The sequence below is a fragment of the Pan troglodytes genome, chromosome 10, assembly GCF_028858775.2.
Source record: "Pan troglodytes isolate AG18354 chromosome 10, NHGRI_mPanTro3-v2.0_pri, whole genome shotgun sequence".
Taxonomy (NCBI): Eukaryota; Metazoa; Chordata; class Mammalia; order Primates; family Hominidae; genus Pan; species Pan troglodytes.
The window spans coordinates 55,709,112-56,247,761 of NC_072408.2; the positions used below are offsets into that span (position 1 = coordinate 55,709,112).

Consider the following 538,650-nt stretch of genomic DNA (forward strand, 5'->3'; position numbering starts at 1 on the left):
TCAGCATTTTGGGAGGCCAAAGTGTGAGGATTGTCTGGGTCCAATAGTTTGAGATGAGTCTGGGCAACATGGCGAGAGTCCTTCGCTATAAAAATAAAATACAGTGAAATCAAATAAAATAAAGTATTGTTAACAAAAGTAAAAAATTACAGTTACATATGGGGAAAAAAGCCTGGAGATAAAAATTCTTCCTGGGTTCCACTAGTTTAAAGTATCAGAGAACCAGTGGGTTAAGGGAAGAAAACTATGCCATAAGACAAATAGAAACATTTGGTGAACATCAGCAAAAACCTAGAAATGAGGCTGATCTGAGCATACCAGTCTGCATTTCTGTTAGAAATTTGAAAAGTTTACCAGGAGTAGGACCTCAGCCATTTATTCTCTAGTCTGTTAATAAACACTGAGACTTAGGACTGAATCTTTTGTATGGGAATTTGTAACACACGCAGAAAATGTTGGACCTCTAGGAGGAATATTTGCTAATGAGAGAGTAGTAACTATTAGGTTGGTGCAAAAGTAATTGTGGTTTTTGCCATTAAAAGTAATGAAATGATTAGAAGGAATATATTTCTAATAATACAAGATCCTAAAGAAAGTTTTAATAAGTTAGTATTATCATCAAAAGTGTCATGACTTCTATGAAGAGAAAGTCACAGAAAAATAATAGAGAAACCAAAAGGTAGTGCTATGCAATGAAAAAGTTATAAAATAGAAGAAAAGAGGAGGGTAAATACAATATAATGGAAAGGAAAATGCTAAGATTAGAAATTTTCTGCAAGGAAACTCAAAATGTAATGATTAACTTAAATTCTGCACTAACAGCCAGAAACAGCAAAATTTATATCGTAGAAAATTTTATCAGTCTTGTAGAACAGTGTTTCCTCACAGGTTAGTGTGCATGGAAATCATCCAAGGTTCTTATTAAAATACAGATTCCAATGCACTAGTTCTCTCTGGGCCCAAGATTGTGCATTTCTAACAAGCTCTCACAACTACTGGTCTAAGCACCATGTATTGTGTAACAAAGCTGTGAAGAATAAACTTGCAGAGTAAACTGGAAATGGACAAACATAAAATAATTAAAGAGAAGATGATAGCTATGAATGACAATGAGCATGCGGATGTTTGTGTTTCCAAAGAAGAGATCAGAAAAGATGGAACAGTAGCAATAACTAAATGTACAGCTAAAGAAAAACTTCCTGATATTGACAGAGAACTGAGAATGCAGAAAAAAGGTATCACCATTTTCTGTGCAAAATTCAGTGAAGGGGTTAAAAATCTATAAACCCAGAACAAGACAGAATGATCTTTGCTTGTGCAATCTTTAATAAATAAGACATTTATATTAGTTTAATAAAAATAGCTATGCCTCGAATTTAGTAAGATGACCATAACTTCTAATCTTGTGGCTTTAGGCAGTCTACTCCACTGGCAGTAAGGTTTGTTATTGCCTTTGTTTCAAAGCTAAACTATAAACTAAGTTCCTCCCAAAGTTAGTTTGGCCCACACCCAGGAATGAACATGGACAGTCCGGAGGTTAAAAGCAAGATTAAGTCAGTTAGGTCAAATCTTTTTTACTCTATCAGTTATAATTTTGCAATATCAGTTCCATAACTTAAATGATGACTATCAGAGTTTTCATAAATAATCTAGGTAAGCAAATAAAATAAAATAATTAGGTAAATGTAACGGGATAAATACTTGTAGACAAATTCACCATAACTTAGAATCTAAAATTATATTAAATTAAATAATAGATATTTCATTATTTGGGTATTTTCCAAAAAAATAGATTTGTAGGGGAAAACATTCTTTCTAAAAAAAAAAAGTGTGTCCTTTCTAAAAAGGTGAATAATTTTTGTCTAATTCAAAGCTTATTTAAAGGGCATGTATAAAACAAGGTAAAAGGAACCAGGAAACAGAAGAGATGTAAAGAAAGTTATAAAAATAAAAAGGGTTTTTCAGGTGTTTTTGGGGGGAAGAAAGCTTAAAGAGAAACAGTTTTGCATAAGAAAGAATCTTGTATGGTACATTTAGCCCTAGAGTAACATGACTGGTTATTTAAGAAGGAGGGATGTTCAGGAGAAACCAGAAACTCCAAGCATGTCATGAACGGTCTGTGTAAGTCAAAATAAGAGGATTTTTTTTTAAAAATAAACTTTTATATAATCAAATAGTCACATTATTATTAAGTTTTGGATTGCTTAGAAAAAAACCCTGAGATTTAAATATTATTTAAAATTAAGATTATTACATTCAAGCATCTCTCTGTATGCACTTTTAAAGTACTTGTGGCATTGAATTACAGGGCTTTGGCTCCTGAGTCTGAAAAGGGATTACAGGCACGAGCCACCGTGCCCAGCTAATTTTTGTGTATTTAGATAGAGATGGGGTTTTGCTATGTTGGCCAGGCTGGTCTCGAACTGCTGATCTCAGGTGATCTGCCGCCTTGGTCTCCCAAAGTGCTAGGATTACAGGCATGAGCCACCGCACCCGGCCGTTTTAAGTCTTCACTCAATGTTTTAGAGAGGCCTCTAAATTAGTCACCTCTGATATTTCCTCGCATAGCAACCTCTTCTTTTCCTGCATTGGACTTTTTTTTTTTTTTGAGACAGAGTCTTGCTCTGTCTCCCAGGCTGGAGTGCAGTGGCATGATCTTGGCACATTGCAACCAAGTCCTGCTAAATTTTAAACACTAACAGCAATTGAAACCCCATCATCAGGCCCACTAGAAGATGTCAATCAAAATAAACTGCATTCCTGAAACACAGGGCCAGAAATTAAAGCTATTCAAGTCCTCAAGGCCCAGGGACCATTGAGGAAGAGGGGGGCATGTGAGATTGTAAGGGCCAATTTTGAGAGCTAACATAAGTTCACTTTCTCTATAAATTAATCATTAATATCTAAGGCACACTGATGCAAGGCCAGCATATGGGCCTGTTTCAGATTAACAAGGTTTTCCTGAAGCATTAGTCAACTCCTACATAAAGGTTATAAAGGTTAAGAAAGGTATATGGAAGTTATATCTCATGGTCAAGATTAAAATTTTATAGATGATTGTTTATAAAATTTTGAAAAACAAATGTAATCAGCTTGATACTGTTTTTATTAGGACTTATTGTTTGGAAAATTGAGTCTCCTCTCCAAAAGAATGAAGGTTTTTGCTGGTTTTTTTTTTTTTTGAAATGCTTGAGGTATCACTTTTGTCAAACAAATGACTTATTTTACAATGACCTGTGATATCAAGTGTTTTACACCTTTGATATTTGACAAGCTTTCCAAAATCAAATGATAAATTATGCCTTTTTCTGATCTAACTAATCCTTTAAAATATTGGATTCCTTAACATCCCAAAATGACATAATTTGGCTTACTTGGTATAAAAATTATACAGGAAACATTGTCAAATATGAAATGGTGTTTATTTTTCTTTAGGCTGTATTTGTATGAATACATCATTGCTATGTCTTCCAAAATCATGGGAAACTCCTATAATTCTGATATGACTTAGTGTATATTATCAGTAATAATTATAACTGTTATGTTAAATTGTTGTGTGCCACAGAAGTAACAAATTTGCTTGTAAATTGTGTCTTTGACTATGGCTGCCCTAAAACATTTTGTCATCCATGGACAATTGTTGTCTTGTTTTGGTCCTCCTCAGAAGGTGGTTTTATAATCATTTATAGAACTCTAACAGGTGTCCTTAAAAGCAGATTTCTGATAACTTTGGAGATTGTGACATTACAATAGAGGAAGAAACTTTCAAGACTCTCATGGAGAGCTGAAATGTTCATGAATATCAAGGAGAATAGGAATAAAATGCATGAACTGAACTAGTAGAAGACAAAGTAATCTTTTTAACTTTTTGGATAAAACATTGCTGATTCTTTGTTTTTTTTTTCTCAGAGTCAAGAAAACTTTTAAGCTATTTACAGCTTTTAACAATTAAGTATGTTCCTACAAACAAAATTTGGAGCATATTTGTTTCTCTCTACTGATTTCTCCAGAATTTGTAAACTATTTGTGAGTATTCTTATGACAATACAGTTATCTGCATAAGTGCGATAAAAATCTGTTGGTTGGGTGTGGAGGCTTACACTTGTAATCCTGGCCCTTTGGAAGGCTGAGGTGGGAGGGTCATTTGAGCTCAGGAGTTTGAGACCAGCCTGAGCAACATAATGAGATCTCGTCTCTTAAAAAAAACAAAAAATCTGTTTTTATTTGTAACAGGACACAATTGGAGAAACTGGTTGTTTTACCAAGGCTTTGACTGGAATGATGTGCTTTCCTTTAAGGAATCAAGCTTGACTTATGGAGACAATAAAAGTCCCTTGGAAAAACTGGCCTCATACCTTGGTCTACATAGCTCCTGATCTGCGGTAGGTAAAGAATGTCACTTTCTGACAGGTTCAGGAGCCCTAGGTTTATCTTGGAAAGTCAAGAGGAGAAGATCACCCAACTTGTAGGTATTTAATGACACAAATCCATGGCTGGGCTTGGCTTTAAAAAAAAGTCTTATCTGAGATTCCTTCTATGGAATACAGTTCCATCAAAGCCAATTTAAAAACCTATGCAAAAAAAATAGTTATTCTTGCTGCACTGTATACAAATAATCAGGCCAAGTGTAATAAAACAAATCAGTTCTGCCAGGATTTGTCTTTAGTAAATATGGGAAACTGGAGAGAGAAAAACTATGTTTCAAAAACTATAGTATACCTGTTGTTAGATTGTAGTCTTGCCTAACATTTTTCAATTTTTATTTTTTTCTAGTTTAAACCTAATTCTAATTTTTCTTAACTACAAGTCTTCAAAATAATGTTTTCAATTTTTTTCTGCTCTTTTTCCCCATTTTTCCTAATTTGGAGTCACTGAAAACTAAACTGCTTTTGTAAAGCCCTGTGAACTGAAGCTAGACAACTTAAACTTCAGAAGAAAATAACAGCAACCTATTTACATGCATAAGCTACTTTCATACCTGCCTACTGAAGGCTTCAGAGTAATGTGGCCTATATCAATTTTCTAGGATTGTCCTTTTGTTTGCTGCTGTTTTTCTCCCTTCCTCTCCCTATTTTCTCTTCACAGGACATGAGACTTCACAACCTTCCAAAAATGAGCTTTCCTAATAACTTGGTATGTACCTGTCTAAGAGTAAACCATCACAGCCATGAGAGAGCAGATGAAACCTGGGACCAGAGATTCATTTTCTTCTAAAATGCTTTCTCCAAATGATTTTAATAAAGAAAAGGGGAGAAATGTGAGAGGAAAATATCTTGGGCCCCCCAAATCACTAAGCTAAAGGGAAAATTCAAGCTGGGAACTGCTTAGGGCAAACCTGCTTCCCATTCTATTCAAAGTCATCCTTCTGCTTACTGAGATAAATGCATATCTGATTGCCTCCTTTGGAAAGGCTAATCAGAAACTCAAAAGAATATAACTGTTTTTCTCTGACCTACTGGTGACCTGGAAGCCCCCTCCCCTCTTTGAGTTGGCCCACATTTGCTTCAAGTTGTCTCACCTGTCTAGACCAAACCAATGTTCATTTTACATATGTTGATTGCCATCTCATGTCTTTCTAAGATGTATAAAACCAAGCTATGCATTCTGACCACGTTGGGCACATGTTGTCCAGACCTCCTGGGACTCTGTCATGGGTGTGTCCTCAACCTTGGCAAAGTAAACTTTCTAAATTAACAGACCTGTCTCAAATTTTGGGGGTTCACAATACATAGAAACAATTGGAAGGATATGTTCCTGCTCCCTGATGTGGAATTCTTGGAGATTATTTATTTATTTAGAAGACACAGGTGTCATACTATGTCTCCCAGGCTGGTCTTGTACTCCTGGCCTCCAGAGATCCTCCTGCCTTGGCCTCCCAAAGTGCTGGGATTACATGCATGGGCCACTGCAACCAGCCCAGGAGATTGTTCATTTTCTTCTTTCTTCCTGTTTTTTTTTTTTTCTAAATTTTCTACAGTAAAGGTAAAATGGATCTATTTTTAAAAGTCTAAAAAATAGAAGTCACTAGTAGTGCCTATCACTTGGTACATAAAGATGTCCACTGTCTTATTTCATATTTTACAACAAAAATCTAAAGAGTTTTCAAAATTAAATAGACTCTAATGATGCTCAGGATACATTAATAACTACAGGGCAACCTGGGACACCATTGCTATAACTTGATCTCTCCTGTTAGAGTAAATTATTTTCTTGTCCCACTCCTGATTTTTTTTAACATTACAAAACTTCCAAAACCTATTAAAAGGAATAAATAAATTAGATTGGGTTTGGTTTTATGCTCTGATCTTTAAATTATTTTTTCAAATCAAAATCCACTTCAATAAAATTAAGGGTAGAAAATATTCTGATTCTATTATTTATATAAATGCCATGACTAGTATATCTATTTTATTGAGCAACAGATTTTTAAAGCAAAAAAAAAAGAATAAAAGTAGATGCTGGAACTGATGTATTTTTTTAGGTACAAGTAATGATAGAAACCTTTTTTTGTAGTGACAAGAAAAGGGACATATATCTTTTTTACTAAAGAGGAAAATAGTGTTTTAGAAAATTTTTAAGTATTTTTCCCTAAATGTACTTTAATTTTGTTTTCTGTGGACATTTCCTAAATATAACTGGATATTTGGAACCACAAATTACATGTATTTTCCCACATATATCCAATCTGCAATTTCAACATTCTGTCAAAAAGTTTAGTAAACTTAATGGAACATAATTAATATTCATTCTCATATCAAATTCTCAGCTGACATTTTAGAAAACAACAATAACAAAAACAAAGGAAAAGAAAGTAAAAGAAGGGAAAAAAATAGCCATCTCTTCTGATATTTTAGACATTAGAAATAAACATATTGTATTAGAGTTATGTTTTAAGTCCAAAAAAGTCTTTTAGGCATTTTCCAAAATGGAAACAAAACATTTTATCTCATCTATATTACATTTCAGATCACCAGTGAACAATTGCTTTTTGGAAACTATAAACTCTAGTTATTTAGGTGGTAACTGCCTTCCTAAAGTAATTCTCACTTTTTCTCAGTATGTGGTAGATTTTTCAAAATGGCAGGAACACGGTCCCCTCAATATCTTTAGATACTTGTTATCTTCCTATATTTATCTTTCACTCCGTAGCCTTTTCCATGTGAATTTGAAGTGTTCTTTTATTCTGATGCTGGGGTCTGCCAGCATTCTGGCAATGGGAGACTAGGTGATGGGATACAGCAGATGTTGAAAAGCACTCATGCGAGTGTGCATGCCTGTGCTTGCCCTCTTCCTCTGCCATGAGAACATGCACCAGCTAGCCTGCTAGAAAACAAGAGACATGGAAAGCACAGCTGAGCCTCCCTAGTTGCCACAATGCTATTAACTAAATCAGATGACAGCCAGTTGACTCCTAGACATGACAGCAAGCCCAAAAGAGATCAGCAAAGCCACAAAGCTGACCACCCGTCTTACACAAGGAAAAAGCATATATTGTTGTGTGCCACTAAGGTTTTGTGGTTGCTGGCTACATGTCATTATTGTGGCAATATAGAGCTGATTCAGCAGATACATCAGCACTGTGTTGGCACTGTTTTATAATAAAGTGAATTAAAGAGCTTTGGAACATCCTGTACAGAAAGCAATGAAGAGAGAGAGTCTGAAGTGATTATGAAAAGAATATTGAGCAAGAAGAGGAACTTCTTGAGTAAGAAGTGAAACTGAGAGGTGCTCATCATGACATTTAAATATTTCCTGAGAATTCTCAGAAATATTAGGGGTGAGGAGAAAGCTAAATTTCCTATAGCCAAATGTAGCTTGGTGACACAAAATACTGTATTTGGTTATTTAAAAGAAGAGGGGGAGGTAAAACGTAAGAAGGCCAGAGCACCTGGGACCTTGTTTTACTAAAGCTTATTATGGTGAGTTTCTTGAATCCTTAATGCAACAAGGGAGGGAACAAAGAATAGAAAGTAAAGAATGTGCTTCTTTTCCCATGATTAATAAGCCACCAAGGAGCAGAGATAATATGTTATTTATTTATTTTATCTCCCACAGTATCTAATACTGTGATTTATGCATAAATTAGCACTAGTATGTGGTTTGTTGAATTCAGCTGGACAATTATGAAATAATTACATTGTAATTCCTTTGAGTTCTACATTAGAGTTCTCATCCAAGATTTTTCTGAAAGCCACATTCAAGTGTTTGAAATTGACACAGAACCCCATGTTTATTTGCATATAGTTCAATTTTAAGATCTAACCAACCTAATCTAATTTCATGTAATTACAAATTTAGTTTCAGTGGCCCTGGTTCCCCATGACAAAAGTACAAAGAGTACCCGCAAGAAGTAAGTTGAAGATAAGGAGTGAGGAGAAGGAAGGTTAGTGGTAAGGCCACCAGTGATTCTAACAGCAAAGGGACAAGAAAAAAGACTGGAACTTTATTTAGAGGATAAAGCTGATGCTTGGCTTGCCCTCTTGCCCAGATGGGACCTCAGGTAAGTCATTTAATGTCCCTAAGCTTCCTTTCCTTTAATTACTTCAATTATCTGCAAAAATGAAGTGAATAAATATGCCCTATTTACTTCATTGATCATAATGAGAATGAACAGATACGGGATATGTGAAAGCCATACAGACATTACACAATGTGATAAACCATCATCCTAACACACAAATCTAATCTTTATTGTGACTCAAGATTAGGGAACACTATGTTTTACATAACATCATGCTGATCTAACTCTAGCTTTATGATGTTAACTAATCTTTTCTAAATCCAGAGAGCATAATACCACCCCTTCGAAAAGAAGTGTCCACTTGCCCTTTGGCCAAGCTGTAAACAGACGCACCAAGAAACTTCCTCAGTGAGGCTGTCATCTTGGCATTAGATCCATGAGTCAGAGATTTTGGCTGGCTAAATTGTAAAGACCACTTTGAATAACTTGCAATTGTCTTGTTTCTTAGACTATGCACACTTTCTCTCTTTCAGTTAACGTTAAAATGATATATGCAATAAATTGCATATTTGAGTAAATGACATACGCAATAAATTACAACATATGCAATAAAATCAATTAGGTAGCCTTTTCTGAAATTCAGTAAACCCACCAGGAAGGGTCAGAGATAAACCCTTGATATCTAGCAAAAACAAATAAAAATAAGATTTTCAACAGAATCAGTGGATTTCATAAAAGATAGAACGTATAATATGAAAGAAACACTGAGGGTACATGATCATCTGTGAAGCATAATGTAATGAGAACAATACTGGACTTGAACTAAAAGTTTTGTGTTCACAGCCCAGATTTACTCCCAACTATATGATGTTGAGCAAATTACTGAATGTCGCTTAAGCCTACGTTTTTGCATTTATATAAGGATAATAGTACCACCTAGCTTACAATATTACTGAAAAAGATTCAACTGGGCAAGGCTAATTAAATAATAATAAAGTATACCATATTCTTAGTTTCCTTTTTAAAAAAATCTTTCCTGAATTTTGGTTAGAGTAAGTCCTGATTCAAAGGACAGATGTGTGTGTCTTCCTTCCTTGAAACTAATACTGTTTCTGGTGAGCTTTTGCTCATCCAACTCTGTAATAGAAATCCCATATTCTTGCTATAAATAAAGGCCTTTATAATTTGTGACATTTACTTCTTACCTAAATATTCTGCAACTCCAGATCTCAGACTCTGGCTCTGTCACATGAAAAAAGTCTTCTGTGTTCTCACTGCGTCAGCATACTCTACCACCCTTTCTGTATCACCTCATATGGTAGGAGCTTACATAATTGTAAACTGGTTGCATAGCAACCAAATTATCAAACATCTCCATCCCACTTTTTCTGTCTTAAACCCTCAAACAACTAGTGGAGCATTTTCAGTTAACAACAGTCTTTAATCAGAGGAGAGAAAATTCCAGGTTGCTGATTCAGTTATTTCTTTTTATTTACCTCTATTTTTATATTCACCCGGCTTGTGTGAAAAACAAAAACTGAAGTACTCACAGATGAGGCAGTGTTTAGCATCTAAACACACCATATGCCAAGGGATAGATGTTGTTGTTGCAGCTGTCCAAAGTTAGCCAGGTTATCACTGACAAATAGCTTCCCCCAGAACATGAGAAAGCCACGGCCGCCTGCTCCTTGTTGGCTGGTGGAGTGAAACAGACTTTACAGTACACTGGATCAGCTAAACTGTGAATTACAGGTGAACCAAAGCCATTCTGTCAGTCATTCAAGGAAAAATGACTTCACTCAGCTAGAGGACACTCCCTTGACAAAAAAAAAAAAAAAAAGGAAAAAGGACTTAAGAAATCATTGAATCAAGACCTTCCTTGCTCAGTTCAATTGATTTGCCTAAAGTCATAAAAATAGTAACTTAGTCACAAAGATGTAATAAGGAAAAATCTTCCTACTTAAATTAAGGATTCCTCCAAGGAGGCAGCATGATACTGTTTTAAGAGCACAGGGCATTAAGTATAACCACCTTGGTTTACATTCTAGTTCTCAATTACAAGCTACCACCAAGTTAACTTTGAGGGGTTTCAGTTTCCACAATGCTACCTTACAGGATCATTTGGAGAGCTGCATAAGACAATCCACATGATATTCATGTTACTGTACCTTGTGCAAGTTAAGTACATGTTAGCAATTATTATTATTATTATTATTCGGTGGTCTAGGAAATCCAAATTTGTCTGGTCCAGAAACAAACAAATTGTCCTATGTCTTCAAAAGAATGGAGCATCCTACATTCAATGGAACTGTAAAGTCAAATAAGCTTTAAAAATTTAAAACTATATCTAAATCACTGACTATTTGGTTTAAAATTCTGTCCCCCCTGGTTCTTGGATGACTATTCTAAGTGTTCAACAAATTTCACCAGCTCAAAACAGTAACCACATATAATGTGGAATTAAGAAACAAGAGTTTGTATTTCTACCTAAAACTCTCATTTGACCCTTTAAACCAGATTCCAGTTTTTTTTTTGCTTTGTTTGTTTGTTCGTTTGTTTGTTTTTTGGTGGGAGGAAAGAGGAAGAAAATGAACAAAACAAAAATATATGCAGTATAAGAAACCCAGTCTAGTTTGAGCCTTGAGCCATGACGTAAACATTCTTTTAAAGAGAAGCTTCCATGATTAATTACTACAGTTTATTTTTTCCCCCTCTAGGAAATCAACAATCAACTAGATGTAACACTTGGGAGAGTTTATTTTTGGCTAGCCTAGTAATTATAGCCAGAACAGAGCAGGGCAGGTAGATAGGAAATATTTTAGAAACTATTTTATCAAAGCATCAGGATTTTCAAAAAGAACAAGGCAAGGGTTTCCTCTCACACTTAAAATAACAATGAAAAACATGGCTGCGGTTAGATTCTTTAAGAAAAAGAATAAGTTTGAGTCTTGCTCTTGGGCCTGGCCACGCTTATCGGTGTTATGCTTTGCATGTCAGATGCTCTCTTCTATAACAGTCTTCTCTTTGCCTAGTGAGGAGGAAGACTCATTCTTTCTGCAACCTCAAAGAATTAATCAATATGAACATAAATATTCAACAGATATCAATTGTCCTTTTGCCTACCTCTGTGATACCAGGAATATTTTCTCAAATGACTTCCAAGTGTTGTTTTGCCATGTCTGTAAAAACAGACTGTCAGAAGTGTCTGGATCAAGCAATGGGAGCAGTTAAATAGAGCTTTCACCCCTTTCGTCTTTCTTCTGGAATAATTTCTCTGACTCTCATGCATACAGTGCACACTAGCAGATGCTAGCGTTTTGGCGTTATCTGTGACCTATAAAAGTTGCTACTAAGATGGGCGCGGCAGCTCATACCTGTAGCCCCAACTACTCTAAATGGCTATAGTATTCTCAGGCTAAACTCATTACAGTGTAATAATCTGCTATTCCAAAAATATTTCTTTTATTTTCTTGATAGCACAGTGGACCCTGAAAGGCATTGTAGGTCTTTTTGTTTGATTAATTGCCTGTTCACTTTGTTTTCAAACATCATCAATATAGAAGAGGTAAATGATATTAACAAAGACCATATAGTGCTTAAAGTATGTGAAGCTGGTTAAAATATTCCCAGTTGATATTTCTTTCTCTGGCCATATGAAGAAATTTACAGGCCAGTCATGGTGGCTCACATCTGTAATCCCAGCATTTTGGGAGGCCAAGGCAGGAGGATACCTGGAGCCCCGGAGTTTGAAACTAGCCTGGGCAAAATAGAGAGACCCCCATCTCTACAAAAATAAAAATAAAAAGGAAATTTACAATTTTTGGCTAAGAGGATATAGTATCATGTGAGAGAACTTTAAAACAAACTTAATCCAGGCAGTGCCACCACCCTCTGCCCCCACCCATCTTCATTAGTACTGGATCAGGAAGTACTTTATACTCAGTTATCTTTGCTTTTCCGTGCTGTGACCTTGTATAAAAGTTGCTACCAAGCTGGGCGTGGTGGCTCATGCCTGTAGTCTCAACTACTCAGGAGGCTCAGATGAAAGGATCATCGCTTGAGCCTGTGAGGTCAAGGCTGCAGTGAACTGAGATGGTGCCACTGCTCTCCAGCCTGAGCAACAAAGGGAGACCATGTCTTAAATAAATAAATAGAGTTGCTACTATGTTCAACTGCAAATGTTAGATGAACAGTCATTTAAATGAGAATTGAAGCCCATGGTAAGAAAGACAGGAATTTTTGTGATGAATTAAGTAAAAAAGGTGGTTGGTGGAATTTGACTCACTAAACAATGGTGAGTCAGTTAGGAAGTTGAGGAATGTGGACAAATGAGGAAGAAAAGACCAATAAAGAGCAGGTACATATATAGAAGTGCCAATAATATCAGCTTCATTTAGCCTAGTTTTTCCTAAAACTTTGGGTACTTAGTAAAATTGTAGAAAAGTTCATTTGAGAATCATCTGGAACAACAGGGATGAACTTTGAAAAATTATGTCTATTGAAACTTTATAATTCCAATTATATAAAGTACCTAGAGTCAAATTCATAGACACAGAAAGTGGAATGGTTGTTGCTGGGGGTTGGGGGAGGAGAGAATGGGGAGTTATTTTTTAATGGGTATAGAGTTTCAGTTTGGGAAAATGAAAAAGTTCTGGAGCTGGATGGTGATGACGGTTACAAAAGAATGTCAATGTACTTAATGCCACTGAACTGTACACTTTAAAACAGTAAATTTTACGTTATGTATATTTTATCATAATAAAAAAGAATCACCTGAAGAAAGATAGCAAAGGAGGAAACTGACTAGGATACAACTGAAAGAACCATGAGAAACAAATATATATAGACCAAATTCCTATTATCATAGTCTGTTTTTACCTTGAAATGTATAGAAAAGTTCAGCAAAAGAGTGCCCCCTTGTGGACCTCTGCGAGGTGGCAACATGCATAATTAATCCTGAATGTCCCTGTACAATTACAAGGCTCTTTTCAATTATACATGCTTGCATCCCTCGATGACAGGGGCCTCAAAAGCCTCCCAAAAGTTAACTCAAGATCAGAGACTGAAGAAAAGGATGCTGATATATTTTGAAGAGATTTCTCTTAATTTCTAAGTTGGCAGAGTCAAGACTATTCATTTCTTGAAGGTTTTTAAAAGTTGAAGTTTAACGGTTGTTATGGAATTGCAACTTAGGATGTTTAAGTTCATGTTGGGTTTCTGGAGGAAGTCTCTCTACAAGAAAAAATATTTGGAGTGTTTTCTGTAGGGGATAACTTTGAAGATTAACCTTCATTCATCACTTCAATTTGTTCTGTTTCTCAGCAAGAATGACTTTTTTGTTACTTCTATTCAACTTTGCTGTTAATAAATAGAAAACTAGAGAAAAAATAAATATCTGTATGACTTCCACAAAGTGGTATAATGTCCTTCCACAATATGTATGTTAACACTTTTATTTCAAGTAGCTTTTTGATGATTATATAATTGTTCTTTTTTTTTTTTAATCTACAGAATTTAATCAACCTCATATAGTGGCCAAGGAACATATTAAATAAGTTTTTCAAGGTCGTTGAAAGAATGAGTGGGAAAGCAAGATTAAAATTCTGATTTCCCACAGTGATGTTAGCTGGTTGCCAACACTGTTGCTCTAAAAATGTAGTTCTTAAGTAGAAACAATTTTTTAGTTGGAATTTCTCAAGGTAATTCTATGATTTTGTGAGGAAAAATGACATAGAATTGACCAAAATTTCTTTTGCAGGCATAGGTTCCTAACTGTGAATATCCTGATTTTGAAGAAAACAATAGATTAATTGCAACTGCTGGCAGCTTTCACTTGACCTTGCAAAGGTTACAATTATCCAGAAATCTCATACGTAAGTACCGTTTAGTGAAAACTTCAAATTAAATATCTCTTTACATGTGGACTTCTGTTTCCTTAGGATCTGGAGCCTGAACCAGACTAGTATTGATATAATAAGTGTACCTAGCTTAAACAGTTTGTATTGATCCACTCTGAGATGCTTTGGAGACCATTAGTCATAAGTTCACACTGTTATTGTAAAGCTTTATGAACCGGCTATTATCCCTTCCAGTTTTAACTATGTGGAAGTTTTTAAAAAAAAACTTTTAATTTTGGAACAATTTGAGATTTAGAGAAAAGTTGCAAAGATAGTGTAAAGAATTTTTATATACTTTCAATCAGTGTCTCCTCATGTTAACATCTTACATTATTCTGCTACATTTGGCAAAACTAACAGACTTATACTGGTACATCCCTATTAACTAAACTCCAAATTTTATGTAGATTTCACTAGTTTCTCCACTGATGTTCTTTTATCCCAGATTCCCATGCAGAATATCGTATTGCATTTAGCCGTCATGTCTCCTTAGTCTTCTCTTCTCTGTGAAAGTTTCTCAGTATTTTCCTATTTCTCATGACCTTCACAGTTTTAAGGAATATCTATTTTGTAGAATGTTAGCAAATTCAATTTTAACCAAGAAGATAAAAGTTATACACTAAGAATGTTTTTCTCATGATTAGACTGGAGTTATGGGTTTTCATATCAGGCAGGGGTATATAGCATCAACATAACTTATCACTGGTGATGAGAACCTTGACCACTAGGTTAAGGTTGTGCTTTTCCACTAGAAAGTTGCTATTTTTCCTTTCACTATTCTTTGGGAGAGCATCACTGAGTTCAGCCCACACTCAAGGTGGAAGGGAGAGGAGAGAATATCTGCATATGTTATTTGAAATTTTCTGGAAGGAAAATTTGCCAATTGTCTCCCATTTATTTATTTGTTCAATGATTTCTTTGTACCAGCACAGACTCGTGTGGTGTTTTAAACTTTGGATTATAATTCAATACCACATTATTTATTTCACTGCCCAAATTATTCCAGCTTTGGCCATAGTGGTTTCTTTCAGGTTTGTTACTGTGACCTTTTGACATGCCTTCATTTTTTAGGGGGTGGGGGGTGTTTGTTGTTTGTTTGTTTTCTTGCTTGCTTGCTTTTGAGCACTTCTGGCACTAAAAGATGGTCCAGATTCATCTAGTATTTACCCGATCCCAGCCCTAGAATCAATAATTCCTTCAAGGAGCTCTGATTGATTGTTTCTATTGGTGACTGATATTTAGAAAGCAAGATCTGGGCACTTAGTGTGCTCATTGCTATAGGGTGTCATTGCTTCTAGGCTCTCCCAGCAAACTGAAGTAGGAAACACATGTATGTATGCTAATAATACATATATATGTATATAAACACATCTATAATTATTTCTCTGTCTCTCAATATATATATAGATGATAAGTGGTTAGATAGATGATTAGTAGATATTAATAGATAATAGGGATTCCTACTGAAGTCTCTAACACTAATATATAGTACTACAGAGTTTATTTGAGTCTTCTGTTGAGACTTACTAAAAATCTTGAACTTTACTTCCTTTTATTAACTGAATATTTTTGGTATTATGTTTTATATTAGTAAAGGATGTTTCCCTATTAAGCTGATGCTGGTGTACTTTGGTAGCATAATGATGTTGCAGTATCATTCTCTATAAATCAAGCAAAAATGTCTTGATCCATGTGGCAGACACTGCTGATTATCTGCCTAATATTTCATCTCTTCTTCATTCCACAAATTTTAAGGACAGCACTGTGTCCAGTTAAAAATTCTCCTCCATAGACTCTTTTTAAGGTAGAATTGCCCCCATGTAATCTAGACTTACAAGATGCAGGAGGAAACTTCCTGTAGGAAGCTTGTGGGAATGTCATTGTTTTCGCAATAAAATTCACCTTTGCCCTTCATCCTGCTCTCCTCCTCCCATATGAGACATGCAAATGACATCTGGAGGTGGGGCAGCCATCCTACAACCAAGAGGATAAAAGACACTAGAATGGCAGAGAAGGAAGGGAGAAGGAGCCTGGTCTGATGAGTTCTGTTAGCACCATCTCTAATGCATTATCTTTGGTCTGCCTACCCCTAGACTTCTTGTACGTGGGGAAAATGAGCTCATATTTGGCTAAGCCACTTCTGTCTGTTGTGTAACATTCAGCACAGTAATCTAACCCCTTGGGAGGAACAGAAGGACATATTTTTTTCTTTATAAATTGGATGGTCCATTATTGTAATTATATGTGGCATAAAATGCCAGCCAGTGCTTGTTCATTACATTATGCTTAGGTGTGGAAGAGCATATTTCAGGTTCAAGGGTTAGTATGCAAAAAGATTAATGGAATTCAGACTATTTATTCTAAACAGCATGTTTCAGGATTAGCCAAAAGCTCATCCATACATATTATTTAAAGAAACAAACTTTGGAAAAACAAGGTAATTGTGTATGGGTCCTAAGGTCATAGATTAGTATCATAAGAGATTGATGTTCAGAACGTGATTCAATATCTTAAGTATATAGTCTAATAATTCTTGAGGTGGCAAGAGGGGATATGGGGTAGAAAGGGAGACTAGGGGAGTGTCAGAGTTCATGGGAGAATATGCAGTGTGAAAAAATTAAAATTATAATGATTTTTGATCAATGTACTTAATTTTCTTTGAAAGTGAATAATGATAATAGTAATAGACATATATGATATTCTGAGCAATATACTAGGCATGCAAAAGAATTATAACATTAACTTGTCACAATAATACTTTGCAGTAGCTATTCTTAGTATCTGCATTTAAAAGATGGGGAAACTCAAATACAGAAGTGTAAGATCACATATCTGGTAAGTGCCCATAATTCAAACCCAAATACGTCTGATTCCAGGATCTAGGTTCCTCCCAATTTCACTGAAGTGTTTTTTTGCTAAATAACTAAAGGAAGGTATAGCACTCCTATTTTATCAAAAGTCACTTTACAAAAGGGATTTTTTAAAAGTTGAGTAATACTGTCATATTCCTAATGAAAAATGAAAAGGTATGTTCCTACCCACCAATAGGAGTAAACCACATTGCTAAATGACATAATTTTGTAAACACATGTAACAGTTTAGACTGACATTTAATTTGCTTGAGTCTGTGACCTCAGACCATTCAATATCACTAAGGCATGTTTTCTCAATCAAACCATAAAAAATGAAATATATTTGTTTCACATAAACTATTTGCAAAAGGAATATGTATAGTTATGCTATATTGCTCATAATTCATTTTTATGTGAAGTATTTTGATACCAGGCTACAAAGGGCAGGGAGTTTCACTGTCATTTTGATTTAGGAAATGCCAGATACCTGTGAGCTCAACTGACATGCATAAATTATGAATTATGAAATGCTTTAGAATGATTTTGTCATTTTTTTCTCCTTCTATTCCATGTATATGGTTTTATTCCTGAAAATTATTGGTTACTTAATAAATTAAAAAGTAGAAATTTCTATCAAACAATAAATAATTTTTCCAATATTTATGGTATACTCTTTTTAGTAGACAAAGGTTTTTTTTACTGTATTTAAAATAAAATGCCACAGTACCTATAGGAGCGGACACATCTGCAGGGACACCCCTATCTATTGCCTTGTGAACATAAAAATTGGCATGAACAGTTTTTGGCATGCCTTATACAACTGTGCACAGGACTGAATAAATTGTCTCAAATAGCAATGTCCTAATACAGTCTTAGCAGCAAAATCTCATATCTGGAAGTAGCATCCATAATAATTCAATTATAATATCAATATATTATTGCATAAATCCTTATTGATTAAAGAAAATAAATGTACTTTAAAAAGACTTCAGCACGTAAATGAATATATGTGCATAAATAAAGACAGCTAAAAATCAATAAAATTGCAGAAGTACCCTCTAGTAAGGAAAGCTGCCCGTATGTCATATGGGACCTCCAGATCCGTTAATGCATAACAAATTTTCTCCCATCATCCCATTCCATGCCTATGTCGGTGTAACATTCTTCTCAAGTTTTCTAGGTCTTATATTGTCTTGGTTCTTCTGGCTTTTGTTTGCCCTTTGAACTAGTTAAGCTAATGGATCATCTTTCCACCTGGAAATATCCTTTCTATTTCATGCCGTGTTAACTCACATGTGAAGTTCAGTCATTTATTGTTCTCCCTCAAAATAGAAAATCGAATAAAGCCTATATGTATGTAATATAATTTACCAAATTTAGGGGGAGGAAAGGGATAGGAGGGACTTTACCATGAAGCAACATGATTATCTTAAATTGAATAATAGACATCCTAGTTATTAAAACCCTTCAGTCATCCCATGCACTGCCAGGGATTTCTCACTGCTACCTCACTGCAGATTGACCCCGGCCTCCTACTGTCTCTTTGGTTCCTTATTTATTTTCCCACTTCTATCTCACCACTTCCCTGTCCTTCCCTCCATGAGTTGACTTCTAAGAACTCCAAATTCAGCAGAGAAATTCACTTTGTCTTCCTCCAAGTACCCTAAAAGACAGAGCCTAACCAAAAGGTCTGCAGTGCTGTTTTATCAGGAAGTGAAATCCCAGGGAAGCAAGAATGAGGTAAAGAGCAAAGTGAAACAGGGAAGGAAGAAAAGAAAATAGGAGATGGTGCATTACTGAACTGGCCATAGTTTCACAAGAAAAGATAGCTCAGTATCACAGGACAGGTGGAAGTTTTTGCATCTCCAAGCAGCTGGGGGAGAAAGGCAGAAAAATATATCTGCAGGACCCTTTCGATCTCCGGTCTCTCATCGGTCAGTTTCCTTCAACAGGACATTAACTCCTCTTTACTTGTGGTTTTAAACACTTGTATTTCTCATCAAATAAATATGTAATAACTTTACTTGATTCCTGGATACACTCAAATGATACATTCTCCTTCAGAATTTTTTTTTAGAGACGGGGTCTCACTCTTTCGCCCAGGCTGGAGTGCAGTCATGGCTCACTGCAATCTTAAGGGAGCCTCCAGAGTAGCTGGAGCTACAGGCATGCGCCACCACGCATGGCTCTCCAGGATTTTAATCAGCAAACTCACTGGCAGCTATGTGTCATTTCGAAAAACCTCTTGCCAGTGTCCTACATGTCCTACATTTTTCTGCTATGTTGTCCTCTTGTTTGAACCTGCTGGGGGGAAAAATATATATATGCATTTATATATATATTTATATATATATTGATATATATTTATATACATATTGATATATATTTTTATATATTGATATATATTGATATATATTTACATATATTTATATATATTTATTATATATTTATATATTTATATATATTTATATATATATTTATATATTTATATATTTATATATATTTACATATATTTATATATTTATATATATTTATATATTTATTTATATATATATATATATTTATATATTTATTTATATATATTTATATATATTTATATATTTATTTATATATATTTATATATTTATATATATTTATGTATATTTATATATATTTATATATATATTTATATATATTTATATATATTTATATATATATTTATATATATTTATATATATTTATATATATATTTATATATATTTATATATATATATTTATATATATTTATATATATATTTATATATATATATTTATATATATTTATATATATTTATATATATTTATATATATTTATATATATTTATATATATTTATATATATATTTATATATATTTATATATATTTATATATATTTATATATATATTTATATATATTTATATATATTTATATATATTTATATATATATTTATATATATTTATATATATTTATATATATTTTTTTATATATTTATATATATATTTATATATATTTATATATATTTATATATATTTATATATATTCATATATATATTTATATATATTTATATATATTCATATATATATTTATATATTTATATATATTTATATATATTTATATATATTTATATATATTTATATATATTTATATATATTTATATATATTTATATATTTATATATATTTATATATTTATATATATTTATATATATTTATATATATTTATATATTTATATATATTTATATATATTTATATATATTTATATATTTATATATATTTATATATATTTGTATATTTATATATATTGATATATATTTATATATATTTATATATTTATATATATTTATATATTTATATATATTTACATATTTATATATTTATATATTTATATATATTTTTATATATTTATATATATTTATATATTTTTATATATTTATATATTTATATATATTTATATTTTTTTATATATTTATATGTTTATATATTTATATGTTTATATATTTATATACATATTTATATGTTTATATATTTATATGTTTATATATTTATATACATATTTATATATATATTTATATATTTATAGATTTATAGATTTATAGATATATATTTATATATATTTATATATATCTATATATATTTATATATATTTATATATATCTATATATATTTATATATATTTATATATCCATATATATTTATATATATTTATATATCTATATATTTATATATATTTATATATCTATATATATTTATATATTTATATATCTATATATATTTATATATATTTATATATGTATTTATATATATTTATATATATATATGCTAGCACTGAGCTAGCTGGAGAAAGTGGTACAACTGGGAATTCTGTCCATAAATTCACTAACCTTAGCTAGGCTTTGAACACTGCCCAACCTTGCTGCTTTATTTCCTTCCCTAGCTTGCTCTCCTGCTCTGTATACAATTTTTAATCTTCTCTCTCCTTAAACCTAAAGCCCCAAGGTTTCCCCTCACCCCCAGGAGATGACTTTACCACCTACTTCACAAGGAACATGAGAGCCATTAAATAGACATTCCATCAAATTCCTATCACCCAATTTTCTTTTTTCTTTTTTTCTTTTTTTTTCTTTTTCTTTTTCTTTCCTTCTTTTTTTTTTGAGACGGAATCTCACTTTGTCTCCCAGGCTGGAGTACAGTGGCGCCATCTCTGCTCACTGCAAGCTCTGCCTCCCGGGTTCACACCATTCTCCTGCCTCAGCCTCCGGAGTAGCTGGGACTACAGGCGCTAGCCACCACGCCCAGCTAATTTTTTGTATTTTTAGTAGAGATGGGGTTTCACCTTGTTAGCCAGGATGGCCTCGATCTGCTCACCTTGTGATCTGCCTGCCTTGGCCTCCCAAAGTGCTGGGATTACAGGCGTGAGCCACCGCGCCCGGTCCCCAATTTTCAAATCTACTTGCATCCTTAGTAGCAACGACAGAGCCTGGCATGGAAGGGATAATAGTAAATATTTACTGAATAAATGCATATCCATCCTTACCTCCTCCATCATGTGTAATGAAGAAATCCTTTCCTTTGTCTCCATATTCTTTTTCATTTGCCTTTCAGGATTCTCACACTACTCATTTTTTTACTCTCTCCTAGAGTCTTTATCCTCCCCCCTCTTTATGGATTACTTCTCATGTGCATTTAAGTATGTTATAATGTCTCTAAATTAAAAAAAAATTCCTGCAGACTTACTCCCACCCTTCCACAGCTGTATGATATTCCATTGTATCCTACAATTTGTCCATTCTTTTGTTGGTTGTTTGAGTTATTTTTAGTTTTTTGTTAATACAGTGTTTCTACAAACATATGTAGTATTTTCTCCAGAAGAGGAATTGCTGGATAATTGGATATGCACAAACTCAACTATGGCACATAACGCCAAATTGTGATTCAAAACGGTTGGACCATTTACACTCATGCTGGCCATGTGGAAGGTTTTCCATTGTTCCACATCATCATAGTCTCAGAATGTTTTTTAATTAATTAATTTAATTTTTTTTTCTCTTTTTCTTTTTGTTTTGTTTTGTTTCACATTTCTTAGGTTTTGCAAATCAAATGGGTGTGTAATGGTATCACAGTTTGGCTTTACTTTGCATTTCCCTGGTTACTAATGAAACTGTCCGTCTTTTAATATAGACCATTCCTCTTTCTTCTTTTAGGAACTTAAAGCTTTTGCTCATTTTTCTTTTGTATCATTTATCTTTTTAGTGTTGGTTTGAATTTCTTTCTATAGTCTGGATATTAATAATTTTAAATCATATTTGCTGTAAATATGGTATTTGTGATTTGATTCCTACTTTATGCTGTTTTGTTGTTAAATAGATGAACTTATTCTTAATATAGTTGAATCAAATAGTCTTTTTCTTTGTAATTTGAGTATTTTGCTTCTTTGAGAAGTCTTTGCTCTGAAATCATAAAGATTTTCTCATAGATTGTCTTATAAAGTGTTATAGAATTCTCTCATCTACCTATAATTAATTATGTGATAACCAGCTTCCAAGATGGCACCAATAATCCCTGCCCCTGATATTCATACCCTTGTCTGTGGTATCCCCACTTACTGAATAAGGCTGACCTGTATAATAAATAAGATATGCAAAAATGATGGTGTTAGATCTCTGAGCCTAGATAATAAAAGGCATTGTAATTTCCACCTGTCCTCTCTTTTTTATTTCTAGCTATGAGGGAAGCCAACTTCTGTGTCATGAGGACATTCAAGCAGCACTATGGAGCCGTCCACGTGGCTAGGAGCTGAAACTGAGCCAAGAAGCAGTGAGGAACTGGCTGGTAACAGCCATGTGGGTAAGCCATCTGAGAAGTGCATGCTCTAGTCTCAGTCAAGCCTTCAGAAGACTGTGGCACCTGACATCTACACTGCAACCTCATTAGAAACTCAAGACAGAACTGCCAGAGAAGCTCTTCCTGAATTTCTGACCTACAGAAATGGTGTCAAATAGATATTTATTATTGTTTTGAGCCCTAAGTTTTTGGAGTGACTTGTTGCTCCAAATATATTAGATAATATATTATATATGTAAGGTAACATTTCAGTTTTGACATTTTCACATGCATGATCAGTTATTTCAGCACTATTTAAAAATTTATTTCTATCTTCTGTTATCAGCAAGATCAGCTGTGTCATAAATTAAGTTTCCAATTATATGTAGATTTGATTCTGGACTCTTTATTCTGTTTCACAGGTCACATTGCTTATCCTTCAGTGAATACTTCATTATTTAATTATTATATATATATTTGATAAGGCATACAGTTTGCTATAGTCTTACCTATTTTTAAACCTTTGGTCTTTTATATCCTTAGAATCACCTTGACATTCTTTACAAGAAAATCCATTGGGTTTTGAGTGGAATTACACTGAGTATAAGTACCAGTTGGGGAAAAATTGACATCTTTAGTATGTCGAATCTTTTAATCCATTTGTAATCCATGCTGTGTTACTGTTTTTATTTGGAGTTGTCTTTCAAAATGTTTTACAGTTTTCTTTGCAAAGGTCACATACATCTTTTGTTAGTTCCATTACTAGGTATTTCATTTTTATACACAAGAATGAAATATTAATAGATCCTTAAAGAAAATAACATTTAAAATAGCATAAGATATATCAAATTGCTCAAGTCAGAAACTGGCACATAATAAATACATCATAAATGTCCTAAACCAGATGTATGAATGAATAAATAAATGGATGAGTGGATGAATATGAGACCCAGTATGCCTATCTATAACCTATTATTTCAGATACCATTCTGCTTAGGTATTCAGTATTCTCAAGGGATTTTTCTCCACAATAAGAAAACTTGATGCTTCCAGTTCTTACCTGAGTATGCCACTGATAAAGTAAAACAGATCTAAAAGAATAGTTTCAAAGAGATGTAAAATGACATCTTATGTCAACTTGTCTTTTCCTTTTTCATGACTCCTTTTTCTTCTTTCTAACTTTTGGCATCTGTAATTGAGATTTCCTTCCAAGCATATTTAGCTCAACTTAAATATACTTCATTGAGGCTTTGGCAAACCTTTTCAAGTATAAGGATAATACAGAATTATCTATTTTTCTATAGTTTGTTTTACTGCTGCTGTTATTGTTGTTTTATTTTGTTTGCTATAAAGATTAGACTCTTGTTCAATGGAAAATATGATCAAAAACAGTGTTCAAAAATTATTTAAGGGCCCCATCATTACAGCAATCATTAGTCCTACTGTGTATGAAATTTCTAAGTATTTCTAAATGCTCAACCCTAGACATTCCCTTCACTGATATTTTTAAAGTGCTTTCAGTACCTTGGCCATTTAATAACTTATGTTCTTTTTCAAAATCTTAGGAAGAAATTGTGTTTTGGAATTGGGCCAACAGTATGTGTTTCTCCGGTGGATAAGCAAAATTTCATAAGAACAAAGATGATTCAAGCAGATGTTTATCATGAAACTGCCATAAAAAGCACCCGAAGTCACAAAGATAAACATCAAATCCAGTCTTTGGAAATTCCCCCACCCTACCTGAGCATCTTTTGAAGTAGATATTCAATTATTTTGAGGATTTTTAAAGAATTTTCTGGATTTCATCTAAAAGACACTTTTGAAATCTTCGTTAAAATTCATGGAAATATATCCTAGATGAATTTGGAGGAATGTAAGCAAGTAGGTGCAAACCTTTATTTTATCCCTCAGTGACTCACTCAGTTGTGAATAGGAAGGGCTCTCTGTGATCTGGCCACAGCTTATTTCTTGCCACATTCCTATTTTCAGTCTTCTTCCAATCATGTGGAACTTCCAGCATCTCCTTACACATGCCATTTTATTTCACACTTTTGTGACTTTGCTCATATTTTTCTCTCTCCCTGGAAAGCTCCCCGACAACCTCCACTGCCATTACCCACTAGGCAAGTACATCCTGTTTTCAGAATCAGCCCAATATCATCTTTCCTAGGGAATCTTGTCAGACTGCCCTTCATTACCAACAGACAAAATAACTACCTTATCTTTGGTTCTGTCTTCACTCTAGACCTATGTAGCATGCTACTTATAACACTGCATTGGTTTGTTGGCATTTGTATTTTCCACTGAGCAACCATAACTTATGTGTAGACAAAAATTGTATTGCTCACCTTTGGATTACTAGGACCTAGCAGTGTTGTGATTCAGAGTATGTACTCAATAAATTCATCTTGAAAAGTGAATGAATGAATAAATGAACACCTGTATCTCCATCATTGATTTACTATTTAATCAGTGAAGTTTTTAAATTATATTCTCCCATATCTTGAGATTTGATCTTGTGTTAAATCAGTTGCACATATTAGACATTACTTTGTCCTTTTCACTTCTCCTTAGCACATATGGGCTATATAATCTTTATAAAGGTTAAAGAAATATATTGTAATATGTTATAACACAATCAAGATACATCTGAAACAACATAGTGCAGGCACTATTTCCGATGTTCAACATCATGCTGGAGTAAAACTTAGAGAATCTTGGAAAAAAGAAATACTTAAATAATGTCACCAGTGTAATGTGCTACATTGTAATGGTGTTATGCTTATTACATGTGTTATCTAGTAACGCACAAAAAGCCTAACGGATTTGCTCATATTTTCCTCATGTGCAAATGAAAACACTGAGTCTCAGAGAGATTAAATAAATTGCCAAATGTCATGTCAAGCGATTTTGATCCTGGTATTTCTAATATAAAAGCCCATGTTTTAATTTATTAACTGTTTGACATATAACAATAATAGATCATTACATGTTAATATAAATAACCTATGTATGAAGACTAATTATATTTTTACTTCTGCATTCAATCAACTGCAACATGTCATTTTGGTTGATGTATACAGAAAATACTCAACATCTCGCAGATATTGGGTTGGAAAACAGAGGACATTTTTATATCTGTTTCAGATAAATGTATATATTTTTCTTTGATAGTACACCAAAATTTGACAAGTGACTATTTCTTAAAGGGTAGTTGCAGCATGAAATCCAAAATAACATCAATAAACTTTTCATTCTCTGTTACACTAAAATTCATTGGTTTTATCTTACACAAAGTGTGGATGATTTTGTAACATCATGTGTTGGTCATTTAGAAAACATTATTCCACTGGGTTATGCAGATTTTCTAAATGCTGACACATTTCATTTTATAATTTCAAAAATGAACATTTATTAATGTCACCAATATCATCAAAATGTTTGAACTACTGGGATGCATCAAGTTCGTTCTGGTAGACACACATTTTTCAACATGTAACTCTTCCTTGAAAACTCAAATTTTATCATTGACAACAAATGCGGTCAGTTGTTTTCCTTGAATTATCAAACTCACTTTGCTCATTTTTGAGAAAATATTTGCCAATTATCCAAGTCTGAATAGACATGGTTTCTTTGTCAATGTTCGTTCTTTTAATGGTGTTTTCTGAAGAAAAGTGTAGTTCATTTGCAACTCACTGGCACAAATGCTTTTCTTCCAGACAACCATCATACTTGAGTAAGCAGCAGAAGTGCCTAATGCATACTTTCCATTTTATCACGCAGAATATTAACAGAACATTTTCTCAAGGGTTGAGATTTAATAACATAAATAATTGTAACTACTTCATCAATGATATACTTAAGTGAAACAGGCATGCAATAAAATGTTTTTGAATAAATGAATAAACTGCCTTGTATTAGGCCCACCAAGGTGAATTTGAAGGTATATATTTGCCTCATGGAAACAGAACTAACACAGTGTTTCATAAATGAAAGTTCACAGATAGATCACATTAACTTAACTCAGAATACTTTATTGAAATGTAGAACTGAGGCCCCATTCCCAAATAATCGGATTTGGTCCATCTAGGGTGAAAAGAGAGACAATGCATATTAAAATACGCTCCAGATAATTTTGAAGAACTGTCAGTTTTGGGGACTGCCTGCTAATGGGACTGTAGTTACAGAGTTTCTTTGGGCAATGATGAAAATTCTCTCAAACTTTATCAAAGGCTAAAAAATGACTGGCTAATATTACTAATTAGAATTCTACTATAATCCCATAGTACAAGTTTATAGTTTTTAAATCTCAAGTGTGTCAAATGTATATTCTTGCCAACCGTGCTACCCTCCACGATAACAAGGAGAGACTGCTTCCAAGGACAGGGATCAAGTGAGTCTCTGAGTTAAATCCTGTCCTTCCTTTCATATTCTCCTTGATTAACTTACAAAATAATTACATTCTTTTAAAGTGTGTCCTCATTAATTACAGGTTTTTTCACATAATTTAAAAGAATTATTTTCTTAAGGTATGCCAACAGAGGGTAATAGAGGTGGGCTGGGACATTTATTCTTCTCTGATCTTTCTCTGATGCACCCAAAGGCTATTTAATGCACAACTGCCCTCTCATTGCAACATCAAAGCATGTAATTCACTATTTATGTTTTACTTTCACAGTAAAGAAATTGTCCAGACTAAGCATATTAAATCGTGTTGCAAATGACTTTTTTTTGTGAGGTAAAATATAAATAACACAAATTTACCATTTAAAAAAATTTTAAGTATAGAGTCCAATGGCATTAAGTACATTTATATCATTGTGTAACTATCATAACAAATGACTTTTATATAAGTAATTCAATGGAAAATTCAAGTATATCATATCTACAAAGTATCTTCAATTATTAAAGTAAAACCATAGTTTTAATAAAAAACATTATCAAAAGACTTCATATAAACTAATAATCCTATTGCTAAATTCCTGACATTGTTATTTATAGGACTGTCTTTTAAAATATATTTACATTTGAATTTTTTAATAACCCAAAGATTTTCATCCAGATTTCATATTAAAAATAAATTCATTGATCCATCATGATACAGATTGCATATAAGTATATTAAATGACAGACTTTTTATCCTAGTTTCATTTTAAAAACAAACTTTCCTATCAATCATGGGCAGATGTTGATAAGGTAATAGCAGCTGTGGCAGAGAATACATTTTTATTAAGGAAAAATGACAATGTATGTCTTTAATGGGTAAGATTATTAATAGCTCTTTGCAAGTATCAGACAGAAGTTTTTATGAGTATTTTAAGCAAAAGCTTTAATAACCGATAACCCATTCACTGTGTTTCTTATTGGGGTACCAGCTGCTACTGTTCCTTCTCTCTTCACAAGAATTCAAATTCCAAGGCTATGTGTACCTGACAATACCAGACAGGTCAAAACATAGCCACCAACTTGACTAAGAGAATTAACCATTTAAGGCAAAATATCACCAGGTTTTCCCCTCTTTCCACATCCTTCCTTCTTTATGCCCTCTTCTTAAGCATTGCTGTTTCCCATGTATCCAACTTCCTACTAAACCCATATAATTGGACAATACATCTCAACACAGTTACAAAACCCAACTCATTATTTCCTCCCAACCTTCCCCACAATGGGTGGGTGTTTTTGATCTCAGTGAAGGTCACCACCCCTGACCAGTCTCTCTCCCCATGCAGTGCCTCAGCTCCAGAACTAGTTTACCGCAATGGACTCTAATGAGTTTTCCTGTCACTCAATTCTCTTCTCTACACTACTAGAGTTATCTTTCTAGTATTTGAATCTAATTATGTTTCTCCTTTACTTAAAAATCCATCAGTAAGAAAATAAGGAGCAGAAACTTTAAACATTCCTAAATACCCTCATACTACTTGCTTCCCACTTTCCACTACACCCTCCATTCCCATTGTTCCCAATAATCATCCTTCTCTCCATTCAAACAGAATTGACTGAATTCTCCCATGGATAAAGCAGTTTTCTTTTCCTTATAACACGCTTCACATTGTCTCTTCTTCCATTAAAAGTAAGCTGAAACATCACTTCCCCCATAAAGTGTTCTTTGATCTTACCCCACCTCACCTCTCCAGCCATAGCCCTAGGCCAATTTAGGCATCCCCTGTTTGTTCACCTAAAGCTGTCTCTACATACCTCTTCCCATCAGAGTACCTCACAATCCTAGATTTACTTTTATTTCCTCTACTAGATTGTTGACTTTTGAGAGAAAGGGATATCTTACTTTCCTCTGAGGTACTAGAACTAAACACAGTATTGGCTGCAGTAGCAAGCAATAAAAGTTTGTTGAATGGATGAATAGCTGAATGAATTTAATCAACTAAAATGTTTAGATTTAAATATATAGCCAACCATACTATAACATGAGAATCCAGAATTATTGTCCCACTATTCAAAATGCTCCTCTATAAATCCAGTCTACTAAATGTTTATGTTTCATTTTGGTTAATTCTTAGACAAGAGGGTTTAGTGCACTACAGAAACCATCTCATTAGATTTTCATATAGTTTTATTTTTCCTCATTTATGTAATGTATTACATATATATGTATACTCTAGTGAAAATTTTTTTGATCTTGACTTACACATTCAGTTGGTAGACATTTGTGTGGGCATGAATATAAACATGTCTAGTCACGAGAATATCCTGATTCAAATAGGGAAGCAAAAGACGACACACTCTCAGACAGGAAGTGACTGTCAGCATCCTTTAAAAAGAAACAACAGGCTGTGGCTCGTTTATTTCCTTGCTTATTTGTGACTTGCCCTCAGTGCCTGATGATGCTTGGTACAAAGAACTGAGTAAAACTATCTTTTATATTTTCTATTTATATAGCAATTTACATTTAAAACACTTTCAAGTTAATTCTCTCCTTTGAAACATTTGTTGATATGTCAATTTTAGTTAATATTCCTGAATATTTGATGATTTTTAAAAGAAACCAAGTTATAGATTCATTTTACTGTATCTAAAAATTAAAATTCTATTTTGGCTCAATTTTGTAAAAATATCTCAATTATGTTTCAACTTTGTTTTGAATTTTTAAAATGGTCTATCAGTCCAGTAATCCCACTGCTGGGTATATACCCAAAAGAAAGAAAATCAGTATACTGAAGAGATATCTGCACACCTATGTTTGTTGCAATACTGTTTACAATAGCTAAGTGTCCATCAACAGATCAATGGGTAAAGAAAATATGGTACATATACACAATGGAGCACTACTCAGCCAAAAAAAAGAATGAGGTCCAGTCATTTGCAACATGAATGGAACTGGAGATCATTATGTGAAGCAAAATAAGCCAGGCACAGAAAGACAAACATTGCATGTTCTCACTTATTTGTGGGATCTAAAAATCAAAGCAAATGAACTCATGGGCATAAGGGTGGTTACCAGAATATGGGAAGGGTAGTGGGGGTGGGGCAGTGGGGGGGAAAGGTAGGGAAAGTTAATGAGTACAAAAAATATATAAATAATGAATAAGACCTACTATTTGGTAGCACAATAAGGTGACTATAGTCAATAGTAACGTAATTTTACACTTTTAAAAAACTTAAAGACTGTAATTGGATTGTTTTTAACTAAAAGGATAAATGCTTGAGGGGATGGATACTCCATTCTTCATGATGTGCTTATTTCACATTGCACGCCTGTATCAAAACATCTCATGTATCCCATAAATACATAAACCTTCTCTGTACCCACAAAAAATAAAAATAATAAAAAAGGTCTGTCGTGTGCTTTATAATACTTTTAAGTGAACTTTAAGTTATTTGTTTTCTTCATCTTTTTTCTTTTTTCTCTTTCTTCCTTTCTTTTTTTTCCCCCCAGAGACAGAGTCTTATTATATTGCCCAGGCTGGTCTCAGTCATTTGTTTTGTTTTCTATAAAGTAGACAGGAATCACTCAATGAAATAATTAGTTTTGTGGGGTGGGGCGGCAGGTGTTTGTTTGTTTGTTTGTTTGAGACAGGGTATCACTCTGTCACCCAGGCTGGAGTGCAGTGGCACAATCTCGGCTCACTGCAACCTCCATCTTCCAGGCTCAAGTGATCCTCCCAACTCAGCCTACCAAGTAGCTGGGACTACAGGCCCACACTACTAGGCCCGAATAATTTTTTGTATTTTTTTTGTAGAGGTGGGACTTTGCTATGTTGCCAGGCCCAGGTCTCAAACTCCTAAACTCAAGGGATCCACCTGCCTTGGCCTCCCAAAGTGCTGGTATTATAGGCATGAGCCAACACACCTGGCCTAGAAAATATGTAGTTCTAATCCAAAGTATTCTAATCACTTCTATGGATTGATGTTCAGCTCCAAATTACTTCTATGAATATAATCTGAAGAATTCAGTGTTCTTTGTTTATCATATTTTTCCCAGTTACTAAGGTGAAATATCATGTCACCACTTCATTTTGAAGTTGCTCCTCATTCTTGTGCTATTGCAGTGCTCTTATAAATATTATTTTTTATTTCGTTGAAGGAAAGTAATAATTGTTATTTCTAGATGAAAAGATTGTGTTTCACTTTTTCTCCTGTCTTCCTCTTCAACCTAAACCTTTGAAACCTGCTGAACTTATTCCTATATGCTATCTACAATCAATGTCTTAATATTTAATTCCCAGAGGGACTTACACAAAGAATACATACATAATAGAATTTATGTTTTAAATTGTCTGTACAGTTCATGTAGCTTCAGTCATAATTATTAGGAATCAATCTGGTCACAAATGGAGAGGTGTGATTGCAGTTAAATAGTAGTTAACAACTAGTGATTTACTCCTCCTATGGGCCAGGCACTGTTACAAGCCATGGGATGTGGTAATGAACTGACCATGCTTCCACTGAAATGTTACAGTCACCCAGAATGACCAAGAGTGTTTTATATGAAGCCTCTTGGAGTCTATCATTCTGTTTGGAGTGACAGCTGAAGTTTTATATTTATTTTTCCTACCTTAGTGTTCTTTTTGCCCAGTACCTTAATGCATTATTTAAAATGTTTTTGTGTGCACATTTTTATAACACCTCAAATTGTTATTGGAATGAGGTATGATATCAGATAGATAAATCTCAATGCAGAAGTCCATTTTTAGCATACATCCAATAAATGTCACTCTTTTCTCCAACAAGTGAACAGGAAATGGGCTTTCCTTTGCCTCAGCACATTCAAGAATGCAAAGCCCTCCTGTTGGAAATCAGAAAGTCAATATTAAGGAAGCAAAGACAGAAACCATTCTGAGTAATTAGCAACACATATTTTGCAGGGCAAACTTTTGAGAGAATGGTGCTTATATATATTTTTAAAAGGTTAATAATTGAAGTGAACCTTAAGGAAACAATCAGCCAAACTCAGAATGTGGAAAATTCAACAGGACAAATAACCCAATTTCATCAATAAATAAATGGCAAAAGAAAGAAAGACGATTTTGTTAATATCATAGCTCATTCTGTAATGAGTTGAGATATACAAATGTGCATACAAACCATGAATTTTAAAATAATATATTTAAAAAGTAAAGGTGAAAAGAACACTAAGGTATGAAAAATAAATATGAGAGAGAAAGAAAGAACTGCTATAGATTGGGAGAACTATAACAGACAAATGTACCAAATACAATGTACAACCTTGTTACATTCCTGATCCCAACAAACTAGCTATAAAAAGACAATCAGGGAAAAAAACTAAATACATATTAGGCCTTAGATAATAAGAAAATATTGTTAATTTTGGGGACATGATAATGGAATTGTAGTTATATTTTTAAAGTCCTTATATATTAAAGATATATTGATATATTTATAGATAAAATGGTAATGTCAGATATTTGCTTTTAAATATTTCAAATACATTTATTTTATTTGCGTAGTTTAAAAGCAAGTAAAAGATAAATAAATACAGCAAATCTTGAATCACAGTGTTTCCAATAAGGTTTATTTTTATTTGTTTATTATTAATTTTTTTTTGAGATGGAGTCTCACTCTGTCACCCATGCTAGAGTGCAGTGGTGTGATCTCGGCTCACTGCAACCTCCACCTCCCAGGTTCAAGTGATTCTCCTGCCTCACTCTCCTCAGCAGCTGGGATTACAGGCACCTGCCACCACTCTCAGGTAATTTTTGTACTTTTAGTAGAGACAGGGTTTCACCATGTTGGCCAGTCTGGTCTTGAACTCCTGACCTCAAGTGATCCGTGTCCCTCAGCCTCCCAAAGTGCTGGGATTACATGGGTGAGCCACCACTCCTGGCCTCTAATCGGGTTTAAATGAATGCAAATAATATTCTCATTTTACACAAGCACCAACTGAGGGAAATTTTTATTTGAGAGTGATTTATTTGGGACTGTGGTTCTAGGAATCAGAAGGAGAATGGGAAGAAGAGAAAAGTAACAGAGGAATGCATATCGATTTGGCTACCACTTTTGTATGACAGGGAGATCAATCTTGAAAGAACATCTGAAAGCCTAGTGAAATGCTTCTCAGAATCATCCACTGGGGAAAGAAAAGGGAAAGCATTTGTCAATCAAGTCCCTTCCCCATTAGTCAAGAGCTATGTCACGGGGCATTACCATCTCTACACAAGCACAAATGCTAAGAGTTCCTGTGAATATCTAATGAGCAGGCATACCCCTACCAGAAAGTAAGAGGTACCCAATGTCTGCCTAAGGCAATGTGCTGCCAGGTTGCACCTCAGTGAATCTGGTTGAATCCTATGTGGGAATTAGTCTCCACAACTAAGGCCAGAATAAGAGGATTAGAAGTGGCACACAGGAATTGTTGCAATACAATCCATTCTTTGTGCCTACCAGTCATGTCTCTTTTTGCTTTGCGTTAAATCCAGTCAGTTACAGAATCCCCTTCAATATGGTGGCCAGCTGGAATCTCTGTAAAGACTGAATGCAGGAAAGTTAGTGAAACAAGCTGCAGTCCCCAGTGCAACACCAGATTCCAAAGCCTTAATTGACATAATTTATCTCCTTCCTGCACTAACAATTTTAGAATTCTCTGACCCTAGGCCTGCTCCTTGGTTGGTCTATGTTGTTTGCTTTCTGGAATGACCCAGACTTTCTTCCCCAAGGGGTTTATACCCCTGATTTCTTTGTGTTTGGCAAACTGTGGTTGCTACAATTTTCCATTCACAATTATCACTGGGCCTGTGGCACCAAGAGACAACCAGTGAACAGCTCCTAGACATCCTATAGGTCCTAGATATACATCTCCCTGTCATTATTTTGTACCGATAACCCTAGGTCCTAAAGATAAAAATCAAGAATAATTACCTTTACCAGTACAACTGTTCTTTGCCTACTGTTTGATTTCAGGATTGTAAGTGTTCAAACGTGACAATGTACAGATAACCAATAAGATGCTCAGAATGTAGGCCGGGCGCCGTGGCTCACGTCTGTAATCCCAGCACTTTGGGAGCCCGAGGAGGGCGGATCACGAGGTCAGGCGATCGAGACCATCCTGGCTAACACAGTGAAACCGCATCTCTACTAAAAACACAAAAAATTAGCCAGGCGTGGTGGCGGGCACCTGTAGTCCCAGCTACTTGGGAGGCTGAGGCAGGAGAATGGCATGAACCTGGGAGGCGGAGCTTGCAGTGAGCCGAGATTGTGCCACTGCACTCCAGCCTGGGTGACAGAGTGAGACTCTGTCTCAAAAAAAAAAAAAAAAAAAAAGATACTCAGAATGTAGTACTGAATTAAGTAGAACAATTATAATGTGGTAATAGAACAGGTCACACAAGGTCTTATTAGCAGCAGCAGGTGACAATTTATACTTTTATAAACTTGACCTCAAATTATCAATCACCTATAATTACATAGAAAACAAACAAACAAACAAAAAACCAGGTGGGTGAACAGGTCTCAAAGCACAAGTGTTAGATGAGATCTTCTTCTCGTAAATCATTTTCAAAAACTCTAATATCTGTGTTAGTTTTTTTCTATTTAAAATAATTTATACTTTTTTTCTCACTCAATAAGGATTTGAAGGAAATGTGTTAAACTAATAATTTTTAGCAAATGTGAACAGGACAAAGCTTTTTCAACAGAAGATTGGGCTCTTATCTACTTCACCAGTTATACTTAATCCAGATGCATTTGTTTACTCAATAAGGCCTCCATTTATTTGTGCATATCTGTGATAGGCTCTTATATGAATTGGTCTTAATCCCTAAAATAATCTTGTGAGGTAAATAACTGTGGAGGTGTGGGAAGTAGTTTCCCCAGGGTTAAACAGTTACTAAACACCTATGTCAGAATTTCAACTCAAACCTGTTGCCTTCAGAACCACCATCTGGAATAGTAAAAAGGTATTGTTCAATTTATAATTATAAATATTTGTAGGAAGTCTCTTTAGGTTTGGATTCTTTGGATTGTCATGTTGTGATTCCAAACCAAGAACAAAGGTGTAATTAAGAATAGACAAGAAATTTACAGGCTGGTGCTTTCAAATTGCCGGCTTATATACAATTCCATCATTGCCTATTCTATCATAGGCAGAAACAGAATACATACCTAATTTTTGTAGGTTGTAAATCAAGGTACCTTCATCTACCCTAGCCAAAGAGTTGTTATGTGAGTTAAATCAAAATGATCACATGCTCTCCTGGGATTTTGATATGTGAGTAAAGTGACACAAGGATGGAAAAACAGGTAGAGCATAATTATTCCAGGGCCAGCATTCTTACAATACAATCAAGCAGTTCAGGCAGCCACGATCTCCTTCCAATGAACTTTTTTTTTCGTACATTAGACCATCAGTTTCTGTTGCTAGCAATCAAAGAATCTCAAACAATACATAATTACAACCCACAAAGATCACTTCTTTCTCCAAACCTCTGTTATATTGACAACCCACACCATACAGTCCAGCGTCAATGTTCTCTAATTCTACCCAGGAATGTTGCCATCCGAGTCTCAGTGGAAACTACTCGGGCATTTCTATTATTATTCTTTGGGGTTCTCTGACATGACCTAGCACAGGGCTAAGTGTTAAATTGATGGATAGACTTTAGAAACATATTAAGATAGAAAAGATGGCAAGGGGTATAATATGGGTAAGGAGGGGAAAGGAAATGAACATAAAGATCAGGGAGTACCAAAGCAGAAATCCAAAGTCTTCTCCTTATTCCCTGCTTCAATATACTCATACTGTTGCGAAGACATTGCTTTCCACTGGACAGCTCTTCAGACTAATAGTAAGTACACAAAAACCATTCATGTTGGTCACGTCAGTTTATGTAAACATAATACATCATGATCACATTTTTTTTGCACAAATATAAAAAAGTTACATAGAATAGTATTCTCTTCTGTCACCGCCACTAATGGTTATAAAAATTATTAAGAAACTTGCCATGAAGAAAATAATAATCTCTTATTAGATGCCATGAATGTAATAGTTTTGAAGAGTTTTAAACATTTTAGTTGAGTGGCCTATTTTCCTCAGCTTGCAGAGTATAAACAATTTATTTCACAAAATGTTCAATGCAAAAGGGTGATTATTTATATCAAATTGTTGAAGGAGAGTCTGTATGCTGAAGTCATTCTGAGACAGGAATTAGGAGAATTTGTTCGTGATTTATAAGGCATGGTTTTTCTCAACTTGAATACTGAGAAAGCAGAAAGAAAGGGTAGCCCTTTGAAAAAAAATGCTTAGATTTTTAGAAAATAGTAACTCTTCTGGTTAAATTATGTAATGTCTACCATTTTCTTTTTGCTTTTATCCACATTAAGGCATGGCTTCTAACAAACACAAGGGTTGACTCCATTCAGAATGGTCTCATTTACCTTGGAAAAATTAAACATCACCTCACAATGCTAACCATGCTTTCTTTAATTCTCATAATTTTACTTGAAACTTTTCCTAAAGACCTGTTATTATGGTAAAATACATAGGGATAACTAAGTTAAACATACCTTTGAAAGTTTTGCATAAAGAACATTTTCTGAAACTAGCAATTGTCTATGAAGTCATTCCATTTGAAGGACATTCATGAACTTAACCTCCTACAAAACTAAATAAAAATTATTTGAGGAGTTAATTCAGGAAATGTATAAAGAAATTAAACAAGAAAAACAGAGGATACAAGAAACAAGGCCTGCTATGTCTGATCCAAAAGAAGTGGGGAAGAAAGTCTAAAACAAAATTAAGAGTATCATAAATTCAAGATGCTTGGACAATTCTCTTTAGAGTAGCAAAATTCAGAGACACAAGGTTGCATTTACATTTTTATTCATCCAACCACATTACTTGATTCAATGGAAAATATTTATATATAGTATGTATATATAAATTATGTATGTTTACACATATACAATAGCATATGTGCTTATTGTATATGTGTAAAACACATATACAAAACACTATTGTATATGTGTAAACATACTTGGCTTTGTGAACCCAAAGGTATCTGAGACAAGTTTCAATCAATTTAGAAAGTTCATTTTGCCAAGGTTAAGGACATGCTCACGACACAGCCCCAGGAGGTCCTGATGACATGTGCCCGAGATGGTCAGGGTACAGCTGGGTTTTATACATTTTATGGAGACATGAGACATCAATCAATGTGCATAAGATGTACATTGGTTCAGACCAGAAAGACCAGAAAACTCAAAGCGGAGGTGGGGCTTCCATGTCATAGGTAGATAAGAGACAAAAGGTTGCATTCTTTTGGGTCTTCTATAAGCCTTTCACTGAGTACCAAATTTACATGTGAGAGTGAGGGTAGAATAGTCACTTATGCCTTAGTCTGGTTCAGTGAATCTATAATTTTATGTAAACAATAGGGCAGAGGAAGCAATCAGGTCTGCATTTGTCTCAGGTGAGCAGAGGGATGACTTTAAGTTCTGTCCTTTGTTCCGCACCTGTAAAGATAAGCTATCAATTTACATTGCCAGGGTGAAATTGAACAGAACTGTTTTAAGGTAAAAATCTTGAGGCCCACAGGAATTTCCTTTTTGGAACATTATAAGGTAGATATGTAGCCTTTTTTTTTTTTTTTTTTTTTTTTTTTTTATCTTTGTAGCTGTCTTATTTAGAAAAAAAATGGGAGGCAGGTTTGCCCGATGCAGTTCCCGGCTTGACTTTTTCCTTTGACTTAGCAATTTAGGGGTACTGAGACTTATTTTCCTTTCAAAGTTTTTAGAATGAATCTACAATGTATACAAATATAATTTTAGTGACTGTAAGCCTTAACTATAAATATAATAACTCAATACACCTAACAAAAAGTAGAAGGCAGATGGGAAAGGAGAATTGAGAGGTAGGAAGGGCTTGCTAAATGTCTCTTGGCTTCTGAGTAGACAATCAACAGATGCTGTTTAATGCTGTTGGTAAATCTAAAAATGACAATCACTGACTGTGAAACTAACAAAATGTGTTTCAGGAATCTTGACTTACAGGGGCCCTTTGCAAAGCATTGGGAGGAGCCCTAACAATGTGTAGTTGTAATTCTGTGTTCTTTTTCTTAAAGGGGTGTGCTCCCAGATGAGTAAATTGGGTAACCACAAAATTTGGATGCACTACTGAGCTTCTCCCTTCTTTTGGAAGGGAACTATGCATTTGGAGGGCCAGGAAGCTAAAGTATCCTTAGCTGTAGGGTAAATCTATCTATCTTTTCTGGCAACCACCAATATAACTAAAGACAGAAATCATTGACATTGGTTGCTTCAGGGGATGATCTTGGTAGAGTTGGGGTGGGGTGCAGAAAGAGGCAGGTGTGTACTTTTCATTTTATAGGCACTGCTGTGATTTTATGTGTTTAATTTTACCCTATTATCTTAAATATATATGTATTTTTTAATAGTGACAAGTAATTTACAATTCACTAGTCAACATGCTCTTTTCTCTTCCATGCATACAAAAGCCATAGGTTGAAGGCAAAAGATAGGACTGCAATGTATGTATATATATGTTTTATCAATTTTTCCACAGCTGTTGTGACGTTCCTTATGTTCTTATACACACATTTATTCTGGCTTTGGCCCTACCTTTCAGGTTAATAGAAATCCCACATGGGAAAGCAGCAGTGAGTAAGATAACAGGAAATAAAAACATCCGGCCTCATATTCTAGTCCTTAGGATGAGCAACCACAGAAAAGATCAGCGATGATATTTCTTTATCAAATAAATACTGTTATTCATAGGACTCTTAAAGATACAGGAGTATTTTCTTTTTACAAAGAGTTTTCTCTTAAATGGAGTTTCTTCTTTCCCAAGATGCTTTTAAAAAAAAAGACATTCACTATTTTTATTATAGAATCGCTGTAGCATTTTAACAACAAGATTTTGCTTTTGTAAATAGCTAGTAATATTGTCTTGGGCAGATGTATTTAAAAGCCTGTTGGAGAGTAAGAAAACAATTGACTTATGGACATATTTCAAAGTATAATAAATTATCTTGCCAAAATGAGGTGTTGCTTTTTTCTGGTAATTGGACTGTTCTTTACCTGCCATTGAAGGAATGCAATTGTAAGCAGACACTAACTCCGTGGCAACATGCATAGATCAGCACTTTCCTTTCCAATACCTGAAAAATGTCATTTCTATGAAATTCTGCTTAGGCTTTTTTTCCTGTTAGCAACAGATTAGATGACTAGAGGCAAAATAAATGTTTAAACATGTTTAAACTAGAAAGCAATGTTGGGTCATTCAAGGACTTAACCAAGAAAGAACAGCCTTGGCAAATGAAGGGAAAGAAGAGAGGAAGACACATAGATATCTGAAATCTGAAATCAGATTTGCCAGGGGCTCCCAGCTAATAACTGGGGAAGTCTTGCTACTTTCCTTTTACTTATCTCTTAGGAAGCTTATCGAAGGATGGCAGAATATAAAAAGAGGATATAATCTAATCAATCCATGTAAGTACTCATCTTTTGTTTTATTCACCACTTTGCTTACTTCCAGCTGAAGTCAATATTATTAGCAACATTTTTATTACTTTATGAACTTGAATATATATTTGGTATAAAAGACCTGCAAATAACAAAGTTGTTTACCCAGGAGTTTATAGATAATTAACCCTTAGTTTGTAGGGTTTTTAAAAAACTAATATTTTATTTTCAACTTTGGCTAAGAAAGACTGCATGAACATTTATAACATCAAACTGACCACTACAAGGTATTGTGAAAAGTTAGGCCATTTTAAATGAAAAGATACTAAGAAATGGAAGCATTATATATTAGACTTTTAAACATTGCATAAGGGATCATAAATTAAAAGAGTTTGTTGGTAAAATAAAGGTGGAAGGTCAAAGAATCTCCAAAGTCCCCTCAAAGGTATGTTTCTTTGAGTAACAGGAAAAGACTACATGAGGAAATTCAGAAGCAGAAATAAATAGTGGAATTTTTAAAAATTATAAAGTACTCTTGAAAAATACATAACTATAATGGCATGGTGGGCTACAGTTGGCATGAGAGGTAAGTGGTGAAAACAATGGTCTGTTTGTAGGAATGAGAAAAAACTTGCCTTAGGGAACTTGTGGAACAAAGGAACAAATGTAAGAATATGTATGCAAAATTACCTATGGGTGGAATGTTCATTAGATAAATTATTTTAGAAGCAGGCCTTGAAAGCCCCCAGAGAAGCTGGTGATAGCAAAATTAACAGTAAAAATCGAAATTACATGAGTTGTTTTTGAAATTAAAAAACGAATAATAATTATTATTACACTGTAGCAATTAAAAGTGCTAGCAAGAGCAGAGATGCAATATATTGAAGACTAAATTAATGATTTAGTATCATATTCTAGAGTTCAAAAGATTAAGAGAAGAGAGGAAAACATCAAACAGGTTCAACAAAAAACTTATTAAAAGTTCATAAGACTCTAGAGATCTCACCCCTGCTATTTTTCCAAAAGCATCTCACCCCCCATCACCTTCCTTCCCCTAGCAGGGTGCCTCGTGTTCTGGTCACAGCTAATTTTCACATTTTTGTTGTCGTTGTTGAGACAGGGTCTCCCTATGTTCCCCAGGCTGGTCTCAAATCCCTGTGCTCAAGTGATCCTCCCGTCTGGGCCTCCCAAAGTGCTGGTATTATAGGCATGAGCCACTGCACCCAGCCTATTTTATTTCTTAAGACTAGAAATTAATTCCAAACCAAAAGAAAAGCTCTATGCGGGAAGGGACTGTGTCTCTCCTCTCACTGCTGTGATCACAAGACCTACTATCGTACTTGGCATGCAGTAGGTACAAAATAAAGAATGGTTAAGTTGGGCATGATGGCTCATACATGTAATCCCAGCACTTTGGGAGACCCAGACAGGAGGATGGCTTGAGGCTAGGAGTTTGAGACACCCTGGTCGACATAGCAAGACCTCTGTCTCATAAAATTAAAAAATTAAAAAAAAATAGCTGGATGTGGTGGCATGTGCCTGGAGTCTCAAGTACTAGGGATACTGAGGCAAGAGGATTACTTGAGCCCAGGAGTTAGAGGATGCAGTGAGCTACGATTGTGCCACTGCACACTAGCCTGGGCAACAGAACAAGACCTTGTATCTATTTAAATAAATACATAAAAAAGAATGGTTAAATGAATGAGTTAATAGATTAATAAGCAAATAGTTAATAAGCAAGTTATTAATAAGCAAAACCATGAAAATTACATGATGTAAACTATAACGGAGTAGGTAGACAAACATTTCTTCTAAGGCTGCCTTTTGCAAACATAGTATGTTTCCCCAGTGTCTTTGTGAAATTCTGGTGCCACTATGACCAAAAGTCCCTGGCATATCTGCTAGGAATCAAGGACAACAGTCAGTGGTGGACCCAGAGGCTAAATAGCCAAAAGTCTCTGAGAATTGTGTACAAGAACCAATGGTCCTCATGCTGGGATTAATTGTGTACAAGGACTGGAGAACATTTCTATTTAAGAAAAGCAAGCAAATTTGTTCAACTGCTACTTCCTAGCGAGTAACTATGGAGAACATACTTTATTCCAAGCACTAAACCAAGTCCATAGAAGGTAATGAAGAATATAATGATATAATGTAATGTCTGCTTTCATGAAACTCAGAGTCTAATAAAAGAAACACACGTATACATATACAGTTTTCTTCAACCTTGAGAATTATGTTCTTGAAAATTCAATGACAGGATAATTTGTAGGTTAAAAACAAAGGAATTTAAGAGACAATAGAAATGTGGCACAAAGTTCATAATGAAAACAGGAAGGTCTTATTATATGTGAGATATTTATACCTTTAAGAGCAGTTTTTCATGACAAAAGAATCATTTCCTATGATATTAAAACTTGAAATTCAGTTTATTAAGGCTCTTCTTTAAAGTTTTATGTTCAACAGACAAATATATTCTACTTTGCATTTTAGCAGTTTATTTAATTTTAATTAAAATTTTTTTTTTTTTTTTGAGACGGAGTCTCACTCTGTTGCCAGGCTGGAGTGCAGTGGCATGATCTTGGCTCATTGCAGCCTCAGTCTTCCAGGTTCAAGCAATTCTCCTGCCTCAGCCTACCGAGTAGCTGGGACTACAGGTGCACACCGCCACACCCGGCTAATTTTTTTTTTTTTTTTTTTTTTTTGTATTTTAGTAGAGACGGGTTTTCACCATGTTGCGCAGGCTGGTCTCAAGCTCCTGAGCTCAGACAATCCACCAGCCTCGGCCTCCCAAAGTGCTAGGATTACAGGCTTGAGCCACCGCGCCCAGCCAATTTTAATTTTTGAGACAGGGTCTTGTTCTGTTTCCCAGACTGGAGTGCAGTGATGCAATTATGGCTCACTGCAGCCTTGAACTCATGGGCTCAAGGGATCCTCCTGCCTCAGTCTCCTGACTAGCTGGAACTAGAGGCATGCGCATGACAACCAGATAATTTATTTTATTTTTTTGTAGAAATGGGGTCTCATTATGTTGACCAGGGTGATCTCAAACTCCAGGCCTCTAGTGATCCTCCTGTCTGGGCTTCCCAAAGTGCTGGGATTATAGGCGTGAGCCACTGTGCAGAGCCAAAATTTTAGCAGTTTCTGAATAATGTTTGATAGGTTCCATTCAATATGTTACAACATTTTTAAACTATACTTACAAAATATTCAATTTCCTTCTTTAATACTTCACTTGTATACCTTAAAATCCTCTCAAATATAAAATTAGTTCTTAAAAGATGATAAGCTTTTAAATAATTTGATTCTTAAGTTCTCTTAAATATTTTAATAGATACCCTTAATAAAGGCTTGACTTAAAGTCTAAATCAATAACAAAATAAATCGTTTTAAATTAGAATTAAACGTTTTATATGTTTCTCTAAAAAGCCGATTTTCTTTTTTATTTCAAGGACATTCCAAATATGCTCAGATTCCATAACATAGAAATATTAATATAATAATTCTGATTTTCTTTAACAGTTCTGTACTTAATTCTAAATATTCTGATAGTTAGAGGATGCTTACTTAGTAAGGAAATAATTACACCATCTTAAGACAATTTCAGCATCTCTTTCCCAATACTTGAGCTTTCACAACCAGAGCTTTTGGCTCTTTTGGATTCTTATTAGGGGCTCATGGAACAGGTTTAGCATTACTTGTTTTCTATCATATATCAATGTGACTTATAGCCCAAATAAATCACATCATTGGGTTGAACTTAAAAGTATCTGATTCTTCTACCAACTCCATAGACATCTCACACTCCTGGCCTAGCTGCTTATATTGCATGGTTGGTTTTGTCGTTTGTAAGCACTTAAGATGTATACATGCATTTTCTGGCTATCTTTGATCGGGAAGGAGTCTTATATTTAAAACATAGACTTCCTATTTCCTAGGACAGACAACTCTTATCAATACTATAATGATAATTCAATTTTAAATATTTCAATGGCTTAGTTCAACAGTTCAGTTACAACTTCTGAATCAGTCAGAATTTGAGTTACACTGCATGTAACAAAAAGTCCAAAGATCAATTGTTTAAAAAAGAAAGTGCTTTTAATTTTCTCATGTATGAGGAATATAGAAATGGGCAGAAAATTGCTGATATGGCAACTTTATTATGTTATCAGACACACAAATCTTCATATTTTTCACCCAGCCTTCCCATTCTCATGGACAAAAGATATTGCATGCTTAACAAACAAACAAACAAAACAAATTGAAAGTCAGCATATAAAATAGGAAAAAAAGTCCTTTTTAAAAAAATGCTTATGTAAGCATTTAAGCTTTTAAAAACAGCTTTATTGGGCCAGGTGTGGTGGCTCACGCCTGTAATTTCAGCACTTTGGGAGACTGAGGCAGGTCATCTGAGATCAGGAGTTGAAGACCAGCCTGGCCAACATGGCAAAACCCCGTCTCTACTAAAAAATACAAAAAAATAGCCTGGCGTGGTGGTGGGCACCTGTAATCCCAGCGACTCAGGAGGCTGAGGCAGGAGAATCGCTTGAACTCAGGAGGCAGAGTCTGCAGTGAGCCGAGATTGTGCCACTGTACTCCAGCCTGGGCAACAGAGAGAGACTCCATCTCGAAAACAAAAACAAAACAAACATTAGCAACAACAACAACAACAAAAAAAACAGCTTTATTATATTATAATTGACATACAAGAAATTGCACATATTTAAAGTGCACAATTTGGTCACTTTTGACATATGTACATACCTGCGAAACCATCATTACAATCAAGATAACGAAATTAACTATCTAGGTCAAATATTTCCTCAAAACCTCTTTGAAATCTCTTCCTATTGTTCTTCCCCCTCCCACCAATACCATTCCCTGACAACCAATATCTGCTTTAACTATAGAATAGTTTACATTTAATATAACTTTATGTGAATGGAATAACAGACACAGCACAGTGGCTCATGCCTGTAATCCCAGTACTTTGGAAGGCTCAGGTGGGAGGATCACTTGAGTCTAGGAGTTCGAGACCAGCCTGGGCAACATAGTGGTACCTCATCTCTACTATAATTAATTAAATAGCTGGGAGTGGTGATGTACACCAGTAGTCCCAGATACTTGGGAGGCTGGAGTGGAAGGATTGCTGGAGCCGAGGAGGTTGAGGCTTCAGTGAACCATGATTGCACCACTGCACTCCAGCCTGGGTGACAGAGGAGAACTTGCCTCAAAATAATTAAATAAATGGAATAACAATATGTACTGGTTTGTCTGGCTTATTTAGTTCAGCATAATTATTTTGAGATTCGTCTATGTGGTAATATAAACCACATATAGGTCTACGTGATAACATAGACCTATATAAATAGGTCATTACTTTGTACTGCTGATTAGTTTTTTGTGTATAGATACATACTATAACTGCTTATTTGTCTTTTTATCTGTTGATGCACATTCTGGTAGGTTTTGATTTTTGTCTACGACAAGTAAACTTCTGTGAACATTAACAAGACTTTGGATGGACTTACGCTTTCATCTCTCTAGCAAATACTTAAGGTTAAATGATTGGATCATATAATATGTATATTTTTAACTTTTTAAAGAAAATGCCAAAGTATTTTTTTACTGGTCATGACATTTTACAATCCTACCAGCAGATGAATGTTCCAGTCCCACCACATCCTCAAAACACTTGATATGGTCAATAGGTTTGACTTTTAGGCATTTAATTAGGTGCATAGTAATACCTCATTATAGTTTTAATTTACATTTTCCTACTAGCTAGTAGATTTCAGCCATCATTTCATGTATGTATTTGCTATCCTTAAATTGTTTTTGGCAGGGTATTTTTTCAAATATATTTTCCATCTTTTAATTGAGTTGCTTGCTATTTTATTATTGAGTGTCAAGAGCTTTTTATGTATTTTGGAAATGAGTCCTCTATCCCATATATGATTTGCAAATATTTCACCAGTCTGTGACTTGTCTTTTCATTCCTTAAGAAGTACCTTTTGACAAAAGAAGATCTAGAACTAATAAGGTCTCCTTACAAAAGATTAACATGCAAAAATTCATTATATTTCCCTCTACTTTCCATGAAAATGTGGATGCTAAAATTAAAAACACATGCCACTTATGATCACTAAAAAAGTGAACTACTTAGATGTTAATCTAAGGTAACATGTATCGGACTTGTATACCCCAAACTCCAAAATACTGATGAGATAAATCAAAGAATATCTAAATAAATGTACAGACAAACCCTGTTCATGGATTTGAAGACTAAACATACTCAATATAGTAAAGATATCAATTCTCCCCAAATTGAAATACAGGTTTAATACATTTCTATCATTAACCCCAGTAAGAATTTTTGCAGATACATATAAGATTGTTCTAAAATATATATGGAAATGCAAAGGAACTAGAATAGTGGAAACAATTTCAAAACAGAAGAATGAATGGGGGAAGAATCAGTTTACTCAGTTTCAAGACTTACTAGGTGGTTACATTAATGAAGATGGTGTGGTATTGGGAGAAAATTAGACATATAAATCAATGGAGCAAAATAGAGAACTCCAAAATAAACCCATAAGCAGGCCTAGCTAATTTTTGACGAAAATGCAAATGTAGTCCAATAGGAGAGAACATAGCCTTTTCCACAAAGCTGGTGCTGAAGCCAGTGGAGATACATAGGCAAAAAAAAAAAAAAAAAAAAAAAAAGAATATTGACCTAAGTCACATGCCTTATACAAAAATTAATTCAAAATGGGTCAAGAGATTAAATGTAATACATAAAACTATAGCACTTTTAGAAAAAAAAATAGGAGAAAATCTCTGGAACCTCGGGTTAGGCAGAGTTCTTAGATTTAAAACCAAATATATAATCTATACAAGAAACAAAGTGATACTATAGGCTTTGTCAAAATTAAGAGCTATTAACTCTCTGTTAAGAGATGAAAAGAAAGCTATAGATGATTGGGAGAAAATATTTGCTCGCCACATATCCAACTAAAGATTAGTATCTAAAATATATAAAGAATTCTCGAATATCGGGAGTGAAAAAATAAACAATCCAATAAGAAAATGGGCAAAGGGCATGAAGAGATACTTCACTGAAGAAGATACACAGATGGCAAATAGGGACATTAAAACAGGGTGACCATGATTAGCCTTTAAAAAATGCAAATTGATACCATAATGAGATAACACTGCATACCTATATAAACGGCTAAAAGAAACAGACAACACCAAATGTTGATGAGGATCTGGAGGATCTGGATCTAGAGAATGAAGGAATGTAAAATGGTACAACCACTCTGGAAGGCATTTTGGTACTTTTTGAAAAAAGTAAACATGCTACTTACCAACCAAATAATCCAGCAATTACATCCTTGGGTATTTATGTCAAATAAATGAAAAACTTATATTCACACAAAAACTTGTACACAAATATTTACAGCTGTTTTATAAATAACAGCCAAATGCAGGAAATAACCCAGGTCTTCAAATGGGTGAATGGTTAAACCAACTGTTGTATACCCACACCATGAAATACTACACAGCTACATATACACCAATACATGCAACAACCTAGATTAATCTCCAAAGAATTATGATGAGTGAAAAAAGTCACTTCCAAGAATTTGTATATATACTGTATGATTCCATTTAAATAACATTCTTGAAGTGACAAAATTATAGAAATGGAGAACAGATTATTAATATCCGAAGTTAAGGAGAAGGTGAGGGCAGGAGGAAAGTCAGTGTAGATATAAAAGGACAGCATGAGAGATCCTTGTGGTGATAGAAATGCTCTGTATCAGTGTGAATATCTTGGTCGTGATATTGTATATTGTACTGTAGTTTTGCAAGCTGTTGCTATTGGGGGATACTGGGTAAAGGATACATGGGATTGTTCTGTGTTATTTCTGACAACTGCATGTGAACAAGTACAATTAAAACATAAAGCACCTTTTGAAGTAGAGGAATTTCCAATTTTGGTGAAATCTAAGTTATCAGTGTTTTTCTTTTAGGGATTGTGTTTTTGGTATTTTATTTTATTAATTAATTAATTTTGAGACAGAGTCTCACTCTGTCACTCAGGCTGGAGTGCAGTGGCGCAACAGGACTCACTGCAAACTCCACCTCCCAGGTTCAAGCAATTTTCATGCTTCAGCTTCCCTAGTAGCTGGCATTACAGATGTGCGCCACCCTGCCCGGCTAATTTTTTTTTTTTTTTTTAGTAGAGACTGAGTTTTGCCCTGTTGGCCAAGCTGGTCTTGAACTCTCTGCCTCAAGAGATCCACCTGCCTTGGCCTCCCAAAGTGATAGGATTACAGGCGTGAGCCACCATGCCTTATATATTTAAGACATCGTTGCCTAATGCAAGGTAGCAAAGATTTTCTCCTAGGTTTTGTTCTAGAAGATTTTCAGCTTTAGTTTCCTACCTTCCATTCTATCATCCATTTTGAATTAATTTTTCTACAGGACTTAAGCTATGGATTGAATTTCACTTTTCTGCTTGTGGATATCCAAATGTTCCAGCATCATTTATTGAAAAAATTGTCCTTTTTCCACGTAATGGTCTTTCACTGTGTTGAATGACCTCAGCTCCAACCTTAGGAAACAAGAAAAGGAACAGCAAATGATGTATTATCCTTCTTTTAATATATTGAATATATTGTTGGATTTCATTTGCTAACATTTTGTTTAGAATCTTTGTATATGTGTGCATAAGGAAAATGTTTTGTAGCTCTCTAGTAATTGTCTGGTTTTGGAATCAGGGTAATGCTGATCTCTGAATGTGTTGGGAAGTATTCCATACTCTTCAATTTTCTGAAAGAATGGGTATAGAATTACATTATTTCTTCCTTAAATGTTTGGTAGACTTTGCCAGTGAAGTTGACTGGGCTTGGAATTTGCCTCATGGGAAAGTTTTAAACTACAAATAGTTTCTTAATAGATATAAAGCTATTTGAATAATCTATTTCTTTTTGAGTGAGCATTGGTAATTTGTCTATTTCAAGGAGTATGTCTATTTCATAAATTTTTCCAGTATGAAATATTTATGATATTACCTTATGATCCTTTTAATACTTGTGGAATCTACAACAATGTAACATCTCTCATTCCTGATACTGATAATTTGTGGCTTCTATTGTTTTTTTCCTTATGAGTCTTGTGAGAGGATTATCAATTTTACTCATCTTTTTCAACAACCAGCTTTTAGTTTCGATGACTGAAACTAAAACTATTGTCTTTGTCTTCCATTTCACTGATTCCCTCTTTGACTTCTCATCTTAAAATTTCATTTTCTCTTCCTTTTTTTGTTTTTTAAGAGTGAAGTTGAGGTCACTGACTTGAGGTGCTTTTTTGCTTCTGTTACAGATATTTAGCTTGTAGCTTCCCCTTAGCTCTGCTTTAGTAGATCGTACAAATATTGATCTATTATGTTTTCCTTTTCATTCAGTTCAGAAATACTTTCTAATCACTCCTTTAGTTCTTTCCTTAGCTCATGGTTAATTTAGAAGTGTGCTATTTAGTTTCTAAATATTTGGGAGCTGTTGGTTTGAATTGAATTCTACTATAGTCAGAGAATATACTTTGAATGTCTTAAATCGTAAATTTATTAAGATTAGTTGTAAAGTCCAAGATACGCTCTAACTTGGGTAAATGTTCTGTGTGTACTTGAAAGAAATGTGTATCTGCCGCTGTTGGATGGAGTGTCAATTAGGTTAAGTTGGTTGATAGTGTTATTCAAATATTTTATATCCTTATTACATACTATTTTTTGTGTACTAGTTCTATCAATTATTGAGAAAGTATTAAAATCTCTGACTCTGTGATTTTGTTCTATTTTTATTTCATCACTATCATGCATTTGGAAGCTCTGTTTATTTATATTTAGATTATTTTACTTTATTATTTTTGAGTCAGGATCTCACTCTGCTGCCCAGGTTAGAGTGCAGTGGCATGATCATGGCTCACTGCAGCCTTGACCTCCCCAGGCTCAAGTGATCCCCCCACCTCAGCCTCTCAAGTAGCTGGGACTTCAGGTGCATGCCACCACACTTAGCTAATTTTTTGTATTTTTTTGTAGAGACGAGGTCTTGCCATGTTGCCCAGGCTGAAGCTCTGTTTTTAGATGTTTAACTTTTAGATTTATGTCCTCTTGTTGGAATGACCCCCTTTATCATTAAGAAATGGCCCTGGTAATATTGTTTGCTCAGAAATTGTATTTATCTGAATTAATATAACCATTCTAGCTTTCTTTCTTTTCCTTTTTTCTTTTTTATTTTTTTGAGACACGATCTGATGTAGTTTGGATATATGTTCCCATCCTAATCTCATAATGAATTGGAGGTGGGGCCTGTGGAAGGTGACTGGATCATGAGAGTGAATTTCTCATGAATGGTTTAGCACCATCCCTTTGATGTTGTCCTTGCAATACTGAGTGACTTCTCATGAGATCTGGCTGTTTAAAAGTGTGTGACAACTCACTTTTTCTTGCTGCTGCTTTCACCATGTGATGTGCCTGCTTCCCCTTTGCCTTCTGCCATGACTGTAAGCTTCCTGAGGCCTCACTAAGAGCAGATGCTGCTATGTTTTCTGTACAGCCTGCAGAACAATAAGCCAATTAAACCTCTTTCCTTTAAAAATTACCTGGCAATGCAAGAATGGCCTGATACGAGGTCTCACTCTGTTGCCAGGCTGAAGTGCTGTGGCATGGTCATAGCTCACTGTGACCTTAAACTACTGGGCTCAAGGGAAACCACTGCCTCAGCCTCCTGTGTAGCTTGGACTACAGGTGTGTGCCACCACGCCCAGAAGATTAAAAAAAATTTTTTTTTGTAGCCACAAGGTCTTGCTATGTTGCCCAGGCTGGCCTCAAACTCCTGGCCTCAACCAATTCTTATGCCTGGGACTCCCAAGGTGGGTTTATAGGCATGAGCCACCATGCCTGGGTTACCTTTTCTTTTCTTTTTTTTTTTTTAAATAGTGTTAGCATGGTGTATCTTTCTATATACTTTTATATTCAATCTCTGATAAATAAATATATATAATATTTAATATATTAATTATATTTAAGGTTTGTTTCTTATAGGCAGGATATAGTTGAGTTTTGCAACTTAACTATTCAATTTTATCATCTTTGTCTTTTAATTGGTGTGCTTAGACTACTTATCTTCAATGTGATTATTGATATGGTTGGGCTGTTCTTCATTCCCCTTTTCCTCTTTATTTTCTTTTTCTGCCTTTAAAAGTTTGCTTTTTCTTTCATTTACTTCTTGTTGGCTTCTTTTACATTATTTTGATGCTTTTTTAAGGTATTAAAATATACATCTTTCATTTACTGATATCATACCACACTTCACATGTAGTATGAGAAAACTGCAAGTGTATATTTTCATTTCTGCCCTCCTGGCACTTGTACTATGGCTGTCATACACTTCGTAATGAACACACACACACACACAATACATTATATTTATAGAATATAAATTATATAAAATGTATACTATATAATTTACATATGAAATCTTAGAACTTTTGCAAGGGCCAGAGATTCGGACTTGGAGGCTGTTTTCAAGTACATCTTAACTCTCCCATTGCTGCTGCAGTAGAGACCCTTCTGCTGCTGCTACCACTGGGAAAACGTACCACAGCTAAAATGTGGACATGGGTACATCCCCACTACAACTGCTGCTGCTACGTCTTCAGGCTGTATGTCCCTCTGTCAGTCCCTACCACCCTCCCTATGATGTACCTTATGGATAGCCTTCCTCTTCATGTTACTCTCTTCAATTAAAGCCTTGTGCAGATTTGTTGCTTGGCCGAGCCTGGGTCACATGCCTGCCCCTAACTCCAGAGAATGCTGGGAAAGTGAGCTTCTGGCTTCCTATTTTGGCAAGGCAATGTTCGTAATTCAGGCACTTCCCTAAACACAGAAAAAGGGTCCAAATGTAGGAAGTGATCAAAAAGTATAATAAAAGTCTACTATCTATTGGGAGATAAAAAATATGTATAGATTTTATCCAAGCAGAAAACATAGTTTTAAAAATAAAGACACAAAGCAATTTTGCTACACACCTAAACTATAACAGAAACCTAAAGCTTTATTTTTTAATATCAGCAAAGGCTTTAAAATTATGGGAGTATATTAGTTGACTGCTTTCCCCTCCTCATTCACACTGTGAGTCTCTCATCCATCAGGATGATAATTGAAAGCTCAGTATATACTTAGCCTGTAGGTCTGTGAGAAATAGCTGTGATTACTATGGGGCTCCTGCATGGAAATTTCATGGCAATTTTACAAAGCAAAGATCATACAGAAGAAATTGACTTTGCTTTTCTTGTCAGTGCACTATTACATTCTTATTTTCTTACCAAATCACTCCCTGATGAATATCTGCCATCATTAGCCAGTGGCAATAACATATTTACTGAATTTTTCTATACTCTTCCAAACATCTCTCATAACAAATAAATAACTCAGAGAAAATAATGAAATTATCTTAACTCTTCAGCTCAGAAACACATTTCTTTTTTGTATTGCATTCTGAGGAATGTTTTTTTCCCACTAGGAAGCTTTATTTTTCTTTTTAGTATTAGGGAGAGCTACTAAAATGGTTCATCTCTTTCTAGTTCTCTACAGAGTTCAGAGTAATTTTCCGAGATGAGAGATCATTGATTGATAAGTATATAGACTTAGCTTTCAGCTTCAAAATTTTCAAGACTTTTTTCAAAGATTTTCAAAGCATTGATTCTTAGTCTATGTTTTGAGATTTATGGATTTATATAATATTTCTATTCTTTGAAAATTTTTCTTAAGAAGAATGTGCAAAACCACAGAGTGATAGGCAGAGTGATCACATGTCTGGTTAGTAGCTAAGTAAGATGTTCATTAATATGGAGACAATACACACAGAAGTTGTGCATTGCTACTTGTAATCTAGAACTCCCCAAATTGATGATAAAACAGACAATGATCACTAGTAGGCCAGATAAAGGTAGAAACTAAGTAGATTTAAAAACTGAAGTAAAGTAAATTATTAACTCTTTAATTTGATCAGCTGACATTTCATAAATAATTTTGGTACCAATTAGGAATAACTATTTTTGTTACAGTTTTGTTTTTCATATTATTGTCTTGAAATGGAGAAAAAAAGTCACTGTATTTAAATAATTTTTAAATTTCAGTCCATCCATCTTTTGTCTCCCGTGAACTTGACTAGAAATTTGTCTTTATCAGTTCTTTGGTATATAATAATTTATATGATCATCTGGTTTTACACATGGGCATGCAGTGTTTTCCTACTTGAGAATGAGAACAATTAAGGACTGTGCCAAATAAACTACTTTTCATAGAGTAAATGCTCAAAAAACAGTATATTTCTATTAAAATCTATAATGTATGCAATGTGTTTCTTTTTTTTTTTCTTTTCTTTTTTTTTTTTTAATTATACTTTAAGTTTTAGGGTACATGTGCACATTGTGCAGGTTAGTTACATATGTATACATGTGCCATGCTGGTGCGCTGCACCCACTAACTCGTCATCTAGCATTAGGTATATCTCCCAATGCTATCCCTCCCACCTCCCCCCTCCCCACCACAGTCCCCAGAGTATGATATTCCCCTTCCTGTGTCCATGTGATCTCATTGTTCAATTCCCACCTATGAGTGAGAATATGCGGTGTTTGGTTTTTTGTTCTTGCGATAGTTTACTGAGAATGATGGTTTCCAATTTCATCCATGTCCCTACAAAGGATATGAACTCATCCTTTTTTATGGCTGCATAGTATTCCATGGTGTATATGTGCCACATTTTCTTAATCCAGTCTATCATTGTTGGACATTTGGGTTGGTTCCAAGTCTTTGCTATTGTGAATAATGCCGCAATAAACATATGTGTGCATGTGTCTTTATAGCAGCATGATTTATAGTCATTTGGGTATATACCCAGTAATGGGATGGCTGGGTCAAATGGTATTTCTAGTTCTAGATCCCTGAGGAATCGCCACACTGACTTCCACAATGGTTGAACTAGTTTACAGTCCCACCAACAGTGTAAAAGTGTTCCTATTTCTCCACATCCTCTCCAGCACCTGTTGTTTCCTGACTTTTGAATGATTGCCATTCTAACTGGTGTGAGATGATATCTCACTGTGGTTTTGATTTGCATTTCTCTGATGGCCAGTGATGATGAGCATTTTTTCATGTGTTTTTTGGCTGCATAAATGTCTTCTTTTGAGAAGTGCCTGTTCATGTCCTTCGCCCACTTTTTGATGGGGTTGTTTGTTTTTTTCTTGTAAATTTGTTTGAGTTCACTGTAGATTCTGGATATTAGCCCTTTGTCAGATGAGTAGGTTGCAAAAATTTTCTCCCATGTTGTAGGTTGCCTATTCACTCTGATGGTAGTTTCTTTTGCTGTGCAGAAGCTCTTTAGTTTAATTAGATCCCATTTGTCAATTTTGGCTTTTGTTGCCATTGCTTTTGGTGTTTTGGACATGAAGTCCTTGCCCATGCCTATGTCCTGAATGGTAATGCCTAGGTTTTCTTCTAGGGTTTTTATGGTTTTAGGTCTAATGTTTAAATCTTTAATCCATCTTGAATTGATTTTTGTATAAGGTGTAAGGAAGGGATCCAGTTTCAGCTTTCTACATATGGCTAGCCAGTTTTCCCAGCACCATTTATTAAATAGGGAATCCTTTCCCCATTGCTTGTTTTTCTCAGGTTTGTCAAAGATCAGATAGTTGTAGGTAAGCGGCGTTATTTCTGAGGGCTCTGTTCTGTTCCATTGATCTATATTTCTGTTTTGGTACCAGTACCATGCTGTTTTGGTTACTGTAGCCTTGTAGTATAGTTTGAAGTCAGGTAGTGTGATGCCTCCAGCTTTGTTCTTTTGGCTTAGGATTGACTTGGCGATGCGGGCTCTCTTTTGGTTCCATATGAACTTTAAAGTAGTTTTTTCCAATTCTGTGAAGAAAGTCATTGGTAGCTTGATGGGGATGGCATTGAATCTGTAAATTACCTTGGGCAGTATGGCCATTTTCACGATATTGATTCTTCCTACCCATGAGCAAGGAATGTTCTTCCATTTGTTTGTATCCTCTTTTATTTCCTTGAGCAGTGGTTTGTAGTTCTCCTTGAAGAGGTGCTTCACATCCCTTGTAAGTTGGATTCCTAGGTATTTTATTCTCTTTGAAGCAATTGTGAATGGGAGTTCACTCATGATTTGGCTCTCTGTTTGTCTGTTGTTGGTGTATAAGAATGCTTGTGATTTTTGTACATTGATTTTGTATCCTGAGACTTTGCTGAAGTTGCTTATCAGCTTAAGGAGATTTTGGGCTGAGACGATGGGGTTTTCTAGATAAACAATCATGTCGTCTGCAAACAGGGACAATTTGACTTCCTCTTTTCCTAATTGAATACCCTTTATTTCCTTCTCCTGCCTGATTGCCCTGGCCAGAACTTCCAACACTATGTTGAATAGGAGCGGTGAGAGAGGGCATCCCTGTCTTGTGCCAGTTTTCAAAGGGAATGCTTCCAGTTTTTGCCCATTCAGTATGATATTGGCTGTGGGTTTGTCATAGATAGCTCTTATTATTTTGAAATATGTCCCATCAATACCTAATTTATTGAGAGTTTTTAGCATGAAGGGTTGTTGAATTTTGTCAAAGGCTTTTTCTGCATCTATTGAGATAATCATGTGGTTTTTGTCTTTGGCTCTGTTTATATGCTGGATTACATTTATTGATTTGCGTATGTTGAACCAGCCTTGCATCCCAGGGATGAAGCCAACTTGATCATGGTGGATAAGCTTTTTGATGTGCTGCTGGATTCGGTTTGCCAGTATTTTATTGAGGATTTTTGCATCAATGTTCATCAAGGATATTGGTCTAAAATTCTCTTTTTTGGTTGTGTCTCTGCCAGGCTTTGGTATCAGAATGATGCTGGCCTCATAAAATGAGTTAGGGAGGATTCCCTCTTTTTCTATTGATTGGAATAGTTTCAGAAGGAATGGTACCAGTTCCTCCTTGTACCTCCGGTAGAATTCGGCTGTGAATCCATCTGGTCCTGGACTCTTTTTGGTTGGTAAACTATTGATTATTGCCACAATTTCAGCTCCTGTTATTGGTCTATTCAGAGATTCAACTTCTTCCTGGTTTAGTCTTGGGAGAGTGTATGTGTCGAGGAATGTATCCATTTCTTCTAGATTTTCTAGTTTATTTGCGTAGAGGTGTTTGTAGTATTCTCTGATGGTAGTTTGTATTTCTGTGGGATCGGTGGTGATATCCCCTTTATCATTTTTTATTGCGTCTATTTGATTCTTCTCTCTTTTTTTCTTTATTAGTCTTGCTAGTGGTCTATCAATTTTGTTGATCCTTTCAAAAAACCAGCTCCTGGATTCATTAATTTTTTGAAGGGTTTTTTGTGTCTCTATTTCCTTCAGTTCTGCTCTGATTTTAGTTATTTCTTGCCTTCTGCTAGCTTTTGAATGTGTTTGCTCTTGCTTTTCTAGTTCTTTTAATTGTGATGTTAGGGTGTCAATTTTGGATCTTTCCTGCTTTCTCTTGTGGGCATTTAGTGCTATAAATTTCCCTCTGCACACTGCTTTGAATGCGTCCCAGAGATTCTGGTATGTTGTGTCTTTGTTCTCGTTGGTTTCAAAGAACATCTTTATTTCTGCCTTCATTTCGTTATGTATCCAGTAGTCATTCAGGAGCAGGTTGTTCAGTTTCCATGTAGTTGAGCGGCTTTGAGTGAGATTCTTAATCCTGAGTTCTAGTTTGATTGCACTGTGGTCTGAGAGATAGTTTGTTATAATTTCTGTTCTTTTACATTTGCTGAGGAGAGCTTTACTTCCAACTATGTGGTCAATTTTGGAATAGGTGTGGTGTGGTGCTGAAAAAAATGTATATTCTGTTGATTTGGGGTGGAGAGTTCTGTAGATGTCTATTAGGTCTGCTTGGTGCAGAGCTGAGTTCAATTCCTGGGTATCCTTGTTGACTTTCTGCCTCGTTGATCTGTCTAATGTTGACAGTGGGGTGTTAAAGTCTCCCATTATTAATGTGTGGGAGTCTAAGTCTCTTTGTAGGTCACTCAGGACTTGCTTTATGAATCTGGGTGCTCCTGTATTGGGTGCATAAGTATTTAGGATAGTTAGCTCCTCTTGTTGAATTGATCCCTTTACCATTATGTAATGGCCTTCTTTGTCTCTTTTGATCTTTGTTGGTTTAAAGTCTGTTTTATCAGAGACTAGGATTGCAACCCCTGCCTTTTTTTGTTTTCCATTTGCTTGGTAGATCTTCCTCCATCCTTTTATTTTGAGCCTATGTGTGTCTCTGCACGTGAGATGGGTTTCCTGAATACAGCACACTGATGGGTCTTGACTCTTTATCCAACTTGCCAGTCTGTGTCTTTTAATTGGAGAATTTAGTCCATTTACATTTAAAGTTAATATTGTTATGTGTGAATTTGATCCTGTCATTATGATGTTAGCTGGTGATTTTGCTCGTTAGTTGATGCAGTTTCTTCCTAGTCTTGATGGTCTTTACATTTTGGCATGATTTTGCAGCAGCTGGTACCGGTTGTTCCTTTCCATGTTTAGCGCTTCCTTCAGGAGCTCTTTTAGGGCAGGCCTGGTGGTGACAAAATCGGTCAGCATTTGCTTGTCTGTAAAGTATTTTATTTCTCCTTCACTTATGAAGCTTAGTTTGGCTGGATATGAAATTCTGGGTTGAAAATTCTTTTCTTTAAGAATGTTGAATATTGGCCCCCACTCTCTTCTGGCTTGTAGGGTTTCTGCCGAGAGATCCGCTGTTAGTCTGATGGGCTTCCCTTTGAGGGTAACCCGACCTTTCTGTCTGGCTGCCCTTAACATTTTTTCCTTCATTTCAACTTTGGTGAATCTGACAATTATGTGTCTTGGAGTTGCTCTTCTCGAGGAGTATCTTTGTGGCGTTCTCTGTATTTCCTGAATCTGAACATTGGCCTGCCTTGCTAGATTGGGGAAGTTCTCCTGGATAATATCCTGCAGAGTGTTTTCCAACTTGGTTTCATTCTCCGCATCACTTTCAGGTACACCAATCAGACGTAGATTTGGTCTTTTCACATAGTCTCATATTTCTTGGAGGCTTTGCTCATTTCTTTTTATTCTTTTTTCTCTAGACTTCCCTTCTCGCTTCGTTTCATTCATTTCATCTTCCATTGCTGATACCCTTTCTTCCAGTTGATCGCATCGGCTCCTGAGGCTTCTGCATTCTTCACGTAGTTCTCGAGCCTTGGTTTTCAGCTCCATCAGCTCCTTTAAGCACTTCTCTGTGTTGGTTATTCTAGTTATACATTCTTCTAAATTTTTTTGAAAGTTTTCAACTTCTTTGCCTTTGGTTTGAATGTCCTCCCGTAGCTCAGAGTAATTTGATCGTCTGAAGCCTTCTTCTCTCAGCTCGTCAAAATCATTCTCCATCCAGCTTTGTTCCATTGCTGGTGAGGAACTGCGTTCCTTTGGAGGAGGAGAGGCGCTCTGCATTTTAGAGTTTCCTGTTTTTCTGTTCTGTTTTTTCCCCATCTTTGTGGTTTTATCTACTTTTGGTCTTTGATGATGGTGATGTACAGATGGGTTTTCGGTGTGGATGTCCTTTCTGTTTGTTAGTTTTCCTTCTAACAGACAGGACCCTCAGCTGCAGGTCTGTTGGAATACCCTGCCGTGTGAGGTGTCAGTGTGCCCCTGCTTGGGGGTGCCTCCCAGTTAGGCTGCTCGGGGGTCAGGGGTCAGGGACCCACTTGAGGAGGCAGTCTGCCCATTCTCAGATCTCCAGCTGCGTGCTGGGAGAACCACTGCTCTCTTCAAAGCTGTCAGACAGGGACATTTAAGTCTGCAGAGGTTACTGCTGTCTTTTTGTTTGTCTGTGCCCTGCCCCCAGAGGTGGAGCCTACAGAAGCAGGCAGGCCTCCTTGAGCTGTGGTGGGCTCCACCCACTTTGAGCTTCCCGGCTGCTTTGTTTACCTAAGCAAGCCTGGGCAATGGCGGGCGCCCCTCCCCCAGCCTCGCTGCCGCCTTGCAGTTTGATCTCAGACTGCTGTGCTAGCAATCAGCGAGATTCCGAGGGCGTAGGACCCTCCGAGCCAGGTGTGGGATATAGTCTCGTGGTGCGCCGTTTTTTAAGCCGGTCTGAAAAGCGCAATATTCGGGTGGGAGTGACCCGAGTTTTCCAGGTGCGTCCGTCACCCCTTTCTTTGACTCGGAAAGGGAACTCCCTGACCCCTTGCACTTCCCAGGTGAGGCAATGCCTCGCCCTGCTTCGGCTCGCGCACGGTGCGTGCACCCACTGGCCTGCGCCCACTGTCTGGCACTCCCTAGTGAGATGAACCCGGTACCTCAGATGGAAATGCAGAAATCACCGTCTTCTGCGTCGCTCACGCTGGGAGCTGTAGACCGGAGCTGTTCCTATTCGGCCATCTTGGCTCCTCCAATGTGTTTCTTAAGATAAAGCATTTTATGTCTCATTGGTTGCTCAGTTAAAATCTGACCACTGGTTGGACTAGAGTTGGGGTTTAGATGTGATGCTCTACAGGCACTTTGTGTTACCTCAAGTTGTTATTATTTCATTGTATTATCCTTAAATGTGGAAAGTCATGACTTACATACCCATGTCAATCAGAGTCCATACAGACTGATACCATTCATTGATTCATTAATATGTTCTTGGAATAAATATTTGAGCCCCTACATGCGGCAGCACTGTACTAGCTGGCCTCAAGGGCTTTAGTGTTAAACAAAGCAAACACAGGCCTTGCTCTCATTTACTAAGGACACTCTTTAATTGCAGGCCAAGTTGTAGATCAAACCTCTCTAATTGCACCTATGAAGATAAGTTTTCTAAAAGAATTCCCAGTTTAAGAAAATCACAGGAAGAGAGTAGTGAATGCTCCAAAGGATCTCTGTCTCACATTTATTGACTCTTAGCATGAAAATCAAATGTGAAAGCAACTTCAGCATTACCCAAAGGTGGTTCAGTGTATTCTAGGTATAAAAATGTTCCATGGTATACATTTGTATTAGTCCGTTTTCACATTGCTATAAAGATACTACCAGAGGCTGTGTAATTTATAAACAAAGGAGGTTTAATTGACTCACCATTCTGCATGGCTTGGGAGGCCTCAGGAAACTTACCATCATGGCAGAAAGGGAAGCAAGCACCTCTTCACAAGGTGGCAGGAAAAAGAAGCATGAAGGAGGAATTTCTAAACACTTATAAAGCCATCAGATCTCATCAGAACTCACTTTCATGAGAACAGTATGGGAGGAACTGCCCCTATGATCCAATCACCTCCCTCCTTTGACACGTGGGGATTACAGGTCCCTCCCTCAACATGAGGGGATTACATTATGAGATGAGATGTGGGTGGGAACACAGAGCCAACCCATATCAACATTATAAAAATTGTGAGAGAGAATCTGGAGGGAAATTACAATAGCATGCTTTTGGATATATTGAGGTTGGCCACTCTTGCTGAAATGTTTTTTGCACAAGTTAATTTAAATGATCATTTTATTTTGCATGTGTAAATACTACTGATGGGGAAGACAAAAGTATCTTTCCAAACAGTGTTTGTTCATGCCATGCAACATTATATAGACAATGAGTTACACAATTTGTTTTATCAAATTAAAAGTTTTTGGTTTTTCTGAGTTGAGAGTATAAGGAAAGAGGAATTTATTAATTTATATAACACTCATTAGCCAATTATAAAATATATGTTGATTGTTTCAGCTGCATACTTTGCTTAGTTTTAACTTGATAAATTCATTCAATTTGGCTAAGTAGGGTCACAGTGGTACCATGCCTACTGTACTTACAATTTCCGACAGAGTGAGTGTTACAACTGAGTTTACAATTTGGATTCAAAATGCAAAACAAAATATATAAAATTGTTTAAAACAGAGTGATCAGTAAGGAGCTCATCATGTTACAAGTTCAATTTAAAGGGTATTTTCCACCTGGGCCTGGTGGCTCATGCCTGTAATCCCAGCACTTTGGGATGCTAAAGCAGGAGGGAGGTTGAGGTGGAAGGATCGCTTGAACCTAGTAGGTCAAGGATGCAGTAAGCTGTGATGGCACTGCTGTACTCAAGCCTGGACTACAAAGCAAGACCCTGGCTCAAAATTTAATAAATAAATAAATAAAAATAAAATTATTTCCCACTAACTAGCTCAAACATTGAAACTGCCTGAAGAACCAGTCTCAAACCAAACTAATCACATCTTAGTGAAATAAAGTGAGTTGTTAGTTTCATTCGTGAGTCTACTTTGAAACAAATACTTCCCATTGTTCTCATTTCAGATCACTCAATCCTGCTTAATGAGAGCATTCCTTGAATTGACAAGTCAAATTGGGTTTTCTTTTTTGTTTCTTTTTAACTTTGATCATTTGTAGGTATTCATCTGGGTCAATAAAGAATATTTTGACACTCCACAACCAAAATTCAACTACTCTGGTTTTTTTTTCCCTGTAGCAATCATTTAGTACATTGTGCTATGTATTATTAGTTACTTTTATATTTGGTCATGTGGATATTTTACTAGCTGAAAGACATTACATTTGAGGATAGGAACTAGGTACTATCCTTATGTGTATACATTGGAAACTTATGATATCTGAAAATGCTGAAGTCCTCTTGCCACTTTGGGGGAAGCCAGTGGAGGGCAAACCCAATATGCTAAGAATAGCAGAGTAGAGAAAGTGATAGAACCTGGCTCCTTCATAACATTTTTGGAAAAAGCTGATCATACCATTCCCGATGTTGCCCAACAGCTGGCCATTCAGATTCATGCCATGTATTTCTGTAGTGTTTAGGACAGTTTGAACGTGGATTATCTGTTAGAATTGAAATCATCCAAATATGAATACCGTATTATTATTCCCAGTTACAGAAGAGAAAACTGAAGCTTATAGAGAATAAGTTGCCCAAGGTTACACAAGGAAGTAGCATAGTGAAGACATGAAGTGGAGTCTTTGTGACTACATCTAGGCTCACTCCATCCCTCACCCCCAAATACACAAGATTACCCATTTAACAGAACTCTTTCCCTATTCTTGTTATTAATATCATCTTCTTTCTTATGATGATGTTCTTTTTTGTTTCCTTGCCTTTTTTTCTCAGAGGAAGAAGTGTCTCTCCTCCTCCCTATGGCTAGGCTAGCCTTGCCTCACCCCATATGTTCTTGCTCATATCCTTTCTGCCTTCTTTGGGACTTTGTCCTATCAATCATTCCAGCTCTTGAATTGACTATTTCTTTTTACTTCAGCATCTAAATAAATTCATGTCATACCTAATCCCCATCCACACCCTTTCCCTTGATCCTGATAACTCTTTAAGCTACTCTTTCATTACATTTAGCAAGAGACTTATAGAAAATGCAGCCTATGTTTGATATTTCCACTAATTTCATCTTAATTAAAATTGCTTTCTTAAAAGTCTCTGAGGGGAAAGAGGCATTGCAACTCTCCCTACCCAAAGGAGGAGGAGATGATATAATGATGTGTCACAGGCTCTATTGCTGATCAGGTCATAGTTACTAGTGGGCAGGGTCAGTGTATGTTAAAAGGTCATCCATCCCTCATGCTTTCTTGTGCTTCCTGCTCCTTGTCTCTCTGTAGTGGCAGATCTAGACAGGGCACTGGCCATTGGGGTATGCTGACCATCTTTTCTTATTTCCCTCCATTCTTGTCTCCTTCCTTTCAGCTTTTTCCTCCTCCTCCTTACAGCAAGTCAAAGAAAGGTTCTTGTGGGAAGTACTAAATACCCAAGTATCTTATACTTCATAACTAAGCCATAGGACCCATACTTTACCTTTGTACTTATTAATAATACAGTATCTTTCTTCTGATGCTGCTATTGCTTATTATACATACAGACATGAGGAATAATCAAAATGATGGGATTCTGGCATTACTAGGCTTCATGAAGGTAATACCATCAAAATAACATTTTGATTTTTCACAGTCACCGTTCATTGACTTTCTATTTTTTTTTTTTTTTTTTTGAGACAGAGTCTCTCTGTTGCCCAGGCTGTAGTGCAGTGGTGCAATCTCGACTCACTGCAACCTCTGCCTCCTGGGTTCAAATGATTCTCCTACCTCAGTCTCCCAAGTAGCTGGGATTACAGGGATGCGCCACCACACGCAGCTAATTTTTATATTTTTAGTAGAGATGGGGTTTCACAATGTTGGCCAGGCTGGTCTTGAACTCCTCACCTCAGATGATCCACTTACCTCGGTCTCCCAAAGTGCTGGTATTACAAGCATGAGCCACTGCATCTGGTCTTTCATTGACTTTCTATAATAAAATTCAAAGATTTTCCATGAGTTTTCATTCTCTTTGATCTCTGTGTAATATAATTGATTCTCTTAGCCAGTTCTTCCTTCTTGAAATGGTTTACTTGGCTTTTATGCCATGTTAACTTACTAATTACTTATGGCAACTCAAATATATTGGTTTTATTGCCAGCATTTATTCGCCTGACTTCTGGCAAAATAGCACATCACATTTCTTATGGGAAAACCTCCTATAGTCTAAGCTCATGTAATTTACCTTCACTCACAGCTCATGATGTGGGTGTTGATTGGCCCCAGCCTGATCACCAAACTGTAATCTCCCAGCTGCAGTAACTGGGGCAGGAATGGTACCACAACTGACAAATCCAATTAGATACAATATAAGTTTGCTAGGGCTTTGGAGAAAGAGGCTCTTTTTCTGTCCTTTCAGACATGAGTGGAAAAGGATATTATATTAGGCTGTTCTTGCTATAAAGAAATATCTGAGACTGGATATTTTATAAGAAAAGAGGTTTAATTGGCTCACAGTTCTGCAGGCTGTACAGAAAGCACAGCACTGGCATCTGCTTCTGGAAAGATCTCAGGAAGCTTACAATCATGGCGGAAGGCAAAGGGGGAGCAGGCACATCACACGGTGAAAGCAAAGGACCAGATCTCCTGTGAACTCAAAAGGAGCTCATTTATCGCCAAGGAGATGACCCAAGCCATTCATTTGGGATCCACCCCCAGGATCTAAACAAGTCTCGTCAGGCCTCAACTTCAACACGGGGGATTACATCTCAACATGCGATTTTGATGGGGACAAATATCCAAACTATCTCAGGTATAGGGCTTGGAGTTTGCTACAGCCCTTTGAGCACCACATAAAATTTAAGAATGGAGCCTAAGGAGTAGGAAGCAGAGTGGAGAAATGGACGTCTGTGTGACATCCTGGTGTTTTTAGTCCTTTATGCAACTGCACTTGACGCCAACTTATTAGAGAGTTTTCAGAGACAATAGACAATAAATACTCCCTCTTTCCCATTATTTTGGCTTAAACCAGTTTGATCTCGATTTTCTATCTCTTGCATCCAAAACAATTCAAAAACAAACAAATAAAACAACAATACATATATATGTATTTTACCATGTACATACATATGCATATAAATTCATAGAGAAAGTTCTGGAAAGATACATTTCAAAGTGGTAGAGGTGGTTATCTCTGGCCAAAGGGGTCTGTTATGGTGGGAAAGACGATTGAGAAGGGGCTTTTCGCCTTTCTTTATTGTTAGACTGCTTTGGAACATGTTACTGGAGGTTGTAAAGCAAATATCCTCAAAGCTGGAACTATAGAACTCACTGCAAACCAATAATGACTCTTGTAATTAAATTTGCCCTGCAATAGCAATTAATTATATTTCAAAAATACCCTTTAACACTTACTCTCGTCAATGAGTAGTTGCTGCACCATTATCTGCTCTTCAAATGAGAAAAAAAAAAGCAAAGCACAAGCTAATCTTGTGGTTTGTGGAAAGTTTTACGGTAAAACAATGGTGGTGTTGACATTCATCTCTTTTGATTCTCAGCCCATGGGTTTTCCAGTTCATCATAAACCGCAGCTGGGGCCGACTTTGGGGAACTCCATATTAGACTCACGCGCTGATGCTAAGTTGAACTGGACTCCCTCTCAAGGCTGAGACGAATTCTGTTTAACTCTCCGAAGCTTTTTTTTTTTTTTTTTTTTTGAGACGGAATCTCGCTCTGTCGCCCAGGCTGGATTGCAGTGGCACGATCTCGGCTCACTGCAACCTCTGCCTCCTGGGTTCAAGCAATACTCTGCCTCAGCCTCCCGAGTTGCTGGGATTACAGACGCGTGCCGCCATGCCCGGCTAACTTTTGTATTTTTAGTAGAGACAGGGTTTCACCACGTTGGCCAGGCTGGTCTTGAACTCCTGACCCCGTAATCCACCCGCCTCAGCCTCCCAAAGTGCTGTGATTACAGGCGTGAGCCACCGCGCCCGGCCTCCGATGCCTTTTTTTTCACATCACATTTCTTTTAAAATGTAACCTGACCGCAGATACATAACTGTCCTAATACGGAACAGAATTTTTAAAGTAGTTTCTTGTTCTATGACCCAAAGCTGAATTTCAAGCAAGGAATGCTCAGGAACCAAGACGTTCACTGCACCAGCTGAGACAAAAAGTAGTTTATTTTCATCTCAGCAAGAGGGAACTGTCAAAGAACCAGATGCTTCTCATCTGCGGAGCCCTTCTCTTCAGAAGCCGTGGGAATTGGCTCACCACCAGGGGGCGCAGTTTTACTATACCGTAGCATGCCGCGGAAAAGGCGCGCTCTCACCTGCAATATTGTCCGAGGTCTGAATATTTAAGAGTTCATTGCTGCAGATCTAAAGGCTCTCTCTGTTTAACTGATGCCTGGGAATGACGGTAGAGCCTTGCTTTAAAGCCAGACGATAACATTTAAATAGTTAAGCCCTCTGGCTTCATTAGTTTATTTTTCCTTGTTGCTGGCAAGGAAAGTACTATATTGTAGAGATAATCGTGACTGATAATCAAAACGAAAGCAGTTTTGACAAATTCTAATATAAGTTTTTACTGAAACAGGAATGACAAAATCCTTTTGTCTGAAAGGAAAAAAGTTATAGCTGCATGAAAAATAGGCCCCAGGCTAAGAAAGCTTTTGCTCAAATAAGGGAAATAAAAGAGCAGTGGAATTGTAGGAATACAATCATATGATGCTTGACTTTTTGCCCTCAGCCTGAAGAATGAAAGCAAATTAGAGGCACAAAACATCTTTAGCAGTTCCAGCTGCTAGGAAGGCTGAGGCAGGAGAATCGCTTGAACCTGGGAGGCGGAGGCTGCAGTGTGCCGAGATAGCGCCACTGCACTCCAGCCTGGGCGACAGAGCGAGAATCTGTCTCAAAAACAAAACAAAACAAACTATCTTTAGCCCCTGATGCGCAACTGTATATTTTAAAAACATTTAAATTAAAGGGGGAAACAAACCCCAAATGAACCAACAACTGTTAATTCACTCAACAGTTTAAAAAATTGGTTGCAAATAACGTTATCTTTGCTTTGTTTCAAGTAAATGAGGCTGTTAAAACAGTGCCTCATGGAGGGCAACAGTGGGGATTCTCAGGAGAGAAGCTATCCTACCTTTTGGTTAGCATGTTGGGGCGGGGAAATGGAGACTGCCTGCCGAATCATAAATCAGGGTCTTGAGTTTTCTTTCTATTTCTGGGAATTACCCGTTACATGAGTGGAATGCATATATGTGAATTTTCTTTTACAGGTCGGGGATCTACGGAAGGAGGGTTTGGGATTCACCACAGAGATATGTTATCTCTGTCCTCAAAGAATCAAATGTACCATTCCTTTAAAATAAGCATAAATTGAGGAGGGACTGGCGATGAGAGTGGAAACTAGCTATAGAAATGGGAGCATGCAGCCCTGAATTGCTCCAGAACAAACACATTTAATGCCAGGGAAGTAGACCACGCTGGGTAATGTCACAATACTATAAAAGGAAGGGTACTTGCTAGGTCCTATTCTAGGATATTTTTTCCAGCCCTCTCTCTAGGCTGCTGGAAGGACAGTGAGGCTGGTTTAGGTGCTCTCTCCCTCCTCTCCAAACACGGCAAACATTCTGGGTGGCTTCCCGTCGGGAAGCCTGTTGCCTGATGGCATCGCCACATTGGCTTGCTCCACCGCTGCAGCTCGGAAGGCAGGGTTAATTCCATACAGTTGCCAGAGCCCTAAATGAGGGAGCCTAGGTCAGAGGTCGCACCCACCGGGAGGGCGGGGTTTAGGGGTCCGGGGCGGGCTGAGCCTGGCCCCGCCCAAGGAGGGGGCGGGACGTTTCCCGGGCCCCGCCCCGCCGGCCCGGGGTTGCACGTGACCCGCGGTCCCGCCTCCCGCCCGCTCCGCAGCGCCAGCTCGGCAGGCGCGGGGCGTGAGTGTGGAGTGAGACCCGCCGGGCTCCAACTCCGCAGCGTCGGAGCGCGGCGGGCAGCAACTTTCTCCCCGGAGCGGCCGTGGCGGCGGCTGCTGCCGTGGCAGCCGGAGCGGAAGCCGGGAGGAAGAAAGCGGCGGCAGCGGCGGTTGCTCCCGCCGGCTCGGGCTGTCTAGCTCGCCGAGACTGCCGGCCCGCGGAGCCGCGTACCCCCGGGCAGCCCCGGGCCCCTGCCCTATGTCCCGCAAGGCAAGCGAGAATGTGGAGTACACGCTGCGGAGCCTGAGCAGCCTGATGGGCGAGCGGCGCAGGAAGCAGCAGGAGCCGGACGCGGCGAGCGCGGCCGGGGAGTGCAGCCTCCTGGCTGCCGCCGAATCGAGCACCAGCCTGCAGAGCGCGGGCGCGGGCGGCGGCGGCGTCGGGGACCTGGAGCGCGCGGCGCGGCGGCAGTTCCAGCAGGACGAGACCCCCGCCTTCGTGTACGTGGTGGCCGTCTTCTCCGCGCTGGGCGGCTTCCTGTTTGGCTATGACACCGGGGTGGTGTCAGGGGCCATGCTGCTGCTCAAGCGGCAGCTCAGTCTGGACGCGCTGTGGCAGGAGCTGCTGGTGTCCAGCACGGTGGGGGCGGCTGCCGTCTCGGCGCTGGCCGGAGGCGCCCTCAACGGCGTCTTCGGCCGCCGGGCTGCCATCCTCCTGGCCAGTGCCCTCTTCACCGCCGGCTCCGCGGTGCTGGCTGCGGCCAACAACAAGGAGACACTGCTCGCCGGCCGCCTGGTCGTGGGACTCGGCATCGGTGAGTTCGGGCTCCGTGAAGGGCGCCCGGGATCCCATTGTCACCGCCCTTGACCCTGGGTGTTGCGTGCCTCTTGCCCATCGGGGTCCCCGTCTGGTCTCCCAGGGTCAGAGAATCCTCCACTTCTCTGGCCTCCAGAGCCCATCTGTTTGTTGGTCCAGCCTCCAAGGCTCTCCCGGGAGGTGGGAGGGTCGGGGGGGAGGGGGTGTCACTCTAGTCTCCCTCGAGCCCACGTGGAATCTTTGATAGGCCACGGACCAGTCAGTCCAAGTGGTTGTTGCCTCTCAGCACTTCCAGAAACCTAGCTGAGCACCAGCTCTTTCCTTGATCCAGCCTAACCTGATGCTGCTTCTTGAGCTTACGAGGGTCTCTGCTTTCCTGCACTGTCCCACCTTGCCTCTCCACTGCTAGCCCCTTTCGTTTTCTGGGGCTCCCAGCCTGGAACCTAGACCATCGTCAAGTTACAGTGAGATAATATTTAGAGTTAAGTAATTCTGGACTCTGAAAGGTTTATTAGCTACCCCTGCCCTCTTTCCTTATCTAGCATTTGTCTTTAGATGGCATCTCCTTTTGCTTTTATGCTTTTTCTATTGCCTTTCAGCTTTCATTGTTTTCCCAAGTAAATTCCATTCTCCTCTGTTTTTCCAACTTTTTCATTAGAATCCTTTTTTATCCATTCTCCTCTTTGTTTTTCCTCTCCTGCTTTCCAGTTGGGAACCAAATTGTCTATTAAAGGTCATATTCACTTCCTTAATTCATTTAGGAGCTACTCCCCCTGTGGATAAATGCCCAGCAAGATAAATGTTTGGAATTTACTTAAAAAATGAAGGCATTAAGGTTCTCCTGGCGTTGAATTTTTTTCACCCTGGTTGCTGAGCAGGGGAGGTACAATTGGCAAGTTTTTGGCAGAGGGAAGCTATTTGGAATGTGCTCTGTATTATTAGAAAGCACTTTTGAGGGAAAGTGGGGGGCTGTGACTTAAATCTCACTAGTAATTTTTCTAAGACACACCGCTGATGCTTTTTTAATGTTTCGTTTCATAATTCAGTTTTTTGTTTCCCTTAGGGTGCTGTTGAAGTATTTCTTCCCTATGGCTGGGGCTTGATGAAAGCGCTTTAAACCTGGGGCTGCTGCTGATCTGTGTATTCACCACTTGTTTGATGTTTGTGCTTTTCACCCTTTCTCTGTGGGTTCTGAAGGGAAGCAAAGGCCATATATTCAACTCCACATGCGGGAACCATGAGCCTAAAACCCAGCTCACTGCACTTTATATTCAAAGTTTGTCAGTAGTGACCTTCCTTTTGCTGTTTATTGTACTGTTAATTAGCAAAGGTAGGGCAAAGCTCTCCGTAACATATTAAGTTGGCACAAAAATATCCAAAGTGACCAAAAAATCCAGCTGAAATGAAACCTATTTGTGTGGAAACTACTTGTGCCTTCAGGACCCTTCAACAAATAACCTGCTGTTTAAGTGACCACGATTCTTTTCTCAGCATTGTCTGCTTGGGACATCTGGACCTTTTTTGTTGCTTCTGACATAGAAATAACATCATTTTAGGTAGCAAGAATTGTTCTGTCAACCTGAATCTTTTCTGTAATTTTGAAATTGGAATCATGCTTTGCAGAGCTGTCTAAATGAAGCTTCCTAGTGTTTTGCTATGGCAGGTATTGGTTAAAATCTTGGGTATTATGTTTACTCTTTTTATCTGACCTGCAAATTGAGCCCTGTTCTGTGTAAGGTCCCCTTCCAGATGTTGTGAGCTGAATAGTGAGGAGAATGTATTATACTTTAGTAAATGTAGCAAGGTGGGGCAAAAGCAACGTAGAACTTGCTAAGCTTTATAAGATAGGTTATCAGAGATGGCTGATGAATTCAGAGGGGGTACAGTTATCTCCAACAGAGGGAAGCCAGAAGCTCTTACCAATGGAAATGGTACGTTGACATGTCAGTATTTTAACAGAAACGAGGAAAGGACGTTCTAAGCAAGGGGCAAAATGGGTAAAGGAAGGAAAGCATAGGGCATACTTGGGGAATAGGTGGAAGCAGCAATAGAGGACAAAGCAGGAGATCAGATTGGAAGTGTTGGTGTGCAAGAGCTGTGGAGGCCTCTCTGTCTTGCAGCCTCATTCTGTGGTCTCTGGGCTGGTTGGTTCAATAGAGAAGCCCAGTTTAGATATGTTCTCCATTCAGTTCTGGTGTGGCCCATCTCACTTCCAGAAACATACCTCTCAGAATAGAAGCCCTGAGGCAGTTTCGTAAAAGCCCTCTTCATTTACAAAATGAAGAATGTTTTAAAATCATAAACAGGCTTTGAAATAGGCCGCATTCAAAACAAAACAGTAATGAAATAAATCCACTTCAAATTAGGATTAAAATTAGGATCTATGCAAAGCATGTAATTATACACATAAAATCATTAAAACTTACAAAGAAAATCACTTTTTTTAAAGCTACAAGGAAATGGGTTCCTAACATGAGCATTTTTTGAGGGATATTAAATCAGTTTGCTTGTTTGGTACACAATCTGGGTTAATTTTATGCCATTGTTTTTTAAGTAGTTAAATTTTATGTGTAGTCAGAGATTTGTTGTTTTGTCCTTATGATATTTAGGAAATGTTGATGAATAACAAAATGTGGCTTTTGATACCTTTTTCAGACAAGTTTGCTGTAAGAACTTCTTTCCTCCACACGTTTACCTGTGGTAAAATATACGGCCCATGTGGGTCAGGGATTTCTGCTCATTTTGTTCACTGATATATTCCTGCCACATAGGAGATACTTGTTGAATAAATGAATGGTGAGCAAAAACGAAAAAAAAAATCCAAATTCCATTGCTGGTCGGGTAGCACTTTAAGGTAGGATTGTTCTTTTCAAACCACAAAAATAGTGCATTATCAAAATATTTGAAAGGGCATCTAAAGGTTTTGGTTGTAATAGTTTAATGAAATCATTATCTATTCAACACTTGCTAATTAAGCTTCCATTATGGATCCTGTCAGATATGGGGCAGGCAGTAATTAGATAAAAATCCCACCCTGGAGGTGTTCATTTTATAATGGACTAGAAAGATACATAAACACGCAATTAAAAGAGACATTTCTCTGTAGTGCCAGATGACACACAGAAGAGTAAGTGGTCAGTTGATTCTTTCAGGGGAAAAAATAGAACACAGGATTGAGGAAAGTTCTACAGTGGGATATTCAAAGTAGGGTTTGAAGAGTGAGTAGGTGTTCAGCAGATGATGTAGATGTAGCCAGAAAAGTGCTTATTTAGTGCTTTAGTATGTTCGAGACCTGGTGGTAGTACTTTACACATATTACCTCATTTAATCTTCCTGAGTCTGAGGAATGGGTCTCCTTTTGTTGGGTGTGGAAACAGTTAAATGGCAAGGTCACTGATTACAGAGACAGGATTAAAAAAAAAAAACAACCTTGAGTCTTTTGCTCTGTTACCCTACTGGGCATTTAAGGTGGAGTTAATAGCTGGTGTAAGGGCACAGAAAAATCAAATTAGTATTTGAAGCATAGATGAGTGAGGGTGGTGATGAGGTGGTCATGAGACTGGAATGTTTTGGGGGGATTAGGCTGAATATGGTTTATTTGGAGAGCTTTTAGAGGTTTTCAACAGTAAGTAATGTAATCAGATTTAACATCTCTTGAATCTGAGATGTGAGGGTTTTTGTTTTCCCATTATGCTTTTAAGCTCTTTTACCTTCTTTCTTAAGTCTTCTCATGTCTTTGAAATTTTGGGTATTAGCAATCATTTGCTGAGATGGCTACTACAGGATGGGTAAAGCATAGCATGTGACTGTGAATTACTGATATGGAAGGAGTCAGTGGACCCTTCAGTAGAAACCTTTGACAAAGGCGAAGATAGCAAGGAGTAGAGTGTAGTTATTAATGGGTATTAAATGAATTGTATAGTAAAAGACCTTAAGTATCAGAAGTCAGGGATATGTGTATTTGTTTTGATTTAAGGGTTCTGTTTTCTTGACTGGTTGTAAAAAAAATACTGCGTGCCTGTTTTAAATACGGCATTATTTTGGGTTTTCTTTTCTTTTCTTTTTATTGGTTCACCAGAGTCATCTTTGGTTCCTCTAGTTTATTTTTCTCTTCCACTTGAGTCCTGACACTAGACTTTCTCCATTGTCGCTGCCTGCTACCATGACCATCTGAACTTTTTAAACGTGAAAAGTCGAATTTCAAATAGGACATACGTTTTCCATCCCAGAAATGATTGTATTCTAACAGGGTTAATCTTTTTTTTTTTTTTTTTTTTTTTTGTCTGAGCTGGAGCTTCACTCTTGTCGCCCAGGCTGGAGCACGGTGGCGAGATCTCGGCTCACTGCAACCCCCACCTCCCAGGTTCAAGCGATTCTCCTGCCTCAGCCTCCTGAGTAGCTGGGATTACAGGCGCCTGCCCACCACACCCAGCTAATTTTTGTATTTTTGGTAGAGACAGGGTTTCACCATGTTGGCCAAGCTGGTCTCGAACTCCTGATCTCAGGTGATCTGCCTGCTTCGGCCTTCCAAAGTGCTGGGATTACAGGTGTGAGCCACCACGCCCGACCCAGGGTTAATCTTATTTTGTATGTTCTTTACACACAATCCCATTTTCAGGTGTTTGTTTAGCAGTATTGTACCTATAATCAAGGTTTTTAAGTGTGGTTAGTTACAACAGGATTGAAGAATATGAGTTTGCTCATTTGCTTTATTTATTTTCTATCATTGTGTATCTCCCATGCATAACACACAAGAAATTGTCTAGAAAACACAAAGTACAAGAGCATAGTACTGTTAACACTATTAGCATGTACACAGTCAGTGAAAAAGCATACCCATTAGCCCTTTCTCCCTGGTGTTGGCATTTATTCTACTGCTTATTATAAGTGGTGATTTAGGGCCTGTGTAGGGAATATCAAGAAGTCTCTAAATTTGATAGTCACCAGTATTCAAAACCTTTCCTGAGAATTGACATACTAATTTATACAGCACGGGATTCGTTGAATTAATCTTAGATTTACATCAGTTTCTCCTGTGTCAGCCTCTTTCTGGACTCCCTCTACTTGAACACAATTTGTAGCTGTAAATTGCAGCTTGTAATTAGTATATTATGGCCTGTTGAGTAATACTTTTAAAAATACCACATTTTTTTTCAAACAGCACTTTGAATTCTTCCTCAGTGCAAACGAAATGTAAAATCTTGTTTGATCAAAAAAATGCAATGTTGAGATCAATGTCAACAAAGAATGTCATTTAAGGTAAGCATAGTTGGGCGGAAGCTCCTAATTTTCAAATAGTTAATCAGCTAAAATACAGTTTTGGGGGGAGGTACTCAAATTTTTTTTTTCCACTACTCCCCACTTTCTGTCTTTTTGGTTGTTTTTGAAGGCAGGAATTCTGTATTGGATTTATGCTCCCTACTGGTGTGAAACTGACACATAAAGCCTCCTTTGACTTCTTGTATTTCCTTGTTTTATACACATTAACAGCTTTGTTCCCTCCCCTTTTCTGTCTGGCAGCCTAGGGACTGACACTGCAGTTACAGTGAGGATTATGATCTAGTTGTGTTTGCCTAGTAGTATAGCAACACCCTCTTCAAGTGAGTTGTCAGTAAGATAACGTAAGTCTGTTAACGTGAGTTATGTGAAATTGTTCACGTGACTTCCTTGGAAAACATTATGCTTTTTCATTCATCCATTTTGCCCTCTTATGGATTATAAACTTAAAGTAAGAACACACTCAAAGTTAACTGACTTCACACTAACATCTTTTTGAACACCTTTAATGATGTAGAAACTGCTAAGAGAACTGAAATAGCAAGCAGTCGTTGCTATCTTTACCCAAAATCACCTGAGTCTAATTTTTCTTTTTCTCATATTGTGCTTGGCTCCTTTGTACATCTTTCTTGTCTACACCTTTTTCCATTTCTTTACCTTTCTTTTTCCTGTGACCCATCAGAGTAATAAATAGTAGCAACACTTCTTATAGCACCTATTTCTAATAGTATCAAAACTTCCATTGTCAGGAGGAAAATTCATACTCACCAGAAAAACCTCACACTTTTCCCACATGTAAAATTTAATTTCTCTGGTTGTAGAAAGAGAGAAAAAAGTTTTACGGGTACTTCTAAACTCAAGTTGAGAGTACTACATACTTTCTAGTGCCTTTTATTAAAGGCCACCATTTGAAATGGTGCGGTCTGCAGCATGTGTCCAAGGCCACGTGGCAGGAGCATCGTTTCACAGCAGGGCCAAGCACCGTGACAGCTGGTCACCAGCGAGCAATGGCACCAGTGTTCTTCTGATTTTAGCGCCACCCTGCTGCTGCACTGGGAGGAGTCTAGGCAGTCCATCCTCTTGGCAGGGTGTGGATTGGCCATCAGCTTAGCGGCCAACACTCTGGATGTAGTACTTAAGACTTGTTGAATGCTTAACTTCTAAACATTTTGCACATGCTAATTCACATAGTCTTCATAATAACCCAGGGGGATAATACGGTTACCTTTATTTTAAGATAAGGATATTTAGGCAGAAAGAGTTGAAGTAACTTTCTCATGATCACAAAGCTACTGGGTGGGGCCAGAGTTCAAACCCAAGAGGTCTGGCTTCCCAGCCTGTGCTCAACCAGTCTGTGACACTCACTCACTCACTCCTCCCTGAAACTAGCATAATTGTTCTTTACTATGATATGTCATGTGGACATTACTTTTGTTTGTTTTAGTATAGATTTATTTTTTTATTGTGGTAAAGAACACATAACATTTATACTCTTAACCCATTTTAAGGTGTACAGTTCAGTATTGTTAGGTATATTCACATTGTTGCACAACACATCTCTAGAACATTTTCATCTTGCAAAACTGAAACACTGTGTCTATTAAACACAAATTCCCCAGCCTCTCTTCCCTATCCCTTGGCAATCCACCTTTCTGCCTTCTGTTTCTATGATTTTTACTGCTTTGAATACGTCACGTAAGTGGAATCATGCAGTATTTGTCCTTTGTTGGCTTACTTCACTTGAGGTTCATCATGATGTAGCATATGATAGAATTTCCCTCTTTTTAAAGGCTGCATAATATTCCATTGTGTATGTGTGTATATATATACACACACATAAATATATATACACACACATATAAAAATAAATACACATATATGCATATATAAATATATACACACATATACATATATACACATATATACATATATACATATATATACACATATATACATATATATACACATATATAGGGCATTTAATCTCTCCATTCGTCTGTTGATGGACCTTTGAGTTGTCTCTCCCTCTTGGCTGTTGTGGATAATGCTGCAATGAAGATGGGAGTGCATACATCTCTTTGAGGTCCTTCTTTGAATTATTTTGGATATATACCCAGAATTGAGATTGCTGGACCATGTAGTAGTTCTATTTCTAATTTTTTGAGGAACTTCTATCCCATTTTCCATAGTGGCTGCATTTTACATTGCTACCAGCAGTATACAGGGTTCCAATTTCTCAATATTCTCACCAACATTTGTTGTTTTCTTTTCTTTTGACAGTGGCCATCCTAATGGATATGAAGTGATATGGTGGTTTGGATTTACATTTCTCTTATGATTAGTGATGTGGAACATTTTTTCATAGGCTTGTTGGCCATTTATACATTTGTATATCTTCTTTGGAAAATTGTTTATTGTATTTTCATGTCCCTTACCTATTTTTAATTGGTTTATTGCAGTTGCTGTTGAGTTGTAGAAGTTCCTTATGTATTCTGAATATTAACCCCCTATCAGATATATGATTTGCAAATGTTTTCTTTCATTCCATTGGTTGCTTTTTCACTGTTTATTGTGTCTTTTGATGTACAGTTTTTAAGTTTGATGTAGTCCTATTTGTTTTTGCTAAACACACACAAAACTAAAACTGTTGGAGTCATTTGTCATGCCCCTTGAGAGTAAGCTTTTTGGAAGTTCTAATAAAATACTAGATTTTACTTCTAGGAGTATGTCATTTTGTTCCCTAGAATACATTCTTTGTGAAAATATATTATCTTCATTTCCTTTGATATAATGCTTTTTAGCAGCTTAACAGAGGCATTATAAAAAGTAGGCTCTAAAACAAAGCTCATTCTTTATGCCTATAGGTGTATATGTTTGCATTCACCTCAGTAAGTAGGAACATTGGTATTTTCCTTAGTTTAAGTATGAATTAAAGGAAGTGTAGAGAAATTAGGGAAATTAGCACTGTTAGTAACAGTGCTGAGATTTAAATCTGATCAAGAACCAGTGTGCGCCCCACCTTTCTATTATATGATAAATCCAGTTTTTGATTGTGAAAGCGAAATATAGTCACTATAATGTTTCGTAAATTAGTATTAGTATTTAATGTGCTAGCAATGAAAATCCCAAGATGATACTTTCTAGAATTTCACAAAATGATTGTAATCAGATTGAGGGAACAGTAGTAAGACAGTAGTTATAGACAGAAGAAATTAATGCAAAGAAATAATATATATATAATGTATAGGGTATACTGTATATATTATTAAAACCAGTATAGGATGAATGGAACAGAATCAGAATTCCAGTGATAGATCCAACTGTTTGGAAGAGTTTAGTATTGAGCAAATAAGAGGGAAAATAACGAAGTAACTGAGAAGAGGAAATAGGAATATGAATTTAAAATAATGTAAATGAAATTTAGGTCTCATATTCTCTAGTATATTGGTTTAAGAGTCTCTAATTTTTTTTTGTTTTTTTCTTATCTATATTGATGACATCTTTTATTATAATTTTTAAAACCTCAAAGCAGAGATTTTAAAAGCAAGGCAACAGATTGGAAAAATATTATGGTAAATTTATTTACTTAAAAGAAAATATATTTATCCTCAAATTATACTGAATAGACTGTATACAACAAGAAAAATACAGTTAGTAAATAGACTCTTGGGAAAGTGTTAAACCTTGTTACTAATTACAGGTGAAAATTAAGAGAACACGATACTTACTAAATTAGCAAATTAAAAACTCAGGGCTGGCCGGGCGCGGTGGCTCATGCCTGTAATCCCAGCACTTTGGGAGGCTGAGGCGGGTGGATTATGAGGTCAGGAGATCGAGCCATCCTGGCTAACATGATGAAACCCCATCTCTACTAAAAAGTACAAAAAAAAAAAAAAAATTAGCCAGGCGTGGTGGCGGGCTACTCAGGAGGCTGAGGCAGGAGAATGGCATGAACCTGGGAGGTGGAGCTTGCAGTGAGCTGAGATCGTGCCACTGCACTCCAGCCTGGGCGATAGAGCGAGACTCCATCTCAAGAAAAAAACAAACAGAAAAACCCCAAAAAACTAAGCAAAACTCAGGCTAAGTTGTTGCCTAGGAAAATATGATTTTCTGCTTGTAAAATAAATTGCAATAATTTTCTATAGAGAATATTCTAGATAAAAAGCTGACATGTTTAACATGCTTCATTCATTTTTCTTCATTCAACAAGTTTATTTTGAATTACTAATATGTATTATATACTGTGCTCTTGCAGTTCATTTGTAAAGTTGCTAATAATTCTTTGATCTGGAAATTTCACTTGAGGGATTGTAATATAAGGAAATAAAGAAAAACTCATTTTGTTTAAAGGTATTTATAGATATGCAATATGTAATTTTAAAAAGCTAGGAACCTCCAAGTGCCTAGTAATTGGGAAATGATTAGTTAGACCACATCACATTGACATTAAACACAAAAATGTGTAGACCTTAGATACACATATCCTGCAAATATTAAGCCCAAAGAATAGAACCTACTTGTATGGACATATTGATTGCAACTACCTAAAAAATTACAGCTGGACATAGAGTTTGGAAGAAGGAATAAAGGTGTATGTTTAGTTTACATATAGCACAGGGCCTTTTTTACATTTTATTTTTTTACTCTTCCCTTTAGATCATTATTTTACTTCACACAGATTTTTGTTTTAAAAGGCACAGACACACACATAACAAAACACTGTAGCAAGATACTTTTTTCCAAATTAGATTTTACTTCTTATTCTATGGAAGGACATTTTTAGGAAATAATGACAAAAATGTTGCAATCTAATCATATAATAGTGGTGTGGGTGTATTTTTCCCCCCAGATTTTTAACTCATTGCATGAATTAGCAAGGTGTCATGATATATGAAGTACATTTCTGGGATCTTACTATTGTATGTATCTCAGGAAAGTGTCTTGCTTACTTTATGGCTGAGAATGAGAGCTTCTATGGGCTCCCATCCCACACTCCCTTCTCTCTTTTGGGTTTCCTCAGCTGTTCCTGCCTGGGCCTTGCACAGATGCATCTTCTTCCTGTTTCTGTAGATGAACTGGCTAAGGCCTCTCCCTGTCTCCTATTCAAAGCTGTCATTCCAGCTCTTTCTCTTTTGTCTCATAAAATTTCTTCTTCTACTGGGTTATTCCCATAAGCATGGACACATGCTGTTATTTTTGCAGTCTTAAAAATTTCTGTTTCTGCCCCACTTTATCTTTCAGTTACTATCCTGTTTGTCTCCTTTATTTTACATAAAACAGTTGCCTATATTCCTTCTCTGTAGTTCCTCTCTTCCCTTTTTTTCTGAACCCTATCCAGACAGGCTCTCATCCTTACCACTCCACTGGCATTGCTCTTGTCAACTTTACTGTGCCCTCTGTGTTGCTCAGTGCAAGGACTGTCTTCAGTCCTACTTGTCCTACCAAAGGCATTTGACACAAGTAAATCATGTCTTTATGGGCCATTTTCTTTGGCTTTTGGACACCATATTCTCCCAGCTTTTTCTGTAGGCTGCTCTTTCCCCCATCTCCTTTGCAGATTCCTCTTCATCTCCCAGACCTCTTAATTTGGGCCAGCCTCAGAGCTCTCCTCTTCTCTACATTTACTTCTTTGGGGATCTCATCTTGTCTCATGGCTTGGAATACCTTCTGTGTTGCTGAGAACTCCCAAATCTAGATTTCAGCCCAGACCTGTCTCCTGATCTCCAGATGCTTGCACCCGACTTCCCTGTTTTGTCCACCATCTCCCGCTTAGCAGGTCAGAGCATTCCTCCTGGGGCTTGCACCAAAAGCCTTGGAGTTGTCCTTGACTACCTCATGTGCCCCTTATCCAGTCGGCTAGGAAATCCTTTGAATCTAGGCCCTAATTATAACTGAAATCTGTTTCTTATCACTTCCACTGCAATCACCCTGATCCCAAATGCCACCCATCTCTCACTTGGAGTATTTCAAGAGTCTGCTACGTGTTCACCCTGCCTTTTTCTTGACCCCTCTGCTTTCTTTTTATACACATGAGAGCCAGAATGATTCATTTAAAATATAAATCAGACTATGCCACTTCTCTGCCCAAAGCCCCTGATTAGCTCCCCACCTCAGAGTAAAAGCTAGTGGTCTACAGCACCCCATGGGATCTTTCCCCATCCCCACTTCTTCTTTGACTTGATTTCCTACTGCTTTTCCTTCCCTCCTTTTCCAGCTGCCCCCGCCTCTAGGAACACAATAGACATCCTTCCAGGCCTTTTTGTGGGCAGTTTCCTCTGCTGGGAAGCCTCTGTCCAGATTCCTGGAGCACTCTTTCCCTTTCTCTCTTGTGTTTCCTCAAGCATCTCTTCTTAGCGGGGTCTTCCTTGATCATTCGGCTTAAAGTTGCAGCCCCCACCACCAGTTTTCCCTGCTTTATTTTTCTCCATAGCAGTTTCCACTAGCCAAAACACTTAATGGTTGTGTTACTTACTGATTGTTTTCTCTCCACTAGAGTGTAATCTCCATGAAGGCAGATTTTAATTTTTCTGTTTTGTTTATTGCTGTTCCACCATTGAATAGTGTAGTGCCTGGTACACACCAGGCATCTAGTAAATATTTAATCTATAGATAACAACTAAAACAGTATAATCCTAAGGAATAATTTTGAGCTGAGATTGGATCAAGGATGTTGTAGGAAATTTGTGTAGTGGATGGAAGTAATTAAATGTTCTCTAGGGTTGCTTCTGACACTACTCTATGGTTTCAAACTTTTTAAAGTGGTTGGGAGAAAATAGGTATTATTTTTAACTTCAATTAATACTTTGAAGTCTAACATTGTTTTCAGTCCCTGCAATGAAATGAGTCTCTCCGTGTATCTAGGGAGCCTAAACAAACGAAAGTTGATTTGTGTCTGAAAAATGATCTGACAGACTCTCAAGGATGAACTTGGAGTAATTACACTTAGATGTGACAGTGGAATCAACAGAAATGCAAACTTATTACGTGGGATATATCTATTCCACATGTTAATAATGCTCTAATGTCTCCTCTCTTTCCTGGCAGACAGATTTGTGGGAAGAGGGATTACTGATTCACAGAGTTGCATCTTCGTTTTTGAACCTGGAATTAAAGCAGGAGTGGAAAGGCATTGGAGTCGTAGTTCACCCAGACTGTAAAGAGGCTTGATCAGTTTTCTCTGACCTTCACATCTTCTGTCTGATGACTCAAGTTTTCAAACTTTAGTGAGTCTTTCTCCTGGAGAATGGAGATACGGAAGTTGAAATCTCCTCTTATTCTCTTCTTAGCAGCCAATCCACGTTTCAGATTCTATAATACATTTCACTAGGTAGCTATTGAGCATCTGTATTGGGCCAGGCACATTGTGGCTTGGGATTCAAAAAATAAGACACATTTTATTTTTCATTATGGTCTGATTATAAATTTAGGGGACAAAAAACATGTGTAAGTGTATAATGATGTGATAAGTTTCTAAAGATGGTATTACATATGTGGAATTTAAAAAATAAGTACCATAATCTTGAGGTTGATCTGATCCTTTTAAATCATCCAGATTTAATTCTGGATGGGGTTACGTTTCAAGTGAAGCCAATCTGCAACTCTTCATAGCAAATGGAGTGGCACTCTCACCAGTCCAAATTGTGATAATTAAAACACTGGTCTTAATATTGCATTTTAAGCTTATATTTGAATATGAGTGCTTCAAATAAATGTGGAAAGTTACATTGTCCAACAAAATAATTAAATTATGCTGTGAAGACTTGGCTTGAGCCACATTTCCTGGTTTACTGTTCTAGTTTTTAATCTTACCCCATAAACCCTCTATACTTGTGAAACCATTCTTGCCACCCCAGACAGACCTTATTATACCTCTCTCTATGACACCTCTATTACTGCCCATAGTGATACTCATATGTCATTAATACAGACAGTAATAGAAAAATATGTAAGACACAGTCGTGCAGAGGAAGGTTGATGAGGTCTGCCTGGAGCTGGCAAGTCAGGTTTCACAAAAACCTAATTCATAGAGTTATTGTATGGATTAATTGATAAACTATTTTCTGTTAAAAGTTAAACGTAATTCCTGCTGCTTATTAGCACATGCTCAGAAAACATTAGCCATTATTGTAGTAATTAATGTGAATTTTTCTTCCCATTTTATCTCTGTTGGAGACAGACATCAACATATTTTGGATTGGTGAACAAAACCAGACTGTCCTGAATTAAGTTTTCCTGGCACATGTGTAATTAAAACCTCTGTAGGACTGTAATTTGCATATTAGGTAGTATGAGTACAAATGAGTTAGTTACCTCATTTCACCTTTATAGTTTCTGGTTAAGGAGAGAAAGACATTTTGAAATTTTCATAGTTCATAATTTGAACCTTGAAATTTAGGATTGTACAAAAAGAAAGGGAATTTAATGCATCAAATATATGACATGCCATTATTCTTTGTTGCCAGTAGTTGGCCAATTTCAACTTTAATTGAAGTACAGCCTTTTATAATAGTTTGCAAAAACACAGCAAAAAAGTCTAGCAGTAAGCTTTTAATTTTAGATTTCCTCCTTATCCTGTAGAATAAAGTTTTAACAATAGTGTCAACATAAGTAAATTATAAAGAATCTAATGACATTCAAGTGAATGAGGATACTCTATTTTTCACCTACTGTACAAATTACAGTGCATAAAGTGGAATTCAAGGATCTTATTTTACACAACATAAAGATCAGCCATGTGCCACATAATGACATTTCAGTGGAGGATGACTGCATATAGGATGGTGGTCCCATAAGATTATAATACTGCATTTTTACTGTACCTTTTCTATGTTTAGCCATGTTTATACAAAAATACCATTGTGTTAGAGTTGCCTACAGTATTTAGTACAATAACATGCTGTACAGGTTTGTAGCCTAGGAGCAGTAGGCTATAGCATATAGCTTAGGTATGTAGTGGGCCGTACCGTTTAGGTTTGTGTAAGGACACTCTATGAAGTTTGCAAAATGTATTCCTGAGAATGTATCGCTGTGGCTAAGCAATGCATGATGGTATCTGCATGTGCACATCTTTACCAAGAATATCTTACTAAAGATTCTGAGGCAGTGAGTTTTTTACTTTTTCATAGATAATATAAAATAGACTAATCTAAAGGACTTTATTTATTATGAATGAATAGTTCTTGAGGCTGGGGAGGTAAGAACCCTGTTTAAAAAAAGGTTTATAACCTGATTAAGGAAATCATGAATGTTGCAAAAGAAACACATGATTTTGTTACATTTGTTTGGTAATTATGCAGTTATTTATTCATCTGTGCAAGAGATCATTAGAGTCTGGATTATTTTCAAAATTTTAGTTTCTAAATATGACATGCATTTTCAAATAAACATGAATATAAAGAATACAGAATTATAGTTATTAATAAGCATTAAAACTTTGCCTATGGATAGCTACTGCTATGGTTAATAGTTACCTTTTATTTGCTTTAAGTGAACATCTGGCTACTTAATCTAACTCAAAATGATTTATAGACATAAACTCAAAGCCACTGTCAGTAAATTTTTCTTTATTTTTAAGCAGTCATGAAGATAAGATACGCAGAGATAAGCCATATGAGCAAATAGTGCCTTAATTGTTAAAAAGGGAATGAATTCTAGGAATTAAGATGAATAAACATGACTAGTTTCTAGCAAAATTATAAAATATTATTAATGAAGATTTGGAAGCATTTAGAAAAGAGTCTGATGATTACTAGGAACTTTTGTGTGTTCACTAGAAATATGCCTTATTAAACTAATCTCTTTTGTTTTTCCTTTGAAAGCATTTCTTGGTGAGTAGATTAGGAAAATTCTGCATATAAAGCATTTGGCATACTCCTCTTTCATTGAATATATTTGAAGAACATTTTCTTTGTGTTAAGCAAAATAAGTGAGCAAAATAAACTTTAATCTCTGAAATTTGGCCAATAAAAAAAAAGAAGCAAACATGGTTTAGTAGGATGCCTTGTCAGTGTTGAAAAGTGGGCCCAGAAGGTCTCTACTGGGGTGCAATCAAGCGCTCGGTCCTTCAGCTCTGTGCTTGTCAAATCCAGGGAGCCCAGAGCAAGCTAAATGGCTGTTATGCTTGATAACAGAGCTAATATTAAAAATAACTTTAAGATACTGGAATGCTGTTAAAAACTAAGAAAAGTTAAAATTCATAGGAAATGTATTTATAATATGTATATCTCCGTATATTTTACATTTTAAATATATTTGCATTATTGCCGTTAATCCACTCTTAGAGCTGACCAACAGTGAGACAGACTCCTTACAGAGAACACTAGGAGAGAGTTTACAAAGTCTATACAGGGAGGCGCTCAGTGTAAGGTGCAGGGTGACCTTTGTTGAGGAGATGAAGAAGTCTTCCTTGTATTCAGAGCCTGACTGAAGGGCTTCTCTAGTCCCGCTTGATTCTAAAATTCTCAGGCTTCTTTATTGATTACAATTGAGAAATGGTTTCATCAAAGCTGCCAGAGAATTTGTCCCCTGAAATGGAATAAATCATCTGAGATCCTCAAGATTGCAAATTACTAAAGAGGAAGACAGTGTCTCTTTTTTTGTAACTTCTATGAGAGTTCAGTAGATGTTGGTTGGCTCACTGACAACACCTGAGTTATTCTATTTGATTACTTTTGGCTTCTGACTTTTACATTATCAAATTCACTTTTCTTGGATATATTTTAGGTCTTTTGTTATGAAATCAAGAACATTATGTTCTTTTTACAGAGAGAGTTTATAAAGTACGGAGATGACCACTCTGAAAGCCACATGCCCCTGGCACCCTCTGAAGCACCTCAGTCCTCTCCTGACTCTTTCAATGATTGATTCTGCCATTTGCATGATTCCTCTGAAGAAAACCAATTATTTAGTGTTCTTGAGGTGATTGACTTGCAAATAATCTTGTGCTCTTAAAGCACATTTTTGGTAAATTTTCAAATTTCTGAATACTAGAAATTATTTCTTTAGTTATAATTGAGTGAGATCAGATATTCACAGATTAATAGACTCTCAAAACCAGTGGGTGCTGCCTTCATACCACACATTTTACCATGCTAGGATAAACATTCATCTTCAATTTTTTTGTTGTTAAAAAACATACTTCACCAAGGAATTTATTATCCCACTCATTTTATCACATACCTCTTCTGGAGCTTAGGGTCTCAGCCCCTTCCTGTCTCTTCTTTTGTGTCTCCCCTGCTACACCCCTACCACACTTTGGTGTTTTTGAGGTTTCTTAATCTTAAGTAAAGTGTGAATAAAAAGCATTTTTAGAAAGTCTTGCCATGTTTATTGATCTGTAACATGCAATATACATACTGTGCTTGCTGTATTAACACAGCTCCAAGACAAGACCCCTAGCTTTTCTACAGCTAGACTAACTCCCCCAAATCCCACTTCTGTAGAGCTTTGGAGCTGCAGCAGCTGTTGAGGTAATGGTTACTTTCCTCAAAAGGTAGCCATTATGATGATTGGCTTCAAAAAGTAAAAAAAAGGTCTTTTGAAAAATTGACAGTTCTCCCCACAAAGAGTTGAGTGACTGGTCAGCTACAATTTCTTCTAACTTGTAATTCCTTCTAATATATGATGTTGAGGTTTTAGAGAGAGCAGTTAAAATAAAGTGGTCTAATTAGACAGTGTTTGCATCATCTTTTTCAGTTTAGATGTTGAGGAAGTGTTCAGATCCTACCAAGCAATTTTTTCTTCTTTTGAGTGAGAACTGTCTATACTTTTGTACTTAGTGTCTTTACCTGTCCCCCTTTTGAGCTTTATGTCTTAAAGAAATGTTATGCCGTTTACTCCTTTTAATAGATTAAACTTATTTTCAGGTTATTAAAAAAAACCTGTCTCACAGAATCATAAGACAAACTGTATGAAACTCTTGGAACAGTGCCTGGCACATGGTAGTATACAGTAAATGTTATCTGCTGTTTCATTTTAGTTTTAACATATCTACCATGCACCTGCCTCAATGGAATAGTGTAAAAGGATATTTATACTTATAATCAGTATAAATTATAGTTATTTGTACTTATAATCAGTATAAATTATAGTTATTTGTACTTATAATTAGTACAAATTATTTAATTTATACTAGTGAGTTTTATGAATTTGTACAAATTAACCCGTTCTGAGCCCTAGGTTTCTCAGCTTTATCCACTTCATGGTGGTTTAATGAGTATTAAGTAGTAGTACAGAAGGTTAACTGGTACATGTAACCTCCTGGTAGTGTTGGCTTACTCTGGTCTCTTATGAGGTAAGAGTTCCTTAAGGACAGGGACCATGTTTTTGTGTTTATCCCAGGATCTATCATAGCTTCTGGCACATAGTAGATATTTATTTAGTAAATGCTTGCGGGTTACATAAATGGGAGCATTGGGAAGGAGAATGAGCAGAAGAATGTGTAGAAATTTTTCTATTGTAGGTAACACTCTTCCAGGAGAAAAAGGTTATTTGAAAGCCACAGGGGTCTTAAAAACTCAGTTTTTTCATTTAAAGCTTAAAGCATTTTGATATTTACTTCTAAAGTATTACAACTAATATGACCATGACTGATGAATGGAAGAAACACAGAGGGGTATAGACTGGAAGAGAAAGGAGAGAGGGAGAGAAAGACTAAGAGATTTAGTGAGTACTATGAAAATGTTAAACTCTAAAGTTACACTCTTGAAAGTAGCTTCAAGAGTCTTAGCTCAATTATCAGGGGCCTTTGGAAAGCCAAATAGGTGATTACCTTTATTTTAAAAATTACTTGCTTTTAAGACTTTGAAGGATCCTTTCTGAATGGAAGATACAGCCAAAGGTGGTAGTGAGAGGTATGGAAGATTGAGGAGGATGTGTGTGGTTGTGTCTTCAGTAACCAGAGCAAACGGCCTGAGATTAGAGGAAATCAATCTGAGGACTGGGTACATTTTGTCCACTTTCAGTGTCAGAGCTACCAAGCAATTGGGAGGTAAGGTTGTAGAGTTGGTTTTGATGTCCTGTCTCAAGACCTAATTATGCCTCTTGGGACTAGGTGAGGAAAATATGTGTCCTGGGACTGGCCGTTGGTAACTGCATTAGAGAAAATGAGCTTGACAGGTCTCCCACAATTTGGAGATTTCTCCAGAAACATACTGCAGTGTTAGGTCCAGGGAACAATTCTGATCTGCCCTTGGTTTAGAGGCAACACATAATCGCACTACCTATCAGTTTAGTCCTGACGCCTATGAATGCCCAGTTCTTCCTTGTCATTCAGCTTGTGGATAGGAGACAACAATGCATGTCTTGTTTCTTCTCGTATTTGTAACTGATTTGCTTTTAAGACTGTCTTGTCTGAATTGCCTTCTGCTGTTGGTGTAATAAGAAAAAGCATGTGGTGTATTTAACCAATGGGGGAAAATATTTCTTATATAGAGAGATGAAATAGACATGTAGCTAGAGAATAGACGAGAATAGACATGTAGCTTGTTTGATGGCCCATGTCATTTCTCAGATTTACTGCTATGTTTTTCTTAACAGCTGGTTACAAAAACAAGTGGCACTAAAGGAAAAGACCATATTTTCTTTTATCATGGCCACAGGTGTTTATTTTTATTTATTTTTATGAGTATATAAAATGAAAAGTATTCAGATTAACCGGTTATTCAGAGAGGTGATATCAGGTGGGGAGTAGTGGGATTTAAAAAAATACCCTCCCATGCCACCTGCATTCTGATTGCCAATGCATCCGTGATTGGTGCCTTGCTCAGCATCTCCCAGGTGCCATCACTTCAGAAGTTTCCCAGATTTTGCTCTTTCTTAGAAGGCAGCAGGGAGGGCCAGGCACGATGGCTCACGCCTGTAATCCCAGCACTTTGGGAGGCCGAGGCGGGTGGATCACGAGGTCAGGAGTTCAAGACCAGCCTGACTAATACGGTGAAACCCTGTCGCTACTAAAAATACAAAAATTAGCTGGGCATGGTGGCATGTGCCTTTAATCCCAGCTACTCGGTGGAGGTTGCAGTGAGCTGGGATTGTGCCACTGCACTCCAGGCTGGGTGACAGAGCGAGACTCTGTCTCAAAAAAAAAAAAAAAAAAAAGAAGATGGGAGTAGCAGAAGGAATGCGGGACGTGAAATTGGAAATCCTGGGTCCTGCTTTCAAATCTTTTATGTAAATATGTGATTTTAGATAAGTCACTTAATGCTTGAGCTTGCTTTCTCTTCTGTAAAGTACAAGTTATATGTAAAGTTCCTTCTAACATAGCCATTTCATTGGCCAGATAAGAAGGAAAAAGGAGTACTGTCATGATCTGCCACCTACTTAGGCCCCTTCTGCAATGTGAAATGGACACTGTGAGTATAAAAACATACTCAAAAGTATATTTTTTAATTCTCTCACTCAACAGTCAACACAAAAGACTTCTGTGACCAAATGTGGGGGATTTCTCCCCACCAACAAGCAATCAGTTTTGCAGCAGACACCAGCTGGATGTCCTCTAATTCAGTTCTCACACCGTCACCCTAGAAATAGCGTCTGATTCCACAGGTTGAGGGCACAGTCCTCAAGACCTCCCACCACCCCCAATGCCAACAGCCTTCAGACACCAGTTGCAAATTTGGGTCTCTGGAACTTTGACCAACCAACTACTTCAAGTTGGAGTTTTTACAACACCTTTTTTGGGTTATATTAATTTTCTAGAGTGGTTCACAGAAATCAGAAAACAGTTTGGTTTACTGGTTTATTTCAAAGGATACAAACAGATAAAGAGATACATAGGGCAAGACTTGGAAGGGTCCTGAGCACGGGAGATTTTGTCCCTGTGGAGGTGGAGTCCTCCACTATTGGTACATGGATGAGTTTTTGTTCCCTGCCTGTCAATCTCCATATGTTCATCTGTCGAGAAGTGCTCTGAACTCAGCCCTTTTCACCTTTTAAAGAAGTGTCATAATCAATTATATCATTACCTAGCCATAATTGATTAAACCATTGGCGACTGGTGACCAACTTAACCTTCAGCTTCTCTCCCCTTGGAGGTTGGGGGTCCCAACCATCTAATCCTGCCTTGGTTTTTCCAGTGACCAACCCTTATCCTGAAGCTGCTTAGGGGCTACCAGTCATCTGTCAACTTACTAGCATACAAAAAGACATCACTTTGCAGAGTCTAAGGATTTTAGGAGTTTTATGCCATGAAACAAGGGTGGAAGACCTAATAAATATTTCACACTATCACAGACAGCAAGTGGAGCGTCAGGCCTTAAGAGGAGTCCTCAATCCTAGTCTCATACATTTACAAAATGCTAAATACATAACATGAATTCATTAAAAAAAAAAGGGAAGCTGTAAGCCCAGTGCTGCCTTATAGTATAATTTTTTACATTTACCCTAAAAACATTTTAACTTTCAATAGAATGCTCCATTGGATTTGGTGCTCAGTCCTGGACAACTCTTCATTTCCAATGACCTGACTTAGGTTGAATTTTGTTATTTGAGCCAGCCCCGTGAGTAAGCTTGGCTTGCTGGCTATTTGTGTGTTTCTTGTTATTTAAGACATCTTGCTGAAGTTGAAGGGTGCAGTCTTTGAAAGAGTGCTTTTTAATGGAAAGCTGTTGCGTTAAAAAGTGGCTTTGTGTTTTTATAGACCACACAATTCTAAGCCAAATGACACAGTTTCAAAATAGCTATTGGTGGATAGAACACACAGATAAGTACTTGAGAGCCTGGTGGCAGAAGTTTGAAGTATTTGTAAGAAGAAAGCGCAGCATGAGCCAGATGTAGAGTTTCCTGTTTGATCATTTTTTACAATATCTTAGTATAGATTTGCAGTTACCCTGCCAGATGTGTACTTCATCTTTTATTAGACACATTCAAATATATCAGTTAAAGAGCTTTTGGTTCAGTATCTGATATTCGGAGCATTTATTCTAATATTGCCTTTTACTGCCTCCCAAATCTATACTTGTATTGGTACTGTGTACAGTAAAGGTGAATGCATTTTAAAGTATAATGAATGATACCTGGTGTTGATCGAAATGGGGTAAGTCTTCCACAGCCTGTCTCTCCACTGATTACAACCAAGAACTCTGGAAATAATGCAAAATGCAGCTGAGGATTCTGAAAAGTAAACAACAGCAGGAAGATTGGGTAGGGAAGTCAAAATTTGAAGACCTACTGGACTGGCAGTGAATTTACTGTTTGTATCTTTTCTTTCTTAATCTCCTGGCTTTTACCTTTGGAGGGCTGAGTCCCAGGACTGCTCATTGAACACCAATGGCAGAAAAGCCCAAGAGAAACCCCCTCCTTCTAGTCAGAAGATTCAGAATAGGGACCCTTGTGAGCCAGAAGATATGGGAGGAGTTCCCCGTCCTTTTTTTCCTTTTTCTCCTTGCCCTGCCTTGAGGCCAGCCCAGTTAAAAACCTGCAGTGCTGCAGTGGTGATGGCAGTAGTATAGCACTATGGATGCTGAGATACAGCCCTCTTTCTGTACAAAGGAAATAGAAAAGGGATCCCTGGGGTCTAGAGAGTGTGGGAGGGAATCAGTTATTTTTTCTCTGTAGTTTCCCTTGCTGGTATGCTGCAAGGACAGTCCCAATTATGTGGAACTGAAAAACAGTGTAAGGGATTAAGTTCTAAGAGAAAATCCTGGTTTTATGCATAGCAGATTTGGAAAAGAGGACCCTAGGGGCCAGAGGGGTCAGGGAAGTGGTGGAGAAGAGAGCTGAAAAAGGGGATCTCCTGTTTCTGTGTATAAGCTGAAACAAGTCCTGAGCTCACCCCTAAGCAGCACATGCACAATTCAGACCCAAAGGGGCACAGCAAATGTTTTGAGTACAGAACTGTGACATAAGGTACGACACAGTCCCAGTCTATCTCCTGAGTAATCTGAATAACATAGCTATTGAAAATTGCTATTTAACAAGATGGCTGACTAGATGCAGACAGGAAGAACTTCTTCCACTGAGAAACCAGACCATCAGGAAGAACTGCATACTCCAAACAGATCTTCAGAAAGAAGGTATTGAGAGTAGACAGAAGAAGGATACAGACCCTGGGCTGAAGTGGGGGAGGAAACCCTGCATGGAGTTGCTGAGCACCAGGACTTATTCCTGACCCTGAGCAGCTCCTGGGGAAGGGGCGAGTGAAATAGGCTTAGAGTGGCCCACTCTCATTACAGACCTCTAGTATCCTCACTGCAGGAGACCTCATAACCCCTATGAATATTTGAGCTGGCAGAGACAGAACTCCAGCTTGCATGGATCCCCAGGGGTCTGGCGTGGGAATGGCTGCAGTGGAGCATAGTCATGGGTGCTCATCCTTCAAGGCCCACCGTACTCCTCTAGGTGGCTTTAGCCTTTTTGGCTGCCAGACCTGGACAGAGCATATCTTGCTCATGGGAAGGGGCCTGTCTGATCTGAGTGTCCCCCTATTTGCTGGCCTATCCCAGGGTCCCTGCCTGGCCACACCTGCTTGCAGCATGGCCTTGGCTGCCCAGCTGAGGCACTTGCCGGCAGCTACTGCCATAGCTCTTTTGTTAGAAGATCCATCCTCACAGAGAGCTTCTGTAGGAGTTGTAACTGATTACAACTAAAAACTCTGGAAATAATGCAAAATGCAACTGAGGATTCTGAAAAGTAAGCAACAGCAGGCAGATTGGGTAGGGAAGTCAAAATTTGAAGACCAACAGGTATGGCTGAATTTACTGTTTGTATCATCTTTCTTAACCTCCTGGCTTTTAACTTTGTAGGGTTGAGTCACAGGATTGCTCAGTGAACACTATGTGTACATGCCGTGTGCATGCTAACCTCACTACCACACTGCCACTGGTGCACACACGTGCAGGGACCCCTGCTGCCTTGCCGAAGCTCTTTTGCTGGCAGACTGCATTGGAGTGTTACCAGCAGACTGGGAACACCTCAGCCCCTTCAGCACAGCAGGAGCTTAACCTTAAGGGGCCAGAGAAAAAAGGCTGTGGGCCTGGTCCCAGGTCCCCAGGGTTAGAGCACACAGCCTAGGAATGCTAAGCTGAGCCTTGGCCCCCTGCAGTCATCCAGACATGAAGCCAATCAATTTATACCCAGCTTATACCACTGTCAAACCCTCAAGGGCATCAAAGAATATAAAAAGCAAAAAGCCCTATCTGAAGGACAGCAACTTTAAAGATTAAAGAAACATCATCTCACACAGATGAGAAAGAACCAGTGCAAAACTCTGGCAATTCAAAAAGCCAGAGAGTGTCATCTTACCTCCAAATGACCACATGAGCTCGACAGCAAGGGTTCTTGATTGAAATCACTGAAATGATGGCATAGAATACAGAATCTGCATGGCACATAAGGTCGTCCAGATTTAGGAGAAAGTTGAAACTGAATCCAGGGAATCTAAGGATTCTAATAAAATGATACAGGAACTGAAAGATGAAATAGCCATTTTAAGAAAGAAACTGTTCTTCTAGAGGTGAAAATCTACAAGAATTTCATAATACAGTCAGAAGTATTAAAGCAGAATAGACCAATCTGAGGAAAGAATCTCAGAGCTTGAAGACCAGTTCTTTGAATCAACTCAGTTGGACAAAATAGAGAAAAAAAATAAAAATGAACAAAACCTCTGGGAAATAAGGGATTATGTGAAGAGACCAAACCTACAACAACTCATTTACATTCGAGAAAGACAGGGAGAGAGAGCAAGCAACTTGGAAAACATTTTTGTGGATATTGTCCAGGAAAATTCCCCCAACCTCACTAGAAAGGTCAACAGGCAAATTTGGTAAATTCACAGAACCTCAGCAATATACTACAAGATGTCCATCTTGAAGATAGATAGTCATCAGATTCTCCAAAGTCGATGTGAAAGAAAAAATATTAAAGGCAGATCAAAGAGTAGGGGCAGGTCATATACAAAGAGAATCTCATTAGGCTAACAGCAGACCTTTCAGCAGAAATCTTACAAGCCAGAAGAGATTGGGGGGCTTATATTCAGCAGCCTTAAAGAAAAGAAATTTCAACCAAGAATTCCATTTCCAGCCAAACTAAACTTCATAAACAAAGGAGAAATAAAATTTTCTTCAGACAAGCAAACACTAAGGGAATTCATTACCACCACACTTGCCTTACAAGACATGCTTAAGCAAGTGCTAAAAATGGAAATGAAATACTATTATCTGCCACTATAAAAACACACTTAAGTACCTAGCCCACTGACACTATAAAGCAATTATATAATCAAGTCTGCATAACAACCTACTAACAACATGTTGACAGGATCAAATCTTAACATCAATATTAGCCTTGAACATTTTAAACAAGGCCAGGTGTTGTGGCTTATGCCTGTAATCCCAGCACTTTGGGAGACTGAGGCAGGTGGATCACCTGAGGTCAGGAGTTCGAGACCAGCCGGGCCAGCATGATGAAACCCCGTCTCTACCAAAAATACAAAAAAATAGCCAGGCATAGTGGCACATGCCTGTAATCCCAGCTACTCAGGAGGCTAAGGCAAGAGAATTGCTTGAGCCTGGGAGGCAGGTTGCAGTGAGCTGAGATGGCACCACTGCACTCCAGTCTGGGCGACAGAGCAAGGCCCCCTCTCAAAAACAAAACAAAACCTTGAACATAAACAGGATAAATGCCCACTTTGAAGGCAGAGAGTGACAAGTTGCATAAAGAAGAAGACCCAACTGTATGCTACCTTCAGGAGACCATCTGAAATGCAAACCCACTCATAGGCTCAAAGTAAAGGGATGGAGAAAGATCTATCAAGCAAACAGAGCAAGAGTTGCTATTCTTATTTAGAAAAAATAGACTTTAAGCCATCAATGGTCAAAAAGGACAAAGAACCCAGGTGCGGTGGCTCACACCGGTAATCCCAGCACTTTGGGAGGCTAAGGTGGGCAGATCACCTGAGGTCAGAAGTTCAAGACCAGCCTGGCCAACATGGTGAAACCCTGTCTCTACTAAGAATGCAAAAAATTAGCCAGGTGTGGTGGTGTACAGCTGTATTCCCAGCTACTTGGGAGGCTGAGGCATGGTAATCACTTGAACCTGGGAGATGGAGGTTGTAGTGAGCTGAGATTGTGCCACTGCACTCCAGCTGGGTGGCACAGAGTGAGACTCCATCTCAAAAAAATAAAAAGGACAAAGAAGGACATTACATTATGATAAATGGTTCAACTAAATAAACAGTCTTAACTATCTTAAGTATATTTGCACCCAACACTGGTGTGCTTAGATCAATAAAACAAGTTTGTAAGAGACCTATGAAGAGACTTAGATAACCACACAATAATAATGGCAGACTTCAACATGTCACTGACAGTGTTAGATCATCGAGGCAGGAAAGAAACAGATACTAGGGACTTAAACTTGACACTTAACCACATGGATCTAACAGACATCTATACAATATGCCACCCAACAACAACAGAATGTACATTCTTCTCACCTGCACATGGCACATACTCTAACATTGACCACACATTTGGCCATAAAGCAATTCTCAACAAAAACAAACACAAAACCCTACCAACCAGTCTTTCAGACCTCAGTGCAATAAAAATAGAAATCAATACCAAGAAGATCCCCCAAACTGTACAATTACTTGGAAATTAACCTGTCCCTGAATGACTTTTGTGTAGAGTGAAATTAAGGTACAAATCAATAAGTTATTTGAAATTAATGGAAACAGATACAACTCACCTGAATCTTTGGGATGCAGCTAAAGCAGTGGTAAGAGGAAAGTTTATAGTGCTAAATGCTTACATCAAGTTAGAACTCAGATTAACAACCCAGCATCACACCTAGAGGAACTAGAAATACAAGAGGGAGCCAACCCTAAAGCTAGCAAAAGAAAATAACAAAAATCTGAGCTGAACTGAACAAAAATGACAGGTGAAAATTCATATAAAAGATTGATGAAACCAAAAGTTGGTTCTTCGAAAGAATGCATAAGATTGAGAGACTGTTAGCTAGACCAATAAAGAAAAAAGATCCTAATAAACACAGTCAGAGATGACAAAGACGACATTACCACCAACCCCACAGAAATGCAGAAAACAGAACCCTCAGAAACTATTACGAATACCTCTATGCACACCAACTAGAAAACCTAGAGAAAATAGATAAATTCCTGGAAATGTAAAACCTCTCAAGACTGAACTAGGAAGAAATGGAATACTTGAACAGATCAATAATGAGTTCTGAAATTGAATCAGTAATAAAAAACCTACCAACCAGTAAAAGCCCTGGACCAGAGGGATTTACAGCTGAATTTTATCAGATGTATAAAGAAAAGCTGGTATCAATCCTATTGGAACTTCTAGAAAATATTGAGTAAGAGGGACTCCTCTCTGACTCATTATGAGGTCAGATCATTCTAATACCAAAACATGGCAGACACAATAAAAGATGAAAACTTCAGGCTAATATCCCTGATGAACACAGACACAAAAATCCTTAACAAAACACTAGCAAATTGAATCCAGCAGCACATCGAAAAGCTAATCCACCACAATCAAATAGGCCTTATTCCTGGGATGCAAGGTTGATTCAACATATGGGAATCTATCTGATTTATCACATAAACAAAACTGAAAACCACATGATTATCTCAATAGACACAGAAAAGGCTTTCAATGAAATTCAACATTCCTTCATGTAAAAAAACCCTCAACAAAGTAGGCATTGAAGGAACAAACCTCAAAATAATAAGAGCCATTTATGACAGACCCACAGCCAACATTATAACGAATGGGTAAAACCTGGAATCATTTTCCTTGAGAACCAGAACAAGACAAGGATGCCCAATCTCACCACTCCTATTCAGCATAGTACTGGATGTCCTAGCCAGAGCAATCATGCAAGAGAAAAGTAAAAGTCATCCAAATAGGAAGAGAGGAAGTCAAACCATATCTATCTACAGATGATATAATTCTATATCTAGAAAACCCCATACTCTCTCTCCAGAGGCTTCTAGGATTGATAAACAACTTCAGCAAAGTTTTAGGATACAAAATCAATGTACAAGTATCAGTAGCATTTCTATACATCAATAACGTTGAAGCCAAGAGCCAAATCAAGAATGCAATCCCATTCACAAAAGCCACAAAAATAATAAAATATCTAGGAATACAGCTATACAGGGAAGTGAAATATCTGTGCAATGAGAATTACCACACACTGCTAAAGGAAGTTGAAGAGAACACAAACAAATGGAAAAACATTCCATGTTCATGGATAGGAAAAGTTAATATTGTTTAAATGGCCATATGTCCAATTCAGTTTACAGATTCAATGCTATTTCTACGCAACTAACTATATCATTTTTCACAGAATTAGAAAAAACTGTTCTAAAATTCATATGCAACCAAAAAAGAGAATGCATAGCCAAAACCATCCTAAGCTAAAAGAACAAAAGCCAGAGGCATCACCCTACCAACTTCAAACTATATTACATGGCTACAGTAACCAAAACAGCATGATACTGGTACAAAGACAGACATATAGAGGAGTGGAACAGGTTAGAGAACCCAGAAATAAAGCTGCACACTGACAACCATCTGATCTTTGACAAAGTCGACAATAACAAGCAATGGGGAAAGGATTACCTATTTAATAAATGGTGTTTGAAGAGCTGGTTAGCCATATACAAAAGTTTGCAGCTGGACCCTTTCCTTTCTTCATATACAAAAATCAACTCAAGATGGAACAAAGACTTAAACATAAAACCTAAAACTGTAAAAAGCCTAGAAGGAAGCCTAGGAAATACCATTCTAGATATAGGCCATGGCAAAGATTCCATGGTGAAGACTCCAAAAGCAATTGCAACAAAAATAAAAATTGAGAAATAGGATCTAGTTAAACTAAAGAGCTTCTACATAGCAAAAGAAACTAGTGTGAGTAAACAGACAACCTTCAAAATGGGAGAAAGTATTTGCAAACTATGCATCCAACAAAGGTCTAATATCCAGATTCTGTAAGGAACTTAAATCAACAAGCAAAAATCAAACAGCCCCAGTAAAAAATGGGCAAAGGACATGAACACTTTTCAAAAGAAGACACACACAGCCAACAAGAATATGAAAAAATGCTCAACATCATTAATCATTAAAGAAATGCGGATCAAAACCATGATGAGATGGCATCTGATACCAGTCAGAATGGCAGTTATTGAAAAGTCAAAAACAAAAAGCATACGAAAAAACATGCTGGAGGGGCTGTGGAGAAAAGGAAACACATACAGTGCTGGTGGTGGTAACGTAAATTAGTTCAACCACCGTGGAAAGCATTGTGGTGATTTCTCAATGTAAAACAGAACTACCATTCGATCCAGCAGTCCCCTTACTGGGTATATACCCAAAGAAATATAATTCGTTCTATCATAAAGACACATGCAAACATATATTCATCACAGCACTGTTCACATAGCAAAGACATGGAATCAACCTAGATGTTCATCAATGGTGGACTGGATAAAGAAAATGTAGTACATATACACCATGGAATACTACACAGCTATAAAAAAAAATCAGATCATGTCCTTTCCAGCAACATGGATGCTGCTAGTAACATTATCCAATGTGAATTAATGCAAGAACAGAAAATCAGATACTTCATGTTCTCACTTATAAGTAAGAGCTAAACACTGAGTACTCATGGATGCAAAGAGGAACAGTAGACACTGACTGGGCTTATTTGAGGGTGGAGGTTGGGAGGAGGGTGAGGATCAAAAAACTACCTATCAGGTACTATGCTCTCTACCTGGGAGATGAAATAATTTGTACACCAAACTCCAATGACGTGCAGTTTACCCATGTAACAAACCTGCACTTTTAAGAAAACATTTTTAACAGGACCCAATGAAAACATAATATCCAACATGTTCAGAATATAATGCAAAGGCGCTTAACATAGAGAATCAGGGAAATCTGACAAGTTGCTAAGGGAAAAGATAACAGGTGCTCACTACAAGATGACCCAGATGGTGGATTTATCACACAAAAACTTTAAATTGGCTTTGGTAACTGTGATCCAAGAGATAAAGGTGAAAACACTTGCAATGAATGGAAAGATAGAAGTTCTCAACAGAAAAACACGTACTTTAATAAAGGACTCAAATGGAAAATGGATTGATTTAATGGCAGAGAGAGATGAAAAAAGTGAGTGAACTTAAGACAGATAAATATAAATAATTCAAACAATAGAAATTACCTAAAATAAGAGGGAAAATGGAAAAAAAAACGAACCAACTCTTAAGGACTTGTAGGACAATATTTGGATTTCTAACATTTGTGTCAGCATAATGCCAGAAGAGGAAAAACAAATATCTGAAGAAAAAATATTTAAAGATACAAGGCCTGAAAACTCTCCAAACTTGGTGAAAGACATAAACTTACAGATTCAAGAAACTCAGCAAACTTCAAATGGTATTATTTCAAAGAAAGCCATGCCCAGATAATATTATAATCAAATTGCTGATAATGAAATTGTTGGGCATGTCAGGAGCTTGTAGTCACCAGTCTGCTCTAACAGGTAAAAAATGGGACAAATTGAAAAATCAGCAGTTCTTCCTGGACCTAAAGAGAAGTGAGGTGATAGGACAAACCACTACCCCCAAAACTGGAGAGGCAGGTGGATACAGCTAACCATAATTTACTTGAGTGATAACCAATTAACAAAGTCTTCCATGGGAAACATTGCTTGTATAGGAAAACCTGCATTATAGTTGACAAATTGCTAGAGATTCACTGTGGACAAATCTTAGATTTTAAAAACTCCAGGAGGACCTAGTCAGCAGAAGTGCGTGGAGGGGTCTTCCACTCTTATGAATTTCACCTCTTGCTGCTCTACCAGGTTTTCACAGTGAATATTTGAGAAAAATTCCCTTTGCTTCTGGCACAAGGAAGGGAAAAGGAGCCATTTTGAAGTATGCCAGAGTACTCTGTTTTGTTTTGTTTTTAAATGAGGTCTGCTTCAGAAAAAATTAGTTAAAACACAGTGTAAGTGGCCTGGGGTAAGCAAAACACCCAATTCTAGTTCTCTCCAGCCTTTTATTTGAGAAAAGGGGAATATTAAACTCCTGTACCCTCTAGCCATTCTGTTCCAACTAAGAGAGAAGAGAACTGAGAAGCACTTGTGAAGTTCCCAGTCCAGAGGCACAGCCTCACTAAAGCTTGAGACCTAATCATAACACTGTAGAGTGTTTCCCCTCCTCCTACACCTTACCACTTTATTACTGACAATGTATTTATATCCATTAACCAGTGTGTCATGTCTGGCTATCAAGAAAAAAATGAGAAGATACAGTAAAAGGGGGAAAAATGGGCTGAAGGAAGAGACAGAGCAAACATCAGAATCAAACTCAGATATGTCAGGGGTTCTGGAATCATCAGATTGGGAACTGAAAACAACCATGAATAATAAGCTAAGGGCTCTAATGGATAAAATAGCTTGCAAGGACAGATGGGTAATGTAAGCAGATAGATGATAATTCTAAGAATCTGTAAAAGAAATGCTAGAGATCAAAAACACTATGCCAGAAATGAAGAATATGGGGCTGGGTGCAGCAGTTCATCCCTGTAATCCCAATGCTATGGGAGGCTGAGGCAGGAGAATCACTTGAGACTAGGAGTTTGAGACCATCCTGGGCAACATACTAAGACTGCATCTCTACAAAAAGTTTTAAAAATAGCTGGACATAGGTGGTGCATGCCTGTAGTTCCATCTACTTGGGAGGCTGAGGTGGGAGGATCCCTTGAGCTCAGGATTTGGAGTCTGCTGTGAGCTGTGATCACACCCCTGTCCTCTAGCCTGGGTGACAGAGCAAGACTCCGACTCAAAAAAAAAAAAAAATGTCTTTGATGGGCTTTAATAGACTGGACATGGCTGAAGAAAGAATGTCCAAGCTTGAGGATGTTTTTAAAAGAATCCACCAAAACTGAAAAGCAAAGTGAAAAAATACTGGAGTAAACAAACCATAACGGAATATCAGAACCATGGGGGCAACTACAAAAGGTGTAACATACATATAAAAGAAATATCAGGAAGAGAGAAAGGAAAAGAAGAAATATTTGAAGCAATAATGACTGAGCATTTCCCAGCCAAACCACAGATCCTACAATTTCCTAGTTGACAAAGCAGAATAAATGGCAGAATAGCTATGTGAAGGCATGTCATTTTTAAACTACAGAAAAATCAAAGGTAAAAATCCTGAAATAAGCCAGATCATAATAAATAATAATATATATTATCTATATAATAGCAAAGATAAGAATACCTTTTTCTCAGGAACAGTGCTAGCAAGAAGAGAGTGGAGTGAAATATTTAAAGTGTTGAGAGAATGAAGCCCTACCAATCTAGGATTTTGTACCCTGTTAAGTTTTTCCTTCAAAAGACAAGGACAAATAGAAAATTGCTTAAACAAAGGAAATTTGTTGCCAGTAGACTTGCCATGCAAGAAATGTAAAAAATGATATGTCAGAAACTCAGATCTACATAAGAAAACATTGGAGAGAAATAAATGAAGGTAAAATAAAACTTTCATTTTTTAATTAATCATTGATCTGAGACAACAGTTTATTGAAAATAGTAGCAATAATGCCTTTGATTATGTGTGCTTGTCTATATATATACTTGTCTATACTTAAGCACATATATATATGGTTTGTTTATGGTTCATTTCCCCCCAGTATTTTTTCTCCTTGCTTTTCAGTTTTGGAGGTTTCTGTTACATACATATATCCTCAAGCTCAGAGACTCTTTCTGGTGTGTACATGTGCTTGTATGTGCATGTGTGTGTGTATATGTTTATGCTTATTTATATGTGAAATGCATGACAGAAATTATACAAGGGATGGAAGGAAGGAATTAGCATTATTTTGCTATTATAAGGTATTCATACTACTCATGAAATGATCTAGTGGCACTTGAAGGTGGACCTGAATTAGTTGTAAATGTATATTGCAAACTCTAGGGCCAGCACAAAGAAAAAGTAATGAAAGCAGTATAACCAATGTGGTGAGAAAGGAGTGAAGATAAAATCACGTAAAATGCTCAACTAAATCCACACAAGGTAGAAAAAGGGTGCATGAGAAAAATAAGAACAAATAAATGAAAACAATAAATATGGTAGACTTTGATCTAATTATCAGTAATCACTTCGAAGGTCAGTGGTCTAAATGTACCAATTAAAAGGCAGATTGCAGGAGTGCCTAAAAAAACAAGACCCAACTTTATTGCTGTCTATATGAAACTCTTTAAATATAAATACACATGGATTAAAAGCATGGGAAAGATATGCCATGCTAACATTAATCAGAAGAAAATAGGATTAGCTATATTAATTTCAAACAGCAGATTTCAGAGCAAGTAAAGTTATCAGGGATAAAGAGACATGTGTTCTATAATGGTAAAAGTGTTAGTTCTCCAATTTACCTTATGTGCCTAATAACAGAGTGACCAAATTCTCAATGCAAATACTGGTAGAACTGTGAGGAAAAAATAGATGAATCACTATTATAGTTGGAGACTTCATTACCCTTCTATCAGAAATGGCCAGATTTAGCAGGCAGAAAATCAGTAAAGACATTGTTGAACTCAACAACACCATTACTCAACTGGATATAACTGACATCTGTAGACTACTTCATCCAACAACAGAATACACATTCTTCCCTAGCTCGGATAGAACATAGAACACATTCTGAACCGTGAAACCTTAACAATTTAAAAAGAATACAATCATATAATAACTGTCCTTAGGCTACAATGGAATTAAACAAAATCAACAGCAGAAGGATAGCTGGATAATTCCAAAATGCTTGCAGGTTAAACAACACACTTCTAAATAACATGAGTCAAAAAATCTGAAAGAAATAGCAAAAAATTTAGAGCTAAATGAAAGTGAAAAATGAAAATTTGTGGGATTCACTGAAAGCAGTGCTTTTAAATTTATAGTATTTGATGTATTTAGTAACAGAAGGAGAAAGTGCTAGAGTCAGTCTTCTAGGCTTTGACCTTAGGAGACAAGAAAAGAGGGAATTAAATCCAAGGTAGGCAGAAGATAAGAAATAGTAAATACTGGAGTGGAAATGAAATTGGAAACAGGAAATTGATAGAGGAAATCTACAAAACAAAAAACTGGTTATTTGAAAAGGTAAAGTAAGCAGAGCTTTAATCAGGCTAAGAAAAAAAAGAGACCACATAAATTACGAATATCAGATATGAAAGAGGTGACAGCACTACAGATTCCATGGACATTAAAAATGACAAAGGAATACTATGAATAACTCTATCCCTACAAGTTTGATAACCTAGATGAAATGGACCAATTCCCTGAAAGATATATCATAACCTTCCAAAACTGAAAGCACCAGGTTCAGATGGGTTTACAAGTGAATTCTACCAAAGATTTAAGAGAGAAACTGTACCAATTGTTTAGAATTTCCTTTAGAAGGTGGAGGCAGAGGGAATGCTTTCTAACTCATTTTATGAAGCCAGTGTTAATACCAAAGCCAGAAAATACAAGAAAACTATAGACCAGTATCTCTTAGGTACATAGATGTAGAAATCATCAATAAAATATTATAAAATTGAATTCAACACTAAAGACTTATATACCATTATGAATTGGGATTTGTCCCAAGTATGCAAGACTGATTCAGCTTTTTAAAATTGATATTATCACATCAACAGACTAAATAATCACATCATATCAATAGAATTTCGAGACCAGCCTGGTTAACAGAGCAGTACCCTCTTTAAAAAATAGTAAAATAAGAAGAATGACTAAAAAGTGACAGTAATCAAGACAGTGTGGTGAAAGAATAGACACGCGTAGATCAGTGAGACAGAGAGCCCAAAAATGGACTTTTTAAGACGCTTAGCAGCATTTCTGGCCTGTATTCACTAAGTGCCAGTAGCAAAACTTCTGCTGGTTTAGCAAATGTGTCCAGTAGGTGACAGTTGTCCCTAGGTAAGAGGGTTCAGAGGGCCATATCTGAGAACCACTGCCCTAATCCCCACCTTGAAGTCCCTGCATATAACCGGTTGGGTCTTCTGTTCCTTTATATAAATATGGGCTAATATTTGTCCTGCTTATATTCCGAAGGTGGCCCTAAGCATCAAATGAGATAATGACTTGGAAGTGCTTTGACAAAAACGCCAAACAGATTTTATTATTTTATGTGGTTAGGAATAAGAAAATGCTGCAATAAAAAATTTTTAAAGGATGTCCAGAGGTGAAGGGAAGTAACTAGGATGGTCACAACAGAAGAAAAAGCATTTTGAATAGAGATTGAGAAGATTGATATTTAAGGGAAGATGTAAAATGGCTGTTCAAAAAGGATCTTGTTGGATGGCATTACTTTGGCATCACCCAAATCCAGGTTCTGGCCTTCCATTTTTCTGTTCTGTAAAGTTGATTTTTTCCTTTTCAGTTCTTATTGAGTTGATTGGGGATAGAGCTGATTATTTCCATTAACCCAACCTAAAATAGACTTGAGAAAGGACCAGAATGCTTTTTGTAAAATAAGGAGAAGTACCAAGCGAAGTGAAGTGCCCTGTTTAGCTGGTCAGTGTTTTGGGGTTTTTTGTTCTGTCTCTTCTTACAGAAGAAGGATCTGACACCTTTATGGAAAGTTGTTTGGTGAACTTGTAATCAGAACAAAGCAGTTATTTGCATTCCTAGTACAGTGTAGTTGGTGACTGATAAATGTTCATGTTCTTTTGGTTTCTTTCCAGTGTATAGAGAAATCTACCAAATCGAGCAGAACTTTTCACTGGTTTGTCAGGGCACTCTTTACCCTGTCTCTGCCAGAAACACTTTAACAACTCTCTGAGTTTTTTTTTTTTTTTCTGCCATAGATTTTATACAGACGAATTGGCCTTCTAATAATAATCTTTGTCAAACTAATAATAAATGACAAATTAGGTTATATCATATTCCGTTTATGCCTTTCTGAGGGAATATACTTATTGCATTCACTTATGATAACTTTGGTGTTTGGAAACCTCCATTCAGGAATTTGTTTATAAACTACCTCTTAAGGAAAGGAACCATGGTGATAGTAGTGTTTCTGTAACAATGACAAATAGCTCTCTTAAACTGATTGTATATAAGAAATAATGAGCAGCAAAAAGTTAGGGGTGCACAGTATTGACATGAAAACTGTTGATTAAATCCAGAATTTAAGAAGTCATAGCAAGTAAGTAATGTGGAACTGATGCCTTGTCTGATAAAAAAGGTTACATGCCTAATAATTAGATTTTAAAACATGAGATATTTGTTAGATGAATAATAATAATAATAAAAGCTATTGAAGGAAACCGCTTCCTGTAGAAACTAGGCACCCTTCTGTCCTTTTTTTTTTCAACATGGTCCTAATTAATTCATATATTCTGCATTTCCATGGTAGCAAGATAGCATCTGTAGATGCTGGTAATTTAGCAGTTGCTAATGAATTATAATAAAAGGTACTATTACAGAAATGTCAGCTATTATACTGGAGACCATAGTTCAGGAGACTTTTCTTTTTTCTCTGACTTAATTTCTTTTATATTTCTTGACATATTTAAGATGCACATAGTTTTCACCCAATTTTTTTTTATTGAATGGATGCAAAAGAGAGATAAATTTGTTACTAAATACCACTAAAAGGATTGTTTGGAAACATTTAATGAATAAGTATAATGTATAATTGCATTCATTGAGCTATACATGTTTTTTGAATGTATTATTTCTGGGAATGAATACCAGAAAGAGTGAATACCAGAAAGACTTTGAGATTTTAGATACATTGTATTTTTATCTCCTTTTTATTTCTCTTTTTCTTTCCTCACTCCTTCATTTCAACAGACACTAAATACCTAATCTTTCCAAAATTATACTAGATTCTCCTTATACATTATTTTATAACTATAGTATGAAGTATATAATTATCCCTTAGCTAAGCACAAATGAGATGCATAAATGTATGCAAGACTGTCTTCCTCTGCCCATTTTATCTAGACATTCCTAGACATGGCTGTTCACCAGTGGCCACATTTCTTACAAGAAGACACTGTGGTCAGCTCTTGATTGTTCAGGCGCTGTCTAGCTCTTTCTTTGTGACTTGTCTTTGGGCCATATTCCTGCTGTTTTTACCTCTCATCAGTGAGTGGATGAGAAAAAAAAAAACAAGAGAACTCATATTAAGTTAATTAGTTTGATATTTATCAGCTGTGTCTATGATACCATTTTTTTTTTGTAGAGTATGTTATTTTTAAATTTATGGGAAAATTTATAATTCTGAGGGTTAAATTTTCTGTGAAACAAAATATTTGTTCACCATGATAAGAATGAACAATTTGCTTTTCTCATTCCCTGGCCATCTTGGCGGCTGTTCTTGGTTGGGGGCCATCTGGCACCTAAGCCAGGAATATGATGGTGGCAAAAATGATGGAAAAGTCACTGGAGTTGATCAATGCTAGGCTCCAACTTGTTATGAAAAGTGGAAAGTATGTGCTGGGGTACAAGCAGATTCTGAAGATGATTAGATAAGAAAAAGCAAAATTGGTCATCCTCACTAACAAGTGCCCAGCTTTGAGGAAATCCCCAATAGAGTACTACACCATGTTGGCCCAAACTGGTGTTTATCACTACAGTGGTAATAATACTGGACTGGGCACAGCATGTGGAAAATACTACAGACTGTGCACACTGACTGTCATTGATCCAGGTTATTCTGATATCTTTAGAAGCATGCCAGAAGATACTGGTGAAAAGTAAACCAAGCAAAATAATTTTTCTTTAGTAAAACTTGCCAGAGGTTTATCCTTGTAATCCCTAATCCCAGCACTTTGGGATGCTGAGGTGGGAGGATCACTTGAGGCCAGTAGTTGGAGACCACCCTGGGCAACATAGTGAGACCCTGTCTCTATAAAAATAAAATGAAAAATAAATCGCTGGGCATGGTAGTGGTTGCCCGTTGCCCAAGCTACTCAGGAGGCTGAGGCAGGAGTATGTCTTGAGTCTAGGAAGTCGAGGCTGCAGTGAGTCAAGATTGCATCAGTGTGCACCAGCCTCGGTGACAGAGTGAGACCCTTTCTTCAACAAGAAAAAAAGAATAAGCCATTTTCACCGGAAGCAATCTGTCTATGGGATTAAACAGTGAAGAAGAAAGAAGAGAAAAAGTAAATAGAAAAATTGGATTTTATGCTGAATATTCTTTGACTAATATAAAGTTTGGGGAGAGAGAAGAAACGTGCAGTTGTATGTGCTTTAATATTTCTGCAGTCCTGAATAGATGTGTAATAAATTAGTAATTTCTGCAGTCCAGAATAGATGTGTAGAAGTAATACTAATTAGTATTAGTAGAATGATGAAGACAAAAATGAGTAGAAAGCTATATGTTTAGGGAGACAGCAGAATGATATTAGAAATTAACACTAATTGCATAGAATTAGCATGTCTGTATAAATAAAATGGTTTAAAATGATTTGGAAACAATATTAACCATGTTTACTATGTTTAAATAATATACTCATTTTATTACTAAAGAGTAAAGTTCTTTCAAATAAACATGGTTCTTAGATACAAAATATATTATCAACAACGGCAACAGCAACAAAGTGAGACCCCATCTCTACCAAAATAAAAAATTAAAAAATTAGCCAGGCGTGGTGGCGCGTGACTGTAGTCCTATCTACTCAGGAGGCTGAGGTGGGAGGATCACTTGAGCCCAGGGGTTTGAGGCTGCAGTGACCTGTGATTGCACCACTGTACTCCAGCCTGAGCACAGCGAAGGATCCTATTGCTTAAAAATAAATAAATAAATAAGAATTTATATAGTAAACTAGCACTTATGCTTTCCTCATGCATCCTATACATTAGCTAACTGAATCCTAAAGCCTCTTGGTGTCACCCTCGATTTCCAGTTTTGTACACCGGGAACCAGGTAAGTCATTTTCCCATGGTTACATATGAAGTGTAAGTGGCAGACCTGCAACTTGAATATTGTTCGTTATTGAAATTCAAACATGTTCTGTCTATATGCCACATAACATATATGATTTACTTTGAATTTATTTAGTTTCCCTAAGAATTGTAAAACTAAGTCTTTAAGATTTTTAAATCTCATAATTTGAGAAAAAAAGCTTTTTGTCAACTTTGAGATTTAGCTTTTGATAGTTATGTGGCTCTGTTATCTTTTCATGAAGACTTAATTTTCCTTTCATTGACTTACTTCATTTTAACTTGCAAGCTTAGTTCATGAAACTGCCTGACAAACCCAAAGCAATCTTCCGCCTCTTATGAATGAACTCATGAGTCTTTCTTATCCATAGGAGTACACTTACCACATTATGCATCATCATAATTATGTGTTTTTATTAATTGTACTTTTTTGTCTCCAGCTACATCACTCGGTTCCTTGTATTTTACATTTTATGTGTAGGCATGGCATTTTATTCTGGTTATGTGTGAAACATTTTCGGAATAAGTGATGGATTATTATTGCTTATTTATATCTTAATTCTACCTCTAGAACATAGTGGGACATCTTTTCCTAGTGAATATTTATTAGGCAGAGTCTGAAGGAGCTGATAGTCTTTAATGCTTTATCGCTTTCTTTAAAAGTGCATGTTATTTCTCTGACCAGACATTGATGTACTACTCAATTTTCCTTTAGGATAGTGATATTTTAGATAAGTAGAACTAGCAAGAATATGTGTGGGTTTGTTTTATAGCTAGCTTTGGGGCCATTTACTGAATGTTATACTCAGTACAGTTTGTTCTTTCACTCATTGCATTATACATCATGAGATGCAGGCCTGAAGCTTTCTGGTTGACCTCTTTGCCTGGAGAGAGTGGTAGGTTCCAGGGACTCAAAGTTAAATTTATAAATATTTAATCTCAAACCTCTACATTTAGTTACTTCAATTAGGATGCTCCGTTTAATATGTGTGTGTTTTTTTAAGTTGCTTTGAATGTGTAAGTTTTCTAAAGCTTTTTGAAAAGTGTGCCAAGTATAAATACTTTCAGAGGGACTGTTTAGCCACATAAACATGAATATTAGGATTAGACAGTCTTGCCATTTACTGGCTGTGTGACCTTGGATGTTTTGTCACACTTGTGATGTTATAGCTGGTTGTAAAATGGGGCTAACAATAACTATTTCAACGTGCTTTTGTGAGACTTTGAAATAAAACACTTATGTAAAACCTGCCTCATGGTAGGTATTTAAGAAATTATTGTTTAGCTCCTGACTCACCTTATCTCCATTGTGGTTATGTTTTGTAATAAAGTATCACAATAGAATATTTGTATCCTCTGAAAATAATTGGCCCTTTGGGTCACTTCAGGTTGTGGTAGAGAAGTTATAAGGTGTCCAAGCCATATAGAACATTTATAGAGTCTTAGATGACAGCTAAGAATTTTTGTTTGTTTGTTTGTTTGAAACAGTCTCATTCTGTTGCCCAGGCTGGAGTGCAGTGATATGATCACAGCTCACTGCAGCCTTGACCTCCTGGGCTCAAGTGATCCTCTTGCCTCAGCCTCCTGAGTAGCTAGGACTATAGGCATGCACTACCATGCCCAGCTAGTTTTTTTTTTTTTTTTTTTCTTGTAAAGATGAGGTTTCACTATGTTGCCCAGGCTGGTCTGGAACTCCTGAGCTCAGGCAATCCTTCTGCCTTGGCTTTCCAAAGTGTCGGGATTATAAGATAGGTGTGAGCCACCATGCCTGGCAACAATAGTTTATAAAAGGGCAGATTGTACAGGGTAGCAGAGAGATTTGAGTAAGTTATTAACACAGCCAGAATAATCCATAATTATTGTGTACTCTCAGCAATTTATTTTCATGTTGATATTCCTGTTCAGGTAGCCTCCTGTGGACTGGAGTTACCTTCATTTTGCTTTCTGATCTCACTTTAATATTGCTGTTCTATCTCATTTTTTAGTATCTAAAATTTAAGCTTTTCAAGATAAGCGTAACTTTCTGGTATCAGTATATACAGTATTTGCTGAATGAATTAGAAATAAAAAACTGGGATTGTTTTGCTGCATCACTTAAGGATATCAATATTTAGTTTTTAAATGCTCCTTTTAATCAGTATTATTCAGTTTTAAGAAAAAATAATTTTTCTTTGAAATGATCAATTTTTAGATTGAATTTTTATTTGATAAGGTTTGATTTAATTAATTAACCATCAGTTACAGGTTTTTGCAGGATTTCTAGTACTATAGCTAATGATTCACTGTGTTTTTTGCTGTTGCTTCTCACCACTAATACTTAGTCTTTTATGATAGCCTTGAACAGCATCCTTGATGGAAACAGTAACAATTTTGATGAAATATTTTGCTCTATTTGTTATGGTGGAAAGTCAATCTACTGAGCTTTTCCTATGAGATGTAGCTTGCCTGTGAAGGATTCCGATTTTGGTAGTTTTAAGAAGGCAGAACAACACTGTGGGACACTTACTTGGAATGAAGTTCCCTTGATTTTAAAAAGAATTTCCTTGCACTGTGGGAGTCTGTTAGTCTATTTCAGAGATTATTGTCATTTTTATTCTTTCCTTCTTTTATCAACAAATAATGACTCCATATTAGGTATTTTTATTTACATTGAAATATATCAAAATAATGTTTACTATTTATTTTTGAAACTTACATGTTAAAAAGTTAAGACCACTTTCTTGTGACAAAAGGATTAGGGGTATGTGTGTATGTATGCGTGAGTATACATATTAATATATATGTATACACAATACATATAATATAATATATATATTTTAGAGACAGGACGCTCTCTCTTTGTCACCCAGGCTGGAGTACAGTGGAGCGATTATAGCTCACTGCAGCCTTGAACTTGCGGACTCAAGTGATCATCCTGACACAGCTGCCTGATTAGCTGGGATCACAGGTGTGCCCTACCATGCTTGGCTAATTTTAAAAAATGTTTTATACAGACAGGTTCTTACTGTGTTGCCCAGGCAGATCTCAAACTCCTGGCTTGAAGCGATCCTCTCATCTTGGCCTCTGAAAGTGCTGGGATTACAGGCATGAGTCACCATGCCTGGCCATATATTTTATATTTTAAATAATATTTATAATTGGTACTGAAGAATTCTCATACAAAAATCACTGGAGAAAAATAATTCGAAGTTTGATATATTTTGTGTAAGAACTGATGTTTGGTTTTTTTAAAAAGTAAAAAATAGTTAATGAGATTATAGTCAACATTTTTCTGGGGTAAGCTGAATAAAACATGAAGTCAAGTCTTTAACATATTTGGATTTGCACACCTTAATTAGTCCGTCCTCTATGACTTTCTTGTTGGAGTCATTCTTCCGGTTATAAATAGCCCCGGCTTGGTCATCCAAATGAACGTGCATGGCTATTGTCATTTCATTGCTATGGCAATTTTGCAATTAGTGTGGTAGTTGCTGGCACACTTCTGGGCAAGGGTTTTGATGCATTGACTTGGAAGTGGAAGAATGAAACTGCTTTCACAGCTGCTGTGTGATTCTGAATAGAGACGTAGCAGCTGCTTTTTTTTTTTTTTCTTCAGTTTTTTTTTTTTTTTACTAATTTAGATGTAGGCATTATGCTTCGATGAATTGTTGGCAGGAATATCTCCTTGTTCCCCTGTCTGTCAATGGAAAACTAATTTGGATTTCAAGTAAATATTGGGGCAGGTTGTTTGTGAAAGTTTCTTTCACTCCTCGTGAAAGAAAGTAGTCCTGTAACTGGTTTTTCTGTCTATCCTTTATCTTCAAAACGGAAATGTCACAAGTTGTGGAATAATCAGTAACTGACAAATAAACTTCACTGGGAGATTTTTAGTTATTGAAATGTATGGATTTGTCCCATTTCTAGGGATAAAACAAAAAATTGATTGGAGGCATTAATGAGGGCGTATCTATATAAAATAGGTTGTAAAATAGATACCGGAAAATGGTATTAATAGAATCATTAATGAAGGGGTATCTATATAAAATAACTTGTAAAATAGATACTGGATAAATGATATTTATAGAAGCATTAATGAAGGGGTAGCTATATAAAACAACTTGTAAAGTAGATACCAGAAAAATGGTATTTATAGTGGCTAGCTTGCTATTAACTTTTTTGGTCAATGTCACTTAAAATGTGAGCTATAATGGCTCCTTATTCTTCCATCACCAAGTTCTCATAAAGATAGATAAAGCAGGATAGTAAATCAGTCTTTCAAAAGGAACACTTTCCTCTAAATTTAGAGCATAATTAATGTTAATGTCACCCTCGAAGATTTGAGGAAAATTTTCTCCTACAACTTTAATTTGGATGTTTATAGTAAACCCTTTAATTTTTTTTCCAAGAGCTTATTACTTTTCTTTTAAACATGGAAACTCAGTATAATTTTCTTCTAGAAATATGGAAGCTTATACAATGCAGTAAAACTTAGTTTACCCATTGATTTCTCTGCTGAAAGTACTCCTAAAATATCTTAGAGAGTTGATGTTTTAAGTTACAAACGTCTTCTTCTATTTTTTTCCTGATAGTCCTCAGATATATATGCTTTTTTTTCTGTTTTGCATTATGAGCAATAATTAGTACTTCTTTACATCAGTATCCATGTTCACAAGTGATGGATCTTTTGAGGTTTTGGGATTTTTTTTTTCCCCTGAAGCTACAATAAGAAAGTAAGAAATTTAGTTTTTTTCATGAATAATAATCTTGATTTCTGCTCAGGGGACTATCCTCTACCATCAGCTAGGGCAGATTAAATTGAAGATTGCAGGATTTCTCATTATAAAACTGTGGCCTCACAAGACCACCTATCTGATCTCTTAAAAACTTAATAAGCTTATTTTTGGTATGTATTTTTTAACACATCAATTTTTAACAATTGACTTTTGTATGTAATAAGAAGTAGGGGTTCAATTTTATTTTTTTACACATGGATACCCAGTTATCTCACCACCATTTATTAAAAGGTCCATCTTTTCCCCCTGATCTACAGTAGCTGTTCTGTTGTATGTCAAGGGCTGATGTGTGTGTGTGTCTCATTCTGGGTTTTCTATTCTGTTCTAATGGCCTTTCTTTTTCTGTATATACTGTGTTTATTATAGTAGCATATAATAAATCTTGATATGGGGAAGAAGTCCTTTATTTTTCAAGAGTAGTGACTAATCTTGGCCCATTGTCCTTCCAGCAAGGATCAACTTTTAAATTTCCTTTTTTTTTTGGATTGTCAAATTTGAAAACCCCCACAAACTCATTTGGGTTTTGATGTCAACTGTATTAAATCTGTATGTCAATTTGGAAAGTACAGTCATCTTTTGATGTTCATGGGGGATTGGGTTCACGACCCCACTTGTGTGGACACCAAATTCTGTGGACGTTCAAGTCCCTTGTATAAAATGGTATAGTATTGGCATATGTCCAACACCTATGCTTCAGTGTACCTTAAATCATCTCTAGATTACTTGTAGTACCTAATAGAATGTAAATGCTGTGTACATAGTTGTTACACTGTATTTTTAAAACTTTGTATTATTTTTGATTGTGTTTCTTTCCCGGAATGACCCTCTATATTTCTAGTTATGTTTTTTGCCTCAATGTTTATGTTGTCTGGATTAATATGGCTATCTTCACTTTCTTTTGTTTAGACTTTTCTCTGTTTGTTTTTTATCCTTTTGCTTTTAGTCTTGTTCATGTCATTTTAAGTTATGTTTCCTGTACAAGACTAAAGTATAAATTTTAAGTCCAGACTGATTGCTCTTCTTTTTACTTCGTACATTTGATTCATTTATACGTATTAGATCTACCATTTTCTGTTGCCTTTTCTTTCCCAGCTTATTTATGCTGCTGCTTCTCTCCTTTTTGCCTTTTTGAATTGCCTTGCTTGTGTGTGTATATATATTTTTTCATACAGTTTTTTCTCAAGTAGTTTGGAAGTTATATTTGCATGTATTTTTAGTAGTTGCCACTGAAATTTTACTCATACATATTTAACATAACAAAATCTGAAGTTACATAATATCTTTATCTTTATTCTGAATAATATATGCAACTTAAGGCACATTAACTTTCTTTAACCTTCTCCCAATTTTAGTTCTATTGTTGTCATGTCTTTTGATTCTCTTCTCTTGAGCTTGCATTTATGCACCACAAGATACTGTTAATGACTTTAAAATTTATTTTCTACATCTTTATCATTTTCTATGCTCTTGATTTCTTCCTGCATCTTTATTCTTGCACTATCCATTTGGGATCACTGTTTATCTAAAATACACTTTCAGAATTTCCTTATTTAGGGATTTTGCCCTTGTTCTTGAAAGATACTTTTTTCTGTTGGACTAGAAACATAAGTTGATTGTGCAATGAGGATACTATTTTACTGTTTTCTGGGTTCCATTGTTACTGTTGAAAAGTCAGCTGTGGTTTAATAAAGAAATTCTAGCAGCAGTGAGAATATTGAGTATGCCCAAAGTAAAGCAATTATTTCTTGTTTCCTACTTTTGTATTTAAACCAAAAACAAAAGCTAAAGCAAAAAAAAAAAAAAAACCCAGTGTTCATGGGAATTTTCCTTTCTGCGTTGATTTCTGATCCCTTTCCATAAATATGAAGATAAACACACAAGCTTAAGGTTGAACATACCTAAAGAAAGGAAACCTTAGGATTTTGGGGATCCTTTACAACTTGCCATGACAAATGTAACAAAAGAAGGTTTTCAAGTTTTTGCATTTACTGCTACTTATTTAAGTAGTTTTCATCAAGTTAAAGTCAGCCCTTTGAAAATGAATGTAAATTATCTTTAGCCATATACCTATCATATGTTATTTACCTGTCATCCATTCATCATCCTTCCACATCTGTCTATATGTCTGTGATACTATATGTCTGTGATATGAGCTGTCTATCCATCGATGCATCCATCCATCCATCCATCCATCCATCCATCCATGCATCCATCCATCCATCCATTGATATAGATTTTCATCCACAATTTCTGGCTTACAACTCCCATAGACCTTTGTTACAGTCTTTTAAAAATAATATTGGGGCCCTTTGGGCCCCAGAAGTAGGATCAGGAAACAGAATCTCTCTCTCCCTGGCCTTCTCTTGATCTCCTTTCACTGTCCAAGACAGGACTCTAATCTTCCATTGTGAATTATAAGGCCCCCAGTCCAGAGAGCATCCTCCCTATACCCTTGGAGGAAGGAATGCCACACAGAAGGGTCAAGAAGAATCTAACAGGCCTTTCTGGGTTTCCTCATTCATTCTGTTAGTGTAAGGTCATACCCTTTTTGTCCGATCACATTTTGACATGGTTATCTATGGTTCAATCATGCCTTTTCAATGAAGTCTCCATAAAAGGCCCAGGAAACTAGCTGAACACATGGAGGTTCCTGGAGGGTGGCACATTCAGGAAGGGCATGGAAGCTCCGTGCTCCTTCCCCATACATTGTCCTATGTATTTCTTCATCTATATCCTTCATCATATCCTTTAGAACAAACCAGTAAACAACTTTCCCTGAGTTCTGTGAGCTGCTCTAGCAAAGAAATCAAACCTAAAGGGGGAGTTTGGGAACACCAGCATGAAGCTGATTGGTCAGAAGTTGATTGTTGTGGTGTGAGAGCAGAGGAAAAATAGTTTAAGGTTTTCCATACTCAATGTGTATCTATTTTATCTATCTATATGTCTGTCTTATCTATCTGTCATCCAGTTTTCCGTCTACTTCCTCTGTCTCCTCTGGCATAGGGTATTGACTCTGTATAAATGAAATGTATTGAAATGTGCCATTAGCATACTTGTAGATGGAGAGTTTGTAAAAATCTAATAAAAAAGGATAAGACAATGAAGCTAGGTGTTTTACAATCAAATCATTGAGTAGCAGCAGTGCCAAAAGTTATATTACCTCATCATATGTCAAAGAAAATCACTACCTCTATTCTGGCTGTGTCAGTGTCTCAGAGTTACTGCAGCAGAAATAAGTGATAATGCCAGCATTCATGCCAGCTAATTTGTACAAGAGCTAGGCTCTGTTGGCTGAGTCACAGCTGCCACTAGATCTACAAGTAGAGTGAAAAGATGTTTATTAGCCATGGAGAGTAATACATGGGTTTATTTTAATCAACTTGTTCTAAAGCCAGCCTAAGAGAGATGATACTGCCCTTTTCACAGTCATCTGACTCGTTCATGAAGTGTTTGTCATATAGTGTGGAGTCTGTTTCTCAGAATATTATGAGCCATAGTTACGGCATCTTGCTTATCACCCTTCGTAAGTGTTAGGTAGCTATATAATCTTTTTCAGCCCTACAGGAAAAAGTTTGTTCAAATGTTGTAAAATATTTCACCATAATTAGTGCCTGCCATTTCAAAGAACTAAGCAATTTGGAGTTACATGTATATAGCTGGTTTACTGAAGAACAAAATATGAAATTGATTAAGTCCATTAAAATAATTTTGGCTGCATGGTAAAGAGAATCGAATGACGTTCCCTCTCTTTTTTTTCAGTCCATTCCCTTTTATCTTTAGTGAGATCTAGCTTTATGATGAAAGCCAGGTGATACAGAACTAGAGCTCCAAAAAACAGACTTTTTGTTTCATTTTAGGAATGCAATTTCTAATTCTTCTCATTGCTCTGTAACAAACTTTTCTATTTTCTAATTTAAAAGTATCTTGGAAGATCAAGTGCAAAAGGTATGCATGTAGAAAATAATTCCCTATTTTATAGTTATAAAATAAGGGAAAGTGAAGGTTAATTTGGCTGTGTTTTTCCTCAAACATTGGAAAACTGACTATAGTTAGAGGACTATGATTGCCATGGATTATCATCGAAGACCCTGGGAAAACAAGTTATGTGACATTGTTTGTAGATCTTAAAAACATGCCTTTTTCTTCTGCATGTTTACTTGGTTAAGATTTTACTATATATTTATAGTAAAATATATATAGTAAATCTATCTATCTATCTATCTATCTATGTATCTATCTATCTATCTATCTATCTAGAGAGAAATTTTCAGGTGTAAGCAGCATAGGGACATTTGTATGTCCTAGATGGAAAGATAATATTGTAAGTGGTTGATGAAGATAATATCTGTTGGTGGGTGGCTTTTATTATTTTTACCACTTAAAAATTTAAAGGCCAGGACCATTCAGTCTAAGTTTCAGACACGGGAAATAATTAACAGAGATCTTTGGTAATTAAGGTGGACATTATGTTGCTCTATAAACTGTGCCTCTTTGAATGTTGAAAAAATAAGTAGAAATTTTTGTATAAAAATTATTCAGGCATAGTGTTCCAACTGCGTAAAATTCTTAGCCATTGTTATCACATGCTAGAACAGAAAAAGACCAGTTAATGCTTTGAAGTTGATATCAGAGAGGTCAAGAAATTCTATCAGTGTAGCTCAAGAAATATGTTACTTAGAACTAAGAAAAAAGAACCACTGGAAAAATGGTTAAGGAAATGCTCAGCAGTGTACCCATTTACCTGGATTTCTGTAGTCCAAATTAAGTAAAATATTAAATAAAACACTCGAGTCACAATAATTTTTCCTCAAATATCTGTAGTTGGTGCTCTATGTCATTTCATATTACCTACTTTTTATTACTTTATGGACAAGCTGTTTTTTCTTCCTGCCCCATCCATAAATTTTTTTTTAAATCAATTTTTATTAACCTTGCAAATCAGAAAATTGTATAGGATGTTTCCAGCTTTAGCGCCCATACCTGAGCTCATTTATTTTTCTTATAATGGTTTCTTTTTCAACAATATCTTTTATCATTGCAATTTCCTTTGCTTTCTGCTCATGGAGAGCATATTAAATTGATGTTCTATACTTCTGATTCAGCTTCACACAGCTTCATTTCTACTCTTTACTGTGTCCAGTATGGGGTTTACTTTTGTTATTATTATGTATTCTGCTATTAAATTCGTGTGTTTTTACAGTCCTTCCTTATGCTACTCATTTCCCTATTTAATTTTAGTCTATTGTCTTTTTATTTGATTCCCTCCTCATGGCTCTTCGTTTCTGCTTTTTTTGTTTGTTTGTTTGTTTTGTTTTGTTTTTTGACACGAAGTCTCGCTCTGTCGCCCAGGCTGCAGTGCAATGGCGCGATCTCGACTCACTGCAAGCTCCACCTCCCGGGTTCTGCTTTTTAGGCAAGGTCAAATCATCTTATAAAAAGAACAGCTTAAAAAAATGGTGGAGACTGTGTTCATTTATTATTTTGCAACTCTAGTATTTCCTTCAATAGTTTATTCTATTTTACTCCTCAGCCCTTTATTGTATGAGCATTTCTACAGCTAAATTCTAGTCCTGGGCTAGTCATATTCTGTACATATTCCTTGTGCATTTCATTGACACCTATGCAATTATCATCTGTATTCAGGTGATTCACGTCCTTTTAGCTCTGATTTAGGCCACACTGTTGTTCTTAGAACATTTGCCTCTAGATGTCACATAGAGTTAAATATGACAAAGCACCACTTATGCTGCTGCTTGTTAAATTCACTGCCTTGGGGAAAGCATATTGATTTCTTATTAACCTTTGTGCATTCCACTTTTCAGGTGGAAATGCATACTGCTTCTGCTTATGTAGCACTTCATACAGTGATCTTTCCCATGTTTTTATAACCTCTTAAATCTATTTTAGGAAATTTCTTGAATATCAATTTCTTATTTTGCCATCACTTCCAGTCAAGAAATTCTTTCTTTCTCTGTGTTTTTCCCTGGCCTTTCTCATCCAGTGTTGTTCTCTTTATAACACTACTATTCTTAAACTTAATTTAATTGATGAATACTCTCTCCAAAAAGCAGAACTTATTTCCAGTATCTGAAAGTTACAGGCTTCCCATTCTAATGTGTATGTAAGAATCTAGTATGGAATAAGAAGGGAATGGTTACATAAGTTATATCTTAGTATCGGAATATTATACTGTTATTTAAAATGATTTTGTACTATAAGGGTGCCAAACCAGGGTTTGTTGTATGTGGCTCTGTAGAGATGTGTTTTGTTTGGCTGGTGTTTTTTTTTTTTTTTTTTTTTTTTTGGCCTGTGGAGTGTGTTGTACCTTAGTTGTTATGCAAGCAGCTTAATATCTTCCACTCAGTTGGTCTCCTATATTTGTGGTACCTGCCTAGCTTATGTAGGAAGTTTGAGACCATTTTTGGAAAAGAATATTTTAAAGAGAAGGAAAATGCTGTATGAGTGAAAACTATAGATTTGTAGAAAAAAATACTGACAGTTATAAACAGATTTAAACAGTGGTTATCTATGAGTGATTAGAGGTGATTTTTATTCACTTTACTTCTTACCTGTAGTTTCCAAATTTTCCCTAATGAATATCATTAGGGAAACCAATCAGTTAAAACCAATCAGTTAACACTAGTTTAAAAGAATATAGTTTTGTGTATGCATTCCATAGTACGAATCAATAACTTTTTATTAATCAATAACTTAGTCTACGCCCTTAGGCTTGACACTTAGGCAACTTATAGTACAGAAGATATGTGAAATCTGATCATTCCATTAACAGGCTTGTAGTCCTGCTTGGAGAGACAAACGTGATACAGGCTCTACTGGGATGTTACCAGTGAAAAAGGACATAGACAGATAGAAGATTCTCAAGCAATCTAACAGAAGTGGTCATTTTAGCCATGGGAGACTTCACTGAGTTGAAAGGCTGATGACATGTTTGTGATACTATGTTAAGAGCTCTTTAAGTTTGTAGACCATTGACGTTGCTAGTTATCTCCACAGAGAGAATCTTTCTTATAACCTGACTCTTCTGTTACAGGCATTTTATGTTGGTATTTTGTACACTTTGAAGTTTCCCAGCATCTTTTCTGAGTGTCTTAAGCCTTATTAGAAAAAAGTAGAAACTGAATTCTAAATTGTTAACAACCTGGTAACCATAGATACTTGACTGTTTGGAAAAAATGTAAACATATCAGCCCTGAGCAAGACAGCCAAACCAAAACAACCACAGCGAGGGATTCTGATTCCTTTGACAGATTCTGTTTCTTTTTATTAAAAGTATTTCTTTAGAGATGATAAAGCAATAATTTGCAAAATGAAATTAGAACATCATAATCCTTCTTGTTCAAGAAGCATTATTATTAAAAGGTAGCTTCATGTGCTTCTAAGAAGCTAATTAGTTGTTGCCTGGCTTATCATGCTGAGAGACAGCTGTGATTCATGGGTATTTATCTATCACAACAGGATTTTCTAATGGTATTTGGTTATGAAAGTATTTATACTTCTGACTCAGGCCTTTAAAAGGGCTTCCAGCCGTTTTTGAAAGCCAACTTCTGCACTCCAGAGCGTTTTGTGCTGTTGAGATGGTGAATCAGCTTGGCAGTGTGGTAGTGTGTGAATCCGGTCGCACTGCAGTGTCTGAGATGCAGTTTTCTGGTGAAACTTCTCAAGCCAAGTGCGATAATGAGTGTTCATTGATGTAGATCTTATAATTTTGTAGGAAATTTTCTAAGAAACTGAGCTTTTTCAAAATATTTAGAAATAACACCAACATGGATTTTTGTGGTTATGTTTACTCTAATAAGCTGTTAATAGGAATTTATACCATTATATTCCTTATGTTAATTTCAATGTGTGAGTTTAGTATGGACTATTAATAACTTGTTTTTTCTTTATCAGGCTTTTATTTTATTTGGTTAGTGATTAGAATAGGAAAGAAATCAAAAGCTCTTCATAGAACTCTCCTGAAGTTTAAATATTTAAATCATATTTAAATATTATTCATTACATTCATTTTTAAAGCACGTAACTCTTCATTTTGAAGATCTCAAATCATCATCTTTGAGTTATAGTACCAGAGCAAAAATGTGAGCCTTGATATATTTTCTTTCTTTAAAACAGGTTTTAGGTAAATAACAGGGGAAATTTTTGCTCATTTATTTGAATATTTCTGTGGCTTATATAAATCAAGGGCTGAATTACACAAATACATAATAGTGATTTGAAACAGACTCTAAAGTTAAGCAGTAGTTTTACTTAACCATCCCTTCTTAAGTAGAATAATGAGCTTTGTTGAGGGACAAAATTCCATTTGTTTTCCCAAAGTGGAAAGTAGATTTTGGGGTGACAAAGCCTTCATGTTCAAGGTTTTCCACAAGTGAGCTCCATGTTTAGAAATCCATAAATTGTAGTTTGCATGGGTTGCTTTTATTAACAGCAAGGTGAGTTGTTAACAGGCCCTGTGCTTAACATGTGCGTATTGGGCAGATGTGAGTAGACTGAGCATGGATCCTCCTACTTTCCCAGTTTCATAAAGCGGTTTTAAGGTTTAAACTTGCCTAGTCCCAAATTATACAATTAATCATACTCAGTTGTCATTTTTCTTACTAATTGTTCCAAGCTCTTTAACATGATGTCTGGTGGCAGTAAGTCACTTAGCAGGCAATAGTGGCAGGGAAGAGAGAAGACTCTTTTGCCCCTAGAAGTTTATGTATGCTAGTCAAAGTAAGGTCAAAAATAAAATGTTTCTAAGACATTTCCAAAGGATCACATAGGCATGACACCCAGCCCTTGAATGGCACATTACAAAGGTTAGAGGACCTAGATCTGTGAGACCCATTTTGACATTAACTTGCCATGTGGCTTTCTGAAAATCTCTTTATATCTGTCTCTGGGGCTGGGCATCATTACCTTTCATAGGGGGATAATAAATTATATCAGTTCCACCAGCCTGTTTATAGGATTTTTTTTTTTTTTTTTTTTTTTGAGATGGAGTCTTTGCTCTGTCGCCAGGCTATAGTGCAGTGGTACCATCTTGGCTCACTGCAACCTCCGCCTCCCGGGTTCAAGCAATTCCCCTGCCTCAGCCTCCAGAGTGGCTGGGATTACAGGCATGTGCCACCATGCCTGGCTAATTTTTTTGTATTTTAGTAGAGACAGCGTTTCACTATGTTGGCTAGGATGGTCTCAATCTCCTGACCTCATGATCCACCTGCCTCTGCCTCCCAAAGTGCTGGGATTATAGGCATGAACAAACTGCACCCAGCCTGATAGGATGATTTTACATGATAAGACAAAATGATAAAATAGAAAGCCTTTAAAAATAACATAGTATTGAAAGGTAAGGTAGATATTTGCTCGTCATGAACCTTCTCAGTTCCCCCTCCTAGTCCCTTAATTGTTGGACTGTTTCAGGATTCTATTCTAAGCATTTTTCTCCTATGCCATTGAGTGATCTTATCCATTTCCGTAGTTTCAGTTATGCGCATTGTCCCCATAGGACCATCCTTTGAACTCCACCTAGTTGTGTAACTCCCAAGCCCTACCTGGCCGAATGTCAGTTTGATGTTGCATTTGAAGAAATATAGTCCAGCAACTAAAAGCAATAGTAAGGCAGAACTGCTCTTAACTTATTTCTCTTGAAGAATATAATAGCATGTAGCATACAAATCGCATTATTTCTTAAAATCGCTGTCATCTCCTCACTTCCCCGCTCAAGGGTTACTCCCTTTGTTACAGGCTCCCATTTTCCCCAGACTCACCCCGAGACTCTCACTCACAACTGTTTTTTGTCTTTTTTGCTCTTAACTTCTCCCTACATACCGTATGATTTGCCCATGTTTTCTTTTCTCCACCCTTTTTTTGCTTAGCATGATAAAAGCTCAAGAACTAGACTGACAAACACCAAATTCTCCCTTGAGGATAAAGGAGGAGACAGGTTATTCTGGCGAAGACCTTATTGGGTAGGGGAAACAGGGAGGGGGTGGGACCACTCACATGTAAATAATCTGTATTCCCAGCACACCATCAAGCAGGCCACTTACTATCTACTTCTATATTTCACAAAGTGCCTCTGACTCAATTCCTTCTATGACCTGACCTTATTATCTTGTACTCAAACTTCATTTTTTCCCTCCCTATCTTTGTACAAAGTGCCCATCATGGTCCTAGTTGCTTTTTCCTGACATCAAAACATCATCCTCAGCTTCCTTCTCTCCTTATCCTTCACATCCTATTCATATTCTCTTTAACCTAGATACCAAAGACATAATTCTCAAATCTCTTCATTTCAGTCCATCACCATTGCTGCCACTGTACGTGTTGCTTCCCTGCAATCAACTTTCCATACTCCAACTAGAATGATCTAGTTGATCCTGATCGTTGAACCTGATCCTGCATCTTCCTCTTCTACCCTATTCAGAGGCTTCTGCGCACTAAGCCCTTAATTTGGCCTTTAAGATCCTTTACACTGTGGTTGATCCTTGCCCATTTCTCTAAAAGTAGTCCGCCAACCCTTCCTTAGCAGGATACATTTCTTCCTGCCTGAAGGCCCTTATCTAAGCTGATCTGATTGTCATGAACCTGATCATGCCTCTTCCTCTTCTAGCCTATTCAGAGGCTTCTGTGTACTGAGCCCTTAATTTGGCCTTTAAGATCCTTTACACTGTGGTTGATCCTTGCCCATTTCTCTAAAAGTAGTCCGCTACCCCTTCCTCAGCAGGATGCTTTTCGTCCTGCCTGAAGGCCCTTACCTAAGCTGATCTGATTGTCTGCAGTACCTCCCAACTCTCCCCTATCTCCAACCTACTCTCACTTAGTTATTCACTACATCTCAGCTTAAATATGACTTCTATCCAAGGCCCCTCTGACTCTTCAGGCTGGGCCGGTCCCTTTGCTATGGTCTGATGTTCCTCACACTTCCCCTTTGGCAATACCCATCCCACTCGACTAGCAGACCCTAAGCTCCATGAGAACAGAGCTCATGTCTCTCTCCTACAGCACTGTCTCCAAAGTGCTAAACACAGTGCCCAGCTCAGATCCAGTGTCTGATGAATACTCACTGATTAATGGATGCTGCTTCCATGACTTAGGCGCCCTCTGTCTCTCCCATCTTATCTGCACACATATTCCGCCTCACATTTTCTATTTATCTCTCAGAAAACCCCGTGTCATTTCATATAAGGATTTAAGCTCATGTTCTGTGCAGAATTGTCTGCCCAACCTTTCCAACTACCACCTGGTCATTGTCAGCTTGCCACAGTAGAATCCAGTGTATAGCTTTATTATGACCCTTACCATGTTATTTTGAAGTTATTTACTTGATTGTATGCTTTTGTGAGTAGGTCTTGTGTGTACTTTCCTTCATAGCCGGGACCCTATTTTATTTGTTTGTACTCATCCTTATAATCCTGTCACCTACTGTAGAAAGAATTGGGATGCCTCATAACTAGAGATGATAATAAGAATAAAAATAATTGCTGATATTATTGACTACCTTCTGTAAGCCAGGCACAATTTTAAGTGCTTTACTTAACTCATTGAATCCTCTCAACTCCTATGAAGTAGTTACTTTTATTCTTCCTATTTTATAGATGAGGAACTTTAGACCCAGAAAAGTCAAGTAAGTTGTCCAAACTTAACCAGCTGATAAGTGGCAAGGCTGGAATTGAAACCCACTGGTTCCAGAGCCTCCCCTTACTTATGATGATCCGTCAATATAGTTTGTGCCATCAAAATTGGGTTTTAGAATCTTGCTGTCTGCTTTAAATTCTGATTCTTCTACCTACTCATCATGTGACCTGAGGTATGAAAAATGGAGATAATTACATGCCCTTTAAAGGGATATCCTGAGGATTAAATAAGATTATTAGTCCCTATAAAATATCTGCTGAATGTAGGTAGTTGTTGCAGTATTAAGTCAGCCTGAGCACTCATTGGACAGAAGGTCTTTTATGGTTCTTTCCAACTCCAAATCCAATGAGTCTGTCTTCAGTCTTTACCGTTTGTCAGTACGTATTACTTTCAAAGCTCTGGTGTTTGTTTTAAATAATCGAACTTTATCAGGGTCTGAGGACATACCTGCATTTCTGTCAAGTAAAATCTATGTGTTTTTTATGAGCATGTGTTGCCTAAAACCACAGTCCTGATTTCCCATGCTCAAATCTGGGGCTACATGGCTAAATAAAGATCTCTGTCTAAAGAGAACAACCAAATTCCTGTTTATAGTCAGACCATAGCAGAAAAAGAAATCCAAGTTGTAAATTATTGTTTGAATTATGAAAGTTTGAGATGTTCTAATAGTAAAAGAACTAAAGAGAATATACAAATCCCATGTCAACATTTGCAGCAGATGTTTGTTTCCTCTTTCCAAGTTAGATGAGGGCATTTCAGGGTGGTCTGTGTTATTAAATTGATTAGCAGTCAAATGGAAACTTCAGCTGCTTAGGTGATGATTTAATTGTGAAGACTGTTAATACTGTGTCTATTAGCACATGCTTATTATTCTATGAAACTCAAAGTCGTAAGATTATTGACAGGCACTACAGTAGCAAACAACATTGGTGGAAATTAGTATCTAGTTCTGAGACTTAATGGTTTGACTTGTGTGCAAATTTAATAACTACTTATCAGTAGTTATGCAATAATACAGTGAATTTTCCCAAATAAATATGTATTACTTAAATAAATCTTGCCTATCTGTTCATTTATGTATTTATTTGCCTTGTTCGAAGATGTAACAAAGCAAATAAAAATAGAGGAAAAATACACTTGTAATAGGATAAATTACAACTGTTATGGCATTAGGAGAGAGTTTGGGTCACAAAATAATACCTTGAAGTCCAAAACATTGGATGGAGGTGGGCCTTTCTGACTGTGTACATAAAAAGGGAAATGAAAAAAAGCTGCAATTTATAATAGCCATCAACTAACAAAAATCACTTGTAGAAAACCACAACTATTACAGTTACTGAGACCATAGAGAAATGTCACTTGCTGTATGGAATGTAATAAATAGCACCTTCAACAGCACTTGTACAGAAAACACAGCAACAGCTTTCTTAGTACTGATTCCTTCAACACAAGCTGTTTTTTTGCCATCATAAATTCGTTAAAAAGCAATTACTTAAAAGCAATTCTATATAGATCTGTTTTATTCATTTTATTGATGTTCTGGCTTAATCTAAGGATTGATTTATAGTATCTAGAGATATAAACATTAAATTTTTTAGGCAATCTTTTTTTTTATGGAGGCTTTGGTAAGTATTGATTAGATACAGCAAATCAATATCTGTCCAACCTTTGGGTAAGGCTGAATACTATAACAGGCTAAATAATGCTAAATACTAAAATAGACTAAATAATCAGACATACATGGAAATTGCAGGGGCCACAAGAGGGTGAGACTTTAAGAAATCATTTGGATTGGCTTAAAGTTCTGTACTATACAACTTTAGGTTTTTAAATACACAGTAAGTGTCAAGATCACTCTGGAGAATTTTAAAAGGACAATCTCATCCCCCACCTCTGTAGTTTTCTATTTAGTAGGTCTGGGGTGGGTGAGGTAAGAGCAATTTTATTTAAAGAAAAAAGTCACATGAGTAATTCTGGTTATCAGTGAAGTTAGAACTACTGCCATAGAGAATACTGCATTAATTTCAGATAGAAAAAAATTTAAAGCTAATATAACCAAATACACCTTAGCTGTAAAACTCTTTTATTCTGAAATGTATACCTAGCCAATCGAATAAGGTGATTTATTATATGAATTTCTTATTAGTAAACCAATTAAAAGTTTAGTAAATCTACTGGCATCTAACTATGTCTTTGAATAGTTAATATGTATCCTAAGATAATTTTTTATTCTCACTATTGTCTGATTACATTTCCATATAGACTAAAAATATTTCGTAATCATTCTATCTAGAGAACTTTTTTTGCTATTTTTAGTCCTCAAGAAGTTATAAAGCATACTTATATGCACTCTGAAATTATCTTAGGTCTTTAGGGGTGCTTTCATTTGTAGGCTTTCAAGTGATAATAAGAAAAATGATATCTCACATACATTTTTACTTGTCTGCAGTAGCCCCAAATTAGTTATGAACAAAATCTTAAATATGTGGTAAACCTTTGCTTAAAGTAGAAAACCAAGCCCATATATGTAAGTGTATGCCTAAATCTAGCATTAGTATTTATTGCAACAGAAATCTTGAGTAAATGTCTCACATTTACTTTTCATTGTTTTTATAGGCATTGCTTCTATGACAGTGCCAGTGTACATTGCGGAGGTCTCACCACCCAATTTAAGAGGCCGATTAGTCACCATTAATACCCTCTTCATCACAGGAGGGCAGTTCTTTGCAAGTGTTGTTGATGGAGCCTTCAGTTATCTCCAGAAGGATGGATGGAGGTTTGTAAATACTTTTTACATTTAATTTTTCAAATCTTGATTTTGGGGAAGGGGAGAAAAATTGAGAAATCATAGTCAAAATATAGCTGTGTGTTTTGAATCATTATTGCTAATTTATAAGTAGGTGACATTCAGCAAAACTGAGAGTGGACAGGAAGCTGATATTTATTTTGATGATAGACAAGGAACCTACCATTAAGAATTGATATTTACAGGGCTTTTTTAGCATTTAGGTGACATTTCTCACACTGTGTGCAATCTTTTGCAATATTTGTTTAAAAATGAATGCAGTGATAAATATGTATGGAGTTCGTGAATTCTACAATGATTGACAAGCTGTTTATGAACTACAGATATAACTAACATCCTTTTTGCATTCTGGAAACTACATTTTGATCTGAAAGAAACCCAGTGTTTAAAGATAAAAATATACCTCTATAAAAAGATATACATGAGTTTAAAATATACAAATTATTCCTTGATATTTGGCTTATTTTGAATCAATAAATGACAAAAGTGGTTTTAAAACTGCTTTAAAATAAATACAAACTATTATTAAAACAAAATCTTATGTTAAAGCTTAAAAGATATTATGGGCTCTGGATTTTGATATCTTTATAGTACTCATGTAACTGTTCCAGAGAAATTTTATTAAAAGGCATTAGAGATTATACAATATTGCCTATCTTGTTTTCTTGCGTCTACTTATTAGAACAAATATTTATTCAGTATTTACTTCTCTGTAGATACTGGGGAATAGAATATTCAACAAGATAAACTCAAACCCTTGTTTGCATGGCTTTTACAGTGTTGATGTTAATCCTCAACAGTAGAAGAAAAAAGGGTGTGGACTGGGTGTGGTGGCTCACGCCTGTAATACCAACACTTCAGGAGGCCAAGGTGGGCGGATCACTTGAGGTCAGGAGTTTGAGACCAGCCTGGCCAACATGGTGAAACCCTGTCTCTACTGAAAATACAAAAATTAGCCAGGTGTGGTGGCACACACTTGTAATTCCACCTACTTGGGAGGCTGAGGCAGGAGAATCGCTTGAACCCTGAAGGCGGAGGTTGCAGTGAGCTGAGAGTGTACCACTGCACTCCAGCCTGGACAACAGAGCGAGACTCCATCTCAAAAAAAAAAAGAAAGAAAGAAAAAGGTGCAATATGATGTGGACCCAGGGAATTAAACTGCTTGTAAGAAGCACGATAAACCTTGTGGCTTAGGATGAGCCATTAAAGACCTAAATGGGTGAAGTTTTAATTAAAAGTCATGTGAGAAAACTCTTTGAAGCTAATGAGGGCCTACTTTTGTAAGGACCATTAAGGGGAGGACACAGTTTTTAAAAACGGTTGTTGTGTCTGCAGATGTTGCTAAACTGAAGCAGGAAATTTCTTTCTTCTTTTTTTTTTTTTTCTACTCAGTAGATGAAGAGAAAGAGGAAAGACGATAACTGTTTTCAGTATAACCTGGTATTTTGAGTTTTTCTTGTAAATGCAATGGAAGTCAGTCTTTCAACTTACATGTCTTTAAGAAGTTCTAAATCATCAATTTATATTTTGTTAAAAATTTTTATTAATGTAAGTAATATAGATATATTCAAATGCATAGCATGTATAGTTGCATAAATCACATTTTTCACTTACACATAACAATTAAGAAATCTTTTCTCAGTCCTGGTTAGGAAAGAGAAAGATCTCACAGTAGTGACAATACATTTATGAATGTGGTGTGCCTGTGTAAAAGCGGAGGTGTTGGGACAAGCCTGAAACCCCCTTGCAGAGGCAAGGAGACATCATAGGCAGACCTGGATTCAAATCTGTTTTTTACCATTGATTAGCTAAGAACCCCAAACAAGTCATTTAGCCCCTCTGAGCTTCACTTTTCTATAAAGTAGAACCAGAAATACTTATAAGATTATTGTGGGATCCAAATTACTTATTATATGTAAAGTGTTTAGCGTAGCGCTTGGCACATGGCAGATAATAAATGAAGAATCACATTGTTAGTTGCTGGTCTGATGAATTGAGTAAAAGATGGATGCTACTATCGATGTTGTAAGAGAGGCTGAGGGAAAATCAACATTCTGTGTTATCTGTTTTCTTTATTGGCAAGAATGATGCTTCAAGATGGTAGGGCAGAAGACTAGAGAAAAAAAGATTTAAAGTGTATTGCTGCTGTGGGAAGCAAGAGAAGGAAAAGACTAGGGACAACACATGATTTCCAAGTAACCATGGAATCCCAGCTGAAGCTGGAGACATATATTTGCAGTAAAGCCAATTAGCATGCTCATGTTTATTTTTCTGGCAATACTGGATTGCCTAGGGATGAAAAAATAAAATAAGAGTATGGGAAAACTAACTCCCGTTGATATATAGACCAAAGTATTAACAACCAGATTGTTTTGAACCCAGTTTATTCTTTGCATGAATACACATTTAATTATGTACACATGCAAACATGTTTCCTTTTTTTTAGGTGAATTTTCTCTGTTATTGTCTTCTGTTATCTAGTATCCTTATCAGTATATTTATCTCATCTGACTCCTGGGCTAATAGGAATGTGGTTATAAGCAAATAAAGATTGAAGTGCTACCTTAGCATTAACTTTAGACTCTGGAATTGTCAACAATTGATAACTTATTCATAATTATAACAATAGATAACTCATCACTTTTATAGCAATATGTTTCAAAAATCTTAAGGAAAAATCTGAAGGAAAATGTGGGTCTAAATATATCATGTAAAATTTCTTTTCCATACTCATATTTTTATATATCTTCACATTAGATGTCCCCAGTCTTCAAATAATTTGAATATTTTAAATTTGTTTTATTTCCCTTTTTGGCTTTTATTGCTTCTGAAACTCTACCTCAAGTTTCTAATATTTAATTTTATACTACAATACCCAGTGTCCCAGATTTACTGGTCTTGCATTATAGTGATGAACAGTTTCAGCGTCTGGTAGCAAATACCATTTGATCCTAACCAAAATCTTGACAGGTTAGTGGAATTGGTATTATTCTCATTTTGCAGATTAAAAACTTGATGCTTAGAGAAGTTAAATATTTGCCTGAGACCACATGGCTATTACTTGGCCTTGGCAGAGATTAGATTCAAATCTTCTTATTCAAAAGCTAACTCCTTTCTTCCTCATGGTTCTGCTTTCAAGCGTTTATAATCTGACAGCCATAATTTTTGATAATTTTTACAGTAGTGATTGGATTAAGACAGATGGAAGATGAAATCGATTGACAGAAAAGCAATTTAGATTTTGATGTTGTAGAAACATTATAGTTCACCTTTTATGCCAGATGGATCAAAGTTTCTGTTCTCTTATTTTTTAGATATCATAGAAATAAATTGTTTTCTGCTGAACAACTGGAAGTTTACTTTCTCTAGAAAAAAGAATTGCCAGTAGCAGATTCAATGTTGCTATTTTTCTGGCACTTCATTATCATAGTACATTCTGTACTGGGAAGGACACCATCTGGCTTCATGAAGAAAGAGGAAATAAAATTTTGAAAATATTGTTAAAGATTTGATTTTTTAATAAAAACAACTTTATTGAGATGTAATTCATGCACCATTCAACTCATCCATTTAAATTGTACAATTACTTGGCTTTTAGTGTATTCACAGAGCTATGCAACCATCGCCATAATCAAATTTAGAACATTTTCATCACCCTAAAAAGAAACCTTGCACTGCTTAGCCATCACCGCCTAACCCCCCAAACTGCCCCACATTTAGGCAACCATTAATCTACTTTGTGTTTCTATAGGTTTATGTATTCTGTATATTTCGTATATGAATATGTGGTTCTTTATGACTGGCTTCTTTCACTTAGCAAATTTTCAAGGTTCATCTAAGTTGTAGTATGTGTCAGTACTTCATTTCTTTTTATAGCAAATAACAATATGGATATACCACATTTTGTTTATCTATTCATCAGTTGATAGCTATTGTTAACATTTTGGGGCTATATGAATAATGATGCTATGAACATTTGTGCACAAATTTTAGGATAGACATAAGCGTTTACTTCTCTTGGATATACACCTATCTGTGGAATTGCTAGGTCATATGATAACTGTATTTAGCTTTTTGAGGACTGGCCAGACTGCTTCCAAAGTGGCTGTATTATTTTGCATTCCTACAAGCAATGTATGAGGGTTTCAATTTTTCCATGTCCTAGTAAACACTTGTTATTTGTCTTTTTTGATTACAGTCATCCTAGTGGGTGTGAAGTGGCATCTCATTGTGATTTTGATTTGCATTTCTCTAATGAGTAATCATGAGGATAACCTGTTTTTTTCCTAATATATTGTAGTGTTGACAAAGATGGCAGAGATGTTTCGATAGTTAATATTAATGATAAAGTTCTATCGCTGCTTGCCCTTTTCTTTGCATATGTATATATTTGCATTATAGTGATGAACAGTTTCAGCATCTGGCAGCAAATACCATTTGATCCTAACCAAAATCTTGACAGGTTAGTGGAATTGGTGTTATTCTCATTTTGCAGATTTAAAACTTGATGCTCAGAGAAGCATATATATATATAGTTTATTTTTATTTTTAGTAGAGATGAGGTTTCACCATGTTGGCCAGGCTGGTATCAAACTCCTGACCTCAAGTGAGCCACCTGCCTCAGTTTCCCAAAGTGCTGGGATTACAGGTGTGAGTCACCATACCTGTCTTCTTTGCTAATATTTTTTAATCTTACTTCATGAACATAGTGAGATTTACTCACTACACTTCAAGCAACCAAAAATATCCTTTTTTGAAAATTGCTTAGTTAAATCCTGGCTTATCAGTAAATATATAGTAAGTGAACTTAGCCATCAGAATGATCTGTCTAGAAAACTTATCTGGGCATGCCACTAGTAAAATGTTTCAAGACTGTCTATTTCCTACAGGGAAAAAAAAATTAAATTCTTTATCATGGCTTGTAGTACCCAATCCATGCATTCTTTTCAAGATTCTTCTAACTAGTGTTGCCCCCCACTCCACTTTATATAATACCCACGCTTATAAACCAACCACATCTTGCTTTGTCATGTTTCTAGTTTTTTTTTTTTTTCCTCCTTATGCTTTTTTTTGCCTGTAGTGTCTCCCTACCCTATCCAGGGATTCTGGTCCAGCTCCTGTTCATCTTGTAAATCTCTGCTCATGAATCATGGAAACTCTGTTCCTTTGTCTTTTCATAATACTTTCTACAAAGCTCCATTTTTATACTCACCATATTATATTCAACTACTTGCTTACTCTTCTATCTCCTCTCATTCATTTTGGAACTCCTGAATGTCACTGACCTTTTACTCATTTTTAGATCTAGGAAGGGCGCAGAACATAGTAAATATTCAGTAAATGTTTATTGAACTGAGCTAAAATTCACTGGGCTCCAGGGAAGGGACTCTTAGTTAGCATAAAAAGATATTTGTTATAAACCAAATACCAATGTATTAATTTATACAGAGGGATATATATACTTCATAGATAGATAAAAATTAAATTATTAATTATATGTGTTTCTGAGGGTAAAAATAAGAGAAAGAAAATTAGTTTCTGAGCCTATGAAAATTTATCTCCTTCAAAAGAATATACCTCCCTAGGAACCTGAAAACTTTCATTATTTTCTCTTTGGTAATGCTGATTTTCAAATGAGTGTTACTGTGTTTACAAGTATATAGTCATCATGTGATTTGTATTAATAGGGATAGGTATATATACAGAGAGGCTAAATTTTTCTGTTTCATGCTGATTTTTACTCATCTTATTCCTAGATTTACTTTAAAAAAAAAACAGGCTTATCTTATTCCACCTCACTAAACTATGTACAACCATTTGTTAAATGTCTGGTTGTGCTAGTCATTTTCATGTTTCATCATTTAATTGATGTAATATAGGTATTGAATGAGAAATACAAAATATTAGTCCTGGGAACCTCTATAGGAGAGATTTTCCTGAGTATCCTGAGGCTGACTCATGCACAATGTGAGACATGCTGAGTTTTGAAGAACTGATGGGACTCAGGTGGACACAGTTGGATACGGGAGGCAGAGTGTAGACCAGGAGGGGGTAGGATCAGGGAGGATTAAGACTACAGTGATGATGTACATGAGAGGCTGAAGCCAGATTCCAATGGTCTATGAATTCAAGTCCAACTTCTGTCTACAGGCAAAGGGAATTTATTATTTTTTTAGCAGAGTGTGCCATGACAGGAGTCAAAGATCACTATGGCAGTGATGCCCAGAACTAACTGGAGCTCTCGCCTCTTGGGTAGATTTAGGAAACCTATTTATGAGGCTGCTGCCAAGGTACAGGTGTGAGGTTATACTTTTGGAGTCATCAGTTGATGTGGAAATAATTCAGTCATTCATTCAAAAAGAGTTTCTTGACACTTTCTGCATACTAGCCTTGTATTTAATACTAGAGATGGAAAGATGGATAAGAAGTGCTTCTCCTGTCCTGAAGCCTCTAATGGCCTAATATAGGAGAGAGACTTTTTTTAGTCTGTTGAATAAATGATGGATATAGTGTAATGGGAGCTCCCAAGATGAATGAATAACTTAGCCTCACAACGGAAAGATATTTGAGCTTTTTGAATAAAAGAATTCCAGGTACAGTGAGGGAGAGGGAAATTCTAGGTGAAATGTAATCTTCAAAGGCCCTGTCATCTGAAAGAACCAGTCATGTTTGGACAAGAGTGAGAAGTTAGAGCAGCTAGGAGGAGGGCTATGATGATCATCTGGGAGTTTGGGGGTGAAGTGGGAAGGCCGGCCTTTGGTGGGTGTGGATGGAACTTGAAATCCTTTGCTCTCACTTTCATAACACATTAGATTTGGGTTTGTTTATTGAAAGCCTCAAAAAAGACCAGCCTGGCCAAGATGGTGAAACCCTGTCTCTACTAAAAAAATAAAATTAGCCGGGCGCGGTGGTGGGCCCGGCTACTCGGGAGGCTGAGGCAAAGAATTGCTTGAACCCGGGAGGCGGAGGTTGCAGTGAGCCAAGATCATGCCACTGCACTCCAGCCTGGGTGACACAGCTAGACTCCATCTCAAATAATAATAATAATAATAATTTTAAAATCCATGTCAATAAGATGCTTCTCAGAATGATATTTAAATGGGGATGTTATTTCTAAACAAATTTATGCTGGAGAATGTGTTCTTAAAATTTCGTGCTAATAGATCAGTGGTACTTGGCTCTATATGAAATGTAGAATATGAGTCAATCACTATCGTAAAAATAGAAGTATGCAGTGGTCATTTTAAGAATGATAGATTTAGATAACACATGTATTAATTGGTGGCAAACAGTCTCATTACAAGTAAATACCTGCCAGGTGCCATGGCTTATGCCTGTAATCCCAGCACTTTGGGAGGCTAAAGCGGGTGGATCACCTGAGGTCAGGAGTTCGAGACCACCCTGCCCAACATGGTGAAACCCCATCTCTACCAAAAAATAGAAAAATTAGCTGGATATAGTGGCACATGCCTGTAATCTCAGCTACTCAGGAGGCTGAGGTGGGAGAATCTTGAACCCGGAAGGCAGAGGTTGCAGTGAGCCAAGATCATGCCACTGCACTCCAACCTGAGTAACAGAGTGAGACCCTTTTTCAAAACAACCCCAAAAAGTAAATACCTTAGTGCTGAAGATATAAATACGACTGTTTATCATGAAGATATTACAGTGTGGTGGGAAGAATATGTTTAAGATTTGCTTTCACAGCGTATGAATTAATTTATCTAAGCTCTAATAGTCTCACCTAGCCGGTGTTCCAGCAGTCATACAATGTTATTTATGGGATCAAATGAGTTAGTAGCAGTGAACATACTTACAAACTCTTCAATGCTGTTAGGTATTGTTTGCTGTTATCTTCAGAATGTTTTAGGTTAAGTCTCTATATTCGGCATTTAAGCTGGCAATAAAAATTGCTCTCACCTTCAGTTATCTGATTTTTTTCCAGGAAAATGTAAACATGGTTTGGTAATGACAGAGCAGTTTGTATAAGTCTAATTCCCCTGAAGATGACCATTATAAAACATGGACAGAATGTGTGAATGTATGGAGCATGGAAGATATTTAGGATAGTGAAAATACTCTTTATTATACTTTAATGGCAGATACATGCCATTATACATTTGTCCAAACCCATGAACTATATAGCACCAAGAGTGAAACCTAATGTAAACTTTGGACTGTAGGTGATAATGATGTGCTAATGTGGGCTCATCACTTGCAACAAATGTCCCACTTTGGTGGAAGATGTTGATAATTGGGGAGGCTATGCATACGTGGGCAGGAAGTGTGTGGGAGATCTCTGTACCTTCCTCTCAATTTTTTGATAATAGCAAAAAGGTTGGAGGCAGTAAATGGAATTATATATTTGTGAAGCAGTATCTCTAGGTAGACTGATAAGTGAAAGATGCATGTTTTTATCTGTAGAACAATGACTAGAATATATTACAAAAAGAAACACATAAGAAGCCATTATGAGCATTAAAACATAATACTTAAAATATTTGGATAAGCTGAATAAATGCAATAAATTAAGAACACAGGAATGAATAAGAGATGGCACAAATAGCAAATAGCAAAATGGTATACCTAAAACCCATTTATGGTAATAATCGCATTAAATGTAAAAACTTATTGTGTACTAAAAATGTGGCACAGATCTACATTGTCTAAAGAGACACACTTTAATGCTATTAGATTCAAAGTGAAAGGTTGGGAAAAGATGTAATATACAAAAGTGAGTATAGGAAGGCTGGTGTGGCTATATTAATAGTCACACAAAGTAGACTTCTAGAGAGACAGTATTAGCAGAGATAAAGAAGGACATTTTCTAATGACAAAAGAGCCAAGTCATCCAAAATAATAATGATACAAAATGTGTAGTTTATCTAATAAGATAGCTTCAAAATACATGAAGCAAAAATTATCAGCTGGCAGTTAGCCAGCAGTGTGAATGCACTTAATTCTGTAGAGCTGTATACTTAAAAGTGGACAAAATGGTAATTTTATTTATATTTTACCACAATAAAAAAATGGGCAAATTGAGCTTATATTTGCAGAATTTTTAACTCTTTTTTTAACAATGATAGAACAACTAGATAAAAGATTATAAAAAAGCAGTACAATACTATTAAATACCTTGTCAAAACTGACATTTGTAGACTGCTACATCCAACAATTGCACTATACATATTATTTTACTTTCCCTTTTCCTTTCCTTTTCCCTTTCCCTTTCCCCTTCCCTTTCCCTTTTTCTTTTCTTTCTTTTTTTTTTTTTTGAGACAGGGTCTTGCTCTGTCACCCAGGCTGGTGTGCAGTGGCATGAACATGGCTCACTGCAGCCTCGACCTCCTGGGCTCAAGTGACCCTCCCGCCTCAGCCTCCTGAGTAGCTAGGACTAGAAGCACATGCCACCATGCCCATTAATTTTTGTATTTTTTTTGTAGAGACAGGGTTTTACCATGTTGCCCAGGCTTGTCTTAAACTCCTGGGCTCAAGTGATCCACCCACCTTGGGCTGGCATTACAGGCGTGGGCCACCACGCCTGGCCTTATGCATTATTTTTCACGTTTACATTAGACAGTCTCCAGAATTCATCATATCCTGGGGTATAAAATAAATGTTAATAATTTATTAAATAAATAAATGAAATATATGCCCCCTGACCACAGCAGAATTAAATTAGAAACCAATAACAATAAGATAGCCAGAAAAAGCTGCAAATCTTTGTAAATTAAAGTAGCAGGTTCTAAATAATTCATGGGTCTAAGGAGAAATCAGAAGGAAAATTGGAAAATAGCTTTGAATGGAAAGAAAATACAATATATTAAAATTTGTGAAATGCAGCTACAGCAGTGCTTAGATGAAAATATGTGGCTTAAAAGTGATTGCAGTAGAGAAGAGGAAAGGTTTAAAGTCAGTGATCTAAGTTTCATGTTAAGAAGCTAGAATAATAGGAGCAAATTAAACCCAAACAAAACAAATAATGAAATATTAAAGAGCAGAGGTCAATGTTAACAGTTGGTTCTTTGAAAAGATTAATCAAATTGATAAACTGGCTATGACTGATTAAACTGATTAAGAATAAAAAGATAAAGTACAAATTATCAATATCAGGAATAAAAGAGGGCATGTCATTCTATGGACATTATGAGGATAATGAAGGAAAAATTTGAACAACTGTGAACAACTTGGTGCCAATAAATTTACCAACTTAGATGGGATGGTCATTTGCTTGACAATCACAACTTACCAAAAGTGGACATAAAATGGAAAATTTGAGTATCCTTTTATTTATTAAAGAAGCTAAATCATTATTAATAAGTTACCTGCAAAGCAAATTCCAGGCCCATATAGAATTTTTTTTTTTTTTTTTTTTTTTTTTTTTTTTTTTTTTTTTTTTTGAGACCTGAGTGCCAGGTCTCACTCTGGCACTCAGGTGGCTGGAAGGCAGTGGCAGGATCATAGCTCACTTACAGCATCGACCACCTAGGCTCAAGGGATCCTCCCAGCTCAACCTCCTGAGTAGGTGGGACCACAGGCACATGCAACCACACCCAGCAAATTTTTGTATTTTTTGTAGAGATGAGGTTTCACCTTGTTTCCTGGGCTGGTTTTGAAATCCTGAGCTTAAGCATCCACCCACTGCAGCCTACCAAATTGCTGAGATTAGAGGTGTGGGCCACTGCACCCAGCCCCTGGTGAATTCTATAAAATATTTGAGGAAGAAATAGCTTCAATCTTAAACAAAAACTTTAAGAAAATAAAAGTAGAATAAACACTTCCCAATAAGGTTTTTGAAGCCAGCATAATTCTATTACTAGGGCCTGAGTTGTTACAAGAAAAGTAAATTTGAGTCCAATTTCATGAACTCAGACCAAAAAGTATCCTTAACAAAAAATTAGTAAAACTGAACCAAGCAGTATGTAAAAGGGGAATAAATCATGACCCAGGAAGGTCGGTTGGTTTAGCATATGGAAAAATAATCCATGCAAGTCACCATATTGAAATTATTCAATGGAGGCAAATCTGTATGATCATCTCAGTATATGCAGAGAAAATATTTGAGAGAATAACATTCATTTATGATAAAACCTTTCAGGAAACCAGAGTAGAAGATGACATCCACACAAAAAAATTGCAGCCAACTTTATTCTCAGTGGTGAAAAAATGATGCTTTCCCTTATGACTGTTTGCTAGGCAAAGATATCCACTATCGTCACTTACATTCATTCAACCAGAAAAGTTGATTCTGAATTTTTTTATGGAAAATCAGAGGACCTAGAATTGCTAAACTATCTCAAAGAACAAAGTTGGAGGATTCACTGTCTAATTTCAAGACTTATTATAACACTGAAGTAATCAAGACAGTCTGGTAACAGTAGATAAATGAATCAGTGACATAGAAGGAACAACCATATGAATGAATTTTTTAAATATTGTGCTTATTAAAAGAAGCTAGACACAAAACAGTACATTCCCCATGATTCCATATGAAGTTCATCAATGTGCAATGGGGTCAGAAATTTGATCAGTGGTTGTCTACGGCAATGGGGATTGACTGGAAAAGGGGTACGACAGAACTTCCTGGAATTATGGAAATGTTCTCTTTCTTGATTGAGATAGTGTTTACAAGGGTGTGCATATTTTCTTAAAATTCAGAATGGTTACACCTTGGATCTCTGCATTTTCTTGTATATAAATTTTACCTAAAAAATAAATTAATTTCAGCCTTATGGTGGATTTCTCTGTTATATTCCTGTTCTGCATTGACCAGTGAATAACATAAATGTTTCTGCCAGAATTTTTTTCTAATAGCTTCTGTTGGAATAACTGCTTTCCTTAACTCCTCCTACACTGGGCCTAAACCCCCATCATGGCAGTTAAAGAATCCTATTTTGTTTGATGATTACTGGAGTATAGGTTACTTGAAGCAGGGGATGTCTGTTGATCATTACTGTTTCTCTATAATCCCTAGCTCAGAGCTTTTCATGGATGATTCTCAGAGTTTGGGGGAAAAAAAGGATATGTGTATATTTAAGAAGTGTGTACATTATTTTCAGCAACAGTACTGTGAATTTTGTGCAGGTCTTAACGTATTTTACCATACAGTTTAAAACTACTTAATATTTGTGCAAAATGCCATATTCATTGATTTCAACAATATCACATTCTGTCAGAGCATATTTTACTTCTTCCACTATAATCATGACATTTTAAATAACCCTGGCCAAGCCACGTATATGCTGATATTAATTTACTTGGTGGAGTCTTCTTCTAAGCTATGTAGACAGGGTTAATATTTTGTTATGTTTACTTACCTGGCAATTAGGGTTTGTTTGTTTACAGTGTACACAGCATCTTTCTCGAGGTAACACAGGTGTTGATCATTTGCGGATCATATATTACCTGCTTTTAATGTGAAAGATTCCATCTGTGCACATTGAAATTTTTCTTAGGTACCTTCAGCCATGGTCTTATGTTTATTCTCTAGCTGCCATCTGATTATCAAGTGTATCAGTCATCAGGGTGCATGTCTTACATGGTCCTTGGTGGCAGAGGAAAAGTAACTTTCCAGCCTGGGATCTCAATGTGGCAATGTTTTCTTTTCTGCTAAAATAGACTTGTGAAGCATGAACTAAAATTTAAAAATATGTTACCAAGTAAGTTGCTGTAACATAACTCTAGCAACTGGCTAAATTCAGTGTTATCTGTTTGCATCTAAAACTTTTGCATTAAGTAGAAACATATTACATAAATCATAACTTTGGTGACCATGTTATCATGTAAATATCTAGTTATTGATCAATAACAATGACCATTTCTTTTGTAAATCCATGGATAGAGATCTTTCAGTAAACACATCACTCGTGATTATTCCTTCAGTATATGAAAAATTCAAAATTCATTGGAACATTGAACAATGTAGTTGGATAGCTCTGGATGTTAGGCTGAGGGCACAGTGTTCTTGGATGAGGTTGAAGGGGTTTGAGTTATGCTTTTTTAAGGGGAAAAATGTTTCACTGTCCTGTTTATCATTGGAAAGTTCTAGCTCGGGGGGATGCCATCTCTGGGTAAGTTTATTCATGATGCTCAGTGATTAGCTGTAGTGCTTGGCATTTAACATACATTCAGGAGATATTTGCTGGGTAAATAGCTGAGTAACAGCTCAGAGAAATCACAAGGCTTAGCTTTCCAAGCAAACACAGTACATCTTCATTAGGTAGTGTTTTCAAAGAATCTACTGATTCTAATTGCTAACCCTTTTTATTTTCAGTGAACTAATGCAGGAAAAAAAGATTTTGAGTTTATTGTATAGTTATTTGTGAAAGAATACCAACTTGAAGCTATAGAATTTTAAAGAATACATAATCTTAATATTTATAATATTCCTCTGAGCTATTCAGAATGGGCTAACATGGACATGATTTGTTAATCAATAGCAAAAGTGCAAGCCAGAAGACAGAGTGGAAATAAAACTTAACTGGAATTACAGATACAGTTTTTTCATTTCTTTTTTTTAGTTTAAGACAGTATTGGATATTATTAGAGAATTTGCTAAAAAGCCCCACTGTACTCAGGATGACATTTCAGAGATTGTCAGTGAGCCAATCTTAGTGTTTCAGAAAGTATCAAGATTAACTGTGACTAAAAACTATGAGGTGCTTATTTTGCTTGGAACCACAGTTTTGACAACATGAAGTTGGGAAACCAGTAAGGAAGTGATAGTTGACCTGTACCTTAATGCTTTCATGGCCTGTTGGGAGGATAATTGACTAAATGAGTATGGTGTCTGAAAACCTTTACTGTGCCTCTCAAAGTGAAAAGTGTCTTCTCTTAGTAGAATTCAGCTCCTCAAGGGCTATAAAAACAATTGCATATTTTTAAAAAATACAGTGTAGTGTAATAAACTTCCCTTAACTAGGATAGTTTTTCCATCACAGCTTGACTTAAAATGAAAACCACAGATCATATAGGTCTTCCAGTGTAAGGCATTGGCAACTTTTTCATGTCATTTGGGAATTTAAGGAGGAACAGGAACATAGGGGAGAAGGGAAAGAAACAGAGCACAAATGCAGGATGCAGTTGTTCACTCCTGTACAATTTCTTCAGGAGGAGTGAGGCTTGGGGAAACCTTTGGGATGCAGAGATTGAAAAATAAAGAGAAAGCAACTTTCGATCTATCATATTCATCGTAGAAAATATTTTCAAAGGATCAAATCCTTTAAAATCTTGCGATCTAATATTTTTGCTCCTAATGGTTTTTTAAAAATACCTACCTTCTTGTTATCCAAATTTTTCCTGTATGAAAAGCTTACTAGTGTATGTTAAAGAAACATTAAATAAAACTTTAGTTTGGCACAGTGGTCAAAATAAGCAGTACAAATTTACCCTTTACACATGAGGTATTTTAACTAGTAGTCAGCTATTTTAACAGTAATGCTCTTAGGGAGTTTTGATTTAGTAAGGATAGGTGTTGAGAGAATCACAGGATATTCCATTTCCTCCTAGCAGTTCTGTGTTATTTAAATCCAGCTTGCAGTTACCCAGCCCAGTGGGTGGTACTGTGTTGGGCACCTGTGCTGGGCACAATTAGGAGTGACAGCTCCCAGCCAGCCAGCTTTGCTTTTGCTTTGTTATTTCTGCAGTGTTTTACTGCATTTAACAGAGGTGAGGGAATAATACTTCCAAAGGGAACCTCTGAATTCTTTAAACATGAAGCTAAGGTAAATTAATGCACTTTTTTATGTGTTCTACAGAATTAATTATCAAGTAATTATTGAACAGTTAATATAGCTTGACTTACAATAAACATTTATTGTAGGAGCCAGACTTCCTGGATTTTAACTGTAGTTCTGTTGCATACTAACCATGTATCTTCTTTGTGCCTCATTGCTTTGTCTATAAAGTGGGGATAATAATGGCACTCGCCTCATAGGGTTGTTGTGAAATCATGGGAGTAAATGCTTCCTAACTGTTCTGAACAGTGCTTGGCACACGGTAACTGGTGCTACATATTAGCTGTTACTATTGCTATTAGTATTGTTGTTACTAAACAATTACATGTCTATGCTGAGATTGTGCATTCAACTAGATTTTCACATATTTGGAACATAATCATCACACCTCTGGAACTACGAAAGAGCAGATAACATGCTAACTCATGTTATCAGTTCAGAGAGGAGGTCAGTGATCATGAAGTGCAAAATTCTGTAACTTAAGGAAGCAGATATGAGAGGATTATTGTCTTTAGTTACATAGGTGAGAGCAGCAGGATTGCTTTAAAACAGGAATGAGAGTGAATGTTTAGTTCAGTGAAGAACCTGTTTGGTTTGTTGTGAGGCCCCTGGCCATCTGATGGAAGAGACAGCAGGCTTGCTCAGCTGAGCCATAGCAGGAGGTCTGGCCCCAGGAATGCAGGATCCACCATTCACAGAGCTTCGGTCTCTGGAATTGAGAAGGCTTAACCTGAGGTGAAATTGGTGGGATTGTTCTTTGTTGACAGCTGGTCTAACCTTGTCATTTGGAAGCATTCCTCTCCCTTTAAATGGCCTGCTTTGGTAGGCAGGTGCTGGTACTGCTAGCTGTGCCAGAAAATAGTTCATTTTGTAACTGTAAGTTTAGAAAATTTTAAATCTTTAGATGAGTGATCATGATGGTAAAGAACATACTAAAGATTTTAAAACTCATGAGAGCTTGGCATGTCTGCTTGACTGTGTGTTTGTCTGATGCGCTTGCTTGTCCGTAGAAGATAAATGGCTTTTGCCGTAAGGTGTGGACCTTGGGTGCTTGTTGTTCATGTTTACCCTGGGTTTTAAAAACGTTTAGATCCTTGGTTCTCAGCCACAACTGCACATTAGCACCACCTGGAGAGCTTTTAATAAAACAACTCCCTGGGCCCAGAGTCCAGATCAATTAATCAAAATCCCTGGGGAAGGGTGAGGCCTGGAAACTGGTGGGTTTTACCAGCCTCCTAGGTGATTCTAATGTGAAGCCAGGTTTAGAATCCCTGACTTAATTTAGAATAATGAGATCTCTTGTATCAATAGGAGACTACTTGCTTTTCTGGGGACTGCCTGCCCCAGTGTATCACAATACTCTGTCATTCATCAAATTCCTGCTTTCCTTGGATTTAGAGGACTGGTAGTCCTACTACTGCCTTAGTTTAGTTTATAAAGAGCCTTCTCTTTTTGTCTCATGTTGAAATTTTTATTAGTACCACAGCAAAACAGCCTCTTATTTATCTTTCCTATTCTCCAGTCTGCACATCGTTAGAGGAATGTTTTTCTTAAGAAAGAAATTGGTTAGTTCTACCTGCTGAAAATTTAGCTGGGTGATACAGCCAGAACAAACACGTTACAGTGAATTGATTGCGTGGTTAGGAGTTCAGGGAGGTGAAACATTTTTTCGGAGCATCCTCTCTGCCTTGGTGAATGATTTCACTTAATTCCCCCAGCAGTCTTATGAAATAGATACTGTCACCTGTGTGTTAAAATGTTAAGTAACTTGGCCGAAAGCAGTGGCGCGTGCCTGTAATCGCAGCACTTTGGGAGGCCAAGGTGGGTGGATCACAAGATCAGGAGTTTGAGACCAGCCTGGCCGATATTTTGAAACCCCGTTTCTACTAAAAATACAAAAATTAGCCAGGCGTGGTGGCACGCACCTGTAGTCCCAGCTACTCAGGAGGCTGAGGTAGGAGAATTGCTTGAACCCGGGAGGCGGAGGTTGCAGTGAGCCGAGATCGCGCCACTACACTCCGGCCTGGGCAACAGAGTAAGACTCCATCTCAAAATAAATAAATAAATAAATAAAATGGTAAGTAACTTGACCAGGTTCTTGTGGTTTGTATGCCCAGAGCTGAAGTGACACCCAGATCTGTTCCTGTGTCCTCTCTGTCATATAAGCTCTGATCTTGTGTATTGCATTTCTTCAAAGCCATGAAAATTATTCATATCAAAATATTTTCATCGTGAAAGGTAATCAAAACAAAATAAGCTTTCTCATTTTACTTTTAGAAGTATTAGGATACAAATGTATAAAACTTTTTTTATTGACTAATCTCTAGAAAGAAGCTTTAATATTCTTAAAGATTGGCAGGAGGGTACAAATTCCTTTTCCACACGTTAGGGCAACGGAATTGTACATTTCAGACCCAGACTCTTGCACAGATTTCAAAAGGTGGGAAGGCCTATTCTGTCTTCTGTAGCTCACTTAAGAAACACAGGCTAATATATATGTCTGTATTTTCCTTTTCTTTTTGTCTTCTCTTTTCTCTTCTCTTCCCTTCTCTTTTTTTCTGTTTAAAAAAAACTTGTAAAAATACTGCATCCTGGGATTTAATAGCAAGTAGCAGAGTGCAAAATATTATGTGAGCATCTTGGACCTGAAAAAGATTCAGTTTCTACATTCATTTCAGTGCTTTTTAAAGTATTATCTGCTGCTTTTCTATCTTAATTCATGATCTTTCTTTGGAAAGATCATGAGAGGTGTAGATAAATGAAACATAAAGGCTTTCACCTTTAGGACTTTTAAAATTTATTTCCTAATCCAGTATATTTAGGGTCTACCTTAAAAAATCCCTTTTAAATAATTAGCAATATAGTGTAAACATTTCTTTGACACAGCTCAGATGGAAGTTTTATTGATTTACAGCAATGAAACATACATTTAAATAACAGATTAAATTATACCAGTTAACATCTTAAGGGGAAGAGGCCAGAAGTACATATTTTTGTGAGCTGATCTCTGTAGCTCTCATCCGAGGACTCTTCCAGAAGAGACGGTCCAGTTATATCTAGAATAATGAATGGTTTGGTTGGAAGGAATTACTGCGCAAGTAAATTTGCAGAGCTAAATGACCCAGAAGAGTTGTTACCTAAGATATTGTCATATGAATCCAAAGCACAGTTATTTTCTGGTTAGTTAATGTAGAAAGTTTAGATATACAGGTGCTTATGTATTATTTCATAAAATATGTACTCAATGCCTACTGTGTGCAAGTTAACTAAATGCTATGCTGAATACAAAGTTAAATAATATTAAGCAATTGATTGGGGTAGCTAAATAATGTATTATAATACAAGATACAGAGATATAAATTAAGGTTAAACTATGTGCTCTGTGGGTGAGCAGAGGCAGGAGTGACTAAATATTGGTGTAATTATCACAATCCATGGCCTAAAGCATAAGACACCTCTAATAAGATTTAACACTGCAGGCCAACTGATTCATTTAGCCATTCATTCATAAATAGTTTATTTACTTTCCATATCCTGGTTAATTTTTCTGTTTCCGTGTGTAGTTTAAGTTTGTAATTTGTAGTAGGAGGTATTCTTACTACCCATGTAATGATCATATTTTTTCTTCTACTGGTTTTTTAATTAAAATGAAATTACATGGAAAATAGCAGACTTATTTTGTGAGATTTATCTCTGGAGGCTTTAAGGCTACTATCAGTTTAGCATAGCTTAAAAGGTAGAATAGCTTTGAAAAATATATTGAGCCAAGTGACTTCCATGACTTATGCGTATCAGTGTGGTTTGTTATAGAAATAGAATTGGCCTGCTGAGCTCTATTGTTAGGAATCTACCCTAGAACATACCTAGAGAAGTTGGATTAACAGAAAACATTCAGGTATCCTAGATGCATGGAAGTTTCCATTTGAAAGACAGCTTAAATTTTATCTAATTCTGCCCCTTTGGTTCAAAAACATGGAGGCCTTAGAGATGTTAGGAAATCAGTCTGGTGATCATAATTTGGAGAGATCTTTGATATGGATATACTCATTACTATTTTTGTTATTTCTTGGAGGGAGTTAAAATGATATTGTTGTTTGCTATTTTGAATTTTGCCAGCCATTAAGAATAGATATTTAAAGAGATAACAGTTAACTTACAACAACATGAGCAGATTTTTATTAGGATTATTGATTTCTGACTCCATCTTTTTTTTTTCCTGTGGGCCCCTATTCCTCAGTTAATGATGATGAACATGATGCTTGATGGCAAAATGAAATAGGAAAATTGTAACAACAAAATTATAACTAATGATTCACAAGTCAGAAATAACTATAAAGAAACAAATTTGGGCACTTATTTTAATGAAAAGTGTGCCTTTTAAGCAGATATCATAAAGTTTTATCGTAGCCCCATTTTATATTGTAAAATACAAAATTACATATGTTAGCCTTACATAGGAATGGTGATTGTGATGTTTTGCTTAATATATTTGGTTTAGAATGTGTATACATAATTATTGTAGCTTTTGCTCATTCTTTTTCAATGTAATTTGTGGGAAAGGTAGAGAAATAATTAGATTTTTCCCATTTTTTAATTTTCAGTGCAGCACAAAAATATCCTTTTTTCCTAGTGACAGACACACACATAAATGCACAAATAATTCTGGCTAACTTCACAGTAAGTATTATTGTTGTCAACACAACACAAAAGTATGTGGTGAGCACATGATGGTAAGAGCAAATTTTACAGTAAATGTGGATTTTTTTTCTTTGCAGGTACATGTTGGGACTTGCAGCAGTTCCAGCGGTTATACAGTTTTTTGGCTTTCTCTTTTTGCCTGAAAGCCCTCGATGGCTTATTCAGAAAGGACAGACTCAGAAGGCCCGTAGAATTTTATCTCAGATGCGTGGTAACCAGACCATTGATGAGGAATATGATAGCATCAAAAACAACATTGAAGAGGAGGAAAAAGAGGTTGGCTCAGGTATATAGACTTTATACTTATATGAATTTAAAAACTATACAGTGGTCTTATTTGTCATTATTTTGTGTGCGTGTGTATATAATATATTTTTAATATATGGATATTTATACATAAATATCCATATATAAAATTATATATGTATTGACCTTCCATATTCATTTAAAAGCTATTGAACTGTTTTCAAAATAATCTTTGTAAAAAATTAAAATGCTTTGTTTACATGTGTTACATTAATTTTCATACTAATTTTTATAAAGCGTATGAGTACCTCATGTACTAGTTTAGGGATAAGTTTGTGTTTCCCTCTTTCCATTAAAATATTTAATTCATTGTCTATTCTGAAATTCACCATGTCAGAAAACCAAGAAAAGTCTCATGTTAATTTATGTCGATGAATTTATTTTTGAAGAAGATTTCACATAGAAATGTACCAAACAATTCTGAGGCAGGATCTATAATCTTGACAATCTGATTTGGGTAAGTGATTTGTAGGATGTAAACGAGGAAAAGGTAGACATTTCAAGATACATTTTTTCAACAATAACAATTAGCCTGCTCACTTCACATTTCCCAAATTGGTCTTATTTTCTCTTGTGCTTCCTTTTGCCTCTACATTAATTGTTAGCTCAAGGGGAGAGGCAGATTTGTATTAGTCAAATTATTTTTCATACCTGAGAAAATGCCAAGCACACCCACTCCTTTGCTGATACATGTCTACACAGGTGTTAGAAGGTCTGTCCAGTCTACTTTCTCCTACCATTTTTGGTGGAGCTGACCATTGTTGCCTTCCTGAAACAACAGAATGAACACTCTGAAGAAGCTGGTCTCTGTGTTAGCCACACGTGGCTTGATTTAACTTTACCTACCTGTAGCATGATAGCATGATGCTGTCACTTTGTTGCTGAGATCAAAGCCTCAACAAACTGTGAGCCCATTCTATGTGAAGTTCATTTTTTTTTAACGCTTTTTGAGCATCAGCCAGGTGTCCAGCAATGTCAGCATTTCTAGAGTAACATATTAGTGCAAAGATTAAGGAGAATTTTGCTTTAACAAAAAGTTTTACTTTTACTGAGTTAAACATTGTGTTCATTAAAAAATATCGTCTTAAAATATCTATTTAAATGACAACTTATTTTATGCTCCTGTCTAAATTTCTCTTCTCAGTAACTCAAATGAAATATGAATTTTTTTTTTTTTTTTTTTTTGAGATGAAGTCTCACTCTGTTGCCCAGGTTGGAGTGCAATGGTGCGATCTTGGCTCACTGCAACCTCCGCCTCCCGAGTTCAAGTGATTCTCCTGCCTCGGCCTCCCGAGTAGCTGGGATTATAGGCATGGGCCATCATGCCTGGCTAATTTTTGTATTTTTTGTAGAGATGGGGTTTCACCGTGTTGGCCAGGCTGGTCTTAAACTCCTGACCTCTGGTGATCTGCCCACCTTGGCCTCCCAAAGTACTGGGATTACAGGCGTGAGCCACCGCACCTGGACATGAATTTGTTTTAATTGTAGTAATTCGTACATTTGAAAGTTATGTACAAATTATGTGTGAGTGGAAAAACTTTTCAGAGTAAGAGAAAAATTGTTAAATACTATTTAGAGCCTGTATTTTTATTAATTTATATAAAGGATAAAAATTTAATTTTTAAAAGCCTTCTTGTTTAGGGATATGGATATCATTGATTTTATTGCAGAGCATTAAGGATATAGCTTCATTTTGACTGCTTAAAAATATGTCTGACTACTCTAGCTATGCAGTGTTGACGGTGTATCCTATTTGAGTTTTATACATTATTCGGAATATATAACCAAATGAATTTTTAAAGAAATCTGGGGTACATAGGGTTGCAATTATCAACATCTGCTTTAGTTTTTATCAGAAGTCTTTGGGAGCTAAATAGCGCCCCTTTGCTTGGATATAGATAAAATAATTCCCTATTCCCCAGTTTTGTTTTACATTCACATTTGGCACAGGTTTTTAAAAATACTATAATGTTATTCACTGGATCCTAATAACGTTTGCTCATGCTTGAATAAATATTCTAAACTTTGGAACTAATAGGATTATTAACCTATCCATTTCTGCATTTGTATTATTTGAAGTAATATCATCTTGCTTAATTTAAAAGCTAATCTTACGTTCTTTTTAAAAAGTACACAGTTAAGAGCATTATGGCATGAATGCATTCAGACAGATTTGCCAGATTACATGGCACCAGTGATTGAGGACCTGATTTTTTATGATTAAGAAACCTGACCACAGTAAAACATGGTCTGCAGAACTGTGAATTGTATTATCAGTATTGTAATGTCCAGGAGCAAGACTCTGGGTCAGTTTAATTGGAAAATAGAGAGTTAACAAACTGACATGGTCTTGTCCCTCCATCATGCTTCATTCAAGAATGATAGGCTAGATGGACAAATGCACATAAAAGAATGGCTAACTTCAAAGTAATAAAAATGCACTGGCACAGAAAAGATGAATCAGCCATTGTGTTGAAGGGTTAGAGAATGGCCTGTTAATCTGTCCATGGATCCTGAGAATTTTGATCCACAACATCAAGCCTGGGAACTGTGGGCAATAGAGTGCAGTTACCTAAAGGGAACCTTAATGTAGGTACCACAAATTATCCTGATATTCCAGGAATTTAGAAAGACGTTGTTTAAGACACCCTATTTCTTATAAGGAGGAATGTGTTATCAAACGTGGTGGCTTAGATACCTGTTCGCATTGAGCTTACTAATAAATAGGTCTGATTCTGGATCAGTAAACTATGTCTTGTCTAGCAGTTCCCCAGTGGATTTGTGACTTGTGACTGTTATGGCACTTGCATATGTGATCCTTCTCTTTTCATAGGAATTTTTTTTTCTTGTTCACTTGAATTTAAACTTGACCTCTGTGAGGAAAATAGGCCTAGCTACTGAAGTGTATATTGGCTACATTAATTTATTTTTTGGATGTGTGAGATTGTTAGTGCATAGAGCATTTTTCTTGGTTTAAAACCACACTTTATATAGTAGATATGGCAGTTGCTCTGGCCATGTCAGCAGCAAAGTTGAGGCTTCCAGGCCATACCATGGAATAAGGTTGGAGTGCAGTGGAATCTCATCTCTTCTGCCCATGGCATTGAGGTCAGACTCCTTTGCATGACATCCAATGTCTTGTGTGTTTTTTTCCACTATAGTTGGCAAAACAACAACAAAAAGGCAGTATGGGAAAAGAAGCAAACATTTGGTTTTCACGTGTGCTCAGCACTGTTGATACATCCTGTAGGAATAATAAAGTAAGACTAGCAGAAACAACAGCTTGGTTTGGAGAGCTCGCTGGAGTGGGAGACAGGGAGATGGAAGAATATCACTGGCTGTGTCTCAAACTTGCCATCTTAAATGAATCTCGGGAGAGTTGCCGCGCCTCAGTTTCTTTTTAGGTTTGTAAGAAAAGAAAACCAGATTATAATAACTCCAAGGTCTGTTTTTTTAGGATTTTGAAAGTCTCTGAGAAGTGCCTCCTCTTTATTTCTAAATGCTGTACAGCAGTATTTCTTTCAAAAGTATTTATTGAGTGACATGCATCAGAGGTGGGGATGTGGCAGTAAATAAGACTGACAAGATTCTGGTCCATTCTCATTGGATAAGGCACACAATAAATGAAAGAGCAATTAACTACTAGATAACTACAAATTATGGTAATTGCTTTGAAAAAGATGAAGAGAATAATAAAATGCTTATAGAGGGAATGAAAAGGGGTACTTTACATGGGATGGTTAGGAAAGCCTCTCTGAAGAGATGAACTTGAAGGGTGAAAAGGAATCAGCAATACAGAGAACTGGAGGGAAGACTGTTCCAGAAAGAGGAAACAGCAAATGCAAAATTCTGTTTTATTAAGTGGGCCAGATTGATTTTTGCAAGTTTTGATCATAGCTACAAAGTGTACATGTACCAGACTTCTAAGATATTGCAGTAAGAACTAACTATACATCTTTTATCTCAGGTTCCCAAGCCTAAGTGTTAAATTAGTAGGGACACAATTACTGTTTTCAGAATTGAAAGCAAATTTAAATACAAAGAAACATTAATATGATTTCCATCATTTTGTGGTATGTCTGGTTTGTTTTCCTAGTTTATATCATATTGCATAGATGTGTAATAGAGTCATGGCCTGTATTATCAACAGATACAGAATCCTGATAGAGACATAGGTAATTACTTAAGCAATGATTGGCAAACTTTTCTGCTTAGCTTCAAAGTTGAGTGAAGAGAGGCAGGCCCTTTGGGGCCTGGTTATTATAACAGGAAGCAGCTGTGGTAAGCTCAAATATATTTGAATTTTTCTGCTTTATCCTAGAAATTAACCAAAGTTTGCATTCTGTTCTATAATATAACTGTTTTACTTGACTGTAAACACGTTTTTTTCCTAAATAGTTCCAGTTTTCATTCATTGGCTTCATGGAACCCATCACTCTGTCATTTATATCCCTGGGATATGTATCCCTCAGTTTGACAGACATGTCCTGAAAGAGTTTGGAGTTTCTCTCCTGGGCAAATTCATTAGAGATGGTATTAAAAGTAGGGTCTGTCCATGTCACTAGAGATGAGAGGTCATTTCTTGGATTACTGGGCATATAGAAGGCATAGAGTCTTTGTTAGGAGCTTTAGTTCCTGAAAGTTAAAAATTGTCTCTCATGACAAAGGAAGTAAAATCAACCAACAGAAGAGACAGGATTCTTCTGAAGGCAGTCTTAGGGAACAATCCAGAAATGAGAGGTGTGTTTTCATGTGCTTTATATAACCTTGTTTGATAGCGCTTATTTGACTTCTTTAGTTTCTTATCCTGTACCAGCGAACAAGTGTACCCTGAGAGGAGATGAAAGGAAAGCAAAGGCTGTTGCTGCCATGACTTGTCAGAAGAAGCCCCCTGGCCCCGCTGCAGGAGCCCCTCAAGCACGGTTTCTGGGAGGTCTTAGATAAGGCACCATCTCTGTCATCCTCCTCTCCACTCTGAAGTGGGCGTGCTAAGGCAGGATCATTGGATGCTTAAGGCAGGATCATTGTGCTAAGGCAGGATCATTGTGCTAAGGCAGGATCATTGGAAGGAAAGCATGAACAACAAAAGCATGAACAACAAAAGCTTTCTCTAGAGAACATACAGATGGTGGTGTTAGAACCACTGCAAAAAGCTAGGGAAGCTAGGGAAAGAAAAAAGCAGTATGTTTAGGGAGAATGAGGTTATTAGGACAGCATCAGTGCAATGACAGATTGAGTAAAGGAAGGCAGGCAAGGGAGACACTGACTGCATGCCTTAGGGCAGTAAAGAGCAGCCTTTTATAAATCTATTTATAGCATGGGTTCAATCCAAGGAACTTAAAAATGGTCATGGGCTTTTTTTCCCCCTAAAAGAAAATGGCTTTTTTTAGGGGGGAGGGGTGAATTCCATGTTAAAAAATTACATATTAAAACTTTTTTTTTTTTTTTGAAACAGTCTTGTACTGTCATCCAGGCTGGAGTGCAGTGGCACAATTTTGGCTCTTTGCAACCTCTGCCTCCTGGGTTCAAGTGATTCCCTGCCTCAGCCTCCCCAGTAGCTGGGACTACAGGCATGCACCACTACGCCCAGCTAATTTTTTGTATGTCTAGTAGAGACGGGGTTTCACCGCGTTGGCCAGGCTGGCCTTGAACTCCTGACCTCAAGTGATCCGCCTGCCTTGGCCTCCCAAAGTGCTAAGATTACAGGCATGAGCCACAACACCCAGCCTTAAAAATTGTTTTACAGTTAATATTACCTAGATCATCTAGATCATGTACTTTCAGAATGGACTTATTAAACAGAAGAATGCCAGCCAGAATATTGTCCCTACCCTTTGGTCAGTAAAATCTCAACATTTAGTCATATAGGAGAAGTAGCAACCCAGAGGCACTAGCTAATGTTTCAGATTGGAATTAGATCCAGGCCCACTAGTTGCTAGTCACTGTAGTAGGGCATTTAGGTTACCTGTGTGATATGTAATCTATGTGAAAACATGCAAGCCAGCAAGATTTCCATTATTTAATTTTATCAACAAATGAGTTTAGGAATCTGGGTGAACGTTGGCTTTGCCTTTGACAAAGAGTTTGATCTCTAGCCTGGAAAGCAAGAGTATTGTAGGGAAGAGAACTTATTCAGGAGCTTCCTGTGAGTTCATTTTAAAACATGATTTGATTTACCTCCAGTTCCTTGGGGGTCGTGTCTGTCATGTATAGGAAGGGACAGCTGCATCTCTTTTTTTTTTCCTCTAGTAATTTTGCAATTTGGTCATGAAGTCTTACCTACCTTCGTAAGTCATTTTCTTTTTCTTCGTAAGTCATTGACTGTGGCCCTTTCAGCAAATCATATTCTGCAGAGAGGTCAGAGGGGGTAAATATTTATCGTATTTTGATAGAAATTCTTCTGTATGTTTCTTTAGAAATCCAATTTCAGCATAATGACACTGCAGTCAAATACTCATTGCAATTGACATCTGCTGCACTTAGAGGAAAGTAGTCATTCTCTGTAATATATTTGGTAGTTTGCTTTTTTTTTTTCATGTGGTAGTAGTACAGTGTTATCTGACCCAAAACAATGCATGGATGTCATTTACTAGGTGAACTTTAAATAGATATTGATAAGTTGTTCTTGGTAAGATGACCTGCAATTTTCTAAATATTGGCAAAGAAAACATTTCTATATCCAATATTCTAGAGGTGGTTGTAAAATTCCAAAAATTGTCAAAGTATTAGGCTGGTAAACAGTAGATTAAAACAAAAGGTCAGATAAAAAGCTGCTTTAATTCTCAATACTATTAAAACAATACACAACTCTGTTCAGTTTTTAGTAAAACTTATTTTCTTAGGCATGCTGACTTACTTAAAAGAAACACTATTTCATTCAATATGGCTTTACATAAAGGTTGTCATCGATTTTCTAAACCTCAGAGAACTTTTAAAATCTTATGCAGAATTGGAATCATTCTTGGATTTTACATTAAAATGTCATTGACTGTTCTGTTGTTATATGGGGATGAAGAACAGCACAGAGATTTTCCACTCAGCATACTCACGGGAGAAGAAAACATTTTTCAGATTACTTGTAGGCTTTTAAGTCATTTTCCTTGATTTATATTGAGAATCCAGATTGTCTTAGTAAGTAGATAGGTAATACTTCAAAGCTTTATATTTTTGTTTTCTTGCTAAGATGTACTTAAATCCATATCTCATAAAAAAAGATCCATGCAGAAAGAATTGTGACTTTGTCAAAGATCTCTTTTTTCCCACTTACCGTTAGGTTCATACTATATTTTACTGCTCTGTATTTAATACGATTAAATGGAATGAAAAAAAAAAAACCCACAAGGTAGACATTTGAAAATGAATGTAATTCATGAGTTGCTGCTCAGGGTAGCTCACTTCCAACTTAACTTGAAATCCATCATTCAGTATAGGTGATAGTCTGCTTCGTAAATAAAACCATGATTTGGAGACATTTTTTCTTCAAGATACAACAAATTGCTATGCCCTTTAAAGGTTACCTGATCTTTGTAGAAGGTTACCAGAAGAAGGTCCTGAAGAAAACCCTTTTTTTTTTCCCACCTCAAAGGGGAAGGCACAGGAGCCATTCTTTAGTGTTGGGACATTTTAGTTTAACAAGACAATTCCATGGATAGTCTGTAGAATCAGAATATCAATGGCCATGTGTATTAATCTATTTTCACACTGTGATAACTACTCAAGACTGGGTAATTTATAAAGACAAGAGGTTTAATTGACTCACAATTCTGCATGGCTAGGAAGGCCTCAGGAAGTTCAGAATCATAGTGGAAGGTGAAGGGGAAGAAAGGCACGTCTCACATGGCCGCAGGAGAGACAGTGAAGAAAGCCACACAGTTTTAAACCGTCAGAGCTCGTGAGAACTCACTCACTAACATGAGAACAGCGTAAGGGAACTGCCTCCATGATCTGATCACCTCTCACCAGGTCCCTTCCTTGACACCTGGGGATTACAACTCAACGTGAAATTTGGGTGGAGACACAGAGCCAAACCACATCACCATGTCATATACTATCTGAAGAAACCTGCCTATTCTCAAATGTCAGCAGAGAAATTCTCAGAGTTTCTAAAAAAATCAAAGAAACCTTATTTTTTCCCTCATATTTTAAATTGGATTTGTATTGGGGAGCTACAGTGGTCAAATGCCATTAATTTTCTCCTCTTACCTGAGGCCCTCTAAACCCTCTGGTACTAAGCAGTATTTTAAATCAGTATCTTACTGAATACCTTGCTTTAGATGCACATTTCAGTTAACTCACTTATTAACACCTATTATTTCTTGAAACGTTGAGCCTTCAATAAGGAGGTGTGTCCTTGGCAGGATACAGTGAGAAGAAAATTATTAGGTTTATGAAGCCGGAACTATAATCAGTTGCTGTGTAAGTGTCTCACATTTTTCAGTACAGTTTTTCCCCTGGATTTTTCAAGGTACTTCCTTGAAAATGACTCCCACTGCACATCTCTTAGAATAAAATAAACCTTCAAGATAATTTTTTAAGAAAACTGAGCCCAGTAACTGTTCTTTCCTAAAGGGGAGGGGCAACTAGTGTGAAAATACTAGTAACAATTTCTTTTTCCTGAATGCCCATTTCTATAAATGTTACAAGCACATCTATAGAAACACATTCTCCCTTTCTCTTTTCACTCTCATTCTTAAAACAATCCTAAAACAGACATTATAATCCACGTTGTACTGGGAAAATGGAGTGCTGGCAAGGGCAAACAGCTAGGAAGTGAAGGAGGCGGGATCTGGGCCCCAGCTGCTACCACTCCAGCTTCTCCCTGTTCTGCTCTGCAGACTGCATCTCATGCCACATCTGTGCCATGCAGTTTGGATGTAAATATTAGGAAAAAAAAGAAATTAGGCATTGTCCTTGCTCTTAAAGAGCTTAGAACCTAACAATCAAATGTCCTTAAGAATATCCTTGTCTGAAAGGAAAGCATTCAAACAACTATAAAAAATGTGAAAAAGCCAATGAACTTCAAAATCAGTTGGCAAAATAATTCAGTTGCTTCCACCTTGAGCCTGTATTCCCCATCTCTCTTCTCTTCTCGGTTCTTGCTGCCATTGCCTGGGCGAGGTCTCTGGTGCTAATTCTCTCTGCCTGAGTAACAGTGTCAACTGTCCTTGTTTCTAGTATCTTCCCTCTCCATCCTTTCCCCATGGCCTCCAAAATTATCATTGCAACACACAGACAGGATCATGTCCCTCTCCTCTTCAGAAACATGTTCCTTAACTTATTATTAAACTTCCTTTACAATCTTGTTTGAATGTATCTTTCCAGGTTTATTTCAGTAGTGCCCAGACTCCATCATCATACCAAGAGAGCAAGCAAGAAGCACTCAACATTACCAAGTGCCTTCTGACTCTCAGGGTGAGGAGAAAATGGTGTGGGTGGGATCTGAGGAGGTGAGGTGGAGTCTGGAGACCCCCTGAGATTGTTCACATCCCCTGACCTTCACTGTTTACCCCAATCAGTGAACCCTGCAAAGAAGATGCAATTATTGTCTCGCAAAAAGAATTATATTAAATTTGAAAAGCAGTAACATATTAGGAGTTTTCTCTGGGCAAAGAAGGCCTTTTGATATTAGTCTCCATTAGCAAAATTTAAGACAATTTATTGTTCGGTTGACAGAAAGGCTGAACTAGAAGTGCTTAAGCATTTCTTCCTGCTTAGTCCAATAGATGCTGGTATTATTTTAATTGTGTTGCACAAGAATAGAAAGTCTACAAATTAGGAAAAATCGTATTTCATCCACAAGAAAGAACTATTGAGAAAGTAGAATGGTGATCTTTTAATTATACTTTGAATATAAGCGTTTGGAGGCTGTTCTCTGTGTTGAGGGTTAGGTATTAATTTTGATGCATTATCCTAGGGGTTGTCAAACTTTTTCTGTAAAGGGCCAGATAGTAATACTTGGCTTTTTGGCCAGTGGTCTTCATTGTAACTACTTGTCTCTGCTGTTACAGTACAACCATAGAAAATGTATTTTAAAAAGGAGTGTGGATTTCTTCCAGTAAAGTGTGAAGCTTATTATTTTGTGCTTGTTATATTTTATTATTTATAAAAACAGAAAGCCGGCCAGATTTGGCCCATGAGCTATAGTTTGCTGATTCCTTCTTTAACCATTAAGTATGTCTGTTTTTATCAGTTTCCTCAGTTTTTATTCTTTGGACTAATTTGAGGATGCTATTCACGTTCTTTCTTTTCTTTTTTCTTTCTTTCTTTGTTTTTTAAAATATGTGCATTGAAGCCACTTCAGTGTGGTATTTCCTAGTGGGTTTGGCTTCTGTGCAGAAGGTAAAGTTGTCAATGTTTGTGTCCACATGTAAGTGTGCACAGGGTGTGTAGTCACAGAGGAACCTCTAAAGAAGTATTGCAGGGAAGCCTCTGTATAATTGCAGCAACAGACTTTTATGAGACCACTGCTCAGAGCACATTGCTTCTTCAAGGCCCAGCCTCAGTCACTTCTGCATATGTCACAGCCCCACAGGTCCATCTCAGCACATGATGTCACATTTGATCTAATGGGGCACCAAAAGAGGCCAGGTTTCTATGGTGAGAGTTGAGTCTGTCATCATCTGAGACTGGAGCCAGCTGCACTATCAAAATGGCTTGATGCACCAACAGAAATCTTAGCTCCCTTGCCTTGAATTGCAGTCAAAGCAAGATGATACCTTTTGTGAATGTTAAAATGCACCAAACAATTAAGGAGATGGTTTTATTCAGGCTTTTGCAATAGAGAGAAGATTTATTAATGAGGAAATCCTTAAAGAAGAGGGAGAAATTCTGGGATTTTATAGAGCAGGTAAACAAAGGAGTCAGAAGGAAGGTTGGAAGTAATCTTATGTTGGAATATGAGAGGGCAGAGTGCCTTCCTTCTCTCGACTCCCTGGGAACCTTTGTGATATGTCTCTGGAGCAGTCAGCATTAGATTTGCTTCCGCTAGCAACTTAGTCTTACTTATCTTTGTATCCTCATTGCCAGATACAGTCATTGCCTGACGTTAGCAAGGCACTTCATAAATGTTTCTTTGACTTTCTGTTTACGTGAGAGGAGTGGATGGTGATGTCTGATCTTTGACTCCTGAGATTTGGAGGAGGAAATGGAGTTCTTACAGTGTGTAGACTCCTTCCCTCTGTCCTACTTAGTCATCGTGAGACCCTGGGGAAGTGTGGTTGGTGAGGAGAAGACATAAGTCAGTGCACAATGACTATTTGTGGAATGTCTCTATTTACAAAGGCAGATGTATATGTTTAGAAACTCGTTGTGGACTTTTAGCAAAACAGTTTGGAATTTATGTGTATATTAGGAGTTATTAGTATTTTCTTCTAGTTGCTAACATGTTGGACCCATTGAAAAAACTTATTTTTTGACATCAAGTATTTACAAGTACAATGAAATTTCAAATATGAAAGTTATAAAATCTCATGTGATTTATTATCTTGGAATTAATTTTGAAGGAGATCCTTGTTACTGTCTGAATTTAGGAAATACCCCTTACTAATTAATGAGCCAATTTTTATTTATAACTCTAGACAATAGATTATAATTCAGACTAGGCCCTTATTATAGGTATGTACACTTCAAGATGTGATGGAATTTCTCTCTACTATGAAAGGTGAGCCTATGAAATTCAAATATATTTTCACTAGCTATGACTACAGTGGCTTCAGCACTTTTAAGATAAATGATTATCTTGACCATAGAATTGTAGTCAGAATCTTAGATGTGAAATTTGGTGTTTGTTTTGTTTCTGCTACTCTCATTAGCTAGTTTATATTTATATACACCCACTTTGAGAAGTAATTGGAAACTCATGGTTCTCAAAAATGTTCTGTGAAAAATATTTTAATTTTACTTTCTGAAACAGCTTATCAGGGTTTCTGTTCATTTCACAAGAATTACTGAAAACACAGGTGGCATCATTTATGTAATAATTCTGTAGATTTTTCTGTCTTAAGCTTAATAATGGTCCTGTGGATATTCAGATTTCAAGAGTAGTTTTTTTGGGGGGGGGGTGGTGTAGTATGTTTTCAAATTATAAGTTCTTTATTCTTACATGGAATCATGGCTGTAGCTGCATAACCATGCAGGTGACATTTGTGGCAGCAAAGAGGAATAATATAATTTAAAGTTTTATTACTGTTAAAGAGCAAAGTTTGAAAAGCAATCATGTGACTTTTCTGATTTTATCTGTTAGCAGTTTTTTTGAAAACTAATAAAAGAGCATTATTCTTTTTTTGAATATTTACGATGTGTCATGTACTGTGCGTGGCACTTCACATGGTATTATTATATCTTTTAATGCTACAACAATCCAGTGTGAAATCGTTATTATTATCATCATTATTATATTATACTCTTTTAGAGATGAGAAAAACCTCAAGTAAACTGCATAGATCTCCTTGGCTACTAAGTGACTAAATTCAGAATTCCAACCCATCTGCCTTTATATTTTGCTGGACAACAGCAAAACGTCTGCTTTCATGGATATACATGCTGATGAAGGAACACAGACAATAAAGGAATATATAACACACCAAGAAGCAATGAGTGTGATGGGGAAAGATCAAGTGCAGTGGAGGAGGGAGAGTGTTGGAAGCCTGGGGTTAGAAAGGTGAGTCATGGCCCTTTTGATGAGGTGCCCTCTGAGACTGGAGGAAGTGAGTAGTACATTTCCAGAAAGGAAACCCAGACATACATTTGCCTTTAGTTTTATTCAAAAGGAAAATTTGTGCTGAGAAGCTATACCTGCCAAGTGAATTAGTAAGCTACTCAGGTAAACTGGCCAGAGACCTAATTATTAACAGGATCTTGATGTCAGAGGCTTGTTCTGGTAAGGAATTCCATTAGGTTCAGTAGTATTTTACAACAAAACTATGTTGAACAACTTTTAGAAAGGTGCTTTTTCAACATCAGAATCACCTCTGTTATTAAGAAAAAAGAAAGGCCACAAATATAAATTGCATAGGTCTCCTTGGCTACTAAGTGGCAAATTCAGAATTCAAACCCATGTTGAATTCCTTGGAAATTTTTTTTTTTCTTCTTAAATGGGCCAGTGAAGGTTATTGTTCTGATAGTCTTAAGTACTCAGATAAGAATAAGTTATAGTTATTAACTAGACATATATAATGTGAGAAATAGACCCTTTAAAAATTCTTTCACATACTTCATTACTTGTAAAATTATACCAGCAGAAATAGAGACCTACCTACAAGATGTATATTTAATTTAGTCTTGTAGTTTTTACATATTACTTAATTCAGTGGTCTTAGAAAATTATTTTTCCCAAAATGTAGTCATTTGCATAAAACATTTGTTTTCTATAATAATCTCAAATAAAAATTGGCTGGATCTAATATAGCATTATGATAGAAATCTTATTTTGAATATGAAGGTGATAATTCAAGAATATCTTTTGGCCGGCGTGGTGGCTCACGCCTGTAATCCCAGTACTTTGGCAGGCTGAGGTGGATGGATCACTGAGGTTGGGAGTTCGAGACCAGCCTGACCAACATAAAGAAACCCCGTCTCTACTAAAAATACAAAAAAATCATCTGGGCATGGTGGCATATGCCTGTAATCCCAGCTACTTGGGAGGCTGAGGCAGGAGAATTGCTTGAACCTGGGAGGTGGAGGTTGCAGTGAGCCGAGATCACGCCATGGCACTCCAGCCTGGGCAACAAGAGTGAAACTCTGTCTCAAAAAAAAGAAAAAAAAATGAATATCTTTTATAAACTGGATTAGTCCAACACTTAATTTTGAAGTATTCAAGTGGAATCTTTTTATGGAATTCTTAGGTGAATTTTCTCTCAATTTGGGGTCTCAGTGTACCAATCTGCTATGAGTTGGAAAACCTTCCTCTTTTACAAAAGGGATAGTTTCCTTCTGAGGTAAATCAGTGGAAGCTAGAGATCTCCACAGATGTTAGAGTTTTGTACTTTGTACTTAATTGACTTAATTAGCGTACACTTGTACATTAGTTGGGTTAGTTTTGTTTACCTCTGGGCCAGAAATACATATTCATCCATTATTTGACATGTTTCTGGGGCTTTTACTACTTGCGCATTATTATACTAAAAGTAATGTGGTGTACAAAGTTTTTATAAACAAAGGCTTTTGTCTCCAGGAACTTTTATAATGTACTAGATAAGATCAGGTACTCAAATAAGGAAGCAAGAAGTTGATGCTATCTAATGTTTGAATATAGATATGTTCCAAATACAAATAACATATACATATATATGAATGCATTTCCTCCTTATTTCTCTTGAAATTATGTGGCTTCGTTTTAGTATGAGTCTCATCAGTTACACAATTGGGCAAGTGATTCAACTTTTCCCCCCAAGTATTTAGTCTCTTCCTCTGTAAAATCAGGTGCTGAAGGTTGTTCCACATCCTGGTGAGAAGTGAATGGGATGAGGGAAATACGGTGCCTGCGTAGGGCCGCACACGTAAGAGCTCATTAAAAGTGGATTTCTCATCTTTTGTACATTAGTGAAATAAGCTCCAAAGGAAATTGTAATGATTTTCATTATACAAAATATATATAGTGTCTGAGTGGCTTACCATTGTAGATTTAGATAGTGGTTCTTGTGTCATATAGTGGGCTCAGCTTTTCAGAAAGACAGATTTGAGTTGTCCAAGGCTATGTGCCGTTGGGTGTTACTTAATATCTAGAAACTAATTGCCTGGGTTTAAATTACAGCTGTGCAACTTTAGGCAACTTAGTTGACCTCTCTGTGCTTGTTTCCTCTTCTGTAGCATGGAGATAGTTGTAATACCTGTCTCAGATAATTATATTTTAAAGATTGGATGATTTAATGTGTAAGGCTGTGAGAACAGTGCCTGGCACATTATAAGCTCTGTAAAAGTATTCATTCAATAATATTTTTAGACATGAGAAGAGGGTGGTAACAAGATCCCCTGCTCTTAAGAGCATAATCCATCCCTTTCTCACTGTATTGTAAATTTTTGACCTGACTTAGCCTTTGTAGAAAATAGTTTATTTTACTCAGGTTTTTTTTTTAAATCGTTTTGTAAGACCACTTGATGATTTGACTATACCCTTTTTGCACTTGGTTTTGGAAGCCATCCTCTGCATGTATCTTTTGACTATAGAAACTAAAAACATTTTTACTGTAGCTGCTACTGCATATTCCTTTACTGTCTCCTTATGTCTGAAGATCATATAAATGTCTTTAGCAGGATTTTTCTTACTAACTCACTTGAACTTAGAAACTGAAAGCACAGAGTTAGAAGTGGCATCTCCTGTCAAACATTCCCTAGCGAAAATTTCTTACAGCATTGTCATTCAGTCCCAGAGGCCTGCTATCTCCGAGTGCTGGAGTGTGATTTCCTGTGTCACTTTCCTTTCTGGGACCATAAAATTGGATTCCAGACATTTGTTGGGAAGTTTGCGATATGCTGTTTTGAACATTACTGAACCAATATAATAACCCACTACTTGTGTTTTGGAAGCAGTGTTATCTGTGACAGTTATTGCTTTGCTGATTTACATTTGGAAGAATGTTGAAAAAGAAAAAGGCAGAGCAGTAAAAGGTAGAGGCAGGTATGTCCTGGTGATCTTTAGCAGGTAAGACCAGACTGAAGATATTAAGCTAGAATTTAGGTTCATCATGGTCACATCCATGCGATAGAAAAATATCACATCACATCTTTAAGCAACACACATTCTGACCTTCTGTAATAAATTGTATATCTCTCTTGATCTTTCTGGAAACACTTCCAGTTTCTACACCTGGAGTGAAGACGCTTGCCAAATGACAAGAATAAATTAGAGAATTAATCCAGTGCCAAAGATAATTTTTGAGAAAAGAGTATCTGTTTCCAAATGGCAAAAGAACATCATTAATATCTTCTCTAGCATTCAAAGACAGGAGACAGATGCTACTAATAAAATATAATAAACTCCTTATGGTTGTTTCCAATAAAACACAAATTATTTTGTAGTTCTATAATTGGAACTGTCAATCTAATTTAGTAGGTTTCTGTTGATAAATTTGATTTCAAAAAGTTGAGATGAGAAACTCATTCACTATTATGTACAATATTTCTTGCTAAGTATAAGGAATATTAGCAAAAAATGTAGTAAAAATTAGGAACTTGAACTATTAATACCTCTTGACTTATTGAGATGCAGCAGATCTTTGTGTGACTGTCAGTTTAGTGGAAAGAGTGACAGGAATCCCAGGTTGTAACTCCTGCTCTGCCTATCACTAGGTGGCTATTGCAGGGCTGGCTTCATGGACACGCGACCTCTGCAGCTGCCCAGAGCCCTGCACTCAGAAGGGTCCTGCCCTTGGTTTAATCCTCTGCTGTCACTGTCTTCAGAGTTGTAATTTTTGAGCAAGGGACTCACATTTTCATTTTGCCCTCAGCCCTACAAATTAGGCAACCACAACTGGCTGTTCACAGCTTACTTCTCTGAATTTCAGAGAAGGCAACTAAAAGATTCTGGAGCTAGGCATCGGGTATACATGGACATAAAGATGGGAACAGTAGACGCTGAGGACTGCTAGAGGGAGGAGACGGGGAGGGAGGAAGGAAAGGGTTGAAAAACGACCTATTGGATCCTGTGCTCACTATTTGGGTGACAGGATCATTTATGCCCCAAACCTTAGCATCACACAATATATCTATGTAACAAACCTGCACATGTATCCCCTGAATCTAAAATAAAACTTGAAGGAAAAGATTCTTGATAGATCTAAGAATATGAAATTCTGTGAGTCCCAACAAAGGGAAGGACCCAGGAAAGTTTATTAGAAACTGAAAGCTCCTGATCCACCCTCACTTGTTCTCAGTCAGGAGGAATTTTGCCCCCTAGTGGGCATTTAGCAACGTCTGGAGGCATTTTTGATTGTCACAGCTCAGGGAATGTGATGTTGACATCTAGTGGGTAGTAGGATGTTTAATGCTACAAATACACAGAACAGCCCCTGCAACATAGAACTTTTTGGCCCAAAAAGTCAACACTCAACACAGGTGACGTTGATAAACCCTGCCTACCATTATTATTTGTGTCTCCAACTCTTGGTACCGGGCGTGGGAGGTTACTCAAAAGTTAGTTGAGCCTCTGGCTGTAGCCTGGATCGTAGGTTGTTGTATTTTTTACCACATGAAGACTGAAGAACGAAGCTGGTGAGTAGGAAGTGTAACTTAACATTTGCACGAGATACACTACACAGATGCTCTTCTAAGGGCCTCTACATCTCACACTTACCAAACCAACTGGTGGGCCCCAGACTCTTAAAACCTCTAAAACACAACACACTCACAGCTGGCAGATGACTTTCCAGGACGCCCTGGCACTTGTGATGCAGTCTGTTGGGCTGTTTACCAAGTCATTTAGGTTTGTTTCTAAATCTGTTTATGCCATTGTGCTGGTTGCTGTAATTAGGCAGTAGAATCAACTATTACAGAAATTTAAAGAAAGAAAAATATAAAAAAGGAGAGCAATTTCAGTGAAAACCTAAGTTGAATGTTTTGGAAAGATTCAATAAAGATGTAATTAAAGAAAACTGCTCTCAAAGTGTGGGCAAGATGGTTTTAAAAGGTTTGTGAAAAAATCATTAAAATTAGATGGATTCTGTATTGAATTTGCTTAACTGTCTTAAGTTTTCAGTATTATTTATGGAGATTGTAGACAATACATTTTTGTTCTGTGGTTTTTGCAAGAAAAACAATGCTTCAGTCAGCTGATCCAGGCTCAGAAAAAAAAAAAAAGCCTTGCCTACATCACAAGATGGAAGAATGAATGGCATTTATATATTTTAGGATGATAAAATTATTTATAAATGTAACCTTAGCTGACTTTCCCTAATAATCAATATTTCAGACAACAGGGCGTCTATTACCTTTATTTTCCAGTGGGAAAAATATCAAATATTCTACTTTTCTCACTTGCAGATCCAAACAACTCTCAGCTCAGTGATGTCTCTGAATAATGTTCCTTATTTAACACTACCTTATATGTTAAGAAGATATTCATTTGATTTCTGACTCCACAAACACCATCATAAGATCTGTCTCTTGCCAGATTCAATACTGAAATGTTTAAGAACTGTGCTTCCTTTTCAGTGCATATGTTTTCTTGAGTTGCCATGTGCCTGTATAGATTAGCGGCATCTGGGATTTTTACCACGTCACATTCTTTTAGAATTGAAGAAGTATAAATATTACCAGAATTGTAGTCAAATAATTTCAAAATACTGTTAGAATTGAGCAAAGAGACATTAATTGTCAGTCTGCCTCTTCTTCAGATGGCTTTTGACTTAGTATTATTTTGTTTTAGGACCCATGTCTGTACATTGGACTTTAGAGCAGAGTTCTGGCCTCTTATCTTGAGCTTGTTAAAAGAAACTGTCGCCAGGCATGATGGCTCATGCCTGTAATCCTAGCACTTTTGGGGAGGCCAAAGCTGGAGGATTGCTTGAGCTCAGGAGTTCAAGACCAGCCTGGGCAACATAGTGAGACCTTGTCTCTATAAAAATTTTTTTAAAAATTGGCTGGGTGTGGTGGCACATGCCTGAAGCCCCAGATACTCGGGTGGCTGAAGTGGGACAATTGCTTGAACCCAGGGAGTCAAGGCTGTAGTGAGCCATGACCATTGCCACTGTACTCCAGCCTAGGTGACAGAATAAGACCCCGTCTCAAAAAACAGAAACAAACAAACAAAAAAACCTTAATGTTCTATTTCCTATTAATAGTCACAATATTATAGATATTGTCTAACAGTTTAAATCCATAAACATTCTATTTGGCTAGTAAAATGTTTTCATCATTTATGATCAAAGATTTCAGGCATTTTTCTTCTTTAATTAGTTTAAGTTAATAATAAATAAATTCAGCCTCCCTTTGGAGGGTTAGAACAGGACAAATAAAGCTAAATTCCTCTTTGCCCATCACATTAATCCCACGCATTTTATACCTCTCTGCTCTACTCCTGGCCATAACAGATTTGGGGAATATTCTTCCAGACACACACACACACACACACCTAGAGAATTTTTATGGTAATAATATCATAATGCATGTATTATTAAGTTACTTGTTTGCTTTCTTTCAAGTTGAGTTGATTTGAGTCAGATCTTATATAAATCTAGTCCATCCCTTTAAACTTCTCTATAATATTCCAGATATGGAATGTCACATTCTGTTTATATGTTCTTTTATTAATAGGCATTACATTTGGGGGTATCATAAACAGTGCTGTAATGAACATCCTTGTATATGTTTTCTTGAGCACATGTATGTGTGTTTCTCTAGGGTAGATATCTAGAAGTAGAATTGTGCACAACCATTTATCTCATGGTGTTATAGTGTTGTTTTAGTTCATTTGTTTCCATGGTAATTTCTTTCTAAGCTTCAAAGTATATTGGCTGGAAGTCATCGAATCACAACCTTTTAGAAATCAAAGCTCAGGTATCATCTTACAATATGAAGGATTAGTTTAATTGTTTCTCCATACTCTTTTTTTTTTTTTTTTTTTTTTTTGGAGTGACGCAGTCTCGCTCTGTTGCCCAGGCTGGAGTGTAGTGGTGCAACCTCTGCTCACAGCGAGCTCTGCCTCCTGGGTTCAAGCCATTCTCCCACCTCAGCCTCTCAAGTAGCTGGGACTACAGGTGCCTTCCACCGTGTCTGGCTAATGTTGTTTTTGTATTTTCAGTAGAGACGGGGTTTCACCATGTTAGCCAGGATGGTCTCGATCTCTTGACTTCACGATCCGCCTGCCTTGGCCTCCCAAAGTGCTGGGATTACAGGCATGAGCCACTGTGCCCAGCCAATTGTTTCTCCATACTCTTAACATTTTTTGGTATCTTGACCCTGGAGCTTCCTTTCATCACCACCACCCTGCTGCTTTTTATGCCTTAGTAATAAAATCTTTTTGGCTTCTCTGTTCTACTTTTATTAACAGAATTTCAGATAAGAGAATGTTGTTATAAGGAATCATTTTAGCAGGTGTGTTACTATATTTAGTCTAAAATTTTAAAAAATCTGGATAGGTTTTTTAAAAAAAAGTCCTTAAATGTTTCGAGATGCTGATTAGTTCAGAATTATACATATGTTGGTTTAAACTAGTTGAATCTTTTGATGCTGTTTAATTACCTCAGACTCTACCTCAGAAGTAGAAAGTGCTTATATTTTAAATCTGGGTTTTCCTGTAAAACCCATTGCATATTATAAATGTAATATAGATAAGGCATTTTTCCTTGTATGGACTCTTTAAGGCTGGTAAACGATATCTTCCTTCTTTGAATAGTGTTTCTTCCTTTGAATAATTATGCTACCACTCATATTTAATGGCTTCTATGTGTGAGGTATTGTGCCATATTTTTTCTTTTAATTCTTACAGCAAACCAAATAACTAAAATGTGAACTATTATCATTTTATAGTTGTAAAAATTGATAGAGAAGTTAACAATCTTGCCCAGGGTTACCCTGTTAGGAAATAGAAGAACTAAGAATTCAAAACAAAGCTTATCTTATTAGAACAGTATACACTCTTCAATATACTATATAAGGGTACCCTTTTCCACCATCATTTAAAAACTATGTGAGTCTAGTTCTGGGATTATGCTTAATTTTAAAATAGTAATGACCTTTTTTAAAAAAAAGTTTTAAAGTTGTTTTCAGCAGCAATTGTAAATAAAATAGTTTGGTGGACAGTCAGTTAATTTTGTGTGGCTTTTTTTTGGATAGCAAAAAAGAACTTATGAAGTTTTAGAATATTTATACTATTCTTGAACTATTTACTGATTCTTCTTTCATATACTTTCAGCCACAGAGCAAAGGTGGGAGGGGCTCATTAGTTTCAAGAAATTCTTATACTGGGTCAACTTTAGTAAGAAAGAAAGAAACTAAAGTTGAACACACATGACTGTTAGCTAATTAAAAGATGTGGCTCATCTTCTTTATAAATAAATAAACTGATTAGTGACCCATTGCTGGAAACTGGAAGAATCAGAAGTAAGTGTGCATCTGCTAGCATTACAAATACTCAAATGGGAATTTCTTTACATTATTAATGATTAAATTTATGAAGGAATTAAAAATATGATCTTGGCAGCAGAGAGTATGAATTTGTTATGTGTATTTGAGATCTGTCTAGCCGACACTGTAGACATGGGTTTATTCTTGTAAACCACTTTTTCTCCAGAGAGCCTTGAGTGAACAGGTGGGATTGCTTCCATTGATAGGAGGATAAGGGAAGTGAGTACAATGTTTATATCTAACTGTACTTGCTTCCTGCACTTCTGATATGGAGACCTTCACCTAAATCTTTACTACTGTTATTGTCTTAATACCTCTTTTTCTTTGCTTAGACTATTAGAAAGAAATTTTACCAGACTCTTAGAATTTATTCATTATTTTGTTACTATATTTTCATTTTAACATAATTTTCTTACTAATAAGCTTACATTTAATGAACATAAACTATGTGCCAGTTATGGTGGCAAATGCTTTACATGCTTTGTTTTGTTTAATCCTCACCACATCTCTTTGATAGAGATTCATATTATTGACTGTTTTCTGGAGGAGAAGTGGAGGCTAAGGAAAGAAAAATAAAATTAACCAAAATGTTACAGCTGATAGAAGACAGAGCCAAATCTCTTGCCCAGATATACCTGAGATACAAAGTCAAGTATTCTTGCCACTCTGTTACAGCTTATACATTTCAAAATTTCTTTTTGGAAAAAAATAATATTGTATTCTTATGTTTTCCCAGTGAGCTCCTGTAAACATTTAGGTTTCATTTTAATCCTGCGTTATTAATTTCAATTTTATATTTTGCCTAAGTATTAGCTGACTGTATGAGGTTATTAATTTATACTCATATGGTGGGAAGATGAGTATGTTTAGACTTAAAACATTCATGTACTGTTTTTCTTTTTCAAATTTTAACCCTGTTTGATTGAAATTATTAAATCATCTAGAAATGTGATTCTCAACCTTGGCTGATCATTGGAAGAAGCAAAAACTGTGAAATCAGATTCTCTGAGGTAGGGCCTTATGTTGGAAGCTTCTTAATTATACACATATGCAGCCAAGGTTGAGAACCACGGACTTAAAATAGCCTTTGGTATCCACGGGGGCTTGATTCCAGGATACCCCTCAGATACCAACATCTGTGATTGCTCAAGTCTCTGATATAAAATCGTATAGCCTTTTGGTGGCACACTGCCACTTAGTGGATTTTAGAGCAGTGGTTCCTAATTAGCATGCATCTGAATCAGTGGCAAGAGACCCTATTAAAACATAGATTACTGGGCTTCATGCACAGAACCCTGAATCAGTAGGTCTAACGGGAGGCCTAAGAATTTGCATTTCTAGCAAGTTTCAGGTGATGCCAGTGCTGCTTTTTTGGACTGCCCTTTGAGAACCACTTCAGATTTAGGTATCACTCTTTGAGAACCACTGATTTAGGATCTTACTTTCTGAGTTGGTCTCTTAAACTTCCTTTTAGTTTAAGTGATCACCATACTCCACTACCCACCAGATACACACCCACATACCCTTTGTAAGCTATCATTAAGCATTACTAGGAGCCTCCAGATGCCTGCACTAATACTAAAGGGTAGTTGTACCTCTGGATGAGGGATTTGTTGTGGCTCACCTGGGGACACTTCAAATGAACTTCATTCTTCCCTTCCTCTATTCTGTGAAGTATAAAGTACACAGATTAGTTTAGAGGTCTCTTCATACTGTAGCTACAGGCCCCTTTTTCTTTAACTCTTCAATAATTTTGAAAAATCTCAAAAGTTTAATGTTTTCACCCCTAATTTCTCTTGCTAATTTGTTTCTAGCAAAAATGTGTCTTTGTCAGCAGTGCTGGTAAGTGATTACAGATAAGGTAGGGTTAGGCAGTACCGATGACCCTCCAACAACATGGGTTTGAACTTACGGGTGGATTTTCTTCCCCCTGCCACCTCTGACACAGCAAGACCAACCCCTCCTCTGCCTCCTCTTCCTCATCCTACTCAGTGTGAAGACAATAAGGATAAAGACCTGTACGATAATCCCTCTTCTACTCATTGAATAGAAAATATATTTTTCTCTCTTATGATTTTCTTAAAAACTTTTTCTTTTTTCTAGCTTACTTTATTGTAAGAATACAGTATATAGTACATATGACTTAAAAATATATATTAATCAACTGTTTATGTTATTGATAAGGCTCCCAGTTAACAGTGGGCTATTCGTAGTTAAGCTTTTGGGGAGCCAAAAGTGTTTAAGGTGCCATCTTGAAAACCAGAGGCTAGTAACATGATCTTCGACATTTTAGCCTCTAGAACTGTGAAAAAAAAAAAAATCTGTCCTTTACTCATTGCCCAGTCTGTGCTACAGTCATTTTTTGGTATCCATGGGGGCTTGATTCCAGGATACCCCTCAGATACCAAAATCTGTGATTGCTCAAGTCTCTGATATAAAATGGTACAGTGGCTGGGTATGGTGGCTCATGCCTGTAACACCAGCACTTTGGGAGGCTGAGGTGGGTGGATCACCTGAGGTCAGGAGTTTGGGACCAGCCTGTCTAACATGGTGAAATCCTGTCTCTACTAAAAATACAAAATTATCCAGGCATGGTGGCACATTCCTGTAATCGCAGCTACTTGGGAGGTTGAGGCAGGGGAATCGCTTGAAGCCAGGACATGGAGGTTGCAGTGAGCCGAGATTGCACCATTGCACTCCAGCCTGGGCAACAAGAGCGAAACTCCATCTCAAATAAAATAAAATAAAATGGTATAGTATTTGCATATAACCTATGTACATCTTCCCATATACTTGAAATAATCTCTGGATTACTTATAAAACCGAATACAGTGTAAATGTTATGCAAATAGTTGTTATACTGTCTTTTTTTAAATTTGTATTTTGTATTTTTATTTTTTGTATTTTTTGGGAGGAATTTTTTGTTTTGTTTTGTTTTTGAGATGGAGTTTTGCTCTCATTGCCCAGGCTGGAGTGCAATGGCGCACTCTCGGCTCACTGCAACCTCTGCCTCCTGGGTTCTAGCGATTCTCCTTCCTCAACCTCCCAAGTAGCTGAGATTACCGGCGCCCGTCACCACGCCCCGCTAATTTTAACTTTCTGTGCTTCAGTGTCCTCATCTATAGAAAGGGAATAATACTCCCATTTTGTAGAATTTTTGTGTGTGGTATTATATGAGAGAATGAGAAAAAATGTCTGGTACTTTGTAATAAATTAAAAATTCAATACATTTCTAAATGTATTGAAAAAAAAAAACCCACGATGATACCTCTTGAGTGTTTCTTCTCCTTGGAGATGACTTGCTTTTTTATAGAACAGGGGTTAAGGCATATTAGGGGCCTGGCATGTCATTAGTCCCTTCAGTAATACACGTTGATAGGGAACCAACAGATTTAGCTACCCCACGATATAGCATATCCAAGGCTTAGATTTATAGATTCAAGAACATTTAAAAATATTTGTCTATGGGGCACCTCTGACGGTTGAGTTTTGTTATTGCCATCAGCGCCCACTCACTTTTTGGTTAAGTGTTGTTTTTGTCTCTCCTCTTCCTTGGTCCTTGGAGATAATCGTTATAATTTTAATAAGCTAGCACTGCATTAAAAATGATATGCATTGAAATTTAAGATTCTAGTTGTTAAATAGGGTAATTCATATACTATTCTTTTTGAAGTGGAAGTTGAGGCTAGCATAATTCATAAACTCCTTCTCAATAGGTATTGCTTTTTAAAAAATTAACTTTATTCCTGATTATATAACTGTTTTAATTTACATAGTTGTGTTGGGTGAACTGTATAAGTGTCCATATTTACAGGAGTGGTTCCCAAACATCTCTCCCTGTCCCAGTCCATTATGATGGCATTATTATTCACCAGGGGAGAGGGTGGATGTGGAGCACAGAGCAGGGCACTGAGCCAGTGACCAATACGCCTAGCGTGAGGGCCCCTTTCCAATGTACAAATCATGGATGTAAATTATTAATCCCTAGTTTGCTTTTTTTGGCTAACAAAATATCATTATGTCACTGGCTGTCAAGGAGAGTGAAAAGCAGCTTTATGAAGTTCCTTCTCCCATTTTTTTTTTTTTTAGGGGAATATACACTATACTCAGCCATGCCCTAGAAATCAGAGCCCCATACATGCTAGGCATTTTTGTAACCTTAGCCTATGCCATCATCCATATTAATGCCTTTTAAAACTTCCTCTGTGTCTTTACCTTCCTCAGTGGACTTTGAACCCTTCACGGGGATGGATTGTGTCATATTAGTCTCAGAGTCTCAAGGACCTAAGAGAGTTCCTAGCTCATGACATGTGCTGAGTAGTTTTGCTGCATGAAAGAATTTGAATTGAAGATCATTTGTTCCTTTTTAAAAGACTTTTAGAGGAAATTCCATGACCTCATTCATTCATTTCATGTTTAATAGTGCATATTGCTTACAGATTTTATTTATTTTGTTGCTTTCTGAGCCCATCTTTCAGTCTGTTTTCAGTTGTGATAGGCAATTCATTCATTATTCTTTGTATTTGGGATCAAGGCATTAGAGAGATGTGTAATACAGACGTTGGAGTCAAACAGAGCTGGGTGTGAATTGGGACTTTGCCACGTTTTAAATGTTGTTGTTGGATACATTACTTAACCTCACTATTGTCTCTTCATTTGTAAAATGAGTATGAAAAAGTACCCACTATAGGATAATTATGAGGACTGAGTGAGGCAGTGCACACAAAGTTCTTAGGCTGGCGCATAATAAGTGCCCAATACAACAATTTTTTATTGTAGTTGACATTTAGATAGTTGGTTTTCAATAAGCATGTTTTTCTTAAACCTGATTATTTAAAGTCATCCAATGATTCATTTATTTTCCTTAATTTCAGTTGTTAGTTGGAGAAATGTTTACAGCCTAGTGAAAATGTGTGTGGTAGACCAGTAAGATCACCTACTTAATAAAATCATCTATTTGCTAGGTTAAATTTTGCTTTGTATTATTAATTATGTAAATTGATTTTCTTGCTTTGAAACTTTATTATGTTTACCCAGTTATTTATCCTAGTGAAATAAATTATCAATGAAAATGCTGCTTCTAAAATTTTCATTGGGATGATTGATAACTTAGAAATGTCATAATTATTGAAGAAATAGAATTATTTTTATTTAGAACAAATTCACTTTGTGATTATGCACATTTAATTTTATTTATAGACTTTTACATCCCAGTGGTGCTAAGTGAAGTGAATTTTGCAAGATCATAGTTTCAGTGCCTTGAATGTCATTAAGTCCCAAGAATAAAGAGTGCTGACTTAGGTGTCAGAAGACTTGCATTCTCATTCTGATTCCCTGAGTTCTTAGTCTGTGACCTTGGGCAAGTCATTTAACTACCAAGTTTCATTTTCTTTATCTTTTCTTGCCTTGTCTACCTCACAGAGTCATTGGGAGAGTGAAATGAAAAAATATTTAAGAATGGTGAAGACTGTGGAAATTAAAGATATTATTTTTGGTGTGAGGCAATTTTTAGAAAAGATAATAGCATGTACACTAAGACAGTGAAAATGCATCCATTCACCTGACTTTTTATTCCAAATCAATATCAGAAATATTCAAGAAGTGTCTTTAATGTCTTTTTTATAGCTCCCTTTGAAAGAAAATTTACAAATTACAGGATGGCTTGTTATTTGTGTTCCCCTCTCCAGTATGTGCTGCCAGTTTGGATTTTGGCAATGCAGTTTTTTGTTGTCATTAAGGCCCACTTTGAGTGAATGCTAACATCAGCAGATAGAGTTGAGGAAACTTTCTGAAAACAGCTAAACATACCAGTGCTTATCCATTGAGTGTGTGAGTCAGGAGACTCCTGTTTGCTTGGTCATGTTGATGTTTACATATGCTAAAATAATTTCTCCTGAGTGTCCATGCCCTCTCTTATCATTTCTCCTCTTGGTGAGGACCTGGAGCTTTTGGACATTGGGGAATGCATTGCAGCCTGTGTGTGGCACTCATTGGCCGGCCAGCTAGCCTTTTTTAGTGTTTACTGTTCCACTGGGATTAAGTAGTGAGTGGGGCTTCATGTAATAAATTGTGTCCCCTACAAATTCATATGTTGAAGTCCTAACCCCCAGTTCCTTATAATGTGACTACATTTGGAGATAGAGCCTTTAGAGATGATTAAGGTTAAATGAGGTCATATGAGTAAACGCTAATCACTATAACTGCGATTCTTATAAGAAGAGGAAGAGGCACCAGGGATTTGCACACACAGAGGAAAGAACATGTCGGGATACTGTGGGAAGGTGGCTATCTGCAAGCCAAGGAGAGAGAGGCCTCCAGAAAAACCAAACCTGCCAATGCCATGATCTTGGACTTTGAGCCTCCAGAACTGTGAGAAAGCAAATTTCTATTTAAGCCACCCAGTCTGTGGTACTTTGCTATAGCAGCCCTGGCAAACCATTACATGGAGATCCCAGGTGCTTGGCACTACCAGGTATATGTGTCGGTCATTAGGACTGTGAAAAGCACCTTAAAAGACCTGATGACCTTCATGTAAATTGAGTTTCAGTTTAAATTTAGTAGAGGGTAGAGGTTCACAGATTATATAGCCTGTTACAGCCTGTAAGTTTTTGGGTTTTGTTGTTGTTGTTTTTTAATGTAGAGCTAATGGTTTATTAGTCCATTTTCATGCTGCTGATAAAGACATACCTGAGATTGGGCAATCTACAAAAGAAAGATGTTTAATAGACTTACAGTACCACATAGCTGGGGAAGCCTCCCAATCATGGCAGAAGGCAAGGAGGGTAAGTCATGGCTTACATGGATGGCAGCAGGCAAAGAGAGCTTGTGCAGGGGAGCTCCTATTTTTAAAACCGTCAGATCTCATGAGACTTATTTATCGGGGGAAACAGGCCCCAATATTTCAGTGTAGGTTCTTTCTATTTTCCATAAGTGTCAGCTGGCTGAGAAATAAAGAGAAAGAGTACAAAGAGAGGAATTTTACAGCTGGGCCTCCAGGGGTGACATCACATATTGGTAGGACCGTGATGCCCACCTGAGCCTTAAAGCCAGCAAGTTTTATTAAGGATTTCAGAAGGGGAGGGTGTACAAGAACAGGGATTAGTTCACAAAGATCACATGCTTCAAAGGGCAAAAAGGAGAATAAAGATCACATGCTTCTGAGGAAACAGCAAAGGGCAAAATCAGAAACTCCTGATAAGGGTCCAAAAAAGATCACAAGACAAAGGGCAAATGCAAAGATCACAAGGCAAAGGGCAAAGGCAGAATTACTGATAATGGTCTATGTTCAGCGGTGCACGTATTGTCTTGATAAACATCTTAAACAACAGAAAACAGGGTTTGAGAGCAGAGAACTGGTCTGACCTCAAATTTACCAGGGCAGGTTTTTTTCCCACCCTAATTAGCCTGAGGGTATTGCAGGAGACCAGGGCATATTTCAATCCTTATCTCAACTGCATAAGACAGAGACTCCCAGAGCGGCTGTTTGTAGACCTCCCCCCATGAATGCATTCCTTCTCCAGGGTATTAATTATTAATATTCCTTGCTAAGAAAAGAATTTAGCGATATCTTCCATACTTGCACGTCCATTTATAGGCTCTCTGCAAGAAGAAAAATATGGCTCTTTTTGCCTGACCCCGCGGGCAGTCAGACCTTATGGTTGTCTTCCCTTGTTCCCTAAAATCGCTGTTATTCTGTTCTTTTTCAAGGTGCACTGATTTCATATTGTTCAAACACACATGTTTTACAATCAGTTTGTACAGTTAACACAATTATCATAGTGGCCCTGAGGTGACGTACATCCTCAGCTTATGAAGATGACAGGATTAAGAGATTAAAGTAAGACAGGCCTAAGAAATTATGAAAGTATTATTTGGGAACTGGTAAGTGTCCATGAAATCTTCACAATTTATGTTCCTCTGCTGCGGCTCCAGCTGGTCCCTCCATTCGGGGTCCCTAACTTCCTGCAACACTTATTTACTCTCAGGAGAACAGCATGGGAAAGACCTGCCCACATGATTCAGTGCTCTCTCACCAGGTCTCTCCTACAACATGTGGGAATTCAAGATGAGATTTGGGTGGGGACACAGCCAAGCCATATCATTCTGCCCCTGGCCCCTCCAAAATCTCATATCCTCACATTTCACAACCAATCATGCTTTCCCAACAGTCCTCCAAAGTCTTAACTCATCTCGGCATTAACTCAAAAGTCTACAGTCCAAAGTCTCATCCTAGACAAAACAAGTTCCTTCTGCCTATGAGCCTGTAAAATCAAAAGCAAGTTAGTTACTTCCTAGATACAATGGGTGTACAGGCATTGGGTAAATACAGCCATTCCAAACGGGAGAAATTGGCCAAAACAAAGGGGCTACAGGTCTCACACAAGTCTGAAATCCAGTGAGACAGCCAAATATTTAAAGCTCCAAAATGATCTCCTTTGACTCCATGTCTCACATCCAGGTCATGCTGATGCAAAAGGTGGGTTCCCACAGCCTTGGGCAGCTCCACCCTTGTGACAGACTGTTTTATTCCTCACCCCCTTCCCACCCTTTTCCCTCAAGTCCCCAAAGTCCATTGTTTCATTCTTATGCCTTTGCATCCTCATAATTTAGCTCCCACTTATGAGTGACAGCATACGATGTTTGGTTTTCCATTCCTGAATATTTATTTCACATAGAATAATAGTTTCCAGTCTCCTGCAGGTTGCTGTGAATGCCACTAATTTATTCCTTTTTATGGCTGAGTAGTATTCCATTGTATACATATATATATGTACATACCACAATTTCTTTATCCACTTGCTGATTGATGGGTGTTTGGGTTGGTTCCACATTTTTGCAGTTGCTAATTGTGCTGCTGTAAATGTGCGTGTGCAAGTATCTTTTTTGTATAATAACTTCTTTTCTTCTGGGTATATATCCAGTAGTGGGATTGTTGGATCAAATGATAGTTTTACTTTTAGTTCTTTAAGGAATCTCCACACGGCTTTCCATAGTGGTTGTACTAGATTACATTCCGACCAGCAGTGGTGAAGTGTTCCCTGTTCACTGCATCCCCGTCAACATCTACTATTTTTTAATTTTTTGATTATGGCAATTCTTTTTTTTCAAGATGGAGTCTCGCTCTGTCACCCAGGCTGGAGTGCAGTGGTGCGATCTCGGCTCACCACAAGCTCCGCCTCCCAGGTTCTCGCCATTCTCCTTACTCAGCCTCCCAAGTAACTGGGACTACAAGCACCCACCACCATGCCCGGCTAATTTTTTGTATTTTTTAGTAGAGATGGGGTTTCACCATGTTAGCCAGGATGGTCTCGATCTCGACCTCATGATCCGCCTGCCTCGGCCTCCCAAAGTGCTGAGATTACAGGCGTGAGCCATTATGCCTGGCCTGATTATGGCAATTCTTGCAGGAGTAAGGTGGTATCACACTATGGTTTTGATTTGCATTTCCCTCATCATTAGTAATGTTGAGCATTTTTTTCATATGTGTGTTGGCCATTTGTAGATCTTCTTTTGAGAATTGTCTTAGGTTTAAGTCTTTAATCCATCTTGAGTTGATTTTTGTATAAGGTGAGAGATGAGGATCCAGTTTCATTCTCTTACACATGGCTAGCCAATTATTTCAGGACCATTTGTTGAAAATGGTGTCCTTTCCCCACTTTATGTTTTTGTTTGCTTTGTTGAAGGTCAGTTGGTTGTAAGTATTTGGGTTTATTTCTGGGTTCTCTATTCTGTTCCATTGGTCTATGTGCTTATTTTTATACTGGTATCATGCTGTTTTGGTGACTGTGGTCTTCTAGTATAGTTTGAGATCAGGTAGTGTGATGCCTCCAGATTTATTCTTTTTGCTTAGTCTTGCTTTGGCTCTGTGGGCTCTTTTTTGGTTCCATATGAATTTTAGAATTGTTTTTTCTAACTCTGTGAAGAATGATGGTGGTATTTTGATTGGAATTGCATTGAATTTGTAAATTGCTTTTGGCAGTATAGTCATTATCACAATATTGATTCTACCCATCCATGAGCATGGGATGTGTTTCCATTTGTTTGTGTTTTCTATTATTTCTTTCAGCTGTGTTTTATAGTTTTCCATGTAGAGGTTTTTCACCTTCTTGGTTAGGTATATTCCTAAGTATTTTAATTTTTTTGCAGCTATTGTAAAAGGCCAAACCCTGATTTTTGACTTCTGTGCACTGGCAGGCTCAACACAATGTAGAAGGTGCCAAGGCTTGAAGATTGCACCCTCTGAAGCCACGGCCTGAACTCTATGTTGGCCCCTTCCAGCCGTGGCTGAAGCAGCTGGAATACAGGGCACCAAGTCGCTAGGCTACACACTGCATGGGGCGGGGGGCCCAGCCCACAAAACCACTTTTTCCTTCTAGGCCTGTTGGCCTGTGATGAGAGGGGCTGCTGTGAAGACCTCTGACATGCTCTGGAGACATTTTCCCCATTGTCTTGGGGATTAACATTTGGCTTCTCGTTACTTATGCAAATTTCTGCAGCTGGCTTGGATTTCTCCTCAGAAAATGGTATTTTCTTTTCTACCACATTGTCAGGCTGCAAATTTTCCAAACTTTTATGCTGTGCTTCCCTGATAAAACTGAATGTCTTTAACAGCACCCAAGTCACCTCTTGAAGGCTTTGCTGCTTAGAAATTTCTTCCACTAGATACCACAAATCATCTCTCTCAAGTTTAAAGTTCCACAAATCTCTAGGGCAGGGACAAAATGCTGCCAGTCTCTTTGCTAAAACATAACAAGAGTCACCTTTACTCCATTCTGCAATAAGTTCTTCATCTCCATTTGAGACCACTTCAACCTGGATTTCATTGTCTATATTACTATCAGCATTGTGGGCAAAGCCATTCAACAAGTCTCTAGAGAGTTCCAACTGGTATGTTTTCAGCAGCGCCCCACTCCAATGTACTGTATTTGTTTTCATGCTTCTGATAAAGACATACCTGAGACTGGGCAGTTTACAAAAGAAAGAGGTTTAGTGGACTTACAGTTCCATGTAGCTGGGGAAGCCGCACAATCATAGCAGAAGGCAGGGAGGAGCAAGTCATGTTTTTCACGGATGGTAGCAGGCAAAGAGCGGCAGCTTGTGCAGGGAAACTCCTGTTTTTAAAACTATCAGATCTTGTGAGACTTACTCACTATCACGAGAACAGCATGGAAAATACCTGCCCCCCATGATTCAGTGACCTCTCACCAGGTCCCTCCCACAACACATGGAAATTCAAGATGAGATTTGGGTGGGGACACAGCCAAACCATATCAGATGTCAAAGCTACATTTGGTATGGAAAAGACAAAAACAACAATATTTGAGATAGTGCATTTGTATGCCTACTTTTATATCTTTAATAGTTTGATATGCTTTTTTACTCTTAAAAATCTGGAGGAATTAATACATGTAGCTCAAAATCTCTTTAAGTGACATGCACATGTTCTCATATGGGAGCTAAAGGAGTGGACCTCATGGAGGTAGAGAGTAGAATGGTGGTTACTGGAGGATGGGAAGGGTAGCGGGGAGGGGAAATGAGAAGAGGTGGGAGGAATAAAGTGTAGTGTTTGATAGCACAGTAGGGAGGTTATAGTTAATGGTAATTTATTTTATATTTTGAAATAGCTAGAAGAAAAGATTTAGAATGTACCCAACACAAACAAATGATAAATGTTTAAGGTGATGGATATCCTAATTACCCTGATTTGGTCACTACACGTTGTATGCATGTATCAGAATACTACACGTACCCATAAATATATACCATTATTATGTATCAATATAAATCTTTTTAAAAAAGAGACCTGCACAACGTGTATTATTTTTATAGTTTTGTTTGTTTTAAAGCATCATGCTTTCTCATACTGGTTAACTCAGACCAAGTATTGTTTTGATGTTAATATTAATGACACAGTCTAATTTATGTATGAATTTTGGGGAAGAAGACACTTATCCATTAATGTTTTTAGTTGGCTTAATTTTGATGTTTAAGTATTGAGTCCTGTTGATATGCCTGTTCACTGAAGTGACCATTTTATAGATAAGAAAATTGTACTATCTTTTCATACACAGTTCTGTGCTATTTGTTGTTGCTTGCACATGCACTATCTCATCCTCTCAAAAACCTGTAGAGGTTAGCATTACTCCCTTAATTTTCAGATGAGGAAGCAATTTCCAGAAAAGTTAAGGTACTTTCTCAGAGTCACACAGTAAATTCATGGATCCCATATTTCCTGACTCTCTAGTGCTCTTTTTCTGTTTATTATGCCCAGGTAGATGAAAAGCCCAAGAACTGAGAAGTGCATTTGAAATGTGCATAAAACTATATGCATAGATATGCTTGTGTTTGTGTGTGTTTGTAATGTGAGACAGAATGTGCTTCCCTTGTTTCGAGTTCTTCCCCTTTCTGGTTATTATGGTGGTAGTGATATGGGTATGTTTTTTTTTTTCCTTTTTCTATCTTTTATGTATATGCACACACATATGTATGTACGGCAGTATCAAAATACAGCTTGAAGTGTGAGATTAGTTTTTTTTTGTTTTTTGTTTTTTTTTGAGATGGAGTCTCGCTCTGTTGCCCAGGCTGGGGTACAGTGGCACAATCTCAGCTCACTGCAAGCTCCACCTCCCGGGTTCAAGCGATTCTCCTGCCTCAGCCTGCCGAGTAGCTGGGACTACAGTGCCTGCCACCACGCCTGGCTAATTTTTTGTGTTTTTAGTAGAGATGGGGTTTCACTGTCCAGGATGGTCTCGATCTCCTGACCTCGTGATCCGTCCACCTCAGCCTCCCGAAGTGCTGGGATTACAGGCGTGAGCCACCGCGCCCGGCAGAGATTAGTTTTTATCATCTGTAAGTTGATAGGATGGGTACAACTTCTGACTGGAAAAAGAAGATTGCAAGATGTCTACAGTTATTACATTTTATTTCAGTGGATACCAGAACCTGTTTCTTAAAGCTAAATGATGAGAATTTTTAATATTATTATTAAACAAATCTTGTATGTTTCCTTTGCTCCTTGGTTTTCAATTAGATTTAAATGATATTTAAGTAGATAAGAAACAAATATGTGTTTGTTTTCTTAGAAGGAATAGTAAATTCAATGTTGTTTGGAAATATTTGTAGGCTTTTGAATTTTCTCCACCCTTTTCTACAGATGAATGCAAAGATTTTCCTAATCATTACATAAGAACATAACACTTTTATAGCAATTAATGGCTCATGACCTATTAAATAAGCAATAAGTCTTGCTTGTATCTCAATTATGTTTTTCAGTCCAAAAGAGATGGGACTACATCAAAATCAGTTTCTCTGGAAAAACATCACATGTAATCTTCAGTCTTCTAATGTTGACAACAGTTTATGAAGGATATGTGTTAGTATTCAGATAACTCTTAAGCTAGCTCATTGTTCTGCAGTTTTTACTGAATCCCTGTCTTTCACGTTTCCTAGCAACTGGCTCACACATGGAAGATGCAGGAGTAAAGCCATCAGGGATTTGCTCTGCATCTATCTCTTAAACAGCATCTGAGAAATGGTAGCCAGACTACATTGTTTCACTTCATAGTTTCCACTAAAAGCTTGCCTTTTATGTTTATTAGCTTCTAAAATAGGATTGCCATAAAAGATTAGCATTAAAAATTGAGTAGTGATGATAAAATATCAAAGTCAAATTATTGGAAATTTTTATCAGTAATATTTCTTGAATAGTCATTGCTATTTATGTATATCTAAAAATGTGATGGTTACTGTGATACAGAGATGAAATAAAACGTTTTATATTTAAGAATTAAAATCTTTATTACAATATTATTCCTCTTAAATGCATAAGTACTTTAGAATTGTAAAATAGGATGCATCTTCAGTTTTGTTTTCCTTAAAAGAAAAGAGAGCAATAAACTTTAAATATATTACATGTATATGTATGTATATGTAACTGTACTCATATCTGTCAATTTTAAACATTTAAGTCAGCAAATTGAAAAATGCTTTGTGAGCTAAGTGATAAGTTTTATTTTGGTTAAGGAAAGGAAAATAACAAGGACACAGCCCCAGTTTTTCTGTGTGAGAAAATGGTAGTAATTTGATTGTGTCAATTTTAACACATTTGGAAAATAGAAGCTACAATATGAATTTGTGCTTTTCTGCCTTATATTTTCATTGCCATTTAATCTTTCTGTCTAATCTGGGTGGTCCCAAATGTAAACTGTAATGACATACACCTGTTAATACTACTACTACTAAGAACATATATGTTAGTAAATATGAGTACTCCAAGCTTGTTGAGCTTTTTGGGTTATAAGAATCTTAAGTGATGTCTCTTTCATTTTTAACTGTCATGGCCATTTTCCATAATTAACCCTAGGAAGGGGATGAAAAGGAAGGAAAACAGTGACAGGGGAAAGTGGCAAAATAGAGCAAGAGAAAAATACAAAGAAAGATGAAAATGAGTGAAAGAAAATGGCTATGAGCTGTAAAAGGTAGAGTGGTAGAATTCAGCCAACCTGCTGTTGTCTTTCTCCCTGCCACCTCTATGGTAGTAATATTCTGTTTTTCTCTTGCCCAGTATTGAGTTTGCATATCATGCTAGCATCTGTCAGGGGAGAAATGGTGTGATCCATGGAATATTCAGAATGAAAATAGAATAAGGGTAGAAAGCACAACGTAATCACTTGGGTCCTCATGTGTGTGCTCTCTTTAGAATATAGGCTGCTTAATCGCCCCTTTGTCCTCTCCTGCTTTGGACCCCCACCCATTCACAATATCAATTCAGGGCAAATGAAGGCACCTCCCTCACTCCTCTCTTCTACCCCTACATCAGGCATCACTGAGCAAGGTCACAGGTACCAGGGGAGCTCAGTGGTGGTATTTTGGATAAAGCTGTAATCCCTGCTACAATTGTTGTTTCTCTCTCCTTTGTAAATCAGCTTTGGGGCAATGGTAGCATGCATCTTACTGAGATCTTAAGCATAATTGCAATCAAAGAAGAGGAACAAGGATGCCTGCAGAACATTCAGGCTCACCAAATCAGGATCTGTGAGCTATAAGGGCAGGATGAGTGAGCTATAAAAGCTTTTAATTTTACATCAGAAACAAAATAACTCAACTACCATCACCGTTTCATTTTTTTTTAAAAAGATAGTAGAATATAATCTTGAAATAAAGGACAATACTTTCAAACAAAGAATATTAGGCAACTTTATACTGACACACAAGAAAAAATAATAGGATGGTGAGTGGGACATATTTTTATTGCTCTGAATTGATGCTGTGGATGGGTGGGGGTCCAAAGCAGCAGAGGACAAAGGGGCAGGTAAGTAGCCTGTATTCTAAAGAGAGCACCCATGTGGGAAGAGAGGGGTCTTCCTCACATCCCAAACCAACCAATACAGATCAAGAAAATCATTGGTAAACATGAGAGGGACCTGCTTGACTGGGAGAGACTAACATCCCATTGCCTAGCTAGACATGCACTTATGAGGCGTCCTTGCTAATCTGCCTCCTGTGTCTACTTAAGTAGGAACACTGGAGCATGATGGCAGCAGGGGAGTGGGGTGAACACAGAAGATGATGGGAGCAGAGCACTGGAGTGGCCTGAAAAACTATCATGTGGCAGGGCTACGATGTCACTTGGAGCCCATTTGAGATGAAGGAAAAAGTTTTAACCCAGATATAAGATTGAAGTTTTAAAGCAAATGGACTTACACAAATTGAGGAAAAGGATTTGAGAACTCTGCTATCTATGAGAAACTGTGGGCAGTTCTACAAAGCACTGCTGTGTGAAGTAAGTAGAGAAAAACACAATCTTTCATGGTTGAACTCCGTGAAGTTAAGACTGTATAAGGAACAAGATAACTGTCTGCAAATCAGAGGAAACTTCTCTGTGGACCAGCACAGGCTCACAGATTGATTTTTAGGAAAGACCTAATCTGGTCCAAGCCTTCACTTTACAGGAGGAAAATCAGTGTTTGGCACACACTTCAGGGGGAGAGAGAGAGCTCCGTTGATGAAAAAAGGAGACTTGAACCTTGAAGCCTAGGTTTGAGAATCGAATACAATTGAGACTAATTTGAGTATGTGTTTGTGTGAGTTTGGAGGTTTGAAAAGCTCTGATTAGAGCTTTTGTTGTAGAGAGAGTTGGCATTGCTTAAAGTTTCTAAACTGTGATCATATAATGCATCCATAAAGTATGGATATTAATATATTGAAGTGTCCCAAGCACAGCTGCCACTAGGGGGCAATGGAAGCCCCCCCACAGTGTCACAACCACCTAGTCGTAGCCCTAGAACCAGGGTTGCAAGAAAATCCCTTTGCCTGCTTTTGCCCTGTTTCCTTCAGCACTGTGTCATTAGAGCACCCATTCCCCAGATTTTGTGCTTCCCTTATGTGTGCTGAGATACTATCCCCAGAATACAGTACAGCCAGAAATCCAAGTGTGGGCACATCCTTCTTGTACTTTTGATAATGTTGTTAAGTAGAAGAACTCTTACTCAGAGGAGAATGCACTGCTGGAACATGTGTTAGAAGTTAAAGTCCACACTCCCCATGTAAAATATGTATTTATCTCTCATGTGAATGTTATTCATTCAATCATTGAGCATTTATTGAGTACTCTGTGTGCTTGGCCCTCTTCTGTCCTCAGGGATATTGTGAAGAGATAGAGACATTCCTGCTCTGTTAGAAGGAACTCACTTTCCAGTGGGAGGAAGATGAGAAATAAAGAATTAAATAAATATGTGTAAGACTACTTTATATAATAAAAGGAACTAATATTTGATCGTTATGACTCCAGAATACATGGCCATAGGTGTTACTAGAGTAGATATACAACAATAGAACTGTATATAAAAGGAAGGAGTCCTAGACTTGGAATAATATTTTCTCCTCACTGGCTTCCTGTTAAAAATTAGAGCTATAGTCCTATCAGAGAAAACTCCAGGAGAATAAAACTGTGATTTTGTGGCCAAAAAACCCAAGTGTGGAGGCAACCATAAACCGATCACTAAGAACACATTTACATTATTTAGGAGCTTGATGTATTTTACAGTAATTTCTCATCTGTAAAATTTCCTGACAGCAGTGGCAATTTTCTTTTTGTTTACCCAAACCTTGATCCTCTTCTGGATCATGGGGATTAATTTCTTTACTGGGGATTCTCTCAACTAGAACATTAAAAGTCTGCTTCCCTACGGTGTATTCTTATGCAAGACTTTGTGGAAAAAAAGTTGTGCATATGGCAATGATATTTTTAGCCCTTTCCATGTCAGTCAAGCCTGAATCTTCTTTCAAGACCTAGTTTCAGTGTCATTGGTTGTGTGTGTCTTCTTCCCTGGCATTCTCCATAACCCAGCCAGAGCAAGACATCCATTTTTGATTATTCATTCATTCAGAAAATGAATACCTGTTACATGCCAGGCACCACTGGGGGCACTGAAGATTTGGCAGTGATGAATGAAAGGAAGCCTGCCTTAAAGTTTTATTTCTAGTGGGGAGAGGTGACCAAGGAACACATAAACATATGAAGGTGGTAATAAATGTTAACAGATAATGGAGATAAAAGGTAAAATTTAATGAGCAGATTGATAAAGGATGGTTGAGGATATTGAGGCAAGAGGGTTGCACCTTTTTATAGGTTGGTCCAGGAAAGTCAGAGAGGTGGCATGTATTCAAAAGACTAAAATAAGTGAGGAGAGTGAGCCATGTGGCTATCTGAGTCTGTGTGGGTAAAGCAGAATTGGCATGGAGAGTTTCAGGAGGTAAGGGCAGAAGACCAGGTTATGTAGGGACTGTGAGGATTTAGGCTTTTATTCAACAATGAGAAGGGAAGCCACTGAAGGGTTATGAGTAGAGGACTGACACAGCAGACTTAGGTTTACAAAGGCTCATCTGGCTCCTGCGCTCAGAGTACGTGGAGTGAGACAATGGTGGAATCTGGCCCCTTAAATTGGAGGCTGTTGGAATAATTTGGGAAAGAGATGCTGGTGGCCTAGGCCTAGGTGATTGCTATGGGGGTTGTGAGAGGAGGCAACGTATAGAGTTAACAATATTTACTGATGCATTGGATGGGGATATTAGAAGAAGAGGAATGAAAGATGACCCAAAGTTTTTTGACTTATATATGATAAAAATCTTAAGCTTTGGTCATAAGCTATGAATTTAACAACTTGGTTTCCTCTTTAGCAGCATTTTCCTCCCCCCCCTTCCTTCCTTCCTTCCTTCCTTCCTTCCTTCCTCCCTTCCTCCCTTCCTCCCTTCTTCCCTCTCTCCCTCCCTCCTTCCTTTCCTCCCTCTCCTCCCCCTCCTCCTCCTTCCCCTCCTCCTCCTACTCTTCTTCTTCTTCCTCTTCTTTTCATTCTTTTTCTCTTTCTTTCTTTCCTTTGTTTTCTTTTTTCTTTCTTCTTTCTTTCGTTCGTTCGTTCTTTTTCTTTCTCCTTCCTTCCTTCCTCTTTTTTTAAATATAAAAACAGGCAAGTTTCATGAAAGATAACTCACACAATAAGTAACATATCTGACTAATAGATATATGTAAAGATCTTTATTTTCCACCAGTTAAAGTAATATAAATTAAAACAATGCAATAATTTTTTTCAACAATTATGTTGTTGATGATTAGAATATTGATAATACCAATGTGCCAAAGTATGAACAAATGATTACTCTTTTACACATTATTACTTGGTGGCAGCTTATATTGGTACAACATTTTAAAGTGGCAATTTAGCACTGTTAAAAATAAGACATTTACAAAACTTTCGGCCCAGCATTTTTGCATCTGGGAATCTATTTAAAAAAAACTATCCCTACATCTATGCAAAGGTATGTACATCTAGAAGATTATTCCTTGCAATATTGTTTGTAGTCGTGAAAAACTGGAAACCATCTAAACATTTATCGATAGGGGATTTGCTAAGTTCAGACCAAGGCAAAGAATTAATAGTGATGATTTTCACAGGTAGAATTGGAGGGTCAGTGGGGGATTTCACTCTTTTTCTTGTGTGCCTTTATTTTAATGTTTTACTATATTAAAGAGTACTTTTACAGTAAGAAAAATAAGATATTTCGAAAGTTATTTTTAGAAAAAGCCTCAAAATTATTTTGATAGAATAATAATGCAAAATAAGCACTCACAAGTATATGACAGCGTTATATTAAAAAGATTAAACTGTAGTAATAAAGGATAATCCCAGGAATCCGATGATGCTTTATTATAAGAAAATATATTTGTAATTTATCAAAAAGTGAAAAAAAATAAATTTGACCTTTGGCAGCTTTTCAAGTAACCTTTTGGTTTTAAGAAAAAACAGTGTATAAATGTATAAAGATCATGGTCTCAGGTACCTTCTACATGCTGTTGATTACTAAATTCATAGCTGTTTGAATATCTCAAAGGATGCAGTAGCTATTAATTGAGAAGGACTGTGAGAGAAACAGGTTATTGTTATTATTTTGGGGAAGGGAGTCAGGAGTTTGTTTTTGACACATTTCATTTGAGATGTCTTTTAGACATCCAACTGAAGAAATTGAGTAGACTGTTGGTGAGCAAGTTTTCGGTTCAAGAGACAGGGCAAATTTGGAGATATGAATTTGGGAATCAGCAGTGTATAGATGTATCATGATTTTTATACATGTGTCAGTTGCAGCACTTACCTCATTATTTTGTCATTGTTTGTTGACATATTTGTCTGTCTACATTAAAATCCTTGGGGGCAGAGACCACATCTTGTTTGACATTTTAATATTTCATTCATGGCAATCTTGCCATGATGTGAAGCTGTAGGTTTGTTTTCTTTGGATATGATTGACTGGAGCTATGATTAACTTAGGCTTTGTCCAGGGAAAGCCATTTTTCTTAAAACTAAAAGGTTATAGCTTAAAGGCAGCCAAAGGGGAAACCAGTTGTTAATTTATAGTTTATGATCAAAGCTTAAGATTTTTATTATCTCTAGGTATTTAAATCTTGCCCTCAATTGCTGATATCCTTGTGTCTCTAGGAAATAACATGCCTTTTGATAGCTCAACTCAGTACACAGTCATAATCTAGGCACAAATGGCAGCTTTAACCAAGACCAGGCTTGTTGCCTTCCAGGAAATAAACTTCATGCCAACTCAGACTGTTGGCAAGCACCATAGATATGCCTGAGATTTGTTCTCTTTGAAAATGGTCGGTTTGATCAGTGTGGTCTACAGACTGATTTCTGTCCATAAACCCCCTCCCTCTTTTTTTTTTTTTTTTGTCTGCTAAGATACACTTAAAAAATCTTTTTTTTTTTTTTGGTCTGCTTAAATATAGGTTAAATACAGAAAAAGAGAGTAGGCATATAGAAAGTTTTATAGCAATCAGTCACCGTAATTTTATGTCTATTGAATTTAGTTTTCAAAATTGTATTTTGTGTGCCTTTTTTCATTTTTTTTCAGTAATTCATTTCGTTGTATTTAACAAAAGTATCAATCTGCAACAGATTGAACTTAAAAAACATTGGTCCTTCCTCCATAGTTTGAGAAACCGTGCACTAGTTCATATCACGAAGCACATCATAGATTGAGAGCTCAGATAAATCAGTGGCGACGAGGTGGGTGAACGTGTAGTAAACAGGCATGGATCAGTATCTCCAGAACATGTGTATGCTTTGAAAATAATTCTGCAATGGTCCAAATGTTTGTGTCCCTACTCCCCACCCCAATTCATATATTGAAATCCTAACCCCAAGGTTAGGCCCCATCTCCCGATGACCCCATCTCCTAATATAAATCCTCACCTGGAGGTTAGGATTTATATTAGGAGATGGGGCCTTTGGGAGGTGATTAGGTCATGGTGGGACCCTCACAATTGGAACCAAGGCCTTTATTTTAAAAGCCTGAGAGAGATCTCTCCCCTCCTGTCATGTGAGGACACAGTGATATGCTGCCTGAACCAAGACACAGGCCCTCACCGCACAGTGAATCTTCCAGAGCCTTGATCTTGGATTTCCCAGCCTCCAGAATGGTGAGAAATAAACATTTATTGTATATAAACCCCTAAGTTTATGGCACTATTATAACAGCTGAAATGGACTAAGAGAAATTCTTTACTCCATTTTTCGTATCATGACTTATTGAAGGAGGTATGATATGGTAGCATGAAAAGAGGTAAAGAACCACCCTACTGCAGAGAACAGAAAAGGTTTGGAGTTTGATTTTTGTTGATTAAGCTGCCTGTGATCTCAAGTCTGGCATTTAATGGGCAGACTATAAGGTATGTGACTACTGCTGGATTTTGTAAACATTTCATTTTAGCATTCAAGCTTTAGATGTGTCTTTCTGTATCAGTACATTGTTTTATGCTTTCCTAAAAGCAGCCTTCTGGTCTACAACCTCTCCATGCACTGAATTCCTAACTTTATTTTTTAGCTCCTGGAACACTTTTATACCTTTCATCTCTCTTTTGATACTTCAAGCAGAAGCTATTTAGAGACACACTGTGAATAAATCATTTTAGTCAGTTCCTTAATACTTTTATTAACCATTATTACCTCCTATGAATAATTTTATTTCACTTTTATTAAATAAGCAGAGGTAATCTGCATCAGAGAATGCAAATAATGGCTAACTTGGTAATTTTAGGAAAGAGAAACAGGCAGATATAGGCATAGAAGTAAAGGGAAGCTAAAAGAATTCTAACAAACTGACACCAAGAAACCAACAGCAGGAGGAGTAGAAAACAGAGCACTGGGAAGAGAGACAAAATTGCGATAATCATAATTTCCTCGAGACAGTGTTTGGAGATGGTTTCCCTTTGTTTTTCATTTTTTTGTAATTTTCCAGATTGTGAACATTAACCATGTATTACTATTATTATAGTTAAAAATTGTTTGCATATATCCCTCCCCCATACGTGTGAGTAACTTAAGTATAGGTAACAGAAGCAAACTGGTGGGTTTGGTATTCTAGTTATGATATTCTTGCTTTTATGGAGCATAAAAATCATTGTCAGATTCTTCCTTCTTGGTGATTTCCCCAGTGGCCTCCCATAGATTGCTTCTTCGTCTTTGTAAAGATATATGACAGCAAATCTCTACCAGTTAATGAGCACGTGAAAAGCTATCTATCTAAGGGCTGTGTGTTTTGCTACTTACAAAGCCGTAAAGATGTTGACAAAAATAACTGAATCCCTGTAGGATATTCTTCATTTTTCATCAAGATGGACATTAGCCTCTTAAAAAAATTAACTGAGAGAAACTGTTGACTACCTTTTAAGTAACATCATCAAAGAAGTAAATGGCTTTGATTTTTTTTAAAAAGCAGTTTTTAGAAATTATGAATGGAATATATTCACTGATATTAGTAATCCAGAACTTCTGCATTAAACCTTCATAATTAATTGTAGTAATGCTTTTCTAAAAATTTACTTTGTCTATTGTATATTACACAATATTGTAATCTAGTTTTAGTACCAGGAATTTACACTTAAATTGGGTAAAAACAAAAGTTAAATGAAAAACATTTAACTTTTTAAAGTTATTTTTATTTCCGTCTCTTTTATTAAATTCTTTGTTTATAGAAGACTGCACTTACCGTTGCTCTGTTCTCATATTTTATAAGCACTTTGTTAAAGAGATAGTGTGTCTCTAAAGTACAAGTTGGTTTCTTCACCAATTAAGAGTTCTTCCATTTGGGGGAGATGGACTGTATTTTTGTGATGCTGCCATTTGTTGCTCAGAAAACTTCTATTTTTATTAGAATTGCCTTGAGAGCCAATTTTTGAGCCATAAAACGTTTCATTCACTCACTCAACAAAAATGTATTGAAGGCTTACTTCTATCAGTTCTCTCTAGATGCCAGATATACTGCAGTGAGAAAGCCACATGGTTACTGAACTCACAGAGCTTACAGTGTGGTGGGGGAGACATTAATGAAAACACACACGTGAAATACACAGGCCTCTGAAGAAAAATTATCATAAAGATAATAATTTAGATAGGAGGGAAATGGGCATTTAGGGAAGGCATCTCTGGTAATGCCAGAGAAAGGGTGAAGACCATGAGCCAAGGCCCTGGATTGAGCCACAACTTGGCACAACTCATTAATTTATAGGAATCTCTTCTTTTTGATCTCAAATGCTTTCACTCAACTGAATAAGCCATTTTAGCAATAATGCTTGCCTCTGGATTACTGCCAAAAGCTACCTTGATTAGCAGAGAGTGAAGATTTGTGACCACTGAGGATATTCAGAGTGTGTCACTGGCTCTGAAGATATTTCTAAAAGATTTTCAGTTATATTTTGAGCTGTAGCAACATCAAGGAAATAATTTTGTAACCTCTCTCCCAAGATGACTTTGAAGGAAACGTATTTATAAATTCTGATGTGTTTTTTCAGCCACATTATTTAATAACCATTCTTGATGTAATGAGAAAAAGACTGTGCCTCTTTTCAGAGAAGCTCAGTCTACTGCTTTCTTTTCCTTCTTGAGAAAGTGAACACTGAGACAAAATAATCTCTGCAACAACGAAGGAAGTTCTGTTTGACTCAGTTGCTAATTCAATGGCTGAAAGAGATCAGAGAAACAGTTTGATATGTGGGAACATTAGAAACTTTGAGGGGTTTGGGGTTAGATAAACATTGACCTTACCACTCACTAGCTCTTTGATCTTTGAAAAGTTACTGAGCCTCTTTGAGCCTTTGTTTGCTAATCTGCCCAATGGGATTAATACTACAAACCTCTTAGGGAGCACTGCAGATTAATCTATATAGAGCTTGAATCTAGTAGGAACTGAATAAATATGAGCTCATGCCTACCTTCCTCTTTCCAAACCCCTCATCCTTTTATCTGTTACCATAGATGTCAAACTCTATGAAATCCAGTCATTTAGCTTAAAGTACGTATGTTGTTTTCATGCTTTCCTTCCTGATATTGTTTAAAGTTAATTTTTAGGAAAACATTTTAATGCATTGCATAAGATGGCAATGCTAGGGTTAGGGCTAAAGAAAGACAACATCCTTGAGTTTTTCTACAGGTAGATTTCATTTTTTATCTTAATGATAAGGCCAGAAAGTGCCAAGAGATGTTAAGTGTCCAGAAAGTTGGAAGTGTTGGTTTGGGTTAGGTAGAAGGTATACAATGAAAACATCTTATATAAAATATTTAATAAAGTCAGTTTGGTTCTCCACACACACAAAAATGACATACTGATGATTAAAAACTGAAACATGGCCAGGCGCAGCAGTTTCACTCCTGTAATCCAAGCTACTTGGGAGGCTGAAGCAGGAAGGTTGCTTGAGGTCAGGTGTTCAAGACCAACCTGAGCAACATAGTGAGACACCCCCCCCCAAGTCTTTAAAAAAAAAGTGAAGATTTAAAAATTAAAACATTGTTACAAGTGGGAAATACCAGAGGTAACATTAATGAAAATTAACTATTCTAATTTCAAATGAATCATGGAATTAATAAATGTGTTCATATATGGTCTGCTTCAGCTAGAATATATCTCTCTTGTTTGCAACTCTGCGGTCATGAAGTCAACCCTTATGGCACTTATCATTGTCTGCTTTGGTAAGTGCCACGTACCATTGTGTTTCTTGACATCAAGGACCATGTCTAATTTATCTTGGAGCCTACCATACAGAGTCCTGGTGCTGATGGTGAATTGCATTTGACAGTAACTAAAAAGATGGTGGGTTATGGAGAGGTTAAGTAACTTGCCTGTTCTAATTTTGGGTGTTGTTTATGGGGGCAGCTATGTCCTTGAACTTGCTGTAATGCTGTCATAATGGGTACCCCAGGTGCTTATCTAAGGGTGGGCTGTCTGTTTTCAGCCCCATTAGAAGACAAAAAGATGAACTCCTGAGCAGAGCTGACACCATGTGACAATTGTGCCTCCTCTGTGTTTCACGTATCTGATTGTGATGTCACTGTTTTGATGTAGCAGTTATTATATTTGGAAACTTAGCTTAGAATGGAGCACTCCTAGTCTGTTGTTTGTTAGTGCACATAACTATTTAGAATCTTCAAGAATCCGGTTTGATGCTTATTTACAACTGAAGATTCATAAGCAAATATACGTTATTGAACATTTGTATCCGTTGGCTCCTTAGAGTTGCTCCATCCATTTGTGATGCATGTTAATAGAGAGTGAAATAAAAATACTTGCATTTAAAGAGCTACATCTGTTTTGTGCATGAGTCATCTGAAGTTTGGACAGCTATTCTGATCAAATAAATAAATCTTCCTCCAGACAGGTGGCTTACTTGAATACGTCTAACTTATTTTCAGTTCCCTCTGGGAAATCTTACATTTAGCTGCAGTCTCTAAACTGTTTTATCTGCCAAGGATAAGCTGGCAATGGGAAGCTTTAATTAGAATTAATGGGGCTTGCCATGGAGAAATTTAGAAAATGTCTACTACCTTTTAGTGGCACAAATATGGCAAAAATTTAGGCATTGTCTAAGTCATCACTGAACAAACCTTATTACACGAACATATTTTTATGAGAATTCAGAATGTCTGAACTTAGAGTGTCTGAATTTAGATTGTCTTAAAAGAATGTACGTAGTTAAAATATTTAGTTGGTCTACTATTAGGGAAGATAAATTTTTTTCACTTCCCTCCTTTGGCATTATTTTCTTCCTATTCCATAGCAAATTAGCAAACTAAAATGTAAGTCAGGTGGTGGGGAGTGCTTTTAAAATTAGGATTTAACAGAAAGTAAGTACACATTTTGTCTGAGTGAAATTTGTCCTTCATATCTATCTGTTGCATGTCTGTTTGTCTAAACTGAAGGTATTTGTTAAAAGCATCACCATAATGAATAGTAATTCAGCCCTTTCCAGGCCTAGCAAAAGCATTTGCTCATGTAACATTAAAATATTGAAAAGAAAGAATGCATGCCTTTTGATACTAACATGAACTTTAAGATTTCTGAATGGAAAAGTAAAATTTAGCTATAGTTTTATAATACATAAAAGTGCCTGAACACAAAACACTTGATTAATTCAAAATTTAAGAAATGTTGGCAATAGAAAAGAATTTTGCCTATAAGTTTTCTGTGAAAAATTATGTAAAAGGCTTACAGGAAAATGTAAGTTGTAAACATGTAAGGGGAGCAGGAGAATTATATTGCAAAATTCACAGTGTAAAACTTCTCAATTAGTTTACAGGCAATGGTATTCAGTGATATTCATCATTGCCCCATGCCATTTGTCTAGAATTGTGTAAATTGCTACATAATACGATATTTTAATAATTTGAACGTATCTTATGATTTTGTAGTTTTGCATTTAGAGTCTCAATGAAGTGCTTCAAAAGTGGTAGAAGATACTACAGGGACTAAGAAAACTTTTATAAACACTGTGATGCTTTAACAAAAACTCAGCCATGTACCTGTAAATATCAGAACCCAGTAAGGGGAGCTAGCAGCTGTTGAGTGTATGCCTTGTCCAGGCAGTATGCATGCATCATCTTGGTTTGTGTCATCATCCTGTTTTATAAATGAGGACACCAAAAACAGGCAGGATGGTTAGCAAGAACATGGGTTGAGGTCAGATATGGCCCCAACCCTCTCTGTGGTGTTCATATGTAAGTGGGTGACTTTGGATAAGCTGTTGAACTGGGATTGCAGATGAATACACTGGTCAAGAGGAAGAGTTTTGGTTTACGATTCTTGACTAAGTTCTAGCTGTAGTAGTTATCAGTTCTGCGATCTCCATAAACTTCATCTGTAAAACAGGAATGATAACACTAACTCATATATTTGTTGTGAGAGTTAAACAAAGTATATAAAGAAGTTAACATGGTTTGTGGAAAACAGCAAGTGCTGATACATTGTCAGTGATGAAGATAATGCTGCTACTGCTGCTGCTGGTAGGGTTGGTAGGGTAGAACTCTTACAGAAACTGAGGCATGTCTAATTCCAGAGCACATGCTTTTCCCACTGACTCTGGTCCTGGAAAAGATCAGACAGAATGGTATGGAAATGTGCCTTGAATCACAAGCAGTTGTCGTTTTTGAAGTAGAAAAACTCTTTCCAAAAATATACAAATTATGGACCACTCTGCAGATGGAAATTAGAACCAAATGCATGGAAATTAGAGCCTACTAAGAGAGAAAAACAAGACAACGAATACATCCATACCTTGACCTCTGATAGCAGTAAGTGCTCTGAAGAAATGCAGCCTAAGTGATTAGATTTAACAGACAGGTGTGAGGGAAAGATGACTCTAGTTGCTTAAGCACCTGGGTGAATGGGGGATTTATTTCATGAAGGGGGGAATGCTGAAGGAGAAGTGAGTAGCCGAGGAATCGAGAGTATTGTCTTGGCTAGTACAATTTGAGATACCAGTTGTATATTTCAATGCAGATGTGGAATAAGAAGTCAGATGTGTGACAGTGGAGCTCAGAGGACAGGTTGGCATGACAGTGTTGATTTGGGAGTCATGAGATTGGAAAACATCCATGAGGAACCCCTCTATGGGGAGAAGAGAAGGAATCTGGGCTCTGGGGCATTCCAAAGTTTGGATATCAGGAAGCAAAGCTGAATCCAGAAAAGGAGACTGAACAGAGGCTTCCAATGATACAGAAGTAAAACCAAGAGAAAGTGGTTTCTGAAAGCCAGTGAAGGGAGTGTTTCAAGAAGGAGAAAGCCACTGTTTCCAATGCTGCCCTTAGTTTAGGTGAGATAGCAGAGACTTGATCATTGAGTCTGCTTAGTGGAGGTAGTTGGAGAGCTTGACAAGAACAATTTCAGTGAATTTGTGGAGAGGAAAGCCTGCTTAGAATGGAGTTGAGGAGACAGTAGAGCCAAGAAAGTGGAAGTAAAAGGTATAGAGACATTGATTGATTGATTGATTGATTGATTGATTGATTGAGATGGAGTTTTGCTCTTGTTGCCGGGGCTGGAGTGCAATGGTGTGATCTCGGCTCACTGCAGACTCCACCCGCCAGGTTCAAGCAATTCTCCTGCCTCAGCCTCCTGAGTAGCTGGGATTACAGGCATGCACCACCACGCCCAGCTAATTTTGTATTTTTAGTAGAGACGGGGTTTCTCCATGTTGGTCAGGCTGGTCTCAAACTCCCGACCTCAGGTGATCCACCTGCCTTGGCCTCCCAAAGTGCTGGGATTACAGGTGTGAGCCACTATGCCCAGCCTGGTGTAGAGACTTTTAATTAGCTTTTCTATAAACCAGGGCAGGAGAATAAGATATGAACTGGAGAATGATACGGGTTTTTTAAAAGGTTGATTTTTCAGTTTTATTTTACTATGGATGATACTACATCAACGTTCTATGCTGATGAAGAAGATCTAATAGATAGGGTAACTGACGTTGGGATTGAGGGAGAGATAATTATAGGAACAATGTTCTCCATAGGCTTAAAGAGTATGATCAACATCCAACATAGAGAGGTTGATCTTTTCACATTTAGGATGGCAGATGATATGGGCCAAGATGCAGGGAGATTGCAGATTTGGTGGGAAGATGAATTAGTTCTCTTCTAATTGCTTCTGTTTCCTCAGTGAAATAAGAACTGAGGTCATTAGCAAGTGCAGTATGATGGATGAGTCATGTTAATTAACCATCATCTGCATAAACTGCATTCTTGGGCAGCAGGCTCTTGGGAGATCATTTCGCAATAGAATTTTGCTTTGGGGGCTATGTTCCCTGCCCTACTTTGGCCATAAGTGCTGTTCCTGTGTTCCTGCCATGTGATTCTTAGAGATAACAATTGAGCATCAGTGAAGAGCCTACTTTATACCTTCATTTTTTCACTGGTAACTCTGAAAGAGTATATTTTATCAGATGGTAGTCTAAGAAGTAAAGCAGCAAAATCAATTTATATATATATAAATATAAATTCTATATATATAATTTTTATATATTATATATAATTTATATATATTATATATAAATTATATATATTATATATATATATATATATTTTTTTTTTTTTTTTCTGGAGACAGTCTTGCTCCATCCCCTTATCTCCCAGGCTGGAGTGCAGTGGCGTGATCTCAGCTCACCTCCGCCTCCTGGGCTCAAGCAATTCTTTTGCCTCAGCCTCCTGAGTAGCTGGGATTACAGACGCAAACCAACATGCCCATCTAATATTTGTATTTTTAATAGAGATGGGGTTTTGCCATGTTGGCCAGGCTGGTCTTGAACTCCTGACCTCAGGTGATCTGCCCACCTCAGCCTCCCAAAGTGCTGGGATTATAGGCATGAGCCACTGTTCCCAGCCACATTTTTATTTTTTCTTGTAGGCATATATGTTGTTCCAAACCCCTAACATAAACTATATGGATTGTTATAGAGTGTGTCAGAAGGTAATGGGAGGAAGCAACTGCACTATGAATTTACTCCCTGTCATAAAGAAATTATATTATAGAGCCTTTCATCCACCCAGAGATGCTGACATGACTCAGGCTGATTCTGAAATGATGGAAACAGGTTATGGTTAATAAACTCTTGTACTTTTTGCCAGAAAAGATAATATTTCAAATTCTTTTTTAATGTTAGACCTTAATAGAAATAAATGCTTATTAAGTGAAAAACATCTAAAGGAAATATTTTTAAAAACCAAATTATATTTTTATTTAGTTCAGTAATCATTCATTGAGCACTTATAGTAAGCTAAACTATGGGAATAAACAGTTGCATAATTACGAATGATTCAATGACTTTGATCTTGAATTTGTTGCATACCTGCAGCTGTTCTACATTGTTTATTGGGTTGTATTTTGTCTTATTCCCGAAATGATTTTAGGAAACTTATGGAAGATACATTCAAAAATGTAAATAAATATAAATTATAGGAACTAAATAAAAATAAAAACATAATAATATGGGAAGTTAAGAATTAGAAGAGAAAATCAACACTAGGGGAAGAGCTAAAATATATATTAGTGACCATAAAGGCTTAAACACTTGTTAAAGATTTGTTGCATATTTGATTCTGAGCTTCTTATCAGCCATACCAGAAAGAAAAATGCAGTCAGTTACATGATTCTTATTGTTCACAAGGGGGAAAAAAGGTCACTCAAGGGAAAAAATACTTGCACTGGCATCTATATAGTTTTTTACATGAGTTTTCCTATAGGGCATACCCAGTGTGAATGGTGAAAAGTGTTGATAGCCAATGTAATAATGCGACTTACAAAGTTACTTCTTGAAGCATCAGGACCCTGATATTATTTTGGTGATCAAGAAAAAGATCAGAATTAGAGATGAAAATTGTGTGTGCATGTGTATGTTTTGTTTTTTAAAACCAAAAGATTGAACTTTGGAAGTAAAAGAGACAGGCCATGGTAGAATTACCTAAGGACTTGGGGTAAAATCTTGGAGATGGCCTGCATTAAGGGTAGCAGAAGACAAGAATCTCATAAAGGTTGCTGAAATGAAACAAAGGAATGTTAGAGGAGGAACAAAATTCTGTAGTATCACAAAAGGCAAAGGTACCAATGAGTGTATTAAAAAAGAATCATCTAAGGATATGAAATGCGAAGAGACCACTTCACTGTTGGTATTACCAAGTAGAGTTTAATTAATGACTTTTTGAGAGTAGTTTCAATAGAATAAGAAAGGGCAACTTTCTTCACAGAATTGGAAAAAACCACTTTAAAGTTCATATGGAACCAAAAAAGAGCCTGCATTGCCAAGTCAATCCTAAGCCAAAAGAACAAAGCTGGAGGCATCACGCTACCTGACTTCAAACTATACTACAAGGCAACAGTAACCAAAACAGCATGGTACTGGTACCAAAACAGAGATATAGATCAATGGAAAAGAACAGTGCCCTCAGAAATAATACCACACATCTACAACCATCTGATCTTTGACAAACCTGATGAAAGCAAGAAATGGGGAAAGGATTCCCTGTTTAACAAATGGTGCTGGGAAAACTGGCTAGCCATATGTAGAAAGCTGAAACTGGATCCCTTCCTTACATCTTATACAAAAATTAATTCAAGATGGATTAAAGACTTACATGTTAGACCTAAAACCATAAAAACCCTAGAAGAAAACCTAGGCAATACCTTTCAGGACATAGGCATGGGCAAGGACTTCATGTCTAAAACACCAAAAGCAATGGCAACAAAAGCCAAAATTGACAAATGGGATCTAATTAAACTAAAGAGCTTCTGCACAGCAAAAGAAACTACCATCAGAGTGAACAGCAACCTACAGAATGGGAGAAAATTTTTGCAATCTATTCATCTGACAAAGGGCTAATATCCAGAATCTACAATGAACTCCAACAAATTTACAAGAAAAAAACAAACAACCCCATCAACAAGTGGGCAAAGGATATGAACAGACACTTCTCAAAAGAAGACATTTATGCAGCCAAAAAACACATGAAGAAATGCTCATCATCACTGGCCATCAGAGAAATGCAAATCAAAACCACAGTGAGATATCATCTCACACCAGTTAGAATGGCAATCATTCAAAAGTCAGGAAACAACAGGTGCTGGAGAGGATGTGGAGAAATAGGAACACTTTTACACTGTTGGTGGGACTGTAAACTAGTTCAACCATTGTGGAAGACAGTGTGGCGATTCCTCAAGGATCTAGAACTAGAAATACCATTTGACCCAGCAATCCCATTACTGGCTATATACCCAAAGGATTATAAATCATGCTGCTATAAAGACACATGCACACCTATGTTTATTGTGGCACTACTCACAATAGCAAAGACTTGGAACCAACCCAAATGTCCATCAATGATAGACTGGATTAAGAAAATGTGGCACATATACACCATTGAATACTATGCAGCCATAAAAAATGATGAGTTCATGTCCTTTGTAGGGACATGGATGAAGCTGGAAACCATCATTCTCAGCAAACTATAGCAAGGACAAAAAACCAAACACCACGTGTTCTCACTCATAGATGGGAATTGAACAATGAGAACACTTGGACATAAGAAGGGGAACATCACACACCGGGGCCTGTTGTGGGGTGGGGGAAGGAGGGAGGGAAAGCATTAGGAGATATACCTAATGTAAATGACGAGTTAATGGGTGCAGCACACCAACATGGCACATGTATACATATGTAACAAACCTGCACGTTGTGCACATGTACCCTAGAACTTAAAGTATAATATAGATATAGATATAAACCAAAAAAACAACAACAAAAATAAAAACAAAAAAGAGAGGGCAGGCTTAGAGAGTAAAGTGTCAGTAATGGGAAAGTGTGTATAGACCTCTTCTTTCAAGGAATGTAGAGGTGACGGAATTGTAGGTTGGTAGACTTGGGATAGAGGGATTGATTGGCAGGCAAGGAAGGGGAATAATAGTATACAAGATCCCAGAGGAGGAGGGAGACCTGACATGTTCAACATAGATGGGGTTCAGAGAGGAAAGAGTCACCATTTTTGCTGAGCTACAAGGAAAAAACAAACAGAAATACCGAGAATCTTTGTGTTGGAAAGGAGGTGATATGTTTGGCTGTGTCTCTACCCGAACCTCATCTTGAATTGTAGTTCCCATAATCCCCATGCATCTTGGGAGGGACCTGATGGGAGGTAATTGAATCATGGAGGCAGTTACCTCCATGTTGTTCTCGTGATAGTCAGTGAGTTTTCATGAGATCTGATGGTTTAATAAGGGGCTCTCCCGCCGCACCACCCCACACCACCCTTCACTCTGCATATCTCCTTGCTGCCACCATGTTAGGAAGGACATGTTTGCTTTCCCTTCTGCCATGATTGTAAGTTTCCTGAGGCCTCCCAAACCATGCCGAATGGTGAATCCATTAAACCTCTTTCCTTTAGAAATTACCCAATCTCGGGTATGTCTTTATTAGCAATATGAGAATAGACTAATACAGGAGGGAAGCTATAGGAATTTGTATCAGATGGCTTCTGAAGTGGTTCAAGATTTTTGAGGTAATTTGCAAAGTGAGGTGAAATTATGTGTGGATAGGGAATCTATTTAAGTCATGACTCTTCAGGTCAAAATACAATGCTTAGAACATACCTTTTTGAGGTTATGTAGATACCATTTTCTGTCTTTAAATATGTCAGTTCTTTGCTTTCTTAGAAATAATTTAGCTTGCCTTGCTACCTTTACACCATCCAACTCCCACAGGTGTATTTCTTTCTCTTCTCCTTCCCTCCTTTCATTAAAAGGCCAAATGGATATATATGACAATGAAGTAAATGAGCTTTATACCAATAGGCTAAGTAATTTATGAATAGTACTTTTTAGAAAAGTGCTAGGAAAATGGTCCTTCACTATTTTCCTAAAACATTTATAGAAACTTGATGAATAATGAATGGGAATAATTTATAATAGCCACATACTTCACTCAAATAGAACACTTGTTTATACTCCTACACAGCAGTTACGTCATGGCTGTATTTTACATAAGGAGTCATATATTTTTAATGTAAATGTTGCTAGAATAGTTTCATTCAGTAGATTTATAGAATCTTGGTGTCTTAAGAGATCTCAGAGGACAGGGTATCCCTGAGAGGCATTCAGCTAGACATTGCTTCACTTCTGCCTAAATTGTGCATTCCAGTGATCATGAGCCATGCTAAAATACAGCATAAGTAAGTCATCAATAAGTTGAATAGCAAGGCTAGGATCGTGTCTACATCTTTGCTAATGAATATAATGCTAGACTTTTTATATATGCATAACAGATTTAATCAATGAAAATATGTAGAAACAAGTTTTATTTTACAGTTGAGTTTTGCAGTACAGTGGGAAGATTGCATTTTTAAAAGACAAAATAAGACAGCATTCAGAAAAAGTAGCTGGATCAAAGCAATTTCTAAGTAGAAACTCAAATTTCAGTCAGTATTTTAAATAGACACATCCTGACTCCCTTCACAGATTGCCACTGACCATATGGTAACTGCAGACATGCCTCAAAATAAAACAGCCATATGTAGATTTTCAAATACTGACCTCATCCCTAGAGAGCCATATTTATCTAGAAGAGCATCTCAAGCCATATCAAGTAGAATTATGATTTGTGTCATGTTCAAAGATTAGAAGAATCAGCCTAATGAAAAACAATCACAAGTTAAAAGCAAAATGCCAAGGAAAATAAGGTTAGATACCCACAGACATTTAAAAAGCAAAGGCATCTGGAGACGTATCTTTCGAATTCTCCTTGCCCAGTCCTTATACACAGTAGGAAAGCACATAAAAGTAGCATTAAAATCTATCCTTTGCTATGGCCATCAGAATGGATTTAGGGGAATGCTTAAGGGATGTTCAATAGGAGTGCTTGGCATGCGTATTTCTTCTCAGACTAGCAGTCACTGGATGCAAATATTTTCTGTCTGCTGAATGTGCTAATGGAATACCAATATTATTTTTTTCTGATTTCTATTGTTAAAATTTCTAGAGCAGAACATGTGGAACTCACTTCTATGGTTTCCTGCTGTTAATCATTCTCTACTGAAATTCTGCCAGTTTTCCAGAACATTTAGCTTTGTGGGCATGTGTCTGTGAATTAAAAACATGGAAGAAGGAACAGAATTGTTGCAGGAATTTGGAACAAACGTATTTATATATTCAGTGGTACCTCACTTACCTTATCAAAATCGGGGTGGAGAAGGGCCAGAAAAGGGGATTCAGGAAGTAAAGGTCTACAAGTAATAAGAAGATTCTGTAATGATGATCATTGTAACTACAAAACCTCTCTCTCTCACGCTGTATTTATACATATACATACTTCTCTCTCTCTCTACACACACATACCCCACCTCTCTCTCTCTCTCTATATATATATACACACACATATCTCTACACACATATGCATACATTTTTATATTTATATATGTGTGTGTATCATATATATATATGTATATATATATGAAAAAAAGATTTTAATGACCTCCTTGTGGACAGTCAAGCCCCGCATCCCATAGGTGTAGTATTATGCTAGCAGATTTCTCATGTCCAAGTTTTGTTTAAATCTGAGCACTCAGGGATATGCCAGTTGCCTAAAATTAATAATGTTAATCATTCCTAAATGTTCTTTAAGAGCTTTAGTTTTTCCTTTGCATTCCTTTTAATGTAGCAGTATTCCATTGGATTTGGTTCAGTGATTGTGTTTCAGATATAGTGATATATCATAGGTTTGCCTTCAAATCAAATACAGTTATGATCCTGAAGGAAATTACCCTTATAGGCCAAACTCTGAAAATTGTACTCTATCCTAAAAGGTCACTGAAATTTCTGAACTAATCTTTATAATACATGAATAAACCTAAACATTGTTTTTTACAAAGCAAGGCCCCTCACTAGTGTATGTCACTGGGTATATAAGTAGAAATCTGTGAAATTTATTTTTGAAGTATTATTTTGGTTTCTTGGTACGTAAATTAGATTACTTTGTTCTAAGCCAGGTTTGTAAGTAGTTTTTATAAGTCATTTGAACCCATTCAGATTACTCAGGCTCTTTCACTGTGTTATCTCATTTTGTACTCTTCAGTTTTGCTAAATGTAACAAGAGGAGACTTTAACAGAAAACCTTAAAATGTTTTCTGCAATAAAAAGATCAATTCTTCATAGAAATCCAATAGCATTGTAAAATTAAAACTAATGTTCCAGCATAACAATGTCCATAAACTTGCTTTTCAATATTAATTCATTTTTGGTATTGATCTCATAAGAGAGTGTTTAGTTACCAACTGCTTTAGGCCATGAAATGTTTTGGGGCAAAGAAAATTGAAGGGATTGTTTTGGTATTATGTTGCTCTTAACAGATTTTTCAGGAATACATAAAACTGTGTTAGTTAGCTGACGTCTTTTCTGTTATTTAAGTTGTATTTAATTGGGAAATATTATATCTTGTCATTTGTATCTGATCGTTTTATTGGAGAGGTTTTTTCCTGAAAATTTGTAAAATAAGACAAGAAGACTAAATGGCTTATCTAATAATTTTTTTTCCCTATAGAAATCTAGATTTTGATTCATACTTAATGTGTAGATCAGCCTTTCCACTAAGGTTCTCAAAGGTGGCTGGCCTTCTTTACTAACTGAAAGCAGGTTCAGCAGCCTCTTATAGCTTTCATGGAAAGAGTTTAATTGACCAAGATAGACTGTGTGTTCGTCAGCCTTAAGAAGAGAGATTTGTTTTATTTATATGCTATGATATAGGATATGATGGGATTGTCTTTATGAGAAAAATAGATCCTAAGATCCAGCATTCACCTTGTGACCTCCAGGACCCTGTGCACCAACCCTCTTGCATATGGTGACCAAATTCATGTATGCATCTTCCTTGTAGGCTCTGTCAGTTATGTTCCCGACATGGTAAAGATAGTTTTAAATCTCAAGTGTCCTAGCATAGCTAAACAAATGGAAGATATGGTTATATGTCTTCCTCCTTTTCCCATAGCATTTACATTCTTCCATAACCATTTATGCTTCTTATCTATTTTAGGAATGGCACCTTTATAAGTAAGTGAAAGATGAGAGACTGGAAAGTCCATACTTTGAATTAACTCTTCTCTTCCATGAATGTAATGCTTTACTTCCTACCACATTTTGGAGAACTTAGCACTACCCTTTTTTATAGAACATCTTTACTCTCTCTTTATTTAATGACTACCACTGGTATTTTTTAATATGTAAATTCAATAATTTTTCTTTTTCCTTTTTTAGTGGTACAGGTAATAGAAGAATAGAAAAAGAGAGTTGAGGGAGGCACAAGAACTACTTTGAAATTAGAGAATACATTTACAGCCTCATATGTTCAGTTCATTTTTATATATATAGTTCTGGGATATTTTTGGAATAATTATGATTTTCTGAGAATCATGCTGACAGAAAACATCGTCTCTTTCTTTTAAGATGTTACATTTCAAGGTACCCCCTTATGTTTGCAGTAGTCATACTTCCGGAATCTGGGGGACAATTTCAATTTTTTTAAAAGATACTCTGCCCCAACATAAGATCATGGGCCATTTAATTCAGGCTGAGTTTTATTTTTTGATAGCTTTATTCATGATTACTGTTATATATAAAGCCAAATATAGCATGAATCATACATGGTTAGCTTTTCACCCTAATTCTCATTAGTACTTATTTGTTGAATGTCTGAATCTAAAAAGGGAATGTGCTAATAGAATATTACTCAATATCCATATAAAACTTAAATATCTATACAAATACAGTTTCTTTAACCAAGCAAATGATTAATGTTTAGGAGCATAGTTCATCTCAAAATGCTCTGCTCTGATAGAGATTCAAGAATACTTGATTTCTTGGGAGCCTACATGTGATCTAAAATGAAGGCAGGGGAATGGAATAATTCTGATTTATCTGTAGTTGTAAGAATAGTTTGGCAGTACATATCTTGATTGAACTTGATAGAACTGTCATTTATTATGGGAGCCTGTTGTCTAGGCCTTACTCATTTATGCCTAGTGTATTGTTAGTAATCTGTGTAGGAGTGTTAAATATAAAGGAAAGAAATTATAAGTATAGAATGCATTTATTCTTTATGTTAATGAATCTATTTGAAATATTTTGTGGAATCTTAAATGTGAAGGGTAATTGTTTATTTGATTACAGAGAAGGAAAACCTATACAATTTATTGGCTATTTTTTTTTTTTTTTTTTGAGACGGAGTCTCGCTCTGTCGCCCAGGCTGGAGTGCAGTGCCGTGATCTCGGCTCACTGCAAGCTCCACCTCCTGGATTCACGCCATTCTCCTGCCTCAGCCTCCCGAGTAGCTGGGACTACAGGCGCCCGCCACCATGCCCGGCTAATTTTTTTGTATTTTTAGTAGAGACGGGTTTTCACCGTGTTAGCCAGGATGGTCTCGATCTCCTGACCTCGTGATCCGCCTGCCTCAGCCTCCCAAAGTGCTGGGATTACAGGCGTGAGCTATTGGCTATTTTTAATGTAAAACTTTGAAATTGTATTCAGCTATGGAGAAATTCTACTAGAGAGCTTATGGATGAAATCATAGCATCAGTAGTTGAATTAATGTGGGATGTATTTCTCATGCATTTCCACCTTTAATTATGAAAACACCTGGAGCTCAGGGAAGGTAAGGAACCTGCACAACATCACACAGCTTCTAAATGGCCAAGATAGAGTCAAACCTGAGGTTCCCTGATTTGGAGAAATTGTACTATTCAACACTGATTATGGTTGTATAGTCTTTAGCAGATGCAAGTCATATATATTCTTTTTTTCCTTGCATATAGTATCTATTGAAAAACCGGGTAGGTGAGAAAACTTTATTATATCACTAAGAATGACAGCATATTGTGAAAATACTGTCAGAATACCATCAGTCAAGTGTGTCTGTCCTTTCATTTAAAAGTGGCTTTGTCTAGTGGCAGGCAGCATGGCACAATAAGGAGCCATGAGGAGTTCAGGCAGAGATGCATAAATGGGTGACTGTGAGTATTCTAAGAAATCTACTGGACATGATTTTTTTGTCTCTATATGGGATCTGGAAATTCTGCCAGAGAGGCATTTGAGTGATGCCTTCAAGAGTAACCCATGGCTGGGCGTGGTGGCTCACGCCTGTAATCCCAGCACACTGGGAGGCCAAGGTGGGCGGATCACTTGAGGTTAGGAGTTTGAGGCCAGCCTGGCCAACATGGTGAAACCCTGTCTCTACTAAAAATACAAAAATTAGCTGGGCATTGTGGTGTGCGCCTGTAATCCCAGCTACTCAGGAGGCTGAGGCAAGAGAATCACTTGAACCGGGAGGCAGAGGCCATAGTGAGCTGAAATCATGCCACTGCACTCCAGCCTGGGTAATCCATAGGGCTTTTCTCAGGAATGCAAAGGTGGTTTGATGTTACAAAGCTATTATTGTGACTTACTGTGTAATGCTCATCTCCATAGAGGGAGAAAAGGCATTTGATAAAATTCATTGCTTTTTTAATTAAGTAAACACCCCATATTTATGGTGTATATGTGATATTTTGGTACATGTATTAAAGTTCATTGTTTTTTCTCCTTGGGAGGTTGAGGTGGGAGGATTGCTTGAGCCCAGGAGTTTTGAAGTTACAGTGAGCTGTGATTGTGCTGCAGCTTTCCAGCTTAGGTGACAGTGTGAGACTCTGTCTCATAAAAAGAAAAGAAAGGCCGAGTGTGGCGGCTCACACCTGTAATCGCAGCGCTTTGGGAGGGTGAGGCAGGAGGATTGCTTGAGCCCAGGAGTTTGAGACCAGCCTGGGCAACATGAAACCCTGCCTCTAAAAAAAAAAATTTTTTTTAATTAGCCAGATGTGATGGCATGTGCCTGTGGTCTCAACTACTCCGGAGGTTGAGGCGAGAGGATTGCTCGAGTCCAGAAGTTTAAGGCTGTGGTGAACCATGATCATACCAGTGCACTCTAGTCTGGGGCACAGAGTGAGACCCTGTCATAAACAAAAAAATTATTGCTTATTGATAAAAGGTTAGCAAACCAGGAATAAAAGGGAACTTCCTAAATCTGTTTAAGGATACGTATCAGAAGCTTTCATCAAGGATATTACTGATGAAACTTTGGAAGCATTCTCTTTAGGCCAGGCATGGTGGCTCATGCCTGTAATCCCAGCACTTTGGGAGGCTGAGGCAGGTAGATCACTTGAGGTCAGGAATTCAAGACCAGCCTGGCAAACATGGTGAAACCCCATCTCTACCAAAATTATAAAAAATAAGCTGGGCGTGGTGGCGTGCACCTGTAGTTCCAGCTAGTTGGGAGGCTGAGGCAGGAGAATTGCTTGAACCCAAGAGGCAGAGGTTGCAGTGAGCCAAGATCATGCCACTGCACTCCAGCCTGATGACAGAGCGAGACTCCGTCTCAAAGTAAAAAAAAAAAAAAGAAAAAAAAAGCATTCTCTTTAAAATCATGCAAGGGCCAGGCACAATGGCTCACGCCTGTAATCCCAGCATTTTGGAAGGCCAAGACGAGTGGATCACTGAAGGTCGGGAGTTCAAGACCAGCATGGCCAACGTGGTGAAACCCCATCTCTACCAAAATACAAAATTTTGCCAGCTGTGGTGGCAAGCGCCTGTAATCTCAGCTACTCGAGAGGTCGAGAAAGGAGAATCGGTTGCACCTGGGAGACGGAGGTTGCAGTGAGCCAAAATCACGCCACTGCACTCCAGCCTGGGTGACACAGTAAGACTCTGTCTCGAAAAAAAAAAAAAAAAAAAAAAAAGAATGAGACAGGAAACCATTTTTCACCATTTAATAAACGTTGTACTGAAAATACTAGCCAATATTAGGCCGGGTGCGGTGGCTCACGCCTGTAATCCCAACACTTTGGAGGTTGAGGTGGGTGGATTACTTGAGGTCAGGAGTTCGAGACCAGCCTGGCCAACATGGTGAAACCCTGTCTCTACTAGAAATAAAAAAATTAGCCAGGCGTGGTCATGCGTGCCTGTAATCCCAGCTACTCAGGAGGCCGAGGCAGGAGAATTGCTGGAACCTGAAGGCAGAGGTTGCAGTGAGCTGAGATCACGCTGCTGCACTGCAGCTTAGACAATAGAACGAGTCTTCATCTCCAAGAACATACTAGCCCATATTATAAAGGAATAAATAAAGCTGTCATTGTTTGCAGAAGTCTATGTAGAAAACTCAAGAGAATGTACAGAAAATCTTTTAGAATTAATAGAGTTCACCAAAATTGGTGGATATAAAATTAACATACAAGTGCAGCATCAAAGAGGAAATGTAATGTTAAAAAAGATACCAATGATAATAGAAACCAAAATGTCAGGTACTGCGGAGTCAATATTATGAAATATGCATATAACTTTAGAGAAAAATAACTGATATTTTAGCAGACCCCAATAAAGATATATTTACATATAGGAAAAAAAAGTGGCCCTGTCTATAGACAATGCTAACAATATAGCTATTTAAGAAAATTATATGGACACGGGGAGGAGAACAACACACACTGGGGCCTGTCTGGGGGCCAGGTGAAGGGAGAGCATCAGGATAAATAGCTAATGCATCTGGGGCTTAATGCCTAGGTGATGGGTTGGTTGATAGGTGCAGCAAACCACCATGGCATGCATTTACCTGTGTAACAAACCTGCACATACTGCATGTGTATCCTGGAACTTAAAGTAAAATAAAATTTTTTAAAAAAGAAAATTATTTATTTAGAAAGGATACTTCCTCTTTTTAAATAAAAGTTTTCTAGAACAGTAATTCTTCGTAATTTTTTCCTCAGCAACATACCACACTCCCATGACTGTTAAGAAGTTTGAAATTCGTTCAGTTGAGAATTGCTGAGGAATGCATTTTATGTCTGCTTCATTTATGTAGATACTTTTGACAAAGAAAATATTTTAGAATTTAGAAAGAATTCTTGATAGTAACAGAAATTGGTTTTTGAAAACAGTATTTTAGTGGTATTAAGACCTATAATCATCTCCTCTTCTAAGTAGATAAAAATCTTTACATTAGCAACCTAGAATAATAATGACTAGATTAACACAGTCATTGCATACCGGCTCTAATGTACCATGATCAGCTTACAAGCACGCATCTATAGACAACTGGCCCATCACAACATCTTGGCAGATTGATTGCCTTGGAGGATTTTGGAATGTATTGGCATAAATGCCAGACTGTGAAAGAATGATTGAACCACATGGGGTTGAATTCATCAATAGCAGCAGTCCATTCTTTCAAGCAGAACATGTGCCAAGCACCAGCTTGTAATCACAAACATCATCTGCTGCATACTGAAGAGGAAAACAGCATGGGTGTGCTCAGGATCTTGGTGGTAGTTTCTAATTAATCACAACATTGTTTAGCAACTTGGAGTATACTCAAATTGCTTCATCCATGAGTTCTCAATCCCCATACTTGCTCTGGTGTTTCTCTTTTTTTCTCTTCTTTCCTTCTTTTATTCCTCATATTCATCAAGGAAATATTTACTGAATGTCCTCTATTTACATGATCCTGAACTAAGCACAATGGGAAGTAAAATGATAAATGAGCAAAGCCTGAACTACACACCCGACATAATCCAGCACAGAGATCATAATTCACTATGGAACAGAGATCAGGGACCTAGTCCCCAAAACAAATTAGCCAGGAGTGAGAGCCTGGTCCAGTCCTTCAGAATTGCAAGGATGGGATCCCAAGCAGAAGGAACATTGTAAGAGACAAACTTGTAACAATATGGGACTCCTTTGAGTAAAACAGATTACCCAAAAATTGCTGAAGCATTGCCTATTGGAGGAGAAGTAGTATGAAACAAATCTTCTCAGGTGGGCTGGGGCAGGAGTGTCCCCTTCATGAAACAGGCCCTGATGGTTCTGTTATCAATGGTTTTGAACAAGTGGAGGATTCAGTGGGGTGCTTTAGCCAACAGGTGGCAGCAATGTGGAGGCGGGATGGATTGGATTCGGTAGAGACTGGGGATGTTGAGACCACATATTAGGCTTCTTATTGAACACATGAATAGTATGTGCCAGGAACCTTATTATCTCTAATCCTCAAATGGATAGTACTACTCTTAAATCCATTTTACTGAAGGGGCGATGGAGACTTACAGAATCTGACAGTGGCTACATTGTAGGACTGGTATGTTAACACTGGTCTGTGTGAACACTTTCCACAGCCGTGCACTGTCCCACTGGGAGATGGATGCCAGCCAGACAGGCAGTAGAAAGGTGGGGAGGCAGAGAGGTACAGGTGCAGAACAGAAGAAATCTTTCCAATGTTTTGTGGAAAGAAGTTAGGCATACATACATTAATTCTGATTAAAACTTGGCAATGTATTAGATTCAGGATATACGAAGAGAGAAGGAGCACTCAAAAGCCATGAATCTTGATTTACTTTGAAATTAGATAACATGGGGTAAAGAACAAGTTTGGGGTGAGAAATGAGGACTTCTGTTTTGTATGTACCTGAGTGGCATACCTCTTGTGGGTCCTTCCTTATGCCTTAATCTCATAATACTGTATATGTACCTCTGTTAGAGCACTTACACCATTGTGGCATAGCTTGTTTTGTTTTGGTGGATGACCCCATCCTGGTATTATGAGCTCCTCAGGGGCTGGGCCTCCTCACGTTTCTGTCCCTAGCATGGAGTAGGCTCATGGGAAGCGCTTCAGGTATGATAAGGAACTAGGGGATTCTTGGCCAGAGAGACAGGAGAAATCAATGGAAGTCCAAGGAGGAGGAATGCTTAAAGTGAATGTTGTGAGAACATGATTGGGAGCCAGTTAGAGATGAGTGAAAGGCTCCCCTGATAGCACGCAGGACCTGACATGCTGAATTTGTCCCAAAATGAGTGTGGCTCATTTTTGTAATTATTCTCAAACAATGCTCAACTCCCTGGATGTGGGAATGGAGAACTCCCTGGATGTGGGAATGAAACGAGTGGCTTGAAGTAGATAAATCTGGAACTGAGGCTGGATAGAGTGGCAGGTGGGACCATGAAAATGATGAATAAAATGAAGTGGAGGAATTGCAGTCGTAAGGAGCACAGAGTATGTTTGTTACTATAGCTTGGAAGTGTTTCAGTTTTGTTTTGTGTTACTTCTACTGTTCATAAGTTGTTGATTTTTTATGCTAAGAAAAATAAGCTTATTTAAGTGGGCATACAAAATATCTTGGCATTTGTGGCATGAACAAGATGTCGGCCCAAGTTCTCTCTCTAAACACTTACTAGTTTGTGACCTTGGAAGAGTTATCTAATCCCTCTGTGTTTAGTTTCCTCTTTTCTAAGATGGTGGTAGCAACACTTGGTCTCTCTGACTTCACAGGACTCTGATGATGATAGGAAATTGTTCATAAGGCATGAAGGGTTATTGAAGTATTAGATAATCCATTGAGATTTGAGCAAATGCTTAATACTCTTGGTGATTGTGTGAGAATGGCCGCCTCTGGTTGCATTCAGAAAAGGATCGTGGTGTTGGGGGATCTTGCTGTGCTTGATTGTAGCCCAATTATAGGGCCCTAAATTGAGGAGTGGGGAGAATAATATTTGAAGCTGAGCAGTGATTATCTTGCTCCCAGTGAGGCCCCTGCTTTCTCCACAGGGGCATCTTTACTTTATCAGCAGTGGGGAAGCCTCCTACAGTTTGCATCTTGTAATCCATTAGTCACAAAGTGTTCCACTTTTTCATCCTTAACTTTAATATTAATACAAGGTAAAACTCATAAATAAATAAAACAAAAAGAAAGGGAAGAATAAGAGCAAGAAAAACCTTGAAGAGATGTTAAGGGGGCTTCATCATTGGCAGTTCTCTTTCAGCAGTCTCACAGCAGACTTCATTACTTCAGTTTGATCAAATATTGTTGTTTCTAATAACCCCCTTGTGTTCTTACTTAAGGGAATATCATGCTCTTTGAATATTGAATTTTTTTTCTTATCCAGTTCACCATGTCAGCCTTCCTGACATCTAGAGTCTCTAGATTATTGGTGAAGCTTTTTCTTACTTTTGTTGTTGATTTTTAGCAGCTCTATTGAGGAATAATTTACATACAATAAAAAGCATGTATTTAAAGCATATAATTTGAGACGCTGGCATATGTGAACACCATGAAACCATTACCACAACCATGCAAGTGAACATATTGCTGCCTCCCCAAAACTTCCCTTGGTGCCCCTTTGTAATTCCTCCCTCCACAGGCAACCATTGATCTGCTTTCTGTCAAGTTATTTGGACTTAGAGTTTTCTTTGGGGGAACGTTTTTAACAAATTCAGTATTTTTAATAGCTTATAGGGCTGGCTACTCAGGCTATTTCTTCTTGAGTGAGTTTGGAAGATTGTATCTTTTAGGGAATTTGTCTGTTGCATTGAAGATGCTGAATTTAATGGCATAAAGTTGTTCATGATACTCTTATTATTTTAATATCTGTCCTGAGTTCACCTCATTTACTCCTGATATTGGTCATTTGTGTTTCTGGCTTTTTCCTGGATAGTCTGTGCATTTGTTTTCTATGGTTACTATAATAGATTACTACAAATTTGGTAGCTTAACGCAGTAGACATTTATTTTCTCACAGTTGTGGTGGCCAGGTGTCCACTCCTGTCCCACACCCCCTCCAGAGTCCGTAGAGGACAACCTCTTCCTTCCTTTTTCCAGCTTCTGGGGGCACCTGTCATTCCTTGGCTTTTGGCTGCATAGGTCCAATCTCTGCATTTGTCTTCTCTGCTTTCGTCTCGAATCTTCGTCAGCCTCCTCCTAATAAGGATACATGTGATTGCATTTAGGGAAAACCTGGATGATCTAGGATTGTCTTCCGATCGCAAAATTTTTAACTTAATTATATCTACAAAGTTTATTTTTGACATCTAAGATAATACAGGTTTCAGGGATTAGGATGTGAATATGTTTTGAGGGGCCCTTATTTAGCTTACCATAGCTTGGCAGGAAGCTTATCAATTTTATTGGTCTTAAAAAAACAATTTTGGTTTTATGGATTTTTCTCAACTCTCTTCTTTTCTACTTCATGGATTTCCATTTTGATCTTTAGTAATACTTTTAGCATGTGCATACTTTGGGTTTCACTCGTCTGTCTTTTTCTGGTTTCTTAAGGTTGAAGGTTTCCTAAGAGATTTCTTGCAGTAATTTTACCTGTTACACTTTAGCTCCATTCCACAAATTTTTATAGGCTATGTGTTTAGATTCTTTCAGCTTTATATTCTTACTAATTTTCATAGAAATGTGTTATTTAGTTTCCAATTTGGGGGATGTTTTCCAGTTGTCTTTCAGTTACTGATTTCTATGTTAATTTCATTATGGTCAGGATATTCTTAATATGACTTGAATCCTTTTAAATTAGTTGAGACTAGTTTAGAGCTCAGAATATAATCTACCTCAGGTAAATATTCTAAGACATTGACCATACAATTTAAGAATGCATATCCTGCTCTTATTTGGTGGAATGTGGTTTAAATGTCACTTATTAGGTCAAGTTTGTTGATAGTGTTCTTGGAGTCTTCTATATCCTTGGTGAATTTCAGGATACTTTTTCTGTCGGTTACTGAGAGTGATGAAATATGAGAGTACAATTGTAGGTTTTTCAATTTCCCTTTTCTGTTGTGTCAGTTTTTCTTTCAAGTATTAATATTTTGAAGCTCTCAGTAAGTGCATACACGTTTAGGATTGTTAGATTCTCTTGATGAATTGGTCCCGTTATCTTTACAGGTTGTATTTTCCTGCCTTTGTGCATTCCTAGTTATTTTTTATTGTATGTCCACATTATAAAATTTTATCTCATTGAGTTTTGTTCTGGGATACCATTAAGCTGCTTAGAAGCAGTTGAGTCTTGCTTTTATGCTGTTTTAGATGGCATTCAAGTAATGTTTAATCTAGGACTAAACTTACACCATTATTAAGGTATATCCCTTCTAAATACTCTTTCGTATGCTTCAGATTTTTCACTCTGGTTCATAGGAACAGGCACTATCCCCAGCCCTGTTTGAGCTCCTGGAATTGATTTCTCTAACCCTTTGCAGTAGCTCTTTCCCCTGTCTTGGGTTGTTTCCTCACACACCTACACTGATCAGTACTCAACTGAATACTCAAGGGAAACTCTGAAGATCTCCAGAGTTCTCCTCCTCCCTCTCTGAATCTATCCTCCCTGGGTCCTCTGCCATCTGAACTCTAGCCCCCTTGGCATCTCTGTATTCTGAGCTGCATCTTTTCAACTCAAGGAAACACCAAGGTCTGCCTGGTTTACCTGCCCTGTGCTGCAGCCTGGAAACTTTTTTGAGATATTGAGCTGGGGACAGTTACAGGGTTCGCCTCATTTGTTTCCCAAATCTCAGGTATCACTTTGCTTCATTGCCTGTTATCCGCTAGCATGAGAACTGTTGTTTCATGCATTTTTGCATGGCTTTCTAGTTGATTCATGTAGAAAGGGAAAGCTGATAGCCATTATTCTGTCTTAGCTGGAAGTGAAAGTCAAGAGCTGGAATTTTATACAAACTGGCTTTTAGTGCATTTTTAATCATACTTAGAAAACCTTCTGTAGGCTAGGTTCACAGACAACCTATCATCCACAAAAGTGGCTGCCCTTGTGGGACTCTTTTTCATCCCTGCTGCTGGAGCCTCTGCCACCTGGACAACCTTATGCAAGTTACTTAGCAACTTGGTAGTATGAGGTGTTCAGAGTGAAGGAAGAGGGATGAGCTCATTTTGGGATCTTGAATCTACTGCTTTACTATGTGTTATATTTTAGGTCTTTTATTTCTAATCTAGTTGGTTAAAGGTTTTCGTTTTTATAATGTGAGAATTTCTGTGTTTGAAAGATAAACATTTAAAATAAAATTAAATGTGAAATGTTTGTATGCACAAAACATTTTTAATTACAAAAGCAAAAGAAATGTTTTAAGTAGAGCATGACATTTTAAATGTTCACTTATGAACATTCAGCCAATTAATATACTTGATTTTTTTCTTCTGCCTCATAGATTCTGTGATATAAAGATTAATGATGGTTTTCATTTGTAAAGGAAGTTTTACTGCCTAATAAAGCTAGGTTCATAATTTTAATGAAAGGAAATTCTTTAATTTTGTTTATGCATAATCAGATGTGCAGCTGCTGGGACCAAAATTTATCCATTAAAAAATCCAGTCTAATAAAGGAACTACCATCATTTATTTTTAACAGGAAATCCAAATCAAGAGAAATTATAAAATCCAGATTTTAAAAAACTAGGAAATATGTGATGTTTATGCAATAGCTTACCTCTTGTTTTTATGGCAAGTCAAACTTTGGTCCTAATTTGTCATAATGTTCTGTATTTCTGTTCTCCAAAATCATTATTACCTATCCTGACCATCAAATCATGATACAGTTTAATAGTGAAAGTAGATGCATCTTTCCAAAGATTATAATAGACTTCTTGCATTAGGAAAGACTAATTTCTCATCTGAGAAAGGGCTTTTGTTTGTTTTTGTTTTGTTGTCTTTTTTAAAAAAAAATCATGATATACAAGGTAAATGTTATTATTTTTATTTGAAAGTTTTGATTAAAGGAAAGGTAGTGCCTTGCTTATTTTGTGGGTCACTTGCAGGTATCTGTATTTGCAGATGAGCCTGCCTATCTTTCAGGTTGCTGATCCAGATATATTTCAGCATTGTTACAATCAAACTCTCAAAATTCACCTGTTTCACACAGTCTTTCTGATATATTAGGCTTTAATACTGCTTTGCTCGAATCTAAGGCAATTTGACATTTATAATACCCTCAGTCTGCTTTCTAAATGGATCGTCACTACATTTAGCTTTGAATGACCATCAACGCTTCTCTGAATTAATCTATTCCCTCTCTTGCCATTTAGAAACAAAATCATTTGCAATAACTCAAGTTTTAAGATTATACTTATATCCATGTAGGAATAGAATATTCTCACCCCTATAATATTTCATTCTAATTAATGCCCTGGCTTGACATCCCATACTAACTTTTATTGCTGAGACAACATACATATTGTATTCCATTTTTGTGAATTTGAATATTAGATTTTCAAAAGATCCTGAAATAGTTAGACTTCTTTGGATTTTAATTTACCGGACTTGGTTTAGAGTTCATTAACAAAACTTGGACTCTAATTAAGCAGTTAGCATTGCAGTGATCCCAGGCCATCTCTTCTAACAGCGGGAATACCTTAGGTCCTGGGAGTTGACTCTAGCTCCATTAAGGACACCATATAGAATGCCTCTTAAAGCTAAGGTGACATTGTAACTGGAACACTTATGAGGCTGGAAGGGCCACTTTTAGTAATTATGCCCTGACAACAGGCATCAATAAGGTTAGTCAACCTACTTAAGGACTCAGTGGTTCAGATTTACAGCTTTCCAGAACTGATCCAGAGTTCGGATAAAGACCAAAGTATCTCTGCCATTTTGAAAGTTCATTTGTATTTTAAAATAATCATTGATTGCCTCTTAAGGGACTATTCAAAATTTAGAAATACACACACACACACATGCACACACACATACACACACATCTATAGATAATAGGTATTAATTGTTTTTCTTTATTAACTTTTTGGTAACTTTTATTAATAATCTCCATTGTAGCTATAACCAAGGCTGACATCATGCCCAAATTCTGTAACTTTAGTAAAATAACATGAATTTTGTTCTTTAATTCTTCTTAATGAATGCTTTTCTTACGGTTGATTAAAGCAATTTTGCCAGTGACTTTTAAGTAGTCCCACATGGATGGATTTTAAATAATACTTAATTGACAAGAAAGTTGAAGAACAAAGGAAGTGGTTAATCTCTAGAGCTTGTAGGGATTTAAGGAAGACTAATTTGACAGTTTTAGTTATATAGGTCTTCTAGTACCCATAAATTGCTTAAACTTAAATTATCTCTTGTCGCTTTTACAGTTCAAACTAAAAACAAAAACAAAAACACTATCTGTTTGCAAAATAAAATATTGTACCCAGATTTCTGTAAAAATAGAGTTGTTCTGATTTAAAATGCCCAGTCATGTTGATTTCATGAAGATTTGGGAAAATTTGTCCTATTGGGAATAATTACTATGAGAGCTAAAAATAATAGTTGTATTTTTTTTTTCTTTCTTTCTTAAAAAAGCTGGACCTGTGATCTGCAGAATGCTGAGTTATCCCCCAACTCGCCGAGCTTTAATTGTGGGTTGTGGCCTACAAATGTTCCAGCAGCTCTCAGGCATTAACACCATCATGTATGTATTTCTTTCTGGCTTTTTACTGAAAAGATTGTGAAAGGATTATTTTATGTGAAATAGTGAAAAGTATTTCATGTAAATACTAGACTCAGTGATTTGTTCTGATTAAATGTATGAATTCTCCTTTTGGGAGATACTGACTTTACAATTTTTTAATTCCAGTAATTTGTTACTAGAAAAAGGTGATTTATTTTGTTTGTTATATGATTGGCTTTATTTGATTCCATAAAATTTCTCTTTTACGCCATCCAATACCTCCTTGTATTCTGAGCTTAAATGTGTCATTTTTTCTAAGCCATTTCTTGATGCTGGTTGGAAAGCAAAATAGAAGGAAATCACCTGGCATTGCCAGAGATTATGGGCACACAGATAACTAATTCATTTCTTTTTGGTGCAGTCTACTACAGTGCAATGTGATAAGGACATTAGTAGAAGTACGTTTATTATAACCAGAGTATGGTAGAGGGGAGATTGAGTGGGAAGGAGAGTGAGGAATACAGAAAAATTCCCTGTTCTCTAATTTTAAGAGTAATTCCCAAAGCTGTATGTGTGCTGAGGGTGGGAAGGACTAAATATTAAGGGCTCTACTAGGTTTCCCTCATTCAGTATTAAACCCATTTTTGAGGGCCTCTATTGCACTAGACCTACAGCAGTAACTAAAATAGACCTGGGTCTTGTCCTCATGGATGTACAGGCTGGTAGAGGAAGCACACATTAAATAAACTCACAGTTAAATATAAGATTTCATATTATGATAAGGGCCATACAGGACTCTCTCAATTCTCTACAGAGTAGACTTTTAAGATCCTAAATAATAAAATACAGTTTAGAGAAGGTTATGTGCTTTCCCAGGGCACATATTGTTAGATTAAAAGCTGCCACATCTTAGAAGTCCTCCCCACTCCCTGCCTATTGATTGAATTTTTTCATTAAGAAAATACAAATTATGTAAAATTAAATTTTCTCTGGTAAACCATTTGTATTTGAGACTCTTGATATTTTTTAATTACTTGAGATATGATGAGTTATTTAGTGACTGAGAAGAGTGAATTGATTAAAATATTTTTAAAAAAGAAGGATTAGGACCCAATGAGCCAGTATATTAAATCAAGATTTGTTGAGAAACTCCATTTTCTATACATTCACACACTTTGTGGATTTGACTTTAATCATAATCCCTGTTGGACTTTAACTTTCGAGACTACATTTTCAATATTTTGTTCTCTCCTGCTTCTCTCTGACATTAACTTTCATTTTTTCTCACCTTTACCAGCTCTATTAAGGCCCATCTGTTGGTCTAGTGCCAGGCACGTTTGATTGCTTGTTCTCTGAATTTGGCACATCATGACTTGTTCTGAGATGTGTCCACCTTCTGCAGTCTGGTGGAAGTATAGAATTGCAGCTAGGCTAGAACCAAGCATCAAATAATTAAATCCATTAATAATCCTATGTGAATTCGTTAGTTGACCAACCTAATATTTGTTCTGGTTTTGAAAATATGTTTTGTTTGTTATGCTTTTTTTCCTAAGCATTTAAACTTGACAAGTATAAAAGCATAGAAAGTGAAGGATTTTTCTTGTACTTTTTTTGTTTTCACTTAAAACTGGTATCACAAACAGAGCCAACTCTAGTTTATGGGTAGTGACTGGGGCCAGTGTGTTCCTAGTTTGAAATGACTGTCATAATCCATTAGCAGTAACTAGTGTAAATTGAGCTGATTGATGCTGTCAAATTTTAATAAAACATTCATTTCTCCAAAGCCTCACTTTTTTCCTGAAGATCAAGTGATATAAGGATCCTGATATTCTCTACTATTTATGATAGATGCACTTTGCTTATCATAAACTGCACATGATATAGGTAGTGTTGTCATAGAGCTTTTGTTTGCATTTGATTATCAATCCTGGAAAACAGGAAGAATAAAATAAAGTAAATGATGGCTGAACTTAGACTGTGTCTACATGATGTAAAACAGCTAATCAACTTCCTGCATAAATTAATATGTTCATGTCTAGAGGTTAAAGGATTAGACATTAAAATAATACAATACCTATGCTGAGTAACTGTTGTTTATTCACAGTACATAATTTCAGACATTCATATTATAAGCCGATAAAATTTAGTGTAAGTCAGTGTCATTATGATACACTGTAATACTGTTTACTGTCTGCATAAAAAACGACTAATCTGGGACTCTCATGTAATGTGTTTTCTCCTGCTCTCTCTAGTCTTTATTTGTGTGTGTATATATATGTATCTTTTTCCATTATTCTCAAGATTAAGGAAATACTATCATAAAATTTGTTTCTGATTTAAAATAATCTATTAGAGTCTAATAATTTACTTTTTGTATTTTTAATAGAAATTTTAATTATGCCTTTTATTTTGTGTTACTTTGTTAATTCAGAATATCTTTTCTATGGATATTTTATTACATATAACACATATGTTTATGTATATAAAATTTTACTCTTTTTTTCCAGCTTCTTCCCTTTTAAGTGGGAAATAAAGCAGTTAATGCTTTTCTTTATTTTAATTCAACCCTAATAATGTGTAGAAGTTGAAATATGTTTTTGAAAATTCTGTCGTTCACCTCAAAATCTGAGTGAATGGAAATATAAGGTACTTTGAATTCTATTTCTCACCAAGGTGAGTTTATAGAAAGATTATAAGGAAAGATAATATTAAACAAATACATTAAAAGATAAATCATCCTCACAGTTGTGTTATATAATCTTACCGTGTTTAGTTTTTTTATCTTCTCCCTCAAAGAATCCTTTATTCCTATTCCCTTGACCTATTTACTATTCTGTCACATTTGACAAAATAGATTTTCTTCTTGAAATACTTAATTTTATTTTCCTTTACCATATTTATCTATAGACAGTATATCATAGATATAGATATATATCTTTTATTTGTATGATAACTTATGTTTCTTTATATCCCAACCCATACATTCTCATCCTCTACCCTACCGAATGGAGGACTTGTAAGTTCTTAAAACTTACATATTTCAGACATTACATTTCACTTTTAGATGAGGCATTTTTTTTTATAATATGACTCTCATCCTAATAATTTCAACATGCAACTGAATTGATTATTTTCCTTTATTCACAGGAGAGAAAGAGTAGAGAAAATGGAGTACTAACTTTCCTAATATAAGGGTGTTAGTATCATTGCACTGTATCTCATAGACCAATAAAATATTTCTGCATGTGTCAAAATAAAGAAGAGGAGTGATAGATGAAGATGATGATGGTTAAAGTAAATTCAAGAAATTCTCGGCCAGGCGCGGTGGCTCATGCCTGTAATTCCAGCACTTTGGGAGGCCGAGGTGGGCAGATCGTGAAGTCAGGAGATCGAGACCATCCTGGCTAACACAGTGAAACCCTGTTTCTACTAAAAATACACAAAATTAGCTGGGCGTGGTGGCGGGCGCCTGTAGTCCCAGCTACTCAGGAGGCTGAGGCAGGAGAATGGCGTGAACCCGTGAGGCGGAGCTTGAAGTGAGCCGAGATCATGCCATTGCACTCCAGCCTGGGCGACTGAGCGAGACTCCGTCTCAAAAAAAAAAAAAAAAAAAAAAAAAAGAAATTCTCACTGTGATCTATTCTAAACTCTAGTTATAATATCAAAGATGTTCCATGTTCAATCTAAGAAATATTTATCTGATGACTATTAATAAATAGACACTTCCCACATTATCATTACCACAACCTAAATACATGTGTTCATGTTTGGAGGAGGAAAGGTGTACGTAGGTAGTGAGAAAGAAAACACTAAGTTCTATGTGGGTTTGATAACATCTTTCTTTTTTGGGGAACTTGTAGTAAACTATATTTTGGTATATTCTGATAAGCAGATAATCAGTCTGTCTTGGATGAATGAAAGGTATCAGATTTTTACCTAAGAAGACCAAGTGGTTAAATGACTCTCTTTTAAGGTTACACAGAAAAACAGTAGTAAAGTGGGAAAGAAAATCCAGAGTTTAAGCTTTTGAGTTTGCTTCGGATAAAGAGAACTGTAGGGGAATCTTCTCTGGGGCATTTGGTCTTTTACTTTTTAGCCACTCTCCTTGCAGAGTAATATTGCCAGCTTTATTTCCTCTTCTTACTTTTCTGTCTTCTATTAACTCAGAGTAATAGAAGCCGAGTCAAGTTAGAGAGCTGAGTCAAGTTAGACAGCCAAGTGAAATAAGGGGGTAGAGGAAGCAGCAGAAAGGCCCTGGGAGCTTGCTGGATCCCAAGCAGCCCATTCCTGCCTGGCACCACAGTGATCCATCAGGAGAGTGGCCAGAGGAGCAGGGGGTAAAAGTCCACAGGGAGAAGAAATTCTGTAGCTGAACTTGGTAACAATTTGAATGGGGCAAGAAGCCTCCTGGCCATAAGGGAGGACGCAAATGGGGCGTTCAGACTTCACAGGCCGGGGAAAAACTAAAGCCCTTTTCTTTCACAACTGGGAGGCGGACAGCCTTGGGCAAATTTTCAAGCCCATCTCGCCCTCCGCCTGGAAACAGACTTGGGGCTGTTGCGGGAACATGGTGGGAGTGAGACCGGCTCTTCCGTTTGCGTGAGAGTTGGGTGAGGCCTGTGACTGCCAGCTTTCACCCACTTCCCTGACAATCTGCATGACTCAGCAGAGGGAGCCATAATCCTCCTAGGTACACAACTCCAATGACCTGGGAATCTCACCCTCAACCCCCACAGCAGCCACAGCAAGACCCGCCCAAGGAGAGTTTGAGCTCAGACATGCCTAGTCTCGCCCCTCCTTCATGGTCCTTTCCTATCCACCCTGGTAGTGGAAGACAAAGGACACATAATCTTGGGAGTTCTAGGGCTCTGCCCACTGCCAGTCCCTCTCCACACTACTACAGCTGATGCTTTCTGGAAAGTTCCACCTAATGGCAGGAAGCCAACCAGCACAAAAATAGAGCGTTAAACCACCAAAATTAAGAACCCTCATGGGGTCCATTGCACCCTGCTCCCTGCAACCTCCACTGGAACAGGCGCTGGTATCCACTGCTGAGAGACCCATAGGCGGTTCACATCACAGGACTCTGTGTAGACAACCTGCAATACCAGCCTGGAGCCAGGTAGACTCGCTGCGTGGCTAGACCCAGAAGAGAGACAACAAACACTGCAGTTCAGCTCATAGGAAGCCACATCCATAGGAAAAGGGGGAGAGTATTACATCAAGGGAACACCCTGTGGGACAAAAGAATCTGAACGACAGCCTCCAGCCCTAGACCTTCCCTCTGACTGATCCTACCCAAATAAGAAGGAACCAGAAGACCAACCATGGCTATATGACAAAACAAGGCTCTTCAACACCCCCCCCCAAAAATCACGCTAATTCACCAGCAGTGGATCCAAACCAAGAAGAAATCCCTGATTTACCTGAAAAATAATTCAGCAGGTTAGTTATTAAGCTAATCAGGGAGGGACCAGAGAAGAGCAAAGCCCACTGCAAGGAAATCCAAAAAATGATACAAGAAGTGAAGGGAGAAATATTCATGGGAATAGATAGCTTAAAGAAAAACAATAAAAAATTCAGGAAACTTTGGACACACTTTTAGAAATGCAAAATGCTTTGGGAAGTGTCAGAAACAGAATTGAACAAGTAGAAGAAAGAAATTCAGAGCTCAATGACATGGTCTTTGAATTAATCCAATCCAACAAAGACAAAGAAAAAAAATAAGAAAATATGAACAAAGCCTATAAGAAGTCTGGGATTATGTTAAATGACCAAACCTAAGAATAATCGGCATAGCTGAGAAGAGAATTCTAAAAGCCTGGAAAACATATTTGGGGGAATAATTGAGGAAAACTTCCCCAGCCTTGCTAGAGACCTAGACATCCAAATACAAGAGGCACAAAGAACACCTGGAAAATTCATCACAAAAAGACCTTCACCTAGGCACATTGTCATCAGGTTACCCAAAGTTAAGATGAAGGAAAGAATCTTAAGAGCTGTGAGACAGAAACACCAGGTAACCTATAAAAGAAAACCTATCAGATGAACAGCAGATTTCTCAGCAGAAACCCTACCAGCTAGAAAGGATTGAGGACCTATCTTCAGCCTCCTCAAATAAAATTATCAGCCAAGAATTTTGTTTCCAGAGAAACTAAGCATCATATATGAAGGAAGGATACAGTATTTTCAGACAAACAAATGCTGAGAGAATTTGTCATTACCAAACCACCACTACAAGAACTGCTAAACGGAGCTCTAAATCTTGAAACAAATCCTGGAAACACCTCAAAACAGAAACTCTTTAAAGCAAAAATCACACAGCACCTATAAAACAAAAATACACATTAAAAAGAAAAAACAGAAAACAAAAACCAAAGTACCCAGGCAAGAAAGAGCATGATGAAAGCAACAGTACCTCACATTTCAATACAAACATTGAATGTAAATGACCTAAATGCTCCACTTAAAAGATACAGAACTGCAGAATGGATAAGAACTCACAGACCAACTATCTGCCGCTTTCAGGAGACTCACCTAACACATAAGGACCCACATAAACTTAAAGGGGTAGAAAATGGCATTTCATGCAAATGGACACCAAAAGCAAGCAGGGGGTAGCTATTCTTATATCAGACAAAACAAACTTTAAAGCAATAGCAGTTCAAAGAGACAAAGAGGGACAGTATATAATGGTAAAAGGCCTTGTCCAACAGTAAAATATCACAATCCTAAACATGTGCACCTAACACTGGAGCTCCGAATTTATAAAACAATTACTAATAGACCTAAGAAATGAGATAGACAGCAACACAATAATAGTGGGAGACTTCAGTACTCCACTGACAGCACTAGACAGGTCATCAAGACAAAAAGTCAACAAAGAAACAGTGGATTTAAACTATACCTTGGAACAAATGGACTTAACAGATACATATAGAACATTTCATCCAACAAGTGCAGAATGCACATTCTATTCAGCAGCACATGGAACTGTCTCCAAGATAGAGCATATGATAGGCCATAAAATGAGCCTCAATAAGTTTAAGAAAATTAAAATTATATTAAGCACTCTTTCAAATCACAGTGGAATAAAACTGGAAATCAACTCCAAAAGGAACTTTCAAAACCATGCAAATACATGGAAATTAAATAACCTGCTCCTGAATGAGCATTGGGTCAAAAATGAAATCATCATGGAAATTTAAAAATTCTTCGAACTGAATGATAATGACACAACCTATCAAAACCTCTGGGATACAGCAAAGGTGATGCTAAGAGGAAAGTTCATAGCCCTAAATGCCTACATCAAAGTCTGTCTTGCTGGTGTTACAGGTGCCACTGGGGTGTGAAAAAAATCTCCTGCAGCTAGCTCAGTGTCTGCACAAACGGCCACCCAGTTTTGTACTTGAAACCTAGGGCTCTGGTGGTGTAGGCTCCCAAGGGAATCTCCTGGTCTGCGGTTTGCAAAGACCGTGGGAAAAGCATAGTATTGGGGCCAGAATGCACTGTCCTTCATGGCACAGTCCCTCATGGCTTCCCTGCTAGGGAGCCAAGTGGTCTAGCTCAGTGGATCCCACCCCACGGAGCCCAGCAAGCTAAGATCCACTGGCTTGAAATTCTCACTGACAGCACAGCAGTCTGGAATCGACCTGGGATACTCGAGCTTGCTGGGCGGAGGGGCGTCCACCGTTACTGAGGCTTGAATAGGCTGTTTTTCCCTCACAGTGTAAACAAAGCTGCAGGGAAGTTCCAACTGGGCAGATCCCACCACAGCTCAGCAAAGCCACTGTAGCCAGACTGCCTCTCTAGATTCCTTCTCTCTGGGCAGGGCATCTCTGAAAGAAAGGCAGCAGCCCCAGTCAGGGCCTTATAGATCAAACTCCCGTCTTCCTGGAACAGAGCCCCTGGGAGAAGGGGTGGCTGTGGGCACAGCTTCAGCAGACTTAAATATTGCTGCCTGCTGGCTCTGAAGAGAGCAGCTAATCTCCCAGCACAGCACTCGAACTCTGCTAAGAGACAGACTCCTTCCTCAAGTGGGTCCCTGATCCCCAGGCCTCCTGACTGGGAGACACTTCCCAGCAGGGGTCGACAGACACCTCATACAGGAGAGCTCTGGCTGGCATCTGGCAGGTGCCCCTCTGGGACGAAGCTTCCAGAGGAAGGAACAGGCAGCAGTCTTTGCTGTTCTACAGTCTCCGCTGGTGATACAGGCAGATGGTCTGGAGTGGACCTCCAGCAAACTCCGGCAGATCTGCAGCAGAGGGGCCTGACTGTTACAAGGAAAACTAACAAACAGAAAGGAATAGCATCAACATCAACAAAAAGGACATCCACAGAGAAACTCCAGCTGAAGGTCACCAACATCAAAGACCAGAGGTAGATAAATCCATGAAGATGAGGAAAAACCAGCACAAAAAGGCTGAAAATTCCAAAAACCAGAAAACCTCATCTTCAAAGGATCACAACTCCTCACCAGCAAGGGAACAAAACTGGAATGAGAATGAGTTTGATGAATTGACAGAAGTAGTTTTCAGAAGGTGGATAATAACAAACTCCTCCGAGCTAAAGGAGCATGTTCTCACCCAATGCAAGGAAGCTATGAACCTTGAAAAAAGGTTAGAGGAAATAATTGCTAACGAGAATAAACAGAGGAATAATTTTCCTCTAGAAAGCTCTGAGAACTGATAAAATAATTCAGTAAAGTTTCCTGGTACAAGATTAATATACACAAATCAGTAGCTCTTCTATACACCAACAGCAACCAAGCAGAGAATCAAATCAAGAACTCAACCCCTTTTACAATAGCTGCAAAAAAATATAAAATACTGAGAAATATACCTAACAAAGGGGTTGAAAGACCTCTACAGGGAAAACTACAAAACACTACTGAAAGAAGTCACAGATGACACAAACAAATGGAAACACATCCCATGCTCATGGATGGGTAGAATCAATATTGTGAACATGACCATACTGCCAAGAGCAGTCTACAGATTTAATACAATCCCCATCAGACTACCACCATCATTCTTCACAGAATTAGAAAAAACAGTTCTAAAATTCATATGGAACCAAAAAAGAGCCCACATAGCCAAAGCAAGACTAAGCAAAAAGAACAAATCTGGAGGCATCACACTACCTGATTTCAAACTATACTGTAAGGCCATAGTCACCAAAACAGCATGGTACTGGTATAAAAATAGGCACATAACCAATGGAACAGAATAGAGAACCCAGAAATAAACCCAAATCCTTAAGGCCAACTGATCTTCGACAATGCAAACAAAAACATAAAGTGGAGAAAGGACATCCTTTTCAACAAATGGTGTTGGGATGATTGGCTAGCCACATGTAGGAGAATGAAACTGGATCCTCATCTCTCACCTTATGAAAAATCAACTCAAAATGGATTAAGGACTTAAACCTAAGACCTGAAACTATAAAAATTCTAGAAGATAACATTGGAAGAAACCCTTCAAGACACTGGCTTAGGCAAGGATTTCATGACCAAGAACACAAAAGCAAATGCAATAAAAACAAAGATAAATAATTGGGACCTCCCACAGAGTGGGAGAAAATCTTCGCAATCTGTACATCTGACAAAGGACTAATATCCAGAATCCACAATGAACTCAAACAAATCAGTAAGAAAAAAACAATCCCATCAAAAAGTAGGCTCAGGACATGAATAGACAATTCTCAACAGGAGATATAGAAATGGCCAACAAACATGAAAAAATGCTCAACATCACTAATGATCAGGGAAGTGCAAATCAAAACCACAATGCAATACCACCTTACTCCTGTAGGAATGGCCATAATCAAAAAATCAAAAAACAGTGGATGTTGGCATGGATGTGGTGAACAGGGAGCACTTCTACACTGCTGGTGGGAATGTAAACTAGTACAGCTACTATGGAAAACAGCGTGGAGATTCCTTAAAGAACTAGAAGTAGAACTACCATTTGATCCAGCAATTCCACTACTAGGTATCTACCCAGAGGAAAATAAGTCATTATTCGAAAAAGATACTTGCACACGCATGTTTATAGCCGCACAATTCACAATTGCAAAGTCATGGGACCAACCCAAATGCCCATCAATCAACAAGTGGATAAAGAAACTGATTCATATATATATATATATATATATATATATATATGATGGAATACTATGCAGCTATAAAAAGGAATGAATCATATATATATATGATGGAATACTATGCAGCTATAAAAAGGAATTAATTAACAGCATTTGCACTGACCTAGATGAGATTGGAGACTATTATTCTAAGTGATGTAATAGCAATGGAAAACCAAACATCATATGTTCTCACTGATATGGGGGAGCTAAGCTGTGAGGACGCAAAGGTGTAAGAATGATACAGTGGACTTCGGGGACTTGAGGGGGAAGAGTGGGTTGGGGGTGAGGGATAAGAGACTACAAATATGGTGCAGTATATACTGCTTGGGTGATGGGTGCACCAAAATCTCACAAATCACCACTAAAGAAGTTACTCATGTAGCCAAATACCACCTGTACCCCAATAATGTATAGAAAAACGAATAAATAAAATATTATGTTATATATATCTTAAATAAACAACCTAAAATGGCTTTTTATGTGCTAAAAAAAAAATCACAGCCATCTCAAGAACCATTAACCTCATCAGATTCTTAAGTTTTCTGGTACCTAGCTAAGTTCTTTGATTTATATCCTGATCTAGAGTTCCTGGACAAGCTAGGCTGATAGTTGAATGAGTCATTCATACTTGTTAATCATATTTAATTTAATTTTCTAAGTGCAGTATTTCTGGATCTGTTCCATTCTCATATTCTATCCTCAACAAGCACTGCTGGTATTAAAAAAAAAATTACCATGCAATCAGGAAACATAGCACAAGCACACATGGTCAGATGGTGATAAATGTAGAGAAGAATAAAGGTGGCAGGAAATAAGAAATAAAACAATAAGGGTTTGTACACTTTCAGGTTGTAAATCTGAACCGGGAATGGGGTTTTACTCTCTGAGGTCTTCCACAATGCAGGATGAATGTATTAGAGCAGCATCTCACTGAAGTGTCTTCCCCTCTCTGCCTCCCTAGTCCAAAAAGCTGTTGAAAGATAAAATGTTTACTCATCGAAGTATTTCCAGATTAGTGAATTGTACTCAATTGTGTTCATTGGCTGGAAGTTAGTGAATTAATGGGAAAATGTTAGGATTTATGGCTCACTCTTTTGAAAAATGAGTGTCATGTGAGGGGAAGAATATTAACCCAGGAATCAGGAAAATTAGATTCAAGGTCTGTCTCCACCATGGGACTCTGGGCATGCCAGTTAATTGCTTTCAGTCTAATTACCTATAAAGTGAAGTAGATGGACTTTTAATGTGCATTTGAATGAGGACAAATGGAGTTTCATGGAGTTTCAAGTAGAATGGAAGCTAAAACATTTGAAATAGTAATACTTTAAGCCTTTCTTGGATGAAAAGTTATCAGACTGTAGAAAAATAGTTTTGGCCTAAAAAGAAAATTGTACTTTGTTCAACAAAATTTTTGGAATATTTATTAAATGCTTACCACATGCTGATCATTGTCTTAGAGGCCTAGCTTCTTATATGTTAAGACCATATTTTTATTTCCCAATCATGTCTTTGAAGAAAGACAATCTAGGTTATGGCTGATAATGCCTCTTTATCCCAAGATTGTGTAGCAGACTTATCACCTGATGTGATAGACTTTCCTTGGCTTCCATAATGTAAGAGTAGGCTCAAGCCCTATGAACTCCACTGGCTTCTCAGCTCATGTGCACACGGTTTATAAGGGAAAGGGTGTACTTTCTCCCTCTGGAGTCTAAAACCCTTTTTGATGGCAGGTAGGTAACTCACTATCCTAGCAAACAAAACAAAGCATTCTCATCAGAGGAGGCTTGGAGCAGAATGCCTTTATAGCGAGCTATCAGAATGTTTCTAATCATTTTCCATTTCCCTGTGTATATATTGCATACCTGTCTCTGTTTAGGTTGCCCCAAAACCAGGCCCTAAGACAAGGACTTGGGTGCAGATGATATTTTGGGGACAATATCAAGAGGATGAGAAAGGGAGTAAGGGAAGTGGAATAGAGAAGGAAGAAGAGGCAGTAAAGAGAGCATTGGTAAGCAGGCCATGTCAGTAGGCAACTGGAGCACAGTCCTGCTGAGTACTCTCCAAGGAACAGTGTAGATTGTCCTCAGAATTAGTCCAGGGGTATTTATCCACAATCCCCATTCCCTCAACTTGAGTGTTGTCCCTGCGGATGTTAAATGCACTTCCTCCAGGCTTTCCTGAGAAATCACTTATGGTGCCAGAGCTGTCATGTAGACAAGTAGAGAGACAAAGAAAGTTGAGCTAGAAACTGTCAGATTCTATAGTGAGTTTCCATGATGGCTGCAGGGTAATTCAGAGGGTGATCTAGAGCATATGGGGCAAGGCATGAAAAGCACCTCTGAAAAATCCTGTCTCCAAATATGTGTAAAAATAAGTTAGCACAATATGGATGTGAACTTTCTTAGTACTGTTCATGGATACAGCAAATCCATTTTTAGTAAAAAAAAAAAAAAAAAAAAGTCAATGATCCCTGGCTAACCATGTGGAAAATAACCAATAAAAATTGGAGATTCATGCTAACAAATGATGAAAATATATTTTCTTGAATATTATTATCCTTTTTTCTTTGTATAATTCACAAATAATTTTGTCCTGTTACAGGAATCTGAAAAATACATCATTAATGTATGTATTTAGGCCTTCAACCAATATTTACTATATCATTGCTGTACATTCAAATCCCTATCTAGGGATTGAAGGGGACACAAACAAATGATTTTTGTTGTGTTTTTTTTTAAAGTTTCTTTAAATGGAGTTATTTTGTGTGCGGAAACATGGTACATCAAATATTAATACAACCTTTGGTGTTAGATCTGGATTTGAATCCAAACCCAACACACCTACTCTCTGTGTAAACTCCACAAGCTACATAATAACTTCTCAGGTCCTCAGTGATTTGGAAATCAGGAATTATAATACCTCCCAAATGTGATTACATGAGAAAGCATGTATGATTGAGGCCCATGGGAGCAACTACATCTGTGTTCACTTTCCTTCTGCTCCCTGTGTACTGCGGTTTAGAAAGTCCCAGGCATTTGTGGAAAGCAGAAACATCCCACCATTAATCCACCTTCTTTACCCTCTACCCGTCGATACAGGATTTGAGGCATCCTCTGGAGACACAAAATTGCTATAATACCCTTCTTTTATGCATGTCTCTATTTTCAAAATTCAGGAAAGAATCATGATGGTGTTCTTCTAGCTTGTACATGTTATAGTAGTGCCCTTCACTTCAGTATTAGATATGTTCTTTTCATCTTAGATTTATGTCAAGGAGAAAAGACCTCGATGACCTTAGGATGATAAGATCTAATAAAGCCTCCTTCGATGGTGGGGGATCTGTAGCTAAATATGCCCCATGTGGCGTGACTTGTAGTTTACATCAAAAGATTGTCAAATCCTTTTGTCATGCTTCCTGAATCAGATGTGAATTTAAGGTTCTGTGGTAATCAGTGGAAATTCATCTCCATGGTTTGTAAAGTATCAGCAACTAAGGCTTCAGGTGCCTCAGGACATCTTTAGAAATATGAAAACATATTTCCTTGCCTTCCTTTTTCTGAATTATATGTTTCACTGAAAGGTAAGGAGAAGAAATGGAGGTGCTGTTAATGAGTTGAAATAGCATGAAGTCCAGGGATGTGTCCCAGAAAATAGACTTTCTGTGCCAATAAAGCAGAACCTTGTCCCCAATATATCTGAGTTTGAAAGTAACACCAGTCTGGCTGATTCCGGGTAGACTATTGTAACATTGTAGAAGTGCCCAGGTCTTAATTCACTCTTTACACACACAGGTAGCAGGCACTCTGCCAGGGACCAGAGATACACAATATGACTTACACCATTTTCAGGGAACTTATGGTCTCTTTTGCTTATCTTTAAAAGCATATGCTGTGACCTGTCTTGAAAGGTTGCTTGAAGATGAAGTAAGACAGCAAAGTGCCAGCCACAAAAGATGTGAGGAAGTTCTATTTTCCTCTTCCCAGATTTACATTTATTCTTCTCTATGAGTTCACTATCCAGGCTCTCATCACTTGGCCATGGTTCTTCTGAAAAAATTTTCCCTCACCACAGCATTTCAACTTAAATCTCCTTCATGGCTTTTCCTACTCAATTTGAACCTTAATGGTGGTGCTGTCCAAGTCTTGGCTTGCAACTCTACTCAGAGACCTATTCCAGTCCCATTAGGCCAATGACCATCTACATGTTAAAGAAGACTTAATCTGTAGTTGCAGGTCAGAACTCCTCTGCCATACACACTCATATATTCAACTGCTGGACATTTCTACTTTTGAATATTCCACTCTCACCAGTCTCAATATGCCTAAAACTGAATCCCTATCACTTTCTGCCAATTCTGCCCCTCCCCTTATAATCCTCTTCTCAATGATGCATGTGGCCAGTTGGCTGCCCGAGCCTTTAGCTTGAGAGTGAACACATCCAAATCCAATCAGCTGTAATTTCCTTCAATTTTATATCCCTAATATCTCTTGTATCCTTCCTATGATCTTCATTCCATTTTCTGTCAGGCCTTGCTTTAGTCAGACCTCATATTATTTGCAACAGAATCCCACTTAAACCTAACTTTAAAAAGATAAGTTGGTGTACAATAAGGAAATAGGGCCTAAAGGCAGGAAATATAGCTGGGCCTGGCAGAGGGTTGAAATCAGAAACTAGAGAGTCACTTGCTCAGCCTCTGTGTGCCCAAGGTTTTTTGCTGTTATTTCTGTAGGGTGTATGCATCCTTCTTCTTTCTCTTAGAGAACATCCTCTTCTCTTGCTTGTATCTGGTCAATCTCTACCACCATAACTTTGGAGGTACTTCTAGTTCAAGCATCCACAATAGACTGGAATTGTCACAATTCTTAATTCCCAAAGAGAAAAAGATCAAAGTGAACCTACCCTAGCCTGAGCATTTGAGGGCAGGGGGCTTGACAACACTGTAGAGGGATGCACAGAAGATTTTCCTGCCTTAAATCTCAACTTCCTCAATTGAGCCTTCATTATCTCTGCCTCTAAACTTTCTGAAACAAAATCAATTATGTCTTATCTTGACATAAATGATTTAATGTGTCCCACAGCTTTCAGCAAAGTTCAAAGTCCAGGGCCCTTTGTGGCTTTTGCCCATCTTTGCACTGCTTCATGTCCAACCACTGCCCTACGCAAGGGTACATAAAGAAGGGTGTGTAAAGCTACAAGCTTCATAACTTCTCAGGGCATCAGTGATCTGCAAATCAGGAATTATAATTAGGCACAAAGATGAGATGTATAAGGTATAAAAAGGTACATGTACCTCCTGCTACATGGAACCTCCGGTACTTCTGGCAATGATTAAAGCTAATCCAAGCTTCAGTGCCTTCATGTGTGCCATTCTCCCTAGCTGAAACAGCTAGCTTACCCTTAAAGACTTCCAAACTTAGGTCACATGTCATCTCCCTGAACCAAGGGGCCAATGTAAATGTTCCCCTTCTGGCCTCCTTTAGCACTCTGAGTGGATATCTATGAATAGTTATTTATTATATTATAACTGCAGATGTGTCTATTTCCTCCAAAAGACCATACACATACTAAAAATGCCCCCTTGCAATATTCCCCACGGAGAACCAGCTAGATTTTAGTTACTACTGACTGTTTTGTTTTTATTCTGGTCATATCCAGAGTCATAGCATGATGTATAAGGGGAATGAGTCACTCTCTGATTGTGTGAGTCTTCCTTAACTAGTCTGCAGACATGACCTTAGGAAAATAAAAGCCACAACATTCAAGCTTTGAGAAGAGGATCTTTCAAAAATGTTGCCAAGTTAGTCCTGACCTTTAGAATTAGAATTAGTGACGGGCTATAATGACATATCTAATGATTTATAATATTGGATAGGTTTTCATAATTTTATTAATTAATTAATTTATTTTTCCCTTCTTGAGGAGAATAGGGTCTTGCTATGTTGCCCAGGCAGGTCTTAAACTCCTGGGCTCAAGCTATCTTCCCACCTCTGCCTTCCTAAGTGTTGGGATTACAGGCATGAGCCACCAGTCCCAGCCATAATTTAATTTGGATTTCAACACTGAAGATTTCCATAAAGTATTCTTCAAGTCATGTCTCTTTCTCTTGGTTCCTTCTTTCTGAGGGCAGGTGAAGATCTAAGTTAGTGAGTTCTGTTCAAGTTTGTGATTATGCTTCCTGTGGCTGATAGAATTGCAGGATTTCAAATGCTATTAAGCCGCTCCATGCAGAGACAAATAGTCTGATGACCTGCCATTCATGGCAGGAAGAGAAATGAACAGTGTTTCTTGCTAGAACTTCTTCATTTATTTCGATAAGATCATTTCTTACTGGACAGATTAAACCTTAGAGAACGACATATAAGTTTCTCCTATTTCTATTTTTGAAAAAACACTCAGTACCAGAAAATATAGAAAATGTATAAAGTAGATTTAACTGTGAAATTTCAACTTTAGTTTCCAGCATAGAATTAACAGCCTCCTCCTGGATTCTTCCAGTGATCCCTCTGTAATGTCCCTAAGTCTCTTTCCTCAGCTGCTTATCCAAAAGTGTAATCATTTATCTAAGACTGTTTGCAAGGACCAAATTTAGTCCTCAGGCATGCCTTCTTTAGAAAGTGCAGTTTTTACATTTGTTAAATTACACATTAAAGTCCAGATTTCCAGAGATGGCATTGCCTCTTGGAGATGATGTAGGTCCTCTCCCGTTCCCTGCATTCCCTGCTGCTCCACATAACCTGGCCTCATCTATGCCTTTGAGGTTGTGCCACCTGTCCTAAGGAATCAACATTCGATTAGCATTCTACTTAGAACTTTCACCATATATGTCCTGTTCTGGGCTGGGTTGAAAAGAAAGCTGACAATTAGAGTGGCTCTGGTTTTAGGAATTGCTAGTTGTTATGTCAACAGCTATGGACATTCATAGAATCTTCAGTTTCATTTTTTATCCCCAAGACCTTCATTTCACATTAAAAGAATTCTTTTTGAGGCTATGTGCACAAGGCTGCTATTTGCCACCCCTTACAATCCCTTTTTATCAACTAACAGAGTTATGTCATAGCCAACTTAAGATTCAGAATCAGACAGACTATCTAATAATATTGCTAGAATTAACTGAAATATCATAGTTAATCTACTCTAATGTGACTAAGTCATAGAAGCTTATTTTTTATTATTTTATCTGGCATTAGACAGACCTGGAATCAAATTTCTTGTTTCCTGACCACTTGTGCTACCTTGAGTAATTTACACAGACACTCTAAGTCTCAACTTTCTTATTTGTAGATGGCATGACACTTTTCAGGGTTGTGTTTTTTCCCCATTCTTACCCATCTCAGTGAGTGATACTACTATCCCTCTAGTTGCTCAGGCCTCAAATCCAGGATTTTGGCCAGGAATCTTTGATTCTCCTTTTATCTGTACTCCTCACATCCATTTCTCTTGCAAGTCTTAGCACTAAAGCTATGGTTCCTGAACAGCCTGGAGCCACAGGGCACCCTTCACAGGAGACCACAGGATATTTTAAATTTTCAAGTGAAATAATGACATAGATGTACTACTACTGTGAAGTAGTATGTACCTTATAAAGTGGAACTGCTAGGTAATTTAGACCTACGTGTGCTATGAAAAAAATTACTGAGACACCAAGGGCGCCATGAAGCAAGAAAGTATGGGAACCTCTGCTCTATTATTTAGCATGTATCCTTCCTATATTTATCTTCATTTCACTGCTGCCATCTGCTCAAGTCACTGTTGCCTCTCATCACTTACTGCAATAGCTAGCCTTCCAACTGGTCTTCCTGCATCCATGCTTATCCTTCATAAGCCATGTTCCACAGAGCAACCAGAATGAACTTTGAGAAATGTAGATAAGGTCATAGCTTTCCTTCACAGTTTATTCTTATTCATTTATTGTTAGGCAGGGTCTCGCTCTGTTGCCCAGGCTGGGGTGCAGTGGTGCCATCTCAGATGACTGTAAACTCTGCCTCCCAGGTTCAACTGATTCTCCTGCCTCAGCCTCCTGAGTAGCTGAGATTACAGGCACATGCCCCCACGACTGGCTAATTTTTGTATTTTTTTTTGGTAGAGACAGGGTTCCACCATGTTGGCCAGGCTGGTCTTGAACTCCTGACATCAAGTGATCCACCCACCTCAGCCTCCCAAAGTGCTGGGATTACAGGCTCCATTACACTTTAAATCAACCTGGCTTTTCACATGGTCCACAGACTCTGCCTGCTTGTCCCCCATCTTCTCCATCATCCCACCCCCACCTTTATCCCCTGGTTCATTAAGACTTAACTGCCCCAGCTTTTTTCTTTCATCTGTTTCTCAAAATCTCCGGATTTGTTCTCAACTTAGAGGCTTTTCAGTTGCTTTCCCTTCTGCTAGAAAGATCTTCCTCTGTATCTCATTGTGGCTGGTTCCTTGTCACTTGCGTCTGAATTTAAACAGCACACCTCAGATAGGCCTTGACCCTGTTTGGAACAGCCACCTTTTTCCATCAATATCACATCAATCCATTTTTTCCTGTCATGTTTATCATTGTCTAAAATTCTGCTTATTTATTTGTTTATTAAGCTCCATGGGTAGAGCCCCCATCTGTACTGTTAACCTTTGAACTGTCTCCAGCACACAGTAGGCACTCAAAAAATACTGGTTGCATGAGAAACGCAGACAACTGCTTCATCTGTTTCCCTTTTTTGTAACCAGATGTTGACGTTGATGATTGTGCTTCTGTTGCTCCTTTTTTATAGTCAAGTCTTGCTGAACTTTTAAAAGATGAGGAACTGGGTGTTTAGGGGTCATTTTAAGCATTGGATCATTTATTCATATTGCTTTAGTGGTCAAAAAAAGAAGTGTAGCACTATTGTACTGTACTTTATTTGAAGTGCCTGATTCCCCCCAATCCTTAGTAAACTGATTAAATAACTGGAAAAAAATATCCATTTTCTATTTCCTACTTTACTGGAGCAATATATAGTAAAATCAAAATCACCCTGTATACTACTTATTCCATTAAAACACCAAACTGAAAGCAGCATGGAAGAAAATGTGTTGCCAGAGCCTTAAGGTTTATTTTTTCACCTTTTCTAGGAAATGAATGAACTAGATTGCCAAGTTATATTGTGCAAGGTCTGTTTTCAGTTTGGGGAGATGAAAGAAAAGAACAGCTACAAGAGTAACAAAATAAAGGTCTTGAATGGGCCTCAATAAAACTATGCATTAGGATAATATACTATTATATAAAATGAATTAAAATTATAATACTATTTTAGTAATTAGTATGAAATCAAAACAACTAAATTTGGATATTTATTTACAATTTTGGATATTTACATTCTGACCATTCGTTTTGTGGGAGGGTATTTTTTTCTTTCATTAGGCTTTGCAGAGTCCATTCCTAACGTACTAGTTGGCTTAAATTTAAAAGTTAAATTGGAATTTACAAGCTCAGTTGAAATTGGGAATCATTTTCCAATAGTGTGTGGCACTTTAAGCTGGTAAACAAAATCCTCTTTTGCCTTACCATATCTGAAATATAAAATCAATCTGTCATTGCTATCATAGAACCTCCCAAGTTACAACTCTAAGATTTACAGTGTATTTTCTCCCGACCCCAGCATTCCTATAGCATCAGCTCCAGATGAGAGTAGAATAAAGGAACACAGATACTCAGGAGGCCCATGTGTCTCTGGGTGCAGGTGCAGGTAGGTGCCAGCCACTGCTGGCAGGCGAATAGGGCTGTTGGAAAGGGAGTGGCAACAGCAGAGGCATTGGTAAGGGCAGCTAGTTGTGGTAATGAGAGCTCTGGTCTCATTTAGTAGCAGGCATTAGTAGTAGTACTCATTTAATAGCAGGGCATTTGTTTTGCCCTTGATAAGGGAAGAAAGAAGTAGATGATGCTTATAGTGGTTCTGACAGCAACTGTTAGGGATGGAGGGGGCGCAAGATTGTTTCTCTGTACCAGTGGTTAGTAAGCTGTATGTTTGGACATAGTATTATCTCTAATATGAATGTTTTAGTTGACAATTCAAATGATTTCTAAAGTCAGAAAAGCTGAAATGACTGGGGCTTCTCAGAATGAATCATACAGAAATTCAGTATTTATTAACATATTTATTAGAAGGCCAATTTGTGAATTAATTTGGTTATTAAAATTATATTGCTCACTTAGTTTGCATGTATATAATGTGTAAAGGACCAGATAAAAAATGTTGGTAAGCTGGCCGGGCGCGGTGGCTCACGCCTGTAATCCCAGCACTTTGGGAGGCCGAGGCGGGCGGATCACGAGGTCAGGAGATCGAGACCATCCTGGCTAACACGGTGAAACCCCGTCTCTACTAAAAATACAAAAAATTAGCCGGGCGTGGTAGCGGGCGCCTGTAGTCCCAGCTACTCGGGAGGCTGAGGCAGGAGAATGGCGTGAACCCGGGAGGCGGAGCTTGCAGTGAGCCGAGATTGCGCCACTGCACTCCAGCCTGGGCGACAGAGCGAGACTCCGTCTCAAAAAAAAAAAAAAAAAAAAAAGTTGGTAAGCTATTTATTTTAATTGTAGGGTATGAATCAAATTGCTTGACTGATTTGGAGATTGATCTATTAAAGCACAGTGAAATGAGTTTGCCTAATTTGCTGATTTTAAGGTTTTTTCATTAAACAATAAATGATGTTCTGAAGTCGGAATATTTATGTGGCAGTCACAGTCTTGTTTTGAGGGTATTCATGTTTTTATTTTGAATTTAATTTTTATCACAGTATTACATACACAAAAGTCAAGATACTATAAATCTTACTGTGAAAGGCAGTCGTCCCTGGCCCTCCCTTTCCCATCTCAAGTTCTGCTTTCCAGAGGCAATTACTTGCACTTCTTTTAGATTTTTCTTTCAGTATTAACAACTGTATTTTTAAGTGAAAAATATGTATAATTTTTGAAATTCTGCACTGACTTTTCATTATGGAAGATGAAATGCTTCTTCCAACACTGCTCCCCCACAATACACACATTCACATTCACACATTCTTCCTGCCCCTGATATAATTATATCTCATTTTTGGATTAATTAATATATACCATTTTCATTATGATGATGATGGAAATATTGTTCCCCACTGAGCAGCTCTGTGCACTGTGATTAAATTTATTCTGATGTGTGCTGTGAGTCTTCTGTTTGCTCCTCTGCAGCACTTCCCCCTCCTCCACCTTGCTGCCTACAACCCATGATCCTGGCCTGGTGAAATGGCTCATACAGTTATACCAGGATTTTTTTCTCTCTCTCCTATAGTAGTAAGTAGGTGCCACGTTCTTTTTCGTTTTTTGGTTTTTTTTTTTTTGAGACGAAGTCTCACTCCGTCACCCAGGCTGGAGTGCAGTTGTGCAATCTCCACACACTGCAACCTCTGCCTCCCGGGTTCAAGCGATTCTCCTGCCTCAGCCTCCTGAGTACCTGGGATTACAGGCGTGCACCACCATGCCTGGCTAATTTTTGTATTTTTAGTAGAGACAGGGTTTCACCATGTTGGCCAGGCTGGTCTCGAACTCCTGACCTCAGGTGATCCGCCCTCCTTGGCATCCCAAAGTGCTGGGATTACAGGCGTGAGCCACCACACCCAGCCCGAGTGCCGCATTCTTTAACTTGCTCAGTGTTCAGTGTACCCCTCACTAATTCTTTCTGCATACTTTTCAGTGGAGCTGTAAAGCCTCTTCCTTTACAGTTAAACCTAATGAGAAACACCCATAATCCATCCTGTGATTCTGCTCTTCTTACAGAACTTTCTCCTGCAGCCTCCAGTATCCTGCCTGCCTCTCCCATCTGGTTGCCCCCTGAGGGACAGCTGTAGAAATGCTCTTTACCCCTCTCTCTTGTGGCTGAGTTCTGTTTCCTATATTACATGTCTTTTGCTTTTTTTTTTTTGAGGTGGACTCTCACTCTGTCGCCCAGGCTGGAGTGCAATGACTCGATCTCGGCTCGCTGCAACCTCTGCCTCCCGGGTTCAAGCGATTCTCCTGCCTCAGCCTCCTGAGTAGCTGGGATTACAGGTGCCCGCCACCACACCTGGCTAATTTTTGTAGTTTTAGTAGAGACAGGGTTTCACCATCTTGGCCAGGCTAGTCTCGAACTCCTGACGTCGTGATCCACCCACCTTGGCCTCCCAAAGTGCTGGGATTATGGGTGTTAGCCACTGCGCCCAGCCTCCCATGTCTTCTTTTTAGGCTGACTTCATCTTTATCATGATTCTTACTCTGTACTAGTTTTCTGTGAAAAGTTCAATGAGAAGTAAACAGTTTTGAGACCATGAAACTCTTTATTCAGTCCCCAGACTTGGGTTGTTTTTCTCCCTCAGAATTTTTAATGCCATAAATTTTCATTTTCTTGCCACTCCTTGCTGCTGGCCTTCACCGTGTCTGCCATCCTCCTGTCTGCAATCCTGGACATTCATTTTCTCTGGACAGGACACCTCTGTCTCCTCCCCACGTGTGGGGAGGGCAAAGGATCTTGGCAGTGGAGTTGGGGGAGGCATCTTGTTGATTGTTACAAGGATTGTCAACCAGTCCTTTTTATAATCTACTGTCTGAGGTATTTGGTACCTCCAATTCTTAAGCCTTTCCAGAGTCTGTCATACAAATCATCTTGCTTCTTGCTGGCTTTACTTTGTTGTGATTAGGTTTTAGTTCTGCTGTGTTAAGCCAGTCACCACTTGTCTATCCTCTTTCCACTGTCCAAAGCTTCCAGTCTAATGTTCTTTATCCTTGCATACAAACTTTAATTACTTTATAGTCATTTCAGTGGAGAGTGTGAGGAAATAAAGCTGCTGGGTTTAACTGAACATCTTTCATAAGCCATTTAAAAATCTTGAGACAAGAAACAGGCAAGTTTGTAACTGAAATGCTTTTCTGAAATAAAAATGTTACTTATTTTTTAACCAGTTACGCATTTAATATCCTTAATTTTTTAAGATTTTAATGTTTTAACTCTGTGCAGTAGAGCATCTAGCATTTTAGCTCTATTTTCTTTATTCCTCATGTTCTAAAAGAAGCACTCTTGATTCCATCACTCACACAAAAAGTGCAATCAGAGCCTGATTGGAGGGTTGGCAGGCTCTCAAATTGAGTAAGTACATTTGCATATTAGAAGGAACAGGATTTACTTTATAGAATTCTCTAATATGAGTAAGATTAAGATTTTTTTCACCCAATCCAGTAAGCAACAATTGGGCCAAAGCATAACTTATATTAGTGCTGTTTGAAGTTAAGATGTTTTGTTTTTTTCAAGAGTATGGAATGTGTAGCATTTTTTGACTATTGAAGTACAAGATATTATTCAAGTAAAACATTTTTCCCTTTTCAAAATAATGTTGCTATAGGAAAGATTTCAAATGAAGTAACGTAAGTAACAACTCTTAAATATATATCAGGACTTTGATATCGGAAATGTAATTCGTTTCCTGCAACATGAATACTTCATACCAAGCTTATAGTTATATAGATAATTTATACTTTAATGTTTTGGGTTCCAGTTTATTTGAAGTTAATTCATTTAATTATTTGTGTTTTGGGTACTTCATGGGCATGTACCATTTATCTTAAATGCTTTCCTTCCACAGGAGCTCAATAAGTGTTGATATAAAAACAATCATGTTGTGTATCTCTGGCGTAGTATTTTGAACATAGTAAAGCTTAATAAACTTGTCAAATTAATTAAAGCATATCCTGTAGCTTTTGTAAATGCCTCTTAAAATAAAAATTTCTGAATATGAAATAAACCAGATTTAGCCAAGTTACTATAGCATTGCATAAAAACTTCTTGGTTTTGAAAAGCTGTTTTGACAGTAACAGTAGCAAATAAAATATTTTTTCTCGTTTGATATGTTATTGTTTAAAAAAGATAAATTCTAACCTAATGTAGACCACATATAATGAACACACAATTTGGAGTATTAAACATTTTATTAATTGTAATAGATTATGTAATCCTGAACTCACCTGTATTGTTACATATTTAGTATTTTATATTTTAAATGACATTTGGGGGAAAAAAAACTCAAGAATATGCTTTGACTAATATGTTTATATTCTTTCCAGGAAACTTCATATGACTCACCAATTTTCAGTTTAGTTTTTGATCTCTATTCTATACCTAGAAAATTTTAAATTCCTTAAGTATTTTGGTGTCAGGAATCAAAGGTAGAAGCAAACTTGCAGAGGTTGATTCTCCCAGGTTCTATAAAATGTACAAAATGTAGTGGATCATTTCATAAAAGGAATGGGTGTGGACTCAAAAGCACCAGGCCATTTGATTATGATACATGAACTGTAGACATATGGCTGACAAGAATCTTATCTGTTTAAAATACTTAGTGCAGAGTGTATTACTGTTCCATTTATATATGATCAAACTAAATGCTTTAGTTCTGGAGGTACTATAAATTATATGATACATTGATGGATTGCTTTATCAATTGTCCAGCTTTTCTCAGTCAGATAGCATCAGGATAATATTTTTCTCTATAAATGAAACCTCTAAAAATTTTCACATTTAAAGTTAGAACTAGCTGGATGCAGGTGGCTCACGTCCATTATCCCAACACTTTGGGAGGCCGAGGCAGGAGAATCCCTTGAGCCCAGGAGTTCAAGACCAGCCTGGGCAACAAAGGGAGACCCTGTCTCTACAAAAATTAAAAAGCTCGCCTAGCATGGTGGCTCATGCCTGTAATCTCAGCTACTCAGGAGGCTGAGGTAGGAGGATCTCTTGAGCCTGGGAGATCAGGGCTTCATTGAGCTATGATTGGGCCACAGCACTTCAGCCTGAGTGACAGACTGAGACGCTGCCTGGAAAAAAGAAAAATAAAAAAGGTTAGAACTGTATTTGGTTTGTAAGACAGTAAAGATGATTTTATTACCTATTGAGATGATGACCTGGAAGTTGAAATACCAGTGGGCGATACAGCACATACTAAAGAGCAGCTTACAATACGCTGTCACATATCTCATTTATTACAATTGATATCTGTGCTTGCATTTTGGTAAATGTCAGAGCCATATAAATGTGTCTGAGTTTTTTAAATTATAATAAAAGTCTGGGTAACATTCTTGAAGGCACATATGATAACATGCCTTGGATCTTTCTGAGGCTGTAAACCTGAGATTTGTATGTAAGATGTTCTTAAAAATGGACTAAAGAGATATTTATCACTTTCTAAGTCTTAATATTAGTCACCCTTTTATAAGATATTATAATTATTTAAATACAAAGGGTTATTTATTTATATTTTTCTATAATTGAGGAATAATTATTGTGCTTTAAGGGACATTTTCATTCTCTTTGCTTTAATGTTCTAAACATGATTTAAGGTTCTCTTCAACAGATTTCCAATAATCTTTGCTTCAGTGTTATGAGTACTTAACCAAATATAAAAGCTTACCAAATTTGTGCCCAAATGAGAACATATGCTTCATTTTTATTTTACTATCTGTCATATTCATGAAGATCTAGATAGGATATCCTAACAATTGGGTTAAAGCTATTTAAAAAATTAATTTGGATAACTTAGACAAAGAAGGAAAATTGTTTATATTAAGCTCTGTATTACTGGGGAAAGACTGGTAAATATTGAGTGGGAATGATTAATTGGATTTGCTGAAAATTATTTTCTTTTAAAGCATCAGTATATAGACAGATATAGAGGAAAATACCAAATGAAAATAAAGTGGCAGTGATCTTAAAATGGGTGAGAAGTGATGTAGAGGGCTAGCATTACTAGTAGTGGCTCTTTTAGTAGTAAAAACTAAAATAATTGACATAAAAGAGATTTAGCCATTAAAAAATATAGTTTCTGAACCATAGCTTCCAAACTTTTAAGTATTTCTTTACTTAAAAGAAAAACAGTTAAGATAATTATTTGATATATTTTTAAAGTATGCAGGTAGAAGATGTTAATATATTGTTGTTATATATGCACAACTGAATAACTGAAGTCATTGAGAAGTGTTACTATGACTACCTTTTTTGGTAAATAATGATTTTAGTGGTGAGAGATAAATGGCAGAAATTGAAAGATTTAATTAAAATACATTTAGTTCATCTTACTACTTTCTAACTAGTTTTAGGTAGATATTAAAAATGTGAATAATAAGGCCAGGCCTGATGGCTCACACCTGTAATCCCAACACTTTGGGAGGTAGAGGCAGGAGGATCCCTGAGCCTAGGAGTTTGAGACTAGCGTGACGATATGGTGAAACCCCGTCTCTACAAAAAAAAAAGTACAAAATTAGCCGGGCATGATGGTGTACACCATAGTCCTCATAAAAAGATAGATAATAGTTAGAGGACAGAGTCTTAGTTCTTAAACTGGTGCCTTATTGATCTGACTTGGGACACAGGCCAACATGAAATACGAATCTCTTTTTTGTTTTAGGCAGATGTGGATCTCCTGATTGGTTAGGCTTGGGCCATATGCTCACCCTAGGAGATAAGGTGCAGGGTGGGGGTTGATCTTCTGGAACCACAGGGACAAGAGTAGAAAACAATAGATGTTCCATCAGAAAAGATTATATTGGACAATGAAAAATTCTCCTGTCAAAATCAATGGAATAAAAAGATTCTCTTTAGTATGGTTTTCTGAGATTCTTTGTGCGTTTCATTTTTTCAGTGGATACAGAGAATAATGGTTTTTTGTTTTTTTTTTAAGTGTTTGTACACCTCTAGCAGTGTAGGCTCTACGAACACTAAGACATACATAATATAAATCGCATAAATTTGAAACATTTGAGAAATGTCTGTCACCCTACAAACGTAGGTACATCACATAAGCACTAGAGCTGAAACTAATTGTTAATGTACCTTGCATACCTTGATGCTTCTGGGTTGATCTTTTAATTTATTAGCACTTTTGTTGGATTTATATGCAATATTTATTTCAATATTTACATTAAGTGGGTTTACCATACTGAAAAGTTGATTTCAACATTAGGTTGACTATTATTCAAATTAGTCATGTTGGCACATTACATTCTAAACTATAATGTAGTAATTTAATTTTCCTTTGCCCTAGAAATGTTTAAAATACACATCCAAGTATTACTGGCATATCTGATATACTCAGTTAGGGTTACTTGAACTTAGGTTTTCGCTTAAATGCTGCCTCATGGCTAAATCAGAATTGTGAGTTGCCAACTTAAAATAGAACATAAAAATATGGTATGACTTATACCTTGCACTGACACCTTTTGGAGGACATTTTGTTCTTCACCAATCATGGACTGTCTAAACAGTGATATCTATGGCTTGAAAACAGTTTACTCACGTACAGGCAGTTAGAGGTGCTGGACGCTCCCATGACGTTTCCATTTAAGCATGGCTGGGCCACCCTGCTATCCTCTTAAACACACTGAAGGTACCTGAACAGGGTAAAATGTGACAGCCAGGGCAGGAGAGAGCTCCCTTTCTTTGTCACTGGATTCTTTGAATTAAGGGGAACTGACTGCTTTAGAAAGACTCGCCAACCTAGTATTGGTAACTGAAGATCATCATTTTCTAGCAACAGAAGGAAGACCATGCATGCGCTTCAAAGCCAACAAATCTCCCAAAGCAAACACCAGGGATCATGCACACAATGTAATTCTTACCCTCAGAAATTGCCCCCTTGCAGCTCTATATAGATAATCCTAGTGGTAGATAACGCAGTTAGAAACCCTATGTATAAAACCATAATCAATCAATTATATTTTCAATTTTGTTTGTACATTTTAGAATTACCCCCAGTATTCTCTTGGGCTTGTGGTTTTCTGTATTTGAACTACTCTTTGTCTGTTTGCCAAATTTTTTACACACAGCGCTGATGTGCATAGTGCTGAAGTTGTGGAGGTCTGCTTATTAGTTACACTGTCTAATGAGGGCAGGAATGGGGTTCCTTTGATGATGTGTCGCTAGCTTTTGGCATAGGTCCTGGCATTTAGCAGGCATTCTGTGGCTAGCTAAGGTCTAGTCAGCTGTGTGTGGGTATGTGCATGCATCGGAATGCTATGCACAGATGGACGTATTTAATCCTCACAATACCTTTATGTGGTTGATATGATTTCTATGCTGGTTTTATAGATACAGAAGCTGGAACTTGGTAAAGTGCAGTATTTTGCCTGAGATCTTAGAGCTAGTGATTGATATAGTTGGGATTCAGCATCGGACTTCACCCCAGATCTTGTAACTACTCCACTACAGAGTCTCTGTAAATGTTCACTGACCAGATGCTTTGCTACATGAAGGAAAGAACCAGGATATGCTCTACTATACTATTCGGTTTCCATCTTTGCACCCAGTTCTGATCAGGATAGAGAGTGAAAAGTACAATGGTACCTCTGCTGCAGTTCTCTCTGCCACCAGCCAACCCTTCAGTCTGAATTTGCTCTGTTCCATATTATAAGCCAATAATTAACCTGAGTAACTCAGTTTTTTCCAGCATTTGGTTGGGCATCTACGTTGTTCAGAACAATGTGCTAGGTTTTCTTGGAGATAATTAATATTTGGAAATTCGCAGTCTCTTATTACATACATTTAGGGTATGGCTGATTCTGTAAGTATAGAAAAAAAGGTTAAAAAATACATGCACACATACACATATACATACATACTCTGAATATTAGAAAAGCTTAATTTTAATTGTGGTGGGGTAGAAGCATCTTAGAATGTGTCTTGAATGATGAGGCATGTAAGAAGGTAAATTCCCTTGGTGAGCACAGGCCAGGCAGGATTACTTCTACCCAGGATGTTTGTTAATAATTTACAGCTGGACTCCTAAGTAACAGAGCTGATTAAAATATTACTCAGAGATAATAAGTGTATCAAGGTGTGCCAAGAGTTGTTTACAAAAAAATCATTTAAGAATTTACTATAATAGCTTTGGGGAATGTGAAAGAATGCGGAGATAAGCACTGTCAGCCTATTCCTAGCTACCTAATCATCGGAGGAATTATCTTTAAATAAATAAAATCTTATTAAAACAATGATAACCTTCTTTAATGTACAACTATTAGAAAAGATGAAATTATAGGTATTTTATGAATGTTATAAAATATTGTCAGTCCCCCTTGGGGTGGGTTTGGGGGGTGTTTCCATCCAAGCCCTTTGAACCTTTTATACACTGTGGTCTAAAACATCATTATATTAATTATACAGTATTCTCAGAACATGTTTACTGTAACTATACCTCAAAACCTATGGGATGACAGATTTTTAAAATTACTATGTTAGATATTATAGAGAAATCTTAAATGTATGAGTAACCTTTTCTGAAAAACAAAAGTGGGATGAAATATATTGGTAAAAGTATCCACTTATCTTGATTATTTTCATTTTACAACATACCTCTGTGTACCTTTGTGTTTTATTTTGCAATCTATAAAGAACTTATCCATAATCACACAGTTATCTTTTCAATATTGAGATACTGTGTTTTTTAAAAATCAGTAGAGGTATTTTACTTAAGCATTGGCCAAGAAGAATGTTTACCACATATACAGTTTATATTCTTTCATGCTACAATATTTATAATCAGCCGAGCACAGTGACTCACACCAGGAATCCCAGCATTTTGGGAGACCGAGGCCCAGGAGTTCAAGTGTATATATATATATATATATGTATGCAGGTGTGGTGGCACACAAGCGTGTAGTCCCAGTGACTTGGGAGACTGAGGTGGGAGGATCACTTGAGCCCAGTAGACGGAGGTGGCAGGGAGCTATGATTGAACCACTGCCCTCCATCCAGCCTGGACAACAGAGCAAGACCTTGTCTCTTAAAAAAAAAATGTATAGATATATATATACACACACGTGTGTGTGTGTGTGTGTATAACCTGAAATGATCTAGAAACTAGAAACTTCAAGTCTGGTTATAACAAAAAGGTTTTTAACCCTTTTTTTTTTTGAGACAGAGTCTCACTCTGTCACCAGGCTGGAGTGCAGTGGCATGATCTCCTGCCTCAGCCTCCCAAGTAGCTGGAACTATAGGCGTGCGCCACCACGCCCAGCTAATTTTGTATTTAACCCTTTCTTAAACTGTGAATACATGTGCACTCACCATCCTATTTTGTATACATAGAAAGCATGGTAAAAATATTGAATATTTCTTTTACACAAGTGATTTGCTGTATGTTGAGCAGCTCTCTGGGAGGTCAGATTATTTACTCACAGGAAGTGGATTGAGTAGGAATAAGTTTACTTCACAGATATACTAACTACTCTTTTTCACCCTATAACATGTTTTGTTTTCTTCTCAACCTATCAAGCAGATCTTTTCATGCTTTTCCATGGAAGAGCCAGTAATGGTAGTGAAGAATCACAAATTTCCCTGGATCTCTTGCCTGAAGCAGTTCTTCATACTCTTGTTTCGTACCGAAAAAAAAAAAAAAAAAAGGAATCTTCTGTTCTGTTATACATTCATGCTTATTTTAGTTCCCCACCCCCCAAAAAAAATTTAGTTACATCAAAGCTCCAGTAAGATGTGCCATATTAACTCTTGGGGTTTATACTTGCTAGGAAAAGGTTGTAACCCTCTGGGTGTGAACACCAACAATTACAGACTGTGTGAACATCCCTATGCCCTGGATATGTGGATGTCATAATTTGGGAAGAATGCCTTATAAGGTTGGTCAGTATTATCTAGATGTACAAGGATAGCAACCATGTTTCTTAATCCTAATGACTTTGCACATAGTAGGTACTCAGTGAGTGTTTAAATTAATTGTTTGTATGCACATTTCCTCATTGTCAATCAAGTTTTGTTTTGTTTCATTTTTGTTAATTACCTTTTTTTTAAATCTTTGGAATAATTGAGAAACGGGAAGCTGAGATTAGGGAAGAAGGAAAATAATAAACTGAATAATAGAAATAAACTGAGTAACAGAGAATAAGAAGAGAAAAGGAGAAGAGGAAGAGGTTATATTCATGAGGGTTGTTCAGAGAAACAGAACCAATAAGATTGACATGTGGGAAATGGCTCACACAATTATAGAGACTGAGAAGTCCCACTGTCTGCCATCTGAAAGCAGGAAACCCAGGAGTCAGCAGTGTAATTCACTGAGTCCGAAAACCTGCAAACAAGGCCACGGATGTAAATCCCAGTCCGAGGGCAGGAGGAGATAAGATGTTCAGCTCCAGCAATGAGGCAGGAAAAAAAAATGGGCAAAATTTTGCTTCATTCACCTTTTGTTCTGTTAAGGCCCTCAGTGTATTGATGATGCCCACCATGGAGGGCAATCAACCTTACTGAGCCCACAAAGTCAGATGGTAACTTCACCCAGAAACACCCTGACAGACACACCCAGAAACAATGTTTAATGTGGGTACACTTTGTCCCATCCAAGTCAGCACATCACACTGAACTACCTACAGAGACTCCTTTGCTTTTCAGCCACACTGGCTTTTGTCTTGGTTCTAAATACACTCTTTCCTACCGCATACTTTTGCACATGCCATTTCTTCTGAATAAATGTTGTTCCTTTCCCTGTTTCCTGAGCTAACTTGTAAGAACACTATTTCATCATCTCTTCCTCAGGGAAGACTCTTCTGAACACCCCATTAGTTCATGTGCTCAAAGCTCCAAATGCTTCTCTGCAGTCCTTATCAAATTTGAAGTTTAGATTTGTTTGCACATATTTGATTGATGGGTGTCTCCTGCCTTTGGAGAAAAGGGACCGTGTTTGGTTTTGCTGCCAGCATAGTGAATGATATATAGCAGGTGTTCAATAAATTTGTCAATTGAATATGTGACTTGGTTAATAGGGGCTGGTATAATTACAGGAGAGCATTCTCATAGTCTCAGGAGATCACCTAAGGTAGAGAAGGACTGAAGCTCTGTTTTCCCCACCGTATATGTTTGGGAAGATGGTGAAATTGTTAGTACCTGTGCACACCCAGTGAGAAGAACAAATTTTGTTATGTTTATACTTTGATTATTTAAATGATAATCCTTCCACAAGACAATGACTACCGACTTGGAAGGCAAGAGATACTAAGTTTACTAATTACTTAAACACAAGGACTTCTAAATTTTGTAGAAGTCAGGTTATTACTGTGCTTTTGATAAATGTTTTTAATATATAATGATGTTGCGAGCCAAAGCCTACTCAGCTGCCTGGTGAGCTATACAACTCTGTGTTCCCAGGGAATATTTATCAAAAATGAGATTAATTTTAAAAGTGTTTTTCTCGTAACACGAAAAAGAAAATAATTAACCTTCACTGTTTATATTATTTACCTTAGAATGCCAGTGTATGTGGTATTGGGATACATGTTTATATAATTAAACTAGCAGCTAAGGCTTCCATATTCAGAATTAAGGTTTTAGCAGTAGAAGGAAATTAGTTTTGACTCTTCACTTTTACTTTCCTTAGCAGTGAACAGGGAGATCTACATGTTTTTTATGTTTTTAAAGGGAAGCCATACTGGTTTTAATTTCTCAGAAAATTTCCTCCTGATAACTGAGAGCAAGGGAAAAATTCAATACATTTTAGCACCTGATTATGTTCAGTCTTTTTCTAATTATGTCCTGTTCTGCTTGGAGTGTATCTGTGACATCATGGAACTTAAAAACCATACTGTAATTTAAACATCTAAAATTATTAATAATATTGCCCCTTTATAATCACCTTAGCAATTTGGGAACATTCTGAAGATGCTGGTTATTAAAATTTTTAATCTGCTTTTCAACTCCTAAGGCTAGTTCTTTTGAATATTCTCAATGGTGGCAGATATTTGTCCTATTAGAATGATTAAATTCTTGGAAATAGGAGTAAAAGGCATTTGGAGGTATTCTTTGTCTTTTGAATAAATGTAAGTGGTCGAGCCTTCTTGATTTCTTTAAGTTTTTTGTAGAAATTATGCTGTAAATCAGAGATTTGTCGTGATGATGTCAGGCATTGAGCTCTTTATGTGACATAAAGACTCCTTAGTTTCCAAATTTTTTTATGATGCCTATGATTAATGTTTGGACTTGTGAAATTTGGCACTACTCAGTTATTTTTAAATCAGCGATGGCCTCAGTCATCACTTTGATGAACCAGCTTGGTCTTGATATTTTTAACCCTAAACTTTTGTGCTTTCTTTCTATGTTAACTAAAAAAAAAAAATCCTGTGTCATCACTGGCTATTTTTAAGTTTCCAGTGAACAATGACAATAAATGTCAAGTCTTTTACTCATTGAAAATCGATGGGCTAATTTTTCAAAACAAGATTCCTTTCCAAAGGGTTCTATATACTTCTAACTCCTCAGCCATGAATTGTCTTGTGACTGAATCAGATATCTGATCTTGCCCCATAAGGATTTTACCTCCTGCTGAGGGTGTTTCTATGGCTGTTTTATGCACCATCATTATTGTCTACCCAGTTAAACCGTGCTCTTGACATTGCTTCGTTTAATCTTTTCCTGCCACTGTTAATTCACTTGTCAATATGATTAACATTACTGAAAATTTGATATTAGCTATGTAATTATGAAAATTTGATATTAGCAATGTAATTACAGTGTTACAATGTAATGTATTTAATATATATCTTCTTCTAAATGCTTATTTTCATAAATTTTGTTTTATAATATCATCCTAGAAATCTTGTCCCACCGACTTTTCTCCTTACTATTAGGTTGCTATATGCACTTTTAATTCTTTTAACTGCTGCATTTTATCCATATGCTTTGGTCATTTCTCTGTTGGTTTTCCTGACCTTTTCTTGATAAATTGAAAATGTGTCTTATGTATTATATTTATAAATCTTTTGTAGTCTTTTGTTCCTGAAACTAAGTCTATAACCTGTTAACTTTGTGATGACCTTTGTTGATGTAGTCAACAATTTTCCCATTATAATTCGTGCATTTTAGATCTTTAATAAATTCTGCTTTTCACTGAAGTCATAAAGATATTTTTGTACATTTCCTTCTATTAGTTTGTAGTTTTATCTTATATATTCAGGTATTAAATTTTTCCGATGTTTTTCTGACTTAGGTAGAGAATCAAGTTCTACACAGCGAGTCCGTTTTTCCATCACTCCTTAATAAATAGTCTGTCATTTTCCACTGGTTTGATATACCAAATGTATCATATCATGAGTATGTATATATATTAGGTTGGTGCAAAAGTAATTGCAGTTTTTGCCATTACTTTTAGTGGCAAAAACCACAGTTACCTTTGCACCAACCTAATATATGGGTTTGATTATAACTTGTAGCTTTATTCTTCTGCACCCTTTAACAGGTTAGGCTTTTAATTTTCTCTCCAGTACTCTGAGTTCCCTCTCCTTGTGTATGATACAATCCGGAAATTTGCTATGGCACTTGCAGAGCTCACCTCATTTTTACGTTCTTTCAGAGTTCTCTATCCTTATTGTCCAAAGTCTGAAAACCTTTGTCTCATGTTTTACTGGGTTTTCTGATTGTTTAAGGTAAGAGGGTAAATTTCATACCTGTTATTCCACCACTGTTGTAAGCAGACATTCATTTTTTAATTTCTCAGTAGAATCCTTAGCTTGCTTATTTTCATTCTTTCATTAGACGTGAAAAAATCTATTTAAATCTCTATATCATGCCCTACTGCTTTTAGATGCAGCTCACACAGCCTCGGACATGCAGAACTCTCACTGTCATTCAGCTCTTCAGTGTTTTGTCATTTTTCTTGCTAGTTCTTGCTTGTTCCACTTTATTTAGCTGCGAGTTCATTTAACTATTTTTTTCCTGACATGCTTTTAGATTCCTTTTTATTACTAATTTAAAATTGTATTGAATTTTACTTAGAGGTTGCATAGGTTGATTCTTTGGAGACTTTTTTGAGATGTCCTTTGTGGTCTAATACATAAAATATTCATATATTCTTGAAAGGAATGAGTAAGATTTATTGGATAAAGTTTTTACTGTATATACATATATTTTAGATTGTTACTGGTGTCATTCACATTCTTTTCATATTGGCTTAGTTTTTTCTACTTGATAAGTTTCTAAAAGATGTATTACAATTTCTAATGAAAGATTATATGTTTCTCCCCACATTTCTGTCAGTTAGTAGTTACATATCACATGTATGTATACTTACTAGTATTATATCTTATTAATATATTATTCTTATGAACAAATTATCTTTTCTCCTGAAATTGCTTACTGTACTATTTAAATTGCTACTTAATATTTCATTTGGTTAATACTTATGTATTTTTTGTCCATCTCTTCCATCAACCTTTCTTTGTCTTTTGTGGACAATTTAATGCTAGATTTTTTTTTTTTTGTAAATCAAATCTAAATCAGTCTTTTGATGACTAAATTTGAAAAATATACGCTTATTGTATTTATTATTGTATGGAGGCTTATTTCTCCCATCTTATTTTAGTTTTTATTCATCGTACTTTATTGTTTATTTTTTCGATCTTTTCTATGTTCTGTCATGTTGACAACTCAGATTTTAAACTTTTTGTTTTTAAGTTACAAGGTCTATTGTTCTCTTATCTCTAACTTAAGATTCATTACATTTGTTTTTTTCTTCCAATGTGTAAAAGTTAATCTGTCTTCCCCCGCAATAAGAAACCTCAGTAGTCTTTCAACTCACTCCTCTACTATGATCTCTTTTTCTTTCATGTTGGCATCATCTGGAGTTTTCATTCTATATGTTTTTTGCTTACTCAGGTAACAATAAATTTACTAAGGTATTTACTCTCCATTGGTTACCTTATCTCTTGGCTTTCTCTGGAATGCACTTCTCTTCTTGTTGGAACACATCTTTCAAGATATCTTTCAAAGAGGACTCATCATTATGTGATATACTTTATAAGACAAAGAAGCCACTAGTACTTCTTCCTACGCCATAAGTCTGTGGTCACATATAAAACTATTCTGTTTCTTTACTCATTTGTTCAATGGCTATGTTGTATGTAGGCCATGTACTTGTCCTAGACCTGAGAAAAGAAAGTCAACAAAAATCTTTGCCTACTAACGTTTACACAAGACACAGCAGGGAGGGGCAGAGGATACCCGGGGCCAGATCAGCAGTTCCTGGCAATGGCCCCACGCTACAGCAGGGCTCCAGAGCTGCCAGGATATTGCCATGTAGTTTCTGGATGGCACTGAACAGGTTCTGCTGCTTTCTCGTTATAATAACTGGGCAAGTGATATTTTTACTAGGCAACTCAGAGAAAAACAGGCCAACTAGAGAGCTCTTCCCAACCCATCCCTAATCTGTGGCTACTGAATCTTCCTCGATTATAACTTTTCTATCCATATTAGGATATTAGGATAACTTCTTCCTGCTTCCCCAAGGTTTCTTGGCTGTAGTTGTAGTGTTTGTTTTATTTGCTAAGTTTGGTTCTGAAAACTGCCAAGATCCCATATTGTTTGTAGTATCTCTGGGATTTGGCTGGGAAAGGAATCCGACTACCCATGGTAGTTTTCCTTCTTGTCCAGAATTGATAGTCCTCACAGAATATATTATTATTATTATTTACTATTATTATTATTTACTATTATTATGGGATGTGAATGCCAATGGCAGTCAATGCTGAGAGAGTTTTCACAGATGATTATCAAGCACATCCTTAATTTTAAAGAGAACATCTAGGAAGCTCAATTATATATGTGGTCTGTTAGCCTATAAATGATCAGAACCTTTGGAAAATTATATCTATTGAATTCCTAGGAAGGTTGATCATTGTGGGGAAAAAAGAACTGAGGGGAGGAGCTGAGGATCAGGGTGGTCCTGGGCCATTTCTACCTGGTTCCAAAACTGGTTCAGCACCTACTTCCAGCCCTCATGGGAGTCAGAAGAGACTGCTGTGTGGTAAGTGTCAGAATCAGCCCTGAATTTCTGAAGAAGCAAGCTCAGGGAGCTCTCATAATGATTACTACATAAACAAACCATACTGTCCATCTGAAAGCATCCTGGCAATGTGTCTTGCTCACCTTCTTTGATTCTAATTCCTTTCGTACCCTGTCTGTTCTCTCCTAATTTTTAGACATACCCCCACCGTCTTTGGCTCATTGAATTTCCAGCTAAAGGAACCTAATTTTATATTTCCTATTAGTTTGGTGGTCAGTAATTTCTTTGATACTCAGAAACTTCTCAGAGCCTATGTCTGGGAAGGGCACCAACACTGCAAAAGATAGTGGAAACAGACTTTGTCCTGATGCATTCAGAAAAATAAGGGGAAAAAATGTGAATTTGGGGTACTGTACTTACATTGAAAGCGATGTCAGTTGCAGGCTGAAACAAAAGCCAAGGAAGGGTAAAGCCTGTATTAAATCCCCTTTTATGATTCCCCGGCACTTTTTTTCTTTTGTTCTCTAACTTGTATTAAATCCGTTTATCATAGAGATAGACAACAGGATGAGGTTACAGTATCCTAAAACAACAAAATAAGATGCATGACTGTGACAAAAACAATCGTTACATTTAGTGACCAAACAACAAAATAGTTGAACTTAAAATAGTCTTAAGTGAAAAAGACAATGGTGGTATTCCAAAGCCAGCTCACTTAAGCAAAGCGTGGGTATTAATTTTTAAAAACTCATTTTTTTAAGATAAATATAGTCGTGTTCTTGCCAAGGCCAACATTTTCATGTTCACTCTGTTAAATGCTGTGTCTAGCAGGAACACATATTAGAGTGCAAAGTAACTTAAGCTCTTGAGAGATTGATGAGATAACATTTCTGACCTAATTTTTGTTTGTTTGTTTTGTTTTGAGAGGAAGTTTCACTCTTGTTGCCCAAGCTAGAATGCAGTGGCACGATCTTGGCTCACTGCAACCTACACCTCCCAGGTTCCAGCGATTCTCTTGCCTCAGCCTCCTGAATAGCTGGGATTACAAGCACCTGCCACTACGCCTGGCTAATTTTTGGTATTTTTAGTAGAGACGGGGTTTCACCATATTGGTCAGGCTGGTCTTGAACTCCTGACCTCGTGGTCCACCTGCCTCACCCTCCCAAAGTGCTGGGATCACAGGCATGAGCTACCACGCCTGGCCTACATTTCTGACTAAAATTTAAAATTTTAGCCATGTTATCCTCCCTTTGCCTAACCAATTAATTAAACCACACATATAGTCATACATAGCCCCTCTGGTTGTAGTAGGGAATGCTTTTCCTATCAGAAAGTCTTAGTGAATCATAACTTCTTGAAATTAGAACCTGAGTCCTGCAGCTGTCCACTTTTTCTGTGGGTTCCCAAGGCTGTTGATTTCCTCTGCCATAACAGATGGAATGCAAGAGAACAGAAGAGAATATCCATCTAACAGGAGGCAAGCCCATTAGTATTCCAAATGTATTCATATATTAAAGCCAGGCAATGGTTACATCTGAAAAAAATTCCTTAGACTTATCAAAGCTTCACCTGTAACACATAGGCAGCTTGACAATGGTTATATCCTCAAAAAAAACCTTGACTTTTCTCCAAGTATTTACTATACCACATAGGTGGTTAGAGCATCAATGCATAGTTTATCATCTGTAAGTATAGATGAAAAGACCTTTTGCTTCAGAGAAATGGTTAAGTTATAAAGATACAGATATACTTATTAAAATACAGCCATTATTAAAGATGGACATGCATGTCATAATAAATAGTAGCACTTTCTAGGGTTGCTAGGGTGTTTGTGCTTTATTTGATTATTCAAGATGGAAATGTGTTTGTACATGACACAGTAGATAGTCCTGCATGAGGAAGCAGGGGACAGGGTTCTAGTTCTTCTTCTAAGGGCTGTTGAGAGAGTCAAATAACACTAATGTATCTAAGGACCCTTCTTAAAAAGGTAAAAATTGTAGTACTTTTTTAAAAAAGATATCTATGATTTATTTATTACTTTCACCTGGGAACACGGAACTAGGAGTTGAATGGGAACATTTATGGATTACCTGTGTATCCAGGGAGGCACACTCTATGTTATTTACTCTCTTAAAAAAAAAAAAAAAAAAAAAAAACTGTAAGAAGAGTAATGAAAAGAAAACGGATAACTCATTGAGTTCCCACACTGCAAATTACCTACTGTTTCTCGTTTAATTCTCAGTAAAATCCTATATCTCTCACTAGCACCATTTAAACAACTTAGATTAAATAAATTATTCTGTGCAGAACACTCAGTGGGGGCTGAATTTAAAAATCAGATCCCCTTGACTACCATGACTTCACAGCTTAGGCTGTTTCACATTCACCTTATTTCAGAATCTTCATTTCTACATAAAGACTTGCATTTATTCATAAAGCCAACATTGTGTTTTGATAACTCTGGACATGTTTATACCAGGTCTGTATGTATTTAATGAGTGTTCTGAAATACTATGGCAATAAATTAAAGATGAACATATTCTTCTGAAATATTCATGGTAGGCAAAACAAAGAGCACCAAATCCAGAAAAATTGAATGGCGATTTTTTTTCCACCTTATTGACAAATGCAAGCTGTTCATATTTTGTTATTTGGTGAATTTGCTAGTCCCGTTGTAAATGTCATCCTCCTCACCCTGTAAAACTGATTCAGAGAAGAAAGCCTATTTAAGATAGAATTTAGAAATAAGAAATGACTTATAAAAGAATTATATGATTAGGAAGTATTGTACATTTAGACCTCACAACAGTGTCTAATAGAAAAATTGTAGTGTAATTATTTAATTTTTATTTGGAAATTGAATGCAAAATATTCATTTTTCAACTGTTATTAATCTCTATCCTGGAGGTTTCCAAACATGAAAAATACATATATGTCACTGTATTCCTTGTGAGCACAACTTGCCTCTGCTCCCATGAAATTATACCCTTTTAAATATAATCAAGTAAAAAAAAACTCTTTCTTTATGCTTATTAATTTTTAAAATCCTGATATAGCCCATCTCTGATATGTCTGTATTCTTCACGTATCAATAACTGTTCAGGCCATATTACCAGCTAAGTGCCTGTTCTGAATTGCCCCATAGAGTTGCCTTCCATCTTCCTCATGCTTTTCATACAAGGTCTGTTTTCCTGGTCCTCCCAAATACCAAACCCTGCTTTTTGCCTTACCTCTATGCTCAAGACCTGACAATAATTGTGGTGTAAGGAAAAGTGTGGGTCTGGATATAAGGGTGAGAGTGAAAACCCAGCTTACCACCATCAAACTCTTAACACCAGGATCCTGGTACTTTTGCATCCCTAGTTTCTTCCTTATGACTTTCATCTCACCTCTGCCCCTCCTCATCCTCCTCAGCCACATCCTGGCTTTCTTCCCCTCCCCTCCCCGCCTTGCCTTTCTTCTCCTTTCTCTCCTTCTCTACTAACACAATCTATTGCTTCAGCTCCAGGTATTTCTTTTTCCTCGGGTTCTGAGGAACAAAATGCAGCCACACAGTTTCCTCTGTACTCCTAACACCAGAGCAAGCTCCTAACTCTGTAGTTGTCTGGGGGGTTTTTATTATTAGAAACATTAGGAAATAATGGAATAATTAACAGGAAGAAAACAGTCTCTGTACTCATAACCCCAGAGCAAGCTCCTAACTCTTTGTAGTTGTTTGGGGGGTTTTATTATTAAAAACATTAGGAAATAATGGAATAATTAACAGGAAGATAATAGTCTCATTTCAAGGATTAAAGTTGTTACCTGAGATGGCTCTTTGTGTATCCAGAGATACACCATTAGACTCTACATCACTATCATGCAGCTTTTTCTGTCTCCTCATTGTCAGAATAAATTAAGAGAAAAAGTGAAATTTAGGAAGAAAGGGGCCCGCTCTCTCCGATCCTGGTAATAGATAAGTCTATGTGGTTCTTCTGGCCAGGGAATTGTGGTTCATGAATTTTGCATCCCTGAGAAGTTCCTATGTGGCTCCCACCATAGCTCCAATAGACTGAAACTTTTGGAGGCGTAGTTGTAAAGGTGGAAAGTGCCGGGAAAAAGAACGGGTGGGTTGGGAGCATTGATTCTAAGGCTCCATTCTCTTTCCAGTACCCAGGGGAGGCAAGAACGCTCAGAATGAAGCAGAGAAAGTGGAGAATCAGGCAGGTTCATTCCAGTGGTGTGTAAGATAATTTAATCCAAGACATGTGTCCAATCCACATACTTTCCAGACATTTAGAGCTTCCTGTTTCACAGGTCAGAGGGCTTTCTGCAGGAGGATGGTTGGTGAGACGCACCTCATTCTATTTCCAAAGTAATGGGTAGGTGAATTGTAATCTGTGGGTAGAGGAATTGTAATCTTAACACTCAAAATTAGATCATCGTTTAACATACTTTTCCATTAAAACATCACTCTACATTATGGGCAGATTCTATATTAGTAGTATATATCAGGTACATTATGGTTTTGATAGAGTTTTGTAGGAATCCTAGGGCACTGAGGTCCATTTTTCTGTAGAAAACTCTTCTTGAGTGCTACACAAAAAGATTTTTGGAGTCTTATAAATTATGGATTGGCTTGTAAACTCAAAAAATATTTTCTCTTTCTTCATTGAGAAAATTAGGAAAATCAGCATGAACAATTTAAATTTGCTCACTACATCTGTGAATAATACATATATGTTCTCTTTCATCATTTTGCATGTAGGTGGATTATCATGAAAGTGAAAATATTTGAAAGACTAAATACAAATCTCTACTTGTAAGAGCTAATAAGTGGCTTTCTTATTTAGAAGATTTGTGTGTTATTTTGAAATACAAAGAAAATTACAAAGGATTACTAAAATGTAGTAACTACAACTAATTAAGCATGAATATGATAGCATGTAAATACAGTCAAACTTCTACTTATATAAATTGATTTATGGGTTAATTTGCATTGTATCTTCTAATAAATAACTCACTATATACACTGGAAAAAATCTAAGAGACAAAAATTGGAGCAACTGATTTTTCTATTTATAAAAAGAATCAAATAAAAATATATTTTGCTTCCTAATGGACCTTGCAAAACAAAGTTTTTTTACTTTATCTTCCCTCATAATTGTTTTGCCTATTTTCATACTTCAAGGGATATTGGGCAAAAATGTTACTGTCACCATCTCCACTTTATCAACCTTCAATTTAAAATAATCATAGAAGACCTATGAATCCCCCACATTTAAGTAGCTCTCACTTTAATAAGAATTTTAGTAATTGATTTAATATTTACTTGGCCTGAATAATGCAACTGAGATTTTCTGCCTCCACCCCATCCTCATCCTTTTGGTTGCCTGGAAACATACAACCAAGTATAGACCCAGCAGGACAGAAAACTAGGTTTAACTATCACAGAAACTGATGAAATAAAATGGTTTCTTTCAAGTTAAAACTGTTTCTTTCAAGTTGAAACTGTTTTTTTCAAGTTTCATATTTCAGTGGACAAGTGTGTTAAATGCTGTAACTTTCCCCTGGATAACACTGGGGAAAGTTATCTAGTGACTTTCATATCTAATGTGTGTAGGTATGCATGTCTACATATAAATGTACATATCAAGGTAATCCCCATAAACAGCAGGAGGACTGACAATGACTGACTTCTGATGAAATTTAGTTTACAAGCTTGTCTAGTTATTCACACAGTGATTTGGTAATAATTCAGGTAGTAATTTGCCCATAGCCTCAATTTCTTTCCTAATAAATGATAGTTGGAATTACTGACTTCAAGAATTGAAAATTGGGATTATTAAACCTATAGGAAGCTGTGCTAAGATGAACTCAGTTGAAAACAAAGTTCTGTATCTGCAAGAATTAGATTTTATCCAACATAGGTGAATTTTATTACAAACAAGTTTGTCTATCGTGATAAAGTTGTCATGTTTTTAGCATTTATGGTGTTTTACAGATTATGAGAGTCCTCTTAATCAGCTGTTATATTTCAATAGGGAAACAAAATTAAGAATATACTTTTTATACCAAATATAGTGTAACCTGACAGAAATTTTTAGTCACAGCTAAAGAGGTGCTAAAATTTTCAAAGGACTTCTCATCTGTGAGAGACAGTAGAATAAGTTATCCATAGAAGTGTAGCTTTTTTTTTCTGGGCATTTTAATAAAGGCCTAGTACCTTTTGAAGGCCTGTTTCAATTTGTGGCAGACGTTTTTCTTTAGGTTAAAAAGATACACATGATTGCTTCCTGAGATTTCTCTAGCTGTGTGATTCTGTAGCATGTTTTAAAATATTAATGTTTATAGACATAAGATGTCTTAAAGGATAGCATCCTATATTAAAATCAGCAGCATTTGCAAGACTAATAATGAGGAAAATTCACTCATACACATTTACTGTACTTTGATTCAAAATGCCTTGTTTACTTAAAGGTAGTATTCTTAGACCATATTTGTAAATGAGAAAGAGAAAAATGTCACAAAATGAAGCAACTCTTCTAGAAACTTAATTAAAATCATGATGATACATTCAGCCTGGAGTTTAGTTTTATTTTCAGCTAGTCATCTGCAGCCATGCTTCCCACAGAGGAAGGTTGCCAGGCCCACAGCGCACTGTGCAGCTTGGATGAGCAGTATTACAGGCTGTTTATGAGCAGATTACATCTGGGATCTGTGGAGAGCAGCCAGAGCAGCAAGACAGAGATGATGAATGCAGGGTGTGTTCTAGGTAGATTTTCTAGCCACCAAAATGCTCATCACTTTTCTTTAGTACAGTGTTCAGAGTATTATAAAAACAAAGCATTTTTCTTAGTTGTTCACAGTAGGACCAGCAAGTTACTCTGGTTTTTAAATTCTGATTTTAAAATTGTTCATATGAACAGAAGTCTCATTCTGTGGGCATATTTGTGCGTTCTTCAAGTTAATTTGGTGGCTTGTCACTAAAGCAGTAAACTAGTTTTAGCTCTAGCAACTGAAGCAGCCATTCTACAGTTGAGATTGGGATAGTTTGCCTACATGTCTGTATCAAAAAGTGGCATGCCTTATGTGTGTGTGCATGTACCATGTTCAAGGGAGCAGCTACACAATGACGAGGCAATGCAGAAGACCTGTTCATCCAGGGGCAGGGCACATTTCCATCTTGGGATATAGGTATTCATTCAACAAATATGCACTAAAGAAGTAGCATGCACTTAGAAGTCCAGATATTAAAATAAATAGAACATTGTCTAGTTCCCCTGTGGCTTGTAGTCTAGTTTACTTGGTTACAGCAAAGCAGGGCATATAAGGACAGGCTGGAACCTGAAATGAGCTCTGTCTTCCATGAGAAGAAGGCACGTGATAGGACATTAAACTCATCTGCAACATCTGTGTGGATATCCAGTCCAGTAAACAAGAGCTTTCTCCATGGAAGGTGGCAAGTGGCAGTTGGCATATGAAAGAGAGAGTGTCCTAAGTTAAGGTCTTGAAGTATACCATAAGAAAGGCAATATGCAGAAAACAGTTAACATGGCAGGTCTGGGACTACTGTCCTTAGAAAGACCTGCTCACAAGGTTTGCTTTTGCTTGGAGTTTGAGAACTGAATAATCAACAGTTTCCTACACTGATATAAAACTTTTCCTAAATGGCAAGAGTGGTTCACTGTGTCTAAACTGTACAATGTGGTTTCTGCTGAACATCGGCCTTCCATTTGGCTACATGCTGGGCAGAAGGTGCTTCTACGACTAGCCCCCAGTAAAAACCCTGGGCACTGAATCTTTAATGAACTTCCCTGGTAAACAACATTTCTTGCCACAAATTATTGCTAAAGAAAGAAGTTCATCCTGTGTAACCCAGTGGTAGAAACCCTTGGAAGCTTGTGCCTGGCTTCCTCAACTTCACCACCTGAACCTGTGACCTTTGCTCTGTGTTCTTTTCCTGTGTATAATCAGTAAGACTGAGGGTGGTCTTGGGCACCTCCGACACAGACAGAATCTAGATTGCAAGCTGTTAGGTAGCTGCAGGAAATCTGATAAATAGCAGTATCCTGTCTGTTGTTCTTTAGTCCAAATATGAGACTCCAAGGGATATCAGTCCAGTTTGATAGGCTGCTTCATCACGTCCCCAGTAAATATAAGAGGCCACTCAATCTTCCTTCTTTTCCTACCCATTAGTTTTGAGTGATAGAAAACTTAAGCTAAATGGGAATTATTTGATTCTCATAACTGAACAATCTAGGAATAGAGCTTGCTTCAGTTGGATGCACAGCTCAAATGATGTCTCCATTTCTGGGGCCTGCTGCTTCTTTGCTGGTTATATATATCCTTGTTATCAGAAGATGCCTGTAGAAGCTCTAGGCTCACATTTTCCCTCCAAGAGGGAAAAGCCAGGGTTGAAAACTAGAACTCATGAGTTTGGTTTTTGCCACGTACCTACCTCTGTACCACATACGGAGGGACCCCAGAATCGTGTCATGAGCTTCCCTCACTCTTCCCAAAAACACAGGGCCTAGAATGGCATTTTTCAGAAGTTGAGTAAAGAGATACTGGGAGGCCAGAATCACAGCAGATGTTTACTACTCCCATTACCCCTATCAAGTAAGAATCACTAGTTTACCTGATAAATTTTATGAATATGTCTTCAATGTTTGTACACCTTTTGGAAAAATGCTTCCTGAAATAGCTAATCTGTCAGATACAGCATTTTGATTAAAGTACCCCATACATAGATTAGTGCCCATTTCTGAAATCCTCTTTTTGTATTCCAGTGAAGTCCTGTATCTAAATTCATAGGATAGATGTAATATTCAGGTTCATAATGCTATTCAGATTTTCTGTATGATTAGGCCTATGCCTATCAGACCAATTTAGATTTTAGCCTTGTTTTCCTATCTAGACTCACTAATTGGACTCATTATTATGATGTTCCTATGGCCTTTTAATTCTGAGTCATACTCATATTACTCATCTCCTGAGCACAGTAATTTAACTTTCCATCACCTTGAAGAAAGGAGATGAGCTTTTTATGAACAAACATTTCCTGGAACGTAGTCAACTGTTTATGTGCAACTCAACAGGGAATAAGATGCAACTCAATAAGGAATAAGGTAATGACTTCTTAAGAGAATTTATTTCCTAGTTGCTTATTTCTTTGAGTTTGAACGTGAGACTGCTATGCCACTCACCTCATTCATAGTAGATAACTAAAAATGTATAAACTATGTAAATATAAAATTATTTAAATCCCATTATATCTTTTTTTAATCTTAGTGTCTAAAGGTAAATGAAGGTGACACATTTGGGATATTTTAGTTATAAGGCAGTGCAAAACAAAAATGTTAGCCTTTACCACTGAAATGTTCAAACTACTTTAGACATATCTTTTTCTAGATTTCACTTTTGTGAGGATAAGATAATTTCTTCTCATTTGTGATTTTAATCTTAGTACACCTGGTAGTGCTTAAAAACATGAGATCTTCCATGGTGTATATCAGAGATATGCCACTGTTTAATTTATTACAAGAAGTATGAACTGAGTATTGAAATAACACTGCACACTGATAGGGAGAGAAGACACATTTCAAGTTTAAAAATAGTTCTCTTCATGTGTATGTACATATCTTTTCACTCTTCTTTTTTTTAATTTTTATTTTATTATTATACTTTAATTTTTAGGGTACATTTGCACAATGTGCAGGTTAGTTACATATGTATACATGTGCCTTGCTGGTGTGCTCCACCCATTAACTCGTCATTTAGCATTAGGTATATCTCCTAATGCTATCCCTCCCCCCACCCCACCCCACAACAGTCCCCAGAGTGTGATGTTCTCATTCCTGTGTCCATGTGTTCTCATTGTTCAATTCCCACCTATGAGTGAGAACATGCGGTGTTTGGTTTTTTGTCCTTGCGATACTTTGCTGAGAATGATGGTTTCCAATTTCATCCATGTCCCTACAAAGGACATGAACTCATCCTTTTTTATGGCTGCATAGTATTCCATGGTGTATATGTGCCACATTTTCTTAATCCAGTCTATCATTGATGGACATTTTGGTTGGTTCCAAGTCTTTGCTATTGTGAATAGTGCCGCAATAAACATACGTGTGCATGTGTCTTTATAGCAGCATGATTTATAGTCCTTTGGGTATATACCCAGTAATGGGATGGCTGGGTCAAATGGTATTTCTAGTTCCAGATCCCTGAGGAATCGCCACACTGACTTCCACAGTGGTTGAACTAGTTTACAGTCCCACCAACAGTGTAAAAGTGTTCCTATTTCTCCACATCCTCTCCAGCACCTGTTGTTTCCTGACTTTTTAATGATTGCCATTCTAACTGGTGTGAGATGGTATCTCATTGTGGTTTTGATTTGCATTTCTCTGATGGCCAGTGATGATGAGCATTTTTTCATGTGTTTTTTGGCTGCATAAATGTCTTCTTTTGAGAAGTGTCTGTTCATGTCCTTTGCCCACTTTTTGATGGGGTTGTTTGTTTTTTTCTTGTAAATTTGTTGGAGTTCATTGTAGATTCTGGATATTAGCCCTTTGTCAGATGAGTAGGTTGCGAAAATTTTCTCCCATTTTGTAGGTTGTCTGTTCACTCTGATGGTAGTTTCTTTTGCTGTGCAGAAGCTCTTTAGTTTAATTAGATCCCATTTGTCAATTTTGGCTTTTGTTGCCATTACTTTTGGTGTTTTAGACATGAGGTCCTTGCCCATGCCTATGTCCTGAATGGTATTGCCTAGGTTTTCTTCTAGGGTTTTTATGGTTTTAGGTCTAACGTTTAAGTCTTTAATCCATCTTGAATTAATTTTTTTGTATAAGGTGTAAGGAAGGGATCCAGTTTCAGCTTTCTACATATGGCAAGCCAGTTTTCCCCGCACCATTTATTAAATAGGGAATCCTTTCCCCATTGCTTGTTTTTCTCAGGTTTGTCAAAGATCAGATGGTTGTAGATATGCAGTGTTATTTCTGAGGGCTCTGTTCAGTTCCATTGATCTATATCTCTGTTTTGGTACCGGTACCATGCTGTTTTGGTTACTGTTGCCTTGTAGTATAGTTTGAAGTCAGGTAGTGTGATGCCTCCAGCTTTGTTCTTTTGGCTTAGGATTGACTTGGCCATGCAAGATCTTTTTTGGTTGCATATGAACTTTAAAGTAGTTTTTTCCAATTCTGTGAAGAAAGTCATTGGTAGCTTGATGGGGATGGCATTGAATCTATAAATTACCTTGGGCAGTATGGCCATTTTCACAATATTGATTCTTCCTACCCATGAGCATGGAATGTTCTTCCATTTGTTTGTATCCTCTTTTATTTCATTGAGCAGTGGTTTGTGGTTCTCCTTGAAGAGGTCCTTCACATCCCTTGTAAGTTGGATTCCTAGGTATTTTATTCTCTTTGAAGCAATTGTGAATGGGAGTTCACTCATGATTTGGCTCTCTGTTTGTCTGTTATTGGTGTATAAGAATGCTTGTGATTTTTGCACATTGATTTTGTATCCTGAGACTTTGCTGAAGTTGCTTATCAGCTTAAGGAGATTTTGGGCTGAGACGATGGGGTTTTCTAGATATACGATCATGTCATCTGCAAACAGGGACAATTTGACTTCCTCTTTTCCTAATATAATCCCCTTTATTTCTTTCTGCCTAATCGCCCTGGCCAGAACTTCCAACACTATGTTGAATAGGAGTGGTGAGAGAGGGCATCCCTGTCTTGTGCCAGTTTTCAAAGGGAATGCTTCCAGTTTTTGCCCATTCAGTATGATATTGGCTGTGGGGTTGTCATAGATAGCTCTTATTATTTTGAGATACGTCCCATCAATACCTAATTTACTGAGAGTTTTTAGCCTGAAGGGTTGTTGAATTTGGTCAAAGGCCTTTTCTGCCTCTATTGAGATAATCATGTGGTTTTTGTCTTTGGTTCTGTTTATATGCTGGATTACATTTATTGATTTGCATATAATGAACCAGCCTTGCATCCCAGGGATGAAGCCCACTTGATCATGGTGGAAAAGCTTTTTGATGTGCTGCTGGATTCGGTTTGCCAGTATTTTTTTCAGCACCACCCCACACCTATTCCAAAATTGACCACATAGTTGGAAGGAAAGCTCTCCTCAGCAAATGTAACACAACAGAAATTATAACAAACTGTCTCTCAGACCACAGTGCAATCAAACTAGAACTCAGGATTAAGAAACTCACTCAAAACCGCTCAACTACATGGAAACTGAACAACCTGCTCCTGAATGACTACTGGGTACATAAATAAATGAAGGCAGAAATAAAGATGTTCTTTGAAACCAACGAGAACAAAGACACAACATACCAGAATCTCTGGGACACATTCAAAGCAGTGTGTAGAGGGAAATTTATAGCACTAAATGCCCACAAGAGAAAGCAGGAAATATCCAAAATTGACACCCTAACATCACAATTAAAAGAACTAGAAAAGCAAGAGCAAACACATTCAAAAGCTAGCAGAAGGCAAGAAATAACTAAAATCAGAGCAGAACTGAAGGAAATAGAGACACAAAAAACCCTTCAAAAAGTTAATGAATCCAGGAGCTGGTTTTTTGAAAGGATCAGCAAAATTGATAGACTGCTAGCAAGACTAATAAAGAAGAAAAGAGAGGAGAATCAAATAGATGCAATAAAAAATGATAAAGGGGATATCACCACTGATCCCACAGAAATACAAACTACCATCAGAGAATACGGCAAACACCTCTACGCAAATAAACTAGAAAATCTAGAAGAAATGGATAAATTCCTCGACACATACACCCTCCCAAGACTAAACCAGGAAGAAGTTCAATCTCTGAATAGACCAATAACAGGCTCTGAAATTGTGGCAATAATCAATAGCTTACCAACCAAAAAGAGTCCAGGACCAGATGGATTCACAGCCGAATTCTACCAGAGGTACAAGGAGGAACTGGTACCATACCTTCTGAAACTATTCCCATCAATAGAAAAAGAGGGAATCCTCCCTAACTCATTTTATGAGGCCAGCATCATCCTGATACCAAAGCCAGGCAGAGACACAACGAAAAAAGAGAATTTTAGATCACTCTTCTTTTCCTTCTCTCCTTTCCTTTTTCTTCCGTTTTCCATTTTATATACAAGGGTGAAGAACATGCTAAATATCCTATTTAAACATCCAAAATGTGTGAAGTTACCCCATTTGCACATTTAATTTGTTCATGCTGAGAGAGAATAATTGAGAGAGATGTAAGTAGTGTGGGTGACTCTGGTTCCATTCCATGAACACATGCCCCAGATTGAGCAGTCAAATGGGAGATTGCAATCTGCAGTTTTCTCATAAGGTCTCAATGCCTTGTATGTCTCTCGTAGTATGAGTATCAGGCTAACTTGAGTGTGATTCTTCAATTTGAAGACACAGATGTTACAATAAAAATGGCCCTAAAGACAAGCCAGCTATTTTGCCTGGTGTTTAGCTGAAGGAATAGTAATCTGTTCAATGATAGAGGGGGAAAAGCGTGGCTACTATAGAACTACTGAGTGGCAGAATATGGTATGTCATTCTCCAAATGGACACACAAACACTGGTTATTTTACTTTACAGGTAAATCAAGGATTTTCTAGCATGAGATTTTTAGAACCTAAACATTCCCATTGTATCATATTCATCACCATCCATGCTTCACCCTAATGTTTTGGGCATGTGGGTGTATAAGGCTTGTATTATATTTTCGAAAGAGTTTCTTCTTTTCATTGGTTCTTTTCTGTGCAGTAATTTGATAATAGGTATCTATAGTCTTAAAAAGAGACATTAAACCCATCATATTTACTTCTAGAAATTTATCCTAAGGGAATACTTCTACAAATGGAAAGTTACCTGTATGTTCACCAGAAGGCTTTAAATGAGAACAAAAATTATATTCCCAACAACAATGGATTGTTTGCTAAAGCCTTCTCAATATAATGATGTACTATTCAGTCATTAAAAATAATTGTTATGATTAATAATAACTGATAACATCTCTTAAGTGTTTATTATGTGCCAGGCATATAATAAACTTACATGTATTATTGTAGAAGAATTCAAAATTCTTGTATTTCATAGATCTACATAAAAATGTCTTATATATTGTATTTTTATGTATTCAGTTTAAATATGCACATATACATTTTGTGATTTATGAAAATATTCATTATAGAAAAAAGTCTTCAAACAAATATAAGTAATGATTAAAAGTAAATGAAGGAAAATGATTTTTTAAAATATTTTTGTTTTCTAAGTTTCTCTACAGTGAAGATGTTACTCCATTAGGCCAATTAATTGCAAATTTAAATGAAAATTCACTGAAATTAAATAAAATAAAAAATTCACCTTCTCAGTATGCTAGCCATATTTCTAGTGCTCAAGAGCTGCATGTGGTTGGTTCCTGCCATATTGGACATTGGACAGAGCAGATAAAAAACATTTCCATCCCCACACAGGGATCGATTACACAGTGGTGCCTAACCTTTGAATTAGAAGTTGTAGTCCAATAACAATTCCCTGTAGAAACATTGAAACATCTGCATCCTACTTATAGCAGTGGAATAGCTGCATCTTTTTTCTGCATGCTTGGGGTAGGCAGTTGGGAATTGTTATGACAGCTGTCTGTTAAAGAAGGGGTAGTGAGATTTCAAAATTGGGAGCTCTGCTTGAGCTTATCTTTCAGATAGTCTGTGCAGGCTTGCAACAGCATAACCACGTTCTTTTAAACTGTTTGACCTAATGTGTTTTAACATGTGCTAGTCATGTAGGTTTCAACTCAAAATCCTCTTTTTTCATGGATGGAAAGATTGAGTCCTAGAAAGATTAACCAGAAGGCAGAATAAATCTCTTATTCTAGAAGTTTCTTAATTCACAGGAACAATGATAAAGAAAGAACTATCAACTAGAAATAACCATCAACTAGTTTGTTCTCAGGAAAATAAGCATTGAACTAAGGGTTAGAACTTGTTGGTCTCTTCCTCAGTGTTTTTTCCTTTACTAAACCCCTCACCTCCCTGGTTAAAAGTTAGAGAAGTGAAGCCATATTATTACATTTCTACTTCATTCTCTGGGAAGTTCAAATTCCACTAAATGGGAAAAGGACATGTGTTTTCACTATGCATGTAACTTGATTCTAGCTATAAAAATTGTACCTATTTTGTCACACTATTGACAGAATGATTAGTTTCTCACTAAAATATATGCAAACTTTTATAACATTTTGATTATGTGAAAAATATAATAGAAACTGCAAGATGTTTTATTAGGGTATACTATAAAATACTTGAAGTCTTAAATTGCAGATAACGAGGGATATTAATATTTAAACTTCATTGAGCAGTGTTGTTTTCTTCCAGAAGTTATATGTAATATACATATACACACATACATACATATATGTATACATATATACACATATACATACATATATGTATACATCTATACACACATATACATACATATATGTATACATATATACACATATATGTATACGTATATACATGTATACATACACATATATACATATATGTATATATACATGTATATATACATATATGTATATATACATGTATATATACATATATGTATGCATTCATATATGTATGCATATATACATGTGTATATAAACATATATGCATGTATGTATACATATATACATGTGTATATAAACATATATGCATGTATGTATACATATACACATGTATATATACACATATACGCATATATATACACATATATACATATATGTATACATATACACATGTACACATATGTATACATATACACATGTACACATATATGTATACATATACACATGTACACATATATGTATACATATACACATGTATACATATGCACGTGTATACATATACACGTGTATACATATGCACGTGTATACGTATACACGTGTATACATATGCACGTGTATACATATACGCGTGTATACATATGCACGTGTATACATATACACGTGTATACATATATGTATACATATACACGTATATACATATATACACGTATATACATATGTGTACGTATATATGTGTGTGTATATATACGTATATGTATATACGTATATACACTATATATGTACGTGTACGTATATAGTGTATATACGTACATGTACGTATATACACGTATATGTATATATAGGTGTATATGTGTATATACACATATACATATACACGTGTGTGTGTGTGTGTGTGTGTATATATATATATATATATTTTTTTTTTTTTTTTTGAGACAGAGTCTCGCTCTGTCGCCCAGGCTGGAGTGCAGTGGCGCGATCTCGGCTCACTGCAAGCTCCACCTCCCAGGTTCAGGCCATTCTCCTGCCTCAGCCTGCCAAGTAGCTGGGACTACAGGTGCCTGCCACCACGCCTGGCTAATTTTTTGTATTTTTAGTAGAGACGGGATTTCACCGTATTAGCCAGGATGGTCTCAATCTCCTGTCCTCATGATCCGCCCGCCTTGGCCTTTTTTAAAATGACTTATTCAGTTTAGTTACATCCTAAGGTACATTTAGGAGTAACAGACCCACTAATTGTTACTCAGGGTTCTGGCTGGGCACAGTGATATGCACCTGTAGTCCCAGGTACTTGGGAGGCTGAGGTGGGGCAATCACTGGGGCCAAGAAGTTCAAGACCAGCCTGGACAACATAGTGAGACCCCATCTCAAAAACAAAAAGTTCCACTGCCGTTGGTTATGATTCTATCTCTTCCCTTGCAGGATGATTTGGTCATGGTCCATGATGCTTCTTAAGCACAGATGAGGGTTCTCCTAGCCAGTTTTCCTTGTAGCATTAGTTAAAGACAATTCTTGTAAGCATCCGATGGTTTCATATCCATTTCTTCTTTTTTTCTTTTCTCCATTTTTTCTTTGACTTTTTGCTTTCTTTCCCTCTCTTTATCTTTCTTGCATCTCCCTGCTTTATTCCCTAATCTTTACATCTGTTATATTCTTGTGCTGCCAGCCAAAGCCGGTATTTACCAATGAACCTAGCCTTTTGGATTGACTTTGAACTTAATGATTGATCATATCTGCTTTAGCTGTTGGCCCTGACCTAAAAAGATATACATTAGCCCAAATAGATCAGTTTAATTTTATTTTCCCTTGTAATCATTTCAGTGTTAGAAATTTTAGTCTGTCTTGTATTTTAGTCTGGGTTTAACCACTTCAGTATGCAAGCTAAATCAATTCAGCAGGAGGACAAATTATTTCAGACTTGAAGGCTAATTTTATCCCTGTTTGTTATTCTCTTTATATTGAGTAAGTCCTTTTATTAAAGGTATTAGGGGTTCACTTATCTGAATGTTCATTATGGGTGAAATAATAAGTTTAAGAAAAATATTGTTGTGATATTCTACTTTTAATCATCATATTCACAAATGTTCTACTAATCAGATTCAATATGTGGATAACCAGTGCTCAGTGAATTAGAATTAAGCAACATAAAGCCAAATAAAACTTTAACTCAAAAGCTAAGATAGTCATGTTACTTACTAAGGACAACTTGAAGACACTTGAAAGTTTGCAGAGTCCATTTTCAATTTAGTTCATTGAGCTGTTACTTTTTGCAAAGCCCTAGTGACGTGGTACTATAGGAGAATGCTGGTATGGCCATGTTTACTAAATGTTTGCAAAAACATTTATTAAAATGTATTGAACATTAATGTACTAACTGCCTATCAAATGTACTACACATTTAAAGGTATATTGTCTAGCTTTTTGACATATTGTACATCTCACCATTTTTTCAGCATCTGTGTTACTTCCTACTAACACGTTAATTGTGAAAGTTAATTTATTGTTCAATAAAAATAATGGATTTACTTTTTCAATTTCATATGGATTGTGAATTCAAAAATTGAAAGCTTACATTTTCACTTATCAACAGAATCTGAGGATATTATTTTGTGGGCTTAAAGTAAATTGCAGAAAATGTATTTCTTTTCAATTTAGTTAATGAATAACTTGAAAATGAAGAAACTAAGACCAGGACACACACCCTCCAGAAAAAGCACATAATCTTTATTGCATAAAAGATCAGTTTTTCTAGTTAGAATTTAACTTTTATCTTACTTTTAAATTAACCATGGATTTTACTCTTATTAGAAAAGAGCGGTAGGCCTGGCGTGGTGGCTCCATGCCTGTATAATTCCAGCACTTTGGGAGACCAAGGCGGGCAGATCACCTGAGGTCAGGAGTTTGAGACCAGCCTGGCCAACATGGTGAAACCTCGTCTCTACTAAGAATACAAAAATTAGCTGGGTGTGGTGGCACGCACCTGTAGTCCCAGCCAGTCGGGAGGCTGAGGCAGGAGAATTGCTTGAACCTGGGAGGCGGAGGTTGCAGCCAGCTGAGATTGCACCACTGCGCTCCAGCCTGGGTGACAGAGTGAGACTCCATCTCAAAAGAAAAGAAAAGAGCTATAAAACTATAAAGGAATGTTTTGTTTTCTATAAAATAGACATAGATAAAATTATTGAAAAATCCCAAGTATTCATTTAGAATGTTGCTAAGCATTTTTCTAGAAAATTGGCCAATCTAATTTAAATGACTGAATATGTTGTTGCTTTCTTATTTTTGATAACTCTCATTGGGTTTTTTCATTTAATACTTGTGGATTAGTTTTCTCAATAGGAAATATGCAAATACTAAATTATCATGGTTTCCTTCTTAATAATGTGAAAATATCTTAATTGAATTTAGAGTAGCTTAAAGCAAATTGTAACATCAAAAAATGTTTTAAATTTTATTTCTGATTATATGGTTTGATAAATTAATATAAACATCAGGATTTGCTTTCTTTTTTTCTTTGCTAACATGACAGTGTTAAAGCTCTACAATTTTGCTTTATTGAGAAAAAGACGGAAAATATAATATGACTTTTGTTGTTTTTCCTTATTTACTTTTCATCTTCTGTCAATATCCTCATTCTAGGAGAAATTTTTTTTACCTGTGTTGCAGAGGGCTTTTCTGTCACTACTTTGGAACAAATTTGATATTGTTTATTTTTAAAGAAAATTGACTAGTACTGTATTAATTGTCCAGGCTACTATTTATATTTATTAATTGCTATTTTCTGTAGTTGTGTGGCAGATTCATAAGAATCTGTTTGAAGAAATAAGTTTATTGTTTAATGCACCCAATTTATTGGTCAAAACCAAGAAAGCAGTGAAATTAAAAATTAAGATTTCAGTAGTTTAAAAAAAAATCTTTTGACTAAAGTTCGGTTAAGCGTCAGTAGTTGCATAGATCAAGTCACAATGATAAAATCATAAGCAGTCTGTCACTCATCCAGTGAGATCTGTTGTAGTACAATGCCAACAGTAGGTCCTGTGGCCGGGCCAGACAGTTCCAAGAATCTCCCTGGGGAGAAATAAAGACACACACACACACACAAGTCAGCTCAGCTGTTCCTGTGACCCAAACAAGCTGAAAGGGTGAGGAAAGGTGGCCTTGCCAGCCTGCTGCAAGACAGGCAGATTAATGAGATAGACAAGGGTAAGAGGCAGCCTTATTAATTACAGAAATATAGCTATGGCTGCTTCTCTGCTCAAGCTCTTTTTATTACTTACAATGTAAGTAGCATGCTATGTGGAGCAGAAGTGGGAATGTAAACTGCAGTAGAATGAATGCTTTTTGGTAATTTGCAAACTTTTAAGGCCAGAAATTACCTAATAGATCTTCTCTTCTTTATGGGAGAGTAGAATTAATGTATGAATTAATGGACTTGATTAAACCTAGTAAAAAAATCGTTCAGATAACCATATTTCCCAAAATAGGATTATTCTCCTTCTATGGTATCAATAATTTTTTTTTAGAAAAACCATAGACAACTAATAATAATGATCAAACCACTTTAAAAAATTGTTATTTCACAGTAAAGATAGATGTTCTCAGCTGAATGCCTGGAAAAGACTGTAGATAAATGTTGAGCCTGTTTAGATTTTAGCAGCAATGTGATTTAGGGGACTGAGCCCTGATCTGAGCCTATTCCTGTCACTAACCTAAGGCATGTTCATAACTTCTCTGAGCCACCAGGTTTCTAATATGTAAAATTGCAATAGTAATACATACCTTAAGGATTGTCAGCAGTAATAGGCTGCAGAAAATGATACTCATTATTTCCAAGTTCCTGCCTTAATCTTCACTATCGAACTCAGGAAGCAATGCATTTCACGACTCCTAGAATTTATTTACTAAAGAAACAATAGAGTTGAGTAAATATATTACAGATTTTCATATGCTTTCTTAAGATAAATCACAAGCCTCCAATCTTTTTTGGCTTAAAGTATTCATGATATTTACTGAGGAGACAAGAATGTAAGATAATGTTTTCTCCTCTGTGAAAGGATAGGAATAGGCAATGAGGAGTGAAACAGTGGGGGTCCCTCCTCAAGTTGCTGAGAGTTCAGTGGAGGAGTCAGGAAAGTAAAGAAGCAGTTATCACACAGTGCAGAGATGCTATAGAATGGTAGTCACAGGGCAGAGGCAGAGCTCAGCAGAAGGTTGGAAATAATGATGGAGAGACTGGGGCAGAGCTGGTGAAGGTTTCCCAGAGGACAAGCATCCTAGATGCATCCTCAAAATTAAATCTTAAAAAAAAAAAAGGTATATTTGAAACTTTGAGAGATTCTTAGTGATTTAGGTGTCCAGAATTTTTCTATTGCCACTTGCTGTTTTTAAACTATATGTAAGATTCATTGTTTAAATATGAAAGAGTATGAAGAAATAAAATTATTCATAATCTTACCCCAGAGATGACATTTCACTTTGCATCATGTATGTATACTTTGACTTAACAGAATTAAAATTATGTAATATGTACCACTTTGTAAGGTTTTTACTTAATATCAGAGTAGTTCTATTTTCTCATATTATTTTAAAATGTTTTTCATAGCTGTATAGAATTTATTGTATGGGTCAGCCATAATTTGTTTAATCAGTCCCATAACATAGGGTCTCAGTATATGTATTGGTTTTCTACAGCTGCTGCAAATTACCTCAAATTTAATTGATATGTAATAACTGTACATATTTATGGAGTACAACGTGATGTTTCAATACATATATACAGTTATTATGTATTAATTAAAAATAAAAGAAAACCTTAAAAATGAAAAAAAATCCCACAAATTATCTTACAGTCTAGTATGTCAGAAATCTGACAGAGGTCAGATAGATTTACTTCTGCCTCCGTCTTCTACTATTAAGACTCTCATGCTTATATTAGGCCCACCTCAACAATCCAGAATAATCTCCCTGTCTCAAGGTCAATTGATGAGCAACATTTAATTCTATCTGCAACCTTACTTTCCCTTTGCCAGGTAAAGTAACATATCACATATTTAGGGAAGTAGGACACCGATAGCTTTGCAGGATAGATATTCTGCTGCCACAATGTATTTTTTTTCAGTTTTATAAATAATACTGTTTAACAATAATGATGCTCTAATGAACTTCCTTTTACATAAATCTTTAGTCATATCTCTATTTCTTTAAGGTAAACAAATGGCCAGGTTTTCTCTGTAAGGAGAATAATATTCTTTTTATTTCTTCATTACATATAACTCAATATTTTATATTAATATATACCTAGTAATTGCTTGATTTAGGACTTAAAGAGTAATATAGACTGGTATTACTTAAAATTGGTGACTGGGTTATTTTACAGATTATCGGGTTTCTACCCAATGTAGTAATTTTCTTGCTACTTCTGGCAAGTATAGACTTAAGACTACTATGTAGAAGTGTAAAATATTATTGGCCAGAGATTAGTTGAAAGTAGAAGCTGATGAAGATACAAAGAATTATATTTATTTTCAGTAAAAATGATTATAGAGAGTTTTGTAAATATTGGATAATAAAAACAACAAATGAGATTTGGCCTTTAAAAGGTTGTTTATGGCCAGGCATGGTGGCTCACACCTGTAATCCCAACACTTTGGGAGGCCAAGGGGGGCAGATCACGAGGTCAAGAGATCAAGACCATCCTGGCCAACATGGTGAAACCCCGTCTTTGCTAAAAATACAAAAATTAGCCGGGCATGGTGGTGGGCACCTGTAGTCCCAGCTACTCAGGAGACTGAGGCAGGAGAATGGCTTGAACCCAGGAGGCAGAGGTTGTGGTGTGCCAAGATGGTGCTACTGCAGTCTAGCCTAGTGACAGAGTGAGACTTGGTCTCAAAAAAAAAAAAAAAAAAAGGTTGTTTACCACTGAAGCGTAAAGTCGGCCTCTACTCACTTTCTCTGTATAATAGTATATGACTACCTTGCAAATATTCATATAGTTTACAGCAGTTGTAAAATATAGGGTAATTTATTAGAGTATAAGGCTATATTTATACTAATATATCTTAAAGTTTCTCATTGCAAGATTCTGCCAATACTTTAAATATATAGATATATAAATCCTGAAAGAATAAAGTAATAATTAAAAATACATTTTAAAAACTATCAACAAATATTATATTGATAACAAATTTGGGGTTTTAACTGATGGTGATATATAAATAGAAAATAAGTAAATTGTCAGATATTTATGATCTGCAGAAAGATCTAATAAGCCTAATAAACTTTAAAATGAAATAATATGATATGAGCCAACATTTGGTTTGCTTTTGCAAATATAAGAGCAATTCCTTTATCTAGTTTATGTTTGTAAATATATCTAAAACCACATCACAGTCAACATTTAAGTTATATTGCTCAATTTGGAGTTTTTATTTTAATTATTGAATCCCGACTTGTATTTTTATAAAGTAAACACTTTGAACTGTTCACAAGAAAAATGGTTTACTATTGTATATTTATTTGAAATCTGAAATAATTTTAGTTATTTTTATTGAAATATAAACAGATCATAGCTATGTGGGTCAAATCATAGTAGTATGTGTCACAATATAGAGTTAAGTTGCATCAGTTATTAATATAATATTATAAAATTTTGGTTACTTGTGAGAATTTCAAATAGAGGAAAACACTATATTCAAAAGATTGTCTGTGTTGACAAACTTCTTTGATGTTATGCCATAGTAAACATCACATTATTAGCAAACAATGTTCACAAAAAGTGAAATTAGTACTGTGCTCTCTTGCAATTCTGTCCTGTCAGGTAAAGAATAAACATTCAAAAGTAGGATAGGTTTTTGTCCTGTCACTAATTACAGGTACCTTGCTAAGTTGCATGTTAAGTAAAAACTTAGAATGGGCTGGGCACAGTGGCTCAAGCCTGTAATCCCAACACTTTGGGAGGCCGAGGACGGTGGATTACCTGAGGTCAGCAGTTCGAGTTCAGCCTGACCAATATGGTGAAACCTTGTCTCTGCTAAAAATACAAAAATTAGCTGGGTGTGGTGCCATGCACCTGTAGTCCCAGCTGCTCGGGAAGCTGAGGCAGGAGAATTGCTTGAACCTGGGAAGTGGAGGTTGCAGTGAGCTGAGATCACACCACTGCACTCCAGCCTGGGTGACAGAGCGAGACTCCTTCTCAAAATAAATAAATAAATATAAATAAGAACTTAGAATGGTTATATCCGTAAGCATTTTCTCCCATGAACTGGGCAGGCAGCAGAATGTGGGCATTTGAAGCAGCCTGCCCAGATGGCACTGTTACTTCTCCAGAAGCACATGGATCCTCCATGGCTTATTGCTAAGTCAGTGCAATCAATCTGTCAGTTGATATCTGCCAGATCAGTCTAATAGAGTTTCCAAGCATTCCATCAACACAAGGCTGAGAGTGGGGTGGTGATGTGGGATACGAAGCAGGAGCAAACTGACTCTGGAGGTTCCTGAAATTAGAAGGAAAAGGATTATTGATCACTGGTCTGTTCAAACCACCTCTCTCCCACTCCTGCCTTATTGAATCAGTAAGAAGGAGAACCATGAGACAGACCTCATTCAATGACAAGAATAAACATATACTACATCAGTGATACTGTCACTTCTATTCCTTCCTTGCCAAGGAGAAAGAAAATCTGGAATTTTTAAAAAGGATTTGGACAAATTATAAAATGGTCTTCACAACAGAATGATAGGCTATTTCCTCATGGAATTAGAATAACTAACCTAAGCGATGGTCACTGGAATAGAAGAAGCTGTAAGAAGAAGGACGTCTACCCTCTGGTGCTTAAAAAAACTCCTGCTCAAAATCTAATAATTTCTTGCCCCACCATCACCATGATACACACAAGGAGTGAGGGCCTCTACTTCCCTTTTTTATCCCCTTTTTTCTATCCCTGTTGTGAAAAGTCCCTTTCTTACATTCCACTGTAAGCCTGCTCTGGGTGTATTTTCATTGATTCTAGAGCCCTCAGCGGAGAAGAGAGTTTATTGGCTTTGAGGCTGTAGGACTGGCTGTGCTCCTTATCCCCCTTAAGGGGCAGGGTACTTTTGGGATATAACTTGTAACAGACTGGCTGCCCATCCATCTGCCCATCTCTGGAGGTGTCTAACTAAATATTTGTATGATTTTTGTATTTTATGAATTTCACTACTAGTGACAACTTATTTAGCAGCAAAAGTGCTAAACTAGACAAAAGACTTTAACTATCAAAAATGAAAATACTTTTTTTTGCAAAAAAATTTAAAGTGTTAAATATGAATAAGGGTTTACATTTTGCTCTGTGTGTAGCGTGCATAAACTGAGTAAGAATTTCCATAACAGTCTCTTTTTTTACTCTAAATCTGCATGAGAATGGACTGTAGAGCTATTCTGTTGAGTTAATTATACCCTAAAATGTTTAGTATTGCCTCTTATCAATCAAGTTTGCATTTTCATAAGGTATTTTTGATGACTGAATGATTTAACATACGCAAAACACATCTGGACACTACTTGGCATTTAGTAAGTGCTCAAAAATATTACTTCTTTTCCTCTTTTATCAGGAAATTATTTCTGCCCTCAGTTCCAACTCTGCAAGTGAGTCTCTTAGATTCATAGAAAATACTCAATGACCATTAGCCATTATTCTTTTTGTTTCTCTATTCCATATTTTCTTATGAAGTAGCTTTAAATTTTCATAATAAAGAACAGGAAATGAAAAGGGCATTTCTAAAACCAATTCTACCACTTAAAGGAAAGTAGAGAGTTAAGACAATATAGTCAATTCAAACACACCAAAACATTTAACTCAGAAATATCTCCCTAATTCTTTCTATTTTTCAGAATTAGCCAGATGGTTCAATACTTCTCGGTGGGATCTGAGAATTAAAATGAATGTCATGTAGTACCCCCTAAATAAATGTATGCTGACTGATAGATAATTGCATTTCTTCTTCAGATCACACTTCATATATACACATAGATTTTTTTTGCTGTCAGCTGTGAAAGGTCCTACCAGTCTGCTAGTAATTGAGCAAGCATGTTTTAGTGCTGCATGTATGCATTGAAATGAACCAAGTGTAATTATAGGCCTTTCCCTTTGAACATCAAAGGGCACAGCGCTGTCAATATGCCCGCATCAAGCCAGCAGCCTAATTTACTATTTAATAATACATTTGTGTGTCAGACCTCTCTTTGCCCAGGGCTGTTACAGTTCAACTAGTTCCTCTGCTGTTAAAAAATTGATCATCTTTCTTTCCTGATATTTGGAAAAGGAACAATAAAATTTATCTCTGTCAATTGAAAGGTCTGTTCACTTTAACCTTGACCTCTTTATTTCAGAAGTGTAAGAGGGCTTAAACACATGAAGAAGCAGTAAAGTAAAAGGAACCTTAAAATTAGTGATTTAGGAAATAGCTGAAAGTAGAAGATGGTTTCTATACAAAACATTTGCTCTGGAGTGATATCTATACAAACTGGGGTCACAAAACCTGACTTTTTTAAAGTGGTGTTGAACCAAATACATTAGAATCTCTTGAAATGAATCAGAATCCTGGGTAGGAGGAGGCTGGAGCTGGACAAAGAGGAAAGACAACTGGGAATTTTGCATTGGGAACGATTTTCAGATGATTCTAATTCAAACTAAAGTTTGAGAACCATGTTGCTCTAAATGTTTTAGCAGCTAGTACAAAAGGGAAGACATGTTTTATTCCATGATTCACGAGGTAGAAGAGAATTAATTCCTCAGAGGAGGACAAGAATTCCTATGTACTAAGGCCAGAGAGAATTTTTCTCTGGGTGCTTCGGTGGTAATATAATATTCATTAATATGTATCTTTTCAGAGAAAGTTTTTTGTAATAATTGGAACTCATAGTTATTGGTTTTGATGTCTAGAACAGGTAAGCCATGCCATAGAAGTGCTTCATCCACATTGTAGAAGCGGGGATCAAGTACAGAGATTCTCTCTGTACTTCTTACATGTTAGATGACTGAATAAAGCCCATTACTTTAGCACCTTGTTTGCAGTGTTGTTTTCTGTTTCACCTACTCTCTGTTTTTCTACAAGCCCACTCTTTTCATCAGGAGATGAAAGCATTCATTTGAGAGAGCAGGGAATTTCAAGTGAGGTTAGTCTGTGTTTTCCTCAATCTTTGGGTACTGGCAGTCCTGTTGGCCTTCCTAGCTCCTGTTCCTCTAGTGATCCTTCTTCCCCACTCAGTTCTTTTGCCTCATGAGCTGCAGTGCACAGAGCTCCTTTTCCATTTCATCATCGGCCCCCTGCCTGAAAGGCAACTCCTAAATGTAGTCACAATTCATATCACTGTCATCTAGAAAGTCAAAATCAAGAAATTCCTTCCTGGCTATAATACCTGTCTCTGCCACTATGGTTTTTCTAGTCAGGCACCTGAATAAATGTTTATCATCCTAATTATGACTAACAGTCTTTGTGGTTCTTTCCAGTTCTCCCCATGTATGATCCTTGGCTGATTTTAAATGCTTTCTCTAGCTAAACCCTGTGATAACTTGCATCTTGAATTCCTTGCCCCTTTGTATTGTTTTCAATCTTGGGACATGAGAAACAGTACTGTGGCTAATTGGCATCACTGATTAACTATTTGGACTGTAAGGTGGAGCTCATCGCTGCCTTCATGTTCCAGCAGCTCTTTACCTTTACTGCTGTCATAGAACTCAGCCCACCAGTGGGTCCTTGTTATATGTATGGCGGTCACCCTCAGTGTTATGGGCTCCCACCCTCCCTGAACAGTCCCCAGATATTGCCTTTGTATCTTCTGCTACATCTGGCACATAGTACGTCCTGAATAAGTGTATCTTAATTGCATCTTATTGAGACATTTGGCCATGATGTACTTATTTTCTATGAAAATGTCTAAATATTTGTTTAATTGAATAGTTAGGCTTGTAATTTATTACTGTGACTTATTTGTAGTGTTTTAGGCAACCAGAGGTAAAGGACATAGATTAATTTAAGAAAATACGAAGTTTGGTGAAGGAAAAAATTAAAAGGTCTTTTATTTTCTGAAGACATGTGTAAGTTCCTTGTGATTATAATTTCACGTCTGTTTAACTTAAAATAGTGTTAGATTTAGTTTGGCTGGGTCCAGTGGCTCATGCCTGTAATCTCAGAAATTTGGGAGGTTGAGGCAGAAGGGTGACTTGAGGCCAGGAGTTTGAGACCAGCCTGAGCAACATAGTGAGACCCCATCTCTACATACATACATACATTAAAAATACAGATTTAGTTTACAGAATTGGAGGCTTATGGTGCCTGAATACAATGTATGACATTTTCCAATCTACAAAATGTTAACACTTCAAACAAAACTTTTAAATAATACATGCTTATTATAGGAAATTGGAAATGTGTAAAGAAGAAAAGGCATCAAAATCTCAACACCAGGAGATAGTCTGTCTAAACGTTTTGATGGATTTGCCTTATTTTTCTGTGATTATTTTTAATAGATGAGATTCTACGTGAATATACTTCCGTATTTTGCTGTTTTCACTTCATCCTGCATGTTCCTGACCTCTTTTCCCAGTTTGTGATTCCGTAGAGATTCAGAGTTATAAATAATGTGCATAAAACTACATATATTTGCATAATCACATTTTTGTGACCAAGCTCTAAAATGTTGCTTTTATATAGAATGAAAGTTCTTGCAAAGTTTTACTTACAAGTGAACCTTTAAGGCCATTACAGCTTAAAATAAAACAGTCTTAATACCGTTTTGAGAGTCAGTGCCAAGGGCAGTGTTTTTCAGGAAGTAAATGCCATGACCTGCCCTTTTTTCACACTCAGGCTCTTAAGCCTCCTGAGAAAAATTTTAAATAAACTGTCACCTTTTTCCCTCCTGTTTGGTTTAATGAGGTGTTAGATGGACACAACTTGGAACTTTGGAGACAATCAATGATGGAAGAAAAGACTAGTTTGTATCATTGTTTGGATCAAAAGCTCCCAAGTCATATGTAGTCATTTTCTGATGTACTCTTCTCCAGCCATGAGGGCACCTGGGAACACAAACTGGCAGTGAGGTAGAAAGGAGTGCAGCTGAATCAGGAGAGTGATGGTGGTGAGGAGTATTCAGAAAAACTAAGACACACTCTACCTTTCCTTTACATCCTACTCCAGGGACTTTTTTAAAAAAAAATTCTTTAATCCTTTGGATTGTTTGAATGCTTTCTTATGAGCGTTACTTATTATAATTATTAAAGAGATTAAAATTTAATGATATATACTTAACACTGAATTATATACTTTAAAAGTGTAAAGTTTTATGGTATGTGAATTATATCTGAGTAAAAATAAATAAGGGAAAAAAGAGGTGGAAAGCCATATGAACCCATTCATTCATGTAAATAAACACTAAGTGCCTAAAAAATATTCATAAACCTGCTTTGGTAGTTGCAAGAGTGAAACACACATAGACTATTCTTTTGGGAGTTTATAGAAATATGATAGAAATAGAAATATGATGTATATCTAAGTAATTCTAGTACCAGAAACAAAGTGGTGTGTGTTACTAAAAGAGGTATAGATAAATTTCTGGGGAAAAGTAGAAGGAAAGAGTAATAATTCTAGCAGCAAATGTAGAAGGAATTTAGAAGACAGGTGTTTGAGTGCTGACTGAGATTTGTGAATCAATGTAGACTGGTCGGGTATGTGGGTAGATTTGGTGGTGATGAGGCAGGGGAGCACCCATCTGATTGCTCACACTTTCTTGGTGAATTATAGGCAAGACTTCACCTGAGGCTGCATAGACTGGGATAGTGGAAAGAAGGGAAATGCTATGAAAGCATCCTTTGGAGAGTTGGAAAGTGTGCATCTTCGGAAATTTCAAGTGAGGATAATTTGTTTTTCTCGAGACCCTTTCAGCTGCTAGATGTAAATGCAGAGTAGAAGAATAACTGGATATAGGTAGAGTTGGAATTTATGACATAAGTATAGCAAAGGATTAACAGGCTAGGGGATTTGAGAATGATGAAAGGAACGTGATGGTAGCAATGGTTTGGGGAAGTAATTTTCAAAGCAGGATCAGCATCACCTGAAAATTTGTTGGAAAGGCAAATTCTTGGTCCTAGACCTACCAAATCAGAAATTCTGGGGACAGGGCCTAATAGTCTTGTGTTTTTGAACAAGTCTTCCAGGAGATCCTGTAGCACACCAATATCTGAGACCCTCTGGTTTGGGAAATATAGAGTACTCACATAGTAAGTACTATTGTGGGTAAGGGGCAGGAATGAGTGATGATGGATAATAAAAAAGAAGCAGTGTCTGGAATAAAGTCTACATGAGAGTGACATATTGTGTCAGTGGGGAATTCAAGTAAGTGAGCCTTGAGAGTAGGCTGTGCTGGCCAGAGAGGAAGATACTTAAAGGATTTTGGTGGTAGAGCAGTTAAAAGAGACTCAGATGTTGTGTGGATGGTCCATGTTGATGCCACTGTCACCGAGAATCATGATACAGGGGTAAGAATGGAGAAGAAACTTGTGAGGCCAGTACTGAAATCTTTATTGAATGAACAGTGACCAAAAAGTAGACAGACAACTAAGTGAGAATTAGAGGATAGTACAGTCATTTCTTGCCCCTCTTTTCATCCTCTCCCACTCCTCAGGCCCAGAGGTATCTAAAATATGAGAGAAAACAGCCTAGCCTCTGGATCCAAGGTGTAAGAAGGTTATGCCTCACGTCTAGACTTAGTTCACAGGGCACAAAAAAAGAGTATGGGACGGCTGAGATGAGAGGAAGATTGAGTCAAATTAGTGAATGTTACCAGGTTAGTGTGGAGGTAAATGGCCAGGTATAAATAGGTGATCTGAAAATCTTAGACTCCTTCTTGTTGCTGAAATAAGCAGATAATTGAGACATGATGAGGCGAGGTGAAAAGTGTTGTCTGACAAGATTAGAATCAGCACTTTTTTAGTAAACTGAAAAAGACAGTCATGGGGAAATGATGCATACATACCTTAAACATTTTATTTCTAGTTGTACAATAATTCATCATATCCACTGTTTGAGTTTCCAGATTTTTTTTTTAACATAAACCACACCCATATTGTCATCTATGAATTCCAGGCTTTCAAGTAAACCAGAACTGAAAGACACATATGAAGAAGCCCAAGGGCAAAATCTTTCTAGACTTTTACTTCTCTCTTATCCCTAATTTTTTATGGTTGTGTTACCCACACAACTTTTAAAATAACTCAACCTTTATTGGCTTTTTCCAAAGCATGAAGTTTTGTTTTTAATGCAACAGCTCTCTTTTAGTATTTTATGTTTTGTTGCTTTATGTAACATTTGATTGAATTATATAATTACAATGACAGGCATAAACAGGTTTGGGAACAATCACATGTAACCTGTTATACATACAATTCAACAAATGGGAAATGTGAGCCTATGTGAAGTCCCATATGTTCAATGTCCAGTGGGCATGTATTTTATAGAACGAATTAATAGGTCAATGTGGCAAATTGGTGAATTAGAGTTCAGATGAGAGAGCTTACTTCATTGTTCTCCATGATACTTAAAGGAAAGTCAGTGATGTGGCTGAGCGAGGTGAGACAAGTAATTGGTCTTTCCTGAGGCCCCCAGAGGTATGAAGCCAGAGTGAGGGAACTCACTTCTGAGGCAGAGGGTAGGTCACATTGGCAACATTGGCATATGTAGAAATCCCTTATAAGTTCCATTGGCACATTTTCTTCTTTGTTCTTCCAAAAAGACTAATAAAGTTATTTAAATTATGAAAATTATTTTCTAATATATTAAATGTGATTAATAAGTAAGCTTTCTGCAGGTTTCTATGATTTTTGTATCATTGCTTGATTTAATGGTAGTATGATACAATTGACTAGTATGTTAGCTCAAATCCCTCATATGAAATATGTGCAGTTGTGATTTCTACTTTTCTAACTTTTAATTTTGGCTTTATGTCTTGCATGTTATAATGTACAAAGAGGATTTCTCAGTGTACCAAATACATGAAAATATGTTTGAAAATTTCATTAATTTTTTAAAAATAGTTCTTAAGATGTTTGTATCTTGAGTAAAACATTTTTCTATTAAAGCTATTGATGTATTTTCCATGTGATGATGATTAGGCCATTCTTGCATTGCTACAAATAAATACTTAAGACTGAGTAATTTACAAAGAAAAGAGATTTACTTGGCTTATGGTTCTACAAACTTTACAGGAAGCATGGTGCTGGCATCTGCCCAGCTTCTGGGGAGGCCTTGGGAATCTTACAATCATGGAAGAAGGCAAAGGGGGAGCAGTCACGTCACATGGCAAAAGCAAGAGCAAGTGCGAGAGAGAGAGAGTGCAGGGTGAGGTGCCACACAGTTTTAAATGACTGTGTCTTGTATGAACTCACTATCATTAAGACAGGACCAAACCATGAAGGATCCACCCCATGACCCAAACACACCCACCAGGCCTCACATCCAGCCTTGGGATTACAATTCAACATGAGATTTGCATGGGGACAAATATCCAAACTACATCATTCCACCTCTGGCCCCTTCCAAATCTCATGTCCTTCTCACGTTGCAAAATACAATCTTGCCTTCCCAATGGTCCCTCAAAGTCTTAACTCATTCCAGCTTAACTCAAAAGTTCAAGATCTCATCTGAGACAAGGAAAATCCCTTCCACTTTTGAGCCTGTAAAATAAAAATCAAGTTAGTTACTTCCAAGATACACTGGGGGTATAGGCATTGGGTAAACAAATATTCCCATTCCAAAAGGGAGAAATCAGCCAAAAGAAAGGAAGAAAGGGGGTACAGGCCCCATGCAAGTTTGAAACCCAGCAGGGCTGTAATTAAATATTAAAGCTTCAAAATAATCTCCTCTGACTGCATGTTCCACATCCAGGGAACACTGATTCAAGGGCTGGGCTCCCAAGGCCTTGGGCACCTTTACCCTTGTGGCTTTGCAGGGTTCAGTCCCCAAGGCTGATCCCATGAGTTGAAGTTGAATGCCTATGGCTTTTCCAGATGCAGGGTGCAAGCTGCCAGTAGATCTACCATTCTGGGGTCTAGAGGATGGTGGCCCATTTCTCACAGCTCCACTAGGCAATAGGGGACTCTGTCTGAGGGCTCAACCCCACATTTCCCCTTGGTACTTCCCTAGTAGGGGTTCTCTGTGAGGGCTCTGCCCCTGCAGCAGGCTTCTGCCAGGGCACCCAGGCTTTCTCACGCATCCTCCAAAATCTTGGCAGAGGCTGCCAAGCATTCTTCACTTTTGCATTCTGCATATCTATAGGCTTAACACCATGTAGAAGACAGCAAGGCTTATGCCTTGCACCTTCTGGAGCTGTGGCCTGAGCTATACCTAGGCAGGCCCCTTTGAGTCACAGCTGGAGCTGGAGAGGCCAGGATGTGGGGAGCAGTGTCTCAAGGCTGCACAGGGCAGTAGGCTCTGGGCTGGCCTACAAAACCATTCTATACTCCTAGGCCTCTGGGCCTGTGATGGGAAGACCTGTTGTGAAGTTCTCTGAAATTCCTTCAAGACTTTTTCCCATAGTCTTGGCTATTAGCACCTGGCTTCCTTTTAGTTATGCAAATTTCTCTAGCAAATGGTTGCTCCACAGCATGCTTGAATTCCTCTCCCAAAAAAGCTTTTTTCTTTTTCTGCCACATGGCCAGGATGCAAATTTTCCAAATTTTTATGCTCTGCCTACCTTATAAATATAAGCAGCAACTTTAAGTAATTCCTTTTCTCCCTCATCTGAGGATAAGCTGTTAGAAGCAGACAGGCGACTTCTTGAATGCTTTGTTGCTTAGAAGTTTCTTCTACTAGATACCGTAGTAATCAATCTCAAGCTCAAGCTTTCACAGACCCCTGACACATGAACAGACAGCAGCCAAGTTCTTTGCTAAGGCATAATACACATGACCTTTGCTACAGTTCCCAATAAGTTCCTCATTTCTACCTGAGACCTCAGCAGTCTAGACTTCACTGTCCATATCACTATCAGCATTTTGGTCACAACCATTTAGTCGGTCTCTTAAAAGTTCCAAATTTTTCTTGATCTTCCTGTCTTCTGAGCCCTCCAAATTCTTCCAACCTCTGCCCATTACACAGTGCCAATGTCACTTTCACATTTTCAGGTATTTTTATAGCAATGCTCCACCCCTGGTATCAACTTTCTGTATTAGGCTGTTCTTGCATTGCTATAAATAAATACCTGAGACTTGGTAATTTATGAAGAAAAGAGGTATAATTGGCTTACTCCTATGTAGGCTTTTGAGGAAGAGTGGTGCTGGCATCTGCTTAGCTTCTTGGGAGGCCTTAGGAAGCCTGCAATTATGGCAGAAGGCAAAGGAGAAGCAGACACATCACATGGCAAAAGCAGGAGCAAGCAGTAGGAGAGTGGGTCAGGGGAGGTACCTCACACTTTTAGATGACCAAATCTCATGATTTAGCACCAAACCTTGAGGGATCCACCTCCATGATCCAAACATCTCCCACCATGCCCTACCTCAGCACTGGGGATTACATTTCAACATAAGATTTGGGCAGGGATGAATATCCAAATTATATCAGATGGAAAATATGATGTATTTTTTGAGAAGAAATCCAAACTACTGCATAAAGGTTTAGAAGATTGTAAATATAGTGGTAACCCATTACTTAAATGGTTGGCTGATATTATTTCTGTAAACATTGGAATTCACATGTTTTTAAATGTAAGTTCAGTGTATCTTTCCACAAGTCCATGACCTGACTTTTAAAAATTAGGTTTGTGGATTATTCTGATCTAAATATGTCATCTTCTGCCCTATGAAAGAGAATATAGTTATTGCCTAAATTGTTCTAGAACTAACATTTAAGTGGATGCCCTTGTGATAGTTATTGATACGGTTTGGCTGTGTCCCCACCCAAATCACCTCTTGAATTGTAGCTCCTGTAATACCCACATTTCATGGGAAGGACTCAATGGGAGGTAATTGAATCATGGAGGGAGGGTTCCAATTCTGTTCTTGTGATAGGGAGTAAGTCTTATGAGATCTGATGGTTTTGTAAAGGGTAGTTCCCCTGCATATTCTTTCTTGCCTGCCACCGTGTAAGACATACCTTTGCTCTCCTTTGCCTTCTACCATGATTGTGAGGCCTCCCTAGCCATGTGGAACTCTGAGTCCATTCAACCTCTTTTTATTTATAAATTACCCAGTCTTAGATGTGTCTTTATAGCAGCATAAGAGCAGACTAATACAGTTATCCTTGTTTTTGAGTATACAAACAGTCTCCCAATAGGAAAATATAATTATTTTTAGTTAAAAGAACCTCTTTTAATGTAATGGCATTCTAAATTCTCTGTAGTCAATGTACTTTGGCATATGGTACCAAAAAATATATATTTATAGCACTAGGAACTAAAAGAGCTAAAGAACATAACTTAGATAATGGAAATATTTAAGGTCTTACAGTCAATAAACTACTCCATACTTTCTCATGTAACTTGTCCTATATCACAATATGAATATGGCCTATAAGACTGTTGAGTAAGTCAGCAGTTAATTTGTCCTACTTAGACTGGCTCTTGTCAGGAAGAGTATGTTCCATATCCCTTTTATTTATGAAATTAACGTCTTTATAGTCCCATGCCAGAAAAAAATTGTCTGTATTATGAGCTGATACATTTTATTTTGTCAAACAGTTAAAATTTTCTAAAATATTTACTATTTTGCCTTGGCTGCCAGGAATTTTAGAGCTAACTCATAGTGTCTATGTCGCTAAGGTTTTCATATAATTATCTTCATGTTCTACCTCTCTATTATCAGTCTTTAATTTTTAATTTAGTAAGTCTATCAGGTATTTTTTAATATAATTATTCTTAATTTCTTCTCAAAAATTTACGGTAGATAAATTCAATAAACCAGCAGACAATTATTTTACTGTTAATTCTATAATGCAAGTAATAGTAAAAAAGTTAGCTTTTTCAGAAATTCCTAGGAAATGCGTTGTTCAAATAGGAACTTAGTAGATGTATTTTGTTAAGCATATGAAGTATTCATGTTTAGTCTTTTATTGCTAGTTAAAAGTCAGCATTAGGATAGATTGTCATTTCCAAAGCCTATATGTTTCTGTTTTGTGTGAGTCAGATTTAAAATTCAGGACTGGAAGCTGAGTGTCACATAATCTCTAAGATAGCAATGCACGTAGATTTCCAGCCTTGGCTGTTCTTAAATGTCTACAGAGAGTTGCAAACCTTTCAACTTCACTCTGGGGAAGAGATGGTATGTGTGAGATGACCAAAGTTGGCCCAGGGAATCTTTGAAGAAGATGATAGTTTGTCTGATAGATATTATAAAATGACTTTGAAAGGAGAAGGTATGCCTGCTTTGAGTCTAAAAAGGAAAGAAAGCCTTTTTCAGTTGTTCATATTGTTCTTTTATGCATAAGAGGGTTCCCTTATGCCTTTGTGCAACTTTTGAATGAATACAGTCCCTTGAAAATGCAAACTACTGCATAAAGGTTTAGAAGATTGTAAACTCAGTGGTAGGTAGCCCATTACTTAAATGGTTGGCTGACATCATTATTTATGAAAACATTGGAATGTACTTTGTAATTGTAAGTTAAATGTATCTCCCCATAAGACCATGACCTGACTTTTAAAATTAAGTTTGTGAATAGTTCTGACCTAGATATATCATGTCCTGCCCTGTGAAAGAGAATGTAGTTATGCCTGATTTTTCTAGAACTGATTACCTTTTAAATAGATGTCCTTGTCTTTCATTCCTTCCTTCTCATTATAACAGTTGGCTTTTGCTGATTTTACTGCTTATTAGTACGTTTACTGTGATAGCCAGAATAATGGTCCCCCCAAGGACATACAAACATCCTAGTTCCCAGAGCCTGTGAATATGTTGCATTACATGGCAAAAGGAAATTAAGGTGCAGACTGAATTAAATGTGCTAATCAGTTTACCTTAATTAGGGAGATTATTCTGGATTTTCTGAGTGGAGCCAATATAGTCACAAGGGAGGCAAAGCAAAGGTCATAGTGAAGTAGCATGAGAGGGACTTGACAAATCATTGTTGGCTTTGAAGACTGAGGAAGGGGGCCACCAGCCATGGAATTAGGAGACCTCTAAAAGCTGCAAAAGACAAGGAAATGATTTTTCCCTGGAGCTTCCAGGAAGGAACAGAGCTCTACTGACACCTGTGATTTTTGACCCCCAAGTGAGACACTTGTCAGATTCGTGACCTACAGAGCTGTGAGATAATAAATGTGTTTTGTTTTAAAGTCACTAACCTTGTGGTAATTTGTCATGGCAGCAACACAAACTAATATATTTACCAGGGTTAGAGAAAGGAAGATGAAAATCAAGGCAGTCTGTACAGGACAAAATTTAGTGTGGGCTGAAGTCGCAGCTCTTGCTCAGAGGGAGATACAAGGCTGTCAGTGAATTTCAGCTCCTCCCCTTACTGTTTTCCATTAATCCAGATAATCTGCAATTGCCTGTTGCCAGTATAATGATTTGAAATAGGCTTCAGAACCTTTAGTTCAGTCGGCCTCCAGTTCACCCACTTGGCTCTCACCAGAGTAATGTCTTCATAGAACAGATTTAATCCTGTTATTTCTCTTTAAACTCCGCTTTGTGATTTCCCATTGCCTACAATACAAAGTCCAAACATAGAGCATTACATTCAAGTCCCCTCCATAACAGAAGCTTCTGCTATAGCCTTACATCATACTTCTTATTTGTATGCATTCTTTTTTTTTTTTTTTGAGATGGAGTTTTGCTTTTGTTGCCCAGGCTGGAGTGCAATGGTGTGATCTTGGCTCACTGCAATCTTCGCCTCCCAGGTTCAAGCAATTCTCCTGCCTTAGCCTCCTGAGTAGCTAGGATTACAGGTGCCCGCTACCATGCCCAGCTAATTTTTTGTATTTTTAATAGAGATGGGGTTTCACCATGTTGGCCAGGCTGGTTTTGAACTCCTGTCCTCAGGTGATCCACCCGCCTTGGCCTCCCAAAGTGCTGGGATTACAGGTGTGAGCCACCGTGCCCGGCCCCTCATTTGTATGCATTCTGTGTTCAATCAAGGTGAAGTACTTATGTCTGTGAACCCAGCGTACCATTTTGCACTTTAGTCCTTCAGATGTGTCATTTCAGTGACCTCCAGTGCCCTCCCAGATCGTCAGACCTGCTGGCAAACCTCTATGACAAGGCACAACCCTAACATTAATTCCCTGGAAAATCAAGAAATATTCTACAGCAAATAAATTATTTGCTCTGTCCTTTATGCCTCACTGTTGCTTTTACGTGTCGTGATATTAAAATATTGTCTTTCCATTTCATTCTTTTAAATTAAACTATGAGCTTCTTGAGGGCAGCAACAGGATTTAATAACATATCTGTGGGATCTTAGTAATTCACATAGCTTATACACTAGGTACTTAATAAATAAATATTCAGTGTACAAGTGATTATGTTACCTAACCTGGCCAGAAGACACGGAGGTGCTGTTAGAATGCAGGTTTCTGAATCCCAGGTCAGTTTTTGGTTGCATTCTGACTCTATGACTTAAGTACCTAAAATACTTTGTATAGCTATGGAACTTTTTTCATTTTAAATAAAATTTAGACAACTTATTCTGTTTTATACTACTCTCCTTTCTATCCCTTCATTTAACACTTGTGATTTCATTGTTTTATTTTATTGAAAATGAAAGCATCAAAATAGCTTCTGTTTTAATTTTCCCCTGCCTCTATATGGAAGAATTATTTTGCACAATATAACTATTCTTATTCTTAAATTATTGTGAAGATTCTGAAACTTAGTAGAATGACACATGTCAAATTCTTTTGGCTTTAAATATTTGAATTTTCTTTCAATATTTCTGTTTTCTGCCTTTTTAGATTTGGTATTTATGTTAATTTCTTAGTGATTACATGTAGGGTTTGACATTGCCATACAGGTCTTTATGAAAATGTATATGGTAGAACTTGGAAACTATAAAACACTGCACAAATGGAATGAATTGTTTTCATAATTGTTATCATCACTTTACAGTCTGCAAAACATTCGCAGTTTTCATGATGATGGGAATAATTCTGCTGGGAATTTCTCTTTTTGCAACAGCTGTCAGAATTCAGTCTTAAAATGGTTGGCAGCTTTTTAGTGTGATCAGTAAAACACATCCTTCATGCTACATAGTTAATTTATAGGTTTGGTTTATTAATTTAAAAAAGGAAAACACTTTTTCTCAAGATGAATGAGTCCATGTTGGTATTAAAATTTTACATAAGAACCATCATCATTAGTTTAAAAAATAGTAGACAGAAGCCATTGATGAATCAATGAGACTTAAACGTATTCAAAACAGATTTGATTTTTGAAATATTATGAAGGTATTGATAAATATTCAGAAACTGTAGATTTTTAACTATGGAAATATTCAGCCTGATTTAACATATTGCTTGGATGACCACTGTCTGATGTGAGTAAAGCTAACTTGTTTTAGAATGGCTTGAAAAGCTGAGCAAAGCCATGGTTCAGAATGTGTATTTAAGATTTGAATTCTATCACATTTCATCAGTGACTCACCAGCAGTACTTTGTTTTCTTTGTTTTCAGGTTAACTTTAAAATAATCAGCTGGTTTAGCTATTAATGTTTCCACCAGAAAAGAAATGTCTTGTGAGAAACTTGTCATCCTTAAATGTGCCAGACATATCTTCCATTGTGCATCAACAAACTGGCATTATGGTCTTTTAAAAGCCAGTCTCCAGTGAGTTCACTTAGCACGAAATGAGTCTACAGAGCTTAATCATGCTAGAGACTTAGCTCACCAGAGTACCCTTTTTCAGGAAACATAAATGATTCTCATGGGTCTCATGTCAGTTTCTCATCTTTTTACACAATGCTAGATACATTCTGACACTGTCTTACTCATTGTGTCTTTTTTGAGGCGTTCCTTCACTTGTCCCAGATTTTTACCACTATATTACATTCTCTTATGGCAGTCTTTTAAGGACATTAATTCACAGTGTATGATGACTTCTGATTCATTCCATGGACTTGGAGCTTAATATAACATAACCTTATTATGTGGCCAATTAAAGTGATACAGTTTTAGTGAAACTACCAGCTTTCACTGTCCCTAGTTGTGGGATGTGCATCACTTTGGAAGCCTTCAACCTTATCTATTTGCTCAGGTGCCTTTTCTTGATTATACAAACTCCAAAATAAATTTATTTGAACATAGTCTTTATATTGTGATCTTTTCAACAGCTTGCATGAATTCCCACGTTAATTTGATGTTATTACTGTAGTTCTCCTTATATTTTTTTCAAATTGAATACATCTTTTTCTATTAAAATAACCCTGTTTCTTTGGGTAACTATCAATAGCAATTGTTTTATTCATTGTTTTGCAGGTACTACAGTGCAACCATTCTGCAGATGTCTGGTGTTGAAGATGATAGACTTGCAATATGGCTGGCTTCAGTTACAGCCTTCACAAATTTCATTTTCACACTTGTGGGAGTCTGGCTTGTTGAGAAGGTGGGCCGCAGAAAGCTTACCTTTGGTAGTTTAGCAGGTAGGTGGCTGGATAAAGAATTCAATTATAAACTTCATTTCCTAATAACTTCAAGTTTAACCTTCAAAAATACAATACTTACACCACTTCTAATATTGGTTTCTCAGCCAAACAACAAAAAAATTAGAGTTCTTCTAGACCAAAAAAGAAAAAAAAAAGAGCTTTTAACAACTGTTACGCTACGTGACTAGAAACTAGAATGAGTAGAAACAAACTGCAAGAATAATTTGGATCTACTGAGGGTAACATTTTTCTGTTACTTGAGTTCCACTCAAAGGTACAAAAGTAAAAAAAAATTGTTTTTTGTTCTATCCTTTTTTGAAAAACTAAAAACTTTGGATTCAGAAACTCACTTTTTAACATGTATTTTTAAATTTGAAATACAGTGGAATTAAATTTGGAGCATTTTTTTTTCAAAGCTCTTTCAGCAGTGGAATATTAGAACCATGTAATTTCTTCACAAAGCAGGGACAGACTCTTTTGTGTTTGAAACAGGCCTAAATTCCAGGGTAAATTCTGGTTGGTTAAATGTATTTTCTATGATAGCGAAATAAAGCAAAACCTTTTTTTTAGTTCCCAAGTATCTTTTGTGTTTAAATTCTGCCCATTTTATTTATTATTTCACTGTACACAAGGACTGTTTCATTGATAGGATGAGACCCACATCTTTAACATTGATTTTACATGGCTGCATGGTATAATTTTCTAATTTTTTTCAAATATGCAAGTACATTCCTATGTATCAATTAGCTATACTCTAATAACTCCTTTATAAGTTTATTTGGAGTGAGAATGCATTTATCCATTAAAATACAGTTTCCAGGGCAGCATTAACTAAATTCTATTTTAACCAAATTGTATTGAAAACATTGATCTAATAGAACTGTTTCAGTCACTCATCCCAGATTTGATGAGAAAATACATTCTAAGTTCCAAACCCAGTTATCAGAAATACATACCCTCTCCTGACCCTCATTCCAGAATGAAGAGTAGAACGCTTTCACCTCCTGTTCTTGCCTAAGCAGTGGGAGCCCTTGAATCCAATAATGTGTGCTGAACCACAGTATCAGTGCTGGAGGGAAAGGTGAGAGATTGTCTGATTAAGGGGCAAACATGATTGCCAACAGCCAGGATATATACTGAACTAAGACAGTAGGTAAATGAATAAAAGTGAGGGACAAGTAAAGGTTTCAAAACCATGTTTAAAAACCTGTTGAAGAAACCAGAGGTATATAGCCTGGAGAACAGACTAAAGGCAGAAGCCTACCAGGTATTTTATTTTAGCAGATAGTAGATGTTATGAGGACACAGATTTTTACTTAATATAAGAAAAATATCCCCAATAATCAGAGCTATCCAGCAATGAAATGGACTGAATCATTAGGATAGTAAACTCTCAACGAAAGGATAGATTACTATCAGGCAGTGATGTGTTAAAAATAAATTTCCACAGTGGGCTGGAAATTGGATTTGCTGACCCTTGATTTTCAGATGAATGCTAAGAAGAGATAATAGCTGCTTTTAAATATTCTTAATGGATGACACCCTTCTTTTTAAATAGAACTCCAGTATATTGCTACCTCACGAAGTCTATTTTTTAAATAGAACTTAATTGCTTCTTCAATTTGGGATTTGGCCTTTGAGATCTGGGGAAAACTGACTAAACATTATTTCTAGCAACCTGTGTTCGTTCCTTCATTTGGTATTCCAATAAAACACTTTCTTATCAGTTCTGTAGGATTTTTGAGCCCTTATTGATACAGAGCTCCAGACTGTTTGGATTTGAATAGTGTGACTTTGGGCAAGGTTCTATTTCCTCATGTGTGAATGGGGATTAATTATCATCCCTACTTCACAGAGATGTAATGAGGATTTAACACATTTACAGATGTATAGGATTTCAAATACTACCTGACACAGAGAGTAAAGGGCTCTGAGCATTTTAGCTGTCACAGCATTATTGTTACCAAAGAGTGAGCCTTTGTTGCTTGAACAAACTTAGTGCAAAAGCAGCCTCCATCGTCATAATCTAGGAATCTTCCTGAACTCTTCTGGCCTATGTCATGTTTCCCTCTCAGTGTAGGTCTTCTGCCCAAGGATTTCCAGAGCCATCCCTGACTGTTAAGGGGAAGTATTAAGACAATTCCTCGGGAAACACCAAGGGATTTCAGGGTCTGCTTCTCATGAGCAACCTATAGGCACTTTTCTTTCCTGCCTTGTTCTCTTTGCAGCTGAAACCCACCAAAGCCTCAGTTCTGTCCACTACAAACACTATACAGTGATTCCTTAGCTTGAGAGACACAGTCTATTTGATTTCCTTATTATGTGGCCAATTAAAGTGATACAGTGGATATTACAATGGTTTGAGAGGTAGAAGTCCTGGTTTCTTGTCACAAGCCTCACAGGTCTCCTCTTTTACCTGTACACATAGTAAATGGTGCCATTCATGTGGTTCTGCTGTTTCAGTGATTAAATAGGTCCTACTAGAAGATAATGACCAATGGACACCTTCAGAATAAGAAGTACCATTCAACAACCTTGTTAACACATTAGTATTACTCCAGTGTGACCCTCACTCACAATTGATTTTTCTTTCACATTCCTATACTGATTCTGTGTTAGTTGTATTTTTATTTCAGTGTGTTTTTGTTTTATTCATTTATGTGTAGATATATACTTGACATTTTAATAGTACTAACATACTGTTCTATGTTAAATTTCTTAAATTGGCTATAGCCTCGAATTTTTAACCTTTGATTCAGTATCGTTCCCTATTTTGTGTTCTTATTATGATTTATTTTATTATATTGGACTAAAAATAGTGAAAAATGTTATATCAAGATGATTTTTTGTTAGATATTCATTCTTTTAAAATGATTACAAATAAAAAATATGTAAGCCTGGAAAAAGGAACTCTTTATACAAAGAAGTACAAAATATGTAGTCCATGAATAATCTTAAATGTAGGACATTTTTGGTGTTTGACTTTTTGTATTTTCAAAGCTTGTTCAGAGAACTGGACTTTTCTGGTAAATATTACAAATTTAATGACAAATTCTTGATTCTTTAATATTGGAAGATTTGGATCTATGTAGCTTTATTGGTAATGAATCAGAAAGCCAGAAAGATTGTGTTTTTCCCCCCTCATGTATTTTGGTAGTGTAATATTTCTGAAAACTTCACTCACAGACGGTCTTCATCACAATTGCCAAGGATACTTATTTTAAAACATGGATTATTGGGCCTTAACCCAGATCTACTAAACTAGAATTTCTGAAAATGAGACTTGAAATATGTGCACTTTAGACACATTCCCTAGGTGATACTTATGCACACAAAGTGTGAGAACTACTGCTCTGGTAGAGTCATGGGAAGGGAAATTATTTTGTTTTTTTGAGTATTTACTAATAAGCCAAACACTGTACCTGGTACTGATTATTACATTAGATATTTTTAATAATGCTATTTATTCAGCACTTTTCACTTCCTGTGGAGAATATTTTTATTTGCCAAATTATATCAAAATTCCAAAATCTAATACTGTATTTGGTTAAGAGAGACTCTTCTCTTGAAACATAAAGAACATGCCAAAACTACACAGTACACCAGATAAAATTCTTTCATCCAAAGCCTTCTTGTATTAGACTCAAATCCAGGTTGTAATAATGAATAACTTGACAATAACCAGATTGATTTTAAATACTAACAAGGGACTGATAAAACATCTGTAACTAACTAAATATAAGTAAAAAGGTAATTCAAGTTGTTTTATGCTTTAATAGTGTATATGAGTAGATGATAGGACTAAGTGATTACTTAAAAATTTATTTTATAAATAAAGTCGTTTAAGATACCATTTCCTTCTTGTAAGGAGCTTATCATGTCATAGGGGTTTTAGCCCTGTCTTGGCATCATAACCACTTGTGGAACGCTTTAAAACTCAGATATTTTGTACTGATCTTCTGGAGACTCTGATTCAGAGGTTGGGGTACATCCAGGCATTTGCTTCCAACAGGAAGCCAGGATTGAGAAACATCACTATATATAATAACAAAAGAGTATAATGCTGGCTTTTAAAATATTTTCCTCCAAAATGGGCCAAAATAAAATAAATTTGGCTTAAGAAGAGTTAACTTTTACCTATTTAGGAATTTTCTATATACGGAATAGTTTATTTCTCATAATTTTTAGGTTGGTTGGACCTTAAGAGATAGATGTAGAGTCATATTATCCATATTGCAGAACTCTCATTTAGGATAGTTGTACCATACTAACCTCATGACTGTAATTGGATGGTCTTAACAGTTTTTTTTGTTTTTGTTTTTGTTTTTTTCAAAAATAGCCAACATTGCAAAAATGTATAGTATGGTGGCCCATCCATTCAACCAATATTTATTTGAATCTTTATATGCCAGGCACTAGAATTGGACCTTACTGGATATGTGCTAGGCATACCATCTTAGAGTTTACCATTTTCATGGAGACAGGTTATTTAATGAGTGTTATGAAAGAAGAGACTCATCTTTCCTTCACATCTTAATATATCAAAGTTTCCTGATTTAAAAAAATCTTACCTGTTGCATGGCAATAAGATATGGATGTAATTTGGGAAAATAGGGACTCAGATTTTTTGATGGACAGACAGTAAATCTCATGGTTCGTTTTGTTTTGTTTTAGGAGAGAGGTATGATCTTCATAACAGACCTATTATATCTCTTTTCTGTTTTCCAATATGAGGCTTGATAGTCTTTTGAGAAAAGTAATGGCTCAAACTATTCCTAGTTCTGGTTTGAATTTTAAGCCAACAGTAGTTAAACAAACTGTGATTTTAGTTTTATCGCATTATTGGCCTGGTTTTGCAAAATAGACTTCTGACCTTTCTTTAATCCTCCCCATCCTTCAACTTTGTTCTGTTATTTTGAAGGCTTGCTGTGGCGGCTGCTGCTGCTTGTAATAATAATCATAGCATAATAACTAATATGTCATAGCATTAAAACATCTTTCGGCCGGGCGCGGCGGCTCACGCCTGTAATCCCAGCACTTTGGGAGGCCGAGGCTGGCGGATCACGAGGTCAGGAGATCGAGACCATCCTGGCTAACACGGTGAAACCCCGTCTCTACTAAAAATACAAAAAATTAGCCGGGCGAGGTGGCGGGCGCCTGTAGTCCCAGCTACTCCGGAGGCTGAGGCAGGAGAATGGCGTGAACCCCGGGGGGCGGAGCCTGCAGTGAGCCGGGATCGCGCCACTGCACTCCAGCCTGGGCGACAGCGAGACTCCGTCTCAAAAAAAAAAAATCTTTCAAATACATTATGACATTTAAAATTCACTGTGAGCCCGTAAGGTGAGTATTTTCACTAAGCCCTATTTTACAAAAGACAACATTGAATTATGGAAAGGTTGTGTCCTTTATCCAAGATCACAGAGTCAGGAAACAGCAAAGCTAGCTAAAAACTACAGTCATCTGATCCCAAGGTCACCTCTGTACCCATAATGCCTGGCTTCACACACCTACTATGTCTTAAACAAAAACATCTCAACTATTATATAACCGTGTTGTACTTCCACGATGCTTCTCAATGTTCTTTTTAACATCTATTTTGAATATTTTTGTTCATAATTTAAATTCCCTCCAAGCTTAACTAATAAAACCTTAACCACTACTAAACTGCCCTCCTAAATTCCATGTTTTAAACTTATTTTGTCTCATTCAAATAAGTTGTACAAACTAAAACAGCCATATTCTCTTTTTTAACTTTTAATTTCAGGGGTACATGTGCAGGCTCGTTATATAAGTAAACACATATCTCAGAGGTCTGGTGTACAGATTATTTTGTCACCCAGATAATAAGCACACTACTCAATAAGTAGTTTTTTCATCTTCTCCTTTCTCCCACCCTCTACCCTCAAGTAATCCCTGGTGTCTGTTGTTCCCTTCATTGTATCCATGTGTTTTTATCATGCAGCTCCAACTTTTAAATGAGAACATGCAGCATTAGGTTTTCTATTTCTGTGTTAGTTTGCTAAAGATCATGGCTTCCAGCTCCATCCATGTTGCTGCAAAGGACATGATCTCATTCTTTTTTACAGCTGCATAGTATTCCATCATATTTTCTTTCTCCATTCTTCCCATGACCCTTTTCGTTTACCCTCACAATGTCTGTGGCTCAAACAATAGTCAGAAACTTGAAAAATGTCTTATTTACCATTAGGATGTCTATAAGGGACACAAAAATTATTCTTTTAAGTGATATACTTAATCACCATTCCTATATGTTAACACCAAAACAAATATTTCACTTTCAAATACCAACAGGAAAGAAAAAAGAATACATGTGATATATTATTTCTGGTACTTTAAAGTCTTCAAAAAATGCTACTCCATTTTAATAAAACATGCTCTTTCAACTGCTTTAGAAATAACTCATTTGTTAAACTAAAAAGGTTTACCAATTTAAGTCTTACATGATTGAATGTCATTAGAAGAATTTTCTTGGCACCAAAAGGAACACTTGATGGAAATCTATTGTCTTTCATGCTTCTTGATATGTTAGGCACTCAATAATGTCACATTAATTGATTTTGAGATTTTCAGCAATACTAGGTGTGCGTGGTTTCTTTTAAAAAATCATTACCAATTTACTATTTGGCTAGCAAATGTATTTGCTTTGAATTTCACTCTCATCATGTCTCACAATGAACGTGCTAGTGAATAGTTCTGATAATTTGTTTATACATTGGGAGTACTTTTTAAAAATCCAGTGAAGATAGAGCACTAGAGCACGGTATTTTTTTTCAGGAGTTTTTGTTTGTTTCTTTGTTTTTTGGTTTGTTTTTACCAAACCCAGTCTGCCTTAAAATAATATTGTCAACTCTTCTCTAATATAAAACTTTTTTTTTTAAGGTACCACCGTAGCACTCATTATTCTTGCCTTGGGATTTGTGCTATCAGCCCAAGTTTCCCCACGCATCACTTTTAAGCCAATAGCTCCGTCAGGTCAGAACGCCACTTGCACAAGATACAGGTGAGATTTCATTATGTTCTTCTTCCTTTACATGACTCTGGTAACTTTTTTGCTTGCTTTTAACTTTTTTAAAGTTGTAGAGATGAGTAGGAGCTTGCTGGGCATCCAGGCTTATGTAAGAAGGGAAGAAAATGGGAAAGGTGGTAGAGAGGGGCCCCCAGGAAGAGGAATAGCTTGTGCAGATGTGTGAGTGTAAGGAATTAAGGAGAGAGTGGGTTGTTAGACACAATCTTGGTGATGTTTCTCTGGAAATTAAAATTAGGGATTGATACTGAATCTAAGCAGGAATACAGAAAAGCTATTTTCTGTATATTTTCTGTATATTTAGGTCATATACAATTCAGTCACCTCTGTGTTCCAAGCAAAGTAAATAACTTTAATCAGTAATCAAACTTTTACAAGATGCACATGCCCTCTGAATATTCTGACAATTTGTACTGATTTGCATGGCTATCCTCTTATTCATTTAAACAGAAGGAAAGTTTTCCCTCAGTACTGAGGCTCTTTCAGAGGATCAGGAAGTAAAAAGTGATGGTGAAAGAAAACAAAATGTTCTAATGGCTAGCTGCAGGCTAAGAGCTCATTAAATCTAACAGTGTACACACTATGTGATAAATAGATCGAAAAGTAGATAAATGGATAGATGGACTGAGAACACATAAATGAAACTTTGAGTGATTGGACACATCGATTAATATATTTGGCAGCAGAGCTTCAAAGTTTTAAACTGGACTTTAGCCACCGTAAAGTCTAGCAATCCCTTTAAAACATATAGATAGAATAAGACCTAGCCTTAACAAAAATGTATATTCCTTTAGCTTGAAATAGATGGACGCAAGTCTCAAATCAATGAGTAAATGATTTATTAACTCATACAACCCTATATGAAATTAAAACATTTACCCTAAACTCCACTTGGTATTCATTTAGAGCATCCAGTTGAGCATGAATTTATGGTGGCTGTTCATTACAACAGTGAGGAAGATATATTGGTTCCAAATTGTGATCTATGTGCCTTTGGAAAATAGGCATCATAGCACAACTTTTATTTTACTGATACGTTTGTTTATTATTGGCTTACTGACTTTCATAGTCTTTTTATTGTTCTAAGAAGACTTAAGGGTGTCTTCATAGTAGAAGTTAACCATAGCATCTTTATTTGGACATCTGCCTCAATTGCTAGAAATGCATATTCTACTTTTCTTTTTCTTGATGGATATTTTACTTACGTGTTTTTAACACAGTTACTTTGAAAAAGTATTTTAAAAATTACTGTCATTTGAGAATCATAGAATATTCTCCAGATCTAATGTCTGATGTAGATGTATTGTTCAGAAATACTGTTAGGTCAACTAAAGTCAGAAAATCACCTAAAAATTATTAGAAAAAGTTCTTTGAACTTCTGATATAGGAAAGGAATGACTGTAAGTTTTTAATGATTTACATAATGAAATAGTTTTCCTGACATTGACTTTAAAGTTTAAATAAAAATATTTATTGCCCAAGTATATCTCACTGCACAGCAGTTTATGATCATCAGTCTGTTAATCCTTATGATGTAAGGTATTATCATCTAACTCGTATTTTAATATTCAATTTTAATGAGGTAAGAGAAGTGATACAGCCTACCTTTATTCTTATTACAAAAATAAGCAGCCATTTGTGAAGATAGAACCAAATTTTAGGTGTCTTTCGGGAGTCAGTGGATATGAAAAACAATTATTTATTGTATGCGTAACATATTAGGCTTTGTGGGAATTTGACAGTATGTATTTATAGTCTAAGTGATTTTGTAAAATATGGCTGCAGTCCCCTTACTGGGTTTTTATGGTTAAAACCATCTATAATCCTCTGCTCTACCAGCTGAGCAGTAATTGACTGTATTAGTTATTTTAAAATAACTAAAAGAGTAGAATTGGAATGTTCCTAACACAAACAAGTGACAATTGCTCGAGGTGATGAATATCCCCATTACCCTGATTTGATCATTACACATTGTATACTTGTATTAAAATATGACATGTACCCCATAAATATGGTCCACTATTATGCATACACAATAATTAAGAATAAAAACCATCTGTATACATTTCCCCTTTCCTTAAGACAAACAGGAAAAATATCACATAATACCTTAAGATGACTGAAGTTCACTTTGTAAATGTAGATAGTATGCTTTCCCCATGGAGTGATCCGTATAGGAAAATTTAGCAAATGAAACAGATTTTAAAGGAGAAGTAGTTTAATATCTTAATAACATCATATTCTATTCTATTAGTGGGAGCATAAATTGTTCTTCATTTTAGAAAGTGATATGGTTCTGCCTAATAAAAGTTAAGTGCCTGTGTCCATTGACTCAGCATGTCCACTTGTAGAAATCTATGGACCACAGTGATGAGTATGCAGTTCATTCTTACTAGAGAAGATTTAAGAAAGTAAATGGTTAAAGAACAATGATTCTTCTTGATTTTAATTCAATAAATATTGGTTGCATACCAGGCCAAAAATATTGTAGGTTAGAGCTCCCTAATGACTTGAGATTCAAGAGATCGACAACCCTAAATAATTTTCAATCAGGACATCTCCTTTTTAGGATATTTTAAGTTTTTGATTGATAATGTATTTTCCAAGGCCTGATTCGATTCTCTGGACTGAATGTATTAAAGAATGTCTTTCAGAACAATGAGAACATAGGGACACAAGGAAGGGAACTAACTACACACACTGGCGCCTGTTAGGGGGCAGTGGTGGGGGAAGGGAGAGCTTTTGGATAAATAGCTAATGCATGCGGGGCTTAATACCTAGGTGATGGGTTGATAGGTGCAGCAAACCACCATGGCACATGTTTGCCTATGTAACAGACCTGCACGTCCTGCACACGTATCCTGGAACTTAAAATTAAATTTAAAAAAGAAACACCTTTTAGATCTGCTTTTAATAGATAAAAGTGTGTAGAAAGATAAAGACAGATGCAAGCTGCTATAGAAAATGTTTGGCCACCTGTATAAAAGCTGTCATAGGGTCCCAGCTGCAGCTAGAAGAAATAACGCTAGCATGAGTATCATCTGAATCATATATCTTTATGAGAGTTCACACACATATTTCTTTTTTTCACACCCATAATTCCAATATGACCTTCAGTTCCACACTCTCAAATTACTAATGTTCTATTCCTTTCATTTCCAATTCAAAATATTTTCTCATAAGAGCTAGCCAAGATTTGAGGAATCAAACCTTTCCTATGTATGCTTCCCTCAAATACTTGACGTATTATTATTTATAGTGTGATCTCAGTATATGTAAATCACTATCATAAAACATTTAAAAGTAGACAGATATTTCCTAAAGCATACAGTTGTAGAACTTCAAGGTAGCCTTGCCCTAGGGTTTTTATCTTATTCACTTATTATTTCTTCATGCATCTAAATATATTATGGATCACCTACCATAGGATTATAGTAAGGATAAATTAACATATGGAAAATGCCTTAAACAGTGCTTGGCACATAATAAGCACTCAATAAACATTACAGTCATTGTTAGAATTAATAAAGCCTGTAATAGAAGATGAGGTTGGGATGATGGCACTCAGAGAAGATTACTTTGAGAATGGGATGTTTGTACTGAGCTCTTAAAAGAAGAGTGGAGTATGTCACACAGAAAGAATGGCAGGTACAAAGATCCTGCAAGGCAGGAAGGAACCTGGCAAGTGCAAGGAACTGAAAGAAGATGACTATGGGGTCAGAGAAGATTCAGATAAGACTATTAAGACAGATCAGAGCCAAATCATGTAGAGCCTCAGAGGTTTTTGATCTTCAGTCCAAGAACGTAAATCCATGGAAGAATTTTAAGCAGGGGTGTGCCTTGACCACATTTTGAATTCTAAACTGTCTCTGAGTGGGTGTGGGTGCCACCAAGAGCATGTGTTCATGTAGGGAGACTGGTTTTTTACAGTTGTCTATGAGAGAGATGACAGTTGCCTGGATTATGGTGGTGACATTGGAGATAAGCAGGTAGACAGATTCTCAGTGTATTAGGAGAGAAAAATCAATAGGAAATTTAAAATAAATAATTAATTGTGGCCATAGGAGGAAGGAGTCTTTGGTTGGTTCTCAATTTCTGCATGAGAAAAAAGGTGGACTAAATCATAAAAATAAGATGCAGCAATTGGAAGATGTAAGACCATGGGTGCAATTTTGGACATGTGGAATCTCAGGTGTCCATGAATCAACATCAGCTGGGATATTGAGTAGGTATTTGGGAAAACTGGCCCGTAGTTGAAGGAGAGTTCTAGAATGAAGAATTATTATCCATGCATGATAATTAAGTCCATAGACATGGGCAACATCTTGTTCACAACTAAGATCTTTATCAAGACTCTAGCTACCTTTGCAATTCATAATCTATTTGTAAACCACTAGTAGTTTACTAATCAATTGGGCAGTATCTCTCCATTCTTCAGGCTTTTAATCCCAGCATAGAATCACAAGCTATTCATGCTGGAAGGCCTTAAATGTAACCTAATTCAAGCCTTTCATCTTACACCTACGCTTACATCTTACTTAGTTTCCTTACTGAGGTCCAAATAAGTCACACTCCTCTCCTAGGGCACACAGACTAACCACCTATTCTTTAGGCTTCTCTTGTCCCCATACAGACCTTCCTTTTTTAGCTAACACAGTTCTTTAGGAGTTATTGTTAATATGAAACCAACGACACAACAGCTTCTTTTTCTATTCCTTTCAAACCTTGCTCTTCTTGCTTTGGATCAAAGACATGGTTTTTCTGTTAAGATGACTTGTACAATTAGGTAATTCAAGGAATTTAATGATGCCTAGCATATTACCTCTTTGATACAGATCTTGCTATATTTTAGACTCTGCTTGAGTAGAAATTGACAAAAGGGACTATGCCTCTAGTTCATTATACTTTTTCTTTTTAATACTTCTCAATTAAGGCCAGACGCAGTGGCTCAGGCGTGTAATCCCAGCACTTTGGGAGGCCAAGTCAGGCGGATCACCAAGGTCAGCAGTTTGAGACCAGCCCGGCCAACATGTTGAAACCCCAGCTCTACTAAAAATACAAAAAAAAATTAGCCAGGTGCGGTCGTGGGTGCCTATAATCCCAGCTACTCGGGAAGCTGAGGCAGGAGAATCACTTGAACCCAGGAGGTAGAGGTTGCAGTGAGCTGAGATGGTGCCACTGCACTCCAGCCTGGGTGACGAGGGAGACTCTGTCTTAAAAAGCAAACAAACAAAAACTTCTCAATTAAGAGTCTTAACCAGGGTCATCTGCAGAGGTACTTAAAGTCACCTGTTTTCCCTTCCCAGCGGTCAGCCTCACCAGGACAGTGGCATGTTGTTTTGAAATGCTCCCCAGGTGATGCCAGTACATCTTCCATTAAGAACCACTGCCATAATGCTATCACTTTTTTTTTTTTCAGGAAAAAAAAAAAAAAACTGCCAGCTTTCTTTCTTTTTCTTTTTTTTTTTTTTTTGGTTTTTGTTTTGTTTTGTTTTTTGCTTCTTGAACATTGTTAAACCAAGCATAAGAATATGATCAATGTGGTTCTTTTTCTGTATAGTGATAGTTTCACATTTTCCTCTTCAGATGAAGTTCCCCAAAATCCAAATTGACAAATTGTGGCTTCATCTGTAGATGGTGGTGACACTAGTTTTGTGAAACAGTATGCCCCTCATAAATTAGTCCCTTCAAAGTTCATTTCCAATAAAAATTCATTTTGTATTCACTACACTGCCTTTTCTTCTCCTTTTGCCAGCCTTGTGTTATTTAACAAACACATCATTAACATGAGCACTGTAAGACTGTCAGATTCGATCATAAAACTTTTATGCAACCTTAGAAATGTGTAAAAACAGTCGGGCACGGTGCCTCACGCCTGTAATCCCAGCACTTTGGGAGGCCAAAGCGGGTGGATCATGAGGTCAGGAGTTCGAGACCAGTCTGGCCAACAGTGAAATTCCGTCTCTACCAAAAATACAAAAAATTAGCCAAGTGCGGTGGCAGGCGCCTATAATCCCAGCTACTCGGGAGGCTGAGGCAGGAGAATCGCTTGAACCTGGGAGGCGGAGGTTGCAGTGAGCCGAGATCGTGCCATTGCACTCCAGCCCAGGCAACAGTGCGAGACTCCATCTCAAACAAACAAACAAAAAGAAATGTGTAAAAACCCTATTAGCCCCTCTTTTTTCCCCAGTATTTGACATCCTGGTAATAGTGTGTTTAGCATCAGTAATTCATAGCATCTTGACAGTGAATATAATATTATGCTGTGAATTGAAACAACTTTCCATTCGGGTTAAACATTTTTTTTCTTACTAATTTCCTATAAAATGAATCTGTTTCAATTTTTTTGGCATGGTGGCACAGGCTAATATACCATGAGGTTACTATTAATAATGCTACAGTAGAAAACAATGTTGTATGTGTTACTAATATCTACAGACCCATTGGAGATAAAGATAAATATACATAAGTCAATTAAAAAGGAAAATAAAAGTTGGAACAAAAAGTCCACATAAATCTCATCCTGTGACCTTATCGCCAAATAACTGCACATATCTTTTGCTAACACTTAAATAAATACCCAGTGTGCTGAATTTGACACCTGGAGAGGATTCTGTCCACCTGTCATGGAAGGATACAAGAGCTTCTTGGAGGAAGTTTGCCATTTATGGGACATATTCTTTGAGTTCGCCATAACTTTTTAATTTTGATGCCTAGGCTTTTAGCCACAGACTTACAAATCCCCCACATGGCAAGACTTGCTACCCAAACCTTGGTTTTTTGTTTTGTTTTGTTTTCCTATAGTCAAAAAATGCTCCTTGGGAAGCCCGAAAGACAAGAAGGAGGACTCAAGATTAGGTTTGCAAAGATGAAGGAAAAGCATTTCAGGGAGAGGGAATATCAGGGAATGTGTACAGGTCCTAAGCAGGGAGTATGGCTTCTTCAAAGAATTGACCAACAAGACTGGGTCATAACGAGCAAGCAAGAGAATGGCACCAAAATAAACTGGATAGCAGGCCAATGACAGAACATCTGAGGACCTTATACACCAGGAGAATTTTGGACGTTATCTTAGAATACTGAGAAGCCTTCAAAGGGTAATAGGATGAGAATGACATTATCAGATTTGTGTTTTTAAAAGATCAGTCTGGCTGCAGAGTGGAAAATTGATTACAGACAGACAAATGGTGATGAAGGGAGAAAGGTTAAAAGAACTTAGTAGCCTAGGCAAGAAATAACGCAACCTTGATGGTGACAGTGGATATAGAGAAACGAGATATTTTGGAGGGGAATGACAAGGCTGGGTGATTAGCTGGATAATAGATGAAAATAAATGCTTTAGAAACTGGAAAATACTTGGGGCAAGAGGAATATAGGATCCGAAACCTCACTGTGGTCTGCTTAGCAACATAATTTTAGGCATGTAAATCTGGAGACCCTTTCCTTTGCTCTCAAGTTAAATACAACAGTCACATAATGAGCACAGTACTTAATATTTTCTGTAATTTATATCCTTATTTGAAAGGTAATTTTCATTCCTTCTTGAACTTAACAGACTTCTGAGAAAGGTGTTTCTGAGGTTGTCCATTTAGGTCTGAAATAACAGAACAAGAAAAAGGGGGAAAAACATGTGTCTCTGATAATCCATGGGACTTATATTCTTATTCTAGAACTCTTCATTGCAGTGAACACATGAAACCAACTTGGAGTTTTATTCCTATTTCAAGTAAATCCACTTAAAATAGCATCTGCATAAACAAATGAAATAAACTATCCAGGACTGTGACAGCAATTGACTGGAATCAGCGTCTGGTGTATTTTCTTATAATAAAGACCAAGAAAACCTTACAGAAAATATAAACATGAAACGAGGCCCCTAAAAAACTTAACTGTTCTTTAATTAAGTTTGTGTGAAACAAAAATAATTCAGCTATTAACACTTAAAACACTCTGGTATGTTAAGTTGGAGTATTTCCCATCATGTTGTAAAAGCAAGTTACATAACCTTGCTACGTGTTCCTTGTCTGAATAGTAGGAAAATACCTATTGCTATGGACCAAATGTGGTTTATTTAAAAACAAAGCATAGGGGCTGGGCGCAGTGGCTCACGCCTGTAATCCCAGCACTTTGGGAGGCCGAGGTGGGCAAATCACGAGGTCAAGAGATCGAGACCATCCTGGCCAACACGGTGAAACCCCATCTCTACTAAAAATACAAAAATTAGCTGGGCATGGTGGCATGCGCCTGTAATCCCAGCTACTGGGGAGGCTGAGGCAGGTGAATCGCTTGAGCCCGGGAGGCAGAGGTTACAGTGAGCCGAGATCATGCCACTGCACTCCAGCCTGGCGACAGAGTGAGACTCCGTCTCAAAAAATAAAATAAAATAAATAAAATAAAATAAAGCATAGCAAAGAGGTTAAAATAACCTCTTCAGTGAAAGTAACTTGGAAAACTATGATTTTGATTGGCTGGGTGTTTGGGTGGATGGATGGATGGATGAATGGATGGATGGATGGATGGATGCATGGATAGATGGATGAAGGGTTGCTATTGATAAGAGAAGGTAGACGGTGCTGACTAAAGGAAGTTTTTTTTAGTATAATTTTCATCCTGGAACTTAGGTATATGTGGCAAAATTTGGCAACACCTTGTTGCTATCCAAGAGTTGGTGATTTAGGAAGCATCCAAGCCTTTGTTTCTTCAAAGTTTACTTCTACTCATGGCTACAGCATGATTAGCAATACCTTCTATGGGCATGCTAGTAGACCCAGCAGTTCAAGCCTGCAGGTCTCTGGGCATAAAACAGGTCACATAGTGTTTAGGCCATCCCTCAGTGACTCTTTTAGATTGTTGTGTGGTGCTAATAAGATAGTGTTTTCCTAATATTAGTAAGTAAATAAATACCAAAAAAAAAATAGGTCACATGTCTCTTCAACTGTAACATCCAGGTTGTATATTGATTAAATTAGAAGACTAGAACAATGAAATAATGTATCCTGAACAACCTGGTTTTAGTAGCTGAAAGTCTGCAATTGTGTAAGTTCTATACAGCTTAGCAAATCAAAGAATATACTACTTTAGAAAAAACATTTATGCACATTTGTAGTTAATTATTTTAATAAACATTTTTGAGAGTTGCAGTAGGCTGGGGGTATTGAGATTTAAAAACAAACAAACAACAACAAAAAAAACAGCCTTCCTCCTCATGGAGCTCACAGCTATGAGGGAGAAAAATGCAGATACGTAATTGCAAAACAGTGTAATGAAGGCTGATAGATGTATCAGAGCATGACCTGGCATAATTCATTTCCCCAGGGCCATGACAGAAGGCTTCCTACATGAAAGTCCTTAAAATTCTCATTATTTTGGATCCTTTTATAGTGTTCTTTAACTGCATAAAATAAATTTTATAAAAGTACAAAGCAAATCAATTACATTGAAATACAGTTGCCAGAATACTTTTAAAAATAAACTTGTTATATAAAAGTACAAGGCAAATCAATTATATTGAAATACAGTTGCCAGAATACTTTAAAAAATAAAGTTGTTAAATAGTAATGTATGTACTTCTTTATTAACACATTAAGTAACAAATCTAGCCGCAAGTCTAATACCATAGTTTCAACACCATAGTGAATGTAAATGGTATTTGGAGACTTCTGCAACTACCTTAATGGGATATGAAAATATGTGACTTCTGTTGTTGCCAGTAGTTTACTGCCTACCTTCCTAATTGAAGGAAATGCTAAATTTCAGTAAAAGGTTAATGAAATACAGATGTAATTTTCTTTTCATCCAAGTTTACAGGCCCCATATTAAGGACCCCTCACAGAGGAGGGAGCTTGATCTGATTTTTCAATGGTGAGTCAGAGTTTCTCAGACCAATGAAAATGGAGAAGCCACCCAGGCATGAGAGCGAACTGTGCAAAAGCAGAAAACAGATTTGCCCTTCAAGAAAATTATAAAGCTTGATACTGCTGGAGAAAGGGCCACCAGGCACAGGATGGTGCAGAAGGAGAGGAAAGGCCTTGGATACTAGGTCAAGGCTTGAGTGAGGAAGGGAAGCCAGTCAACAGCATCAAGCAAGGAGGGTACCATGATCAAAGCTGAGCTTTACAAAGAGTTTTCTGTGTGAGTTTTGGGATATAGATTGGAGGGAGAAGAGTCTGGCAGCCCCAGAGAGAGATTGTGAGAGTCTGAGATTATCTCATGATGGTGAGCATGAAGACAAAGCTATTTTTGGAAATGTTAAAGGCAAAGTATGAGGGAAAGGCGTTTGGGCAGGCAGTTCAATTTTATGAATACTCAGTGCCGATTATGTGGCCCCAGCCAATATACCTAGCGGGATGCAGGGGGCATAATTCTAAGCAGGCTTTTTATTTTAAAATAATAATAGTTTCTGTTAACTAAGCCCTTACAATATTCAAGTATTATTCATATTCTTTTTGAATATTACCTATTACCCTTAAACTTTCCTGAGGAAGATATTGTTATTATTATTATTATTATCCAATTTTACAGACAAGAAAACTAAGGATCAGACAGATTATATCATTTGCCTAGAGTGATGTAACTGGTATGTTGCAGAGCCATTTTGTTCTGTCCACCTCCCTCCCTTAGTCAAGCTAATGGCCTTTTTTTTTTTTTTTTTTTTTGCATATGTCAATACTATCCAAAGCCTGTGAATATTGTAGGAAATGCTAAGTATCAGTTACCCAAGAAGCAAAGAGAAGAGTTTTAAGCCCCTCATATTGAAGGGCTACGTATTTAAACACTAGGATTTTATTTTAACAAAATACTGCCCTGAAAATCAAGTACCAAATGATGAAAATCACTAAAACAAGAGTTTTTAATGAAATGAAAATTTCAAATGAAATTTTACCGTCACTACACATGCCATTTAATTGAACTAACATAAAACTCTTTCAGAGGTATTTAGTGGCCAAAGTTCCTTATGTAACATAAATGAAATTCTGGGTTGCTGCACAGATTCCTAAACAGATATAGATTATGGGATTATTTTCTTTAAATTTACTTCTGACCACTTCACCTTCTCAGCAACCCAGATACTGGCAAAGTGGAAGATAGCTTGATGAAACACCAGGCTGTAGCAGTCTGACTAAAGCTTTTACAGATTTCTAGGAAAATTACTTACAAAAAAAAAAGAAAGAAAGAAAAGAAAGGAAGGAAGGAAGAAAGGAAGGAAAAAGAGAAAGAAAGAAAAGAAAAGAAAGGAGAAAAAAATGTTGTCCAGCTTAGAAGTGAGAGGACTAGGTTTCCAAATCCCTGCTTTAAGACCTTGTCACAATTAGGAGCAATTCCCTTTTTTTCTCCCAGGCTTATTTTTTATTTTTATTTTTTAAAGAGTGTTAGAATTTTGGGGACCCTGAGAAATCTGTCGTAGAGATAGTATATCATAACCACTGTTATCTTTCCAAAGTATTGCCAAACAGCACTTAGATCACCCACACTGGTTCAGCCTTCTGCTAGTAAGATGAGATGCCTTTATTTTCCACAAAGGATATCAAGCCCTGAACCCCACCCAGAGAGCAAAGAAGACACAGAGGTAGTTGCTTGCAAGTCAACACCATTCTTTGTGAGCATAACTAGGCAATGGCTTTGTTACTGGTGGAGGGTCTTGAATATGAGTTGTCCAGGTTCTTGGCGTTTTGAGCAAAGAATTGGACAAAACATACAAACAAAGCAATGAAGGAATGAAACAACAAAAGCACAGATTTACTGAAACAAAAGTAAACTCCACAGAATGGGAGCAGGCTCAAGCAAGCGACTCGAGAGCATTGGTTACAGAATTTTCTGGGTTTAAATACTCTCTAGAGGTTTCCCATTGGCTACTTAGTTTACACCCTATGTGAATGAAGGGGAGTGGCCCACAACAAGTCTAATTCGTCTCGGAAGGCTACCAATCGGAGGCTGATGTTACAAAGTTATACCGCTATGCAAATGAAGACTAGGTCACAACCAATCTGATTGGTTTCAGGAGAGGACCAATCAGAGGTACTTTCCATTTTTCATCTGCAATGCAGAAAGGGTGGAGGTTACAAAGGTAGTAGCCTCTGATCCGTTTGTTCCTTGAGCGTGGAAAGTTGGGGTTTTCCTTTTGATTTAGTTCTAGGAAGTTAGCATGAATCAGCCTTAGGTTCCCTGCCTCCAGACCCTATTCTTCTTCTTCACCTAGATATTCTAACCTTTTGTTACCTTCCAAGAAAAAATGATTGGTACTAGCAATGGGCAGCCACAGGTTTGTTATCTTCTGTGAGTCACATTCAATGAACAAGTCCTCTTTATTCTCTAAGCAATGCTAAAACACTAAGCAAACCAGTAATTTCTTGACAGATTTGTCACAGGAATTTTGTAAGCACTTTACATTTGTTACACTGTAGAAAGTACATGTGGATTTTAGTCTTACAACTGATTACAGTCATAATTTGTGTGGCAATGTTTAGACAACTTTAGGCCCATAAAGGGAAATCTGACCAGCATTTCTCAGAACAATACCAGAGACGGGTCCATCTTTATTTCTCCCTTATGGACTCAGTTTGAAAACACAGATTCATGTGACTGGATGTCTGATCAAGATGCTGTTATTTACCATGCTAGTTATTTTATACAAACCTCATAACAAGCAGTATTAGATAATTAGAAATCACCTTATGCATCTTAACCTTACCCAGCCTCACACACACCTGTGTTTTAGTCCTTTCTAAACCACAAATCCCCTGCAACTGAAAATGATTCCATAACATTTTCCAACATTGCATTGTTCTGTGATGATAGGGTATAAAAGATATATAAGACATTGTTCCCATCCTCAGAGAAGTTTCAGTTTGTAGAAAAGAAATACACGCAATTGCCTATTATTTATATTTTAGCACAAGGGAAAATAATCTCATTTTTAAAAATTCTTGACACAGTGAAATAGATGGAAAATAAATTTTGAAAACTTATTTTTAAACCATGTAGGAGTACTTAATTTGCAGTGATCAATGACTCAAAGCTCAGCATGTCTTAAATATTCCATATTGCTAAGCAGCTGATAATACAAATCCATCCTTCATTCCGCTGCTTTTCTCTTGATGTATCTAGCATAATTGGTGTTTTCCTATGTGTGTATCTGAATTGCATATTTCACAGTTACTGTAGAAACCTATTACTCCTTGGCATTTAGCATGGATGATAATGTTGCTCCTTCAGTAATTTTAGCCTAGAACAAACATTTTTGAAATGGTGTTGTACATTAGGGCCATCTTGCTTATAGATTAATAAAATCACTAACCTTTACGCTACAAAAAGTGCACTGCTCATTTTTAATAATTATCAATATATAAAGTTATTGTCAGTTAAGAGTCAGAATGCATTTTTTAATTCTCATTCTTCCTTTTGTTTTTCTTCAGCCTAATATGATTTTTATGTCATAAATCCATTCTCATTAGTCTTCACAAACAGAAAAGTTATTTCATAAGAAGAACTGAGTAGCGTTTTTCTAATTTGTCCATTTTGGAAACAAATGAAATATTTATTTTAACTGATTAGTGTTTCTATAAACATTTAACTTTGGCTGGACACGGTGACTCATGCCTGTAATCTCAGCACTTTGGGAGGCCAAGGCGGGTGGATCATCTGAGGTCGGGAGTTCGAGACCAGCCTGGCCAACATAGTGAAACCCCGTCTCTACTAAAGATACAAAAATTAGCTGGGTGTGGTGGCGCACACCTCTAATCCCAGCTACTCAGGAGGCTGAGGCAAGAGAATTGCTTGAACCCAGGAGGTAGAGGTTGCAGTGAGCTGAAATCGCACCACTGCACTGCAGCCTAGGCAACAAAGCAAGACTCCATCTCAAAAAAAAAAAAATTAACTTTGTGGGGCCTAAATATTCAGCTCTTCCTGATATTTCATTTTAATCATTGTAAAATGGATACATTATTATGGCGATAGATATCTTCACAAAAATTCAGTGTGATATAATAAACATTTGAAATTGAATATAGTTATTCACTTCCTAAAACAACAAATCTTGGCCTGTGTAATCAAATTTGGCAAGAATATATTATCATCCTTATTCATATATGTTTTACAATTATGTGTTGTGCTATAGCTAAACACATAAGTAAATATCAATAAATGAATGTGTAAATTTTTGGAAATTACCGTATACTAATGTTGGCACAGATACAATTATTGTTAACTTTATTTTCATGTTCATATTACTTAAGTGTGTATGTTTTGGCTTGCTATATATGACTAGAGTAAAATTCAGAAATCTAAACATCCTAAGTTAGTATTATTGCTTGTTATAGCTGGAATTTCAGTGTATACTAAAGTGATCTTCTTTTCTTATGCAAACTAACAATGAGTGCCATGGCTCAGTTCAACTGCAGAGCAATTACAAGAGGAGTTAATGCTATACTTTCTTTATATTTATCTTTTTAATATCTGGAGGCTGCCTTATTTTACTTAATACCTAGATTGTTGAAAAATATATCAATACAATAGAAAAACTCATAATTTTAAAAACTCACTCATCTAATTATGTATTAAAGTACTAACTCCTTTTTGGTTCCAGTAGCTACTTATGGACAAATCCACTGACTCCTTTATTATTGTGGAAGGCTTCCCAAGGCTGAGGAGAAAGGAGTTGGTTGGAGTCAAGCAGGCCAAAGCAGGGAACATGACATTGCAGAAAGAGGGATAGTATGTGTGCAGAAGCAAGAGAGAGCTTAACTACAATTTGAGTTGCCTTTTCAAGAAAAATGAGGAAAGACACAGAATCCATAGATTTTAAACCATAGGATTAAAGTAAAATTATATACACTAATAACAAAAACAGAAGAAGAAACAATATTACTCTGAAAGAGTATTTTAAAAAACAACAACAGAGCTTTGAAATCTCACCAGAAAAAAAAGAAGGGAGTAGCCATATAATGCAAAAAGTAAGGTAGGATTTTTATGACCTTGAATATTAAAGCCTTAAAAGACAAAGACAACAAATTGAACAAATACTAGAAAAGGCTAAGAAATCTACACATAAATGAAACTCAAATAAACATGAATCTATGAGATTCCAAGAGAGACAAACTTGGTAATTATCCTGTCAGAGAGAAATTGGAGCAACAGAAATTGTAGCACTAAAAAAAGAAGCTTAACTGCTCAGTTACCCTATAAGGAAGAGTCACAAAGGAACAATTTACCACCTCAGTCAGAGAAGCACTGAGTTAAGACAGAGGCAGTCATGAGCACCTCAAAAAACAGACTCACAAAGCAAAACAACCTTGACAAGCTAGAAAAGTCATCATCCTTGACATTACTGAGCTTCCGTCTCACAAATAAGAGGCAGGGGTCAGCCATTCTTCAGTGGGTGAGATTAATGGGATGAAGCATTAACTCTGAGACTTTTAGGTCATCTTTCATGCTGTCCAAGTAACTTGGAGGAACCAGTGTGCTCGCTAAATGCTGCATTCACCAATGCACATTGAGTCACTGGGAGAATCAGCATTACCAATTTGCAATCATATATATACAGATACTGTTAGGGACTCTTTCCCACTTGTTTTTCTTTTTTTGAATTTTTTTTAAAATCTTTATTTTAGGTTTTGTGGTACATGTGAAGGTTTGTTATATAGATAAACATGTCACAGGGGCTTGTTGTACATATTATTACATCTCCCAGGTATTAAGCTCAGTACCCAATAGTTATCTTTTTTGCTCCTCTCCCTCCTCCCACCCTCCCTGCTCAAGTAGACCCCAGTGTCTGTTGTTTCCTTCTTTGTGTTCATAAGTTCTTATCATTTAGCTCCCACTTATAAGTGAGACCATGTGGTATTTGGTTTTCTGTTCCTGTGTTAGTTTGCTAAGGATGATAGCCTCCAGCTCCATCCATGTTCCCGCAAAAGATGTGATCTCGTCCTTTTTTATGGATGCATAACATTCCCTGGTGTATATGTACCACATTTTCTTTATCCAGTCTTTCATTGAAGGGCATTTATGTTGAGTCCATGTCTTTGCTATTGTGAATAGTGGTACAATGAACATTCCCATGCATGTGTCTTTATGGTAGAATGCTTTACATTCCTCTGCATATATACCTAGAAATGGGAGCTGGGTCAAATGGTAGTTCTGCTTTTAGCTCTTTGAGGAATTGCCATACTGCTTTCCACAATGGGTGAATTAGTTTACACTCCTACCAACAGTATATTAGCATTCCCTTTTCTCCACAACCTCACCAGCATCTGTTATTTTTTAACTTTTTAATAATAGCCATTCTGACTGGTGTGAGATGGTTTCTCATTGTGGTTTTGATTTGCATTTCTCTAATGATTAGTGATATGGAATTTTTTTTTCATATGCTCCTTGGCTGCACGTATGTCGTCTTTTGAGAGGTGTCTGTTCATGTCCTTTGTCCACTTTTTAATGGGGTTGTTTTTCTTTTGTAAATTTGCTAAGTTCCTTATAAATGCTGGATATTAGACCTTTGTCAGATGCATAGTTTGTAAATGTTTTTTCACATTCTGTAGGTTGTCTGTTTACTCTATTGATAGTTTCTTTTGCTGTGTGCAAGCTTTTAGGTTTAATTAGATCCCACTTGTCAATTTTTGTTTTTGTTGCAATTGGTTTTGGTATCTTTGTCATGAAATCTTTACCTGTTCTTAGGTCCAGGATGGTATTGCCTAGGTTGTCTTCCAGGGTTTTCAGAGCTTTGACTTTCCCACTTTTCATTCTTTCATTTGGCACACATTACTGAATGCTAACCATGCACCAGGTACTGCATTTGTGCCAGGTGTTAAGGAAACAAAGCATGAGATATAGCCTCTCATCAGAAGTAGGAAATATCTTAGGATTTTATTTACATTTTGAACCCGTACACAAGTATATATTTAGAGAGATGTTGGAGACTTGGGTAGACTTGGTTTTTCAGAATATATTCAAAAATAAGCCAAAATATTTTTTAAGCATTTGAAAAAAATACTTGTACCACTTGGAATCATGGTAGGCTGTATATTACAGAAGAACCCAAAATAACAGTGGCTTAAGCAAGGAAGAAGTCTTTCTCTCTCTCTGTCATGTGAAATAAACTCAAGGGTAAGGAGTTGGGGACCAATGTGCTACATCTAGTATCATCAGGCATCCAGGCTCCTATCCTTTTGCTGTACCCATACAAATGTCTTTCATAAGTTCACCACATGGGCCAGGGTGGCTGCAGGAGTTCTACCAGCATAGCATTCCTGTGAAGCAAGCCAGAAGGAAAGGCAGAAAGAGCAGCTCTTCCCAGCTGAATCAGCTCCCTTTGAAGTCTTCCTGAAATCCCATGCAATACTTCTCATTGGACAGAATTAATCCCTTGGCCATATCTAGTTGTAATGTGAACTGGGAAATGTATTCTTTTGTCTAGCAGTCGGGAGGAGGGAGGTGGAGCCACAATGTGCCCAGTTAGGAATCACATTTCTCTTAAAAAGGAGGAGGGGAAGAATGAACGTAGGGATAGGCCACTAGCAATCTTTGCTACAACAGTACAGCTAGGGAATATGTTAATTTTATGAGACATTTATGAGTGGTTCTGCTTGACAGCAGGAAGTACAAATCAATGGACCAAATAGGGATTCACCTACTTTCATGATTTAGTTCTCTCTATGCTCATTAGAAGTCTAAAGTCAACTTTGCAGGTGACAAGAAATGTAGTTGTCTTAAATATTTAACTCTAGCTTTGCAAAGTAAAAGGAATAATTAATATCTCTTTCATTTGTCCTGTTTCCTTGGCCTTTGAAACCAGTGAAACAGCTGCCTTTTGTTGTGTTTGTTCAAAATGAGTGATCTGAACAAATGAGTGATTTCGTTATCTTTTCAAAAAGAATGGTCACAGCATCTGCCATTTATTATGTAGTTACCATTGTGTGGATCACTTTACTAAGAGCTTTGCATGGATTCTCTTTTATCCTTCAGAAAGACTGAGATAGATGCTATTATTTTCCCCATTTTACCAGTGACACTGAGGCTTAAAGAAATTAAGCGAGGCTGGGCATTGTGGCTCATGCCTATAATCCCAGCATTTTAGGAGGCTGAGGCCAGTGGATCTCTTGAGCCTGGGAGTTCAAGAGCAGCCTGGGCAACGTGGCAAAATCCCATCTCTCCAAAAATACAAAAAATTAGCCACGCATGTTGGTATGTGCCTGTAGACTCAGCTACTCAGGAGGCTGAGGCAGGAGGAACACTTGAGCCTGGAAGGCAGAAGTTGAAGTAACCTGAGATTGCACCACTGCACCCACCCTGGGTGACAGAGTGAGATGCTGTCTAAAAATAAAAATGAAGAAGTTAAGTGAATTTTAGAAGATCATATGGCTTAGCGGGCAGCAGAACCATGCTTTAACTGAGAAAGATCTTTCTCTAGAATTCAGCTCAACCACTACCCTCTTCATTTTGAAATTTACCAATTAAAATGTGATGCTCCTATTGTCCAAGGGAGGGTGTAATGTACCCTTTGGGAGTGGACAGTAATTCCTTATGGTCAAAGGTGAGTAATACCTATAAAATACCTATGTTGATATACTTTAAAGTATTCACCACCTTGGTTTTTCTAGAGCAGAACAATGATCTTATCTATATGGTTCTGAATGTGAGCATAGTTGAATATTCTAAGATGAATTGTTGATTTTATTTTGTTTTGTTTGGGCAATTGTTTTTAAGGCCTCTGTTACACAGGTCGATGAACATGAGAAAAATCATTGAAGACAAGAAGCAAATACAGATGAGCACTTACAAAGTAATACCCTTTAGGCAAATTGGAGTATATCTGTACAATCATATGAGAAAATGAAGTCCATTTTGAAAGCTGTTCTTTTCTAAGCCTCCTCCTTTAGGTAGTGAGATGAATTATCCATGTGAACTTGAATTTTCCTTGAAGAAAAGGACCACTATGTGCTAACATCAGTATTTTGACCCACCCCAACACCACTTCCCTAATTCCTATTGGTTTCATTCACTTTGATTTAATTTTATGAAATTTTGTCAGTACAGTAGGGTCCAGTTGTGAGAGCAAATGATTACACAGAGTTGCTGGCATCAGAGGACATGATGCTATCTAGGGGGATGCCTTCAAGCTATCTCATTTCATGTCTGTCACACAACACAACTTCCAACCAAATGTCATTCTGGGGCTCCAGGGGCTGATTGTTTCTTTCACCCTTCAGTAAAAACTCACTTTGTCCTCCACATTCACACATATAGTTTTTCATGAAAATCGGAAAACCTTCTAACCAACTTTGCAAGAACTGAGAAGCAAAGCACTGTAAGTTAAAATGTATTTCTTCCTTTGATTATGTTGTCCCTGTTTGAAACACTTATAATATGATAAGCCTAATGCCAAGTGTTATAGTGTTTAACAAAAAATGTAAAACAGATTTGGTTACCAAGGTTCTTTCTTGGTGCATAGGAAGATACTTGGGTAACAGATACAGAATCATTAATTACTGAAGCAAAATAGCACAAATGGGTCCCAAAAAGAGAGTCAATTTTAAGAAGTATTTCCTCAGATGCAGAAAATATATAGACTGCTCACTTTAAAATAACCTAACCTATATTTTATATCAACATAAAGAAAATATATTAAAGGCAACGTGACTGCCCATTACAAAGAATGCAGATACTAGATATTCAAATTTCAAGTTGTGATACCCCAAACAGTAAAAAGTAATTGGTTTTGGATAAAAGTTCTCATTTCTAAATTTATAACTTATAAATTATTTTTAACTTTATCAAGTGTGTCACTTTAATTTTTCTTTTTATTTTAAAAGTCATGAATTTCCATTAGTCCATATTAAAAACTGCATAGTCTCTTAAGTTCAATTGATCTAAAAATGAGTATTTCTAAAGCATATTCTGTTGGAGACAGAATCCTTGTAATATTTCAAGCAAAAATTAACTACTTAAGAAACTAAGTAAATTTTTCTTTCTTTAGGTATTTCTTTATCTTTATTTTAATTTGTCAAATGAGGGAAGAATATAATTTCCAAAATCCATGAAAAGCTCAGACTGAGTTGAGTAGAGACCCCACTTGCTTCTTTCAGTCCACTTGAAGTAGCATTGAAAGCTGAGTGTATGACTATAAATCCAGTTGTGTTTAAATGAGTTTGATCTTCATGGATACTAAATACAAAACACTTTAGCCACAGATACCTCACGTTCTTGATTAATTATTTATATTTTATATGTTATGAATGCTTTCTTTTCTAAAAAGAACACTGAGTTGCTTTTGAACTTTTATTTTCGAACTCTGAAAAGTTTATACTAAAATTAGGGAATATTTATGGGTATGCTTCTAGGTATGGAAGGATATTTATGAGCCTCTTAGTATAAGAACTTTATCATTACATTTTAAAATAGTACAATTCTAATTAAAGAATATGTACCTCAGTGCAGTGCTTACATTAAACTTTGACTCCATAGCTGTTACTATGACCCTAAACTGTGAAGTTAAAGGACTGTCTATCTACCCTATGCCTTGAAATATTTAAAAGTTCTCAAAAAGTAGAAAAGCTAGTGTTAGGAGTACTATATAGAAATCAGCACCTCTTATCAGGTAACACAACTAGTTAACTATATTGGAAGGAGGCATGTGTGTTACACAGCTTTTTAGGGACACATCAATGTTTATACAAATATGAAGAGAGAAAGTAAGGCTTATGTAAAGGAGTTTTCAGACAGTAATGATGAGCCCCAAGCAAAACTGTGTTCTTACCTTATTTTTATTTATCCTTTTTGGTAAAGCTCTATGACCTACGTGTGGAGTGTGTCACCAATATAATGATCAGTTTGTAATGCTTTGGGGGGAAAAAAGCATACTGATAACTTAAGACATGTGCCAGTAATCATATACTATAGCTCAGAACCAGGATGATATAGAAATAAGTTGAGCTGGTATAGCAGCCAGGATAGGATAGGCATTACTAATATTAAAAAACAATAACAAAATCTTTGTGGTTTAAAGCAACAAACAACTCTGCTTATATCTCAGATACCCAAAGTAATAGAGCCTCCACCATTCTGGGATGCCACCTCTCACTTCAAGGCTTCAAGATTTATCACAGAGGTGAAGCATAGAGCTGGAGAGTTGAGCACTAGCAATAAATGCTTTGGCCTACAACTATTATTTCATACTCTCATTGTATGGCCACAACTAGTCACTTGGCTACCCCTAACTTCATATAAGGAATTGTATTATAATTCTCTATCTACCTTGAAATGGAGGGCAAGTAGATATTGGTGAACATTATTTATATCTTTCACAATGTATTTGCTGATTTATTTGGGGCCAAGATTCCCTATTATTCTTTCTGCAAAAGGCCATATAAAATTTTCATTCTGCTGGCTGGATCACTACTGTAAGAAGTATTAGTGACAGATAGGCTTATCTTAGAAAACATCTTCTCCTTTGGTGATGCCCATTAAAAGTGATAAAATTCTTCAATTAACAATTTCTAGCACTGATTTGGAAAACCTGACTCATTCTGTACCAGTATCATTGGTCAAAGATCAAGTACCAAAAAGTGTGCACGAATGAGTCTGTCAGTTTTTCAGAAAGTTAATATAAATATCATATATATAGTTATCATATGACCCAGCAATTCCACCCTTGGGCATATACCCAAGAGAATTGAAAGCACATATCTACTCAAAATCTTCTACACAAATGTTCATAGCAACAGTTTTTTTATAAAACAGCAAAAAAAAAAAACGTAGAAATAACCCAAATACCCCATTAACTGACAAATAGATACATGAAGTGTTATATATCCTACAGTGGAATATTGTATAACTGTAAAAAACATGAACTACTGACAAATGCTATAATATGGCTGAACCACAAAAACATGCTGGGTGAAAGAAGCCAGAAACAACAGAGCACATTGTATAATTACATTGATATAAAATGTCCAGAATAGCAAATCCATAGAGACAAAAAGTAGATTCGTGGTTGCCAGGGGGTGATGAAAAGTGGGAATTGGGAAGTAAAGGATTTATTCTTGAGCGATGAAAATGTTCTGGAATTGGATAGCGGTGATGCTTGTAGAACTCTGAATTATTGAAATTTACTAAACTGCAAGCTTTAAAATTGTTAAAATGGTAAATTTTATATGAATTTTATCTCAGTAAAAAATTTTTAAAAATATGTGCTATAGTGAGTGATCACCACTTTTCCACGTAGAACTTTCTGCCTCCATTTTACTGGGGAGTGTAACCATTGCCTCCTACTGTATCTTCACAAGACAATACAAGTTTCTAACTCTATCAGAGTGTCACATGTCAGTCACTATGCTGATCAATTTTCTCAATGGCATAACTTTACATTTCAACAAACTAAAGGCTGAGTAGAAAAAATATCTGATTTGAAGTCAGAGAACCTTTATTAGAGACATGTTCAAGTCTCTTAGCTTTCCAAGCTTTGTTTTCTTCATCTGTGAAACAGGAATGCTCCTGCATACTTCACCAGGATACTGGAAAAGACCAGATGGTATAATATATGTTAAAGTACTTTCTGTATTTCTAATCTTGTCTTCTACTTTTAGTTTTAGCTTATTTTCTTTATATTATTCAGCCTGCTTTCCTTTAAATAAACTTCCTGTAAAAATCTGAACATTGGAAGTCAACATCCTTAGGTTGGAACCCCAGCTCTGCCACATTTCAGTTATGTGACCTTGCTTAGGTAGTTGAACCTCTGTAAATCTGAGGTTTTTCTGTAAAAAGGGAAATAAAAAGCCTCCCTCATGATGCCAATGTAAGAATTAAATGACAACATGTAATTATTTAGTATAGCCTCTTTTCTTGGTAAACTGTCTGTGATATTAGCACAATAAGGCTCATGATAAAATTCACCCTCAAAAATCTTCATAGCTACAAATACTAGTCGACTTACTTGGTCTGTTTGCAAACCTAAGAATTTCAGTCTCTTAAGTATTCCTTCTAATTTTTCTATTCTGTCTCTTCAATAATGAATAATGTATATTGTCACCAGAGAAGATTAGTTCCTGTTTTTTTCTCTGAAAAAAGCATGTTGCACACTAATTAGATTATATTTGTATGTGTTGATTATATACAAATTGTATGCAAATCTGATTTTACTCTGAAAAGTATCAAGACTGAAAAAGTTATTTATACATGTATGTATATATATTATGCACACATTTATTTACCTATACACACATATGTATATGTATATAGATATACATTTATATACATGTTATCTTACACATGCAAAATTACAATTGAGGTTTTTAACTATGTTGATCAAACATTCATTCAGTGTAACAGAAAAACACTTAACCCCCACTGGAGTTGACAGATTTGGCAAATACAGCTCTCTTCTTCTTCCTTCTCCATTAGAGAGTTCATTGGTGCACTTTGTTCAGATGAAATGCAAGAACCAACCCAATAATTCATTAAAAGGATTAGACAATCAGTTGCTAGAAATTCCGGCCTAAAATACCAATATATGTTAAATCGCAAAAGCAAAGAAAAAGCATTCTGGCTACTAGGCTAAATTGCTGCCTTTAACAGTGCTAGAGCCAAATGCTCAATCTGGGCAGGAGCCTGGTTGCTTTTAAACAGTAGACCTCACTACTATAAATTTTTTTGCATCTAACTCAGGAGTCAGTTGAATCTTAGCCTCAACGTGTAAGGGGAAGAGGTGAGAAATATGACTCTTTTACAGAGTTCCAGATGGTCATGTATGGATTTGGTCTGAGAGCTGTGAATTGTAAGGAACAATTCATGGTGTGATTCAAGCTTCAATCTTGTTATCTTCATGGACTGAAATGGAGAACGAGGTGTCTGATGGAACTACAGAGAAAGGGAACTACCAAATCTTCTATCAATATAAGTGACATTCATTCATCTCATTACTTACTCAACAGGTATTTATTGAGCACTTATGTATCAGGCAACATGGAAATCTCTAGGAATAAAAGCTGTACAGGGTCTTGAGAAGGTCACAGTGCAGTAAGGGAAAGCAAACACAGCATGCAGCTGTTAAGAAATCATGGAATGCATGATAATAATACGAGCGTTTTGTGATACTCTGACAGTATAGTGATGCCTCTGATTCTGCTGGGGTCAGGAAGTTGCATAGAGGAACATGATTCTTGAAGCAAAGGAAGTATAGGAAAGATAAGGTATAAAGTAACATCCAGAGAAAACAATATGAGGAAAAGCATGAGAGCATGTCATATTCTAAATCCTGCAGTCTCTTTGGACTGGCTAGCACCCACGGCACCTATGGAGAAATGGCAAGTAGAGACAGGCAAGATGGGCAGGGGCTAAATGATGCCATAAAAGGAGTATGATTTTCATCCTATAGGCAATGGGAAGCTCTTTAGGATTTAAAAAGCAGAGAAATCTGATCAGGTTAGATTTGAGGCAGTGTAGAGAGTGGAGTGGACAGAGTCTAGAAGCAGGCCCCTTTAGAAGACTATTGGAAGAGCCCAGCTGAGAGATGGCTGGGATAAGAATGGAGAGTTCAAGGCTGGGCGTGGTGGCTGGCCAACATGGTGAAACCCCAACTCTACTAATAATACAAAAATTAGCCAGGCATGGTTGCACGTGCCTGTAATCCCAGCTACTCAGGAAGCTGAGGCAGGAAAATCGCTTAAACCCAGGAGGCGGAGGTTGCAGTGAGCCAAGATCACACCATTGCACTCCAGCCTGGGTGACAGAGTGAGACTCTGTCTCAAAAAAAAAAAAAAAAAAAAAAAAAAAAAGAATGGAGTGTACAGGAACTATACATGCTTGAGACATAGAATTGATAGAACTGGTAGCTATTTAAATATGAATGTTCTGCAATCATGCACAGGTTTTTAGATTGGGAGACACAAAAGGAACAATAGGTTTGGCAAGAAAGCCGAAGATTGAGCTTTAGGTTGTTGAGTTTGAGACACTTGGAAAACATCCAGATAATTGGGCAATTGGAAGTGTAGTTCTGGCACTTAGAGAAGAGAAACAAAGTAAAGAAAGAGGTCATGGAGGCTCAGTGTATTGGTTATAGCAATGGTCATGTAAAGTTGATATTTCCCAGCAAAGCAATGAAAGTAGATGGCCCAGAACAGAAGCAAAGGAGAAAGAAAAGATGAAGATGCCGCTATCTGAGAGGTGGGAGAAACAAAGGGAATAGTGTCAAGCAGCACAGGGATGAGAACATTGTAGGAAAGGGAAAATTTTTAGAAAATCTTATCACCAAATGATAATAGTATGTTGGAAAAGTGCTCCGAGTTACCCATGAGACAACCACCAGCAATCTCTGGGAGAGCAGCTTTAATAGAGTGGAGAGGATAATTTGCTTCATGAAATTAGTACCAGTAGGCCCCTAGCCTTTTAAACTTGTTTCCAACTATTTACTCACGTGTCTAAGATTTTTTTTTATTCTCATGAGTTTCCTACTTACATGGTTAAACAGGGAGAGGAAATCAACCGACATCTATGCTCTGGCAGGGAAAGAAGGCAGGTGTTCCAGAGTTGTTTTCAGTACTGATATAGGAATCTGTCCTTCACGAGGCTCCAAGCAAGGCATGGAGTTGCTGTCCCGACTGGTAGTGGCAGTGTTCTCTGGTAAACCAGATTCCAAGTCGCCTGCTGAAGCTGGTGAGAGCAGTGAGGAAGGGGATAGTAGAGTATGGAAGTTTGGGAATAGCTGTTAGGGGAAAGAGAGTGACATTATTGCACAAAATAGGTGTCAATTCATGCATAAAGAAGGAGTGAGTGAGCACAATTACCTGCAGAAAATGAAATTGGACCTGTGGCCATGGATCATTCCTACATCTGTGTTTGCCACCATTGATTTTCTGAAATTTAGGGCATTCTAGAGACAGGCATTTTAAGATCAAACACTGTTCTTAGTGCTCCATCTCATTGAGTTTAATGAGACATACTTAAAAACAAATGGACCGTTTTGCAGAGGGCTGAGTTCACACCCAGCTTCACAGAGTAGAAACTAAAAATGTTCTAAATTAACTCAAATCAATTTTTAAAAGATTTTCTGAGCTGAGAGCACATTTGGCCAAGACCCTGGGTGCCACGTGAAACATATCAACGATTGATTGAATGAAAATAGGCCATCCTTTCTCTTCCTTAGACACTAAGCAGCCTTTTGTCCTGCTCTTTTTTACTTTAATTGGAAGCATTTTTAGGTTTTAGAGCCAGTTTTGTTCTAAATATATGAATACTTACTTTTCCCCTTTCTGAAAAGTCAGAGATTTTCTCCCTTTCTGAAAAGAAAGGCTAGAGATTGAAAAGTTAAATATTTCTTCTCTGCAGCTAGTAAGAAAAGAACCATTTGGTTCTAACTGTACTTGCCTGGACTCTAATTTCCTATATTTGAGTTTCTAATATATCTGCATTCAGTTCCCCCAGCACTCACATCCCACAGTAGAGGAGCATCATTGGCTGTTGTCTAATTTCCCCAAGGGAAAGGTGTCTACAATTGAGAAAAATAGTCTGAATTCCAGGCACACTTATTTACTACAAACTCTCTAAATATTGTAATATCCTTTTACTATGAAATTTTGCAGGCTGTGATTTCAAAGAGAGCTCTTTCTTTCTCTGGCTTTTCTGTGTGGGCCTCAACGAAACTGGCCCTTGCTGCTGTTGTTGCTTTCTGAAAGTGAGTTATCAAAATTACTAACCAATTCCATTTTGGGTGTTAATCAAATATTTGTGGCTTTCACCACGTGGCAATTTAAAAACCAGGCTCAGCTTAAAATACCCTTTGACAATTGGTTTTGCCTTCTTTTTATTTCATTCTGAAAATGACTAATATATTTACCTCAATTCATCTACCCCCTAAAATTATTTTCCATAAACCAAGTACAAACTAGCATATGAACCTACAAGAATGCCTTGATTTCTAGAGCTGTTGTGCATTGGTTAATTCATAAATATATATTGGTGATCCACCCTGCAGGGGGATGCATGCTGTTCTACAGATACAGAGTTGGTAAGCATGGCCTTATCCCTTGGGTGCTCAGAATCTATTTTGCTTACCAGTCAGTAAAGAGCATTGTATGTTACAATGAGGGCCATCTCCATCAGCTTTACTAAATGTGGATTAGCCTCAAATTTAAACTGTGTATCAATAAGGAGAACTCCATTTTATTCAATTCATTCCGCAATTCCTTTTATAAAGCATAGTCCTTATGTAAATATCTTCATATTCATTTCTCTTATAAATGTAAAGTTTCTTAATGTAGAGCATACCTATAATTTCTGCCCTTGAAATTAGTATGTAAGAGTAAATGTTTGTGAGAAGTTGCAGCATTCTAATAGGTTTTTACACTGTTAAGGTTTGTGTGAATTTAGGGTTAGATCATAGGTATTTCTGTCTTTTTCTTTCATGTACAATCTTAGAACTGGGTGGATTGTTAGACAATGTGTGCTCTTGAGATAGAAAACTTTGAAGTCTAGAATTTAGAACTTAGTCCAGGTCACACTGTGGAAGGGGACAAATAGGCCTAATATCTGCTTTTCACCAAAACAGACAAAAAGAAAAGATTTTAGTCTATGCTTAGAGTATTCTTATGAGCATTGACTTTGTGCCAATGTATTTAAATTCTCAGTTTTTATATTTAGAAAACCTTACCGAAATTCATCAGGCCACGTTCAAGAAAGGCTTAAAGAGCAAATCTTGAGTGAAAAATATAATAGCCATTCCTAGAAGTTGTTCCTTTTTAAAAATGCCATTGTTAAAGCTGTCGTTATAATACATGCTCTCTGTAAAAGGTCAATTAGCAGATTCCCCAGGATATTTAAAGTTTTGTGCCACCTTCTGAATGTCAAGTTGAAGTTGGGAATCTTGTAATATTTGGAAGAATTTTGCCATAAAATAGTCTATATGATGAAAAAACAATTCCAGGTCAAGGATGAAAGAGTGGTAGGAAATCTTGTCTTTCCTCCAGAAGACAGAGGCAGATAAGGGCTTAGTCCAGATTAGCACAAATACAGTTCCCACACTGAGCCCCACTCCTTGGAATGGAAAGGAAATTGAACACTTTTTGATACTTGACCTCCTTTCCCTGAACGAAATGGTATGGAGGGGCAGTATGGAGTAGCAGAAGGAATAGTTTTTCATGCTTTTTTAATAAAAGAAAAGCTTTACGCCTGCACATACACTATGGAGTATGTTTTGGGAGAGATTTGAAAGGATAAAGGGAAGAAAATAACTAGTGAGACTTGGTGTTGGTCCTGGTTATGGCCAGAGAAATGAAATTAAAAGTTTGGTCCATGACTTGGAACACTTGTTTTCAGAGCCTGGAGGAAAAGAGGTGAGGACAGATATGGATGTAGAAATCTTTGTTTCTGAGTTTAAATGTGAGAAAATTCATGCCTAGTCCCTTCAGTTTTTTGCTGAGAAGATGTAAGGGAGAAAAAATAATATCTTTTTTTGACCTATCTCAAGAGTCATAATGGGCATTACTGTAACAAAAGAGAGATTAACAAGAGAAAAGCATAACAAATGTATTTAACCAAAGTTTTATGTGACACAGCCTTCAGGCATGAAGATTGCACCCAGGGAAAACTATATATTTTTATGAACAGTTGTTGGAAATAAGAGTGGAGAACAAAAGGGTATGATCTAATAGTAATAACCTGGGAAGAACTCAGTGAGGCCTGTTTGTTCAGATTCTTCTTGGCCTCTGGGTATAGAGAAGGAACCCTATAGACTGAGGGTCTTACGACCTACTTTCGGAGGATGTAGGTCAGAGATTTTGTTTTGTTTTTTTTTTATGACCGTGCTTCAGAGGCAAAAGTGTGGAAAAGATTAGGGTGTGAGCTCCAAGGTGCCATATTATGGAGTAGCATGTTCTGAGCCCCAACAAAGACAAGGCCATCTTCTAAGAAATTTGTGGAGGAATAAGGATTGGGATTTGAAGAGAATTGTGGGTGTTTGGGAAATCTATCTATTATTGGGAACAGGAAAAGTTTCCTGGCAACAGTGAGTATCCAGCCAAGGTTGAAAACTTTGAATGTGTATTTGTATCAATATGCCTGGTTGTGTTATTTCTCTGCCAGTACAGAATAGTCTAGAGCTTGAAAAGTGTTCAGAAAGAGCCAAACATGAAGTTCTGCAGGGTGGCTTTAATAGAGAAACCTAAATATGAAGACATTGAGGATCTGGTGAGAGTGGTTAGAAGGATTCACATGAAGGTTCCATAGAGAGGGAAGCAGAGCCATGGAGTGAGTGAGAGATCAGTGGGGAATGAATATTGAAGGTCTCTTTGAGGTAGCAGAGCAGTTGTTTTTGGAGTAAGGAAGTTAGGGAATTTTAAAAAAGGGTGAAATATCTCCACAGGGGATCTATATAGGTGTTCTAGATTAGGGATCAGCAAACTTTAAAGGGCCAGATAGGAAATATTTTCAGCTTTGCAGGCCATATCATTTTTGTTACAACTTCTCAGCTCTGTCCTTAAAGCATGAAGGCAGTCATAAACAATAAGTAAACAAATGGACATGGCTGTGTTTCTGTAAACCTTTTTTACAGAGTAAGTGGTACGCCAGATTTTTCTCAACAGTTGTAGTTTGCTGACGCCAGGTCATAGATGATAATAATTTCCAGGATGTGGATAAATGTAAGCAGAAGTAAAGACTTAGGAATCAGGGGGCTAAGAAACTTTAAGATGTGTATATTGACTAAAGCCATCTAGATCAGGATTTTTGAGAATCCGTTTGAGGCTGGTGATCATGAATTATAGAAGAGCTACTCATCTGCTCTATACTTCAGCTACATTTGGCTGTGTGGCTGAAGTCACAGATAAGGCAAATGTTTGCATTCATACAGGGCTAGGATTTTTACCAGATGGGTATAATGGAATGATAGAGGAGAAGGGAAATTCAGGATATTGAAATGATGGGAAGTGGTCAGTAAGCTAAAGAAAGGAGAAAACTGATAATAGAGAGCAAGAAGAGGGGTCAGTTAACTGATGATCATCAGGAGGTCTAATACCCAAATCAGCTTCACGAGGGCAGTGACTGTTTTGTTCACTCACATGTCCCAGCACCTAGCATAGTGTGTGGCACATAGTAGGTCACAGGAAGATCATTTAATAAGCAAGCAGGAAAAGTGGGAAGTTGGGGTCACGCTTGGATGAGTGGTGGAGGAAGTTATTTGTTATGGATGACATCTCATATGCCTGAAATGCACACACAATAAGTTCTCAGTAATTATTAGCCTTTATCATTATGCTTTTTGAACTTTTATAGGGACTACATATTTTCGGAGAAATAAAATTGAGAATAATTTCTCTGCAAATGAGTGAGTTGACCTTTCCCAAATGAGTATCATTTAAGGCCATTGGAACAATTAGTATTGTTAAATTTAACTTCATATGGGCAGAATACAAAACAAAATACTAGTAGAAATTATCTCCTTTCCAAATTAGCCTAGTCTGGTTCTCAAAGCCAGACACTCAGTGTACTTACTTCTAAAGCCTTCAGTTGTCTAGTTTAGTGTGCTTATCACCAGTGTGGAAAATTTTATATTTACATTGCTGAATCACCTCTCAGTACATTTGAATGGCCTCTCTTTTGCTTTTTATCTAGGGCTGAAGTGTCATTCAAAAATAGGGGTGACTCAGGAAGAGTTTACAGGAGGGAGAAGGCTGAAATGATAACAAATCTAATTTTTAAACCATGCCAGTTGTGTTAGTCTGTTTTTGTTGTTATAAAGGAATACCTGAGACTGGGCAATTTATAAAGAAAAGAGGTTTAATTGGCTCATCGTTCTCCAGGCTGCACAGGAAGCATGGTGCTGACATCTGCTTCTGGTGAGGGCATCAGGAAGCTTATGGTAGAAGGCTAAGGGGGAACAGCCACCTCACATAGTGAAAGTGGGAGCAAGAGAGAGAAGAGGGAGGTTCCAGACTCTTTTTAACAACCAGATCTCATGTGAACTGAGTGAGAATTCACTCATCACCAAGGGGATGGCACTAAACCATTCATGAGGGATCTTTCCCCCATGATTCAATACCTCCCACCAGGCCCTACCTCCAACTTTGGGGATTACAATTCAAGATGAGATTTGGAAAGGACCAACATAAAAACCCTATCACCAGTGCTTTCATATTTAGTTACATGAATCAAAAAAGTATTTTGATTTTGAACATTAAGAAATATTCTTTCATATCCTTTTCAGACAACTTGTATGTCTTTTGGATGTCTTTTTCAGATGACCTATTTCTCCTTTCACAACCCATAGTATCATGACTTGTACACAGTAAATATTTAATAAGTCTGTGCTGACTGATCTTTAATGACAACATAAGCAGTTCTCTGAAATGCCCTTTGCTCTACCTCTTTGCCTGGTAAATTTATTTTATGATTCGGTTTCAATGTCACATTTAAAATGGTTCCCAGCTCTCATCGTTAAAATGAATCGGCCCCTGTTCCAGGTAGCTCATACCCAGTTTCCATTATATTGTCATTGTTCATCTGTTTCTCATTCTTGCCTTTTATCTACCAAGGAGCAAGGATTTGGGCTTATTCATCTTTAGTATCTCTGATACGTTGCATGTGCTTGCCATCTGTAAAGTGCTCCAGAATTTTCTGGCAAATGACTGTGTGACAGGGAGAAAACTCATTCTATAAGCGTGATGTAGGCTTTAGTTGGCAAACCCTGCCCTCTAAAGGTTTTTGCTTCTTTAAATTTTTTCTGCAGTTAGAATACTGCTGTCAAATGAGCAATGAGTAACTGATTATGACTTTGTGATCCAATTAGCAGATGTGATTAGGGGATGGTTAGCCTTTGTTTCTATACCTACTTCTTTTAAATTAAGAATAATCCATAATTGATACTCAGTATATCTTTGCTGAAAGCACAGATTTCACCAAGATGTTAACAATGGCCATATTTGAGTAGTAGTATTTTTATTTAACTGTTTTCTTTAGACATAATGTTTTTCGTTGTTTGAATTTTCTTTTTCAGGATATGTATTAGAAAAAAAAAACTATTTTCATTTTTTAAAATAGATGGTGTATGAGGTAGACAATTAAGAGAAATGAATGCTTTGATGCAACTTGGAACCAGTCAGGGCTGGATCACAATGAGGCAGTCTACAGTTTGGTAACAAATCTCAGTGGTTTAGGAAAGCAAAAGTTTATTTGCTCCAGATTGACGGGGACTCTTCTACATTCAGTCTCTCAGATCCAAGCCTCCTTCAGCTCAAAGTGACTTCCAAAGTTGCTGTGGCCAAAAGAGGGAGAAATCGAAGAGACCAGCCAGCTCTCACCTGGCTCAGCGCATGTCACTTTCCTTGGCCAAAACAAGTCCCAAGGCCCCAAGCTTACTTCACAAGAGAGTGGAAAATGCAGAGAAGCGCATGGAATCCAGTATATGGTGAGCACCAGTTGTCTCTGCCAACATGACGGTAACTCTTTTCATTTTTCAGTTACTGTAATGAATGTATGTTGGATCCAGACTGCGGTTTCTGCTACAAGATGAACAAATCAACTGTCATTGACTCCTCCTGTGTTCCAGTTAATAAAGCATCTACAAATGAGGCAGCCTGGGGCAGGTATATCACTCATTTTACCATACGAATATATAATATTTCAAAATGAGGCTTATGTTTAAGTTTTCAGAGTGCTTGCACTTATAGCAGTTCTTTTAAACTGGCCTTCATAACTACATTACTTTGCAGCATATACTGGTGATAGTGGATGCAAAGCATTGCAATTGTGTGTTTCACACAGAGTAGAAAGCACTCAGGCCTAGACTTTTGGAGACCCAGATTTCTCTAATAAGGTATAGGAGTTTGGATCTTTAGTTTTAGGCAGCTATTCACAAATACTGCCAAGGCAATTTCTCCCACTGCATATTGTTTAATTGCACTGTATTTCCAAACTCCCAAGCTTTTAAATGAAAGAAAACTGTAAAGTCAAAATGAATTACTATCACGTTAGGCTGGGCACAGTGCATCACGACTGTAATCCCAGCACTTTGGGAGGCTGAGGCAGGCAGATCACTTGAGGTCAGGAGTTCGAGACCACCCTGGCCAACATGGTGAAACCCCATCTCTACAAAAATACAAAAATTAGCTGAGAGTGGTGGCACATGCCTGTAATCCCAGCTGCTCAGGAGGCTGAGGCAGGAGAATCACTTGAACCTGGGAGATAGAGATTGCAGTGAGCTGAGATCAAACCACTGCACTCCAGCCTAGACAACAGAGCAAGACTCTGCCTCAAAAAAAAAAAAAAAAAAAAAAAAGAATTACTATCACATTAAATTCTTTTATGGAACTTTTTTTTTTTATTCTTAGAGGCCTTTTCCAGGGTTCAGTGAAATTAAGCAAAATAAGGATAAAATTTGGTAGTCATTGGCATGTAGCTGGCTTGGGAGGCTAGAAACCTTAATGTTTTTGGTTTGTAGTACATGCATAAATGAAATATTAGTATAAAATAAATATTCTCCAGATTTATGAACTAACATTTATATCCAGACATATAAAATGTGTAAATGTTATCTGATATGGCTTTAATCTCTTTTGTGTTTTAAATTCCTATAAAATAATATTCTCTTATCTTGTCTACTCATAGTACTGATAAAGGCAATGAAATCTGTAATAAAGTATTGTGTCTCATAGGAGCTATAAAGTATAATGCAATAATTGTTTCATTAGAGAACTGCTCCAAAGAAGTAAATTATATGTTAGTTGAGTAAAAATCCAGACCACATTTTAAATATACTAATTACAAAGAAATATGTAAAAGAAATACAATTAGTGTTTTAAATGAACACTCAAAAGAGTTTCTTTTAAAAATACTCAGTTTATAGTTCTTATCAGCCAAATTTTGTTAGTGAGTTAATTGATTAAATATTTCTAGATGTACTTGTTCACAGCTTTAAACCTTTAGAGTTTTGTTTTTGCCAATAGGAAAAAAAAAACTAAGTTACTACTAGTCTAGAATTATAAACATGTTATGAAATCTGTTAAAAAAAGAAATGTACATAGTTTCCTGTATTTTACATAATTAATTTATAAACTTATTAGAACTCTACTAAGTAGTAAGGAGACACTAAAATTAGAGATTTCTCTTACCTTCAGTAGAAGAGTTAGAGGTCAGAGGCCTCAAAGCAGGAGTTTTGGCTTTTTTGCAAATAACAAATCATACAACTTTTTAGTAGAAATGTTTATTCCTTTATTTCAGAAAAATTAATTCAACAGCTCACTCTTACCTTTTATTTGTATTTTTATACCATCATCCTGTAACTGCACATAAATTAGAGAAAAGTAAGGCACAGATCACTAAGTAGCAAAAATAAAAATAACTTAAAAAAAAATGATGTTCATAGCATATCCTTACAATAGTCTCAAACTCTTTACAAAAAAAGAAAGAAAAAAATGTTTTCTTACTCCTCCCTGTGCTGAGCAACAGTGCTCCTTCTAGGTGGGCCACTGCTATTGGTTACCTCCTTAGTCTTGGCTAGAAAAGAGCAAAAAGGCAGGATGTGTTCACCATGAAAAATTCTTCAGATAGATTTTCCACATGTAGGTAAAATAATATTCAGTATATATAATAGTCAGTATTTTTGTTGGTTGATTGGTGGTTTGGTTGATAGATTTTATACAATTACCTGGAATGGAACTCTAAGGGCAAAATCAACCATGACCTTGGATTCCCATCTAGAGATAATACTATCTCTAGATATTTCAAGGTCGAGTGTTGAGGCAATCCATAGCCATATATCCTGATCTCTAACTGTAGCTGTTTCCTGAAAAGACACCAGGTGGAATGGCAACACCATTAATGATGGAAATAGTATAATAATGTTGATGAACTCTGAATTGTCAATATAATGAAAATTATTTGTACATATAATCAACTATGAGATTAGTTGGAAACAAAACTTTAAAGGTCCATCAGTATGGTTTTCTATATCTATGTTGTTAAATTTCAATGAAAACTTAAAAAAATTATTTAGCAGACTTCTAGAAAATGTAGTAGACTGAGCTGATGCAGGAAAATCTCCTCCTGCCCATAACCTCCCCCTACACCTCCAGCATGCATCCCACACGCATACAAGTTTAATGCACAGCAGAACTTGAAAGAAATCCCCAAGCGTCACAAAAGAGTGTAAGTGGTGAGCCCACATGGGAATATTAGAAGAGAATATAAGCCTTACAGGTGAGAGGTTAGAGTTTTTAATGCTGAGTGAGATAAGCTCCAGGCCTTGCCTCTGTAGTTACAAAGCACTATCCAGGTTCTGAAATAGGGACAAGAAAAGTTCTGGCTAGACTGGGCTTGGAAAGCTACCTACTTCTCTGCTGCTCATTTGGGACTACAAATGGAAATAATGGTACACATGAAAAAGCAAAACCAAGAGCCTTTGCTATGAGGGAGTGTGTGTTCTCATTTCACACTGCCTTTGTGAAGTGGGAACCATGAGTTGAGAAACATAAACACTTAAATAAATAAATTGAATGAAAAGTAGGTCCTAAACTGGAGACATCCATAGAGGCATGTTAGGAATCCACATGGAATTATCAGAACCCAGTGTACATGAGATGTCCATGGGAAGCAACTGTTGGTAAATACAGGAGGACAGTCAGAGAGTATCAGGCTGGTGCAAAAGTTAACTGCGGTTTTACCATTACTTTTTGCCATTAAAAGTAATGGTAAAACCACAGTTAACTTTTGCACCAACCTAATAGAAACCACACCAATTATTGGAGGCAAGGAAGCCACCAGGTGTGACAGATGGACAAATGAATACATAAAGAACCTTGCATTGCAAAAAAAAAAAAAAAATTGAAAGAGACTTTAAAAGAAATAAAGGAAATAGTGTATTTTTCAATTATACTGAAAGTTATATACTTATGATTGGTGCAGTATATATGTGTATTTTATCTGACATATATATGTGTTATAATTCAGCAATTTTGCAAAAAAAAAACTTGGGAAGCTGAAATTTTAGAGAAATGACATAGGATGTGGTATGAGAACTTTTAGAAAAAAGCCTTCTAATGAGTTTTTAAAATTTTTCTCCTTTTTATTTTTTTTCAGAAAGAAATTGAGATTACAATTAGTTTTTCAATTTGTTAAATATAGATGTTAAAAGTATAAGAGTAAACTCTTAAAATATGAACTGTTAGAGGGAGAAATAAGAGACTCAAAGTATAGTAAGAGAAGAAGGGGCAAAAAAAAAACCCAGAAAAATTACATCTAAATATAACTGTTTTTACGATAAAAAATAAACCAATTAAACACAATTGTAAAAGACAAAGATCTTCATATTGAATTTTTTAATACAGTTGTATGCTGTTTACAGGAGACAGTCACAGAAAGGTTAGAAATACAGAAATAAGAGGAAAGAAAAAATTAGATAAGTACTAAGTCAAAAAAAAACAAAAAAAAGCAGAGACTATTTAGAAAATTTACAAGCTTGATAGGAGAGTCAAATAGAACCTAAAGTAGAGAATGTCATTCTTTTTAAGAAAACATGGAACACTTCTGAAAATTTACCATGTTCAAGCACAAACAGTAAATTCAGTAAGCTTATATAAATGTATAGATATTTCAGTAAATTATAAGTAAATCCAAATAATCAGTATCATCCAGAACATGTTTTCTAATAAAAATGCAATAAAACTACAAAACAACAGAAAGATATTTATCACCCCTTCTAGTTTAGCTGGGAAACTAAAATAAACAAAACACCCAAAAAGCAACTTCAAATTAATTAATAGGTTTAGAAGAAATCACAATGCAAAACAAGATGTTAAAATTAATAACTCAACAGATCCACAAGAGGTTAGAAGTAGAACATAGAGTAAGCCTGTAGAGTTAGCAGAGGATGGGAAGTGCAAAGCAAAGAAATACTCGGAAGGATCAAAAAATAAAAGTTCTTAAAGAAGACTAATAAAATGTGGAAACCTCTTGCAATACTAATCAAGAAGAGAGAGAAGGCACAAACAATATTTAGAATAAAAAAGATGTATAATAATGGATAGTAACGATTTTTAAATTCATAAGAGAATACTATGAACCGTGTTCTCCAGTGCATTTGAAAACAGATAAATGGACAGTTTTCAAGAAAAAATGTAACTTTCCAGAACCAATTCCGAACCTCTGTGAAGTAAGTGATTTCTATACCCTACTTACAGATGAGAATAGTGTCGCTTAGAAGGTCTGAATGACTTTCTCAAAGTCAAAAGGCCAGTAAGTCCACTTCTTATAGGGGAGCAGCAACTGAGTAGTGGAAAGATACACATTTTAGATTCAGATAGTTTCCAATTTCTAAGTTAAAGGAAGTATGTTATTGACAAATCAGGCATTAGAATTTTTTTTCTGTATTTATCTGTGTCTGTCTATCCGCCTCCCTACCTCCTGACTCTCCATATATACAAAACCCTAAATAATCTATTCTGAAACTTCAAACCTCCTGACTATTTAAAATAGTATTGCTAATGAGGGACACTTTCTTAATGCGCTGATTCAGTATTTGTTTCCTATAATACAGCACTTTAGCTCTGTAATTAGAAACACTAAAATAGCTAGATAGATTCCCTATTTGGCAATTCATTGTTTACCGTATTCATTCAGCAGAGATATTTTTCTCAAAGCTGCACTCTGATGTAACACCCAGCCTGTTTTCCCAGCATTTCACCACTCTCCCACACAGATTCTAGTCAGTTTAAATCCCTTGTCATTACCCTAATATCTATTATAATTTCCTGTCTCTATGTCTTTTCTCACACTGTGCCTTCTGTCTAGAATTTACCCTCCTTGATCTCAGCCTGAAGTCTATTTTATTTTTTTTGCTCAGATTAGATGTCCCTTTTTCCTTGCAGTTTCTGTGATAAGCCCCAGAAAACAATGCTTATTCTATCTCCTGCTGCCATCTAGCACTCCCCTGGATGTAGCATACTATGAGAGACATTTCCTGGCTATAAGATGAATGATAGCTGTAAGTCCTACTGGAACACCTCACAGGGCTGACACTATGTGCCACTTAGCAGTAGCAGTGTGAGGCAACCTGGCCTGGGGATTTCCAGGAGACACGTCCACCTCAGTACAGATGCAACTCTTACAAACCTTTAAACAAAGTTACCCTTACAAGACTAGCTTAACCTCCTTTTATGAATGAAAGACCTGGTAACTGACTCCGATTGAACACAGGTATAAGAAAGGGGAAGAATCCCCCAAGATCTGAGAATAGTCTCCAGATGGAGACCCTCTTGGATGGGTGGTCATCTGACCCCTGATTGAATCTGGCTCATGCCACCCACCTGCTCCCATTATCCAACTTGTAAGAGCGCTGCTAGAATAAACTGCTGATGTTCAATATCAGTCGCTATCTAAGTCTCATCTTTGATGTGAATCAGACCACATTGGAAGAAAAATTGCCACTGGGAAAGCCAGTTAACTAGGACCATTCAAAACCCCTGAATAATGAATGATACTTGTATAGTTTATATGATAATTATATTTTTTATATGATAGCCATCTGTGTTTGAATGTATATTTGCTTCTAGATTATAAATTCTAATTTCTATATTCTGCATTGTTTTTAAACCTTTGGTGTTTTATATACATCAAGTATTCAATCCATACTTATAAAAATATATAAGGGTTTAAAATTATCACAGTTATAAATGAGAGGATATGATGTTCCAGTCACTTCATTTTAGTTACATCTTTTGCATCCATACTTATTTCCAGGAAGGGAAACTTAGGAAAAAATTGAAATAATGCAATTTACATTAACACAAAGATTTTAATGTTTACCTGTAGTAATAAAAACACTAAAAAACAATTTAAAAATAATACTTAACCATGTGCTTTAGTATGTCACTGCAAAAATATTGCTTGGAGCCATACTTTGTGAAAAACACTTCTTAAAAATTATTGGAAGAAGCCAGGTGAGGTGGCACATTCCTGTAGTCCCAGCTACTCGAGAGGTGAAAGCAGGAGGATCACTTGAGCCCAGGAGTTTAAAGCCAGCCTGGGCAACATAGCAGAACTCCATCTATAATAATAATATCATCATCATCCTGGCTAAAGATTATTAGAAGAAATATTCAGCATATTTCCTGAAAATATTCACTGATATGCCAGGGAAGCAGTTCATCTATGGTGATAGCATAAGACCAAATGTATTACAAAACTATATCAAATAGCAAAAACAGAGGGAGTTTTCCTTTGTAACCTCTTTAAAATTTTTGAAAAGAGATATCACTTTTGTATTTAGAAAATGAAATTTATTTTATCATTGACAAACCACATCAGTATCTTAAGGTACTCATGTACAGGATTGATATATTTTTATCAGTTAGTCACATAAGGGATAGAAAAACCTCCAGCTGTGTTCCTAAATTAATAACAATGTAGCTCAAAGTTAATTTTTACCAACATAAATTCTATAGAGAGAAGTATAGTGTCTGATATAGAATATTTTAATCCATTTGACTTTTAAAATTATACTTTTTTATGTTACTGCTTAAATAGAAGTCATTATGGTAGATTATTCTCTTTAGTATCTGTAGCTGCATGTTATGTGTTTGGAAGTTTCATCTACCCATAAATAATTTCAGAGATCACATGCCTCTAGGCTGTTACTTTTTAGGTTCAGAAATTTAGACTCCCTTGGATTTAGTGACTATATTGCAGACTTGGATACTATTTATGTTGCAAAGTCTACAAATCAAAAGACCAAAACACTTCTGAGTAATTTATCTCCCTCGTCCATATTAATTTATCGAATTTCTTACTTGACATTTAATTGTAATAATAAATAAACACTTGTTAACAGTTTTATCCAAGTAGTGATATTCATAGTATATTTAACTACCTTTCATTTTCAGTCAAACTTAATATTTCTAGTCAACCCATGTTCCCTTTACATTTTTAACATTTTTCTTCATATTTCATTTGAAAAGTAGACTGTGAGTTATTTCTCACTAAAGAAGATTAAAGAAGACTAAGATTTTTATTATAAGGATAAAAGCCAAAGCTTGAATTCCATGTGCATGGTGAATGTAAGATAATGGTGGTGAACCTTGGTTCATCAAACATTGGCGCAAGTAAGCATCAGAAGGTGTACAGCAGAGATGAAGTCTGGGGAGCTTGGAATTTATTAAAAAGGGGGCTGAGAAAGTAATGAGAACAAGAGAAAGGAAAATGCGTGGCTGGTGCCAATACAGTAAATATGAGTTTAGATCAGATGGTTAAAGAGCCTTATTTAGATATTTTAATTTGTTTTTTATAGATACATTTTCATAGGTGTGGGAATCATATTGCCAGTGATTTTAGGTGAATGGCTTTATGTGATACCTGGACATGGATAGGATATTGTGTCACATAGTGAGTTAAATATTTTCAATCTGTGAAGAAGAAAATCAGTTGGCTAGCATGATTTTAACACTTGGGCAGGAAACGTTATCTTGGAAATCATCATTCTCAGTAAACTATCGCAAGAAGAAAAAACCAAACACCGCATATTCTCACTCATAGGTGGGAATTGAACAATGAGAACACATGGACATAGGAAGGGGAACATCACACTCTGGGGACTGTTGTGGGGTGGGGGGAGGGGGGAGGGATAGCATTGGGAGATATACCTAATGCTAGATGACGAGTTAGTGCGTGCAGCGCACTAGCATGTCACATGTATACATATGTAACTAACCTGCACATTGTGCACATGTACCCAAAAACTTAAAGTATAATAATAATAAAAAAATTAATAATGTTCTTTTCATTCCATTTTTATTCAACTATCTTCTATTCTTGGCAAGTGTGATCGATTGTATTATTGTTCAAAGTATCTGCTACCACTCCCAAGGGAAGGATTGTATTTCCCTGGCCCATTCAGTCTTAACCACATGAGCTAGTCTGGCCGAGGAAATTAGAGTGGAACCAATCCCTGTCATTTCTGAGCCAAAGCTTTAAGGCATGGAGTTTTAAACAAGGATTTGCCACGTCCTCTTTTCCCTCTTCGGTATAGTTCACCATGTCCTAAAATAGAAGGTGTTCCATTAGATTTGGTCACAGGGTGAAGAAAATGTGGAACAGAAGCATAACTGACCTGAGGTAGACCTGTGATGTGAGCAACGCATTAAGCTTGGGTTGTGTAAATCCCACTGCAATTCGCTCTCTTTTGTTACTCTGACATAATCTATTCTCTTCTGACTGATATAGCAAGATACCCTGGATTCTCCTGTGGAAGGGCACAAAAAAAAATTTTTTTTTTTTTGAGACGGAGTCTTGCTCTGTCGCCCAGGCTGGAGTGTAGTGGCGCAATCTCGGCTCACTGCAAGCTCCGCCTCCCGGGTTCACGCCATTCTCCTGCCTCAGCCTCCCGAGTAGCTGGGACTACAGGCGCCCGCCAACACGCCCGGCTAATTTTTGTATTTAGTAGAGATGGGGTTTCACCGTGTTAGCCAGGATGGTCTCGATCTCCTGACCTCATGATCCGCCCACCTTGGCCTCCGAAAGTGCTGGGATTACAGGCGTGAGCCACTGCGAAAAATTTTTTTTTAAGTTATAAAAGGAACTCTAAAGAAAACCATTGAACAAATAATAGTACAGGGCAGTGAAAGAAAGGGTAAAAAATTATGAAAGGAATTGCCAAATGTCATGAGTTTGGGGAGCAGTGCAGTAGGAAGTAGAGGTTTGGGGAACACTGCAGTAGGAAGTAGAGAGCTGTTAAGGTTTTTAAGTAGGGGCTAATGTGAGTGGCTTTAGGTTCAGGAGGTAAAATTCTGATATAAGAAGGAAGAAGGAATTGTAAAGAATTTTATGAAGAACAAACAAAGGGCAAGGCATTTGGAAATATGGTAATATAAGGGATATAGAAGAATGGTGCTTGCATTTTTACATGTTGCTTTATATATATATATAAACTTTAAAATTTAAGCCAAAGATTATACATGCTGCTAGGTCACAGAAAGAAGAGCAGCATTAGATATCCAAATAATCTCAGGAAGTTTTTTGCTGGACAGCATAAATGAAATAAAATTTGACCATTCAAATCAAAGAACCGCTGCCTCTGTACACATCATTTGGTATCCAGGTCCTTCCTACTCTCTTGGTTTCAGTGCTAGTTTTATAACATAAACAGAATAGTTTTCCACTACATGCGATCTGGGTTTACAACTTGTGTAGTTTGTACAATAGCAATCCATGTTTTAGCATTGGAATATGCATAGACATTCATGAACCAATACCAATCACAATTCCTACAGTTTGAAAACAGTGCCAAAATGGCAACCTGAAAACTGTGATAACACAAAACTCTGTGCTCATAATTTCTAAGAAAAATTCATTATAGTGCCCTTCACTCTGTCTTCACTTGCCCTCTGTTAGGATGAATGCTGTCTTATTTTATCTAGGAAGTTTATTCTTAAATAGTTCCAAGGATTAACCAACTTTATTTTCATTTCAGAGACACATGTTTCCTGGAACCCTCCAAAAATTACATTTTTTTCTTTTTGTTGTCATTTATTTGGTAAATGAGTTATAGGGGAAAGATTGGATTTAGAGCTGTTCTGCATGGACAAACCCATAAATATTAATATTATGTTTAATTATTGGTAGGTTGGATTATATAACAGAATTTAAACTCTGTTCACATTGGTATGGCATTTATACCTGCAAAGATAAAGAGTTTTTTCTGTGGTCATTTTATAGGCTTGAAATTTGACATTGTGCTACATGCTATTAAAAATGTATTATTGCACAGTGAACACCCAAGTGTGCTTTATAGTTCCTTTGGCTTTGACTCTGTGCTAGAGCAATGTCTGTTATTTTTCTCTGCATTGAAAGGAGCATTTATCCTTTTAAATGTATTCAGAAAGCCAGTACATTTAATTGAAAGCATATTAAAAAGACTCAGACATTACTCCCTAAGATTTATAATCTAAGAGGTAGATTGTAACATTTACAAAAGCATACTTCAAAATTATTTTAAAGAAATGAATGTTCCTTTTACAAATAGAGAAAAAAAAGTATTTGCAGTGTATACTGCTTAGCATCAAGGACATTTGAGAGAAAAGGTAAATGAAAAATTTATTGTAGAATGTGTAAATTTGGAGTGAGTTTTAGAAATCAGCCCCGGGCTTTTAGGAACATCAAATAATGGAAGGCTTGATAAATAAAAGTTTGTAGTAAACTATGGGACAGAGCACTTCAGATATAAGATATGGACTGTAAATCTGTAAATATTTAAAGATTACGTATTGCCACCTTAATATATTTTAAAATAATGTCAAAGGTCCTATAACTGTGACTTAGTTTAACTTTCTATGACATAAATGAGAAAAAAAATTCTCCAAACGATAAAAATATTTGTAAACCATGAATTTATTTTGTGACATTTTTAGGCTCGTAAACATATGTCATATATTCCTTATTATTCTTGATGAAAATTTCATTTAAGGCTTAAAAATGAGACTGCAAGTGTGATACATGGATATCCATTTACTAAACAATTTCAACCGTCATAACTTCTGAAGCCTCAGAGATAGGAACCTGTTTGCTTATATAACTATACTGTTTTCCCTTCTGTGGGGTGCAAGCGGTTGTCTGAAAACTATGATTGACAGTGGAAAAACATCTTCGTTCGTTTAACATTGAGTTTTTGGGAAATACTTGATTATGCAGACCTATGTTGTTTTTTAATTAATTGGCTTAGGAAACAGGCAATCGGAATTCTGCTTGGGACAATCAGGGAAGGAAAGGGCCAGATCAGAGTTAAGTCAATATTTTATATTTCAATTTTTATACTTATAACAATATTTTATATGTAGAAACTTTTCTACATCTGTGCTTTCAAACTGTAGTTGTTATTGGTATATGAAACATCTACATTTATTCTGCCTACTTAATTGTTCAACAAACTTTAAGAACTTTCTGTATAACCTAAGATAGGATACCAAACCTTGGTATTTATAAAAACTTGGGGGACATCAGCTAGGACAGTTAGACACACTTGAAACAGAATTTCAAAGGTGATTACAAAGCAGAGATACATGCTGACCTTGGGCTATGTCACATAAGCTACTTATGTAATTAGAACTTATAAACTTACGTAATTAGCTACTTATAAAGTTAGAGTTAAACAAAGAAGGTAATTACTCAGAGCATCATCTTCCCTGCTAGCTCAGATACTATTGTAAGCTCTTCACTGATTGATAAGAGATCCTATCTGATATCTTGGTAGCAGTGGACATTTTTGCAAGTAATTCTCGATTATTATTACTTTGCTTCTTTAAATAGAAATTAAGAAGGTACCGATCAGTATTTGATGTCTTCTCCCCCTCCCCCCAACTCATTTTTTTTTTCCTGTGACTTCACAGAAAAGTTTCAAAAATCAACTCCTCAGTTTTAGGTGTACATGACTGGGGGAATCAGATGATTTTAGGAACTCTGTGGGTATTTAATAGCTTTTTCAGTTAGGCTTAACTGTGAGAAGGGATCACACACCTGGGGATGTCACTTGAGTCAGAGGAGTGGCCCAAGGGGGCTCTCTGGCAGTGTAAGAATGCAGGAGGTAAATTAGGAAACATCTGTAGAAGTTAAAGAGCTGGAAAGTGTTACCATAAAGAGATACTACTTGAAAGGACAAAGCAGAGGAGAAACTGACAAAATAGAATGAAGAAAAACAGGGCAGACCTAGACAAGTTCAAGGAATGTGTATCCTGGAAGCCAGTTCAGGAAGCAAGAACACATAGCCTCCTCTGTAGTGAGTATTCTCATTTGTGGATCTCTCTTTGCTGGTCAAGGAACCGTCTTTGAAGTAAGCAGAATTGCCCCGGGTATACTGACAAAGTCCTGATAAGGTTTATAGCTTTGAGTTTTTCTCATAGATTTAGTGTTTGGCATCTACATACGTTGGCTATAGATATTTTAAAATATATATAAAGTATGTAAAAACTAAGATGACTACTAACTGAAATAGTAGTTACATTTTATGATCTACTGTGTACAGCTAACTTTTTCGTGAATATAGATGAAGGATTCTGTATCTCTGTTTCACTAACCCCCTTAGCTGTCATCAGTTGCCTTTCTCAGCTGGCCTCTATAAAAGTTTGGTGTTTTGTGATGCAAAAGTTTCATTTCAGGCAAGAAAATCTCTCTGCACTAAATAAGGAGTTGATACAATGTAAGTTACTAAGAGCCTAAATCTGTGGAGCAGATGACCCACAACTAGAAGCCAGCACACCCCATTCTAAATGGAAACAGTAATGGAACTGATCATTCTGTGGATTTGCCTGTGACTTGTAACAGCAGTGTAACCTTGTCTAATGACCTCCTGCATCCCACCCTAGCACACCACATGGACCACCCTAAAATGAGCAACCCGGAATTGGTTATGAGCTACTTTGAGTCTTTCAAAAGAGACTTTTTAATGAATTTGTTGAGTACTCCTGTGAGAGATGTTCAAAGAAATTAGTACACTTTTTCCCAATACTATTCACTCTTATCTTCCAACTTAAAAAGTTGAATGAGATGTTCTCTGTGTTTTTGCTGTTATGAAAAGAGAAGGATACAGTCACTCACCACCTACCTATTTTTTTTCCCCTCAAGGCATTTGTGGTTCTTGGTATCCTGAAAGTGGGAATGACCCAACCCACAATGGGACAACACATTTGCCCAAGATAAAAGGAAATGATAAAGCATACCCAGTGTATAGGATGTAAAAAAGCTAAAAATATCTGCTCTTCTAGGCATTTTTATTAGTCTTTCAAACTCTTAAAATCTTTCAAATGTTTAGAATTCTTCTGAATTCAGTAAAGCATTGCTTTTCACCAGCTTATCACCAAGAACTAAGGATGAAGGCAAATGGTGAGAGGTTCTTGCAGCATAACCAAAGGAGACCCATGAAAGGACAGGCTTATTTGTTTGTTTTTCATCCTAGTGTTTTATTTTTAAAAATTAAGTGAATTTTCCTTTATACCCTAAAATACAGCCATGTCCAGCTTACTAATATAATTCTTGTATTACTTACCCTTGATTTTTCTTTTTTTTTATTATACTTTAAGTTCTAGGGTACATGTGCACAACGTGCAGGTTTGTTACATATGTATACATGTGCCATGTTGGTGTGCTGCACCCATTAACTCGTCATTTACATTAGGTATATCTCCTAATGCTATCCCTCCCCCCTCCCCCCACCCCACAACAGGCCCCGGGGTGTGATGTTCCCCTTCCTGTGTCCACGTGTTCTCATTGTTCAATTCCCACCTATGAGTGAGAACAGGCTACTTATACTTGATTTTTCTAGGCAACCCAACCTACGGCCTTTCATCTCATCTCATCCTTCACCCCATCAGTGAGAAAAGGAAATTTTTGTTTGTAGAAGAAATGTGCTGTTTTATTCTGTAGCACATCAGTACCTGTGCTAATTTGAGAAACATAACTAGTGTAGATCCAACCCAGAAACAAACCCCAAGTTCACAAAACTTAAAAAGGAATAGGCAAATTCTAGTTGAAACTGTTTCAGACCTCAGCTCACTATCAGCCCAGAACATATTATGTGCCTCATCAATTTAAATGTTACCGTTAGGATTTGGTGGACACTGTAAGTCTAGAGAATAGCTAATTGAATAAGACTTGAACATCTAATTGAATTTCTTGAACAAAATGTATATTCAGAACAGAAAATATTTCAGAAATCTATGACTTCATAATGTCACTGGCTCTGAAACATTAACACACTACTTTTCCAGTTTTATTTGGCTATATTTATTTGACAATTGGATCTCTTTCATAGAATGTTGTACTGTGCTATAACTTAACAACTAAAACAACATTTATTTGTTTTTTCCAGACTGGGAATGTCGGAATTATGTCATTGTAGCTAGCATATATCAAGATACTTTTCAGCTATTGCTTCAAATGCTCTATTTTTCCCTACATGCCCTTTAGTAGAACTGCTTTCCAGTGCTTTTTCTATAACCAATAATTATTGCATTATGGTTATTTTTATCCCCGTTTGCCTCTTACTGTCCCCCAAACTAGAAACTTCTCAAGGGCAAAGTTGGGATAATGTTGTTCTCTCTGCCAGATGTTATGCCTGGACACATAGAAATCTCTCAGTGCATGTGAATGTTAGTGAAAGGATAGTAATAGGTGAAAAGAAAGAATGCTCCAGCCTACGAGTCCTGTAGCTGTTTTGACAAAGAACCTGTTCGGTTTATTCTTCCAAATGATTTTATATCATGTGGAGAAGGCCAGTCTGTTTGAAAAACTTGTAGTAGAAATGACAATAGTTAACAATAAAGGCCAGACCATCACCATATCCAGTACAGCTCACAGTATTCTCTGCTTTATTCTGTTTTCTCTTTTTCTATTTTTGATTCATATTTGGGCATATGGGATTCAGGAAGTTTCTTTCAGAAAGTAAAATCAATGGGAAGCTTAGCTCTGGTATAACATAGAGAATACTTGCTGGAATCCAACGACTTTGATTTGTGTCTGGACTCAGTAACTGACCAGAAGATGGCCTTGGGTCATTTATTTTACTTCTCTAATCCTTAGTTTGCTGATCTTTAAAACAGAAGAAAGTGATAACACTAGATCTTGCTTACCATCTAAGATCACTGAGAAAGTCAAATGAAAAAAAAAGTGTAAGAAGAATTCATGAACTTGATTTAATTTTTTAAAGACCAACTTAAAAATCTCAGCTTCACAATCTATCATATCTTTCTGCCTTATCTAAGAGGATAAAGCGATTGATAATGCATATTGTGACATATGCATAATTGTGATAATGCATATTGTGACATATGCATAATTGTGATAATGCATATTGTGACATATGCATAATTGGCAAATGTGAAATTTAAAATTTCTTTCTTACTAGTGTTGAGCTAGGCCTTGAAGGATAGGCAGAGTTTGTATATGCAGGGATAGCAGACGTAATTGTATGAGATAACCAAATTTAGTAACTGACAGCAATTTATGTTTTTCCTCTCTTTAAAATGTGCTTTTCCATTCTTAAGTATGTATTTTACCATAAAAGAGGAGTTCCTTTTTTTCTACCAAAGCATTCTTCAGTTTGTAAGAACTTTTATCTATTAATTTTTGTTAAATTGTATACAATTATAACAGTGTTTAGCATTATCAGAATTTTGATTTTAGTGAGCCAGTGTGTTACTTGATACAATAAAGATCAGCTAAAGCCTTCTTGTGTTGTTCTTAAAGGAATAGATGTTTTCTCTTTACTCTCTATTTGGAAAAAGTTTAGGCTAGTTTTTAAAAACAGTACAAAGAGGAAATTATAAGTACATAATTCATTAAGTGTCTCTCATAAGCTTATTCCTCCTAAGCTATTACACTTGCTGTCTACATCTGTAGCTCATTTCCTAGGGAGGTAAAGCAATGACATTAAAACTCCAGCAGTACAATCTACATCAGAATGGTTGATTAATGTTTTGAAGTATTATCTCCAGACCTCACATTTTAAATTAATTTAATTCTTAATTATCACAAAGAAAGAAAAGAGTATGGGCAAAAGTGAAGAGAATATTCAGACCAGTTTTCCTCCTCTTGAAAGATATGATTATAGCTTTACAGAATTTGGCAATACAATATAGATGAAGTAATATAGGAAATCACTCATACTGGAAATTGTCCAAGATTGAAACTTTCGAAATGTGGAGTTATCCAAGATGTGACTGTGTAGGCTTCAGACAGTTTCCAGGAATGACATTCTTCAGCGTAAAATGGAAATTCCAATTTTAAAATGCCTGTGTAGGGGTTCTGTTCAGTTAATATTCCCAATTACATCTTTTTAATTGCTATTTTAAATTTTAAATCAAACGGAACTCACATTGAGATTGTAGATGGTAGTGGCTGCAGCAGTGTTTCAAGTCTCCCTGAAGCTTCTTCATCCCCCACTACTCCAATAAAAACAGACAGTTGGCAAGGAATGGGCCTTATTTGAATCTTGATTCAAATGAACTGAAAAAAATCACTTAAAGACAACCAGGAAGGTGTGAACAGTGATTGGCTGTTTGATGTTCTTAAGAAATTATTGTTAATTTTTCAGGTGCAGTAATCATATTGTTATATATTTTTTAAGTCCTTGCAGAGATACATACTGAAATAGTAACGGATGAAATATTGTATCTGAAATTTGCTTCAGAGTAACCCAGGAGAGGTGGATTAAGTGAGAATTTAGATGAAATGTCATTGGCAATGTGTTTATAGTTGTTGAAAGTTTGTTATGGGTACATCCGGTTAATTATACTATTCTCTCTACTTTTGAATATATTTGAAAATATTTGTAATAAAGTAAAATTTTGATGTATGTCAAAATAAATGCTGACCTAGATCAAAGACAAAAGTATTTTTAAGATAGCTAAGAAACAAACAGAATAGATAAAATGGAATGCAAAAAAAATCTAATTAATCCAATAAAAGAAGTTTTAAAGGGAGGGCAAAAGTAATACTATAGGCTGAGCACAGTGGGTCACCCTGTAATCCCAGCACATTGGGAGGCTGAGGTAGGTGGATCACTTGAGGCCAGGAGTTTGAGACCAGCCTGGCCAACATGGTGAAACCCCATCTCTACTAAAAAAAAAAAAAAAAAAAAAAATTAGCTGGGCATGATGTCAGGCACCTGTAATCCCTGCTACTTGGGAGGCTAAGGCAGGAGAATCACTTGAACCCAGGAGGCAGAGGTTGCAGGGAGATCACACCATTACACTCCAGCCTGGGTGACAGAGTGAGACTCTATCTCAAAAAAAAAAAAAAGTTAATACTACAAACTAAATGTTTGTCCCCCCACCCCCTAAAGTCATATGTTGAAATTAGAACCTGCCAGTTGCAATGACTCACGCCCATAATCCCAGCAGTTTGGGAGGCTGAGGCAGGTGGATCACTTGAGGCCAGGATTCGAGACCAGCATGGCCAACATGGTGAAACCTCATCTCTACTAAAAATATACAAATCAGCCGGGCATAGCCGTGGGCGCCTGTAATCCTAGCTACTCAGGAGGCTGAGGCAGGAGAATCGCTTGAATCTCAGAGCCGGAGGTTGCAGTGAGCTAAGATTGCGCCAGTGCACTCCAGCCTGAGCAACAGAGCAAGCGTCTATCTCACAAAAAGAGAGAAAGGGAGAAAGAAAGAAAGAAAGAAAGAAAGAAAGAAAGAAAGAAAGAAAGAAAGAAAGAAAGAAAGAAAGAAAGAGAAGAAAGAAAAGGAAGGAAGGCAGGCAGGCAGGAAGGAAGGAAGGAAGGAATGAAGGAAGGAAGGAAGAGAGAGAAAGAAAGAAAAGAAAAGAAAAAAGAAATTAGTCCCAATGTGAGGATATTTAGAGGTGGGGCCTTTGGGAGGTGATTAGGTCATGAGGGTGGAGTCATCATAAATGGGATAAGTGCCTTTATAAAGGGGCCCCAGATAGATTCCCTCTTCCATTCTACCATGTGAGGGCACAGATAAAAGATGGCTATGAACCAGGGAGCAGACCCTCACCAGACACCAAATCTTCTTGTGCCTAGATCTTGGACTTCCCAGCCTCCAAAACCCTGAGAAATAAATTTCTTTGTGTAAGAGCCATCCAGTCTGTGGTATTCTGTTATAGCAGCTTAAACAGACGAAGACAAGCAACAAAGGTGTTTCTTTTATGAGATAACCATAAAAGAAACAAATTAGAGATTTAAACCAACTCTATTGGTAAACTATGTTAAAATAAATTGTTTAGAAACTCCAATAAAAGACAGAAACTCCAGTAAAAGACAGAGTTGTCCAATTAGACATGAAAACAGATGCAACTGTCTGCTGTCTAGAAAAATGGGGATGGAAACAGACATACTGTACTAACACTAATCATATAAAGCTAGAGTGCTTTTGTTAATATTTGACAAAGACTCCAGATTAAGGAATATTATCAGAGATTAAGAAGGATGGTTTATAATAAAGTGGCCAATTCATCAAGACATAAAATTCTTAAATGTATATTCCTCTAATAATAGAGCTTCTTAGAAATCAGTAAAAACAATTTTCACAAAAATTACTAAATATTTGAATATTAAACAATACATTTCTGAATAACCCATGCTGTAAAAAAGGACATCACAAGGTAATTAGAAAATATTTTGAAGTCAATGAAAATGAAATTACAACATATCAAGAACATCAGGGGACAGCTAAAGCAATACTTAACAGCAAACTTATACTTTAAAATAAGTATATTAGAAAATTTTGAAAGGTTTAAAATCAATTACTTAAGCTTACAATTATGAAGCTAAAAAATGAAGAGCAAGTAAAACCCAAAGTAATTAGAAGGAAAGATATAATGGTAGTAGGAAACAATAAAATAGAAAATGTAAAAGCAATAGATGAAGTAAATGAAATCAAAAGGTGATTTCTTGAAGAGATCAATAAAAAGTAGATTAAGTCATAGCTGGACTCGTTTAGGGAGAAAAGGAGACCCAACTTTCTATTATTATAATTAAAAGAGAGCACTTCTAATAAATGGAGAAAATTCCTGGTGACACATATTTCCAAAAGAAATAGGAAAACTAAATCATCTATTTAAAAAATCAAATTTGTATTAAAAACTCCCCACAAAGAAAACTGCATTGGTGAATTAAACCAGATATTTAAAGAAGAAATAATGCCAATCCTATATAAACTCTTTCAGAAAAGGGCAGAGTGGGGGAAATTTCCCAACTCATTTTATAAGGTTGGTTTTATCTTCATTACCAAATCTATCCAGAAACTGCAAGAAAGAAAAGCTATAGATGAACATCGCAGTATCTCCCTTGTATACAGACAGAAAAATTCTCAAATTGAATCCAGCAATATAAAGGAATTCATGGTTGATTTAACATCTGTATTCAATGGATATAATTCATTATATTGAGAAGAAAAGAGAAAAATCATATGATCATCTTAATACATACAGAAAATAAATTGATTAAATTCCTAATCCATTCATGATAAAAACTCTCAGAAGGCTGGTAATGGAAGGAAACTTCCTCGACCTGATACACAACATCTCTTAAAAACTTACAGCTTACATTATACTTAATAGCAAAATATTATTTTCCCTCTAAAATTGAAAACTAGGTGAGAATGTCTACTCTTAACACTACCACATGACATTTTCCTGGAGATCCTAGCCAGTGTAATAAGGCAAGAAAAGGTATACAGTTTGGAAAGGAAGATATACTCTATTTTCAGATGGCATTATTTTTATAAAATGCTATGAAAATAAATAAATGAATGTAACAAAGTCTCAAAAAAGGTCATTGTAGAAAAATAGATTTTATCTCTATTACTAACAATTGGCAAATGAAATATTTTAAAGGCTAATTATATCACCAAAACATGAAATTCTTAAAGATAAATTTAGCAAGAAATAGCAGGATCACTACACTGAACACTATAAAATATTACTGAGTGAAACTAAAGAAGATCTAACTAAGTAGATCACACTCATGGATAAGAAGACTTAATATGGTTAAGATGTCGGTTCCCCACTTTTACTGTTGGTGGGACTGTAAACTAGTCCAACCATTGTGGAAGTCAGTGTGGCAATTCCTCAGGGATCTAGAACTAGAAATACCATTTGACCCAGCCAAATCATGCTGCTATAAGACACATTCACACGTATGTTTATTGCGGCACTATTCACAATAGCAAAGACTTGAAACCAACCCAAATGTCCAACAATAATAGACTGGATTAAGAAAATGTGGCATATATACACCATGGAATACTATGCAGCCATAAAAAATGATGAGTTCATGTCCTTTGTAGGGACATGGATGAAGCTGGAAACCATCATTCTCAGCAAACTATCACAAGGACAAAAAAACCAAACACCACATGTTCTCACTCATAGGTGGGAACTGAACAATGAGAACACATGGACACACGAAGGGGAACATCACACACCAGAGACTGTTGTGGGGTGGGGGGAGGGGGGAAGGATAGCATTAGGAGATATACCTGATGCTAAATGACGAGTTAATGGGTGCAGCACACCAACAGGGCACATGTATACATATGTAACAAACCTGCACGTTGTGCACATGTACCCTAAAACTTAAAAGTATAATAATAATTTTAAAAAAAGATGTCAGTTCCTTTTAAGTTGATCTCTAGATCAACTCAACTAATTCTAATCATAATCCCTATAAACAGTTCTATAAAAAATGACAAGCTGGTTCTGAAATTTATATAGAAATGCAAAAGAACTGGAATGGCCAAAACATTCCTGAAAAAGAAAGACATGCCCTATCTGATTTCAAGACTTACTATAAAGTTACAGTAATCCAGACAATGTGATGTTGGTAAAATAGACATAAACATCAAGGGAACAGAATAAAGTCCAGAAATAGATCCATATATGCATGGCCAATTGATTTTCAATAAAAAAAAACAAATTAATCCAATGGGGAAAGAATAGTCTTTTCAACAAATGGTCCTAATACAGTTGGCTCTCTACCTTGCGGGTGAAGGTGGAGGGAATGGACCTCAACTCTTACACCCTAAACACAAAAAAGCTCAATATACATCATAGACCTAATGGTAAAAGCTAAAATCATAAAACATTTATAAGGAAACATAGGAGGAAATCTTTGCGACATCAGGGTAAGCAAGTAGATAGGACACAAAAAGCACACACAACAAAAGAAACAATTGATATATTGGAGTTCATTAAAATTAAAATTGTCTACTCTTTGAAAGACATTGTTAAGAGAATACAAAGCCCAAGCCACAGACCGGAAGTATTATTTACAATAAGTATATCTAACAAAGGAATTATGAATAAAGAATTCTTACAACTTAAAATAAATAAAGCAACCTTTCAAAAGACGCCAAAAGATTTGAACAGACAAGTCACAAAAGACTATAAAAAGATGGCAAATAAGTACGTAGATATAATGTTCAACATTATTAATCATTAGAGAAATGCAAAAAAATTATAGTGACATGCTACAGCACACCAACTAGAATAGCTAAAATGAAAAAGTCAAAATATCAAGTGTTGGTGAGGTTGTGAAGCATTATGTTAATGGGAATGTAAATCGGTACAAACACTTCCGAAATCAGTTTGGAGGTTTCTTCTGAAGTTAATCACATCTTTTCCATACTACCCAGTAATTCAATTATGACACATTTAGTCAAATGAAATAAAATGTGTCCAACAAATGTTTGTACACAGTCGTTTATAGCAGCCTTATTCATAATGGACAAAATTGGAAATTACGTAGATGTTACTTCAACAGGTGAGTGGATAAACAAATTATGATACACCCATATAATTAAATACTACCCAGATAGATGGAAGGAATTACTGATATGTCCAGTAACCTGGTACAATTTCAGAAACATTGTGTTGGGCAAAAAAGCCAGATACAAAACAATATAAACTGTACAAGTATTTATATAAAATTCTAGAAAAGCAAACCCAATCTCTATTGACCAGAAATAGCTCAGTTATTGACTGGAGTTGGGCATGAAGGAAATTTTTGGTGTTATGGAAATGTTTACTCTCTTGTCTGTGGTAGTGGTTACAGGGATTTATGCATTGTCAAAACTCTTTGACTTACACGTAAAATTGGTACACTTTATATTTTGTATATTATACATGAATAGATGATTAAAGTACTGGATTTCTTGGCTTCCAAGAATTATAGCATACAAAATTATATCTTCCTAGCTATTTTGAAAGGGCAGACTAATTCTACTTTAAGCAAACAGCATTTGATGACACTTTTCATCACAGACAAGATTCTCCTGGTATGATTATTAAAAGTTGGCTTAGGCAACTTTTATAGCTAGACTCACCTAGGGGGAGAAGACCCAACTCTCCATTATTATAATTATTATAATTAAAAGAGTGCACTTAGAAGAAATGGACAAAATTTCTGATAACACAAATTTCCAAAACACAAAAAGAAATAGAAAAACTAAATCATGTATCCATTTTAATCACCAAATTTATTTGCTTGTAACTTACCTGCAGGTTTAACAGTACCTTTGAAAGCAAATGAGTAGCCTAGCTGATATTTATCAAGTCTTATAGCCACCCTTTACTTGTTTTTCAATTAATGTTTTTATTTTGAAATAACTATATATTTACATGCAGTTTTAAGAAATAATGTAGAGATCCCATGTACTCTACCCAGTTCCCCTGAATAACAACTTGCATAATTATGGTATAGTTTCACCCAGGAGATTGACATTGTTTCAATCCACTGATTGTGTTCAGACTTTCCGTTTTACTTATGCATGTGTGTGTATTTTATACAGTGTTATCATATGTAGGCTTGTGTGTCCACCAGTACAGTCAAGATATAGTTCTGTTACCACAGGGATCCCTAGTGGTGGTCTTTTGTAAGCACACTCCACTCCCCACATCCTACGTGGCCCTGTCCTTAACTCCTCATGACCACTAGGTTGGCGCAAAAGTTATCGAGGTTTTTGCAATTACTTTCAGTGGCAAAAACTGTAATTACTTTTGCACCAACCTAATGTGTTTTTTTCATTTCTGGAACGTTGTCATCTCAAGAACGTTTAATAAATAGGATCGTACAGACTGTAATCTTTGGGGACTGGCTTTTTTCTCAGCATAATTCTCTGGAGATTCATGTTGTGTCAGTAGATCACACCTTCTTATTGCTGAGTAGTATTGTATAGTATGAATATATCAGTTTTCTTGACAATTAACCCTCTTAAAGACATATGGGTTGTTTCCAATTTTAACTCCTACAAATTTATTTTCGACTGTCTTGATTTCATTATTCCATAACAAAACATAGCAACCCATGTTTCCCACAGTATAATTTAAGCATTTTGAAGAATTCTCAAATAATAAGATATTAACTTTCTGTATACTGTCTAAAATATCTTAAGATCTTTTCCTGAGTCTCTTTAAGGAAGTTTGCTTGAAGAAGTTGTATTCCAAGCACAGTGGAACTTCCTTTATGGAGCACCTTGGATTAGATTTTATCACAACTGAGAACATGACTTTTTGTGGACTTCTTGTGATTTTCAGATAATGATAAATGCAATCAGATAGAAGCCTGTGTGACTTCTAATTGGATCCCGGGGAAAATATATATCCTGTAGCATTTAGGAGAAAAAGTGCCTTGTTCAGGGGACAGAATGTCATTTTCTTCTGTGAGTGAAAAAGGGTGATTGATTCATTATGCACCTAGGGTCAGTTAGATATTCCTGTTAAGAATATCTTACAATTTGTTGGGCAAAGGTTTTGGTTCTGACATGTCCTTCATTCCCTTCAAAATGCATTTAGAATTTTTGTTCTGATCTTTCAGCATTAGAGGTTCCAGGCAAGATAAAGACAGTCAACTCTGAAATATAAACTTGTCATCGATTTTTTTCTTAATTTTTAGTTTGTGAAATCGTGTTATCGGAAGCTCTTGTGAAACTTGCATATATTTGTATACAAATTGATTTTGTGATTTTAAATAATCAGTTCTGTTGCAGCTACAATTGCTGTCACTGTAAGCTTTTTCTGGTAGCAATCAATATCAGAAAGAAGTTTGTTAAATTGCAGGGAATCTGCTATTGCTAAGGAAAGTGTTTAATGAATAGACCAGCCATTAATTGTCTCTTGCTGTTAGATTCAATTACCTGTGAAACTAAGCAAATCCTGCCCACAGCTTTCTGATCTCTTCCTGTGTTTCCAAAATGTCCCTTCAGCAAACACAGTAGAGAAAAAAACGGGCAACTCCCTTTCTAGATTATTTATTTAAAACCTCAACTCTGACTTGCCCACTCAGATCTGGTTTCGTTGATACCTAAGTTACTGAGGAAGTGCCCCTCCTCCAACTCCCTTCACTTACCTTTGCCATTTTAATTAGCAGATTATTTAAGCGGAATGGATTTTTGTTTTTAAGGAGCGCTGTCAGCAGTATTTACAACTTCTCCAAACCTTTTAAAAAATACTGTAGCATGTTTTAAATATAATAGATCAGTTTTTAAATACACTGTTTCAGGCCTATGGGAATAAAGTCTCTGAGGAAAAAAAAAAAAAACCAACAGAGGCATTAACCTAAGAGACAGAGTATAATGGAGGCTGGAAAGATTTGTCATTTATCCTGTCTGTGCTCCTTCACGATGTACCCAGATTCCCACTTCCTTACACCACTTCTACCTCTTACGCCTGCTCCAGCCACCCCAGGATTATTACAGATGCCTCCTAACTGGTGTCCCAACATCAGCCCCAACCCCTGCCTCTCCCTGCAAAGCAGAGCAGCCACACTGACCCTTTTCAAATGAGGCCAGATCACACCACTTTCTGTTCAACACTCTGCCGTGGCTTCTCACATCATTTAGAATAAAAACCACGCCCTGCAGAGTCCTACACATTCTGGCCACGTCCAACACACAACTCTCTGGCCTGGCCTGGCCTGCCCTTGCTGTCTTCCTGGCTCCCTCCATTGTCGTCACTGATGACCCTCACTGTTCTTGCCTGCCCAGCAGGCTTCTCTCTCCAGCAGGCTTCTCCCTCCAGCAGGCTTCTCCCTCCAGCAGGCTTCTCTCTCCAGCAGGCTTCTCTCTCCAGCAGTCTTCTCCCTCAGACTGTGGCACTTTCCAAGCAAGTGCCAAAGTCTTCAGGTATCTGCAGAATGTTTTCTTTCTCTGCCCAGCATAGTGCCTTCCCTGAGAGCCCTGTCAAAACAGTAGAACTACCCACCCTGATGTCCTAGCCCTACTTACCCTGCTTCTCTTTAGGGTATATAATTCTCCATCTATATTTAACATGTAAATATAAATGTATCTGTATGCTTATCCATTTATTTTCTAGAATGTAAGCTCCATTCTAGACATTTCTCTACATTTCTAGAATGTCTGTCCTCTGAGAGGACAGATGTTCTGTTTAGTGTTGCTACACAGCAGACTAGAACAGTGTGTGGGAGCCTAGAAGTCACTTAGCAAATTCTTATTGAATAAATAAATTAACCAATCTGTGTCCCCTTTCCTTTATGCCATATTAATATAAAAGTTACAGAATAAGCTACAAGCTAAGAAATCAGGGAATACCAAAGCTATTTAATAAGCATGAGTACAGTAAATAAATTGGTTTTGACAGGTTATTATTATTAATCTAGCAGTTTCTGGTAATGAATGTTAAACTCTTACCATTATGATTGTGAAGTTGTCAGTTTCTCTTTGAAATTAATCAGTGTTGCTTCACATAGCTCGAAGTATATTATCAGGTGTTTATAAGATTAGAACTATTTCTCTTATGGAATGAACATTTTATTATAATGACATTTATCCTTGATAACTACTTTTGCCTTAAAATGTGTTGTATTTCTACTACTTTTCTTTTTGTTGATATTTTCCTGTTACACCTCTTTTTCTTCACAAATATTTCAACTGTCTGTATTTGTATATGTGGGTTTGTCTCCTAAATAAGATATTTAGTGTTTTTTTCCCCACCACTCTAACCAACTGCCTTTTCATCAAGTCACGTGTGTTTACATTTACACACATGCACACCAGTTTTTGTTCATTATTTCTTGTCAAATTTTTTTTAATGAATTCAGACATTTCTTCTTCCTGTACTGTATCTTTTCTTTGGATGCTTTGAGCCCTTTTGTTTTTTTAATTCTGTAGTTTCATACTGATGTATCTTGATAGAGGTGTAATTTTATTTATCTTGGGAAGGGATCGTTGTCCTTCCTAAATATGAAGATTCTTGTTTTCCATCAGTTATGAAAAATTCTCAGCCATTATATTTTCAGATATTACTTACCAAATTATCTCTCTTCTGTCCTTTTGGAATTCTGGTGAGATGCATGCTGGCCATCACATTCTGCTTTCCCTGTCTCATAAGCTCTTTCACACATTTCATTTCTTAGTGCCATATTCTGAGGAATTTATTCAGATCATTCATCCAGTTCACAGCTTTTCTTCACATATATCCAGTTTGCTGGTTAGCATATCTGTTGAAGGATTCTTTTTTCTGACTCTATATATATATATGTGTGTGTATGTGTGTGTATGTATATATGTATTTTTTCAAGAAGTTACATTTTATATCTTTTTAAATCTGAAGGTTTTTACAGTAGCTATTTTTTAATTTTTTACATATCTTCTTTAAATAATTATACTCATGCTTATTTTTGCTCCTAAGTGATAGTTTTATGGTCTAAAGTTTAATGTGCCTGTGGCTCTGCTGTTTATTGTTGTTATCCACTGCTGTCATCTACTGGCTACTGATCACAGTAGATTGTTTCCTCATGCATTTTGTATAATTGTCATATAAGTCTATTTTCATCAAGGTTTTATCTGTGGCAATCCTGTGCAGCCTCTGTTGAGAGCTTGTCCTTCTAGAAAGTTTTTTTTTTTTTTTTTTTTTTGCATTTGCTTCTTTTAGATGCCACAGGGCTATCACCAACCAATAGGCTGGTCCCTAGAATAAGGGAACATTTACAATGGCTGCCTTATACCCTGTACTTCAGGTGGGAGCCCATAGAATGGCTGTACTTTACTTCTCCTTTCTGAAAATTAATACAAATAAATTTAGAAATTTCTGCCTTCATTGTATCCCAAGGGGCCCATGGAAGATACCTCTAGTGAGGCCTCTTTTCCAATGTCATTATCTTGGATGATCCCACACTGAGTTGCCCTTCCCAGAGGGCTTTATTGTCCTATGACATATTTTATTTTGATGTTAATTTCCCTACTTGGAGGTTCCTAGATTATTCATTGAAATCTCAATCTGATATAATATTTTTGGCCTGTGGTTATAAATTCTCAGGATGGAGATATAGTTACATATCCATATCTATATCTATATATAGTTACATATTCATATCTATCTTTATCTCTTTATCTTTATATCTATATATATGGACATGTAACTATGTGTGTATACATAGACATATATAAATATAAATATGTAACTATATATACATATAGTTCTAGACAGATAAATAGATAACGGTCTCAATCTAAGTTCACACAGAAACATACAAGTTTTCTTGTGTCCCACTTTCAGTGGGTGGGTATCTCTGCTTGTACACCTTTTAATCAAGTACACTATGCTTATACTTCCAGTCTCCTACAAGACCTTGTATGAAGTGGCTCTTGCCTATTTCTCGGCATCATTTCCCGCCACTGTATTCCTCTTACTTCTGTGCATCAACCATCTTAGTCTTTTTTCTGTTTCTCAGACATACCAAGGTTACGTTGCACTTGCTGTTTACTCATAGAATGTCCTTCCACCATCTTCACATACGTCCGGCTTCTTATTGTCATTCAGATCACATATCCCTGAATGACAGGCTACATAATATGAGGACCTGCATGCAAAATGAAAATACAGGGCCCCTTGTTAAAAATGATTAATAATTTCAAGACAGTACAAGCAGAGCACTAAATCAAACAGAGACTTCTAAGCATGAGGCCATATGCAGTCGCAAAGATTACACACCCATGAAACCAGCGGGGCCTTCCTGACCAGCCCATCAACTGCCCAACCCCACTTAGTGCTTCTCTATTATATAACTTTTGTAGTTTTTTCATCATGACAATTGTCACTATGTGAAATTCTTTGCTTACTTATTCATTGGCTATCCCCCGGTACTAGATTCTAAGCTCTGTGGGAATGAGGATGGCTGTGTTGTTTGCTGCTGCAGCACCTAGAATGGTGCCTGGTTCAATAATTAGTTTGTGTAATGAGTGAGTAATGTCTGCTTTCCTAATTAGTCTCCAAGTAGCCCAAGAATCTTCTTCAACATAAGATGCTGGGTCTCCACTTCCAGTTGATCTGATTTTGCACAAACCAGTGAATTTTGGATTCTAAACCCGCCCTTTCCTTTTATAGATGAGGAAACTGAATCCCAGACAGTTTAAATAATTTGCTAAAATTCAGAAAACAAGTTAAGTGGCAGAGCTAGGAAAAGAAAAATAAGTCTGCTGACTTCTAATTCTACCCTCTTTTTCCTATGACTAGTACATTGGGTGAATTTTCCTGCTGTAATAATCTTTGTATTCAGCTACTTGACTTTTAAAATAATCTTAAATGGAATATTTCCCAAATTTGAATCTTAATTCTGTGCCAAGAGAAATTAGACTATGTCATGAGGTCAGCCCTCTCAAGCAGATTGTCATTTTCTCTGGGAAAACTCTCTTTTGTTTATGGCTGTTTGCTTTATGTTTTGTTTATGCCTTTGCTACCTACAGCAACTTCAGTTCTTTCAATCCCCCCTTGGAAATACCTTGCCAATTCTTACTCAGAATAAGTTGCATTCCTATTTATATTATTCTCAGAAGAGATTCTAGTCACAAATTATTTTTTCTGTTTACTGTTTTCATTCAAAGCACGTCAGCACCAATTACCTTTCTGCAAAAATGCCAAGGATTTAAAGTTATATTACCCATTTGGGAAGCTCAATGGCAGTTTTAGAGTTGCCCTGATTTTTTATTGTACCTAGAAGATTGGGATGGGTCCAGCTATCACAATAAACATTACATATATGTTTACTTGGCAAAAATCTGCTTTTCATTGAACTGCAAAAAAAGGTAGACATCAATCTTCATTTTGTAATTTGTACATATCAGCTGCTCCACTGCACATGGGGAACACTTCTTACTCTAAGGATTCTGACAGGTGACACATTATTCTGTTGTAAATTTGATTCTCTCTGCACCAATCATCTGAAAGTTCTACCAAGTTTCTTTCTAAGGCATGTGAACTCATGATCCAGCCAGCTCTCCTCAGTTGCCAGGCTTTAGTAATGTGAATGTGTTATCCTGCTTTGTCTCAAAACACGTTCTTGTATAATAGGCCTAACTTTAAAAAGCATTCAGTTGTTCCATTTCACTGACCTGCATTCTCTACCATTTGAATTGCTATTAATTGTACATACTGTTTTGTGGTCTTGATTTTTCCAATCTTTTTGACCAGGTTTTTAGCTAACCCCTGGTTTGCATTTGGTTTTTGCTTTTGTTTTTTTGGGCTATCTTCTTGTTTACTTTATTTGATTTACTCTACTCTGCCAGTTCTAAGGGAAATGAAGCTTATTTTTACTATAATTTTAGAGGTTATTCTGGGTGGGTTTCTGTAAAAGTGCGCCGTGTAGAGGATCCTAGTGGTTGAGATTAAAGAACAGAACAGACTGAGCTTAGTGGCTCATGCCTGTAAGTCCAGCACTTTGGAAGGTCGAGGTAGGCAGATCACTTGAGGCCAGGAGTTTGAGACCAGCCTGGCCAACACAGCGAAACCCCATTGCTACTAAAAGCACAGGGAAAAAAAAAAAAAAAAAAAAAGGCTAAGCATAGTGGCACATGCCTGTAGTCCCAGCTACTCGAGAGTCCAAGGCAGGAGAATCACTTGAACCTGGGAGGCGGAGGTTGCAGTGAGCTGAGATTGCACCACTGCACTCTAGCAGCCTGGGAGACAGAGACTCTGAGTCTAAAAAAAAAAAAAAAGGAAAAAAAAAAAAAAAACCAGAACAGTAATTCTTCAGGTGGCTGTATTATCTGAAGTGGGGATAGTGGGGAGAAGATGGTAGGATTGTTCAAAACAAGCAACACCTTTGTTTTATTACTCTAATTTATTTTGGAGACAATTTATAAATTATAATTTTAATGTATAATTATAAAGCTGTTGTATTATTTCATAAAATTATTTTTATATTATATAAAATACATAATAGTGCATTAACATATGTTTATACGTCATTATAATTAATATATAATTGTGTTTATACAAAGTATTTTGAGCTTCATTTAGTACTAAAGGAATGTAAAAGATTTTTATGTTTCCAAAAGTGTCATGAGAAATGTCCCAGAAGGTTAAGAAAGACTGGAATGGATGTGATCTGTCTCACGAGTCTTTCAGCACTAGCCTGGGGTGTTCCAGGGAGGCTGTGCTTGCCCTGCCACGAGGCCAAACACAGGAGCTGGAGGGCCTGCTCAGGACAGAAGCACTTGCTTTACAGTTAGAAACAGTTGAAGGGCTCTTATGCGTAATAAGTATGTTGTAAATTTTTGATGAATTAATAGTTACTTGGGGATCTAGATTTTAGTTTACTGTTCATTAAGGTATCTCCTTTTGCTTTCAGTTACTTATTCAAGTTAATTGATCTTCATTTAATATTCCAAAGCCCCTATATTACTCATCTATTGCTATGCCACAAGTGACTCTAAAACTTAGCAACTTCAAACAATGAACATTTATGTCTCACTCAGTTTCTCTGGGTCACAAATCCAGGAGAAGCTGAGCTGAGGCTCTGTGGTGGTATCTCTCATGAGATTGCAGTCCTCTGAAGGCTTAAGGGGAGCTGAAGGATCCACTTCCAAGGTGGCTTCCTCATGTGCCTGGCAGGTTAATGCTGGTTGTTGTCCGACAGGCCTTAATTTCTCTCTTTATGTGGAGTTTTCCATTGGGCAGCTTGGCTGTCCTCATAACATGGCAGCTAGCTTCCTCCAAAGTGAATGATCCAAGAAAGAGACTGACAGACACCATCATATGTTTGATCTTAGCTTCTGAAGTCACACTTCATCATTCCATAATATCAAATTGGTTACACAAGTCAACCCTATTCTGTGGGAGCTACACAAGGGCATGAACACCAGGAAGTAAGATCACTGGGGGATATTCTGGAGGCTGACTCCCACAGCCCCTAATGAAGATCTCATTAGAAGTATTCTTTAATTAAAACAATAACTTTTATGTTTACATGGATAGAATATATAGGTTGAATTACGACCGGTTTTCAGTATGCATCCGTGTGTGTGTGTGTGTGTGTGTGTGTGTGTGTGTGTGTATGTGTGTGTGTGTTTACCATAACTGGCTTATAACATGTATCCATTAGCTTTTCATTTTATTTGAAAGCACACTTGCATCTTGGAATATGATTACATTATCTGCTTCATATTTATCATTCTCACAGAATAAAAGTTACCAATGAGAGACAACAAAAGGGACGAAGTTGTCCTCATAATCTATGTGAAATTGACTAAAATATTTAGCTACTTTACAAGAGATGGGTTATTAGATTAGCTCCTCATTTTGTGTCAAATCACCACTTATATATTTTCCCATATTGCTGTTATTTATGAAAATAGAAAACCATATTCGGCTAGAGAACCAACATATAAATGAGAAAAATACTGTGATGAAATAAGAAAATAGGATTATAATTATAGCTCAGGAAATGCAAGTCAGAAATCCAAAATAAGTTCAGTGTATGCTGAAAATGTTAGCATTTTTCAATGTACTTAAAGATAATTACATTGCAAACATAATACAGTTTTTACCATTGTTTCCCAGCTGAAAGGTTTAGGGATGTTGGCGTGCTTACTTTAAATCGGGCTTGCATGCTTGCTTGAAATCACATGTTGTTTCCATAACATCAGAATTTTTACAAATAACAAAATGAATAGTTTTCATTAACCAGTACTTACTATTGAATAGTTTCCATTATCGGGTGCCTACACAAGTTATCAAATAGTACTTTTTAGGTAATTATGTTTTCAGTTTTTTTAAATAACCGAAAAACACTCTTTTACACTGATGTCGAACATAAAACAAATTATTTTTCTAATAGGATATTTGGCAATATGTTTTAAAAGACTTAATGTCCACATTCTTTAATAAGCAGCTTCACTTCTAGAAATGTGTTATAAGGAAATAACTAGAGAGGAAGTCAAAGGTACATAAATGTCCATGGCAGCATTATCATTATTAAAAATAGTACAAAACCATCTAGCAGGAGAATGGTAAAATAAATGATGCTACATTCTTATCGTTAGTTGGCATATAGGCTGAACTGCTGAAACCAAAAGACCCATCTAAACAAAGTTTATTTCAATCATATTATATTCTAGGAGGTTTGCTGGCTGTACAGCACAGGATTATCTAAGGCCTGGGTTTCCTCTCCTTTTTCAGTAGTCACTAGGGTATTATACTTTCTAGCTTCTGCCAGCTCACCATCACTAGGACCTTGTGCCAGCTCCCAGCTCATGGGAATGGAAAAATGGAAAAAAAGGAAAAAGTGGGCAAGCATCTTGCTTTTAAGGAAATGGACTAGAAGTCTTACACCTCATTTCTTTTTTTGTTTGTTTAGGTTTTTTTTTTTTTTTTTTAAGATGGGTCCCACTGTGTTGGCCAGGGTGATCTTAAACTCCTGAGCTCAAGAGATCCTCCTGGTTCAGCCTACCAAGTAGCTGGGATTACAGGCATGTGCCACTGCGCCCAGAATTGTACCGTATTTCTGCCCACATTCCAATGGTAAAAATTTAGTCACATGGTCACACTCAGATCAGTTAAGATGTTAAGGGCTACCCCCTGCATCGTGAGAGTGAATGAAATACGAAAATTGCCATGCATAACCTTGGAAACATGTTAGGTCTAGTACCAGTTACAAAAGGTGATATACTGTATGATTCCATTAATATGAAATGTCCATAATAAGCAAATCCATACACAGAGTAGATTAGTAGTTGCCAGAGGCTGGGGGGAGAAGAGGTTTGGGAGTGACTGCTAATGGCTGTGGGGTTTCTTTTGGGGCTGATGAAAATGTTCTAAAATTAGGTAGTGATGATGGCTACACAACTCTGTGAATATACTAAAAATCACTGAGTTATATACTTTAAAAGGATGAATTGATGACATGTGAATGATCCCAATACAACTATTAGAAAAGAAAAAAATGTCCCAATGCATAAAAGGACAGCAAGGAAGTTTCCTTCCTCAACCATGGCTTGGATAGAGCAGGACACTCTACCCCAATAATTTAAAATCAGAAGTCAGCCCTTATGTGGCCTGACTTTATGTTTCCCGTGCCCATAAAACTTCTAGTAAAGATTTACTCAAAAGTAGCTCTGGCTCTGCAGCACCTCCAGGTGTCTAGCAACAGCCAATGTAAATCTTCTCTGGAAATAACAATGTCTATCCAAGCCCAAATCATTCCATAGATAAAAGTCCAAAGAAAATGAGTAACTCATGACATAAAATATACCAGGGAACTAGGCACCATGAGTAGGAATCAGTGAAACACCCAGTCATCAGCTGGACCTGCAAAGATTAGAGGTATTGGATTTATTAGACAAATATAAAATCACCATGTTTAAGATATTTAAAAAATAAAAGAGAATTTTGGAAATATGAGCAGACAATAAGCAGATTTATAACTATAATTATAAAAATTCTAGAAAAGAAATATATGATAAATTAAGTTTAAAACTGTGTAGATTTATCAGCAGATTTGACTCAGTAGAATTAGTGAACTGAAAGACAGATATGAAAATGTTTAGTGGGTGCAGTGCACCAGCATGGCACATGTATACATATGTAACTAACCTGCACAATGTGCACATGTACCCTAAAACTTAAAGTATAATTAAAAAAAATAAAAAGAAAATGTTTCCTGAATGAAACTCAAAGAAACATTAAAAAAAAGATAATGACACACAGAGAGAGAGAGAGAGAGGTGGGGGGAGATCAAGATATAAGAGAGGTTAGGTTAATAAGTTTAGCATACTCCAAATGATAGTTCTAGAAAGATAGAATGGGGAAGAGGCAATATTTAAATGTATGATAACTGAGAATATTCCCAAATTTTTGAACCCATGGCTTTAAGAAGCACAAAGCATCCCAGCAGTAAGACAATATCCACACCAAACAGATTAGAATGAGACTGCTGAACAGCAAAGAGAAGGAGAAAATCTTAAAAAACAGCTAAGGAGGGTGGAAAAAGAAATCATCTTCAAGGCAAGAGCAATTAGACTGACAGCTCGTTTCTTCAGAAGAGAATTTAATTTTATCCTTCATGCGTGGAGAGAAAATACACAGTTAAAAACTTTAGACAAATTAAATTTAACAGAGTTTAATTGAGCAAAGAATGATTCGCAAATTGAGCAAAGAATGATTCGCAAATCAGGCAGCCCCCAGAACCAGAATATGTTCAGAGCCACTCCAGGCTGCCACATGGTTGGGTAACATTTGTGGACAGAAAAAGGAAAGTGATGTACAGAAAATGGAAGTGAAGTACAAAAACAGCTGGATTGTTTACAGCTCTGCCTTTGCCTTATTTGAACCTGCCTTTGCCTTCTTTGAACAGTTGTCTGTGGTTGTCTGAAGTTTGGCTACTGCGATTGGCTGAGACTTGGCTACTTGTTACAAGAGTAGGTTACAGTCTATTTTATACATCAAGTTGCGTTATAGTTAATTATGTATGGGGAAACCTTTAGGCAGAATTTAAAATATGTAAAGAGGCAGCTCTAGGCCAAATGTAATTTAACAATACCAATTTATAATTCTATGCCCAGTGAAAATATCTTTCAAGTAACTAAAGAGTGTCTGTCAGAAATTCTTGGAATCTCAAAATGCAACAGAAAATGTATATTATTCAAATATCAAGAATAAGGGGGTTTTATAGGGGAAAAACACAAAAGCAACAAAGGGAGAGCTGCAAGTTTGGTGGACACTGTTCAGGCAAGTCTTGCAATTTTGCAGAAGGGAGGTTTTGTTTTTTGTTTTTTTTTGTTTTTTTTTTTTTTTGCAATTTGGCCCATTCCAGGCCATACATCACCTTCTAGGAATTGCTAGCTCAAAAGAGTAATTTAGAGGGAGTGTGTTACTTTCTCAGTATCAGAGAACAAGAGGGTAGGTATTAGGTTCAGAGCAGAAAATTTTACAGTTCTCCACATCCCTCTTCTTGGCCAAGGTGGACAAAAATCCAACACTGAGCAACCATAATGAGCTCACTGAGATAAAAGTCATTAGAATGGGAGGGTGAACTTCAGAGTTAAAGTTCCCATTTGCTTCTGTTCAAGATAATGTTCTGGGATCATTTATTTTGAAATTATGTCACTGCTTAGCTTAATGACCCTAGAAATTATGCATTTCATGGGAGGGATTCCTATGAAGAGGAAAAGCAGGTGCATGAATAATCTGGAGAATTGTTCAGAGCCAAGACTCGGTTTCTGTTTGGAATGCCTAAAATCAGAGGTCCCAGCCCCATCTACCTAACGCAATATATATCCTAGTAAGGGCCAGGTTGTCCATGCAGAAGAGATTCTGGTTGGCTTCACGTTAGAAAGGTTCTCAGGGATGCACATGCAGAAGTCATTTCCAAGTACTATGCAAGTACCCCCACTCAGGAGGCTAAGATGGGAGCAATGTTGTTGTGGTTATTTACATCCTTTGCAATTCCATATGAATTTTAGAGTGAGCTTATATTGCTAAGATTTTTATTGGACTTACATTGACTCTATAGATCAATTTGGGATGAATTGATGTCTTTACCAATAAACCCATAAACAAGGTACATCTCTGCATTTATTTAGTCTTTAATATTTTTCAGCAATGGTTTGTAGTTTTTAATGTACAATTTTGCACGTCTTTTGTCAGATTTATTCCTAAACATTTCCTTTTCTAGTGCTATTATAAATAGAATTTTCTTTAATTCAATTTCCAATGATTGTAGTATGTATAAATAGTATGTAGGTTTTAATATGCCAATCTTGTAAAATGCAACCTTGCTAAATTCACTGATTCTTTTTGTTGATTCCATTAGATTTTCCACATATATGATGGTAGTGTTTGCAAACTGTAAGACTTTTAATAGACAATATAGTTTTATATCTTTATGACCCAAGGAATGTGAAAGATTTTGTTAGCCAGTCATAGAAAACACAGGGCATAAAGGAAAATGTAGATATATGCCTACTTAAAGTTCATAATTTTGGTTCACAAAAAGATACCATAGAGAAAGTAGAAAGAGAAGCCCCACATTGATAGAAATTTGCAATACAGTTGACCCTAGAACAACATCGGTTTGAACTGCGTGGTCCACTTTTATGTGGGTTTTTTTTTTTTCATTAAATACAGCCAGCCCTCCATATCAGTGGGTTCTAAATCTACAACCAAACAGGAATCAAAAAATACAGTATTTGCAGGATGCAAAACCCACATATACTGACTGTTGGTATCTGTAGGGCCAACTGCAGGACTTGAGTATGTGTGGGTTTTGGTATCCACAGGGATCCTGGAACTAGTTCCCTGATGGATACTGAAGGTGACTGTATACACACCTGGCAGAGGCTTAGTATCTAGAATTGTGCTGCCCAAAATGGTAGTCACAAGTCACATGTTTTGAGGACTTGCAGTGTCTCTTATCCCAAATACATGCCAGATTTCAAAGACATAGTATGAAAACAAAAGAATGTACAGAATCTTAATAATTTCTATATTGAATATATATTGAAATTAAAATATTTAGGATATATTGGGTTAAATAAAATATATTACTAAAATTAACTTCACCTGTTTCCTTTTACTTTTTGAATGTGGCTACTAGAAAATTTAAAATTATATTTGTGGCTCATGTTGTATATTAAAGATGATCCTGATTTATAATATATCTGGACGTTCCTATGAACCAATCAGAAATAGGCAAACCGTCCAATTGGAAAATGGGAAAGAATAGACACTCTATAAAAGCAGATACCCAAATGGCCAATAAATATGTGAAATGGGGGCTCAAGCTCTTAATTAATCAATAAAATGCAATTTAGAACGATATTGGCATACCATTTTTATCAACTAGATTAATGGATACTTAAAAAAGAAATGTTGCCTAGGTTCTAGTATAGAGTTCTCTGTCTTCTATTGCTAGTGAGAATCTTAATGGTTTCAACTTCTTACGACACAGTTTGTATTATCTATAAAATTGACTGTGTGCACATACTCTATAATCCAGCAATTCTATTTATTCTGTTTTCCCATATTTATTAGAGAAACCCTTGCACACATGTACCTGGAGATATGTTAAAAATATGTGCATAGCAGCATTATTTGTAACTTTAAAAACTGGAAACGAGTAGGGGGATGTATACATCAGGGATAAACTGATGTATACATTCATAAAGTGTATATCATGATGTACTCAAAATAAACTGTAGCTAAAGGCATCAACCTGAATGAATTTCAAAAGCATAATATTAAGAAATGAAACAAGTAATAAAATAAATCAGATAATCATCCATTAAGTTCAAAAACAGGCACAACCAAGTGATATGTATTTTTAGGAGTACATGCGTAGAAAATATCCTATACAGAAAAACAAGGATATAAATAACACAGAACTCATGATGGTAATTATCTCTGGGGCCAAGGGAGGGATCCTATCAGAAAGTGGTTCACAGAGAGCTTCTAAAATCTGATAATGATATAGTTAATAAGCTGATTGGTGAGTAAATCAGTGATTATCTTATTATCATTCTTTAAAGTGTACATAGATAACTTCTTTGTATGTATAACAGACTTTAATAAGTTAAAACAAACTACAAAACAACTATGACATCAATCCGATTTTGTTTGCGCACACACACACAGTAGATTTTTAAATACGTATTAGAAAAGAACTCTAAGGAGGCATACCAAAATATTTATTTTATGGTGATAAGATGGCTACATGTAGATGAGTAGTTGAAGTTTGAGTCTGGAGATTTAGATTGCAGGGCAGCTTCGATTGTTGAGCTACTTTCTAATACAAATCAGCATTCTGTTAATTGTGCTTATCAAAATATCAGCATCATTATATTACTACAGACCTGAACATGCAAGCTTGGATATTTTAGGAAAATTTTAGATGATTCCTAAAGTTTTCACACCTGCAGAAAGCCATGATTGGTCCATTTGATGTACTGTAGTCCTCCCTTAACCATGGTTTCTCGTTCCACAGTTTCAGTTTCCTGCAGTCAAACACAGTCCAAAAATATTAAACGGGCAATTTCAGAAATAAACAATTATAAGTTTTAAATTGTGTACCATTGAGTAGTGTGATGAAATCATCTGCTCAGTCTCACCTGGGATGTGAATCATCCCTTTGTCCAGTATATCCATGCTGTCTCAGCTAGCTGCACCTTAATCATTTAGTAGTCTTCTCAGTTATCAGATTTCCTGTTGCAGTATTGCACTGTGTTCAAGTAACCCTTATTTGTTACTTAATAATGGCCCCAAAGCACAAGAGTAGTGATACTGGCATACTGTTATAATTGTTTTTTATTTTATTATTAGTTATTGTTGTTAATCTCTTACTGTGCCTAACTTATAAACATAGTCATAGGTTTATAAATGTAGGAAAATGACACAGCATCTATAGGGTTTGGTACTAGGTATGAGGATCTTGGAATGTATCCTTCATATATAAAGGTGAACCACAGTACATAAGTTTCCTAGAGGTAAAATAATTCTTGTTTATATACCCCCCAACAAGTATGAGTAATAGAATATTGTTTGTATTATTATGTAATTGTCCTAGAATTCATAAATTACTACATTCTCATTCCTTGGCCAAATTTCTATGATAGAATTGGCAGTACCATATATTACATTAGTACCAAGTACATTTTGTAGGTGACAATACTGCTGTTTTCATCAATACCACTCTTTACATGATGGATTCATGGCTAGCAAACAGAAGTGAATTATCAGTAAACTTGGTGCATTTGGCCTTTCTGATTTTTAGATAACGAGAAAATTAAAAGTAGGTCTCCCAGCTCTTTCCATTCACCTAACATCATGTCATTTATTTATTAACAGACACCTTATCTTGTCTCGTGCCCTTGCTATTTATTCATTTGCATGCTAAAATTTATCCTAATGTTACAAAAGATAATGCTTACATTACTGAATAGAAATGAGTAAGTTTATTCATGATTGCATGAAGAGAAAACTTGTTTCAATAGGGACTAAAGAGGAAGCCAAAAAAGTATATCAAAATGTGATTAAAAGATTAACAAAAGTACTATGCCTGGGATAAATAAATAAAGTGAACTGAAGGAAAAAAATAATCTCCTAGAAATCCCGATAAAGGATTTCTCTCTGCTTTAGAGAACACATCATATCCACAGGGAATATTGTAATGTGTAAAACTTTGTAGAAGAAAAAGTATTCCTTTCTGTCCTTGGGGCTGGCAGAATGCATGCATTTTTAATAATAACAACAGTAATTACTGTTATTTTAATACTAATTTCATTTCATGCTAAGCATTTTTAAATGAAAATACCATGTCTCAGGTAGGTTAAGTAACTTGATGGAGTAAGTGGTGGAAGGTAGTAAGTGGTGAAGCCAGAATTCAAACCTGGGTCTGTTACACTGCAAGGCTTGTGTGTTAACCTTTGTATAAAACTAGCCATATACCGAAATCCATCTAAATTTTTCTGCAACTTTTAACCAGATTGAGTCACTCCTGATACATAGATCAGAAGTTTACCTTAACATCTAGGTAGACTGCCTTGTTTTACTACATTACAGAACTTCAATGCTATTTATTTTTTAAAAAAAGAAAAAGAAAAAACACGGAAAATATGCCCATGTCTCTGATTAGATTCATGTAAAAAGTCCTCTGGCTATTATGACCACTATGCCAAGAACAAAGGCAAGTGGACAAAGAACTAGCTCAAAATAGGTCATTTACTAAAATCTCAATTCCATCAGTTCTGTCTCACAGAGGAAACAGTCATTGCACCTGTTACAGGAGAGAGGGGATTTAAATATAGACCACTTAACCCCTTGAGTAAAGATAGTACAGAGAATGATTCACCCACCAAGGCTGAGCCCAGATTTAATACTGTCTGTCAAAGTTCCCCCAATTCCTAAAAGTTTCTGACTCTGATTTTCTGTGGTGTGGTCAGGGCAGCCAGATGGCTTTGACCATCCTGAGCCCCAAGGCTGAATATCAGGCTCTCCTTGTGCTTTATATGCAAGGGCCTGCTTAGAATGCACTCCAGATGCCTTGAAACCCTCTTCCCTTATAAGTTAGAACACATGACCAGCCCCAGAGAGCTTTCTGGGTGTATTAGTCCATTTTCATGCTGCTGATAAAGACATACTCAAAACTGGGAAGAAAAAGAGATTTAATTGGACTCACAGTTCCACATGGCTGTGGAGGCCTCAGAATAATGGCGGGAGGCGAAAGACACTTCTTACATGGCAGCAGCAAGAGAAAAATGAGGAGGAAGCAAAGAGGAAACCCCTGATAAACCCATCAGATCTCATGATACTTATTCGCTATCACGAGGATAGCATGGGAAAGACCAGCCCCCATGATTCAATTACCTCCCCCTGGGTACCTCCCACAATACATGGGAATTCTGGAAGATATACCTCAAGTTGAGATTTGGGTGGGGACAAAGCCAAACCACATCATTCTGCCCCTGGCCCCTCCAAATCTCATGTCCTCACATTTCAAAACTAATCATGCCTTCCCAACAGTCCTGCAAATTCTTAACTCATTTCAGCATTAACTCAAAAGTCCACAGTCCAAAGTCTCATCTGAGACAAGGCAAGTCCCTTCCACCTATGAGCCTGTAAAATCTAAAGCAAGCTAGTTACTTCCGAAATACAATGAGGATACAGGTATTGGGTAAATTCGGCTATTCCAAATGGGAGAAATTGGCCAAAACAAAGTGGTTATAGGCCCCATGCAAGTCCAAAATTCAGCAGGGCAGTCTAATTTTAAAGCTCCAAAATGATCTCCTTTGATTCCAGGTCTCACATCCAGGTCATGCTGATGCAAGAGGTGGGTTCCCATGGTCTTGGGCAGCTCCGCCCCTGTGTCTTTGCATGGTACAGCCTCCCTCCTGGCTGCTTTCACGGGCTGGCGTTGAGTATCTGTGGCTTTTCCAGGCTCATAGTGCAAGCCGTCGGTGGATCTACCATTCTGGGGTCTGGAGGATGGTGGCCCTCTTCTCACAGCTCCACCAGGCAGTGCCCCAGTAGGGACTCTCTGTGGGGGCTCTGACCCCACATTTCCCTTCAGCAGTGCCCTAGCAGAGGTTCTCCATGAGGGCCTCGCCCCTGCAGCAAACTTTTGCCTGGGCATCCAGGCATTTCCATACATCTGAAATCTAGGTGGAAGTCCCAAACCTCAATTCTTGACTTCTGTGCACCCGCAGGCTCAACGCCACATGGAAGCTGCCAAGGCTTAGGGCTTCCACTCTCTGAAGCCACAGCCAGAGCTATATGTTGGCCCCTTTCAGCTGTGGCTGGAGCAGCTGGGACACAGGGCACCAAGTCTCTAGGCTGCACACAGCATGGGGACCCCAGGCCTGGCCCAGAAAACCACTTATTCCTCCTGGGCCTCCGGTCCTGTGATGGGAGGGGCTACTGTGAAGGTCTCTGAAGTGGCCTGGAGACAGTTTCCCCATGGTCTTGGGGATTCACATTAGGCCCCTTGCTACTTATGCAAATTTCTGCAGCCGGCTTGAATTTCTCCCCAGAAAATGGATTTTTCTATTCTACTACATCATAAGGCTGCAAATTTTCTAACTTTTATGTTCTGTTTCCCTTTTAAAACAGAGTGCTTTTAACAGCACCCAAGTCACTTTTTGAATGCTTTGCTGCTTAGAAATTTCTTCCACCAGATACCCTAAATCATCTCTCTCAAGTTGAAAGTTCCACAAATCTCTAGGGCAGGGGCAAAATGCTGCCAGTCTCTTGCTAAAACATAACAAGAGTCTGTAAAAATGTTCTCCCATTCTATAGGTTGCCTGTTCACTCTGATGGTAGTTTCTTTGCTGTGCAAAAGCTCTTTAGTTTAATTAGATCCCGTTTGTCAGTTTTGGCTTTTGTTGCCATTGCTTTTGGTGTTTTAGTCATGAAGTCCTTGCCCATGCCTATGTCCTCAATGGTATTGCCTAGATTTTCTTCTAGGGTTTTTATGGTTTTAGGTCTAACATTTAAGTATTTAATCCATTTTGAATTAATGTTTGTATAAGGTGTAAGGAAGGGATCCAGTTTCAGCTTTCTACATATGGCTAGCGAGTTTCCCCAGCACCATTTATTAAGTAGGGAATCCTTTCCCCATTTCTTGCTTTCGTCAGGTTTGTCAAAGATCAGATGGTTGTAGATGTGTGGCATTATTTCTGCGGGCTCTGTTCTGTTCCATTGTTCTATATCTCTGTTTTGGTACCAGTACCATGCTGTTTTGGTTACTGTAGCCTTGTAGTGTAGTTTGAAGTCAGGTAGCGTGATGCCTCCAGCTTTGTTCTTTTGGCTTAGGATTGACTTGGCAATGCGGGCTCTTTTTTGGTTCCATATGAACTTTAAAGTAGTTTTTTCCAATTCTGTGAAGAAAGTCACTGGTAGCTTGATGGGGATGGCATTGAATCTATAAATTACCTTGGGCAGTATGGCCATTTTCATGATATTGATTCTTCCTATCCATGAGCATGGAATGTTCTCCATTTGTTTGTATCCTCTTTTATTTCGTTGAGCAGTGGTTTGTAGTTCTCCTTGAAGAGGTCCTTCACATCCCTTGTAAGCTGGATTCCTAGGTATTTTATTCTCCTTGTAGCAATTGTGAATGGGAGTTCACTCATGATTTGGCTCTCTGTTTGTCTGTTATTTGTGTATAGGAATGCTTGTGATTTTTGCACATTGATTTTGTATACTGAGACTTTGCTGAAGTTGCTTATCAGCTTAAGGAGATTTTAGGCTGTGACTATGGGGTTTTCTAAATATACAATCATATCATCTGCAAACAGAGACCATTTGACTTCCTACCCATCTAATATCCAGAATCTACAAAGAACTCAAACAAATTTACAAGAAAACAAACAACCCCCAAAAAGTGGGCAAAGGTTATGAACAGACACTTCTCAAAAGAAGACATTTATGCAGCCAACAGACAATGAAAAAATGCTCATCAGTACTGGCCATCAGAGAAATGCAAATCAAAGCCACAATGAGATACCATCCAGTTAGAATGGCGATCATTAAAAAGTCAGGAAACAACAGGTGCTGGAGAGGATGTGGAGTAATAGGAACACTTTTACACTGTTGGTGGGACTGTAAACTAGTTCAACCATTGTGGAAGTCAGTGTGGTGATTCCTCAGGGATCCAGATCTAGAAATACCATTTGACACAGCCATCCCATTGCTGGGTATATACCCAAAGAATTATAAATCATGCTGCTATAAAGACACATGCACACGTATGTTTATTGTGGCACTATTCACAATAGCAAAGACTTGGAACCAACCCAAATGTCCATCAGTGATAGAGTGAATTAAGAAAACGTGGCACATATACACCATGGAATACTATGCAGCTATAAAAAAGGATGAGTTCATGTCCTTCGTAGGGACATGGATGAAGCTGGAAACCATCATTCTCAGCAAATTATCACAAGGACATAAAACCAAACACCACATGTTCTCACTCATAGGTGGAACTTGAACGATGAGAACAGTTGTACACAGGGTGGGGAACATCACACACCAGGGCCTGTCATGGGGTGGGGGGAGGGGGGAGGGATAGCATTAAGAGACATAAGTAATGTAAATGACGAGTTAATGGGTGCAGCACACCAACGTGGCACATGTATACATACATAACAAACCTGCACATTGTGCACATGTACCCTAGAACTTAAAGTATAAAAAATAATAATAATAAAAACAACAAGAGTCACCTTTGCTCCGTTTTTCAACAAGTTCCGCATCTCCCTCTGAGACCACCTCAGCCTGGACCTTATTGTTCATATCACTATCCGTATTTTTGTCACAGCCATTCAACATGTCTTTAGGATGTTCCAAATTTTCCCACATTTTCCTGTCTTCTTTTGATCCCTCCAAACTGTTCCAACCTTTGTCTGTTACCCAGTTCCAATGTCAAGTTCACATTTTCGGGTATCTTTTCAGCAATGCCCCACTCTACTTGTACCAATTTACTGTATTAGTCCATTTTCATGCTGCTGATAAAGACATACCCAAAACTGGGAAGAAAAAGAGGTTTAATTGGACTTACAGTTCCACATGGCTGGGGAGGCCTCAGAATCATGGTGAGAGGCAAAGGGCACATCTTACGTGGTGGCGGCAAGAGAAAAATGAGGAGGAAGCAAAAGGAGAAACCCCTGACAAACCCATCAGATTTCGTGACACTTACTCACTATTACAAGAATAGCATAGAAAAGACCGGCCGCCCCCATGATTCAATTAGCTCCCCCTGGGTACCTCCCACAACACGTAGGAATTCTGAGAGATACAATTCAAATTGAGATTTGAGTGGGGACACAGCCAAACCATGTTACTGGGGAAACTTCTACACAAGGTAAACACAAAGGTTTCTTAACAGCAGACTGCCTCTTACTTTGTAATAAAAGCATAGCAAGACTTCCTTAAGTTAAAATATGCTTTCCCCTAAGATTTTTGTCTTTATGTCCTAAGATTTGGTCTTACTTCTAGGCATAGTTCCATACTATGATTACCTCGACCCCACCAAGTACAAGCCCACCTAGAATCCAAGATAGAGCCTAGATGTTGGGTAATTTTCAGTTCCTGTATTCACAAGACAACCATAACTCAAGATTATCCATTGCTTCATTGTTCAGAATATTCTTCATTACCAGGTGGTAGAGCTGATCTCCTAGACACCTCTGCAAATACAGGCAAATGTCCTAAATCCCTTCCTTCAGGGTATGTGAGGGCCCTATATGAGCCCACCCACTAACTTTTGTCCATTGCTACCAGATCCTTTCCACCCATTCTAAAGAGAAGCACGACAAATGTCTACTAATATCTCTTTTATGTTGTATGCTTGTCTATGTGTTTGTGTGTGTTGGAAAATAACTATGCTGTTAAAATATAACTTCCAAAGTTGCTCTAGACTATAATATGGAAATTCATAGCAAGAATAAGGGATAAATTGAATGACTTATTCATTCTCTCCTTACATAAAATCGCTTTGAAAATAAGGAAACTTCAAAACTGTGAGACAATATTTTGTTACATTTGTGAAATGGTGAAAATGATTCCTTCATTAAACAAATATATATTGAGCCCCAACTGTGTGCATGTCACTGTACTAGCCCCTGGGGCATAGTGGTGACAATGGCAGGTGACGTGGAGGAGGTGCTGTGGAAGGCTGGAGAGGGGCAGGCCAGACTGTGCGGGGCTCCCTCAGTGGGAAGCTGGGCTCTTTTTAGGAGACTGGGTGTGACAGTAGGTGTGACATGATTTTCTTTGCGCCAGTGCCAGGAACAGATTAGAAGGGAGGATAGAGTGAATTTTAATAGACCTGTTAAGCTATTCACTCACCGAAATGGTAGAAAACTCATCTTTGATTTGGAAGGATTGAGATAGATTTTCTCAGTTTTACAGTTTTGTTTCGTTGCTGATAATCAGTAAGGTGCTTCAGAACTTTCTGTACAAATCAGGAAGTGAGTAAAAAAAAGGCAATTGCAGTTAAAATGCTTAATCTGTGAAGCTATTATGTTTTCACTTTAGCAGTAACTTGAGATGAAATATTGTGAAACTGCCTTACAGTTTATAGTTTTACGATAATGACTTTCCATCTCCTCATTATTTACAAAGCTTTTATATGTCAGTAACTAATGGCACAAGTTCTATTTTAAATAATTGCTGAGACACTCCACATGTATTTTCATACTCTAAGCAGCTTCTAGGGGAAGTTTTTTTAAAAATTTCTTTTAGTTCCTTACTGTCATGACTGTATCAGAGAAAATCATTATGTAGCTCCATGTTTTCGTGTATGTATTATTAAAAGACTGCTCAACACTGCCATCTTATTGCATTAGAATGACTGTTCTCCTTGTAATACATTTGTAGTGTTGACATCACTACTCTCAAATGAGTTACTTAGTTATTGAGATTGATATGTGATATTTTAAGTTCAAGCTCATCCAGGCATCCTTTCTGTTCTAATTATTGTTTTGAGCTTTTGGGGCCAAATGGATACCGAGTCAAAAGAGAATATACAGGACACAGAGGCGCAGACCTGCCAAGATGCTGCTTATTTTAATTCCTAATGCTCTTTGAGAAGCATTTTATTCTACTCATTTTTGGATGATATTTCAGTGGCTTACTTCACTGGTGTTATTAAAAAGAATGCTAACTTAGGGGAGATTTCAAGCAGTTTTCATTTCATCTCTTTTTCCATTCAAATTCCATAAAAAATAAGACACCTCAAGAGAGGTTTCCATATATATATCTGAACTGGTAAGATGATTATGTTGAAGGAGAAAGAGACAGAGAATACTGGATTTGAAACACTGCTGTCACTGTGTAATCTTGGGGAAGTCACTATATTTAAAAAAGACTTATATGCAAAATGGGAATAATGATGCAATGCTTTGAATTGTCATCAGATTTAAATGAAGTAATATATACGAATGGTGTTTTGTATACGGTAAGTCTCTATACAAACGTTAGTCAATTTCATCAAATGAGGAATTTACATCTACTCAAGGACATTCCTGTTGGGAGCACAACTTTCATAAAGAAGCCACAGAACTCACACTTGATGGAAAGCAGCTATAAAATGGATTGAAAAGAATCCAATAAACAAAGTATGCCATTGTTTGCATCACGATAGCCCACAGTGATAAATCAGCTTGCATTCATTCTCAGGCACCTGCAAATAAACACGAGCCAGAGATACTGTGCAGGCACTCTTGCAGTGGAAAGAAAATAAAATCAGAATACTGGTGTAGTTTGAAATTTTTAAAGCTTAGGATGATACAGATAGATTTTTCAATGCTTATGGTAAAGAAATGTGTCTCTCCTTTTACCATCACAGACAGTCACGTTTTAAATTAAATAGACATAGATTTCTTAGAGGTCAAGAAATTTCAACAGCAAATATATGTCTTCTCTGAGGCTTACAATGTAGTGAAGAAATTGTTGTCAGATGACAAAAGATCAGCCTAATGGGAAGCAAAAAAAGTGTTTTAATTTTTTTAATTAACATTTACATTTATTGAACTATTGACTATGTGTAAAATGTTGTGCCAAGTGCTGGCCTATGACGCCTGGGGAAGGAAAAGGGAAGATAGTAGGTATGGTGTTCTCACTGAAGTTTACTATCTAGTGAGGGTCATAAAAGTCCCCCAAAAAACCCAGGGAAATAGAAGAATTCAGGCAACAGAGTGAAGCCTTAAGTGTAGAAAAACATCAGTTCTCTGAATTGGAACTTGGGGAGGATGCTGCAATCAGATGGCAGTATTAAGCAGTCCTTCCCGTTTCAGAAGGACATTTGAGAATGCTGCATCCAACATACTCATTTTATGGATAACTCAAATGAGGTCCAGTGAGGTTGAATGGCTTGCCAAAGTCTCAGAGTAAAACTGTAAGCAAAACCAGTCTTCAGTTGCACCCCGCCCACAGGCCACCCAGCTCAGGGGCTAGTAGCCACTGAGATCCAACTTATGCCAGCCCTTGGGGCCAGCTGTAGGGATGACTCTTCCTGGGGGAAAGTGTCTCATATTCTAGTTGTCATAAAGGCATGTATTACCTACATCCTGGTTCTGACTCCCTAGTTAGTTCTTTTTCCTGCAATTAGTGGTTTTTCGGACATTTCCCTTCCTCATTATTAAACTCTTAACCTAAAAAGTAACCCCCAAACTGATAGAAACAGAGTTTTCCTGGAAGCCCTGCCAACTTAAACTCCTCCTATACCCCTATAGATGTTGCTAAATGGTTTTGTGTTGCAGACTTGCTGTTTTTCAGTCATTGGTATTTAAGTTGATAGCCACTTGTTTTGGTATCTCAAAGGATGTCCAACACCTGGGGCAATGTATATGTACTCATGTGTCAAATAAATGAGTGAAGAAATGAATGACGAAAAGACAATGAGTTCAATAGAGTCTATTTTACTGGTTGCCACTGATTTAATAATTTAATGTAATAATATGTTAATAATAACTATTTAATGATAAAACCATTTTTAAACCAAAATAACACAAAATAAATAAAATTAATAATATAACTTATCAAGGGATAAAGTTATTTCTTTGGAACCAGGTTATGAGTGGCCCTCACATGAGTCTGTTCCAAAGAAATAACTAACTTCGTCCCTGTGATATATGCCTTTGTGACAACTAGAATATGAGACACTTTCCCCCAGGAAGAGTCATCCCTACAGCTGGCCCCCAAGAGCTGGCAATAAGTTGGATCTCAGTGGCTACTAGCCCCTCAGCTAGGTGGCACATGGGCAGGGTGCTACTGAAAACTGGTTTTGCTTACAGTTTTGCTCTGAGACTTTGACAAACATTCAGCCTCACTGGACTTGATTTCTGCCCTCTATAAAATGAGTACGTTGGATGCAGTGTTCTCAAATGTCCTTCTGAAATGGGAAAGGTTCTCTTGTCCCCCTCGCAGGGTGTGTGATGGGGGTGTGGCTCACTTCTTCACTGCCCTGCTGCTCAAACCTCTAGGAGAGCATACAGATGGGCAGGCTGTGGGACTCCAACCCCATGGCAGTGTCTAGGGGTGAATGTTTACAGCTGAAGCCCCAGTGGGCATGTGTTACAGGGTGCTCTTTTAGTTTAGCCGTCCATAGGTAGCTCGTGTTAGTCAGCTCAATTAGACCCCTGCCTTACTGCAGGGACAGAGGGCTTTCTGTATCCTAGGGATCTTGCCTCTGTGTACCAGAAGAATCAGATCACACGTGGACTTGCAGAATGAGTGCAAGGTTTTATTGAGCAGGTTTTATTTACTCAGTGGACTGGGCTCTCATCCGACTGCCCCAGCCAAACTCCATGTCGTTCTGCCACTCGGTGGCCTGCTGGCATGCCGATGCCTGTTGGTGCGTTCCTCTCGACGGCCAGCCACCTGTGTGTGCCTCCATTGATGTGCTTCTCTCGACATCCAGCCACCTGTGTGTCTGCCTGCTAGGGTCTCGGGGTTTTTATAGGCACAGGATGGGGGCGTGGCAGGCCAGGGTGGTCTTGGGAAGTGCAACATTTGTGCAGGAAAACAAAAATGCCTGTCCTCACCTAGGTCCCTGGGCACGGGCCCTGGGTGGAGCCCTAGTCAGGGACCACGCCCTCCTCTACCTAGCACTTCCCTTCCATATCATTTAAAGGGACCATGCTTTTCCCTTCCCAGCACTTCCCTTCTGTATCACTTCTCTGCTGTAGATTTCTATAATTTTAATTTGATGACCTTCATCTAAATAAACTCATTTTATTTATCATAACTCTGGAGTCAAAACATACAAATGAACTTATCCTGAGTTTGTTGCTATTATTTCAATTGACTATTTCCCTGCCTTTACTCAGTTTAGTCCGGTCTCTCCTTTTCACCCAAAGTCCCTCATGTGATTGGCTCATTATGGCAAGAAATAAAAGGAAGCGGGAAGAAAGGAAAGTGAACCATAAGTACACTATGAAAAACTAAGTTTGTTTTTTCTTGAGTGACAGGGAAGCAGATTCCGAATATGATTCCAAAAGGAATTCCAGAAAATATGAGCAGTATAGTACAGCATAGTTGGAATAAGTATTAATATATACCTCCCATAGCAACTATATGGGGAAAAGCCATCTTAATTTTTTATGCCATGTCTATAAAAAATTGAAAAAGAAAAAACCCATAGGAATGGAGTTGTATTGCCAACATAGAAAAACCTGTGGGGTTTTATTAATTCAAAATCAGGATCAGTACTGTCTTAGAACCTAGCCGTCACTTTGTTATAACTTTTCATGTTAAGCAGAAAAGAGACATGCTTGATTTCCTCAGTTAATGAAAGTTTTACAATAAAGGTGCATAGGAAAGTTAAAAAAAAGAAAGAAAAATGTCTCAACTCCACCCATCCCTACCTCATGGAAATCTAGACTACTGCTCAGCAGACTGGCAGCAGTCTGTGTTTGGTTTCTCTTCTATACTCTTCTCCATCACTGTCAACTCCATGACCTTTCTTTACCTCATGGCTTCTATTGCAGTATGGCCTCTGCCTACAGGCTTCTCTGTCATTCAACTTCTGTGTCACTCTATCCTCTTTCAATATTTCATATTCTGACTTCTCAGAAAATATAAACCATATGCCACATCATTCTCTGGTATACAGCACCCACCCCTTGCCAAGCTGCTTCCTAGGGCACTGGGCAGGCTGTTGGTGGCCTTTATGCCACACATAGTTATGGCCAGGCAGGCAGGGTTTGCAGGGGAGCACTACCACTTGTGCTTGGTGGCAAGGGGGACCCCTCAGCTGTCGGCAGAGGTGGGCCCCACAGCTCCTAAGTGGGGAAACAGTGTAGTGACTGTGTAGTATAAATATGGAAACCAGCATTTTGAGGCCTTTGGTCAATATGAAGGAACCGCACAATGGAGAAGATGCATAATCCCCTTCCTTTCAGTGCCAGTTGAAGCAGGAGAAGGGCTAATAACTGTAATGCCTGACTGTATTATGGGAAAAATTGTAGGGGGGAACAACAATATGGAAGAAGCAGCCCCAGATTAGCTGTCTATGAGTCACTAAACTTTCTCCCATCTTCTCAAATTAATACTGTCACAATTACAGTTTGAGTATTCCTGATCTAAAAATCTAAAATCCAAAATGCTCCAACATTCCAAGCTTTTTGAGTGCTGACATGATGCTCAAAGGAAACGCTCACTGGAGCATTTTGGATTTCAGATTAGGGGTGCTCAACCAGTAAGCATAATGAAAATATTCCAAAATCTGAAATCTGAAACACGTCTGCTCTCAAGTATTTTGAATAAGGGATACACAACCTGTATAAGTTCAACCATGAAAACAATCATTAAGTAATAAATTACCTTCTCCTCCCCTAATTTTTTATATTTCCAGTCACTCTTATCCATATAACTTATTCTCTGGCAGTATTTGTAGTTTGATATCTTACCCACTCCAACTTTGTGACATCTTGTTTGTTTCCAGGTAGACTTTATGAAGTAGGCCATGGCCAGGCTTGCTTTGGATGTGATGATGGAATAAGAGAAAGAACTTCAAAGTATTTTCTTATGAATTAATAGAGTCTAAACATTTTCTTAGACCACTCAAATGCTAACGTGGACCCTCCCCAAGGCAGAGTTCAGGGCTCCTCTGAGCCCGTAGCCTGTTAACTTCACAATGACCAGAGAACTTCAGGAATACAGGAGGAACTGGAGAGGCAGAAGTAGGCCACATCCACATCCTCATGTCCTGGATTTTGCATACACCTATTGCCTTGCTTGTTGGCCAGTTTGGTGCCAAAATGAAAGTAACTTACGTTACCTAAGACTTCATTTTCACCGGTCTTCTATCCAGACCAACCTTTGTGGCCCAATTTACTTTAAAATGATTATTTTAATGGCTGCTTTTTTATTCAGTTGTACCTTAATTGCATTAACTACCCTTCCATTGTGGGAGACTTTTATGGTTTCTAATTCTCTATCTATGTTAATCTTGTGATAAATGAAAGCACAGAGAAAAGTACATCTTGAAGCATATAATTTCCCATTTAAGTGGTTTCCTAAGGATACACTTTAGATATCAGACTGAGACAGAGGGGATGAATATTCTAATGTTCAAATTGCCAAATTTCTTTCCAAAAGGAAATTATACCAATTTAAATTGTTACCAGAATTAGAGACTGTACCACTATTGCTATAGTCTCATCACCTTTAAATGTTATCATTGTTTTAATTTGCATCTGTCCATACTCCATCCATCTATTTTGCATACTTGGGGTATATAAGGTAGTCAATATACCGATAAGGAGTTTAGATGCAATGACTTATAGATAAATAATATTTTATTCAGGAAAAAAGTGGCTTTTTGCTCCAAATTTCTAATGCTTTTGAAATTTACCCATATCTATGATTTAATTGTCTCAATAAAGACTTTTTATTAGAAAATAATAGTAATTAACAAAAGAATAGGTTTTTCATCTTGTCTGTAAATGACAATCTTCTGCAGGAAAATTACAAAACCAAAAAAAAAAAAAAAAAAAAAAAAAGGCTGGACAATGGGAAATCATTCAAGGGCAGGATTTTCAACGTGGTCTGCACACTGCAAGCTAGGAAACCATACTTTTCTAAAATTATTCAAAATCACGGAGATGTTATTAGAGTTTACATGCTATGTGGCCACCCTTGACATAAGTTTATTTCATTTTAGATTATTAAATAGGAAATATGCCTACTGAACAATAATTAAAAGTATCTGAGAAGTAATGGGCCAAGTTTGTAACAGTAACTTTTCGTGGTTGCTTTGATGGGATGCCCAGAAGTTAGAATTTCTTATAACTTGGGTTGCTTAGAGTAAATTTACACCATCCTAATTCTCTGGTTGGGAATTAGGATTTTGCTTCTTTAGTTCTCCTCAGATAAGAGTGAAGGTGTCCTATCCTGGAGAGATACTCTGTGCTTTCCTAGGTACGTTTTCACCACTACCCTCAAATTGTAATTGTGTAATTATATCAATCATAAATTTCTATCAATAAAGAACCATTAGGGTTAACTTTCTATCAATAAAGAACTATTAGGGTTAACTTTTAGAGGGATATCTATGTTTTGAGGTGATAGCTTAGGGACCTTGTCCAGAAAAATCACAGTCCTGCGTCAGGAACTGGAAATAAAATCGTGCTTCACTGACACTCCTCAGTAATGAATTAGCAAGCTTGTGCAGTAAGCCCAGTAGAACAATGGTAGATGTGTCACACGAACTGTAGTAAGCTCTCCCCTTTTCTAAAATTCTGGATCTTTTATAAACTCTTTGGGAAGGGAACTAAGTTTCATACATTTATCAGTGATTAGGACTCAATATATGAAGTTGGAAGTTTTGGTTTTTATACACAGGTCATATTTCTTTTCCTCTACTCCCATATATAAGCCTGGAGCAGTCAAATTATTTCATCATGGAGAATAAAGGGGCAATATAGATAGCATGTGCTGTGTAGGAAGCAAAGAATATACTACTTATGGCTAACTAGCAAGAACAGTTGTATATTTGCACTGCTTAAGTTCCTTTGGTTATTTCTTAGGTTTGAAACTCTAAAGATAAATGATGGAGAGGTAACATTTTAAAAGGCAGAAATAGATCTACGTATGAACTAGGTTTGGTGGGTGTTGAGTGGGCAGGGGAGCATTGTTCCACCTTCAAAGGGAGCTGTTAATTTCTACATGTTATTACTAAAGGGAGTTCTGTGTATTCCATGATTGGAACAGGGAACCGATTATTTATTTGGTCTGTATATCAGGTTTTAGCCTAGTCATTCTGCTGGTAAGGATTAGTTCTCTCACTCAGCCAAAATGAGACATATTTCACCTGATTGCATGCAATTCTGCTGCTTTGTCCACTGCAGTGCCCTCTGAGCAGCTTCCCATTATTGCAGTCATTTTCAGGTTTTGCTCTAGGATGTGGTGAAAAGGTGCCACATCCAAGAGCATGACTTTTTCTAATCCCAGCCCACACACTGATGTCAAAGTATTTTTGTTCCTTTTCAGGAGCATTATGTTCTTCTACCAGCAGTTGCCAGGAAAGCATGAGGATATTTTGCAATAATGTTTGAAATCTGCATTTTTATTTTTTGGTTGGTATTTCTAGTATTTATATTTTGAAGGTCAGGTGTGATGTCACATTCTCAGTCATTAGCTATCTACGTATTGCTGAGTATGTAACTCTGCCAAGTCAGTGCCTGCAGTGCCTTCCGAAAATCAGCATGAGGATGATGAGGAGCTACTTGGCCTTTTTTTTGCGCATGTAAACGTGCATAGCCAGATGGCAAAAAGCTTCATCAGGGCAAGCACAGAGTCCACTCTAAAATATCCTACTTCATTGCCGCAGCAGGAGATCACCCTAGGAACTGTGATAATAACGAAAAGAGTAAATAGAAAATTGTTCGGTGAATCTTAGTTATTTCATTATTTGTAAGTATTCCTCCTTACAGGAGCCTGCCTACCTGCCTGCCTTTCTTTTTTCTTTCTTCTTCTCTTTTTTCTTTCCTTTCCTATTTTCTTAAATCTTCATGACTCAAAAGACTATTTCATTGCTGGGGATTATTGGTCAAGGGACATCTAATGCTGTTTTCTACTCACAATTAAACAAATGCAAATGTAAAAGCTTCATCATTCAAGGAACATTTATCTCTACATAGGGTATTATGATGGACAATAGGTTGAGATTAAAAAAAAAATAGAAAGGTGATTATTCTTTTGGCAAGCCCTTATAAATTGCTTTCTATGTGCCAAGCAGTTATCACCTTGTTTAATCTTTGTAACAACCCTATACGGACTCTTATTTTACAAGAAAATTGAGACACAGAGAGGTTAAGTAACTTGGCCTAAGTTACAAAGCTGGTAAGGGATAGAACTGACATACAAACTCATGCAGTCTGACATTAGACCCTGTGCTCTTGACCCCTGTGCCACGCTGTACTCCCTGGGATGAAATCTCAGTACAGTAGAAGAAGGAGTATATTAATATATGACCATACAGAGCACTATATGATAATGACATAAATGAGGAAAGTGAAAAGGAGTTGAGAGGAGGAGAGAATATTTCGGACAGGTGAATGGGTAGCATCCATACAGGCCTTGAGTGATGAGGTAGGAATTGATGGTAGATACTGACAGTAGATATCAAGAGTAAGAGTTTGCCTTCAGTTACAGGAAACGTCATGAGTAGGAGATACTGGGTCTAGAATGTAGGTTCAGAAAATAAGTAATTTAGTTTAGTTGTATAAAAGGGTTGTGTACAGGAGTACAAGATAAGGTAGGCTGCAGCCACATTTTGCAGGCCATTTTGTAGACTGCTGGAATAAGGAGGATGGAGGTTTTTGAGCAGTGAGGTGGTCAGGGCGCTTAACTTGGTGGGGTATGAGTTTGAAGAAAGGAATGATAGGAGCAGGAAAATCAGGAAACTATTCATTTACTACTGCAACACACATTAATAATATAGCACTTCCTGTGGGTCAGGAATGCAGGCATAGCTTAGGTGTGTCCTCTGCTTAGGGCCTCACAAGCCTACAATCAATGCACAGGCTGGAGCTATGGTTTCCTCTAAGGCTCAGCTGGAGAAGGATTCATTTTTGTTAGCAGAATTCAGTAATTTGTGGTTTTGTGCTGAGGACTTCAGTTTCTTGCTTGCTGTTGGACAGAGGCTGCCCTCAGTTCCTTCCACAAATCTCCCAGCATAGGCATCCTACAGCATGGCGACTTGCTTCTCCAAAACCAGCAAGGGAATGAGAGACTTCAGCTCAACAGCACTGGAATCTTACTTACTTAATCACATATGTCCTGTCACCTTTGCCATATTCTGTTGGTCGGAAGCAAATCCAAGGTCACTCCCACACTCCAGAAAAAGGAACTACACAAGGCATGAAAATCAGAAAACAGGAACCATCAGGGTTACTCTAGAGTCTCTCTCCCCCAGAGGCAGAGGCAGGTGATGGGACACACACTCGGAGTCTAAATTAGGATGGTGTTAATGCAAATAGAAAAGTCAGATTCAAGAAATTATGTCTAGGAAATATGGTTTCTTGCCTATATCATGTGAAATTCTTTGTGTACTTTCTCTAACATAAGCATCAAAATAGCCCTTTGAGGTAGGTACCAGGAAAATCCTTATTTCGTAGATGATGACACAGCTTTGAGATATTACACCTAGAGGCCACATATATCCTAGCTTTACCTGGGTGCCCCAGCCTAGATCTGAACCTAGGATGTCAATACCAAAGCTCCTAGTCTTGGCCACTTTTCTTTACTTGGACTTAAAAGTATAAAGGACCTAAGAGAAGTGGATAAGAGGAAAATGAAAATAACTGCAAGATTTTAAACCATTCCAATTTAGGGTAAGGTGGTGTTAACTAAAATAGAAATGTCATGAGGGGCACTAGTAAAGTAATACTTATGCTATGCATATACCACATGCCAGGCAGTATGCTAAGCATTGAGTGTGCAGATGCTCTATGCTTATCCAGATGGGAATATTTAATGTTCCCAACAGCCCATGATACAGTTCTTTCCCCGATCTCACAGATCAGGAAACAGGACCATGCCAGTGCCCGCTAAACTCAAGGTTCTACAAATGCACTGGTTGGTATTTTGTTCATAACTGTTATTGCTAATGTCTGATGCATAAAAAGTGCTCATTATATAAGCTTTTGAATGAATATGGCTATTAAGTGGTAGAGTCACGATTTGAGCTCAGAGCAGCCCCATGCTGCCTTCTGGAGAGGTCATTTCGTGGTAGTCATATTGCATTTGAGGCCATGGCAGGATCTAGATGTTCATAGCAACTCTGCTATTTTAGGTACTTAGGTACCTAAATTCCATCAGTGGAACTTGGAAGAAAGATCAAGGCCAGAATAAACTATTGAGGAGCATCCACATGGAAATTATAAAGTCCTAAAATTAGATGAGATGATTATGAGAGAGGGTATAGGTCCCAAAATAGAACCTTAGAGGACACCTATATTTAGAGGTTGAGAAGAGGAAGAGGCAATTTAAAAAGCAATGAATACATATAGGTCAGAGAGCTAAAATGGAGATACAGATATAAAAGCAAAGAGGGAAGAGAAGGAAGGAGAGTTGTCAGCAATGTCAAGCACCACAGAGTAACCAAAGAGCATCAAGATTAAGACAAGAAACCTGAATTTGTATGTTAGGAGCTAATTGATGACTTTTGTTTGAACACATCCAGGAAAAAGACCACATAAAAGTTAGCCAGCATCTGGGAGGGTGGGAGAGTTGGGCTGTGAAAGAAGGATCATGTAGTCAGGTAGAGCTCGTGAGTATAAACTTCTGGTATTTCAGGAGAGCTAGTTGTGGTAATATGAGAGGAGTTGAACATTTGAGTAAGAGAGATCTTGTGTATTGTAGACAGAAGGGAAGGCTCAAGTAGGATGAAACTAAATAGGGCAGGAAAAGAAGAGATATTGATGGAACGTGACCCCAGAGGAGGCAGGAGAATGAGATGCAAGAACACTGATAAGAAGGGCAGTCCTCAGAAAGGGTGACAGACTTGTACCACCGGAGGGAGGAAGGAAGCCTACACCTACAATGTTTTTTAAAAAACTTTCTTTTCTCAAATATTGGGAGAAAAATATAGAAAAGTAGAAGCTGATAGAGAAAAATTGATGTTCAAAGTAATGATCCTCAATTCTTTTAAAAGAATTCCAATTGTTAAAAGATCTGTTCTTCAGATTCAAATGTATCAAGTCCTACAAAGCATCTCCAAATTCCTGGTTTTATTTTATTTTTCTCAACTGAAATTGATAAATCTTCCAAAAAAAGGAGGTAAGTTCGTCACATAGGAAACAGAAGGAAAGATTTCAGGATTACAAGATAGTAAGAAATATTTTAATTAATTGAGGCAATAGTTGACAAAAGTTTATGGAATGTCTACTCTTAGATAAGCAGATAATTCAGTAGAGAAGACAATAAAGCATAAAATAAGCATCATTAGGGAACCAACTGAGATAAAATGGCATGAACTTTTAATACAGCCCAACAGCATGGTTTCATAACACTGCTCAGTTTCTGAGAAGTGGTTGTTGAAAGAAGTTAATAAGCCACACCGGGTTGGGAACTCAAATGGTGAAAAATGGCAGACAAAAATAGAGGAAGAATGGATTCTAGAGGCTAGTGAAGACAGTATATACTTCATTTTATTGTGTTTGCCATCATTGCACTTCACAGACATTGCATTTTGTTTTACAAACTGAAGGTTTCTGGCAGCCCTGCATCAAGCCAGTCTATTGTCACCATATTTCCAATAGTATGTGCTCATTTAGTGTCTTTATGTCACATTTTGGTAATTCTCACATTATTTCAGACTTTTTCATTATCATATCTGTTATGATGATCAGTGATCTTTAATGTTACTATTGTAATTGTTGTCGGGCATCACAAACTGCACCCGTATAAGACGTCAAACTTAATTATAAATGTTGTGTGTGTTCTGACCACTCCACCAACCAGCTGTTTCCTTCTTTGTCTCCCTCTCCTGGAGCCTCTCTATTCCCTAAGACACTACAGTTAATAACTCTATAATGGCCTCTAAATGTTCAAGTGATAGGAATAGTAGCACGACTCTCACTTTAAATCAAAAGCTAGAAATAATTGAGCTTAATGAGGAAGGCATATTGAAAGCTGAGATAGGCTGAAAGCTAGGCCTCTTGCACTGAATAGCCAAATTGTGACTACAAAAGAAAATTCTTAAAGGATATTAAAAGTGCCACTCCAGTGAACACACAAATGATAAGAAAGTGAAACAGCCTTATTGCCGATATGAAGAAAGTTTGAGTGGTCTGGATAGACGATCAAACCAGCCACAACATTCCCTTAAGCACAAGCCTAATCCAGAATAAGTCTCTAATTCCATTTAATTCTATGAAGGCTGAGAGAGGTGAGGAAGCTGCAGAAGAAAAGTTTGAGGCTAGCAGAGGTTGGTTCATGAGGTTTAAGGAAAGAAGCTGTTTTCACTTCACACCTTGTTGCAAGGTGAAGCAGCAAGTGCTGATGGAGAAGCTGCGTCAAGTTATCCAGAACATCTACCTAAGATAACTAATAAAGGTGATGTATTAGTCTGGTCTCACACTGCTATAAATAACTGCCTGAGACTGGGTAGTTTATAAAGGAAAGAGATTTAATTGACTCACAGTTCTGCAGGGCTGGGGAAGCCTCAGAAAACTTACAATCATGGAGGAAGGGGAAGCAAACATGTCCTCTTCACATGGCGACAGGAAGGAGAAGTGCCAAGTAAAAAGGGGAAAAGCCCATTATAAAACCTTCAGATCTCATGAGAACTCACTCACAATCATGAGAACAGCATGAGGGTAACCACCCCCGTGATTCAATTACCTCCCACTGGGTTTCTCCCACAACGTGGAGACTATGGGAACTACAATTCAAAATGAGATTTGGGTGAAGACACAGCAAAACCATATCAGGTGGCTATACTAAACAACAGATTTTTCAATGTAGATGAAACTGCCTTCTGTTGGAAGAAGATACCATCCAGGACTCTCATAGCTAGAGAGGAGAAGTCAATGTCTAGCTTCAAAGGACAGGCTGGGTCTCTTGTTAGGAGATCATGCAGCTGGTGACTTTTAAGTTGAAGCCAATGCTCATTTGCCGCTCCAAAAATCCTAGAGCCCTTAAGAAGGGCTAAATCTATTCAGCCTGTGCTCTAAAACGAAACAACAAAACCTGGACGACAGCACTTATATTTACAGCATAGTTTGGAGAATATTTTAAGCCACTATGGAGACCTACTGCTCAGAAAAAAAAAAAAAGATTCCTTTCAAAATATTACTGCTGATTGACAATGACACTGGTCACTCAAGGGCTCTGATGGAGATGTACAAGATGAATGTTGTTTTCATATCTGCTAACACAGCATCCATTCTGCAGCCCATGGATCAAGGAGTCACTTCAACTTTCAAGTCTTATTATTTAAGAAATGCATTTCATAAGGCCATAGCTGCCATAGATAGTGATTTTTCAGATGGATCTGGGCCAAGTAAAGTGAAAATCTTCTGGAAAGGATTCACTATTCTGGATGCTATTAAAAACATTCGTGATTCATGGGAGGAGGTCAAAATACCAAATGAACAGTTTGGAAGTTTGCAAGAAGTTGTTCCAACCTTTATGGATGACTTTAAAGGGCTGAAGACTTTAGGGGAGAAAGTAACTTCAGATATAGTGGAAAACAGCAAGAGAACTATTGTAGAAGCGAAGCCTGAAGATGTGACTGAATTGCTGCAATCTCATGATAAAACTTGAACGGATAAGGAGTTGTTTCTTAAGGAGGAACAAAGAAAGTAGTTTCTGAGATGGAATCTACTCCTGGTGAAAGTGCTGTGAACATTGTTGAAATGATATCAAAGGATTTAGAGTATCACACGAACTTAGTTGACAAAGCAGTAGCAGAGTTTGAGAGGATTGACTCCAATTTTGAAAGAAGTTATCTGGGTAAAATGCTATCAAACATCATTGCATGCTACAGAGAAATATTTAGTGAAGGGAAAAGTCAGTCAATTTGGCAAACTTCCCAGTTGTCTTATTTTGAGAAATTGCCACAGCCACCCCAGCCTTCAGCAACTACTACCCTAATCAGTCAGCAGCCCTCAACATTGAGGCAAGACCCTCCACCAAAAAGATGATGACTTGTGAAAGGTGCAGATGATCGTTAGCATTTTTTATCAAAATATTTTAAAATTAAGGTTTGTACATTTTTAGACAATGTTATTGAACACTTAATAGACTGCACTTTCATGGGAACATAACTTTTATATGTAGTGGGAAACCAAAAAATCCATGTGACCCACTTTATTGCAGTGGTCTGGAACTGACCTCGCAATATCTCCAAGTTATGCCTGTATTGGCGTGGTCTAAGCTGAGCAGTGAGGTAAACGAATACTGAGAGGATAATCCAAAGGCAGATCTGGGTGTAGCACAGATGATCGGAAATGAGGAGATAAACAAAGTGGTGGTTGTGATCAGAAAAGGAAGGCTCAAAGTCTGAAGTAAAACAGTTCCAAATCAAGGAAACTATAAAGTGCTGTCTCTGTAGTGTTGGAGATTAAATAAGGACCTATGAGGCCAATGCATTATACGGAGCACAGAAAACCACACACCACGTGTTTTCACATATAATCGGGAGCTGAACAATGAGAACACATGGACACAGAGAAGGAAACAATGCACACTAGGGCCTGTGGGGGCTGGGAGGAGGGAGAGCATCAGGATAAATAGCTAATGCACATGGGGCTTAATACCTAGGTGACGGGTTGATAGGCGCAGCAAACCACTACGGCACGCATTTACCTATGTAACAAACCTGCACATCCTGTGCATGTATCCTGGAACTTAAATAAAATAATTTTTTTAAATGAGGCCAATGAATTAAAAATAAATGAATGTGGCAGGGGATGACAGGAGGTAGACTGAGCAGGCACCCAAATCATCAAGACAGGTGGAATGTTATGATGAGTTCATAAATATGGTAACAATAGGGCTTGGATGACAAGGTTCAAAGATAGAGGTTGAAGGAGACAGAACAATAAATTGACAATAGGGGATAGGAATGTTTTTGAGTCTGGTAATATCTTCAGGGGCAATTAAGGTAAAGAACTGGAAGTTCAACTTCAGAATGGATCTAAACTGTAGGACCCTTTGCTTTACTATGGATTAAGAAGGCAAGGTCATCAGGGAGTGACTGGTAGAGAAGCAAGGACACGGAGCAGAAAGGGAGAGGGCTATTTGGAATCAGATAGAATCATTTGTTCCCCTCATCCACCCCATCACCCTTTACAGGTTACTCTTCTAATCCTTAAAATAGTCTACAAAGTATTATCCCCATTTTATCAGATGAAAAGTATCTGGCTCTGAAATTTGAATCTTGTCATGATTGCAAATGCCATGGTCTTTTCACTGCCACATACTGACTCTCAGTGGTACTGAAGTGTTACTGCAGCTTCCAGGGACTAATTAGAAATCATGTCTAATTTATGTGAAATGGTTATAAAACACGGTGTCTTTGTTTTGCTCTTGAATTATACTTGGCTGTAAAATTCCTATACAAGCTCGCATATCTAATACTGTATATTTAGTTCTTATTTTTTAAGAAAAACATTTTGGACTCTTTCTTAAGACATTAAGGAATTTCCAAATACATAAATATGATCATATTGAATTTCTGCAACTGTAGTCAAAAACATTAAGTTAATACTTATATTGCATTATTTTTCAGGTGTGAAAATGAAACCAAGTTCAAAAGAGAAGATATATTTTGGGCTTACAATTTCTGCCCTACTCCATACTCCTGGACTGCACTTCTGGGCCTTATTTTATATCTTGTCTTCTTTGCACCTGGTAAACAAAGACTTTATTATACTGTTGCATTAATTGAATTGCCTCTTTTTGGAGTAGATAAACTATAATTTTTCAAATTTCTTACATGCTATTTTACTAAAGTTTTTAATGTTTTATTTCTCAGGAATGGGACCAATGCCTTGGACTGTGAATTCTGAAATATATCCCCTTTGGGCAAGAAGTACAGGAAATGCATGTTCATCTGGAATAAACTGGATTTTCAATGTCCTGGTTTCACTAACATTTTTACACACAGCAGAGTATCTTACATACTATGGTAAGATAATATTTTTTCTAACATAGTTTTGTTTTTATTTTTATCACTATTTTTAGATACACTATAATATCATTTGTGATTGAGACTATGTGGTTATATTTTGCTGTTATAAGTATCTCCATGTGGCTTTCTTGTCCTCCAAAGGCATCGGAAATGTGTCTGGGAAAGAAGAGAGGGATTCTCCTATCCTAAACAGCACTGCTTCTTGTTCCACAGTGCTTAGGGCTGTCACCCAACCCCTCTCCCAACTCAGACATCTCCCAGCTATCTCCCCAGGTGGAAGTCTTTACACCATAGCTTTTAGTTTCACAGAAACAAACAAACAAAAAAAAACAGAAAATGGTAAAAAGATGTAGGCAGGGAGTCTAGGGCCAATGAGATGTCCTGTGACAGGCATAGCGTCCAGTCCAAGAGCAGAATCTGCGTAGGGCTGAAAGTAGCTTCCTCAAATGCTTAACAGTATGCTGTGCTGTGGCCATACCTTCCACTGTATCACCTGTGCTGCTCAGGCCAGTGCTTGTGCATTTCAGTGTCCTCTGAGACCAGTACTTACCACTTGCAAAAGTGTAAACATGACGGAAGTATTCAAATGCAAATGTATGGAGGCCATAATTCAAAATGAAAAACAATAGTGCTTAGTGGCTGAGTCAGGAAAAGACTTTGCTTTTTAGAAAAAAGATTTCTGCATTGTTCACATGACTTTATAGGTTGCAATAGGATTATTCATGATGAAGTATGAGGTTTCATTCTAATCTCCTCATAAGTCCTTGTGGTAGAGACGGAATGCCTGCTGCTTAGACCATTCTCCCAGAAGAGCTTCTCTGATCTCCCCACAATCTCTTTACTCTGTGCTCTGGGCACTTATCATTTCTCTTTGCAAGAACAGGTTTGTCTGCCCCTAGCTCTCTCTAGTAGACTATAAATCCCTGGAGGGCCAGGACTGTGCCTTGTTCATTGTTACATTCCCAGTTCCTCCCAAGGCATCCTGTTCACCTGATAAGCACCAAAAAGTGTTTGTCAAATGAATAAATACATGGATAAATTTTGCAGATGAATGGTGAATATGATGAAACATAAAAATCTATTCCCCGTCTCTTCTGAACATGCTGAATTGGTATTTGCTTTTAGTTAATAGTATTTATCTAATGCTTTTATTATCTTCATAAAACTCTTCTCTCTCCTAATCACCGCTTAAGACATTTGAAATATTTATTTTCTTGGAAAGGAAAGGCACTGGCATTTTAAACTGGATATATATTTAGTATATTCAGCTGGATCCCATTTGGCAATTAAAATTTTTCCATAAATTCATAAACTTATCTTCATGACATAATAAATACGAGCACAATAAATATTTCCTCGTATTTACTGATTCTAGAGAACACTTAAATATTTGAAGACCTAAGTATATGCTCGCATCCTGAGAAAGCATTTTTCATAGAAAGGCATAGACCAAATAATAAAAGTTTACATGATTATACTTTTGACAGCAAAGCTCCTCTTTCTTGAATTTATCCTGCCAGAAAACCATGAGAAAAATGAGGCAACCGTAATGAAATTTAAATAGGGCATAAGCAGAATTCTTTCAAAAATAAACAGTTAAAAGCGTGTTGCTTTGCATTAAGCTTCTCTCATGTCAGAGCACTGGTCCATTTGGTCTACTACTCTCTAGTAGTAGAAAAACAGTTCATTCAGGCTAGTTTTTCTCCCTTTTTGTGTCTCATTTTAATCCACATGTTACTGGTTTATGTAAGCTATGCATTTATATTCCTCATTTAATAAATATACATCCTAATCGTGTATTCCTCTGGAAATAGTTATGTCTTCTTTGTTGCCTCCTTTTTTATTGTTTCATAAGATCTCAAAATTTGATTCCTTCCTCAACCATATTGCTTACACAGGTCTGCCTTGTGCCCCCATTCAATAATGTTTATTACTAAAAAGTATCATTGCTATATCACCGATATGCCATTTTATATACAGCACATGTGGCTAAAGAGATCTCTTGGGGGGCACTATGTCAAAGCTTCTCTCTTGAGGTAGTACTGAAATTCAGTCAAACATGGCCTTTGAGTCCTCAATTTGTGTAATTCAATTAAATAGTTGTTTTAATCTGGAACTTAATGTAGGGCTCTAATAAGATTTAAATCCTTAGAATAAAGGTGAGGAATATCTAACTGTTCAATAGTCCTGATGGACTCGTTACAGACATTTTTTCTTACCATTTTCACTCCAAGGGAGGAATAAATGAGAAACTGAGATAGTGACTGATTTGACCATGACATGGACCAGGTCACAGCCTCCCAGGTCTGCCCACACTCCTCCACGACTTAGCCACAGGTCTAACCATTGGAACCCACACTGAGTAGGCAGTTTTGGCATTTGCGTGCTTTGGATTCCTCAGATTTTATAATAACGGTCTTGTATTTTAATAGCAATTCCTTGATATTATTCAGCTTTGGGAATCCAGGTCACAAGAAAGAATCTGTAATCAACTTCAGGAATCTTCCTAACCCAACGAATGTTTTTTAACTATAGGAGTGAGTTTAGCACTGACAGATTTGATTTGTTACTTCTAATTATGCTACTGTTCCCAAATTGTGAAAGATAATGATGAAGATAAAATATACTATTATATTTAAAAGTCAAACTGGGTTTGCTGTTACAGATTTTGTAGTTTAGAAGCCTAGTTTAATCTAAAATGTTTTACCATCTGTACTTATTTTTTCTTTATCTTCATCATAATTACTATCCAGTCTTTGTCCCTCCCTGCTAAAGATTCCATTTCTCTTCCTACCTCCACAGTCTTGCATATCTGTACTCAGAACACAGGACTTCATCTCCTTTCATTTTTTTTTTGTCAAAATTCCCCCATTCTCCAAGAGCTAGCTTATCAGTATCACCCTTTTTGTAAAAACATCCCAATTAATTAGTCACACTAATCTTATTCTGTATCTTAATAGCAACTCTTCCTTTCCTGGTCATTCAGTAGAATTTAACAATCTGGCCATCGCTTTTTTGAGCAACTGATATTCAGAATTCTAATGGGCATGATAACATACATTATTTCTATTCTTTACAGTTGGGCAAAGCAAGAATTATTTTCCCCATTACACAGATCAGGTCTCTCTCTCAACCATCTCTTAACTATACCTCCTATACATGCTCCTGATTTTGGCTGTAAGATTTACAGAATTGTAAACTGCCAACACTTAAGTAGGAGCTGAGAAACCCCCTTATTTTGCTTAATGAGGCAACAGAGGCCCAGAGAAGAGGTTAAATGACTATCCAGAAGTCACATGGCCAACACTTAAACTCAGTTCTTCCCACTCCCAGTCTGATATCCTTTCTCCAGCCAATTGTCACATTAGTTTTTCATCTTACTTCCCCCATCTCATACACATGATGGTCTGGACTGAAAGCCTAAAATTAGACAGGGGCTCCATTTTACTTTGTTGTTTTCCACCATCAAAAGTACAAGTATAGTTTCTTATATTCAAATTGGCAATTCAATTATGTGTGTGTGTGTGTGTGTGTGTGTGTGTGTTTGGTAGAGACAGGTTTCACCATGTTGGCCAGGCTGGTCGGAATTCAATTATTTTAAAAGTCCATCTTGGAAATGTGTAGAGAATATAAACAAGTCATACATTCATATATCTCATCCATCTAGGCTTGCTATCATGACCCTTAGAAAACCAAACTAGCTAATATTTATGTGTTTCTGGCTGTTCTGCATTGACATGCATAATCTTACAGCAAAACAAAATTCTCTGACTTCATGGAGTTTACATTCTAGTGGAGGGAAACGAAAAACAAATTAGTAAACATCAATGTATGTCAGATGATGACATGTGCCATGGAAAAAAAATGGACTGTCGAGGTCCAAGAGAAGGAACAAGGAGACCAGTTAGGAGACCGTTGCAGTAATGCAGATGAGACACGATGGCCCTTAGACCATATTTATCTATGGAAGTGGTGAGAACTGGCCATCTTTGGGTTATATTTTGAAGGTAGAACCAACGGGATCTCCTAACAGATTGGATGTTAGGCATGAGAGTAAGGTAGAAATTAAGGATGACTCCCAGACTTTGGACATGAGAAACTGGAAGGATGGAGTTGCCATGTATTCCACTGAGGCATTCGTTCTGCAATGTCATCATTATACTTGGTTCTGGAAACACAAGATGAATAAGAAAGGAACTTCTTCTGACCTCAAAGTGCCTCTAGTGTAATAGACAAGGCAAGCATACGTGTGTGTACATAATTATAATATTTCTTGGTTGTTATTTTAGGGGTCTCAACAACATGCTGTGATAGCACATGGAAGAGAATAATTCCCTCTAGTCAGGGAAGGGAGGAAAGGCTTCAAAGCCAAACTTACATCTGAGCCTGGTCTATTATTCTTGAGTTTCTATACTTGAGTTTAGAAAGATACATTACATCATATTCACAGAGTTGGAACAATTGGAGTAAACCAGGTTCATAGTAATTTTTTGGTCCATTTCATACTGTGATTATGCATGACTGACCAGAAAAAAAAAGTCAAAATCAAGTAATCTTTCCAACTTAAGCCTCTCTCTATATATTCATATTCATGTATCTATTATATTCCGTTGCAGGAGCTTTCTTCCTCTATGCTGGATTTGCTGCTGTGGGACTCCTTTTCGTCTACGGCTGTCTTCCTGAGACCAAAGGCAAAAAATTAGAGGAAATTGAATCACTCTTTGACAACAGGCTATGTACATGTGGCACTTCAGATTCTGATGAAGGGAGATATATTGAATATATTCGGGTAAAGGGAAGTAACTATCATCTTTCTGACAATGATGCTTCTGATGTGGAATAATTTTCAGCTGCTCATATATTTAGTTATTTAAACAAACTGGGGGGAGAAGAACAGCAATTGGTGACTTCACTGCCCTGCTTCTAATCTGGTTCTTTCCACAGTCTAGTTTTGATTGACTTCATATTCTAGAATACTTGATTAGGAGGAAGATACAACCATGATGACTTTTTTTTTCCACAAGGAACAATATTTTTAAAAATATTTACAGAGATTTTAATCTAATAATTCTTAAGCAAATGTGTGTAATGCCTTCCTGAAATAGTCTAAAATGAATATTGTACCCAGTGACTTCAGTGTTATCCTTCTTTCCTAAGACCATTTATAATTATTAGTGGCAACAGAGTCAGTGCTAATCTAGCCAAATTACATATGTATAATATATTTATAAAGGATTCTGGGAGATGGTCCAAGGGTGTTCTGTGTCAAAAGATGGCCTATTGGCCCTCAGTTTTCCTACAGAGTAGTGGCTTATCTCTGATCAGCTGTTACAAACTAAATTCCAAGTAAGATTTCATCAACAAATTCCAAAGTGCCTCCTACAAGGGCACAGCTGTCCCTATCTCCTTTGGATTCCACATTTTTGTTTCTCTCCAATTCAGATATTGGGAGTTCTTCAGATACTGACTCTGCACACTATCTTTTGAACATTATGAAAATATGATCTGTCAGGGGTCGTTTTCATACTTCTTTTTTTTGCATCAGTGATAAGGCATACATTTGCACAGATGAGCTAGGAAGTTTTGAGAAGTACCTTTTATGTTCAGAAAGTAACAGATTAAAGGTTTTTATGGGTTCCAAATTGGTTAGTCACTTAGGTATGCAATTATAAATGCAAAATAGTGCCGGATCTTTAACTGTATATCAGGGTCAGTTTTTGTTCATGCCCAAATCACTACACCTTCCTCATTGGCCTTGGAGTCCTACTATTTTGTGCCTTCATTTGTGTTACATACATAGCTGCAAGCAAACCATTTTTCCCCTTTCTTTTATTCAAACAATAATTTTTGAAACAAAAAAGAGGAAGGAAATCAGTGGCAGAAATAATCCTGCTGTTATTGGTGTTTGTTTAATAAAAATAATGGGACTTTTTTCTTAACTTTTTATTAACTCTTCCTAAGGGAAATGTCACATATTATTATTTAATTGTACTTGTCTTTTTTTACTTTAAGAGCATAAACTCGTTTTTATTTTGCACACTTTTCTTATTTTCCTGAGAATTTACCAGAAAAAAAAAAGATACATAGATTTGTCTCTGTGTTTTTCTTATTCTTGGCTTAGTTTTTCCTTCTTGTGTAAAAATCGAGATTGCCTATTGGAACAGATAATTGGTTCTAATATAGCACGTCTATAAGAAATGCAGGCTTAATTATATTTCTACAATGTCTTTCCAAAGTATTCATTGGTTTTTATGGTAATTCATCACTGAACTCTTAATTTTTGCTTCTCTATTAAGAACTATATAGTATGTACAAAATTACTTGATCACAAAATTACTTGCTAGTTCCAGGAAAAATATGAATGAATCTTCTGTGGCCAGTTAGGAATACATCAGTTTGATGCATTTTTAAATGGCTCTAAACATCTAATAAGGTACTGTATTTGGAGAGAAAAGGTGGCTATCTCCATATTCAAAATATTTCTTCCAGTCTCCAAGATACTCTATTCTTTTAATGTCTGGCTTGTTCCTATCACAGTTATCAAGCTGAGAATACAGCTGAGGAAGTTCATTCTCTAAGTCACCAGAGGTATAATATGTGCTTAAACTGTCAATTTAGTGCCCTAAAAATCCATTAACCAAAAATAAAAACATTTTCTCCCTTTGGTCATTTCATATAATAAAAAAAATTAATATTTTATAGAGGTTTTTTCCTTGAATTAGGTGCTTTAACAATTGATTTCCAAGGGAATATTAGTATTGATTTTTTCCTCAGAAAAGCAGATATGATTTAATAGGGAAAATTATTATTCTATTGATATTTCTTATCTCATAAGAAATTTCTTATCTAATATTTTACACAGGTAAATTGAAGTGAAAAATAAGCTACTATGTGGTACAATCAAAATATAATAAGGAGAAAAAGTAGACCAATAAAGTGCTCTCTAAAAATTTATTTTTTGGACTTAATCAAAATAATTGCCTCAATCCTTCTCTTTATTGTATATGTAGCCTTAACTATATACTTATAAATTCAGCTGGGCTGATGCACAGTAACTTTATTAAAGGAGAAACTGGACTCTTGTTATTTCCTAAAGCAGAACATGGCCTGTTCTCCCTGATATAAGAAAACAATGTTTTCAACTTTATAACCATAAATGCACATAATAACAGGGAAAATTAGCCACAGTTCTCCTCCCCTACTCCCCTGAGCCCCTACTTTAAAGGACTATTTGTTATTTATATAGTGTTAAAGATAATATTCCATATCTTTGAAGTATAAGACAGAGAGGCACAGTGTAAGAATTATTTATAACTAACTTTTTAGAAACAATTACTTGAAAAGGAACCTTATACAATTAGGGTATTATTTTTAGATTTGGTGAACATTTATAGTATATTAAAAATTAAATGTTTAAATTTTGCAGGTTTTTTTATATTAGGCACCTTTTAAGTTCCCAGCATATTTGGCTACCACTATCAACTTGGAAACATTCCATTTGAAGTATCATCAAATATATATTTTGTAGGACAATTTATATATGATGTGATTTGACCTACCATATTAAAACAGACACAGATTACGTATCATGCTTTCAACCAAAATTACAGACTTCCTTTGAAACATGCTGCAGATTTGATAGAGGTATATTATGTCTTAGGAAAATACAATGAAGAAGGTCCAAATCCCTATTGAGGCTGGATGGCTGATCTGCACTAGACTTAAGAGGATATATCATTTCATCTGCATATAAACACATAGGGCTGAATGTGATGTCAAAAGGGTTTGCCGTTAATAATTTTCTTCAATGTAAACATTCCTAATAATTTTGATTGTTGCTCCTTAGTCAATCATTTCCCAAAACATGATTATTTTTAATATATGTAAAATATTTAAATAATAAATAATAAAAGGTAATGTGTCCATTTTAAATTTTGTTCCCAGCCATACACAGTAGTTCCCTGATACAAAATGCTATGAGAATACCGACTATTTTTTCATAATTTAATTTTACCACTGAACCTGATTTTAGTACATAAGGGTCTAAATATTAAGTTATTCACTCTAAAAGGGGAAATCAGTAAAAGCAAGGAATTTATGAAATTTTTGCTGTAATTTCAGTATCTGTTATACAGGGGAAGAATGATCAGGAAAAATATAAGCTGACAACTTACCCTTTTGCTTTTTAACAACAAAATAATATTGAAAATATATTAGAATAACTCACAGATCCAGAAGTTGGTGGAAATGGAAGAATGTTTTAGAAAATACCATCCATATGTTTATCTAAGAAAGTCTCAGAATTTAGTGACACTAATACAGTTCATAAATACTGTAATACAGTGGAGAGAGTTGGAATGTTATTTTGGTTTTATTTCATCAGCACAATTATTAAAAACAACAAAATTAATGAGATGTTTTGTTATAATCAGATTTTTTTTACCATATTGCAAGTTATAAAATGTCAACTTATACTAAGTACCTAACAACTGACTTTTATTCACTTGTTGTGACAAGTTTTTAATTACCAAATTAAGACCTTTTCAGTATCTATGAGTAAAAGAAATAGATGATTATATCAGACCAGGAGCAGAGAATTTATAATATGTGCTTTATAGCAAAATGTATTAAATTGTGGTTAAAATTTATAGCTCATATGTAGCTGCTGCCAATAAGAAGGCTCAGAATTGTTCTGTGGATTAATCTTTACATCCTGTTTTCTGTCACTTTTACCAATCTTCTTGGCCTCATGTACAATAATGTAAAGCCAATTTGATGAAATGGTTCAGGTTGTAGCAGTCTATAAATTGTCGGTACATTCAGCTCTTCTAGGTGAGCAATACTGCTGCTATTTTTCTAGAAATAGCAATCATTTAAAAATGCCAAATAGCTAACTGCTACCAACTCTTTCTTGTATCTTGTCTCTTTAGAGAAGGAAATTTTTGTGTGCCAATAATCATCAAAGAGGTGTTTTATAAGAGTGTTGATGTTCAGAAGTTCATGAAAGTATTTTATCCCTATAATTTGCTGGTGAGCTAAAACAATATAATTTATGTAAATCTTTATATGTACAAAATATATAGTCTGTTGTACTTGAGTAATTTGGTCTATGGAATTTTAAATGCCTTCATTTAGCAGTAATATTCACATTTTTATTTTAGACAGTTAAGTTCATGTGTTTGATTTTGTCATGTCAGTATAAATGAGAAAAAGAAGTGGATCATGCAGCTAATGAGTAACCAACATTTTGTAAAGTTTTAAAGTTTTAGCAGACAACATTATTCCATCTCATTTAAAGGTTAAAAAAGAAGAGACAACTCTAGCCAAAGTAGAAATTTATATTCTACACGTCCAAACTGTCTCCTAGCAGCTTTTGGACTATATATCACTTGATGTTAAAGTATCTTTTATTTGTAATAAATATTCAAATTTCTATTTAGAAGCTCTAATGTATACCTAGATTAAATCAAATCACAGTTTTATGCTTTTAAAATATATGTATTTCAAACTGTATATTTTAATTTCTGAGTGCATGTTATATAGTATTTAATACTTCAGATGTCTTGGCAAATTCAATATAAGTATTTATTCCCACAAGCGATATATGGGATATCTCTTAAAAATTATGAATATGTACCATTTCCTTCAAAGTCATCCTAGCCTATGCTGTATCAAAAGTATTGTATATTTTATGGACATTTAGTGATATACATGTAAATGTTTTTTAAGTTATTTTATTGAAGTTCAATCTTTACATAAAATTAAAATCTTTTTTTAAAAAAAGTGTCAGTGCCAGAACTGTAAATGAAAATAATCAAATAAAAGTTAAAATAATTCATTACTCATTAACTTCCCTTGCACTTATTTATTTTTTCTAGTTATCTTCCTTGGATGTAGGTTAGATGATAGTTAAAGCATCTAGAAAGACAATCTACCTCTATATATTAATGCAGTCCTACTCATTTTAATGATATTTTATTTCTTTTGATTATGGATATGATAAATCATCTTTTAAAAATATTTTATAGTACCTAAAAATTGTTCTAAAGAATTATTCTAAATACTGACTATAAAACTGTGAAATGTGGTGCTTAGGAACCCTTGAAGTAATAATTCTAGTTATTGTCAGAACCAGATGTTGACATGAACCATTAAGTTGAGTTGTCAAAAATTATCTTTGGTGGTGGTTCTGTAACTGAAAATGAAAAATCGTGCTGGAAGGCCAGTTGACAGTTCTTTTTGGGACTCCGTTGCTCTCCCTTGCCATTCTGCCTCAATCATAGCTATAATTAGCAAATATACACTTGTTTGATATTGGCAGTTGCTAGACACGTGTCCATAATTAGTTGTGTGTCTTCCTGAGCCTGACTTAGAAATAGCCCAAGGAGATCTTCTGAAGACTCTAGACCTACTGTCATTCAAAGGCTTACAGTTGAGTTACATCTAACTAAGGTTCTTAACGTCAGCAGGTAAGGCAAAAATCCAAGTCAAATGACCCTTGAAAATCCCACGAATTGCACATAAATTGTCCACTCACCTGAATAACGGACACCTGAATAGTGCAGAACATGTCAGTATCAGTGGGCAGAAAAATCCTCATTTAATTGTCCAATCCTGTGGAATAAACATTGTCATCCTTTTCCAGGTACTAAAACTTAAGTTCAAAACATTTTTGTCACTTGCCCAAGATCACACTAGAAAGTCATAGAAAACTCTTCTTTGCAGTGACTACACCAAAAGTCTTCCCCTCTATGTCCTCCTTTGGAACATCTTTTCAGACCCGGGCAGATAGATTAAAAACAGAAAGAAATTGTGGAATCCTTGCATTGTAAAAGAGTGCATATGGATTACAGGAACAAATCCTGAAAAATCTTCATTTAGAGACTCTTGTCAAATGTGAGGCAATATAATGCATTGTCTAAGAGGTCAGACTGAATTCAAATCATTTAGATTTGAATCCCAGCTTTTCAACTTACTGCCTAGTAACCTAAATTACTGAACCACTCATTGCCTCACTTTCATTGTCTATAAAATGAGATGCTACTACCGTCTACCTCACATGTGTGTAGTGAGGGTTATCAATGAATCATGGAAAGCAAGTAGAGCAGTAGCATATAGTAAGGGCTGGATAACTGTTAGCTTTTGTTTTCATCATCCGTATCCTATCCCTGATGCTACTAAGGTCACAATGTTCAAAGCACAGGCAATTTGCTTATAAAATCCTTTCCTGAGAACAACTACTAGGAACAGGAGCACATTGGCTTCTTTGACATATGTCCTCCCAGCTCAGCTGACCAGAATGATTTGAGCTGATCTGGCTGACTAGCCTGATGTCCTTCTTCCTTTCTCCATCTCTTTTCCATATGTGTCCTCCTGAATGGCAGTTGATGAAAAGAACAACCTTCCCATATTCTCCAGATTAACAGGATTTAATACACAATTTCTGTGATCTCACAGTCAAGAAATAAAAATAAGTTTAGAAAATCAGTAATCTCTCATTTAAAGTCTTTTCAGTGTTTTAAAAAGTAATTTTTGAAACCTGATTCAAACAAAAACCGTGACATTAACCCTCTCTAATTGGCTGTATTGAAATTAAGCTCATCTTACTATAGATGCTTTGAATGCAGTATAAAACATTGAGGCTACTTCTTTTAACCTTTAATGTTTTGTGTACTTTTCCACTGCACCTCCAAAAACTAATTTCAGATCATCAGCATGCAGTCTAGTCTTTAACAAAAAAGAAAATTTTGTTATGCTTTACTTTTAGCAAATAGATACTAAACTCACAAAACATACGTTAGAGCAGCAGTTCTCCAAGCATGGTCCTCAGACTAGTAGCATTGGCATCACCTGAGTGTGTTACAAATGCAAATCTGCGGGCCTCGCCACCTGCTGAATCAGATTCTCTGAGGATACAGCTCAGGAGTTCTTTTAAATGGTGAGCTCATCTAGTGAATAATAAAATGATTGACTGGATTTACATGCAAGTTACTCAGGGATTTGTAAAACTGTCTTATTTCCACCTCAGGGAACTTGCACACGATGTTGTCTCTGCCTGGTATGCTTGTTGCCCTATTCTTTGTTTATCCATTTCTTTTCTTGTGATTTTCAGCTCAAAATCCTGTCTTCTCAGAGCCTGCTTTGACTCTGTGTAATGCAATCATGCCTTTCACCCGAATACATTATCAAGTCACTCTTTCATTTTCTTCATGGTATCATTATTTGAAGATTATTACTTTTCTTATCCCTTGCCTGTTTCTCCCACTAGAACAGCGATCCTCAAACTTTTTGGCACAAGGGACCGGTTTCATGGAAGACAATTTTTTCCATAGACCTAGGAGGTTGGGGATTGATGGGGGAATGGTGTTGGGATGAAACTGTTCCGCCCCAGATCACCAGGTATTCAATTCTCATAAGGACTGCACAACCTAGATCCCTTGCATGCACAGTTCACAATAGGGTTTGTGCTCCCATAAGAGTCCACTGATCTGACAAGAGGCAGAGTTCAGCTGGTAATGCTCACTTGCCCATCGCTCACCTCCTGCTGTGTGGCTTGGTTCCTAATAGGCCACAAACCAATACGCGTCCATGGCGTGGGCACTGAGGATTCCACGCTAGAAGATACACTGCATGAAAGCATGGAACTTATTCACTACTGCCTCTCTAGCACCTCCTACAGGGCCTGGCATATAGTATGTGCTCAACAAATTTCTTTTTTTTATACTTTAAGTTCTAGGGTACATGTGCACAATGTGCAGGTTTCTTACATATGTATACATGTGCCATGCTGGTGTGCTGCACCCATTAACTCATCATTTACATTAGGTATATCTTCTAATGCTTTCCCTCCCCCTTCTCCCCATCCCACAACAGGCCCTGGTGTGTGGTGTTCCACTTCCTGTGTCCAAGTGTTCTCATTGTTCAATTCCCACCTATGAGTGAGAACATGTGGTGTTTGGTTTTTTGTCCTTGTGATAGTTTGCTGAGAATGATGGTTTCCAGCTTCATCCATGTCCCTACAAAGGACATGAACTCATCCTTTTTTATGGCTGCATAGTATTCCATGATGTATATGTGCCACATTTTCTTAATCCAGTCTATCATTGATGGACATTTGGGTTGGTTTCAAGTCTTTGCTATTGTGAATAGTGCCGCAATAAACATACATGTCCATGTGTCTTTATAGCAACATGATTTATAATTCTTTGGGTATATACCCAATAATGGAATGACTGTGTCAAATGGTATTTCTAGTTCTAGATCCCTGAGGAATCACCACACTGTCTTCCACAATGGTTTAACTAGTTTACAGTCCCACCAACAGTGTCAAAGTGTTCCTATTTCTCCACAACTTCTCTAGCACCTGTTTCCTGACTTCTTACTAATTGCCATTCTAACTGGTGTGTGAGATGCTATCTCATTGTGGTTTTGATTTGCATTTCTCTGATGGCCAGTGATGATGAGCATTTTTTCATGTGTCTGCTGGCTGCATAAATGTCTTCTTTTGAGAAGTGTCTGTTCATATCCTTTTTGATGGAGTTGTTTTTTCCTTGTAAATTTGTTGGAGTTCATTGTACATTCTGGATATTAGCCCTTTGTCAGATGAGTAGATTGCAAAAATTTTCTCCCATTCTGTAGGTTGCCTGTTCGCTCTGATAGTAGTTTCTTTTGCTGTGCAGAAGCTCTTTAGTTTGATTAGATCCCATTTGTCAATTTTGGCTTTTGTTGCCATTGCTTTTGGTGTTTTAGACATGAAGTCCTTGCCCATGCCTATGTCCTGAATGGTATTGCCTAGGTTTTCTTCTAGGGTTTCTATGGTTTCAGGTCTAACATGTAAGTCTTTAATCCATCTTGAATTAATTTTTGTGTAAGGTGTAAGGAAGGGATCCAGTTTCAGCTTTCTACATATGGCTAGCCAGTTTTCCCCGCACCATTTATTAAATAGGGAATCCTTTCCCCATTTCTTGTTTTTGTCAGGTTTGTCAAAGATCAGATGGTTGTAGATGTGTGGCATTATTTCTGTGGGCTCTGTTCTGTTCCATTGTTCTATATCTCTGCGTTGGTACCAGTACCATGCTGTTTTAGTTACTGTAGCCTTGTAGTATAGTTTGAAGTCAGGTAGTGTGATGCCTCCAGCTTTGTTCTTTTGGCTTAGGATCGACTTGGCAATGCGGGCTCTTTTTTGGTTCCATATGAACTTTAAAGTAGTTTTTTCCAATTCTGTGAAGAAAGTCATTGGTAGCTTGATGGGGATGGCATTGAATCTATAAATTACCTTGGGCAGTATGGTCATTTTCACAATGTAGATTCTTCCTATCCATGAGCATGGAATGTTTTTCCATTTGTTTGTGTCCTCTTTTGTTTCATTGAGCAGTGGTTTGTAGTTCTTGAAGAGGTCCTTCACATCCCTTGTAAGTTGGATTCCTAGGTATTTTATTCTCTTTGTAGCAATTGTGAATGGGAGTCCACTCATGATTTGGCTCTCTGTCTGTTATTGGTGTATAAGAATCCTTGTGATTTTTGCACACTGATTTTGTATCCTGAGACTTTGCTGAAGTTGCTTATCAGCTTAAGGAGATTTTGGGCTGAGACAAGGGGGTTTTCTAAATACACAATCATGTCAACTGCAAACAGGGACAATTTGACTTCCTCTTTTCCTAATTGAATACGCGTTATTTCTTTCTCCTGCCTGATTGCCCTGGCCAGAACTTCCAACACTATCTTGAATGGGAGTGGTGAGAGAGGGCATCCCTGTCTTATGCCAGGTTTCAAAGGGAATGCGTCCAGTTTTTGCCCATTCAGTATGATATTGGCTGTGGGTCTGTCATAAATAGCTCTCATGATTTTGAGATACGTCCCATCAATACCTAATTTATTGAGAGTTTTTAGCATGCAGCATTGTTGAATTTTCTCAAAGGCCTTTTCTGCATCTACTGAGATAATCATGTGGTTTTTGTCTTTGGTTCTGTTTATATGCTGGATTACTTTTATTGATTTCCGTATGTTGAACCAGCCTTGCATCCCAGGGATGAAGCCCACTTGATCATGCTGGATAAGCTTTTTGATGTGCTGCTGGATTTGGTTTGCCAGTATTTTATTGAGGATTTTTGCATCTATGTTCATCAGGGATATTGGTCTAAAATTCTCTTATGTTGTGTCTCTGCCAGGCTTTGGTATCAGGATGATGCTGGCCTCATAAAATGAGTTAGGGAGGATTCCCTCTTTTTCTATTGATTGGAATAGTTTCAGAAGGAATGGTACCAGCTCCTCCTTGTACCTCTGGTAGAATTCGACTGTGAATCCATCATCTGGTCCTGGAATTTTTTGGTGGTAGGCTATTAATTATTGCCTCAATTTCAGAGCCTGTTATTGGTCTATTTAGAGATTCAACTTCTTCTTGGTTTAGTCTTGGGAGGGTGTATGTGTCGAGGAATTTATCCATTTCTTCTAGATTTTCTAGTTTATTTGTGTAGAGGTGTTTATAGTATTCTCTGATGGTAGTTTGTATTTCTGTGGGATCGGTGGTGATATCCCCTTTATCATTTTTTGTTGTGTCTATTTGATTCTTCTCTCTTTTCTTCTTTATTAGTCTTGCTAGTGGTCTATCAATTTTGTTGATCTTTTCAAAAAACCAGTTCCTGGATTCATTGATTTTTTGAAGGGTTTTTTTGTGTCTCTATCTCCTTCAGTTCTTCTCTGATCTTAGTTATTTCTTGCCTTCTGCTAGCTTTTGAATGTGTTTGCTCTTGCTTCTCTAGTTCTTCTAATTTTGATGTTAGGGTGTCAATTTTAGATCTTTCCTGCTTTCTCTTGTGGGCATTTAGTGCTATAAATTTCCCTCTACACACTGCTTTAAATGTGTCCCAGAGATTCTGGTATGTTGTGTCTTTGTTCCAGTTGGTTTCAAAGAACATCTTTATTTCTGCCTTCATTTCATTATGTACCCAGTAGTCATTCAGGAGCAGGGTGTTCAGTTTCCATGTAGTTGAGTGGTTTTGAGTGAGTTTCTTAATCCTCAGTTCTAGTTTGGCTGCACTGTGGTCTGAGAGACCATTTGTTATAGTTTCTGTTCTTTTACATTTGCTGAGGAGTGCTTTACTTCCAACTATGTGGTCAATTTTGGAATAAGTGCAGTGTGGTGCTGAGAAGAATGTATATTGTGTTGATTTGGGGTGGAGAGTTCTGTAGATGTCTATTAGGTCTGCTTGGTGCAGAGGTGAGTTCAATTCCTGGATATCTTGTTAACTTTCTGTCTCATTGATCTGTCTAATGTTGACAGTGGGGTGTTAAACTCTCCCATTATTATTATGTGGGAGTCTAAGTCTCTTTCTAGGTCTCTAAGAACTTGCTTTATGAATCTGAGTGCTCCTGTATTGGGTGCATATATATTTAAGATAGTTAGCTCTTCTTGTTGAATTGATCCCTTTACCATTATGTAATGGCTTTGTCTCTTTTGATCTTTGTTGGTTTAAAGTCTGTTTTATCAGAGCCTAGGATTGCAACCCCTGCCTTTTTTTATTTTCCATTTGCTTGGTAGATCTTCCTCCATCCCTTTATTTTGAGCCTATGTGTGTCTCTGAATGTGAGATGGGTCTCCTGAATACAGCACACTGATGGGTCTTGACTCTTTATCCAATGTGCCAGTCTGTGTCTTTTAATTGGAGCATTTAGCCCATTTACATTTAAGGTTAATATTGTTATGTGTGAATTTGATCCTGTCATTATGATGTTAGCTGGTTATTTTGCTCGTTAGTTGATGCAGTTTCTTCCTAGCCTCAATGGTCTTTACAATTTGGCATGATTTTGCAGTGGCTGGTACCGGTTGTTCCTTTCCATGTTTAGTGCTTCCTTCAGGAGCTCTTTTAGGGCAGGCCTGGTAGTGAAAAAATCTCTCAGCATTTGCTTGTCTGTAAAGGATTTGATTTCTCCTTCACTTATGAAGCTTAGTTTGGCTGGATATGAAATTCTGGGTTGAAAATTCTTTTCTTTAAGAATGTTGAATATTGGCCCCCACTCTCTTCTGGCTTGTAGAGTTTCTGCCGAGAGATCAGCTGTTAGTCTGATGGGCTTCCCTTTGTGGGTAACCCGACCTTTCTCTCTGGCTGCCCTTAACATTTTTTCCTTCATTTCAACTTTGGTGAATCTGACAATTATGTTTCTTGGAGTTGCTCTTCTCGAGGAGTTATCTTTGTAGCGTTCTCTGTATTTCCTGAATTTCAATGTTGGCCTGCCTTGCTAGGTTGAGGAAGTTCTTCTGGATAATATCCTGCAGAGTGTTTTCCAACTTGGTTCCATTCTCCCCATCACTTTCAGGTACACCAATCAGACATAGCTTTGGTCTTTTCACATAGTCCCGTATTTCTTGGAGGCTTTGTTCATTTCTTTTTACTCTTTTTTCTCTAAACTTCTCTTCTCACTTCATTTCATTCATTTGATCTTCAATCACTGATACCCTTTCTTCCAGTTGATCAAATTGGCTACTGAAGCTTGTGCATTTGTCACGTAGTTCTCATGCCATGGTTTTCAGCTCCATCAGGTCATTTAAGGACTTCTCTACACTGGTTATTCTAGTTAGCTATTCATCTAATCTTTTTTCAAGATTTTTAGCTTCTTTGTGATGGGTTTGAACTTCCTCCTTTAGCTCAGAGAAGTCTGATCATCTGAAGCCTTCTTCTCTCAACTTGTCAAAGTCATTCTCTGTCCAGCTTTGTTCCATTGCTGGTGAGGAGCTGCGTTCCTTTGGAGGGGGAGAGGTGCTCTGATTTTTAGAATTTTCAGCTTTTCTGCTTTGTTTTTTCCCCATCTTTGTGGTTTTATCTACCTTTGGTCTTTGATAATGGTGATGTACAGATAAGTTTTTGGTGTGGATGTCCTTTCTGTTTGTTAGTTTTCCTTCTAACAGTCAGGACCCTCAGCTGCAGGTCTGTTGGAGTTTGCTGGAGGTCCACTCCAGATGCTGTTTGCCTAGGTATCAGCAGCGGAGGCTGCATAACAGCGAATATTGCTGAACAGCAAATGCTGCTGCCTGATCATTCCTCTGGAAGCTTCGTCTCAGGGGGGCACCCAGCCATGTGAGGTGTCAGTCTGCCCCTACTTGGGGGTCCCTCCCAGTTAGGCTACTCAGAGGTCAGGGACCCACCTGAGGAGGCAGTCTGTCCGTTCTCAGATCTCAAACTCTCTGCTGGGAAAACCACTACTCTCTTCAAAGCTGTCAGACAGGGACATTTAAGTCTGCAGAGGTTTCTGCTGCCTTTTGTTTGGCTATGTCCTGCCCCCAGAGGTGGAGTCTACAGAGGCAGGCAGGCCTCAGTGAGCTGAGGTGGGCTCCACCCAGTTCGAGCTTCCCGGCAGTTTTGTTTACCTACTCAAGCCTCAGCAATGGCGGGCACCCCTCCCCCAGCCTCGCTGCTGCCTTGCAGTTTGATCTCAGTGAGCAATGAGTGAGGTTCCATGGCCATGGGATCCTCCAAGCCAGGCATGGGACATAATCTCCTGGTGTGCCATTTGCTAAGACCATGGGGAAAGTGCAGTATTAGGGTGGGAGTGACCTGATTTTCCAGGTGCCGTCTGTCACCCCTTCCCTTGGCTAGGAAAGGGAATTCCCTGACCCCTTGCGCTTCCCGGGTGAGGCAGTGTCTCACCCTGCTTCTGCTCATGCTCGGTGGGCTGCACCCACTGTCCTGCCCCCAACTGGCTGGCGAGCCCCAGTGAAATGAACCCAGTACCTCAGTTGGAAATGCAGAAATCACCCATCTTCTGCGTCGCTCATGCTGGGAGCTGTAGACTGGAGCTGTTCCTATTCAACCATCTTGGAACCGGACCCTGTGCTCAATAAATTTTTAAAAATGAATAGGTGCATGCATCTCAAGCATTCCTGCAGTCAGCAAAGGAATAGCGGAAGTTTTTCCCAGGCTGGAAAATAAAAGATTAAAACAGCAACATGGCACCATGCTTACATTAACAACAGCAAAAAAGCTTTATAGTGAACCTCTCCATAGCATAGCTGCTTTAATCAAACAGCAAATCTGTACAGGATATGAATGCATGTGTATTCACATAAACACATTTGGATGATACATTTAGATAGTTTCTTATTCCTGTTAAGTGGGAAAATCTAATAATAAAAAATCATTAAATATTATAACCAAGTTGGGTGAAATTTGCATTTTATAATTATTCCATTTATACATTTTCTTTATAAAATAACACACTCGTTATGTGCTAGATACTTAATGTACATGATTTCATTCTATCCTCACAAAAATCCTATATCCAAAACACTATTATTACCCCTATTTTATGAAATACAAAATAATTGAGTCAGAGGAAGCAGAGTCATTTACATTAAGTAGCTCAGCTTTATAAATCTGAATTAAGACCAAGCTTAGTTGGTGCCAAAGTCATTTTTAACCAGTACCCTTTATTGTTTATTTTTTACAACGTGCTTTATAATGGAAAATTTTAGTAACTGTCTTGACCTGAAAATTGTGGTACTGTTTTCTTCCTGCAGGGTCACTGGTTATGGATTTAGGAACTAAGCCTAATCACTGACATACTGACAACTGGATAAAAACTGAGAGTATAATTTGGAGGCAAATGTGAAAGAATCAGGATTTAGTTAGGACTTTGTTTTTAGAATGTTTTGAAATGTTTTTGGGACATTTACAATTATGAATTAACCCAGAGTCCTAATAAACTTCCTTGCTCTGAAGTCTACTCTGTCTGAAATTAATATAGCTAGTTCAGCTTAGTTTTGATTAGTGTTAGCATGGTATATGCTAACCATCTTTTTACTTTTAATATATGTATCGTTATATTGAAAGTGAGCTTCTTGAAAACAACATATAGTGGAGTCTTGTTTTTTGATCCACTCTGACAGTGTCTTTTACTTGCTGTATTTAGACCATTAACTTTTCAAGTGATGTCTGTCTACCATGTCTATTACTGTTTTCTATTTGTTTCCCTTGTACTTTGTTCCAATTATTGTCTTCCACCTTTTTTCTGCCATTTTTGGTTTTAACTGAGCATTTTATGTTATTCCATTTTCTCTCCTAGTGTTATATTTATTTATTTACACTATTTATTTATTTCAGTTATATTTCTTTATTCACTGTTTTTAGTGGTTGCCCTGGAGTTTGCAACGTACTACTAATCCAATTCCACTTTCAGAAAACACTATACCCCTTTGTGGGTAATGCAAGTGCCTTACGCTATTCCTAATTCCTCCCTTCCATCCCTTATATCACTGCTGTCATTCATTGCACTTATACATAAGCTATAATAATTGGATACATGGTGGCTATTATTATAACTGTTATTTGTTAGATCAATTAAGAATAAGAAAAATAATTTTAACTTATCTTCACTTATTCCATTTCTAATGATTTTCCATTTTTTGTGCAGATCTGAATTTCTGACCCATATCAACTGCATTCTCTAGGAAGAACTTAACAATTTTTGCAAGTCAGATGTACTGACAACAAACTCCCTCAATTTTTGTCTGAAAAAGTCCTTTATTTCACCTTTACTTTTGAAGGATAATTTCTCAGGATACAGAATTTTAGATTGGTGGATTTTATTTAAGTATTTCACCCCACTCTTTTCATGCTTGCATGGTTTCTGAGGGGAAGTCAAACATAATTCTTTATTCCTTTATAACTGCTTTTTTTGCTTTGGATCTTTCTATATTTTTTTGTGTGTGATTTATCTGTAGTTTGACTATGATATGCCTAGGTATCCATTTTGAGGGGTTTATTGTTGTTGTTTTGGCATTTATCCAGCTTCCTATATCTGTGGGGTTTTGTTTGATATTAATTTAGGGAAATTCTGAGCCATTATTGCTTCAGCTATTTCTTCTGTTCCTTTCCGTCTTTCTTCTATTCTGGTGCTCCCATTATGTGTATGTTATACCTTTTGTAGTTGCCCCACAGTTCTTGGAGATTATGTTCCTTTTTATTTTTTATTGTTTTGATCTTTTTGCTTTTTTAGTTTTGGAAGTTTCTATTGACATACCCTCCAGCTCCAAGATTCTTTCCTGAGCTGCATCCAGTCTATTAATGAGCCCATTGTCAAAGGCATTCTTCATTTCTGTTAGTGTTGTCTCCAGCACTTCTGATTCTTTACATTTTCATCTCTCTGCTTACCTCACCCATCTGTTCTTTCATGTTGTCTACTTTTTCAATTACAGCCTTTCTAGTGTTTCAAATTCCCAGTCTGATAATTCCAACATCCCTGCTATATCTGAGTCTGGTACGTGACTGCTTTGTCTTTTCAAATTGTGTTTTTTGCCTTTTAGTATACCTTGTAATTTTTTGTTGAAAGCTAGACATACTGTACTGGGCTAAAGGAACTCTGATAAGTAAACTTTTGGTGACATGGTGGTAAGGTATGAGGGGAGGGGAAGCATTCTATAGTTCCATGATTAGGTTTCAGTCTTTTAGTGAGCTGGTGCCCCTGGCCTGTGAACTTCACAAGTGCTTCTGAGTTTTTTCTCCCTCTAGGTGGGAAAGGACAGCTACAGTAGGCTGGCGTTGGGTATTCCCTTCCCCCAAGTCAGTTAGGCTCTGATTAAACCCTAGTAAGTTAGGCTGTGATAAAACAATTTCTCTTGAGGACAGGCCTTGTTAAAAGGAACAGAATGCTCTGGCATATTTCAAAATGGTTAATTGTCTCTTCCCCGCTACCAGAGGCACAAGGGGATTTTTCTCCCATCATCACTCTATAAACCTGGTTTATAGAACGTGTGAAAGTGTGTCCGTGAAGGTGGGGGGTCCATGGAGTTTTTAGCTCAGACTTATTCATACTGAACTTCCAGCAATTTGCCTATTACAGTTTAGGTTTTCCTATCCAGGCACTGTTTCCCACGGAGGTTTCTGCTTATGGGTTTCTGCTCTGGTAAATAGTAATTCTCTCTATCCATCTGTCTGTTTCTCCAATTTGGGGGACAGCAATTTTCCTGTCACCTTGCTTTTCGCATAGAAGAGTTACTGATTTTCAGTTTGTGAGGACAGAGTGACTTCCAAGCTCCTTACCTGCTAGACCAGAAACTGAATAAGCTTCTACAAGTCTATAAAATACAACATGAAAAATTCCAGCTGAGGTAAACACAACACTTTTTTACATGATTTAAGAAGCCCTTTTCTACCAGGAGAAACTACTGGGCAAATGACTAGAAGACACTGAAGGCTTTTCTGAGGACTTCACGGGCAGGGAAGTCCTCTACCCGAGAGTTCCAAGACAGCTCACCTTGACACCTGGTCAAGATAAGGGGTCACCAAGACAGCTGTATTTTTAAAAACAAAAAAACTTTATTTCTGAAGTTTAATCAGAAATCTTAACTAATGTGAAGGTGCCAAGAGCGCAGCCTTCAAATTGTTAGATGTTAGAGTTCATTTATCAGCACTTAATAAATATAACAAATGTATACCTGGCAATTACGTGACCTCTTCCTCCCTTGAGAAAAAGGATGTTTAACTGTGGAAAGGAACCTGACAGAGTGGCCTCTTTTAAAAAGCCATCCTGCTTAGCACAAATCAGAAGACATTCATAGTCACTGTACTGACTGCTACCTGTAAACTAGAAATACAATCCTAATCCCCCCACTGACCGAGTGGACCCCCTCTTAACCAAGTGAACCCCAGAGAAACCTTAAAAACTGAGTTGTCAGCCATGACGGTAAGGGATGTTGGACATGCCTCATTATACCCCCCACCATTTTGGAATTTAGTCACAACTGACCAGGATTAATGTTAAAATAGAGATCATAGACTGCCAAAACAGACTCTTTGTGGCAATAAGATGCCAAATTACAAACAAGACCTAAGCCATGCAAGGCAAGGGTTAAGTCACATCTGCAGGCCATCAGTCTAGCTAAACAGGTCATTTTGACCCAGTATGTTGTGGCTGACTCTGGCAAAGCATCCTTATTGTAAAAATTTCTTTCCGCTGACCTCAAGTTTTAGACAGAGCCTTACTCCTTTAACCAATTACAAATTAAAGAATCTGGAAACCTGCCTATAACCTATAAGCCCCCACTTAAAGATATCTCATTTTTTAAGGCCAAACCAATGCAGACCTTCCATGTATTGATTTATGTCTTTACCTGTAACTCCTGCCTCCCTAAAATGTGTAAAACCAAACTGTGGGACCACGTACTCAAGACTTCCTGGGTTTTTATTTTTCCCAGGCCACAGTCACTCATATTGACTCAAAATAAGCCTCTTTAAAATATTTTGCAAGTTTGATTTGTCCGTTAACATCTCTCTACCCTTCTTCATATCTGAAGCCTTGTGAAATGAACTGCATGATAAAATTCTTCTATCCTCAGTAATACTGACCCTCCTCAGGGAAATGGAGACATAACATTCTTATCATATTTTCCAACAAGATGATGCTCAGGTTGGTTGAAGTCTACCGATATTCTTGTCCATCCCCAGGATTAAGGTAGGCTCTATGTAAGTTATTTTTTTTTAAAGGAGAGGAACTGACCCATGTCCAGTTTGAATAACATAATAATACAGATGTAAATTTAATGAACATTCTGAAGGCAAACAAAATTGTTTCAGGTAGAGATATGGACATTTTAAGAAAACCTGAAATTATCTCTTCTACCTGTGCTTTCTCTAAATTAAGGACATGTTTAAGAATATGTAAGGAAGCCCAGTAATCCCAGCTACTGGGGAGGCTGAGACAAGAGAATCGCTTGAACCCAGGAGGCGGAGGTTGCAGTGAGCCGAGATTGCACCACTGCACTCCAGCCTGGGTGACAGAGCGGGACTGCATCTCAAATAATAATAATAATAATATGTAAAGAAGCATGAAATAATTATGCATATTACATTAAGTTTTAAAATATGGTTTATTCAGACAATATAAATCAGGTTTCCTTTTACAAAGGAATCAAAATCAGTTTTACTTTTATTACAAAAATAATCATGAAACAGCTGTGTTTTCACATTACCTCTTAATTCTGGGAAGCAAGAAAAAAGTTATGAAGATTAAAAATAATCTTCTAAAAATACAAAGGAAATTATATTTTCTGAACAGATATAGTTGTTTGGACTCCAAGTCTCCCATTCTTTCTTCCTCACTATATTCCTTCTTTAACTATAGCACAGCACAGGGTCTCACTGATTCTCTGTGACCCATTTATATTTTTCATCACAAATTATCCTTGCAAGTGATCCCAAGATGCAACTGAATAAAACCTTAATGTATCACTTATACCTTGTAAAGTGGTGCCCAGAAAATAAAACAAAAAACACTAAAAATTTACAGCACATGGTTTTTGTGAAAATAAATGCCTATTTCCTATTCATTTGATACAACATTTTGGAAAGAAATATAGCCTATGCCTAATTTAAATCCTAACTCCACATTTGTCATAAGAATTCACCATAGGAAAGAAGATTGGCTTGCTAAAAAAATTCTGAAAAAATACATATGCCATATAAATGGTCTCAAAAGCTTGGTAATTAAATTTTTTTCCTACATGCTGTTCCACCTATTAACTGTGCTACTCCCCCCAACTCTAAAGCATTAGGAAGATTTTTATTAACTGGCATATCAGCTAGTTATTACTGTGTAATAAACCATCTAAAATGTAGGGATATAAGTCAACAAATCTGTCTTTATCTCACAATTTGGTGGTTTGACAATTTCAAATGATCCCATGTTGGTTGCTCTTGCCGTAACTCCTATCACTAATGCATGACATCAGCTGCCATGTTGGTTTCTCTTGCCGTAACTCCTATCACTAATGCATGACATCAGCTGCCATGTTGGCTGTGTGGCAGCTGTCTAAGAAGGACTAAGCTGGGATGGCACATTTCTCTTCTACACAGTCTCTTATCATGAATAAGCTTGCCCAAGCTTATTCGTGTAAGCTGAGGAAGATTCTAAGAAAGAGCAGAAGCATGCAAGCTTGAGGCCTAGGCTGAGAATTGGCACAACATCACATCTGCTATATTTTATGGGCAAAATCAAGTCACAATGCCTACCCAAATTCCAGAGGTAGAGAAACAGATGGCACCTCTTGATGGAAGAAAATACATCATATTTTACGAGATGTGAATATAGACAGGGGTAGAGAATTATGACCATTTTGGAAATCTACAGTACTGCATTTGGTTTTTGTGCCTCTTTTATAATTAATTTCAAAAATGAAGCCTCTGAGCATTTATTTCATATAGTGACTTATAATACTTGAAGTATAACTTCAAGAAAGTCTTCCTTGAGCATCCTAGCCAAAAGTGGCATATTTTAACTCAATATTAATCATTCAATCATGCTATTCTGCTGTATTTTCTTTACTTGGGAGCTCCTATTAGACCATGAGTTTTGAAGGCTAGGGATCAGTTTTATCTTTTTTTCTAATGTGTGATCATTGCTTTCACAATGCCTGCACTCAATAGGTATTCAATCAATATTGTTTACTGACTAAGTGACTGAATGAACAAAGGAATGAATCCTCTATTAAATTAAAAACTCATTGAGAAAGGGGCTATCTCAACTAATTTGTATCTCCCATAGCCTCTAGGCATTTATTTCCATATGGTAGGTCCTCTATAAGTAATTGTTAAGCACATTGTTATAGGAAGAGCAAAAGTTGTAGTTGTAAACAGAATTGCAACTCTGCAACTCAATTCAAAACCATGATCTTATCTATAAAGTCAGATGAAATTAATTCCAAGTAAAAGCAGCCCAAGGAAATAATAACCATTGAATCTGATCTCATCTAAAATGAAGTAGTTTCCCATTACTTGGAAAAATTTTATAATAAAATAATATTTTTATTTCATATTATAAAAATATTGAATCAGAAATATATCCACTCGATTTTTTCATCTCCCATTTCTCAAACTTAGTATATGGCAATGACATTTGAAAATACACAGTACATCTGGTTGTAAAATTCAGAAATGACTCCTAGATTAAGATATACACTGAAATATTTTACGTTCATACATATTAAACAAATTTTGGATGCTCCCACAATTACTAAGGTCACTTTCTATAAAGTCAGATGAAATTATTTCCAAGTAAAAGCAGCCCAAGGAAATAATAACCATTGAATCTGATCTCATCTAAAATGAAGTAGTTTCCCATTATCAATTATTAAAGACAAATGAGAATTGACTATCAAACATAATAAGGTGTCAGTACAATTAGGTTATGATAGTAAAAAGATATTTTTGTACTCATTGCACTTTGATTTTTCAAATGCTTCTATTAGACTCCACCTTCTGTGGAAGGAGTGTCAAAGAAATTGCAAGCATAACTTTTGATCACAAATTTTTATATTCCTTTCATACACAAAATATACTCCACTTACTTAGGCAACCGGGTGTGGATGAGTCTCCTCAGATGCTATTTATCAAATACAGCTCTCTTGGTTTACCTTGTTAACTTCTCTCAGTTTTTATGCATTCACTTTGTCTAATTCGTAAATGATATATGAATAAAAATTCTTAAAAGAAGGGTGGCAAATATTGCACACATAGGTGTTCAATGACACAAAAAGCTGAGGAACAAATGGCCAAGAGCAGGCAACAGAGTTAACTCTCATGCCAACATGCAACAGGAAAACAGACTCCATATGAGCAAGTGATTTCAACTTAACAGAGCAAAAGCATTTAACCGGTATATCTGCAATATTTAAAATGTCAAATTCTATGAGTGTGAAATCTAACATTAGAAAAGACTTCCGATAGGTCTTTTCATTCATTCTTACAAATCTTAATTTTTTTCAAACATGGAAACATTTCAATGGCTCCAGTGAATGTTAGATTTCATAACTTTTCCATCTAGACAAGTTATTCTCTGTGTTACTGAAATAGGTCTTCTTAGTTCAGAATTTTATGTGCATAGTTAATCACATTTTGGTAGATTCTTTCTATGGACACTCAAATGTGAACCACAGGATGGAATGTAGCTACACACAAATCAGGGACAAGCAAGGCATAAGTTCTGGAGAAGCAATGGCCAAATATCCAATAAAATACATGGTGTAGGCAAAGTCAATGGATAATACCTAGTTCAACCACTAGAAATTTATGGTTAACAGCAAAACCAGGTAAAAATCAGTCATTAGAGCATAGGCTTTGAAGTCAAACAGACTTTTGGTTGAAATACTGTCTCCACTATTGACTGTACTAACTTGGGAAAATCACTTTATTAATTTATTCAACTTCCTTATCTGCAAAATGGGGATAATAATCCTAATAATGTGTTGTAGAGATTAAAGGAGATTATGCATATAAGGTTACTTTGGTGTCTCCTACATAGTTATGATAAATCAATAAATGATTACTGAGTGTTTTACTCTGTACTAGGCACTGTGTTCCAGGGAGATACAGTGGCTCTCGACCTTATAAAACTTACATATGGTTCAATATAGTTTATAGTTACCATCAGGCCATGAGGTAAAAGTTAGGTTAAGGAGTAGAAGTGGAGATGAAGTGAAAGAAATGCTAGACACTAGTTTGTGAACTAGAGCAAAGGATAGAACGTAGCTAACGTAAACAAAGCAACAAGAACAAACTTTCAAGGGGAAATGTAAACCAATCCAAACATATTGCCAGAATAGACCTGCTTTAAAAGAGCCAGGTGCATGTATTCTGGGTTGTGCTCCAATCCATTTAATATCACCAACTGGAGTTATTGAGTATCAATTGTGGAAAAAAGCATTATTTGGAGCCATATATATTAAAAAACAAAAAGTAGTGCAGAACAGTTCTGGCTCTCAATAGTAAATACAGCAGTAAGGAGAATAAGACAGTTAAAGGTCCTCTGTTCCAATTATCTAATGCTGTGTAGCCAACCACCTCAAACCTGTAGTTGCACAAAACAACATATTTTATCATAAATATGAAATCTGAGCAGGGTTAGCAGGGACTTCTTGTTTCTACTCACCATGGGCTGGGGCTGCACATCTAGTGCTTGGGCTGAGAAGACCCAAAACGCTGGGGCTAGGAAAGCTGGGACTTCTCAAGCATCTTACTGTCAATCTCTGTGTGGTCCCTCCACATGGTCTCTCCAGCATGGAGGCTTTAGGGTAGCTAGACTTCTTAAATGGCAGCTCAGGATACCCACGGCATGTGTCCTGAAAGACAGTGAGCATGCCAGCTGGAAATTCTATCACCTTTTACGACATAGCCTTGGAAACCATGCAACATCACTTCTGTCTCATTCTGTTTTGTTAGAAGCAAGTCATTAAGGTTCACCCATAATAAGGGAAGGGCAATTAGACTCCACCTTCTGTGGAAGGAGTGCCAAAGAAATTGTAAACATAACCTTTGGTCACAAATTTTTATATTCCTTTCACAAGCAAAATATACTCCACTTACTTAGGCAACCAGGTGTGAATGAGTCTCCTCAGATGCTATTTATCAAATACAGCTCATAAAATATAGCTATCCTCAATCCAAAGACCTGGTGAATGAAAGAGACAAGTTATATGTCCTTCACACACTGACATACAATGGTGGAAGAGGCATAGGATAATTACTACAGACTTTCCCATTGAAAAGGGATGAAAAGAAAGGCAATAGTCCATAAAGGCAAAAGAAAGATACAATAGTCCATAAAAATTCTGTAATCCAGCCATGCACACACTATTGGCTCCTTGACTCAGGTCAGCTGTCTGATAATGCAGCATAGCATCTCCATGGGTCTTAGCTCTATGCTCTGAGCTCATAGTTCCTCCTCAAGTCATCCTTTTCCATTAAAAAATGCTGATGTTTGCAGCTAAGTAGTTTTCTCAGCCTGCTTCCTACCAGTATTACTTCAGAAATCCAAAGCTCTCTTTTTGTGATGGTCTGTCTGTCCCCTTTAGTCCAAGCTGGCAGTGTTTCTCCAAGTATACTTCTCTTAAAACTTTGTGGGTCTCCTATGAATCATACTGGGGTTCACCCCATCTTCCAAAGTTACACCCACAAAATTCATCAAGATAAGCATTTCTCTACCTTTAGTTTCCTGTAAGGTTGCTATAGGAAAGCACGTTGACATTCTTAAAAGCCCTATTGTTTAGAAGAGACAATCTGCAATGCATGTGCCTCAAGATCCTTAGGGATAGTTACCTGTATGAAATACTACCTCAAATCTTTGCAAAGGGTTGTACAATAACACCCTTGAAATAATCTTTATTACTTATTTTCCTGACAGTGCCCTAAATTTGGCCTTCGTCCAAAAGCCTTTTCTTAATTTTAGCATCATTTGCCATCTGAAGAAACTACAATGAGAAAGTTGTATTTTTGATCCCAGTAAGTTCTGGCTTCTTTATATATTAAAGTTCTTTCTGTTGCTTAACACTCTCATCTGCCATTTTATAATAGGCAGCTAGAAACCAGGTGTCATCATCAACATTCTCCTTGGAAATCTACATCATTTTCTATTCCTATTTTCTATTTCTATTTTCTACATTACTTCATATGATAGTGTTGCTTAACTTTCTGTCACTACCTAATAAATATCCCCATTCTTCCAACTTTCAATAACATTATCTTTAATTTCCTTTCAGCCCTCACTATGAGCCACCTCTAGGGGCATATAGTTACACTAAGAATCTCTTCAAGGCCCTTAGACCTTCACTAACAATGTTGTTAAGGTTCTTCCAGCTTCAGACCACCACCTAGTCCTAAAGCCACATGTTTTAGGGTTTTGTTATGGTAGCACATCACTCCCAGGTACCAAAATGTGTAACAACTATCTACTATGGGTTAAACAACTTCTCAAAACTTAGTGGCTTAAAATAACTTTCATGTTTCTCAAGAAGCGCACTCTAGGCAAAAGATTGCTGCAATAAATTAGAGAAAACCTGAATAAATAAAGAGATACAGCATATTCATTGATTATAAAACTAAACATTATTAAGATATCAGTTCTTCTCCAAATTGAGATAGCGAGTCAACACAATCCTTACCAAAATCTAACCAGGAATTTTTTAGTAGAAATTGACAAGCTGTAGCCAAAATCCCTATGGAAATGCAAGCAACCAAGTCTAGCCAAAGCAATTTTGAAAAAGAACAGGAAGTAACACTACAATCAAGATAATATGATATTGGCATAAGAAGAGATATATAGATCAATGAAACAGAATAGAGTTCAAACTCACACGTATGGTCAATTGATTTTTGATAAAAGTGCAAAGTTAATTAAGAAAGCGTAGTCTTTTCAACAAATAGTGCTGGAGCAACTGGATATCTATGTGCAAAAACAAACATAAAAAATCCTAATAACCCTATATTATATACATTACAAAAATTTTCTGAAAATGAATCACAGACCCAAATATAAGAACTAAAAATAAAAAACTTCAGGAAGAAAAAGCAGGAGAAAATTTTTGTGACTACAATCAATATTTTTTAAAAGACAAATTTGATTTTATCAAAATTTAAAACTTTTGCCCTTCAAAAGACACCATTAAGAAAATTAAGATGATTCCTGGGCAAGATGGCTGAACAGGAACAGCTCCAGACTGCAACTCCCAGTGAGATCAATGCAGAAGGTGGGTGATTTCTGCATTTCCATCTGAGGTACCCAGCTCATCCTACTGGGACTGGTTAGACAGTGCATGCAGCCCATGGAGGGCGAGCAGAAGCAGGGTGGGGTGTCGCCTCACCCAGGAAGCGCAAAGGGTCTGGGAACTCCCTCCCCTAGTCAAGGGAAGCTGTGAGGGACTGTGCAGTGAGGAACTGTGCATTCCAGCCCAGATACAACACTTCTCCCACAGTCTTCACAACCCGCAGACCAGGAGATTCCCTCAGGTGCCTACACCACCAGGGCCCTGGGTTTCAAGCACAAAACTGCGTGGCACCCTATTTGGGCAGACACCAAACTAGCTGCAGGAGTTTTTTTTTCATACCCCAGTAGCGCCTGGAATGCCAGCAAGACAGAACTGTTCATTCCCCTGGAAAGGGGGCTGAAGCCAGGGAGCTAAGTAGCCTAGTTCAGCAGATCCCACCCCCACAGAGCCCTTCAAGATAAGATCCACTGGCTTGAAATTCTTGCTGTCAGCACAGCAGTCTGAAGTCAACCTGGGATGCTCCAGCTTGGTGGTGGCAGAGGCGTCCTCCATTACTAGGACTGAGTAGGTAATTTTCCCCTCACAGTGTAAACAAAGCCACAGGAAAGTTTGAACTAGGCAGAGCCCACTGCAGCTCAGCAAAGCTTCTGTAGCCAGACTGCCTCTCTAAATTCCTCCTCTCTGGGCAGGGCATCTCTGAAAGAAAGGCAGCAGCCTGCACATTGTGCACATGTACCCTAAAACTTAAAGTATGATAATAATAACAAAACAAACAAACAAAATAAAATAAAATAAAATAAAAAAATTTAAAAAGACAAAGAATTTGACAGGAAAAAAACAAACGTTGAAGATATCAAAGAAGATCCAACAAATTGATAATAGAAGTGCCTAAAGATAAAAACTAAAGCAAAGGAACAGAATACCGTAGTAAAATGACTGGACTCTAATTTTTACAAAAGGAAAACAATGCTTTGGCATCTAGGCAAAAGAGCAAATGACTTATAAGGAAAAGAAAACCTGATTATTATCAAACATTTCAACATTTTATTCCATAAGCATGCAGAGTACATTTGCAACTTTTTTATAAATCTAAAATTATCCTAAAATAAAAATGTGTTTAAATTTTTCTTTAATTTGTTTTGAATTTAGAACATCAAATGAAATCACAAACTGTTTTATCTTTAAATAAGTGTGTGTGTGTGTGTGTGTGTGTGTGTGCATTTTTCTACCTCTGCCTACTGTAAAGACATAAATAATGACCCAATGGCCAATCTAGCCCCCAAAATTGTGGACTTGAAGTATCACCTCCAATTTAAAAAAATGAGGACTTCTTGGAGAAATGGTCTGTTTTTGTTCTGGGGCAGAAAATACACACAATAAGCCTTACAAGGCCTTGTCATGCCAGACACCTTGTCATGCCAGACAGCAAGGAAGCTATCAAAGCCTATGAGGTTCATGTCAAAGGACTGAGGAAACATCTTTGGCCAAATATGGGCATTTTGAGTTTCAATAAGGATAAACATTACAATGGACTGAAACCAATCAAATATGGTTCATAATTAATTATATTAAGAAAAAATAATACTCATCTTCAGAGGATGACAGAGAGCCTACTGGTTATTTTGAAAACTGGGTACATAAAAGACTAAAGAATTTGTCTTGCCTTTCTTATATAAACTATACTGCTAGGTATCTTAATAGTAGATGGAGGAGGGGGTATTTTTGTACAAAATTATTCCAGTAAATAAGTGAAAATGACATAAAAGTATATCACCATCTTACAACCCTCCAGTGAATTACTGGATCTAGACATTGAACACCAATGGCTGCTAATATAAGAGAAAAAAGTGAAAAACAGACATTACTAGCCTCCTAATGAAAAAACACACACCACTAACAATCCAGTTAAAGGGATCAAATATAGGTTTGATCAAACCTCTGGATACAGCTGCCAATTTGTAGGAAATATACAGGATGGAGAAACATTGAATTTCACCACAAGAATGCAATCTGCAAAACCATGACTATGAAAATCTCCATATGTCAAATGGAACAGGTTTTTCAAAAAAACTGTCAGAAGAAGAAAGAGATGGAGGGGAATCTGCAGTTTAAAAGAGATTTAAAAGACATATCAGATTTCTTTAAGGAGCAAAATTAAACTTGAGTGTCTAGGGATGCACAATTGGAGTGATAAAACTGTAAAGATATGCAAGGAAGTGGTTACCATAAAAGTCAAGATCATGGTTACTTTTGGAGTGATGGAGGAGGACATCATGGGAACAGGACCCATGAAAGGTCTTCTCAGGTAGCTGGCAGAATTCTGTTTTTTCACTTGGGTGGAGGTTAGAATGATGTTTGCCTTATGACAATCCTTTAAGCTATCATTTCTGTTGTGTTACATTTTCTACATTTGTGTTTTATAATAAAACAACTGAAATTGAACAAAAAAAAAAAAAAAAAGAAGGGCAGCAGAACCAGTCAGGGGCATACAGATAAAACTCCCATCTCCCTGAGACACAGCACCTGGGGGAAGGGGCGGCTATAGGCACAGCTTCAGCGGAGTTAAATGTTCCTGCCTGACGGCTCTGAAGACAGCAACAAATCCCCCAGCACAGCGTTTGAGCTCTGCTAAGGGACAGACTGCCTCCTCAAGTGGGTCCCTGACCCCTATGCCTCCTGACTGGGAGACACCTCCCAGCAAGGGTTGACAGACACCACATACAGGAGAGCTCCAGCTGGCATCTGGCGGGTGCCCCTCTGGGACAAAGCTTCCAGAGGAAGGAACAGGCAGAAATCTTTGCTGTTCTGGAGCCTCCACTGGTAATACTTAGGCAAACAGGGCCTGGAGCGGACCTCCAGCAAACTCCAGCAGACCTGCAGCACAGGGGCCTGTTAGAAGGAACTAACAAACAGAAAGGAATAGCATTAACATCAACAAAAAGGATGTCCACACAGAAACCCCATCCAAAGGTCACCAACATCAAAGACCAAAGGTAGATAAATCCACAAAGATGAGGAAAAAACAGCACAAAAAGGCTGAAAATTCCAAAAACCAGAACACCTCTTCTCCCCCAAAGAATCACAACTCCTCCCCAGCAAGGGAACAAAACTGGACAGAGAATGAGTTTGATGAATTGACAGAAGTAGGCTTCAGAAGGTGGGTAATAACAAACTCCTCCAAGCTAAAGACGCGTGTTCTAACCCAATGCAAGGAAGCTAAGAACCTTGAAAAAAGGTTAGAGGAATTGCTAACTAGAATAACCAGTTTACAGAAAAACATAAATGACCTGATGGAGCTGAAAAACACAGCACAAGAACTTCGTGAAGCATACACAAGTATCAATAGCCAAATCGATCAAGCAGAAAAAAAGGCTATCAGAGATTCAAGATCAACTTAATGAAATAAAGCATGAAGACAAGATTAGAGAAAAAAGAATGAAAAGAAATGAACAAAGCCTCCAAGAAATATGGGACTATGTGAAAAGACCAAACCTACATTTGATTGGTGTACCTGAAGGTGACGGGGAGAATGGAACCAAGTTGGAAAACACTTTTCAGGATATTATCCAGGAGAACTCCCCCAACCTAGCAAGACAGGCCAACACCAGGAAATACAGAGAACACCACAAAGATACTCCTCAAGAAGAGCAACCCCAAGACACGTAGTCGTCAGATTCACCAAAGTTGAAATAAAGGAAAAAATGTTAAGGGCAGCCAGAGAGAAAGGTCAGGTTACTCACAAAGGGAAGCCCATCAGACTAACAGCAGATCTCTCTGCAGAAACCCTACAAGCCAGAAGAAAGTTGGGGGCCAATATTCAACATTTTAAAGAAAAGAATTTTCAACCCAGAATTTCATATCCAGCCAAACTAAGCTTCACAAGAGAAGGAGAAATAAAATCCTTTACAGACGAGGAAATGCTGAAAAATTTTTGTCACCACCAGGCCTGCCTTACAAGAGCTCCTGAAGAAAGCACTAAATATGGAAAGGAGAAACCGGTAGCAGCCACTGCAAAAATGTACTAAATTGTAAAGACCATTTATGCTGAAGAAACTGCGTCAACTAACGGGCAAAATAACCAGCTGACATCATAATGACAGGATCAAATTCACACATAACAATATTAACCTTAAATGTAAATGGGCTAAATGCCCCAATTAAAAGACACAGACTGGCAAATTGGATAAAAAGTCAAGACCCATAGGTGTGCTGTATTCAGGAGACTGATCCCACATGCAAAGACACACATAGGCTCAAAATAAAAGGATGGAGGAATATTTACCAAGCAAATAGAAAGCAAAAAAAGCAGGGGCTGCAATCCTAGTCTCTGATAAAACAGACTTTAAACAAACAAAGATCAAAAAAGAGAAAGAAGGACATTACATAATGGTAAAGGGATCAATGCAACAAGAAGAGCTAACTATCCTAAATATATATGCACCCAATACAAGAGCACCCAGATTCATAAAGCAAGTTCTTAGAGATCTACAAAGAGACTTATACTCCCACATAATAATAGTGGGAGACTTTAGCACCCCACTGTCAATATTAGACAGATCAACAAGACAGAAAATTAACAAGGATATTAAAGACTTGAACTCAGCTCTGGACCAAGTGGACCTGATAGACATCTACAGAACTCTCCACCCCAAATCAACAGAATATACATTCTTCTCAGCACCACATCACACTTATTCTAAAATTCACCATATAATTGGAAGTAAAACACTCCTCAGCAAATGCAAAAGAATGGAAATCATAACAAACAGTCACTCAGACCACAGTGCAATCAAATTAGAATTCAAGGTTAAGAAACTCACTTAAAACCACACAACTACATGGAAACTGAACAACCTGCTCCTGAATGACTACTGGGTAAATAACAAAATGAAGATAGAAATAAATAAGTACATTGAAACCAATGAGAACAAAGACATAACATATCAGAATCTCTGGGATACAGCTAAAGCAGTGGTTACAGGGAAATTTATAGTACTAAATGCCCACAGGAGAAGATGGGAAAGATCTAAAATTGACACCTTAACATCCCAATTAAAAGAACTAGAGAAGCAAGAGCTAACAAATTCAAAAGCTAGCAGAAGACAAGAAATAACTAAGATCAGAGCAGAACTAAAGGAGATAGAGACATGAAAAACCCTTCAAAAAGTCAAGGAATCTGGGAGCTGGTTTTTTGAAAAGATTAACAAAATAGATAGACCACTAGCCAGACTAACAAAGAAGAAAAGAGAGAAGAATCAAATAGACACAACAAAAAATGATAAAGGGGAGATCACCACTGATCCCACAGAAATACAAACTACCACCAGAGAATACTATAAACACCTCTATGCAGATAAACTAGAAAATCTAGAAGAAATGGATGAATTCCTGGACACATACACCCTCCCAAGACCAAATCAGGAAGAAGTTGAATCCCTGAATACACCAATAACAAGTTCTGAAATTGAGGCAGTAATTAATAGCCTACCAACCAAAAATAAAATAAAATAAAATAAAAGCCCAGGACCAGATGGATTTAGAGCCGACCAGAGGTACACAGAGGAGCTGGTACCATTCCTTCTGAAACTACTCCAAACAATAGAAAAAGAGGGACTCTTCACTAACTCATTTTATGAGGCCAGCATCATCCTGATACCAAAACCTGGCAGAGACACAATAAAAAAAGAAAATTTCAGGCCAATATGCCTGATGAACATCAATGCAAAAATTATCCATTAAATACTGGCAAACCGAATCCAGCAGCACATCAAAAAGCTTATCCATCACGATCAAGTTGGCTTCATCCCTGGGATGCAAGGCTGGTTTAACATAGGCAAATCATTAAACATAATCCATCACACATAAACAGGATCAATGTCAAAAACCACATGATTATCTCAATAGATGCAAAAAAAGGCCTTCAATAAAATTCAACACCCCTTCATGCTAAAAACTCTCAATGAACTAGATATTGATGGAATGAATCTCAAAATAATAAGAGCTATTTATGACAAACCCAAAGCCAATATCATACTGAATGGGCAAAAGCTGGAAGCATTCCCTTTAAAAACCAGCACAAGACAACGATGCCCTCTCTCACCACTCCTATTCAACATAGAATTGGAAGTTCTGGCTAGGGTAATCAGGCAAGAGAAAGAAATAAAGGGTATTCAAATAGGAAGAGAGAAAGTCAAATTGTCTCTGTTTGCTGATGACATGATTGTATATTTAGAAAACCCCATTGTCTCAGCCCAAAATCTCCTTAAGCTGATAAGCAACTTCAGGAAAGTCTCAGGATACAAAATCAATGTGCAAAAATTACAAGCATTCCTGTACACCAATAATAGACAAACAGAGAGTCAAATCATGAGTGAACTCTCATTCACAATTGCTACAAAGATAATAAAATACCTAGGAATACAAATTACATGGGATGTGAAGGATCTCTTCAAGGAGAACTACAAACCACTGCTCTAGGAAATAAGAGAGGACACAAACAAATGGAAGAACATTCCATGCTCGTGGATAGGAAGAATCAATATTGTGAAAATGGCCATACTGCCCAAAGTAATTTATAGATTCAATGATATCCCCATAACACAATTAGACTTTCTTCACAGAATTAGACTTTCTTCACAGAATTAGACTTTCTTCACAGAATTAGAAAAAGCTAAATTTCATATGGAACCAAAAAAGAGTCCGTATAGCCAAGACAACCCTAAGCAAAAAGGACAAAACTATACTACAAGGCTACAGTAACCAAAACAACATGGTACTGGTAGCAAAACAGACATATAGACCAATGGAACAGAATGGAGGCCTCAGAAATAATGCCACACATCTACAACCATTTGATCTTTGACAAACCTGACAAAAACAAGCAATGGGGAAAGGACTCCCTATTGAATAAATGCTGTTGTGAAAACTGGCTAGCCATATGCAGAAAACTGAAACTGGACCCCTTCCTTAAACCTTATATAAAATTTAACTCAAGATGGATTAAGGACTTAAACATAAGACTTAAAACCATAAAAACCCTAGAAGAAAACCTAGGCAATACCATTCAGGACATAGGCATGGGCAAAGACCTCATGACTAAAACACCAAAAGCAGTGACAACAAAAGCCAAAATTGACAAATCGGATCTAATTAAACTAAAGAGCTTCTGCACAGCAAAAGAAACTACCATCAGAGTGAACAGGCAACCTACAGAATGGGAGAAAACTTTTGCAATCTATCCATCTGACAAAGGGCTAATATCCAGAATCTGCAAGGAACTTAAACAAATTTACAAGAAGAAAAACAAACAACCCCATCAAAAAGTGGGCAAAGGATATGAACAGACACTTCTCAAAAGAAGACATTTATGCAGCCAATAAACACAGGAAAAAAAGCTCATCATCACTGGTCATTAGAGAAATGCAAATCAAAACCAGAATGAGATACCATCTCACGCCAGTTAGAATGGCAATTATTAAAACGTCAGGAAAGAACAGATGCTGGAGAGGATATGGAGAAATAGGAATGCTTTTACACTGTTGGTGGGAGTGTAAATTAGTTCAACCATTGTGGAAGACAGTGTGGCGATTCCTCAAGGATCTACAACCAGAAATATCATTTGACCCAGCAATCCCACTACTGGGTATATACCCAAAGGATTATAAATCATTCTACTATAAAGACACATGCACATGTGTGTTTATTGCAGCAGTATTCACAATAGCAAAGACTTGGAACCAACCCAAATGCCCATCAATGATAGACTGGATAAAGAAAATGTGGCACATATACACCATGGAATACTATGCAGCCATAAAAAGAGGATGAGTCCATGTCCTTTGCAGGGACATGGATGAAGCTTCAAACCATCATTCTCAGCAAACTAACACAGGAACAGAAAACCAAACACTGCATGTTCTCACTCGTAAGTGGGAGTTGAGTTGTGAGAACACATGCACACAGGGAGGGGAACATCACACACTGGAGCCTGTTGGGGTGTGGGGGGCTAGGGGAGGGAATAGCATTAGGAGGAACACCTAATGTAGATGACTGGTTGATGGGTGCAGCAAACCACCATGGCACATGTATACCTATGTAACAAACCTGCATATTCTGCACCTGTGTCCGGAACTTGAAGTATAATTAAAAAGAAGAAGAAGAAGAGGAGGAGGAAGAGGAGGAGGAGGAGGCAGCAGCAAAAAAAGAAGAAAATTAAAAGAAAATAGAGACTGGGAAAAATAGTTTTGCTGGTACAAGTTGTTTTGAAAAGGCAAATTTGTTCCACGTGACTGACATATTAGGAAACAATTTGAGCATAATGCAAGTATCACACTGGCTGATGTGCAGTTGTGTCCACAAGAAACACCAGGTGAACACACAAACCTGTACCCATCAGAACTGAACCACATAATACACAAAATGAACACACACACACCCCTCAGACACCTACCAGCTACCTCAATTCGCTGTGTGTATTATCTCATACGGTTGTGTTTTGCTGTTCTTTCACATTGTGGACATTTATAGATATCAATTATATAATTATATATAGGTTATTATATATATTATACATATATAAAATATACATGAATAAATACAATCAGTCAACATCCTAAAATATCTATGTGTCCTGATTTTAAAATGTGCATGACACAGAAAGCATTAAGTATTAAAGAGGAGCTTGAAATAGCCTTTTGAAGGAAATGAGAAAACACGTGGTACCTCTTGAGCAACAGGCATAAAGGAATACGTATTGTAGACCAACAGAGACAGTACTGCAAAATAAAACAAATGCCTGTTGCTAAAGCCATTTCAAGTGCTATGAAGTCTATAAGAAGGCCTAAAGACATATGAGAAACAGGAAAATAGTTGAGCATATGGGTTGAAAAGCAAACAGGGATACAATCAAGAAAAACCTTTCCTACAGTCAAAGAGAAAGCACTTATCTATATACAATATAAAGACCCTAAATATGTCACCAAATCCTACAGAGCAGATCCTTCATGCTAGTAGTGGCTAGTTTGTGATTTCAAACACTGTTACAGCTGTAGGGCTGGAAACACAATTTTGGAATGACAATTATTTTGTCAGCATTTGGAAGGTATTATTACACTGTCTTTTAGCTTCCATCATTGCTGTTAGTAAGTCATATGACACTGTAGCTGTCTTTTCTAAGAATGTAGTCTTTTTCTCTTCAGTGGCTTTCATGTTTTTCATTTGACTTTGAGGCTCTGTCATTTTATTATGTTGGGACTAGAATATAGATTTCATTTTTTTAATCCCACTTGGAAATTGCTGGTCTTCATGAATCTGTGGATTATATAATAGATCCATTCTAGAAAAATTCTCAGCTATTATCTCTTCAAATTATGCCTCTATTCTCTCTCTCTCTCCTATACTGTTGATACTTCAATTAAACACATAAAGCTTCTCACACTGTCCTTCTTATTGTTTAATTAATGCTCTTTCATATTTTCTATTTCTTTTTCTCTTCTGGCATTCTGGATAATTTATCCTTATATATATTTCACTTCACAAATTCTCTCATCACCTGTATCTAACATGCCACTTTGCCCACATATTAAATTTTCAGCAGATGGCAGAAATGGAAATCTGAGACTAGAGAATGGTAAAACTACAAAAATTAGCAATGTTAACCTTTTAGTTATACCTATAAAGCCAATTCATCCATCCACTTGTCATAATCTCTGCCTGTCTTAATTTGACTTGCCCCAGAAACAAACAATGAGACAAGGATTCAAGTACATATAGTTTGTTTGGGGTATGATTTCAAGAAATGCATAGAGGTGGGGAGTGAGACAGATGGGAGAAGAAGGGAAGTGTTGGTTATTAAGCAAGTTACCATTGTGAGCAACTTAAGGTTAATCCTTCTGAGGAACTCAGCAGGAATAGTGTTTTCCAACATGAGAGGGCACAGACATCACTCTACAGATTCCCAGGACCTACTGCCTGAGATTTTGATTCAGTAATTTGGGGGTGGGTTCCACAAATTTTAATTACTAACCAGTTCCCAACCAATATTGATGCTACTGTTACTGGTCAGTGGATACTTTGAGTAAGCAGAGTTGTAGAACACACTTTCAAAGACTTATCCCGCCCAAGAGGCAAGGGAGGAGTATTTAACCACCAATTCCCATCAGATATTGTTTAAAACGACTGCGCTCAAACAGCATTAACACTCTGGTACTTCCTCTGCCTCCTCCTAGGCAGAAGAGGTATCTGCAGCCAAAAGACACCCCTCGGGAAATGAGTCATGCACTGGCAGCTGCAAGTCAGGCTGGTATGTATGAAAATGAGGGATGCCCAAGAAATGTGAGCTGGGCACAGATAGCATTTGCTACATTGCTATATTGTCATGGAGGAAAATAAACAATTAACCAAGAAATTATAAACAAATTGCAATTGTTATAAGTGCTTTAAAAGTAAATTACATGAAACTACCCGTAAAGATAGCCTCTCATCTTATTACAGATGGAAACTTCCTAGAGTTGTTGTGAACCAAAAAAATGTACTGTTTCACAAATAGGGTTAAACACCAACTCCAGCCCAATACTGTATAGCATTGGCCCTTACTGAATGTATAGTATCTTATCTGAAGTCACTCTGATTGGCAGTTTAAATTAGAAATGTGTGCAGAATCATTAAATTTTCATTTTGTTTCATCTGGGTAGAACCTAGCTAGGATTTACTCTGCTTTATAAACATTAAATTACAAACATGGAATGAAAACAATGTTTATTTCAATTGCTTTTTATTTATATTTTCATCAGTTTCACCGAGAAAGCCCAAACCAGTAATGCATTTTGAGAAGTATGTTATAATTACATAAGATGGCTTATTTTGCAAATCCATACTCACTTTCCACTCTGAATATATTTATCTCCTTAAAGCATCTAAGGAATTAGCAACTGTGAAGTTAGGGAATAGACCATAAAACTGCCTTTACTTCTGACACCAACAGCAAGTCTGTGAGTTCCAAGACCACCCTCAGATTTGGTAATTCGTTAGAAGGACTCACAGAACACACTGAAAGATATTATATTCACAGTTATAGTTTATTATAGTAAAAGGATACCAGTTAAAATCAACCAAGAGAAGAAACACATCGGACAGAGTCTAGGAAAGTAATAAACAGGGAGCTTTCAGTCATCCTCTCTCATGGAGTGATGGACAGCATTACTTTTCTGGCAATGACTGACAATTCACATGAAGTATTGCCAACCAGGGAAGCTCACCTGAGCCTTGGTATTCAAAGTCTTTACTGGGTCTCAATCACAGCGGTGTGGCTGACTATCCAATCTCAGTTTCTGATCCCTTAGGAAGGCAAGCTGTTATTGCTTTACTCAACGTCTCCATCCTAAATCATATTGTTACTATCTAAATTGGGCCAAGCTTCCTAGGCAAATAAAGACACTCACTAGCCATGACATTCTAAGGGCTTGGAGGTTACCTCCCAGAAGCCAAGAGCAAAGGCAATACCGCTTTTGGGGCAAGATTAAATTCTTTACTGCACTACACTTTACTCTGCTGTCACTGTAAGTGGTCACTGCATTTTTTAAAGCCCTGAAATTCCTCATCTTACAGAGCTTAACTGCTACATTATGATATTGATAAAAACAGAACTAGGTGTGTACTTTCATAATTAATGTACTTTCAATATTGCTAGACTTTGATGCATATTTGGAAAAATATCAGTTTACTTGATATTTGAAACCAACCCAAAATTCACGGCTCAAGTTTATTCTACTGTCAACATTATAGTCTTCTTTTTCTATGTATCAGTGTTCACTGCTATAGTATGCAATATTTTTGCAAAATAATGCTCAGGATAACCAATCCACAGTGGAATACCTTTCATTTAGTATCCGGATAAAATCTGGCCTTTTGAAAAACTATCAACATACATATATCAGATAATTATATTCCCCTTCCATGAGTTGATCATTAAACTGGAAGAAAATACTTAGGAGCTTATTGTGCTCTGTAAGATAGCAAAAATCACTTCCTAAAACTAGCTAAAAACCTGAAGATTGCTACTATTTAAACTTTAGCTGTTGGTGTCTCCAAATTGCAATGCCCCAAATCACCTCTGCAACACAGACTCTTGAGTGATACATCTGTGTATAAAAATGTAACATGAAACCATTGTTTTCTTTAAAGGCAAAGAAACCTCTAACAATTTTATTTTGGGTTCAGTTAGATACTAGAATGCCCTCTGCTCTGTACCATGAAATATATCAAAACAAGTGTCAATTTTAGAGTACAAACATTTAAAATCCTTATACAAAATAAGTGTTGTCTTAGAAACAAAGCCTATATTTTAGAATAGGAAATCTTGTTATTTATGAAAAGAATCTTAGCAACACTAAAATTAGTAACATAAATCATTTTTTTAATTTCAAACAATTCTTTTATAAAAACATTAAAACATCTTTTAATCCTACAGAACATTTTCCTTTGAATTAATAGCACCAACAAAAAAAAACTATGTTATGCAAATAGAAGAGAAGATATGTGTTATCTACAAATTAATGCTAGAATTTTTAAATAGGACCGTAATATTAAAGAGAAGTAGCTAACAAAATTATTATAATGAGGACATAAAATATATTAGGTATTATTTTCTATCTTAAATATCTTGAAAGAGAACATTTTTGCCAGAAAATGCAACTGCAAAGAATATTAAAATAAATGCTACAAGGAAGGAAGCAATTAAGCATATTTTAACCAATAAATAACAGCGTATCATTGTAATATACTGAATAATCACATAAAAACGCTAGTAAATTTACAAATATATTATTTTCTAAAAACTCTACCATATACCAAAGCTATTAAGGAAATGGCTATATACAAATTAAATACATACATTAATAATATTAAAATGTTTTAACATGAACCGTGAATATACACCCTGAACACTGTCAGCTTATGCTTAGCTACTTTTTCTCATTTCTTATCATGTTAATGAAATTTTCAACATTTACTATTGTTTTCTAAGGGCAAGTGAAATTCTACATCCTAGGTAGAGATTTTAGAATATTAGTTGTTCTTATGGATTTCCTGCCCTCCAGTGGTATCTGCCTTAATATTTCCACTGCACCTTTCAAGGTTGCAAAGAGAAACATCACTTCTACATGTACATTTTGAAATTAGATCACACTGTATGGCAGCATCTAATTTTTCCTCCATTACAGATTCACTCTCTGTTTGTATCCCTGCATCACACCTTGCAGCCTGCAGAACGCAGTTATCATTGGTTTTGTTTTGCAAAATGTGGGCTGAATTGCACTGCAACTGTGGAAACTGATCTGTATTATTTTTCACTGAGAACTGGTAGAAATTCTCATTCTGTTTGTGAATTTTGTCATCGTTTTTAACAATCCTGTCACCTGAAAGTTTTGCCATCCTTTCTACATAAAAATTATTCATTTTTTCCTTGGTTTTGATGGTCATCCTATTTGAATCTTCAATTTGCTGTGATATTTGATCTTCATCTTCAGATGGCTAAAAAGAAATTAATAATTTTGCTATAAACCATGCTTACATTTTAAAAATGCATTCAATCACTTCAAAGAATATATTCTTAAAATCCCAACTATAGAAAATTTCTAAATACAGAAGAGAGTTTGGCAAGTTACAAATCAAAGCAGGTATATCATCAAAGAGTCTTCAACCAATAATCTGCCATACCTCCCAGGAGGCTATGAATTCTAAAATAGCAGTAACAATAATAATCTTTGTAATAAAAATGCAAAAGAGGTAAAAAGGAGACGAGAAATTTCGTCTTTTATTAGTCCCTATAATCGCAGGCTCTATCATCTCTCTACCCTTCCAACAGAAGAAATGATATGCAGCATACTTCCTCCACTTAAAAAGAGTAGACTAGAAGAAGTACCTTCGAGGGAAACAGCTAACATATAACTTGTTCAATTATTTATTGATTCATTAAGTAAAAAATAACTACCTGTATGCTTTTTATGGGCCCAGTCCAATGAAATATATATATATATATATATATATAATCTTAAGAAGATAACATAACTTAAGAAGAGCATCAGGTAATAGGAAATTAAATAGACAAAGAAAAGTTAAGTAGCAATACATAAGCAATACATATCTCAACTGTTATATAAAAAGACAACCTTTAAGAACTTTTTTTAAGAACTTTTTAATAGGTCTAGATTTCAATTTTCTAAGCATAAATTTTTCGAACTTCTTGAAAAAATTCTTTTAATTACTGAATTAATGAAAATATTCTTCTAATGAAAATTTTATATAAAGTATTGATTATTCAAGTTAAAAATACAAAGTTAATATAAAAAACTAAATATAAAAAGGGGTATAGGCTTTAGCTGACTGACACTGAAAAATGTATATTTCAAAATAGCTAGTAGATACGTCTTAAAATGGTCCAAACACAGAGAAATAAATACTCAAGGGGATGGATATTCTAAATATTCTGGCTTGATCATTACACATTTGAGTCATGTAACAAAACATCATATATACCCAATTAAATACGTACAAATATTATACATCAATAAAAAATAAAAGGTAAATCTAAACATGCTTCTTTAGTGATGCAATTTGAGTTATACTCTTTCAGAGAATTGAACTGTTTAACAAATAGACAAACTTGTAATCTAGTGTTGATAACATGTTATTGGTGATTTTTTTTTTATTTTTTTGAGACACGGTCTCACTCCATTGCCTGGGCTGGAGTGCAGTGGCACAATCATGGCTCACTGTAACCTCAACCTCCCAGGCTCAGGTGATTCTCCCACCTCAGCCTCTCCAGTAACTGGGACCACAGGCACACGCCACCATGTCTGACTAATTTTTTGTATTTGTTTTTGCATGTTGTCCAGGCTGGTCACGAACTCCTGGGCTCAAGCAACTGCCCACCTCAGTCTCCCAAAATGCTGGGATTACAAGCATGAACCAACATGCCTGGCTAAGTGCTATTTCTTACCTTTGTTCATAAGTACTTATTATAATATGTTTATGCATACACATTTAAAATGTAATTATAAGCAGGATCCTTTAGAAATGCATTATTTGCTCTTTTCTTTCAGGGAATGGAACTAGTTAACAAAGAACACTGTAATATAGTGCTGAGAACATGCTATTAAAGGACAGTCATCTCTTCCTAAGGCCTCATTTGCATGAGTTTACATATACACAAGCAAAAGCTAAATCTACGTACAGTTCTTTTAAAAAAGAAAGAAAAGGAAACTTGTGAAGGAAAATGTACTTTTGTGAAATACCTTTTTATGTTGTATTAAAAATGTAGCTTTTATGTGGGTGCAGGATTGCTATGACAAAGGCATACCGTTAGATGCTAATGTGATTTGAGAAAAAGTGAAGCCATTATATGACAACTTAAAGCAAAAGGAAGCTGAAGGATCTAATCCTGGAGAATTTAATGCCAGCAAAGGATGGTTTGATAATTTTAGAAACAGCTTTGGCTTAAAAAATATCAAGGTAATAGGGGAAGCAGCTTCTGCAGACCAAGAAGCAGCAGACACATTCCCAGATGCCTTTAAAGAAAATCACTGAAGAAAAAGGATATCTGCCTAAACAAGTTTTTAATGGAGACAAAAGTGCCCTATTCCAGGAAAAAAAAAATGTCACATAGGATATTTATTAGGAAGGGAAGCAGGCACCAGGATTTAAGGCAGGATGGGATAGGCTAACTTTACTGTTTTGTGCAAATGCAGTCAGGTTTATGACCAAGATTGCCCTTATTTATAAAGCTGCTCACCCTCAAGTTTTGAAGGGAAGGATAAACACCAATTGCCAGTTTCTTGGTAATACAACAAGAAAGCCTGGAAAACAAAAATTCTTTTTCTGAATTGATTCCATCAGTGCTTTGCCCCTAGAGTCAGTAAGTGCTTTGCCAGTAAGGGACTGCCTTTTAAAGTTATTTTGATATTGCTAATGCCCCTGGCCACCCAGAATCCCATCAGTTCAACACCGAAGGCATCAAAATAGTTTACATGTTTTGAAGCACAACATCTCTAATTCAGCCTCTAGATTAGGGAGTCACAGTGACCTTTAAGGTTCATTATACATTGTGCTCTATGGAAAGGATGGTCAATGCGATGGGAGAGAACCCAAGAGAGAGAACATCATAAAATTCTGGAAGGATTATACCATTGAACATGCCATTACTGTTATAGAAAAAGCCATGAACATCATCAAGACTCGGAAAAGAAATCCCTGCAGAAGAAAACTGTTGTAGATGTTAAACATGACTTCATAGGATTTACAAGAGCTAATCAAGAAAATCATGAAAGAGACTGGGGATATGGCAAAAAAAGGTGAAAGGTGAAGGGTTTCAAGATATGGAGCTTAGAAAAATTAAAGAGCTAATATATACCACTCCAGGGGAATTAACAGAAGACAGCTTGATGGAGATGAGTACTTAACAACCAGTTACAGACAACAAGCAAGAAGACATAAAAGAAGCAGTGCCAGAAAAATCTGACTTTAGACAATCTGGCAGAAGTGTTGATTACTCAAGACCTCTTTTGATTTCTTTACGACATAGACCTTTCTATGATACAGGCTCTGAAGCTAAAGTAAACAGTAGAAGAAGAATTGGTACCATATTAAAACATTTTTAGAGAAACGAAAAATCAAAAGTCAGACAGAAATAACGATGTATTTCCACAAAGTTACACCAAGTGTGCCTGCCTCTCCTGCCCACCATTCTACTTCCTCCACCTCTTCTGCCTATGCTACCAATGAAACAGCAAGACCAACTCTGCCTCTCCCTTCTCCTCCTCAGCCTACTCAACATGAAGATGATGAGGATTATGATGTTATGATGATCTATTCCTACTTAATGAATAGTAAATATATCTTTTCTTCCTTAAGATTTCCTTAGTAACATTTTCTTTTCTTTAGCTTACTTTATTATATAAATATAGTATATAATATATACAACATACAAAATATGTGTTAATCAACTGTTTATGTTATCAGTAAGGATTCTGGCAACAGTAGGCTATTAGTAGTTAAGTTTGGCAGAGTCAAACGTTTTATTCAGATTTCTGACTGGGCAGCATCCCTCCCTAACCCCTGCATTGTTCAATGACAAACTGTACACACATAATGTGTGTGTGTGTGTATGTGTGTATATATATACATATATATGTATATATATGTATGTATATAAGGTATCTTGATAAAAGGATAAAAGGTGTTTTGTAAATGGAAATAAATGCATTTTTACAAATGTGAAAAATGGTACTCATGGACATTTTTATTTACATTTTCTTTTCTCCATTTTTAAATGTACTTTTTAAAATTTTTTACCTTTTTGTTTATATTAATTTTTACTTCCACTATTTAATTGACTCAACAGTTTTATAGGGTAAAGGTAAACTATGAGAAAAACAAATAATTATTAATATAGCATGTATTAATATGTGAAACAAGCATCACTTACCAAATCTGAACTAGAACTGAAACAGCTGTCTGTTGGTCTTGGAGAGTAACTAGTAGACCGACTACTCTGTGCAGAATCAAGAGCTGAAAATAAAGGTTTAATACATGAATAATGGTATTTATGAATACTCTACAACATACATATGCCAGGCAGAAGATATCTGCTGGTAAAACAAATTTAGCTAACAACACAAAACACTTTAAAATGTACCAAAATTAGTTAAAATTGTGGATACTTGGCACCTTACAATTCTGACAGGATTTTTGGGTTTATTTTATCCTTAAAAGATTTGTAGCTAGAAATGAAATAAGGGTATATAACATAAGTGAAGAAAACAGAATAGAGAAAGTTGGATTGATTTTTCCAACATATGAATTATATTTTATGAACTAATAATTTAAAGTGTTAACCTGAGGGAAGGAAGAGAAAACCAAGTTATTAATTCCTAAGGCATCAGACATTTGCCAATCTAGCAAATGAAAGTTTACTGTGCAATCAAAAGATGCGAATAAAACCTATTCAAAGCATCCAGTTTGATACATTTTCATTATCTGCTTAATATTGTTATTTTACAATTGCAAGTAAAGTTTTAAAATGGGATTGAGATGTAGGTCATGAATCCCTACTATGTATAAATGATAAAGAGCAACCGTAGCTTCAACCACTCCTGTTCCCTTGTTTATGAAAATGGGTCTGCTATCAAGAGAAGCAAAAGGCTGCAGAACATGAAACAGCACATACCAGATCACATGCCCTACAATATGCAATAAACCATGAGTACCTCAGGCCGGGACTGATGCTCTCTGTAACAGAATCTAGCTTCAGTCAGCTGAGAGGCAGAGAGAACTTAGCTGAACTCTGATACCCTTATTTCATCATTCTAGAAGGAAATTTATACCCCCACAAAGCAGGTTTCTCCCTGACAATGAAAGTAGAGTGCACAAAAGTGAAGGGTAGAATATCACTACTAACAACATAATTAAGGGCATTTCACCCCAATAAGGTTCATTCAGTCCATAAGTACTATAAATCCACCGTGATCAGAAGGGAAGAAATTTGTCCACTGAATGAATGTTCTCACCTTTAATAGTACAGGAAAGGGCATGCAAATGAAAATAAGTACAATTAAACACTTGTTTTGGTGACCATGGCCTTATGGTATAGTTTGAAATCAGGTAGTGTGATGTGTCCAGATTTGTTATCTTTGCTTAGTCTTGCTTCGGCTATGTGGGCTCTTTTTTGGTTCCATATAGATTTTAGAATTGTTTTTTCTAGTTCTGTGAAGAATGATGGTGGTATTTTCATGGGAATTGCATTGAATTCGTAGATTGCTTTTGGCAGTATGGTCATTTTCAAAATATTGATTCTACCCATCCATGAGCATGGGATGTGCATGGTACTGGTATAAAAATAGGCACATAGACCAATGGAACAGAATAGAGAACCCGGAAATAAACCCAAATATTTACAGCCAACTGATCTTCAACGAAGCAAATGAAACATAAAGTGGGGAAAAGAAACCCTTTTCAACAAATGGTGCTGGGCTAATTAGCTAGCCACATATAGGAGAATGAAACTAGATCCTCATCTCTTACCTTAGACAAAAAATCAACTCAAGATTGATTAAGGACTTAAACCTAAGACCTGAAATTATAAAAATTCTAGAAGATAGCATGGGAAAAACCCTTCTAGACATTGGCTTAGGCAAGGATTTCATGACCAAGAATACAAAAGCGCATGCAACAGAAACAAATATATAGCTGGGACCTAATTAAACTAAAGAGCTTTTGCACGGCAAAAGGAACAGTCAGAAAAGTAAACAGACAACCCACAAAGTGGGAGAAAATCTTCACAATCTATACATCTGACAAAGGACTTATATCCAGAATTTACAAGGAACTCAAATAATTCAGTAAGAAAAAATCAAACAATCTCATCAAAAAGTGGGCTAAGGGCATGAATAGACAATTCTCAAAAGAAGATATACCAATGGCCAACAAACACAAGAAAAAATGCTCAATATCACTAATGACCGGGGAAATGCAAATCAAAACCACAATGTGATACCACCTTACTCCTGCAAGAATGGCCATATCAAAAAATTTTAAAAATGTAGATGTTGGCATGGGAGTGGTGAACAGGGAACACTTCTACATTGCTGGTGGGAATGTAAACTAGTACAGCCACTATGGAAAACAGCATAGAAATTACTAAAAGAACTAAAAGTAGAACTACCATTTGGTCCAGCAGTCCCACTAATGCGTATCCACCCAGAGGAAAAGAAATCATTATTCAAAAAACTCAAAAAAGATACTTTCACACACGTTTATAGCAGCACAATTCACAATTGCAAAATCATGCAACAAACCCAAATGCCCATCAACAAGTGGATGAAGACACAATATGTGTGTGTATATATCTAAACACACACATATATACATATATACATACACACATATACATATATGCATATATATACACATATACATATATGCACATATATACACATATACATATATTCATACAAATATACATATATACATGCCTATATGTGTACATATACATATACACATGTAGATACATATACACATATACACATGTAGATACATATATACATATACACATGTAGATACATATATACATATACACATGTAGATACATATAAACATACATGTAGATACATATATACATGTATATACCTATATACATGTATATACATATATACATGTAGATACGTACATACATATATACATGTAGATAGTATATACATGTAGATACATACGTATGTATCTACATATATATACGTATATACACACGTGTACATACATGTATAAGTACGTATATGCACATACGTGTATATACGGATATACGCATACGTATATACATATATGTATATACGTAAATATACATATACATATGTATGTATATATGTATACATACATATGTGTATATACATGTATACACGTATATATACACACATATATATATCTATATGTATATATACAGATATATATGTGTATACATGTATATATACATATGTATATACGCATGTACACAGGCATATATACATATGTATATACGCATGTACACAGGCATATATACATATGTATATACGCATGTATACAGGTATATATACATATGTATATACGCATGTATACAGGTATATATACATATGTATGTATGTATCCATACATGTGTATACATATGTACGCACACATGTATACATGTGTATACATATGTACGTATACACATGCATGCATGTATACATATGTACGTATACACATGTAAGCATGCATGTATACATCTGTATGCATACACATGTATCCATGCATGTATACATATGTATGTATACACACGTATACATGTATATATGTATACATGTGTGTATACGTATGTATACACACGTATGCGTATAAACATGTATATGTATGTGTATACACATATACACATGTATATGTGTATACACATGTATATGTATGTGTATACACATATATACACGTATATATGTGTAATATAAACGTATATACGAATATGCAAATATATACACATATGGGTACATGCACATATATACACATGTGTGTATATGCACATATATACATATATACGTATATGCACATATACACATACACGTACGCACGTGTATACACATATACACGTATATACACATGTATATATACACATACACGTATATACACATATGTATATACATATATACACGTATGTATATACACGTATATACACATATATGCATGTATGTATATACACATGTACACATATATACATATATGTATATACATATGTATACATATATGTATATACACATATATACATTTATACACATGTATACATATATATGCATATATACACATGTATACGTATATATATACATATATACATATATCTATATATACATGTATATACATATATACATATATACGTATATACACATATATGTCGTGTATATATGCATATTCGTATATATGTCGTGTATATACATACATATATACGTATACGACGTATATATGTATATACATACGTATATACATATGTATATACGTATGTATATATACACATATATATAATACAGGTATATATACATATGTATATACGTATGTACATATACATACAGGTATATATACCTGTACATATACATACAGGTATATATACATGTACATATACATACAGGTATATATACCTGTACATATACATACAGGTATATATACATGTACATATACATACAGGTATATATATACACATGTATATATACATACAGGTATATATATACACATGTATATATACATATGTATGTAGGTATATATACATACAGGTATATAAACATATATATATACATATGTATGTAGGTATATATACATACAGGTATATAAACATGTATATATACATATGTATATATGTAGGTATATATACATACAGGTATATAAACATGTATATATACATATGTATATATGTAGGTATATATACATACAGGTATATAAACATGTATATATACATATGTATATATGTATGTATATATACATACAGGTACATAAACATGTATATATACATATGTATATATGTATGTATATATACATACAGGTATATAAACATGTGTATATACATATGTATATATGTATGTATATATACATACAGGTATATAAACATGTGTATATACATATGTATATATGTATGTATATATACATACAGGTATATATACATGTATATATACGTACATATATACATATGTATATAGACATGTATACATATAGACATATATGTGTATATACGTGTGTATACACCCATATCCACATACGTGTGTATACACCCATATCCACATACGTGTGTATACACCCATATCCACGTACGTGTGTATACACCCATATCCACGTACGTGTGTATACACCCATATACACGTACGTGTGTATACACCCATATACACGTACGTGTGTATACACATATATGTATATAAACATATATACACATATATACATACTTCTATACATATATACACATATACATATATGTATGTGTATATGTGTGTGTATATAGGTACAGACATATATGTACACACATACATATACACATAAATACATATATACATCTATGTGTATATGTACACATACATATATGTATATGTGTATATATGTATATATACATATAGATGTATATATGTGATCTATACGCATATATGGATATATACACATATGTATTATATATACACTATATATGTGATATATACACATATATATATATACACATCACATATATATATATGGTAGATTAAAAACGCAGCCATAAAAAGGAAGGAATTAACAGCATTTGTAGTGACTAAGTGAAATAACTCAGGAATGGAAAACCAAACATCGTATGTTCTCACTGATATGAGGGAACTAAGATATGAAGATGCAGAGGCATAAGAATGATACAATGGACTTTGGGAACTTGGGGGGAAGAGTGGGAGGAGGAAGTGGGATAAAAGACTACAAATATGGTGCAGTGTATACTGCTCGGGTGATGGGTGCACCAGTCTCACAAATCACCACTAAAGAACTTTCTCATGTAACCAAATACCACCTTTACCCCAATAACTTGTGGTAAAAATTAAAAAAAAAAAGAATACTGAAAAAAAAACACTTATTGAGTAACTACTTTATGTAAGGCACTGTGATAGTTATTAGAGACACATGGTCAGAGCCCTCAAAGTGTTCAGAACCTTGTAATGGAGAAAGATATACATTTGTTTAAGTCACAAAATAAGATGTGACCTCATAGAAGATACAAAAGTAGTAGGCAGCTAAGTGTGATGAACCCCAGGGAAAGAGGTTTGGTGATAATTTATAGAGAAAACATAAGTATAGAGAGTACGTTTTGAATGATGAATAAACAAACAATTTTCAGAGACAAGATGGAAAAACTAACATATGGGATAGAGGGAAAAGAATGTGTAAATATTTCTAAACATTAATGGAGGTACATTTTAGATTGTCCATGATGTCACTTAAGGATGAATTAAAGAGAAGTGAGAGATGATGAAATCAAGTCAGTTAGACGATTAACTGAATAATCTAGGTATGAAGTGATTATGATCTGCAATAAAGCAGTGAAATTGGGATAGAGAAGCAGCAAAAGATTCAAGTTTCAAGAAGGCTTTCAAATAGCCTGAATTTTTGCCTGTATGTACATTTAAAACTTTTGTGTGTCTGTTATAACATCAATATGAAAATCTGATAAAAATTGCACACACATATACACACATTATCTCTCTACAGGAAAACCTCACTTATGAATACCGATACGAAAATCTTATACTTAAAAAGTATTAAATTTTTTTAAAAGAACAGAATAAAAAGAAGAGCAAAGAATCATAACACACCAGGACTTGGTGGAATTTATTATAGGAATGCTAAGATGGTCCAAATCACAAAATCCTTTAGTAAAATTCACCATTTAAAAAGATCTATATCAAAATGAAATATCACCTCACACTTCTTAGGGTGACCACTGTCAGAAAAAAACAAAAAATAATAAATATTGGCAAGGATGTAGAAAAACTGGAATCTTTTTGCACTGCTGATGGAAATATAAAATGGTGCAGCAACTACAGAAAATGGTATGAAGATTTCTCAAAAAATAAAAATAGAACTAACATATAATCCAGCAATATAACTTGTGAGTATATATCTAATAGAAGAGATAATTGCATACTTATGTTCATTGCAGCATTATTCACAATAGCCAGGAGTCAGAAACAACCTAAATGACCACCAATGAAAGAATGGATACAGAAAATATGGCATACACGTACAATTGAATACTATTCAGCAATGAAAAAGAAGGAAATCCTGTTACATACTACAATGTGGATGAACCCTAAGGACATTATGCTAAGTGAAACAAGCCATCACAAAAAAGACAAATACCACATGATTTCACCTACTAGGTATATATGTAGAATACAGAAACAGAAGGTAAAATGGTAATGGCCAGGGGCTGGGGGGAGGGGCAAGTAGGAAATTGTTGTTTAGGGAGTGTGAGAGATAGGACGAGGGTCTGTTGCACAACAATGTGCATGTGGTTGACAATATTGTATTGTACACCTGGAAACTGTTGAGAGGATAAATTTTATGTTGCATGCCTTTTTGCAACAATAATGCAAAAAGATATATGAATAAAAATTAATAATAATTCCCATAGATGCTAAGAATCACTCTCTCCCAAATTACTGATTCATCAAAACTACCTCACAAGAAAAAAAAGCTATTGGCAAAATATAAAAAACAAAACATAAGTCTAAGCCCCAAATCCAGAATCTTACTTAATATAGAAACACAGGATGTATATTCATGCTAAAGTAGCTGTGTGTGTGTGTTTGGGTATCAGAAAGCACTACAAATAAATCTAACAAGAAACATGCAGAATCTATGTGAGGAAAACTTCGGGAAAGTGCTTAAAGGTATTTTAAGCAACTACTAAATGTAAAAAACTAGACTGAACTAATGAAAGGAATCTTATGTTCTTAGACAGGACTACTCAACATTATAAAGATAATACTTCATACTAAACTAACACATACAGTTAACAGTTTCCCAGTAAAAATTAAAACTTTTCTTTTGGACTTAAGCAAGTTTATTTTAAAGGCTATATGGAAAAACAACCCAAGAATAACCAGAAAAAAACTTTTTAAAAAGTGCAAAGAGGCATATAATTCTTCAAGAAATTAAACATTTATAAAAAGATAATAAAAGCGGTATGGTATTGGCACATGAAGATTAGGAAAGATCAATGAAACAATTAAGAAAGCCACAAAATAGGTCAGCTACATATGGAAAGTTATTATATAAAAAAGGTAATATCACAAAAACCTAGGGAAAAGAAGTATTTTTAAAACTTGGACTGATAGAAACCTCATGCCTTAAGTCAACTTAAACTCCAAATGGATTAAAGAACTAAATTTTAAAAAGCATATTAGTACTAGAAGAAAATATGGTAAGTTCATTTGTAACTTGGAAGTGTGAAGAGTCTGGAGAGTCTAAACCCAGAAATAAAAGAAAAAAATGATCAATTTAACTACATAAAGAAGATAAGTCTTCTGCAAAGCAAGAGACACTATATGCAAAGACTAAACAAAATAAATCAAAAACCAATATTAAACTAGAAGAAAACATTTGCCACATAGCAAAACACACGTTATTACTTTTTAATTTTTGTGGATACATAGTAGGCATATATATTTATGGGGCACATGAGATGTTTTGATACAAGGATACAATGTATAATAATCACATGAAAACTGGAGTATTCATCCCCTAAAGCACTGATTCTTTGGGTTACAAATCATCTAATTACATTGTTTTCATTATTTTAAAATGTACAATTCAATTTTTATTCATTATAGCTACCCTGTTGTGCTAGCAAATACTAGGTCTTATTCATTCTTTCTAATTGAATTTTTTGTATCCATTAACTATCACCACCCTCCCAAACCCACCACTACCCTTCCTAGCCTCTAGTAACCATTCTTCTACCCTCTTATTTCCATGAGTTCAATTGCTTTGATTTTAGATTCCACAAATAAGTGAGAACATGTGTTGTTTGTCTTTCTGTGCCTGGCTTGTTTCACTTAACACAATAACCTCCAGTTCCATCCATATTGTTGCAAATGACAGGATCATTCTTTTTTTATGCTATTTTCTGGAGTTAGGCAAGTTGATTTTAAAGGTTATATGAAAAAGTAATCAAGAATAACCAGAAAAAAAACTTTTTAAAAAATGCAAGGAGGTGTAACTTCTCAAGAAATTAAACATGATAAAACAATGATAATTATTATCATTATTAGATTATGTATAGATTATTAGATTGTGTTTAATTAACACATTTTCTTTAGTGATTCATTTGTTGATGGACATTTAGGTTGCTTCCAAATCTTGGATATTGTGAACAGTGCTGCAACAAACATGGGAGAGGAGATAGCTCTTTAATATACTGGTTTCTTTTGGGTATATATCCAGCAGTGGGATGCTTGATCATATGGTAGCTCTATTTTTAGTTTTTTGAGGAACCTCCAAACTATTCTCCATAGTGGTTGTACTAATTTATGTTACCATTGGTAGTGTATAAGGGTTACCTTTCTCCATATCCTCACCAGCGTTTGTAATTGCCTGTCTTTGGGATATAAGTCATTTTAAACGAGGTGAGATCATATCCAATTGTACTTTTGATTTGCATTTCTTTGATGATCAGTGATGTTGAGCACCCTTTCATATGCCCCTTTGCCATGTGTATGTCTCTTTTGAGAAATGTCTATTCAAATATTTGGCCTATTTCTTATTGAGATCATTAGATTTTTTCCTATACAGTTGTTTGAACTCCTTATACATTATATTAATCCCTTGCCAGATAGGTAATTTGCAAATATTTTCTCCCATTGTGGGTTGTCTCTTTATTGATTGTTTCCTTTATTGTATAGAAGCTTTTTAACTTGATGTGATCCTGTTTGTCCATTTTTGCTTTGGTTCCCTACGCTTGTTATTACTCAAGAAATTTTTACCCAAAGGAATGTCCTGGGGAATTTCCTTAGTGTTTTCTTGTGGTAGTTCCATAGTTCAAAGTCTTAGATTTAAGTCTTTAATCCATTTTGATTTGATTTTTGTATATGGTGAGAGACAGGGGTCTAGTTTCATTCTTCTGCATACAGATACCAGTTTTTGCTGCAGCATTCATTGAAGAGACTGTCTTTTCCCAGTGCATGTTCTTGGCACCTCTATCAAAATTGAGTTCATTGGAAATGTGTGGAATTGTTTCTGGGTTCTCTATTCTGTTCCATTGGTCTATGTGTCTGTTTTATGCTGGTACCATGCTGTTTTGGTTACTATAGTTCTCATGCTGTTTTGGTTACTATAGTTCTCATGCTGTTTTGGTTACTATAGTTCTGTAGTATAATTTGAAGTAAGAGAATGCTATTCCTTCAGTTTTGTTTCTTTTGCTTAGGATAACTTAGGCTATTCTTGGTCTTTTATGGTTCCATATACATTTTGTAATTGGTTTTTCAATTTCTGTTAATAATGTCATTGGTATTTGATAGTGATTGCATTGAATATATAGATTGCTTAGGGTAGTATGGACATTTTAAACAATATTGATTCTTCTAATCCATGAACAGGGAATATCTTTCCATGTTTTGGTGTCCTCTTCAAAGTCTTTCATTAGTGTTTTATAGTCTTTATTATTGAGCTCTTTCACTTCCTTGGTTAATTCCTAGGTACTTAACTTTATTTGTGGCTACTGTAAATGGAACTACTTTAAAAATTTTTTTCAGACTGTTCACTGTTGGCATATAAAAATGCTACTGATTTTTGCATGTTGATTTTGCCTGCTGCAACTTTATTGATTTTATCAATTCTAATAGGTTTTTTATGGCGTCTTTAGGTTTTTCTAAATATAAGACCACATCATTGGCAAACAAGGATAATTTGACTTCTTTCTTTCCAATTTGGATGCCCTTTATTTCTTTCTCTTGTCTCATGCTCTAGATAGAACTTCCAGTAGAACTTAGAGTACTATGTTGAATAAAAATGAAAGTGAGCATACTTGTCATGTTCTATATCTTAGAGGAAAGCCTTTCAGTTCTTCCCCATTAAGTAAAATACTAGCTGTGGGTCTGTCATACATGGCTGTTATTATATTGGGTTATGTTCCTTCTATATTCATTTTTTTGAAGGTTTTTACCATGAAGGGATGTTAAATTTTATCAAATGCTTTTTCAGCATCAATTGAAATGTTCATATGTTTCTTGTCCTTCATTCTGTTGTTATGATGTATCACATTGATTGATTTGTGTATCTTGAACCATTCTTGTATCCCAGGGATAAATCCCACTTGGTCATAATGAATAATCTTTTAAATATACCGTTGAATTCTGTTTGCTAGTATTTTGTTGAAGATTTTTGCATCAATATTCATCAGAGACACTGACCTGTAGTTTTCTTTTCTTGATGTCTTTGTCTGGTTTTGGTATCAGGGTAATACATTGCCTTGTAGAATGGGTTTGGAAGTAGTCCCTCATCCTCCATTTTTCAGAATATTTTTAGTAGGACTGGTATTAGTTCTTCGTTACATGTTTTGTAGAATTCAGCAGTGAAGCCTTCAAGTCCCAGGCTTTATTTCCTGGGAGACTTTTTATTACAACTTCAATCTAGTTACTCGTTATTGGACTGTTCAGGTTTTGGATTTCTTCATGGTTCAATCTTGGTAAATTGTGTGTGTCTAGGAATTTGTCCTTTTCTTCTAGATTTTCCAACTTATTGGCATGTAGTCATTCATAGCACCCACTAATGATCCTTTGAATTCCTGTTATCAGCTATTATGTTCCTTTTTCATCGCTGATTTTATTTATTTATTTATTTTTTAATTTAATTTTATTTATTATTATTATACTTTGTTTTAGGGTACATGTGCACAATGTGCAGGTTAGTTACACATGTATACATGTGCCATGTTGGTGCACTACACCCATTAACTCGTCATCTAGCATTAGGTATATCTCCCAATGCCATCCCTCCTCCCTCCCCCCACGCCACAACAGTACCCAGAGTGTGATATTCCCCTTCTTGTGTCCATGTGTTCTCATTGTTCAATTCCCACCTATGAGTGAGAATATGCGGTGTTTGGTTTTTTGTTCTTGGGATAGTTTACTGAGAATGATGATTTCCAATTTCATCCATGTCCCTACAAAGGACATGAACTCATCCTTTTTTATGGCTGCATAGTATTCCATGGTGTATATGTGCCACATTTTCTTAATCCAGTCTATCATTGTTGGACATTTGGGTTGGTTCCAAGTCTTTGCTATTGTGAATAATGCCGCAATAAACATACATGCGCATGTGTCTTTATAGCAGCATGATTTATAGTCCTTTGGGTATATACCCAGTAATGGGATGGCTGGGTCAAATGGTATTTCTAGTTCTAGATCACTGAGGAATCGCCACACTGACTTCTACAATGGTTGAACTAGTTTACAGTCCCACCAACAGTGTAAAAGTGTTCCTATTTCTCCACATCCTCTCCAGCACCTGTTGTTTCCTGACTTTTTAATAATTGCCATTCTAACTGGCATGAGATGGTATCTCATTGTGGTTTTGATTTGCATTTCTCTGATGGCCAGTGATGGTGAGCATTTTTTCATGTGTTTTTTGGCTGCATAAATATCTTCTTTTGAGAAGTGTCTGTTCATATCCTTTGCCCACTTTTTGATGGGGTTGTTTTTTTTTTGTAAATTTGTTGGAGTTCATTGTAGATTCTGGATATTAGCCCTTTGTCAGATGAGTAGGTTGCAAAAATTTTCTCCCATTCTGTAGGTTGCCTGTTCACTCTGATGGTAGTTTCTTTTGCTGTGCAGAAGCTCTTTAGTTTAATTAGATCGCATTTGTCAATTTTGGCTTTTGTTGCCATTGCTTTTGGTGTTTTAGACATGACCTTGCCCATGCCTATGTCCTGAATGGTAATGTCTAGGTTTTCTTCTAGGGTTTTTATGGTTTTAGGTCTAACATTTAAGTCTTTAATCCATCTTGAATTGATTTTTGTGTAAGGTGTAAGGAAGGGATCCAGTTTCAGCTTTCTACATATGGCTAGCCAGTTTTCCCAGCACCATTTATTAAATAGGGAATCCTTTCCCCATTGCTTGTTTTTGTCAGGCTTGTCAAAGATCAGATAGTTGTAGATATGTGGCGTTATTTCTGAGGGCTCTGTTCTGTTCCACTAATCTATATCTCTGTTTTGGTTCCAGTACCATGCTGTTTTGGTGACTGTAGCCTTATAGTATAGTTTGAAGTCAGGTAGTGTGATGCCTCTAGCTCTGTTCTTTTGGCTTAGGATTGACTTGGCAATGCGGGCTCTTTTTTGGTTGCATATGAACTTTGAAGTAGTTTTTTCCAATTCTGTGAAGAAAGTCATTGGTAGCTTGATAGGGATGGCATTGAATCTGTAAATTACCTTGGGCAGTATGGCCATTTTCACGATATTGATTCTTCCTACCCATGAGCATGGAATGTTCTTCCATTTGTTTGTATCCTCTTTTATTTCATTGAGCAGTGGTTTGTAGTTCTCCTTGAAGAGGTCCTTCACATCCCTTGTAAGTTGGATTCCTAGGTATTTTATTCTCTTTGAAGCAATTGTGAATGGGAGTTCACTCATGATTTGGCTCTCTGTTTGTCTGTTGTTGGTGTGTAAGAATGCTTGTGATTTTTGTACATTGATTTTGTATCCTGAGACTTTGCTGAAGTTGCTTATCAGCTTAAGGAGATTTGGGGCTGAGACAATGGGGTTTTCTAGATATGCAATCGTGTCGTCTGCAAACAGGGACAATTTGGCTTCCTCTTTTCCTAATTGAATACCCTTTATTTTCTTCTCCTGCCTAATTGCCCTGTCCAGAACTTCCAACACTATGTTGAATAGGAGTGGTGAGAGAGGGCATCCCTGTCTTGTGCCAGGTTTCAAAGGGAATGCTTCCAGTTTTTGCCCATTCAGTATGATACTGGCTGTGGGTTTGTCATAGGTAGCTGTTATTATTTTGAAATACGTCCCATCAATACCTAATTTATTGAGAGTTTTTAGCATGAAGGTTGTTGAATTGTGTCAAAGGACTTTTCTGCATCTATTGAGATAATCATGTGGTTTCTGTCTTTGGTTCTGTTTATATGCTGGATTACATTTATTGATTTGCGTATATTGAACCAGCCTTGCATCCCAGGGATGAAGCCCACTTGATCATGGTGGATATGCTTTTTCATGTGCTGCTGGATTCGGTTTGCCAGTATTTTATTGAGGATTTTTGCATTAATGTTCATCAAGGATATTGGTCTAAAATTCTCTTTTTTGGTTGTGTCTCTGCCCGGCTTTGGTATCAGGATGATGCTGGCCTCATAAAATGAGTTAGGGAGGACTCCCTCTTTTTCTATTGATTGGAATAGTTTCAGAAGGAATGGTACCAGTTCCTCCTTGTACCTCTGGTAGAATTCGGCTGTGAATCCATCTGGTCCTGGACTCTTTTTGGTTGGTAAGCTATTGATTATTGCCACAATTTCAGATCCTGTTATTGGCCTATTCAGGGATTCAACTTCTTCCTGGTTTAGTCTTGGGAGGGTGTATGTGTTGAGGAATTCATCCATTTCTTCTAGGTTTTCTAGTTTATTTGCGTAGAGGTGTTTGTAGTATTCTCTGATGGTAGTTTGTATTTCTGTGGGATTGGTAGTGATATCCCCTTTATCATTTTTTATTGCATCTATTTCCTTCTTCTCTCTTATTAGTCTTGCTAGGTCTATCAATTTTGTTGATCCTTTCAAAAAACCAGCTCCTGGATTCATTAATTTTTTGAAGGGTTTTTTGTGTCTCTATTTCCTTCAGTTCTGCTCTGATTTTAGTTATTTCTTGCCTTCCGCTAGCTTTTGAATGTGTTTGCTCTTGCTTTTCTAGTTCTTTTAATTGTGATGTTAGGGTGTCAATTTTGGATCTTTCCTGCTTTCTCTTGTGGGCATTTAGTGCTATAAATTTCCCCCTACACACCGCTTTGAATGTGTCCCAGAGATTCTGGTATGTTGTGTCTTTGTTCTCATTGGTTTCAAAGAATATCTTTATTTCTGCCTTCATTTCTTTATGTACCCAGTAGTCATTCAGGAGCAGGTTTTTCAGTTTCCATGTAGTTTAGCGGTTTTGAGTGATTTCTTAATCCTGAATTCTAGTTTGATTGCACTGTGGTCTGAGAGACAGTTTGTTATAATTTCTGTTCTTTTACATTTGCTGAGGAGAGCTTTACTTCCAACTATGTGGTCAATTTTGGAATAACTGCGGTGTGGTGCTGAGAAGAATGTATATTCTGTTGATTTGGGGTGGAGAGTTCTGTAGATGTCTGTTAGGTCTGCTTGGTGCAGAGCTGAGTTCAATTCCTGGATATCCTTGTTGACCTTCTGTCTCGTTGATCTGTCTAATGTTGACAGTGGGGTGTTAAAGTCTCCCATTATTAATGTGTGGGAGTCTAAGTCTCTTTATAGGTCACTCAGGAATCTTGCTTTATGAATCTGGGTGCTCCTGTATTGGGTGCATATATATTTAGGATAGTTAGTGCTTCTTGTTGAATTGATCCCTTTACCATTATGTAATGGCCTTCTTTGTCTCTTTTGATCTCTGTTGGCTTAAAGTCTGTTTTACCAGAGACTAGGATTTCAATGCCTGCCTTTTTTTTGTTTTCCATTTGCTTGGTAGATCTTCCTCCATCCTTTTATTTTGAGCCTATGTGTGTCTCTGCACGTGATATGGGATTCCTGAATACAGCACACTTATGGGTCTTGACTCTTTATCCAATTTGCCAGTCTGTGTCTTTTAATTGGAGCATTTAGTCCATTTACATTTAAAGTTAATACTGTTATGTGTGAATTTGATGCTGTCATTATGATGTTAGCTGGTTATTTTGCTCATTAGTTGATGCTGTTTCTTCCTAGTCTCGATGGTCTTTACATTTTGGCATGATTTTGCAGTGGCTGGTACCGGTTGTTCCTTTCCATGTTTAGCGCTTCCTTCAGGAGCTCTTTTAGGGCAGGCCTGGTGGTGACAAAATCTCTCAGCATTTGCTTGTCTGTAAAGGATTTTATTTCTCCTTCACTTATGAAGCTTAGTTTGGCTGGAAATGAAATTCTGGGTTGAAAATTCTTTTCTTTAAGAATGTTGAATATTGACCCCCACTCTCTTCTGGCTTGTAGAGTTTCTGCTGAGAGATCCACTGTTAGTCTGATGGGCTTCTGTTTGAGGGTAACCCGACCTTTCTCTCTGGCTGCCCTTAACATTTTTTCCTTCATTTCAACTTTGGTGAATCTGACAATTATGTGTCTTGGTGTTGCTCTTCTCGAGGAGTATCTTTGTGGCATTCTCTCTGTTTCCTGAATCTGAATGTTGGCCTGCCTTGCTGGATTGGGAAGTTCTCCTGGATAATATCCTGCAGAGTGTTTTCCAACTTGGTTCCATTCTCCCCATCACTTTCAGGTACACCAATCAGATGTAGATTTGGTCTTTTCACATAGTCCCATATTTCTTGGAGGCTTTGCTCGTTGCTTTTTATTCTTTTTTCTCTAAACTTCCCTTCTCGCTTCATTTCATTTCATCTTCCATCGCTGATACCCTTTCTTCCAGTTGATCGCATCAGCTCCTGAGGCTTCTGCTTTCTTCAAGTAGTTCTCGAGCCTTGGTTTTCAGCTCCATCAGCTCCTTTAAGCACTTCTCTGTATTGTTTATTCTAGTTATACATTCTTCTAAGTTTTTTTTTCAAAGTTTTCAACTTCTTTGCCTTTGGTTTGAATGTCCTCCCATAGCTCGGAGTAATTTGATCGTCTGAAGCCTTCTTCTCTCAGCTCGTCAAGTCATTCTCCATCCAGCTTTGTTCCGTTGCTGGTGAGGAACTGCGTTCATTTGGAGGAGGAGAGGTGCTCTGCTTTTTAGAGTTTCCAGTTTTTCTGCTCTGTTTTTTCCCCATCTTTGTGGTTTTATCTACTTTTGGTCTTTGATGATGGTGATGTACAGATGGGTTTTTGGTGTGGATGTCCTTTCTGTTAGTTTTCCTTCTAACAGACAGGACCCTCAGCTGCAGGTCTGTTGGCATACCCGGCCGTGTGAGGTGTCAGTCTGCCACTGCTCGGGGGTGCCTCCCAGTTAGGCTGCTCGGGGGTCAGGGGTCAGGGACCCACTTGAGGAGGCAGTCTGCCCGTTCTCAGATATCTAGCTGCATGCTGGGAGAACCACTGCTCTCTTCAAAGCTGTCAGACAGGGACATTTAAGTCTGCAGAGGTTACTGCTTTTTGTTTGTCTGCGCCCTGCCCCCAGAGGTGGAGCCTACAGAGGCAGGCAGGCCTCCTTGAGCTGTGGTGGGCTCCACCCAGTTCGAGCTTCCCAGTTGCTTTGTTTACCTAAGCAAGCCTGGGCAATGGCAGGCGCCCCTCCCCCAGCCTTGCTGCCGCCTTCCAGTTCGATCTCAGACTGCTGTGCTAGCAATCAGTGAGACTCCCTGGGCGTAGGACCCTCCGAGCCATGTGCGGGATATAATCTCCTGGTGTGCCGTTTTTGAAGCCCGTCGGAAAAGCGCAGTATTCGGATGGGAGTGACCCGATCTTCCAGGTGCCGGCTGTCACCCCTTTCTTTGACTAGGAAACTCCCTGACCCCTTTCGCTTCCCGAGTGAGGCAATGCCTTGCCCAGCTTCGGCTCGCGCACGGTGCGCACACCCACTGACCTGCACCCACTGTCTGGCACTCCCTAGTGAGATGAACCCGGTACCTCAGATGGAAATGCAGAAATCACCCGTCTTCTGCGTAGCTCATGCTGGGCCTCTGATTTTATTTATTTACATCTTCTTTTTTTCTTAGTCTAGATAAATGTTTGTCAATTTTGTTTAATTTTTCAAAAACCAACTTTTTTTCATTGATATTTTGTACTGTTTGCTTCATTTCAATGTCATTTCTTTCTGCTCTAGTCCTTATTATTTATTTTCTGCTACTAATTTTGGGTTTGGTTTGTTCTTGCCGTTCTAGTTATTTAAGATATATAGCTAAGGTGTTTATTTGTGGTTTTTCTTCTTTTTTGATGTAGACTTTTAGAGCTACAAACTTCCCTCTTAGTACTGCTTTTGCTGTATCCCACAGGTTTTGGTATATTGTGTTTCAATTATCATTTGTTTCAGGGAATTTTTCAATTTCATTCTTAATTTCTTCATTGACCCACTGGTCATTCAGGTGCATACTGTTTAATTTTCATGTATTTGTATAGTTCCCAAAATTCCTCATTATTGATTTCTAGTTTTATTCCATTGTAGTTAGAAAAGATATTTGATATCATTTCAATTTTTAAAAATGTTTTAAGACTTGTTTTGTTGCCTAATGTATGTCTATCTTTGAGAATGATCCATGTGCTGAGGAAAAGAATGTCTATTCTGTAGCTACTGGATGAAATGTTCTGTAAATATCTTTTAGGTCCATTTGATCTATAGTACAGATGAAGTCTGGTTTTTCATCAGTTTTCTTTCTGGAAGATCTGTCTAATGCTGAAAGAGGAATGTTGAAGTCTCCAACTATTATCGTGTTGGGAGTGTGTCTCTTCCTCTTTCACTCTAATAATATTTGCTTTATTTATCTGGGTGCTTCAGTGTTGGGTGCATATATATTTAAAATTGTTATATCCTCTTTCTGAATTGACCCCCTTCATGAGGATGGAGCACTCATGGCCTACCTACCTCTTTAATGGTCTCATCTCTTAACACTGTTGCATTAGGGATTAAGTTTCATTAAGTTGCATCAGGAATTATAATGACCTTCTTTTGTCTCTTATAATTTTTGTCTTGAAATTTGTCCAATATATATATAGCTACTCTTGCTCTTTTTTGGTTTCTATTGGCTTGGAATATCTTTTTCCATCCCTTTATTTTCTGTCTATTTGTGTCTTTATAGGTGAAATGTGTTTCTTATAGGCAACAGATCATTGGGTTTTATTTTTTATCCATTCAGCCACTCTGTATCTTTTGATTGGAGAGCTTAATCCATTGACAGTCAAAGTCATTATTGATAAGTAAAGACTTACTGTTGCTATTTTGTTATCTGTTTTTTGGCCGTTTTGTGGTCATTTCGTCTTTCCTTCCTTCTTGTCTTCCTTTTAGTAAAGCTGATTTTCTCTGGTGACATAATTTATTATCTTACTTTTTATTTTTTGTGTATCTGTTGTATGATTTGGGTTTGAGTTTTTCATAAGTCTTGCCAATACAATCTTAGAACTCATGATTTTAAGCTGATAACAACTTAATTGTTTGCATAAAAAAAATCAGCAAAGAAAACTAATAAAAACTCTACCCCTTAACTTCATTCCCTTGCTTTTTAACTCTCTGTTGTTTCTATATATATCTTTTATACTCTATGGCTTGAAAAGTTGATATAGTTATTATTTTTGACTAGTTCATCATTTAGTGTTTCTACTTCAGATATGAGTAGTTTACACACATTTACAGTGTTATAATATTTTGTTTTTCTGTGTACTTATTATTATCAGTGAGTTTTGTACCTTCATATGATTTCTTCTTGCTCATTAACTTTATTTTCTTTCTGACTGAAGTACTCCTTTTAGTATTTTCTTGCAGAACAGGTCTGGTGTTGATAATCCCTCAGCTTTTGTTTGTCTAGGAAGTCTTTATTTCTACTTCATGTTTGAGGGAGATTTTTGCTGGATATACTATTTTAGGGTAAAAGGTTTTTTCCTTCAGCACTTTAAATATGTCATGCCACTCTCTCGGCTTGTAAGGCTTCCACTGCAAAGTCTGCTGCCAGACGTATTGCAGCTCCATTATATGTTACTTGTTTCTTTTCTCTTGCCGCTTTTAGCATCCTTTCTTTATTCCTGATCTTTAGGAGTTTATTAAATGCCTTGAGGTAGTCTTCTTTGGGTTAAATCTGCTAGGTGTTCTATAACCTTCTTATACTTGGATATTGATATGTTTCTCTTGGGAGGTAAAAGGCCAATAACCACTCTTAGATTTGCCCTCTTGAGGCTATTTTCTAGATCCTGTAGGCATACTTCATTCTTTTTTATTTTTTCTTTTGTCTCCTCTGACTGTGTATTTTCAAATTGTCTGCTTTCAAGCTCACTAATTCTTTGTGCTGCTTGATCAGTTCTGCTGTTAAGATTCTAATGCATTCTTCAATATGTCAATTGCATTTTTCAGCTCTAGAATTTGTGCTTGATTCTTTTTAATTATTTCAATCTCTTTGTTAAATTTGTCTGATATACTTCTGAATTCCTTCTCTTTGTTATCTTGAATTTCACTTTCCTCAAAACAGCTATTTTGAATACTGTGTCTGAAAGGTCACATATGTCCATTTCTTCAGGGTTGGTCCTTGGTGCGTTATTTAGTTCATCTGGTGAAGTCACTTTCCTGGATGGTCTTGCTGCTTGTAGATGTTTGTTTGTACCTGGGCACTGAAGAGTTAGCTATTTATTGCAGTCTTCACAGTCTGGGCTTGTTCTCATCCATCTTGGGAATGCTTTCCAGGAATTCAAAAAGGAGTTGGGTGTTGAGACCTAAGCTGTATCTGCTATAGGGGCACCCCAGGCCCAGTAATGCTGTGGTTCTTGCAGACTTGTAGACATACTGCCTTGATTGTCTTAGACAATATCTGGGAAAATTTTCTGAATTACCAAGCAGAGACTCTTGTCACTGCCCTTACTTTCTTCCAAATGAACAGTCTCTCTCTCTGTTCTCAGCCATCTGAAGCTAAGGGTGGAGGGACATAGCATCCCCATGGCCATGACCATCAGGATTGTGCTTGGTCAGATGTTAAACAGCACAGCACTGGGTCTTAACCAAGGTCCACTGTAACCACTACCTGGCTACTGCCTATGCTTTCTCAAGGCCCTAGGGCTCTGCAATCAGCAGATGGCAAAGCTAGCCAGGCCTGTGTCCTTCCCTTCAGGGTGTCAAGTTCCCCCAGACCCCAGGTGGATCCAGAAGTGCTGTCTCAGAACTGGGAGTCAGGGACTACAATAAAAAAACCTTAGCAGTCTACCTGGTATTCTATTTTACTGGGGCTGAGCTTACATTCAAACCACAAGACACAGTCCTTCCCACTCTTCCCTTTCCAAAGGCAGATGAACCTCACCCCATGGCCATCACAACCCAGGCCTACAGGGAGTACTGCCAGAGTACCAGTGATGTTCCCTTAAGACCCAAGGGTTCTTCAGTCAGCTTGTGGTGAATGATGCCTAGGCTGGGAGTCACCCTTCAGGGCAGGAGGCTCCCCTCTGGTCCAGGACAGGTCCAGAAATGCTGTCCAAGAGCCAAGTCCTGGAATTGGGGACCCCAAGAGCCTACTTGGCATTCTACCTCCATGACTGTGCTGGTACCTAAGGTGCAAGACAAAGTCCCCTTTACTTTTCTCTCTGCTTTTTTCAAGTGAAAGGTCTTGTCCTATAGCCATCACAGCTGGAAATGTACTGAGACCCACCTGATGCCACCAAGTCTCAGAGTCTCACCCAAGGCCCTCAATGCAGTCCCTGGGCATCACTGATGGTTATTCAGGGCCCCAGGGCTCCTCAGTTAGCAGGTGATGAATCTTGCCAGGATTGGGTCCTTCCCTTCAAGGATATAGGTGTCCTTCTCACCCAAGGAGTGTCTAGAAATGTCATCTTGGAGCTAGGGCCTGGAAAGGGGGCATCATGACTCTGACCAGTGCCCTATCTTACTGTGGCTAATCTGGTATCCAGGATGTAAGATAAAGTCCTCCCCACTATTCCTTCTCCTTTCCTCAAGCAGAGGGAAGGGGTCTATTTTGGAGCTGCAAGCTGAGTGGTCTGGGTTAGGGGAGGGGTGATTGCCACACTCCCTTAGCTGCCCCAGCTGGTGTCTCAATAGAACACGTGCCACCCCCAGTCCACAGTCTCTGGGCCTAGTTCAGCACTAGGACTCACCTAGGAGTTGCAGTCCTTGTGGCCTAGACTGCCTTTCAAATTTACTTAGAGCACCAGAGCACTTTAGCCCATAATAGGAGGGCTTATGCAAACTCAAGTACTGACCACTAGGATCAGCAATTCCCCTCTGGCTAGGGCTGGTTTAAATATTCCCTCCATGGGTAGGCATCAGCTGAGTTTGGTCCAATTTTGCTTTCTGTTATAACAAGATAGCGCTGAGTTCAATGCCTCAAAACTGCTGCACTGACTGTCCCTCTCCCCAGTATACAGAATCACTCTCCGCACCATGTCGCCACTCTAGGGAATGGAGGAAGGGTGGCGTCAGTGGCTCAAGACTGTTTTTCCTACCTGTTCAGTGCCTCTTTCAGTGATATAAAGTTAAAACCAGGTACTATGAGTGCTCTTATGCAGTTCTTAGGAAGGTGTTTTTTTGTGTGTAGATAGTTGTTAAATTGGTGTGCTTGCAGTGGGTGTCTTCTATTCCGCCATCTTGTTCCACCCCTCATCTACATCTTTCTAATATATAAGGATCTCTTAAATACCAAGAAAAAAATGCCATAACCCAAGGGGGCAAAAGATATAATAGAGAATTCACAGAAAAAGAATCGCAAATAGCCAATGAGCATTTTTAAAAGATGCTCAACTTCACACAGAGCGAAGCGCAAACTAAAACTTCTATCTATCCGTCCCCCTGTGAGATTCAGAAAAATCCTAAGTTTGACCACAATCCCTGTTGGTGAGGCTGTGGAATAAAATGTACATTGCTATTGGTGCCAAATGGTGACACAAGGAACTTGGAAATATATATATATCAAAATTGAAATTCAGCAATATCCATCAAATACCAGCATATTTCTCCTTTAACTTAACAATGCCACTCCCAGAAATTACCCTGAAAATGTACCTCCACAAATAAGAAACATTGTACAAAGTTGTTCACTTACAGTATTTGTAAGAAAAATATACTGGAAATAGCCCAAATGTCCATCAATAGGGCATTGACTGAAAAAACTACAGTTCATGCATGTAATGGACTACTAAATGGTCATAACTAAAGGATGAAGAAATACCTAGCACTAACACAGAGGAATCTATAGGAATATTTTATTAAATAAATGAATTCACTTAATTCTTTTATAAAATATTCTATATTACATTTAGAATGAGAAAGGTCGGAAACTAAGACTCATGGGTATTTACGTGTTTATATATTTTTAGGATTTATTTTTTTAAAAATGGACTGGAATGAGAAACCAGAAAGCAGCAAAAAAAAAAAAAAAAAATACTCATGTTGCAGAAGGAAATAGGGCAGGGAGGATAAGGATAGAAACCAGACTAGTATTTTACATATTCAAAAAATTAAATCATTAAAAGTTTCAAGGTATTCCATCAGACTAGATAACATGAAGGACTATGCTAGCATAGAATACCTAAAAGAGTACCAGATCAACATGAAACTTTTGTCTGTAAAAAGACAGTACAGAATTAAAAGATCACTCAAACATGAAGTATTTGCTACACACAAGCCTAAAAGCAGTCAGTATCCAGGACACATAAAATATATATAGGAGATATAGACATATAAAAGACACATCCCATAAAGAAAACCAAACTTCAGAAAAGGAACATGAGCAAATGACATTTCACAAATGAAACACTGATGGCCAATTAACCTAATTAGTAATCAGAGAAATATAAATTAGAACTACAATGAGCTATCAGATTACCAATAATGATAAAAGACTGAGATATTGTTGGTGAAAACATGTAACAACCAAGACTGTTATCCCTTGCTAAGAGGGGTACAACTGGAATAACCATTTAGGAAAATAATTTTGCATTACCTTGAAGATGCAAAGAAGTGCATATCATATGAACTAGCAATTCTACTCCTAGAAATATATCCTAGAGAAACTTTTTATACATGTGTGCAAGGAAAAATGTCAATAATACTCCAAGTAGCATTGTTCTTCATAGGAAAATATTCAAAACAACGTAAGCAAAATATTCAAAATAACCTAAATATCCATTGTTAGAAGATACATAAATTGTGATATATTCATACAGTAGAATGCTGTATAGCAGGAAAAATAATAAATGTACTAGAGCTACAAGTATCAAAGCAGATGAACCGTAAAATATAATATTGGGTGAAAAAAAAAGCAAGTTGCAGAAAAATATATAGAGTTGGATCAATATATAGGAAGTTCAAAATAAAGCAGTTAAAAAGTCGTGTTATAACAAAAAACAAATTCAAGGAAATAGTTACCTCTAGAGGGCAGGATATGAAATACAATTGAAGAAATCTTCAAAAGTATTATGTATTGTTTCTTAAGCTACCTAGGGAGTATGAGGGTTATCTGTTTTATTCTTATTTGCTAAACTGTACCTATACATTAATGTACTCATGTATATTTAATAAAATATAAAAGTAATTTTAAAGTCAATTGCATTAGTAGTACTAAAATATCCATGATATATATTTGTTGGCAAACATCTAAAAAATAACTTCAAATTTAACTGATTTCTATTTAATTGTTAGTTTTTAAAATAGAGTAAAATTAACTTATACAGTTATACTGACAGATTTTCTTAGTAGATGTTGGCCTGCTTTTTAAAGAATATATTCCTCCTTCTTCCATCAGAATCTAGGAGAAAACCAAAATGTTAACAATTCCTAAGTATACATAATAATATTCACTTATATCTACCCTATTTACACTACCAATTCATTTTATAGTACTTTTCTTTTACATTACTTCAGTTCAACATGGTTTATTTTTAAACCACAAAGAAAAATTAGCCTGTGGTAAACAATAAAATGAAATTTAAATTCGTTAAAAAACAACAAGCAACAGAATAGACACTTGCCAAGAAATGAATTACTGAGAAAAAGGAAAAGCTTCAGGTAATCATAGTAAATGCAGCTGAAGAAAGACAAACATATTAAGGCAATTTGGAAATTTGTTATTCTTTATTTAATTTCCTAAGTTAGATCATCAGTCGTTTATTATCAGGTTTTTTAAATAATAAAAGCTCTTAGAGGTATAACTTTCTACAGAACACACTATTGGTTTTGGTTTCCATCACTTTCTATGTAATTTGTACTTTATTTTCATTTCCTTTCTCTAACAAAGCAAACGAACCCTGAGTGTTTCTTTATTTCCAGGATGTTAAGGGAAGTTAAGTATCTCTTTTTAGTTGATTTCAATTTTATCAAATTTTGATTAGAGAATGTACCCATGAATCTCTCCTTAGATAAATGTCTTAGATTTTCTTTATGGCTTACTATATGAATTATGTTTGCATATGTATCATGGGCTTATAAAAATTTTTTTCTATACATTCTCTGTTGGTAGGATATAGAATTTTAGATATATAAAATAAAGGAGAAATTGTCTAGCTGCTTCCCAAACCTGACTCCCTTTTTCCTGGACATACAGCTAGACTGTATTTCCCGGCCTCCCTTGGAATTGGTTTAGACATGTTACGTAAGTTCTGGTCATAGGCAGAAGTAACGTAAACTACTGCCGGTCCTGGTCCATAAAAATCTTCCCCACAATCCTCCACTTCCTTTTCCTTTCTTCTCTCTGGTAACAATAAACTGGGAGCCACCAGTTTAGGGCCTGAATAACTACATGGAGCAGAGCCCCTTCCCTAACTCGTCTATCTTATCATTTAAAAATCTTTTCTCTTCAAGTCATGACACATTCAAGCCCCAAACTTGCAAGAAGAACACAAAACTTTCAAGAAAGCTATGTAGACTCCACGGCAGGCCTGCACTCCAATACCTACTTCAGATCTGTTTGAGAAGGACAGCAAAGATCTTCCTAAAGGACAAGACACTAAGTTATTCACAAATGTCCTCCATCCTCCAGGATGGCAAGCCTTGCTATGGATCAGAAAATCTGCATCTCCTATTTTTCTCTTTTCCGAATGGGCTTTTTATTGCATTTACATGGTCTTTGCTCCAATAGTATATATGTTTTCTTAATGTATGTATTTTGCTATCTGTTTGCTTTCAACCTTTATTATATTCTAGATACGTTGCTTATAACCTATATTTTTTCTTCATAATTTGATATTCTTTGAATCTTGAATTCATATTCAATATATTAATTCATATTCAATATGTTAATTGCTATCATATTCAATATGTTAATTGCTAAGTGGGTTTCATTTTTAACACTGTATATAGAATTGCTATTTCATTTCTCCCCATCTTGATCTGGTTTCCTAGTGTGACATCATCACTCTTGAATTTTGTTCTTCCACGTCTCCACTTCTCTGGTGAATACGTTCCCATGTTAACAATTGTATTTTAACTTTATTCCTCTACTAAACCTTTAAAATTAAATAATTATACTCCTCTAATACTTTGTTCTTTCCTATTCTCTCCCACTCCCATCAAAGGCTCTTGAGAACACCACATGTCCCCATCCAAGAGGCTTGTTCTGTTTGCTTGTTTTAGCCCGTATGTCTCTTCATCAATTCTTCCTCAGCAGAATCTACCTGTTTTAATTTTACCTAACCTGTGGGCAGGTGCAGCCCAGCCCTCTTTCTACTCCTACCCCTTCATTCCATCCCATTGGTGACTCTTGCATTGGCCCCTCTGGTAGAACCTAATTTTAGTCAGGGTTCCACTGCACCTTTGGCCATGGCCAGGCATCACAATTTAAAGTCCCCATACCTGCTCTACCCAAGGAACTCCTCATAGCACCTGATTCCCTTTGGGCTACATCAATAGGCTTTTTTCTTTTTTGACTAGTTCTAGCTACATCCAAGCTGCCAGCTTTCTAGACATAGGTGTGGTCAAACAGAATTTGTTTTTGAAGTATTAAATTCTGTTGATAATTCATCTTTTGGGAGGATACATCTATATTATTCATATTTGGGGAAATATGAATTATTTAAAGGAATAACAGGACAGCTTCCATCACTACTGACCACATTCTCCTCCTTTTTCTTTCCTATGACACTAGCACTCCTCAAACCTCTCTAGTAGCTCATTCTCAGCCTACTTTTCTGGTTCCTCTTCTACTTCATACCCTCCAACCTGAAATGTGCCTTCTCAGGAATTTGACAATTTTTGTTCTTATTCTATACACTTTCTCTCGAGAATCATATACTTGGATGTAGTCAATATCTGCTATTCATAAAGGCTAAAAAATCTCTTCTCACCTCAAGCCCTGTATATATAATTGCCTACTATACATCTCCACATAGATCACAGGTTTTTCAGAAGATCCTCACTTGAGCTCAGTGGGTCAAACTTACCTCTCTCAGAAATCTGCTCCTCCTCTGAATCAGAGTGATGCTAGGTATTGTTTTTAAAAAGTATATCACAAAATGTATAATGCCAAACACAATCATTTCTCTCTTGTGTAATAATCTAAAGTGAGTGTTTCTGGTAAGCAGGCAATTTTCCTCCATGTAGTGATTCAGAGACCCAGTCCTTTCCATCTTGTGGCTCCATTATCCCTTGGGGCCTCACTACCATCTAGCCATCAAAGAAAGACAGCATGGAAAAATAATTCCCTTTTCTTATAAGCCTTAACCTAAAATGATGCACATCACTTCTCCGAACATTTCATTAGTGAGATCTAGCCATATGGCCACATGTACATGGATGGATGGTTAGGAAACATGTTCCTTGGCTGGGAAGCCATTTCATGGTGGCAGCTCTATTCTATTAAAAAGGGTACATTCTACAAAAAAAAGGTACATGGATTTTGATGGACAGTTAACCTTTCCTGCCACCTCCTCCTATGGTTTCAGTCTTGTTCAGTAGCACAATCCCATCAACTACCCATTTACTCAAATCATAAATAAATCTAGGTCTTTCTCAATTTCTTCCTTCTCCCTTAACTAATCACCAATCACCAAGTACTATCGATTCTAGATCTAAATCTTCTCTTCTCTCATTTCATCCTTACTGCTATTGTAAAACTTCAAGCTCTCATTATTTCTTCCCCTAACTTGAGCTGTTCCACTTATCAAATCCCTCCTCATTGTTGCTAGAATCAACTTTTTTATTACTCTGATGTCATCATATTCCTCTGCTAAAATTTGTTTAGTGGATCTCTGTTTAATGATCAAGAATTAAACTGTTATATATCATACAAGGCCATTCATGACCTACCTTTTTGTATTGTCCAGAATTACCTAGGCCACTCCTGCACCCTTTATCATTAGTATTATAAATTGTAGCTATAACAATAACTAGAATGAAACAAGGTACTTGAAATTTCTAAAACAGGCTGTACTCTGACATCTTAGTATATCTATATTGCTCTTTCTTCCCAATTTGACCATTTGGTAAACAACTTATTGATACTGTGCTCAAAAGTTACCTACTCCATCACATCTTCCTCCTGTTTACAGATGAAACTTAGAAGTACCTTTTACTAATAACCCAAAACAAACTTTAATTCAAGCAATTTATCTAACTGCATTACATTTTTGTCTCTTTCTGACTAGCCACTAGATGAAGACTTCTTAAAAACAGGTTCCATGTCCTTTCATCTCTGTACCTTGCAGAGTCTAGTGCATAACAGAATATAATCTTGAGAACAAAGCACCATTTTATCCCCAGTGTCTAGCATACAGGAAACATTCAATAAGTGTCTTTATATGAATTCATAATATGTATTCAATAAACATTTATTGAAGAAAAAAGGGAAAACAGTATAGCTGAAAATATCAAGTCAGATAAGACAGTTTGAATCTTGGCTTGAGAGTGTGACCTCAAACAAGTTATCTAATCTCTTTACATTTCAGTCTCTTTTGCTGTGAAGACTTTAGCAACTCAGGCTCCTGTAGATTAGAAATAAACTACATAAACTTCCTAGCACTGTTGTAAAAATTATACCCTTATGATGGCAAGGGATTATAACATTACATAAGCAGTGTTTATAGATATTTCAATAGTATGGCAAATATAAAATTATGTAGCACAAATTATGTAGCACATTGAAACCTAAAGCATTTTCATGTTGAAAGATGATATGGTTTGGATCTTTGGGTACCCCCCGGCAAATCTCATGTTGAATTATAATCCCCAGTGTTGGAGATGGGGCCTGGTGGCAGGTGACTGAGTCATGGGAAGTAGTTTCTCCTGAATGGTTTCACACCACCCCCTTGGTACTGCCCTTACAATAGTGAAGTTTGTTGTCATGAGATCTGGTTGGTTAAAAGTGTGTGGCACCTCCCGCCTCACTCTCTCTTGCTCCTGCCTTTGCTGTTTGAGATGCCTCACACCTGCTTCACCTTCCACCATAATTCTAATTTCCTGAGGCTTCCCCAGAAGCCAATTCTTCCCCAGAATCCTGCTTCCTATACAGCATGTGAAACCATGAGCCAATTAATCTATTTTCTTTATAAATTACCCAGTCTCAAGTATTTTTTATAGCAATGTGAGAACAGACTAATACAGAAAATCGGTACCAGGAGTGGAATTTTGATATAAAGACACCTGAAAATGTGGAAGGAATTTTGGAACTTGGTAATGGGCAGAAATTGGAAGAGTGTGGCAGGCTCAGAAGAAGACAAGAAGATAAGGGAAAGTTTGGAACTTCGTAAAGACTGGCGGTGGAATGGTTCTAACAAAAAAGGCTGAAAATGCTGGTAGTGATATTGATAGTGAAGTTGAGGCTGAGGAGGTCTCAGATATAAATGAGGAACTTATTGGGAACTGGAGCAAAGGTCACTTTTGTTATGTGTTAGCAAAGAACTTGGCAGCACTGTGCCCCTGCCCTAGGGATCTGCGGAACTCTGAACTTGAAGGTGATTAATTTAGGATATCTGGCAGAAGAAATTTCTAAGCAGCAAAGCATTGAAGATATGGACCAGCTGCTTCATAAGAACAGCCTATGTTCATATGTGTGAGCAAAGAAATGATATAAAACTGGAACTTATATTTAAAACAGAAGCAGAGCATAAAAGCTTGGAAAATTTGCAGCCTGGCCATGTGGTAGAAAATAAAAGCCCATTTTCCGGGAAGGAATTCAAGCAGGCTGCCGAAATTTGCATAAGTAAAAAACGAGCTAAGTGCTAATAGCCAAGGCAATGGGGAATAGGTCTCAATGGCATTTCACAGAACTTCATGACAGCCCCTCCTATCACATGCCTGAAGGCCTAGGATGGAAGAGTGGTTTCCTGGGCCAGGCTCAGGGCCCTGCTGCTCTGTGCAGCCTCAGAACACTGCTCCCTGTATCCCAGTCACCCCAGCTCCAGCCATGGCTCAAAGGGGCCCATGTACAGCTCAGTCTGCTGCTTCAGAGGATGCAAACTGTAAGCCTTGATGGCTTCCATGTGGTGTTAAGCCTGTGGGTGCACAGAGTGTAAAAGTTAAGCCTTGAGAGACTCCACCTAGATTTCAAAGGATGTATGCAAAAGCCTAGATGTTCAGGCAGAAGTCTGTTACACAGGTGGAACTATCATGGATAACCTCTACTAGGGCAGAGTGGAGAGGCAATGTGGAATTGGAGCCCCCACAGAGAGTCGCCAATGGGGCACTGCCTAGTGGAGCCATGAGAAGAGGACCGCCATCCTTCAGACCCCAGAATGGTAGATACACCGACAGCTTGCACCTAGCTCCTGGAAAAGCCACAGGCACTCAGCCCCAGCCCATGAAAGCAGCCACAGGGGCTGAACCTTGCAAAACCACAGAGGCATGGCTGCCCAAGGCTTTTGGAATCCACCTCTTACACCAGTGTGTCTGGATGTGAGATATAGAGTCAAGGGAGATTATTTTGGAGCTTTAAGATTTGTGACTGCCCTGTTGGGTTTCAGACTAGCATGGGGCCTGTAGCCCCTTTCTTTTGGCCTATTTCTCCCTTTTGGAATGTAAATATTTACCCAATGCTTGTACCACCATTGAATCTTGGAAGTAACTACCTTATTTTTGATTTTACAGGCTCATAGATGGAAGAGACTTGCCTTGTATCAGGTGAAACTTTGAACTTTTGAGTTAATGCTGGAGTGAGTTAAGACTTTGGAGAACTGCTGGAAATGCATGATTGTATTTTGCAATATGGGAAGGACATGAGATTTGGGGGGCTGGGGGTGGAAAGATATGGTTTGGATCTATGTCCCTGCCAAATCTCATGTCAAATTATAATCCTGAGTGTTGGAGGTGGGGCTTGGTGGGAGGTGATTGGATCATAGCAGGGCAGTGGTTTCTCCTGAGTGGTTTAGCACCATCCCTCTTGGTGTTGTCCTCATGATAGTGAGTTTGTTCTCCTGTGATCTGGTCATTTAAAAGTCTGTGGCACCTCCCTACTCACTCTCTCTTGCTCCTGCTCCTGCCATGTGAGGCTCCTTGCTCCCCCTTTGCCTTCTGCCATAATTAGAAGTTTCCTGAGGCCTGCCCGAAACCAGTCAGATGCCAGCATCATGCTTCCTGTACAGCCTGCAGAACCATGAGCCAACCAAACCTCTTTTCTTTATAAATTACCCAGTCTTAGGTATTTCTTTATAGCAATGCAAGAATGAACTAATACAGAAGTTTTGTAATACTTAAAAAATGTGTTTAAAATTTCCTCAAGATTGTTTTGTCTCAAATAAAGCATGTTAACAGTCTCTGAAAACGTGTTTTTATTTCTAGATCTAAGCTATAATTTCCTCAGAATAAAAAAGTATAAGAAAAAGAGTCCATCCAAAAAAAATTAATGAATAAATGTTAAGCTTAAATCAAAGTGAACGTTAAATACAGTAATGTGATATGGTAATACAAACTGACTTAATTAAGAAGATAATGTGAGACTGTGCTTTACCTCATCAAGTCCAAAGTCCCATGACTGCTTAGAGTGCAATTCTTCCGAAGGTATATTTCCCCTAAGGATTATAAATACACAGTATCAAAGTTTGTTGTGTTCCCTCTGGGAATTATTGTTCTAAATTAGAGTTCCCAAACTTGGCTTCAGATCAGAATTATATGGGAAGCTTTCTTAAAAATAAAAATTCATAAGCTCCATACCAAGGAGCCCACCTATTATGTGCAGGTCAATCTTGGTATTCTATAGTTTAAAATCACTACCTCAAGTAATCTGGACCTGCAGTCAGGATTGGGAACCATGTCCTAAATTGCTTTTATAAGGTACATTTAAAACTCAAGGCCTAACATGATTTTTTCACTCATAAATTTCTAGATATTGGGAGATTTAACAACAAAAATACAAATTTGCAAATTTTATGAAATGTTTTGTAAGTCTATGTTTTAATTAATTTGTAGTGCCAATCCCACTAAAATTGCATCTTTTTATCAATCAATATTTTTAACAATTCCACAAGAAATCACTTCCAGAATAAAAATTTATTCTAGTTCATGATTTCCAACCAGAAAGATTTGGCTAAATTGTAATTATTACCAAGAAAGTTAGGACTATTACCAAGAAACGTTAGGACTATTTTAGCTAGAAACTACTAGCTAAAATAAAGTTTTCTTTAGTTACTTATAATTGCAGGCCATTATTCAGAAAAGCCTGGAAGGCAGTTCTCAAACTTTTAAGGAATAAATTTAACATCAACACATAATGGATGAGTGTAAAAATCACCTTAAACTCAGAACATTTTGTACACCAGCTGCAAGAAGAGAAAGAAAAATCTGGTGGAACATAATTGTTTTCAATGTATGGGTAGAGGAGATTGTAATCTTGAACATAGAGAAAACATGGAGTCTCTGAGAGGTAAATGTTGGCAATGAGAAGAGTGCTCTATCCCTAAAATGTACACTGTCCTATAAACTGCTGATATGCTTGCTTATGCCACTAACATCTGAATTCTATCACTCCCTGTAGTGATTCTATACCAACCAAGCAAGCAACCTTCCCACTGAGAGCTGTTTGAAAGTAAGAAAATATGCTTTTTCATGTCAATAAGACTTCCTATACATGTTCCCTTTCTATTTATTACTTTAAGTTAATAAATTGACATTCTGGTGGATATGAGTTTCTTGAACACATTAAATCAATTTCCTCAAATCTAGTCAACACTAATATTCAGATAAGAAGGTATTTGGGAGCTGGCAAATATAAGCACCACACTCTCAACTGGGGTGATATTATCAACACTGTGACTCCTGGTAAGGCTCCTTTGAGACCAGGTTGCCTGCCCACCCTCAAATGGCAATACGCCTACCTCACTTTGCATCAATTCAACGTTCATCATGCATCATACTAGATCCTGATTTGTATTCCCCAGATTTACCTAAAAACTTACACAGAGTTTGCTGGATATTTCTGAATACTTTTCTGTGGTGTCTTCTCTTGGTAATCATTTTCAAATTTTTCTTAAAAAACAAAAGTATGCACCGAGTTAAAAATTTAGCATAGTCTATTTTCATTTTTTAATTCAAAGCATATTAACATGACATGTACAGAGGAAAACCACTGGTCCACAATGTTATATAATAGGAAGCCATTCTATTTTTGGTTTCATTTTCCTCCAAACACATAAACACACATACAAATATATAGACGTGTGTGTATAAATATACAAATATATATACTAAAACTGAAAGAAAAAAAGAATATGTAATTACATTTTCCATGTACAATACCAACCTTTTCTTTCAGAGCTGCTTGGGTAGTAATCGTTCTCAAAAGATGTACTAAGATCATTTCTTTCATTTTTGTTATACTCTCTCTGATACTTCTTGTTTGGCTGACATTTTTCTGGATAACTTGTTTTATTCAAAGTCGAATTACTAAAAGTCAACTCTGGAACTGTAAAAATGTTTCTAATGCATCTGTCAGTGACATGGTTTTTATCAGAACTAGTGACTACACAAGTATCTCCCATACTATCATAATCACACTTGTTAAATGTTTTCTTTATCCTTTGCTGATCTATGTTTAATACATTGATCATATTTTGACTAACAAAAGAGTCACAATTCTCTGATAGAAGGTTAGGAGTAGACTGGTTCACATCTTCAAGAAAATTTGAAACTTCCTTTCCATTTTTCCCCCAAATATGCTGTACTGAGTGTTTTTCAGTAATGTAGTCTGACTGTCTTATTTCATCCGTGCTTCTACAATCTTCATCCATAATTACAGCAGGGCTTTTAGTAAGTAAATTCCTATTTCCTAGACTTTGGGATAAACAAAAACATATTTAGCAAGAAAAGCATGGATTATTTGCATTTAGAAACTCTTACTTTCAATTCTTAGAGGACATATTGAGTTGCTAGTAACATTTACCTAGACTATGTTTTTATTTTTTATATTTAAATAAATAATATTGCTTTGGGTGAAAATTTGTCTAATGTGCTCTTCTAATGACTTATTGAGTATGAAAATAATCTACGGTCAGTTTTTTATTACAACATGAAATGTTAGCATGAGGTTTAATTAAAACATGACCAACCTATAGTATATTTTCTGTAATAAAATCTAAAGAATAAACTAGACAACCACTATATGTCACTGCTGTTCCATTTAACCAGAGAAAGATGTTTTGAAGGCTGTGTAGAGAAAATTTATCACCAGTGTTAAAACATAAAATCAAATAGTTATGAGACCATTATAACATATTTTTCAATCTAATATGGATATAAAAACAATTATAAAGTTCCCAAGGAAGAGCAATATATATACAAATGTTTATATATGTAATAAAACCAAGAGATAAGGTGAATTAGATAAAAACTAATTAGATGAATTAGATAACTTGTAAGTTCTATTCTAATGCAGAAATAATACTTCTAGGTTAAGTCCAATTTGTGTGCAAGAATCAAAGATATAGTGGAAAATAATTACAAATCAAGATGTTTCTTATTTTATTGTCAGTGACTACAAATTTATTTGGAAGTGAGTTGTTCCAGAGGTTGGAGTTATCAAAAAAATCAGGAAAAAAAAGCACAGATTGCTAAAACTCTAATAACTATTTTTAAATTATTTATCAAATATTTGATGATCACCTACTCTGTTCCAGGTACTAGGCCATATATTGGTAATAGAGAGATAAAAGAGCTCAGCTTGTTGTTAAAGAGAGAGATTAATGTTTTACCCATGAATGTTCACAGCTCATGATCCTACGTTGTTTCTCAATGAGGGCCTTATTGGTGTTTTAGACAGAATGATGTTATTTTGCTATACCAAAAGACACAGTATATAGTATGCACTAATATACACCATTAACATGAGGAAAATATCTGTTACTCTACATAAAAGAATAGAGGTAAATGCACTTTATAAGATATTAAGCACACTATAAATGTAAATCTTTTTTTTATTATTCTTTCAATAGTTTTTGGGAAATGGGTGATGTTTGGTTACATGAACAAGTTCTTTAGTGGTGGTTACTGAGATTTTGGTGCAGCCATTACCCAAGCAGTGTACATTGTACCCAATGTATAGTCTTTTATCCCTCATCCCTCCCCCACCCTCCCCCAGAGTCCCCAGAATCCATTATATCAATCTTTTTTGTGTGTGTGGGAGACGGAGTTTTGTTCTTTTCATTCAGGCTGGAGTGCAGTAGTGCAATCTTGGCCCATTGCAACCTCTGCTTCCTGGGTTCAGGCAATTCTCCTGCCTCAGGCTCCTGAATAGCTGGGATTACAGGTGTGTGCCAACATACCCGGCTGACTTTTGTGTTTTTAGCAGAGACAGGGTTTCACCATGTTGGCCAGGGTGGTCTCAAACTCCTGACCTCAGGTGATCCACCTGCTTCAGCGTCCCAAAGTGCTGGGATTATAGGTGTAGGCCACCACGACCGGTCCATTATATCAATCTTATGCCTTTGTGTCCTCAAAGCTTAGTTCCCACTTATAAGTAAGAACGTAACAATGTTTGGTTTTCCATTCCTGAGTTACTTCAGTTAGAATAATAGTTTCCAACTCCATCTAGGTTGCTGTGAATGCCATAATTTCATTCCTTTTTATGGCTGAGTAGAATTCCATGGAGTGTGAGTGTGTGAGAGTGTGTGTGTGTGTGTGCGCGCGTATGTATTTTCTTCACCCACTCATTGGTTGATAGGCATTTAGGCTGGTTCCATATTTTTGTAGTTGTGAATTGTGCTGCTATAAACATGCACGTGCAAGTGTCTTTTTCATATACTGACTGATTTTCCTCTGGGTAGAAACCCAGTAGTGGGATTGCTGGATCAAATGGTAGTTCACTTTTAGTTCTTTAAGGAGTCTCCATACTGTTTTCCATAGTGGTTGTACTAGTTTACATATCCACCAGCAGTGTAAAAGTATTCCCTTTTCACCACATCCATGCCAACATCTATTATTTTTTCATTTTTTAATTATGACCATTCTTGTAGGAGTAAGGTGGTGATTGCATTGTGGTTTTGATTTGCATTTCCTCCATCTTTAGTGATGTTGAGCATTTTTTCATATCTGTTGACCATTTGTATTATCTTCTTTTGCAAATTGTCTATTCACGTACTTAGCCCATTTTTTGATGGGATTACTTGTTTTTTTCTTACTGATTTGAGTTCCTTGTAGATTCTGGATGTTAGTCCTTTGTCAGATGCATAGTTTGGGAAGATTTTCTCCCACTTTCTGGGTTGTCTGTTTACTTTGCTGATTATTTCTTTTGCTGTGCAGATTTTTATTTTAATTAGGTTCCATTTGTTTATTTTTGTTTTTGTTGCATTTGCTTTTGGTTCTTGGTCATGAATTCTTCGCCTAAGCCAATGTCTAGAAGAGTTTTTCTGATGTTATCTTCTAGAATTTTTATGGCTTCATGTCTTAAAGTTTTTGATCAATCTTGATTTTTATATAAGGTGAGAGATGAGGATCCAGTTTCATACTACATGTGGCTTGCCAACTATCCCAGCACCATTTGTTGAATAGGGTATTCTTTCCCCACTTTATGTTTTGGTTTGCTTTGTCGAAGATCAGTTGACTTTAAGTATTTGGCTTTATTTCTGGGTTCTCTATTCTGCTCCATCTGTCCACATACCTATATTTATACCAGTGCCATGCTGTTTTGGTAACCATAGCCCTGTAGTATAGTTTGAAGTCAGGTAATGTGATGCCTCCAGATTTGTTCTTTTTGCTTAGTCTTCCTTTGGCTCTGTGGGGTTTTTGGGGTGCATATGAATTTTAGGATATTTTTTCTAGTTCTGCGAAGAATGATATTGGTATTTTGATGGGAATTGCATTACGTTTATAGATTGCTTTTGGCCGTATGGTCATTTTTACAGTATTAATTCTACACATCCATGATCATAGGATGTGTTTCCATTTGTTTGTGTCATCTATGATTTCTTTAAGAAGTGTTTCTAGTTTTTCTTGTAGAGATCTTTCACCTCCTTGGTTAGGTGTATTTTATTTTTTGCAGCTGTTGTAAAAGGGGTTGAGTTCTTGATTTGATTCTCAGCTTATTCAGTGTTGATGTATAGCAGTTCTACTGCGTTGTGTACATTGATTTTGTACCCTGAAACTTTACTGAGTCCATTTATCAGATCTAGGAGCTTTTTGGATAAGTCCTTAGGGTTTTCTAGGTATACTATTATGTCATTGGTGAACAGCAACAGTTTGAGTTCCTCTTTATCTATTTGGATGCCCTTTATTTCCTTCTCTTGTCTGATTGCTCTGGCTAGGACTTCCAGTACTACGTAGAATAGAAGTGGTGAACTCTTGTCTGACTGTTCTGGCTAGGACTTCCAGTACTATGTTGAATAGAAGTGGTGAAAGTGGGCATCCTTGTCTTGTTCCAGTTCTGGGGTGGAATGCTTTCAACTTTTCCCCATTCAGTATAATGCTGGCTGTGGGTGTGTCATAGATGGCTTTTATTATCTTAAGGTATGTCCCTTTTATGCTGATTTTGCTGAGGGTTTTAATCATAAAGTGATACTAGATTTTGTAAAATGCTTTTTCTGCATCTATTGAAATGATCATATAATTCTTATTTTTAATTCTGTTTATGTAGTGTATGATATTTATTGACTTATGTATGTTAAACCATCCCTGCATCCCTGGTATGAAACTCACTTGATCATGATGTATTATCTTTTGGATATGCTGTTGGATTCAGTTAGCTAGTATTTTGTTGAGGATTTTTGCATCTATATTCATCAGGAATATTGGTCTATAGTTTTCTTTTTTTTTTTTTTTTGTTATGCCTTTTCCTGGTTTTGGTATTAGGGTGATACCGGCTTCACAGAATGATTTAGGGAGGATTCTCTCTTTATCTTTTGGAATAATTTTCAGTAGGATTGGTACCAATTCTTCTTTGAATGGCTGATAAAATTCAGCGTGAATCCATCTGGTCCTGGACTTTTTTTTTGTTGGCAAGTTTTAAAATTGCTGTTTCAATCTCACTACTTGTCATTGGTCTGTTCAGAGTTTCTATTTCTTCCTGGTTTGATCTAGGAGGGTTGTATATTTCTAGGAATTTATCAATCTCCTGTAGATTTTCTAATTTGTATGTGTAAAGGTGTTCATAGTAGCCTTGAATAATTGTTTGTATTTCTGTAGTATCAGTTATAATATCTCCCATTTTGTTTCTAATTGAGCTTATTTGGGTCTTCTCTATTCTTTGTTAATCTTGCTAATGGTCCATCAATTTTATCTTTTCAAAGAACCAGCTTTTCATTTCATTTATCTTTTGTATTGTTTTTTCTGTTTGTTTCAATTTCATTTAGTTCTGCTCTGATCTTTATATTTCTTTTCTTCTGCTGGGTTTGGGCTTGGTTTGTTCTTGTTTCTCTAGTTCCTTGAGGTGTGACCTTAGATTGTCTATTTGTGCACTTCCAGACTTTTTGATGTAGGCATTTAATGCTATTAACTTTCCTCTTAGCACCACTTTTGCTGTATTCCAGAGGTTTTGATAGGTTTTGTCACTACAACTGTTCAGTTCAAAGAATGTTTAGATTTCCGTCTTGATTTCATTGTTGACCCAAAGATCATTTAGGAGCAGATTATTTAATTTCCATGTATTTGTACAGTTTTCAGGGTTCCTTTTGGAGTTGATTTCCAATTTTATCCCACTGTGTTCTGAGAGAGTACTTGATATAATTTCTGTTTTCTTAAATTTATTGTGACTTGTTTTGCAGCCTATCATATGGTCTATCTTGGAGAATGTTCCTTGTGCTGATGAAAAGAATGTATATTCTGCAGTTTCGGGGTACAATATTCTGTAAATATCTGTTAAGTGCATTTGTTCTAGGGTACAGTTTAAGCCTATTGTTTCTTTGTTGACTTTCTGTCTTGATGACCTCTCTAATGTTGTCAGTGGGGTACTGAAATCCCCCACTATTATTTGCCATCTATCTCATTTCTTAGGTCTAGTGGTAATTGTTTTATAAATTTGGGAGCTCCTGTGTTAGGTGCATATGTATTTAGGATTGTGATATTTTCCTGTTGTTCTAATCCTTTTATCATTATATAATGTCCTTCTTTGTCTTTTTAACTGTTTTTGCTTTAAAGTCTGTTTTGTATGATATAAGAATAGCTACGCCTGCTCACTTTTGGTTTCTGTTTGCATGGAATATCTTTTTCCACCTCTTCACCTTAAGTTTATGTGAATTCTTATGTGTTACATAAGTCTCTTGAAGACAACGGATACTTGGTGGATGGATTTTTATTCATTCTGACATTCTGTATCTTTTAAGTGAAGCATTTAGGCCATTTATATTCAATGTTAGTATTGACATGTGAAGTACTTTTCTATTCATCATGTTAGTTGTTGCCTGGATATCTTGGTGTTTTTTTTTTTTTTTCATTGTGTTATTGTTTTACAAGCCCTGTGAGATTTCTGCTTTAAGGAGGTTCTATTTTGGTGTATTTCAAAATTTAGAACTCCTTTTAGCATTTCTTGTAGTGCTGGCTTGGTAGTGGTGAATTCTCTCAGCATGTTTGTCTGAAAAATACTTTATCTCACATTAGGAAGCTTAGTTTCAATGGATAGAAAATCCTTGGCTTATATTATTTTGTTTAAGGAGGCTAAAGATAGGATCCCAATTCCTTCTGGCTTGTAGGGTTTCTGCTGAGAACTCTCTTGTTAATCTTACAGGTTTTCCTTTGTAGGTTACCTGATGCTTTTGCCTCACAGTTCTTAAAATTCTTTCCTTTGTCTTGACTTTAGATAACTTGATAACTATTTACCTAGTTGATCATCTTTTTGTGATGAATTTCCTGGGTGTTCTTTGAGCTTCTTGTATTTGAATATCTAGATCTCTAGTAAGACTAGGGAAGTTATCCTCGATTATTACCTCAAATAAGTTTTCCAAACTTTTAGATTTCTCTTCTTACTCAGGAACACTGATTATTCTTATGTTTGGTTGTTTAACATAATCCCAAATTTCTTGAAGGCTTTGTTCATTTATTTTTTATTAATTAGTTTTTCTTTGTCTTTGCTGGATTGGGTTAATTCAAAAGCCTTGTCTTCAAACTCAAGTTCTTTCTTCTACTTGTTCGATTCTATTGTTGAAACTTTCCAGTGTATTTTGTATTTCTCTAAGTGCATCTTTCACTTACAGAAGTTTTGATTGTCTTTTCTTTATGACATCTATTTCTCTGAAGACCTTTTCATCCATATCTGGTTTTTTTTTTTTTAATTTCCTTAAGTTGGTGTTCTCCTTTTTCTAGTACCTCCTTGAGTAGCATATTAATCAACCTTCTGAATTCTTTATCTGGCAATTCAGAGATTTCTTCTTGGTTTGGATCCATTGCTGGAGAACTAGTGTGGTCTTTTGGGGGTGTTACAGAAACTTGTTTTGTCATAGTACCAGAATTACTTTTCTGGTTCCTTCTCATTTGGATGGACTGTCTCAGTGGAAAGGATCTGGAACACAGGGGCTGCTGTTCAGATTCTTTTGTCCCACAGGGTGATCCTTTGATGTGGTGCTCTCCCTGTTCCCCTATGGGTGGGGCTGCACATGAGCCAGACTGCAGTGATTGGGTCTAGTCCCCCAGTGAGGCTATCAGGCTCCAGGTTGGTGCTGGGGAATGTCTACAAAGAGTCCTGTGATGTGATGAGGTGATCCATCTTCAGGTCTCCCAGCCGTGGATACCAGCACCTGCTCCAATGGAGGTGGCAGGGGAGTGGTGTGGACTCTGTGGGAGTCCTTGGTTGTAGTTTTTAGTGCACTGGTTTTCTCAAATGCTGCTTATGCTAGCAGTGAAGTTGTCACATGAACAGACTCAGGACCTCTGGATAGCCAGGATGTTGCACGTGGTAGAATTAGCTGTTGTTTTCTCCTTCTTTGGAGCAGGCTTGTTCTGAGTTGCTATAATGGACTGAGGTGGCTGGCCTCCAGCCCAGAGGTGGCACTTTCAAGAGAGCACCACCTGTGGTAGTAGAAGGGGTATGCAAGTTTGCCCTACATTGGCCAGGATAAATTTTCAGGTTTCTCAAGCAATAGGTGGGGCCATAGAGTTCCCAAGAGTTTATGTCTTTTGCCTCTGGCTACCAAAGTGGGGGAAAAAAAATCAGGTAAGGGCAGAGTTAGAAAGGTCTGTGCTCAGACCCTCCTTGGGCAGTGCTTGCTGCAGCCACTGTGGGGGATGGGGGTGGTTCTCAGGCCAATGAAGTTATGTTCCACAGAGGATTATGGCTACCTCTGCTGCATCATACAGTTCATCACTGAGAGAAAGCCTCTGGTGATAGGCTTCTCTCAGCTCCCAGGCAGCAAGTAAAGCCTGTCTCACTCTCACCATGCCCACCAACAGTGCTAAGTTTACATCCAGGCAATGGGCACACAGTGCTGAGATCTTGCCCCAGGCTATGAGCCTCCCCACTAAGAAAGCAAGCAGGGCTCCCAGGCCTTGCCCCTCCCTGTCTACCCACACTGTTGGCTGCGGCTTCTGCACTCATATCTGCATTTCCCATTCGCACCCCACCGCCAAAATTCTGCTCATGAAAATTCATGCTTAGTCAAAATTATCACAGAGTTCAGTCAGAAGCTTCTTTCACCCTGTGGCCCCTCCTCAATTCCACTGGGTACCTTCCCCAAGGACCCCTGTGAGAGAAGGCCAGGGATGGCTTCCCTGGGCTCAAGCTGGGGACCAGGAGTTTCTACAGGGCTCTTCCAGCTGCTTCTTCCACTTTTATATTTTGCTTAGCTCCCTACTTCCATTTCAGCTCTAGGGATGGTTAAATCCTTCTCCCATGATCTGGATTTCTGGTTCCCCAGTGGAGATGTGTGTTTGGAAGCAGGCTATCCCCCCCTCACACTTTGGGAACTGAATTTTTTGGCTGTCTCATGGAGTTTGCAGAGCAAGCCACATCTTTCAAAGGGTCTTTGAATTCTTTTGGTTTTCCTGGTATGTTTCTGCAGTGCTTTTTGGAGTAAAAGTTCATGATGTGAGTCTCTACCTGCTGTTCTGTCCAAGTGGGAGCTGCATACTAGTCCTGTCTCTTATCTGCCATTTTCCAAAGTCATGATTTTTAAAAGGTATTTTAAGCATCTGACTCAGTGGAATCACTCACTAAGAGATGTGGACAATACAGAAATGTAGAGTAGTTATTGCCAACAAGAAATTTACAGTATAAAAGAGGAAGAAAAAAATTACAAAGTGACAGGTATTATCCTACAGTCAAATGCTAAAACAGTAAACAGAAGAAAGAAGAGATTCTTCTGCATGAGAAAAATTAAGGCAGATGGCATCTGATTTGGGAACTAAAGTTGGAAAGGATTCTTACTCCTAGAGATGACAGAGACCAATTATCCTAAAAAACTGAAAAGAATTAAGACAAGTAAGTCCAACTTGTTAAACAATTTATGTTTTCCGATAGATAAATATAAAATTTATCAAAAATTATGGACTAAAATTTTAATAAAAACATTCATTATCTAAATAAGCCTTTTATGTGTATTCAACAAATATTTAATGTGTCTACTATGTAGTAGGGAGACAACAGAGGTTATAGTCTAGTGAAGGATGATAAAAAACAAATAAAAGACAATGAACCACTAACAAATACAGAGGATAAGAAATAAAGAAGTAAATAAATATAAAAGATAATTACAAATACTACCAGATCACATGATGGGATGCCTTGTGTTGGAGGTCGTGTTTCAGATAGTTCGGTCAGGAAAGTCACTAGAGTAAGGAAGTGATAAATACACTAAAGATACAGAATGGTTAGATACATGAAAACAGGAATAGGCAAACTGCATAATCAGTAGAAATGCAAAATTTGCAGCATGTTTGAGAAACAGAAGAGGGGTAAAGCTGGAATAGAATCAGTGAAAGAAAACTTATGACCTAGGGCTATAAAGTACAAAAGGGCCCAGATTATGCAGAGCCTTGCTTTTGAAAAGAGCAATAAGAAATCATTGAAATAAATGTTCCGAGCACAAAAGTAAAACTGACATTTTGCCTTGGAAAACAGCAGTCTGACTCCTGAATGAATTTCCTGAAGAATGAATTTCAGGATCTCCATCTGACTAAAATGAAATAACAGGGGCCAGACCGACTCTACTAACTAATAAAATTTAAAAACTGGAGGATAGTTTCAAGATGGCTGACTAGAGGCATAGGACACTTTTCCACAAAGAATCAAAGTAGTCAGTAGATAGTTACAATTCAAAGAGAATATGAAAGAGAACACACTGGAATTCAACATAGAAGTGACAGGAAACACCTGGGGCACAGAAGGAGAGGGAGGCTAGGCAGATGGCCTAGCCTCCCTACAATAGCAGAGCCAGGAGAAGCTCCCCAGTGTGGGAAAAGGTTAAATGAGAGATCCCCAGCAGTCCACATTCTCATCACAGACTCCCACAATCCTGGCCGCATTAGAGTCCCTCAACCCTCATGGGCTCTGAGAATGGAATGGGAAGGTCCCCAAAGTCCCTGAGGTGGCACTGCTCCAGTAAGGGAGTTAATGCCAGGTCCCACACAAACCCCAAATCCAAAGCAGCTCCTTCAGAGCATCATTTGATAGCCCAGGCCCCAACAGATGGTATCCTGCCCCAGGGCCCAAAAAACCCTTGCATCTACATATCCCTGGAGCCCCACTGACATTTTCCCATGTCCACCTAGATGGGTGCTGCAGTAAGACACCAGTTGGACCCTGTGGATCAGCAGAGCCCCCCAGTACTCTAGCCCACAGTGTCCTGCACACTAGGGAAAAGGTGGTGTAGCACACCAGGAAGACTGCCCCTGGTACAAAGGGTGCCACAGCATGTGCTCCCCAGAGACAGAAGCCTGCCGGCCTGGGACTGCTATCACTTATAGCTGCCCCCAGTGACAGGGTGGCCACAAACTTGTGCATGAGCTGAAGATAGGTTCTCCCCATCAACCGCCACTGCCAATTCTCAAAACATGCTCTACCCAGAGCCTGAAATCAGCCTGTCTCAGGCAGCTACCAAAGATAGAAAACTGCCTCCCCCTAGCAGCAGAGCCACCTCACACTTGCATGCCCCTGAGGACAGGCTTTCCCCACCCACTGCCTCTGCTGCCACTGCTACCCAGGCACACAGCTCAAACACTGGGGACCAGCCTGCCCTGTTCACTACAGCCTACACCCATGCACCATCAGGGGGCCTGAGAACAGGCCCACCCAGCCTGGCACCATCCCTTCCACACACCCCTGCATCTGCCAAGTCCAAGCATGATGCTTGAGGCCCCAGGAATTCTGTTGCCCCATCAGCCACCCCTGATGCACACACATACACCACCAGGGGGCTTAATAACAGCCCCACACCACCTGCCACCACCAGTGCCACTTGTATGCCTTCCAGAGTCCTGGCGCTTGTCCTGCCCCACCCACCATAGCCTGTGCCCATGTACACCACTGTAAGGACTTAAGAAGAGGCCTGCCTCACCTAGCACTAGCCCCCACTGCCCAAGCATACCTCCTGGGGGTCTGGGGATCATCTTACTCCATCAGTTGCCCCAGGTACGTGTGCACACCACCTGAGTCTAACAACAGACCCAGAAAACCTGCCTCCAGTGTGCAATCTACCCATCCAGAGGCCTGGAGATTTCCCCATCCATCCACCACAGCTGGCATCTGCACATTCCTTCCCAGAGCTTGAGGATGGGCTTCACCAGCCTGTTGCTACCACCACTGCCAGCACCCACACACACACACCACCCAGGGGCCTAGGGACTAACCAGGCCAACCTGTCAAAGCTACCACTATCACCAACAAATGCCACCTGGAAACCTGAGGGTTGTCCATCCCACCACCACGACTATCATCACCTACACCACATACACTGTATAGGGGCCCAAGGACTTACCCACCCACCTGGTCTGCCACTACCACAACCAGAACCTGAGCAAGCTGCCAGGAGGATCAAGAATTGGCCCACCTGGATCTGTCAATGCCAGCACCTAAACATGCTGTCTAGAAACCCAAGAACAGGCACACTCAGCATGCAATTGGGGCCCAAAGACTGGCCCACCTGGCATCCCATCCCCAGAAAAATCTCACCACAGCCTCCTCTAACAATTTTGTGGCCTAAGTCAATGAGGAAATCAGACACCACTGACAGTGTGTACAGTTAAAGAAATTATATAGAGACTATACTACTGCGTGTATCCAGAATCAAAATCCAAGTTCCTCCCCAACCAACTTTATGGATACACCTATAGGAAAAAGTCTTCCCCTATGAAAGCCAATCCAAAAAATCATAAGAAGAAACTATTACACCTGGTGCTCATATATCAATGAAAGAACACAAACATGAAAAAGCAAGGAAATATGGCACCTTCAAAAGAACACAATAATTCTCCAACAACAGCTTCTAACAAAAAAGAAATTTATGAAATACCTGAAAAAGAATTCAAAATCATGATATAAAAGAAGCTCAGTGAGATAACAAAGAACACAGATAGAAAATACAAAGAAATCAGCAAAACAATTTAGAATATAAATGAGAAATTCACAAAGAGAGATATCACAAAAAAGAAGTCCTGGAACTGAAAAAGTCAATGAATGAAATGAAAAATACAATCAGGAACATCAGTAGATTAGATCAAAGAGAAGAGTTTCAGAACTTAAAGATAGGTCTTTCAAAATAACCCAGTCAGATGAATTTAAAAAAAAAAGAAGAAGAAGAAATGTAGAAAGACATGACATATGACATACCATAAAGTGACAAAATATTCAAATGTTGAGTATCCCGAAAGGTGAAGAAAAGTTTAATGGTATAGAAAACCTATTTGATAAAATAATAGCTGAAAACTTCTCAAGACTAGCAAGCAATTTAGATATCCAGATAACTAAAAGATCCCAAAAGAAATACAACCCAAAAAGGTCTTATCTCCCACCACATTATAGTCAAACAGTCAAAAGTCAAAGACAGGTCAGGAGCAGTGGTTCATGCCTCTAATCTCAGTACTTTGGGAGGCCAAAGTGGGCAGATCACCTGAGGTCAGGAGTTCAAGACCAGTGTGGCCAACATGGCAAAAATCCATCGGAACTAAAAATACAAAAATTAGCTGGGCGTGGTGGCATGCACCTGTAGTCCCAGTTATTGAGGAGGCTGAGGCACAAGAATTGCTTGCACCCAGGAGGCAGAGGTTGCAGTGAGCTGAGATGCCACCATTACACTCCAGCCTGGGTGACGGAACAAGACTCTATCTCAAAAAAATAAATAAATAAAAACTCGGATGGCCAAATAGGAACAGCTCCAGCGTGAGCTACACAGAAGACAGGTAATTTCTGCATTTCCAACTGAGGTACCAGGTTCATCTCACTGGGGAGTGTCGGAAAGTGCATGCAGGACAGTGGGGGCAGCATCCAGAGTGAGCTGAAGCAGGACGAGTCATCGCCTCACTTGGGAAGCGCAAGGGATCAGGGAATTCCCTTTCCTAGTCAAAGAAAGGGGTGACAGACAGCACCTGAAAAATCGGGTCACTCCCACCCTAATACTGTGCTTTTCCAACAGTCTTAGCAAACGGCACAACAGGAAATTATACCCCACACCTGGCTCAGAGGGTCCTACACCCATGGAGCCTCACTCATAGCTAGCACAGCAGTCTGAGAACAAACTGCAAGGCGGCAGCCAGGCTGGGGGAGGGGCGCCCACCACAGCGGAGGCTTGAGTAGGTAAACAAAGCAGCCAGGAAGCTCCAACTGGGTGGAGCCCACCGCAGCTCAAGGAGGCCTGCCTGCCTCTGTAGACTCCACCTCTGGGGGCAGGGCATAGACAAACAAAAGGCAGCAGAATCCTCTGCACACTTAAATGTCCCTGTCTGACAGCTTTGAAGAGAGTAGTGGTTCTCCCAGCACGCAGCTGGAGATCTCAGAATGGACAGACTGCGCCCTCAAGTGGGTCCCTGACGCCCGAGTAACCTAACTGGGATGCACCCCCCAGTAGGGGTAGACTGACACCTCACAGGGCCGGGTACTCCTCTGAGAAAAAACTTCCAGAGGAACAATAAGGCAGCAACATTTGCTTCTCACCAATATCTGCTGTTCTGCAGCCTCCCCTGCTGATACCCAGGCAAACAGGGTCTGGAGTGGACCTCCAGCATAGTCCAACAGACCTGCAGCTGAGGGTCCTGACTGTTAGAAGGAAAACTAACAAACAGAAAGGACATCAACACCAAAACCCCATATGTATGTCACCATCATCAAAGACCAAAGGTAGATAAAACCACAAAGATGGGGAAAAAACGGAGCAGAAAAACTGGAAACTCTAAAAATCAGAGCGTCTCTCCTACTCTAAAGGAACGCAGCTCCTCACCAGCAACGGAACAAAGCTGGATGGAGAATGACTTTGACAAGTTGAGAGAACAAGGCTTCAGATGATCAAACTACTCCAAGCTAAAGGAGGAAGTTCAAACCCATGGCAAAGAAGTTAAAAACCTTGAAAAAAAAATTAGATGAATGGCCAGCTAGAATAACCAATGCAGAGAAGTCCTTAAAGGACCTGATGGAGCTGAAAACAAAGGCATGAGAACTGCGTGATGAATGCACAAGCCTCAGTAGCCGATTCGATCAACTGGAAAAAACGGTGTTGGTGATGGAAGATCAAATGAATGAAATGAAGCAAGAGAGAAGTATAGAGAAAAAATAATAAAAACAAATGAACAAAGCCTTCAAGAAATATGCGACTATGTGAAAAGACCAAATCTATGTCTGATTGGTGTACCTGAAAGTGACAGGGAGAACGGAACCGAGTTGGAAAACACTCTGCAGGATATTATCCAGGAGAACCTCCCCAATCTAGCAAGGCAGGCCAACATTTAACAGAGAACACCACAAAGATACTCCTCGAGAAGAGCAACTCCAAGACACATAATTGTCAGATTCACCAAAGTTGAAATGAAGGAAAAAATGTTAAGGGCAGCCAGAGAGAAAGGTTGGGTTACCCACAACGGGAAGCCCATCAGACTAAGAGCTGATCTCTCGGCAGAAACTCTACAAGCCAGAAGAGAGTGGGGGCCAATATTCAACATTCTTAAAGAAAAGAATTTTCAACCCAGAATTTCATATCCAGCCAAACTAAGCCTCATAAGTGAAGGAGAAATAAAATCCTTTACAGACAAGCAAATGCTGAGAGATTTTTGTCACCACTAGGCCTGCCCTAAAAGAGCTCCTGAAGGAAGCAATAAACATGGAAAGGAACAACTGGTACCAGCCACTGCAAAAACATGCCTAATTGTAAAGACCATCGAGACTAGGAAGAAACTGCATCAACTAACAAGCAAAATAACAAGCTAACATCATAATGAAAGGATCAAATTCACACATAACAATATTAACTTTAAATGTAAATGGGCTAAATGCTCCAAATAAAAGACACAGAGTGGAAAATTGGACAAAGAGTTAAGACCCATCAGTGTGCTGTATTCAGAAGACCCATCTCACCCGCAGAGACACACATAGGCCCAAAATAAAGGGATGGAGGAATATCTACCAAGCAAATGGAAAACAAAAAAAGGCAGGGGTTGCAATCCTAGTCTCTGATAAAACAGACTTTAAACCAACAAACATCAAAAGAGACAAAGAAGGCCATTACATAATGGTAAAGGGATCAATTCAACAAGAAGAGCTAACTATCCTAAATATATATGCACCCAATACAGGAGCGCCCAGATTCAAAAAGCAAGTCATTAGAGACCTAGAAAGAGACTTAGACTCCCACACAATAATAATGGGAGACTTTAACACCCCATTGTCAACATTAGACAGATCAATGAGACAGAAAGTTAACAAGATATCCAGGAATTGAACTCAGCTCTGCACCAAGCAGACCTAACAGACATCTACAGAACTCTCCACACCAAATCAACAGAATATACATTCTTCTCAGCACCACACCGCACTTATTCCAAAATTGACCACATAGTTGGAAGTAAAGCACTCCTCAGCAAATGTAAAAGAACAGAAATTATAACAAACTGTCTCTCAGACCACAGTGCAATCAAACTAGAATTCAGGATTAAGAAACTCACTCAAAACTGCTAAACTACATGGAAACTGAAAAACCTGCTCCTGAATGACTACTGGGTACATAAAGAAATGAAGGCAGAAATAAAGATATTCTTTGAAACCAATGAGAACAAAGACACAACATACCAGAATCTCTGGGACACATTCAAAGCAGTGTGTAGAGGGAAATTTATAGCACTAAATGCCCACAAGAGAAAGCAGGAAAGATCTAAAATTGACACCCTAACACCACAATTAAAAGAACTAGAGAAGCAAGAGCAAACACATTCAAAAGCTAGCAGAAGGCAAGAAATAAGTAAGATTAGAGCAGAACTGAAGGAAATAGAGACACAAAAAACCCTTCAAAAAATTAATGAATCCAGGAGCTGGTTTTTTGAAAAGATCAACAAAACTGATGGACCGCTAGCAAGACTAATAAAGAAGAAAAGAGAGAAGAATCAAATAGATGCAATAAAAAATGATAAAGGGGATATCACTACCAATCCCACAGAAATACAAACTACCATCAGAGAATACTATAAACACCTCTACGCAAATAAACTAGAAAATCTAGAAGAAAAGGATAAATTCCTCGACACATACACTCTCCCAAGACTAAACCAGGAAGAAGTTGAATCTCTGAATAGACCAATAACAGGCTCTGAAACTGAGGCAATAATTAATAGCTTACCAACCAAAAAAAGTCCAGGACCAGATGGATTCACAGCCGAATTCTACCCAAGGTACAAGGAGGAGCTGGTACCATTTCTTCTGAAACTATTCCAATCAGTAGAAAAAGAGGGAATCCTCCCTAACTCATTTTATGAGGCCAGCATCATCCTGATACCAAAGCCTGGCAGAGACACAACAAAAAAAGAGAACTTTAGACCAATATTCCTGATGAACATCGATGCAAAAGTCCTCAATAAAATACTGGCAAACTGAATCCAGCAGCATATCAAAAAGGTCATCCACCACGATCAAGTGGGCTTCATCACTGGGATGCAAGGCTGGTTCAACATACGCAAATCAATAAACGTAATCCAGCATATAAACAGAACCAACAACAAAAGCCACATGATTATCTCAATAGTTGCAGAAAAGGCCTTTGACAAAATTCAACAACGCTTCATGCTAAAAGCTCTCAATAAATTAGGTATTGATGGGACATATTTCAAAATAATAAGAGCTATTTATGACAAACCCACAGCCAATATCATACTGAATGGGCAAAAACTGAAAGCATTCCCTTTGAAACCTGGCACAAGACAGGGATGCCCTCTCTCACCACTCCTATTCAACATAGTATTGGAAGTTCTGGCCAGGGCAATTAAGCAGGAGAAGGAAATAAAGGATAATCAAGTAGGAAAAGAGGAAGTCAAATTGTTTGCAGATGACATGATTGTATATCTAGAAAACCCCATCGTCTCAGCTCAAAATCTCCTTAAGCTGATAGGCAACTTCAGCAAAGTCTCAGGATACAAAATCGATGTACAAAAATCACAAGCATTCTTATACACCAATAACAGACAAACAGAGCCAAATCATGAGTGAACTCCCATTCACAATTGCTTCCAAGAGAATAAAATACCTAGGAATCCAACTTACAAGGGACGTGAAGGACCTCTTCAAGGAGAACTACAAACCACTGCTCAATGAAATAAAAGAGGATACAAACAAATGGAAGAACATTCCATGCTCATGGGTAGGAAGAATCAATATCATGAAAATGGCCATACTGCCCAAGGTAATTTATAGATTCAATGCCATCCCCATCAAGCTACCAATGACTTTCTTCACAGAATTGGAAAAAACTACTTTAAAGTTCATATGCAACCAAAAAAGAGCCCGCATTGCCAAGTCAATCCTAAGCCAAAAGAACAAAGCTGGAGGCATCACGCTACCTGACTTCAAACTATACTACAAGGCTACAGTAACCAACACAGCATGGTACTGGTACCAAAACAGAGATATAGATCAATGGAACAGAACAGAGCCCTCAGAAATAATGTCACACATCTACAACCATCTGATCTTTGACAAACCTGACAAAAACAAGAAATGGGGAAACGATTCCCTATTTAATAAATGGTGCTGGGAAAACTGGCTTGCCATATGTAGAAAGCTGAAACTGGATCCCTTCCTTACACCTTATACAAAAATTAATTCAAGATGGATTAAAGACTTACATGTTAGACCTAAAACCATAAAAACCCTAGAAGAAAACCTAGGCAATACCATTCAGGACATGGGCATGGGCAAGGACTTCATGTCTAAGATACCAAAAGCAATGGCAACAAAAGCCAAAATTGACAAATGGGATCTAATTAAACTAAAGAGCTTCTACACAGCAAAAGAAACTACCATCAGAGTGAACAGGCAACCTACAGAATGGGAGAAAATTTTTGCAATCTATCCATCTGACAAACGGCTAATATCCAGAATCTACAATGAACTCAAACAAATTTACAAGAAAAAAACAAACAACCCCATCAAAAAGTGGGCAAAGGATATGAACAGACACTTCTCAAAAGAAGACATTTATGCAGCCAACAGACACATGAAAAAATGCTCATCATCATTGTCCGTCAGAGAAATGCAAATCAAAACCACAATGAGATACCATCTCACACCAGTTAGAATGGCGATTATTAAAAAGTCAGGAAACAACAGATGCTGGAGAGGATGTGGAGAAATAGGAACACTTTTATACTGTTGGTGGGACTGTAAACTAGTTCAACCATTGTGGAAGATGGTGTGGTGATTCCTCAGGGATCTAGAACTAGAAATACCATTTGACCCAGCCATCCCATTACTGGGTATATACCCAAAGGATTATAAATCATGCTGCCATAAAAACACATGCACACGTATGTTTATTGCGGCACTATTCACAATAGTAAAGACTTGGAACCAACCCAAATGTCCAACAATGATAGACTGGATCAAGAAAATGTGGCACATATACACCATGGAATACTATGCAGCCATAAAAAAGGATGAGTTCATGTCCTTTGTAGGGACATGGATGAAGCTGGAAACCATCATTCTCAGCAAACTAGCGCAAGGACAATAAACCAAACACCACATGTTCTCACTCATAGGTGGGAATTGAACAATGAGAACACATGGACACAGGAAGGGGAACATCACACACCAGGGCCTGTTGTGGGGTGGGGGGATGGTATAGGGATAGCATTAGGAGAAATACCTAATGTTAAATGATGAGTTAATGGGTGCAGCACACCAACATGGCATATGTATACATATGTAACTAACCTGCACGTTGTGCACATGTACCCTAAAACTTAAAGTAAAAAAAAAAAAAAAACTCAAAGACAAATAATTCTAAAAACAAGAGAGAAGTTGTCATATATAAGTGAATTCCTATTAGACTAACAATGAATTTCTAACAGAAATCTTATAGGCCAGGAGAGAAAGGGACGATATATTCTGGTAGCCAGGAATACCCAGAAAGGCTATCCTTCAAAAATGAAAGAGAAATAAAAACATTTCCAAGCCAAAAAAGAAAAGAAAAGAAAAAGAAAGCAGGAAATTCATCACCACTAGATCTGCCCTACAAGAATTGCTTGGTGACTTTTTCACCTCAAAGTGAAGGGATGATATCTACTATCACGAAAATGCACAAAAGTATAAAACTAACTGGTAGAGCAAAGATACAAATAAGGAAGAAAAAGGACTCAAATGTTACCACACCAGAAAATCAAACCATTAAGATATATAGTAAGAGAGAAATAACAAAAGAAATACAATCAGAAGACAATTGATAACATGACAGAAATCAGTCCTCACATATCAAGAGTAACCTTGAATGTAAACTGATTAAAATTTCCCATTAAAAGATATGGATCCACTGAATGAATAAGAAACCATAACACAACTATATGCTACCCACAAGAAACTCAATTCATCTGTTAAGACATATATAGACTGAAAGTAAAGGGATGGAAAAAGATATTCCACACAAAAGGAAACCAAAAGTGAGCAGGCTTTAAGTCAAAAACACTTCAAAGAAACCAAAGGTCATTATATAATGGTAAAAGGATCAATTCAGCAGGAGGATACAACATTTCTAAATATATATATATGCACCCAACACTAGAGCAACAAGATTCATAAAGCAAATACTATTAGATCTAAATAGAGAGAGACACCAATACAATAAGAGTTGGAGACTTCAATGCCACACTCTCAGCATAAGACAGATCATCTACACAAAATATTGAAGAGGAGAAAATCTTCCTAACTCATTATATGAAGCCGGATTACTCTGATATCGAAACCAGGCAAGGATACAACAAAAAGAAAATTATAGGCCAATATTCCTGATGAATAGACACAAAAATCCTCAACAATACACTAGCAAACCAAATCCAAAAGTACTTAAAAAAAGATAATACATGATCATCAAGTGGATTATCCCAGGGATATAAGAATGGTTCAACATATGCAGATCAATCAATGTGATATAAAACATCAACAGAATGAAGGACAAAAACCATATTATCCTACCAATTAATTCAGAAAAGCATGCAATAAAATTCAACACCCATTCATGATAAAAACATTCAACAAACTAAGCATAGAAGGAACATATCTGAATATAATAAAGGTCATCTATGACAAACCCACAGGTATCATACTGAATGGGAAAAACCTGAAAGCCTTTCTTCTAAGAACTAGAACAAGACAAAGATGCTCTTTCACCACTCCTATTCAACATGGTATTGGAGGTTCTAGCCAGAGCAATGAGGCAAGAGAAAGAAACAAAAGGCATCCAAACTGGAAAAGGGAAAGTCAAATTGTCCCCCTTTGCAGATGAAATGATCTTATATTTAGAAAAACCTAGACTCCACCAAAAAAAAAGCTCTTAGATTTGATAAATTCAGTAAAGTTACAGGACAGAAAGTCAACAAACAAACATCAGTAGAATTTGTATACATCAATAATGAACTATCTGAAAAACAAATCAAGAAAGCAATCCCATTATATACCTACAACATATAAAAATAAAATACCTAGGAATAAATTTAACTAAGGAGGTGAAAGGCCTCTACAAAGGAAACTACAAATATTTGATAAAAGAAATTGACAAAGATACAAATGGAAAGACATCCAATGCTCCTGGATTGGAATAATGAGTATTGTTAAAATAATCATACTACCCAAAGCAATCTACAGAGTCAATGTAATCTCTGTCAATAAATTTTTCACAGACATCAAAAAACAATCCTAAAATTTGTATGGAACCCAATAAACAGCCAAAGTAGCCAAAGCAATCCTGAGCAAAAAGAACAAAGGTGGAGGCATCACACTACCCAACTTCAAAATATATTACAAGGCTATAATAACCAAACAGCATGATATTGATACAAAAACAGGCACATGGACCAATGGAACAGAATGAGAACCCAGAAATAAACCTATATATTTACAGCCAACTGATTGTTGACAAAGGTGTCACAAATGTATCTTGGGGAAAGGACACCTTCAATAAATGGTGCTGGGTAAACTAGAAATCCATATGTGGAAGAATTAAACTAGACAACCACTTCTCACCATATACAAAAATCAACTCAAAATATTGAAGACTTAAATGTATAGCTTGAAACAATAAAACTATTAGAAGAAAATACAGAAGAAACACTCCAGGACATTGGTCTAGGCAAAGATTTTATGACTTAGACTTCAAAAGCAGAGACAAGAAGAAAAAAATAGATAAGTGGGACTATATTAAACTAAAAAGCTTCTTCACAGTAAAGGAAACAATCATCAGAGTGAAGAGACAACCTGTTGAATGAAAGAAAATATTTGCAAATTATTAATCTGACAAAGGACTAATATCCAGAATATACAAGAAACTCAAATGACTCAACAGGAAAAAAACAAACAACCCATTAAAAAGTGGGCAAAGGATATAGACACTTCTCAAAAGAAGACATACAAATGCCCAAAAGGTATATTTTTTAAAAAATGCTCAATGTCACTAGTCATTAGGGAAATGCAAATCAAAATCACGATAAGGTATCATCTTATTTCAGTTAGAATGGCTATTATCAAAAAACAAAAAAATAACAAACAGCAAGGACATGGAGAAAAGAGAACTCTCACACACTGTTGGTGAGAATGTAAATTAGTACTGTCATTACGGAAAAGAATGTGGAGACATCTCAAAAAACTAAAAGTAGAATGGCAGTATGATCCAGCAACCTCATTACTGGCTATTTATCCAAAGAAAAGGAAAACAGCCTATCAAAACAATATATGCACCCCCATGTTTATTACAGCACTATTCACAATAGCAAAGATATGGAATCAACCTAAGCATACTTCAGTAGATGAACGGATAACAAAATGTGGTAAATTTACAAAACAGAATACTATCCATCCATTAAAAAAGAATGAAATCGTGTCATTTGCAGCAACATGGGTGAAACTGGAAGTGAAATAAGCCAGACACAGAAAGACAAATAGCACATGTACTCACTCACATGTGGGAGCTAAAAAAGTTAATCTCTGGGGGGTAGAGTAGAATGATAGTTACCAGAGGCTGGGAAGGATGTAGATATGTGTGCAGAGGGAAGGGAGGGGGTATGAAGGGAGGTTTAATGGGTACAAACATATAATAGATAGAATGAATAAGTGCTAATATTTGATAGTAGAGTAGGGTGCTGTAGTTAACAAAAATGTGTTGTACATTTCAAAATAGCTAGAGGTGAGGACTTAAAATGTTCTCAACACACAGAAATGATCAATGGTTGTGGTGATGGATATCCTAAATACCCTGACTTGATTATTACACATTCCATGCATGCAACAACATACCACATGTACCCCATTAATATGTACAATATTAAATAATATGTATCAATAAAAAAATTTTAAAAAAAGAACAAAATATATGAGACAACAGTTTTCAGTCAGAGGAGACCAGGTGAGCAAGATAATGATCCCTGAGAGAGAGAAAACAAATGAGGAGAACTCTGTGATTGTTCCTAGGTTATTGTCTGGAGAGAACATCCAAGCCACAGAACAAGGAAAGGGAACCTAATCAGAGCCCAACTGAGGCTCCCTTTGTTGAGGAAACAGCTGGGGATCCAGGGAGATTGCAGAGGATAGAGTTCACAAGTTAGAGTACCATAAAGGAGAGTGTTTCAGAGAGTAAGACCTCCAGAGATCCACAGTGTTCTCAAGTGTTCAACTAAATACTAACCGGCACATGCATGTGAAGTAATTGCCGAAGGCTGTGAAAAGAACCACCCAAGGTAAGAAAAATAGAACAATCTCAGGAGCTCACTAGGGGGGAAAATTTTGATTCCACCCTCTACAGTGGAAAATTTCATAATTCAAGGGGGATCAAGAAAGTATTCAGAAGGGTATTGCCTCAGCAGTGGAGCAAAATTAACTACAAACTGAAGGCTTATTGGTCCTGCTTGACAAAATTTAAAAGCAAGCCTCAATAAGATCATAGTGTTTCCAAGTACCATAGTGTTTCCAAGTACCATAGTGTTTCCAAGGATGATGTGCAGGAAAATAAAAATGTCCAGCAGCCATAAAGATAAAAATTCACAATGTATAGAATCCAACAAAATTACCAGGAATGCATAAAAGAGAAAATCTATAATGAGAAGCAAAATCAATTATTAAAAACAGATCAAGAAATGACAAAAATAATGGAATTCGTAGACAAGGACATTAAAACAGTTATCATAACTATATTTCCTGTATTCAAGGAGACAGAGGAATTACTGAACATGCTTAATAGATACATGGAAGATAAAAAAGAAAAGGTAAATCAAAGTTCTAGAGATGAAAATTACACTGGATAGGATTACCAGCAGATAAGACCACATGGAAGATACAATTACGGACGTGGAAGATATAGTAATATAATCTACATAAAATAAAACAATGAGAGAAAAAAGACTGGAAAAAACAGAGCACCAGTAAACTGAGATTTCAAGTAGACTAATTTACCAATTTGAGTCCCCCAAGAAAAAGGAAAGGAGTCAGAAAAAATATTTGAAGAAATAATGGCTAAAAATTTTTGATAAAAATAAGTCCACAAATCCAAGATCAAGAAAACCCAAACACAAGAAATAGAAAGAAAATGAATATCTTAATCAAAGAATAGAAATCAATGTTTAAAAAATCATGACAGAAAAATCACAAAAACAAAGATAAAAACTATATTATATATACAGATATTAAGATAATGACAGCAAACTTCTAGTTGGAAACTACGCCAAGTCAAAAGACATCTTTCAAAAACAGAAATTTGCAAATATACAAAGATTAGAGCATTAATCACCAGCAGATCTACAATAGAAGAAATGTTAAGTCTTTCAAACAGAAAATGACACCAGATGGAAATCTATATCTACACAAAATAATGAAGACCACTAAAAATAACAACTACGTGCTTAAATATAAGAAACATATTTTCTTATTTAGCTTTCTTTAAAACAAAACAACAATGCATTATTGGATTTATAACATACACATAAATAAATGTATGAATATAACACAAAGGCCAAAGGAGAGAAGAAATAAAAAGTATACTACTGTAAGATTCTTATACTATACTTGATACTATAACTTGAAGATAATCTGTGATACATTAATATATATCTGATAAAGTCTAAAGCAATCAATAATAAAACAGAATTATAGCTAATAAACAAAGAGATGAAAAGAAGTCATAAAAATACTTAAATAAAAGTAGAAAAAGAGGCAAAGGGATAGACAAAATACAAACAGCAAGAGGACAGACTTAAATCCAAACCTATACATTGTCATATTAAATGTAAACCATATTCTTAGCCACTGTACCAGTCTGAATAAATTTGGAAGGATCAAATCATACAAAGTATGTTCCTTGTCCACAAAGGAATTAATTCATAAAGATAATGGGAAAGTCTTAGTTTCTGGGAACCAAATACAAAATTTCTAAATAACTCATGGATTGAAACAGAAATCCAAAGAAAGATTAGAATGTATTTTGATCCAGGCTGGGCATGGTGTCTCAAGCCTATAATCCCAGCACTTTGGGAGGCTGAGGCAGGTGGATCACTTGAGGTCAGGAGTTCGAGACCAGTCTGGCCAACATGGTGAAACCCCAACTCTACCAAAAATATTTTTTAAACTTAGCCAGGCGTGGTGGGAGGCACCTGTAATCCCAGCTACTTAAGAGGCTGAGGCAGGAGAATCACTTGAACCCGGGAGGCAGAGGTTGCAGTGAGCCAACATCACACCACTGCACTCCAGTCTGTGCAACAGAGCGAGACACTGTCTCAAAAAAAAAAAAGTATTTTGATGTGAATAAAAATGAAAACATAATATTTCAAAATTTGTAAGATACAGCAAAAACAGCAGTTAGCAGAGAATTTATAGCCCTAAAATGCCTATATTAGTAAAGAAGAATGGTTTCAAACCAATGACCTTACCTCTTAAAGAAACTAGAAAATGCAGAGGAAATTAAATGCAAAATAAGCAGACAAAAGAAAATAATAAATAGAAAAGCAGAATTCAATGCAATTTTTAAAAATATAAAAATAAAAGACTTGTGAAACTAAAAGATAATTCTGTAAGAACATAAATAAAATTGATATTGCTGTATCAGAATAGTCAGAAAAAAATAGAGAATAAGAGAAAAATAATCTCATTAATGAGAGAGAAGACAGTGCTACAGATGGTAAAGATTTCAAACAATAAGAGAAAGTTATGAATAACTTTATGTCAATAAATTCTACAAGGTAGACAAAATAAATACATTCTTTGTAAGACACAAACTACCAAAGCTCACTCAAGAACAAATAATCTGATTGACTAGCCCTGTGTTCAGTAAAAACTTTAAACTGTAATAAAAATCCTTCCCACAAAAGAGAACACCAGTACTCACATGGCTTCACTGATTAACTTTATGATTTAAGTTAGAAATTACAATCATGTATCACTTTACAACAAGAATACATTTTGATAAATGTGTCATTAGGCAATTTTGTCCTTGTGGGAACATCATAGGGTGTACTTACACAAACCTAGATGGGACAGCCTACTACACACCGAGGCTATATAGTATGGCCTATTGCTCCTAGGCTACAAACCTGTACAGTATTGCCTACAGTACAATTGCCTATAGCACAATATTGTAGGCAGGTGTAACACAATGATATTTGTGTATCTAAACATAGAAAAGGTATAGGAAAAAAATACAGCATAAAATTTTTTTTAAAGGCACATCTGCAAAGGACACATACCATGAATGGAGCTTGCAGGATGAAAGTTGTTTTGAGTAAGTCAGTGAGTGGGGAGTGAATGTGAAGGCCTAGAACATTACTATACACTACTGTAGACTTTATAAACACTCTACACTTACGCTTCACTAAATTTATTTTTAAAAATTTCTTTCATCAATAAATTAACCTTATCTTACTGTAGCTTTATAAATGTTTTAATTTTTTAAACTTTTTGACTCTATTGTAATAACTTAGCTTAAAACAAACACATTGTACAGCTGTAAAAAATTTTTTCTTTACAGCCTTATTCTATAAGCTTTTTTCTATTTTTAAATTTTTTTAAATGTTTTCCTTACTTTTAACCTTTTTTGTTAAAAACTAGGACATAAACATACATTAGCCTAGGTCCACACAGGGTCAGGATCATCAATCTCACTGTCTTTCACTTCCCCATCTTGTCCCACTGGAAGGTCTTCAGGGGCAGTGATTCACAGGGAACTGTCATTTCTTATGATAACAATGCCTTCTTCTGGAATACCTCCTGAAGGCCCTGCCTGAGCCTGTTTTACAATTAACTTTTTTTCTAATAAGTAGAAAGAGCACACTCTAAAATAACAATAAATAGTATAATAAATACATAAACCATTAACAAGTTATTTATTATCATTATCAATTATTATGTATTATACATAATTGTATATGCTATGCTTTCATATGACTGGCAGGTTTGTTAATACTAGCATCACACAAACACATGAGGAATGAGCTGTGCTACTATATTACAATAGCTACGATGTCACTAGATGGTAGGAATTTTTCAGCTCCATTATAATATTATGGGACCACCATCATATATGCCATTCATTGTTGACTGAAACATTGTTATGCAGCACATAACTGTATATGCTTTCTATACAAACTCTTCCAGAAAATTAAACATGATGGAATACTTCCCAGCTCATTCTATGACACTGACATTATGCTGGTCAAAACCAGACTAAGATATTACAAGAAAAGAAACCTACAAAATAATATTCCTCATGAAGACTGACACAAGATTTCCTAACAAAATTTTACCAAATCAAAGCCAAGAATACATAACAAGAATAACATATTGTGACAGGTGGGATTTATCCCAGGAATACAAGGTTGGTTTAACATTAGAAAAAGAAGAAAAAAAAAACCTGATGTGGGGCAGGACTTTCTGGGATGATAGAGTGAGCAATTTGGCAAATACTCTCCCCCAAAATGCAATGTTAAAACCAGACAAAATGTGCAAAAACAACCATTTCAGAATGTGTAAAGTAACCAAAAGCACACGATAAACTGAGAAGCAGTACTTCAAGAAAACTACTGAGCCTTAGTAGAAATAGTAGATGTCCATACAGTTATAGCCTGGAGCTGTCCCTTCCCTCCACCCCTAGATCCATGAGTGGTAGCTCTACCAAGGTTGGAGAGCCCTGTAATGGAAGGGCATCAAAAACAATCATATTTTTCGTGGCAAACCATCAGGGAAGTCCAACACTGCAGCTCCCTGAGACTGTAATATTTGAGAGCAAGCAAAAACCATTAAGAAATTTCATAGAGAAATCAGGAAAACAAATAGTCATAATGAGCTTTGATAAACTCCCAGACCTGAGGTCATCTAGGAGGATGCATACATGTGTAAGGCTGTGTGTACACTCAGGAGAGACCAGAGAGGGCCTCAGGTATCTACTCATCCTTGGCTGAATGTGAGGTGTTGCATACAAGAGGAAGCCTTATTAGGTCTAGCTGTTTAAACACAACTTCTGACCAATCATTAGTTGATATCTAAGCAGTACTACAAGAGAAAGATATAAAATCAGCAGGTTAAGCTACCACTTTAAGAAACTAGAAAAAGATGGGCAACCTAAATCCAAGGCAAGCAGAAAAAGAAAATTATAAACATTAGTGTAGAACTTAAAAAATGGAAAACAGAAAAACAATTGAGAAAATTGATTAAACCAAAACTCAGTTGTTTAAAAAGACCTACAAAATCGAAAAATCTTCAGCTACACTAAACATGAAAAAAAGAGAGAGAATGCATATCTAGAATTAAAGAAGTGATATAAACACCAATCTTACAGAAACTAAAAGGATTTCAAGGGTATACTATAAACAACTTCATGCCAACAAATCATGCAACTTAGATGAAATGGACAAATTCCTAGTAAAACACAAATTACCACAATTGACTCAAGAACAAACTAGACAATCTGAATAGACCATAACAAGTAAAGAAAACGAATTAGTAATTAAGTGTTCTCACTAAAAAAAAGTCCATGTGCAGATGCCTTCACTGGTGAATTCTAAGAAAAACTTAGAAAAGAAATAATACCAACCCTCCACAAATTCTTACATAAAACGGGGAAACACTTTCAACTTTTTCTGAGGCCAGTATTACCCTGATACCAAAGCCAAACAATCACAAAGAAATAAAAAATTCAGACAAATATTCTTCATAAATATAGACACAAAAACCATCAATAAAATATTAGCAAACCAAATCCAACAACTTATGGAGAGGATTATACACCAAGCAGTTTTTTTTTTTTTTAAGACAGAGTCTCACTTTGTCTCCCAGGCTGGAGTGCACTGGCACAATCTCGGCTCACTGCAAGCTCCGCCTGCCGGGTTCACACCATTCTCCTGCCTCAGGCTCCCGAGTAGCTGGGACTACAGGCGCCCGCCACCACACCAGACTAATTTTTTTGTATTTTTAGTAGAGATGGGGTTTCACTGTGTTAGTCAGGATGATCTCGATCTCCTGACCTCGTGATCCGCCCACCTTGGCCTCCCAAAGTGCTGGGATTACAGGCGTGAGCCACCACGCCCGGCCTACACCAAGCAGTTTTCATCCCATCAATACAAGGTGGTTTGACACCTGAAAATAAATTGTTATATATTAACAGGTTAAAGGAAAAAAAAAAACATCATAATTTCAAGAGACATGGAAGGAGCACTTGACAAAATTCATGATAAAAACTCTCAATGCTCTAGAAACAGAAGAGAACTTTCACAACCTGATAAAGGACACTTACAAAAACACCTATAGCTAACATCATACTTAAAAAAACAACATCATAATTTCAAGAGACATGGAAGGAGCACTTGACAAAACTCATGATAAAAACTCTCAATGCTCTAGAAACAGAAGAGAACTTTCACAACCTGATAAAGGACACTTACAAAAACACCTATAGCTAACATCATACTTAAAAAAACAACATCATAATTTCAAGAGACATGGAAGGAGCACTTGACAAAACTCATGATAAAAACTCTCAATGCTCTAGAAACAGAAGAGAACTTTCACAACCTGATAAAGGACACTTACAAAAACACCTATAGCTAACATCATACTTAAAAAAAATCATAATTTCAAGAGACATGGAAGGAGCACTTGACAAAATTCATGATAAAAACTCTCAATGCTCTAGAAACAGAAGAGAACTTTCACAACCTGTTAAAGGACACTTACAAAAACACCTATAGCTAACATCATACTTACTGGTGAAAGACTGAATGCTTTTTCCCTAAAACTGAGAACAATAAGCACATCTGCTCTTGCCACTGCTATTCAGCATTGTACTGGAGGCTCTAGTTAGCAAAGTTAAGCAAGAAAGGGAAGTAAAAATTGCTCCCTGGCCTTTTGGCTAAGATCACATTCACAATGCAAAAAAAAAAAAAAAAAAAAAAAAAAGAAGAAGAGGAGGAAGAAGAAGAAGAAGAAAGAAGAAGAAGAAGAAAAAGAAGAAGAAGAAGAAGAAGAAGAAGAAGACATCCAGATTGAAAAGAGAGAGGTAAAAATATACTTACTATGGACAATGTATTCCAACATGATTTTAAAAAAACCCTACTCAACTATTACTAGAATAATAAAATTGTCAAAGTCAAAAGATGTAAGATTCATATACAAAAATTAATTGTATTTCTATACACTACTGAAGAATAATCCAAAAATGAAATTGGGAAAGTAATTCCATTTACGAAAGCATAAAAAGAATAAAATACTAGGAAGAAAGAAACACGGCTTATATCCTGAAAACCATAATACATTATTGAAGAAATTAAAGAAGATGAAAGAGGAAAAACATTTTATGCTTGTGGACTGTCAAAGTCACTATTGTTAAGATGGCAATTCTATCAAAATTAATCTATAAATTCAACATAATCTCTTAAAATCCAAATAGGTTTGGTTTCTGGTTTTTGGTTTTGCTGCAGAAACTGACCATCAGATCCTAAAATTTATATGGAAATGCAAAGGATTAAGAAGAGCCAAAACACTTTTGAAAAAAAAAATGTTGGACTAATACACTTCTTTGATTTCAAAACTAACAATAAAGCTACAGTAACCAAGACAGTTTGGTACTAACATAATCAGCAGAACAGAACTGAGATTCCAGAAAAAAATCCTTATATTTACAGTCAATTGATTTCTGAAAAAGGTGCCAAAGCAATTAAGCAAGGAAAAAATATTCTTTTCCACAAATGTAAATAATGGATTCAGACCCTTACCACACCCAACACATAAAAATTAACTCAAAATGAATCATAGACCTACATGTAAGATCTAAAAGTGTAAAACAGAAGAAAATCTTCATGACCTTGGGTTAAGCAAAGATTTGTTGGTTTTGACACCATAAGCACAATAAATGAAAAAATTAATAAGTCAGACTTCATCAAATTAAACCTTTTGCACTTCAGAAAGGTACCAGTAATAAAATGAAAAGGGTAAACATTTCACCAGAGTCACAAATGGCTAATATGCACATGAAAAGATGCCAAAATCATTAGTCATTAGGGAAATGCAAATTAAAAACATGAGATACTACTACACACTGACTAGAATGGGTTAAATTTTAAAAGACTGACTGTACCAAGTGTTGGCAAGGATGCGCTGCAATGTTCATACATTGTTAATGGGAATATAAAATGATACAAATACCACTGGAAAATAGTTGGGTAGTTTTTTTAAATTTAAACATACACCTAACAAATGATCCAGTCATTCCACTTGCACCCAGGAGAAATGAAGTATATGTCAAAACAAAGACTTATAACATGAACTGTCACAGCAGGTATATTTGGAATAGACAAAAACTCGGGGGAAACACCAAATGCCCATGAACGGGTAAATGAATACGTTGTGCTATGTCCATACAATGAAATACTACCCTGCAATAAAAAGTAATGAACCATAGATACGGGCAACAACCAACATACATGAATTTCAAAATAATTACACTGAGTGAAAGAGGTCAAACAACAAAAAAGAACACACTATATGATGTCTTATTTAAAATTATAGAAAATATGGGCTAATACAGAGCAACACAAAGCAGATCAGCGGTTGCTTTGGGATAGGTACAAGGGATGTGAAGCAATAGGGAGAAGGGATTACCAAGGTACCCAAATAAACTACCGGGGATAATAAATGTGTTCATGTGTCATTATCTTTGACATTGTCAAAATTTATCAAAGTGCATAAATTCATTATCATAGTTAAATAAGTTTAGTTTATTTTATGTCATTTCATAAAACTGTTTTTAAAAAATGTATCTCAGAACAAAAAAGAACTGTTACCTGGCATTACAACTCTCCAGGCAAGAAAGAATGATGTCATAGACTGGGATGGAACCCATACAAACAGAAATGTAAGTAGATAATTTTAAACTTTATTAAAATACAGAATTGACAACTTTTTTGGTGAAATGGACATTGAGAGTTGAAGGAAAGGAAGGAATCAAGTACAACTTTTATTTTGGCTTTAGCAACTCAGTGAATAGTGGTGCCATTTACCAAAATAAGGAAACTAGGATAGTATGACAGAGTCAAGGTTTCTCATCACATCACCAGGAGTGGGTCAAACTGGTTTTACAAGCTTAATAGATTTTAAAACAACAAACTAGGATTCACAGAATTCCCTATTACCCACAGTTTCACTTTCTGCAGTTTCTGCTTTCCACGGTCAGTCTATAACCCACAGTCAACTGCAGTCCAAAAATAGGTAAGTACAGTATATATAGTAAGATACTTTGAGACCAAGAGACCACATTCTTATAACTTTTAACAGTATATCGTTATAATTGTTCTATTCTATTATTAGTTATTGTTGTTAATCTATTACTGTCCCTAACATAAATTAAACTTTACCATACGTATGTATGCATACAAAAAAACATAGCATATATAGGGTTTGGCACTGTCTGCAATTTCAGGATTCCACTGGGGGTTTTGGAACATATCCCCTGTGGATAAGGTGGCACTACTGTACTGTATATATAGACATCTAGAAAATGAAAGTGGGATTCTATTCAACTACCACAAATGTGAAAAAGAAATCACTATTTTTGCAGAAAAAGAAAACAGTAATTCATGGAGATTGTAAAATGTGCATGCAAAATACCTCTGTCCAAAATAATTTTAAAACTAAATAAATGACTCTGGGAGGCTAAGGTGGGCAGATCACTTGAGGCCAGAAGATTGAGACCAGCCTGGCCAACAAGGTGAAACCCCATCTCTACTAAAAATTCAAAAATTAGCCAATTGGCTGTGGTGGCACACACCTGTAATCCCAGCTACTTGGGTGCTAAGGCATGAGAATCACTTGAACTCAGGAGGCAGAGGTTGCAGCGAGCTAAGATAATTGTGCCACTGCACTCCAGCCTGGGTGAAAGAGCGAGACTTCTTTTCAAAAAATAAAAAATAAACTTAAATAAATGAAAGGTAGATGTTCATGTTATAAAATAATTACTTACACTATTTTAATTAAATAATACATTTTACTTTTTGAATTTTTTTCTAGAAGTATTACTTAGGACTGTTTATATTTTTAACTAAAAATATTTGTGTCCATTAAAATCAAATTTCTAAGTGAAAGTACAGAATGCTACAGCTTCTTTATTTCCTTCAGCATCTTTGCTTACCTGTTTAATCTTTCAAATAATGTCCCAAATCGTGTAGTTTTATGTGATGGACTGAAAACATCTTGACTTTTATTTAATTTGGAAAGCAAGGAATCAGAACAGTTAACAGTACTGAGCTGAAAAAAAAAAATTGAAGAAACTGCCAAAATAGTAAATGTACATATATACAATTTAAATTATTTACCATAAAATGTCATGTAAATGAACTACATTTATATTTTAAAATTGTAAAAATAGCCCAAAATAAAGTAATTTTACTACTTATTGAAAACAAAATGAATAGTTTCCTAACAAAAAAATCAATACCAGTATCTGAATAATTGTTAAAATAACAGAGTTGATATGATGGTAAGCTAACCATTTTCTCCAAGTTAAAAATAAAAAATAAAAAAACAAAAAAATACCAGGACACCAAGATCTTGAATAATTGTAAGTTAAATTTCTCTGACAGAAAACAATAATTTGTCCCAATAAAAGAGCTATACTTGTCTCAGTTGTTCCATTTGCTGAGTAACTTTAGATTGCTACTTTAATTTTTCTGAATATCAATATTATTCAGTTCAAAAGGGAGAGTGTAAAGACTATTGTGAAAAGAAGATAATCAATTTGTTAATGTGGAAAGTACCCTATAAATGTAACTTATTATATTGGCCCAACACTAATCTATTCAACAATAATTTATATCTGTCATACATTTGATTTATAACTCATGAAACATAGAAATGAGAAGTCCAAACACAACCAATGACAGAATTGTCAGAAAAAAAAAAAAAGGAGAGTCAAAAAGAGACACTGAAAGTCTTTGGGGAAAAAAAAATAGACTAAAGTCAGAGAGAGCTTATACTAATGTCTCAGCTAACTAATACATCTAAGAGAGAGTGACAGAGGTGCGAAACATTATCCCTTAAAATAAGAAACAAATCAAAAGAGAAGAGAATATAATATTATATATTCGACAATACTACTTAACTAAGGATCAGGAAACCCCAAGTCACTTTTTCTTCTAACTTGTTTTTCAACTCATTTTCTTTTGTATTTTATAATTTCATTTTAATTATTTTCACTTTTTTTGAAATTCCTCCAAGTACGCTATTAAATACTTCCCTAGTATTTCATGATGTGACACTATGATTGAAAAGGGACATTATCTCTTTTCAGTCTTTTACCATGTTAAGCATAAAATTATTTACCTCTCTGGAGCTCATCATTAACCTGCAGTCTATAATATGTACAGACAAGAAAGTTAAATAGAGATTACACAGATGTTTTATCCTCTATCCTTGAACTATTTAATAGAGCAAGGATGAGTTATAAGCTGATCTAGAATGTTGGTTTTTGTCTTACGAAATATAAACTGAATGCGTAATTGAAAATGTCTTTCATTGCATCATTCGAAAATTATTGGGCCTTTATAACAAGGCTAGCATGGGTCACAGGAATGTAATACTTCATTTTCTCTTATCTGGGAAGTCTTTAATAAAAATTTTAATAAAATGGAATTATATATAACTAGCATATGGCATATATATAACTGATATGCTATAATATATAGCTATAATATAATTTCTAAAATTTAAAACTATAAATTAATTATAAGCTGATTTATAAATAATATATAAATATGTCATAAAACCACTGCATGCTAAAAATAAGATAAATTCAAAACTAAGTATTCCCATTAACAAGACATAGTGTTTGTATAAGCATTCTCCTCATTACCATTAGACATTAGTATAGTAACATTTAATTAAATTTCATTTTTAGTAGATTTCCTGGTATGCTCTATGACTGATGTATTTTAGAATCTTAATATTTATATATTTTATATTTTTAGCTTTAGAGCACACAATGATTGAACAACATTTTAGCACTACATCTCTATATATTTGTACAGTGTTAATTGAAAAACTTAAAATAAAAACTTGTCATCTTTCAAATTATAAAAAGAATCAAGCCATCACTTTAAGAGACTACTACGACATCTCTGAAACTGTATATTGCTATTCACAGGACACTTTCCATATCATGCATATTGGGTCATCATGACATCACCAACTAATCAATTACAGTGATTATAAACATCAACTACTATATAACACACTGAACTACTTTCAATTCTACTATCAATAGTTTTCTAAGAGAATGATACATTCCAAGATTTTTTTAAAAAAACACTCCAGTTCTGGGATTCACAATCTTCTACAGTGCAAAGAATTAAGTTTTTGATGTAAAGGGAATTATCCTTAATTTATCTCCTAATTTGTTTATATGTATAGCAATTCAAAATGTAAATATTTTAAATCTATAAAAAGAGAAAAAAAGTGTTTCATGAAAATATAATGATATAAAATGCTAAGAACTAATGATTCAAAGGTACCTGGTCATTCTGCTTTTTTTCATATGCAAGTTTCTGAGGAGTAGGTGCTATTCCAGATGTGAAATTTAGTTTTGAAATATGTCTGTTAGAAGGTAACTCCACTGAAAAAGATGATGGAGTGAAACTGCAGTTCTCTATTTTGCTGAACTGAGGGTGAAGCATACTATATGAGTCCATGCCTTGTGACTATAGGAAAGAAGATAAAATCATTTACATTACCAAAATATATAAACTAGAGAAGAGGAAAGTCAAAATAGTGAAATTAAAATAAGTGAAAAGGGCAGGGGTTACAAAAGAAAATGTCCTAAGGCAAGGCAACCCATCAGTAATTGACAGAACTTACTAGGAAGAGAGTGGTTATCAGTGAAGGCTATACTGAAGAGCACCTTTCCCTCTGCCTTCCCTACTCCTGCTTCTCTCCATCCTCCAGCTCCATTCCTGTAGGCTACCTTCTAAAGACAGGAAATCTGAGTTTCATTAACCCATAATCCAGGTGATAAGATTTCTAAGGGATTTTAGTATCATTGCCATTATCTTTCTGATCTAGCTTAACTCTGGCAATTCAAAGGAAAAAAATGATCGCTAACAATATGACATTAGATGTTAAAGTTTCAAGCTTTAATTATAATCTATGCATTTTCTAATTGATTATAATTTTATTTGCTAAGAAAATTATTTGCTATACTTTGAAAGAGAAATCATCTTGGGATCCACGTGAGGGTTGGACATCACAATTTGATATAAAGTAATCTGGTTACTATGTTTGAACAGATGAATTGCTCAATAATCACGTGAACCCAAAGTAAGAATCCCTAAGTGAACTGTCCTTGGCAGCTCATCAGTAACAAGCAGAATCAAATGTTATGCAAACACAGGCCTAGTCACATTACCAGCAGTCCAAAGAGATTCTCATAAGCAATCAATTAAAATATTCTTAAGGCATAGATTTCTCACCTGGGAAGCTTTTAAAAGAATTAAAGACTCAAATTTTTCTTTAAAATAATTTTCTCCAGTATTCAGACATTTAGATCATTAGGTAGCATATCACAATTGCTGAAATAACCTATAGAATTTTTTTAAAAATCTCACCTGGACTGGGCCAAGATCTTCCTTGCTACTTAGTCTTTGATAGTTTACACTAATGAAAAGAAAAATTTAGGTTAAAAATATAAATTGAAATAAAATCGACTGTCCTTTCCTATATTTAAAATTCATACTGTTCTACACAAAACATATAGAAACCTAAGTAAATCATTACAGGGTCATAATATTACTAAGTTTTATAAAAATTATATTAATACTAGATATAGACATTTTTATGATAAGGTAAGTCAAACAAAGTGTACAAAATCTGGATCATTTGATGAAGGTCTTAATCATTGCATAATACTGTTAACAGCCAAACAAACAAAAACTGGGGGTAGAAGGTAAGTATTTTATACATTTTCGAGTGAGTAAAAGTGTTGTTAATAACCAGTTTAAACACCTAATAATATAAATCCTAGCTAAAACCTACTTGGTTTCTGTATCATCAAGGCAGAGTTTAGAAGGTACACAGTGAGGCGACATTGGAAGTTCTAAATTATGCTTTCTTAGGGGGATTTTTATGTCTCTATTCATGTTCACATGGGTTGGTTTTCTCACAGTTTCTACAATAAAAAATATATAATTATAATTTCAAAATAAGAATAAAAAATTGTAAAAGTACTGTTTAATAAATCATGTTCATTACATAAACATATATCTAAGAAATTTTACTAAAACATTTACATTCTATCAGTGCTAAAATAAATCATTACAATATAAACAACTATCAGAGACTTTAAAACATATTCATCATCTTATATATTCCTCATTATAGCTGCCCTATTAATTTAGTTCTACTTTTTCTTCCACCAAGATTTCTCTGATCTCCAGACTAGTTACTATGTTATATATTCCCACAGTACTATATATATTTTCCCTTTCTCTGGTCAGTACTTTCACCTACTCTATTTTTGTGATACACCCACCCAAACTATATACATAGTTATAGTGTAGATTTTATATGTTCTTATAAAACTCTGCCTCAAGCCAGGCACAGTGGCTCATGCCTGTAATCCCAGTTACTAAGGAGGCTGCAGTTGGAGGATGGCTTGAGGCCAAGAGTTCAAGACCAGCTTGGGCAACACAGTGAAACCCTGTCTTTAAAAACAAAACAAAATAAAAGTCTTGTCTCTCTGGATAAAATAATTGATTTGGCAGTAGCCATCTGACTAAAGGTGAACCAATAATCGTATCCCATTCTGCTAGTTATAAGCAAAATTTTTTCACTGTGAGATTGGTACCAGTAGCACAAGGAAATATTCTTACAGTGGAATTTTAAAATGTGGGACCAGAGAAACAATTCTCAGTATTTCCTTGGTGGCAAAACTAGAGAAGGTGAGTAATATTAGTTTCTTAAGGCCATGTTTTGAGCCTCAATGATGAAGACAGTCTGAGAGAATAAAGTTAATGACTGAAGTGAAAAAGAATCTTGATAGTATTCAAGTCCCTGTTTCAAGTCATCTCTGAGGCCCACTGCACCATCACTCTTCCTGTTAAAGGAGTAAAAAGATAACTGTTTTGAATTTCTGTCATTTGCAGCCATGAGTCCTGATTAGTAAAGCTTGCTTTCTGTTTTATCCTCAGCACCCAGTAGAGTACTTACAGTGGGTACCCAATAAAAATATGCTGAAGAAATAAATGAAAAGAAAGTGCAGGAGTTCAGGCCATTATCCCAAAATAAGTCATCTTGCTATTTAAGAAAACAGCAGAAGCAGGAAGGTTACTCTCAGCTTTCCCCTGAAGCAGGTCATAAAACCCTCATTCGAGAAGTGCTCTGGTTATACTTGGAAGAAAATAATATCACTATCTCTGAAGACACAGGGTCACAAAGAAGAATCTGAACAAAGAGGCCTTGCTAAGATCCCCTTAGTTTATTACTATTAGATCATTCTTTTAAAAATCCAATCATACTTCTTGAGGACTATCCACTTTTTCATCAAACCTGGCAAGAAAAATACACAAGTTTAGCCATTTCTTCCAATCTTAAGATCTTAAATTTCTTATCGAGGCTCTTGTGTCACATAAAACTTACTAAATAAATCTGTATGTTTTTCTCCTGTTAATCTGTCTTTTGTTATTGAGGGTTTAGCCATAAACCTAGCAATGGATGAGGAAATATATTTTTATTCCCCTACGACTGGGAATAAAGGTAAATACATCAAAAAGATTTACAACAAAAAGTTTTATTCTCAAAATCCATGAACAATGTATTTATTCTTTCTAAAGTATAACTAAATTTACTTGTGTAAACTGTTATCTGTGGAGGGAGAAAAAAAATGACGGAGAAAGGAAATGAGGAAATATTAACAATACTCTGATCAATTTCTATCCCTTCCTGATAAATTGTCTTATTTTTATGCTCTCATTTTTAGCAGTTGTTTTAAAAATTAAATATCAGACACAAGTTCCTCTAAAAGAGGAAAAATATACTCTAATTAAGCTTTTTATTTACTTGAAGTATCAAAATATATGACAAAATGGACTTTATTTTGCAGTATTAGACTTCTATGATTAACATCCCAGGAAAGTGTAATAAATAATTCAAGTGATGACATAGGAAACTAGTCATTGAAGCAAAAATCTTTCCAGATCTTCCTTTCATACATATCCTTTAAATAGTAAAGAACAGTTAATTTGTTGATATGTATTAACATTTATTCCCTGCTCTCTAGCTAAACTTTGGTAACTACCTGCCTGTATAGAATAATGTAACAACTGTACTATAATAAGTTTAGTGACACCTAATAAATTAATTTTATATAACACATACACAAAATAAAAATAAAAATTGGATTAAGCAACAAAACGTTTTAAGCAGATATTAACTAGGCATCTAATTTAAGAGAGCAACCAAATTTTAAAATTAATTTTCCACATGCTTTGAGCTCGAAAATTACAAACTAATTAGAAGACTAAACATTATTATGATCACATCAAGTTCAAAACAGAATGCAATTGGAACGACTTACCAGGAATTTTCTTCTTGCAAGATATCTGATTTACCATATATAGGTTAAGAATGTCTAAGCTGACAGCAGAATTTTTGACAGGAGATAAAACTCCCAGTGATTTCATTTTTGATTTTAACCTGTGTTTTTCAAAATATTCCTAAAATAATTAAAAATTAAAAACAATGCAGCAAATATGCGGTTTTAGACAGAATTATAAATAATAAAAAATCAATCATGTTATTAAGTCATTGACTTGATACTTTTAAATTTTGTGACATCTTTATATGTTTATAAATACATTACAATTAATCATAACTTGCATTTTGCCTACAGACTAAATTTCACAGCCTTTTATGATCTTCCTTAAGCATAACCTTTAAAACAGAATGCTATAAAGCTATTCTCTGAAATCAAAAGATTAGAAATTATCTCTATATAGAAAGCTTAAAAAATCTGGTAACAGAACAATTCTGACAGGCTAAAATCTTGTTCTTGTTTTTCTACAAAGTATGCTATTCTGCAGACATAGAAAACCTTAAAAATATGCACAGCTGAGTGCCATTAAAAGTCAACAGAAATGAAGAAAAAAAAAGCTATGTGCAAATTAATCTGCAACCAAAGCCAATTTCGTTTATTTGTTATCCCTCCATGATTCCCAGATGTTTGTTTTTTTAACAAGACTTGCACATAATTATCACTTTATCCAGTTTTTATTTTCTTTCTGTTTGAACTGTTATTATTCTTTCTTATTGCCATTCTTTTTCTTTCAGGTTACATCATTAATTCATTTAAATAAAAATTAACTAATATTTATTTATCAAGAAACTATTATGTGCTAGGTTGTGAAAACATCTTCTCTTCCATTAAATAACTCATAATATAATGCTATGAATATAATTATAAATGCGAAATTGTCAGAAATGAGAAAAAGCTAAGATGGCAAAATATTTAGTGCAAGAGGTCATAATTTGAAGAGGTTACATATCATATTTATTTTCAAGAAGTTGAGGCTCTTTCACATTAACATTTCAGAATATTGTTAATTATAACTTTTAAGTTTGTAAAAATCTTGTAAGAACTATAACAGACTTGCCAATGATCACACACAAAAAAGTAAATGTCTTGTTTTACAAAATAAATAACAGATAAAAGGTATTTGTTCATATTTCATTTGAGTGATCTGGAACTCCAAATTAGACTAAAATGTATTTTTAAAGACCATACTATGGTTAAGCAATGAAATAACAGGATCTTCAGGATGTAAATAGTTTTCCACCTTGAAACAACAACTCAGTCAATGCTAGATCTTATAATTGATTGTGTCCTGGAATTAAGAAGTTGTTAGTTCATCTGTACAAAGTACAAAGGCACTGTACTTTGTGATGGATAAGACCATAGTGAGGGAGATGATGACACAAATAAATGCAACTGAGTGTGATTGGGGATGGTATCAAATCCTAGGAAAGGTATGGAAATTATTGTTTGTGGATAGGGTGGGTACAGGGAAGGGAGGAGGACATGGAAGACTTCTTTGGAAATGAGTTCTAAGATAGATGGATGAGTCAGAGCTATCCAAAGAGGGTAGGAATATAAGGTTCCAGGAATAAGGAAGAACAATACAAAGACTGTCAAAGGGACTAAGCCTTTATTCCAGGAAACATGTTGAAGAAGTTTGTCCCATATTATCCAGCCATCATGATAGTCTCTAATACCTGTTCCAAGAAAGAACAGAAGTATGTAACTAACTGATTAACTTGACAAGACTAAGCTCAATTTTTTTGTCAAGTCTCACTTGGTAAAAACAACTAGAAAACAATTTGAAAAGAACTAGAAAACTTTCAGAAACTAAGTAATCAAATTTTAACTTGAAAACAGTCATTAAAAAGGAACAACCAGAGAGATAGAAATAAAATCTGGAGAATGTACCAAAGAAAGATCAGAAAGAATTTGCTTTGTGTAGGAGATGACAACGTAATAAAATAAATCGGACTGACAAATATCCTTTCAATTGAACAGCATAAAGTTCATTGTTGACTTTAACAAGATGACTGAGAAATGAATGGGATGCAATATAAAAGGGGATAGCTGGGAAGGAAAAGAATCCAGAGACTGCCACTATCCTGCTTTTATAATATCACTCCGTTGTTTTTATTGAAATTTTACTACCTTTGATCATATTAACATTATTGGGTTTTTTTTTCTGTTTTAGAACTTTATATAAAGGAATCTTACTGCTTATATTCTGTGAGTTTCTTCTTTTGCTCAACATTATGTATTTGAGATTCATCTGCATTAATTATATGTAGCTTATACATTTGCACTGCTATGCTATTACTTGCATATGCCATAATTTGTTTAACCATTCTACTATTCTACTGCTAATGGATTTTGGGACAGTTCTCTTTCCCTCTCCTTCCTTCCCCTTGCCTGTCTTCTTTCTCCATCTCTCTCTCTCTGTTTGCTATTTCAGCATAACAATGACCCAAACAAATCTTGTACATATCCAAAAGGGCACATGTACAAGGGTTTCTTTGCTCAGTTGTAAGGTATATACATGCTCAGCCTTACTATGGAATGCAATCAGTGTAATAAAAAATAAAGACAAAATAAATGGAAGTAGTACACAGGTTATGACACCATTACTGTACATCATTTATCTAGGTAATAAATGATTATTTAAATTAGAATACCAATACTCAGGTAGTGAGAAGTGGTCAGATCTGGGATACATTTTGGAATTAGAAGGACAGCAGGAATCAACAATGATCTTTAAGTCTCTGACTGAGCAAAATATGTGGCTAATCAAGCTATCAACAAGGATGTAGAAGACCAAAGGAAGATGGCCTCCAGTTTCACTTAGGTGAATGTATTAGTGGTAGAAAAGCACTTCAAGGTTATTAGTCTCATAAGGCTGACAAAAATAAAAACACTTTTTCTTTACCTTTTGCTTTCTTCTTTCCTGCTTGATCAGAACCCTGGACCTGAAAAAAGCAGCAGAATAAAATATATAGTGATCAAAGAAATGGCCTTTAAGACAATTGCCAGTTTAGCTTAATTGAAGATTTAGAGTTAAAATCTAAAAGTGTAGTATCATTGCATTTTTTCTGAAAAGAAACTATAAAAATATTCTTAAAGTATTTATAGTATGATGTTTCACAAAATTTTCTTAGGAAATCCAATATCTAATAAAAAATACTGCATGTCAATGATGAATAATTAAGTATAAAATAAATCTGAATTCTAATGCTAAGCAAAAGAAAATGCATTGGAAAGAATATATCCCTGAAACATTCTTATCTGATAGCAATATTCTCTGTCAACATTCTTCTTTTTCTTTGTATTTCAACATTCTACTGAAATCTACAGAGAACAGAGAGGAAGTTGAAATCTATTTGGGATCTAAGGAAATGTGAAGTGTATTGCTAGAGCAACATCAGTTACATTAATATATCAGCCATATGTACTTGAAATTTCATATCTATGTCTTAATATGTTCAGGCTGCTATAACAAAATACTATAAAGCCAGGGAGGTTACCAAGAAGAGAAATTTATTCCTCACAGTTCTAGAGGCTAGGAAGTCCAAGATCAAGGCACCAACAGATTTGATAACTGGTGAGTGCCCACTTTCTGGTTTACAGATGACATTTTTTTGCTGTATCCTCATTTGGTAAAAGGGGTGAGCTGACTCTATGTAGCCTCTTTCACAAGGGTATGAATCTGAATCATGAAGACACTGCCCCTGTGACCCAATCACCTTCCAGAGCCATCCCCTCCTAATATCATCACCTTGGGAGTCAGGATTTTAACATATGAACTTGGGGGAAAGACAAAAATTGAGACAACAGCATCTTCTTTAAAAAAAAAAAAAAAAACCTAGTAGTTCTGGATGTGCTTTGTATCTATAATCCTTGAGCCAAATACAGCACTGAAGACCAATGATAGTGCAGTATTTAATGGTTATAAGATATTTGTTCTATTAATAACAGCGGAACACTATAAAATATTCATGACAGTATTACCAGATTTACGTAACTTTTAGACATGCATAACACTATGGTCTCAAATTCAAGATTTATGTAAGAATAAGTAAAATGACACTGTGTCTTAACTGTATACTATCTAATATCAAAATAATAATTGCTAATACTAAATAGCATATATCTTCCACCATTCTAGACACTTCAGACACTTTACATGTATAAGCTCATTTAATTCCATGGCAACTCTGTAAGGTAGGTTCTGTTTCTGTACCCACTTTACTGATGAGGAAACTAAGGCAAAGACAGGTTAAGTAACTTCCCCAAGATCACACTGCTTATAAATGGTAGAGGCAAAACTGAAATCCAGGGTGTCTGATATTGGAGTTCTTAGCCAAAACTGCCTTTCAAGTATGTCAACTGAGAATATATAAAGTTGTTCATTTTTCCCAGTGATTTTCATAAACTTTACCAATGACAATTACTGAATACCCCTGACTTTGCAACTTATTGAATATGTTCTTTAATATACTTCCCATTAACTTTGTTCCCCCATGCAAGAACTAACCAGGCTCAACCCTACTTAGTTTCTGAGATCAGGCACGTTCAGGGTGGACTCGCTAGAGTCCAGCTGACTCATTAGCTATGTCTTAATTGACTATTTGAACTCATTGAGCAAAGAACCCTATATATTCTGCTGCATGCAGCATCATAAGTGTACTGCTGCCATTCAAACTTTACAAAGAAAAATGAAAAAAAATTTCATTTTACCGACTTATTCGCTAAGACTAAGGAGGACCTGAGAAATCAGTTTATTCTCCATCATTTTAAAACTCACAAAGCTTATGCACAGAAAGTAAAGTGACTTTTCAAAGTTCAGAAATATAAAAAGTATAACAGAGCTGGCAATATTACGCAATCCAGACTAAAAAGAGATAACAAAAATAAATGTTTATTGTATAAGCAGTTTCCATGTTATAGAGCTCAGTAAAATTAAGAAATCAAAGTAAATATAGTCTTCATATATGTATGCATTGTGTGATTTTATTCCAGGCTGATTTTCTCTTATCCAGGACATTCATGGCTATCACCAAATTCTACATACTACTTAATGCCCATCCCTATGTGCCTAAGAAAAAAATTAATTAGGTATTTAAGACCAATATCTACATCAGCCTAGCAATCACTAGACTGCAGTGAAAATGAAAAAGGATTCTGACATATATGTCAAAGGTCATTTCTTAAACAGAACATTTTAGATTATTATTAAGGCTATCACTGTTATTAATAGAATGATATGTCCACATAAACTAAATATTGTCCCGAATATAGTCACTCTTAATTATTTGCACTAAAGTAGAAGAGTGCATCAGTCAGAATTCTTATAAGCAATAGAAAGTATATTTGGCTGATTCAAACAGAAAATAAATTTATTAAAAGAAAAATGGATAGCCAAACAGACCTGCTGAGAAGGCATGCTTGTCAAATGGCAAGAGCAAGGAAGTCTAGGCAGTTTTGGGAATATGGCCAAAATCATGCAACAATTATTCTCATAAGGATACCACTGCTGGCACTGGTGAATACTGGATACTGCTGACTATACCATTTCCACTCCTGGACAGCACTTCCCCTGGCATCTCTGTCCCTGAAAATTCAATCCTGCTGCAGCTCCTGCAACTGCCTACTACAAAAACAGATGCACTGCAGTCCCTATTTTCTTGGGTCACTAACTCCTGATTCAATGTACAAGGCAAGAACACCAAAATTGAGCTTAGATCATGTATCACTAGCTGCAAAACAGACTGGGAAACAAGTCTCCAGGCTTGTTTATTTGTTTGTTGTTGTTGTTGTTTGTTTGTTTGTTTTTTCAGCTTCTATAGAGGAAGGCGGCCTGTACCTAACACCAAAACTCCTAAGGTGGTAGACAGATATACCACACATAAACAGGGGCCTCAGATACTGGTATGCCAAAGAACACAAATGTCTACTACACTGCTACAATAAAATGAAAATAGGTAATGATCCAAAGGTCATTTTTATTTGGCTATGTCAGGATATATGTACTCCTTAATAGTTGCTTCTTGTGGTTTGCTTAGGCTAATATAAAAATAAGACAACAGTAATAAGGGACTATATTCCCTAAGTAGTAGGGGAAACTAACCAGAACTTTATATATGACAAAAATAAATTATAATTAAAAGGACTTGCCAATGAATCCCTAGTAGTCATTGCTAAAAGCATTCCACACTGACTACTGCAGTATTATGTATGTAGTCAACTGTCATAATTACATTGTAAATGGTCTCTTTGATTTTATGCAAATGTTCTCCAATATATTTTACTACATAAGTAATTGCTTTAAAACACAGCTGTAATTATCATTTAGGGATATGACTTCCATAGCATGCACCTACTTAGCTTTCAACGTTGTTTTACATTCTTCGACTTATGTACTACAACACTCAACCAAACTAAAATATGTGTTTCTCTAATTTTTGTCTTGAAACTTAAATTACTAGAGGATTGGGAGTGAGCTAGAAAGTGGGAATGAGGTTCATCTTTTTTAAACACTAATTACTATGTTATTCTGGAAAATGAATTTTTAAAGAAATATGTACAATCATCTCTTTCAATGAAAGTTTGAATGAACAATATTAGTTGTCATTATAATAGGTATTGATTCAAAATCATTTTGTACTTAAAAGAAAATTGGTAGGTCATAACCTCTTCATAGAATCCTCCACAAGTTATCTATTCTAGATAGTAGTAATATAAATATTTGTTACATTATTCTTTGCTAAGAAAGAAAAAAATTAAAAACAAAAAAGTATAAAGGGGTTAAAGGAGAGAAGGGAGGGAGAAGGGAAGAGAAAGGAGAGAAAGGAGAAAAAAAGGAGTAGAGGGAGAGGGAAAAACAACCATGCTAATTACAGAAACGCATCAGGGCATTTCTGCTCGTTGCTATTACTTCTAGTAAGGAAAGGTTTAAAGGAAAATGCTAAAGAAATACTTTCTTTTTTAAAAAAATTAAAAAGACACAAATGCAATAAAGTTACCAAAGAAATGTTTAAAAAAACACTAACATGTACATTTTACATGGAGTATGCAAGAGATATTGAAACTGTATTAGGAATTAAAAACTATGAGTGTCATATAAACACCATATACTGTCAGTATTAACTTGTTCTTTTTTGCTTCTTTTGTTTTATTTTGCTTTTTAGTTTCTTGATCAGTTTTTTTTCTTAGGGGCATTGTGTCATGCAAAAGAAACTGCTCCAGACTGTTAAGCTCTTATAATAATATCTTAAATTTGATGAAAAGTGGAAAATTTAAAGAAAATTAATAGCCCAATAATTAGCAAATGAAAAACAGTATTTTATGGTTTTGTGACACTGAAATTAATATTAACCTAAAACATGAAAATCTAACATTGTTAGCTGGTAGACTTATTAACATTCAAGACAGTAACTAGCCTAGAAAAAGTACTTACATTGGCTTTCCACAAAACTAAAGCAGGTCGACCTGATGTGTTAGGAATAGTAATGATATATGTTAGAATGTTATGGCTTTTAAGTAACTTCCCTTATAATGCAAAAGAAAAAGTTTTCACATAAGTATGAATTACCAAAAAAAGGTATTAAGGAAAAAAACGTTAAACCAATAAAGCAAAAATTCATCTAATATTTAGAATACAGAGCCTAATTAAAATAAGTTCTCGGAGACCGAATTCTTGCAGTATTTTCACACAGAAAACACTGTTCCACAGCTACGAGCTGTAATCATAAACACGAAGAGCCATTTCCCGAGTCACACAGTGGAAGATATTTCAGAATGCAAATGACACTCCAACACATAAGTATATTTCAAGCTATTTGCATTATCACTAGTTCAAGAAGAAAAAAAATGAATACACTCATAGTTCCATTAGTACTATCTCTAAAATTTACAAATAGTCTTGAAACATTTAACATATTTTCATCAAAATAACTAAACTGGTTTTTAGATGCAATTTGGCAACTAATTTTATAGCTACAAACTTCGTAAGATTTCCACACAAACATTCCTGATAGTCTTACAGGTAGCTAGACATGGATTTGAATTTTAATAAGCAATATTATAAATACCATAAAACCTCTACATCCCTAAAACAAACTTCTTTTTTTAATACTTTAAGTTCTAGGGTACATATGCACAACATGCAGGTTTGTTACGTAGCTATACACGTGCCATGTTGGTTTCCTGCACCCATCAACTCATCATTTACATTAGGTATTTCTCCTAATGCTATCCCTCCCCCAGCCCCCCACCCACCAACAGGCCCCAGTGTGTGATGTTCCCTATCCTGTGTCCATGTGTTCTCATTGTTCAACTCCCACCTATGAATGAGAACATGTGGCGTTTGGTTTTCTGTCCTTGTGATAGTTTGCTGAGAATGATGGTTTCCAGCTTCATCCAGGTCCCCGCAAAGGACATAAATTCATCCTTTTCTATGGCTGCATAGTATTCCATGGTGTATATGTGCCACATTTTCTTAATTCAGTCTACCATTGATGGACATTTGGGTTGGTTCCAAGTCTTTGCTATTGTGAATAGTGCCACAATAAACATACGTGTGCATGTGTCTTTATCATAGAATGATTTATAATCCTTTGGGTATATGTCCAGTAATGGGATTGCTGGGTCAAATGGTATTTCTAGTTCTAGATCCTTGAGGAATCACCACACTGTCTTCCACAATGGTTGAACTAATTTACACTCCCACAAACAGTGTAAAAGTGTTCCTATTTCTCCACATCCTCCCCAGACTCTGTTGTCTCCTGACTTTTTAATGATCACCATTCTAACTGGCATGAGATGGTATCCCATTGTGGTTTTGATTTGCATTTCTCTGATGACCAGTAATGATAAGCATTTTTGCATATGTCTGTTGTGTCTGTTGGGTGCATAAATGTCTTCTTTTAGAAGTGTCTGTTCATATCCTTTGCCCACTTTTTGATGGGGTTGTTTTTCTTTTCTTGTAAATTTGTTTAAGTTCTTTGTAGATTCTGGATATTAGCCCTTTGTCTGATGGGTAGATAGCAAAAATTTTCTCCCATTCTGTAGGTTGCCTGTTTTACACTGCTGACAGTTTCTTTTGCTGTGCAGAAGCTCTTTAGTTTAATTAGATCCCATTTGTCTATTTTGGCTTTTGTTGCCATTGCTTTTGGTGTTTTAGTCATGAAGTCTTTGCCCATGCCTATGTCCTGAATGGTATTGCCTAGGTTCTTCTAGAGTTTTTATGGTGTTAGGTCTTACATTTAATTCTTTAATCCACCTTGAGTTAATTTTAGTATACAGTGTAAGGAAGGGATCCAGTTTCAGCTTTCTACATATGGCTAGCCAGTTTTCCCAGCACCATTTATTAAATAGGGAATCCTTTCCCCATTGCTTGTTTTTGTCAGGTTTGTCAAAGATCAGATGGTTGTAGATGTGTGTGGTGTTATTTCTGAGGCCTCTGTTCTGTTCCATTGGTCTATATATCTGTTTTGGTACCAGTACTATGCTGTTTTGGTTACTGTAGCCTTGTAGTATAGTTTGAGGTCAGGCAGCGTGATGCCTCCAGCTGAAAACCCAATCGTCTCAGCCCAAAATCTCCTTAAGCTGATAAGCAACTTCAGCCAAGTCTCAGGATACAAAATCAATGTGCAAAAATTACAAGCATTCCTATACACCAATAATAGACAAACAGAGAGCCAAATCATGAGTGAACTCCCATTCACAATTACTAAAAAGAGAATAAAATACCTAGGAATCCAACTTACAAGGGATGTGAAGGACCTCTTCAAGGAGAACTACAAACCACTGCTCAACGAAATAAAAGAGGACACAAACAAATGGAAGAACCTTCCAAGCTCCTGGATAGGAAGAATCAATAATGTGAAAATGGTCATACTGCCCAAAGTAATTTATACATTCAGTGCTATCCCCCTCAAGCTACCACCGACTTTCTTTACAGAGTTGGAAAAAACTACTTTAAAGTTCAAATGGAACCAAAAAAACAAACTTTTTAATATAAATCTTTTAAAATGTAATTGCTGACAAGAAGAAAAAGGGTAGATAATGAACTGAGACTATTATAACGCTTACAGTTAAGTTTCAAGGAGTAAAAAAATCACACACTGCGTAACGATGGTTCCGTCAAGGACAGACCACTTATACAACACTGGTCCCATAACAGTATAATGATGCTGAAATCTTCCTATCATCTAGTGATTGCCTAGTTGTCGTAACATGGTAGCAAACATTACTAACATGTTGTGGTGATCCTGGTATAAATAAACCTACTTCACTCTAAGTGGTATAAAAGTATAGCACATACAATTATCTATAGCCCATAATACTTGATAATGATGATAAAAGACTGTGTTACTGGTTTATGTATTTATTATTACTATACTTATTTTAGCACATAGTCCTTCTGCTTATTAAAAAAAATAGTTAATTTTAGAACAGCCTCAGGCAGGCCCTTCAGAAGGTGTTCCAGAAGAAGGCATTGTTATCATAGGAGATGGTAGCTCCATGCATGTTATTGCCCTGAAGACCTTCCTGTGGAACAAGATGTAGAGGTGAAGACAATGAGATTGATGATCCCTAACCATGTGAGCCTAGATTAATATGTGTATTTGTGTTTTCATTTTTAATAAAAAAGTTTGAAAAATTTTAATAAATTAAAAATAGAAAAACCTTAGACTAAGGATATAGTCTTGTACAGCTGTTCAATGTGTTTTAAGCAAAGTGTTATTATGAAACAGTCAAAAAGTTAAAAAGAATTTGTAACAAACCTGCACGTTGTGTACATGTACCCTAAAATTTAAAGTATAATAATAATAAAATTTAAAAGAAAGTTTATAAAGTAAAAAATGTTCCAGTAGCTTAAGGTTAATTTATTACTAAAGAAAGAAAAACATCTTTAAACATAAATTTAGTGTAGCCTAAGTGTATAGTGTTTATAAAGTCTACAGTAGTATACAGTAATGTCCTAATGCTTCACATTCACTCACCATTCACTCACTGACTCACCCAGGTCAACTTCAGTACTGCAGGCTCCATTCATGTTTTATATGGTATTTTTACTGCATCTTTTCTATATTAAGATATGTTTAGATACATAAATACTTACTATTGTGTTATAATTACCTACAATATTCAGTACAGTAACATGCTGTATAGGTTTGTAGCTTAGAAGCAAAAGACTATACCATATAGCATAGGTGTGTAGTAGACTAGACCCCCTAGGTTTCTGTAAGCACAGTCTATGATGTTTACACAATAACAAAATTGTCTAATGGTATATTTCTCAGAATGTAACCCTGCCACTAAGCAACATGTGACTGTATATGTATGTACAAATGTGAATGTATATATACATGCATGCATACATACATATATACATATATGTGTATATAAATATATACACATTTAAAATGTTATTTGTGGACAAAAATATTGGTTTTACTATGTTGTCAATCTCTAAAATATTTTATACAAAAACCATTTTCAAAAATAAACTTATTTCTGGCTGGGTGCAGTGGCTCATGCCTATAATCCCAGCACTTTGGGAGGCCGAGGTGGGAGGATCACCTGAGGTCAGGAGTTCAAGACCAGCCTGGCCAATATGGTGAAACCCTGTCTCTACTAAAAATACAAAAATTAGCCAGGTGTGGTGGTCGGGTGCCTGTAATCCCAGCTACTCGGAAGGCTGAGGCAGGAGAATCACTTGAACCTGGGAGTTGGAAGTTGCAGTGAGCCGAGATGGCACCAGTGCACTCCATCCAGCCTGGGCAACAGAGAGAGATTCCATCTCAAAAAATAAAAAATAAAAATAAATAAACTTATTTCTCAAGTTAACATTATATATATATATACAAATTTACACATATATATGTAAATATGGGAACATTAAAGCAAAAACAGTTCTTTATATCAGTTATCAGAAGGTTAAACAAAAAGTATAAGCAGAAATATTTATTGTATACATGTGCTATCATCAATTACTTAAACTGCATATGTCTCTAACAATGTGTTACTCATAGTTTTCAGAAGAAAGCAATTTTTCAGTATTGATTCCTTATATTTAAATTCTCTTCATAAAATTGCCTGCAATGTTTAAAATTGCATTTCGTTAACAAATTTAAAACTGTTGAACTTTTAATCAACACTCTGCATAATTCACATTAACTGAGAAAATACTTTCTCTACAGATAATGAAGTACCTGGTAAGCTCAGAACAAATTTTGCCAAATGGAAGATACTATCCAATTTTTGTTTGTATATAAGTATTTAGCCCAAATATTTTCACAAGTACTCTTTGTCATTCCATTTATACCTTATTTTTTACAAGATAAAACTTGACAAATAAGCAGCAATATTTGATTCTTTTAAATATTTATCTAAATTTAGATGCTACAAAACTGTAGGCTCCTTCAATTGCATTCTGTTCTTCTACAAAAAAAAAAAATAACCAATTAAAAGTAGGCACTCCATCAAAACCTTTGTACTAGTCACAATATTCCAATATATCTGAATATCAAAAATATATTTTCAAAATTAAATCTTGTGCAGAATTAAATTTGAAAAGCCTTATATTCAATAATTACAATTTACTAAGAGCTTCAAAAGTTGAATTTTTGATCAGGCCATTCATGGAATGTTTTAAATAAAAATTTCCAACTGTTTTTGAACAAAATGCCACCAAAGTGTAGAGTACCTGCTTATAAAAATGTTCAATAGGCCAGGCACAGTGGCTCACGCCTGTAATCCCAGCACTTTGGGAGGCCGAGGTGGGGGGATCACTTGAGGTCAGGAGTTTGAGACCAGCCTGGCCAATATGGCAAAACCCCATCTCTACTAAAAATACAAAAAATTAGCTGGGCATAGTGGCAGGTTCCTGTAATCGCAGCTACTCAGGAGGCTCATTTTAACAGAACTATTAATGGTAGTTTATATTTAGTTAAAAAACAAACACTGAGACAAATGCTAAACTGGGCATGCTACTAGGACCACAGGCATAAACCTTGACCGTTTCAGGCAAACTAGGATGATGTTCACTGTACGTTTAAGTATTACCCACATTTAACAGACGAAGAATAAATTTTCAACTTCTTTGTCTAGCTTACAAACTCACCATCAAGCAGACATATGCAGACATTATCTCCAACTATTTAGGTAATGCTTTTCTGTTTTGTTTTTCTCCATCGAACCTTCTTTTGTCCTTGCCTCTGAGTAGCCAAACTCTCAGCTAAACCTATCCTATGTTCTACTATGGTTCACATTATTTATTTTTTATATCCTATTTTGGCCTCTGACATTAAATATTTTCTAACTTAATGGCAAGTCACACTTTTCTTCCCCAATACACTACAACCTTATAGAAAAAGACTAAATTTCAGTTACTTTGTACTTACACCTGGCACAGTGCTTGGTACATAGCACTCAATAATATCTTGCTTAGATGAACTAGGTCTAGGCCTACATTTACAAATGGTAACCTCTCCCTCACCTAAATTCCAACAGAACTTTGCCTAGGCCTTTCTTATGACATTGATTGATTCTCCAATCTGAATTATAAAAATAAACCTCCCTAATTTAAAAAAATCTTATACTGCATGTATAGTGGTATATTTATAGATCTATAGCCGATCTGATTCTGAATAGCATTTTGCAGACCAAAGTCTGGTTATACGTTCCTCCTTTCTTACTACCACCTTCATATCTGAGGTAAGTATGAATTTGGTGAAACTAGTCATTAATAAACAAGAAAATAAAAGAATCTTTTCAAAATTAAAAACAAATCAATGCTTACATATGTTGTCTCTCAAATCTGCACTTCAACCTGATTAGAAAAATACAGGGTCTCAGTGGTGCCTTCCAGCAAATATGAAACCAATGTGAGAGGTGTAGGTCACTAAGTCCCAGATAAGTAAAAAAAAATTTTTAACTGGTGGGACTGACAATAGATTGATATTTTAATTTTGTCAAAAAAGGATTAAAAATAGAAGGGGGCATTTTAGTATCAAAAAATTTAACAAGGATATAACTTCAGAAAAAAAGAAAAAAGTCCATTAAATTGAAAAACCTGCTATTATCATTGATTAGCAAGTCTCAAAGAGACAGTAGCTTGGGAACTACTATCATATACATGTAAATTAATTTCTTAGATCAATCTCTTTGCCCTCAGTGAGACCTTGGTTTGAAATGCACTGTTATGATATCTTGCAAAGATGGCCAAAACCAAAACAGTAAAGCCAAACTAAGTAAGCAACTAAAAAAGGAAAATAAGGGAAGCTTATTTCTAATCACTGGCTCTTTCCTTTACAAAAAGACATTTTATATACGACTGGTAAAGTCCCTAAATTGAAGAGCAGCAAAGGGTCAAATGCCCAGTTTGGTTTATATAAGAAAAACTGTAAAGATCTTTGCAACTATAAAACTGTAAAGATATTGCTATCAAATGATTCTGCAATTAAACTCACTATATCAGGTTTCTATAATATACAAGAACAATCTACTTCAAATTAGTGTATGCAATCTGGTTGCTATTACTAAAACATAAATTTGCTTCATTCATTCACTTGAGAAAAAGTATACAGAGAGCCCTTTATTAACTGTTTAAGTGTCTTAATGCAGACTCACCTAGTATCGCAAACTAACATTTTTCAAGTTCCTTAATACCTTCCCTTCCAACTCATCTTTCCCTTTCCTAAGAAGCCTTGCTGAAACCTAGATCTCCAATTTGATCAATTATTTATTTCACCTCCATTTTAACTTTTAAGAACCAGTGTTCGATTGTTTCCCTTTGGTGCTTGCTCTGTGCACTATTTCTGTCCTTCAAGGCTTAGTGTAACTTCCTGTTTCTCATTTCTCTGAATTTCCACAGCCCTTTTTTGTGGTACTTTTATTTACTTTATTTGTGGCACTCATCTTTCTATACAGCATAGGATGGAGGGCAAGCACACTCAACTCAAATCCTAACTCTGCCATTTACTAGCTGGGTGCCTCTAGTCAAGTCACTTAACATTAATGAACTATGCTTCAGTTTCCCCATCAGTAAAATGGGAATAATATTTGTATATAAATCATAGCATTTTTAAGAGCAAATGAATAAGCACTTAGAACAGTGCTTGTGACAATATTAAGTCCTATTTAAATATCTATTATTATAGTGATTTGCCTAATTTTAATCTCTACTTTCTCTCCTAGGTTCTTTTTGTGGACTAGATGTATTTTTCTTTTCTGAATCCCCCTGTACAGCTTACCAATTCCCTAAACAGGTAGTCAGGTAAAAAATATATTTGCTGAATTACTTTCTGTTGAAGGCTCTGGAATTGTTCTGAAGGAATTGTTCTCCAATCACTTCACTTGCCTATATTTTAAGTTCCTAACAGTTCTTCTTAAAATGTTCAGCCAAAAACATCCCTAACAATGGAGGGGGGTAAAAAGAACTCCAGGATGGTTTGGGATAAAGATTAAAATTTCTATTCTATTAGCTCCATCAGCTGCCACTAGTTACTAAAAGCACTAGTTCAGATTGAGGCCCTTTAGGACACTATGAGTGCCAAGATCAACTAATCTTGTGTACCCTTGCCTGTTCTGAAAGTAGAAAATGGAGACACCCATTTTTTTTTATTACCAATCTGGGGCTTTACCCTAAGAAGCCTATCCCGCCACATAAAATTTATTTAAAATTGCGGTTTATCTGAACATTTCACAAGAGTTTTTCATTTCACTCTACAATGCAACCATGTTTGTGTGAAAGTTGATCACACAAATTGAGTCATTTTTGTGATGTCCAACCACATCAGAGTTGAGATGTCAGGAGGCAAAAGCACACAGGGCACATAGCATTGCTCCAAAAACATGATTCTCTGCAAGCCAAGCTTCTGAAACTGCCTAGGACCAGTTATACCAAATAACTACTAAAATGACCTTCCAGGAGGTCATTTTAACTACCACCATCACCCACCAGTCAAAGCTTGCCAGCTTCTCACAACTTCGCTACTGTCAATGAACTTTCTTTCAAAACCATATGTAACATTTCTCTTTTTTTGTAAAATCCCCACCCTTTTCTTTGTTCTTCAGACATACCAAAGACATACTTTGCATATGCCCTGAATTGCAATTCTGCCATTTCCAAATAAAACGTTAAATTCAGAGATTTGTCTCTATATTTTATTTTGACTTCGACGTTTGTATAAATTTAAACACATATTTTCTCCTAATCTCTGATTAAAACTGATCCTTCGGGGAGATGTAACCATGTTTCTTAAACCCCCTGGTACCTAATATCTCCAGATGCTGCACCTCCAGGTGCTGCAGTACACCTCATTTTCAGAAACACAATCCTAGGTTACATGTTTCCTGCAGTATATTGTTTTTGCATCCTCCCAGTAGCAACTAAAATATTACGCCCAAAATAGCCATAAAAGTTTGTGATATATGACAGAATAATAGCAACATCTACATTTTAACAGTGCTAAGCATTTGTAAAATTATTTCATATAATCCTATTTAATATTTTAAAGAATACTAAATTCAAAAAGATCACATTATAAGCATGTATCAACTAAATCCTGTTGAAGCCTGTAAGTAAATTTTCACTTTTCTCCAGAGTACGTCTGCTGCCAGAACACTAGCCAGAAGTAATTCAGGTAAATTTCTAAAATACAACGCTAGCATATTCAACAGGATAAAAGTGCATGCTAAAATTATCAGGCATAGCTACAATACTTAGTGAATACAAAAGCTGTCTTTCCTCCGATAAATTCTTTAGAATTTAAACGCATTATAATCTAACATATAATTACTGTCCTGGGTCTACTTGTGACAAAAAAATTACATGTAATGGCTTCTTGTTTCAATGAAAACAATTCTTCTCATCAAGAATTTTGATCAAATGAAATTACAGGCCCACATGATTTCCACCCAGCTGGACTTTAAGGTCAATAACAATGAATAGGTTATATAAAACTAAATTTTCAATCTATCACGCTTTATGTGATCAATCCTAAATACAAAATAAACGGCAAATTCGCTCAAGTTATTCAAGTAAAAACGGTTCACTTTACTTCCCCTTAAAATACAAACTACAATTTGGATTTATGGTGATACTGGTGCCCTGCCATTGATTTAAGTGCAGCTGGGACTGGGCTGTTTCACAATTTCCAAATTCATGCAAAGACTATATATCAACTCAGAAGAACCTAAAAGAGGTGTAGACACGGAAAGAAGGCAGTAGGGGAGGGCTCAGGTGCTAAAAGGCCTCATTACAGTAACGGCATAGGACATGGAGAAGGGGAGGAGGGGCAGCAGGGAAGGTTACTCACAGGGGCCCCCACAGGTGAAGCCTTTGTAAAGGCAGTGAGTGGGGAGAAGCTGAGTTACTTTTGTTTGAGGAGTAGAGATATGGTTCTAGAGTCTCCAACCCGATTTGGATAACAATAAAAAGACCCTTTCCTACCAAGTTCTTTCCAGCTAAGGCTGTGACCTCTCCGCCAGGAACTAGAAAGAGGAGTCGTAGGAATGAATGTCCCAGCCTCAAACTCCAGCTGCACAACTTACCGGGACCCCCCGACCCAATTCATCTTCCCAAATCTTTTGACACTGAGGTCCCTGTGTCTAGAGCTCAGACATCTCAGCTCTGCGCCAAATCGCAGCTTCAGCAGGATCCCCCAGGGCCTCCTGACGGCGTCAGGGCCCGAGTAAGCTCCTTCTGGTCCACCGCCTGAGGCCCAACCTCCCAACAGCCTCTGCGGCTTCTGCGTGTTCCTTCCGGTCCTGATAGGGCCGCAAGGGGACGCTGCGGCAAAGCAGCCGACCTGGCTGACATCGTTTTAATCGCTGAGGCAAGGCAGGCCTAAATAAATGAAAGCCTAAATATCTGACAGGGGCCACAGGATTAGTGTTTCCAAACACCTCCATCATAATTTTATCTAGTTCTGACAGGTCTTTGACGTCTTTTTCGAGTCAGAGACCAGACTTGAGAAAGAAAAAGAAGGCAAGGACACAGTTAAGGATCGCTAACCCTAAAAATGATGTTTCCCTTCCCATTTATTACCCCATACCCAAATTCCTTAAATATCCTTCATGTGCAGTTTTAATACTCCGTAAACAGGTGTTTATAAGAAACATAGCGCTGTAGTAAGTTACCATTCTGTGCATTGAGTTGCTAAGAGAGCTTAAATCAGGCCGGGCGCAGTGGCTCACGCCTATAATCCCAGCACTTTGGGAGGCCAAGGTGGGCAGATCACAAGGTCAGCAGATCAAGACCATCCTGGCTAACACGGTGAAACCCCGTTTCTACTAAAAATACAAAAAATTAGTGGGACGTGGTGGGACGCGCCTGTAGCCCCAGTTATTCAGGAGGCTGAGGCAGGAGAATTGCTTCAACCCAGGAGGGCAGAGGTTGCAGTGAGTCGAGAGACTCCAGCCTGGGCGACAGAGCAGACTCTGTCTCTTAAAAAAAAAAAAAAAAAAAAAGAAAGAAAGAAAGAAAGGAAAAAAAAGAGCTTGATCAAAACTTAATTAGATGTAAAAGTCCAAAGATGTTAAAATCCTTACTGAAAAAAAAATCTCAAAACAAAAATTGAATTATGCTATTTGTTTCTGTATTAAGTTTGTATATCCTTACAAAACAATTATCTTACAAACTGTCCTATATTATTTTGGTTAGAAACTAGGCATCTCTTCTTCCAAATACATGCACAAATTACATTTTTTTTAAATTGCTATGTTTTTTTCCAGAACATAACCTGGGGAAGATTTCACAATTTGATATATAATAATCGATTTTTTGTTAAGTCATTGGAAAATAGTACTTAGAATAGGATTATGTCCCAGGGTAGATATCTTGTTTAATCACAAAAATCCTGTTTTTTATGACAAAATTCACCAAGGTGTATCTAAAATTGAATTAGACCAAGTGAATTCAGCATTTCCGAGAATATTAGACTTTGACATGGAGTTGTTTTTTCAGTAACAAAACCATACAGGCAAGGAAGAAGCAATGGCCCTGTGTATCAGCCTTTCCTACTTTCAACATTTTAAAACATATTGACTAAATTAACTGAAAGGGAAAATAACTTGCTAGGGATTAACTAATTCTTTTTTTTCTTTATTGTGAGTAAAGGGACATAAGGAGAGGTTGACCAAGTTGTTGGATAAAGAACTAAGAGCTGGCACTCCATTTGTGGGAGCCAAAAATTAAAACAATTGAACTAATGGAGATAGAGACTACAGTGATGGTTACCAGAGGCTGGCAGTGGGGAATGGGGAAGTGGGAATGGTTAATGGGTAGAAAAATATATTTAGATAGAATGAATAACATCTAGTTTTGATAGCACAACAGGATGATTACAGTTAACATTTATTATACATTTTAAACTAACCAAAAGAGAATAATTGGAATGTTTATAACACAAAGAAATAATAAATGCCTGAAGTGATGGATACTTCATTTACCTTGAAAGATTATTATACATCATATGCCTGTATCAAAATATTTCATGTACCCCATAAACATATTCACCTACTATATACCCATTAAAATTAAAAAGAAAAATACATAAAAATTTTAATAAGAACTGAGAGCTGGATGGGCCATCTCTTCCCCCTTACTAGAGTCACTTCTTTCCTTCCAGTCACAGGGAGGCAGTGAATTAGGCTAAGGAAAGATTAACCTATGAGATACATGTTCAGACAAGATATTTACTGGGTTTTCCTTCACAGAAAAAGACATTTCCTTATGAACTAGGTATTAGGTAGTTATGTGTAATAGCTGAAATGTTGACCTAAAATCTCATTTTCAGTGCTGTTTATGCCTCCATGAGTAAGACTAGCATGACTGATAGATAATAAGAGAGTCCAATGCTGTGCTATTTTAGGGCCAGTAGAGCAATTAGGTAATCTCTTGGGTCAGGAAACAGTTCAAGAAAGCAATACGACACAGATGAAATACTATTAAGCATTTGTTGAAAAGGAAATCCATTCGATATTCTCAAACCTTAAACAATTTATCTTTACCTATTTCTAAAAATTATTTACTTTCTGGATATTCATAATCTGAACATGCAACACATATACAATATACATTATACATACATTTATGTATATACATATATATAATTCTCTTTATTACAAAAAAATTTCTGATGTTTTACAGTTCATAAAACATATATAGTCTCTAATTTGTATTCTATATATATAAACTCCATTTAATCCGTTTCTGTCATGGATATTGGTAGGGTACATGAGAATATCACACTTGAGAGCACAGTGATTTGAGAATTATTGATTTTAAAAATTATTCTCATTGTTTCTCAAGATCTTTTCTAAGAAGATTTCTCCCCTCTTAAGAAAATTTTAATAATCTCCCATATAAGCACACATGAAGTTGAGACGTTTGTGTGGAAATTAGGCCTAAGTATGTTTTTTACTACAGTAACAAAGATTTTTTTCTCCTCTTTCTCTCCTAGTTTGGAATTCAAACTAAATTAACAGTCTCTTAGCTTTAATTGCATACTGCCAATAGAAAAAAACTGAAAGAAGGCCGGGCGCGGTGGCTCACGCCTGTGATCCCAGCACTTTGGGAGGCCGACGGGGGTGGATCACCTGAGGTCAGGAGTTCGAGACCAGCCTGACCAACGTAGCAAAACCTCATCTCTACTAAAAATACAAAAATTAGCTGGGCGTGGTGGTGGGCACCTGCAGTCCCAGCTACTTGAGAGACTGAGGCAGGAGAATCACTTGAACCTGGGAGGCAGAGGTGGCAGTGAGCCTAGATTGTGCCATTGCACTCCAGCCTGGGCAACAGAGTGAGGCTCCATCCCCCCCTAAAAAAGAAAGAAAGAAAGAAAAGAAAAAGAAAAAACTGAAAGAAGTACCTTGACATTCTTAGTTTTTTACTTAAATGCCATATATTATTGACCTAATTGTCCATATGGCTTCCTGTCTTCTTGAATCCTTCCTCTGCCTTATCTGAAGGGTTGTGTCTAGTCTCAGACACTAGGACCAACTCTTACCCTTGAGAGCAGGGAGAGGTGAATGGTGGGAGTGAAATTTAAGTGGTTAGAGTTAGGTCTTCACCTAAGTGGCTCAATATCAAATCAAATTTCACGTTGACATTTTCCACACTTCAAGTAACTCACTTTCAACTTTCCTTGTACCACGATTCAGGTAACAAAATTTCTGTCTTGATCATTTTCCTCATAAATAATTCTTCATTCTCACAAGTCTCTCTCCAGATGCTGAAAGCTTGTTCCTGCACTATAACCTCATTATCAGTTGGTAAACTGACCTACCTCCAGCTAAGTCCTATTTGAATCTCTAGTGTCCTTTGCTTCTAGAGTTCTCACTGCCATGCTCCTCCCCTAATATGGCTGTCTCTGGTTGTATGTATTGCAAACCACTTGCCTCGACTGCCAGCTGCTGTCTGCATCCTTCTGTGTACCATGTTCTGCCTAACAACATCCTGCCATCACCCCCAGTTAGGTTTACTCTGGCCTTTAACCTGTCCTGTCACTGCTAACCCTTTTGTGTGTAGCTGTTAGGAGATGTGACATAAATGAAAGGCAACCTTATCTTGCATACAACAAAAGCAAGAGCTTAGGAATAAAAGATTTTGGCAATAACTTCCATGACCACTATTATCTGTACATACAGGCTTAAAAAGTCTTAATGGGATGATGGAGTATGCTACTAATATGGCCAGCTATCAAAAAAACTTGCATGAGTTTGACACTCATGTGTCAGTCAGTCTGCTGAATTGAATGCAAACAAATGAAGAGATATGTGATGATTGTCAGAATTAATATGAGTACATAAGAAAGAAGTTTTAAAATTTTAAGAATATGGTTACTTATGAAAGTGAGGATAGTTCTTTGTGATAAACTCAGTAATGAAGATCATTTAATGCTGAGATGGGTTTTATATTCTAGCACAGAGGTTTGCAAACTTCTATAAAGGGCCAAATAGTACATATTTTAGTCTTTGTTGCATCCACCACTGTGGCTTGAAAGAAGCCATAGACAGAGAGTAAATGAATGGGTGTGACTGTTTTCCAATAAAACTTTATTTATAAACACAAAAATGAGAATTTTATATAATTTTCACGGGACAAAATATTCTTGTTTTGAAGTATTTTCAACCACTTAAAAAATGTAAAAATCATTCCTAGCTTAAGGGTCATATAAAATTAAGTGTCAGGCTAGATTTGGCCCACCAGTTGTAATTTGCCAACTTCTGTTCTAGCTTAATGCATATTTTCCTAAGCTTCTAATTGACTGGAAATGTGTATGTATGTTGGGGGCCAGCTGCTGGTGAACAAAACTGGCTGTAGCTACTGAGCGTACTCAGTGTCACTTAGAAATCCCCAGAAGTTTCAGAATATATATCACTTTTGTAAGATTTCAGTAGATACCACAAGCAGAAGAGCAAGCAGAAAGGGAGATTTCCGAGAGTTTTAATGAGATGGGGGGCGGGGACAGTGAAGAGCAAAAAAAATGGTTTTTCCATATCCAAAAATATACTCAGCCCTGACTTAAAAAATGCTCTTGGCTGGGCGTGGTGGCCCACGTCTATAATCCGAGCACTTTGGGAGGCTAAGGCAGGTGGATCACTTGAGGCCAGGAGGTTGAGACCAGCCTGGCAAACATGGCAAAACCCATCTCTACTAAAACTACAGAAATTAGCCAAGTATGGTAGGGGCACCCTCGTAATCCCAGCTACTCGGGCTGCTGAGGCACCAACCTGGGAGGCGGAGGCTGCAGTGAGCTGAGATCGTGCCACTGCACTCCAGCCTGGGTGACAGAGAGAGACTCTGTCTCATAAAAAAAAAAAAAAAAAAAAAAAAAAAAAGCTTTTTACATTTTCAAAAATACGCAGAATTGTCCTTGACTGTTGAACAATTTAAATCCTCCATTATGGATGTGAAGAATTTTAAGACTCTTAGTTTTTATCAAATAACCAAATGGAAATAGGAAGTAGCCAGTAGATTATCTCTACAGCTAAACAAAACAAACAAAACAGAAACCTGCAAAAGACAAAGCATTCTTGAAAAATGAAGTAAGGTCCTAGAGAAGCTATTTCCACCATCCAACACCAGCTGAATTCCCAAATGGTTAAACTTTCACTATAAGTGCTACCCCACTCCAAGTAAAAACTACCTAACACATGGGAGTAGTAAACATGAAACATTGCTCTCATTTATTTAATAGTCGTCACCTTGTAAATAAATATGAGTACATCAGATCTCCAGTTATGGGGCTGGAAGATTTTTAGCATAAGGACAAGTAGGATGCAGGGGAAAAGGGGAGAATGGCTAGAGGCATAGCAAATAATTATTTTCTGTAACACGGAAGACTTTTATCCTATTTATTTACAAGGGAAACCCTCGATTACAACTTGTCTATTAGGTTCTGAGACCTTTTGTGAAATCAGACCCCCAAAAAAGCCGGGGGTTGGGGGACCGAAAAATAGATCCAAGTGTATTTGATATTTGGCATTCTCCAGTGTCCCTCCCACTTGTCACTTTCTTTTCTGATCCTTTTCAGATTCATTCCATATCCTTTTCATATTCATTTTATGTTGATCCTCTTGTCCCTCCTCCCTCATTTTCGTGGTTCCTTCTCCCTCCTTGTCTCATTAAAACTCTTGCAAATCTCCCTTTCTGCTTGCTCTTCTGTTTGCGGTAGCT

General features: G+C 36.7%; 2 protein-coding genes, 2 long non-coding RNA genes, 1 other non-coding gene and 1 pseudogene across 7 annotated transcripts; 4 read left to right on the forward strand and 2 right to left on the reverse strand.

The window, feature by feature from the left end:
- Positions 1-7,833: 7,833 nt before the first annotated feature.
- Positions 7,834-26,301, forward strand: LOC134807432 (uncharacterized). The gene is made up of 5 exons (XR_010147899.1): positions 7,834-7,919; positions 8,299-8,500; positions 14,220-14,334; positions 22,930-23,053; positions 24,595-26,301. It is a non-coding gene; the product is annotated as an uncharacterized LOC134807432 (long non-coding RNA).
- A 40,863-nt stretch (positions 26,302-67,164) lies between these two features.
- On the forward strand, positions 67,165-404,398 carry SLC2A13 (solute carrier family 2 member 13). Of its 2 annotated transcripts, XM_522353.9 has the most exons (10): positions 67,165-68,025; positions 125,271-125,430; positions 144,968-145,176; positions 215,747-215,855; positions 292,498-292,661; positions 299,565-299,685; positions 332,139-332,264; positions 394,148-394,269; positions 394,394-394,546; positions 399,166-404,398. In XM_522353.9, exons 1-10 carry the CDS (start codon positions 67,470-67,472, stop codon positions 399,390-399,392), a joined length of 1,947 nt encoding a protein of 648 aa, XP_522353.3. In that variant the 5' UTR covers positions 67,165-67,469; the 3' UTR covers positions 399,393-404,398. The 2 variants fall into 2 exon arrangements, with proteins under 2 accessions (XP_522353.3, XP_016779130.1); XM_016923641.3 differs by lacking the exons at positions 332,139-332,264; positions 399,166-404,398 and adding an exon at positions 331,887-332,086 and having other exon boundaries at positions 394,394-394,541.
- LOC107972193 (uncharacterized) lies at positions 88,031-94,624 on the reverse strand. Its single transcript, XR_001714954.4, has 4 exons — positions 94,520-94,624; positions 91,545-91,688; positions 89,318-89,414; positions 88,031-88,231 (listed from the first exon to the last, which is right to left on the reverse strand). It is a non-coding gene; the product is annotated as an uncharacterized LOC107972193 (long non-coding RNA).
- Positions 104,621-105,144, forward strand: LOC129136646 (large ribosomal subunit protein eL30-like; annotated as a pseudogene).
- On the forward strand, positions 342,426-342,559 carry LOC112205146 (small nucleolar RNA SNORA22). The gene has a single exon (XR_002938999.3). It is a non-coding gene; the product is annotated as a small nucleolar RNA SNORA22 (small nucleolar RNA).
- Positions 404,399-436,128: 31,730 nt separating the features above from the next.
- On the reverse strand, positions 436,129-532,712 carry REDIC1 (regulator of DNA class I crossover intermediates 1). 2 transcript variants are annotated; one of them, XM_001151762.8, is made up of 13 exons: positions 532,521-532,691; positions 517,888-517,927; positions 514,965-515,103; positions 512,426-512,558; positions 511,999-512,047; positions 510,910-511,095; positions 508,533-508,648; positions 475,592-476,121; positions 475,248-475,317; positions 473,804-473,864; positions 466,612-466,675; positions 442,552-442,634; positions 436,129-438,599 (listed from the first exon to the last, which is right to left on the reverse strand). In XM_001151762.8, the coding sequence occupies exons 1-13, from the start codon at positions 532,541-532,543 to the stop codon at positions 438,135-438,137; spliced, it is 1,959 nt and encodes a 652-aa protein (XP_001151762.4). In that variant the 5' UTR covers positions 532,544-532,691; the 3' UTR covers positions 436,129-438,134. The 2 variants fall into 2 exon arrangements, with proteins under 2 accessions (XP_001151762.4, XP_016779131.2); XM_016923642.4 differs by lacking the exon at positions 514,965-515,103 and having other exon boundaries at positions 532,521-532,712.
- Between the last annotated feature and the right edge of the window lie 5,938 nt (positions 532,713-538,650).

What these genes read in the sequence shown, in the direction of transcription:
- SLC2A13 (XM_522353.9), top strand. Translation starts at nt 67,470, where the DNA reads ATGTCCCGCAAGGCAAGCGAGAATGTGGAGTACACGCTGCGGAGCCTG. An exon ending in GGTCGTGGGACTCGGCATCG is followed by an intron (nt 68,026 to 125,270) that starts GTGAGTTCGGGC and finishes TTGTTTTTATAG; the next exon opens with GCATTGCTTCTATGACAGTG. An exon ending in AGAGTATCTTACATACTATG is followed by an intron (nt 394,547 to 399,165) that starts GTAAGATAATAT and finishes ATTCCGTTGCAG; the next exon opens with GAGCTTTCTTCCTCTATGCT.
- REDIC1 (XM_001151762.8), bottom strand. Translation starts at nt 532,543, where the DNA reads ATGAATTGGGTCGGGGGGTCCCG. An exon ending in CTTGATGATACAGAAACCAA is followed by an intron (nt 512,048 to 512,425) that starts GTAGGTTTTAGC and finishes TCTTTTCATTAG; the next exon opens with TGTAAACTATCAAAGACTAA. An exon ending in AACATCTACTAAGAAAATCT is followed by an intron (nt 442,635 to 466,611) that starts GTCAGTATAACT and finishes CTTTATTTTCAG; the next exon opens with CTCTTGATTCTGCACAGAGT.